At 51.5% G+C, this 544668-nt stretch overlaps 133 protein-coding genes across 133 annotated transcripts; 59 read left to right on the forward strand and 74 right to left on the reverse strand.

Annotated features, from left to right (window-relative positions):
• Nucleotides 1–19646: 19646 nt before the first annotated feature.
• Nucleotides 19647–20233, forward strand: MIND_01290500 (uncharacterized protein; the record flags this gene model as incomplete). The annotated part of the gene is made up of 2 exons (XM_037369369.1): nucleotides 19647–19781; nucleotides 19829–20233. The coding sequence occupies 2 exons, from the start codon at nucleotides 19647–19649 to the stop codon at nucleotides 20231–20233; spliced, it is 540 nt and encodes a 179-aa protein (XP_037213867.1).
• Nucleotides 20234–25099: 4866 nt separating this feature from the next.
• MIND_01290600 (uncharacterized protein) lies at nucleotides 25100–26785 on the reverse strand (the record flags this gene model as incomplete). The annotated part of the gene is made up of 9 exons (XM_037369370.1): nucleotides 25100–25136; nucleotides 25185–25195; nucleotides 25254–25307; nucleotides 25366–25491; nucleotides 25537–25733; nucleotides 25784–26090; nucleotides 26137–26199; nucleotides 26247–26367; nucleotides 26772–26785. The coding sequence occupies 9 exons, from the start codon at nucleotides 26783–26785 to the stop codon at nucleotides 25100–25102; spliced, it is 930 nt and encodes a 309-aa protein (XP_037213868.1).
• Nucleotides 26486–26997, forward strand: MIND_01290700 (DNA-directed RNA polymerase III subunit RPC10; the record flags this gene model as incomplete). Its single annotated transcript, XM_037369371.1, has 3 exons — nucleotides 26486–26593; nucleotides 26644–26731; nucleotides 26780–26997. 3 exons carry the CDS (start codon nucleotides 26486–26488, stop codon nucleotides 26995–26997), a joined length of 414 nt encoding a protein of 137 aa, XP_037213869.1.
• Nucleotides 26998–27108: 111 nt separating this feature from the next.
• MIND_01290800 (Specific transcriptional repressor) lies at nucleotides 27109–29872 on the forward strand (the record flags this gene model as incomplete). The annotated part of the gene is made up of 6 exons (XM_037369372.1): nucleotides 27109–27877; nucleotides 27922–28441; nucleotides 28489–29107; nucleotides 29153–29425; nucleotides 29471–29693; nucleotides 29739–29872. The coding sequence occupies 6 exons, from the start codon at nucleotides 27109–27111 to the stop codon at nucleotides 29870–29872; spliced, it is 2538 nt and encodes an 845-aa protein (XP_037213870.1).
• Nucleotides 29873–31242: 1370 nt separating this feature from the next.
• On the reverse strand, nucleotides 31243–32956 carry MIND_01290900 (UDP-glucose 6-dehydrogenase; the record flags this gene model as incomplete). The annotated part of the gene is made up of 6 exons (XM_037369373.1): nucleotides 31243–31520; nucleotides 31573–31759; nucleotides 31814–32480; nucleotides 32533–32812; nucleotides 32859–32876; nucleotides 32923–32956. The coding sequence occupies 6 exons, from the start codon at nucleotides 32954–32956 to the stop codon at nucleotides 31243–31245; spliced, it is 1464 nt and encodes a 487-aa protein (XP_037213871.1).
• Nucleotides 32957–33161: 205 nt separating this feature from the next.
• On the reverse strand, nucleotides 33162–33974 carry MIND_01291000 (uncharacterized protein; the record flags this gene model as incomplete). Its single annotated transcript, XM_037369374.1, has 4 exons — nucleotides 33162–33452; nucleotides 33507–33704; nucleotides 33754–33809; nucleotides 33866–33974. The coding sequence occupies 4 exons, from the start codon at nucleotides 33972–33974 to the stop codon at nucleotides 33162–33164; spliced, it is 654 nt and encodes a 217-aa protein (XP_037213872.1).
• Nucleotides 33975–34012: 38 nt separating this feature from the next.
• MIND_01291100 (N-acetylglucosaminyl transferase component gpi1) lies at nucleotides 34013–36065 on the forward strand (the record flags this gene model as incomplete). The annotated part of the gene is made up of 12 exons (XM_037369375.1): nucleotides 34013–34224; nucleotides 34273–34420; nucleotides 34471–34648; nucleotides 34697–34805; nucleotides 34855–34969; nucleotides 35014–35143; nucleotides 35188–35397; nucleotides 35448–35587; nucleotides 35632–35746; nucleotides 35792–35844; nucleotides 35892–35931; nucleotides 35977–36065. The coding sequence occupies 12 exons, from the start codon at nucleotides 34013–34015 to the stop codon at nucleotides 36063–36065; spliced, it is 1539 nt and encodes a 512-aa protein (XP_037213873.1).
• Nucleotides 36066–38246: 2181 nt separating this feature from the next.
• MIND_01291200 (uncharacterized protein) lies at nucleotides 38247–39702 on the reverse strand (the record flags this gene model as incomplete). Its single annotated transcript, XM_037369376.1, has 11 exons — nucleotides 38247–38282; nucleotides 38330–38701; nucleotides 38752–38894; nucleotides 38943–39051; nucleotides 39101–39114; nucleotides 39167–39178; nucleotides 39231–39263; nucleotides 39310–39391; nucleotides 39439–39463; nucleotides 39523–39551; nucleotides 39601–39702. 11 exons carry the CDS (start codon nucleotides 39700–39702, stop codon nucleotides 38247–38249), a joined length of 957 nt encoding a protein of 318 aa, XP_037213874.1.
• A 239-nt stretch (nucleotides 39703–39941) lies between these two features.
• Nucleotides 39942–41871, reverse strand: MIND_01291300 (Glycosyltransferase family 69 protein; the record flags this gene model as incomplete). The annotated part of the gene is made up of 4 exons (XM_037369377.1): nucleotides 39942–40017; nucleotides 40063–40848; nucleotides 40900–41532; nucleotides 41585–41871. The coding sequence occupies 4 exons, from the start codon at nucleotides 41869–41871 to the stop codon at nucleotides 39942–39944; spliced, it is 1782 nt and encodes a 593-aa protein (XP_037213875.1).
• Nucleotides 41872–42217: 346 nt separating this feature from the next.
• Nucleotides 42218–43992, forward strand: MIND_01291400 (ATP-synt-DE-N domain-containing protein; the record flags this gene model as incomplete). The annotated part of the gene is made up of 6 exons (XM_037369378.1): nucleotides 42218–42418; nucleotides 42466–42521; nucleotides 42569–43006; nucleotides 43054–43132; nucleotides 43180–43241; nucleotides 43293–43992. 6 exons carry the CDS (start codon nucleotides 42218–42220, stop codon nucleotides 43990–43992), a joined length of 1536 nt encoding a protein of 511 aa, XP_037213876.1.
• Nucleotides 43993–44116: 124 nt separating this feature from the next.
• On the reverse strand, nucleotides 44117–46502 carry MIND_01291500 (ARM repeat-containing protein; the record flags this gene model as incomplete). The annotated part of the gene is made up of 9 exons (XM_037369379.1): nucleotides 46353–46502; nucleotides 46131–46306; nucleotides 45995–46082; nucleotides 45837–45949; nucleotides 45677–45789; nucleotides 45462–45629; nucleotides 45263–45417; nucleotides 44604–45215; nucleotides 44117–44554 (listed from the first exon to the last, which is right to left on the reverse strand). Exons 1-9 carry the CDS (start codon nucleotides 46488–46490, stop codon nucleotides 44117–44119), a joined length of 2001 nt encoding a protein of 666 aa, XP_037213877.1. The 5' UTR covers nucleotides 46491–46502.
• Nucleotides 46503–46561: 59 nt separating this feature from the next.
• MIND_01291600 (S5A-REDUCTASE domain-containing protein) lies at nucleotides 46562–47882 on the forward strand (the record flags this gene model as incomplete). The annotated part of the gene is made up of 8 exons (XM_037369380.1): nucleotides 46562–46732; nucleotides 46782–46937; nucleotides 46988–47073; nucleotides 47124–47180; nucleotides 47230–47280; nucleotides 47330–47462; nucleotides 47516–47699; nucleotides 47752–47882. The coding sequence occupies exons 1-8, from the start codon at nucleotides 46574–46576 to the stop codon at nucleotides 47880–47882; spliced, it is 957 nt and encodes a 318-aa protein (XP_037213878.1). The 5' UTR covers nucleotides 46562–46573.
• Nucleotides 47883–48490: 608 nt separating this feature from the next.
• On the reverse strand, nucleotides 48491–52453 carry MIND_01291700 (DNA-directed RNA polymerase; the record flags this gene model as incomplete). Its single annotated transcript, XM_037369381.1, has 5 exons — nucleotides 48491–48991; nucleotides 49040–50694; nucleotides 50753–50949; nucleotides 51001–51503; nucleotides 51557–52453. 5 exons carry the CDS (start codon nucleotides 52451–52453, stop codon nucleotides 48491–48493), a joined length of 3753 nt encoding a protein of 1250 aa, XP_037213879.1.
• Nucleotides 52454–52662: 209 nt separating this feature from the next.
• On the reverse strand, nucleotides 52663–53859 carry MIND_01291800 (MRG-domain-containing protein; the record flags this gene model as incomplete). Its single annotated transcript, XM_037369382.1, has 6 exons — nucleotides 52663–52835; nucleotides 52880–53085; nucleotides 53133–53215; nucleotides 53260–53358; nucleotides 53412–53646; nucleotides 53696–53859. The coding sequence occupies 6 exons, from the start codon at nucleotides 53857–53859 to the stop codon at nucleotides 52663–52665; spliced, it is 960 nt and encodes a 319-aa protein (XP_037213880.1).
• A 1593-nt stretch (nucleotides 53860–55452) lies between these two features.
• On the forward strand, nucleotides 55453–56702 carry MIND_01292000 (PINc domain-containing protein; the record flags this gene model as incomplete). Its single annotated transcript, XM_037369383.1, has 3 exons — nucleotides 55453–55575; nucleotides 55629–56010; nucleotides 56065–56702. Exons 1-3 carry the CDS (start codon nucleotides 55561–55563, stop codon nucleotides 56700–56702), a joined length of 1035 nt encoding a protein of 344 aa, XP_037213881.1. The 5' UTR covers nucleotides 55453–55560.
• Nucleotides 56703–57372: 670 nt separating this feature from the next.
• On the forward strand, nucleotides 57373–60237 carry MIND_01292100 (Zn(2)-C6 fungal-type domain-containing protein; the record flags this gene model as incomplete). Its single annotated transcript, XM_037369384.1, has 14 exons — nucleotides 57373–57429; nucleotides 57481–57507; nucleotides 57552–57577; nucleotides 57627–57644; nucleotides 57695–57852; nucleotides 57903–58283; nucleotides 58342–58567; nucleotides 58616–58740; nucleotides 58788–58841; nucleotides 58897–59395; nucleotides 59447–59724; nucleotides 59776–59942; nucleotides 59989–60109; nucleotides 60161–60237. 14 exons carry the CDS (start codon nucleotides 57373–57375, stop codon nucleotides 60235–60237), a joined length of 2214 nt encoding a protein of 737 aa, XP_037213882.1.
• A 256-nt stretch (nucleotides 60238–60493) lies between these two features.
• MIND_01292200 (uncharacterized protein) lies at nucleotides 60494–63808 on the forward strand (the record flags this gene model as incomplete). Its single annotated transcript, XM_037369385.1, has 6 exons — nucleotides 60494–60536; nucleotides 60585–60694; nucleotides 60745–61094; nucleotides 61141–61972; nucleotides 62022–62378; nucleotides 62432–63808. 6 exons carry the CDS (start codon nucleotides 60494–60496, stop codon nucleotides 63806–63808), a joined length of 3069 nt encoding a protein of 1022 aa, XP_037213883.1.
• Nucleotides 63809–64921: 1113 nt separating this feature from the next.
• MIND_01292300 (CAP10 domain-containing protein) lies at nucleotides 64922–66725 on the reverse strand (the record flags this gene model as incomplete). The annotated part of the gene is made up of 7 exons (XM_037369386.1): nucleotides 64922–65176; nucleotides 65226–65548; nucleotides 65591–65669; nucleotides 65717–66049; nucleotides 66095–66238; nucleotides 66293–66657; nucleotides 66710–66725. 7 exons carry the CDS (start codon nucleotides 66723–66725, stop codon nucleotides 64922–64924), a joined length of 1515 nt encoding a protein of 504 aa, XP_037213884.1.
• Nucleotides 66726–66944: 219 nt separating this feature from the next.
• Nucleotides 66945–68628, reverse strand: MIND_01292400 (uncharacterized protein; the record flags this gene model as incomplete). Its single annotated transcript, XM_037369387.1, has 4 exons — nucleotides 66945–68027; nucleotides 68075–68304; nucleotides 68356–68575; nucleotides 68626–68628. 4 exons carry the CDS (start codon nucleotides 68626–68628, stop codon nucleotides 66945–66947), a joined length of 1536 nt encoding a protein of 511 aa, XP_037213885.1.
• A 371-nt stretch (nucleotides 68629–68999) lies between these two features.
• MIND_01292500 (uncharacterized protein) lies at nucleotides 69000–69973 on the reverse strand (the record flags this gene model as incomplete). The annotated part of the gene is made up of 7 exons (XM_037369388.1): nucleotides 69000–69015; nucleotides 69069–69137; nucleotides 69188–69298; nucleotides 69354–69664; nucleotides 69718–69808; nucleotides 69858–69909; nucleotides 69955–69973. The coding sequence occupies 7 exons, from the start codon at nucleotides 69971–69973 to the stop codon at nucleotides 69000–69002; spliced, it is 669 nt and encodes a 222-aa protein (XP_037213886.1).
• A 123-nt stretch (nucleotides 69974–70096) lies between these two features.
• Nucleotides 70097–71870, reverse strand: MIND_01292600 (PCI-domain-containing protein; the record flags this gene model as incomplete). Its single annotated transcript, XM_037369389.1, has 9 exons — nucleotides 71747–71870; nucleotides 71601–71697; nucleotides 71472–71557; nucleotides 71281–71422; nucleotides 71081–71234; nucleotides 70728–71033; nucleotides 70528–70675; nucleotides 70229–70476; nucleotides 70097–70183 (listed from the first exon to the last, which is right to left on the reverse strand). The coding sequence occupies exons 1-9, from the start codon at nucleotides 71850–71852 to the stop codon at nucleotides 70097–70099; spliced, it is 1374 nt and encodes a 457-aa protein (XP_037213887.1). The 5' UTR covers nucleotides 71853–71870.
• Nucleotides 71871–72309: 439 nt separating this feature from the next.
• Nucleotides 72310–73865, forward strand: MIND_01292700 (Casein kinase I isoform delta; the record flags this gene model as incomplete). Its single annotated transcript, XM_037369390.1, has 7 exons — nucleotides 72310–72370; nucleotides 72416–72690; nucleotides 72738–72969; nucleotides 73025–73253; nucleotides 73304–73519; nucleotides 73591–73788; nucleotides 73838–73865. 7 exons carry the CDS (start codon nucleotides 72310–72312, stop codon nucleotides 73863–73865), a joined length of 1239 nt encoding a protein of 412 aa, XP_037213888.1.
• A 1845-nt stretch (nucleotides 73866–75710) lies between these two features.
• On the forward strand, nucleotides 75711–77346 carry MIND_01292800 (uncharacterized protein; the record flags this gene model as incomplete). Its single annotated transcript, XM_037369391.1, has 4 exons — nucleotides 75711–76109; nucleotides 76158–76475; nucleotides 76526–77113; nucleotides 77167–77346. The coding sequence occupies 4 exons, from the start codon at nucleotides 75711–75713 to the stop codon at nucleotides 77344–77346; spliced, it is 1485 nt and encodes a 494-aa protein (XP_037213889.1).
• A 57-nt stretch (nucleotides 77347–77403) lies between these two features.
• Nucleotides 77404–78381, reverse strand: MIND_01292900 (Endosomal cargo receptor; the record flags this gene model as incomplete). The annotated part of the gene is made up of 6 exons (XM_037369392.1): nucleotides 77404–77464; nucleotides 77512–77565; nucleotides 77612–77662; nucleotides 77709–78025; nucleotides 78075–78086; nucleotides 78136–78381. 6 exons carry the CDS (start codon nucleotides 78379–78381, stop codon nucleotides 77404–77406), a joined length of 741 nt encoding a protein of 246 aa, XP_037213890.1.
• A 140-nt stretch (nucleotides 78382–78521) lies between these two features.
• MIND_01293000 (uncharacterized protein) lies at nucleotides 78522–79463 on the forward strand (the record flags this gene model as incomplete). Its single annotated transcript, XM_037369393.1, has 1 exon — nucleotides 78522–79463. The coding sequence occupies one exon, from the start codon at nucleotides 78522–78524 to the stop codon at nucleotides 79461–79463; it is 942 nt and encodes a 313-aa protein (XP_037213891.1).
• A 452-nt stretch (nucleotides 79464–79915) lies between these two features.
• Nucleotides 79916–82352, forward strand: MIND_01293100 (Cell division control protein Cdc25; the record flags this gene model as incomplete). The annotated part of the gene is made up of 6 exons (XM_037369394.1): nucleotides 79916–81460; nucleotides 81520–81612; nucleotides 81664–81787; nucleotides 81835–81960; nucleotides 82017–82143; nucleotides 82202–82352. 6 exons carry the CDS (start codon nucleotides 79916–79918, stop codon nucleotides 82350–82352), a joined length of 2166 nt encoding a protein of 721 aa, XP_037213892.1.
• Nucleotides 82353–82505: 153 nt separating this feature from the next.
• On the reverse strand, nucleotides 82506–83167 carry MIND_01293200 (Cytidine deaminase; the record flags this gene model as incomplete). Its single annotated transcript, XM_037369395.1, has 4 exons — nucleotides 82506–82704; nucleotides 82760–82800; nucleotides 82854–83053; nucleotides 83095–83167. 4 exons carry the CDS (start codon nucleotides 83165–83167, stop codon nucleotides 82506–82508), a joined length of 513 nt encoding a protein of 170 aa, XP_037213893.1.
• Nucleotides 83168–83202: 35 nt separating this feature from the next.
• MIND_01293300 (Ubiquitin-carboxy extension protein fusion) lies at nucleotides 83203–83869 on the forward strand (the record flags this gene model as incomplete). The annotated part of the gene is made up of 6 exons (XM_037369396.1): nucleotides 83203–83215; nucleotides 83242–83269; nucleotides 83327–83431; nucleotides 83484–83587; nucleotides 83641–83800; nucleotides 83851–83869. The coding sequence occupies 6 exons, from the start codon at nucleotides 83203–83205 to the stop codon at nucleotides 83867–83869; spliced, it is 429 nt and encodes a 142-aa protein (XP_037213894.1).
• Nucleotides 83870–84071: 202 nt separating this feature from the next.
• On the reverse strand, nucleotides 84072–86168 carry MIND_01293400 (uncharacterized protein; the record flags this gene model as incomplete). Its single annotated transcript, XM_037369397.1, has 8 exons — nucleotides 85917–86168; nucleotides 85607–85862; nucleotides 85471–85545; nucleotides 85360–85426; nucleotides 85226–85321; nucleotides 85088–85153; nucleotides 84396–85032; nucleotides 84072–84344 (listed from the first exon to the last, which is right to left on the reverse strand). The coding sequence occupies exons 1-8, from the start codon at nucleotides 86160–86162 to the stop codon at nucleotides 84072–84074; spliced, it is 1716 nt and encodes a 571-aa protein (XP_037213895.1). The 5' UTR covers nucleotides 86163–86168.
• A 127-nt stretch (nucleotides 86169–86295) lies between these two features.
• Nucleotides 86296–88690, reverse strand: MIND_01293500 (Glycosyltransferase family 69 protein; the record flags this gene model as incomplete). Its single annotated transcript, XM_037369398.1, has 6 exons — nucleotides 86296–86445; nucleotides 86487–87692; nucleotides 87739–88167; nucleotides 88220–88330; nucleotides 88383–88427; nucleotides 88499–88690. The coding sequence occupies 6 exons, from the start codon at nucleotides 88688–88690 to the stop codon at nucleotides 86296–86298; spliced, it is 2133 nt and encodes a 710-aa protein (XP_037213896.1).
• A 213-nt stretch (nucleotides 88691–88903) lies between these two features.
• On the reverse strand, nucleotides 88904–90970 carry MIND_01293600 (uncharacterized protein; the record flags this gene model as incomplete). Its single annotated transcript, XM_037369399.1, has 7 exons — nucleotides 88904–89029; nucleotides 89066–89921; nucleotides 89973–89995; nucleotides 90053–90423; nucleotides 90472–90705; nucleotides 90756–90885; nucleotides 90938–90970. The coding sequence occupies 7 exons, from the start codon at nucleotides 90968–90970 to the stop codon at nucleotides 88904–88906; spliced, it is 1773 nt and encodes a 590-aa protein (XP_037213897.1).
• A 345-nt stretch (nucleotides 90971–91315) lies between these two features.
• Nucleotides 91316–93733, reverse strand: MIND_01293700 (Choline dehydrogenase; the record flags this gene model as incomplete). The annotated part of the gene is made up of 12 exons (XM_037369400.1): nucleotides 91316–91363; nucleotides 91420–91538; nucleotides 91588–91866; nucleotides 91916–92032; nucleotides 92085–92095; nucleotides 92148–92199; nucleotides 92250–92475; nucleotides 92526–93010; nucleotides 93062–93181; nucleotides 93233–93460; nucleotides 93515–93577; nucleotides 93628–93733. The coding sequence occupies 12 exons, from the start codon at nucleotides 93731–93733 to the stop codon at nucleotides 91316–91318; spliced, it is 1854 nt and encodes a 617-aa protein (XP_037213898.1).
• A 303-nt stretch (nucleotides 93734–94036) lies between these two features.
• Nucleotides 94037–95478, reverse strand: MIND_01293800 (Histone H4; the record flags this gene model as incomplete). The annotated part of the gene is made up of 6 exons (XM_037369401.1): nucleotides 94037–94071; nucleotides 94120–94254; nucleotides 94312–94575; nucleotides 94624–94747; nucleotides 94799–95394; nucleotides 95448–95478. 6 exons carry the CDS (start codon nucleotides 95476–95478, stop codon nucleotides 94037–94039), a joined length of 1185 nt encoding a protein of 394 aa, XP_037213899.1.
• A 1756-nt stretch (nucleotides 95479–97234) lies between these two features.
• On the reverse strand, nucleotides 97235–97766 carry MIND_01293900 (Histone H4; the record flags this gene model as incomplete). Its single annotated transcript, XM_037369402.1, has 4 exons — nucleotides 97668–97766; nucleotides 97560–97617; nucleotides 97361–97511; nucleotides 97235–97310 (listed from the first exon to the last, which is right to left on the reverse strand). Exons 1-4 carry the CDS (start codon nucleotides 97692–97694, stop codon nucleotides 97235–97237), a joined length of 312 nt encoding a protein of 103 aa, XP_037213900.1. The 5' UTR covers nucleotides 97695–97766.
• Nucleotides 97767–97815: 49 nt separating this feature from the next.
• MIND_01294000 (Histone H4) lies at nucleotides 97816–99900 on the reverse strand (the record flags this gene model as incomplete). The annotated part of the gene is made up of 2 exons (XM_037369403.1): nucleotides 97816–99634; nucleotides 99686–99900. The coding sequence occupies 2 exons, from the start codon at nucleotides 99898–99900 to the stop codon at nucleotides 97816–97818; spliced, it is 2034 nt and encodes a 677-aa protein (XP_037213901.1).
• A 55-nt stretch (nucleotides 99901–99955) lies between these two features.
• MIND_01294100 (TFIIIC-sub6 domain-containing protein) lies at nucleotides 99956–100687 on the reverse strand (the record flags this gene model as incomplete). Its single annotated transcript, XM_037369404.1, has 3 exons — nucleotides 99956–100305; nucleotides 100365–100464; nucleotides 100511–100687. The coding sequence occupies 3 exons, from the start codon at nucleotides 100685–100687 to the stop codon at nucleotides 99956–99958; spliced, it is 627 nt and encodes a 208-aa protein (XP_037213902.1).
• Nucleotides 100688–102805: 2118 nt separating this feature from the next.
• Nucleotides 102806–103540, reverse strand: MIND_01294400 (uncharacterized protein; the record flags this gene model as incomplete). Its single annotated transcript, XM_037369405.1, has 1 exon — nucleotides 102806–103540. One exon carries the CDS (start codon nucleotides 103538–103540, stop codon nucleotides 102806–102808), a length of 735 nt encoding a protein of 244 aa, XP_037213903.1.
• Nucleotides 103541–103644: 104 nt separating this feature from the next.
• MIND_01294500 (Protein kinase domain-containing protein) lies at nucleotides 103645–107018 on the reverse strand (the record flags this gene model as incomplete). Its single annotated transcript, XM_037369406.1, has 8 exons — nucleotides 103645–104695; nucleotides 104746–104980; nucleotides 105033–105914; nucleotides 105960–106218; nucleotides 106273–106323; nucleotides 106375–106521; nucleotides 106566–106832; nucleotides 106878–107018. 8 exons carry the CDS (start codon nucleotides 107016–107018, stop codon nucleotides 103645–103647), a joined length of 3033 nt encoding a protein of 1010 aa, XP_037213904.1.
• Nucleotides 107019–107267: 249 nt separating this feature from the next.
• MIND_01294600 (uncharacterized protein) lies at nucleotides 107268–108764 on the forward strand (the record flags this gene model as incomplete). Its single annotated transcript, XM_037369407.1, has 10 exons — nucleotides 107268–107493; nucleotides 107540–107629; nucleotides 107674–107742; nucleotides 107800–107846; nucleotides 107897–108022; nucleotides 108074–108164; nucleotides 108221–108312; nucleotides 108363–108534; nucleotides 108580–108632; nucleotides 108684–108764. 10 exons carry the CDS (start codon nucleotides 107268–107270, stop codon nucleotides 108762–108764), a joined length of 1047 nt encoding a protein of 348 aa, XP_037213905.1.
• Nucleotides 108765–109235: 471 nt separating this feature from the next.
• MIND_01294700 (uncharacterized protein) lies at nucleotides 109236–110035 on the reverse strand (the record flags this gene model as incomplete). The annotated part of the gene is made up of 2 exons (XM_037369408.1): nucleotides 109236–109943; nucleotides 109994–110035. 2 exons carry the CDS (start codon nucleotides 110033–110035, stop codon nucleotides 109236–109238), a joined length of 750 nt encoding a protein of 249 aa, XP_037213906.1.
• Nucleotides 110036–110764: 729 nt separating this feature from the next.
• Nucleotides 110765–114199, reverse strand: MIND_01294800 (uncharacterized protein; the record flags this gene model as incomplete). The annotated part of the gene is made up of 7 exons (XM_037369409.1): nucleotides 114060–114199; nucleotides 113926–114007; nucleotides 113791–113877; nucleotides 113393–113576; nucleotides 113202–113344; nucleotides 111838–113149; nucleotides 110765–111783 (listed from the first exon to the last, which is right to left on the reverse strand). The coding sequence occupies exons 1-7, from the start codon at nucleotides 114176–114178 to the stop codon at nucleotides 110765–110767; spliced, it is 2946 nt and encodes a 981-aa protein (XP_037213907.1). The 5' UTR covers nucleotides 114179–114199.
• Nucleotides 114200–116392: 2193 nt separating this feature from the next.
• Nucleotides 116393–116830, reverse strand: MIND_01294900 (uncharacterized protein; the record flags this gene model as incomplete). The annotated part of the gene is made up of 3 exons (XM_037369410.1): nucleotides 116393–116570; nucleotides 116626–116777; nucleotides 116828–116830. 3 exons carry the CDS (start codon nucleotides 116828–116830, stop codon nucleotides 116393–116395), a joined length of 333 nt encoding a protein of 110 aa, XP_037213908.1.
• A 707-nt stretch (nucleotides 116831–117537) lies between these two features.
• On the forward strand, nucleotides 117538–118911 carry MIND_01295000 (Protein kinase domain-containing protein; the record flags this gene model as incomplete). The annotated part of the gene is made up of 6 exons (XM_037369411.1): nucleotides 117538–117711; nucleotides 117759–118031; nucleotides 118079–118116; nucleotides 118163–118478; nucleotides 118536–118754; nucleotides 118807–118911. The coding sequence occupies 6 exons, from the start codon at nucleotides 117538–117540 to the stop codon at nucleotides 118909–118911; spliced, it is 1125 nt and encodes a 374-aa protein (XP_037213909.1).
• Nucleotides 118912–120440: 1529 nt separating this feature from the next.
• On the forward strand, nucleotides 120441–121387 carry MIND_01295100 (Peroxiredoxin; the record flags this gene model as incomplete). Its single annotated transcript, XM_037369412.1, has 6 exons — nucleotides 120441–120552; nucleotides 120658–120812; nucleotides 120866–120999; nucleotides 121045–121079; nucleotides 121134–121228; nucleotides 121277–121387. 6 exons carry the CDS (start codon nucleotides 120441–120443, stop codon nucleotides 121385–121387), a joined length of 642 nt encoding a protein of 213 aa, XP_037213910.1.
• Nucleotides 121388–123271: 1884 nt separating this feature from the next.
• Nucleotides 123272–124248, reverse strand: MIND_01295200 (Proteasome subunit beta; the record flags this gene model as incomplete). Its single annotated transcript, XM_037369413.1, has 4 exons — nucleotides 124189–124248; nucleotides 123687–124141; nucleotides 123432–123633; nucleotides 123272–123385 (listed from the first exon to the last, which is right to left on the reverse strand). Exons 1-4 carry the CDS (start codon nucleotides 124219–124221, stop codon nucleotides 123272–123274), a joined length of 804 nt encoding a protein of 267 aa, XP_037213911.1. The 5' UTR covers nucleotides 124222–124248.
• A 454-nt stretch (nucleotides 124249–124702) lies between these two features.
• Nucleotides 124703–126559, reverse strand: MIND_01295300 (uncharacterized protein; the record flags this gene model as incomplete). The annotated part of the gene is made up of 5 exons (XM_037369414.1): nucleotides 126223–126559; nucleotides 125862–126176; nucleotides 125423–125812; nucleotides 125072–125371; nucleotides 124703–125025 (listed from the first exon to the last, which is right to left on the reverse strand). Exons 1-5 carry the CDS (start codon nucleotides 126479–126481, stop codon nucleotides 124703–124705), a joined length of 1587 nt encoding a protein of 528 aa, XP_037213912.1. The 5' UTR covers nucleotides 126482–126559.
• Nucleotides 126560–127970: 1411 nt separating this feature from the next.
• On the forward strand, nucleotides 127971–128344 carry MIND_01295400 (Sm domain-containing protein; the record flags this gene model as incomplete). The annotated part of the gene is made up of 3 exons (XM_037369415.1): nucleotides 127971–128103; nucleotides 128149–128262; nucleotides 128313–128344. 3 exons carry the CDS (start codon nucleotides 127971–127973, stop codon nucleotides 128342–128344), a joined length of 279 nt encoding a protein of 92 aa, XP_037213913.1.
• A 1422-nt stretch (nucleotides 128345–129766) lies between these two features.
• Nucleotides 129767–131730, reverse strand: MIND_01295500 (uncharacterized protein; the record flags this gene model as incomplete). The annotated part of the gene is made up of 8 exons (XM_037369416.1): nucleotides 129767–130640; nucleotides 130690–130705; nucleotides 130755–130814; nucleotides 130863–131045; nucleotides 131093–131170; nucleotides 131225–131417; nucleotides 131467–131667; nucleotides 131719–131730. 8 exons carry the CDS (start codon nucleotides 131728–131730, stop codon nucleotides 129767–129769), a joined length of 1617 nt encoding a protein of 538 aa, XP_037213914.1.
• A 784-nt stretch (nucleotides 131731–132514) lies between these two features.
• Nucleotides 132515–135118, forward strand: MIND_01295600 (Peptidase-S9 domain-containing protein; the record flags this gene model as incomplete). The annotated part of the gene is made up of 7 exons (XM_037369417.1): nucleotides 132515–132656; nucleotides 132703–132956; nucleotides 133003–133288; nucleotides 133334–134357; nucleotides 134414–134819; nucleotides 134870–134917; nucleotides 134960–135118. 7 exons carry the CDS (start codon nucleotides 132515–132517, stop codon nucleotides 135116–135118), a joined length of 2319 nt encoding a protein of 772 aa, XP_037213915.1.
• Nucleotides 135119–135277: 159 nt separating this feature from the next.
• On the reverse strand, nucleotides 135278–137690 carry MIND_01295700 (uncharacterized protein; the record flags this gene model as incomplete). Its single annotated transcript, XM_037369418.1, has 5 exons — nucleotides 135278–135527; nucleotides 135585–135867; nucleotides 135919–137062; nucleotides 137124–137268; nucleotides 137557–137690. 5 exons carry the CDS (start codon nucleotides 137688–137690, stop codon nucleotides 135278–135280), a joined length of 1956 nt encoding a protein of 651 aa, XP_037213916.1.
• Nucleotides 137691–138077: 387 nt separating this feature from the next.
• MIND_01295800 (FAD-binding domain-containing protein) lies at nucleotides 138078–140287 on the forward strand (the record flags this gene model as incomplete). The annotated part of the gene is made up of 10 exons (XM_037369419.1): nucleotides 138078–138275; nucleotides 138325–138343; nucleotides 138389–138546; nucleotides 138593–138820; nucleotides 138872–139030; nucleotides 139080–139167; nucleotides 139219–139619; nucleotides 139668–140030; nucleotides 140078–140163; nucleotides 140209–140287. 10 exons carry the CDS (start codon nucleotides 138078–138080, stop codon nucleotides 140285–140287), a joined length of 1779 nt encoding a protein of 592 aa, XP_037213917.1.
• Nucleotides 140288–140409: 122 nt separating this feature from the next.
• On the forward strand, nucleotides 140410–141916 carry MIND_01295900 (Tyrosine--tRNA ligase; the record flags this gene model as incomplete). The annotated part of the gene is made up of 7 exons (XM_037369420.1): nucleotides 140410–140521; nucleotides 140573–140593; nucleotides 140640–140701; nucleotides 140750–140768; nucleotides 140812–141152; nucleotides 141203–141788; nucleotides 141834–141916. 7 exons carry the CDS (start codon nucleotides 140410–140412, stop codon nucleotides 141914–141916), a joined length of 1224 nt encoding a protein of 407 aa, XP_037213918.1.
• A 151-nt stretch (nucleotides 141917–142067) lies between these two features.
• On the reverse strand, nucleotides 142068–144023 carry MIND_01296000 (J domain-containing protein; the record flags this gene model as incomplete). Its single annotated transcript, XM_037369421.1, has 8 exons — nucleotides 142068–142310; nucleotides 142363–142507; nucleotides 142559–142717; nucleotides 142773–143195; nucleotides 143246–143274; nucleotides 143325–143371; nucleotides 143425–143466; nucleotides 143516–144023. 8 exons carry the CDS (start codon nucleotides 144021–144023, stop codon nucleotides 142068–142070), a joined length of 1596 nt encoding a protein of 531 aa, XP_037213919.1.
• Nucleotides 144024–144136: 113 nt separating this feature from the next.
• MIND_01296100 (J domain-containing protein) lies at nucleotides 144137–145809 on the reverse strand (the record flags this gene model as incomplete). The annotated part of the gene is made up of 5 exons (XM_037369422.1): nucleotides 144137–144256; nucleotides 144299–145065; nucleotides 145113–145127; nucleotides 145181–145553; nucleotides 145602–145809. The coding sequence occupies 5 exons, from the start codon at nucleotides 145807–145809 to the stop codon at nucleotides 144177–144179; spliced, it is 1443 nt and encodes a 480-aa protein (XP_037213920.1). The 3' UTR covers nucleotides 144137–144176.
• Nucleotides 145810–148017: 2208 nt separating this feature from the next.
• MIND_01296200 (uncharacterized protein) lies at nucleotides 148018–149331 on the forward strand (the record flags this gene model as incomplete). The annotated part of the gene is made up of 1 exon (XM_037369423.1): nucleotides 148018–149331. The coding sequence occupies one exon, from the start codon at nucleotides 148018–148020 to the stop codon at nucleotides 149329–149331; it is 1314 nt and encodes a 437-aa protein (XP_037213921.1).
• A 1067-nt stretch (nucleotides 149332–150398) lies between these two features.
• Nucleotides 150399–151390, forward strand: MIND_01296300 (Macrophage erythroblast attacher; the record flags this gene model as incomplete). The annotated part of the gene is made up of 2 exons (XM_037369424.1): nucleotides 150399–150689; nucleotides 150737–151390. 2 exons carry the CDS (start codon nucleotides 150399–150401, stop codon nucleotides 151388–151390), a joined length of 945 nt encoding a protein of 314 aa, XP_037213922.1.
• A 330-nt stretch (nucleotides 151391–151720) lies between these two features.
• Nucleotides 151721–153500, forward strand: MIND_01296400 (Protein farnesyltransferase subunit beta; the record flags this gene model as incomplete). Its single annotated transcript, XM_037369425.1, has 8 exons — nucleotides 151721–151987; nucleotides 152039–152067; nucleotides 152116–152271; nucleotides 152321–152404; nucleotides 152452–152942; nucleotides 152991–153078; nucleotides 153130–153346; nucleotides 153396–153500. The coding sequence occupies 8 exons, from the start codon at nucleotides 151721–151723 to the stop codon at nucleotides 153498–153500; spliced, it is 1437 nt and encodes a 478-aa protein (XP_037213923.1).
• A 336-nt stretch (nucleotides 153501–153836) lies between these two features.
• MIND_01296500 (RING finger protein) lies at nucleotides 153837–156156 on the forward strand (the record flags this gene model as incomplete). The annotated part of the gene is made up of 3 exons (XM_037369426.1): nucleotides 153837–154378; nucleotides 154428–155907; nucleotides 155959–156156. The coding sequence occupies exons 1-3, from the start codon at nucleotides 153858–153860 to the stop codon at nucleotides 156154–156156; spliced, it is 2199 nt and encodes a 732-aa protein (XP_037213924.1). The 5' UTR covers nucleotides 153837–153857.
• Nucleotides 156157–156436: 280 nt separating this feature from the next.
• MIND_01296600 (J domain-containing protein) lies at nucleotides 156437–158162 on the forward strand (the record flags this gene model as incomplete). The annotated part of the gene is made up of 4 exons (XM_037369427.1): nucleotides 156437–156674; nucleotides 156724–157114; nucleotides 157228–157990; nucleotides 158037–158162. The coding sequence occupies 4 exons, from the start codon at nucleotides 156437–156439 to the stop codon at nucleotides 158160–158162; spliced, it is 1518 nt and encodes a 505-aa protein (XP_037213925.1).
• A 1095-nt stretch (nucleotides 158163–159257) lies between these two features.
• Nucleotides 159258–159605, reverse strand: MIND_01296700 (F-box domain-containing protein; the record flags this gene model as incomplete). Its single annotated transcript, XM_037369428.1, has 1 exon — nucleotides 159258–159605. Exon 1 carries the CDS (start codon nucleotides 159591–159593, stop codon nucleotides 159258–159260), a length of 336 nt encoding a protein of 111 aa, XP_037213926.1. The 5' UTR covers nucleotides 159594–159605.
• A 41-nt stretch (nucleotides 159606–159646) lies between these two features.
• MIND_01296800 (Urb2 domain-containing protein) lies at nucleotides 159647–164149 on the forward strand (the record flags this gene model as incomplete). The annotated part of the gene is made up of 14 exons (XM_037369429.1): nucleotides 159647–160222; nucleotides 160270–160774; nucleotides 160821–160924; nucleotides 160974–161594; nucleotides 161651–161793; nucleotides 161847–162001; nucleotides 162047–162300; nucleotides 162345–162433; nucleotides 162481–162630; nucleotides 162674–162822; nucleotides 162872–163054; nucleotides 163108–163281; nucleotides 163331–163446; nucleotides 163499–164149. Exons 1-14 carry the CDS (start codon nucleotides 160160–160162, stop codon nucleotides 164147–164149), a joined length of 3357 nt encoding a protein of 1118 aa, XP_037213927.1. The 5' UTR covers nucleotides 159647–160159.
• A 101-nt stretch (nucleotides 164150–164250) lies between these two features.
• Nucleotides 164251–165037, reverse strand: MIND_01296900 (uncharacterized protein; the record flags this gene model as incomplete). The annotated part of the gene is made up of 3 exons (XM_037369430.1): nucleotides 164251–164749; nucleotides 164797–164880; nucleotides 164934–165037. The coding sequence occupies 3 exons, from the start codon at nucleotides 165035–165037 to the stop codon at nucleotides 164251–164253; spliced, it is 687 nt and encodes a 228-aa protein (XP_037213928.1).
• Nucleotides 165038–165353: 316 nt separating this feature from the next.
• MIND_01297000 (putative electron transfer flavoprotein subunit beta) lies at nucleotides 165354–166384 on the reverse strand (the record flags this gene model as incomplete). Its single annotated transcript, XM_037369431.1, has 5 exons — nucleotides 166293–166384; nucleotides 166169–166244; nucleotides 166103–166121; nucleotides 165612–166052; nucleotides 165354–165562 (listed from the first exon to the last, which is right to left on the reverse strand). Exons 1-5 carry the CDS (start codon nucleotides 166340–166342, stop codon nucleotides 165354–165356), a joined length of 795 nt encoding a protein of 264 aa, XP_037213929.1. The 5' UTR covers nucleotides 166343–166384.
• A 1209-nt stretch (nucleotides 166385–167593) lies between these two features.
• On the forward strand, nucleotides 167594–168101 carry MIND_01297100 (uncharacterized protein; the record flags this gene model as incomplete). The annotated part of the gene is made up of 2 exons (XM_037369432.1): nucleotides 167594–167894; nucleotides 167947–168101. Exons 1-2 carry the CDS (start codon nucleotides 167600–167602, stop codon nucleotides 168099–168101), a joined length of 450 nt encoding a protein of 149 aa, XP_037213930.1. The 5' UTR covers nucleotides 167594–167599.
• Nucleotides 168102–168182: 81 nt separating this feature from the next.
• MIND_01297200 (uncharacterized protein) lies at nucleotides 168183–171966 on the reverse strand (the record flags this gene model as incomplete). Its single annotated transcript, XM_037369433.1, has 14 exons — nucleotides 168183–168452; nucleotides 168514–168918; nucleotides 168971–169179; nucleotides 169670–169761; nucleotides 169811–170450; nucleotides 170501–170625; nucleotides 170681–170727; nucleotides 170778–170902; nucleotides 170950–171390; nucleotides 171438–171640; nucleotides 171688–171705; nucleotides 171759–171784; nucleotides 171834–171860; nucleotides 171907–171966. 14 exons carry the CDS (start codon nucleotides 171964–171966, stop codon nucleotides 168183–168185), a joined length of 2688 nt encoding a protein of 895 aa, XP_037213931.1.
• Nucleotides 171967–172690: 724 nt separating this feature from the next.
• Nucleotides 172691–174006, forward strand: MIND_01297300 (uncharacterized protein; the record flags this gene model as incomplete). Its single annotated transcript, XM_037369434.1, has 2 exons — nucleotides 172691–173951; nucleotides 174002–174006. 2 exons carry the CDS (start codon nucleotides 172691–172693, stop codon nucleotides 174004–174006), a joined length of 1266 nt encoding a protein of 421 aa, XP_037213932.1.
• A 1847-nt stretch (nucleotides 174007–175853) lies between these two features.
• MIND_01297400 (Leucine carboxyl methyltransferase 1) lies at nucleotides 175854–177049 on the forward strand (the record flags this gene model as incomplete). Its single annotated transcript, XM_037369435.1, has 4 exons — nucleotides 175854–176156; nucleotides 176209–176335; nucleotides 176387–176834; nucleotides 176881–177049. The coding sequence occupies 4 exons, from the start codon at nucleotides 175854–175856 to the stop codon at nucleotides 177047–177049; spliced, it is 1047 nt and encodes a 348-aa protein (XP_037213933.1).
• Nucleotides 177050–178406: 1357 nt separating this feature from the next.
• On the forward strand, nucleotides 178407–180156 carry MIND_01297500 (Heterotrimeric G-protein alpha subunit 4; the record flags this gene model as incomplete). The annotated part of the gene is made up of 10 exons (XM_037369436.1): nucleotides 178407–178622; nucleotides 178654–178740; nucleotides 178796–178930; nucleotides 178980–179257; nucleotides 179310–179457; nucleotides 179504–179623; nucleotides 179673–179816; nucleotides 179870–179982; nucleotides 180043–180098; nucleotides 180152–180156. The coding sequence occupies 10 exons, from the start codon at nucleotides 178407–178409 to the stop codon at nucleotides 180154–180156; spliced, it is 1302 nt and encodes a 433-aa protein (XP_037213934.1).
• A 4778-nt stretch (nucleotides 180157–184934) lies between these two features.
• MIND_01297600 (Short-chain dehydrogenase/reductase family protein) lies at nucleotides 184935–185704 on the forward strand (the record flags this gene model as incomplete). The annotated part of the gene is made up of 5 exons (XM_037369437.1): nucleotides 184935–185232; nucleotides 185286–185342; nucleotides 185394–185469; nucleotides 185519–185553; nucleotides 185607–185704. Exons 1-5 carry the CDS (start codon nucleotides 185130–185132, stop codon nucleotides 185702–185704), a joined length of 369 nt encoding a protein of 122 aa, XP_037213935.1. The 5' UTR covers nucleotides 184935–185129.
• A 604-nt stretch (nucleotides 185705–186308) lies between these two features.
• Nucleotides 186309–187725, forward strand: MIND_01297700 (Short-chain dehydrogenase/reductase family protein; the record flags this gene model as incomplete). Its single annotated transcript, XM_037369438.1, has 9 exons — nucleotides 186309–186390; nucleotides 186441–186543; nucleotides 186596–186731; nucleotides 186779–187142; nucleotides 187201–187257; nucleotides 187308–187389; nucleotides 187441–187475; nucleotides 187538–187611; nucleotides 187660–187725. The coding sequence occupies 9 exons, from the start codon at nucleotides 186309–186311 to the stop codon at nucleotides 187723–187725; spliced, it is 999 nt and encodes a 332-aa protein (XP_037213936.1).
• A 334-nt stretch (nucleotides 187726–188059) lies between these two features.
• On the forward strand, nucleotides 188060–190798 carry MIND_01297800 (uncharacterized protein; the record flags this gene model as incomplete). Its single annotated transcript, XM_037369439.1, has 20 exons — nucleotides 188060–188109; nucleotides 188170–188260; nucleotides 188313–188333; nucleotides 188383–188469; nucleotides 188515–188561; nucleotides 188607–188931; nucleotides 188980–189030; nucleotides 189079–189112; nucleotides 189168–189186; nucleotides 189234–189295; nucleotides 189344–189397; nucleotides 189444–189529; nucleotides 189577–189671; nucleotides 189719–189815; nucleotides 189868–190046; nucleotides 190095–190227; nucleotides 190275–190413; nucleotides 190460–190581; nucleotides 190630–190692; nucleotides 190748–190798. The coding sequence occupies 20 exons, from the start codon at nucleotides 188060–188062 to the stop codon at nucleotides 190796–190798; spliced, it is 1806 nt and encodes a 601-aa protein (XP_037213937.1).
• Nucleotides 190799–192516: 1718 nt separating this feature from the next.
• On the reverse strand, nucleotides 192517–194612 carry MIND_01297900 (uncharacterized protein; the record flags this gene model as incomplete). Its single annotated transcript, XM_037369440.1, has 7 exons — nucleotides 192517–192985; nucleotides 193039–193157; nucleotides 193199–193242; nucleotides 193289–194132; nucleotides 194179–194355; nucleotides 194410–194543; nucleotides 194597–194612. 7 exons carry the CDS (start codon nucleotides 194610–194612, stop codon nucleotides 192517–192519), a joined length of 1803 nt encoding a protein of 600 aa, XP_037213938.1.
• Nucleotides 194613–194867: 255 nt separating this feature from the next.
• Nucleotides 194868–197747, reverse strand: MIND_01298000 (Extracellular metalloproteinase; the record flags this gene model as incomplete). Its single annotated transcript, XM_037369441.1, has 7 exons — nucleotides 194868–194912; nucleotides 194962–195160; nucleotides 195212–196101; nucleotides 196152–196475; nucleotides 196527–197060; nucleotides 197118–197602; nucleotides 197702–197747. The coding sequence occupies 7 exons, from the start codon at nucleotides 197745–197747 to the stop codon at nucleotides 194868–194870; spliced, it is 2523 nt and encodes an 840-aa protein (XP_037213939.1).
• Nucleotides 197748–197798: 51 nt separating this feature from the next.
• On the reverse strand, nucleotides 197799–200379 carry MIND_01298100 (uncharacterized protein; the record flags this gene model as incomplete). Its single annotated transcript, XM_037369442.1, has 9 exons — nucleotides 197799–198262; nucleotides 198309–198615; nucleotides 198662–198952; nucleotides 199003–199082; nucleotides 199132–199233; nucleotides 199589–199811; nucleotides 199858–200154; nucleotides 200208–200285; nucleotides 200344–200379. The coding sequence occupies 9 exons, from the start codon at nucleotides 200377–200379 to the stop codon at nucleotides 197799–197801; spliced, it is 1878 nt and encodes a 625-aa protein (XP_037213940.1).
• A 174-nt stretch (nucleotides 200380–200553) lies between these two features.
• On the reverse strand, nucleotides 200554–202013 carry MIND_01298200 (uncharacterized protein; the record flags this gene model as incomplete). Its single annotated transcript, XM_037369443.1, has 5 exons — nucleotides 200554–201014; nucleotides 201074–201371; nucleotides 201420–201716; nucleotides 201761–201840; nucleotides 201896–202013. 5 exons carry the CDS (start codon nucleotides 202011–202013, stop codon nucleotides 200554–200556), a joined length of 1254 nt encoding a protein of 417 aa, XP_037213941.1.
• A 168-nt stretch (nucleotides 202014–202181) lies between these two features.
• On the reverse strand, nucleotides 202182–205890 carry MIND_01298300 (Sulfate transporter family protein; the record flags this gene model as incomplete). Its single annotated transcript, XM_037369444.1, has 16 exons — nucleotides 202182–202660; nucleotides 202710–202826; nucleotides 202875–202937; nucleotides 202986–203288; nucleotides 203338–203487; nucleotides 203538–203626; nucleotides 203676–203763; nucleotides 203816–203922; nucleotides 203970–204084; nucleotides 204133–204144; nucleotides 204192–204226; nucleotides 204273–204330; nucleotides 204391–204534; nucleotides 204580–204758; nucleotides 204810–205745; nucleotides 205793–205890. The coding sequence occupies 16 exons, from the start codon at nucleotides 205888–205890 to the stop codon at nucleotides 202182–202184; spliced, it is 2973 nt and encodes a 990-aa protein (XP_037213942.1).
• A 159-nt stretch (nucleotides 205891–206049) lies between these two features.
• MIND_01298400 (Cleavage and polyadenylation specificity factor subunit 5) lies at nucleotides 206050–206939 on the forward strand (the record flags this gene model as incomplete). Its single annotated transcript, XM_037369445.1, has 6 exons — nucleotides 206050–206069; nucleotides 206119–206145; nucleotides 206202–206535; nucleotides 206633–206708; nucleotides 206754–206868; nucleotides 206918–206939. The coding sequence occupies 6 exons, from the start codon at nucleotides 206050–206052 to the stop codon at nucleotides 206937–206939; spliced, it is 594 nt and encodes a 197-aa protein (XP_037213943.1).
• A 137-nt stretch (nucleotides 206940–207076) lies between these two features.
• On the reverse strand, nucleotides 207077–209616 carry MIND_01298500 (uncharacterized protein; the record flags this gene model as incomplete). Its single annotated transcript, XM_037369446.1, has 8 exons — nucleotides 207077–207878; nucleotides 207929–207998; nucleotides 208047–208196; nucleotides 208246–208315; nucleotides 208361–208525; nucleotides 208576–208660; nucleotides 208718–209014; nucleotides 209063–209616. 8 exons carry the CDS (start codon nucleotides 209614–209616, stop codon nucleotides 207077–207079), a joined length of 2193 nt encoding a protein of 730 aa, XP_037213944.1.
• Nucleotides 209617–209953: 337 nt separating this feature from the next.
• Nucleotides 209954–211561, forward strand: MIND_01298600 (uncharacterized protein; the record flags this gene model as incomplete). Its single annotated transcript, XM_037369447.1, has 5 exons — nucleotides 209954–209971; nucleotides 210028–210225; nucleotides 210290–210397; nucleotides 210449–211001; nucleotides 211053–211561. The coding sequence occupies 5 exons, from the start codon at nucleotides 209954–209956 to the stop codon at nucleotides 211559–211561; spliced, it is 1386 nt and encodes a 461-aa protein (XP_037213945.1).
• Nucleotides 211562–211586: 25 nt separating this feature from the next.
• On the reverse strand, nucleotides 211587–214322 carry MIND_01298700 (uncharacterized protein; the record flags this gene model as incomplete). Its single annotated transcript, XM_037369448.1, has 18 exons — nucleotides 211587–211628; nucleotides 211682–211744; nucleotides 211792–211922; nucleotides 211965–212127; nucleotides 212180–212491; nucleotides 212547–212643; nucleotides 212694–212803; nucleotides 212864–212949; nucleotides 212995–213048; nucleotides 213092–213153; nucleotides 213207–213225; nucleotides 213274–213307; nucleotides 213372–213428; nucleotides 213475–213796; nucleotides 213846–213892; nucleotides 213949–214101; nucleotides 214152–214245; nucleotides 214300–214322. 18 exons carry the CDS (start codon nucleotides 214320–214322, stop codon nucleotides 211587–211589), a joined length of 1869 nt encoding a protein of 622 aa, XP_037213946.1.
• A 224-nt stretch (nucleotides 214323–214546) lies between these two features.
• Nucleotides 214547–215399, reverse strand: MIND_01298800 (Ras-related protein Rab-18; the record flags this gene model as incomplete). Its single annotated transcript, XM_037369449.1, has 5 exons — nucleotides 214547–214810; nucleotides 214862–214977; nucleotides 215025–215097; nucleotides 215142–215189; nucleotides 215241–215399. The coding sequence occupies 5 exons, from the start codon at nucleotides 215397–215399 to the stop codon at nucleotides 214547–214549; spliced, it is 660 nt and encodes a 219-aa protein (XP_037213947.1).
• A 285-nt stretch (nucleotides 215400–215684) lies between these two features.
• MIND_01298900 (uncharacterized protein) lies at nucleotides 215685–216879 on the forward strand (the record flags this gene model as incomplete). Its single annotated transcript, XM_037369450.1, has 4 exons — nucleotides 215685–215966; nucleotides 216022–216333; nucleotides 216388–216684; nucleotides 216739–216879. The coding sequence occupies 4 exons, from the start codon at nucleotides 215685–215687 to the stop codon at nucleotides 216877–216879; spliced, it is 1032 nt and encodes a 343-aa protein (XP_037213948.1).
• A 2250-nt stretch (nucleotides 216880–219129) lies between these two features.
• Nucleotides 219130–219837, reverse strand: MIND_01299000 (Iron-containing alcohol dehydrogenase 1; the record flags this gene model as incomplete). The annotated part of the gene is made up of 4 exons (XM_037369451.1): nucleotides 219130–219530; nucleotides 219587–219637; nucleotides 219688–219787; nucleotides 219832–219837. The coding sequence occupies 4 exons, from the start codon at nucleotides 219835–219837 to the stop codon at nucleotides 219130–219132; spliced, it is 558 nt and encodes a 185-aa protein (XP_037213949.1).
• A 102-nt stretch (nucleotides 219838–219939) lies between these two features.
• MIND_01299100 (F-box domain-containing protein) lies at nucleotides 219940–221280 on the reverse strand (the record flags this gene model as incomplete). Its single annotated transcript, XM_037369452.1, has 1 exon — nucleotides 219940–221280. One exon carries the CDS (start codon nucleotides 221278–221280, stop codon nucleotides 219940–219942), a length of 1341 nt encoding a protein of 446 aa, XP_037213950.1.
• A 93-nt stretch (nucleotides 221281–221373) lies between these two features.
• On the forward strand, nucleotides 221374–221890 carry MIND_01299200 (Ubiquitin-like protein SMT3; the record flags this gene model as incomplete). The annotated part of the gene is made up of 6 exons (XM_037369453.1): nucleotides 221374–221437; nucleotides 221493–221551; nucleotides 221601–221622; nucleotides 221669–221726; nucleotides 221778–221813; nucleotides 221863–221890. The coding sequence occupies 6 exons, from the start codon at nucleotides 221374–221376 to the stop codon at nucleotides 221888–221890; spliced, it is 267 nt and encodes an 88-aa protein (XP_037213951.1).
• Nucleotides 221891–222938: 1048 nt separating this feature from the next.
• Nucleotides 222939–224623, reverse strand: MIND_01299300 (Autophagy-related protein; the record flags this gene model as incomplete). Its single annotated transcript, XM_037369454.1, has 3 exons — nucleotides 222939–224283; nucleotides 224329–224511; nucleotides 224562–224623. 3 exons carry the CDS (start codon nucleotides 224621–224623, stop codon nucleotides 222939–222941), a joined length of 1590 nt encoding a protein of 529 aa, XP_037213952.1.
• A 1268-nt stretch (nucleotides 224624–225891) lies between these two features.
• Nucleotides 225892–228507, forward strand: MIND_01299400 (uncharacterized protein; the record flags this gene model as incomplete). The annotated part of the gene is made up of 17 exons (XM_037369455.1): nucleotides 225892–225992; nucleotides 226047–226137; nucleotides 226187–226207; nucleotides 226252–226338; nucleotides 226392–226438; nucleotides 226490–226811; nucleotides 226858–226942; nucleotides 226988–227006; nucleotides 227054–227115; nucleotides 227162–227215; nucleotides 227265–227347; nucleotides 227399–227493; nucleotides 227543–227633; nucleotides 227686–227997; nucleotides 228044–228304; nucleotides 228360–228422; nucleotides 228466–228507. Exons 1-17 carry the CDS (start codon nucleotides 225949–225951, stop codon nucleotides 228505–228507), a joined length of 1779 nt encoding a protein of 592 aa, XP_037213953.1. The 5' UTR covers nucleotides 225892–225948.
• An 85-nt stretch (nucleotides 228508–228592) lies between these two features.
• On the reverse strand, nucleotides 228593–230728 carry MIND_01299500 (uncharacterized protein; the record flags this gene model as incomplete). Its single annotated transcript, XM_037369456.1, has 4 exons — nucleotides 230271–230728; nucleotides 230162–230212; nucleotides 229138–230105; nucleotides 228593–229086 (listed from the first exon to the last, which is right to left on the reverse strand). Exons 1-4 carry the CDS (start codon nucleotides 230687–230689, stop codon nucleotides 228593–228595), a joined length of 1932 nt encoding a protein of 643 aa, XP_037213954.1. The 5' UTR covers nucleotides 230690–230728.
• Nucleotides 230729–230944: 216 nt separating this feature from the next.
• Nucleotides 230945–232993, reverse strand: MIND_01299600 (acidPPc domain-containing protein; the record flags this gene model as incomplete). Its single annotated transcript, XM_037369457.1, has 7 exons — nucleotides 232822–232993; nucleotides 231967–232767; nucleotides 231846–231911; nucleotides 231641–231793; nucleotides 231447–231587; nucleotides 231011–231349; nucleotides 230945–230955 (listed from the first exon to the last, which is right to left on the reverse strand). Exons 1-7 carry the CDS (start codon nucleotides 232967–232969, stop codon nucleotides 230945–230947), a joined length of 1659 nt encoding a protein of 552 aa, XP_037213955.1. The 5' UTR covers nucleotides 232970–232993.
• A 150-nt stretch (nucleotides 232994–233143) lies between these two features.
• Nucleotides 233144–234553, reverse strand: MIND_01299700 (acidPPc domain-containing protein; the record flags this gene model as incomplete). The annotated part of the gene is made up of 1 exon (XM_037369458.1): nucleotides 233144–234553. The coding sequence occupies one exon, from the start codon at nucleotides 234551–234553 to the stop codon at nucleotides 233144–233146; it is 1410 nt and encodes a 469-aa protein (XP_037213956.1).
• A 523-nt stretch (nucleotides 234554–235076) lies between these two features.
• On the forward strand, nucleotides 235077–236679 carry MIND_01299800 (uncharacterized protein; the record flags this gene model as incomplete). Its single annotated transcript, XM_037369459.1, has 4 exons — nucleotides 235077–235245; nucleotides 235290–235386; nucleotides 235449–236143; nucleotides 236192–236679. The coding sequence occupies 4 exons, from the start codon at nucleotides 235077–235079 to the stop codon at nucleotides 236677–236679; spliced, it is 1449 nt and encodes a 482-aa protein (XP_037213957.1).
• A 65-nt stretch (nucleotides 236680–236744) lies between these two features.
• MIND_01299900 (uncharacterized protein) lies at nucleotides 236745–239540 on the reverse strand (the record flags this gene model as incomplete). Its single annotated transcript, XM_037369460.1, has 20 exons — nucleotides 239426–239540; nucleotides 239283–239379; nucleotides 239208–239228; nucleotides 239069–239155; nucleotides 238975–239021; nucleotides 238584–238908; nucleotides 238482–238532; nucleotides 238396–238429; nucleotides 238324–238342; nucleotides 238212–238273; nucleotides 238111–238164; nucleotides 237978–238060; nucleotides 237828–237928; nucleotides 237685–237775; nucleotides 237390–237625; nucleotides 237310–237325; nucleotides 237121–237259; nucleotides 236944–237068; nucleotides 236833–236895; nucleotides 236745–236786 (listed from the first exon to the last, which is right to left on the reverse strand). The coding sequence occupies exons 1-20, from the start codon at nucleotides 239482–239484 to the stop codon at nucleotides 236745–236747; spliced, it is 1752 nt and encodes a 583-aa protein (XP_037213958.1). The 5' UTR covers nucleotides 239485–239540.
• A 2739-nt stretch (nucleotides 239541–242279) lies between these two features.
• Nucleotides 242280–243329, forward strand: MIND_01300100 (uncharacterized protein; the record flags this gene model as incomplete). The annotated part of the gene is made up of 3 exons (XM_037369461.1): nucleotides 242280–242629; nucleotides 242676–242711; nucleotides 242762–243329. The coding sequence occupies exons 1-3, from the start codon at nucleotides 242355–242357 to the stop codon at nucleotides 243327–243329; spliced, it is 879 nt and encodes a 292-aa protein (XP_037213959.1). The 5' UTR covers nucleotides 242280–242354.
• A 244-nt stretch (nucleotides 243330–243573) lies between these two features.
• MIND_01300200 (Zip-like iron-zinc transporter) lies at nucleotides 243574–245153 on the forward strand (the record flags this gene model as incomplete). The annotated part of the gene is made up of 8 exons (XM_037369462.1): nucleotides 243574–243667; nucleotides 243718–243804; nucleotides 243857–243971; nucleotides 244017–244051; nucleotides 244103–244452; nucleotides 244497–244572; nucleotides 244616–244813; nucleotides 244861–245153. 8 exons carry the CDS (start codon nucleotides 243574–243576, stop codon nucleotides 245151–245153), a joined length of 1248 nt encoding a protein of 415 aa, XP_037213960.1.
• Nucleotides 245154–245371: 218 nt separating this feature from the next.
• MIND_01300300 (HMG box domain-containing protein) lies at nucleotides 245372–246508 on the reverse strand (the record flags this gene model as incomplete). Its single annotated transcript, XM_037369463.1, has 3 exons — nucleotides 245713–246508; nucleotides 245618–245664; nucleotides 245372–245569 (listed from the first exon to the last, which is right to left on the reverse strand). Exons 1-3 carry the CDS (start codon nucleotides 246458–246460, stop codon nucleotides 245372–245374), a joined length of 993 nt encoding a protein of 330 aa, XP_037213961.1. The 5' UTR covers nucleotides 246461–246508.
• A 459-nt stretch (nucleotides 246509–246967) lies between these two features.
• On the forward strand, nucleotides 246968–247931 carry MIND_01300400 (uncharacterized protein; the record flags this gene model as incomplete). The annotated part of the gene is made up of 3 exons (XM_037369464.1): nucleotides 246968–247009; nucleotides 247068–247230; nucleotides 247282–247931. The coding sequence occupies 3 exons, from the start codon at nucleotides 246968–246970 to the stop codon at nucleotides 247929–247931; spliced, it is 855 nt and encodes a 284-aa protein (XP_037213962.1).
• Nucleotides 247932–255916: 7985 nt separating this feature from the next.
• MIND_01300500 (Ubiquitin family protein) lies at nucleotides 255917–257356 on the reverse strand (the record flags this gene model as incomplete). Its single annotated transcript, XM_037369465.1, has 5 exons — nucleotides 255917–256208; nucleotides 256254–256454; nucleotides 256509–256921; nucleotides 256977–257162; nucleotides 257216–257356. The coding sequence occupies 5 exons, from the start codon at nucleotides 257354–257356 to the stop codon at nucleotides 255917–255919; spliced, it is 1233 nt and encodes a 410-aa protein (XP_037213963.1).
• A 2575-nt stretch (nucleotides 257357–259931) lies between these two features.
• MIND_01300600 (DH domain-containing protein) lies at nucleotides 259932–263541 on the reverse strand (the record flags this gene model as incomplete). The annotated part of the gene is made up of 4 exons (XM_037369466.1): nucleotides 259932–260317; nucleotides 260365–260863; nucleotides 260915–262927; nucleotides 262972–263541. 4 exons carry the CDS (start codon nucleotides 263539–263541, stop codon nucleotides 259932–259934), a joined length of 3468 nt encoding a protein of 1155 aa, XP_037213964.1.
• Nucleotides 263542–263666: 125 nt separating this feature from the next.
• Nucleotides 263667–266120, forward strand: MIND_01300700 (uncharacterized protein; the record flags this gene model as incomplete). Its single annotated transcript, XM_037369467.1, has 9 exons — nucleotides 263667–263769; nucleotides 263815–263915; nucleotides 263963–264157; nucleotides 264205–264278; nucleotides 264322–264615; nucleotides 264662–265732; nucleotides 265778–265920; nucleotides 265975–265993; nucleotides 266039–266120. The coding sequence occupies 9 exons, from the start codon at nucleotides 263667–263669 to the stop codon at nucleotides 266118–266120; spliced, it is 2082 nt and encodes a 693-aa protein (XP_037213965.1).
• Nucleotides 266121–266244: 124 nt separating this feature from the next.
• Nucleotides 266245–267003, reverse strand: MIND_01300800 (SET domain-containing protein; the record flags this gene model as incomplete). The annotated part of the gene is made up of 2 exons (XM_037369468.1): nucleotides 266885–267003; nucleotides 266245–266836 (listed from the first exon to the last, which is right to left on the reverse strand). The coding sequence occupies exons 1-2, from the start codon at nucleotides 266980–266982 to the stop codon at nucleotides 266245–266247; spliced, it is 690 nt and encodes a 229-aa protein (XP_037213966.1). The 5' UTR covers nucleotides 266983–267003.
• Nucleotides 267004–270070: 3067 nt separating this feature from the next.
• On the forward strand, nucleotides 270071–271025 carry MIND_01300900 (uncharacterized protein; the record flags this gene model as incomplete). The annotated part of the gene is made up of 2 exons (XM_037369469.1): nucleotides 270071–270523; nucleotides 270585–271025. The coding sequence occupies 2 exons, from the start codon at nucleotides 270071–270073 to the stop codon at nucleotides 271023–271025; spliced, it is 894 nt and encodes a 297-aa protein (XP_037213967.1).
• Nucleotides 271026–271272: 247 nt separating this feature from the next.
• MIND_01301000 (uncharacterized protein) lies at nucleotides 271273–272604 on the reverse strand (the record flags this gene model as incomplete). Its single annotated transcript, XM_037369470.1, has 6 exons — nucleotides 272433–272604; nucleotides 272139–272378; nucleotides 271975–272078; nucleotides 271789–271923; nucleotides 271623–271730; nucleotides 271273–271575 (listed from the first exon to the last, which is right to left on the reverse strand). The coding sequence occupies exons 1-6, from the start codon at nucleotides 272581–272583 to the stop codon at nucleotides 271273–271275; spliced, it is 1041 nt and encodes a 346-aa protein (XP_037213968.1). The 5' UTR covers nucleotides 272584–272604.
• A 761-nt stretch (nucleotides 272605–273365) lies between these two features.
• On the forward strand, nucleotides 273366–274527 carry MIND_01301100 (Fatty acid hydroxylase domain-containing protein; the record flags this gene model as incomplete). Its single annotated transcript, XM_037369471.1, has 3 exons — nucleotides 273366–273593; nucleotides 273646–273804; nucleotides 273853–274527. The coding sequence occupies exons 1-3, from the start codon at nucleotides 273438–273440 to the stop codon at nucleotides 274525–274527; spliced, it is 990 nt and encodes a 329-aa protein (XP_037213969.1). The 5' UTR covers nucleotides 273366–273437.
• A 183-nt stretch (nucleotides 274528–274710) lies between these two features.
• On the reverse strand, nucleotides 274711–275654 carry MIND_01301200 (HNHc domain-containing protein; the record flags this gene model as incomplete). Its single annotated transcript, XM_037369472.1, has 3 exons — nucleotides 274711–275088; nucleotides 275148–275288; nucleotides 275349–275654. 3 exons carry the CDS (start codon nucleotides 275652–275654, stop codon nucleotides 274711–274713), a joined length of 825 nt encoding a protein of 274 aa, XP_037213970.1.
• Nucleotides 275655–276421: 767 nt separating this feature from the next.
• Nucleotides 276422–277598, forward strand: MIND_01301300 (uncharacterized protein; the record flags this gene model as incomplete). The annotated part of the gene is made up of 7 exons (XM_037369473.1): nucleotides 276422–276444; nucleotides 276493–276581; nucleotides 276633–276866; nucleotides 276923–277032; nucleotides 277085–277219; nucleotides 277271–277378; nucleotides 277431–277598. The coding sequence occupies 7 exons, from the start codon at nucleotides 276422–276424 to the stop codon at nucleotides 277596–277598; spliced, it is 867 nt and encodes a 288-aa protein (XP_037213971.1).
• A 790-nt stretch (nucleotides 277599–278388) lies between these two features.
• MIND_01301400 (uncharacterized protein) lies at nucleotides 278389–279833 on the forward strand (the record flags this gene model as incomplete). Its single annotated transcript, XM_037369474.1, has 7 exons — nucleotides 278389–278405; nucleotides 278463–278560; nucleotides 278611–278850; nucleotides 278902–279029; nucleotides 279088–279216; nucleotides 279265–279342; nucleotides 279402–279833. The coding sequence occupies 7 exons, from the start codon at nucleotides 278389–278391 to the stop codon at nucleotides 279831–279833; spliced, it is 1122 nt and encodes a 373-aa protein (XP_037213972.1).
• Nucleotides 279834–279992: 159 nt separating this feature from the next.
• MIND_01301500 (uncharacterized protein) lies at nucleotides 279993–280936 on the forward strand (the record flags this gene model as incomplete). Its single annotated transcript, XM_037369475.1, has 5 exons — nucleotides 279993–280039; nucleotides 280094–280197; nucleotides 280248–280472; nucleotides 280516–280685; nucleotides 280736–280936. The coding sequence occupies 5 exons, from the start codon at nucleotides 279993–279995 to the stop codon at nucleotides 280934–280936; spliced, it is 747 nt and encodes a 248-aa protein (XP_037213973.1).
• Nucleotides 280937–280975: 39 nt separating this feature from the next.
• On the reverse strand, nucleotides 280976–283777 carry MIND_01301600 (SWIM-type domain-containing protein; the record flags this gene model as incomplete). The annotated part of the gene is made up of 6 exons (XM_037369476.1): nucleotides 280976–281801; nucleotides 281850–281968; nucleotides 282513–282574; nucleotides 282619–283199; nucleotides 283245–283342; nucleotides 283469–283777. 6 exons carry the CDS (start codon nucleotides 283775–283777, stop codon nucleotides 280976–280978), a joined length of 1995 nt encoding a protein of 664 aa, XP_037213974.1.
• An 8636-nt stretch (nucleotides 283778–292413) lies between these two features.
• Nucleotides 292414–297780, forward strand: MIND_01301700 (26S proteasome regulatory subunit RPN1; the record flags this gene model as incomplete). Its single annotated transcript, XM_037369477.1, has 18 exons — nucleotides 292414–292557; nucleotides 292606–292671; nucleotides 292719–292883; nucleotides 292932–293353; nucleotides 293404–293708; nucleotides 293755–294447; nucleotides 294497–294891; nucleotides 294937–295327; nucleotides 295374–295492; nucleotides 295546–295687; nucleotides 295944–296147; nucleotides 296207–296800; nucleotides 296845–296909; nucleotides 296956–297072; nucleotides 297129–297369; nucleotides 297416–297522; nucleotides 297570–297665; nucleotides 297718–297780. 18 exons carry the CDS (start codon nucleotides 292414–292416, stop codon nucleotides 297778–297780), a joined length of 4329 nt encoding a protein of 1442 aa, XP_037213975.1.
• A 3359-nt stretch (nucleotides 297781–301139) lies between these two features.
• MIND_01301800 (uncharacterized protein) lies at nucleotides 301140–303008 on the forward strand (the record flags this gene model as incomplete). The annotated part of the gene is made up of 3 exons (XM_037369478.1): nucleotides 301140–301679; nucleotides 301734–301983; nucleotides 302035–303008. 3 exons carry the CDS (start codon nucleotides 301140–301142, stop codon nucleotides 303006–303008), a joined length of 1764 nt encoding a protein of 587 aa, XP_037213976.1.
• A 445-nt stretch (nucleotides 303009–303453) lies between these two features.
• On the reverse strand, nucleotides 303454–304850 carry MIND_01301900 (uncharacterized protein; the record flags this gene model as incomplete). Its single annotated transcript, XM_037369479.1, has 7 exons — nucleotides 303454–303840; nucleotides 303893–304000; nucleotides 304056–304190; nucleotides 304243–304349; nucleotides 304406–304639; nucleotides 304691–304779; nucleotides 304828–304850. The coding sequence occupies 7 exons, from the start codon at nucleotides 304848–304850 to the stop codon at nucleotides 303454–303456; spliced, it is 1083 nt and encodes a 360-aa protein (XP_037213977.1).
• A 43527-nt stretch (nucleotides 304851–348377) lies between these two features.
• MIND_01302000 (uncharacterized protein) lies at nucleotides 348378–349844 on the reverse strand (the record flags this gene model as incomplete). The annotated part of the gene is made up of 4 exons (XM_037369480.1): nucleotides 348378–348746; nucleotides 348796–348942; nucleotides 348995–349686; nucleotides 349742–349844. 4 exons carry the CDS (start codon nucleotides 349842–349844, stop codon nucleotides 348378–348380), a joined length of 1311 nt encoding a protein of 436 aa, XP_037213978.1.
• A 644-nt stretch (nucleotides 349845–350488) lies between these two features.
• On the forward strand, nucleotides 350489–351850 carry MIND_01302100 (uncharacterized protein; the record flags this gene model as incomplete). Its single annotated transcript, XM_037369481.1, has 7 exons — nucleotides 350489–350523; nucleotides 350572–350684; nucleotides 350737–350973; nucleotides 351021–351121; nucleotides 351176–351310; nucleotides 351360–351467; nucleotides 351521–351850. 7 exons carry the CDS (start codon nucleotides 350489–350491, stop codon nucleotides 351848–351850), a joined length of 1059 nt encoding a protein of 352 aa, XP_037213979.1.
• Nucleotides 351851–355528: 3678 nt separating this feature from the next.
• Nucleotides 355529–356965, forward strand: MIND_01302200 (uncharacterized protein; the record flags this gene model as incomplete). The annotated part of the gene is made up of 7 exons (XM_037369482.1): nucleotides 355529–355541; nucleotides 355591–355764; nucleotides 355818–356042; nucleotides 356102–356235; nucleotides 356288–356434; nucleotides 356478–356588; nucleotides 356636–356965. 7 exons carry the CDS (start codon nucleotides 355529–355531, stop codon nucleotides 356963–356965), a joined length of 1134 nt encoding a protein of 377 aa, XP_037213980.1.
• Nucleotides 356966–361114: 4149 nt separating this feature from the next.
• On the reverse strand, nucleotides 361115–362544 carry MIND_01302300 (uncharacterized protein; the record flags this gene model as incomplete). Its single annotated transcript, XM_037369483.1, has 7 exons — nucleotides 362486–362544; nucleotides 362329–362432; nucleotides 362050–362277; nucleotides 361856–361989; nucleotides 361649–361795; nucleotides 361492–361602; nucleotides 361115–361444 (listed from the first exon to the last, which is right to left on the reverse strand). The coding sequence occupies exons 1-7, from the start codon at nucleotides 362515–362517 to the stop codon at nucleotides 361115–361117; spliced, it is 1086 nt and encodes a 361-aa protein (XP_037213981.1). The 5' UTR covers nucleotides 362518–362544.
• Nucleotides 362545–362807: 263 nt separating this feature from the next.
• MIND_01302400 (MFS general substrate transporter) lies at nucleotides 362808–364574 on the reverse strand (the record flags this gene model as incomplete). Its single annotated transcript, XM_037369484.1, has 7 exons — nucleotides 362808–362903; nucleotides 362963–363005; nucleotides 363058–363139; nucleotides 363184–363267; nucleotides 363318–364109; nucleotides 364159–364476; nucleotides 364520–364574. The coding sequence occupies 7 exons, from the start codon at nucleotides 364572–364574 to the stop codon at nucleotides 362808–362810; spliced, it is 1470 nt and encodes a 489-aa protein (XP_037213982.1).
• Nucleotides 364575–394660: 30086 nt separating this feature from the next.
• Nucleotides 394661–395087, forward strand: MIND_01302500 (CxC2 domain-containing protein; the record flags this gene model as incomplete). The annotated part of the gene is made up of 2 exons (XM_037369485.1): nucleotides 394661–394836; nucleotides 394895–395087. The coding sequence occupies 2 exons, from the start codon at nucleotides 394661–394663 to the stop codon at nucleotides 395085–395087; spliced, it is 369 nt and encodes a 122-aa protein (XP_037213983.1).
• Nucleotides 395088–395106: 19 nt separating this feature from the next.
• On the forward strand, nucleotides 395107–395589 carry MIND_01302600 (uncharacterized protein; the record flags this gene model as incomplete). Its single annotated transcript, XM_037369486.1, has 2 exons — nucleotides 395107–395245; nucleotides 395297–395589. 2 exons carry the CDS (start codon nucleotides 395107–395109, stop codon nucleotides 395587–395589), a joined length of 432 nt encoding a protein of 143 aa, XP_037213984.1.
• Nucleotides 395590–411053: 15464 nt separating this feature from the next.
• On the forward strand, nucleotides 411054–412460 carry MIND_01302700 (uncharacterized protein; the record flags this gene model as incomplete). Its single annotated transcript, XM_037369487.1, has 7 exons — nucleotides 411054–411076; nucleotides 411126–411223; nucleotides 411279–411518; nucleotides 411569–411696; nucleotides 411755–411883; nucleotides 411931–412008; nucleotides 412077–412460. 7 exons carry the CDS (start codon nucleotides 411054–411056, stop codon nucleotides 412458–412460), a joined length of 1080 nt encoding a protein of 359 aa, XP_037213985.1.
• A 203-nt stretch (nucleotides 412461–412663) lies between these two features.
• MIND_01302800 (uncharacterized protein) lies at nucleotides 412664–414942 on the reverse strand (the record flags this gene model as incomplete). Its single annotated transcript, XM_037369488.1, has 2 exons — nucleotides 412664–414847; nucleotides 414898–414942. 2 exons carry the CDS (start codon nucleotides 414940–414942, stop codon nucleotides 412664–412666), a joined length of 2229 nt encoding a protein of 742 aa, XP_037213986.1.
• A 231-nt stretch (nucleotides 414943–415173) lies between these two features.
• On the reverse strand, nucleotides 415174–416492 carry MIND_01302900 (uncharacterized protein; the record flags this gene model as incomplete). The annotated part of the gene is made up of 7 exons (XM_037369489.1): nucleotides 415174–415367; nucleotides 415412–415531; nucleotides 415587–415726; nucleotides 415778–415887; nucleotides 415939–415996; nucleotides 416045–416150; nucleotides 416204–416492. The coding sequence occupies 7 exons, from the start codon at nucleotides 416490–416492 to the stop codon at nucleotides 415174–415176; spliced, it is 1017 nt and encodes a 338-aa protein (XP_037213987.1).
• Nucleotides 416493–416942: 450 nt separating this feature from the next.
• MIND_01303000 (uncharacterized protein) lies at nucleotides 416943–418333 on the reverse strand (the record flags this gene model as incomplete). Its single annotated transcript, XM_037369490.1, has 7 exons — nucleotides 416943–417323; nucleotides 417370–417477; nucleotides 417530–417664; nucleotides 417713–417825; nucleotides 417883–418113; nucleotides 418169–418257; nucleotides 418311–418333. 7 exons carry the CDS (start codon nucleotides 418331–418333, stop codon nucleotides 416943–416945), a joined length of 1080 nt encoding a protein of 359 aa, XP_037213988.1.
• Nucleotides 418334–418516: 183 nt separating this feature from the next.
• MIND_01303100 (uncharacterized protein) lies at nucleotides 418517–419168 on the reverse strand (the record flags this gene model as incomplete). Its single annotated transcript, XM_037369491.1, has 2 exons — nucleotides 418517–419023; nucleotides 419076–419168. The coding sequence occupies 2 exons, from the start codon at nucleotides 419166–419168 to the stop codon at nucleotides 418517–418519; spliced, it is 600 nt and encodes a 199-aa protein (XP_037213989.1).
• A 446-nt stretch (nucleotides 419169–419614) lies between these two features.
• MIND_01303200 (HMA domain-containing protein) lies at nucleotides 419615–420324 on the reverse strand (the record flags this gene model as incomplete). Its single annotated transcript, XM_037369492.1, has 2 exons — nucleotides 419615–420125; nucleotides 420176–420324. The coding sequence occupies 2 exons, from the start codon at nucleotides 420322–420324 to the stop codon at nucleotides 419615–419617; spliced, it is 660 nt and encodes a 219-aa protein (XP_037213990.1).
• Nucleotides 420325–423063: 2739 nt separating this feature from the next.
• Nucleotides 423064–424426, reverse strand: MIND_01303300 (Aldo-keto reductase; the record flags this gene model as incomplete). The annotated part of the gene is made up of 7 exons (XM_037369493.1): nucleotides 424271–424426; nucleotides 424137–424222; nucleotides 423871–424092; nucleotides 423605–423824; nucleotides 423508–423557; nucleotides 423303–423459; nucleotides 423064–423228 (listed from the first exon to the last, which is right to left on the reverse strand). Exons 1-7 carry the CDS (start codon nucleotides 424382–424384, stop codon nucleotides 423064–423066), a joined length of 1014 nt encoding a protein of 337 aa, XP_037213991.1. The 5' UTR covers nucleotides 424385–424426.
• Nucleotides 424427–424518: 92 nt separating this feature from the next.
• Nucleotides 424519–425824, forward strand: MIND_01303400 (F-box domain-containing protein; the record flags this gene model as incomplete). Its single annotated transcript, XM_037369494.1, has 3 exons — nucleotides 424519–424529; nucleotides 424574–424580; nucleotides 424625–425824. 3 exons carry the CDS (start codon nucleotides 424519–424521, stop codon nucleotides 425822–425824), a joined length of 1218 nt encoding a protein of 405 aa, XP_037213992.1.
• A 592-nt stretch (nucleotides 425825–426416) lies between these two features.
• MIND_01303500 (F-box domain-containing protein) lies at nucleotides 426417–427430 on the forward strand (the record flags this gene model as incomplete). The annotated part of the gene is made up of 1 exon (XM_037369495.1): nucleotides 426417–427430. One exon carries the CDS (start codon nucleotides 426417–426419, stop codon nucleotides 427428–427430), a length of 1014 nt encoding a protein of 337 aa, XP_037213993.1.
• A 583-nt stretch (nucleotides 427431–428013) lies between these two features.
• Nucleotides 428014–429204, reverse strand: MIND_01303600 (uncharacterized protein; the record flags this gene model as incomplete). The annotated part of the gene is made up of 5 exons (XM_037369496.1): nucleotides 428014–428120; nucleotides 428181–428589; nucleotides 428651–428743; nucleotides 428803–429064; nucleotides 429116–429204. The coding sequence occupies 5 exons, from the start codon at nucleotides 429202–429204 to the stop codon at nucleotides 428014–428016; spliced, it is 960 nt and encodes a 319-aa protein (XP_037213994.1).
• Nucleotides 429205–430557: 1353 nt separating this feature from the next.
• On the reverse strand, nucleotides 430558–432438 carry MIND_01303700 (uncharacterized protein; the record flags this gene model as incomplete). Its single annotated transcript, XM_037369497.1, has 2 exons — nucleotides 430558–432199; nucleotides 432248–432438. The coding sequence occupies 2 exons, from the start codon at nucleotides 432436–432438 to the stop codon at nucleotides 430558–430560; spliced, it is 1833 nt and encodes a 610-aa protein (XP_037213995.1).
• A 1828-nt stretch (nucleotides 432439–434266) lies between these two features.
• On the forward strand, nucleotides 434267–434829 carry MIND_01303800 (uncharacterized protein; the record flags this gene model as incomplete). Its single annotated transcript, XM_037369498.1, has 2 exons — nucleotides 434267–434467; nucleotides 434515–434829. The coding sequence occupies 2 exons, from the start codon at nucleotides 434267–434269 to the stop codon at nucleotides 434827–434829; spliced, it is 516 nt and encodes a 171-aa protein (XP_037213996.1).
• Nucleotides 434830–445352: 10523 nt separating this feature from the next.
• Nucleotides 445353–446438, reverse strand: MIND_01303900 (F-box domain-containing protein; the record flags this gene model as incomplete). The annotated part of the gene is made up of 1 exon (XM_037369499.1): nucleotides 445353–446438. One exon carries the CDS (start codon nucleotides 446436–446438, stop codon nucleotides 445353–445355), a length of 1086 nt encoding a protein of 361 aa, XP_037213997.1.
• Nucleotides 446439–510071: 63633 nt separating this feature from the next.
• On the reverse strand, nucleotides 510072–511622 carry MIND_01304000 (uncharacterized protein; the record flags this gene model as incomplete). The annotated part of the gene is made up of 3 exons (XM_037369500.1): nucleotides 510072–510740; nucleotides 510792–511279; nucleotides 511334–511622. The coding sequence occupies 3 exons, from the start codon at nucleotides 511620–511622 to the stop codon at nucleotides 510072–510074; spliced, it is 1446 nt and encodes a 481-aa protein (XP_037213998.1).
• A 12286-nt stretch (nucleotides 511623–523908) lies between these two features.
• MIND_01304100 (uncharacterized protein) lies at nucleotides 523909–528548 on the reverse strand (the record flags this gene model as incomplete). The annotated part of the gene is made up of 7 exons (XM_037369501.1): nucleotides 523909–524394; nucleotides 524451–524632; nucleotides 524685–526532; nucleotides 526579–527545; nucleotides 527596–528026; nucleotides 528078–528442; nucleotides 528493–528548. The coding sequence occupies 7 exons, from the start codon at nucleotides 528546–528548 to the stop codon at nucleotides 523909–523911; spliced, it is 4335 nt and encodes a 1444-aa protein (XP_037213999.1).
• Nucleotides 528549–544668: the final 16120 nt, after the last annotated feature.

Here is a 544668-nt window from a genome sequence, read left to right on the forward strand (position 1 = left end):
GTGGGCGTGTTGGAAGGAACTTCGAGGGGGCGGAAACCCAGGACGAAATCAGGGTTGGAAAGGTCCAAGACGTGGCGGAACGGTCGAAGTTCTACAAACAAAGTTAGCCGATGAAAGAAAAAGGGAATTGAAAGGGATACGTCACAATTCCGCCTTGACATGGGCGAGAGTCAGGAGAGAGAGCTCGCGGTTGACTTGGTTGGAAGGGAGATGGTCGCGGAATTGGATAACGAGCTCGAGGAACAAGACGAGGTCGAGGGACACCTTCGCTCCACCGTTGTCTTCCGACAGGCACTTGGTTTTGTGGAAAATATAGCGCTATAGAGGAGGAGTTAGAGAAATTGGGCAAAAAGGGGATGACGAACCAAGTAGGGGATGATCAGGTTAATGGTGGAGACCGCCTTGGGGATGTTACTCGGAGCTTCGACGACGGCAGGGTTCTTCTTCACGGTTTTCGAAAGGGCCTGGATGAATTTGATGCCGTTCGGGGTGTTGAAGACCGAAAAACAATTGTTGGGGACGAGAGGATTGATAGGGGCAGGAGAGGAGTCGCGGGCAGAAGCGCGTTTCGACGAGGAGGCCTTTTTGCTGGACATGGTGGGCGAAAGGAAAGAAAGAATGAGCGAAAAAGGAGGGGCGCCAGGCTTAAATATCGAGAGGAAGAAGCCGTGAAGAAGCGTGAAGAACAAAACGTGACAGTGAAGACGCTTCTGAAGCTTAAACTGTATACACCGGCTCAGGGAAATTAAACGTCTTTGTGCGCAGTCGCGGAACCGCTCGAAATGGTTAGCAGCCCAAGGGTCTGGGTGATTTGGAAACCCCGGTGGAATTAAGGAAGCTTGCGAGACGGAAAGGGCCGACCGGGCGCCTGAACGGAAGCATTTCTTTGTCCGAGGGCAAATCGGTGATCACGGCAACGCCTTTGCTTGGCAGAACCAAAGATCCGACAGAGAATGTCAAAAATTTGAGTCCAAGTGTCGATCCATGATCTTCGCTGACGGCGAGAAGTGAAAGATGGAGAGAATTCATTGATGTTGTTGAATTCGAGTATTGCCAAAGACGACTGGGGACAGTCGAGATTTAAAAATGGGGGAGATGATAAGCCGCAGTCTGGGACAGACCAGGAAACGACTATTTTTGTCGATTTTGTTGCTCAGCGCACGTCTCAGAGTTGACATGAGTCCCGAATGGTCAACTAGGGAATTACCTGCACAAGAACCAGTCAAACTCCAGTCAAAATCTATCAAATCGCTCTCAGTGATTCCAAAATCTTGACTAGGAAAAGTTCGCAGAGCCCGTTCTACGCTAGAATCTATCCAATTCTACGCAAAATACCCAAAGGGAGTGTATTCTAAAAGGCATATTCGGTTTGGCGCTCGGTGGAGACTCGAGATCGACTTCTCCTAGATAAGGGACACCCCTATCTCTGTTGGTATCGACGACTGACATCATTGGAACGTGGTTTCGGATCATGCTGGAGGGTCGAGAGTGCCAAGGGACGGTTAAACGGCGAAAACCTACTCAATTGACTGGGGCCTGGACCTGTGATCAACGGCGACTCTAAAACACTGTCGAGGAACAGATCATCTGAACATTGGAAATGCGCCAGGAGAGTTGGGACAACCACCGCTGAGGCCATATATGCACAAGATACGAGTTATGGGTGTCAATCGAAAGCTGGGAAGCAGAGCTATCCACTTATCCTACTCAAGATCGAGGGATTCTTCACAAGCAAAACTAGATGGTCGCGAACACGGAAGATTTACACAGGTCATTGACTCCAATACACGCGATACCAGTCATCTGGACCTGGATTTTCGACTCTGGGCCGTATGGCGAAACGATACCTATACAATTATGCACATGGACGACTTTTCTTACTCGAGATTTTCCTTGATTCTATCAATTTCGTTTTAGTATTTATATCACTGTCTTGTATTTGGGGGATTCACGGATTGCCCCGCTCTACTAGGTGCATCTGGGGATCTAGCTCGTCAATCTATCTTGCTAGCTCTTTCGAAATAGTATCATCGCGTCGGAAGGATTATTGGTTGAGGGTTTCGGTTGCTGAATACAAGAGTTCCGGTTGCTGTTTATTGGGTTTCGGTTGCTGGTCGAGAGTTTAAGGCAGTTAGTTCCTGACTCGAGACAACTCAGAGGGTTTAAGGCAGTTAGTCCTGATCCAACGAGTATAAACTCTCCGGGCATCGTATTGGCGCTTCTCTATTGCTGAGTTTCGTCGATAGTACGCTTTGGGGCACGACAAATCAACGTTTTTCGCAAGAAACTCGTATCTACCCTACAACCTTACACATCTGTGCCAAGGCTCTGTTCACAGGGGCCTGTACTCGCACAAGGAGTTGACGATTTTTTGGGTTTTGTGACTTTTCCTACTCGACATTATACATCTTTCTCTCTACGACAAGTGGAGTTTTGGTTGTTTTTGTTGGTTTGGTTAGTTAGAGAGCTCATTTGCAGTCCCCACTCCGCACTCATCAACGTATCTTTATCCGCAATAACACAGCGATAAGCCGCAGCAGAAACAAGAGAGATTTGCGGCGCGACAAGAGGAGTCTTGCGCGTGAGAGTTATGGCCGGAGACGGAGTGTCAACCGGAGACGGATCGTCCAATACAGGACCAAGATTTGTTGGCGAAGGGGGCGATATAGGAGCAACCTGGAGAGGGCGGAATCGATTCCGATTCCGGAATGTCCTCGCTCGTAGAGGAGCTGATCGCAACAGGAGCAGGCGTGATAGTGGCCAGTTTTGTCGACAAAGACTCCCTAGACGTGTTGGAACGGAAAGAGACGGTGGCTTCAGACCAGTTAATCAGCGGATTAAAGCGGTTGAGCCAACTATATCCAAGAACCATTTCGCAAGGAGAGTCCAGATAGGTAACATAGAATTCCACAAGGTGGACTTCGCCAGACGGAAAGCGGATGAGAAGACGGATTTGTTGGTTGATGGTTGATGAGGAGCCGTCGAGGTACCGTAGCTTGACAGGCGAAACAGCATAGGGCAAAAGATTCTTCATTTTACAGATAGAGGCAGATATAAAACAATGAGATGATCCAGAGTCGATAAGAGTCCTCAAGCGGGAGTTGAATCCCGCCGCTATGCGTTATACGACGGAAAGAGTTGGGGTTGAACCAGACTCTATTCCTGACAGGATCGAGTCCCGGGGCCCCGGAGACGGGACGAGCGGAAACGTGAAGATCGAGAAAGAGGGCGTGAGAAGAAAGAGCGGACGCGTTGAGAGCGTACCTCCGGTAGCAACCTGGAGTCAACGCGGCTCGGTTCGGCTGCAAGAGGGACCGAGTCGCTGACTATTTTTTTTGACTCACTGTTGTCGACCGGAGTGGCGACGCCCGGAGACGCAGCCACCGGAGTGATGGTAGTGGCGCGTCGTCCAACATAGCCTTCTTCTTTCGACATTCGTTGGCCATATGCCCAGACTTGCCACAGAAGAGGCAAAGCTTGTTCTTAATTCTGAACTCGCGTATTTCTGGCTTCAACTTCCCATCAGGACCAAGAAGGGAAGCGTGCGCTTTGGCTGTCTTCGTCTTGTCGTTATTGTTGGAAGACGATGAGGAAGCCTGTTGCTGAGAGCTGTTGGAGCCCTTGTTGCCAGAATTCGAATTACCACCTGGAGATGTTTCCGTTCCCGGAGTTGTTGCCAGAGGAGCCAGAAGAGCCAGACGATTTTTTCGAAGAGGAGTCCTTTTTAGAACCCCCAGACCCAGAATTCGAGCCACCGGAATGGCCACCGGAATGGCCAGAGCCCGAACCAGAACCAGATCCACCACCATGAGAATCTCTTAACTCCCGCTCCCTCTGCTTCTCCGCTTCACGCTTCCAATACTTGCCGTCGATGAGACGGGCAGTTTGCTTGACTCCGTCCAGCGTGTTAGTGTAGACGTAGTGCATCATGTCGTCCTTGATACGTTTAGGGAGACCGGAATAGAAGGTATGTCGGAGAGCGGAATCACCCCAATTGGTGATGAGAGCGAGGGTGTCGAATTGGATAAGGTAAGTGGTGATCTTATCACCGGACTTCATCGTCACATTCCGGATTTTGTCCTCCGTCGCCAACCGGGTCCTGAGGACCAAAGTTGTCCTGGAGTTCCTTGATGAACAAAGGAAAATTGCCGTCCCAAGCCGGAATCACAATAGCCTGGCCCTGATTCATGGCATACAGGTTTGGCGTAAAATACGCCAATGCGTTTCGCGCAGATACGAGGTGATGTAGATTATTTTCTCGTCATCAGTAGAGAAATCTTGCTCACGCTCGGCAAAGTGCATATAGCACTGGGTGAGGAAAGGGACGAAGCTTCGCGGGCTCGGAACCGTCGAACGTGTCCGGTGCCCGGAGAAGACTCCGATTGGAACGGGCGCAGCATTGTTGCACTGAGGAAAGTTGGTGAGGAATTGTTGGAAATTTTGGAGAGCGCCAATCATAGCGCGTTGAAGATCACGGCCCGGAGAGCCAGCTCGAGGGACTCCGGCACCACCACCACCACCAGGTGGTCCACCACCTCCACCTCCACCTCCTCCGCCTCCGCCTCCTCTGCCACCACCACCCCCTAGAGGGCCCCAGAATGGATTTCCAGATCCACCAGGGCCGCCACCAGGACCACCAGGACCACCAGGTCCGCCGCCACCAGGAGGTCCACCTCTGGGAGAGCCAGGAGGGGAGCCAGAGGGCGAAGTCAAGAATGGACTCGGCTTGCTGCTGAAAGTCGGAGAGGCGTTGCGGTTTGGTTGACCTTGACCGGAATCGTTTCCGTTTCCGGAGCGACCTTGAGCAGGGCTCATGGGCCTGCTAAAAGCATGCCGATACATCGGGACTGGCTCGCTTTCTTCTTCGATGTCGTGAAGGCGTGTGGGAGTGAGGGGTCGGTAACGAAAAGTAGGAGAGACGGGAGGGGAACTGACGCTAGAAAAACGACCCGTGTTTGGATGCGGAGTCGTTGGCATAGGGATAGTACTTGGATCAGGATCCTGCGGAGACATGACAAAACCAGGCCGGAAAGGGTTGGTCGTGCCAGTAGGTGTCCGAGGAACGGGAACAGGAACCGAAGTGACAGGAGCGCCAGCGTTGTAGGGTGGTTCGCCATAGGCGAAGTGAGAGGAACCATTTGTTCGTAGAAGCGGGATGAACGCCGTTGACCAGTATTGGCGGGGTCAATGTTGTCAGAAGAGAGGCGACGCTTGACATGGTCAAAAGGAAGTGAGTTTGTAAATACTGTTAAGTGCCGTGTCGACCAAAGGGACGGAGACGGAGACGGAGACGGAGTCAAGTCGGAAACGGAATCGAGATCGTAGAGCACTTGGGGCGGAACACCACAGAAGGATGTTTGGGTGACCGGGGCTTCCAGTTGACCAAGACAAGACAAGAAGAGAAGAGCGGAGTCGAGACGACACTGGGAGATAGAGACCAGCAACGTTAATTTACAAACTGAAGTACGTGATAATACATCAAAGTATTTATAGTACGAGAAGTAACGGAAACGGAATAAGGTATAACAAAGTAAGTAACAAGATTAGAACAAAGTCAAGTAAAGTAGAAGAGGAGTTGCATACGAGGAACAAGGCATAGATGATTGCATAGATCATAAGTCGGAGTAATTGGAAACGCTCAGTAAATCTTCATTGCGTAAAAACCAAATACCGGAGACGGATATCGGAGACGGATGCCGGAGTCGGCACGGATATAACACCAATGATTGTTAAGACTTGGGTGATCAAAAGGAATTTATGTACCGTTAACATTTCATGAACAGCCTCTTGATCCGCCAAAACCAGCCCATCGGCAACCTTCATACTTTTGGCAGGGCCAGTAATAAGCGTTGGATTCTTGTGCGTAAGCCCCAAGGCAGCACATCGCGTTCCCCGAACAGGATTCCACCAAGACGTCCGCTCAATATACGTTCCCCCTGTCTTCTCTGTTTCAACTCCACCATCGCCCACTGCGTTTACTGGGGGAGTAGGTCGTGTCAATGTTCGCACATTCCGGGGACCAAGCAGTTTGGACCGAGCTCGATCCCATCGATTTGCCAGTGAACCACATATCTTGCCCCTAGCAATAGTTAGAATAATAATCATCATTGAGGAAAAGCAAACCAACATGGTTGTTACCCAAACCTGAATCACGTCTTCTTCACCAGTATTTGGTGCATCTGGGGACCTGGAGAAGACAGCATCTCCAGGCAACAGCTGTAGCCATCCTAGATAATATATTAGCTATGTATTAAACAGTCATTTATATTGCGCATACCCTGTTTCACCAAATCCTCCTTGCTCCCAGCAGGAATTTGAAGTTCTTTCTCCTTCTCCCAGTCGCGTTGACAGTCCTCGGTTGATGTTCCCTGGAAGTAGACATAGGTTTTTCGATGATGTGCAACATGAGAACGGAGAGGATGGTCTGTAACCTCAAAGAGTCGCACAAAGACTGGGTTTCGTCCAGGAAGAACAAGATATGGTGGATGATCAGGGGAAGGGGAACGTGCTGATGGTTGAGCAACACGGTCGGATGCGCGACCACGAGTTTTATGGTTAAGATTTGTGTCTGGAGGTCGTTGTTGTTGTCGAATAGGTGTGTTGTGGTCATCATCATCAGAGGTCTGGAAATTCCTTGCAGTACGTCGTGGGTGGTGGGTAGGTGGGAGGGGGGTCATCAACATCAGAGCTCTCCTCAACAGTGGGCCTCGGATGACGGCGACTCGAATAGGCAGAGGATGCTGAATTCCTTGGTGAGCGTCGTGGCTGAGAGGTAGGTGGGGGGTCATCAACATCAGAGCAGTCTTCAACGGTAGGCCGTGGATAACGACGGCCAGGATTGGCACGGGCAGGAGATGTGGACATGGAGGGCAAAGTCTGCATGCGCAAAACCTCGGACTAAGGCTTCTCACAAGTGTCACGGATAAATACCTGTACTCTACCTGCAGGTAATTTAGGCTTCAAAACCAATACCTGCATTTGCAGCATCCGTGGGAAACGGGTACCTGTACTCATGGATACGGGTACCTGCACGGGTTATCCACAGGTATTTTAAATAAAATATTAGGATACTGAGGTATATTGACAATATTAAGAGCTTATATAGGATATAGTATCAAGTAATATACTGATATGGACACCACAGGGCATAAGAAGACTGTAGTGACTGGAATATATGGAAGATAATGAAAATTGAGATTTTCCAGAGTCATACCTGTACTCTTGGCATCCGTGGGAAACGGATACCTGTATCCGCGGATGTCAAACCTGCGGATGTTTTCCTGCAGGTACCTGTGCAAACATCCGCGGGTGTTGACACTCGTGCGGAGCTTTACCTCGGACTGAGGGGGGAAAATGGCAATGTGACCGATTGCAGACCTGCAAACGCATGGAGTTCATCAGCCATCTGTCAATCAACTCCAGTTACGTACCTTCTAAACTGCCGACCGACACTCTGTCCACTGGTTGGAATCAATGTACGTAAGGTCAATGAAAATTCATGCTCAACACTATTAATCATAAGTATCAATTGCAAGCTACTCAAGATATGTACAATGTCCGTGTCCTGCCTCCCAGCCATGGCCCACATGAGGACGATATGCGCGACGTTGAATAATGCCAACGCAGAGGAACTCGAGCATCCGCACCATGTGATCACGGACACGCCACCGCTCCCACTGACAACTTGACAGCATGCGCAGCTCTTGGATGCGGGTAGTGGTCGTGGTCTTCTTTGTTAGACACAGGCCTGCGGAGTGGTTAGTCGGCATGGAAAGCGTGGAACATAACCAATGCCTGGTTGTTGGTGGAGGGTGTAGCGTGCATATCTTGGTCGGAGTTGAAGTAACTGTGCCGAATCAGCACAAGCTTGCGAATTGGTTTGGTTTGGATGGGAGAGGCGTGTGCGCGCGCGAAAAAGACGCAAGGGCTGGTTGACTTGGGGTGACAAGAAGAAGATTGGTGGGGGTAGTCGGAGTTGGATGTCGCGGCTGGGAGTCCATGGCATGGGTTGTTGCTAGAGACGTTAGGGTTAGATGAGTTTGGACCTTCAAAGGTAAGGTTGTCGTTCTCCAGCTGGTCAGTCTGGACTGACCTGATTCGCAAGTTGTAGAAACAAATTTGGATGTGATGTGGATAACAGACATTGTGTGCCGAATTGTCACCTTCTGGGCGTTGATGCTGTCGTCCGGACCCAGACGTAGGCGAAGATGGTCACCAGACATATGTAGATAGAGTGTTGTAAGTGCGTTGGCATCGATGAGTGTTGTTGTATAGAGGAATTTGAATGTTGTCAGGCCGACCATTCCACCACCTTGAGATCTTGTCTGTGTGAGCCGTGCGACCTTTAGGCAAAGCTGACAACGTGTTCTGCGTTAGTGAACCAGTGGTGACTTACGTAGCGCTGGGACGCACCTCGAACGACCCGACTAATCACCCTCGCCCTCGCCATCTCCTGCCCAATCTCCGCTCCCCCACCATTTCGCCTTGTGTTCGCAAAAGGCGGAGTCAACGACGCCGTTTTCAGCCCTGGTTGAAGCTGGTTGAAAGTCGTTGTCAATAGCTTCACTGAAACAAATCAGTAAGTATCCCTGCTTGTTGTCAGTGTTCGCACTCACCGTTGCAGCTCGCGAATACAAGCCCATATCTGTCGCTGCTGCTAGGGCTGGGCCGTGAGATGCTGCCACTGCAAAGACTGTCAGCGGGCCAATCGCGCGTTGGCCTTTTGCTCACCGTCTTCCGCAGAATGGTGCCGCCATCCTTACAGGTGTTGTCAACAACTGCGAGGCATGCCGGTTGCGATCGGAGCCCGTAGCTGGCTGGACTCGCTCGCGTTGCAGGATGAAATGGTGGTTGCCGGAAGGGTGTCGGAATCGTGGTCGTGGTCGTGGAAAGAGTGTTGGTCCGGGTCCCGGCGCCGGGCGTCACAGCACAGCCAAAGCGTGACCCGGCCTTCAAGGTACTTTTCCCTTGCGCCGACGTTGAGCACAACCGTGGACTACACCAGCTGTACAGCTAGGCACTCCGCGTTTGAACCTGGACCCAAGGTTAGTGGTTTGCTCTCAATGTCACCCCTTGACTGACCTTTTTTTTTTGCAGAACTCGATCTATTTTCTCGAGACATGTATGTACCAAGGACGGACGCGCGCCCGAGCTCCAGCTAGCTTCTCCTTAGTCACGTCGCTTACGATTTTGTCACCAGAACCTTGAGCAACGCCTCGGGCTTGAACGGAAGGGGGTGTAGCCTGGACGTCGCTGGTGTTGGACTGGGCTTTCTGCGGCTCGTGGTAGCGGTTCTGACCGTTTGTACCCTCGGGTACCGGACACGCTTCTTGTCTCAAACGAGTTCGGCCTGTCCCGTGGAACGACTGGGCCGCGAAATAGCTCGCGTTTGCGACAACTTGGGTTTGTACCTTGCTTTTGCACCCGGTCCACAACGATATTCATGTTGTTAAAAAGCTTCTTGCTCTTCTTTCGCCCCCCATGGGAGAGGTTATTGCGTTCCCACCGGTCTGGGCATCGATTCGAGTCGGCGAGGGATCTCTGGCTCTTTGGTGGGCGGTTGCTTGGCGGGATATGATCTTGCTGGAGAGCTGCACGGTCAGTATCCTCCTTCTCCTTCATTTCTCCGCTGACATGCTTCAAGAGTGGTGCTGGCTGTTTGTACCGTTCAATCGGCGGGTCTTCAGCATGCTGCTCGTCTCCAACGAGTTTGCTTTGCCTTGCGAAACGACTGACCCGCGTTTGCGAGCGCTGGCCCCCAAGATGACCGTTTGTACCTTCTTTGCTTTGCTTTACAGTGATGTTGATGTTTTCAAGCAGTATTTTGCTATTCTTTCGCCCCGCGGGAGCGGTTCTCAAGGTCCCGTCGGTCTGGGCAGTGGTTCAAGTTGGCGATGAATATCTGCTCGTTTGGTGGCCGGCTACTTGGCTGGCTTGAGAGCTGCACGGTTAGTACTCTCCTTCACCTTCATTTTTCGGCTGACATGCTTCAAGAGTGGTGCTGGCTGTTTGTACCGTTCAATCGGCGGGTCTTCAGCATGCTGCTCGTCCCGAACGACTCTGGCCTGCCACGTCACATCGCTTAGTGCCAACAACATCGTCTCGCAAGGCACAGGCCTAAACTTCGCCCAAGCTCTCGCCACAGTTCTTGAACTTAAGGCTGTGGGGCGGAGAAGTTCTTTTTTGCGCGTGCACGAGTTGGCAGCCGCCTGATTCGGCACTCCCATCCAAATCAAACCAAACCAGTCCAGGTCTTCACGCTCCCAGTCTGGCGCGTGCGTCCCCTCTCCGGATCCTACGACAGATTCCTGCTTCTGCGACAGACCACAACACAGCCCTTTGCCCGCCCGCCCACATCCACAGCGGCAACCAACGCAGGCATGGGCCATTTCCGTGGCTGCCAAAAAATCAGTGGTGACAAACCACGGAAAGCCAATTGGCTTACAAAGGGGTCAGCACGCAGCCCAACGAGAAGATTGCTTACGTTCAGGGATGGATTTGAGCCCCATAAAAGACTGGTCATCGGTGCGTTATTGTCAAGTGTATCTTGTTTGGTATTGACATAGTACCAGACAGTGGGCGAGTCTGGTGACAGACTTACGCGGGCATCCGAGGTGCTGGAACAGCTTACTGACCAAATTCCAGTGACGTTCAAAGCTCGTTATACCGCCCATACCTTCAGCATTCGTCGTAACGAGAAAATCGCTGTCCATGTCACGACCATCGCCAACGCCGTACTCTACAGTCAGGACGAGAAGCTGCGAGAAGTCCACATGAGTAGATCCCAGTCTTCTGCGGTCGTGCCCAAGTTTGCTGATTTTTTCCAGCACTGTCGATGACAACGCCGCTGCGAAAGCCGTTACAGCAAACACAGCAAGAACATAGTCGAAAAAGCATGTCTTGTCCAGTCGCCTTCCTCAATGAAGGGCGCGCGCGCCCGGCCCGAGACATATCCAACCACAACCACCTTCCCCAGCAAGGAGCACTATAATGTATATATAAGTAGAATACGAGGCAAATACATATGTTCGATACTTAGGGTATTACGTAGAGGTCGGGGAGAACGACCTCTACGTAATATCTTGATAACGATTGATCTTGATCAGTTAATTACGCAACCTGCTCTTAACCGCGACTGTCGTTGACTATCTCTTCTTCCCTCTGCTGCAGTCTCAAGGAAATGACCAAGAAAACCCCTTCTAATATTCAAGCACAGCCAAGTACTGTCTCTCACCTGCACCACAACATGATTGACAGCTTCAAACTTCAGAACTGCCAAAGAAGACCCAAACCCGGGTTAATGTTGTGGCTACAAGTCCTCCCACGTTGAGTAAGTAATATCTTTACATGTTGGACCTTTGTCTAACTTGTCTCCCAGCAGCACAATAACTCTCTGACAAGTTATATGCTGGTATGTACTCCAGTTTGTTTTCAGTCTGTATATACTTATTATCAGAGCTGGGCATGTTTGGTGATGCACACACAGATGCTCAGGATAATATAGGTCATTGGTCTTATATAAATGCTTGTAAGCTTTGATACCAGAATGACTGATAGTTGACATATATCAATTATATCTAAATGTAAATTGGTCTGAAGGTCACGTTCTTCCCAGACCAGTCCTCTCAGAACGTGACTGCAAGAAAAAATTTCAATCACATCAATTTCTTTGTGGCTTGCCTTTTCCCAAATGTCTACTCCAATTGACAAAGTTCCAGAGGAACTCTTATCTGAGATTCTCAAACATACAATTACTCTGCCCAGTAACCATCTATTCCTGATCAACAATCCAACTTCCTTCCCTCCATTGAAGAAAGTAATGTCACCTGTACTGGTCAACAAAAAATGGAACCGTATTGGACAACGCTGGCTTTTCAACACAGTTGTTCTTAATGGCATAAGCAAGCATGACTGGTCTTCTCTGGTTATCCAACTTGAGAAATATGGTATCTGGGTCCGCCATCTCTATATTAGAGCCCCCAGTATGCCAAGATCTCAGCAGCGTGACATGCCTTCAATCCTCTCCGCCTGCAGTTTACTTTCTGTACTCGCAATCTCGCTTGACATTAATGGCGAGGATCTAGAAGCAAGATGCCACATCATAAAAAGCCTTCATTTCATTCAACCACAGACATTCATTCTCTGGGATACTCCACCACCACAAATTCCCCCCTCCAATGGATGCAGAAGAGGAAGAACTGGATACAGAAGGAGAAGAAATAATTAAAGAATTGCAAAGGATAATATTTGAGATGTTAAAAACTATTATTAAAGGATGGCCTAGCTTGGTAAGTTGTTGTTATCGCCAGAACTACAGCTTATAGAAATCTTTCAGACCACAATGCAGATTGACTTCAGCAAAAATACAATCCCTATCCCATTCTATCAGGCTGCACACAATTTAACCTGTCTCATTGTCTCCAAGCTTGAGACTATGGATGAAATGTTTCCATTTATGGAGAATCTCCCACTTGCAATTATCCACTCAAGAAATGAGAATGAAGATCCTGAAGTTTGGACATCAAAGGCTTGGTTTTCCCTCTGGAAACAACCGCCTCCCAAACCTGGGTCAAAGCATGCACCACTTGATGTTGATCAATGGGCAAACGATATAGCGAGAGCTAATCCAATTGACGTAGATGCTTGGGCTGAAGGTTTGGATAAGGTCTCTAACTAGCAATTGTAACAAGTATAACTAGGAGGACTGTAGAAGGCAGTATTCCCAATTGTTCTTGATAGTATAAATACCAGTCCTTTAGTGTTGACAATAGTGGCTCACCTCCTGCATCCAACAACCTTTTGACAAGCATAAGTTGACCCATTCCAGCTAATTTTGCATTTAAAACCAAATTATAGTTGTATATGGATCATCACCTTGAGAACAACATGTTCTGCCCCCCAGTCTTCAATAAATTGTTTGCCAGTTGGAGAATGCTCATAAATCAATATAAGGTCAGATTTCTTTATAGAGAATTGTGAGCATTTTAACTGAAAAATGAAGACAAAAAAACCTTTGGATCACTAATGAGTGTACCTCCTGCTGATATAATTGCACGAAGCAATCTGCGATGAGCTGTACTTCCAATGTAAATTGCACATTGTGGATCAACAAAAAACTTTATCGAAGCTCCGTTTCGATGAAAAAAGGCCATGATTCTGTGACAGTCACATCAATTTTCTTTTGAATGATGCCTCTCGCACAAGAGCTCTATGATCTTATTATTGAGAGCATAGCTCCAAATGATCCTAATACTCTCATTGCCTGCTCTCTTTCTGCTCGGTCTTTTCGGACTAAAAGTCAAATGATCTTATTTAAAGATTTGATACTCTCCGAAATATCCAGCTCGACACCCAATCTCCATAAACGTAACCGGTCCTACAAAGAGGCCCAAATACACTTTGACATGCATCCTAATCTTGCACTTTATGTCCAACAAGTCCAAATTATTCTGCATCCTACTACTCCTCTGCCTAGCACTGAGGCGCGAACTGTTTTTGGCATGCTTTTAAATGTCAAAAACCTTGCCATTGCCTTTGACTATAAGTCAACCCAAAGCAACTGGAATAGTGTCTCATCACAAACGACAACTGCCATTTTAGATTGGCTTACAAACCGAGGACCGTCAAATCAGTATCCGCTCCTGGACTCATTGGCTATTTCCAAGATCACCTATTTGCCCTATCGAGCTCTTCCAATTTTGTTTGGGGCTGCAAAGACTCTAACAATGATAGTGGTTGAGGTTGAAGAGGAGGAGAAGAAGAAGAAAAAGCAGAAGATGAAGAAGAAAAAAAACTATATCTCAGAGCAATACTGGGTTTCTGAAGCATCTTAATATTGACAGCAAAACAATCTACCAGCTACTTCTTACCCCATCTTTGCTGGAGTTTGTTTCTGGTCTCCAGAGCTTTAGCATTTACGTGGAGGAAAGCAGTCAACTGGCAGCCAACTTAATGCTTTGTCAATATAACGCATCCACCTTGGAGCATCTATATTTCTATTTTAGTGGTATGTATTCACTATACTCTGGAATAATTTACTAATAAAAATAGGAAATTATTTTACTGCAAGTGGTCCACAGCTACTAGCACAATTCTCTGGCATCTTTTCCAATCTGGAAAGAGTCACTTTGGACACATTTGGAATCAAGGACTTCAACTTTTATGCAGAGCTGATTAGAGATGGTTTTTCAATCACTGCCACTCCCAATTTACATATACTGATCTTCGAACATGAACTAGAAGATCTTGCAGAAGAACTACATATTATATCCGATATGTCTTCTTTGGACCTGGCTCTCAGTCAGCATCCAACTATCCAAATTGTAAAATGGTTTCCCCGGGCTCTACTGAACGATGATCAGGAGACATGGATCAAGCTCTTTTTGGAAAATCTAGCTACATCTTTCCCCTTATCTTCTGTCAAACATTGGAACTTTAGATAAAGGTCTATTTCAACTACATCTTTCATGTGAATATAGTAGTAGATTCTTTGCGGAGCAATACTAGATTCTATAAAAAGATTTAGATATGTGAATCATATTAGTAAAATGTACCTTTCGGAGCTGATAGAGCTGCATCAAAATCCTATCACCCTCTTCATAAAAACTGTTTAGTCTATAATAGTCTATCAGTAGTGTATTGTAACAGGGCTTTAAAATCATACTCAGCAGTTTTAGCATTACTAGATGCCACAAGTGCCAAGAAGTCCTTCCCCTCTTCAGTTCTCTGAAGCTTTTCAAGGAGTTTAGGTGGCACTTCTAATTCCTTTTGACCTCTTAAAAGATTAAAGAAAAATTTTATACAATATATCTAGTCAATTAACTCACATGAATTCCACAGGAAATTTCTTGTAGGTAGCCTCAACTTGGCTGAGAGCAAAGGTTATCTGACTAAGAAGCAGCTCAATCTGAGGCCCATTCTTCTGAGACATTGCAAAGCCTTCTTGTTCTGCTTTATCAATTGCAAAAGCTTTGTCTATCAAGATTCTTCTGAGCACTGCTTGTCCAGCTTGAATAGTGATCTTGTGGGTCTCATCAATGTTGGGAAGGGTGAGGAGCCCCTTCAATTCTTCGAGCATTTTCAGGGCCTGGGCTGTAGAAGACATGATAAAATTATATAATCAATCAAACCATTCCTTCTTCCTTACCATATCAAATGGATTTATCAGCTGTGTCCTTGCGTTCAGATCTTGTTGCTCTGGATGAAGACATTCTCAAACTTCAACAGCAGCTTGATAATCAAATTAGAAAACGCTAGCATATATCTGCAGAACTTTCCAAAATTGCATATCGAAAGATCTCAGAGGTTCCTACAGAGCTTATTAGTCGCATTTTTAAGCTTTTGCTCTATTCTCAATCACAAGATGAGCTTTTCCAACAGCTCAAAACTCTGCTTGTTGTTGTCTGTACACGCTGGTACCATATTATCATAGAGGATTCAATCTGGGCTACTCTTGCTGTTACCTCTAGAGGAGATTGCAATCATTTTCACTCATGGCTAGCCAAGCCATGTATATTTCCTCTATCAATCGACATACAAAATGCTGAGAAGCATATTGAAATTCTTAATCTGCTTCTTGAGAGCCCAAGGGCATGGAAAAGTTTTTCATGCACTATTGACTTAGCTATGGTCAAGGGTCTTGCAGAAATATCTGTTGACAGACTGTCTATCTTAGAGAGTCTTTCTTTGAAGGCTGATCCTCAAGAGTCCTCTTTTGTCATATCTGCATTCCAAAATTGCTTAAAGCTTGATACTCTTACACTTAAGCATCTATCAGCAGCTCAGGTCAAGGTTCCTTGGAATCAGCTACTATCGCTTAATTTTCAAGAAAATAAAGCAGATGCTTTATTTTCAATCCTACAACATACTCCGCAGCTGCAGCGACTGGAGATTGCTGTCCAGTCAACATTCAATGCACAAGCTCAAACAATATACTTAAGCAATTTAACAACACTCATCGTGCATCAAAAAATGCTTAATCATGACTCTGGTGCAATAAAAAGCTTGATTTTACCAGCCTTGGATTATCTGGACATAGATCTTGTAGATCAAGCAACCTACAAGCAGATTATATCTCTATGTGATCGTTCAGCTTGCTGTTTAACTTATCTATGCATTCAGCAGGTTGGAGCACAGCAGTATGCTATAGACCTCCTGGATAACAAAACAATGCAGCAACTTACAAATCTTGAAGTGCATGACATCTTTTGGGAGGAAGACTGGTCATTACTTGAGTTTTTGGCTACTGGTAGCTGTCCTAATCTTTCAACACTGACTATTACAATTACACAAGAGCAACTTCCTACTACTGCTATTGCATCCTTCTTTCTGGACCGTAACAAGAATCTCCCAGCAAAGAGCTTGGAAGTTTTTGACTTTATAGTCCTTGAGGACAATAGTCAAAACAAGTTGGAGCTGAATACCAGTTTACAACAACTGTTTCTCAAATATCCATGCAAACTTTATCTGGAGGGTTTAGACTCTAAGGTACAGTTTTATACTCAAGGATATTTCATTAACTAACTTTTGATATAGGTTCTTCAAACAGATCAATGATGATATAGTTGGTCTGATTACAAATTTCTTGTATTACCTTTTCATATCAAACCTTCATGTCCGAACCATCTTCAGCAACTATAGCTTTAAAGCCCTTGACTTCAGAGGAAGAGGGTAATATGCATTTAGTATTTGTGCATATCTAACTATTATTAGATGAGGTCATCTATGACCGTTTTGTGATTTTCAAATATACTGAAAAACCAATAACCAATCTTCGTCAAAAACTCCATGAGTTTACACGCTTATATCAAACTGGCAATGAAACCTTTTTCATTCGACACAGAGGAGGAATTGAATCAAGCAAAAGAGGAGGCAAAGCTCTTACTTGAAGTTGAACTTGGAAACATGGAGCTGCACATTCGGAAGTTGGACATGATTCAGGCAAGAGTTGAGGAAACATCCATCAAACAGCTTCAAGCACAGAGTATCATTGGTATGAACTTATCTTATCCTGTTCATATTTGATAATAGTTTAATTTTATAGAAAAGGCACAAGTCGATGTTAAAACTTCTTTTGAGGCTATGAGGAATATGTTCAAGCTTGTCCACCATCTCTTGGATAACTATCAAAAGTATAAAGAGGAGTATGAAGACAATAAGAAGTAAGATCTTATATCTGAGATTTCTATTAGCTTATTATATTTTTTAGAATGCAAGAGACACTGCAGAATCGTCTCTATCATTATCTTTTTGGACTTGCTCAGAAGGACTCAGAGTAATAAATGTAAGACTTTTCAAGTTGAAAGTTCAAACAGCTTATCTATTTTGTGTTATTGTTTAGGTATTAAGAGTTTCTTGTGTAGAAACCAGATATTGTTGCTTAAATGTCAATCAGCCTCATGTTTTTTCATCAGCCTCATGTTGTTCTTTCAATACAGGTTGCTTTCTTTCACCCAAGACAGTATGGCTATTTTACGCAACAGACCAGCAGCTCCTATCCAGGTAGCTATATATAAGCTTGTATGTGTATTGAAAATTTAGCTGACTAGACATTTTATAGATAGGCCATATCCGGGTTAAAGCCTGGCTTCTTACAAACAATTATGGAAAAGTAGTTCAAGCAAGAACTGAAAAGCCTATTCCTCAGGGTTCAACAGCATCTATGTTAGCTGGAAATGTTGAGCTTGCCTATATGCCTATCCGGGTTAAGCAACTCCCTGTCCCTGTCATAGAGACAATATTTCAGACAACCTCTGCTCAGATTGCAGATGCTGTTTTAGAAATCTATGGAGAGCGCTTTCTTGTCTCTGGCTACTATTCTGCTACTTCTCCAATCAATGGTGGAATCAAACATTTCAGTGGGATTTCTTCGAGGAGAGATATCTGTCATTGGATTGGGAAAAGTTATACCCTATCTTGCAACAACAAAGACAATTCATGCACGGCTAGCAGCCAAAAGGTTGGTTTATATGATTTATAATATTGAGCTACTTGACATATTTATAATTAGATTTATGCAGGTATACTTGTATCATATGCGCAGACGCCAGGAGATTCCTACAGTAATGTAGAGAAGTGACTGCTAGAATGAGAGGAAGTTGGATAGAGAATCTGATCTATTGATCATCATCAAACTGATAGTTATCTTCTTTTCTTGAATCGTGTCAATATGCATGAATCTAGTGGTTCTGACTTTACTGGATATGAACAAGAACCGAGTATGTCTGCAAATATATACTTACTAATAGCAACCTTTGAAAGATATAACAGGTTCTAGTATAAGGTTTTTCCACTGCTTAAGTTTTGTAAGTTTCTCTGATGAATCTTTAGATGGTCTGAAGGTATGGAAGCTTATGAATCTTTTTATGGAGCTATAGCTTGTTTGCATAGAAATGACCTCAACATAATCATCAGGCTATTATCTTCGTTTGTTTAAGCTTTTATCAGATGGTGAATACTGATAAAAACAAAATTAGCCATATCTATGCAGTCAGACATGGGGATAATAGATGAGGATGATGAGTCAAGTAGTGAAGATGAGGAGAATAACAGTATCTCTTCTCCTCCATTATCAACAATATCAGGTGGGTGCTTGATATTTTATTATTAACTAAACTTATTTGTGGACAGGAAAGGGCAAACAAAAAGCACAGACTACTAGGTTCTCATCTCAGCAAAGAGTCAATGAATTTCAAAGAGTATGGCATGCATCACAACAATCTGGCTCTATTCAGAATCAGGAGAGTCAAAATAATATTCCAAGTCAGACTGTAAGAGCTATATATATATTGACTAATAGATACTTACTTCTGCTATTCTAGTTTGCAACACAAGCTGATATTGAGAATCTGCAGAATCAAATGAATAAAGGACTTCATCAGTTATTTCAATTGATTTCTCAAAACCAATCCTCTCGTCTGTTTCCTTTTACCATATCCTTTCTGATATAATATTCAACTTAGGAAACTCTAGACAGAGTTCTAGACAGAGTTCCAGAGCACAAACTCCCAATCTATCCAGAAATCAGGAGTCTGGAGCACCATTCTACCATTCCCAAGTGTTTTCATCAACACCACCACCAGGATCTGCTCCACCAGTGCCTCCTAGGCCTTCACCACCCAGACCTCCACCTCCACCACCCAGACCTCCACCACCTCTACTATCCAGACCTCCACCACCACCACCACCACCACCACCTCTACCTCCATCCCAACCTGGACCCTCAAATCATTATTCATCTCAACACTTTAGTTCCTTCAGCTATCCAGGATTAAGCAGACCCTATCCAGTATCTTCCCCTGAAAAAACTGGTGGTGCAAAGAGACAAAATGCAGATGTTCTGACATTATCAGTAGGCTCTCTTATTATTATATATATATATATGCTTTGCTAACTTGATTTATTAGAGAAATGTCCGCAAAGAATTTGACAAACTAGTACCTTATAAATCTCAAATTATTCCCTCTGTGGAACCATATGAGATTGTTGATTTTGAAGTCAATCTTGAGCCACTGGGATATGAAGCCACAACACTTCAATTTTTTCGATTTCATCTAGAGGGAAAAGCAAAATCTCCCTGGAATAAATCTTCAGCTCGTGTCTTTGCAAAATATATGATTCAGGAATATGGCTATCCAAACACATATGCCATGACTAATGCAATTTATGAGTCCTTTGCAACCTATCTACGGACTATTCAGAAGCGCTGGAGAGAGTCCAAAAAGGAAGCAAGTATTCAATTGCACAACAAGGTCAAAAATCGACGCCAGGTTCGGAAATACCAGGTATGAACATCTATATATACTAGACAGTTTGCTCACCTTTTCTCTAGCTGTTTCACCAACGTCGCTATCTAGCCTATGTTTTTGCTCCATTAAGAAAGCATGCTGATATGCTAGAGCAATTTGGAGTTGATGGCATGTCTAGTGATGAATCAGAGGTTGATGAGGAGGGTGTTATATCCTTCCAATCACATATGCCTGCATGGAGGGCAGAAATTGTGACCATCTGGTTACATTTATTTGATGTGCTCCATTCTATGTTGAGGAAGACTTCTCTTGGGCCCACAAGGAGGTCTGCTCCTAGACAACGTAAACATCTACGGAAGGTCTCACAAACAGCCGGCAGTGTTCCTGGTTTACCTATTAATGCTTATGATTCTCAATGGCAACAAGCCAACTCTCAAACCTGGGCTCAGTTTTTGCAGCCAACAGCACCATATGACTTTTTCTCATGATCCATCTGCAATGAAGTATGTTTCTAAACTGATCCTTGCTAAGGCTTTGACTGACCATTTCATTAGCTGGTTCTCATCACAATCCTCAGGAATCTAAGCTATAATAAATATTTACAATCAGTTTTTAGTTATAAAGCCATCTTACTTCAAATGACCATATTGTTTAGTTGTATTTGATTACAAATCATTATCTAATCAGAAGCAGTTTGTCTTATACTTTGATCTCTGATAAATGTCGCTACAAACCATAAACCAAATCTTGCAAGCTTTGCTCTATCAAGAAGTAGACAATAGTTCTATCCAAAGTTAGTTTTCATTGAAATATTTCTGCTAAATCTCAAAGTCGAGCTAGCACTTTGCAAAGATCTTCAAAGCATAGATGACACCAGATTTAGACTTGATCAACTCGATAATCTGGTATCTGAGCGGCTTTGGAAGCTAATTAAAAGCCAGATTCCAAATGAAATCTGGCTTGAAATCTTTGGACATTATGCAAATTCTAGAGATGCTGATGTGTTTACTCTTGCTCTTGTTTGTCATCAGTAGAAAAACCTGGTCTTATCAACTTCTACTTTTTGGAACAACTTCAATGCCTTTAGGTTTCATTATGATTATCGCAAAAGAAACCATCTAGTTAGATGTTTGCGCTACTCCAACAGCCTTACTCTGGATCTTCGCTCCTGCTTTCCCACTACAGCACTGACTATACTGTCAAAGGCTGCTCCATTCTCAGATAAATGGAAGAGATTATACAATCCTGGTTATTCACCAGATATGTTGACAATACTTCATAATCATCTTCAAGGATGCCAATTCAACAAATTGACTACTCTTGGCATCATAATAGATGATGATTATGATTCGTCTATCCCTCTCTTAGCTTTCAAAGCTACTCCCTTACTTGAAAATTTGGAATTGGGCGGAAGAGCCACACCATCCAATCTAATACTCTCATGGTCTCACTTGAGATCTCTCAAAATTAAGCATCAAACAGTCCATTTGACCATCAAGATTCTTCAAGCAACTCCCAATCTTGAGGCTTTGAGCCTCATGGGCAGTGAGATTTTCCCAGATACTACTGTGCAAGTTTCCACAGAAGAAATCTATTTGCTTAAACTCTCTAAGCTTGAAATAGGTCCTGGCATTCCATTAAATGCAATTGGGGTTCTGCATGTTCCAGCTCTCAAAATACTAGGAATTTCTGGTGTTTTTTTTTTTTTTTTTTTTTTCAATCCCGTTATTTGGCCTCTACAAAATTATGTACGGTAGCCATTGCCTTGCGCTGTTCGAATCCAACGTTTTCTCGTCCCGTTTTTGTTTTGCCTCGGTATCTTGCCCTTTCAGCCATGGTGCTCGGGGCGGCGGCGTGAAGGTGGGTGAGTGAAATAGTGTCCTGTAGTGATTATATGTTGTTATTTTGTGGGTGCGCGCGTTCTTCGCGCCGTTCTTCTTCGTCTCCCATCTCCTGCTGCTCCCCGTTTTCCCTGCTATGTCCTGCTTCCGCGTCATTCCCTCCGTTCGTCCTGTTCATCCGAATGGCCTCGCTTCTTTTCGCCAGCGTCGGTAGGTCGTCTTTCTTCTCCATCCCGTCTATCTGCAGTTTCGATATAAGGTCGAGTAGTTCGTCCCCGTATGTGCCGTTCTGGTCGAGTGGCTTTCTCAGATGTCGATGAACCGCGCGGAATCGTCCCGTCCTATATATATACCACATCAGCGGTTCCATTAGCTTACCTGCTCCCAACAACTTTTTTATCACCCTCGTGTCTCTGCCTCCTTCCTCGTAAAGTCTTCTCCTTGCCTCCTCGTGCGCGTTGCAATGTAGTAGATAGTGTGCCACCGTTTCATCGGCTTGCCTGCAGCACGGGCATATTGGCGAGTCCGCCCTGCCGATCCGGTGCATGTGTTTTCGCCAAAGTACAGTGTCCCGTTCTCAGCTGCATGAGTAAGACGGCGTATGATTTCGGCACGCTCGTGTACATCTTAAGGTACGAGCCTTTTACCAGCTTCGCGTCATACTGCATTGTCTGTTGGTACCTTTTCGACTTCCTCCATTTCTCCGCCACCTTGGCTTTGCGTTTGGCATTGAGCATTTGCCTTGTGGCCGCTTTGCTGAGTGGGAGCTCGGGCCGATACTCTTCCGGTAGGTCTTCTATCCTCGTTGTGTCTCCTGCCGCGGCCTTCTTTGCCTCCTCGTCCGCTCGCTCGTTGCCTGGTATCCCTATGTGCCCTGGGGTCCATCGGATGGTCAGTCTCATGTCAGAATGCTTGTCGGTGAGTTTAGAATACTTCTCGTGCCAGTCGTCCCACATCCAGCTTGATGGTGTAGACCTCGACGAGTTCACCGCCTTTATCGCTGCTTGGCTGTCGATCGCTATCGTCACCTTGCCCCGTACATCCCTCTGTTGCCGCAGTAGCTCCAATGCCATCCCGCTCCCTACGGCTTCCCCCTCGTAAACCGTGTGTTGTTGCATCGTTCCCAGCCTTGCTCTCATAACCTTCACCCTCCTGTCGTCCTTGTACATCACCGCCGAAGCCCCGATCTCGCCGTCTATGCCCGATCCATCGGTGTAGATCTTCCACCTCACCTCATCTTTCAGGTCTTCTTCCAGCGCCGCCTCCTTGTTTCCCGCTATGTTTATCTCCACCACCACATCCTTCGTCGCCACCCTCCTCACCGCCTGTATTGTTTCGAACTCCTTCGCCGGCCGCGGTAGGTATCCAACCAGCTCTGTGATCGTGCTGCGATCCTTCTTCCGGTTATTGGTGGTTATCAGAATGGTGTTACGCAGTTATAGCTCGAGCAGAACGGTTGTTAGCTGTTTTGTTTTTGGGTTTTAGTTGTGTAGTGTCGGTCTCATCTTTGGCCTTCCACCCGTCATCCCCTCTCATCAGTGCTCGAGACCGATTTGGCCACACTGCCGCGGTTGACCACAAGGGCTGAATCCACTCACTGGGAGATGACCAGATGAAGCAGGACAATGAGTGGTTCATCCCGCCTGAGATTCGCAGGAAATGGGCACGCAAGGAATCGCTATTCGAGTATAGCTCCCCAGGCAGAATGCATGTAAGGTGAGCCAGAAAGGTTTGCAGGAGGCTGAGGGATCCTCACCCTGTGAGCTTGGCCTGCCGGCTTCTAATTTTGCGCAACAGAGGTTGGTGGGTACCACAACCGGCCAAATAGAGCGCCACTGGGCTGTCGCAATAACCGCTGGCCCGTTTGTGCTGATAATTTCAGCATTTGGAAGGACACCCTGTTTGCGTTGAACACCGCAGTTTAACACGAAACAGCAAAGGATTGGGCGCAGAGTAAGCAGGGAAAGTAGGAAATGGCAAGTGGCAGCAGGCAGTAATACGTGGGCCGATGACCGCAGTTCGCACAGTGATGGGAGCTCCCAGGGGCTTAAGTGGGATGGTGCAGTTTGGTGGGATTCAGCGCAGAATCGCACCTGTGGTGACTGAGGCAATTATGTGCCTACCCCTGGAAACTGTGTCAGCCAACGAGCGGCAACGGGACACTCAGCGGGCTTGGTCAGAAGGGGGCGTCCCAAACACTCCTCAAAATATAAAGAGAAACAGCCAGGAATTGGCTGCAGGAAGGCAGGCACAATATCTAGTGAGCTGGCTGAACCTAGGTGGTTTTCACCACTTACCTTCATTCCCCAGCTCTCTCTTCAGCTCTGTATACTCCACCCACATGTTTCTCCCCTCATTCCTGCTGTCCGAGATAGTGGTTGGTGGGAGGCTGGCATGAGTCGCCAATCCGGAGCACTGGTCACGCAAAGAATAAGTGCTGATGTCTAAAGTCCGTGGAGCTGCATCATACATCAGCTGGTCATTGCACTGATTCTGGAAGATCTTAGATATATAATGATAGGCAATAGATTTCTTTCTTCATTTCTTTGTTCAACTGGCTGCCAGTGGAACCGTCGTTGGGTCCATAAGGTCTGCCAGACGTGCTGTCATCTGCCAACCGCTGTTGCCATTGCCCTCAGTATTAACTGTCAGAGTAAGGCTATGTAACAAGCACTGCAGGAGTTGGGGAATAAATGGCACCCCTTTCGATTGATTATACACTTAAAATCCATGCACCAAAAAAAGAAAAAATTTTATGCCTCTATTTGCACCCAAAAAAGATTGTTCCAAATTTGCCTGCTTATATAAGAAATAGATGCTATAAACAGACTCAGTTTTGTCACCCACTTTGAGGGCAGATTAAACACCTTTTCTAGACCAGCTTTTTGCATTAAAATGGGAACCAAAAAATACGGTCCAGGGCCCTGATATATATCATATAAGTGAATATACATGAATATTTTTGGTCCTTGTTTTGATACAAAAGTTGGTTTAGAAAAGGCTGTTTGATCTGCCCCAAAACCAGTTGACAAAACTGAGTCTATTTATAGCATCTATTTCTCATATAAGGAGGCAAATTTGGAACAATTTTTTTTGGGTGCAAATAGAGGTATAAAAAAAATTATTTTTTGGTACATTGATTTTAGGTGTATAATCGATCGAAATGGGCACTCTTTATTCCTAAACTCCCGCAGTGAAGACATAGACACTTGACAGGAATAGCAACAAGTGGGGATGTCATTGGGGTGATGATTGGATCAAAAAGGATAGGTATGTTGTAGGAATCAACAGGGTGCAATATTTGTCAACTAGTTCAAAAGTTTCATTTTCTAAGATATATTACAATTCCTAAGTTCAGCTACATCATAAGTTGTATATCTATAACTAAACAAATATCTGATTTTCCATCTGAAGTTATCAAATTGCAGGTAATGTACACAGAAGAACAGATATTTGATACAGACACTCATTATCAACCGGGAAAAGCACAAATACATTTAATTGATCTGGGGCCTATGAAAACTTCCACCTGTGGTTGCAGTTTACACAGCTATGTAAGGTGAGTAAAAAGCTAAACTTCAAAATTGAACCAGTATACGTTACAAAAGTCTAGAGAAAGAGGAGATCATGAACTTGGTGTGAAAGAATGTGGAAGTTAAGGGCGTACCGTCATTGGCTCATCAGCACTGCGAGTTTGTGCTTGTCGGTAACGGCATCGGCGCTAGAGGTTAGGGTGTTTTAGTCTCCTTGTAACTCCAGTTAACAAATCAATCGCCAACCTGCTTGCACTTGGAACACTGGAAGGCGGTCGTCTCGGCTTCGGGCTCTTCTGCACCCAGCGCATTGTGTAGGTTTTGCTTCTTGATAACTTCATTGGCTTTTTTGCGGTCATCGGATGCCATGTCCTATAGACAATGAATATAGGCTCGATGCGGCAAAACTAGACATACCTGACTTGACATTTTTATAAATTTTTCAGCTGTGATTTCTCCACTTGCAACTGATTCCCGTAAGCTGGGATTGTTCTTGTCCTTGAGATTGACAAACAAGGACCGCATCTTGGTTGAGTACGGGTTACCAACACTACCAATGTCCATGAAGACGGCGGCTTCTATGGCCTTTGATTTAGCGAGAAGAGTTTCGGAGGCTATCGGAAAGCACAATCAGAGAAGAAGGAAAACAGGTTTTGTGACGCACATGCACCACAATCCGTTGCTAAAGCATCGTAAACGAGCTCGATACACCTGTCGCGTGTGCGGTCGCCAGTGAATGGCGGACGTAGCCCGTCTGTCTTCATTGTACGACCGTTTGGCGTTTCAGAGCCGTTTGACACGATAGACTGTTTCCGGACAGTGCTATCCACCGGAAGAACCGTTGGCTTTGTCGCGACTTTCGCTGCATCAACATCCGCTTTCCATTGCTTGACAAGTTCCTTGGCTAACTCGGCGACTTCTTTGGTTTGATGGGTGCGGAGTTTGCCTACAGCCAACCCAGCCTTGCTCTCCTACATAATAACGATCAGACAAGAATAAAATAATGAACGGACTGACCCTGAGAATGGCTTCGTTTACTTTAAAGTCTTTTTTGAGAAGCTGAAGTATTGAAACCATGTCCTCGACAACATTGAGTGTGTACCACAACGTGGACGAACAGTACATACTTCGGTGGTAGCTTGTTGTAATTGTTTGACCAGTTTTTTCAACTCAGACATACTCTTTAGGTAGCGGGCTAGAGCCGGGGTATTCGTTACAAGCAGTTCTGCGAACGTCAAGGCGAAAGTCCTGAGGGAGCTCGTAGAATTGTTTCAGGCTCGTTTCAGTCCAAGGCTCGTCTAGTCGTGCAATTCGGAGTTGTTGTCGTGTGACCCCGAGTGACACAATCCTTGAACAATCCTACTACATGCTCTTTTGTCCGACCTGTTCGAATCTCCTCGTTGTTTCCGGTGATACTGGTTATAACAAATGGGCTTGCAATACTTGTTCGTACGAGTTCCCTATCACAAAACAAGTGCGCCAGCTCCGAGCGGACCACAAACCAAACTATCATTCCTTCTGTAGATGACTTCGCGAACAAAATTAGTCCGTAAGGCGGTCGACGATGTTCTAGGTGGGGAGGAGGCTTGGAAACATGCGGACGCAACAATGGGTGTGTGGTTTTGTTGAGTGTCCGTGAATGCCGCTAATACCGAACCAGCTTCATGTCCGAAGTGCAACCACGATAAAGCATATTTCTATCAACTCCAAATTCGCTCCGCCGACGAGCCTATGACGACTTGTGTGTTCTTCGTTGCTTACTTTTCTATTCTGGAGATAGTCCAACAGTCTATCGCTGCACACAGTGCGCACACCAGTGGCGAGAGAATTAGTGAACGTGATATACTGTCCTTGTCGTTGTTACACTGTAGTAACTAACACTGAGCAAGTACTGAGTCTCGTTCTGGGCCTCGTCATTGTCTGGACTTTGTGACGCCCAAGTGTTATCTTGCTTGAGATTATTCCAAATATTTTTTGTTTTCTGCCTTGATGTCCTCGATTTCGTCCTTGACGGCTTCCCAGCCCTCGACGCCGGAACGTCCACCATATTCTCCTCCGCTAGAGCATCCAATTCAACCCGACCACTTCTATTCCAATGACTCTTTACCCCTCCCGCCTTCAACCCCTCCAACGGCCCATTCAACAAGCCGACCATATCTATCCCCAGATGACGACCCCCTTGCTAGCCGCGGGATTCCGGTATTCAAACCGACAATGGACGAGTTCATCGACTTCGAGTTGTACATGACTCGCATTGAGCGCTGGGGACGCAGGTCTGGGATCGTCAAAGTTATTCCTCCGAAAGAATGGAGAGATAACGTGCAGGACATAAAGCCTCAGCTTGCCGGTGTGAAGATTAAGAGCCCTATAGAGCAATGCATGCGAGGACGAGCAGGTTTGTTCCGGGTGGAGAACATGGAGAAGCGCAAAGTTATGAGCGTCCGAGAATGGGCTGAGCTCTGTGCCAAGGAGGAGTACCAGGCCCCTGGTGTATCGCAAGTCGGTGTTCATCACAACCCAAACAGAAAGCAGCGCAGAGAAAAACAGGTCAAACAAGACGCGACGGCTCAAGACCGACGCGTTGAACGAGCCCACAAAGACGCGTCTTTTGCTGAATCATTCAGCCCTCATACTGATTGGTTGCCACACGACACAACTGCTGACGACTATACTCCCGAATTTTGCGCCAAGTTGGAGCGTGCTTTCTGGCGAAATTGCGGACTCGGAAAACCGGCATGGTATGGAGCGGACACCATGGGTATGTTTTTGTTGTCTCACTTGCGGCCACTCACGTAGCCATAGGCTCTCTCTTCACGAACTCCACTTCTTCTTGGAACGTTGCTAGCCTCCCCTCAACCCTCTCCCGTCTTCTTCCAAAGTCCCAAGGTCTTCCTGGAGTCAATACTCCGTATCTCTACTTCGGAATGTGGCGTGCGAGCTTTGCTTGGCATGTTGAAGATATGGACCTCTTCTCTATCAACTACATCCATTTTGGTGCTCCCAAATTCTGGTATGCGGTCCCACAAGGTCGCGCTACCGCGTTAGAGAACACGATGAGAGGTTACTTCCCCAAAGATGTTTCGAACTGCCCTCAATTTCTACGGCACAAAGCTTTTCTAGCCTCCCCAACACTCCTCGCACAATCGTCAGTGCGTCCAAATCATCTCGTACAGCACGCAGGAGAGTTCGTCATCACATATCCGCGAGGCTATCATGCGGGCTTCAACTTGGGCCTCAATTGTGCAGAAAGTGTCAACTTCGCGCTCGACAGCTGGCTTGACGAGGGTCGCAAGGCAGGCATATGCCAATGTGTGGACTTCAGGTAATCGCTCAGACTTGGGTTAACCTACTCGTACTGATGGTCTCAAGTGTGCGCATCAATGTGGATCAACTTTTGGAGGATCGTCGAATGGATGCTCTTGAACGGGCAGACCCACGTGCTGCTGATTTGGCTCGCGCAACTCGAAATCCTGTTATGAACAAGGAGGTCCAGGAAAACTCTGAAACACTCGAACGAACGACTACAACTTTTGTCAAACATAATAGTCCCCGGAAACGTAAGCCGGCTATGCCCTTTGAGCCAATAGCCGCCTCAAAGAGACCTCGTACCGCCTCCCTTCCTTTACAGCGGCCCGTTGAGTCCACAAAATCCTCTCTTTTCAATCACGGAGGGCCTGGACCTAGAATCACTCTAAAACTCGGACCACCACCGCCATTGCCCAAACCCTCCCCCAGCGGAAGCTATCCTTGCTGTGTGTGTGTTGATCCAAGTACTGTTGGTCTCGTCCGGGTTCATGATCTACCTGCATTGTGGCGGGAGTTGTGTGCTACAGCACGTCTTCACTACCGCGCTGACGGCAAAGGTCCAGGAGCGTGGATGATTCACCAGTACTGTGCCATGGTTTTGCCAGAGACCTGGGTTGACCAAATTGCCGGTGAACGAGTCGCTTTTGGTCTCGACGGAATCGTGCGTGGGCGATGGAGTTTGGTAATATTCTATCTATCTAGCAGTGTTATGATTGATGCTTGTTAGAAATGTTCTGTTTGCACCCATCCCAATGCCAAGGGACACGGTGCTCTTATTCAGTGTGCCAAAGGGAAATGTCCCAAGTCTTTCCACGTTAACTGCGCAAGAGATGGGCAGTCCAGTGGTATTCGATACAACATTCGGGACGTTGACAAAGAGGTTGTTCTCGTTGAACCTGCCTCGTATACCACTGCTCAGTTATCCACGCCGCCCGATGTTCGTGTTCTCAAGGTAATAAAGAAGATTGAAGTTGAGGCTTATTGTCCTCAACATAACCCTGTGCGTCACTGACCTCGTCGGTTTAATTCACTTATCCTGCTCAAGATCCTGGTTGCCGAGCGTCGTGCCTCTAAACAAGATGCTTTAAAGGCTGAAATACTATCCCTGCCCCTGTTTTCTCGTGTAAAGATTCGTGTAAGCTCTGGCTTGTTCGAAGTCACACTTATCCGTGTCTTGGAGGAGAAGCAGAGTGTCCAGGTGCTGTGGGCTGCTAACGAGGTTCGGGAAGTTAGATGGGCCAACCTCTTACTAGCGTCAAACACTTCTGGTATGTCCGCTAGTAAATGGGATCCAGAATCTAACATCTTGCTAGCTCACCTAGTTGAGGTTCCTACGTTATACTCCCCGACTATCAACGATTCTTCTGAAACGCAACCGCCGGTCCAACCACTTGGGCAATACTGGACAAGTCAAGCGCCATCATATCCAAATCGGCTCCTCTCTTGATGTTTTCTCCCAGCATTTTAACCTTATTCTGTATCATAAATGTATCCAATATTGACTGTACTCACTAAAAATTAAGTATACATATGTAATCCAAATTAGATCAATCCGCTTACCTAATGGATTGCCCCACTTTGACGATCTTGTCTCTGACCCCTCCAATCCTATGGCATCTCCGTGTAAGTCAAGTTCATTATCACCACCTTTTCCCCCCTTGGTTGTGTCAGAGTTATGGCTCGTCCATTTTCAGATTCTTTACTGACTGATGCTTTCCAGCAAGTAGCGTGCCAGAAAGCTTATCCAATAGCGCGAGCGAAAGTGGAAGTGTGAGCAACTCCAACAGCGCAAGCGGGAGCGTCAGTCTCAGTAATGGCCAATCCGGGAGTAGTGTACTCCCATCGAGCTCCTCGGTACTGGTCAGTCCGTCAGTTACTGTAGGTTCATCTACCTTCATGTAGGTGTATATGCGCTATCCTTTCCTCTAAAAGCCTCTCAATACCCTTTAAGAACGACGTCCAACGGGGTAGTCCTCACCCGAACTGTTCAAGTCACCTCAACAATCCCAGCGGGAACGACCATAACACCAGCAGCTGACAATACCAAGGGCAACTCCTCGCACGCTGGGGCAATTGCAGGAGCAATCGTCGGGGGGATCGCGGGGCTTTTAATTCTTGCCTTCCTCGTCTGGTACCTGCGCAGACGGGCGAAAGAACGTCAAGAGGCTGAACTTTTCGACGGTAACTTTGATCCGGCCCGGACCACAGACCCGACACTTCCGCGAATCTCTGACGCCGGAGGACCAATCGATGATGACGGTGTGGGAGGGCGACTGGCTGCCAGTACCGTTGGTGGAGGGGTCGTGACGCCTTTCACCACGGGCATGAATGCGGACTTCCAGCCAGAGATGCACCAATATTATGCAGACCGTTCAAACGAGATCCCCACGAGTCCAACAACAACTAGCAGTTATCATCCCTATGCCCCCACCTCCGTCACAAGCGCTTATCCCACCAGTGTCACCAGCTCCAATACTGGATACCCCAATCCGATGAGTTCAAAAGAACGCGAAGCCAGAGGCGGGTTTTCCGTTGTCAATCCCAACTCACCTCGGCCTGGGAGTATCGCCATGCCTGGTCCTTCCAATGCAGTTGACACGCTTCCCAACCCTCACTCGCCCAGTAGCAGCTCTGGCGTGGTCGTTCATACCGATGGTGGCCGCGTGCCTGAAGAGATCCCCCCGACCTACGACAGCATTCGTCCTTAATTAACCACCACGAAGTTTCCATTGTTCTATATTTGATTCCTTGCATTAATTTGACCGAAACTATCTACGTACGATTTACGAGTCCTTTGGGATTTCTAGCTGTTTTCTCTTATGCAGTAGGACGACCAATGGTTGCAACCTTGTCAAATTGTGAGTGAACAGAGCCAAAGAAAAAGAACGAGGGGTAGACCTTGAACCCAATTTTGGTCAACTCGTCAGCATCGACCAACAAACGACCATCAAACACAAAGGCAGGCTTCTTCATGTGCTCATAAACTTCGGTCCACGCAACTGCTTTGAACTCTTTCCATTCTGTTGCAATGACGATAGCCTCGGTATTTAGCGCGGCTTCAACTGCACTGTTACATATCTTGACTTGTTTTTTGACTAGATAAACAGTGGATGAATAAAGCACCGTTAGAGCAAACTTTTGACGCACTACTTTCGAGAGACATATTCGGGCACGCCTCAGAGAGGTCCAACCAGATCTGGGACTCGATGACCTTGGGGTCGTAAATATTGACAAAGGCACGCTCAGAAAGAAAGTCGCGGATTAATGTGATGGATGCAGATTCGCGAGTATCACCAGTATCAGCCTTGAACGCGAAACCGAGAACAGCAATATGCTGAAATGTTGTATGTCAAACCCACGTAGAAAGGAAAAAGTAATCTTGAATAACCTTGCCAGTGATCGTGTTGAAAAGCGTGTCCACCACACGTTTCGAGAAGCGACGCTTTTGATACTCATTCATTTCGACGACCTGACGCCAATAGGCGGCGACTTCAGGAAGATGGAGGCTCTCGCTGAGATAAACGAGGTTGAGGATGTCCTTCTGGAAACACGAACCACCAAACCCTACGCTCGCCTTGAGGAATTTGGGACCAACACGAGAGTCATATCCAACAGCATGGGCGACTTCGTCTATGTTGGCTCCGGTCGCCTCACATATGGCGGACAAGGCGTTGACGGAAGAAATGCGCTGGGCAAGCATAGCATTTGCCGCGAGCTTGGAGAGTTCGGACGACCACAGACCGACAGTAAGGATTTTGTTCTCGGGTACCCAGTTGGAATAGACATTGGCGAGAGCAGCGCAGGCGTCTTTTCCTTCGCGAGTCTGGAGCGAGCCGATCAGAACTCGATCAGGTTGGAAGAGATCCGCTATCGCAGTGCCTTCGGCGAGAAACTCGGGGTTGGAGAGTATGTCGAACCGGCAGTTAGGTTTCGAGTTCGCCTCCAAAATAGTCCGCATCGATTCGGCTGTACGACAAGGGACGGTTGATTTTTCTACTACAATCTTCGACGTCGTTGCAACTGCCGCAATCTGACGGGTTGCCAGCTCGACATAACTATGCTCTCCATCAACCTAGATCAGAAAGACAGAGAGGCAGAGAAACACACTTGAGATCGGCAGCAAACCCAGCTCCAACACCACTCTTCTTAGTGGGTGTATTGACACTGACAAAAATAAGTTCTGCTTCACGGATACCTTTGTCCACATCGGTGGAGAAGAAAAGGTTCCGCCCACGACATTGGCGAACTACATCCTCAAGCCCAGGCTCATAGATGGGAAGGTTAAAGTCGGGGCTGTTCCAGGCATCTATGCGTGCTTGATTGAGGTCGACAATGGTCACCGTGATGTGTGGGCATTTGAGGGCAATAACTGCGCAAGTCGGTCCACCTGAAGGCCATTACTCGCCGTGTCGTCAAAATCGATAAAAGCGTACCGACGTAGCCCGCTCCAACTAGAGATGGAATGAGAACAAGTTTTACGCGTAGCAAAGCACATACTACACAGGATCTTGGTTATTTTGAGAGGAGCCATAGTGAAAGTTGAAAACAAGCAGCAGGAGCGGTGATCATATTACCTATTTTGTCCAGTTTGAATGATTTGATTCTGACGATGTGTCCAACGTGCTCGAGCGAGCGAGTCGAGTTGTAAAGAATTGACTGATACAATGGAGAGATATGCTGTGAGTCCGTGCGATAAATAGAGCAGAGTAAAAGTACAGTACACTGGCCCAGCCAGTTCAAATGACCACACATCGTCTAGATCCACCCATCTTTTTCCACTGTCTTCGCATACTCTCCTTCAAAGCAAGGTTGAACACTTCGTGAACGTTTGCACCAGTTTTGGCAGAACATTCGACGTATCGCGCCCCGATTTCTTTGGCCACTGCAGTTCCTTGCTCTGTGGAGACAGGCGTCATGCCTTGAGCACTGAGCATTCGTCTTGTTTGCTCATCACGTCGTAGATCCGTCTTGGTCGCTACTAAAATCAATGGCGTGCCCTCGCAGAAATGAGCAACTTCCGGGTACCACTATTGGTGTTATCAAATCAAGTATAACAAGAGGGAAGACTTCTGGGTGCGCACCTTGTCTTGCACATTGGCGAGACTAGTAGGATAGTCGACCGAGAAGACGATGAGGATGACATTACTCTCTGGATAACTCAATGGCCGGAGCCTATCGTATTCCTCTTGCCCTGCTGTATCCCACAGTGCCAACTCAATTTCCTTGCCGTCAAAGTGCACTTGAGTGACATAGTTTTCGAAGACTGTTGGAATATATGCCTGCGTGAGGCATCAACGCGCGGCGAGAACCTATATTTCGGCCACGTACCTCTGGGAATCGGTTCTCTGCGTAAACAATGAGAAGGCATGTCTTGCCACACCCACCTAAAATCATCAATGCCTGTTGTTGTCAAGGGCATGGAGACAGATATGGAGAATACCATCGCCAACCACCACAAGCTTTTTCTTTAGGTCTGGTCGACCTTTGCCAAATGACGTATCGGCCATACTACAGGCCCAATGATGAAATTGAGCTAAACGCGAGGTCAGAGAGAAGTTGAGTTGAACACGTGATGGTAAACTAATTCATGTCGCCTCCGACCCCGATATTTTGGCCAGCGGACTTGCGCAATGCTGAAGGCTATTGCTATGGCCGGAAGAGTCCCGCCTACTGTGTGGCCACCATCTCCGCTAATCGAGTCCAAACCCCACCTACTGTTAGTGGTGCAAAATTCCTCGGGAAATGTTATTTCGATGCATTCGGTTGCGTCCAACTCGATTTCGCTGGCATTGACTCGGAGTGGGTCGGAACAGGCTTTTTCTAGGCTCCGCTAAAGATCTTGAGTAGATTCACCCTCATTTACTACTACCGGCATATGCCTTCTTCGCTACGCTCTTATTCACTTCAACTCCACGGAGACTCACGGCGCGCTCCAAGAAACCCCTTGGTAATACACGACTTTACCAGGAGCTCCTTTCACCTCAACTCAGACCTCGTAGGTCAAATAGATTTCTCCTCTCATGCATCATGACAAATGGATTCTAGTTCGATTCTACAATAAGCTGTGAATCTATCCTGCCTGAATCTCATAGCCTGAACGTTTCCAAGCACATCTTGGTTGCGATGGGCATTGCTCTCTACCTACCACGACATGTCCTGTCACATTCCCCCTTTTCATCGCAATACCCCATCTTAGGCCAACTAGCAAGGATCTCCTCCACAGGTATCACATATTTCGTCCTTCGTTCAACTTCACGTTCATCGAACTTAGCCCGGCAGTTGGAAGCTCGTCGTAGTCAAGTTACATCTCTCACGCAACAACTCGACTCACTGAGCACACCCTCCACATCCACACATAACTACTCCACAAGATACACGAGGTCGGTATATACGACGCCTGGAACTAGTCCTATAATCAATCCCAAACAGCTTTTTCAATACTTTATGGCTCATTCTCAACGATATCATTGTCGGTGTGGCATTCGGGTCGTTTCTACGTGATAATAGTACCACCCTCGCAAAAATGACCAACACCCTCATCGAGGTTTGCTTGCACTACTAGTTGAAGCTCAGTCTCACTTCTGATAGGTTTTCTTCATTGACTGGATCCGATGGGCTCTTCTGTGGCTGGATTCTTGGCCTGCAGGCCTGAAACTCAATACAGAACTAAGCCATCTCTACTCGCACACATTTCATGACCTTGTTAGAACGTGGGGAAGTAAGCAAATATTTATATTGTGCGGCTTGAGTTAATGATTGAAGTTGGGCTCCATGCGATAGCCTCACATCTCTCAGTCCTTCTTTATTGGGCTGGTATCCTCGGCTGTGTTTGTGGCATGACCATCGCAATCGCCTTGATGGCCGACCTCTTTGGACTACTTACTTTCCATATCACAGTTTGTTATTACATTTCACGCGCTCTTTATGCTCGCTTCTTGCATACTGGCGCTTCGCTGTGGAATCTGTTTCGTGGTCCGTTTTTATCCCTTCCTTGGGCTTCCCATTTGACAACATAACGTCAGGGAAACGTTTTAACACGCTGCGGAACCGGACAGACAATTGGGAGTACGATACAGATCAGCTCCTCTTCGGGACGATTCTGTTCACTCTCTTAGCTTTCCTTGCTCCCACTGTTCTGGCATATTACACCATGTTTGCCTTGGTACGCAGTCATTCTTTGCCAGAAACGCAATTCACTTGTCGTAGCTTCGTTTAATCAGTATTCTAGTCAATGCTGCTCTGGAAACACAGCTCGCATTCATGAATCATTTCCCGCTCTTTGCGCTTATGCTTCGCGTTAAAGATCCTTGGCGGATCCCATGTAGATTTTCCGCTCTTGTAGCTTGACCTACTAATAGACTCTCAGACGACATCCATCTTGCAAAAGGCTCTGAACCAACTATATCCTTTCTTGTCAAAGTATGGGTTCCCTTTTTGTTGCGAAAAGGAGTGCTGAATTTCGTCAGAACAAACCTGTGCCACTCGCCAGGATCTTTTCCCAATACAGTGGGTTGTTCATCCAAAGAGAGTTCTAGATTGAAACGCCCATAGCTCAACTATGGCACAAGCTAGCTGCTCACTACAACCCGTTACGCTTGTTGAAACTTGTCCTGAGCGGAAAGATGCTCAAGCCAATATGAAGCCAATACAGTACTTGATGACTACGATTAGTTTACATAACATCACCATTACCATCACGACGAACAGATTGAGGCCCTAATGCGGGGTCTCAGCAGTCTCCCACTAGACGATGACCTTATCGACAGAGTGCTCACGTTCTGTCCCTCATTTTCCGCGCTTCAAGCAGCGATTCTTGTGTCGAAAGACTTCCACCGTGTCTTCCAGTTGCATCCAAGGGTAAGTGGTGTTTCCTATAACGAACTCGAGCCCAATGCAACAGTCTATAATGCGAGCGGTGGCTTATAATGTCGTCGGGCCCGCCCTACCTTCCGCCCTGCGTGTTATTCGCTATCCATATCCCAATATCAGTGACGATGCCCCTGACGACGCTCTTCGACAACTCGCTGGCTTGAATCCCTTAGAACTTGCAAATGCTTGCCCCGAGGCTCATGAGCCCAGCATCCTTACCGCACAAGAGAAGCAACAACTAATGGAACATGCTGATGTACTTTCTAGGTTCGAGGCTATCTACAGCATGACGTACGTTCTTCTCGCCGCTCTAGTTTTTTTTTTCTTGAAACATAGCCATATAGCTCAAAAGACCGAACTTCGCAAGTCAGTGTTCTTAGCATAGACGAGTCCTTCATTTTGCGCCGAGCAGCCTATCGCGTGATGCTTTTTTGCAAACTCTTCTGCCTCGATCATTTCGAAGATGACCAACTCGAGGACTTGGACCCAGATTTAGTGGCGAATATCATCAAGCAACGCACAGCAGTTCTAAATGCGTATGATTCCGAAGAGCTACGAGAAATCCATTCACTTGTCAAGTTCATGAAGGAGGTCTTTGATTCAGTTGCAGCGTATAACCAAGATTCCAGTAACTTGCCGTATATATCTCTTTGCGACCTGCCATTCTGACGGAACCATTAGTCGTTGATGAAGCACTCGGAGCCCTTCTGAGTTGCGGGCCAGAAGGTCTAGTGAGAACCTGGGAGGACCGCAACTTCGATTTCGTCCGTGAACACGGAGACCAGCTCCTCGATTGGGGGGAACCTCATCCGCTTTTCGCTGATGACTATTTTTCTCGACCCATGGAGAATATATGGAATAAAAGAGGGGATAAAAAGCCCAAGGAAGAGGAACCCTGTTCAATGTACATTCTAGACGAGGTCGTCGGAGCGAATGATACTTGTATGTACCTCTCGTTCCCTTGTTGATGTTGCTCAGTTAAATATAGGCTCGCAATGTCCGGCGCCTGGCGGCCTCAAATTGCTGAACCGTGCTAGTGAGGAAACAACGTGTTCCAAAGAAACTCACCCACCTAGGTCACAGACTGGCACCGTATGCAAATATACCCCTTACAACTTTTGCGTGGCAAGCTGAAAATAAATCCCGTCTTGAGTGCCCCATACAATCAGGCGACTGCTCATTTGACGGATTCAGACCTAATGGGCGAGTGGATTGAGGCAGTGTGGTCACACAAAAATGTCACCCCATCAGCCTTTTTGTCCACCACAGATGATAATGCTACAGAGGAGGACGATGAAAGCGATTCCGCCCCCGCCCCACGCATGATCAACAAGTACAGCAGAGACTGGACGGGCTGGGACGTTGACTTGTCTTATTGCACGTCATGTCTGATTTCTTTTCTCGAAGATCATGTGTGGAGGTGGTGGGCTAGTGAATGGCCAAAATGTGTGTCTACCCCTTGTTCTTCGTTTTGTAGCTTCATATTTGTCAGCTGGTCACCAAACACTTCCTGCAGACGATTGCTGGTATGGATACAACTGCAACACACAAACCCATAGACCACTACACGCACAGAAACTCAACGTCCCTACTTCCTTTCTTCTACTGGACCAAACAAAACTGACCAACATTCCAGCACTTGTGCGTGCCGACAAGAGGCGACCCTTGAAAGTTCGAGCTTAGTCACGTTCATTATTACATACCCCTCACTATTCGTGAGCTCGATGAACGTACTGTTCCATTCTATAAATTACCGATAAATACGAGATATGCAACAGATTCATCTGCCTGTTCTCCTTGCCCACTCGGCTGTCCTCCAAGCGATTTCGCTTTCCTTGACTCTTTCTCTTCCCTTAAATGTCCGATGATCCCACTGAGCGGTCTGTGATCCCGTTGGGATGGCTACTCGGGTCTCGTCTATATTCTGTCGTGGGAGATCAAGGTGAACAACATCAGCAGTTGTGGCCCTCAAAAGTGCAAGCGGTGATCTGGTCGTTGGCGTCCTTTTACGTGGAGTGTGATTTACTTGACTCGCCATTTCAAACTGGGATGGAATGTAGAGTTGCAAGCCCTGAATTTCGGTTGCACGCCGTATCTTGATGATTGCATCGGAGCCAGCTGAACCTTTCCGCTCGCTGTTGTTCGTTGAGGTAGGAAGAGATGATGGAGCTGAGAGAAGCATGTTCCACTCATGCCGTGCATTGAGAGTGGCAATCAGGCATATGGAGTAGAGCCTGGCCAGTGAAAAATCCCAAATAAACATGAACGTTGTCCTCGGAAGAATTAGAAACAGTGTGACATCGGCAATTGCAGCGAAAGACGTGAGGGTTCCTGTCTGAACAGTCAAAAAGATGATTCTGTCGGTGACAGAGTCGGTTTGTGTTTTAAAACCCGTCTTGTTCACCCACTATCCATGTGTGAGCATCGGACACTTGGAAGGAGTAACATAGGCGATACCAAGAAGTTGACCAAAAAAGCGGTGATGAAGAGGTCCGCAAAAGCAGTCGATGTCAACCACAGAGCAAGAGGCGCCTCAATGGCACCAAAATGAGCAAAACGACCATCGAGAGCAACGAGAATAGAGGATACAACGCCTCCAACTACCGCATGTCAGCGCAAATACCCGACTAGTTGAAGTGTGGGCCCACTAAAGGAAGTGATGGCGAGGAGAACAACAGTGGCCGTGAGCCAGTTGGACTTAGTCATAAGGCGAATGCGCCAAGCCATGAAAAGTTGTACGGGTGTGGATATCAGTGTCTGTTGATGTAGGTGAGCGTAGCAAAGTCAACTTGAAGTTGAGACCCACGGTCACAATCGGGTCTGTAGCGCATGATGTATCAGTATTCGCCTGTGTGCTTTGGGAGTTACCCACCTGCAGCAAGCACTAGAGGATGTTATGAGTAACAATGGCAAGGCCCTAGCGGATTGCTGCTCACTCTTTGGAGAGTTGACTTGGACAAGTGGGGAGTCTGTTAATGTCAAGCTTTTATCTTGACTTTGCAAGGTTTCATTCACCATGAAGCTTGATTAATGGCTCGTAGATTATACCGACACTGCAGACCGTATTAATTGTCTCCATTAGAATGAGGTAGTAGATCTGTGGGGTATCAGCGTATCGCAAGCCTCAAGTTAGAGTCGGTATACCAGAAGTCGGATCCAAGTAGAGTCGCTATAGGAAGGCTTGGTCAGACAATTTGACATCAACTTGGAGAGACCAGAGTGTCGCACATTTTATATAAACGGAAGTATGAGTGAACCTTTCGATTATGTTAGCCAGCAGGGACATCGGGCACAGAACCACGAGACCATGACGATGAAAACACCAAACAAAATTGTGTTGAAGATGACACCGAGCAAAAGCGGCGCAAACATAGCTTCGAAGCCAGGAGTTCCGCCTGGGGTAGCCATATTGGCTCGACCAAAGTAAGGAAGCGGGACAAGACGATTAGAGACGTGGGAGTTAAAGGAGAGTTACAGTAAAGGATTGTCGCCTTAATTGCGGCGATGTCTATTTGTTTGTTTGTTTGCTAACTGTCCGTCAATGATCGTCACGAAGATCTTGGGGTTGATCTTTAAGGATTTACTCCCGTCCTGAACAAAATTAACATACTATACATACAAGTAGTCTAAGTCAGATAAGTCGCTTGTTAGCGTTGCAGCTCGTCGTGGATGGAGAACCCTAGCCTCCGCTGTGTTTTGGTTGCCTTGCGTCCGCCTGTTTGCCTGAGACAATCAAAAGACGGGACGAAGTTCAAAACAAAGGCATACCGCTGTTCTTGGCACACAAAACTCTCTGGAGCACCATCCCAATCTTCCAGGATGTATTTCCCCACGCCTGCTTGGAGCGAGTCGCCTTCGCCAGTGCCAAACAAATCCAGGGCAAGCTGTGTATGGCTCACGCCTGCGTATGTGGTTGGGCATCGTGGGTTGACGAGGATGCGCGCGGGGCGAAAGTTGGAATTTGGTATCGAGAGATGAATGGGTTCAGGAAGCGATTCTTCTGATAAACCATCCTCTTCTTCTGGCATAGCGTCATAATCAGAACCCGCATTGGCGTCAGCGTCGACAGCGGCTGCTGCATTAGGCTGTCGTCGTAGGCCATCCCCTGCAGCTTGCCCAGGGAGGATGCCATCACGTGGGGCAACCTGCACATCGGGGGGTGGGGCTGCCGCACGCCGGGCAAGAGGATTATGCTTATTGTGGTCGTTAACCTGGTCAACTTCGTCCATAGCATCACGCGCACTTCGAACCCAAAGATCTCTACAGAACCAGGCCTGGCTGCTGTCGAGACAAGGAGCATCTGGATCGCGCGTTGGCACAGCTTCAGCACGGCTGAGATTGTGAAAGTCGCTTCCAGCACGATACGCGATTCCTTTGTAGTAAGACTGTTCGGGGTCAACTACATGTGTTCCGGCCTCACAGCAGAAGACTTGAAAAGGTAGGTGTTGCGCATAACGAGAAGCGCCTAGTCTGTCTCGTGGGGGAACAGCTTCTGCTTTGGAAGACGACTTTGATTGCCGAAATTGATCGCCGTCGATGTCTCTCGTCCTCCACCTAGATAGATTGATTGGTTAGGCACCACCAAAAATCGTTCATATCCCGCACCTGTCCGAGAATATGAAAAACCCATTATGCTCCGCCCAATCCATGCCACAAACCATGGACGCTTCATTGGCAAAGCTGATTTTGATAGTCTCAAGAATGTCGTTTGGGCAGGTGAAGCCCTTTAGCCAAATGACGCGTTGAAAGCGGATCCCGCGTTTCTTGTACAACTCGTGCAACGGCTCAAGGGCAAGATTGCGCATATGAGCTTCCTCCAAAGGATAGTATGCTGCGGCGGGGTCTTCTGTCATTCCGGCAACACGACGGATGCGAAAGGGTACACCGAGAAGAGTGAGAACGGCCTCACAGAGATCAGTAAGGGTCTCCGTCGAGTCTGAGGAGTCGTAGTCGAGCATTGAGACAAACAGGTTGTTGGTGCCGAGACGCTTGGCCATTTGAACGATGACTGCGAGCTGATCGACTAAAAAGTGGTCGGCGGAATGGATAACGATAGCAACATAGTAGAGATGGTCTTCGCGGACCAGGTCATCATAGGCGTTATCGTGCTTATGTTGACCAAAAGGGCGGGTAAGAGTAGGACACAGAGCTGCCACCCAGCCATTGAGAGACAGAAGTTGGTCAATTGCACCAACTACATGTTGTGTGTCCATGGACGAAGTGTCTTTGTTCAATATGCTTGCACCAAGTCAATTCGAGGAAGAACCGGACATGTCAGAAAGCGGCGCACTAGGGGAGTTGAAACCGTTCCCAGTAGTCGGTCGCCCCATTGCGAATAATGTCCCCCATAAGCTCATCTCCTTCATCCCTCCCCATCCGTGCCTGCAAGAAACGATGGCGCTGCACATTAAGAGACTTGTCTTTGCGCGCCCTTTCGATAAAATTATGTTCCTTGATTTCGTGTGCTTGAGCATCTGCTGCTGACTTTGGCGACGAGACTGTAAGCCAGCGGACCACAAAAGCGCATGCAGCAATAAGGAAAACCCGCGACAAGCTTCGCTTGCGTAGCGAAATCATCGTGGGTCCAGAAATACGCGGAGCGTGCGTTCCAATATGAACGCCAACAGCGCTAGCTTTTGGCTGGTGCTAGAGGAAGGAAGCAAAAGTGTAGTGATGTGATTGTCTGTTTGGGAGTGATCCCCCTAAGTATATTTTGACAGCACTCTACATATACGCCTCAAGCACCTGTGGATGAGTATCCGGAATGTCTGAACGATAAAAAACCGAATAGCAACGATAACAGTGCTGCAACATCATCGACCTTTGCTCAAAGTAGTGCAAGTCGAGGTCTCGAGTAGTATAACGATGGCGATCAAAGTTGAGTATTCGGCCGCCAGCGCCGGTCTTCTCTTGTCTTCCACTCATGTCGGAATTCGTCCTTGTGGACCCTCGCGGATGGGAGTATGACTTGGCCTCTGTTTATTCCGCATATATGGGCTATTTCGAATCCCACAACATTGCTTGGTATGAACGGTCTTGGGGGCATCTGTTTTCTAGTTTCGAAGAATTCGTCGCATTTTCGTGGCCCGTCATTACTGTCACCGACGTTTGGACAGGTAAAGCGGTACGTTCACCAAACTTGCCTTATCCTGGCTGAACTCTAACCTCAAGCACATTGTTACTCGCCTTACTTCTATCGGCGCGTTTTTGAAGATGATAAAAACGCGGTAAGGCTTTCCCGAAGTCGAGGAACTCCTAATCATTGTCCAGATAGGTTTGGCGAAACCCTCCCCCAAGCCCCCAATATTCTTCAAGTAACGCCATTCGAAACATCGTCTCGTCACCTCCGAACCGTTTCTGATTATGCGACCTATAAGAAACTTCATTCGACTCTGCCTGCCACAATTCTCTCTGCTTTGAAACTGCGTGTACGCGCTGGCGAACCGAAAGCCATCCAGCAGCTTTGGGCATCGCGTGATCATACTTTCTTGGCCATCGATTTTGAATGGAGTGAGAGGAACGAGAAAAGCTGTTTGGAGTGGGGATACGCCGCAGTCCGGTGCGGAGTATGTTATTTCTATTCGTCTGAACATATTTTGATGTTTTTCCACAGCATCTTGAAGCGTACGTTGTTACTCTTTCTTTTGACACTGATCATATACCTCAACTCGAGTGTTGGTCACTGGCCGCCTATTCCCGATGCAAACTACCGGTAGGTAGAGGCGAAAACACGACGGTCATGTTTGAATTTCTATAAAGCAAAGGGCATTATATCGTAGGCGACTATGTTGACAAAGTCGTTAACAAACATTGCCCTACTCATCCGTGGCAATATTCTGTAAGCAGACGCGTGCCATCGACGCAAATCACTGACCATCGAGGTAGTTTGGCGAAAGTCAAGTATGCCCCAAGGGAAAGCTACCACAGATCATCCAGGCCGTGATCAGGTAGGAGGAGGAGGAGCGCAGTTCCGTGGACCCCGACTAACTCGTCTCCAGTAGTCTTTCCAGCCCAGACTCTGAGACGGTTCCAAATACACTTGTTCTGGTTGGGCATGGGATACACGGAGATCTGACACGCATGGAGGAGATGAAGTTGCGACTTCCACATAATATGCTTATTGTGGACACGGCGGTATTCGAGCGTGCGCTGTTTGCTGCCGGTCATCGGGGGGCTATGGTTGACCCCCATGGATCAACGCCCGGTAATACCAAGGGGCGTTCATCAGGCTCGACGCTCAGTCTCGAAAACCTTCTACGGTCTCTTCCCGCACCAGCTCCAACAACAGGCCAGCCACCTAATCCGGCCGCCAATTTTACGCAACAAGCAACTGGCCCGGGGTTATTTCCGCAGCTCGGTGCCATGATTCCAGGTGTGTTGATGCACAATTCTGGCAATGACGCGTTTTTGTGTCTCTACGCCTTGCAACTGCTTTTGCAACCAGACGGAGTTGAAGCGCCAGCTCCCAAAAAGGTAGCCCGGCCTATTTCGTGGTCGGCCCCTGTCTCTATGGGTTATTTATCAACACCGACGGGCACCGGAGGGCTCGCAGCAGACTTTTCTGCGATGACAATTCATGCTGCAAGACACCGCTCTCACTCACCCGCACCAATGCTCGCTGTCAACAACACGAGTAAGAGCTCACGAAGAGCGAGTCTGCAACCGACAGGGGACGGATGGTCTGCTCGCCGTGGATAGTGCAGTCTGCTTCCAGTATCCTATAATTGACTTTAAATAATCACGTTCGCTTTCGTTGGCGCCCTTTCATGTCAGGCAGTTTTGTTCACCAGCGTGTGGATCAAAATAATGCTATATAGATACTTCAGAGGCTTAGCCCTCTTCGGTACTCAATGAAGCCGATAAGATTATCTCTCACTTCCTCCCCGTGGCGTCTCAAATTATATTCTCTGCGTCGGTCGATTGCTCTCACGGCTTTCTTCACCCCATCCAGACTGTCGGTTAAACGCCGGAGGAAATTGCCTTGACGGAAGTTAACGTCATATGGCGAAAGTTCGTCTGAATAAATGTCGATCAGTGAGGACACGGCCTGTAGCATGGGCTCTGTCCCGGTAGGTGACGGCGAACCACTGCTTGGCAATATTGAGAGAAGGAATTCGGCGATAGACTTGTTAGCGTCCAGATTACAAGGGTTCTGAGCAAGACACTCGAGTGTGCCAATGCATTTGACTTGCAACACAGCTTCTGCACTGGGATCGTTACACAGACCCATTAGTATCCGGACTTGCTCGGTTTGGGGTTCCTGAACGGGGTCAAGGAGGTTCAGAATCGAATGCTTAATTGTCACATACAATATGTGGGCGGCACACACTTGCAACACCCCATAGCACGCCGACACCAATTTCCCACATTTCTCGTCTGTGCTCTTGACCAGGCCCGCTTTGTGTCCCGACTGCTTCAACAGTTGCCCAGATGGAGTTCCATACAGCTTGGCCCCCAGCAATATCGTCGATCCTCCCCCCACGAGCAAGGGCGATAAAGATGTTATTCAAGCATTCAAGCGCGGCCACATGTAGAGCACTGAGAGCTGAGGTCGTCGGCGGATGAGGTGATGGTGATGCAAAAGGCGGAAACGATAAGGTTGTTGGTGTTATAAGTTCAAGTAGAGGCTGTACCAATGAAGGAAGAGACTGGGCAACCTTTTCGTCCACGGCCATATCACTGTCGTCTGCATGTTCTTCATCCATGACCAACAAATCATCATCCTCACCCTCGGGTTCATCAGAGGTAGAGGGAGGATCCGGATCTGGAAGCGTAGCGCAAACCCCAGTCAAGATTTCCAAGGAGAGTTGAATGGTTCGTAATCTTCCTTCTATCTGCTCCAGCTCGATCTCAGCTGGGGACCGATGGTCAGATTTCGGAGTGTGATGGAGGGAAAGATTTTGGATGGAAGGAGTTGAGTCCTACACACACTATGAATTAAAGCTGAGTGGTGAGTTAGGCTGCAGACCTGACGAGCAAGGATCTCAAGGACGGAGGAAGACGCTGCGGCGATCGAAAATCCTGATATTATGCGTTGGAGCTGAGGAAGCACAACATCTTTGTCTATGTCCAGATTCGAGACGATTGATGGAGGGGGTATGGGAGAAACGTTTCGGATGATTCCTATGAATGTTCAACAGTGTGAAGAGCCAATAAGGGCTCCAAACCTGACGCAAGCACGCGCAAAGTTGTTGTCCGGGGGTCCTTCTCTTTTGGGTCATTTTGGTCATTATCCGGGGCCAAAAACGACATGAGGCAAGCAATATAAGTGGCGTCAACCCGAATCTGGTCGATTGCTGGCGGGTTGTCGTCTGTGAGCACGTACAGACAATGTGCTGCACAGTTGAGTCCCTTGGAACAGGTCTCATGGATGTGCACACACCTGCAGCAGTTACGGGGGCCAATGGTATCTTGTCATGTGCAGCGAGAAAGGATACCAGAAATGGGATAAGATTCAACTCGTTGATGGCTGCCAGAGCTTTATTTGAAGTTTCTCTTGTGATCGTGAGAGGCTTGTGGACGAAGATCGCAAAATAACTAACGAAAGACACCAAAGCACGGTGATAACATTGTCGGAAAACTCGTAAACCAGTTTTTTTTGGGTCTCTGGGGCAGTTTTTGTCTTAGCAAGGTATTCGGAGAGAGTAGTCGCAAGCTGTGTGTGTGTAAGCAGACGTAAGAGCTTGGGCTGCATTCTTACCTTGGGCACGAATGCTTTTAAAGGAGTAAGAATATTCTTATTGTACATCTCCGCGCAGATTTCATATCCGCCGTCGATGCATAAATTTCTGTTGTAGATTACGAAATCTTTGCCTTCAGAAGACAAAGGCACAGACCTTAAAGCTCCCATCGCCTCTACAACCACCTCTTCTTCACTATCTGTCAGACGCGTGATGAGCGCGCTAACAATGTTTTTGCCTTGCAACAGTCGACGCGTCGAGGGGTCGTTTTGGATCAGATTGGAGACCGCCACGCACGCCCACTTTCGCTCGACAGGGTCCGTCCCTTCCATCTTGGCACTACTCGAATAAGAGCCATGAATATGGATTGCGCCGAACCTTTTGCATTATGGGAAGAATCGCGTTTTTCTTCGAGGAGGTCTCCTCTGCCGATGCAAGACCTTTAGGAAGATGGGAATCCGGTACGCGAACCGGGTTATGGCGGCGCATCGTCCGTTTTTTCTGGGACTTGCCCATCGTCGAGGAGAAGATTGTCACGGTGACGTTCGCGTGTGACGTTGTGGCTCGTGATTCAATAACTGTTGGCTTGTACTGGTTCAATGGAGGCACCCACGGAGCTGCAGGTCAACATTTCCCTCGGCCGCAAGAAGACACCCCTTCTTCGCTCTCTGAAACTACCGCTCAGCTTTTCATTCCCGCCCTCGCCTCCACCAACCGTTCGCGACGTCAAACGCGCTATCCAGAGAACATATCCCGCAGTCTGTCATCTTTTTTTGGCCTCGCAAGAATGAACAACTCGCTCCCTAGCTCTACTTCGAACGTCAGAAGCTCTCACTTCAGGAAGCGTCAAAAGCCCTTGCAGACGAATCAGTGTTGCTTTTCGACCCGGCTGGCAAAGCTGAACTTGTGGTGGGGGATCTCGGAGCACAAGTTAGCTGGCGCACGGTTTTCGTCATAGAATATGTGCGTCTTTCGTATTTTCTTTGGCTGCAAATAAACTTGATCTGGAATAGCTTGGTCCACTCATTGTCCACCCGCTCATCTATCATTTCCCTCGACTATTTTATGGAAGTCAAGTACAGCACAGCGCTTTGCAGAAGTCGGTGCCCATCATAAGCGCTCTTCACTGGCTTAACTGACCTCGTTTAGATCCGTCTATGCTATGGTACTCCTTCACTTCGTAAAGCGGGAGCTGGAGACACTGTTGTAAGGATTGCTGTTCGCTCCCAACGCTATAGTGGCTAACATCGATTAGTGTCCATAGATTTTCTCATGCGACGATGCCTTTCCGAAACATCTTCAAAAAGTTGGTTACGCAAGGCAACTCATCCTATTCCGCCCTCATATTTGATTAGCTCAGCTCATTATTACTTCTTGTCTGGCTTATTCCTTGCATATGACCTGTACCGCCCAGGATACTCGCAGGCTGCTGTCGCCGGAACATGGCGCGACGGTCCCTTACTGCAAGCTGGCTGGGTACTCTTCATTGTCGGTCAACTTTCCTTGGCCCCAGTCCTCCTACTGATTTGGCGTAAAACAAGTTTTCTGAACTCTCCAACTTGAGCGCACATCTCACCCTTCGATCTCTCCGTCCTGCTGGTACCACAACGCGCGCTGTTCCATTTGGCTATGGTTTCTCCGCACCATTCAACCTCACCTCGCCCAATTACTTCTTCGAGATTCTCGCATGGTGCTCAGTGCTCCTCATCAGCGGCAGTGCTGCCTGTAAATGGCTCTATTCTCCCTTTGGAAATCTCTCATGACTAAATTGTTCCAGGCGCTCTTTTCACTGCTGTGAGTTTCGGCCAGATGCTGATTTGGGCACAGAAAAAGCATAGCGCATATAAGAAGGAGTTTGGTGACAAATATCCTCGTCGTCGGAAGGCGATTATTCCATACATATTGTAACGCTACTCGAACTGCTTGTCTAGAAAGCCCTTGATAAGGGCCGTAATTTCTCGTTTCGCAGTGAGCGGCACGTGAGCTTGGAAATAAATATTAAATATTAATATTTGTAGCACTGAATTGCAAACATACTGATTGCAATTGAAAGTGCCTCGTCTAGAACCTTGGTGAAGGCCGGTGGGTGCATACCCCGCGCAGATTCTAGATAAAGCAGAAGAAAAATGATGAGAACTGACACGTAAGAGTCGTACCCTTGCTACGATTGTGCAAGTCATCAATCCAGCCACTGTCGTTCAATTTCGCCGCCAGCATAAGCCTGATGCTGCCAATCAAGTTGACGAGGGATTTGAAGCCACACGTTAGCTCACCGATCCCATTCTCCACTCTCAATAAGGCGCTGTTGAACTTGACCTAGGAGCACATCAAGCTCAGCGGAGGGAAGCGGAGCCATGAGAGAGAGACTCTTGACGTCTCGAACAACTTGAGAATCGTTGTGACTAAGTGTGACCCAACATCCTTTTATTCTCCGAGTAGTACATGTTCATTAAAGATACAGTAAATGCAGTGTTGATATGTGTATGCAGGGGGGTGAGTAATGTAGGTATGTAAGTCTATGAGAAGAAATATGGCGAGTCTTTGATGCTTTTCACGTCAAAACTACCTTTTTCTGGAAGGGGAGGTAGGAGATCTGTCAGGTCAACAAATTTACCCATCAGTTGGGTCATCGCGAGTGCCTTCTCCTTCCGCTTCTTGTCCGCCTTTACTTCCAGTGGATCGACGAGGTCCTCTATGAACTCTTCGTCAGAAACTTGTTTCTTCCTTCTTCGTCGAGGTTTCTTCGCTTCAGGGGCTTCGTCCATGGTATCACTCTCATCCAAAGAGTCTCCCAAATCGGCTAACATCTCTGTGAGTGCGTCTTGGTCGTAGACCTTCTTTGTTGCGACGGCGGAATCGGTCTCAGTCACTTCGAGGATGTCTCGTAGGGAATGAAGACTTTTGGCTTGAGATGGCGTCACCCGTATCCGCGAACCGGCAGCACGTAACATCTTGATGAGAGTAGGGCTTCGAAGATGGTACAAGGGGACTTGGAAACCCCGGTACCGTGTCATGAACTAGATAGGAATCAGCATTTTTGTTTGTAGTCGTGATACAGAACCGACCTCTTCTCGCAACTTTTGGAGTACGTCAGAGCTATGCAAGGCAATGAACGTTGCCCTGATCACGCTGGACATTTCGTCGACGCTACAAGCATGGGTCCAGTATGAATCGTGGACGGATGCGAATGTCAGGCCTTGAACGTTGCATTCGATAGCTGTTAGCATCATGTGCGTCGCGTCCAAACTGTGAATAAAATTTGGGGGGAAAGCAGATGCCTGTTTCTGCGAGTTGACTTCGGCCGGTGCTGCAGGATCGCTGATGTAAACCGTTTGAAGGTTTGTGTAGATCTGTCGTTTAGCGACCTTGCGATACGGTTGACAAATGGGCAGGCCGAGGGGCGTGGTCCATACAACAGAAGTCATCTGCTCCCTTTTGATATGCTCGTCAGGCAAGCCCGTCATGATTCTGGGTTTTCGCCCAGTATCCCGTCTGTGCTGAAGTTCGCCCAAAGCCTCAGGAATACGATCACCAGGAATTGATTTGGAAATGAGACGAGCAGAGAGACTCAGCCAGTTCATGATGCCTTTCGCGCCAGAAAAAAGATCGCCGATAGCACTAAGCACTTTTTTCGCCAAGAATGAAGCCGCAACCCATACTTGTTCATCCGGAATCCCCTTCACGTCCCGTAACTGCTTCTCGATCTGTTCGCGGGCTCCAATGAATGTGACCCCATAGACAGTGGTCATGACGGTCTGCTTGACCACTTTGCGTGTTATTTTGCCTTGGAGTAGAATAGCCGTAGGGTCGCCCTTGGCGGCAGCCTCGGCCAAACTTTTCTCTACCATTGCACCAACAAACGAATAGACATCACTGGGTCGATCGGTTCGCACAAGGTTTACTTGCTGGGCACCTTGTTCATCGCCACCAAGGGCTGCATAGTGCTGAAGCCCATTACAAGTCCCGTCTTGATGTACTGGAAGGCCTGAATTGTAAGCCAATGGATCGCCGCTTTCGATAGCAGCATGGAGCTCTACGCACGTGGCAAGACATTGCCACGGATCGTCCGCCTTCTGCCACCAAGCTCGACCAGTGAGTGGATTCAATGCCGAGTCATAGATGTCATCAAGATGATCTTCTGTGAACTTGACGCGATCGTCGAAATTGGCCTTGTCGAAGCCATAAACATTAGACAGATGAATTTTGAGCCAGCGAAAGCCACGTTCACCAAGCGGCTTTTTGTCTGCGAACATGAGCAGCCCACGTGAGAGATCGTCTCCAATATGATTCAAATGAGGAGGGATTGGGTATGCGCGTCCGCGGAAGTCGACGTTGTGAGGAAGGTAGAATACATCGTTAAGGAAGGAGCGTGAAATCTCGATCTTGTAGTTGACGCTGCATCGATCACTGTGATTCGCCGCTTTGGCTTGGTTAAACATGCGTTGGCGCACCAAATGGATGTTGCGTTGAGCCAGATCCGTCTCATCGCCATCAAATGGTTCAGGTTCAGGTTCATCGTAAACCTCAGGAGGCATCTTCCCTAATCGTTTCCCCGAATTCCAGACTTCGAGCACAACGTCAAATATGCGTCTATTGATTCGCCATGGTGTGCTCCCAAGGACGTCTAATCCTTGGAAAACAAGCTCTACGTGCCCATTCTCGGCCGCATACTTGAGGTAAGATCGTTGCTCAACCGAGTCTTTGAATCGCATAGCGTTACCTAAACATAAATGATGGCATTAACCTCTCTGGCTAAGAAAGAACAATCGGCGACATACTCTTTGAGTTGAGGTAACCACCATCGTTGAAGTCTATCCATGGCTTGGGTCGCACGAGCATGGGGAGATGTCGAGGATGGAGCGGCATTGGATCTTTGGCCAGTCTATCTGCAACGATTGGGTTGAGTCTTAGCACACCGAGCTTTTGGCCACGTTGGTACTCGTAGCCTTGATAAAACGCAGGTTGCTCTTCTTGACTGCAATGAGTGAGCGACAGTGCTGTTGTTATTGTTGAAGATAACACCTACACAGACTCGCCAGTAATTTTATTGACCGCCGTTCGGGTGACGCGAGCAACATCTAATAGACATTCGACCAGCACTGAGCCAACTTGACTGCGAATCGTTTGAGTCCACGGTGCAGACCAGCCTTCATTGTCCAAAGAAAACTTGGCTGCCAGAACACGCCTTTGTTGTAAATGTTTATAGCCCATATTCGTGAAGCTATCCAAAGGTGCGTTGGATATCGGAATGTCAATCTGGTTTCGTCGACAAATGCTGGATTTATATTCGCTTTCTACGGCTTTTCCGATGCTAACCAGTGCACGGGTTGTCTTCATCCCTTCGGCGATGCCACCAGTGCCTTGGAGTCGCATGAGCTCGACAATGGTGATGAGACTGAGGCGATCTGGTTTGACGGTAGAGAGGTAGGGCGCAAGGTCTGACATTCGGCGAGAGGTATATTGCGATAGACCCGGAGCCCGCAATGCTTCCGTTCGCTCAATTTCCGTGATTTCACGCTGAAGTCGATCCTGAATTTCAGATTGTCAGTCTCTAGTAAGATATTGGGACTAAAGGGACCCACTGTCAGAAGAAGATGCCATTGCCACATCCAACGTTGGAGATCAGGCTGCTGGAGGACATTACTTTGCAGGTTAAAACGCTCAAACAGTTCACTCTGACGCGCTAGACGCTCTTTGGCAGCATCGAACACGCTATCTTCGAGCAACTTTTGACGTGCATTCATATCGGTAGGAATGACACGACGAGCAAGAGCAGTACTCGTCAGGTGTTTCCGAAGGGTAAAAAGATTGAAAGGAACAGTTTTATCAGAGTCTTTGATGACAGGGCGAGCCTCGGGAACCATATCTTCTTCAACAGTAGCAGTAGCGGTGGTCTGAGCTTGGGAGAGCTCTGCTACTACCGATGGTAAATTGAGGTCGATTGCTGACTTGGAAAGTCGAGTGACGAGCTCTGCGGCCTCGACTTCATCGGCCAGTACACGATCAGAAACAACGAAGAGGATGGGCACGCTATTGCGGACCATTTGACTAAGAAGGGAGGTAATCCCGAGGTGTGAATGGTTAGGGAAGCGGTGGACAGTGAGCAATGCGATGGCGTAAGCAGAATTGCTGGGTTCCAGGAAAGAATCGAACAGGTCCCATAAAGCCTTGATCCAATATTCGGTGTCACTCTGAGAAGCCATTTTTAGGTAGGCTTCGAGCATGGCGTTGACGACCCGGCTGTCTATAGCAACACTTTGAGCAGCTTGGAGGCGATCGAAGATTGTTTTAGCCCGCGGAACGTCGTAGAGATTGTGTAAACATGCGTCCATGATGGCCATTAGCTCCTGCGTTTCTGAGTCGCTGAACCAGATGTCGTTTTGTACGGAACGAAAGTTATGAGGAAGGGGGGTAGGAAGGACCGTGAGTGGTAAAGGCCGGTCCAGAAAGGCTTGTATGTCGTTCCGTCGCACGGCCATTGCAGTGGCGGCATAGCATCGCCCCTCCATAGACCCACGGCCGCATCCTTGAACTGCTGCCGCGCGTCGCCATGCGCGAGTCAACATGGAAAAATTTAGGCTGGGGATAACGTGTCACGCGGTGACAGGACGTATCAACCAACCACCAAATTGACACCACAACCATGGAAATAATTACATTTGTACAACGAGTCAAAGGAAGAATTCTATCAGCTTTTCGCTACATTTTGATAAGCTGGGCTAGCATATTCGCGATATTCTGGCTGGAAGAGTCGAGCTTCCTCCTGTAGCATCCAGACGAACAGTTCATTGACATAGTCTCGCACTATATCTGTTGATTCAGAGTCGAGGGTTGATTGTGCAATCATCGAAGGCATCGTAACTGACAGAGTAAGTTGAAAAAGTGAGAACCGGACCCTGACCCACCTAGCATTCGCAGAAGATGTTCTGCTCCATAGATTTGGCTCATCTCAGCAGCTTGTTTAACATGTTGCCCAGTGATATACTGGATACGAATGTCTCCAAACTGCGGACGTTCCTCGCGATACAACAGACAATTGCCAAGAGCCTTGTCGAAATAGGTTTTGAGCCCGGCGATAACAGCAGCGGAAAGTGAGGCAGAGTCTTTGAGACTAGAACACTATAAATTCAAGCCGCGAACTAGGAGGCCAAGGCGTACTGAGATGGATTCGTATTCCTCAGATGGGTTTCAAATTCGGTCAAGAGCTGTTCCACAGTCGGTTTACAGGGTAAGGTAACAAGCTGCAAAAGGTCAAAAGAGTAAATCGGCAATGCATAAAACTAACGAGAGCGTTTTTTGTGACTGCTTCCCAGTCATCGACAAGTTTGGCCTTGAGCTGCTCCGGGACGTTGAGACGCATGTCGGGTTTCTTAGTTCCCTCCACCTTAGGATATGAGCAGTCAAGTTGAATCTCATGTTATACTAGTATATTCCTACCTCATCGCGCCCTCGTTTGGTTCCACGCGTTCCAAGATCCTTTCGTGTACCGGAACGTGTTCCAGTGTTGGTATTGGTGCTTGCGCCCGCTGTTGAGCCAGTTGCGTTGCCTGAAGTAGATGCTTTGGTTGGAGGACGCTCCTTCGCTGTTTGTTGCTGTTTGAGCTCCTTTTGTTTGATACGGTTGACTTCATTGTCTTTCAAAAGTCTGTCCGTTGGAACCCATTCATCCCACCTTGGTTCAAGGGCTTAAACCCTAGATGAGTGGTTTTCAAACAACTCACGTTGTCTTCCATCCTTTATAATGCACAAAGTACTGTGCACCAGGCTTTCCAGTAATTGCATCGGGCCTTTCGGCGTCGCCTTCTTGCACCTTGAGAATTTTTGCAGCGTAGATGAGAGGCCCATGGAAGCAGAGGACACTTTCGTTGGTGGAGTATTCTGCCATCGTCGATTTGCACGTGCGCCGTTACATAATGTCATGTTTCTTCTCCGACTCGCTCATCGGCTTGTGTTGACACCATCGCGACTTTCTCGTACATATGCCGCTGGCTCTACTGTGTAACTCTCTCTCCACCTCAAAAGCCGCTTTTTAATCCCAACTCATCGTAGTGACCCAAGTATTCAACGTTTGCTTGAGCTCGAAAAGCAACAGTGCGCGCTGCTTTCTCTGTAGATTTTTCCATTAATTATTGTTGTAGGCAGACCGACCCGAACGTGTTGAGGCACGAGCTCCCTGAATAACATAGCATCCTCCTAATGAACCGTCCCATAGCGAGGTTGATGCTCTAATAAATTCTCCCGATATTCCTGAAATAGAAACACTACAGTTTGTAGAACTTCGCGCGTAAAGTCTCTAAGCTGATTTATCGTCTAGTGCGCTCGAGTCTGAACATTCGACGCTTCCTTGTGCCTCCATCCTGGGACCGGAAAAGTATTCTATCAGCCTTTGTTAACGACCACACTAATTTATTTGTAGAATAGCCAGTAACTCTAGAGAACTCTTTGGCATTCAGTAGGATATTGCGGTCAACTTAGATCTACTCTCATTTCACTGCAGGGCACGAACCACATTGCAAACCCTTCCGACCGGTTTCCCAACACAACAACTTCCTCTCCGGGGTCCTTTACCAGAGGAATTCTCTGAGGTTGAATATGCGTCGACCATTGTTCATGGACGGAGCATTCACCGGCCTTTTCGCCATCCTCGAACCCGTGGCGTTCCCGTTGCTCAAATCCAATTCAGGTCGCATGACATCCTCAACATGGACCTCTTCGTGCACTTCGCAACTCATGCTGCCTACTCATTGGGAATCCCTTGCTCGCGGGCATACTCTCTCCCAACCCAGCGGTCGCTTTGGACTGTTATTCGTGGGCCATTCGCAGCCAAAAAATCGCAGGAGAACTTTGAGAGAAAGGTCCACCGGCGAGGGATCAAAGCCTTCGACGCAGATCCAGTCGTGATCGATTTATGGTTTAGGTATCTACGCAAGCATGCTATGGGGGGCGTAGGTATGCGCTGTGTCAAGTGGGAGCGGATGCCCTTGGGGGTTGGAGCAGGCATTGAACGTGATGTTGTTGATAAGCTGCATCGCCAAAATCAACAACAGCTAACTTCACGGAGCAAAATAAAGGCTCTGGGGCACACGATAGTAGAGAGGGAGATGGGCCCCGTAGAATCTTTTGTAGCTACAAGCATAGCACTGCCGATAAGAGTTTTCATAACTTCAATATTGTCCAAGTCGCAACCAAGTGGTGAGCATGTCTTCCTTTCTAACGTCACAAGGAACAAACACTGGACGATAGCTCAAGCTCCGAGTCGCGGACGGTACTTAAACGGGCTCAAATCTCGCAGTGCGAGTCTTCTAAGTCTGAACACCCAATCTAAAACTCTCGAAAAGACTTTGGTGGATTGTACTACGTCGTGCGGCAATTATAACTTGGAGCACTCGTGGAACTAGTTATGCTCGCTGTATGACAGAATTAGCAGTGGGGCAGCTCATGATCACTGCCTCTGTGGTCACACGCACACACCAATCTTGCCACCCACTCTCAACTTTGTATTATTCTCGCACAATATTCTTTCGGCCCAACGCAAAACGGAGGACACACACACATTATCCTGAGCCAACATACTATCATTCTTCTCATGGCAGACAAGAAAGTGAGTTAGTTGGGTCTCTCGGCTAACTGAAGGCTCGACTCAACTGTGTTCAGGCAATGTCTCGCGCTCTCGGGGCCGCATTCCTGAACCATCAAGTCGAGCAATTGGAAAAGTCGGCTGCGTCCCGTAACTGGCGTAGCTCATCTCCCAACGCTACTCAACCATTTCCAAAGAAGCGCATTTCTCAGCAGCAACAGACAGCCAGTGCAATGACCACTCAAACCATTTCCAAACGCAAAAAGCATGCAGGTGTCTTCACCCTTCCCGAGCCGAATCACGACACTCCCTCCATTGATCGTCTCTCGCTGGTGGATGGGAAGGAGAAAGATGCGAATGTTGTGGTCGTCGATGCTAGTGTGCTTGTTCATGCCCTCCATCAAGTCAAGCGTTGGTGCCGTGAAGGGCATTCAGAGATTGTCATTGTACCACTTGAAGGTATGCATGCGAACCGAACCCATTTTGTTATCAACTCATTTATTTGATCGAAAGCTCTGAACACACTTGATCTATTGAAGAAAGGGACTTCTCCCATTGCTCAGCGTGCCCGGGCCGCTTCACGCATTCTGGAAGCACAAGTTGGCCAGAACCCACGTATTCGTGTCCAACAAGACGCCGCCTTTGTTCCCTGGAATGCTATTCTCCCTGAAGACTCTGACGATGCCCAAGAGTGGGTGCGGCGTACAATCTGTTGTGCCCGTTGGGAAATCAATGAAGCAGAAAAGATGGTTTCAACTACCGATGTCCCTATTGTTCGTCTGGCGGTCTTGGCCCCAGATGCTACTGCGCCCATCATTGCGACTGCTGATGCCACGGTTAGCAAGCATGAACCTCGCGCGGCAGGTTCACTTGTTTCTCACTGGGCCACACGTGCCGGCATCAAACTCCTTCCAGTTCCGCCTTCCGTGCCGAATGTGGGTAACATTCACAATACCGTCCCCTCTCGCCCAGCAACCCAAACCAAGCGTCGTCCTGGCAGCGGAGGTAGCAATCATGTTACCAAAGGCGCAGGAAACCTCGTCGAGAGACCTGCTGCAGCTATTGCTCTCGAAGGCATTGTTGGTTCGGCTGGTGGCCCAGGGGTAATACGAGTGTTGGCGCGAGGCGAAAGACTTGATTCTGGTCCATGATCACATTGCTACCCGTCAACCAAATCTACTCCTCCATGGATTCGACGATTCAACCAAGTCTTGACAGAACGCTAGTGTCAACATCACTTTCTGGTTGTGCTGTTGTTAACATCACAGCGGACATCGTTCTTCGAACATTCCACTGCTGTCAACGCCGTTCATCGTTTCATTTGGCTCGTTGTTGCTGTATCGCTCAACGACATGCGATGGGCCTACTTGGGCCTCCTGAACGATCCAAACCTCCATGGAATCTATTTCCTAGACTATCTCCCTCGTCACTTATCACCCTTTCCGACTCCCTTCCTTCTCCGATATCTCTTGACTGGCGACTTCCTTAGCATATTGTACTGGTACCTACATTTTATGCCACATATCACCTCTTTGCATCAGGACATTGACATGCATAACTGAAATCTGAGTGGAAGTGGGCGATTATGCCGACCAGGCACCGTGAGGGCTGTCGGTCATTTGCAAATCCTCCCAGGAAGAAACTCAGTCGAGCAAAAAAATGAGCTGACCAACAGGTCATGTCGTCATAAACCTATTATGGTAAGCTTCTCCGATCATGTCAACCTTCCAACTCCCAAGCTCATCGACCACCAAACTTTCGTAAAAGTCGATCTTGAATCTGCGGAAAGCTGTGCGCCCTCCCTTCTCTGACCCTTCCACCATGTCCTCGTCCTCCATAGAGAAACGTAAGAAACCTCCCGCATGCGACGCATGCAAGGTAAAAGCTGGCGACCGGTCCCCTCATGGAATGGGTAATAAAGATGTCTAGGCTCGACGTGTATTATGCCATCCTCAGGTGAAATCAACAGCTCTGTCTCAAACAAGCTTACGCGTTTATAGCCCAATGGCGCACCGTGTCCAAGATGGTCAGTCTTTTGACTGTCTTGTGGTTCGATGTGTTCAACAAGATCTCAGTGTCGAAAAGAACGTAATGTGTGTGGACGAGTGGTACTACCACCTCCCCTCTTAAGCTTGTATTGCAGCTGTACAACAACTGCCATTCCTCGTGGGCGGCCTAGGAAAACCCACGCTGCATCGCAGAGTTCGCCAGGAATTCTAGTTCCAGAATCCAGTCCTGCTTTCCGTGGCTCAGTCGACCGCCCAGAACTGACACCAGACTTCGTTTCTCATTGTTTTGACGGTGCGTGGCAACAATGACAGCACCCACTTGGCTAAAACAATTGCAATCAGCTCTTAAATACCTCCCACAAATCAACCACCCTCTGATTGCAGCAACCAGCATAAAGAACGACATCCGTGCCGTCTGTTACCAGTTGCATCTGCTACCACTGCATTCACGGGTGCTTGCCCTTTGTTTGATGTGTGTGTCGTCTTTGGCCTCGTTCCATCCTCTCGTGCTTGGTGATGGTCCACGGCCTACATCTTTCAATGACCACGAATTCTTCGCTTCTGCGCCATGTGATGTACTGCTATCTTGCGGTATTAGGCGGCAGCTAATATACCGAGCTCTCCGCGATGAAGCTTTGAAGTTGGCATGGGAGGCCGGAACCCTCCTGCAGCCTTCAGCGGAGAATGCAGCATCTTGTTACCTGCTGGACGTTATAGAACAAAGTGAGTGGATACTTCAAGTTCCTCGATCGCTGTCATCTCAAAATGTTATACTACTTAGTTGATTTTGTTGGTCCATCACGACCCTGGGCAAGCGCTTACTTAGCGCATATTCGTGCCCTGGCCCCACATTGGCATGTAGTTGGATTCAATGGAGAGGACGCAACGCAATGGGCGGGGTATCTGGAATGCAACCTTTGGTCATACTTTAACTTGGTTGCTGCTAACAAAAATTTGCAGATGACTGAGACAATCGTATCCGCCACAAATAGGACACCGCTCTTGCTGTAAGGTCAATTTTTCGTTCAATCGCGGAGAATATTAAACCAAAGTAGAACCCCACACGACCAAATGCTTCTCACCGGACCCGTACCGCCACCATTGGATGCTTTTCTAACCTCCCTCGAGAAAACCTCCAAAAGTACCAACTCCTCTGTATTGTGGACGTCAGTTCGCCCCTGTATGCACCTTCTTTCTGCGCCGACCATTTGAATATGGATTTGCTAGTCCTTTACCATGTCACAAACCTTTCGAGGCAACTTTCTGAAACTATCGCTGGCGGTATGTATGTGTTCGTCATTGCTTTGTACAATTGCATTTACGTAAAAATGATTAGATTATCCTCGACTCGAACCTTTGGCTGAAGGAGCGGTGCTTAAATTCCTTACTGCTCTTACCATGCTTCAATCTGCACTCGCTCTTCTGACGGAACGGATTGACGCTGTTCTAGACAATGATGTTCAGGTTGTGCTCTCTTCAGAGGGTATGACGCCAGATATGAATTTGCGGACCACAGCTTATGTGATTGCATTTGGTTTCGCTGCTATTGCCCTGGCCTTCTATCGGGAGCTGGAGTACCGGGATACTTTGGACACCCAGGCTCAGATCCTCGACGGGAGAGGTACACGTGAACGAATCCGGTTATTACGCGCTCAAACGCGAGAGCTGTGTTTAGAAGGTGCAAAAGAGTTCGCCAAGGGGTTCAAACGACTACCGAGAATACACTATAGTCCCACACCGTTACAAGGGCGAGTTATCGCTTCTTGGGCTGAATTCTGTGCCACAGAGGCTGGAGAAATGCGAATGTCACCAGAAACACAAAGTGTCCTGCAGGTGTCCGTCATTTTCATTGTTTATGAGGATAAATTTAACAGTTTATGGGTCAGGTTCTCGGAGGAGCTCAAGCTATCTGCATATTCATTCAGTGGGCAACAAGTCGCTGGCTTGATCAGCCGAGTCGATGTAAAACTGGGCCATCTTCTCCTAACTGGTGGAAGCAACAGCGCACATCCGTCGACATCTACTTTCTCTAGCTCTCTGTTTACTGGCGACGCTGCCACTGCTGTACCCCAAGTCGGAGCGTTTGTTGATCTAAATTTAGAGCTCGGAACGCGGGCCTTTAGTACAATGGAGTCACAGTGGTTAAATGAAACCACATGCCAAGGTGGTTTTACTTGCTAGAATATTTACTTCCAATAGAAATGCACCGTTCAAGGAGTTAGTTTCGAGACACTTAGAGACGGTCTCCTTCACACCATGACACGCATGCTTGTTTTTGGGAAGGGATTGGCAGATATTACCATCGGCTTGATTCTGTTCGTCAAACCCTCTATGCTCTACGAATCAGTGGCGACCAAGACACTCGCTACCGTCACTGGATTGGTGAGTGCGGCATTAGTTGCGTTGAGAAGCTGCCAACTTTCAAAAGCATTTGAGCGATGCGTCTATAGCACCGGGGTTCAATCATTCAATCGCATGTCTTGTTACCTCAGTTGGTCTTGGGACTGTGGCAGCTTCAAGAGCTGGACCTGCTGCCACTCCACCGATTTGTATGGTGCCTATCACCGACTACCGCCCCGCTAGCTAACATGTGTGCGCAGTTGCCATGACTTGCGCTTGGTCTTTTTTGTCTCTGTGCACTTGCCTGGTGACACCCGGAGTCTTGGGCCCTGAGTAGTGCGACGCTACTGATGGGAGGACTTGTGAATGCCGCGTTTGCGATTACATTATACATTGGCAACCCAAAGGTTACTAGTACTCTTTTTGGCCTCCCATAAGTGGACTATATAGCTAGATTGGGTAATTTTGGTGTCGAACGTTGGTTCTTGAATACAGACTTACAGTGGCTATGCACAGATGTCAATGATTCAATGCCACAAGCTTGAATTCAACAATGATGACCCAACTGTCTCTTTCTCTTCTAGCGGCGAAACATGGCGAAGCAGCAAGGACTTGGACCATCTATCGATACGCCAGGTGGATTTCCTTGCGAGGGGAATCGTTGAGCTAACCAAGTGACACCAGGTGATGAACCTTGCGCTCAAATTTGGTCCGTCTACATTTCGGAAGCTGAGAAGTACGACAAAGCACTTGTGGATGGTTGGCGCAATAATATGAATGGGCTCCTTATTTTTGTACGTGGATTGTGCTCAGTCGCCATCAATCCCAACTTGAACTTGAACAGGCCGGTCTCTTCTCCGCCATTTTAAGCGCGTTTATCGTCGAGAGCTATAAGCTTCTTGATCGAACTCCAGAACCGCTTGTTCAGATTGCCCTCTTCTCATTGCAAAATCCAGGCACCCCATTCAATATCTCGTTGCTCAATGACCCGCCGCGACTGCCTGGACCTCCCCCGACCGCCGCAGTCATTTGTAATGCTCTGTGGTTCATTGCACTTGGTCTTAGTTTGGCGAGTGCTCTCACTGCGACCTTAGTTGATCAATGGGCAAGAGACTTTCTCAACCGAACAGAGATGCTGCCTTCTCCAGTAAAACGAGCACGGATATTTGCCTACCTTTACTACGGCATTCAACGGTTTGCATTGTCGAAAATACGACCTGTATTCATTAACGAGCGCTAGGTTCCGTATGCACGCCTTTGTCGGAGTCATCCCATTGCTGCTTCACATGTCCCTGCTATTTTTCTTGGGTGGTCTTGTCGCCTTCCTGTTGTTAGTCAGCAACCTGTTGGCTTTTGTCGCTGCCACCCTCCTTGCTATCGTGGTCATCATCTATGGGACAATGACAGTGCTTCCTCTCATCCAGTTTGATTGCCCTTACCAGACACCGCTCTCCACCATTCTATGGAGTGCGCGGAGGTATTTTTTCCGTATGCTTGAGCAACACGGAATTTCGCCCAGCAATCATGCGGACTCTCCCCATTCACACTCAATGGTTGATGCGATGATGAGTACAGCAACCGTGCGCTCAGACCCTCGAGAGGCACGCGACAAGCGGGCGTTGGCGTGGACGATGAAATCATTGGCCGATGATGACGAGCTCGAGCCATTCGTGGAAGGCATTCCGAATGCCATATGGGGCTCGAATTTCGGTCGCCGGAGGAAGTACGACAACCTGATCGTCGGACTGTTAAAGGATCCTCAAGTTCAGCTCGGCTCCCGGATCGAGCACCTCCTTGCTAGCTGTGAAAGTGGCTTACTCGAGACCCAGGTTAAGCTGCGAAGACAGGTTGTATGTCTCAAAGCTATCTGGTGCTTGGGTATGGTCGCAGAAATGGGAGAGCAAGAGTCAGACCAGAATCATCCAATGGGCGAAAAAAGGCGATTCTGGCACCGACGTAGTGCCTCGATAGAACTTGTCGATGTAGAGCAGGCGCCTAAACATGCAACAGAGCAGCAACTGTGGGAGAAGCCTCGTCTGCCAACTATTGAACAGCCTCTATCGTACTTCCAGGCAGGATATTCCTTTTACTATTTGACTGGTACTTGACTGCATTCTACAGGGTCTTCAATGTCTCCCAAGTTCATCAGTGAATGTTGCCCACTACCTGCCATCTATTACTGCTCTTGCGAATTGGAACGATCTTTGTGCTCTCAACGGCTATGTCGAAAAGATTGCACAATTACTACAGCCTCGACCTTCTTTCGAGATGAAAAGCAACTATGAGGAATGCAAGGCAACCCTTGTATCTATGCTCTCGCTCCATAAATCCTACGTCTGGCGTCATGTGATTCCCACTGGGCTCGACGGAGAACAAAACCTCGAAATGCTGGTCAAAAGCCCTTGCCCAGACGACATTGCGGACTGGATCGTTCAAGTGGGGCGAATCATCCAGCAGATGCCGTTGTCCTGGAACAAGGTTTATTCTGTCATGTCGCTTGTGCCAGTGCACTGTTGATGATATAGAATTAGGTCCAATACAGAATACTACATTCATTCCTCCGTGTGACTGCTGAGGCCAGTCAAATGCCATACGAATTCGAGCTCACCTGCGAAACGATTAGACCATCAGTGCCAAATACCTTCGACAGTGACATGGTCGGCAGCGTGCTTACCACTTTTTCTGACAACGTTCAAAAGGCTATCAAAAACCCCAGGCGAGAAGTTACCCATGTGGACATCGTCTTAAGTATCCTACTTCCCTGGTTCGACAAAAACAAGGAGCTGGACATCCACGTCGTTCAGCGTGTCACCGATGCCACAATCGATTACATCAACCACCGCAAAAACGACGACGCTGTTGAACGTGTTTTGCGAGATTGTGATATCACACGTCTTTGGGAGCTTGTAACTGATCGACTGATTACTGGGCGGGCAGAATGGCTCGCTGAAGTAAGCAAGGCAATGTGGAAGCTGGCAATGCTTTTCCCTGGACCCTCTTCGCCAGATGTACGCTTTCACAGCAGACCCCGATTCAACGCTGCGACACTCTCAGTTATTCCCGTTGCGCCATTTGCTGTGTCGGTGATCGCATTACTCAAGACCCATATTCTTAATGCGTATGAAGCGACCTACGCACCGCAAGACTCGGAAGCCAAAGCCAATCTACAAGAACTCGAGAAGCAACTAGTTCTGCACGAGAAAGTCAGTGTTGCCTCAGCATTCAAACGGGCTATCTACGCCGTCCAGGATAGCTTGGAGCTCATGGGCGCTGTCCATGGAGTAATTTCGCCATTCCCTATGAAGGGACTTGCACTCGAGCCCATGCCGGTGCTCCCTACGTTTACCATCCGGACTAAGGACGGTTATAGCGAATGGAGACATGCGACCATGGAGGTTGTCGAACAGGCTATCAAATTGGGCGGCAGGCTGGAGCGGCGAATGGACCAAGCGCGATTCGCAATTGCCATAGAATTCATGCAACGCTGTGCTGCAGCGCAAACTGCTAATGATCTGCCTTACGAGCCGGTCAAAACCTTTGCTAACAACATTATGCGTGGGGTGTTCGTGCAAGACCCTCCCCACGTTGACAACCAACGGTCCTTTGTCGAGGCTCTTCGTGGATTGACTATCTCGGGGAAAGATGAGCACAGCAGGCTTGCTCGCGTGGTCCTGGAGTCGTCGCTATTTGCTGGTCGGGAGGAAAACAAGCTTCCCTGGCTAGACGACTTTGTCTCAATCAAAGCTCTGCAAGATCTGCTGCGAACCCATCTCCAATTCTTCACCAAGGACGCTCTGGGTATTCCGCGCAAGATCGAAGATGTCCTGGGTTGGCTAGAACTCAAGTTAGACGTGTTGGAGCGAGGCGTATCTGAATCGTCTGTTAGGAAAGACACCATTGGTCGCTAGAACCACCAATCAAATTCCTCATGCTGAATTCAACACGAATGCGATTTTATATAATCATGCGTATTTTAACTATGTTCTTTCTCTTTGGCGTAAACAGTTAATCGTAAAATGCGTCAAAACCCGTGAATCTCGTGGAACGAAGCCGAATGTTATAAAGTAAGCTGGCGCCGCCAAGGGCACAGAACTGTTGTTGATAGGTTTTCTAATAGGTATATCAGTGTTTGTAGTACCAAAGCCAAGAGCGACTCGTACTATTGATCAAGCAATGATGCAACTACCGCTGCTGCCTGAACCACTGTCGTCGTTGACGAGTGAAGTTTGGTCGTCGGTTTGGCATACGACACAGCTACCGCTGCTTCCCGTGCTGCTGTCGTCGTTGGTGGGGGGAATAGTAGATTCGTCCATCTTGGTGGGGATGAGGGAAGTAAAAGCGTCCATGATATTGATTATTAGTGGGGAAGGGGGGGTTCGTTGGAGGTTGCAGGAACGTTGGCCGACTTTTATATGTTTGCGACCAATCGGGGTAATGACTCTTACAATTGTTTGAGAATGCCTCGAAATAGCAAAAACGTAGAGCCTCAAGGCGATCAAGAGGTCGCTTGGGTGAAAGGACAATGAGTCGGTGTGTGAAGTGATCAGCGTTTGCCGGTTAGATGATCAAGCACACAAAAAAGTCTTCGCCATACGGCAATTTGCACCCACACAAGACAAAAAGAAAACTTTGATATGATCAGGTCGGGCTTCAAGATTTGATGACTAAAGTCACGAACCAGAAGCTCAAGTGGTTCAAACTAGACAGTTTACTATGTTCCATTCGACAGAGAGAAATGAAAGCTCGTGGAAGAGGAGGCGAAATATGGGGATGATAAGTGGTTGAATAAAGTCGTGATTTGGAGGTACCATATGCTTCGGATCCGCATTCGTTTGAACAATTGCGGTGAGTCGGTAATTCAACTACAAACTTGATAGGATGTGATTACCACGGACGTGCTCCTGGTATAACAGGAAAACACCGGCTAATGTTCCTGACGGAGATACTCAATGCGCGCGAAGAAAAAGGCATTAAAACAAGCAGCCGACCTATTAACATCCTGCGTTCTGTTCTGGCCCACTTTAGAGGGATGTTGCCTCGTAGTTGTACAGCCGAGCCCACTCCAAAAGCAGGAGAGACATGTAGCAATCGTTTTGAGCATCCGTCATGACCTTGTCCGCAAAGAGCTTGCCAGTCTCCTGTATGCGACGAGCCTCTTGTTCATGGTCTATTGCCCATTGCAGCTTGTGGACCAGGTCGGAGAGGTCATATTTAACCGGAATAAAGTGTTCATATGGACGAATCCAGTCGTTGAAGAATTCCTGATAGACCGTTGCCTGTAGACTTTTTACTAAAAAAGCGCCGACGCGATCGAGGTTGCAGTACCTTGAAAACGAGGGAGCCGGATCGTAGCAATCCTAGAAATCGACCACTAAACGTGTTCCCGTCGATGTCAAATAGATATTTGTATCCCAGCACGTCTCTTCTCGACGCCTTTGGCCCAAATATTGAATATTCTATGATAATAGGGCTGAAGCGACAACCATCTTCAGTTTTGCAGTATTCCTGGGCGAAGCCCGTCATCTTGATGTCCATTATATCGGAGTGATTGCTGGCTAACTTGAGGAGGCGGAACCGAGGGAAAGAATGGTGATTGGAAGTTGTGGGTGTTGAAAGAATACGACCACCAGTGGAGCCACCGCGCCAATCTGTGACGAATTAGAACAAAAAGACTGTAAAAAAAGGCTCACAAAGAATGGGTTTCTTGTCCGCCCAAGGGATATCGTTTGCACCGATTTTCGGCGACCAACGGGACATGCGGTAGTAATACTAAGTGAAATATGAGGTTGGGCCATGGCATCGATTAGCACAAGCACCTGACCAGGAAACAGGATATCCGCGAAGCAAGTTAATTTTGCCATACTGAACAAGGGCCATAATGAAGTCGTGAAATCCGAGCTGGCGCTTGAAGTGAGGAAGGACACAAGTTCACTGTCATCATGGACGAAACCATGTCCACGACTGCTAACATTACATCCGGGTTGATTCCGAAAGAATGGACCGGTCGGTGAAGGAGTGAGGTGGAATGGCATGAGGTCTGCGCTTGGATCGATTTTTTCAAGGGCGCCAGGTTGGCGTGTATCGAAAACTACGCGCGGCTCATCGCGTCCATTGAGGAGAAACGTCAAGTCAGGCATTAACGAGGTTATCTGGGGAGTTCGAGCAGATTTCTGAGTATACGAAGGACTCCCTACCTTGAACAAGTGTTGCGGAATATCTTTTGCATAGGTAGTTGGTTGATATGGGGGCAGAACAAGTTTCTTGTCCTTGAAAGCTATGGCGGCGAGCCCATATGCTGCTTGACGCTTCGGTCTAAGGTCTTGCGTTTCCCGGAGGAACTGATTGTGGGTTTAATTGATGGGTGCAGGCTGGTTGCGACATTGTAAACATACCAGTTCACTGCCTTGGTCAACCGCCTCCCTGAACCACTTCGGGTGCTTTTTCGCAAGCTGATAGAAGGGTTCGAAGTCTCGATGAATTTGGTCATAATTATCGATGAGGCAGCTGCTATTCTTCGCAAAGTTGAACCACTCCGAGTAATTGGGCGGTGGTGGACGTCGCGTTTTAAGCGTGTATCGGGCAATAGCCTCGTTGAGAGTGCTGGATTGCTTTGAAAGAAGCGAGTCCAAGGCACGCTGTGCAGAGGCTCGGGCTGCAATTGACAACGGATCGAAGTCAAGGGGAATGTCCGGTCTTGCGACAATAAACGGTGTAGGCCGAGGCTGGGTGTCTGTGTTGTTTAACTGCGGAAGTTTGCCTATGAGGAAGGTCGCTACAGCGAAGGGAAGGAATATTAGAGTCCGACGAACAAGTCGAATCTGCCATGGTTGCATCCAAGCAACATCTAAGTCTGATTTCGTGAATATGTGATCACGTGTAGACCCCTGAGCTGAGTTTTACGAGAAAAAGCAGCCAACGAAAACCGAATATGTACAGTAAATTACACAACAGTGATAGCAAATACGCGGATGGCAAGAGGCAATACAGTTGAGAATGCATATGGCAAAGAACGAATGGACCCAAGTCGGAACCCGAGAGAAAAAGTTATCTATACTGGTCATCATCTTGATATCGGACATGAGAGGGCGCTGACGATGACTTGGGAGGACCAGGTACGAGGGCCGCGTTAAGCGAAGATGCGGAGGCCGGGGAGAAAGGCGTGTGATAAGATGCCAAGGAATGTTCATGCTGCAACTGTCGCGACCACGAAGTGGGCATTTCAGTTGACCATGAATTGGGGGTAGGAATAAGCGTGGAGATGGTTTGTGACGGATAGTAAGACGGGCTATCGTCGGACGGGGGGTAGTACACCATAGATGGGAGGGAACGCATCTGAGTCTGGGGGGTCGGGCCAGCTAGATCTGAGAGGCTTTGCGACTGTTTGACTCGTATTTGTTGGGAAGCTTCCTGGGTATATGCAGCCGCCGCCGCCGCAAGTGAGCTTGAGCTCATCGAGTTGCTGGACGTCGGAGTTGCTTGCATAGCCGTGCTAACACTGATTTGATTGGTCTGTGGGGTTATTATCGGAGGAGGTTTCACAGATGAAGGAGACGGTTGAGTTGCTGGAGTGGAAGGGATGAAAACACGGAGGGGTGACACATCGACACTCTCCACTTTAGCACGCTTTAGGGTGGAACTTGTTGGAGTCGGAGATAAGCTCTCATCGCGATGCAGTTCCCGCTTTCTTGAGGTCCCTATTCGGGATGTAGGGGGAGATCTAGGTTCATGAGCTGGGATATGACGTCTCGAAGTAAGACTGCGATTTGAGGGCTTAACATCTTGCTCATCCAGGTCGCGTGCCTTGCCTTTGATGATGTTATTTCTTCCCTTACCATTACTGGTAGACCGTGAAACGCGTATTGGGGCGGCGCTAATACCCAGGCCAAGGTCCATCCCCTGCGCAAGTACCTCGTCCGCCTCACCTCTATACCGTGGGTGGCCATCGGGATCTAGCTCCATTTTGGGGGGACATCGAAAGTTGGCTTTATCGAGAAAGACCGGACTGATCTCCAGAGAAACAAACTCTGGCAATGTTGAAGGTGTACGGAGACGCCCTGCTGTAACGTCCGCAATCTTGTAGTACGAAATTAGGTGATGGGTAGAGCCGTTGATTGTCATGGACAATGTCTAGCCAAGTTCCAGTCGACGAATATTTGGGATGGACAGCGACGAACCTTTTTCATGAGCCCATCCTTCTTGAATTTGACGCTGTTGGTAAGACTTCCCATGAGTTTCCGTTCTTCGTTGCGGTCAACGCCATGAACAACTTGGTTCTTTGGGCGACTGAGACTTTCTCCCTCCATCTCTCCCTCCCCTTCCTCCGAGTCCAACTCTTCCTGCTTCCGCTTTTTCGAGCCGTGCGATGCGCCTTTCTTGTCCGTCTCGCGGTAGAGCAGAAAATTTCCTTTGCAAACCCCATCAACTTGAACCTAAGCAATATCGAAGCCATGTTTACCAAGTATTCGGCTGGGTGACCAGTAGCACCCATCCGTCCACCGCTTGATACCGGACTCCTCTTCATTGAAGACGAACACGCTCCCGCTCATGATCATGCTTCGTTCGTTGTCGACAAGACGACGAGTTACTCGTGGAATGAGGTTGCGTTTGGCAGCTTCAAAGATAATCAAGGCGTCGCCTGTGGTTTCGATCCAACCGCTCCATGGAGGGCCTGCAGTCTGATAACAGAGTTGGTAGGTGAAGGGTAAAAGTCAAGGGTCATAAGCACCATGGAGCAATCTACATTTTAGTTTTAGAGTTTGATTGCACACAGCACAACAATAAAAGGCGATAAACACACCAACAAATTCCACCACCCCCCAAACTGAATCCCGTGTCCCGCCTCTGGTCCGTGTCCAAGACACGACCGACGTCAGTCGATGTCGTGGCGTCGGTCAACAGGCCGCGCCGCGTCACATGTCCGGTTAACACATCTTTGACGCTGACTAGTTGTAGTTGTTGACTCTCACAACTGCACAAAACACACTTTTTATATACGGAGACGTGCTTTTATACCATAACTGGCTTCTCATCTCTGCGTTTCAGACCATGCGCATGATTTGTTCATATGTGAGTAAACATGGAGCGTAGACGAACTAGTTCTTAAGCGGTCGTAGGCCTAGAGAATATATTAGCTATTTCAGGACAACATCCAGCTGAAATGACACGCACTTGTGGTGTGCCGCTTTGAGAGCAGCGACCTTGGCCTTTTTATCCGCAACACGTTTAGCGATGAGCGTGCTGGAAACAGCATCGATCTAATGAAAACTCAAGGGAGCAAATTCACGTACTCGTACTCCGTTTTCTGCTCCTTTTGGCGCTCGGTTCTCCGGCGAACCAGCGACTTGAGATGACGACGGCGCTGAAGACGGGTGGGGGTAACCAAGCGCTGGATCTTGGGCCTATTCAAGTGTTATATGAGTCATAGCATGAACACAGTGTAGTATAACCACTGACGCTTTGGTGTATGGCTTCTTTCCCTCCTTCTTGGGAGTAACTTCCCGACGGACTACATACTTGCGAACATCGTCCTCCTTGCCGAGGTTGAACATGCGCTTGATTTTAGTCGCGCGCTTGGGGCCGAGACGCTTGGGGAGGACGTTGTCGGTCAGTCCTGCAATGTCGGCGTCACCCTGTTTGACGAGCACAACAGACAGAACGGCAATGTCGGGGCCAACGATGCATCCGCGAACGGACTTGCGCTTGCGTTCGCCAGTACGACGGATTCGATAGCAAGAGTGGCCGTCAGAGAGAAGGAGGCGAACTCGCTGGGGAAGAAGGACACCCTGCTTCATTGGAAAGCCTTGCTTGTCGTTGCCACCAGTGATGCGGAAGACGTAGCCAGCGTATTCGGGCCCAAGGGTGTGTCGGCGGGAACCTCTTGCGAGATCTTTTTGTCATAGACAAACCGACTACAAACGATGGTCAGGGCTGAACAAAATTTCCAGAGACCACACGCACTATTTACGTTCATCGTCAACGTCTATGAGCTTTTGCTGCCCCGTAGCGGGGTCTGAAGAGCTTCAGGCATAGGCTGTATGCTTTAGATGATACGCACTGGCGATGTTGAATTTCATGGCTTGAGGAGGGCGGGAAGATGAGGCGTGACGCCGACAAGACAAGATCAGGAAGTGTCACACTGTTCAGTTATGATGGTATTGATGTTGATATTGATGTGACATTTCTTATCTAATCCTGTTTCAACCGATTTTTACACTCTTCGCATATAGACTCTCCACGACCTTTCCAACCTGTTGCAGAGTCTCAATTGCCGATGTGTAAGTGGTCTGCCGATTGTTAGCGCAAGTGGTAAAGTAAAATCAGCAACACACATCCGCCTCTGTTGCGTCATACACAAGCAAGCAGCCCCGCCCTTGGTCAAGTACACCATGCAGCACCTTGTCTAGAATCATCTGCGATAATTTTGCTTCAACTGCTTGCCGGCCTTGCCCGACCGTCTCGCTAACGTATTCAAGCTCGACTACCGAGTACGGTTCGACAATGCGCAAGAGGTTTTGTTCGAGCAACGTATCGTATAGGGCGGCAAGATGAGACCGAATAGTAGGGTCCGAAGAAAGCTCTGTTGCTCTGATTTAGGATCCACTTCAACTTATCAAGGGAAACCACTAACCGTCCTTGTAATCCCTCAACGCTTTCTCGAAGTCAGCCAGATTACGGTCCTGGTGGGCTCGTGCAATGGCACGCATGCTCTCCACATCTCGCAGTTGGGCATATTTGAGCGCAAGTTTGATGCTGAGTAGTGAATGGACATCTTCTGGCTATATGGACACTCAGTTGTCGATTGGAATTGGGCATCAACGACAGGCTTACCAGGTTCAGCATAACCTTACAAAGAAGCATATACTTGAGTGCTTCCAGTGCGCCTTTCCCGTCAGTGTCAATTGGCTCTCCAGAAGTGACCGCCGGCAGTGCCCCATCCGCTCCTAGCTTTCCAGGGGCCGGTGCAAATGATGCCGCGGACGCCTGAGATTCGAATGCTTCAAAGAAGTAGCTGTACGCTGTCTTGTAATCCTTCTCTTCCGCATGTAGAATCCCAGATTGGATGTCCAGAGCTGACTGCAACGGTGGTGGGGTGTAAATTGAGGCAGCAGATGTTCGTGAAGACGTCAGCGCAGCCTGTGGGAGATGAAATTGAGGATAGTTTTATGAACAACTGATCCAACCTTGGCTTTTGTGATGTTGCCAACGCCGCGGTACACTTTACTTTCCAAAAGATGAACTTCGGTAAGAATTAGCTTGTCGTCTAGTCGCTTAAGTTCTGTCAGCAAGCTCTCGATGATGTTCAGAGCAGGACGGTAGTGCTGCAAATCAAGGTGGCTTAAGTGGCTCAGTCATGAAAATGAAAAGGACAAGATCAACACACATGCCCGCCAAACGCGTTTCCAAGCTGTGCTTCAGGAATATACGCTTCTCGGTCTTTGCCCATGCGATATTGTCTTCGAGAACGCGGATTTGGGTGGGCATACTATCCGGGATGGAATTGAAGTAGTTGAGAAGTGTCCGAACTGCACTTGAGGCATGAGCGGTGCTTTTCTTCGTACTAAGATCGCCTACTCAGTTTGGCCGTTTTGGCTTTCGCGGTACTAGTCATGAAAAACGCGCGAGAAAGGGTAATGACTTGAGCAAGTCCTTCAGCATTTCTGAGCGCGGTCAGCTAGTGGAATGCAGGCTACAAGCACAGACTGTTGATCGCGATAGAGTGTCCCAAGTGTAAGCAAGGCCGTTTCTTGTTCACGCAGTATTTGTGCGTGGGTCTCTGGCGTAACATTCGGTGGTGTCGCTGCAGGAAACAATGAACAACGTTTGAATAAGATGAAAAATTTCCTTACGCCTTGACAGAACCTCCTGGTAAATCTTTTCTGCCTGCTGGGGACTACTTTGAAGAGAGGCTGCTTGTTCAAGAAGATCGGCAGAGGATGTTGAGGCGGACGCCATGAGTGCGACGAGAAGCGACGCGTCAGTGTCAGGTCACGGTCACGCTTTCTTCAAAAATAGTATTTCTCGACGCTGTGGCGCCGAAATTCACAAATAATTTGGCTCTGCTTGCGACCCAACTGGATAATAATAGCTAAACTGCACAGAGACGAAACAAGGTCACCCACCATACATTCTCAGACCAAACTCACAGTCTGACTACGGTTACTGATACCGGCTTCAGCCTCCCCCAAGCGATAGTATTACATCCAGAATGAAATGCATGCTTTTGACTAAGACCTGCCACTGTTGCATATTTTAAGGAAGTGCAAGGATAAGTTCCGCGCGAGGAACGAGGTATAAAGCCAATATAAAGCAATCACAGCACGAGTCGGGCCTTTTCAGAGAAAAAGCCACGGCTGTCACGAAACGTGACGTCGCGTTTTGTTGACAACCATAACAAACTCCGCCCTTTGCCATGGATGCTCTCTTGGGTGGCAAGTACAGGCTAGAAGAAGAAATAGCGGCTGGGGGGTGCGGTGAGTGAAGGCCACTTGTTTGCTGGACGCGCTGACCGCCGTTAGGTCAAGTGTTTATTGGCGTACACAATGTCGCGGGCAAGGAAGTAGCTATCAAGCTTGAACCGGCGATTGCAAAGCATAGTCCACTTCAACAAGAGTCGAAGATCTACAAACGACTCATGGGCAATACTGGCATCCCATGGATAATGTGGTCAGGCCGGCAGGGTGACTATAACGTCATGGTCATTGACCTCCTTGGCCCGTCTCTTGAAGACCTTTTCAAGATGTGCAATCGTCACTTTTCTCTCAAAACCGTCCTCCTCCTTGCAGACCAACTTGTGTGTTGCCTTGAAATGGTTGTCTGTCGATTGACATTTGCTCCTAGATTTCTCGCATCGAGTTCATCCACTCCCATGGATTTGTTCACCGCGACATAAAACCCGCCAATTTCGTCATGGGCACGGGCCGGGCAGTCAACATGGTCAATGTTATCGACTTTGGTCTGGCGAAAAAATTCTGGGATTCCCGCACATCATTACACATCCCCTTCAAACAGGATGACTTCCACGGCGTTGGGACATCTCTCTTCGCTGCTATCAACACTCATATTGGTATCGGTGCGTCTGTGCCCCCCCCCTTGCGGCTTCATTTGGCTTACGGCGCGTTTTCCAGAATCTTCTCGACGCGATGACCTTGAGTCTCTTGCCTATATGCTTATATATTTTCTACGGGGCACCCTTCCTTGGCGCAAATTACGCGCGCCGGCTGCTCCCCCTTCTACTTATGTTTCCGGCTCACACCCCTATAACCCTGTTTCTGCGACATGGGATTTGATTCGCGATGCTAAACTGTCCGCTGAACCATTGCTGACTTGCGGTCTACCACCCGAGTTTGATGTCTTGTGAGTCTGAATCAAAAAATTGACCCATTACTCACTGTCTGAACTCGTAGGTATCGATACGCCCGGGGTCTCGAATTCGATGATTTACCTGACTACGCCGGTTTACGTGCTCTGTTTCGTGGTTTAGCCGAGCGACTGGAGTTCTCATACGACGATGAATTCGACTGGACCGTTCCGCCTCCCAAGGGCAAACCAGCGCCGATAGGGCCCACTGCGGCCAAAGGGCGTTACTGTGAAGCATGTCATCGCCGGGAAACGGAACGCCGGTAGACTTTGGAAGCACGAGCAGTCTGGAGACCTATCGTTCTTCCTTTTACTGCAACTGCTCAGTTTGTAGGCAACTGGCTCCGACGTTGTGCGGAAGACATATCCAGCCGAATTCCAGCACGCGCCCCGCCATCTCATCACCACGCTCAAGCCACGTTCCCGCATTCACCTTCTTCTATCATTGCGCTCATGACCCCCTTACAATTCCATACTGCAATGAGGTGCATAGGCCTCATCGGCCGACCCAGTGTTTGTTGTATCGCTACTGGTGCGTGGGTTTTCCATTTTGGGTAGCTCAGTGTTCTGATCAACTCTAGTCTTGCTATTGCACAATTGTATCTTTAATTATTCTTCGGTGTAGATATTCCAGGGCTATCGAGTCGTTTCTGAACTGCCAACTGTGTACTTGATACTGACAATGGATGGAGAGTATCCAACGACACTACTCGCTCAAAAATCTTTCCTTCTCCTTTTCGTGTGCCTCGGCGTGTCCTGCGCAAGCATTTGCTGCCGCATCTCTCTTGGCGACGTTGGTGGCAAGCGCTAAAAATATAGCCCAGCCAGATCCGAACATGCTGAGAGTAGCAACGAGCACAGTAATGAAGGCTCTTGCTGGTTTCAAGGGTGTCTGAAAACGACACAGATAAACAACGTCGATTGTTGCCGGTCCATCGAGCGTTAGCGGAAGAAGGTGGCTGACGTTGTATTGGTCACTGGCCGCGGGAGCACCACCAGTAAGGACTGCGAATTCATTTGACACAGAAAAGACATCGGGACTGCCTGCAACAGGAGGGTAGGTCGCAAAAAGGGTGGCGTTGATAGCAGCCGAGTTAAGGAGGAAATTATTGGGCGATGGGTTCCCCAGATCGATGCGCAAAGCAGCATATATACTCTGAATGGCGTTCGAGAGTGGGTTGAATGTGATGTTGTCGATAATAGGTCTGTTCCCTTGTGTGATAGGATCACTGAGGAAATACTGATAGAATGTGAGGTTGGAGTAAGAAATGAACGACGCCGGTATGGTGAATGTTGGCACAGACGTCGCGCAAGTGGCCTTGGTCCCAAGAGCGGCGGGGCAGAAGGGGAAGTCTGCCTGGAGCGAAATTATAGTTGGATATGGCGTCGAGGCGTTAGAAAATTGGGCCAAGGTAAATATGCGGGCGGCAAGATCATTTGAGCTTGATCCTGTAACGGCGTCGAGAACAGCGCCGCGAGCGTCGCGCGTAGCGTTAAAATTCCCGCTTTGCTTGTTTCGCACGGCTCTCGCAGCGCCCATCAGTGTGTTATATTTGCCCGCAAGAGAGGACATAGAAAAATCGGTTCGAGCCGTGAACTCATATTCGTCATTACGACAGGTAATGAGAGCGGAATAATCGATGGTGAACGTATTGACGTTTCCGGTGAGATATATAGACGAAACGTCGCAATTATCGAGGAGGTCGCCTTTGTAGGATATTCCCGAGTCGCCGGCGTTGGCAGTGACGACTGAAGCAAGAATATAAGGAAAGAGTGTGTAGTTTGTGGTGAACGCGTCCCCAACATTCAAGACGTGCTTATCGCAAAGCGTGCCTGGTTTAGGTCTGAGCGATGGTAGATAGTTATGGAACCAATGGGTCTGGGTGACGTTGTAGTCGGACTTGAAGACGGTCGTAGTCTCGTAAGCCGTTAGAGCGACTGGGGGTGTTGATCAGAAGTCGTGAACGCAAATAGGTCAAGTAAACTTGCCATTAATAGTCGTAAGAAAGGCAAGTACTATCGCAGCGCCGACGGTAGACCAGAGGGTGAAGTTACGCCAAGGGAACTCGCGAGTGAGGGGGTAGTCGAGGCCCATAGCTGTAGAAGGGAGACTGCAATGTCTGGCTTGTCTATAAATTCATTTTTCTTGAGAACGCATAGGGGGCGCCTTCAATCAAGACAGTCATTTAAAAACAAGACAGAGGAGAGTTGGTTTTTGAGCTTGAGCATTGATGAATTGATATCTGGGTCTAGGAAGAACTTGGAGAGCGATAATCTATGTCACAGTGTGGCACACAATCAACAAGTCTTGCTTGTTGGTATCGACGTCGACACTGACCATCTTGATTCTTCGGGCATTACCAGCAATGCCGCCCTGATTCATCTCCTTTAACATGGCAGTTGCGACTTGCTCCTAACTTTCTTCATACTTCCGTTTTACCTCCGAATGCGGCTATGATGCACTTGCCTACACCTCCGCTCGCAGGCCTGTCTCCACTTCCCTCTCCAAGCCCAAGTTGCAAGCCTTCCTTCATCAGCTCTCTCTCCAGACTCCCGACAGACCCCGAATCCTCCCGCTCGTCATGGAGCTCCGACTCCGACTCGGATTGGGAGGATGACAACTTGGATATAGATCATGATTTTGACGAAGACTGGTGGGACGACTGGCCGCTCGACTGGGACGGGAAAGGTCTACTTCAACGATTAGTCGAGGCAGAGTCTTGCACTGAACACGCGCCTGTTTCGCTTCCACTCTTTCGACTCAATGTACGCGACTTGTTAGATGAAGTCGAGAAGTTTGCAGGAGCACAAGTCACGGATATTCCCGTAGTCGGCAAAGGCGCCAACTTCTTCGTTCGTTATACTCATCTTCTCCTCCATGGCTTCATTTAATGTGGGCAGGGAATGCATCTTGTGCTGGAGAATGCGCAAAATCTTCTCGCCCGAATCGCTCGTATCGACATTAACTGGTTAACTTATGACGACAAAGATGAGCTCGTGAACCAACAAATTTCCGATGTGGAGTTCGAATCTGCTGTTTACCGACTTCTCGTTCAGTATCCCAATATAAAGGCTGCCAACCTACTATACTCTCGACCACCTCGGTATAGTAATAATATTGGCACAACGCCGTCGGGTGATGTGCAAGGTCGTGCATTATTCCTCTTCCACAAGACCGAAGGTGTCAATAATGTGTGGCCCTTGGATCCGCTACAAAGGGTGGGTTCACTCAGATTTTTGTGTCGCCTCACTCAGCATAATTCTGGTAGCTCGCTCTTCTTGACCGGTGCGCTGAGATTCGGGGCGCCTTGTTTGGGCTCGACCTTCCTAATAACTTCGTTGAATCGTGGACTGCTCTTCGACTACCGTGGACGAACCTCGATGGCATCCAGATCACACCAACACGTTCGTTCACTCTCGCGCTTCTCACCCGAAAGCTGGAGGAGGTTATTCCGGATGCAAACGAATGTCCTCACGTCGGCCCTGAAAGGGATGGAGTAGCCATGGTTGGACCCAAAGCCCTTGCTGCCAAAGTGTCACTAAAACAACTTATCTCCATGATCCTGCCAGACGACAAGGAGGACCATCTTGGCCTCTATCGACTTGTCCTTGAACACGGCGACTATGGGATCCACAACATGTCCATTGTCGAAGAAGAATCTGAAACCCTTGTGACGTCATTGTATGATTGGGAGTCTGGTCATATCATACCCGCTCTTCTTTCCAACCCACAACTCGCAGTCTATGTCGACCTTCAGCTGGATAACGAGAGCCAGCCAACTATCTCACGGATTTGGGAGGGAATAACTGAAGAAGCACATGCGGAGCAACTGGGCTATGCCAAGTACTATTACGATGTGAGCACTCGAAAGAAATCAAGTCCACATCTTGATCGCTGATTCTCGAGTAGGCCCTCCAACGACATCACCCGCAATATTTTTCGATTCTCAAGCAAGCCAGGGACGCGCGACACATTTGGACTGCATTAATCTCATTTGGTGAAGGGGTTGATGACCATGAACTCTATTTCGGGCGTCTGGGGAACTGGGCTGAAGAGGCTTTGTATCGACTCCGTTCCGTAGACATCTAAAAGACCCATCCATTCATCACAGTACATCGACTTACATAACGCAAGGAACGCTCGGCGTCAAACTTTATACCGTCGCCCAGTCTTAGTGAAGAATGTCTGTAAGACGTAGACCTGAAAGCTACCCGGAAATTGTAAGACCAAGTTAAGCAAGGGAAAGGGGCATACACAGCCATGCCAATTATAGCGACGCTTTCAATGATCGCATACCAGAACAAGCGACTAGAAGCCATGAGCAGGGAGGGGACGGAGAGCCACGAATGCGTACTTTTGTGTAGACTTGACAATCGAAAAACCGCGATTTTCTCGTGTGTGGAAGCTAACAGCACGTTGAACATCTTAAATATCTATCCAGAAACGCTCACTGTTTTTGCGTCCTCTTGACGTTCATCAGCATCCCGTTCAGCCTGAACACGCTCTCCTCCAGAGGACTGGTATGTTCAGAAATTTGACCAGGCTTCGCTGGCGGGTCTCTCCGCGGTTCGCTCTCTACCATGATATCGAAGTCGACAAGTTTCTCTGTGAGCGTTGACATGTCGTTCTCGAAACAGAATGCGTATTCGCCGACGTGGTTAGCGGTGAAAACATAGTCGCCCTGACGCTCCCGCTGGCCTTCAAGCATGATTTTGTCATTTGGGTCTTTGACATCAAAGTCGATATCAAACGAGCCACCGGATTGCACCTAGAACACGTATAATGACTGAAAGGTCAAGATGGGAGCACGGACGTACAGCGAAATAGAACTTGGCGGGGGTAAGTTATTGTTTAGACAGCATAATTAGCGACACGTACACCAATCTTTTCACCCGCCTTGTCAACTTCGGTGTAGAAACATAGTCGCTCGTTGGCTGAGATTGCGGTCGTGAGTGCAGAGGCGTGCGCGTGGATAACGAGACAGAGAGTGGTTATTAGTGGTAATAAAATCATGGCCAAGTTTGAGAACAGAAATGCGTGTGACGCGCTGCGTGACCCTGCTTGAGCATCGGCTGCATCGCTCACCTCCATCCATCCAGCCGCGAACTCCCAACTTAATGCCATTTGGCATCAATGCATACCGAAGGATGCCAGTGTGTTGCACGCTTGTCATCAGCTTCATTGTTGTAGGCTTTATTATTGTTGAGGAACAGTGCAGCCATCACTCTATTGTCTGTCGCTCTACTTAACATGAGAGTTCTGGCATGGATCCACCCATTCACGAAATGCGGCCTTTACCATCTCCACCCGCCATGAAATTTCCCGACACAATCTGGCCCCAAGAACGCCTTCCTCAAACGACTGTCACGAATACCTATGTCCTCCGTTTACCCATTGGCCGTAAACCTCCAACGACGAGTTGTGTTGGTCCGCGCCCACCCAGAGCTCGTTCTCCCGCGTCTTCTACATGCAGCATTACTTCTGCGGACTTCTGGGCACCCTTGACGGACAGCGAGCCAGACACACCGCCGACTTCGGATGATGAGGCCTTCGATGCGCCTCCTCCCGTTGCTGCACCAAATCCCCGGAAGAAACGGACTAAGCCTGCCAACATCGTGATTCCCAAAACGATTACCCAGCTTCCAGCTACATCTGCCCTCTCACCTCTTTCTCCACTGTCCCCTGCACTAAACAACAACTCTCCTAATGCACGGGTCAGAAAGCTGGCCAAGCTCACGCGTACTCTCGGCGAGAATGTACCTGTAGAGCTCGTTTTTCCTTCCTCCACGGCATCTGGATCGCACCTGATGACATCCCCGACGTCTCCAATCCATTTTGCTCGAGCCAGTCGCGAGCCATCAACTCCAACACCCGCTCGTAGATCTCCGGGAACTACAGCAGTTGGGTTGCACTATGCTTTGGGATTACATGCGCCCAAACCAGCTAAACAACCACTCACAACCACGGCATCACCTCCTCCTTTCACCAATGTCTTCACTATGGACTCGCAGTCCTGGGATCGTGCTCGGACCGCCGTACTGAACCCGCCTAAAACGAAAAACAAATCGAAATTCCGTATTCAGGCTATGTTGCCCAAGGTTGACAACGGCCGCGGCACGTGGCGCAAAAAGGAGAATACGTGGAGTGGGGAATGGAACGTCGAGGACATGCAGGAGCTTCAGCTCCGCCTAAGGCGCTTGCGCTAATGTCACCCGGTTTTTGACCGAAAACGAACACTTGATGTCTACCTTATGGATCGCCCACTAATCATGAAGATCCCTCACTATCGTCACTCCTTGCCTTTAATCTTTATGTATACCTTCTCTGGCTGGGCCTTGCTGTATCATTACGATTTCATGTTGTATCGTGTTTCTTGAAGTTGTAACAATTAAATTGACTGTCACGTGACGCCTTGGTTCTCACTCTCAAGCTTCGTTTAGTTCGTTCAGCACTACTACGGTCAAGTCAATTGCCCGACTACAAACCCGACCATGTTGCTTAAGCCTCACTGGAGAGCCCTATCCTGACGCTCAATGACCTTTTGTCAACTTTGCTCATGCCTTTGCTTGGACCGCATTGATTGAATGAAGTCAAAGCATGTCCCATCGCACGACTATAAAGACTGGTTACTGGTTTGTGACCACAACTTACCACCCACATGTCTGATACGCCCAACGACCATCTTCATGGCATCCAGAGGAAATCAGGCGTTCAAATGCCTCATGACGAAAGCGAAGCAGCCAATGTGCCTCCGGCCGCTCTATCAACGTCTATTTCAACGATTGAAGACATATACCCTTCCCTCAAGGCCACAGCCAGGTCATTACGGTCCCTCACTGCTCCACAACAATTCGACCAACTGGTCACGGTCATTCCCGTCTTTCTCAGTGCCACTCAATCGATCCTTCGAAACTTCAGGGCCGACACCTTTCTTATGAGCTTCTCTACGCCAGCGGCCATACACAATGCCATTGCTCGCACGTGTCTGAATGTGCGCGATTGGGTGCGACGGCTTTCCGGGCAGGAGCCGCTTGTGGAGAACGAAATAAAGCAGACCATCCAAATGACGGATTCCATTTTACACTGTCTATTCCTCCTCCATCAAACCTCGGACGCTTTGAAAGAGAGAATCGCACGGAAGCCTTTACCCGGCATGCCTGGAAATGAGACAACAGAAGAGGATGCGCCGAATGATGACGACGAGGCCCGTCATTCTCCAACCGCTCCGACATCAGCCAGTGTCAGTGGATCTTCGCTTGGACGGGAAACGCGCCGAAGCGAGACTCTCAGTCCAATATCTCCTCTTGAAGAAACCCCAACAGATGCGGCACGGTTTGAAACTCTCCAGTCGTTCTTATACGATTGCAGTGATCCTGCCTCGCCAGCCGACACAGTCGAGATGCCCATACCCGAGCTTATGATCCACACGGACACAGACGGGCATCTCCAAGCCGCGTCATTCTCTTCATTGGTCCTCCTTCTCACCTCATTCCAAGCACTTGGTTTGGATGAAAACATGGCGGAGACGTTTTTCCTCTCCTTCCGTCTTTTCAGCTCCCCCGAAAAACTGATGGACGTCTTCGAGGCCCGGTGGGATGTACCAAAACCCCCTTCCGCATATGAACTCTCACCGAGTCAAGAGCGTGTGTGGCAAAGACATGTCGTGCATGTTCGCAACTCAATCGCACATCTGGTCATCACGTGGCTCGAAGACTATTGGCGGCACGATAAAGATATCAGCATCGTCGCCCGCTTGCGTTCCTTTATCGAGGGCTTTAAGCCCAACGGGGTCTTAGAATCGGACGCAGACCTAGCCATCAAGTCGTTGGAGCTAGCCCTCGAGCGCAAATTCTTGACCAGATTCGAGCATGCAAAAGCAGCAGCCGCGAGTCGTAAGACTCCCGAGGTTGTAGCAGTGCTGCCCTTTGCAATCCATGGCGCCTGTGATTTCGATATATTGGGCCTAAATTCGCCACAAGGTGTTGCGCAGCTTTCTGAACAATTCGCATGGAAAAGCCAGTCACATTATCTCAAGATTGACCCAGAAGATCTTGTCCGCTCATGGCTCGCCGAGGCTCCGTCGTTTTGCGAACTCCAGCGGTTCGAAGAAAACACGCTAGTTTGGGTTGTTCATTCTGTAGTGACGCAGGAATCCCGAGCTGACCGAGTTCGGATCGTCCAGTTTTGGCTTGCAGTTGCCACGGTATGCATATCTATTCTCTGCGTTATCGACCTATCTATCTCAACTGATAACTATTCAAGACCTCTGTGGAACTGCGAAACTTTTCTGCTGCTTCGTCTATCTTTGGTGGCCTAGTTTATGCTAGTGTGGAGCGACTATGGAAGACCATCCTGGTGGGCTCTCCGATCCACTTTTGCATGTTCAATGAGTCTGAATCTTCCTAGGAGCTCAGTGTTGAAAGCAAAGAGCAATACCGGGCGCTTGACAACTTGCTCAATGGCTATAACAACTACTCCGTTTATCGACGCGCTGTCGCCGCTTACGATCTTCCGACCGTCCCGATTATGAGTGCGCTTGTTGCCCTGGCGGTTTCCCTTCCTCTGATTAGTCTTCAGCTGTCCTGCGCAAGGACGTCATCTCAGCGAAACAGATAACCGGCATGCCTCAAAACATCGAGGGCAGAGGCGACGAAAAACTCATTAATCTTCACGCTTTTCGAAAGCTCAACACAGTTATTCAGTGTTTGTCCTACTCGTTTGATCTTTTGTCCTGTGTGTACTAACTGGTCTTGTCAAAGTCATGGAATCCTGCTTCGTCATCTACAAGATTGACCCACTACTCAGACACCAGGGTCTCATCTTAGGCCAAACGACAGTTCCGCCGGACATGATTGCAGACATGGAATTCGAAGCAGACAGGCTCAGGTACATTTTTGTTTGGCAACCATCAGCGCAGATTCACTAAACAGTATTTTGCCTCTAGTCTCGCTCTCGAGCCCACTCCCCCGAAATTCATCAAGAAGGGCCAAACATGGCTGCAGGTCATAGATGGCTCGGTTGACGACCCTACTTTCTCATTTACCATTCACGATCTTCCCGCGCAAGCGGATGCATCCACATCAGGGCCTTCTTAAACATTAGCTATCACTATGTAGCTGTAGTAGGGAGAAGTTTTCCAGAACTTGAAGGCGGGCTTGATATGAACAAAATTCAAAGTATGAACCACTCAAGTTAATACATATTGGTACAACTTACACGTGTCTTCCTATGCGATCTTTTCTTTCTCGTCAATCTCTCGGCAATTCTAAATGTTCTGGCCCGAAGCTATCCGGAAGCAACTCCCCGATACTCGTCTCTTTCACGCTGCTGAAATCTTTCGTGGTCAAATAGTTGCCAGGAATAAGCAAGATGGGCATGTCTTGCGTGCAGAACTCGCGGATGAACTGACGGCAGATTCCACAGGGGCTGATAGACGAATGGACGTTCCTGGAGCCAACATTTAAAATCGCTGAGGTCAAAAGGAAAGAAAGACGAGGCATACGTGACGACAGCGAGAGCGATGAATGACCTAGTCCCCTCGCTCTTCGATATGTCGGTCAGTGACGGCTCTCTTCCAGGACGCTGATTTGGTTTACCACTGCTTTGACAAACGCAGTTCGTTCAGCACAAATGGTACCGCCTGTTTGTTTGGAATAAGCGATTGTGGGGGGGTTAGGGAGATAAGAACCGTATGATGCATTCTCAATGTTAGCCCCCTTGAATATCGTCCCGTTTGCCGCCAGTAGGGCGGCGCCAACAGGGAACTTTGAGTATGGACTGTAGGTGTGGTTCTTTGCTGTTGGAAATAAGGCTTCCTGCTGTCTTGGTCAATAGTACACTTGCCCTCGAACGCAGCCTCGATGAGTGATTCTCGCTGCTCGACCGACAGCGTCCAGAGCCGAGTCGACATCGTGTTGCAGAGATAAGATAGCAACGGAACGTCACATGCTTCTGAGCAGTAACTGTGACATCCTGCTTTGTCAGCTACACTCCCTCAAACCACTCGCTGCAAGTATGTGGTCGTTTCAAAAAATAGCAGGGCGGTTTTCTAACAAGCTCTACACTACAGCATGCAGATTTTCGTCAAGACCCTTACGGGCAAGACCATCACCCTCGAGGTGGAGTCTTCGGACACCATCGACAATGTCAAGGCCAAAATCCAGGACAAGGAAGGGTGGGTCGTGGATGCAGTACCTTGTGTCGTTCTAAACCCATCTATTCAAAAGGATTCCCCCAGACCAACAACGTCTTATTTTCGCGGGGAAGCAGCTTGAAGATGGCCGCACCCTTTCCGACTACAACATCCAAAAAGAGTCGACTCTCCATCTCGGTATGATTACTCGGCCACCACAGTCTAGGTTTTCCGACTTATGTGCTATCCAGTCCTGCGTCTGCGTGGTGGAATCATTGAGCCCTCGCTCAAGGTGCTCGCCTCCAAGTACAACTGCGACAAACAAATCTGCCGCAAATGCTACGCCCGTCTCCCTCCTCGTGCAACCAATTGCCGCAAGAGGTCGTGTGGCCACTCTTCCCAGCTCCGCCCGTCCGTTGTTTTGTTCTATTGTTGTTGGTCACCATTGACTTGGATTGCAGCAAGAAGAAGCTCAAGTAGTTATATGCGGTATTTGTTATGTGTATGCCACGTGAATCGGGGGACGAATACATGCATTCATTCATCCACTTGCCAACCAAACTAAACTAGCCGGCCACCACTTATCAGAGACAGACAGAGTTACTACAACTATCGCTGCGACATGGGGTTGCACACACAAAGAAAGAAAGAAAGATAGGAAAACTAAGGAGAAGGATACCATCTACGGCTCGTCTTTCGTGGGCTCTTCTTTGGCTCCAAGATGAGGGTCGATGGCCTCGCTGCCAGCACTTGGAGTCTCGGCTTCACCGTTTGCGTCTTCGCCGTTCTGAGGTGGGTATTGGAATGGCGCAGGTACGGTCATAACACGTTGGAATCGGTTGCGAAAGTCGTCGGTGGATGGGGGGCCATTTGGAGGTCCGCCAGCGCCGGGAGGGTACGGATAAGCGCCGGGAGGGAAACCTTCTGGGTGTTCATAGCGTATACCAGTGCGACGCTGTGCATTAGAGTAAATTAACGGCTTAACATGATGATGATGAAGGCGTACAGCATGGTCCCAACGATCCCAGGCCTCGGCAATAATCGGCTCCAGGGATGCCAATTCCTCGTTTGTCATGTTGAGGGTGCGAAGAAGATGCTGCTTCAAGAGCGGCGCGCAAGAGAAAGAGAGCAACAGTGTTGTGGCAAATGTCTGACCACCGGCAACTGGCCCCTGAGGAAACGGAGGTTCGCCTTGAGGTGGCGGTGGCTGGGCAGCAACAAGTTGCTGAAGATGGAGTTCATGAGGAAGAACGGGCTGGTAATTTCCTTCTGCATCGACTCGGTATACAGCGCTTGCAGCCCCTCCGCCCACATCGTCCACAGGTGGCATGATCTCATTGCCCATATCAAGGCCAAGCTCACGAAGCTTGCGCTGTTTTACGAGAGCTCTATGTTTTCGTTGACGCTCTCTGGCTGCAGCTCGGACTCGGTCACGTCTTGCTGCTTCGTCTGGTGTTAGACTGTCGTCGGAAAGAGCACCTCTTGGTGTTGGCGCTGGAGGGGCAGAGAGATATTGGGGTCCTGGGTAGTGGGCAGCCACGTCTGGTGCATCGGTGAAGGAGGCCATGGGGTCGATTGGCAATCTATCGCGTTCTCGCTTTCTTCGTTGACGTTCTGCGGCTTTTTCACGCTTGGTGCGCTGGCTGGGGGTCTCGTTGTCACGGGTACGTTTTCTTCCACTGCCAGTCGGGCTGTCACCGTCCATATACTAGCTGGGCGTCGATGCTGATGCGTGACGACGAGCGGTGACGAGCGCGCGTATGCCTGGGTAACGGTGAGGGTCACAGTGGGAGGAGAGTCGTCAGGCGATGCTGACAAAGCTGTTTAAACACCCACGATTTTGATCCCATCAATTTACTGATTCCTCCACCCCTATCCGGATTTGGACAGCCCGAGTGAAATACGTTGTCGACAGGATCCCCAGCTTGTTTCCTGGCGTGGATATGACCCCATTTTTGCCGTGTGAGAACTTGATTCCATTCTTCCATGCCTTCTGCACATCGATATAGACCAGGATTGGTGAAGGATGGTTCATTCCTGTCCTAGTCAGCAAACTTTCTGGAGATGATGTCAACACAAACCAGCCACTATCGCACCGTGGGCATATAGCCCCAATGAGATGAGTCCCTTGCCCATGCACGATATGCCTTCGTTTCCTGCAGATAAGTAGAAAAAAATCAGCAGGCACTTTGTTTTGCACCAAAAATCAGTACTGACGAATCTTCTCCCAGGCTTCTTCAGTTGTCCCATGTATCGCAACTGTTCCCTTCCAATGCAACGAGGTTGGCTTCAAGAAACCGGTTTCCATAACGTGCGACACGCCTCGCTCTGGAGAACGCCTGAACCACCACGTCATTCCTGCGCCTCTTGGCTCGTGCACAAGCTCAAACTCTGGGTCTATTGACGAGCCGGTTTTGGCCGCCATGGCTTCAAGCGTCTTGAACTTGACCTGACTAAGTAGCGGATGCTTGAGCTAGGCAAAACTCTCGTCAAACTCATCGGTGCAAGTTCTGAATGATAAACGCACTAGTCGCTCCACATTGACCCATCCACCGTCTCTCTTGGAATCGCCACTTGGTAGTTCGGGATCAGCCACGTCGTCCAGAGCTGACTTGACTTTGTCTGCATCGGGAGAGGGCCTTTTCTTCTTTCTGAGATACCATGGATTTGTCACCCATGGTCTCACATAGGTTGAGTTGAGTGCTCGCAAAACTGGCCCATTGCCTGTCGACAGTGTATGCTGGAGGGGGAAAACCATAAGACCGTAACTCATTGTAACGCGCACATCACGAAAGTGACCGCGAGTAACACCCTCGTCGTTGGCAAATAATGTACTTTTATTATGGATGCTTCCTAAAACCTAACGCTGCAGTCGAATCATAACAAGGTCATAATGCATGGGGAAACTACTCCGGCTTCACCCGCCAAATCACGGCTGCTGCAGCTACACTGAGCACCAACACGCCTATTGCTGTCTGGATGTGCATCGTGTCCACATTTCTACTTGGTTTCTTACCACCAGTTCCAATAGTCATCGAACGCTGCCCAGGAGAATCCTACAGCAATCCGCAATCAACAACGCGCCGACGACACACACAAGCAACGGCGAGAAGACGCGTACCTCCTCCGTCTCCAACACAAGCCCTGCTCTTTTCATTGGAGCCGCAGTTTCCCGCTGCTTGCCATTCAAAGCCAACTCCGTGATCGCATCATCAGACAATGGACTGTCTGGCGGGTCAGTCAAGTCCTGATTGCTGCTTCCAGTGGAGTTGCGCCGCAAAGAATTTGTGCGACCTCGGCTCGGACTCCGTCTTCTCCGCCGCCGACCACTTCCAACACTTCCACTCGATCCAGAGTCGGCAGATAGACTACGAGGACTCGGCGGCGTTACAAGACCACCATTGAAATAAACACCGCTTGACGGTGGTGGGAAGGGATTATGCGCAAGTTTTGCCGCAACTCTTTCGTCCACCGCACCACGCATTTCACGTTCCCATTCGTCACGAGTGCGCTTCAGTCTTTCCCGCTCTGCTGCCCACTCCTCTTGAATCACCGTCCATTGACCCTGAAGTGAGCTTTTGAACGTAGAAAGCGCAGTCGTTATCGATTCAGAAGAATTCTTGTTTTCGGCACTGACAATCGAAGTGACAAGACCCTCGAGTCGTTTAACCTTGTCTTCGAGAGAAACGATAGTGTTTTGCGCAGCAACATGTTGAGCCTGCAAAGTCGAGGACATTGCCAAAGCAGATTCCAATTGCGACGATAGCTGACTGAGGCGAGCTGTCAGCTCATCCACAGAAGGAGTTGGATTTTCGGGGGATTTGAGAGAAGAACGACGAGGCATTCCCATATTGGTAGGTTCAGGGGTGCGTGGGCGACCGTGCTCAATGCGATCGTCATCGTGATTCATTGCTTGCTTATTGTCGTATTCTTCGAGATCGTCTTCATCTTCCTCTTCAACGCGTTCGAGTGTATGGGGAATCACAGTTGCCACACTGCGAGTATCATCGTCGTCATCCAACAATTCTGTCTCTTCATCATCAACTGGGGTCTGCTTCAAAACCCCAACAAGTTCCCGCAAATTCCGGACCTCTTCCTTCAATGCCTCTTGGTCCGCAAACACGCCCTCCAAGGCACGGATTTTGTCGACATGCGACGTGAGGGAGGACTGGGTGGTCAATAGCTGCGACTGCAAGTCAGCCAGACTAGCTGAATCATCCGATGGGGCAGGGGCAACAGCGGAATATGCTGACGGAGGGCGGACTGGGGGCAGAGCGTGAGGATATGGTGGCAAATTCAATGGCTGTAAACCTATCAGTTCCGCTGTCTAGTTCGTCTATCTCTCTTACCAAGGAACCTCCCAGTGTATCTTGGATGTCGTTCATCGCACTAGTGAGCGTTTGAAGATCCTGGCCAGTCTCGCGACTCTTGTTGAGTTCGCCTTGGAGCCGACTGAGGATAACGTCGAAGGAGATGCCTTTGCCAGGAGGTCGCATGCTACCCCCCATGCCTCCAAGGGGCTGGTGTTGTTGTGGCTGCATTGGTGGTCTGCGGCCCTGTTGCGTCCCTGGAGCAAAATTGAAGCCGGAGCCCGGTCCATTCTGCCCTAATATTGGTGATTGTGAGTAACCCTGGTTCTGTTGTTGTTGGTGCTGTTGTTGCTCTGCCCGTCCAGCAATGGCCGCTTGTTGATCGGTGAGTATGCATGCAACGCGGGCTGCGACTTTGTGGTGGATGATAGTTTTGTTATCTTCACCAACAATGTCGATACCAAATTCCTGGATATAAAATTGAGAGGCTGTGTGAAGGACGACTGCGATGCATGCTTACAACGATGTCGTCGCTGTGAAGCTCAAATGGCTCAGACTCAGCGCCTTCCTGACTGAGTCGTTCACCGTTGATGAACGTCCCGTTGGAGCTCTTGACGTCTTTGATGTAAATCTAAAGAAAACGGTCAGCACTCTATCAACAAACACGACTACACGAGGCAGACCTTCTCGTTTTCCTCCCAAACTTCTGCGTGTTGTCGACTGAGGACCTTTGAACCGCGTCATAATTGAGCACCCTATAACCAACGCCGCCCGCCAAGCAGAACAAAAGGAGACTCACTTTCGAGTCAAAGTAGCCGTTTCGCTCTCCTGGTTGCGATTTTGCGTTTGTTTGCCGTCCAATTTTGATCCTCTGACCGGAAGGAATTAGGGAAATGTGCTTGGGAACGAAGGAGTCGTTGAGAGGATAGAGATAGAGTGCGGGGAGAGCAACAATAGGCTGGGGGCCCGCGAACGGGGCGAGAGAAGGCATCTTGTAAAATGCTGACGCCGGTTAAGCCTTGGACGTTTCAAAAGGAAGACGAGGTGGGGTTCGTGGTTTCAAATCGAGGGAAGCGTCAACAAGTGTCACGGTGTGACAAACATTTACGTCATGACTCGACTGGTTGTCAATCAAGGTCAATCTTCAAAATGAAATGGTGGTGATAAGTACAGGTTTGCTACAGGCAACAGGAACCGTCTAATCTCAAACAACCCAAGGCTTGAAAGCGTTATCCACAGAGTGAACAGTCTGGTTTAAAGCTGGAATCGTCCGCCCAATAACCGCGCGGAAGTCCGACTTGCCGATATAATCAAGACCTTGTTGGGTATACTGCAAATTCTGTCAGTCATAGAAGCAATCGACGACTGGTCTACTTGCCACTGCAGCAGTATAGTCCGTCGTAAAGAAACGATCTGTCAATAGTCGGCGGGATGCAGCAAGAATGAAAGCCTGGAACTGGGTGTTGCTGAACGCGAAGCCAGTGGCACGAGGACTTTCTGCCAATGAACCAGCCAGGAGATCAACACTTTCCACGTTTTCACCGTATACGGAACGGAGAGCTGCAACTGCGGCCTTGTCGTCCGAAATATCGTCCATTGTCTTGGCTGGGATCAGGGAGAAAAGCCGACGAAATTCGTTGTAGCGAGGGACTCCACGTTCACGATCACGCAGGACATCGACGGCGCCCATGTCAAGAGTGTAAGGTGCGCCAGGCTTATTAAGACTCATCATCTCTGCTGGATAGTTGTTTAATATGAGGGCTCCTGGGTTGTCAACGCCGAAAGTATAAGCCACATCTGCAAAGTCGTTGCCGCGAATAACATTCTGCGCATTACGGAATGCATATTGAGAGATATTGTAGGTGTTTCCGGTCGAAGACCCATCAGTATGGCGTCGGATGGTGATGTTATCGCGAAGAAGAGAGTGGAATCGGTACACGCTGACAAATTCTTCACTGTGGGCAAAGTTGACGCCCGCAAAATTCGGCTTTCCACCGATGATCCCATACCAAGCTTCGGAAATTTGTTGAGAAAGGTTAGGGTCTGGTATCGCCTTAAGCCATTCCGGGGCAAGCCCGAACCAATTCGCGTTCATCGCGTTCTTCAGAATATCATTGGCGAGTAGCGCTGGAGTCCATTCAACCGTGTGGATCTTGGCATTCAAAGCTGTTGTTATCAGGCGAGCGTGGTCAAAGATTTCTTGATCGCTCCAGTTCGGATTACTGTTTGAGCAGATAAGGATGTGAAAAACTAACACGAAACAGTAGACCAACTTGTTCTTGAGCATGTCACAGACCTAATTATATTGATATTGAATGACAGGCAAATACCGATTCAACCAGAAAGCGCTCACCAAATTGTGTTCACGAACCCAGATATTAGTAAGAAGGGACAAGCCTGCCCACCAATTGTCGTTGAAACCAGTGAGATCGAGGCCACTGACAGGGTCAACAGGAATTAAGTTATCATCTTCGACCTTCATCTTCCCGTTGGTGAAGGACCGGAGTTTGGCATGAGTCTCCTCGTCTTCTCCGTAAACCATTGAAAGGTCCCACCAACTGCTAACATGGTTGTTGTAGGTGTCTGGGCGGCCGTCTTGGTGGACCTGGCGTATTGTTCGACGTAGCGTCATGTTTGTTTGTCCTTGGGTACGCAAAGGATCGTCTCTGGGGAGTTGGAAGACAAGAAGATTGTTAGGATCGTTCTCAGCTCCATGACTGAACCCTTTTATAGTCACAATCAATATCGCTGGGAGTATAGGACATAACGTACAGTCGTGAGTTTGGAACTGAATCCATGCAGCTGCAAGCAGATTTATGGACGTAGCAGGGGTAAAGGATTGTCGTTTGAACAAATGCTGACTGATAGTTCGAGGATTCGGCGTAAAGAGTGTGGTTGTTTCGCCAAAAGTCTTGTTTATCGGGACGAATCGAGAGAAGCGCGTGCCAACAGAGCCCATCGCTGGGACCTCGAGGCTGTTACAGACTCCGCTGAGCGTTCGAGCGGCTAAAGGCCAGTCAAAATGGCGACCCATAGAAAACCGCCCAAGGACTAACCAACGTTGACTCCATCGCAGGTTGTGTTCATATCCGTCCATTCCTTCGGGAGATACGTGTCGTATAGATTGTTCGTTTCAAGTCGCTGGCGAGTCACACCGAGATAGAGGAGTGCAACATACAAAGGGAGCTGTGGCCGTTTAATTGAATCGGTGACTGCGAAGCCAAGCTGGTCTACTTACGGTCCACCAGGTCGCGAGGATGATGTAGGCCATTCCGAATGCGTGCCCAGACACTCAGAGTCGAGCAGAGAAGCGCGGCGACAGAAGAGGTATATAAAGAGAGAAGAGTTTTTTCCAGTGACGATCTTATAGCGCCATATCGAGCCTATTGGTGTAGTCTTGCAGCAGCCGAGATAACAGCCATGCGCTTCCGAATCGCGGAAGGCATGGCGACCTACCAACAACACCATGCACATGTTAAAGAGAAGAGCAAGTGGCCGTGACCGCATCAAACTTGAATCAACGCAGATCATGTAGTCACCCAACTAGCGTCGGTCTAGCTCATGGAATACAAGTTGCTGTATCACTACAACACAGTGGCTCAAACTCTTATCTATTTCACCGAGCGGCGTCAGCCATTACCGCATCTGCAGCTTTCTCGCTAATCTGGGGCGATTATCAGTGCCCATCATCTCTTTAAAGTTCGGGTTGATGAAACCCACTTGGTAAATAGCTGTGGTCATGAACATGCCAGGAATCCATGGGAAGGCACTCGCGTCAACCACCCGCAAGTTCTTGATCCCACGAACCTTGAAGTTTGCGTCTAGAACGGCGTTGGCATCTGAATGGAGGTGAAAAACAAGCTTCGAAAAGAGTTCAACCATGTGTACCCCCGTCAGGTCCGATTGCTGCAGTACAGCAAACATGATGTCCCCAGGCATTCTTGATAATAAAGTCCCGTATTTGGGCGTCCGTCTTGACATCCGGTCCTGGCCACGTTTCGGAAATGGAGTTTCCATTCATCCCGGACCTGTCAGCCCACAATGCGCGCGTTCGTTTGACGGCATCCTTGGTCGCTTCCAGATCAACAAGGTCTTCTGGTGCTTGGAATTGGTTCTTGTTAATCTCCAAGACATCCTGAGGATCAGAGCCAGTGAGACGGACCCACCCTGTCCAAAGTTGAGTTAAGAGACAATTCAGTAGGAGAAGCCATTCAACCTTTCGACGAAGTGTGAGCTTTGAGAATGATGTTGTTGAAGTGGTTGACGGCCTCTTTCGCCAGCGTGATCGGATAGCCTTTGTAGTAGCCTTTAAATGCGCCAGGTCCCCACATTGCTGAGAGCCAAGGGTTAATTAAAGACGACTTTGGAAGTAGATGCGTAGTTACACCAAATGTCGCTGTTGATCAAGGTCAGACGAACCGCAATGATTAGGATGAAGAATCACTTACAGATAAGGCAGAGATTGGTTCGAGCGGTAAGCATGTGCCCAAACTGCAGGACCTTGTATGGCGTTGAATTTAACTGCCCAAAAAATCCTTGTTATAGCGCACCAGCGGAATAAATGTTGTCGTGTGTCTTGGACCACTGGTCTAAACACGGGTCCTGCGACACACTGTCTTTGAAGGTGCAACCATTGAAGAGCGTGTGGTTTTTCTTCATTTCCCAAACTACAGTCATCTCAATGCGATCTTGTAAGTTGGCTCCGACGCCTGGCAGGTCCTTGACGACAGCGATATTGTGTTGCTGTAGATGAGCAGCAGGACCAATACCAGACAGCTAAAATTTCATGATCAAGATCGCCCGTGTTGAGGAAAGAAACAAGATACCATGAGCAACTGCGGCGTCTGGAAAGTACCCGCCGAGACGATGACTTCGCGCTTCGCAGTAAAGGTGGTTGTTTTCAGTCCACCAGAAGGCTTCCCAGCGAACATGCGATGGACGGGTATGAGGGCAGGACCAGTGGCAGCAACAACACCATAGGCAACGATGTCGGAGCCGGAAGAGCAGGTCAGGATCTTGGTCGCATATGTGTCAGTCTGAAGCTTGAGTTTCTGAGGGTACGCCTGTTGGGTAGCGACGATATGGTCCCGGACTGAAGAACGATTGTGAGCTGGGTCCTTGGTTAAAATGACTGCTGCGCCGCCCTCGACACCGTCGTTGTTGATGTCACCATTGTAATCGGTTCCTGCAACGGGGGACATCGCGCTGATAACGGAAGTGAGGATTTCGAGAAGTTGCCCGTCGAGATTTCCCAAGGAGAGGAGAAGGTTAAGAGGAGGGAAATCCGTATTTAACCAGCCACCATACCCGTCTAAACGATTGGTGACACTTGTTATCCAAGAACAGGCGCACAGAAACTTACAATCGAGGAACTGCCCAATAAGTTTGGGAACATAGAGGTTGTTTTCGATTTTATCAATCAAGTATTTGCGCATGGATGACGCGGACCAGGATTTGTCTTTGAGCTTGGTGGCCATGGTGTCTGAGCACTACATCAGCGAGTATACGGTGAATATCAAGGCGTTGCACCCACCAAGGTCATAATTGTGGGGTCGGAGGTGAATGAGAGCATTCATGACGGTCGAACCGCCCAGTGCGGAGCCGCGCGGGTACCACATCGTTACATTGGCGGGTCCCGATGCCGGATAATGAGCAACCTCATAGTCTAGCGCGATCTGAGGATCTTCGTTGGCGCGAGCAAGGTACAGAGGAACCGTGGTGTTGTCATTGAAAACGTAGTGGCCAGCGTCCATTAACAGAACTTGAGAACTTCTTGTGAGTAACGGAACACAGTGCTTGGAAGGAAAAAACTCACCTTTGAAGCCATTTATTGCGAGACGTGACGCCAGCGGTCCGCCACCTGCGCCAGCCCCGACAACTACAGTTGGTTGAGTCAATCGCAAGATTGTAGGGGTGAAGCCCACTCACCGATGTAGTCGTACTCCGCGCTTGATGTGTCGGGACAAGGCGTTAACGAGGCAGCAACGTATGGGACGAGAAGAGTGAGAGTCCGAAGGAAAGGATTAGGCCGCATAGCAGGCCGAGAAGAGTGGGCTGGAGAAAAGGGAAGAGTAGGGCTTGACTCGCGTCCGTTGTCTTTGTACTAAGTAGCATCCGCGTCTCGAAGCATGGTAGATGATGCAGGCGCATGGTAGTTTCTTCGCAACATAGTTGTAACATATGATTCGGCAAAAAACGTGATTATGATGGCTATCTGCATTATCTAGGCATGATTTGCGTTATCGTGACTCTTGAGTTCTCTCTCTCTCTCGGTATTACTGTCTATTTCTCAATGTTGGCCTAACGGTACCTGTCTTTCTCAGTGACACAAGATCAACTATGTAGTAGCAGAAATAGTTTCCAAACAAAGTTCTGCAGTTAGGTGTCAATGAGCATTGGTGACGAAGAGGAGCAACTGACGCATTACTGGACTATCACTGCACAACTGTCTCATGCTTCGAATGAGCCGGCTTAACGAGTCCCGGGCCTCTCTGTGTTCTTGGCTAGCTACATGCGACGCGTTGATGTCGTGCACATATACCGCTGCTGCTGTTGCTGCAAGTGGCTATTTGATCGTGATAAGATAAGATAAGATAGATTATCAAAGAATACTTGCAGGAAGAACTGGATTGGGATCTGGCGCCATACCAGAAGAGGCAACGTCTTGGAGAATTTTAGAAATTGTGTCGGCCGCAGCTCGAACCCTCACGCGAGCCCCACGAGGGGGTGCATGGAGTTGGATGATTGCAAATAGTGTGAGGCCATGAGCGAGAAGGAGAGCGCGATCCGGCTCGACAGGATATGCCAACGGTGGGAGAAGCATATAAAACTCGTTCAAGCGCTGGCCAAGTGTGTTAAATGCCGTGGGATCAATGCCTGGAGCTTATCAGTCCCAATCACCCAAAATATTGAGCCATCGCTCACCTGATATGCGAGCACCCGCAGAAACAATCCGTTCTACTAGAGTCGATGCCTTGGCAAGTAGCGCTATCGACGTGAACCCATCTGAATCATGGCCATTTAGGAATTTCGAAATCGTCGAGCCGGCCTGTGGTCCATTCGATGAGACCTAATGCAGAGGTTTTTCAAGTACACGCACTCTTGTTCCTCCAGGCCACGGTGTTTCGATTGGAATACTATATGAAATCGCGGATGGGCTTCCCTGAGTCGCTATCCAGCAGTTGTTAACAATGACCACGGCCCAAAACGCTGCATTGCGGACTGCGGCATCGATCAAGTCAGCAGGTGGAGGCAAAATTGGCGCCGCTCTTGACAGTGCAAATGGTGGTTGAGGTGAAAGCGGCGGGGCGTGAAGTCTATGCAGACCGGCAGTTAACGCGAGAGATGCAGCAGCCGATGCATAGTGTCTTCCTTGAGCGGGAAGTGCAGCATACATATAATAAAGTGAGAGTAGAACTTGGGCTTGGATGGTCTGAAGAACTAAAATAGGGGAAGAAGAGAAGTTGGAAGAAGGAGCGTTGACCACTAGATGACGGATTGAGGCCTGAAGGAACGAATAGGTGTTACTTCGAGTGGAGCGGATATCACCCCATAAATAAACAATGGCCAATAATGCAGGAGCTGGACGATCTCCATGTCCGAAAGGGGAGTCGTCGAAGCGCTGCTTCAGAGAAGGTGACTGGATCCAGGAAAAAGAATCCGCTCGTAAGAAATTGATCCAGAAACAGATTAATGCTGTCGAAATTCATGTTAGTCAAGATGCTTCATCTAAACTGGTGGGCACAGACAGGTGGCCACGAGCTTCGACAGAAGGCTCATGAAAGTCGTCAAGAGGCGTAGGCCTAGGGGCACCTGCACGAGATCAATGGAGTCCGGCACTTAGACAGAGAAAATATTCACGACTAGGAGGGGAACTGTAGGGTTGATGGAGGGTTAACTGCGAGGGTTCTCGTCCTGTGAGCTTTTCTAGTTCTTCCACGCGAGCTTTGAGTCGTTTAATGGTTTGCTGCATTTCTGCAGGAGTCGGGTGCCCAGTTGAACTGAATTCCTGGTCGTATAGACACGGATCCCCGGACCGGGGCGGGTGATTGCGACATTGCCCACAAGTGGGGTGGACTCCATCGCATCTCTGAAGCCGGAATGCATAAGAAAAAATGGAAGAGGATAACGCGTATGTATCACCAACACTTTTACGTCGCCTACAAAGAAGAGTTTGTTATAGCTCATTAAAACATCAGGCATATAATGCACATACCTGCAGTTGGAACAAGCAGCGCCGCGTTGGAGGTTCGAGGTCGAATCCGACATCCTCCGTCGGCTTTTTGGATAGGGAAGGAGCGGGACATCCACGATGCTTTATACTTTGCACGAAAAGCGCGCCGATGTGCGAACAACGGCGTAGATTCCCCATCCTCGAATCGCGGGAACGAAGACCAAAGTTGAACGGGTTGTGCGATGCATGAAGTCGCGATAAAACCGGAGCGGAACCAGATTCTGACTCGAGAGAGAGAGGATTTTTGACTCGATCGCCCAGAATTTCGCCGCTCGCAGTGGACAACTCCATCGCAGTCGGCTCTGGAAATCGACAAAACGAGCAAAGAGCAAATATGAAGAGTCGGGTACATCACCCCGTACTAGGCGAAGGCGAATGAAGGTCGCATGTGGATCGTCGACGTCACGAATGGCGTCTAGAGTACGTTCCTCACGAGCAGAGGCATATCAAGCCCGCATCGCTAAAAAAACCATAAGTTGTGCGGGTCATGATGGGTTGATTGTGCACACAGTCACCGATCAGAGCAAGCGATACCGCCTTCGACTATGTTTCTACACAATTTATCACCCATGGTCGACGTTTTCGTCACTAGGAACTTGAAGTATGTTGCCGTGTTCCGCGGATGAATATAACTTTCGCGCCCAACGTTGGACACTATGGTCGGGTCTTCAAAACACCGAGTGTACTGCCTGAGGGTGGCATAAAGTCCGGGCAAGATTGCTGTCAAAGCTAGCGGTGAACTTATCCCGTCTACGACCGTCGAGGAGAAATTGTGCAATAGCCTGGCCTCGAAAAAACAGTAAAGCTGGGCTGATTCAGCTCATTAAATAGGCAGATATAGGAGCCATGCGGGTCCTGCGTTCCTTCAGTGGGAGTGGGTTGCGAATACAGAGAGGACGGCACACGTATTTAGTGTAGCAAACAAGTGTGTCCAGACTCCAAGTTCGAGGTGTGGACGACGATTCGGCAAGTTCAAGTTCAGCCGTCTAAGTATGAGCTGATACTCGAATTCGAACGGGGTTGGAATCGAAGAAGAACTTGGATTGAGGTCAAGAAGACAAAAGAGAATCACGTGCACAATCCAGCAGTTTCCTGACTTTCCTCATGAAACCCAGCTGCATACAGACGTGGGTTGTAGACGGTTACCCATTATATATCTCACACAGTATTTCATGGACATATACATATTCCAAACTGATACAAAACTGGGGGGATTACATGGGTCGAAATACTGCAGAGAGCCGATCAGCATTCCTGGAGAGCGACGGAGCCGGACAAACATGACTCACAGAGTATGCTGACTCAGGCACCGAATCCATAAAGGGTACGACCAGAGCGTTTAAGAGCGTACACAACGTCAAGGGCAGTAACGGTCTTTCTGCAACACATTGAGCGAGGAATTAGCGAGTAAGAGTCGTGGACACGCACCGCTTGGCGTGCTCAGTGTAGGTGACCGAGTCACGGATGACATTCTCGAGGAAAATCTTGAGGACACCACGCGTCTCTTCGTATATAAGACCAGAGATACGCTTCACACCTCCACGACGGGCGAGACGACGAATAGCGGGCTTCGTGATACCTGAATTGACCGTGAACTAGCTTGGACGGTTGCGCGAGTGGGGCAGACCTTGGATATTGTCGCGAAGAATCTTGCGGTGACGCTTGGCACCACCCTTTCCGAGACCCTACGTGGTAGCGATAAGCATATTGGAGGCATCTCAGAAGGGGAGCCTACCTTTCCACCTTTTCCACGGCCAGACATTGCGTTACTTGAGGAGGAAGATGAGCGCGAGAAGCAAGGATGAAATGCTGTGCACGTGGTCACAACGCGCCAATTATTGCTCTCAAGTATTGGGCTATTGTACAAAGGATATTATATGACTCTAGTAAAGTCGTCTGGGTGTATCTGGGTAGTCTACTTGTGCATGTCGCGTGGGTAACTGTCTGCTGAGTTCCTCCTTCTTTTTAACAGCCCACAATTGGTATCGACGAGTCACTGCTCTGATAGCCAGATTCAAAGGCACGAATCGGAGGTAACCCATCTCCTGCAGTACTGCGGTGCGATGTAACTCGCCCGTCAGCGGGTCGCGTGGGCCAAGAATGGGCGTTGTGGAAGTGACAGAGAGTGGCTTCTCTCCGTCAATAGGTCCTCCCCTGAGAACAACGAAGTCAGGAGGCTCGTCCAGTTCGTCCAAAGATGAGGTTTCGTCAATGATTCCCAAAACACGGCGAGAAAAGTTCTTGAGAGCATCAGGTCCTTCGCGGATGAACATTAGGGGGCGGGCGGATTTGAAAGAAGGGTCCTCCGGCCCATCGTCCTCCAGCAAAACCTCTTCGACTTCGCCACTTTCACCATCATTATTTACCTCCTGCTCTCTAGACGCCACGTTACCCTCTGGCTGAACCATCTGACTTGAATCAATAGATTGATTGGGGTTTGGAACGAGCGTTCGTGTTCGTTGGCTCATTTTGCCCTCATCCCTCATTCGATTCAACTCCTCCGCAGCCGACTGGTAGATCTTCAAGACCCTCCTTAAGATGCAATACTCGGTGTACCACTCCTCCAGATTCCGGTCCGCAAAAGAATGCTCTGGTCGAGCCCAAGGTAGAGCCTGCCCATCTAGCATGCGTGACCGGTTGCCAAAGTCATCCACATGATAGAGCTCGAAAGGTTTCCAGCCTGGAACTTCCACCTTTGCCCGGCCAAGTAACACTTTCGGAAACTCACTTTGCACCCAAGAAGGCAGACTGGTCCCCAGTCCAACATGAATCACCCGCTTATCCCATGGGATAGGATCCGCGAGGCCCTCACCAGCGATTCCACGTCCGTTGCTTTCATGCTCAAATCTGATTCCAGGAATACCACCACGGGCCCCAGTGAGCACAGACGCAAGCTCAAGAGACAAATCCTGGATACGACGGAGTCTGAGCGAGCGCATTCGAGCAGGGAAACTGGTGAACGATTTGCGATCGTCATCTGAGACAGATGCATAAAATGGGAGGCCGGTGGCATGTCGGTTGGCCAATCTCAGTAGACTGAGCGCTAGAGGTCTTGTCGAAACTGTGAGAGTAATGACAGGCCGCCAAAATGGCGTTTTCTCCAGCGTCTGCAGATATTCGGATCGTGGCACAAACAGTGACAGATCCGTTTCTTCTGAAGCAAGTTCTTCGTCTTCAGTTGGCGGCACCGCTTCAACTACACCAGGAGATGTGACGGGCTTGTCTGTGATTTCTTCTTCTGCTGAAGGTTGAAAAGCGCGTAAGGAGGAGAGGATGTTGACTGGGGAGCTGTCTTGTAATAACTCTCGCGTTTGTGTTGCCTGGTCTTCATCAACGGGCACAGGGGTCTGTGGCTCAGAAACATAGCCGCCGAAAACTCTTTTTCTTTTCTTCTGAGGTCCCCAAGGCCATCTCGCGTTGTCCATTATCGTCCGAATATTGAGTGGTGTCCGCTTGGAGTTGTAGTTGCGCAAAACAGCCGGCAAGTCAGCTTCGCGGCATACTCCGTAGATATATTCTGGTGCTTCTGTTCTGCCCGGCTTGTATCGTATGTGGTAGCGGGACTCGAGAAGGAAAACGGTGTGTGCTTCGTAGGCTGCTGGGGAAGGCTTCTCGTAGACCCGTCCTTTAATGATGTAGCTGCCTCCAGGAAACCAATGGGCCGTTGAGAGGTTCTGTGGTCGCGTAAAACCACCCATAAACCTTTGCTAGCTCAAAATATATTGAAACACAGGATGAAAAAAAGGAACGCACGTCTTGACTGGAGTCAGAACGCGCGTAATGTCCATTCTCTCGTCGCGTTCAGCCTTAGCTATACGCATGGCCGTCGTTCTGACTCGTTGGTCGGGTTTGATTATTGGCTTTGGGAGGTCATGGTCCTGAGCGCCCTTGTCTGTGGCCGGAGGCTTTTGGGATCGCTCATAAACCTTGGTGATGAATTCGGTCGCACGAGGACGTGCTCGGGACATAAGAGTTGAAGGAAACAAAAGCCATCAGCCACAGTGTCGAAATCTTACAAAAAATTTATGATGTCTTTACAGTGCTTGCAACCTTATATAGGTCTGGGATAGTTTCGGACTCTGAATCAAGCTCCATAGGATCCTCATCCATTTCTCCGTCTGTCTCGGCCCCTTCATGTTGTCGCTCTCTCTCTTTCTGTTTCCCACCCTTTTTGACCGGACCTGTCTTGCCTGTGAGACGGTCGAGGTCAATGTCTGGTCGCAGCTCCTGAGACATGGCGACTGTGAATGTTCCCTGCCCGGGTCGTGGTTGTGATGTTGCTTTCTTCTCCTTGAGCTGCACTTCTTTGAACACTATGCGACGCTCTGTACTCCCCACATGCGCCATCGTCCTTTTACTCCATTCGCCTGCCTCTGATAGATAGAACTGGTCATTGAAGAATCAAATGGGGAGAGGATTCGAGTTTACGCACCGTCTTCTGTGAACAACAACTCGGTTCCCAACAACTCATCGTGTCTGCCTCGAAATATGGAGCCCGATAGTTGTAAGAACGGCGTAGGTGTGTCCAGTCCCTGCGGATTGTCAGTTATATGTTCCACATGAACGGAGGACAGCAACAATTAGGCGATAGTTCTTTGAACTGGGAATCAATGCTGAATCGACACCTGATCCTAGGTCCAGAGTTACATAGACGATTTCTTCGTCCTCTTCATATTCTTCATCTGCAAGGAACGCGTCTACGTTTTTGTAGCCCTCTAGAAGTTTCGAGTAATTTGGTCTCGTTTCAGTCGACATTCAAGTTCAAGATGGTGGTGTATAGCCACAAGCCAAAGATTAGATTACGTTGTTGATCTTGATCGCATCATCAGAAAACCACCCTTCCCTTTTTCTGTCAAGGCCAACTGCATGCTCTTCCATCCATCAGCTATCGCATGTAGCAAAAAGCCTTCGTCGACCCTCTGGCTGGCGCGTCAAGCACGCGACCCATATGTTCGCAAGCGCAACGTCCCAGTTTCTAAACATGATAAACGGCCCCAGAGACACACATTCGCGTCCTACAGGTCACGGGCAGCCTTCAAGCTGCTCGAAATGGAGGAGAAACACAAATTCCTCTCTCCGCAAGATGTTCGCATTGTGCTGGACCTTGGCGCTGCCCCGGGTGGTTGGAGCCAAGTCGCGGCCCAATCGCTCGGTTGGTCTCTCCGTCCGAAGGCTCATAGAGCAGACCAGGCGATACAAAAAGTTTTGGTCAAGTCCGGACGCTCATATGGGCTTAATAAGGGTGACTTTGGTGTTAGCTGGACCGGGAACGAGGGTGGGGCAACATGGAGCGACACCTCAGCCTCCACTTCACCATACGCTGACTGGGATGATGCCGAAAAAGACATGGAGATGGTCAACTCATGGGAACTGGGTCGTGGAAGAGGAGCAATTATCGCACTGGATTTGCTCGCTATGAATCCTATTCCTGGCGTGCAATTTCTCCAGGCTGACATTTTTGCGCCAGAAACAGACGAGTTGCTCCGGAGTATGATTTCTCGACACTCTTTGTCCTCGCAGGTGGATGTAATTCTCTGTGATATGGCTTCAAACTCAACTGGGAATCCCCTGCGAGATATTGAAGCCAGTCTGGACATCTGTAATTCTGTGTTTGGCTTTTGCAGAGCAGCATTTACGTTCAGCTGCTAACATTGGACGAGAGCTAGGTGGGGTCCTTTTGTGAGTGATATTTTCCTTCGGTCTCCCAAGAGTCCTAATCTTCATCAGAATAAAGCACTTTGTCCACCCGCTCATGCAGCACTTTCGGAACCAACATCTCGAGACACGGTTCCAAAACGTCACTTACATCAAGCCTGCTGCCAGCCGTGACGAGTCCAAGGAAGCTTACTTTCTCTGTCGTGGATGGAAAGAGTAAAATGCAATATTATGATTGATGTTCACATGATTAACCGCCTCACCTCTTTGCTCAACCCCCAGCCCCGCTCCTTCCCCTTTTGCTCAACCGCCGTCTCAAGTAGGATACTAAACTCCACTTTCTCTTGCTCCAACTTGACCATATCCCTCTCATTCCCCCCCACCACAATCGAATGGTCAAAATCCAGAATCAAAGGATTGCCATCCGATTTGACAAACACATTATGGAGCCGTGCCTCCGGCCATGCCATGCGGTCTTGGAGGTCCCGATGTACAACACCTGCGGCATGAATAGTAGTAAGGCTTTCCAAAATTCTGGATTTCATGGTACCCGCATCGTCGAGATCGTCCGGTTGACATGGCCGGATGCTGGTGTGCAGTTGGAAGAGCAAAGCATTGAGCATCGGTATTGGCGCTGGCTTCGACGCGGCAGCCTTCTTGCTTCGAGATGGTTTTGGAACGGGAGCTTCGTAAAACGGGTCGGGGACCGTAAGATAACCATAACAGAGTGGAAACGCAATGGGCTGTGACTTGAGCCGTAGATGAGACTCTAAGGATTGCAGGCTGTTGATCTCTTGCTCATTTCCGAAAAGAGTGCTGAAATGAGTATTCAACACATGATTGGCCTTGCACTCCGTGTTGAATAGAAGGGTGTTGGCAGGATCCGAGGGAAACTGGGAAAGGTTAGGCATCCAGTGCCACAAAAAGAAAATGCAACTCACGATCTTCAAAAAACAGCGCTCCCTACCGTTGTCGAATGCATCGCAAGCAACGTCGACAGCAAATGCTGACGCTTTCTTTCTTTTGCGACCGTCTACGATGGTGTCCCAACTTTCCTCGCTGAGGACAACCTTCGAGGACAAATCGATGAGAGGTGGGACCACCATTTTTTTCGTTGGCATAGCGGCGGTCGGAGTCAGAAGTCAACGAGCATGTGATCGCGTTTGTTACTTATCTAGTACTTATCAATATTTCTGATCACTCACTACTGTTTGCAGCTCAGACTAATTCAACAAGAAGATCCGCATTAAGCTTCCTCTCCTCCTCCTGATAAATGGCAAACTTCCCCGCACCCATCCCCTCCACAATCTCCTGCAACTCCGCTATCAACCTTTCGGCCTCTGCCCTTCTTGCAGCTCCCTGGAACCAGATCGCTTGAATAATAAAACGTCGAGAGTTTATAGCTTGAGGGGAGTCTTTGCCTAATCTTGGATGCTGGTCCATCCAAGCGCAAACAGGTTTCTCGACCTCCTCAGCCTCAGCATACTTCTTCGCCCTGACAAGAGTCCCAGCCAGCATGTGCGACGGTCCAGCGTTTGACAGCCCTTCCGGACGCGTCTGCACCATCATCCGTACCCTTTCCTCTGCCTCATGATACAAATTCAGCGCGTCCTCGTAGGCATACATGGCCAACTGCAGGTCATACCACCGGTCGTAATCGCTTTCGTAGAGCGACTTTGTGTGAGCAGCTTGGCTCTCTGCTTCCTCCTTCTCCAGCCTTGCGCGTAGAATCCCAAGAAGTAGTTCGAGCTTCTGTGGAAGACTAACAGAGCCACTTGTATCGAGAGGCAGGGCATCCAGCTCAGGACCAGTGAAAGCGTCAATAAAACTGCGAGCAACGCTATATTGGATGTCGTCCCAGAACGCGTTAATGGGAATTGGTGTTTCCCATCCGAACTCCTTTGCCTCCTCTGCGGTCATTACTCCAGTTGAAAAGCGAAATTTGGTGGCCATGGTCGTAGATGTCAGGTTGTGAGATCAGACCACGATGTCATATGCTAGCAGATTACAACAGATCTAGTTACAAGCTCAAATAATAATAAATAAAGGGTACTTTGCTACACATCTTCCAGCGCCAGTACTGGACAGTCTGGCACAAAATCCGGACATCCTCCACTCCATTCGTGCGCATAGGCAGCTTTCGCACTGGCAGCATTTCTTGACCAGACATTGCCTGTGATACTCGTCACGGCAAGATTACACGCTTTCGCCACCTCTGGCTTCACTGTGGGCGATGCTGCTATGTGCTTCAGGATGTCGATGCCTCCAGCGTTGACTATCTCTTTTCGAATCGCCGTTCCACCAACATCACTCAGCAGAGCAATAGCATACGCGAGTTCGATATGAACTTGAGGGCAATCTTCGTCTGCCGCAGTTCGGATCGCTGCTAACAGAGAATCAACCACTCCAGCATCGACAAGCGCTTTCCTGGTCCCTCCACCCCATTCCGCACAAGAGAATCGTTGAACAGCAAATGCAAGGGCACCCAGCGGATCTAGTTGGTCTGGAGGAAGAACACTCGGCAGCCTCGCCAGCCCTCTCGCAATTCCAGCGTCGAGCAAGGTCCGAGCCATATCCCCACTATTTGGTCGCATCAGGCATCCAACTGCCCTAGCAGCAAATTGTAGGACCTGAGCTTCCGTGCCGGTCAGTAGTATATGGGCCAGCACTTCAACTGTCCCGCCTCGCGCCAAAGTTTTTGCAATTTTGATTGACCTCGAAAGTCGTGCGACAGCGTACAAGATGCTGCTGCAGTCGTCTGGACCGGTCTCAACGGAGGCTTGCACCCGTCGCAAATGTTCTGACAGCGAATTTGCCATGCCCCCGTCCGCCAGTGTGTCTGCAATCGAGTCTGACCGAACGAGTGCTCCAATGCACCAGGCAGAGATGCGTGAGGTTCGCGGTCCACCTTTGAGACCCTTGTTGACTAAAATTTTGGCAACGTTTTGTTTGAGTAGCCCACTGGCGACTTCTGGACTCCGTGCTATTCGTGTAAGGCACCATACAGCAAGAGCAGCAATCTCATCCGACTGGGCAGCATCGAGTATTTGGATAAAGGTTGCTGTGCTGCTGGTGCGGAAGATCGTATTCGCAGTAATAGAATCATGCCTACAAAATCCTCAGATTACTGATGAAGAACACTTCGAAGCGGGACTCACGAAAGTAAACCAAGTACAAACAAGACAGGCTCCAGTCCAATGCCATCGACAGCGCGCGTCTTGAGGAGGGTTATTAAAGTGGGTATAAGACCTGCGGTGACAAGTTGTTGGACGTCCTTTTGCGACCGCAGTCCGATGACGTAGATTTTGCCCAAGTACTCATCAATAACCTCCCTCTTCCGGCCTTCCTTGACCTCAGTAAGCAGTGCACCAGCGAGCAAACTAGCATTGAGGGCTAACAACCATTTTTCAAAAATATGTTTGACAAGTCAAAAGTTAGGACAGACCTGTGCCCCCGATTGTGCTGGGCTGACTTCGTACTGATTCGGCGTATGCATGGTGGTATTCTCTGTCGGCGATGCTACCTGGACTATATTGGAAAGGGAAAGCACTTGTGTGTCGTGAATTGGGAGTTCTCGTTGCCTGTGAGTAGACCGACGGAGGCATCCTGCTAGTCCGTGGTGTTTGCAAAGGAGGGGACGGTTCTACATAGGCGACCGGCTCCGCTTGCTCTTCGCCAATCGTGCCGATCGAATGAAGTCGCTCCGGAACATGCCGAGATGTTCCGGATCCTGATCCGGAAGAACGATATGAACGTGAAGAAGCACCAGAAGAGGTGGTTCGGACGGAAGAAGACGGCGTTAACCGTCGTTCACCCGTCCACGGGGAGCTCGGAGTGTCAGGCGGTGTTGATGAAGAACTTACAGATAGAGAACGGGCAAACATCGGACTCAAACGATCTTCATCAGTGCTTGTTGAGGCGCTGGAACTATCACTGGTTCTTGGTTGAAGATATTGTAGGTGTTCAGGAATGGCAGTTGGAGGAGGAGGAGGTGGTGGTGGTGATATAGGTGGCGGTGGCGAGTTAGGCTGTTGTGGTGGTGGTGGTGGTCGATATGGAGCATTCATCATAGCCCGTTTCGCTGCTCCCGGACTTGGCGGCGCAGGCGGGCCTATAAAATTTGTGAGACTGGGGGGTGCAGATTCAGGTGTGAGCAGAGGATTGATGCTCGACGCAGAGGCCTCATAAGAGGGAGGTACGCTCATCATAGAAGCTGCGTAACTATTTCGATGTGGGTTGAGAGACGCAAGGCTATCGGCGGTCGTAAAGAAGTCGGGATCTTGGTGCGGAGGTTGCATCGAACTGGTGAAAGTTTCGGAGTGGGTCACTTGAATGCGATCAGTCGTCATTTATTGCGCGAGCCTTAGAATACCATCAATTTGAGGCCGTGTCTCCCGCTGAACCACTGCTAACGGCGGGGTTGATGCATGAGAACGAAGGAGTTGCGAGAGAATATCGAAAGTAGGTCGCAGTCTAGAGACACGAGACCAGCATTCCTCCATAACACTCCACGTGTGATCTGTGAGTCCAAAATCTTCGTCTGGTCTATCAGGCCGTGTGTCCTGTTGAACTACAAGTCGGAAAATTTGCTTTTCGGTCAAGATTCCCCATGGAGGTGTCGATGTGTATATCTGAGCAATTTAGGTAAGCCACCCCACATCACGGAGGGAGAATTTGCGGCCAACCTCGAGCGCCGACATGGCCCACGCATACACATCAGATGACCGCGACACAGTCTTTGGAAAAGAGTCAGTCGAGAATCGTAGGCTGGGTGGGTGTTTACGCACCCCCTTCCACGCTTCTGGACTGAAATATCGGTGGCCATAGCTCCCACTGGTCTGAACCTCGACCATCCCATAGTCCGATACACAAGCACTGCCATCGAGACCGATAAGAATATTAACTGGCTTCAAACTGCCATGTACGACGCCACGCTACTTTTGGATGAGCAGCAGCAGTCATCAAAAGAAGGACATACTGAATGCAGGTATTGCATGCCCAAGACCACGTCGTAGACCTGTTTGCCAGAAAGTGTCAAAAGCGAAACAGACGTGGAAACGGTGCCACGCACAATCTTCGCGCGATCGACTGCAGAATTTTGCTTCAAGTATGCCATCACATTGCCGTTTGTTTGGTGCGGCGTAACAGTGTAGAGTGGGTCAGCGTCGGCAGGCGACAGTCCCAGTGTCTGAAGCACGTTATCATGCTGAAGACTTGTCCAGAGCTCAGCCCGTTCGTATAAAAGCTATCTTATTATGAAAGGAATCTTTGGAAAGGTGAAAGTACGCACCTCCGCCTCAGCTTGTTTTGAAAGAACTTTGACTACGACTGCCTTGCCCTTCCAGACACCTTGTGCGATACGACCTCCTTTATGTGCATCTTCAGGAAGTTCAAGGTCGTCGGCGGGGATTGTCCATGGGTTTGTGGACATGGTGGTGGTGTAGATGTAAAAGCCTTGACGCCATATTTGCTCCGTAGACCCGTGGCCAAACAAGATTTGCGGAAATTCGGGCGGGAACAGTGGGCGTGGGAAAACGACATCATACTTGGATAGGTTTAGTTTGCGGTGGCTCTCCAAGAAAACCAGTGACCACGGAGATCTGCTGACTTAGGGCGCCACATCCTAGGCCAGGGCAATCTACTATGGCGAGGCGCTTCCTTGTCTTCACCTCTCACCATTATGTCTTCAAACAGCCGTGTCGCGAGCACACTCTACTCGCAGGAACTCCAGCCCTATAGTCCCGCGAGTCCGTATGGAGCCATTGAAGAGGACAAGCTCAACACACATCTGACGAGTCCTTTGCCGATTAAAAGGCAAACGCGTTCCCGAAACCCGCCTGGTGTTGGTGTCTATCGAAGTATTAGCTGGATACTGGGCTTTCACGAAAAGTACTCACTTTTCAATTGTATGTGGTCCAGCAATTTCGAACGCGTTATCAACGCTGTCTCTAGGCTTCATCTGGGGTGGGGCCCTCGTCGGATACTCCCTTGCTCGCAGCGTCACTATGAATCCATCAAAACTCCCTGGTTTGTTAGTCCCAGGTACATTTCGGCTTCTCTGAGTCGCACCGCTCATTCATTCGCAGGTGAATGGTTCTGGTTTCAGGCGCCGATGTACAAAATCAATCTGCTCATCCACATCTATCTTACGACATGTTAGTGAATTCTTCATCTTTGACAAAGTTCACCAACTGACTGGCGATCCTCCTCAGTTGGTGGCCTCACTGCCGCACTTCAGTTTCTCCCAGCCATTCGCAGAGTGAGTTGGGGTCATTTTTTCTTGCGTTTGATCCTCATCAATGCTATTAGCACAACGTGCTCCTCCATCGTTTGAATGGCTACGGGGTACTCTTCTGTTTAATCGTAGGTAACATCTGTGGCGCTATCGTCGGCCGTCGCTCGTTTGGTGGTGAGCTCAATGCCCAGTCAGCATATGTGTGTTTCAGCTCTCCCATCGTCTCCACGTTTGAACCTTGTCATAAACAGTACATTCTCGGCATCATGGTCGTCTATTCCGGAGTGCTGGGGATTTACAACGTCAAGAAGGATACGAGAAGACACAGGAAGTGGATGCTTCGTCAGTCACATCAATTACTGACCTAATTTTCCTTTTCGAGTGCTCAATATCTCTAGGTATGGTGGCCTACTTTGCAGCCGTGATCACGGCTCGCCTCATTTCGCTGGCTGCAAAGGTGATAGTCACGGATATCGGTACCTATTTCTCTGTGTGTTCTCATATGTGTTCATATTCCGCCACCATCTGACCAACCTGTAGGTCTGGCGGTGCGACGAGGTGTTAAATTTACTTACTGATGCTGTGGCGCGAGAAAGAGACTTTCCGCAATGTGTTGCAGCGGGTGTGGATCCCCAAAGTGTATGGGTCACTGTCCACGCTTCAACGCGGGAGGGAACGCTTTATGCCGCATCATCGGTCCGTGCTGTAATCGGTATGCCTCATATGTCTCTATCATGACTTGCTCAAAACTCTGCAGGCATGGCACTCTGGATTGCGACACTCATCCACATGGCTGGCGTTGAATGCTATGCAAGTCTTGATCAGCTCCCCGCGTTTGCTAAACGTTGAACCCCAATCTAGATCATTCTCACCGAGCCTGCCAATCAAGTACGACTTGGCTATGCGCTGGAGCCCAACGAAGATTCGAATGGACCTTACTGATACTTTGCGCGATAACAAATGGTGCCTTGGTTCGAAGTTTGATTCCCGCTCTGCTTCTCTCTCTTCTGTCTTGTGCCGTGAACTACGGATCTGGATATTTAGCACAGAAGTGTCCCGTGCATGCTATGTCATGCCCAGAACTATGCGTATTCGTTTTGATATCCTCGTGGAAGGGGTTAGAGTGGAGATGAGGCTGAAATTCTCTATTGGGATATTGGTCAACAAAAAGCTACCTACCAGCACTTGTCTTATCTAATTGCAAAATACTGTGATCGTTCAAGCAGAATCATTAGCTCGGCTACGTACAGTACACCAAGGTTCTAAGTTAAATATAGGATGGAACGGCTAAAGTAGACACTCGCACGGTTAAACAGGAATATAATGTAATCCGCTTCAAGCGTCCGTGGAGGAGAAAAGCAAATAAAATAGCAAAACAAACAAAAAAGCGTCTGGAGAGGATACATTGAATGCTCAGAGGGTCGGAAGGACAGGTAGAGGGCGAATGGCTCGGCGAGGACTGCGTTTGGCAGTGCTGGCCTCGACCAATGTTTGAGACTCGGGGCTTTGTGGCTTGTCGCGACTTGGCGGAGATGCAACGGCTCCAGGCCCTGCCAAAGCTTGCAAAGACGATGAACGCGGGTAGAACACTCTTGGGCGACCAACATCATGTGCACTCTGAACTTCGGTTGTATGGGTCGACACGAGTATCTCCAGCGCCCCGCTCGTCGCGCCGTACGTGTAGTGACTCTCCACCCTCGCGGTTGCAGCGACTTGTTTCGCGGATTTCGATTTCAATTTGCAAGTCCTGTGTTTTGCCCTCGACTTGGAAGGCGTTCCGTGCCCAGCAGTAAATTGCCGGTGACAATTACCCGGAGAACGAGGTAATGGAGAGGCGGGGAGACGATATGTATCAGCCGTGTCCAGGGTAATGGGGACTGGCGAGCTTCGTCCGCACATAACGCCAAATATTCGATGAAGGACGCTTTCTCGAAGTGGAGTTGGCGATTTCCACGTTGGTGGACAGGAGACAGGAGGTAGGGCATCATCGTTGGCGCGTGGCTCGCAAGATAATGGCTTGTGTTTCGAGTCTCGGGATTGGTCGTGGTCGTGAAGCCCCCAGTTATCGACATTGCATGCTATCTCGTGCATTTTCATCCCGCTTGGAGTGGGGGGGTCAAGCTAGAAGAAGAAGGTAGTGAGCAAAGCGCGATTAACAAGATATGGCGCACCTCCATATGAGCCTTCCACTCCTCAACTGTCCACCGACCCATATCCAAGACGCAGAACTAAGGAAGGACGAGAAGAGGGAGAGAAAAGGAGAAGAGAGAGAAAGAAAAGAATGAGTGTCAACTTGAACGACGCGAGTAAGGGAATCAATCCTGAGGTTCGAAATGTTGAACCGAGGCTTATATAGACGCAAATCCCTTACCGCGGCGCTGGGAGTCAAGGCACTATCCTCGCCATTGCAACGATCTTCTGCAAGAAAAGGTAAAACACTTGATTGAAGCTTTGTCTTGGAGCCGATTCGGAGCACCGAGTAGTTGAGCTGTTGCTTCATACGGATTGAGGGCCGAAAGCGATTGGTTAAACCAGCGAGGTCTTGAACGACGAGTTTGGATGCTTAAGCGCTTAAAAAGTACTTTGGTCTTAGGTTGAGGAGGCGAAGCCATCGATCACGGCAGCCGATCAATGCATAGATGTGTTCCGTGATTATATAATCACTAGGTTTCTTCCGTTTGGCAACCAAACAAACAAGCAAGATCAACGTGCAGCAGCGATTGGGCATATATGTGCATACCCGATCAAGCTTGGGCTATCCGCGCCCCTTGAACTCGAAGTCTCGTTGTTTGGTCCTTCAGGTTATAGTTACTTGCAGTATTGCAGTGGCAAGCAACACGTGATCGCGCTGCCTGATACGAAAACAGGAAGACTTCGCTCAAGTGAGTAAGCTTAAGTATGCGTACACGACCATAATTTAATTCTTTCGCCTGACACAAAATTTACCGTACATCCTCCCTCCCATCATTCCCATATGTCGGGCTGCCTGGTGGACGTCCTCCAACCACCTGGACGTTCCCCAACCTCCCAAAATCGGTTTGGACCGGACTGCCGCTATGCGCATCATCGAAAAACGCATGCGAATCGCGTTCGTAGGCGCTGATGTAGTCAAAGTCGTCTGGGTGTTGTGCTTGGGGTGGCACGGCAGCTGCATTTTGCCGTTGTTGCGGATAAGGACTGGCTGGTAATCGTTTTTTGGGTGCCAAAGGGCTGGTATCAGCAATCTCAGGCCCCATACCCATACCAGGACTCTTTTGTGGCCTCCTGAACGCAGCAGCTGAGATGGTCTTTGCACCAGCGGGTGCCTGTCCAACCGAATTGACCGATGACGAAGATCGACTGGCAAACGGCCGATACGGTGCATCAAGACGGGGAGATGCTGGCCCTTCAACTGGCGACGAAGGTGATAATGCCCACGATGGAGTCGTGTGATGACCAGTGTTTGAAGGCTTGCCACTTCCGGAATCCCACGAGGGCGTTGTTTGGTGGCTGTCCATTGTGGTAGTCCGCGAAACCGGCGGAATTCGAGGCGAGGGTTCGCGCATGGGCACAGGAGGTTGGTATTGACCAGGCGCGTTATAGTGTGGATTTGGTAAAGGCTGGTGGTATTGGGTTGGAGGAGAGTACAGTTGGGGCTGAGGAGACATGGAACGCTGACGTTCTCTTGGTGGCGACCCGTATTGTGGCTGTGTAGGTTGCTCATGGACCGGTGAACTCACAATATAGTTCCGGTCTGGCGAAGGTGGCTGTGGTTGCGGCGGCTCCCAGTTTGTCTCCTCGTAGTGTTGAGGAATTACGGGAACTGGCGGTAGTTGACTGAGCGCATTCATTTCCTGTGTGATTTCACGGGCAGCTGCAGCATTCAAGACCCGTTCATTGTCCACCTCGGGATCGAATGTTGGTGGTGGTACACGTTTGCGCAACGCTGGGGATGAGTTCTGTCGTTTTACAAATGGGGGCTCTGCGGAACGAAAATAAGTATCTATTCTAAGAGAACAATGGAAATAAAACTGACCGGTCTCACCAAATACACCCTCACCCCCAAATCTGACATGCTTCGACAGTCTTGCTTGTCGCTGCTGCTCGTTCTCGCCTGGTAAAAGCGCCTCTTCGTCATGTTCATTATTCATATATGCCAGACTGAAATCCTCTGACTCATTCGTCACAGTCGACTTGCGGTCTCCGCCACCTTCTTCAACAGCAAGCTGATTTGCTGGTGGTCGCGGAGTGACCTCTCCAGCCCAAACTCCGCCCATAACAGGCGGAGCAGCACCGGGAGGTGGACCAGGAGGGAAAGAGGAGCCAGGCGAAGAATACTCGTGATGAGTTGATGCTTCGAGCTGATATTCTGGTACAGGGTCATCCTCATGCATTGTCCGTTGCCTTTCTCGTTCGCGCTCCTGATGCTTTTCAGAAAGCTTGGCTAGTTCCGCCGCTTGCGAATTAGTAGGCACTTGAGGTGGAGATGTCGGCGCGTCCAGAGGATACTGGGCAATGAAACCGAACTCCCCTGCATCTAGAACAGATGACATGAAATCGCTTCCACTGGTGTCTTTGCGCGTCATGGCTCCGAGACTTGGCGGAGGATCTGAATAAGTGGCTGCGGGCGGGCTTTGGCCTTGAGTTTGACCAGAAGCTGAATAACTTCTCCCACGAACGGGGAATGTCGCAAATCGGCCACCGCCAGGGCCTTCTGAGCCTAGACCAACGCCAGTACTGCTTAATCCAGCAGCAGGTTCTTCACGTGATTGTTCCGGAAGTCCCTCTACACCGCCTGCAGAGCTATATTCGTAGCCTCCAGGAGCTGAGTACCCGCCCTGCATAGTTGGTGGGACGTAAACACTACTGAGAGTGCTGGCGGTATAGCCCCCCGGCTGAGAAGACGCAAATGCACTGCCATCACTTGGACCTTGTTGCAATTGCTGAGGTGGTTGGTAAGAAAACGAAGAGCCGGGGGAAGCTCGTCCGTCCAAAAAGCCGCTGTTGACATCCGGTGGAGGAAGAAATCCAGAGTTGACATTGGAAGGTGGCGGCGGTTCATATGAAAGGCCAGTGTTTTGGACACTGATCGACTCCATTCCGTTGCCATATCCGGGATTGAAGGAGCTTATCCCAGTGTTCTGCATGCTGAGATTATCAGGGTCTGCAACATGGAGACGAGGAGGGGCGCCTCTTGGCTGCGGTGCTGATCCAACCGAGGGAAGAACACCAGAAAATGCGATCCCATTGACTGCGTGCTCAGCCTCCATAACTCTTTGTGACGTTTGCTGGTGACCCATGTACATAGCACGACCAGAACCGGGCGGCGTAACGTCTTCTGGGATTTCCTGTGATCCCGTTGATCAGAGCACAAAAAAAGTAAACAAATGTAGCACGCACAGAAGCAATTACAATGCCCATGTCCGCAACAATGCATCCCTTTTCTGAAGTCTCTAAGAGACCCCCAAACTTGAGTCCCATGAACGCTCGAGTACTGGATCGCTTAAAGTCGCCGAGGGCCGCTTCTTCGTTCATGATCTCGCCTGAAGTCTGTCAACCGAGATTGAAATGTTAAGCGATCTATGACACACCATCCATCTGTCGAATCTGAGCCTGGAGTTGCGCGAGTGTGTCCGTCTGTGCGGCAAGGTTTTTATGCTCTGCCCCCATCTTGTTGAGTTTCTTCTCTGCACTGTCTGCGCGAGCTAGGGTTGCTTTTCGTCGCCGTTTTAGTTCGTCAAGGGCTTCTTCCCGGGTTCGAATGGCTTTCAGATGCTATTAGAGTTGTGAGACGCCGGATAAAGGATGCCAAGGTCCGGAGCGCCGAGCAATCAACGACTTCATCTGGTTGAGATGACGGGAACACACGACATAGTCCCAACAGAACGTCGCTGCACCGGTCGTTACAGCTAGAGCTGACCAAAAGGGTCGGCTTGGTTCCACGGGGAACAAACTAGAATCGGAGGAGAAATACGGAACGGAAACTCACATCTCGAATTGCATGTTCTTTGGAAGCATAGGAAGAAAGGGCGGTAGAAAAATGGCTCATAACTGTAGTAGATGCACCGAGAATGTCCTTTAGAGCAATCATCAGTTGATTGCTGAGGTGAAAAGTGAGACGCACTCCGAGATCTTCGCCTTCGCCGTTACCCCAGACGCGCAAGGCATCAGAGGCTTTGGTCAAGTCTACGCTGAGTTTCTGGAGTCTACAGAAACGAGGTTAGCATGATAGAATGTCGAGAGAGACTTGCTGCGGACGTTATGAGAACCGCCTTCTCAGCGGTGATGAGATCCTGGAGTGGTCGCAAGTCCTTGTTGCCTCCCAACGAAGGTAGCGTTGAGTTGTGCGCGATCTTAGTCGCAGCACTCTTGAACATAGCGGGACAGACGAGGGTAGAGAGTAAAAGAGTCTGGAGATCACTAAACTGGAATGACGCACTGCACAGCTTTCACGTTGCCGAACCTCCGATGTGCTTTCCTTGAGTTCAATGTTCATTGTTCAACTGCCCTCTGCGATGCAACAAGGGATGCAGCTTCTTATCTTCATCAGAAAAGCATACGACCGCTGCCAAAAAACCTCTAACTCCCCAACTTACTAATACAGGATATTTACGGCTACATAGGTGGACATCTATTCTCGTTTCAGCCTGGCTGAAGCCTCGCATATTTATCCGCCCATTTTTTCGTCGAAAATAATCCCCTGTGGAGTGACAAATCAACGCCTTTGTTACTGTACCTGACGTCGAGTACTCCTTGGCGCTGTTATCCACGACGCAAAGGGGGGACCAATAATGCATCATAAACAATCTGTTTTTCCAGCTCTTCGTCTTGTCCTCTCCCACTCACCTGGTCGACTAGCTTGTCTAAACGTTCTTTGCTATCGCACTCCGCTCTTTAAGCGCCAATGCTCACTCTTTTCTCCCTTCCCTTCATCCTTTTCGCTTTTACCAACGCCTCCGCGGTGGCCCGCACAGTCGATCCGTGTCTATCTGGTCGCCTTGTTTATTCTATCCGCAATGTTCGTCGACATTCAGTCTTGGAATTAACTTCTAAATGCCACGAACTAGAGGTGTGAATGTCAGCGACACAACGGCGTCATGGTCCGCCATTTTTATTTCTTTCAAGCAATTTCTTGATGAACTACTCCAGGGTTCCTTCCGTCCAGAATGCAGTGCAACGCACGAAAACGGCCTCTGCACTGTCCGTTTCAGTTCGCTGCTAACTCCACCTACAAGTGCTCACATCAAATACATAGGCGACATGCGCCAGAACCCAAACCCTCGAACAACTCGCGCTCGAAGCTGAGGCATCTAAACTTTGTCCAGTCGGAACACGTGCCTGCCCTGTTGGCCCGCTAGAGTATGAATGCGTGAGCCCCGCATACGACGTCGACAACTGCGGTGGCTGTGCTTCTACTGGAGAAGGTGTCGCATGTGGTGACTATCCGGGTGTGAGAGGCGCGGCGTGTATGGAGGGCATATGCGATGTTTACTCATGCCATCACGGCTACACTCTCCTTGCTGGAGAGTGCGTACGAGCTCGGGCAAGGGTCAAGGTCAAAGCTGTCCCAATCGGCTCTCATTACCCGGAAATGGACTGAGGGACTTTTGTCATTGCCAGTCTGTCATATTTTCACTTATGCTATTCCACTATGCCATGAATCAATTTTTTCAGCCCAAAACTATGGCAGTGGCGACACTTCTGATAATCTCAAAATCCTTCAACAAGTCAAGCAACAAATGTCGTCATATATATTCAGGCTGGGACAATGCGATACAAGTACAGAGCTAGACAGAAGAATTGGCGCACTTCTCAATTATTGGTAATAATTCCAGTAGTTTCCACCGTCTGCTCCACCGGGAGCGGGATATGCCGCTCCATTAGAAGAACCTGCTGAAGAACCTGAACCCCCAATGTAAAACTGGGCTCCTGATGACTGGGGGGACTGCTGCGACATCCCCGGGGCTTGCGGCTGATGAAGGCTCTCATAGCTACCACCAACCCGCCAAGGGGATTGTACCGTGGCAATTGGTTGCGCAGGATAGTATGGTGCAGGTTGCGCGGCCTGCTGTTGCTGATAATAGCCGGCAGCCTGGCCCGGCGGGTGGGAGGACTGTGGCATGGCACTACTCCCAGTGAGATGCTCGCAAGGACGAAGAACAAAAGACGCACTATGTTCTTGGGGGCTGGCTGGGTGCGACGGAGCTACGATCGTCTTAAAAATGTTGTCCCTGGAAAGCATATATCGCTTACTGATGACTATGATCACTCTCGAAAGCAAATAGCGAAGCAGCAGGAGACGACTGGGCAGAGTGGGCAGAGTGGGCACTGCGAATAGCCTGAACAACAAAAGACACGACGCATAGAGAGAGCTCACCTTCCTGCCTGAGACCCGGCTCGGTTCAACGACCCAACTTGATTCAACACTGCTTGCGCCGGCTGAGCCCGAGCTGCCGCGGCGCGTTGTCTAGCAAACCATTGTTATTAGTGATCGATGACATTCGCAGAACCTGCCTTGCAGCCCTAAAAATTCCGATGATTAGCTAGGTAAGCGTGAAGCACAAATTATACGCTTACTCTTCGGACGCTGCCTATCCTATGGTTGGCTTTTTTTCGAAAAAAGGTTGAGATTGACTTACTTCGTATTGTTGCCAAAGTCCCCGGAGATCGTTCACGACTTGCCCGTGGGTGCGTGAGATAGCTTCACCAAACCACCCGAGAAATGGCCTCCATATCGATCGCCGATTTCTACGGAGGTCAGCCATGTAGCTTTCCATCGGTCAGACTTATCAAGTACGGTATTAGCGAAGGAGAAAGGACAAACTTGCTTAGTTGAGTGTAGTATTGCTGATAGAGACCATCGTCTTTCTCTGCTTGGAGTTGTTGCAGCAGCGATCGAACATATGCTTGGATATCGGCGAATTGTTGTGGGGTGCTTTGCACTAACTTAATGGGCCGACCGACACCAGGTTGCTGCTGCATGTTGTGGTTCAGCGGAAGATATCAAAGTTTTTGCTTGTACGCACCATGGAAAGAGATGAAGCGTTAGCGTTCAGGTTAGGTAGTATGGAAGACAGGCTTTATATGTTCAGGACCGTGACGAGTGACTCAGACTCGTCGTTGGCCATTATTAGTTAGCTCTCTTTCCAGCTGTTGGCAAAATCCTAGGCCACATTAAAATTTCCTCTCTTGGAGCATCGGACAGAATTCAACCCAAATAAAGCAGTTTGCAGTGCCAATGCTCCACTGTTGCTCCAGTTAAGCGACCCTCCGAGCTCAGAGCGTGTGTGACGTCAGACGAGTAGAAATTTTGGAGTGGCCTAGGATTTTGCCAACAGCTGTCAGATAGCGAAATGGGTTTATCATGAGAGCGAAGATGTGTGGCGCGTGAGAGTGAGACAAAGCCAAGTATGGCGAGTCATTCGTTGAATCAAACTGGAAATTGCTGTTAAATCACATGCCTTACGGCTCGACGACAACAACACCGCACCGCTCTCACAGTCCAGCCCGCGTCACATCCTCCCCGCCATTCGCTACACCACAACCAGCCTGGATCCAAACCCGGCGCAACACCCTATCGAGCGGCGGGACAGCTCTATTGTCCTGGCCACCGCGTCTTAGCAGTTAGTGTGCTTGTAGCGGTATATAAATGCAGATACAAAAAAAAAAAAAAAAAATGTTAAATCACATGATCGTTACGTTGATTGGCTTCGCCCCACACCCACACAATTTCCTCATGAATCATCCCCAATACCATCCTGCTATCTCTGGGGCAGAAATTTTCTGGGCCGAGCAGCAACCATTTCTTGCGAAGAAGGGATATCATCTTCGACCGCGATTCAGCGCGCACTGGCGCCGCAAAATTCGCATCTTGCCAACAGAAAGAGAAGACGATATTCCAAGCTACCAGGCGAGCTACAGCAATATTTACTCTTACTCTCTCTCATAAAAGCTTAGGGCTTTGTTCTCGACGCCACTCGTATTCGCGACAAGAAGAAAGTTGTTCTTAAACGCGTTGAAACTGGTGATGAGGAATTGGTGCTGCACAGTTATCTCGACTCTCCTGCGCTGCGTTCGGACCCTAGAAATCGCACAATACCGATACTAGAGGTGTTCCGTCTCCCTGAAACTCAATGGAGCATTCTCGTCACCCCATACTGTCGAGAATTCGACTATCCACCTTTCCATTGTCGCCAGGAGTTCATAGATGCCATGTCCCAATATCTTGAGGCAATTTTCTCTCTATATCTACTACCAAAACCATGACTCTTTACCAGGGCTTGGAGTTTATGCACGAGCATAATATTGCACATATGTCAGTCCCTTTTGTTAAGGTTTAACTTTGGACTGACTTGCTGCAGCGATATCGCGCCACAAAATATGCTGATGGACGAATCTCAAGTGGTCCCGAAGGGGTCGCACTTTAGTAGACCCAGAACCCAAGACGGCATATCTGAACTATTTTGCTGGAATGACCGTTGTTCTGTGGGTCACGTCGACTACTTCTACATTGACTTCGGATTGTCGGAATACTTTCCAGAAGGAACTACTGATGCAAGGAGGATAGGCCGTCTCAGAACATTTCCTGAAATACCTGAACTTTCTTGGGAAGTACCGTATAATCCCTTCTTGGTCGACGTCTTCCAACTCGGTCTCACGATGCACAAGCTAATATATGTTCGCGATCCTTCACTTTGACTCGTGTGCACTTCTAATAGGCGACTTTACTTTTAGGGTTATCCTTCGCTGGAAATCTTCCGGCCAGTTGCCGATGCGATGACCGCCCGCAATCCCAGCGAGCGAGCCAAACCTGGACAATCACTTGCCCATCTTCGGGCCATCGCTGCCACGATACCCCCTCAAGAACTTTCTTCTCAAATTTGGGACCTGGCTGCGACGGAAAAGCACAAACGCGAACGTGCTACCCTAGGAGGCTACCGGCAGGATTATCGAGTGAGTTATTCCTTATTTCCCCCTTTTCGATGCGACTCATTCGTCCGTTCAGTACATACGGGATGAGGTTCTCTACGATATTGCTGTCACTCGCCCCCCAAAAACCGCCTACATGAGGCCCAAGGCAACGGGATCTTCCGTTAACGGTTTGAATTGACTAACTTGGCTTTCTGCCCCCGTGTACCAGGTCCATAGGACGACCGCTTTGTTTTGCTGTCTTGCTTTGCTGTATTGTGCTTGTAATTCGATTCGTGTTCACTGTCACAGGTCCGATCTGGAAATTACGCGTGGGGACTATGGGATCGTATTCAACCCCCTTGATTCTCTAGCGAGCTACACTATTTCGAGACGAGATTCTTTTCTTCGTCTCCATAACCTATCTGTCAAAGCTCAACAGACTTTTCGGTCATTTCCGACAATTCACTTTGCACGCGGCCCATGTCTACCAGTCACTTTCTGGAAGAATAGACCGACCTAGTCTCACTGTCCCAATAGTCTTATCTAAGTAAGAGCGCCTTCAAGCTCTTCTTTGTTGGGAAGCGACTTCACGCTCTTTCACCAAGCTTTACCTGGCCAAGTTTCAGCTCACACGGGGACCCACAATGATATTTTTGCCAGGATCTACGACCACGACCGAATGGAGGTGTATCATGGGGTCTCCACAGGCCATCTAATCTGGGATAAGGCCCGTCCTTCGTCTCCATATTCTATCTGTCAACGTTCAACAGACTTGGGCTTTCGGATAGGATTGTTCCGAATCTAATAAGCGCCCACATTGTTATCCGAACTTGAACTGCTCGATTGCTTCAGGTCTTAGGAGACATGTGGGCCGAGGCGTTGATATTACTACCTGGATAGGATAGACGGTGGGACTCTGTACCATAATTAAGTTGAGCTCGCCGTTATTCAGCGTTGGCCTGACCATTGTTGCCTGCCTGATGGCCAAGCACACGTGTTTCTTTGGATTTCTGTTTGAGTGGTTGTTCACGAGCATGTCGCCGCTTTTACTGCACTTTGGCGCCATGTTCATGGACTTGGCTGCCGACCCTGTCGCGCGACCCAAGCCTGCTCAGTCTCTGACTCATCTTCAAGCGATCGCGGCCATTATACCCTCGAACGAGCTGGTCTCGCAGATTTCGCCACCGCGCAAGTGCCCTTCATTGTTATTTCTGACAACGTTTTCATATCAAATCCCTCATGACACACGAGACCGGCTAGGCCAAAGCAAGATAGTATTTCGTCGCCCTAGCTTTCCTCCAATTCGATTTCCCGCCAGTGTATGTTTTTTTAATCCACCATCGGTATTCTTCATCAGGGATTGGATTGGATTGGATAATTACACGGCACGGTCCGGCGAACGCCGGGGAATTATGACTCGTAGCCCGAACCGAATGACACTAAAGTCTAAGCAAAGGTTCTTCCTTTCCTCTCCATGCAAAGCGCGACACACTCTTTGGTCCTTTCCGAGGGGAAATTCACTCTGCACCTAGGCCATTCAAGTTTGTTTGTTGCTGCCCGTCGCTCTCTATATATATGATGTTAAGCTGAGTTTACTTATTGTGCCCACATAAGGGTCCATGTCATGACTCGAAGAGCAATGTTCATACGGTCGAATGAGCTTTCCCGTCGCACGTCGGCCTGACTGAAAATATCATTGTCATTCAACGCGTCATTTCTCCTTTGACCATGATGCGACCACTGCTTGCAGTTGTTTCAAGGTCGGCGCGTTTGGCGGCCCCGGGTGTTCACAACGTTCACCGTTTAGCCCGCTTACCGATCAGTCCTCGTCCTGTGCAGGGTAAGTTCTGAAAGCCATGCTCTGTACGTCATAAGTAACCCGCATTTCTTTGGCATTGCATTCCTTTCTTTCCTTCCACCACCACCATGTCTGCAATCTCTGAAGCCCTACGCGCCGTCACGTCTGTTGCCTCCTCTATTGGCCACGGTGATGCTTCCACTGTTGTTCCCGGCGACAAGCTATCCGCCACTGCCACTGTCAAGGAGCTCAAGGCTGACGCTCCCGCCCCGTTCGACTTTCCCGCCGGCAGACATATCATCGTACGCTTCCCCAATCTCTCTCAGCAACGGCAGTGACACCATGCTCTCGCCAGGTGGGTGTCCCTGGTGCGTTCACCGGCACGTGCTCTGCCCAAATCCCCGGCTACATCAACGCGTTCGACACGTTCAAGACCCGCGGCATCGAGCAGATCGCTGTTGTTGCTGTCAACGACGTGTTTGTCCTAAAGTGTGTGCTATATCGTCTCGTTGTCCCTGGTTGATGAGGCAATAGAGCATGGAAGGAGTCGTTGGCACCGGAAGGAACGCGTGCGTCGCTATTCATGGTTACATTAACATCGTGCTAACTTGAACGATGGACAGCGATACGTTTCATCGCTGATGACACTGGCGCCTTTTCCAAGTCGCTTGGCCTTCTCTTCGACGCATCACCTCTCCTCGGCAGTGTTCGCGCAAAGGTGCGCGGTTCTGATATTGTAGTACCCAAGTCTGACGGCTGCTTTCAGCGCTTTGTTATCATTGCCAAGGGCGACACAGTCGAGACTGTTGCCGTCGAAAATGTCCCTAGCGAGCTCACGGTTACCGACGCGAAGACCATCCTTGCCCAGCTTGCTTGAGGGGAGTGCCACTCGTAGTCTGCTTGCAGTGTAGGAAAATAACCCGTCGAATACCCGATTCAACCAGCTTTTTGCTTGCGACGGCGTTTGACACGAGCCATTGGATATCGTTATCTGATAATCTCACTGGTTGAGAATCTATGCGTTTTTTACTGATCAACTACGGGCGGAGATAGCCAGGGGATTAATTATGAGCCCATACCCATTGACAAGTCAAGCTAGTCAATGTTCAAGTCGTCACAGTCAGCTTGGGCACTCGTTGCGATGATTGCCTTTGGTGATGCTTAAAAGCAGAGGCTTGCCAGTGCAAGTACCTTGACGCGACAGTTAAAAATGGGAGGTCTCAGGCCTTCTACACGAAATGTAGAAATTATTCCGTGCCAGAGAGGCACGTTTACCGTTCAACTCGGATTCAACGTTCAAATAACGATGTGACATGCGCTCACGTGATGTGACTCACACGGCTTTCTCAACTTCGACACACAAATGGAAACCTCCGTGATCTAGCAGTCTATGCACGCATCTGCCGGATATATTTGAATATCTTGCGCCCAGAGAGTCATTTCTAGATGTGGTTCCGGACATACTGCAATTGCTGTTAACTTGAAGGTGGGAATGAACCTGCGGGGCTAACGAGCTTGCCACGGCCCATTCCGAGTCACTCATCACGTATGAGGGATGATATAAAACACTGGTAGGTCGATGGCTTCGTACGGTCAAGATTTCGTGGATATGGTGCGCGAATACTGTTCAGATCTCGTGCCTCGTCTCCTCAACTGCTCTTGGGGTTGAAACAGGCGTCCACCAATGCCCATCAATCCATCTATGTTGACGGTAAGGCCAAAGAGGTTCTGAGGATCAGACAGTACATCAATGCCCGCATCAACGAACTCAGCCAAGAGCGAGACGCTCAGGTCCGCCAGGAATTCTTGGGTCGCCTCTATACGTTCGTCATCTATTTCTTTCGCTCCACTCTACCTGATCCCAAGCTCTAGTTATATGGCACGTCTCCGATCCAGTGAGGATCGCGGCCGCCGGCTGTGGGCTATTGTCAAGTCGTGGTTTGGTGGGGTCATCGTTCGGAAGGCCCCAGGTGAAGTGATGCGAGAGCTGCACGCGCTTTGGGACGAGTACATGGTCTGTATGCGTCTCCCGCTTTCTCCAGAGTCTGACTCGACGCAGAGCGCATCGCTCAGGTGTGTTGTTTGGTCGTTCAGAGAATTGCATTCACCTGAACTCTCTCTCAGAGCAGCTGAAACTGCAGAAATGTAAGCACTTCCTAATCTGATGCTCGCACAAACAACAATGCTCTATTAGTCAAAGGAGAGGGCGTCCTTTGCACCGACAAATGCAGCCTGACTACTATTATCAGTCTGTCCTTTCGAATCTGCATAACCCCCAGGCTGAAACCCTCGCAGATCGTCGCCCTCTCCCTCCCAACAATCACCTCCGGCGTCGCTCTTTGCGTTCGAAAGTGAACATAGCCATCAGTAAGCGTTATCTTATCTTGAGCTTATCTATAACATATTCATATGTAGCTCTACCGCAGCGACCCAGGCCCCAATGCTCTAGTCCGTCGCTTGCGCTCTATCTTGACGCACAGCTCACGTCTAATGCAGCCCGATGCCCCACTTGACCCACCGTTGCCGGCAACCTGAGATTATACCGCCTTCGCCTTATCCGTATCGGCCCGCCCAACCGATTTCGACGGTACAATCACCCTGGAGAGTTGAGTTCAGCGGTACCCCTTATGCAGGTGGCCTAGTCTGATATGGCCTGCAATCCGGATCTTTGGATCCCACTGATCACACTGTACTGGTAGTGATATACCTGTGTCTCGATTTCACAACATCAGACGGTCAAAATGTTTGTATTCGCTCTGCCCTACTGCGTCTGTGCACCATAGCCACGAATGCCCTCCGCAAACGACCATGCCGTCTCCAACTTGCGCGACTCGGTGATATGCACCCCGTCCGCCGTAATCGTCGCAATTTGGTACTGCCCGGAGTCAATTTCTGAAATAAAGCAGAGAAAATGGATATACCTGGTCCAAACTGCGCGCATCGCGATAGAACAAGACACGCATACTGTCCTCGAGGATTTTGCGCGCCTCGTCGGCGGTGAGCTCATTCTCGCGGCCCTCAACGGCCCGGCGAAGCAGCGGCTGGGCGATGTAGGCTCCGTAGCCTGTCGCAAGGGTCGATGCGGTATAGGTTGTGCCCAGTAAATCGACGTATGCAAGGAAGCTGTAGCACAAGTCCAGACCATTCTACAAGAATGAAAGAAATAAAGCACACACCTCTTCCCGTCTTTATACCCGCCGACCAACAGCGAGTTCCAGAGCGGGTTCATATTCGAGCGGCGCGAGTACATCACCTCCGCGAGGTAGTTGTGGATCTCTTTCGGGCCAAGCGTGTGACCGTCCGCAGCGGCAAGCTCGTCGACGATGAGCTCGTCGAGGATGCTCTGGATGTACTGGAAGTCGCTCATGTCGCCGCCGGCCCCGAGGACGGTGTATTTTCCCACAGGGTGCAATCGCTGGATGTCGCGGAATCGGGCAAGGGAGCCATATGAAGCGAGGTTGTCCGCCGCCATCATCACCCCGTCCTTGAACTTGATAGCCAGTACACTCGTGCCCGTCACGATTGGCTGCTGAGTGTGTTGTACGCCCTCAGCGAATCTGTCTTTCGGTTGGTGGTTCTGTGGTCGCTGGTGGATGGGGTATGTCGCATATGGGTCCCAAGTGTCATTGCGCTGTTCCTCCGGTTAGTCGAGCGCAAGACAAAAGGTGCAAAACACACGGGGCGGCCCCAGTTTGTCGGGAAGTGGTCCATCGAGAGAGTAGTTAGCGACGACGCGCGTTCGGTGTGACATGATGTCACACCGCGTTTATGTCACGTCAAGCACTGAAAATGGGTATAGGTGACACTGGGGGCAAAGCTTGTGGCAGTTTGCAAATGGCAGAGCAAATGGCAGTTGGAAAGAAACAAAGGTTTCTTTGTTTTGGACAAAGTAAAAAAATTTCCAGCTCAACTGCCATTAGACTGCCATTTCCCAACTGCCGCAAACTTTGCCCCCAGTGTGAACATTCTTATCGAATCAATTTGTGAGCCACCTCATATTGGTTTGCTTCTAAGAATTGTACTTATCATCTTCAGTGATCATGTTCAAGTTCAGTGTTCACTGATCCCAGCTTCGTGGATGATGGCTTTGAAAAGGCATGTAGGCACTTTGACGCATACAAGTTCTTGCTAATTGTTTGTACATGTATTCCAGTCCCTTCCTTCCGTGTATCTACCAACAACCAAATCTTGACTACTCCGAGATCTCCCCCTCCTCCAAACTCCCCGACCTCTTCCGAGTCGATAGCGACAATCTAACCCCACCACCAATTATGCGCTGCTTCTTGCCACTGTGCGTGCTTCCCATTGCCTGCTTCTTCTTCTTGCGCTTCTTCCCAGCGCCATCACCCTCAGGAAATGCAGGTTGGGTCAACACATCCAGCACGCCCCGTGTCGCAGCCAGATGCGTCACCGCAACCTTAGCATCTGCTTTGCTCGCGTACCGCTCAGGGACAGTGTACACCAGCGGGTCAGCGGCGGTCAGGGTCGCAAACAAGGTCAAGGTACATCCAAAAGCTGTCAAAGATTAGATAAGCAAGCTTTGGATAACGAGGCGTCTCACCGTTGTCGACGGTGGTGAACTCAAACAGCGGGGCCTTCCCGCTGGCGCGCCGCACCTCCGTGCCAAGCACCGACAGCACCGATTTGGTCACAAAATGGCGCACGTCGGGCGAGACGAGGCCGAGACATTCTTCGTGTGCCGCTCGTATCATCTTTCCTGCCCCAAGGGAGAGCGCAAGGAGGGCTACGGCGGCACGTGCCTCTTTTTGCGAGTTGGCCTGCGGCTCAACAAGGTATGAGTAGATGGTGGGGACATCAGTGTCTGGGCAGGATCGTTTCAGCCGCAGGAGACAACCATGGGCTATAATTAGAGTGAATTAAGCAGCTTGGAAAATGAAACAAGACAAGGCACCTTTTCGCACTGGCTGGTCCAAAACGTCGACCGCGTAGTATGCTGAGCTAAACCGGGTCCCCATCGCCTGTGCGACAATGCTGCCTAACCAACCAACAGGCTGGATCTGGGGCGCAGTCCGTGCACCAAAGTCTTCCTCTAGTGGCCGCGGGATCGTCTCGAAGAAAGCTTGCAGCGACCATGGTACTGACACGTGATCTGATGAATTCCTCGATATCGGTGTCGGCTTTGTTTGTCCATTGCCATGCATGATAAAATCGAGAACACCCTCGTCGAGGGCAATTGCAGCGCACTTTTGCTGCGCAGTGAGGGGCGTGGCGAACTCTGGCGAGCATGAGTATACGCGGTAGTTGTGTGGACTAAGTGCGATCTTGAGACACGCGCCATAGCCTATTATCAAATCGCGTCAAAACTGACTTTTGGAAAAGCGAGTACTCACTGTTTGAACCTGCAAACGTATACCACGCCGGCTCAACCGATGGCCCGCGCCATTCCCTACAACACTCTTCGATGTGCCCAACAGCAGTCAGGACCTCGATCACAGGCGCTTGCTTGTCAAGGGACACAAGCAATGTCCCCTTGGCCGCCCGGACCTCTTCCTCATCCCCGACAGCTATAAACTCCGCCACCCCTCTCTCTAGCGCAACACCCGCCGCAACCTCCTCTGCCTCCTCTGCACTCGCACAATTCACAGGCGACCGAAACGCCCGCGCCTCTCCGCCTGGCCGGGTGATCGTCACCACACATCGTTTTCCTTGACCAAAAATAATCAACAACTGGCAGACCGCGTCCCAACCTACTATCCGGGCCCTCGTCTATGAGTTCGACCTCTAGCTTTGCGCGTGGGGCGAGACTTCCTGTGAGAATGGCGCTGCCTTGTGGGGCGCATAACGCGCGTAGGCGTGAGATCGCACTGTCACCAATGATATTGTCGACTTCCACGGCGACTGGGCTGGTGTCCTGCTCGTGACCACTCTTCGCCAGATACTCCTCGACGGACAGCGCGCCGATCGCCCGCAAGTTTCGCGCCACGTGCTCGAACGGAGATTGCGACGCCATCCGAGGAAGAGTAACAGAAGTTCGACCGGTCGTGAGCAGGATAACACCCAGTTGCACGTTGGAAAGCTTAAGGACAAGGTAAACGCGTGACAGTCACATCAGTTGCGAGCATCAAAATGATAAGATTACAAAAGAGCACGATGTACAAACAAACTCATTACTACAACAGAATCTACTGAGCAGCGTCAGCCATAACCGTGTCGGCAGTCATCTCGCTGATCTAGGTTGACCATCAGCGCCAATATGTAGGTAATAGAAGGCCATGATATACCACACCTCAGGCTGATATGTCGCCGTGAAGAACATCCCAGGAATCCACGGGAAGGCGCTCGCATCGACGACACGCAGGCTCTTAATGCCGCAAACCTTGAAGTTTGCGTCGAGAACTGCGTTAGGATCTGCGTAGCAATGGTGAGAAAACAAGCTTCAGACAAGTCATATCATCTATGTACGCACTGTCAGGTCCGATTGCTGCTGTACAGCAGATATGATTGCCTTGGGCGTTGTCGATGATAAACTGGCAGACCTTCTCGTCCGCCTCGACATCAGGTCTGGGCCAGGTCTCCGAGAAAGAGTTTCCGCTCATGTCAGGCGTCGCTGTCCACAATGCGCGCGAGTCGTTTATGGCATCTTCAATTCATCTCCTCGAAGTCGACGAGGTCTTCCGCCGTTTGGAATTGGTTCTTGTTGTTGTCCAGGGGGTCTTGCGGATCAGAGCCAGTAAGACGAACACAGCCTATTAGACTTCCGAGTCGTCGATCGAGTGAAGAAAACGGACCCTTTGAGGACGTGTGTGCTTTGAGAATAATGTTGTTGAAGTGGTTGACGCCGTCTCTGCCCAGAGCGCTAGAGGGGTATATTGATTATTATGGAAAGAAAGGGTATGGTTACGGACGGGCATTGAAGAGGTTAAACGGGGGAAGTCTGTGCTGAGCCAGCCGCCGTATCCGTCTACGACGAAAAAACGTCTGTAACCAGAAACAGACGGCTAACGATTCACAGTCGAGGAATTGTCCTACGATTTCCGGGACATGCAGGTCATTCTCAATCTTATTGATTAGACACTTGCGCAACGATGATGCGGACCAAGATTTGTCTTCTAGTTTGGCGGCCATTATGTTTGCAAGTGGCCACGGATATATCACACGCTCGGCCCACCGAGGTCATAATCGTGGGGTCGGAGGTACACCGGAGCGTTCATAACATTAGAGCCACTCAGTGCAGCGCCTCGCGGGTGTCACATTGCTGGATAGTGTGCAACTTCGTAGTCGAGGGCGATTTGAGGATCTTGTTGCGCAAGTGACGTAGAGAAGAACTGTCGTGTTAGTTGTTGAAAACGTAGTGCCCGGCATCCATCAACAGGATTTTTCACCTGAAGAAATAGTATCCAAGGACGAAGTCAACCAAGTAGTAATAATTGTTGCGGTTCACGTTCAACACTTGTTGAGGACTGTGACACTCACGTCACGGTGTCCCAGAGTTACCCATGATGGACGACGACCAAGAGCAAACACCACCACCTCCGACGCAACCAACACACACTGGTTCACCAACGGATTTTCTCAAAGGCGTCGTCGGCAAACGCGTTATTGTCCGTCTTACGTCGGGCGTTGACTATCGGGGTTAGTCTCTTCCGATAAAAACCCAGATTGTCCTCATAATTGTAGGAGTCCTATCATGTCTGGATGGTTATATGAATATTGCGCTCGAGCAAACAGAAGAGCACGTGAACGGAGTAGTGACAAACCGCTATGGGGACGCGTTCATTCGAGGGAATAATGGTAAGTGTCTGACGCAAAAGGCCAATCGAAGAAATTAAAACGCAGCATAGTGCTTTACATCTCGGCGGCTGAGGCGCTCTAATCGTGAAAAAATCTGTGTAATAATTTCCCCCTCTTGTATCGACGCCTCTTGCTTTCCCAGAACGAAACCTCTGCCGAACGATTCTACACGTGAACTTGCTGATGTTGGCAGTTATTCTCGATGACCCGAAATTGTGTGTGGCACCAAGCATTGGCCCACCTCATCTTGTGCTCCCTCACGTGAACGTGAAGTTCTTCCACCACCAAGTGCATCGTGCCACGTTTGCCTACCGACAATACTATAAAAGTGAGGTCAAACACAGACCAAGTATCGCTTGCCATCCATGAGGCTCTTCCTGGGCTTCCTCTACGCAGCTTCCCTCCTTGGCCTCCGGCTTGTACGTGACTCTGCTCTCTTCTTGGGCCAGCAACGTACCATTTGGTCTAAGCATTCAGTAATCGTTAGCGATCGCAAGTCGTCATGGGCCGACGCAACCAAACTAAACGAGACCGGCGCCGTATCGAAAGCGTGAACTCACTCACGAATCCACGCCCTGAGCTCAACTCCCTGATCAGGACTGTACTTCCATCGCAAGGAACGACGTCAAGCCTTTGAGTCACGCTTAATCTGTATGCAACTTCCTTGTTTTGGTCCCGATTTCTTTCCGCTTGTCCTTGGCTAGATACCTTCCGGACATTCACCCTGTGCTATCTGTCTCACGATTGCCCTCCACGGGAGAGGTATCGAAACCCACCACCCACAATATTCGGCTCAGAAATAATCTCTGATATATCGGTGCACGGCCAACTCCATTCATTCAACACCTGCACATGTGAGCCGCACTTAATCTGCACACGGAACCAGGCCTTGCTTATGTAACAACTCAGAACCGGACTTTCGATGGCTTGGCTTCACTCAACGTCCACTCCGACGTCACCGTCCAGCAACTCACTATGGAAACTACCATCTATACCGCGCCGGAACTGGATCGATGTGAATGCAACCGTGACCACCGGCGTCTTTTCTTCTCTCGTCCAGTAAGAACACTGCATCACATATCGCTGATATGTCCATCCGTTCCTGTTTGAGGGTATACTTGGTTTTTTGGTGCTGTACAATGTTCGGTAAAGGAGAGTGGGAGATAAGTTAGGTCTTAATAGTAAGTACTGTTGGTACAAGATGACGTGAGACTCGCAATGGCGCTCAAACACAAGGATCACTGACACCGACTGCCGTGCCATACAGATTTCTCTCGCCTGCCAAAGCAGTCCCTTGTCAACGGCCAACGAATTACCAGGGCTCTATATGGAAACCTCGGGGGAAAAAACAGAGTCGCTGCCGCGAAAGAGTGGATAGAAGGGAAATGTCGGGATGGGGGGTCCAACGTGTTAATAATAAAAAGAGCCAGCAGCAACAGAGTTGTTGGGAATAGAATTTACATGTAAAAGAACGAGCGGGGGGACCCTCGGGATTCATTGTCATTTATGACTGTGGTGGGCCCATATATGGTGGCGGAAGCTCGCGCACAACACCCGCGTCCTGGTGTTGGTAGATAATCTCCTGCGCTGCTGGAGTATTGGCACCAACAGAGGCAGAACGAGCGGGTGAGGGTTGACGTCCCATGACACTGGTGGGCCCAGCGGAGAGGCTACGTTCAACAGAGCGGGAAGTAGTGGCTGCATCATAGAACTCGGAATCCTCCGAAATGCTCGATGTCATGCCCGCTTCAATTGCCTTCGCTGATCGTCGCACCGACGCAGTGGGGAAGTTGCTAAATACTGCTGGTCGGTGGGGGTGTGGATTACGCACGCTGAGCGCTCCACCCGTTGTTGTCGATAGTGGGACTGACGAGATGGAAGCATTGTCCTGAGGAGGAATCGCGCTCATCATGCGTTGCCGGTCATAGCCAACAAGGGACCCGACCGCTGAAGTATTGGTAGGGGACGAAAAGTTGGATTGTGAAGGGCTCTTGACCTCTGTAGGCGAAGAAGGGCTGATGAACGAGTTGATGGAGAGGATATGAGTTCCATGTTCTGTGTATGCTGGCGCAACATTGATACCGCCAACACCACTCTCAAATTGACGAGGTGTTATTTTGTCCGTCTTTTTGAGAGCTTTGCGGCGACGAAGGAAAAGGAATACTCCCACGCCCGCCAGCAAAAGGAGAACCACGATTGTAACAACAACGCCAGCGATGATGGCAGACTGATGGCGAGCCTTGGACGTCGCTGCTGCTTGCAAAGCCTGTTGCTTGATCTCCGCTGCCGTGCCGCTCTTGCTGACCAGTCCCACACAGTCAACATTGGTCGAGCCAGTGGTTTTGACAATAGGTGTCCCGGAAGCCCAACGGCCATTTCTAGAAGCTGAGGTCAGAAGCGGTCACTTTCCGAGTACGGAACACAAACAGGTCACTAATAGCAGCTGGAACCGACTGTGAGCACAAATGATTATCTGCCGAAGATGCACGTACCAATCAACTGAGTGCCTGGGTCGGCACGGTCGATGAAAGTGAAGGCGTCATCTACGGGACCTATACTAGGAATTAACGTAGTTCCTGACTCAGAAAACAAAAACAGACCCATGGTAACATTGGTAACAACGGGAGAATTGAGGGCAGCGAAAGTGACGTTGTAAGGAGGGGTTCCGCCTTGGATGGTAAGTCCCCATGCTTGACAAGTAGTGAGAGTGTCGGTGACATTCGCAGTGACCGTGAACGGGGCGCCAGTTGGGGCAGCAGGAATGCACTGGGTCGATGAACCAGCTGTGGTTGTATTTGAGTTACCATTTGTTGATAAGCAATTTACTCACCGACAACTGTGAAAAGTTGAGGAGGAACGCCCCCAGAACTGCCTGTTGAGTCCATAACATACAGGAGGAGCTGAGCGCCTACACAATTTCTCAGTGATCTTACAGAACTAGGGGGTATTTTTGGGAACGTACCAACAGGTTGGTCAACTGTCCACGCAAGATTGCTCTCATCCGTGCCAATAAGAGTGTTATGAGGGGTACCCATCCCATTTACGGGGAAGCTCATCATGTAGAATGGGGGAACACCATGGGTATTGTTGGTCGCAAAGAATGGCTTGACTTGAATGCCAAGCGACCGACACGACGGGAGGGACTGTGAGAGAGCCTGTCGAGTGATTGAGCTCAACATACAAGACAGTAGAGAGGATTAAGACCTGAGCAAATTGCCATTGGAAGATCTTGTTGGTTTGAGCACGAGCCGGAGTGATAGCACAGACGAAGACAATGAACGTGAAGAGAAACGAAACGAGCCTGGGGGACATGGTCGGTCGAATCGTGTGGCGTGAATCCGATGACCCGCCGTGAAGAGAAGGGAGAGAAACGGCACCGGGCCCTGACCGGTTGCGACTAGCGCTCTGATAAAGAAATGAGTAAGTTTGGGAGGGTAGAATGTGAATTGAACAGGCCTTGGAAGTCATAAGGACCGCCACTGAGAAAGAGGAGCGACGGAAAAGACAGAAAGTCCTGGGGACCCAGTCGACCAGGTGTAGTTGTGAGCCGGCGAAAGGTCTGCAAGGACTGATGGTCACAACTTTTGGATTGTTTCAAGCGCTGCACCGCCACTGGCAACCTATGTTGCCTGCTTACTTTCTACCATAACCACTGGCTCAATCTCATCGCCAACGTTGCTGCCTCTTGTTCGTCACCAACAGCAGCGCCGTCTCTGTCTGCACTCTTCTGTTTTCCTTCTGCTGGCCTTGTTTGGCGCTGCCAAGGCCTAGACCCTGGTCCATCGTCGATTTGACAGTTTCAATAATATCAGATCTCCTGAAGACATTTGAAGAGAATTGGGCGTCAACCCGTTGCTATATACAGAACGTGTAGATCCTACCGTAAGAAGGCGGGATTACGAGCAGCGGCACCAACAGCAAGCCAACAATGCTTTGCTCTAAAGACATAACTTGGTTCATCGACACGACTATTCAGCGTCCTCTGGCTAGGGTCCTACCGACTTTGAACGCCGTCCTCTTGTTTTCCTTGGAAACGGTTCGATCATGCAGGAATTGATGGTCGTCTTCACGTCGCATTGACCAAGTTTGTCCTTGGCCACGCCTGAATGCCATGCATGTGCTCACCATGATGTTGCCTCTCAACTCCGTACAGGAGCTGTCGGTGACAGCGGAAAGCACATAAGGACTCTTGCTGTTGTCTGCTAACGTGTACGCTCAAAATTCGTCACTTATCGGAGGCCGCCCAAAGCTGATGCTCATTCCTCACCACGAAAAAACATTCGAACTATCATGTGCCGTCCCATTATTAATTATCAGAGGATGCGAGACATTGCGAGTCCAATACTTGGTTGCTATGGTCATGACCCTTGGTCGGAGCAGCAGAACGAGTCAAGGTAAGCAGCAGGAAAAAATATCAGTGCTTCCAACAACAAAATGCAGACTGTGCAGTTACTTGTACAAAAAAGCACACCACAAATCACGTGACCGATAACGGCCAAGTTCGGCAATCCATCTCGGGCACACTTTATTCACAACTCCCACAAGGCGTTCCACCATCTCTAGACAAATCTGGCAACCCGTTCTCATTTTGCTCAGTTCAGCTACTTGACTTATTCCAAAAAATGTCGATCCCAATTTTGGCTGCATTTGGTACATGGAAATCTCCTCTGTCTATTGACGACTTGACGCATCCAGTGAGCACTCCAGTATATGTTTCTTTCCCCTCAATGACAAGGTTAGAGAAACGTCGAATCACCTTTCTTGGATCTTCTTGTCGATCGTGCAGCCTGCGCGATATACCACATCGAAAAGCGACCGCATGAAAGTGGCCGGAACTCGCTGGTGCAGACTGAAACCAATCAAGACCTAACAAGCACAGAGTGGGATGTCAGAACTTCAGTCAATGGATATGGCGGGGCGCCGGCCGTCATCCACAATAATATCGCCTACTTTTCGCATGCTCGGGATGGAAGAGTCTATATGATGCGTGGGCCATTTAATCGACGACCAGAACCGATCACTCCAGGTATATATTTTTGCTTCGTCGGCATTTCGTTAATCCTTGAGTCAGAAAATCGGAATCACCGCTTTGCTAATTTCGACGTGTACCCTCTTGATCCAACCTTGCTTGTTTGTGTGATGGAAGATCACACCGATGCAACGTCGCCATTGGAAGTGGTGAATAGTCTCTGCATACTCAACACTAAAACCAAACTCGTCCATCCAGTCGAATCCGATGCTTCCTTCTATTCGTCTCCGATATTCTCACCTGATGGAAAGCACATCGCGTGGATAGAATGGGACTTACCCGATATGCCCTGGTCAGGGAGTGAGCTCTGGGTTGCTGAAGTTGCCCCGATTCCAAATTCCGACTCTCTCTCACTGCACAATCCACGACTGATTGCTGGAGAGCATCGCAAAATCAGCATCGCCTACCCTTCTTGGGTATCCTCTGACATCCTTCTTTTTACCTCCGACATATCAGGCTTCGAAAATCCCTGGGTATTCGACTGTACGACCAGTAACTCCCAAGCGAAGCCTGTCTTGGCAGTACCAGTCGAAGAATCGTTCGGCTACGGACAGCCCCCACGGTTAGGCTACTCTCCTTATGCTGTTACAGATTCTCCGATGGTCGTATTTACAGCCGTTCGTGATGGGCGCAGTGTCCTCTACCTCGTCAACATCTCCACTGGCTCGATAGAGCCACTTTTCTGTCCATTCGTCGAAATCCACCGAATCCGATCTCTGAAACCTAATCAGTTTGTTTTTATCGGCACAAAAGTAGATCAAAGTTCCACTCTCATTCGCTGCACATTATCACCAGAGCCTGTGTACGAGGACATCGTTCAACCTAGTTCTCACGGTTCAACACTGCCTCAAGATTATGTATCCCTTCCTCAACCCATCTCTATCCAGATTGACGACTCCAAGTTGGAAATTCATATCGTGTATTACCCTCCCACAAACCCACAATATGCCGCTGCAGGGGAAGAGCGACCGCCCTGTGTTCTCAATGTTCACGGTGGTCCCGTCGGATTCGCAGCGCAATCATTCAATGCGACCAAACAGTTCTTTACCACACGAGGGTGGGCTTGGTAACTCTGAATCCTGGTTTCACATTCCTCGTACTCATCAGAGTCGTTTCATATAGGCTCGACGTTAATTTTGGAGGCACTTCGGGCTATGGACGGGCGTACCGCAATCGGCTGATGGGTAATTGGGGAATTACCGACGTTGACGACTGTATTCTAGCTGCTCGTTCACTGTCTTCCTCGCCCTACAATCTGATTGACCCAAAGCGCATCGTCATCCGTGGTGCTTCAGGTGGTGGCTTCGCTGTCCTCGCTTCATTTTCCTTCAGAGCCGCTGATACTCGAGGAGTATTTGCCGCTGGTACATCCCTATACGGCATCTCGGACTTGAGGCTGCTGCAAAAGGACACGCACAAGTATGAGAGCCGCTACTTGGAAATGCTCATCGGCGACGATTCCGACACTGTGCTTCTGGACTCTCGCTCTGCCATTCGTCACGTGGACAAGATCGAAGTGCCTCTTCTTGTGCATTCACTCTCGACTTTGTTTTTGATTGGAACTGACTATGTTAAAAGATATTACAGGGCGATGCTGATACAGCTGTTCCTAAGGCTCAGGCAGAGGTAAGATATATGTTATTCTCTTCTTTACCTGACGAAGAGTAGGGAATTGTAGAGAGCATCCAAAAACGCGGTGGAACGGTCGAGTACATGCTTTACAGTGGTGAAGGGCATGGGTGGAAACAAAAAGATACGATTCAGGATGCCATTCTTAGAGAATGGCGATTTTACAACAGGGTTTTAGGCATCCAGGCGGAAGAGTAGCAGAAACACCGACACACGAAGTACATAAGGACTCGATAGCAATCAGACGAGAAGAGACATGACGAGGGTATGGTACAGCTACATTTGTTCTTTTTTCCGATTCTTCTCCCTCTTCCCATCCATCCGTGGTATATCATAAAAAATGTGGCAGCCAAAAGATCATGATTCTCCTCGTTTTTCTGCAACGACACGGTGCATCCATCGCACGAGTGCATGCTCGATAATGTCCTCCCATCCTGGGTCCTTACGCGCGACAACTTTCGCATCAAACATAAGAGGTGGTTGTTCGGAGTTGAATCGTTGGGTGTGAATGGCAGACGGGGAGTTGAGTGGAGTGCCAGAACTCGGGGTACTTGTCCCCGGCTGTGGAGGCGAGACAATTGGAAGGAGATATCGAATTTTGAGGGCTCTACAAGAGGGTATAGATGTAAATGACTGGTTTCTCGCAAGCGGTAAGACGACTAACCCAGCCCATAAACGAAGATTGTCAATCCTTCTGAATGTCCAGCTCTTCTTGACCTCTTCACCCTCAGCTGCCGCTGTTTGCTCCAAAGCGATGATGTCGTGAATGCCATCCCTGCTGATGTAACCCCACGGCTTCTTGCTCTTCCGAACACAACTATTGTATGCGACGCAAAGAAGCTGCCCTGAGGAAAGAGAGTCTAAAAATGCTGACCGAGACGAAGGCGGGGCCAGAAAAGATATTAGGGGTGGTGGTAGGAACGCAGTTAGCAAAGCATGTGCTCGACCTGCGCGCCTTTTGAGTAAATCACATTTGTTGGCACAAGAAAGAGAATTACCCAAATCGTTTCCGCTGAACGAACTTCTCCTTGCCCACTCTGGTAATTCTTCGTCTTCAAGACCTTCATCGCTGCCTTCGTCCTCTTCGCCAATGCCATCCATTTCCTCCGGCTCTTCTGTCACTCTGAGGCTGCCCATCATCTCGAACATGCCCACAGATACTCTTCGGCGAGCCTTTTCACCGCCTGTTGCTGCAGGAACAAGTGTGATACTCGGTAGATCATGGTCTCCACGCTCTCTAGACGCAGTGCGCTTCTTGGCCCGACTCTTGGACCGTACAGTGCCTTTCTCGAGCGCTTTCCTCCTCTCTCGCTCCCAGCCGCGTTCCTTTTTGCCTCCTTGTGAAGAAGCAACATTCTTGCCCTCGAACAAAACGTCGTCCACAACATCAAGGTAAGCTGTTACCGCCGCACGCTCCTTGACCAGATCCTCGAGGTGAACATCTTGACGATATAGCCATCCACTTCCCAACACCAGTTTCTCGTCCCATCCTTCCTTCTTCTCCTTCTCATCGTCATCGTTATCGTTAAATGTGTCTTCTTCATCCTCCCAGACAGGTACACTTTGACCATTAACCTGCACCAACGAGAACGCGACAGAGACATCGGGGTCACGCTCATGTGCATAGTGTTCCCCGTCATCCGGTGACAAATCGTCAGAATGCGTGCTAGGGCTGGCGACGCGTGAATGACCGCCTTTGGATCCTCCGTCACTCTGGGCATCATATGCATCGTCGCTGAGTGGTAGCCGACTATTCTCCTCCATGTCGCGAAGAACAGTGAGAACCTCTAATGCTGATTTACGGATGAGAGCTAGAGGATCCGCACGTGCTTCCTTCTCCTTTGCAGCATTGGCGGCAGCGCGAAGATCCGAGTTGGAAGCAGAATTTGAAAGGTTTGAGGGGACAGGGGGACGAAAGCTCCCAGGTAGATGACGAGAACGGAACTGGGCCCTGATGGTGCCAGCTGACTCGTCTGGGAGTGAGAGAAGGTAGTTGCGGACAGATCGAATGGCACGCGTTGTCGTTTTGAGAATGGTCAAAACTTCTACAACATCTGGAGCACCTGCGCCAGCTACACCTAGCCGATCGGGAGAGCCATGAGGAGGGGAGCGGGTGGTCGATTCGCCAGACAAATGCAACATCTGATAAATCGTCGATAACTCCAGGAATTAAAGACTCTGGGTTCATTTCGAAGTCTTTGACATAAGGCGGAAACGATGGGGCGGGTTGCTGAGGAATCGCGGGAGAAGGGGGAAGCTCGATGACACTACTTTCAGTCGAGTCCGTGCGAGAATGGGTGAGCCCGCCAAACACCGGGACTAGTCCTTGTAATCCTTTGGCAGACTTACTGCAAGACAGTTAGTCGGTCTCGCAGCAAACGACAAAAAGTGGAACAACCCACAAAAGAAGGCAGCGACTGCTCGTCAAAGCGATGTTGGCGGCTAAGCGATTATATGAAAGGATTAACATTGAAACGAGACTAGGCTTGAGGTAGTCAACTAACATACGCACAAGACCTTAGTTTCGTTTCAATGTCAACTCTTTCACGAAATCAGCTCGCTGGCCTCGGTCGATTGACGGCATATCGCGAAAGAAAGATATCGGAGGGGGGAAAGAGATGCGAAGAATTACTTACCTTGACTTCTTTGCTTCGATACCCGTCTTCGTGAAATAGTGCTGTAGATGCTCGATACTCCCAAGAGCCATAACGCTCTCCCGCTTCGCCGCACTCCGACTGAACGGCTTCTGAGGTTTATTTGACGAGTTCATGTTGGGGTAGAAGGCCGTTTGCCGTCTCGCCTTTTTTGACTGCTGCCTGTGTGGCAGAACTTTCAGACGGCGTGCCGGTCGAGTCCGGGGTGAGGACCATTGGCGTTGAAGCAGAAGAGTCGGACATGATCGTCCGCTGCGAGTTGCTCCCCATTGCATGATCAATCACGGAAACTTCATTCACCCTTTACATACTTGAATTCCTTCCCTTTGACCACCACCATCTAGCTTCGTTATAACTTTCCGCACTATCATCCGGGAAGGGTACAGGCTCTCTGTCTGTCTGTTGTCCTTTCCACTTGCATCTGTCCTCAAATCTAAGCATCAATCAAATTCCATCACTGCCAACATTATAAACGCCCACCACCAAAAGATGTCGGCAAGACGATGCTTCCCCTCCTTTCTCTCCTTCTTGTCCCCGGGATTTTGGCCCAGGAGGAGCCTGCCCAATCTCCGCTCTCAGCCGGTCCAGTAGATATATGGGTCGCACTCAATGAAACCTTGGGCGGAAGAGTTTTCCAAGCTGCTCCCTTAGCCCAGCCATGTTTCGACGATCCAGCCTCCGACAAGTGCAAAGAAACTCAGGTCTGTTTGTTTCTTCTCTCTTGTCGCGCAATGGTGAAACCTTCCCCAGGAACTCTACCAGAACGAAAGTATGTTTCTAGTGCCTCTTACCTGAAGATGCCAACGGAAGACAGAGTTTCGCACTAAGCAGGCCTCTGGATATACGTGGGGCCAATGGGAGACCTGTCAGGCGTCCGGAGCCCAATGTTTACTCGATTTCGCTGTTCCGACTGATAAAACGGCGTTCTCAAGTCCAAATACCTGTCGGTTAGGAAGCATTCCAGACTACTTCGTGCGTCATTCAGTCATATTCTAAATAGTTTTTTGACTTGCGACAGATCGACGTTCGCTCTGCCGAGGACGTTATCGCCGCTTTTGACTTTTCTCGAACAACCAGCGTGCCGTTGGTGGTCAAAAACACTGGTCACGACTTCAAAGGTCGGAGCAGCGGGCAAGGAACATTAGCCTTATGGCTCCATAACCTAAAGGACATTTCATACAACCCGACATTCGTATTGGAAGGTTGTGATGATGATAATACGACTTACCGTGGGGTCACCGCTGGGGTAGGCGTCTTCGCCCTGAACTAGGTCTGAGCAATAATTGTTTTCTTTCAGGCCGGCGTTCAATTCCATGAAGCTTTCGACTTCGCCGAGGCGAATCAAATTACCGTTGTTGGTGGAAGCGACGCGACCGTGGGCTTCGTTGGTGGTTTCTTGCAAGGTGGTGGACATGGAGTCCTTTCGCCGACTCTCGGATTGGGTGTTGACCGTGCTGCAAGTCAACGTTCTTCACTTGGTTAAGATTTGCTGATAGTAACCTCAGCTCGAGTTTAAGATTGTTACTCCGGATGGCAAATTGCGGACTGCGAACCAATGCCAGAATGAAGATCTATTTTTTGCTCTTCGAGGCGGTAAGCTGGCTCAACTACGTGGTCATCCTTCCACAGCTAAATGTCCTATAGGTGGTGGAGGCACTTTCGGGGTCGTTCTCTCTGCAACTATCCTTGCTGCCCCTGCCGCTCCAGTACAAGCGGTCGTTGTTTCCTTCCCACCGACTGCTTCCGCAACTAACTCGACTCCATTGGCACTCACCACATCACTCTGGTCTCTGCTTGCAGACCATGTTCCCACATGGGCTGATGCCGGTTGGGGGGGCTACTCGATGCCTCAGCTCGCACTTTTCGCGACACAACGACTGGATGGTGAGAATGCCAAGATATCGATGAAGCCTCTGCTCGACTGGGCCGAAGAGATAAAAGAGCAAGGCGCTGAAGGTGTCATGGCTATGGCTATGGAATTCCCGAGCTGGGGACCATTTTTCACGGCATTCATGACCGATGCCGGCGGAAATGCTGGTGCTGGGGTATGTCATTCGTGACCGACAACTGTTGCAGCCTGATTTTCTCTGCAGAAAGTCGGTTACTCTGTCTCTCTTACTTCGAGACTTGTTCCTCGTGCCAACTTCGCGACGCCCGAAACCCGTTCTGCTCTGGTGGACGCGCTTGTTGCGACTTCTGGTCTCGCAGACACCACTTATCCAGGCCCACCTCCCCTCACCATCATCCAGATCACTGCTCCTAGCGCTGTTCGCCAGGAAGATGTCGCGCCTGGGCGGACAAGCGTAACTCCTGCCTGGCGCCATGCGTTGTATCATGTGACCAGTATGGGGATGTGGAATTGGAATGCAACAGCGGCAGAAATCAAGGGCGTGTATGATCGGACAAGCAAGCTTATGGATTTCGTGCGCAAGGAGACACCTATTGGTGCTTACCTGGTAAGCTTTGCTCTTCTCTTCGATGTGGTCCTGATATTTGGACTTAGAATGAGGCTGATGTCTATGAGCCTGACTGGGAGCAGTCATTCTGGGGAGCGCATTACACAGAGTTGCTCAGCATCAAGATGAAATAGTGAGTAGCTGTGGCATCCTTTCATTGTGCTCATGACCGTCGTAGCGATCCGGATCGTCTGCTCGATTGCTGGCAATGTGTTGGCTGGTCCTCCGAGTCCGACCGTTATGCGTGCTATTTGTAGGCAATTTCTTTTTGGTGTAGTAGATTAGATCAGATCGTAATCTTATCGTAAATTTTGCCGAAATCGGCCACATCAAATGAGTCACAACACCAGAAACTTTTCTCTTTCGCTCCGCGTTCGCCATGGCCGATGAAAAATATGAAATCATAACACGGGGACTGCAGGAAGTGCTTGGAGGCGACTTGATCAAATCCATCCTCGCGGAGGAGGGCAGAACACTCAAGGGCTACTTTGGCGCGTCTTATTTGCAGCATAATCGCGGGCGATCTAACCCATACTTTATAGGAACGGCAACCACTGGCAGACGTGGGCGCTACAATACTACGCTCAGCCGAAACTCATTAGAATACAGCTCACATTGGATACTTCGTTCCGCTCAGGAAAATCTCTGATTTTTTACAAGCAGGGGTGGAGGTGCGTCTAGCTGTGTCAAAATCATTTTGGGTGCCAACTTTCTCTTAGATGACTATTCTATTCGCGGGTCCGCCCTTCACATCTATTCGTTCTTGTGCTCAATCTACCAGACATCCATGCTTTCCTCGATAACATGAAAGCACCTATCGAGCTCGTTCAGCATCGCGTCAAATATTATCAAGCTTTACTCACCGCGGTCTTCAAGTCTCTCGGGATACCCACGTCCAAGCTTAAATTCGCCCTTGGGTCAGACTACCAACTATCGCGGGAGTTTAACATGGACAATTACCGGCTCTGTGCGACAGTCACAGAGCATGACGCGAAGAAGGCCGGTGCGGAAGTCGTGAAGCAAGTGGACAGCGCACTACTCAGTGGTCTGCTCTATCCGGGCCTGCAAGCGCTAGACGAGCAGTACCTTGGCGTGGATTTCCAATTTGGTGGTGTTGACCAGGTGTGTGCATTCGTCAGACCAGATTTCTCCGATATTCAGGCGAAATCCAGAGGAAAATCTTCACTTTTGCTGAGCTTTACCTCCCACGATTAGGCTACGCGAAACGCGCCCATCTAATGAACGCGATGGTGCCCGGTCTCGCCGGCGGGAAGATGTCATCCTCGGACCCCAACTCCAAAATAGACTTCTTGGACACTCCGGAAGCTGTCCGCAAAAAGATCAAGCTGGCGTTCTGTGAGGAGGGCACTGTGGAGGGCAACGGGGTCTTGGCATTCGTTGAGGCTGTCTTGATCCCGATATCGAAACTGCGGATTGAGAACATCAAGACTGGTGGGTCGATATTGGACACACCATTGGAACCGTTTGTCGCTGCTGGCGCACCGGAAGGGACCGTATTCTCGATCGAGCGCGACGAAAAGTTCGGTGGACCAATGCACTACGCATCCTACGAAGAGCTTCGGGACTCGTTTGCATCCAAGGCTTTACATCCCGGCGACCTGAAGGCATCTGTTGCAGCTACCATCAACAAGCTACTCGATCCAATAAGAAAGGCGTTCGAAGCGGATCCAGAGTGGCAGGCGGTCGAAAAACTTGCGTATCCTGACCCCAACGCAAAGGAAAAGAAGCAAAAAAAAGGCGCGTCTGCTTCTGGATTCTCTTCAATCACTGACTTGTCCTCAGGTCAAAGTATATCACCCCCCGCCTCCAGGCAAAGGCAAAAATGCAAACGCCCCACCACCGGCCGCAGAGCAAGCTGCAACTGAGGAGAACAAAGAGCCACCAGCAGCATAGCAATCCCAGCTTTCTGCGGGTCTGTGTCTCGGTTTCGCAGATTATTATGATCACATGGGTCTAGATGTACACTACAATGCGTGTCTACTTCATAGTAGGGAACGAGGCTGTTGTGTGATGAGCTCATCGTGGTGATTTCTTCTGTCCCCCGCCCGTGCTATTTCGGCTTTGCTTGGTCTCGACACGAACATAGTCGCTGTCGTCCCCAATTGTAGCTTGCCCCTCCTTCGTAACACCAGAATACGCCTCGCCCAGAATTTGCAGCGCGACAGCACGAAGGATGGACTTTTCTCTCGTCACTGTTGAGTCTTCCAGAATGCGGTCACAAGTTTCGCGGAGAACAGATTCAATTTCGAGTTTGGCGCCCTGTGGGAAGTCATCAGTGTCTCGAATGCACGCACAAATAAACTGATGTTACCTTGAAAAGCGCTTGCAGGCCCTTCTCAGCAGCTTGTTCCTCCAACTTCCGCTTCTCCTCTGGACTGAGGTTTCCGGCTCGTTCAGCAGCCTGAATCTGATCAAACACCGTTTTTAGCTCGATGGCAGATCGCAGTGTTGATACGCTAAACGGTAGTTAGAATGATAATAGAACGGAGCCATTTTGAAAAGGGTACGTTTCGCTGAAGACATGATATTTCCCTTGCACGTTGTGTAGCCAACCTCCGACTCCGAGGAAAGTCTGACTTGTTGCCATGTGTGCCTTTGCTTTAGAGACATAGACAAACCCAATGGCTTGTAGGAGGTCGACACCGTAGGATTCGCTCTTTAATTGGCTGAAAATATTTTAGTCAAAATCGGATTCTCCAAGGGTCGAAGAAAAAGACGCACTCTGCCTCCAAAGCACATATCGTCCGCCAGCTGTTGGCAACCTCGCGGTCATTTGGACCAGCTGCCGACTCCGTGAAGATGCTCAACTTCCTGTCGAGGTTGTCCACCAGCTTCTGGATTCTTTCCGCTCGCGCTTTTGCCTTCTCTGCCGCCTTTGCCCTGCTCTTTGCCTCCTTGGCTGCCTTTTCCTCCTCGCTGAGCACTGGTCGACCTTTAGCATCGAGAATCCTGGTCCCCGCTCGCTCCTGTTCCTCCTGCTCAGCCTCGTCCGCCTCTTGCAGCGCAGTTTTCATGTCGCGTGCGAGACTAATGGTCCCGATAATCGGTATGAATGCGTCTCCACCGAAAATCGCGCCAAAGACTTCTTCAGGGTCGACAAAGCCACCTTCCGGTGCGCTTTCTTTGGGCCCGTACTCATTGTACCTGCGAATGAGGTTAGAAGTGACATCGGTTTCGTCGGTCCCGAGACACACTTTCGTCGAAGTTCGGGATCAGATAGTGTCTGGTGTCGATTGGGTGGGCGAATATCGGAAAGGGAGCAACAAGACAAACCTGGTATGCGATGGCGATTTCTTTAAAGCGCTCTTCTGCGTGTGGATCTGGGTAGCTTAGTTATAGCCTGTGTACCATGACTCGAAATGGGTGCAGTTACCGTCTGGGTTCTTGTCCGGATGGTGCTTGATTGCCATTCGACCTGGAATTCCTCTGAGCCCACAGATATTTCATCGACAACGGCAACGCACGATACGCCTTCTTCACATCCTCCGTGGTCGCTGTCGGTGTTAACCCCAGAATATCATAGTAGCCTGTCTCGAGCGGCCGTTCTTGGGTGCCAATCTTGCGGCCTTTTCGCGGCGGTGGTGTTGCCGACTGGCCTCCACTGCCACTCCCGCCGGCTGTTGTTGACGAGCCTTGTTGTCCTGTAGAGAGAGGTTGCGGGATCTGAGTTGGATAGAAGGCATGTGTTATGACGTTCTGGCAGGAAAAGCATTGAACGCGCAGTAATGCTCCTGGCCTCGGCTGGGGGGAGGGAACGGGGAATTCAAGATTGGATCGACATGAGGGGCAGCCGGTGGGGATGTGTGGCACGAATGGACGAGAAGAAATGACAGCCGAGTTCATGGTGGTGGCTGGTCGCAAGTTGAAGAAGCATGGCAGTGTTTGGAGTCGGATAGCATGCCGCCGCAGCGGAAACCGTGAGTCTGCAATACGCCAGCTACCTTGAATAGGTAGACGCGTGCGCCATAGCATTGGGCTACTAGCAACTTACAGGGAGAAAGTGGTCAAAGTTGTAGGCGTTTGATGGCGACTGGGAAAATTTTGTGGGTATATTGACATAGAGGACTACATGCACAATTCTACATCTATCGACTTTGTGGATCTATACCTGGGAACCAATAAGGTTCAAAGAATCTTGAACAAGTCGGCTCGGACACGTTCCATTTGTTCATAGAAAATGGCGCCCCCGGCAAATAGCACGATTCCTGCCTCAGTCAGATTTGGTCAGACTGGACAAGTAAGCTCACGTACATCAGGCTCGCAGGCAGGTTCGCAGGTCACCCAGTCATCCCAATCTAGCCACGCAACAAGACGATCTACTTCATATCGCCATTTCGATATGTTTGAGGAAGCTAGTGAAGCAGTTTCTTCCGCCCATATTCCAACAAGAGTACGACAAATTTCACGTGTAGTCTCTTGTGCTGCCTTTAACATGAGTCTTTCGGACGGTGTAAGGGAAGTCTGTGAAGCAGCAAAGGCGGTATGAGTCGTAGAACAAAGCTCATAAACGTGGCTAGCCCAATTCCTGTCTTTGCGGGGAGTTGCTGAATCGAGAATGTATGGCGTTATCATGTTGAGTATGATACGGAAGGCTCGTTCAGCGGAGTCTTCTCTTTCTTGATGAAGTGTTCGTTGCAACACTTGCAAGCGTTTAGTATGCCGATCTCGGATGACTTTGAACAAAGCTCGCCAATCGATCCCACTTCCACTTGTCGATTTCTCTGACAGCCTCGCACGGACGTTGGCAATGTCTTCTTGGGAAATTCCCAACACACGATGATCTCGTCTCTTCTGACCCGATCGCTGGCTAACAAGACTTGGGACGAGTTCGGTGTCATACATCGACACAACACGCGTGAGATCGAGTTGAACACGGACCTCGCCTGGGAAGTGGTCGTGCCATTCACTCGAGTGCATGAATGAGTATCCATGATGTGGGAAGATTTCATCATATTGAAGATGAGAGAGTGAGACGGTCTGTACCCTGTCGGCAAAGTCGCAGAGCATTATTTCACTAGCTATCAGTCAGAAACGATGGAAGCTGGAGAAAGAGATGCCTACAAGTTAAGCTGCATTCTGGTGGGTTCATGTTAAAATAGCAAGCCTTCAGGTGACGATTTTACGAATACCTGACGAATGCATCGAACCCAGCCTCTCGGGCCCATTCGCACATGCGGTCGAGACGCACATACTCTGATTCCCAGTTTTGTCGTTCAGGTAAGACAACACCCCAAGCAATGATATCTTGTGTGTCCATGGGCCCATCGGGTTGTTTAGTTGCGCTACTGCCGTCAAAATAGAGAATACGCAATGGTTGAGATGTAACAATGGTCAGAAACCAGCAGTCTACTGGCTCGGGTCGAGGTGGTTCAGGACTGCAAAATATTCTTGCAAATTCTGGGTCCATTGCTACCCATTCTGCCTTGGTGGGAATATTTGGGTCGTTTCGTCCATGATACAGTAATGTCCCAGGAGGAATCACGCCCGGAGTGATTGTATGTCCTTATAGTTACGCGTGGGTGTTGACTTCCGAGACTCTGAACCACCGACCTGAGTGGTATCTTGTGTTGGGCCAGTGTTGCAGGAGAGAACTGATCGAGTTGAGAACCAGATGCCCAGTTGCGTTGGGGTTAGGTGGGATATTCAGATCCCAGTGGTCCTTTCTGTCGTTAAACAGAGGCGTTTGGGTGGCGAACACGCGGGGCAACGAGAGGAGAAGCAAAGGAAGAGGCAACATCCCGACGCGTGACGCCGCCATCAATTTCGTTGTTGACTATCTTCCACCATACCCATACTCCAACACGTCGCCATATACTTGCAGACACTGCCGCAGCGGGCAAGAATGCGTTGATCACGATTCTTGTCCAGACTCCGGACGTCGGAACAAGACCAACCGATGAACTAGCCTCGAATCATCACTTACTTGCAATGGTCAGAATGCTGTTTAGCGCCTAATGAGGCTCACTTGGTAGATGACCATCTATATCCCAATTACCGAGCAGCCACTCCTTGGTACACAACAAGATGTGTGTGTATCGCAATAATTGGGCGTTGTGGCTTTAAAAAGTCTGCATCCTTTCAAGGGTCCTCACAGCCTTCATGGTCCGACGACGACAGTTGTAATTAACTTTGGCAGCGAAAGCTGTGGCTGGCAGATCATTATCAGCATCAGGTTTTGTCCTCTCCGTTCAAGAATTTATCCACTATTTATTCAAATGCAGACGAAGCAAAGATCGGTGGTTTTGGACCACCACCGATTCTCAATCGTCGCTAAACCACGCCGGTAATTTCCTTCGACACGCTCGAAGATACCGCGGGCTTAAATCTTGCCGGCAAACTTATTTGCGTTCGACAGCACTCAATCACCCCCTAGCAAGTATGTAACAACGTGGAAGCGCTTACGCCAGGATTATAAGATCAAGCAAGGAACAACGCCTCCTCTTCCTGACTCACTTCTGCGATGAACGTGCAGTTCTCATTTGGGCCAAATCGCTCTTACTTTTGCAGTGCTGAAAGCCACTTTGCATGGTGTGTTGCCTTTCATAGGACAATCCATCTTACTGACGTCCTCAAACAGGAGTTCTACCAGTGTCCCTCCACCAGTTGTCCGCATTTTGCAGGATGTCCGTCATCCACAGAAGATGGCTACTCCGTACGATGTTGCATTCCCTTACGAAGCTGGTAGTTATGCGATGAGCTGGAGAACAGTGCGGGGAGAGGATTGTTGTGAAAGTGCGTGTGCTATCTCCCGTGTTTGAACTCTTCGCTCATCTTATCGTCAACAGGCACTCGTTTGCCACCCCACTATGCTCGTCTGTCCCGATTTATCAGAAGTGCCGCTGCAAATGGCGGCCATTCAAGTCGCACTGTCTTTGGGCCGAACGCATCTTTCTTCTCGATGTCCGAGCGGGGTTATTGTTGGCAGAACCTGCCTCCCGCATTAGAGGAAGATTTGCAGAGCTGCATGCGACTTCGTCGTCCAACCAGCCTTGCACTAGGCATGCACGGTGCTTATGTAGTGCTTTACAGTGATGGAACGGTCACGTTTGATCTGCGGGGGGCGTATCCTCTTGTTGAGCAATTGATCAGAAACACTGCTGAGGCCGCAAGGAAGAAAGGGATTATGGTGGGTTTTGTGATAAACCTTTGTGTCCAGCTGAAATACTCAACAGTATGTCGCTCTCAATCCATTCATGCAAGGCGAATTTTATGCTGTATTCGGAGACGCGTCTGCGTCTTGGAATTTCCCGACCACTTGGACTACAGACGTGACAACTGTTAGTCGCGAAATCAAGCCTATTGGAGCTGTAGCTCCACCGCCCCCTCCACGACCCAACAATACTCAAGTCACCGCAGGAGGGACATCGGTGCCTACACAATTTGGCGGGACTGGACCTGCTTCTTCAACTTTCAATCCCCAACCCACGATGTCGCCACTTTCAGCTCACCAGTCTCCGGTTCCACATTCAGTCCCGCAACCTACCGTCGCACAACCTCCCGTTCACCAATCCCCGTATCGTCCTCCACGCCCAGCTTCTGTTGCAACGAATTCGAGCTTTGGAAGCCATGGTGCTTCACCGATTGTCGCTTCGCCCACGCCTATGCATGCTGCCCAGCCCCCTCTCCCGACTGCTTCACCGGCCCCTTCAACCAACTCGGCCATCTCGGCGCCAATTCAGCATCAACACCAATACAGTCACTCACATACACCATCCATCTCCGGCTTGTCGTCTGGGGGGGACCCCGGCGGCACCACAAACAACGGCAGCCACAACTTCGGGAGCTAACACGTCCATCGTGACACCAAGTCCTGTCGTTGGACATCCACCGGCGGCCTCAATCACTCCTCCTTCCCTAGGACTCGAGGAGTTCCCATCACCCCAGTCAGTACAAACACAGGAACCTGCCCCGCCCGCGTATGTCCCTATAGATGGTATTCCGCAATCATATTCCCCACCTGCAGCAGATGTGCAAGGAATTCCATCAGCGTCGTCTAATCAACCGCTGCCTGAGAGTGCACACTATCCAAACCCAATGCCCCCCCCATACAAGCAACACCTCCCCATCTCCTCCCACGCTGCATAACTTGATTGGAAATCCCATCGGCTCTCCGCCAATGACGGTGGCACCCGTTCTACAACAGGTTGCTGAACCTATCAACCCTGTAGTGCCCAATGGACCCGAAAATCAAGTGCCTAATATCGTGCCTACAGCTCCGCCTCCAAGCACATCACCACCTCCTGCGGTGGTCAATGGTGGTTCTCGGCCTTCAAATCCGAATATAATCGGGAATATCTCAGCGTTCGCCTTTGGCAAACCAAAACTGCCGCCTGTTTCTGAGTCACCAATCTTACCGGCTGTAAATGGGTCGATACCTGAGACGTACACGCCTCCTCCTCCTGCTTCGGCTTATTCGCCTCCTGCTCCTGCTCCTGCGACTTATACGCCTCCTGCCTCGGATTATGCGTCTTCCCCACCGACTTCATCTCATACTCATTCACCGTCTTTCTCCAACAATCAGTCATATAACCCATACACAAGTCCGACTCCGTTGACCAGCGACGTGACTAATCAGAGGCCTCCGATTCAGCACGCCAACTCGGCTCCTGTGCTTCAATACGAGCAGCCTCAACAGTATGTTCCTCCAACGCCCCAGCATTCTTACACGATGCCCCCTCCACAACACCCGTCTGCATCTACGCCTCGCCCACCGGTCGCACCTCAAACTCCTCAAACACCAAGCTCGCCAGGACCACTGTCGCAGTTAAGCATCCCTAAGCCCAAGATCAACTGGAAGCAGGGTGTTTCGCTCGGTCTGAAAGCTGCTCAGGGTCTCAACAAACTTGTGAACGTATTTGAGGGCCAGCCCGCAAACCAGCCGGATACAACAGGAACATTATTGAACCTTGCGCAGGTGGGGGTGAATGCAGTTGGTGGAAATAATAACCAGACGCAACTGCAAGCGGGCGGGACTCAGGCGGGTGGAACTCAGCCAGGTGGTACCCAGGCTCAACAAATGCAAAATCCGCAAAACTTGGATATGAACGCGTTATATAATCTGATCGCAAACAACTCCCAATCGAACAGCTTCGGCGGTGACCAGTCAAACCAAGGATTTGACGCCAGCGCCATCTATAATCTCATCGCCAACAGCGGCGGGACTAGCAATGACCAGAATCAGGTCTTGGTGCAGGAGACGGAAACTGTCAGCGTATTCGACAACGGAAATGGCATGACTTTTGTCGATACGACAGTGGTGGACTCTTGGCAAACCACCTAGTTTTTGAGTATCTTGTGCTCGTTCTTCATTTGTGGCGTACGTGTCCTCGCTGTAAATCTCCTTTCCGCTGTATGGTTTTTTTTTCATGTCTAATTGATCACCTATTCGGTAAAGAGACGCCACTATCAAACTCGGGCGCGCGGCGGCTAGATTTTCCTGAATAGTAAATGACCATTGCAGGTCCACCTCAAGTTCCTGTCAATTATCTGACTTGCCGTTCAATAGATCGGGAGTTATTATCCGTGCCGTTCCGGTCTGCAACCAGAAGTTCAATACTATCCATGATGCTGTTGGCGCGTTCCCTTTGCACGATCTTAGGGGTTGACGACCGTTCGGTGCCGATGATTCTCAAGGCCTTTGTGGTCTGTGGGACTCGGGTTTAGGCGTCCAACCAACGCTGTCCAAGCGTTCAAGAGCACTCCTGTTTCCCCGTGTTTTTCCTTGATACGGACAATCGTGTAACTTACTGTCGACTCGGCTTAGCGGCTGCCATTCGCTTGCGCCAACGAAATTCAATTTGGCGATCTGCATCATCGACCACTTGACCTCTGGACGGGTTTCTCCTCTGACTCTTGTCGATTCTCGTTTCCTTCTCAACTTGAACGGTCGCAACTCTGAATTCCTCCGTTGAATGAAAGTTCCCCGTCCTTTCATTTTGTTTTGCTGTGCTAATTTGAGTGATACTTACATCGTTTCCGGGGAGACAACAGCCTACCTGATCGTCGTTAGTGAAATCTTTACGGCTGTCACGATCATCTTGGTCGTACACATCAAGATCACATCAAACCAAATGACATCTACTGCTTATCGGTCCTTGCTAAAAGGACGCGGTGAGCACTTGTGACACTGTTTCCTTTTCTTTCTTCCCTTATCCCCCTCCTCCCGCCCTCCCTCCGTCGGAGAAGAATTCCGCCTGGTGTGCGTGCTCACGCGTCGTATTACTATTTGTGAACCCTGACGTTTGTGTTAACTTAGACCTCGCGACTCTTCCTGGCTTCACTAAACCCGCCCTTCTTCTTCTTGTACCTTACACCAACCCATTTTTGAACCTTCAAACTTTCAAACCAATGTCTTTCGCACACGCTGCTCCCCCCTCTCCGACATCATCTGCTTCGTCTGCGTCCTCCGGTCCTCGCACCCCGGACTCTTCTCCATCTGTAGCTTACCCGCCTCGCCTTGCTTTGCCTGTCCTTCCGGACTTTGAAGCGCGTGCCAATCCGGACTTGTCTGACGATGGCAATGCTGGCGGCGTAAAGCGTACTTTGAAGATGAAACAACGGATTAGCACAGCCGAGCGTCGCGCCTCCCACAACGCAGTCGAAAGACAGCGACGGGAGGCTCTCAACTCGCGATTCCTCGTGAGTAGATCTTCAAGAATTCATCAAGTCAGCTAAAACTCTCCCAGGATCTTGCAGGTGTTCTCCCCAACTTAGCCACCGTTCGACGCCCATCAAAGTCGAGTATCGTCAATTCCTCCATTGCTTATATCCATGCCTCTCGCCGGCACCGTATCACTGCTGCGCAACAGCTCCGTCAGATTGCCTCAGAATGCGAGGCTCTCCGTCGGGAGGCCAATGAGTGGCGCGCACGTGCTGGGGTCATGAGACTGGATACGCCATCTCGTGGGGAATCGTTTTCCATGGTTTTGGGCGAGGAGTTGCATTATGAGGTTGGGGACCTTCAAGGAGTCTATGAGGACGAGGAAGCTGAAGAATATGCGATGGCGGGGTATCAAGACGAAATGATGCGGTTGCAAATGCTCCAACAGCAATCGACTTCACCGTTCGCTCATAACGTTCCAACACCACCCCATTCTGCCCCTCTTCCCCCCCAAGGCTACGTTTACACGATGCCCAGAAGGGCAGCCTCGCACTCGCCAGTGATCGCGTCACCCACTTCCTACGACAATTACGACCACCAGTTGCAAATGCAGCAGCTCATGATCCAACAGCAACAACAACAAGAGGCCGACGAGAAGTGGGTTTATACGCAGCAGATGATGCACGCTCAGGAAGCTCTCGACACCCAGCAGCAGCAGAGCTCTGCTGGTGTGTGGTGATTGATTTCCTTGGACGCGTTGTTCATCATTTTGAATCGGAATTTTTGGGACACTCTTTTTTTTACGTCAACCAATTGTCACTCACTAGCATTCTCTCGGATTTACCGTACTACCACAACCAATAATTTTGGACTGTATCATACTCTACAACCACCACCCTCTAATCCGTATCCTAATCATTCACTAATATCACACTGCACTGAAACCGAAATTGCATGGCTGCAGACAAAATTCCAAAAAGGGCAATTGTCCTGCTTGGTAATACGGCCATCATCATTGACATGTTTGCTATTGTCCTCCGGTTCGATTTGTCTCACTTCTCTTCTTTCAATGGCTGCCACCACCATCACAACAACTATGCACCCAGTCCCAGTTGACGCTTTCCCTACATTGACCTCCACAACGCAGGCGGAAACAGAGAAAGTGTTACGCGAACATATGCCAACGGCCGACAAACCGCCAACGCTCCAGAAAAACCCCCATTTGCAGTTCCTTATCCGCAACTTCACCCAAGGGATGCCTTCTCGATACATGAGCTATGACGCCAGCCAGCCATGGCTGTTATTCTGGACGTTGCAGGCCTTCAGTGTCCTTCAAGTATGTTTGTGATTCGTTCACGGATAACCCGATGTAAAGCTCCTTGAACAGATCGGAATGGACCCAGATACCAAGCAGCGGTAAATTCCACTGATTTCCAAGTGGATGGCACTCACCGGTAGTTGCAGCGCAATAGACATGTTGTTGGAGTGTCAGCACCCCGATGGTGGTTTTGGGGGTGGGCCAAAGCAAGCCCCGCATCTGTTACCGACCTACGCTGCGGTCTGTGCCCTTGCGATTGTTGGCCGTCCTGGCCAAAACGGGGGGTGGGATAGCATCGACCGGTGTGTTTCTATCCGCGCCATAGGCTTATTTTTGTTAAGTTTAACATAGGAAGAAGATGTACAACTTCTTCATGTCGCTGAAGCAACCTGATGGATCATTCCTTGTTTCGCAACACTCTGAAGTAGATACTCGGTGGGATCGTCATGTTGATAACCCTGCGTTGCTGACCCTCCTAAAAGCGGCATTTACTGTCTTTTGGTCGTTGCGACCTTGCTGGACATCATTACCCCCGAACTTGTGGAGGGTACCGCACACTTCATCGCATCGTGCCAAACATACGAGGGTGGCTTCTCATCTACATCTCAACCTTACTATTCAGCCGATCCGTCCCCTGCGAATCTGTTGCCCTTCCCTAGACCCGCACTCGGCGAAGCCCATGGCGGCTATACGTTTTGCGGGCTTGCATCATGGGTTATGCTCCAACCATTCCTGCCATCTACCTCCACCACAAAGCCCAGCATCGACAAAAATAAACTCGTGCGATGGCTGGTGCAAATGCAGGGAGTTCAAGCTGAAATGGGTGGCTTCAAAGGCCGCACGAACAAGCTTGTGGATGGGTGTTATTCCTGGTGGGTCGGCGGTGCATTTGGGCTGCTTGACAGTATTGGGATCAATCCTACTTCTGTCGCGACGCCTGAGGCGGATGGTGCTGATTGGGTCGATGTTGACGGTATTTGTGTTTTTGGATCACAAAAGTGTTCTGTTAACGAAGAAGCAGATTCTTTGTTCAATCGGAAGGCACTGCAAGAGTACATCTTGTGTGCGGGCCAACATCCTGCTGGTGGGTTGCGGGACAAACCACCAAAGTGAGTGTGATCTTGTCTTGTTCAGATCGCATAAGCTGACCTATCTTTTAGGCACGCAGACGCGTATCATACGTTGTATTGTCTTTCAGGACTCTCGGCGGCGCAGCACAAATTGAGCCCGTCATCGTCAAGGCGAAAGCAGTTGGCTGATGCCTGGGTTCAAGTTGGTGACAACATGGAGCTACGGCAACGTATTTTCCTGGACTCACTTTGCTACTCCGAAGAAGAGGGGACTGATACGGTTGTCGGCGGGGCAGCCAATCGTGTCGTAGGTTCCGGGGTTCATCGTTGGTACATGGGCTCAATGGTTTTTTCAGAACGCCACTCACCCGATATTCAATTTGACGGTAACACACACGGAGGCGATTATGGGCCATTTCTATGGGCAGACGATACCACAGAAAACGACTCGACTGTCGTGAGCGCATATATAAGAGTAAAGGTGTAACGGTACTTGATTTATTGCGGAAACATAGGTGTGGACTAGTGGGTAACAAGGCTTATTTGTTGCGGATATACCGGGCAGGGCGAGACAATGAAGACTTGAATGGGTGACTAGAAGACCAAAAGATTCGGAAGTTGCTGACTCAGAATCGACAGAAGAAAAAAATGAGGCAATGGAAAGCTTGGGCAATGAGTTGCACATATACACGCAAGCAGTACTGAGAAGGAACGAGCGCTCAAACAGCGAAGCTGTCCACAATAAGTCTCTTAAGGCACACGACTTTGATTGCCGTGCTCTGACTCTCGTGATCTCGACACACTCAGCGTCAGCGGCCATGGGGCAAAGCGCCTCACGTCGCATCCGCTCTCAACAACCACAAACCACTCAACAAGATGAACCACGACCACAACGACGCCCTCGGAATATTCGAAATAGTCTACTCAGTTTGATGAGTAGCAATGACGGAAGCGGTGCTAATAGACGCGCATCTCGACGGTGGTCAAGAGCTCCTCAACAACCAGCAGCTCCCAAACCGGAGGCTGCTGTTGTTGTGCAGCCAGCTGATGACGAAGATGAGGAGGAGCAAGAGGAAGAGAGTGTCGAGCTTGTGGTTGATCCTCCAGAACCAGATATTGACGACAACAACGAAAGGCCAAGGACGCCTTTGCCACCGGCAACAGTCACCCCGCTAACCCCAGACGTCCCTCCGATACGTGGATTCCCGCCAGCAGGCACCCTTGTCATTGTTCAAGGCGTTGTGCATACAACCGATATTCTCCGGCCACCATCTCCATCTCAAACAGCCCCGCCTGCTATCTCAAACAGCAGCATTGATGTACTCGGGACTCTTCTTACGTGCGTTACTCGCTATTAATCCGCAGTCGTAACACTCAGTCATTTGTAGTGTCGCTGCACAGGCCACTGCCGCCTCTCTGCTTAGTGGTTCGACAAACAACACCGCCTCTCCCACTCATCCTTCTCCGCAATATCAGCCTCCCAGCGCCAGGCGTAGGCCATGGAGTGCTCTCCGTGAAAGACTCGGTCCAACATCGCTTCCCGCTCTCCCAACCCCCGCACCTCCAACACCAACACCAGCAGCTCCAAACGCTTCCCCACAAGATGAACGGGCCAGGATGTTAGCAGAGATGGCAAGAGCGTTCAACGTCGGTCTTGGGTTGAGTCCACCCGCACCAAATTCAAGCCCACCCAACAACAATGCAGAGGATAACAATACAGAGTCGAGAGAGGAAGCTGATCCCCCAATGGCCGCCCCAGAAGAGGGCACATTTGATCGTTTTCTTGTCGATTTACAATCAGAATTGCGAGTGGCATTGGCTCCAGAAAGAAACAACTCGGCTATGCAGGACGAGGACTCGAGACCATACACGACCCCGCTGCCCGACTCACCCACACTCGAACCCCTTTTGGAATCAAACGAAGAAATTCCGGACCTCATGTCTATTGAAAACGTGAATTCCGAAGAATCGACCGCCCCAGAACCGAGAGACGATCGGTCGATTGTTGAGCCACAACCACAAGACTCGATTAGCCCAGAGCAAACGGAATCGACACCAATACCACATCCTTCTGGCACTAGTCCCGGCGCCGTCAACTGGTGGCGACTGCATCGATTCGCGGCTATTCCTGTTTTAGCGCGGTCTCCTACGCCACCGCCGACGTCAAATTCTTTAGTACCAACTCCATTGGAGGAGCAACCATCGTCTGTGCCAGACTCCCCACCGTCACCAGAGACTTCGTCTTCACAGCGAACTGTTGTCCCCGTCATAATTGTGGGCCTTCAGAGTGTCCAAGTGGCAGCTGGCGTAGGCCCTAGTTTCCCGGCTCCTGTGCATTCTGATGTACCGAACGATGGCATCCATGGTGTCATACCCATGCGTTCCCCTGAAATAACTTCGCCGTCAGAAACCGTATCTACCAGGCGGAGGAGTTGGTGGCAACCTCGTTTGCGACCTTCCTCAACCGCAACTCCACCTCCAGCGCAAACAACAGCAACAGAGGAAGAAGCGGATACCGAGGACATCGTTGCAGAACTTGAAGTCGATGATGAGCCAGAAGTCGACACAAATTCTTCCTCTTCACACCAAAGCCCCTCTCAATCGTCTCCACCTAGCAACGCAGCAACGACAGACTCTTCGCGCACTTTCTTGATCTATGTCATCGGGGGGTATTACCCTCCTGAACATGGCATCTTAACGAGTGGGGGGACACCGGAGTCGTTTGAAGCGCTCTTGGAGCTGGGGGAGTTACTAGGCCATATTCGGCCACCGACAGCGTCCAAGGCGGACATAGCGCGTGCGGGTCTGGCGATAGTCAAACGAGACGAGTTGGAGGGTCTAAGTGTCACTGCGAGTTGCGCTGAGAAGGTATTTACTGCGTTTTTGGAGGCTGAATTCTCCGCTAACTACTGCGCACAGTGTCTTATATGCCTGGACGACTACACGGAGGAGGACCCGATAAGGGTTCTGAATTGCCGACATGCTTTCCATCAGGGTTGTGTTGATAAATGGCTTGAAACAGGGCGGAATAACTGCCCTGCGTGCCGGACGAAGGGTGTGCCCACGGAGAACACCGGTTTTGGCTCTGGCAATGTCACTGCACCAACGCAGGTTTAAGGTTTCGCTCTCTGTTTTGTGTTTTCCTCTCCCACTTTCAATTTTAACTGACGATCACCGTACATACACAACCTCATGTATATTGTATTCAACCAGCCAGCCATGACCCTTGTATCGAGAATAGAAGAAGCTTTCACCGAACTCGATCACGTGTCCTGCTGCTTCGTCTTGCGTTCATTCCGACCGACCGACTTAGGTTTCGCTTCTGATACCCCCCCTCCCCTTGTGCTTGGGAAAAAGTACTGGCAAATTTAGAACATCATGATTTTGGTTATCGTCAATGACTGCGGCCGTGGCGGCGCCCAGTGGTCCAATGCATTCAACGATGTTACCTCTCGCCTTACTTCTCCTCATCTCATCTGCTTTGGCCAAAAATCACCAAGCAGCATTCTCCATTTTCAGCCCAAGAGATGACTGGGATCTGAAGACTCTTCCCAGCCCCAACGCAACAGGTCATCTTGTTTTCAACACGATCAGCTCTCTTTTGCAGCACTGGCCCAATACGAGATACCACTCCGGTTAGTGGTCCCAATATTCACTGAAACAACACTTACTCGTGAACCTAAGGACATACAATCGTTCCGGGCGTGATTCCCCCTGGGACATTGCTATACCATGGAAGGAAGAACCCAAATGTCCCCACGAGTGCAGAGTGGGTGTCTTTAGACCCCGAATTCGCAAGGTTTTATTGTGATCCCTTGACTGGGCCGCCACCACCAGAACCGCTGCCCGGCCCAGTTGAATGCTGGTTCCTGACTTTGGTTGCATCGCAGCCATTGTCTGTCCTTTACTTCGACGGAAGTAGTGCAACGAAAAACGCCGATGGGCCTATGGATACGCAAGATATTGTTGCGTGGGCAGCTGTCTTACCCGAGCGGCACAACAATGATTATGAGTACGAGCGTCTCGACCGCATGTGTGACTGGGGTCGGGAGGCTGGGTTTGACGCGTTTATCAGGTACGTGGTACTACTCATCTTTTCCGGAGTATCTAAAGTCGCTAAAACCAGAATGCAATTGAACTTGTGTGACATTCCGTCTATCGCCTTCTATCCTCTGAACGTCGTTGCAGTGAAATCATGCTTTGTGATTTTTCGAATCGCGTCCAAACTGTCTCTCTCTCGGCCATCCAATACGAAGAGATGTTCCCTCATCCCGCGTACTCATTCATGCACTCGAGTGAATGGCACGACCACTTCCCAGGCGAGATCCGTGTTCAACTCGATCTCACGCGTGTTGTGTCGATGTATGACACCGAACTCGTCCCAAGTCTTGTTAGCCAGCGATCGGGTCAGAAGAGACGAGACCATCGTGTGTTGGGAATTTCCCAAGAAGACATTGCCAACGTCCGTGCGAGGCTGTCAGAGAAATCGACAAGTGGAAGTGGGATCGATTGGCGAGCTTTGTTCAAAGTCATCCGAGATCGGCATACTAAACGCTTGCAAGTGTTGCAACGAACACTTCATCAAGAAAGAGAAGACTCCGCTGAACGAGCCTTCCGTATCATACTCAACATGATAACGCCATACATTCTCGATTCAGCAACTCCCCGCAAAGACAGGAATTGGGCTAGCCACGTTTATGAGCTTTGTTCTACGACTCATACCGCCTTTGCTGCTTCACAGACTTCCCTTACACCGTCCGAAAGACTCATGTTAAAGGCAGCACAAGAGACTACACGTGAAATTTGTCGTACTCTTGTTGGAATATGGGCGGAAGAAACTGCTTCACTAGCTTCCTCAAACATATCGAAATGGCGATATGAAGTAGATCGTCTTGTTGCGTGGCTAGATTGGGATGACTGGGTGACCTGCGAACCTGCTTGCGAGCCTGATGTACGTGAGCTTACTTGTCCAGTCTGACCAAATCTGACTGAGGCAGGAATCGTGCTATTTGCCGGGGGCGCCTTTTTCTATGGAGAAGTGGAATGTATCGGAGCCGATCTGCGCAAGATTCTTTGAGCCTTATCGTGGACTTGAATGGCTAGACGTACAAGATGTATGCTGATCGAATACTTGCACCATCCAAGTTTACTAACCAATCCAAACAACCACTTGAATATTTGAATATCAGTAGATGTCCAGATACTAGTAATCGCCAGTCCGACTAGGCAAGCCCTCGACAAAACTTTCCTCGATATAACCGCTTGAGGTTCTACGCGATGTGAACACAAAAACCTACCCTTGAATGACAACTGAAGAGAGAGCAGGGCAACGCGATATCAAGACGTCCAACGTTTCCCTCACTAGTCGATGGACCCATTCAGGCGGTTTCTTGTCGTGACGATCCTCAATACAAAAGACTCCAATACGCGCGAAATGCCACGGCGGACGAGCGATGGGAGGAGTCGAAGGAGTTTGACTGGCTGCATTGCCTTAATTCAATCCGAGATTCGATTGCCTGTAAGTGTGCTCACCTGAAAATAATGTTCATCCATCTCTTCGTAGATCAACACCTTCAGCTCCTAAACAGCGCTGCAACCGCGCTCTCCTCACAATCCGACCACGTCACAGACAAACAACTCACTGTGTTGTTTTCAGGCAAGACGTTAGTGTTGAAGAAGGAGGCAAGTGGTGACGATTTGGATAAGGAGATCGCCAACTCGGTTATCGAGTTGCGAGGAAAGAAAAGCGGAAGCACTTCCCCGATACGCTCAAATCCCTTAGATAGGGCACGACGTTTGGGTTCATGGCCAATAAGGTGTCTTCAAAGTGATCCCTGGTAAAACCCAAAGCCCGGATTCTTAAGCATTCAAGGACAGGGAGTTTCGAAAGAAGCGGGATGACTTGACTGCGAATCTCATCCAGTTCGAAGCTGACCACCAACTCTGTCAGGTTGATGAGGGTGGGGAATACCATGGGCGGAACAGGGAACCCGAGAGACAAATATCGTAGAGAGTCTGGATGAGCAATAGACAGCCATGCAATTCCACGAAAGGGATCCGAGTCTTGTATTCCTAAATGTGAGATGCGGAGGTCAACGTTCAGATCAATGTCCCTGATAGGACGCGGAAATTCGATGTTCAATGTTTGGAGCGATGGGAGGCAGCGTAGTTGAGTCAACATGGTCTCGTTGAGGTGAAAAGAGCTGAGTAACATTCTTTTAAGCCCAAGAAATGAGCACCACAGAGATGGCATCTATAAGAGTAGACTCCAACAACATGGGCTTCGGGGCCGTCCACACAGAAGGTCTGACTTCGCAGGATCGAACGTGCTGTGATATGGCCCGCGATGCCCAGAATTCCAACCTATCCAATTCAAATTGGACCTCGTTGTCGTTCAAGACGTATGTGTAGAAGGTGAAGCGCGAAAACAGCAATGGAAGGGCGATGGCATGAAGAACACGATGAGCTAGAGATACCTGGGTGAGGGAAGAGTGGCCCAGTTGCGAGAGAATGATGTGTAGAATTTCGTTTGGTTGACTGGGCAATTTGGACATGGAGGTTATGTAATTTGGTTTGTCACATGTGACTTCGGATGGATTCAAATTTCCTCCATGCCCTGAAAATATCGTCCGAAAAGCTCCAAATCAACCAAGTAATCGAAGCATATCACACAACCACCCTATATTCTGTCCCAAACAAGCCACAATTGATTGCGGAATGGTTGTTTACTCGTCTGCTTAAGGATCGGAAAAATTCATCGTGTGTGCTTATAACTTGTTCATCCTCCTGGCCTAAGAAACCTTGTTATAGAGAGTCTAACCCCGTAGTGGATGCTAGATACTGGAAGCTTCTTTCGCAGGTTTTGTCTGAGCAATCGACCACGCATAAGCACTGGTTGCTGCCTCTGCTAAATCGCGTTCCTGTCGCACCAATTGTCGCGTCTTTCTTGGAGTTATCTCAGACACTGCAAGAAAATCCACGAAAAGAGATAGCTTTGGTGGCATACCGTGCATTTTTGCGTTTCTGGCCTCTGGCGCTCCCCAAGATACAACCCGAAGCACTTCTCGACTGCCTAGGCGCAGTTTTGAGACTAGTCAGTGTTGATGGCGACTTTAATAAAATGGGCCTGGAAATCATATCGTCCCTAAGATATGCCATAGGGAACACCTCGAACAAAAAGAAAGTGGGTTGAACCTTACCGCTCTCTTGTTAAGTAACAACAATTTCTAGTTGTTTGCTCTCTTCGTCCAAAACCACCTCCATGACTGGATCTCGTCAGTCAAGGAACCGACAGCGCCCGAGAGCTTGTACTTTGTGGGGACTGAGATTCTTTTCAATGAAGAAACCTTACGACCAGCACACGATGAAGACCATGCATTGTTCGTGGGCCTTCGGAATGCTCTTTCAGAGAGCACGCTTTCCGTCCTTCCGCGGCTATATCTATCATTCGTGACATTTACCAAGAAGCATCGCAGCTCACTATTCGGGCAGAGCTCAGCTCCCAATGCTGTTGGGGCTTCCGACCACGTCCGGACAGCTGCATTTACCTTTTTCGATTCGTGCTCAAGCTTGCTGTCCCTCTCGGGCCCCACGTCTTCCACTTGGCTTGCACGCAATGCTCTCTTGGAGGTTATAATAGACGAGAAGTTGTTCGATGTGAATGACCTTGACGCTCAGATGAGCCTGCAAGGCATTGGTCCATTGATTCTATCCACGCTTTCGTTGGAATATGATGGTGCGACTCTACAATGTCCTTCACTGTTAGACTTACGAACCAACAGAGCAGCAGGTATCGCTGGCAGTGAAATGTTTGACGAATTTAATGCGAATCGACCATGATCTGATCCTCAAAGACGTGCCCCGTATTCTTCCGGCGCTCCTTACGGTATGGGGCTTTAGCTACACCTTCTCACAGAAACCAAACATAGCCTCAGATATCGGAACCCCTCCCGTCCATTCACGACTTCCTACAGATCTTGTTACAATACCACATCCAGACCCGATCCCTCCAGACATATATCGAAACTCTCTTTACATCTCTGATGCATTCACCGTCGTCAGTGGCGTCGAGCATAGGCCGGACCTTGGGTGCCTTTCTCCATATCGCTCATCTGGAACGGCTTTCTGTGGCAATCGAAACCTTCCTTACCCCATCTCAAATTGCTCCGACAATAGAGCTTGTCACCGCCGATCTCCAAAGCAAGTGGCAACAAATCTCGGCCTTGAAGCACGTTGATTTTACTCTTGCGAGAGCATTTTCTGCAAGTGCCGAGTTGACTGCCGTCATCGTGAAGGCGCTACCTCTCCGCGCGCTAGCAGATCCCAGTCGCAGACAAGTTCAAGCAACTCTAAAAATGTTCAAGGAAGATTTCCTCGCCACTGCCATCTCGAAGTCTCTCAAGAGTATGCGGAAAGATGTTGGCTCCTCCGAGACTCAATTTGTGTTAACCGCTCTGCTACGCCTCGCCTATTCGCTTGATCTACCTGCCTCAGATAAGCTTCGGAGCAAAATGCAGTCGTTGCTTGATGACCAAAGACACGAACCGGGACCGTTGGTGACTGAACTAGCAAGTTTGCCGCCCTGTCAGTTGTCACGACTCACAGTGCTTAGTTCCGGTCGTTGTTGAAATGGTCCAGCACCGCCGAACCTTCTGCGGCTCTGGCGTTGAATGAAGCCCTGTTGGCGCATCTAAAAAATGGCCCCGATCTCGATATCCTCTCCATGTTATTAGAAAGATGGCTGCCGACAATTGAGTTAGTGTCATCTCATCATTCGCCTTTTCCTACTGACATTATACCCTCTGTAGCGGCCTCATGTCCAGCTCACAACTTGAGACATTTGTCACAATCCTCTTCAATACGCCACTGAATACCAGCGCCTCCTATCAGGACGCCAGCCCCTCATCTGTATTACTCAGTGGATTATCTTCTGCTGAATTCTGGGAACTGACCAATATTCGCGGTGTGTACTATTCCCCAGTTATAGCTTAGTTGACATTCGAGAAAGCCGCGATATCCAAGTATGTAGATGAGAAAACGACACATCTGCTGAGTGAGGAGTTATCCCAACGGCGCCTCACTGCTTCGTCTACCTACGCCCTTCTCCTTCTCTTCCCGGTCGAGTCCTTTTCTCGAACGACTCGGAACGATCTCGTCAACCGCGCAATCGACATTGACATCTCTCTTATGGCCGATCATTGTCCGGAGCTCAGAGAGTTTATCCAGAATGTTGCCTCGTCTACTGGCGCGGTCGAAACAGCGGTAAGTTTCGCCACAAAATAAATGCGCCAATCAAGACCACACAGTCAACAATATCGTCTCGATACCTGTCGCACTTGGTCCATAATGCGCAAGATACTCCCGTCACGTTATCCTTGATCGAGTTGCATCTATTGTAAGCGTTAACGACTCTAAGATTTCCATTTGTTCACTATAGAACAGAGTGCTGATCAAGTCTTCCGAATCCTCAGACGCAGACGCAGTTGTTGAGCTCCTGACATCCATTCGTCTGGACCAGATTTCCAAACCTGGCTCAAGTTCCCAGACAACCGTCCTATCACATCTACTCACCATATTATCTTCCACGCCCCAGTATGCTCCCCCCCTGCCCTCGCAAAACGCTGAATATGATTAGCCTTCCGAACAATGTCTCCCAGACTCTGGGAAATATTATTCGGGACTTGACTACAGTCCTTTCCGCGCAAGTTGAAGCTATCGGCAGGAAGGACGCTTTGCTTCACCTATGGCGCTCGACACGTCTACTTGGACAACGGTTATGTATAAGTGAGCCGGTCCCTGATTGACCCATGTACTCAAATGCTGATTTTACTAGTTGATGATCTACCTCTCATTGGTCGGAGTCTTTGTGCTTCCATTCAAAAGCAAGAGAAATGCGGCGTAGCTTTCTCTATTCTGCTAGAAGAACTAGTGTCATTTGCGCCAGCTGAACGACAGCCTCATCTTGGATATGTGTTGGCAGCTTACGTACATTTCGGTCGATTTGTTAACCTCGAAGGTATGCACCGTCGAAACAAGTAGCCTCTTTATCTGAAACCACTGTTGCCTCAGGTCAAAGGGAACTTGACCATCGTGTCTCTCGAACTTGCCATTCCATGAAAGCGACAGATTTTTCGTCTCTTCTCACTATAACAAGCGCCTGCCTTGGTGATGTCCTTACCTCAAAAGATGATTTGCCGCATTTGGTTCGTTTCGCATCACTGTTACTATCCAGCCACCCCCCAGGTAGAGCTGTTTGTGACTATTGATTGATCCGTCGCTCAATTGGATCCAGGGACTCTGAAAGTGACCCAAAAGTTCTTCGCGGGATGCGTCAATATATCTGTAGCTCGGCCGGAATTTACTCGAGTGGAAGTTATCCGTCTGGTTCGCCATTATTGCTCCGAACAGGTCAGGAATCGTGCAGTTCGTTCATGTACCAAGTTCACCGAGTGCACACTAGCCTGCTTCTCTGCGTATTTCAGACATGGGCAACATTTGGCTACTGTTGTCCAAGTTTCTCTCGAGATCGAAGCAACACGACACGGTCACATCCGCAGACATGCTGCAAGACATCACCTTCGTGGTCGGCGCACTGATTCGATTGAGGCGTGACCTGGTCGTTCTGGCGCTCCCGAATCTGAGCTTTGTACTGCAGCAAATTCTGTCTACACTCCGTCGGCCGCGTCCGCACCTTGGCGCAAAGCAAGCAAGTCTTATCAAAGACTTGCTGCCTGAGTGGATCAATCCTGAGACCGCAGTTAGTCTCGACGAGGCAAGATCTATTTCGCGGCTGCTTAGCGCGCTGGAAACGAAAACGACCGTTCGCACGCATGCGGAAGTGGTACAAAAAGCGGAGTCGCTTGCAAAAGCATTTTCAAAGCACGCCGCCTACGTCCTCAAGGCCTATATCGATGCCATGAACGACCCGCTGTGTTTGTTGCCTTCCTCGCTCCGCAAGGAGCTTCGCCCAGGGCTTTATGCACTTTGCGGTATGATTAACGAGCATAGCCGTGATGCCCTCATGGCGTCCGCCTTGGACGCAGGTGGCAAAGCAATACTGAAGAACCTGTGGGCGGAATACGAGAAGCAAAAGTACGTTGGAAAAGGCTAGAATTCCTCCACAAACGCGGGTGGATAGCTATCGATATAGGCAAGATGTGTCCCTTTTGCGAGGAAAGCGAGGAAAGACGTAGTCATACGAAAATATAACTTCTAACCGTGCCACCGCCGATTAACCACGTCCTTGAACATCATGCGTTGTCCAACTGCAGGTCCGTTTTCCGCCCTGATATCGACACCCTTCTGTTTTGCAGTTGGGTACATGTCATTCTCTTCGTCAACTTCTGGGACGGTTTCGAGAGCCTCCCAGGCAAAACGTGATGCGACCATCAGTTTCGCCATCGTCGCCGCACTGTCGTCCTCGTCGATGTCCAAGTCCATTTCTTCGTGGTAACTCCTCTCTGGAGTGTCCCAGCCATCATCGTCGGCGGGCTCAGATCTGTTTCGTTGTGCGTAGTCGTCAAGAGAAAAGAGGTCGGCAAATGGGCGGTCTAACCCGAGTTGGTGAAGGGACGGAAGCTTCGTCGCAAACGGGCCCAGCTCCCAATCTTCGATTCTTTCATCATCTTCCTTCCCTTGTGGGTAAAGCCTTGGGCTCGAATGATACACCTCCCCATGGTGGGCCATGCCGAAGTCACGGTCAATTGATTCACTGGCATTGCTGTTTAGTTGGCTTACAAGAGTGGCAAGAGCAAATACAAGGAGCAGTCAAGTCGCGTTCCATTGAAATCGTTGCATCCAGATAAATGACTCAAACTTGAGCGACTGACGCGGGTTGGATCGCTAAGAAACACTTTGGCTAAGCTTTTGCTCCAAAAGGAGCGGAAGAAACGCACTATGTGAACTCGGTAAACCACGGGTCCGGCTTCAGTCGAATGGGTGGCAGAGCGATTTTCGACGGACCCAGCGACTTCGGCCGGGATTTGTTCGAGAGGGACATGAGTGCCACTTAGTTTTAGTTTGGTTGAAGGTAAGGTTGGAAAGCGTGGTGTTGATTGTGCTATGGCGTCGACCGAAGCACCTTGTTGGTTATGGAAAAGAGTTGTGCTGAAACGAAAGCCTTTTATTGATCTTTTACCATTGTGTTGTCCGGACGCCGGTCAAAGCGCATATGCCACAAGGATGGAGGCCGGTCAGCTGACCTGAAAGCAGCTCGTTATTCTGGCGCGAATGATGGGATACAAATTCGGTCTACTAATAACGCGTGAGTCACCAAAGTCTGGCAATGTAAGAAGAGAGCTCACTGTACGAGTTTATTAAGCGGCAGTGAATCCAGCTTCCTTGAGCTTGGCAACAAGCTCGTCTACATTCGCAACCTTGCCTCCCCCTATCCGTGCTGGTGGCTCAGTAACTTTGATTGTCTCCAGTCGTGGAGTGAGGTCCACAGAAAGATCAGCCGGAGTAAGCTTTTCAAGCGGCTTCTTCTTTGCCTTCATGATGTTGGGAAGAGTCGCGTAGTGCGGTTCTCCAGTTTCGTGAGCCCAGGCCAGTACAAGGAAGGAGTATAAGCTCACCATTGAGCCGCAAATCCGTCGTTACAACCAAAGGAAGGCGACATTTTATCTCCTCTGAACCGCCATCGACTTCACGAAGAACAGTGGCCGATTTTGCTTCTGGGTCGACGTCAAGCTTGCTTGCGAAGGTTGCTTGTGGCCAGTCAAGCAGCCCAGCAAGCATTTGTCCAGTTTGGCCTGCATCGTCGTCGATTGCTTGCTTTCCCATGATCACTAGATCCACTTTTTCCCGCTCGATGAGTTTTGCCAACGCCCGCGCAACGCCAAGTGGTTCCGGAGCTGGGTCAGCTTCGGGAATTTCGATGTGGATCGCAGAATCCGCGCCCATGGCGAGAGCAGTCCTCAGTGTCTCGGAGGCCTTGGGAGGACCTATAGTAACAACCTTTATCGACTGAACCGCGTCTTTCAGTCGCTTGCGCAACTGGACCGCTTCCTCCACCGCTGAGAGATGCGGTCAATAGTAATCCGCCTCATTCGCGACTAACACGCACCTATCTCATCAAATGGATTCTGCACGCTGATAAATGTAAGTTTCTGGGTTATACGGCAGCGCATACCATAGAGTGCTTAACATTGAGGTCGACCCCAGTTTGTTGTGGGTTTACGCGGATTTTGACGGCATAGTCGACGGCCCTAAACGAAGGCTCAGTGTCTTTATTTGTGTGTGTGAGTGCTTCCAACCGTTTGACTGGCACCAGAATGTTCAGCAGACGAGCGGATGTTGGCCGCATCGTCGTCAAATGCCGAAAACCGGAAACACAGGCTTGGGCGTGACGTGACTGATTGTGACTTTATGTTGCACAGAAGTTCTCTTCAAGTTCTCTTCCTTTCAGCCCTCCCGATGGGCCTGCCATTACTGAATGCAATCAGACTCTCTTTGCATAAATTTCAGTGCCGAGTAACAAGTATATGAATGATCGTCGCTCTTCACCAAGTAATCTCGCCCTGGGATCGTCTACTTAATAACAAGTTCAATACAACAACAACAACAACCCGCCGTGGCTCCTTGCCAGTGGCTTCATGATTTCTACCCTACCGTCTACTCTCTTGTCTATCTTCTTTGCTGTGTTACTTCCCTTGCCATCGCCGTTCCGGTTTCAGACTCCCTGCAAACACAGAGGACTGCCAAGAATGTGCTGCGTCTGCCTCTTCCATGGCATTGGAAGAGGGTACCCGCCAGGTATCGACAGCAATAGGAATCGGCGACCTCTTTGACGTGTGTGTATCTCCCTAAATTCCCTCACCAGATCTGACCACAAGAACGGAATTTCGGTGTCATGATGACTATTGGAAGCTACAAGGCACCAGTATGTACTACTTGGTCCGCTTACTATTCGATAAGTATGCTGCTCGAGCTACTTAGAAGTTGCGATCTATGGAACCATTGTTGGACTTGGGATTCACACCTTCCATTATCTTTGCAAGAGGCTAGCCTCTCCGGATTCTATCATGACCTCAAACAATCTATATAGATTCAAGGACATGCACACATGTCGCCGAAACCGCTGCTTCTCTATTAAGCTTCGCTTTGTGGAGCCCTGCAATCTCATGTCTGTGACCCGCCTGTCGATTGCAAGTCAAGTATCCGTGGTGGTCAATGAAACCGACTCAAAAGCCCTCCGGATGGATTCAATAGGAACCTTTGCCTTTTGGACTCCAACTCAAGAAAGTGTTCAAAAGTAAGTGTTACTTAGAAAAGCCTGCCGACTCACCAGACCCAGTCTTGTTACAGGAATGTCCACGAACTACCAATAGCTCAAATCGGGACTTCTCACTAAAAAATATTAATACAACGCACGCTCTGGATTAGAATTTCTAGCAGCCAACAGAAGTCACCAACGTCACACATCGTCATTGGCTCCAACTGTCTCCAACTGCCTCTCCGCTCTGAATACCTCGCTGCTTGACGCGTCCATGATGTAACTCTCTCCACCTCAACCTATAAAAGCCTTTCTCCCCTCCTGAATACTCCAACAACTCGAATAACCATGTCTTCCATCAACAACACCATCCCCACCAACACGACCAGCACCACTGGCCCCGCCCGTCCCGAACACCACATCCACCACGACTCCGAACCGCTCCCCGGCGCCCGCGGCGCTGCCCCTGCAGCCGACTACTCGCCGGATAACATGGAGCGGGTTGCGAGCTCGACATGGCAACAGGGCGGCGATATGAAGCCGTCACGTGAGCTGGGCGACATCGCTTCGGATGAACGCGCCGCAGCCCACCATCATGACTCGCACACAGCGGGCAATGTCCAGTTTGACGAGCACCCTAGTGGTACGTTATACAACCTTGGTGAAATTATCATTTTCTGACATTCAATGCACAGGCGATCACCCCGACGAGAGGCATCCCACTCGCAAGGCGACTGCAGCAGACAAGCTCATCGGGAAAGCACAGGAAGTCGCCGGCAAGGTTGCCAAGAAGCCCGAGCTCCAAGAAAAGGGCGTGCTTCGTCAAACAGAGGGCAAGAGTGCCATGTAAAAGAAGTCGCGTTGAATGAAGATACCTCAAATGTTGTACAATAAGATACGCTACTCGATGGCATGAATAATTTTTGTTGCTTTATTGGGCTTTGGCCAGCCGGACAGCCTCAGCAGCTGCGATGTTCTCCCGCTCACGCGCCTCGTAGAACGCCGCCATTGTTGACGCTGGGCCGGTAAGTAGCACCCTTGTGGAAATTTTGAGCAGGTCGAAGCCGGGGGGGACGTCGCCTGCGGCCAAGTCTACCAAATATGCGCCAACAAAGGTCAGAATGAAGCCCACATAGTCCAACGCTATGAAGTACACGGGAAGTGTGAACGGCACTTTCCCCGCATTGAGCGTCAGCCCGAACTGCGCTACACTGGCCCACCACGAGAAGAAATGCAGGAATTTGAACACGCGGAAGGCAGACGTGGAGATGGTTGGTGTGGGTTCCGCTTTCGATGCGGGTTTGGGGGGAGAAGAACAAGAGCGGGAGGAAGAGCAGGGGGAAGCCTTGAAAGCCGTAGTTGGCGTACAACCAGCGCGGATCGGTCGTGGGAATCGCGGTGAGGCTCATTGACAAGAGCACCACGAAGAACTGGAGTACGAGTGTCGTGACCGTGTAGCTATACGCTGGCGGGGGCAGCACCCGCCGGCCGTTCCGGGCCGGCTCGAATGTTTTGGCGAGCACGAAAACAGTTGGAATAATGATCGGCCCTACAAAACCCGCGCCGAATAGTTGTCCGGCCAGCGAGTTGAGCGTGAACGTGAGCGGCGACAGGAATGTCGATCGCCCATGTTGGCCGGCACGTAAATATAAATGGAGAGACAGAACCTGAATAAAAGTGGATTACTTAGTATGAAGGTGGGTAAACGCAAATCCTTACGCCGCCGACCGTGCCAAAGGCCGTCAGAATTGACTTGCCCAGCTCGTTGGTCACCAGCTCTTTGAAGAAGGGCACCAGAACGCAGAGTGGATTTCCTGGTGAATAGTCCGTGCATGTGTCCCTGTAGTTTTGTACGAACGGGCCCATCGGTGGATCCACGAGGGCTTTCCGGCCAAGGAAGACGCCGATGCTGCTAAAAACGACGACAACTGTAACGATCGTGAGACGAGCAAATGGGTGAGAGTGAAGGGAGGACTGGGGACAAATGCAGCGTGAAACATGGTGGTGGTAGAGAAGAAGATGCAACTCGCATTTGAGCTGTCAGTGGTCGACGCGGTGTGCTGACCTGAGTCAGCCACAGGACGGCGCCGTACTACGATCAACGATCGTCGCGGCATGGTGATCGCCGCTGATGTGAGAGGGATCGTGATATGTATCCTGTATAGGATATAAGCACATAACACATAAGTAAGTATCTTCAAGTACACGTCGTTGATAACATATTACATATTTTAACTTGCAGGATACGTAATAGATATAAGTATATATTCTGTAGGATACACCACATATTCTGTCAACTAAACTCGGACATCCATCCCAAGCCTGCCACAGGCAAAAACATATCAGCCAGTACCGTCTGGGCAAACAACCCGTTCTCTGAAACAGGTTCTACTAGCAAACTTTGCTCGTCACTCGCACGTCTCAACTGTGCGGCAACACGATCTAGTAAAAGTGCCGTGCTCTGGGGCATGTCCAGCGAATAACTTAGCAGCCACAGCTCCCGCTGCAGTCTGTCATTCGCGTCAGCATCGCAATGTTGACACGAGTTATTCGACGCACGTAATCAGATTACTCATCTCCTCTTCCTCGATTGCCCGCACCTCCGCTCCCTCCAAACAAAACTCCGCCCACGCACAGACCGTAGCTCCCAGCGACGGCGCGTAATGTAGACGTGGGAGATACCTCAAACCACGGACAAACAGCCGCCCAGCCGTGACCGCCATTTCACGCGTTTGGTCATGCATCAGGCGCAGCCGCTTTCGTGTCCGGTCATCTGTGGCAATGAACCCAACAGCTGTGTGGATCCTAGTCGTTGCGCTATGACCAGCGCCAACGAGATCGGCATCCGCCGTCTCCCTATATTCCAGTTCCCGGTATAGAGAAAGCACCAGGCTCGTGAAGCCAACTACAAGCGTGTAAGCAGCTACTCGAGCCGCGCCGGTCACGCTGGTGTTGTCGATAATGCATACTGTGGGCTGAGGAATAGGTGCACCCTTGGTCTGGCTCTGTACGGCGGCTGGCAAACTGCTCAATAAAACTGCGTCAATCCGGTCCAGGAGACACAGAACGATGGACTGCATCAGTGAAAGGGAGTTGGAGAGGTTAAGAACAGCCGCTTCGGAGAGGCGCTCGAGCCGAGGATAGTCCCCCGATATTGTTTCTGAGAGCTGACGAGCCAAAGTCGTGACATGGTACATGACTGCAGCGTCAAATGAGATTGTAAGCATTGTCACGGCAAGGAAGACGCACATGGTCGCATGGTCGTCCATATGATGGCATAGTGCGGATCCTGTGCCGACTTCTGGAGGGACGAAAGAATTCCTTCTAATGGCGGCGGCTCCGGGCCGGCCAACAAAAGTTGATCGATGGGTGTGCTTTGAGTCATGATATCAAAGGGAGTTCAACGTTCTAAGAGGAAGAGAAGCATACGCGAGGATTGGAGTCCGACTTTGGGTTGAGATTAATGTTTCGAACATCTGCGATGTGTGATCCAAGGTATAGACCTAAATACCACGCAGTCACGCACGAGAAACTTTGCCCAGTCCGAAGCGTCGCTTGCTGCATGTCCTGTTGAATGCCATAAGGGAGCCAACACGCGTATATGCGAAAGGTATGCAACGCCCCAAGGTCTAGAAGACCCGACACAATCGACTGGAGACAGATCACCACCAACGAAAAGGACACAATAGAAATCGTACTATATTCAAGCATATCCAGAAAATAACAAGATGCAGCGTTTTCTTCGCTCGATTGAAGCAGGATACCGGTTTCCCAGGCGGAATGAAGCGTAAAATCACGCAGGATCCGGTAAGTTGAAGCTCTTCGTCTGCCACACTCCTTGATACGACTTTGAATGATGTGGGCCTCGGGTGTGTTTAGAAGAGAAACGTCCTCAGATTCGTCGTTGACGCCGAAAAAGACTTCATCCGCAAATGATTCGGGGTTGCAGTTGGACGAGTTGCCAAGAACAAAGGGGTGGAACGAAACGAGAGTAGCGGCGCAGACGAGACACATTGCCAGTACGCGCATCTGTGGCGTGACTCGGTACAGGTCCCAATTTACTCCACTCAGTATCGATTTGATATTCGTTTTGGTGGGACCTAGAAGGGGATGTGCGTATTGCGGAACGTATTCGATAGCTTTTCAGAGGGTAAGCATATACTGAGGACTGGGAGAAGCCAATTACCCTGGAAACAGTGCTGTATGAAGTCGGGGCTGATGTCGGGAATAGAACCTCTAGATGAAGTCGGAAGAGATCTCGATGAGAGCAGACAGAGATTAGTTGGCGAGATCGTATTATGCTTTTCAGACTGGGTTTTAGCTGTCGCATTGGAGGGAGGAGGAGGGTGTTTGCGTGGCCGGCCACGTGCGATTGGAGTTGTTGTGCAGCTAAACTGTTTGTTAGCTTGAACCTCTTGACAACAAAATCGACCGACATGATGTTCTTCTCAGCGCTGCAACAAGGTAAATATTACAGCGATGAGACTGAGCAATGAGGAGGACCGACCAGCGCGGACAAGGTTCACCATTTGGCTACATTGGAGTGAGCTCTTTGTGGAGGTTCATCCAAAAAGAATTTTACTTGGGGATGACATAGAACGCGTCGAGCCTGAATGTCTTGTTAGGGTACGTTCGCTAGAAACCACCCAACTGACCTTACATGTGTCGCAAGCTGGTGGTTTCTTGAATTTTCGCTCCTGCGCATGCGCGGCCATTACTCAGAGGGTAGAGCGAAAGAGATCGACGACACAGCCTCCCGTGGGTGTCATGTCTCAAATAGAAGCCCGGCGTTTTCCCAACAATCGGATAGCACTCGGAATCCAAGTTGTTGTGTTGTAGGGCCAAGATCGCTGAGACCTACCGCGGCTAAGAGAGGGGAGAAGATGTTTGACTGCATGAGGTACGATGACTTTGTCTTGCAATGCAAGCTAGCACGCTGGCTGCATTGGAGTCTTGAGGAAATTTAGGTTAGGCCAAGGTGTAGGTGTGGATGAATAATCAAGACACTGGCAAGCATCACGTTTGCCGAGATAATTTGTCATTGTAGAGTATGTCATCGCTGGAGGCGGGCGTCGGTGGCATGCCACATCTGGTGTAGCCGGGTTACAGGAAGACGTTGGGAAGACGACAAAGCAACCTTTAGAATATTTGCTGCAGTTTTGTTCAGACAGCGTGAATTGATATGAGTCGAGCATCAGAGTGTCGTGACAGGTGGTGGATTTCTCCAGATTTCTCCACCGGAACCGCTTTTCGCGTCGAGTCGATGTTGGTCTTTGAAATGAAGTGGGAGACGAAAGCCGCAAGAACGTCCGTATCGTCGGTTCCGCATGTTAAACGAATGACGCATCTGACAGCCGACATAACTTATTAAAGCGATGGACGTCCTCCTGCCCTTCTAAACGGACCGAACCCTTGCGTTGACTATCCATTCCACTCATCATGCTCGACCAACTGCCTCCAGAAATTTTTGCGCGAGTGCTAGAGATCGCGATCGAAACATGGGGCATTGGATTCCTCCCTCCCATTCGCCTGGTCAATTCCACCTGCAACAACATTGTGTCGTCTACGCCTAGCCTTTGGGGCATCATTGCGCTCCAGAAGCACCTTTGGAAGGTCCTTGAACAGCAAGTTGCAAAAGCCAAACAATCCGATATTCGTCTTAGCTGCCCAAAGAAGGCCTCGTTTTCGCGAGACAAGCGTTTTCTCCGCATCTTCGACAGCCTCGTCGCATTATCGCACAACTGGGTGCTGGCAGAGCTTCCGACAGACCTTCTTACAAAAACCACCGCCTCAAGCGTGCGACGTTTACAGGTCCTCCATCTACGTGGGAGTGGCCAGCCCTCTCTAGCCTCTCGTTTTTTCGATGGCAAACTTCCATTGCTCCATACCCTCACCCTTTCCAACCTCACCGTGGACGATTGGATCGCAGGCCTGTTATCGCCAACGATAACCCACTTAACTTTCGATCACTACCGGTTGGACACCATGGTTCCAATGCACCGTTACCTCTCTTGCCTACCCAATCTATATACGATCGAATTCGAGGACAGTGGGTTTCCTGGTGTACTCGCTGCAGGCTCGTCTGTCTCTCTTCCCCATTTGCATAACCTCCAAATCAACAACGTCTACAATGCTGCTCCGCTCTTGCTCACTATTTGCTCACCAAACATCCGTGTTTTGAGCATGAAAGATTGCTCGGCCGCCCAGATGTCCCTCGTTTTCTCTGATTGGAGCCAACCCAAGCACCTTCCCAGCCAACTCCAAACACTCGAACTTAGCAACGTCCTCACTCACTCCGACCTTCCCTATCTCATCAGCTTCCTGTCCCGCATCCCGTCCCTGCTCCGGCTTTTAATAACCTATTATGAACCGGAAAGTATCTATGACGGCGAGCGGGCGCTAAGCAATGTTTTACGAGCATTGGCGCATCCCAACACGAACGGCGACTGGTTGTGCTCAGCACTTATCCATCTTTGCCTTGATGTCCCGTTACAACTGATAGATGCTATCCCTATTGCCCGTGCCCGTGGCAATGGCGAGAAAGCGCTCCCGACTCCTGTCGCTCGTCTGCGCTCAGTGCAAGTGCCGCTTTGTGCGGGCGGGACTCCTGAGGAGGCATCAGAATTTCGTAGCTTCTTTCTTAACCCGGTTGAAGACGTTCGCTGCATGTGTTTGTCTTGCAGTTTCAATGTCGCTGTTGGTAAGTTCCTCTCTAAAGATTCAAAAACAGGTTTCTCACAACGTGGATAGAGTGAATGGTGACCTTGCTCCGTAGGTTTAGTCATGTTGAGATACACTAAGAGTACAATGTCCTTTCCAAAGACCGTCATAATTTCATGTTCGTTAAATCATAGCCCTGTCCATTGACCACGAGCTTTTTGACATTAGATCTCGCAAAAGCCCTAACAAACTCCGTATTCGATGAGGCGGAACGGACAGCGAGTGACACTTCCTGAATCGAACCAGAAGGGAAAATTTCGCTGACCCATCGAGCAACATCGCTGCCGCTGTGCGGAAAAACCTCCAGATTGAGACTTGATACACAAGCCAACGACTCCTTGATGTCGCTTGACAGCGTTGGGAGGGCGTCCAGGTCGAAAATTATCTCGCTCGAGAACAAAGTCAACGCTACGCATATCCTCGTTACAGTGGCACGTGACTCCAAGGTATGGCGAATCTGGGCAACTTGCGTTGCAAGGGCGCGAATATGGGTCTTATTGGGGCCACCCTGGAGAGCCATGCACAATTCCGTGACACGAGCAGGTTTTCGGGCACGTAGCAGATGGATGGCAAACTCGGGAGGGGCAATGAGGGATGTTAGGCAGCGCAAGCGGGGAACATGAGCATTCCAGGTTGTCCAAACACCGTTCGCTTCCATCAAGTTGCCGATCTCCAGACTCCTCAGACGCGGCAGACGCCCAAGGAAGCCCAAGACGTCCTCATCGGAAATATGGCCAAGTTGACATAGTGATATGGAGGCGAGGCTGTGGCCGGCGGCTTTTGCCAGTAGCATGAGGGTCGGGCCCCAGGAGCCTCTCTCGAGTGTTATATGCGCTAGACTGATCGAGGTAATAGGACTGCTACGCAGCACTGAGATTGTCCAGGAGAGACACGGTGGCGTGACGAGAACGGCTGAGTGGATGTGCAGCGTCGTGAGCTTGGAGGAACGCGGAATGACAGAAGTGAATATCCGCTCGTGGCCTTGACTTGGCGCGCGCTGAAACTCAAATCCGTGGATGGTGAGACGCGGTTTTCCCTTGAAGAGAAATCGTTTCAGGTTGCTGATAGTCCGTACTAGGCGTTTCGGGGGGCTGAGTGGCCTGTAAGGCGAACGTCCGAGTTAGATACCCGCCATACAGCACAGTCAGCTCCCTGCAGTTGCGCTCGACCAGGGTAGTTAAGAGGCTACCAAGAGCGGATGACCACCCTCGGAGCGCAGCATCGTCGCCAACTGAGTTGCACATACTGTTCTGTGCGTCGAGTTGAAGGGTAACGCGTCTGACGGACGGGAAGCGCGACACGAAGTGCTTTAAGCGATTTACGTGCGGTATCAGGGGGAGTATAGATGAACAACTAGGATGTGGGAGAATACAAGTGAGATCTTGCACGGTCGTGAGGAAGAGGGCCATGTTGAGAGCAGCCAGCATATCAGCACCATTTTGCGTTAACTTGATGACTGCGGACTTGGAGGGCTCCGGTACGCCATGACGCCTGAAGAAAATCGGGAGCGCCAGAAAGTGGAGGCGGCGACACAACACCGACAGAATGCAAAGATACTCAGCGGGGAATTTGGGATTCTCGAGAACCTCTATGAGGAGCTCATCTGGAAGAGAAAGCAGGCCCGAAGGCTCATCCCTCGATTTGGACATGCCTGGGGTAAGTCGGGGTTGAAGACAAGTTGCCAACGGCTAGCAGATTTCATCATAACCATCAACGGCTGCCTGGCCTGACATACATGTGGCAACCAGTCGTTGATTTTGACCCTGCAGACCGCTGCCCCAGATAAGTATGGCCTAGACAGTTGAGGGAGAGACCATAGTTTGCACGGAATTGGTCGAGAAACAGAACTGTGACGTCTGATCCGTGACTAAGAAGTTCTCAAATGTTTCCACCACCAACACAAGACGCGGATTCTGCTATCCGCCTGACCGATTCGGATGCGGCCCTTGCACGACTCTCTGCTGTGCGCAAGAAGTATCTTGAAGATCCTTTCATTCCATTCCTTGTGCCGAGAGCCGCGTTCCAGACCCCCCGACCCCCCTTGATCAACATTGGAACTTTTGTCCGCGCCACCGCCATCGATGACCTCGTCTTCCAGTGGCTACAAACATCATTGAACCAAGGCATCCGCTCCCAGATTATCAGTCTTGGAGCAGGTAGCGACACTCGATTTTGGCGCATCGCGGTACGTAGTGGGCATTTCCGTCAACGAGAAGCTCAGATGGCTCTTCAGGTAGACTGGTCCATATAAAGATGCCCTCGAGACCTATATCGAGCTTGATTTTCCCGACATCACAAGCAAGAAGGCCATGGCCATTCGCAAAAGCAAGGATCTGAGTGCGATATTGGGGGAGGTCAACGTTTGTAAGTTTCCTTCTCAGTCTTCTAGAATCATGGAATGAGTCTTACTACTAGCGCTTGGCGGCACTGGCCTGACCTCTACCAACTATCATCTTCTTCCTGTCGACCTGCGCCTGCCTCCAGAAGCCACACTTGCCAACCATCTAAGCAGCGCAATCCTTTCCTCGACGCTCCCTACTCTCCTGCTGTTCGAATGTGTGTTGGTGTATATGTCGCCGGAGGCGTCCTCAGCAATACTACAATGGTTCGTGGAGTTTTTCTCTGGTGGGGAAACCGCTCCACTCGGGAGCATCGTCTATGAAATGTTTGGTTTGCAAGATGCCTTCGGACGCGTGATGGTGGAGAACCTCAAGGCGCGGAACGTCTCCCTCCCGGGTGCTGCACCCTATTCCGACATCCACTCGTTGCCAACTCGGTTCACTAACGTGGGCTTCACTGCTGCTCATGCGTTAACCCTCAAAGAAATTCGCAAATCTTATATTTCGGCAACTGAGCTGGAAAGGTTGAATGATATAAACGGGCGAATCATAATGCTGATATGACTACAGGATTGCTCATTTGGAACTGGTTGATGAGGTGGAGGAACTTGAGCTTGTTTTGAACCATTATGCAATTACATGGGGACTCTGTGCTCCAACGGAGGCATTGAGGACCGCTTGGGGAGGCTGGGGACTGGTCAAGGCTGTCACAATACCTTCAGATGAAGACGATGAATGAAGTGCCAATAGTTTTCTGGTCTGGGGCAACTTCAGGGAATTTTCGGTATTGTGTAGGTTGACTTGTAGCGGGAGTAACTCGATTCAAGCACGGCGATTTCGACGGAGAGCTCATCGTATAATTACAATAAATGACGGCGACAATTTTCTGTTGAAACGCGGGTAACCAGAGCTCTGAGAAAATCAAGGTGAAATATACTACAGTTTGTGGGCTGTAAACGTCTCAAAAGTTACAGAGTTAATTGTTTGAGGAGCTTACTTACCTAACGTCGCTTAGGTGTCTCCATGGCGTGCTGTCCGCTGGGGGTCTATATAATGATGAGGTGAGGCTGCCATAAACTGGGTTGTAATTACCTTGTGTGAGTAGGTTGGGCGCCTGCGAGACATATTAAGGCTAAGGAACAAGTATGCAGAGACATAAGCAACAAAAGGAGCCAACAGTCCATGATGACCGCTCACTCGAGCACCGCGCCTTAATCTGTAGCCTGTAGCGTACTTTCCCGCGGGATTTTAATGTGATTCGAAAAAAAGGTTGAGTCACGTGCATAAGTTTCGACTCAACACCAGGGTCCATATAAGGAAATTTAATACGGGGTAAGGCTTACGATGACTTATCGACTTGAGGTGCTCGTATTAGGCAAGTCTGTTAATAATGCGCTACATTGTATTGAATATTGAAGTTCTCTTGTACTGAGGAGTATCTCTGTATAAATGTGGATCTTCAGACGGTCAGCTTCTGCCGATCACCTCTAGCGCAAGTAATGCTTACTGCTTGCTTCTCAGGTTTACACACACTCCCAAAAGTGCAAAGCAATGACTATTTGTTTGGTTGCGGCACGTTTGGCCATGCATGTGGGCAGTCAACTGCAGTCAAGGGTCATTGTGTAAGTACGTACATAAAAGAGGTCGGTTTATATTCTCGGCAATGCCGCAGGTTCTCGTAATAATGGCAGGTGGCCGATTTACCCACCCATCTGTCAAGGGGCGTAAATTAAAAACAAACTTTTTTTTTCGAGTTTGACGTTTGGTCGCCCTCGAATGGTAGTGATTCAGAAAAACATGAGATATTGAGGCGTTCTGAGCCCGCCAGCGGGTGTTGGTTGAGGACCAGCATGTGTGGCGCATTCGAAGAACTTGGTAACTAGGTCGTCTCCCGACAACCGGAGCCGGACCGTGCGCTGTTTCATCACGGCATTTGGTCACGGTAGTGGCGTGTGAAGACGCGCACTTGCCCCGATGACAAGTAAATTATATTCCACCTTACCTTCTTCTTGCCCACCAACCCTCCCTCCCTACCCATCTTCCGTGCGACCCCTCTCCCTTTCCTCGATCTTCTCTCTTTTTTTCGGCCGGTCGCAATGGGTGGTTGTGTGTCAACGCAGGCACACGGCGGCGAAGTCTCTGAACACGACAAGCAACTGCATCGTCAGGCGGAGAAAGAGCTGAAAATTGCAAAGGCAAAAATGGCGGCGCAAGTCAAGGCGAGTCATCTTTCTCAATGCATTGGCGAACGCGTGGTCTTGTTTTCGAGCCTACGCATTATTCCCATGCCCTCTTCTCCACAAGACATGACCGTCGTTGTGCTAACCCCTACCTCACCGATAGGTCCTCCTGCTAGGCTCTGGGGATTCGGGCAAAAGCACAATCAATAAACAGATGCGCCTCATCCACTCGCGCCCCTTTACCGCGCAGGTATCACACACTCTGAACCCGTTCACCCACAAATCCTCACCAACCTGCTTACCAGGAGAAGGAATCCTTTCGTCAGCTTGTTTTTGACAATCTCACACGCGGCCTCAAGTCAGTGTTCGACGCTCTCGAGCACTTAGATCTCGAACTACCGGAAGCTTACACCAATGTTTATCCTGAGGATGACTTTCAGGTACCGTTCCGCCTTCTTCTCTGATTCTGCCTTGACGACAGCGCATTAGGGCCGAGCTGGGTTCGTTCGTGGATGGGCACCTGGGGAATGCGGTGGAGATGCATTCGCTAGCACTCTTCGCCGACGAGGAGAACCCAAAGGGTGTGGTGAAGACGGCGTCAAACCAGATCGGATTACAGAAGACGTCAAATTGATTGAGGAGGCCGAGGATGCGCGAGATGGCGTCCCATTTCCGTTGAATTTTCTTGGCCCTCTTCAGCGTCTTTGGGAGGAGCCATCTGTTCGTGAGGCTTGGTCAAGAGGTAATGAGGCAGCCTTGCCTGAAAAGTGTGAACCCTCGCTTACCCTCATCTGCCTGCTGACCCACTATTGCTGCTAGTCTACAATACTTCTTCTCGGATCTTCCACGATTATTCAACCCCGACTACATACCAACAGAACAAGATATAGTCCAAACGCGGGCAAGAACCATCGGCATAACTGAAACCACATTCCATCTCAAGGACCACGAAATGCTTATGGTTGATGTGTGTGTCTAGTCCTTTTACTTTCCCTCACTAATAGTCTTGTCAGGTTGGTGGTCAAAAGTCTGAACGGCGGAAATGGATTCACTGCTTCCAAGATGTGACATCGATTCTTTTCCTCGTCAGTCTGAGCGGATACGACCAATGTTTAGTGGAAGATCGGGACGCGGTACCAACTCTTTCCTTTCCATCTAACTCAATTCTGAGGACATGATCAGAACCAAATGCAAGATGCGATGACGATATGGGACTCGATCTGCCATTCGCAATGGTTCAAACAGACGTCAATCATTCTTTTCTTGAACAAAGACGATCTCTTCCAGAAGAAGATCAAGTCTTCTCATATCAAGACCTTCTTTCCTGTGCGTTCTTATCCTTGGGGTGTCAACGGTGTTAGGTCTGATGTCCATTGGAGGATTTTGATGGCGAGCTGGGCAATGCAGTCGTTGGCCGGGAGTACTTCAAGAAACGATTCTCACGGCTCGCTCATAAAGCCGGACGGGCGAAGGAGAGGGAAATATATATTCAGTGAGTTTTCAAACACCATCTGGGTATTGTGCAACATTTTTATTAACCCGTTGTGTGTAGCGTGACTACCGCGACGGACACAGAGAATCTGAGAGTGGTGATGGCTGCTGTTGAAGGTACGTGAACTGAGCCACGCGTAGTGACGCAGAACCGCTAATGCACATCTTAGAGTGAGTTTCCCTTTCTGTTTTTAATGTTTCCCCTCCCTCGCTCCCTCCCTCTTCACTTTCTCGCGACATCCGGCGCTGCATGCCCTTGTCCCCTGCACTTCCTCGTCTCAAAGCGATGCCAATACTCAACATTTGGCTTGATTAGCATTATCGTGGTGTCGAATCTAGAGAACGCAGCCATGATTTGATGCGTTCTCATGCTGTCGACCGTCTCACCAACGGTCTTGCTTTGCTCGTGTCGTGTGCAGTCACCTATTTCTTATTTTCTATCTATGACCTCCGCCTCATGAGTATTTACTTACGATTCCGCTGTCTTTTCTCCCTCTCAACCTACTTCGGTTCTGCAACTTTCCCAACTACTCCTGTGGCTTCTCGTGCGAACAAAACACCCTCGTGGATTCCCTCCATGCGACATGAACTTAATCAACCTCCGCTTCCTCTTCATCATGCGAACATTTCGGATGCTTTCTATGCCAACCCCCCACGGAACAAACTGTACCTGATCTGCGGTTGAATGTTCAGTACAATCGTCAGCAATAATGTATGGGCTTGGCTTTCCACCTGGACCATTCCCAGCTTATCCATCTCCAGATTCGTACTATTATGCTTTGAGGGAATCTCTGCGCTGCGCTGCTGGGGTCACAACACAAAAAGAGCTTGCTCGCTCGCTTACATTCATTCCGCATATACTGCATTAGTTCAACGGCTCAGAGTAGTCATTTACCATATATCTCAGTAGACATCATTTGTATACCTAGCTCGTTCGTTTACTTACTCATTTGGTCGATTGTCAAGCAATCAAATGTATTCATTGGAATTGGTCTGAATTGGAAGTAGAGCTACTTATTTTATGTAGTCAATAGCGTACTTCTGCACATGACGATCATAATTCATTGAAGTTTGAACATCCTTGTGGAGGTTGTGTGTCTTCGAGGAGAAAATAACCGAGGCATGCCAATTGCGGTTGATTAATGACTCGAGCAGTGCGTGAGGCCAGTATGTTTCGGGGCCCGGCTATTCCGGGGCGACCACGACACCACATGCGAGCGCTATTTGGTTCAAGACGGAGCGAACGTATGATTTGGCGTTGGTAGAGGCGGTGCGAGTGCACTGGTGAATTTCGATAGGAACGCATTGGTGCTTGAGTAGCTGAAGCAACGAACGACGTGATGTTGAGGATGAGCGCTGAGCCCACGCTTTCTATTGAACCATAATGCCGACGTTTAGTGAAAACGGGTCAGTCGCGAAAGCCACGAAACACGGACCGAGAACATGTGTGCAAAGCTTCGTAGACAGAAACTTGAGCTGCAGTCAGATTGTCTCAGAGGGAACAAATGCGGAGATAGCTCTGCGACGCGTCCCACGCTGGATGAGGAGGGCAGAGAGCTACCACGGTGACATCTTCACTGTAGCATTTGAGAATGCACCACTCAGCACACGTACACTGAGAGACTATGCCTGGTTGGATACTGAATGGTTGCACAATTAAGTAGTTGGTCGTGGGCTGTCGTGGGTGGAGGTGACAATGATCGTATGAGTGACTACCTCTGTGTGACTCACTTCAAGTTTCTTTGATCTTCGCTCCACTCGAGGCTACACATGACATGTACAGAACATCATGACCTGCACTGTTGCGTCCTACGTGTCGCTCACTCCTTCGTCTTGCTGCAGCATGTACTCTTCGCGGGTTTTGTGCTTCGGAGGACTTGTCAATATCTCGACTTCAAGTTTCTCTTCTGAACCTCCGAGTCGCATTTCGCACCAGAGGCTGACCAGTCTAAGATCTAGGCTGACGATGCCCAGATGACTGCTGCGCTTGCAGCGGCCAGCGGCTGCATTCCGAGATCTACAGATAACATGAATAAATACTGAGCCCAGCACTCGTATCAATGTCGCCACTGACACGAGTCGATCTCGCATGAGTTTACCCAGTTTCTCCTTCGAAAGCACTGCGCAAGAGGCTGCTGGCGCTCTCAGGGCACATATTTCAGGCAAAAATGGTGGGTCGCACACATCACATCTTGCGGTTCAGTTCAATCACACATTCTAGTTCTGATTACTGGAACATCGATCAAAAGTATTGGACTTGAGGTTGCGCGGGCCCTTGCCCCGTATGCCAACCTGATTGTCATCACAGGGTACAATACCGAACGGTACGTCGGCAACAACTAGACGAGTAGGCTCGACCAGGGAGACCCGATATCGGGGATACTATACCTCATATACAACGCCACGCTAGCGGAGATACCCAAGCAGAGGAGGGGGGAAAACAAGGTGCTCTTTGTAGACGACGACACTCTGATAACTACGGGCAGGAACTTTGAGGCGACGCACAAGAAGATCGACGACGTGACGCACAGAGACGGGGGCATCGTCCACTGGGGAGCGGAACACAACGCGACCTTTGGACCGGAAAAATACCAGCTCGTGGACGTGACCAGAAAGAGAGTCAAGAACCCGCCGGGGCAAAGAGGGACGAGACAGATGCCGAGGAGCGATATGAGGTTGGGCAGGCATGTGATAAAATCGACGACGGCGGTCAAGCTGGTGGGTGTACACATCGACAACGAGCTGAGATGGAAGCAGCAAGAGGCGGCGGCGATAGGAAAGGGTCAAGCCTGGCTAGCGACGTTCGAGAGACTGGCGAAGGTGACAGGAGGACTCCCACCGGTGAGCATGCGAAGACTATACCTGAGCATATGTGTGCCGCAAATGCTTTATGCAGCGGATATCTTCCTCAACCCGACCGACAAGACGGCAACAGGAAAAGAACGCGAAAGAGGAGTAATAAAGAGGCTAAGGACGATACAGAGAAGGGCAGCGCTCAAGATTACGGGAGCGCTCTCATCCACGCCCACAGAAGTGCTAGATGTCTATGCTAACTTGCTACCTATAGAAGAGCTCGTGCACAAAGTCAGGGAAACAGCCGCCCTCAGGCTAGCGACACTCCCAGAAACACATCCCTTGAACAAGGAAATGCGAAGGAACAGACCGGCGGACAGGAAGAAAGATCGGAGCACGATATCGGAGATGATCGAGTACCTCCCAAGACCCGCGAAGGAGTTCGAAGCAATACAGGCAGTGAGGAGGGTGGCGACAAAGGACGTAACAGTGAGTACAAACATAGCGGGGAGCAAAGAAGCGGCGATAGAGGAGGAGCTGAGGGACGAAGCGAGATGGAAGATATACACCGACGGGTCAGGGATAGACGGAGAAATCGGGGCCTCGGCGGTGATGTACAGGGACAACAGACTGGTGGGGACCATGAGGGCGAGACTGGGGACAATGCAACAGCACACAGTATACGAGGGGGAGGCAGTAGGGAGCGGCATGGCGCTGGAGCTGTTACGGAACCAGAGAAGGGTGGAGGGAAAAGTGACGATCGCGGTTGACAGCCAAGCGGCAATAAAAGCAGTCAACTCATCGAAATCCACACCGTCGAGCTGGTTGTGGGACGATTGGCACGAGAAGTTTTCAAAACTTACTAGCATTCACACTGACATGGAACTAACCATCCGTTGGACTCCAGGACACGTCGGAATACCGGGCAACGAGCGGGCAGACGAGGAGGCGAAGAAAGCGGCAGCGGGCGACACAACTAAGCCGGAAGAGCTACCAAGAGAATACCACCCCGAGATTCCGATCAGCAAATCAGCTGCGAAACAAATGCTGGAGGCGAAGCGGAAAGCCAGGGTCGCGGACAAGTGGAGAAAGTCGAAGCGATATCAGCAAACGATGCAGTACGATGCGAAACTAGTGAAGGGCTCGTACCTCAAGCTATACACGAGCGTCCCGAAATCTTACGCAGTCTTACTTATGCAACTGAGGACGGGACATTGCACGCTCGCGAAACACATGCACCGGATCACCAAGGCGGATTCACCAATTTGCCCATGCTGCAGACAGGCGGGACGAAACAGTCGCACACTACCTATTGCATTGCAGCGCACACGAAGAGGCGAGAAGAAGGCTATACGAAGAAGGAGGAAGGGACACGAGAGTGATAAAAAAGCTGCTGGGAGCCGGTAAGTTGTTAGAGCCGCTGATGTGGTTCATATATAGGACGGGGAGATTTCGAGCGGTGCACCGACACCTCAGGAAGCCACTAGACCAGAATGGAACGTATGGGGACGACCTACTCGACCTAATATCGAAGCTACGGACGGACGGGATGGAAGAAAAGGACGACCTGCCAACACTGGCGAAGGAAGCGAAGCCATTTGGATGAAGAAGACGAGAACGACGAGGGAGAAGGAGGACCACCGACACGCGAAGCAAACACGCTCTCACATTAACAATCTATAATCACTACAGGACACTAATTACACCCACCTTCACGCCGCCGCCCCGAGCAAACCGGCTGAAAGGGCAAGATACCGAGGCAAAACACAAGAGAGCAGGAGTAGGAAAGGGTCTAGAGAGCGCATGGTGATGGCTACCGTACATTGTTTGTAGAGGCCAAATAACGGGAAAAAAAAAAAAAAAAAAAAAAAACTAGACGAGTATCCACCACTTAAAGAGCCGTGAAGCTTGAAGGCTTCAGAAGAAACCTTGAAGAAGGAATTTCCATCCGCTAACATCAGGCGGCTGACACTTGATCTTTCGTCTCTGGCATCTGTTCGGAAGGCCGCTGCAGACATCAACGCCTATGCAGAGCCATTGCATGTAAGCCAGCTACCCTTGTTCACAAGCTAGTTCACGAGAAAATATTCTTAGGTACTCGTGCATAACGCTGCAACCCTCGGAAGCTACTATGTAACCGAAGATGATTTTGAGATCCAAATCGCTACAGCTCAATTCGGGCCATTCCTCTTCACTAAACTTATCGCGGGAAAGCTTCTCTCAGCTCGGACGCAAACCTACGTTCCCCGTGTCGTTTTCGTCGCAAGTGCGGCTCACCAAGGAATCAAAGAGCTTGACTTCAGCAAGCTACGATACGGCTATCCTGGCGATGATGCTGGAACTGCAGACGTCTTGATGCGTCGTTATGCCGAAGTGAAAACCGCAAACATGTTGATGGCTGTAGAACTGTCCCGTCGCTCAAAGGGCCAGTTGCGCAGCTATAGTCTCCATCCAGGAAGCGAGTGTTTGAGCCCGACGCAACCAATTTATCAACTAATGATTCAAATTCAGTGGTTGCAACCAACACGGTCGACAAAGAAGCTTTGTGGCCCGCATTCCGTCAGCTGGGTAAGTATCCCATTCTCATTTTGTGTGTAGCCGTGGTCTAAATGTCATTAGACATCGTCACCTCCGACATGAAACCGAAAGAAAACGGATTCGAGAGGTGGAAGACCATTCCGCAAGGCGCAACAACGTTTGTGATACATGCTCTTCGAACAGTTCTCTCATAACGAGCTCCACAGGACCGTGGTTGCCGCATTTGACCCTCGGCTGGATGGTAAGTACATCTACTCAGGCCCTTTGGTCTCGACATCTAACAATTTCCTCCAGACAAGGCTGGTACATATCTGGTCGACGGCAACATTGCCATGAAGGAACAGGTAGCATCTCATGCTGTGGATCCCGTATGCTGTCTCCTCCTGGAATAATGCGACTGCTTACGGCGAACAACTCCAGGCCAATGCGGAAAAGCTTTGGAACATGACTGAGGAGCTATTGGGAGAGAAATTTGAGTTTGCGTAATGGGCTGTGGGATCGCGAGCTGGATCGTTAGCTTATTCAAACTGACTTCCATATATTTAAGCCACACAAACATTTCCTGAAGTTATCCAACTTAAAGAACGTACTTACTTAATCGTGTGACATTGTGACACCTCGTCACGCTTGCGAGGCTTTCAATTGCTCTGCGGCGACTCTGCGGCGGGCGGTTTACTCTACAGCATGACGCAACATCTCACTGTACCGCCTTCCCACTGACTCACCTCACATTCCTGAGTGGGGTTCCGACCAATCCTAGCTCTGAGCTGACGACATACGAATGACTCTACTTGGCAGTGGCTGGCGGTTACATACCAACTCGCTTGCAAGTTCGTTCTTTTGCTTTATTCAACAGCTTTATTTGGCAGAAAACCGAACCCGGCCGTCGCGGTGAATTCTTACCTTACCAATGCATCACCACTCTCCGTATGAATAAATACTCTAGCGCCTCAAAATGAAAGTCAAACTTGAAACCACCACCCAAGTGAATCCAGCATGAGTCTACCTACCTTTTCCTTCGAGACCACAGCACAGGAGGCCGCCAGCGCATTGCGGGAACAAATTTCAGGCAAAAATGGTTCGTGTCGTGGATCGAGTTAAACGTGGAGTCCAGCTCATGCATCCCAGTCCTCATTACTGGAACATCTACCAAAAGCCTGGGACTAGAGGCTGCACGGGCAATGGCCCCTTATGCCAATCTAATCATTATCACAGGATACAATGCTGAGCGGTAAGTCGTCGATGATTCAAGTTGGGAAATGTTCAACCTAACGGCGACACAGCCTGAAAGCTTCAGAGCAGGCCCTCAAAAAAGAATTCCCGTCTGCTAATATCAGGCCGCTGACCCTCGATCTCTCTTCCCTCGCATCCGTGCGCAGGGCTGCCGCAGAGGTCAACGCCTACTCTGAACCTTTGCATGTAAGTGAGCTTTTCGTTAGTGTCTGTCTATCAGAGCCTTTGCCCAGGTTCTCATCCATAACGCTGCAACCCTCGGAAGCTACTACGTCACTGAAGATGACTTCGAGATCCAGGTCGCCACGGCCCAATTTGGGCCTTTCCTATTCACCAAACTTGTCACGCAAAAGCTCCTCTTGGCTCGGAGTCCGAGTTACACCCCCCGTGTAGTGTTTGTCTCTAGTAGCGGTCACCAAGGAGTCAAGGAAATGAACTTCAGCAACCTCCGCTATGGGTACCCTGGCGATGATGCGGGGACTGCCGACGTCTTGATGCACCGTTATGCTGAAGTGAAAAGTGCGAATATATTGATGGGAATAGAGATATCCCGTCGCTCGAAGGGCCAGTTGCGTGGCTATAGTCTCCATCCAGGAAGTGAGTATCCGTGCTCAACTTGCCTGTTTGTCAACTTGAACTAACAAATCAAACCCAGTGATTGCAACCAATGCGGTTGACAAAGAAGCATTGTGGCCTGTGTTTCGTCGACTGGGTATTCCATTCCCATTACGTGACCATTAGCGTTCTCAAGCATGTTCTCAGATGTCGTTACCTCCGACATGAAGCCTAAGGACTCGGACAACGGTCTCGCGAAGTGGAAAACCCTCCCACAAGGCGCAACAACGTTTGTGATGCAGTATTTTGTTGAAATTTCTGTCTGATCCTATGCTCACAGCACAGTCGTTGCAGCCTTTGATCCTCGGCTTGACGGTGCGTTGAATCCCACTGGCAGGCTACCGGCCCATGATACTAACTTGCAACTCTTGTTTTAGACAAGGCTGGCGCGTACTTAGTCGATGGAAACATCGCTGCGAAGGACCAGGTGGCGCCCCATGCTGTCGATATCGTATGTTTTCTGTGCCTTCAAGGGGTGCTCGCTAACTGAACACGGTAGACTAACGCGGAAACGCTCTGGAACTTGACCGAAGAAATATTGGGAGAAAAATACGAGTTTGCATGATCACACTACTGAGATTACACCCTGAACCTCCGCGCTTTATAAATGTCAAGTACTTTAAATAGAAATGCAAATGTTCTCGTGACCGCGTGCGATGACTTACATCATCAACGCCCCTTCTTCCTCTTACCGTTCAGATACGAGAAATCACAGCTTGCACTTCGACAAAGAGCTCCAATGCAACTCTTCCTCGCTACATATCATATGCAGTCATTGTGGTGGACGCACGATATTGAAGCCGTCGTAGTGTTGCATGCACCGACCATAAGCTTTGTATTGCAGAACCCGCAGCTATTTGGGCGTATTTGGATTCCGTCCAAACACATCTCTTTCCCAAATGGCCATGAACATGCACAAGAGGCGTCCGCCATATAAAGGCACAGAAATGTACATTCTTCCCATCTGTTGTTCAAGTCTCGATAACTACTTACATGGAACTGCTTCTAGGAAGCTCGTTCTCGCCATCGACATCGGGACGACGTTCAGCGCAGCTTCTTGGTGCCTTCTAGAGCCCAAGAAAGAGCCGAAAATGGGTGGGGTGCGTTTGCCATTCGTGTTTTCTGCAGATTCGTTGAGGTGACCATTGGTAGGTGCAACAGTGGCCTAAACAGGTGGCCCAATATTTCAATAAAGACAACGGATATTCACTACAGTGACCAGTCTATTCCAGACTCCAAGGTCCCGACACTCATCTTCTATGACAAAAACGGCATTGCACAGGCATTCGGTGCAGCAGTGGAGGACGAGGTATGTCTCAGCCCGTACAATCTCCGTCATTTCTGAACTGTTTAGGGTGTGATGAAAGAAGCAGTGTTAGCTGGCTGGCTGCGGGTGGAATGGTCAGTTACCTTACAATTGCACGCTCACGGCTGAGCCCTGGTCAGGTTCAAGTTACACTTGCGGCCCGCTAGCCTCAAATTTATCGATCCTTTCCACACTTTGCCACCTTTGCCAGCCAACGTCTCTATCAAGCAACTCTACACCGATTTCCTACGTTTTGTCGGTGATCAAGTGAAAGTCAACTTTTTGGCCTCATATAGCAAGTCGGAGAGTTTTTGGAACAAGCTCTTGGAATCGATGGATGTGGTTCTCTCCATACCAAACGGCTGGGAAGGCCCACAGCAGGAACAAATGCGCCGCGCTGCCATAGGCGCTGGCCTTGTTGATGCACATGGCGCAGACAGAGTCAAGTTTGTATCGGAAGCGGAGGTAATTCCTTGCCATTATGACAAGTTTGCGTCAATAAAAATGTTTCAGGCCTCAGTGTTATACGCAATCGAGACAGGGAGGATCACAGATTGGCTGACCGTCCGTTCAGTACCTCATTCACCCGCAATGTCTAACATACTGCAACAGCCTAGTGCACATATTGTTATCTGCGATTGTGGTGGTGAGTCCTCTCATCTCTACGTTTCTTCGTCAACCTGAACTCATTTTGAAACAAGGAGGAACAGTCGACATCACGTTAGCTGTCCAAGATTCCTCTGGAACATTCCTGACAATGTTTTTAGGCGATATTGTGTCAAATCTAACTACCCTTGCCTGCAGCTGGAGGAGTCGGCGCTGCCACGATGTAAACCTTGTGCTTTCCGACATCATCCACACTCATTGATCTATACAGGCTACATGGCAGGAAGCCTCGTGGTCACAGACTACGCCCGGGAATATCTGTCAGGTCAGTGAGAGGACAGTGCTCTCGAACAAATAAAGGACTTCGTTAGTCCTTTCTCGCGGAACGGATTGGGAGGAGAAGACTGAGGCATTCGAAATGGTCGTTTCAAACTTTGACAAATTGGCCAAAGTCAAGGTTGTAGCGTTTTCCACGCATGTTATGTCTGCTCACTCTCTGCTTAGTTCTCACAGGAGAATGAAAATTCTTATGTGCGCCTTGGAGGGTTCGAAACTTGCGCTGAGAAGGACATTGAGCGCGGACAACTGAAGCTATCTGGGTATGACTTGCTTCAGCCTGGTTTCACCTGTTGACTGTGATTTTTAGAGATAAAATGGCCTTATTTTTTCAACCGTGTATCGAACACATTCAAAACGGTATTAAATCTGCATGTTTCGATTCTGATGGGAAGTTGGTGACTGCGGTTTGTCTAATCTGATTTAGTTGCTTACTCGTGAATTTTGACCGAATCTCAGCAAGTAATTCTTGTTGGCGGATTTGCTGGGTCTCCGTACCTGTTTTCTCAGCTGAACCAATTTGCGAAAGAAATCGGAGTGGAAATAACACGTCCAGATGGTCCTACTGCAAAGGCCGTGGTGAATGGGTCTATATCGTGGTTTTTGGACTCGACTGTGCGGGCACGTCTGGCCAAATGGTATGATAGACATTGTCTTCTCTTGATCAATTAACATGACGGCCTCAGGCACTACGGAACTGACGTATTTTGTCAGTATGACTCTGATATTCCCGGTCATCTGCCATACAAAGACCAAATAATCACTGTCCCGAGTGGAATCCAGTACATTCCTCGTGCTTGGCAGTGCATTGCCCCCATGGTGATGCGAAAATGTTGATGAGGTCCGCCAACCTGACCTTCCTGTAGGGAGCTCGACTGAGCACAAGGAAGGAACATTGTGTCGCCTTTGTCGCCGAACTTCCGGACGACACTGTAAACTTTATCCGAGAGGAAACAATCTACATCTACCGCGCACAAACACCTCCCAGCTTTATGTGTGAACCTGGTGTGTTCCTCCCTCACATCCATTCGTATTACCGATCAGGCTGCAGATGAATCCGACTTCAAACCCGACTTTGAGGCCATTTGTACTATCAAAGGAAACCTCCGCAAGTGCTTCAAAGCAACACCTCCCCAAACATCTTCCTTAGGTCACCGCTTCCGCAGAATTGAGGTTGATCTTCGAAACCACAACTCGGGGTTGCATGCTGATATCTGACAGTTCGAAGTTGCTCTGCGGCTGGGTGGCACCCAGCTAAGTGCTCGTTTGAAGTGGAAAGAAAATGTATGTGCTCTTTGATCCTATGTGCCTATGTCAGCTGCTAAGCACCATCTACTAGGGCAAGTATAAAGAAGGCCCCGCGACCGTCATAATTACCGAGTTCAACTAGTGATGAATACATAGCCAGATTCACATGTAAAGAATCTTGCCAACCAAACCCTTCGCTCAGGTCACATTCCACCGCATCAGCAAGGCCTGAGTGATAACCTTGGATTTTCTCAAGTGAGAAACAACTCCTTTAGATGTTCGGCGCAGCAAGCCAAAGTGGTATGATGCAATGATACGTTGGCCGCTGGTCTCTCCCATTCCGGGCCAAATGACGTCCATATGTTCATCGTCATATACCGTAAGCGCCAATGGGCAGTCCACCGACAGGCGGACGGAAAGAATGTCTCGGCGCATCATGGTCGTGACCTCTCGTGCCTCGCCGTATAATGCGAGCAACGCAGACTCGATCGTGGGTCTCAAGGGCAGAGCGAAGGAGAGGTCCTGTCGTAAAACAGAGGCAACAAGACTTAGAATAATATTTATTTGCTTGGTAACGTTTTCGGACAGCCAAGACGTGGAGTTGTCCACCTGGCATGCGCTGCTTGCGGCAAGCGACCGCCAACGCTGCGCTGTCCTCCAGTGCTCTGACAGACAAGTCAGCGTTGACTACTGGGCTGGGCCATTTTTTTTTGTTACCTTGACTGCTGATGCCGTCGAAAACCTGCTGAAAAACTTGATGCGCGTCCAATGAACGAGAAACTACGTCTCCCGCCAGGACGTGCGTGTACAAGTGAGAAGTGATTATGTCGTGCAGAACAGCGTCGAAGAGAAAACCTGATTTCTCGTGGTCCTCGATGAAACAGACCAAAGTGGATACGAGGAGGGAATCTTGGCCCCAATATTCGGCGATGGGGCCATCAGACTCGCAAGGAACACCGAGGCGGTTTATCTCTTCCATGATCATCCGAACGTGGCTGTCAAGTGAGTAGTTCAAGCTATCGAGTTTGTGCAAGACTTCCGCCACGGAGACGACTTCGGCAGCATCGTCAAAGATATCCACGCCTTGAGCCGTTGTGGGTAAGCTCAAGTTCTGCTCCAGGTGTTTGGATTCGCGTGAATGGGAAGCTGAGCAACCTCCTGTGCCAATGTGTGAATTTCGATTATTGCGATCACTCTTGTGCAGCTCTGCGGCCAACGTTGGCGGGATCTTGAATCTGAGGAAAATTCGAGGTGGGGGGTCAGCTGGAAGCTCAGTCAACTGCAACCGGCCCGGCCCGGATGTCGCGATTCCGTTCATCGGCGACTCTTGCTTGGACGTGTCGATAGATTGTTTTCTGCAGGTATAAAACTTAGCATCTCTCTGAACTTCAGCCCGAAGATAAATGATACTCACGGTTGCTTTCGCTTCCCACCCGATTTCGTATTGTCCGACCGCTTTTGTGTTCTCCCATTCTGGGGGGAGGAGCGAGCTTTTTGTGTTCTCTCATTCTGGAGGGAGGAGCGAGCTCTTTTCATCGCGCTTGTTTCGTAGTCAGATCCAGAACCCGATTCTTCGTTGGATTCAGAGTCATCGTCGTCGTCATAAACATATTGGGCTGGTTTTTTTGGACCTGCGGGTAGTAGTTTCCTCTACCGCCACTTTGATTTTACTCGCAGACCCGTTGGAAAAACGTCCATTTCGCTTCCGAACCTGCACCACCTTCGTCGTTGCACCAGCCATGCACTTACGAACGAACTTCAAGTTTGGCCGCAGCAGGTCACTGGATCCACAGCCACCCACGCAATTCTATAAAATCCGACATAGTTTCTACAATATTAATACGGTACAGGTCACGCACACTAGTGTTCGCACATGTTGAATTGATGCGCAAAGGCCTGTTCAGTATGATTTGAAACGAACGCAGTCCGTTCCTTCATGAGCAGCAACCGGAATGCCTCCGCCTCTTTCATCGTCATGACGCTCTCCGGGAACTGCTTCTTGACAAGGTCTCGAAGTTCGCGGGGCATGTGGGCGAGTGTTGTCTTGGACGACGTCGTGGACGTTGGAGATCCCGGTTTCGCATCGTTGTAGGCATCCTCCAGCGCTTCTGCTGCCCATTCTGCTTGTTGGGGCGGAACATCACTTGCAGAAACGATAGGGTCGATGGTGGGGTCCACGAGGAAGATGGCAAGGATTTTGCGATGGCCATGTTTTGTTGGGTCTGCCAACTTGAATGCCGAGACGCAGTGTTGGAAGATATTTGGCCAGGCGAGGGCGCGTCCAGCCTTGGTGGCCATTGCACCAAGATCTTGAACACATTCTTGTTCTCTGTAACGGAAAAAAAGTTATAGCTGTACTTGTCAATTCGGGAGTGACCATACCGGTCCATGCCATACAACGTTCTCATGCAGTCGCCATCGTCTTGACCATGATATTCTGGCTCATCTGTCGCAACACGGAACTGTAGGTGCGACTCGGTGATGTTTTGCTCGTCGTAGTACTGGAGGCATATCAGCCGATAATGCAAATGAAGAAACAAACACGTGCATAGATGCCAGAGGCCACTATCGATTCGTTGGTCATCCCTGCCCAATGATGAGTTCATGTTCAACGCATCAAGAAACAACACACCTTCAACGTGCCAACTACCGCCAGAATACTCAGGGCTCTCCGGAGTGAGATGAATATTGGCCAGCTTGATAATACATTGGATCGTGCGTCCACGCAAAGAAACCGGCTTGAAGCGTTCCTCCAGCTGTCCATTATATTCCAATGCTTGCGGTAGAGTCTTCGGTTGTTTGTCCCGCCACTCCTGAAGCCACGCGTCTTCATCCTCAACATCGCTTGGGCAGTCATCTTCCGGGTAGGGCTCCCCGTCGCCTCCCCAGATACACCCAATTGGCTCCAGTCGCCCCGTCTCGTCCCATGCGACACGTTTGCCCTCCGCGCGGTTGATGTCTCCCATAACGCGCTCCCACATGGGCACGAATCCAGCAATAGCATCCTCAATCACGCGATAAAGCGCCTGATGTTGTTTTGGCTGCAAGTTGTTGATATACGGCGAAAGCAGCTTGACCGCCCCAGCCTCGTCAACCGCGAAGTCGGAGGGTAGCCAGCTGAAGTCTTCCGAGATCCAATTGGAATCGTACGCCTTGATAGTTGGCGGGCGGACGGGGAGAAAGTTCTCCGGTGTGCGTGGCTCGTCTGGGAGGTAGGCATGGGTACGACCGTAGACAACGCAGTACAGCGAAGGATGCACGAGATCCAACACTTGTTTGTTCGAGTTTGGGTGCCAGTCCTTCTCATCGTCCGGAACGTCTTCGAGCAAACGAACACAGCTTTTCAGGCGCGCCAAAAGGTCATCCGAGAACAACCGATCCGAGTACCAAATGCCTTCAAAGCAGCCACGCTCAATGCCAGTCTTCTCATCTGCAATTTTGGCATAGCCGTCGAGCTCTGCTAGCACGTAGTCGACCTTCAATCCAGGTCACCAAGGTGTACTCTAGTAGAAAAAGACATACCATTTTTTCATCCACGAAGTCAGCGTCTTCAATCTCATCAGACGTTTGGCCCTTCGCCGCCTGCTCCAGCATTTCGGCGCGCCACTTGGCTCGAATCTCAGGGTCGGCAGCTTTGCGTTGCCACTCTGGCTTGCTGCGAAGCGTCCAAGACAACGCAAGAAGCACGAATTCGGGACGCTGACAACAGGTGTGATCATGAAGCCTGGAAAAGGCAGAGGGATACAAACGCACCGACAGTGGGGGGGCCCCCCACGCAATGTCGTATTGCCCAAACCCGTAAGTCTTGAATGGTGAAGGCAAAGTCCAATTCAACTTCTTGTCTGCATCGACCACCCTGCCCTCCCAACTTTTCCCCGCAGGTTTCGCTGCATAGCGGTGTCAGACACCGCTGAGAGAGGAAAACGATTGGGAAACGAACCTTGCCCCTTGGACATCGTGGATAGGGATTGTCGAAGGGCATCAAGTGCCCAGTTCGCCTGAATTTATAGCGAGATCGTGGACGTTATTAAACATCTGTCCCTCTTGACAGGAGCAAACTAATGAAAAATGATGGCTAGCGGGGACAAGTCTGGACAAGTTCATTATGCACCAGTATATTCAGCATCTATTCGTACAGCAGAGACAGACACGAGATCGTCGTAAATCCTCATGAAGAGATTATGTAGGGGTGTCTAGTAAACTATCATCATCTATTCATCTGCATCAGGACCGCAGGCGGTTGGGACCTCGAAATCCTAACAAAAGTGTCAACTGTGACTCGAGAATATAGAGAGACAAACACACATCAGTCCGTACTCCTCCGCCCCATGGCGTTCTCAAGACAACCTCAGCATCAGGTCCGAGACCCTTGGCTGCGAAGCCCTTCCACAGTGTACAGAAGTTCTCGCCGCCAGTCAGTTGTTGGTCTGCCAGAATGATCGCATTACGAGCTTCGAAGAAGCCGGGACGACAAGGCTGGAGCTTCATTCCATTTAGGACAAGCCTTTCAGCGTAATCAGTTCGCAGTTCAACAAAAAGAAGGTAAAATACGGACTGAACAGCCAAGGAATTACCGTGCTTTGGCACCAAAGGCTTCTTACCAGACCTGGGACGATAGAAATCACCCTCGGGAATGGATCCGTCTTCAAGTGGCTGAGGAGGAAAGAGAGTCGAGCTGAAGCCATGCTTGGCAATGAGACCTTGGGAAACGTGCCACAAAATTTCGGCCCAGACCTCGCCAATGGCGTGGACACCGAAATATCCAGGCTTGTCAAGTGTCTTATAAGTCGAGGGGTTGATAGTGTCGTTGAGTGAATAGGGATAATTGCGGATGCCCTGGGGCCGGTTTGCTGCCCAAGAACCCATGGCGTAGTCAGAGTAGTTCTCCGTTGAGCGAATCGTAGTTGCAAGGAAATCGCCCCAGCCTTCACCCATTCCACCGCTCTCACCGAAAGGCAAGCAGCCAGAGTTCATTGGTCCACCGGTCAGACGCGTGCTCAAACCGTGACTGAGCTCGTGAATGACAATCCCGGCCTCGAAGTCACCATCTCGATAGGGAAGTGCGGTGTTCCAGAGATACATGCGCATGCGACCATTCTGACCATCGGGAGGTGTCATGAAGTTGGCATTGTTGTAGCCTGAACCGTCTTGGGCATTGGCAATAACGGCGTCGTTCCCTTCGCCTCCACGGCCAAAGTTGTATTGCTGGAAGTTGCCGGAGACCTCGTCGAAGCCATAGCGGTAGTACAAGTCGTGAACCATGTTCGTAGTGTAGAACAGTTGCGCAACCGTAGCGTTGATGAACTTCTGTGCCTCTTCTAAAGCGTCGGGTTTCTCAGTTTCCTTGGGCTTGTAGGAGTAATCAAAGTCCTTGTCGACACCACCATCGGGACGATAGTTGGTAATGTAAGCATTCTGGCCTTCCCAATTCTCCTGCGCGAAGACCTGAATCACGTCAGTACATGGAAAGGAGTACCACTGACACAGATACACACATTATTGCCCCAAGTAGTGGTTGTATTGCGGAAGAAATCCTTAGCCTTGACCTTGACACCACGGAAAGAGGGGTCATTGGCGTATGGAAGCGAATGCCAGCCAGCGGGCGAAGCAAGTGGGTCAAAACTCTCCTTCTCGATAGAGCGTTTGCCCTCTTCAGGGTCGTTGATACCAAAGGCAAAAACGTTGTAAGTTGCAGCTTTCCCGGGCTTGGGGGTGGGGACTGCAGCATCTGAAGCCCAATCGACGACGGAGACAATGCGATGAGGGGCCACAGCGGAAACGGCAGCCTCGTACCAGTTATCCTGCATCTCAACTTCGAACTAGAGACCACATTAGAGCGTTGCACTGATTCCAGGAGTGAAAAAGCACACCTTCCAGACAAGGTTGAGGTGGATCGAATTATCTTTACCGGTAACTTGAACGTAAGCGAGTTTAGCCTTGACAGGATTGACAGTGTCGGGTACGTTGTCAACGAGAATGTAAGATGACTCGTCGGACGGTGCAAAATGGTTGCCCTCTGAATATTCCACCATCTTTGAAAGATGCGAGTCGTAGTCGCTGAGAATATCGTTGACAACTTGGTCGTTGGGAGTAGCGGCAACCATAAATTGCAAAAGTGCGGAGCGCAGATCAACGTCGAAATTGCTAGGGTACTGTGCGGCCATTCTGAGAGGGAGATGTTGGAGACGGCAGTTGGAATGATGGACGTGGGTCAAATGGTGCAGACCAGAGTCCGGTGCAGGCATCTCAGCGGCACCTCCCATGACGACTTGGCCATCTTGAAGCGAGGTATAGCGAAGTTCCATTTCGTCGGTGAGACTGTCGCAAAACTCTTGGTGGGGATGACGTAGGTCATCGTCCAACGGTAATTGCATGAGATGCGAGGGCACCGGACCAGGGTAGAACTAAAAAAGAGAGAGAAATATTCAGAGCTAGGATGCGTCGGCAGATAGGTAACATACCGAGTTGCCGTAGGAAAGGACCATTCCGTCTTTGATGTTGATGTTCATATCGCCGTCCGCGACCTCAATGCCATTGACAACTTGGCGGACGTAGACATGGGTGACGCCAGTGTTGCGGTCGGTGTATGAGTCCTTCCGGATCTTATACGAGTTGGCCTCGTTAAGCTGGTCACCAAGAATGTCCTCGACGAAGGCTTGGGCGACGACGAAGGGGTCGGTGTCTTCAACCATGCGCTTAAAGTTCTTGGTCGTGACCTGATAAGGGCTAGAGCGATATACGGCGTGGTTGTGAACGGGCCCGAAGCCGAGAGACTTGCGTTGTCGCATTGGCCCGTCGCTCACACGATGAGCAAAGACATGGCCAGCGAGCCCCGCAACTGCGAGGGACGCGGTGAAGAGACGCATGAAGAAGCGTAGGGAAGGAAAGCGTAGGATGTGGGTTCGAAGAGTGTGTGTAGCAAGATGGTGGTGGGAGTCAGGAGGCTCTGTCGCTTGCTATCGGGTATCCGACATAAAAGGCAGGTGCCGTGTGACACCGTTATGATGGAAAAGGGACACGTGCCGAGCACCGCGTCAGCACTTACGCGTCGCCAAAGCGTGTCTTCCTCGCGTTTCCCTCGTTTCCCCCATTTTTGAGTATGATACGTTGTTTGTGTCAATATTCCACCCCCCAAAACAAGCTCACCAAGGCTGTTCAGCCAGCGGCTCTGATATCTTGACTACCAACCGGTCCTTGCTCTCCAATTCCGCAGCGAAATATGCTTTCGCTCCACCCACTCCCTTCGTTCTCACCACCTCCGAGATTTGCTCGTAAGGCTCCGGCCCATCCGACCTCCTTATCGTGCATGCGAAGTCCCGCTTTTTCGTGTACACCATCAGGTCTCCGGTACTTCTGGTTATGGGATAACTGCCAGTGAAAGGGACTTGAACCTTAATCACAATGCTCTTTGCCTCGCCATGCAACTTTTTATAAGTCGCAACTGAAGCGGCTTTTGGAAGAGGCCCTTTGCTATACCCGGCCAAATTACGAGTGAGGTCTGCGTTGGAATAGCTGGCGGCGTTAGCTAGGTACGTCGGCTTGAGCGTTACAGTATTCTCTGAGGAGAAAGGTGCGCAGGTTTTCTTGTGCTTTGGCCATGAGTTCTCTGCAGAACGTCAGAAAAAACCTGCCCAAAGGGATACGATGCATACTTTGGCACTGTGGGGAGCAGTATCTTGCAATTCGACACCGTCCACAGTTTTTGAGTGGGCTTTCCTCTGACCACGGCTTTCCGCAATAGTCACAACCCTTGACTTCCCTCGGTGCTTCCTCCCCAGACCGCTTCCGGATCCATTTGGTGATCGTGGCTGTGATTTGCGGTCCGCAACTACCAAAGCAGTCTCTAGGACTGCAGTCGTCCGCATCCTTGAGGTCTATGTCGGCCCCGTACTCCATGAGTGCATCCACAGTCCCAACATGGTTGTGCTGCATGGCCCCAAAAATGGCAGTCTCAATCGACTAATGTTAACCGAAGACCCAATAAAAAAAAGCAAAGTTAACATACGGCCCCGTAACGATCCTGATGATTTGGGTCTGCTCCATTGACCAATAAAACCCTCGCCAAGTCTTCCAAGGATTGTTGAGCCATGCAGGCGTGGTCGAGAGCAGTAAAGCCAGTGATGTCGGCAATATCCACAGGAAGCCCCTTTGAAAACAGAAATTGTAGAACACCGACATAGTCTTGAGACCCCGGAGGTCCTACCACGGCTTGCACGCCGAAGATAGCTAAAGACGCATAGCCCAGCTTATAAGGAGTCTCGGTTTCTGATAAATCTGGCTGGAATTCTGCAAACGCCTGAATGACCGTCAGCATTATGCATATGGACAGACGATCTATGGCGTTACTTTGATGACATTCTCGCGGATACCAATGAACACAGTTTGGGCAAAAGGCGAAAGAAGGCGATGATCAAGGTTGAGACTTCCTGCCGCGTCACGGTTGACCAAGTTAAGCTGAGGAGTTGGGCGACAGACCTATCTGGTACAATTTTCGAAGGGACTCGCTACCTTGCTTCAAGCTGATGAACCCTGGGCGAGCGAGAATTGTCTGCATTGCAGGCGGGACGGACAAACCCCCTGTGTAGGTCATGGTCTAACGAAAGAACGCGTTGGTATTTGGGGTAACACGTGAATCCATCCTATCCGTCCAGTTTTTGATGAGTAATGGTTCGAATGAAATGTACATAGTTACAAAGAGTATACTTAGCACAATGAATAAAAACACGATGGCGTTATATTTTCGCCGAAGCATTGGGCCTATGGCGGTACGTTGCAACCCTTCTTATGAGCTGGCCAAGCTGTCTCTGGGATGTGTGGTAATTAGCGGGTATCATGAATCGAGTTCACGCACTTTGACACTGCGACGAGCAGTAATTCACCGCTCGACATCTTCCGCATCTCTTCAGCTTAGGGTCTGTCTTCCCACAGTTACCACAACGCAGCTGAGTTTCGGCATTTTCGTCCGAAATGCTCGACCCCATCTTTCGTTGAGAAATCCACTTGTTGACGATAGAAACGACTTGCGGTCCGCATTTGACGTACATGTAGCGACCAGTGAAACCGTCCGCATCTGGAATGTCCAAGTCCGCACCGTGCTCCACGAGAAAGTCTACAGACGGAAGCGCTTGATGCATCAGGGCACTGAGGAGCGAAATCTGGGTTTGAGATCAGCAACGATTCACGAAAAAAAAGTACACAGACCACACCGTAGCGATTTCTGTGGTTTATGTTCGCTCCATGCCTAAGCAGGCATCGCGCAAGTTCGAACTGCTCCTGATTGTATGTCGTAGCGTGCTGTAAAGCCGTGTAGCCATCGATACCTTCGACATTGGGTGGTGCCCCGCTCGAGAGAAGAAAGTCCAGGGTCTCCAAATGTTGCATAGCTCCGGGAGGACCACTTATAGCTCTTTGTGCGCCGAGAACAACCCATGCCGCATAGCCATGTTTGAATGGTGTTTCGGTTCCAGTTAAATCGGGGGCCGTGCCATTTTCAACCGCCTTAGAAGAAGGAAATATCTAAGCAATATGATGTGTTAGCGACTGTGGCACACCTTCCTCACGGGTTCAAGATAGCCAAAGAAAGCATTGCGAGTGAAAGAGAGGAGAGTTGTCTTTCGTCCAGCTTTGCACTTTCTACGAGAATGATGATTCATGAGACAAAAGCAATGAGCCAGACTGGAAGCAAACCTTGACCAACATATCCTCGTAGTGCTTGACCGCCATCCTTGAAAGCCCTTAAATAGCCGGGCTTCGCGATAATGGCCTCCATCTCAAGTGTAACACGCAAACCGCCAGAGTACAATCCAGACATGAAGGTCAAGAAGGAAGAAGTTAGCCTTTGCTTATGTTATATGAGCCCCTATGTTACTCAACCTGGCTATCGATGATTCAGCATTACTACCATGGCTGATCTGCCAACAACTCTGAAATTTTCACGACTAATCTATCCTTGCTTTCCAGTTCCGCCACAAAATAACCCTTCGCTCCAGTGATGCTCTTGGACCTCACTACCTCCGAAATCCGGTCATATTCTTCTGGCGCATCTTCACGATTGATTGTGCATGCCAAGTCGCGTGTTTTGCTGTACACGAGCAGCCCACTAGCCCGCAGCACCGGGTCGTCGGTGAACGGGACTTGTACTTTGACAACAAGCGACTTTCCAGTTTTCTTCGGTTCATGTGAACCGCGCGTCTGACTCTTGGAGAAGGCCTTCGCTTGAGTAGGATACCCACTTAATCCACGTCCAGTCTCTGCCAGCGGGATTGTGTGACTGTATTTTCCGTAAATCGGTTTGAGAACCACCGTTGCGTCGGAAGAAAACGCTTTGCATTTCTTTTTATGTGTCGGCCACTCTTTCTCTGTGATGTGGTAAGCAGTGGTACGGATAAGGAGGGATGGAAGAAAGAGACAGACTTGCCCTGGCATTCGCGCGAACAGTATCTTGCAACCCTGCATTTGGCGCATTGCTTCAAGTCGAAACCTTCAGGCTTCTTCCCACAAGAGTCACATGACTTGTCGAGACGAGGAAGAGCGTCTCCACCAGATCGCTTCACAATCCATTTGTTCATCACGGCAGCTACCTGCGGACCCAGTTTTAGATAAAACTGGCGACAAGTAAGGCCATCGGCTGGCACTATATCGATATCCGCGCCATGTTCCAGCAAGATATCGATAGTGGCGACAAGGTTCAGCTGCATCGTGCCGAAGAGGCTGATCTTGTTCGGACTGAATGACTAGTGCTCTCTCGTAGAACTAGAACCTACCTCGCCAAAGCGATTCAGGTGGTTTACGTTCGCTCCATGCTTCAATAGACAGCGGGTAAGATCAAGAGTTTCGCGAGGACAAGTGGTAGCATGGTGCAAAGCAGTATGACCAAGAATGTCTTGGATGTCTGGCAGCGCGCCATGGGTCAACAAGAACTCGAGAGTCTCCAGATGCCTTAGACTTCCCGGAGGACCCTGTGCGGACCGTTGAGCGCCCAGAACTACCCAGGACGCATATCCAGTACAAAATGGAGTCTCCGTTCCGGACAAATCTGGTGCCGTCCCTTGTTCGACGAGCTAGGGGCTGGTAAGCAAGCGCTCTCACTTCTGAGCATTATTACTTGTTTGACAACATCAAACATGCCCATGAATACAGCTTGTGTGAATGCAGACAGCTTGCTTATGTCCATGTTAAGACTCTCTGTGTGATGCCAATTAAGTATTCTCAAGTTGTCAATGTTGAAGTGTGGATTCACCGCGACGATACAACTCGCGCAGCGTTTGACCTCCTTGTGTCACGGAGATGAAGCCTGGCTGAGCAAGAATATCCGCCATCTGGGAAGTGACATCAAGTCCACCAGAGTGGTTGGACATTGTAGTTGAAGCTGAAGTTCGTCAACGATCACGTGCATACTGATGGGATGAGGTCTGGCATCATGAGGAGCAAGAGGGAGCAAGTCCTTCATTAGGCAAAACCAGAGGAAACCCATGAATGAATATATGTAGAAAATCTATCTGCCTTGTGAGTATAATACATAATAGTCATCTTCGACTGGCCAACGCAGCCAAAAGGATGTCATTGTCGATTTTCGCAGCCTTCAATACGAGTTGCGTGAATTTTCTCGCAAGGGCAGGCTCTTCCTCTTCCAGTTTCCTCAAATTCCGGAGGCTGAGCCTCCAAAGCACTGCAGGACGCTCTGCGACCACCGATGCGTTACGCGGCAGATTCGAGAGTGCGGACAACTCGCCAGCCAATGTGCCAGGTACCATGGACTCCTCGATTCCAGGCGCATGATCGGAGAATGAGTATTGCGCCCGCAAAGTGCCGCTCTCGATGATGTACAAACCATCCGCCGCGTCGCCCTGTCGCCAGAGAACGAGCCCTTCTGCAACTGTCACCCGCTCGAGGTACGACAGCATCGGTCGGAACTGCTCCAGATCAAGGTCGCCGTAGGATGAAAATGCTTTGACAAGGGTATTATATGGCTCAGCGGCGACTCCCAACTCAGTTGGCCGCGTTTCTAGATAGAACGACATAAAAAGTCTGAGTAAGAGACTTGAAACACTCACCGTTGGCAATCGTACGATGGCCGGCGTCCCTGAGATGGGATCGACGAGGAGAGCCGACAAACGAACCCGCCAACGACTCTTGATAAGCCAAGTTGGAGTCTTGTCTGCCAGGAATCACTATAACGCAGGTCGGGGGTAGTTCTCGTGCAAAAGATATGAACGAACCATATGGAGAAGTCTCCGATTTTTGAGACCTGAACCAAGCACGCAAATATGCGTTTTCTGTCCCTATGGTGTCGTTAATTGTCACCCATCATCCCACTCTTGTCCACTCACACTCCATAGCATCTCCAAAAGTTTCGAACAACTCGACGCCGTCTGAGCCCAGAACATCTACGCTTGCAAGTGCTCGCCCAACAGCTCCATCAGGACCAAAACCGCAGAACACCAGTGTAACATATCTGGCTGCGAGCAAACGATGTATGCGAACAAACGCCTCAGCAGCTGACAAATCCACACCGCCGACCAGGGAGAAGTCGAGGACCAGAAATCGCACTGGGTTTCGTAGCCATGAAGGCTCGCTCATGATGCCTCTTATGGTTGCCTCCACTTGTGTAATCGTCCCAAAGAAGAGGAAGCCTGAGGGTCAAGTTGGAGAGTAGTAATAAGCAAATGAAACAAAACAGACCTTGGAGTCTAAGAATCGTGGTTTGCTTTGAGACGTCACGAATATAGTCCCGCTGGGAGCTTGGCCTTCGCACGGTCGACATCGCTGTCTCGCCTGAGTGAAGCGCCCGGATGCTTGCGCGTTGTGAGTTCTCCACTACAAAGAAGAAGCCTATGGAATTCAAATCAGAAATGACCACCAATGATTCGCAAAGACTGTACAGCTGACGAGGATTCCAAACAAAACACCAATGACAAAGTCCCACACAGTCATGCAGACCATGATTAGGACGATTGTTATGTATTCCGACCTAACAACCAGTGTCAACAAATTCCCAGTGAAAAGAACGATTGCTTTACCTGTTGACCCGATGTCTCGTGTCCCACAACGCTTCCTTACACAAGTCGATACCGAGCACAAAAATCAATGCAGCTACGACCATGACCGCTACACCCCTTCAGCTTTGTACGATATGGATCATGAAACATGAAAGACTGACGAATATACGCAATGGGGCCCGTTCCAATGAGTAACATCCCCGCAGTTGCGAGAGCAAGCAGAAATCCAGCAACTCGGGTACCACCACCAACGCGATAGAAAAGTAGTCTGCAATCGTTCAGGATCAAACACTGTGAAAGACGCAGGGAGCATACGTGTTGACGTAGACAAGGTAATTTGGCACCGTCCCTAATGCCCCGGCAAGGAGATTCGAATAGCCATGGGCAACAAGCTCCTTATCGGTGTCGACATCTTCGTTGAGTGAGACGGCTATGAGCGGTGATCAGCATGCGATTTGCCAAATTCGATCGAACACACATAATGCAGGTACTACCATATCAGTCAGGTCGATAATGCAACAGGTGAAGATGAAGTACCGTTTAGAGGAGGATGTAGGATGTTGAAAAATAATCTTTAATGACGCCTAAGATGGAGTTTCTGAATGATTAGCTACTCACAGTGCAAATTGGGTGGGGATTGTATCCCATAATGGACCCCATTGTACATTCTTGAAGTCTTAATTGTCCAGTTTTAGTACTAGTGATGGGATCACAAAGCGGAAAATCAAGGACATACTGTAGTATTTGTAGAAACTGTACCAAGGTTCTGGTTGGCCGGTGTTTACCATTTCGAAGATCCATCCTTCAGAACGTAGTCGTCCAATATCAAGCCGTGCGCAGAGGACCACAAAGTAAAAGGTGAGTGGTATCGAAAGGAAGTCTGAGTCGAAGATCAACAAGAGCAGTGCAGACGTGACCAACTTACACGCAGGGAATATAAGCTGATGACGCCATCTCCAGTGTTCTGTGCCTACCCTCAACAAGATGGCAAGTGCGAGTGGTATCGTCCACAGCAAAAGACTGTGTGCGTTGAGAAAAACGAATTTGATAGTCTCCAATGATGGTGTTAAGGCGTCATCGGGGACACGAAGGGACACGGCTAGACTGGAGAGAAGATCAGATTCATGATCACAGAATGAGGAGCCCTGAACAAACCCCGTTTCAATGAGGAACACACCCACGCCACCGATACATCCGACAAGGATATGTCTCGGGAAAAAGCCAATGAGAGCGCCGAGCCGGAGGTAACCAAGAACGAAGAAGGCAAGTCCGGTCAGGATAGAGGACAGAGCAAACGCGACAATGGTCGTTGCGATGATCTCCTGGGGCCGATCAAGTCCAATATCCTGCGCTATAGAGGATGCAATAATGTGAAAAAAGGGCTGTCCGGAGCTCGCAGTCAGTGGACATCGGCGAGAAGCAAAAGAAAGACGACTTACGACAACCTCAATCATCATGCTTCCATTGGCGCCAGCGAAAGTGCTTCCGCCAAATGTGTACGTGAGTTGTGCCACCACACACGACACGAAAAACATCGACACTCCTGCAGGTCCTAGACCTTCAAAGGGAGAAGTCGCAGGGAATATGATCATGCCGTAGGAAAGACCATCGAGAATGTTAAGCAAGCATCCGAGGACAACTGCTGGGAGGGCATTGATGGACTGGGTGATGGTTGTGGCCAAGAAAGAGCTGAATGCCTTGGTGGTCGGCTTCCTTGAAGCCGAAACAGAAAGAAGAGGGGTTGATTCGGTTATGCGAACTTCGGGGCTCGTGGGAGGCGACGGAGCAAGCGACTCTTGTTCTGGTGGTGTCAAATGAGGCGGTGAAGGAGGGGTAGGTACTGGCGAAGGAGCAGGAGCATAGTGGGAAGACTGTGGACGAAGCAGGGATAGGCCGGAAGGCTGACCACGGTTCCTGGGCGTCACAGATCCGTTGCGAGAAATGGGCGATAGATCTTTGGGTGGTGAAAACATATCCATGCCGCTGAGTTGCATGGTGTTGAGACGGATGGAGTCTTGGGAGTGGGCCTGCGGAACGGTCATCGGTGTTCCAAAGCCATTCATGCTGGAAGAAAAAGAGGGCTGAAATAGACTGAATTGCTAGTTATTGCGTGAAGGGAAGTCATAGTTGCAACTGACCCTGCTCTACGTAAAGAGGACTCCTCCATCGTGCGAGGGGAGAACAACAAGGGGGCGGCGATTTCCTGAGCTGATGGTCTTCGCTGCTCATCCTCCATCGTTACCTCGGCTTAGCGTTCGAGCGAGAAGGACAGGCGAAACTCGGGCTTAGTGAGTAGAAGAGACGGAAAAATGGAGCACTTGTAGCGGTCATTTCGAAATCAGGGCAAGGTCACGCGTTCCATCAATTTTGCGAGCTTTCAGACGCGTCGACCACTATGTCCAACACAATCGCGCTGTATGCCATATCTCCCAAGCCTGTAACTCGCCATACTCACACAGACCAGTTATCCGCTCTCCAACTTTACTTTTAGGTACCAATGAGTCGATTACTCGCCATTCAGATGCCAGCTGACCTACTCATTCCAAGCACGAAAGAAGCTCAGCCTGAGGAGGACCCGTCCGTGTCGGCGCGGCTACAGCGGCTACAGAACAATTACGAAGACTTTGGCATGAGACGTACTGTCGAGGGAATTCTAGTCGTTCACGATCATGGTCACCCCCACATCCTTATGCTCCAGATCGCCAACGCCTTCTTCAAGCTGCCAGGAGAGTACCTTTTGCCAGGAGAAGACGAAATTTCCGGCCTTAAGAAACGCCTCGACGACCGGCTTGCCCCACCAGGTCCGCCTGTTGAAGGTGCAGACTGGGAAATCGGTGACTGTCTAGCACAGTGGTGGCGTCCTAATTTCGAGACTTTCATGGTACGTACCATCTTCATTGCTTCCAGACGTGATTGTGGCGATTTGAAACCGTCTCGATTTCATGCCGCTGCGAACGTTCGTTGACAACGATTCGCAGTACCCCTTCGTTCCTGCCCACATCACCAAGCCCAAAGAATGCAAGAAACTCTTTCTCGTCCAAATGCCCGAGAAGAGTACGTGTTTCCACATGACTCGCACCGTGAATAATCCAGTTTTAGAGGTCCTTGCTGTCCCTAAAAACATGAAACTTCTTGCCATCCCGCTTTTTGAGCTGTACGACAACGCTGCTCGCTATGGACCTCAGCTTTCCGCTATTCCTCACTTGCTGTCTCGGTTCGTCGCATTATCCTCGACATTCCCCGCATCTTTGACTGTTTCGCAGCTACAACTTCATATATCAGTGACCTCAGTCCTTCCACCCTTGTATTGTTATTGTACCAAATGAGCCAGAAGTCCCCTTCGATATTAACGCACGTTCGGCACCCAGAAGTCATTGGGCTCAGCTACTACAGATACATCCAATGACAGGCAATCATGCACACTAATCCGCATCCTCGTCTTGGGCATTTTGCAGCACTTTTGGAAGAGTGGATGCCTGCCACATAGTGACGCCTAGCAAGACTAGGTCCACAACTGCTGGTATTGATAGTCCTGGTTTCGCATCGAAGCGACCGACCAGCGAAGTCGAGTAGGTAGCTAGCCTGAGCAACTCGGCGACAAAGCGGAGGGTGACGGACAGCTTGTACATGCCCGCGAAGGTCTTGCTGCGGTAGTTGAGGTAGATTTGGGAGACGATTCCAGTAAAGGTGAGCGGGAAGATGAGAAACGCCGCCAGTCGCGATACGATGTTTTTCGGGTGGTCGTCTGCGGTCCGTGGTGGTAGTTGGCCTGGGAGTACATAGTACTCTTCAGGAGAAAAGAAGGAGTAAAGAGCTATGAGCGCGAGGCACAGCTGAACGCGAACAGCCCAGGACATTCCGCGATCCATCCTTTGGCTCCTCCGTTCCCGGTGCGTAGGGGGCAGAAGCCGAATAGTCGGCATTGTCATCCAACTAGCCCCTTCGGGAACAGTGACTTCGACTCGCCAGATGGTCTTGAGCATCAGTCCTGGGAGGAAAAGACGCACAGCAGCAGTGAAAGCAATCAGCCACAACAGCTCCGAGAGCCGCGAAAGAGATGGGTGGATTTCGTCCTCTTCGATCTTGCCAGCCACAACACTGGCTGCGGAAAAGAGCTTTCCCAGAGCAAGAAACACGGTGCCGGCAATGCTGATATGTGCAGTCGTAGTGCGCGTGTACCAATAACCCACGTCGAAAACTCCGACGACGAAAGATAGCACTCCACTGGGTTTGTCTGTGAACGTGGATGTTGGGAGATGATGATATGAACTCACCTTATCATGCCAATAGCGAAACGTCGACGAGGATGGGCGTCCTCGTTGAATTGGTGGCCGTATAAGCCATCTGAAGGTGGGTTACATGATGGCAATGGCATACGTTGGAATGTCGTACTCCATAGTTCAGCACTGTCGTGTGCTTGTGTCATCTTGAAGGCGCTCTTGTGATGGGCGACCCGCTCTGCTGAAGGGAACAGCTCGGTAGCTGAAAACTTAGCTGGGCTCCGTCCACTGAAAGATATCCGCCAATTGACCTCGAAATAAGCTGAGAAGGTATATCGAGTACTAAGTTCATGAAAGAGTCTTAAACATACTGGGGTCATTTGCAGAGTTTGTTGAGCCGTCCGTGCAGTTGGTGCGGGTCACAGGGATGGGTATAATATCCTATGAATTGTCAACATCGAAAGATAACGAATTGAGAATCCAGACTTTAGGTCCCGAGGAGAAGGCCCCATAACCCAGATATGGACCATACGCCCATTCCGTCTGATTGCTGGGTGTCTTGAGTTCAAGTCGGGTCTCCCAATTTCCGTTGAACAGATAAGCACGGTCACAAAGGAAGTAGTCCGGGCTCGCCCCCTTATTTTGTCCACACTAGACAGGTAGCATGACAGGATGAAGAACAAGCAGCAATCTAGACCCACTGCACTAGCTTTAAGCCGGTTATGCTCCTTGTTGAAAGCTTTCCGGTTGAAGATATGCGTCTCGTCAACTATTCTGATCTGAGTCCTGTGGTAATCACTCAGCTCCGAAGTGTCAACATTCGCAAAGACGAGGTCGATTTACCTGGTGATAACGAATGGATGCCTTTCGACAGAATGGCTTGGGTACTTTTTTATGTCAGAGACGGGCGGAAAACGTAGGCGGGAACGCGGAGCGGCTTCGGGGTCGTCTTCAGCCGAGTCGATATCATCATCCAGGTCAATGTCCGTTTCCAAGTCTTTGCTCTCGTGAATTGTAGCATCACCACATTGGTTTCTGCGATATTCATGGAACTCCAGCAATGGCATTGAGATTCCAAATGAGTCGATGGCCAGGTCAATTACACCAGGATCCTCCATATGCGGCGAGCCGAGTGGGAAACTGTAAAATGTCAACATTTGTGTGACTCGAGAAGAAAATATGTTTTACGGCCAAGAGCGAACTGGAGGTACGTCCATCTTGTTTGGGTACCACGATGAGAAATTGGAGATATAGTCCGCTAGTGAGGGTGATTTCGGAATCGCGACAAATGATGCGCGAAGGTCTGAATTCTTGAGGAAAAGTTTGCGGAAGATATGCATGGGGAGTTTGTAATTGAGTGTGGTTTTGACATGTTTGTCGGAAATATGAAGATCTCTAAAGACAATGTCGGAGTATATCGGTGTCTTTGAGAATGGACCGGTCCTCTCCCCGCTCAAGGGCAGCGTCCAGATGCTGACCGCGATGTCGAACACCTGATCGCGGTCGATGAGTGGTTGAAGAACCGCTCCTCGGGTTTTAACTTCCGAAAGCGTCTGGTTCTGGTAGACTTGGGAATGCGAGAATGTGGTCCAGTGGTATACAACTTGGCCCAAGACACCAAATAGTACCCATGCAACTGCAAGACGCACAAGAGTTACAAGTATCCAGCGAATGAGACTGCCCAGTGAGCTACGTTGGCGAGGGGGGTGAACTTCTCCTAATGGCGGTTCCTTGAGGATCATGGCTGGCTGCGCACAGATTCATCATAGTTGTGTCGTGGCGGCGTCTACGAAGATGATCGCCCAGTTCACTGCCACTGATTGACAGCTCGGCCACAAATATTGCACAATCAAGTACTGGTTCGGTGACAAGCTCTGCGCTGGAGAAGCATTCCAACTAAGTTCGAGTGGTATGTCAGTCCAATGGCTCATGGTGTAACTAGACAACCCGTGTGAGACCTCAATTTTTCTGCATGTGTCACGGTGCACGTGCACATGAGTGTCACACTCCACTCGTTCTGACTCGTTCCAACTTCCATGCCAGTAACGCGGCGGCAGGCTGCTAGAAAATTGACCCAGAATGAAGGCTCATGCTCGGGTAATAACATAGTGGATGGTTTGAACAGGGTCAAAAAGCCTCAACTGTTTGGCCAGGCAGTGAACGGCTCTCATAACCTATACGAAACGGAGAACCAAAGGAATATCACCAGTCGTCCTGGCGCGTCAGTACTGACCCGACCTCGCCTGATCAGTCTCTCACCGTCTGGGAGTGTTCTCTCGTCAGTAACTGGCGAAACGTCGAGTGAATTTGAGGACGCCTCTCACAGCTGCTCCCGGAAAGTTCAGAAGCAGGTATGCCGAATTCAGACCCTACCTACTCAGCTTGATCGAGCACAATCGTGTTTGACTCTGACAGCCCAAACGCAAGACACTGCACATTAAAAAAGAAGAAGAATGTGAATTGGGGAGTATCCCAACACGCAACACCAAAAGCTTTACTCGTCGCAAAAAAGAGTCACCCGAGGTTAGCGGTTTTTTTAAAATCCACACATCATGCTCATGAGGTCGAGGATAGGACGGAATTCATTGGGCAAGGCGCTTGAAATCCGATAACGCCAATAAAGAACTTGAACTCAGCCAGCTCCGCTCGAACATTGGCATCATAAGGGGCGAGAACAAACAGCTACATGAACAGATTCGGCAGCTCCAAGAGCGGCTCAATCGTCACCGAGAAATCAACCCAGCTGTATTCGACCAGAACGTTGACGAAGTGTCTGTCACCGAAGTCAGGGCTCAACTCGAAATGCTTAACTACTTATTGGACCATTTCTCTTCATCGCTTCGTGCTACTGCTCATGACGCAGCGGCCTCGAGTACGGCTCCCAACAAGACTCATATTCCACTTTCCTCGAACTACAAACTATATCAAGATCGGCAGTCGAGGCTATGCGAGGCACTATTTGCCTATGGTGAACGGATGGATTATAGTGGCATGATTGTCGATGCAATTCTACATCATCTGCTTATTCTCCAGCTCAACTTTCTATACTTCTCTGGAGATGTCCTTGCTAAAGCCTTTGACCCGGGTAACCTCCTCTCTGACATACTCAAGATTCTTGACAAAACAGGTGCATTTTTTTCTTGACAAATGGTCACTTGGACTGAACATCTGGCCACAGAGTCGTGGTCTATTGCTCAACGATGGTCTTCATTCGTTGCATTAGCTGCCGCAAACGCCGAAGCCCCCTTCGTTCGCAAACACAACCAGATCGTTGATGAAGCAAAAGCCGACTTGACACAACTTATCCTGGAACTCTTCGCCATTCAGCACAGACTGCCAGTAATGGACTTCGAACCTTTGCGATCGCATATCCTCACTCAGCTAGCGGATATTCACAAGCTCGCAATGCAACTTTGCCTCACATTGCGTGGCGATTTGCTTACTGTGCGTGCCAACGTCGAGTGTCCTAAGCCCTCTCCAACGTTTGGTAATTTCCCTGCGTACAATCCCGAAGATATGGCTATCCACTGGCCTAACTTGGGCGAGCGACCGGGTGACGAGCTCATCAGTGTGATTCATTTCGGGCTTACAAAAAGAAACTCATCAGGAGAAATGACCTTCATAATGAAGCCTCGCGTTCTCACTATTTCACTGATCCAGCGTTTTTCAGAAGGAATCACATTTTAACGGCAGATGTAAGTAGCACAATTGGCTAGTTGAATACGACTGTTGCCCGACCTCGCTGAAGATTGCCCTGAAGCATTGAATTGAAGGCTGGTCGCAGATGCTTTAACGGAATGGACTTACATCTTCTAGCCATTGTAGCCATGCTTGAAACTCTGTGGAGCCTAGACGCAGGCAAACGTCGACCTAAGTGGATCAGCATGTTGTAATTTGCCGCCGGAAGTAGCACCAACCTTGACTTCTTTGAAAAGAGCACCGGAAGGTGTTCGATGGGAGGGGGTGGCCCGGAAGCAGCGAGTCAGGTCGGCCTGGATTGTGCAGAATACCTCGACCCCGCGCTGGAGGACGGGACGACGATCAGCTGCTTCATCGAGGTCAGCAAGCGGTCTCTAAAAGCTTGCATTACCTGACTGGTTTGAGGGAAGATCTAAGAAGAGCGGCGGCGTTGTCGAATGGCCGTGGCCGGTATAGATGTAGATTATCTCTTCTCTAACGAGTTGAGTCTCTCTAGCATCGAGTTCGTAGACATAAGACGAAATGAACTCTTGGGAGGCAGGTATGTCGACACCCTACATCACAACATTCTCAAGTCTCATCCGACAACGAACATCAGAAACAGACCTTCTCGACGATGCTCCCCCACGCGCGCAGTATCTGAACCTCCCCCTGCTGCGTCTGGAGTATCGATTCGGGGCGCCGTCGGTGCTCTTGATTATTCTGGTCGAACGGAATACGTATATCTGTGCCATAGTGGAACTTGGCCAGCCGTTCATGCACGAGCGGCGACAGGGCCCATCTTAATGCCCCACTCACAGTGCCTTTGGAGCTCATGTTTTCCGGCTTGGTGAAGTTCAGACCACGTTGCTGGCCCCAAGCACACAGCTCGTTATACAGATAACGCGAATCACCGAACCGTCCAACAATGAGGACATTCTGATAACCCAGACGTCAACTTGAACTCAAAACATGGTATAGGAAGGCGTCTCACCGTAGCAATGACCTGGCCTTCAACATTTTTGGTCGCAAAATCAATATCATGCTCGATTTGCTCCAGGGATGGAGCGAAAAATGACCGCATAGTAGCACTAGAAAACTATATGACCCAAGCCCTCCTGTCAAATAAAGGAATACACACTTTGGAATTTTTAGGTAGCCTTGATCAATCTCGACAGTGAAGCCCCGACGAGGGATGCGTTTCGTCGTCGCCGCCCCGCCAAGAGGTAGAAACATGTCACCAGCGGTGAACTACCGTTGCACAATCAGCCGCGTCCCTAGTAAATTACGTAATAAAAGTCAATCAACTACCATTTGTTTTGTTTTTGTATCGAATCGTTCAACGAGTTGGCTCATCTCAGTCTCGTTGTCCCAATTGGTGCCTTTCAAAGCCTGTCCTGCTTGGAGATTGGATTGACGAGTACGCCAGGAGAGGAGCCCACCTTGAAGCCAGTCCCGTGCACGCATGGTGACCGTGGAGCCTCCCGCCATAGAGCCTTGATCCAATCAGCCAGGAACCAAGCTGAGCGCGGGACGCACACAATGGCATCGAGGACTCCTTCAACTTGAGACTGGGACGACTGCTAATCACCGTGTACCGTCTAATGAGCGAGTGTTCAACAATATCATCGATTCTCGAAAGCTTGTTACTGACGTTGTGTCAACCGTTCCGCCTGACGAGAGTCACCAATAGCTCTGTTTCAACTAGGAGGTAGACCTACCACCGATATCGCATACGATGAGATGGCTTCCCGGCTGGAACCCCGGTCAATTCCGACAATGATGGCATCATCCTTCAGAAAACTTGGAGAAAACCAACCTTCAACCAATCCGTTTTCACCAAAGAGCCATTCTCTATCGCAAAGTGTATTCCTGCCTAACTTTTGTTAGTCGGTTCGGTATCACGATCACGAGGGACGGACGACCTCGGCTTCAGATAGGAACAAGACACGATCTTCCCCGCTACTGGGCACAAGACCAGCCCTGACGGCGGCCTTCCGCAGGCGATGCTGCTCGGCCCCCATCCATCCATTTGGCGTAGTGAGGACCACAGTCATCTGCGGCGACAACTCTTCCCACTGCTTGCGACCTCTGGGAGAGCGTTGGAGAACAGTATTTTCGATTTGCTTGACACAGTAGCCCAGGGCATCTTTATACATATCATCGACTGTGACTGGGATATGGGGCAATGGCTTGACTACCGGGTGGTTGCGGAGGGTGCTGGGCCCAAAGTGAAGTTTGAACCTGAAGGATTTAGCCGCGCAACTTCTTTAGGACCTGATGTCTGCACTACCATTCCGCGCGGTGTAGATTGCCTTGACGCTCTTGTTGAAGGTCACCCTTGACAACAGTAAGTATTCGTCAATAAAAAAAGTTCGAACACCAATATTTCTTACATCATTCTCAGTTTCTGCTCCGAATGCAACCATTTCACCTGCATGATTATACAGAATTGCTGTCTTGACTTTGGCGTCGCTATTAGGCTGCGCGACATCGACAGAGTCTCTAAACAGTAGCGTCGAAGTTACCTGCATTGGCCACTGGTTGACCTAGAAGGGCGATAAGATTCCTGGTCCTTGAGATAATGCTTACAGCGCACCACTTCCAACCTCAACTTTTCTCCTGGCATTTTAATGCAGTAAGCGGCAGCGGACGACGTCGTCCCAATATCGATAGCGATGACGATGCCCGACCTAGAGAGTCAGTGAGCCACATTTGTCCACCGATCCTGAAATCCGATACCCTACTTTCCCGAATATTTACCAGACATCTTGCCGGTGCTCTGCCACAATCAGTGTCGAATGAGAGGACAGAAGAGAGCCAGTCGAACGAAGGCCAAACAAGAGCACACAAAGTTTAACGTTGAACTTCCGCAGCTGAGTTGATTCTCAATATAATGGTGCTATATTATATGCTGAAGGTGTACATAAGTGTGCGTCGTGTGAATGGAGGGTATACCCGTCGTAACATCGTGAAAGAGACTTGGCCTCATGCTCAACATGAACAACCACCTCCACCCTCCTGCGAGTCCTCTGCGAGATTGATATTACCACCTGGCATCTTCACATTCGAGCTAATCGCAGCGCCTGTTCCGGCTGGCGTCTCCCATAGTTCTGGCTGGTCCATGATACGTTCCACACATTGCGTGAAGGCTTCCTTGACATTAGCAGCCGTCTTAGCAGAGGCTTCAACGAAGAGGGAGTTCATCCGAGCTGCGTAAGCTTCCGCTTCGGCAGTAGAGACTTGTCGCGAAAATTCCTGATTTTTGCGGTTGAGCACAAAGAATGTGGATGTTATCGTTGTACACACCTTATCCACCTTGTTTCCGACTAAGATCTTGACGACTTTGTCGCTGAGAGACGCCTCTAGTTCGCTGTACCATCTGGGTAGCGCGTCGAATGACTCCCTGTTGGATACATCGTAGACTGCAGCAGGTCAACAACCCAAATTAAGCAGAACGCAACAGACGGACCAAGAATGACACCTTGGGCACCGCGGTAGTATGACGATGTGATCGTGCGGAAGCGCTCTTGTCCAGCTGTATCCTGTGAAGGAGTCAGATGCCACTGGAAGGACAGGCAGAACACACCCATATACTGAGCTTAACTTTCTTCCCCTTGACCTCCATCTTGTGAACCTATGCCAGAGTTTCAGCAAGCGCCAATGGAGCAACTAACAAGCAGCACACCCGAAAGTCCACCCCAATCGTCGCACTACTCTCGTCTTCCGGCAACCATTGCTCGTCAGAGAAGCGTAGCAACAGGCTGCTCTTTCCAACAGAAGAGTTGCCGATGAGCAGGAGTTTATAATTTATGGGCGCGGGCGGTTTGGTTGGGGGAGGGGCCATGAATGACGAGTGTGGTTAGTGGATGCAGGCAGGAGGAATGGGGCTGGACGTCATCGTGACTTGTGCCCAGGATTCGGAATGTTCGGATCAATAGCAGATAAGATTGTATACTTTCTGATACGGTAATCCGCGCGAATTGACTTTGCTGAAAGCATAAAACGGAGACGATGTATACAGTACATTAGGGAAACTCGTACAACCAAATACTAAATCCGTAATTGTGTGTGTGTGTACAAATGCACGTGCATGAGAAAAGTCTGCACGTGCCGATGCGTTGGTGAACAAATGTCTGCCACGACCAGCACGCTACATCAACACCTGGACCTTCGTCCGGAAAATTGGGAAAACTTGGCCTTACAAGACATCTGGAGCTCCTGTAAGGACCTACTACACTCACGGGGCTATATCCTTGCTAGTAGCGAAGAGTATGAAACGGTTGGCGAGGGACTGCCATTGCCGAATGTCGCTCGCAATCCTTTCAAACCCACTCGCAACGAGAACTTTATTCACGTTATGATGCCTGAGGCCGACGTAGTTCGGGGCCGGCATCCATCCCCGCTCCAAACTGTAACTACCTTCTCCTGGAATGTTGCCACTTCAAGTTAATGAACACGACTGATAGTGCGTTGAAGTTCTCCTTGGCCTGGACTCGAGTTTGAGAACAGTGGTCTTCAAAGCGATTGGCAACGACAGTGCTGAACTGGCTGCTCTGAAAGATTGCTCCAGCCCCAGCGCTCGGGAGGATACTAGTAACCACACCATTCCAGTGCTTGACTGGGTAGAGACACCGCATGGATTTGTCATAGCCGTCATGCCTGCATGGGGCCAGTTCTGGAACGATCCTCCTTGCGGATCTATGGGAACAAGGATAGAAATGGCAGTAAAACTTGTTGAAGGGTTGCAGTTTTTTCACAAGAGAGGCATTGCACATGGGGTGAGACTTTCCCTCGTCAGCGTCACGATACTGTTGCGCTAAATAAACTGGAAGGATATTCAACGTCAAAATATTGTAATCAATTATTTTGACTGGCGAACGCAGCCACCATACAAATGCACAGACGACTTCCGGCTCACGTGCAAGGTCGAGTATGCGTACATCGACTTCGGCAGTGCGCACATCTTGTCGCTGGCCAACCCTTGGGGTATTCCTACAACACATCCGACCACGGAGCCAGCGCCAGAACAAGTCCCCGCCATGGAGGCTGAGACAGAGATAGACCTGTTCGCTGCCGACGTTTTCAATCTAGGAAAGGTTTTGCAGATTGAGCTCGACGCGGCATTGAGAGTATGCAATGCTAGCTGACTGTTACCGATTACTGATATATTCATGTCATTGCAGATGTACGGACAGAACCATCTGGTATCACTGGAAGAATACCAGTCGATTCTGGCGCAAATGACGCAAGTCGATCCACTCAAACGGCCAACTATCGACCAAGCGCTGGCGGTGCTTACTCAGTGCATCTTAAAAATGGGGTAGTATTTTCTTGCACCAGGACATAGTTTTATGGGATTCGCATGTTAAAGGACTACTCAAGCTCCCGAATGTCATCGTCGAGAAAAGCCACCATTATACCCGAAGAGAGCAGCACATGGTGGCCAGTGAAGGCCTGAACGATATTAAGCACCGAATATACCGTTAGAGTTGGGGGCACATACCCTGGGTTTGTTTTTCCCAGTCGACTTGCTGCCAGCGAACTTGTACACAGCGTTGACCCATTGACCATGGTAATAGACTTGAACAGTTGATTCCGCCTGCCGGTGTAGACACTTGAGCCCATAGGTTATTCGGCAAGACATTGACAACGCACTGCGAAATGCTTTGTTTGAGCCATCGTTAAGTGTAGTGGGTATGGGAAAGCTGTAAGCTCCAGTCAGCATCTATATACGCTTTTTTAATGTCCATTCTATCACCACATCACAACAGCCATATTTCCACGGGAGGTTTGTGTGGACGCACCTCTTCCCACAGGATCCACACACGCTGGGTACAAGCTGGATGGGAACTTGAAGCCATAGTTGTTGCTATCGAGCGCTTTTCGCTGAGACAGTTCCGGTCTTTAACTTACTGTTACTTCCAACAACAGAATCCTGCGTCCCGACGCGGTCACAAGGTCCCTGTCCAAGTTGTCGCGTCACGGACCCCGACATCTTGCGGCTCATTCACATCTGCTCAGTTATGATTAGATGCTAAGGAGCACGAGTTTAAATAAATCATTACAAATCATACGCGTTTGTTGTTAGAACTTGGCACTCATTCCCCGCGAAACTCGGGAAATCACAGTCCAGAAACGCTGGAGCATTACCGCCTCTAAGAACCGGCAGACGGGAAAAGGGATCCGAAAAGTCATGGCCTATTGGTCAATCGTTATTTCGCGACATATATAAACACTGTATACGCGCCTCTGCCCACAACGAGTCAACGCAAGTAGGCATGGTTCTCCCGACGTTCACCGGCACCACTACCGCGCAAGAAGTTGCCAATGCTCTGAAGGACAACATATCAGGCAAGAACGGTATGGCCCCAGACAAAGAAATAGCGTCGACTCTCATTCTTTGAAGTTGTGATCACAGGAACATCAGTTAGGGGGATCGGGTACGAGATTGCCCGGGCTCTTGCCCCGTACGCCGGTTTGGTCGTAATCGCTGGCCATGACACGGAACGGTCCGCCAATTCGTCTTGTTTGAGTTCACGGGCTCATAGACGTAGGATGAGCATATCTGAAGCGGCCCTCAAGCAAGAGTTCCCCTCCGCCAATATCCAGTCGCTGAAAGTTGATCTATCATCGCTCGCGGCCGTCCGTAAGGCAGCAGCAGAAGTAACAGAGCCCATTCACGTCAGTCCGCGATCCCAGTCAAAACCAGCTCTGAAAATTCCAGCAGGTGCTCATCAATAATGCGGCGACGACGGGAGTCTACTACCTCACCGAAGACGACATCGAGGTTCAAATGGCCACCTCCCAGTTTGGTGCCTTTCTCTTCACGAAGCTGCTTGCTCCCAAACTGCTTGCTGCGAAGACTGCGACGTATGTCCCGCGGGTGGTCTTCCTCGGAAGCGTGGCGCATCACCAAGCCCAGCTTGACTTTTCTGCACTCCGCAAGGGCGACGCCCCAGCGGTCGCATCTACCCCAGCGGGCATGATCAAGCGATATGCCGAGACCAAGGTCACGAATGTGCTCATGGCAAGAGAGCTCGCGAAAAGGGCCAAGGGACAGCTGAGAGCATTCAGTGTTCACCCCGGGTGTAAGTTGTTCATCTTCGCGGATGTTTTCGAACCGTTCGCAGTGACGCCCACCACCGGGTTCGAGAAGGAAGCTTTGGTGCCGCTCTTGAAAGCATCAGGAGTCATTGGCAGTGATGGAAAGCCGCAAGGGAATGCGTTTGGTAAATGGAAGACGCTCGAACAAGGAGCGGCAACGTGAGTGGACCTCAACGGTTTATTTGGAGTAAACGTTTGAGTTAATAGGCCCGTCGCTGCCGCCTTTGACCCGAGACTAGATAGTAAGCAAATTATGTTCTATTTTGTCGCTGAATGACGCTTGTCAGGCCATTCTGGATCGTACATCGTGGACAGTGTGGTTGCTGATGAACAAATGTCCTCATTCGCAAGAGATCCAGTGAGTCGCGTATAAAGAGAGAGACTTTTGCTGACAAAACTAGGCGAATGCTGAGAAATTGTGGAACTTGACTGAGGAAATCCTGGGCGAGAAATTTGTATTATGCTAGACCTTAAGGTTCTTCCTCCGAGTCCTCGTCGTCGTTGTCATCATCATCATCGTCCTCTTCTTCTTCTTGTTCATCTTCTTGTTCTTCATCCTCTTCGTCCTCCTCTTGATTAGCTGCCATGCCAGCCGGCTGCGCGCCTGTCGGTGCTGCACCAGAGCCACTCGCCATTTTCCTCGCTTCAATTGCCCGATTTTTCTCCTCCCTCACTTCGTCCACAGGCAACAACATCTCCATGGCCAAGTCCTTCCACCGATGCGCGCCGTTAACCCCTGCCCCAGCATACCCCATGTCCTCAAACAAGGCCCTCGAGAACGGGTCGTAAGGCGGTCGCGGCCTTGACGCTGGGTGCTTTGGATTCAACGGGTTGCCGTACGGATACGATGGGTGTGCTTTTGAAGGAAGTACTAAGCAGATTTGTGAGGTCAAGTGTGGAACAGGAAAAAAAAAACCAGTCGCGCACTGTCTGAATCATCTGGATCTGGAGGCACCATGTGTGCAGGAATGTTGAGGTCTGCACAGAGCCAGATCGGTTGACGCTCTGCTCGCACAATAGGTACTAGCCATCGGTGATCAGCTCGTCTTTCAGGTATTCTGGGGTCTCGAGCGTGTCCAGTGTTTGCAGCTCGTAGTCTGTCATGTGGATGTAGGAATAGGTGAGATCCTACATAAGTGTTAGGTCGAATAGTGCTAGAAACGCATGCAAACCGTCATTGTGTTGTGGACACGTTAAAGGAGGAAGGAAAGACGAGGCTTTGTCATCAACGATCACAAACAGAAAAAAATATTGTACGTCTAGCGCTGTGATATATATTTCTAATCTATGGGTCCGTTCACCACCTCTGCAAACTGGGCCAAAACCTCCTTCGGGGGTGGTCGTGTATATGGCTCTAAACTCAGCTCCTTCAGTTTGGGGTACTCATGGGCATGTCTGATCCACAAGCATTCCAGCAAGTCGTCGTTGTCCATCCCTCTAACGATCAGTCTCTCCAACCGCCACGGCGAATGGTTCTGGAACAACGTCTCCGCAAGCGCCTCGAGGAAAACAGCATCGCATTCGACCAGACGAAGGGTTCGTATATGTGGACCGCATATCGAGAAGAGATACTCAATAATGTCCTCGGGTTCTTCAGGGGGAACATACAGTCCAGTCAGTCGCAGCGCCTTGAGTAGCGTGGGAGAGGGAATGGCTTCGAGTATGGTTGAAAGAAGCTCGTGTAACGGAGGATTATCGTGGAGCGACGCAAAACCGGCAGATATGACACCTTGCTGAGGAGTATCTTGCTCGGGACACATGCCAAAGTCATGGATTGAGAGCGACTGCAGAACGGGAAGACGAAGTCGCTTCATGAATGGAACCAGCGATAGGGCATCATTGAACCCGACTTGCAGGGTGCTGAGAAGGGGAAGTTGAACAACGGGGCCATACATGAGGTTCCAGTGTTGGAGAGAAAGCACGTCTGGACCTGTCTGATAGTAAAGCTTGAAATGTTCTAAAGAATGGCGCATTGACTCGATGAGAATGAAAAGTTCGGGTAGTTTGAGGCCGTCGAAGTAAGAGAAAGAAAAGGCAGTGATTTGTAGGGATGATGGTTGTTGGTTTGGCGGGGTAGCAACGACCGCGAGAGATCCGCCCCTTGTCTGGCATTGAACGAAGATTTCGCGTTGTTCAAGTGCTGGGAAATTGAGCAACGGTAACGAGCCAAGGGCTTGAAGGGTCGGTGCGAGAATCCGTAGCTTTCTCAAACGATGTGCATGGGGACCAAGAGTGGCGAAAATGGGATAGTCTGGGGGAGATCTTTTGCTCAAGTGGACAGTCAAATCGAAAGGCTGGTGTTGCGAACGACGAAGAAGTTGCTCAGTGATGTTCGCGTGGTCGATGTTGGAGGGGATATATATGGTGACGGAGGTCCAAAAGAGAGGAGCGTGGAGCATGATAAAGCGCCAAGTTGAACACACATGAGAGAGACGGATGACACGCTCATATGGCTCGCCAGCGAGAGTCGTCGCAAACAGTTGATAGAGGAGGTCGTTTGACAGGCGGTATACAGGCGGGTCTACCAGGGAGATGCGGGAGAAGGTAGAGGCCAGCTCCCAGTCAAAAGTCATTGGGGGGTCTCGCATAATGACATCCCCGTCGCTATCGTACCTAGCCATGGTGGTCGGTTCAAGGAGGAAGATGTGACTCAGCGGTGAGTGTCACATCGACAATCTATTCCCCTTGCCTTTTACCGTCTCCAGCATTGCACCATGTCTCAAGAGCCCGAGGACGTGAAACCTAAAATCAATCTCAAAGTCGTCTATGATGGCGAGGGTTAGCCATTCCATGCTTTCAAAGGGTAATCTGCCACTCACCTCCTTTCTTGCAGAGGTGCAAATCAAAGTCAAGCCAAATACCAAGTTTGCGAAGATCTTCGCTGCTGCTGAGGTGTGTTCAACGCGTTCAAATTTGTGAGTCATGCTGAGGGCTCTTTGAGCAACGATTTGGCAAGGAATCTGGTAGGCGCGACGCGTCGACAAGCATGTGGTGATTGACGCGTCGTAGGGACATTCAAGTTTGTTTATGAGGGTAAGCGAATCGGAAAAGAGGATACACCTGGCGAGTATGTGCCCTGTCCTCGTTCTTTTAGTTCACATTTCTGAATCTACACCAGCCTCGACATTGAAGATGGCGATCAAATCGACTGCTTGTACGTCTCTTGGATGGACTAGAGCGACTGTTTACTGACTCTTTCGCAGCCTAGAACAATTAGGTGGTTGGCAGTAGTCGTTGCAGTAGTCGTTGTTCCCTTTTCTGGTGCGATCACGTTTTTCTGGCTACAATTCAAGCTGACAAGACTGCGCAGACGCGTGTTTGCATATATTATCTAAAGTCAATGTATGTATTAATTCCGCTGTAAACTCTCGTCGAACAAGCTTCCGGAGTCCAATTCATTCGACTGTTTCTTCGTCTCGATTCCAGAAGCAACAGCTATATATTATCTCGCCTCCATTGGCTCTTTCTTCCTCTCCTGCCTGCAACAATGTCCCCGTCGCCCCCTACGTATATTCGAGACAGCCCCGAACTACTGCCTCCTTCTGCCGAGCCCAACGACACTCTGCCAATCGCTTCACGCCTCGACACCGTAACCTCACCGGCGGACACTCGTCCCATCGAAAAACCTGTCGTCGCTGATACCGTTGAAGCACCCGCGGCGGCAGAAGGAGCCAAATCCAATGCTGAGACAGCACCAGGCCCAGGACAAGACGTGAAACCCAAGCGGAAGGTCCGCATTCGTTTTGAATTCAACGGTCGAGGTAGGTTTCGTCCCTTTTTCTTACTCGCGAAAATATTGACGTGCACCGATTCACAGAGTTCAGTGTCGATCAAAAAGTGGGGATGCCGATTGGAAAAGCTCTGGGCATCTTTGCCAAATACATGAATGTCGAGGCCCGTATGTGCCGATTTGTCAGCGTTCTTCCCTCTCTCTGACCCAAGCAAAAAAAATCTAGGTTCGCTGAGGTTTCACTATGATGACCAAAGAATTTACAGTGACGACACGCCAGCCTCGGTTCGTTTCCAAATCAGTCCCGGACAATCTCATCGTGTTAATGTCGACGTAGCTTGGCATGCTCGACGAAGAAGAATGTCCGGTCGTTCAAGTGAATTTGCAGCAGGTTTGTCGGATCTGTTGATCGTCAAGACTCAAAAACGAAAAACTCACTTCAACCACAGCTTGGAGGCTAAAATGGCGGGGTTATATAATGCGTTGAGAGTACAGATGCAAACTACGATTACAAAATACAACGAGGTACATAACCACATATGGTCCATATCAGGCGCGATATCGATAGTCTCTGGCGTCTTTCCTGCCCCGTTCGACATTGACGCTCAGCAACACGGGAACAGCCGCCCAGACCATGAAGACCAGGAAGAAGAACGAGTAGCGAATGTTGCCCGTCGTGTCCGCGATCAACCCAACAATCAGAGGGCCGATGAACGAACTCGACTTGTCTGTGATGGAAAACAGACCATACCACCGCGCTTCCTCGCCTGGAGGGAGCAGCTCTGCATAGAAAGCACGAGCAAAGCTTTGGAATGCCCCGTATATGGAGCCAAAGTAGAGCGCGAGCACGAACATCTCCTCTGGCGATGTAAGCCCACCGAAGCGGACTTTGTCCTCTCCATGGAAGAGAGGAAGAAAGCCGAGACAGCCATAGGCAGGGACGACCGATGCAAGCATCACGAGTGTGGTCAAGACCCGGAGATTCGACCAGCCAAAGCTCCGCTGAAGGAATGGCCACATCAGAGAGCCCCCAATGCCTGCGAGAGGCGTCAACACGCCAATGACGATAAGCGCGCTTGGCTGCATATGGAGCGTTGTTTTTCCAAAAAGAACGGCAGTCGAAGTGATCGTCGTAAATCCATCGGAAAGAAGGAACCACGCTGCGAGATATTTGAAGGTGTTTCGTAGTTTCGCAATCTCCCGAGGATGGAGCATCCCTCCGAGACGTTTCCAGGCGGCGACAATTTCGTGGCGAAAACTCCAGTCTTTGGGAGATGGTTCATCGATTGATGAGGCACCTGGAAGCCATAGTGCCGCTGGAATTGTGAACAATGCCCACCAAATACCGGAGCTACCGATGGCCAACCGCAAGGAGAAAGTCGTGCCCTTGAGCTTGATGACAGGAATAAGCGCTAGAGCGAGCAAACAAATGCCCGCGCCATAGCCTATGGCCACACCCAGCGATGATATACGTGAGGTTGCTCGTGAGAGTTCATTCTCGTAGCGTGCTTGAAGGGCAGTTCGTTCGGCAGTTGGGGCAATAAGTGGTGCATCTGGATTTTCTGATTCGTGGGAGCTCGAATCGCCGGGTGCGTCCTGAAGCTCGTCCATCACAGCGACAACCTCGGGCGCATCTTTGGCCAGTGAGGGAAGATAAGAGTTCATCGCAACAATGGAGGCGCCGAAGCCCACATTCGCAATGCACGCAAGACCCGACGCCAGCCACCAGACAGGTGAAGAGGAAGTCAAAAGGAGGAAGAGAGTGGCAGCAGTGGCGCCCAAGTAGGCAAATGTGAGTAGAAGGACTTTGCGATGCGGGGGGTGGTCCGCAATTCCGCCCATGGAGATGACGGTCAAAGCTTGAAGAGCAACAGAAGCAGAGTAAGTGTACAAGCTGTTGGACAGTCATGAAAAATCCTCCGTAAGAAAGTAAACTCACCTGAAAGAGGCCGTATCAATCCATACCCAGCCAATCTTAACCACACAACGCCCATCTTGGGGCTCTCCTGGGACGCCAGTGCAAGGTATTGTCTTGTCCGGCAGAAGGTACCCATTGTCTCGAGCGAATTGTTCGAGGCAAATGGGGAGGAACAGCGTCAGCGACACGATGACGAACACCTCACTGAAATTAGTGTCAGTATTCCTGAGTTAACGCTCAAACGAGGAGGGTGCCTTGCAAATGCATAGCTCAGCCAGCCGTGGAGGCGTTTCCGGTATGATTTCGCAGTGAGCATGCGGGACTCTCGGAATTAGAGATGATGGCCCCGGAATCAGGAGGAAAGCCAAAGAGAAAGTGTGGTTGGCGAACGTGGTGGGTTGCGCAATCTGTGCACTGCCTGGGTTGTCGATGTCACGATCAGGTGACAGTCGGGACCTTGCTTGCCTTGGCTAACTCTCTTTACAGACTCCCAACAAGGGTGCTCAATTCTTGCGGGTTGGGGGGATACAAAAAACTAAAAACTGTTTTTGCGTAGCCGAATGATGAGATCGAGTTAGCCGAGCAATTTTCTCTCACACAGCTCCCAAAAATCGTCTGAGTGATCGCCCAAATCCTTCCCCTCCACTCTTGTTTATTGCGACGCTTGCTGCCGCCAACCAGCCACATCCAAGTAGCTCAGAGAGACCGTTCAAAGTGGTCTTGTCATGGTAAAGCTCTTAACTTGAACCATCAACTAAGGTTGAGTTATAGACTCAAAACGTCGTGTCCGACAACTGTTAAACTCATGATCTCACAGCGATGTTGTCTTGCCAGGAAGCCTTTTCTTGAGCTCTGAATGTCAGCACCTCTTGACTTGCTTCCTTTTTAACAACGACCAGACCACTCTGCTAAACCATACATCGAAGTACTTGGGCACCTCTGGGAGTAGTCCCACTAAAAGCTACGCATCGCTGGCAGCAGCTTCGTCTCTTGTTCAAAACGTTGAGGTTATTCGAGTTTCTGTGGTTACACTACATAGTGGTGGGAAAGCAATGCCATATAATTTTAATCTGGCTTACTCAAGGCAAAATAATGGTCATTCAAGTTGTCGAGTCTCCATTACGACTTCGTTAGTTCTGAATCCAATACCCAGAATCCCAATGCTCAACATTCTACGACTAGTCTCTCCCAACTCGGAGAGTATCGTACGCTAGCTTGGCAAGGACCTATCCGGGTCGACGCAAACAGCCCACTCGGTGAAGAAGCACCAGATGGTCGTGTCTGGCATCATGTTTCAAGCAGGTATAGAGGGACTCACTTGCACAACAAATCACTCTAAGTTAGGCTGCTGAGTCGGCTCCTCTCGGGTACAGTACTTATAATTATGGTCAGTGGTCTTTGGACTCTTGGGTGTATCCGGATCCGCAGACGATTGAAACTAATTCGCATAACTCGGAGACAGTAGACCCAGTCATGTTACTCCCTAGCATTGTTTGTTTGTTTGTATAACGGTTGCAACCAGTCTATGAAACGCGTCTCCTAACTCCCTTGACGCCAACAGTAACGCGTGATTTGTGACAACTAGGACTCCTCTCAGCCACTCGCAGCCAGGACCTGGTTCTGCGTCGACTCACCCGGAGAATGCCCTCTGATAACACACGCCCACCGTATGCGGGAGAAAGCAGGTAACATAGTTGACATTTACAGTATCTTTTTCTTTTCAAAGACCTTGTTTGTAGGAAACTCATTATCAGCATCGACGTTGGAACAACTTTTACTGCAGCGTCATTCTGCTTGCTCCAACCTGGAAACGTGCCGAAGTTCGAAGAGGTGAGACTTGATTTGCTTCGTTCGCTTTACTCAACGAGACCCTGCACAGATTTTGCGGTGGCCCAAACAGGCAAGTGGCCAAGGTTCAAAGAGGACCTATCTGATGCATTCCAGGCCACACCTGATGCCAAAGTCCCTTCTGTGCTCTACTACGACCGTCAAGGCAAGGCTAGAGCCTTCGGCGCGGAAACGGAGGATGAGGTGCCATCCAGAGAGCTCGCATTTCTGTGGATTCTCATGTATGAGCATTTCAGGATACCGTCATTGAGGCCGAGGAAAATGAATGGCGGAAAGTCGAATGGTCAGTTGTTGTCTTTGTCCGTTTTTGAAGCTTTTGATCTTGTGATGCCAGGTGGAAATTGCACCTGCGACCTAGCCATCTTCCCATTATCCGAGATCTCCAACTTCCTCCCCTACCAGCCGGCGTCACTCTCCAGAAGATCTTTACCGACTTTCTTCGCTACATCAAGGACCAAATAAAAGCATACATCACGCAAACATACGGGTCTGGCGGCAATCTGTGGGATGTCCTCAGCCCGACGATGTATGTCATCCTGACCACCCCAAATGGTTGGGAGGGATCTCAGCAGAGTCGCATGCGGGAGGCTGCCATCGCCGCTGGACTCGTCTCCCATGACGGTGGAAGGAGAGTGAGGTTCGTTACGGAAGCTGAGGTGAGCATCTCATCATCACTATTTTTGGGAACTCACCGCTTGATAGGCTGCTGTCCTATATGCAGCAGATAGCGGAAACGTTGAAGATTGGCTGGTCGAGGGTAGCCATTTGATCCTTTGCGATTGTGGAGGTAGGTTTCCTATCTGATGGGGGACACGCTGCTCATTTTTTACAGGAGGAACAGTTGATATCACGTACTCCAATCCTTTTTCTATTCTCTCATGGTCTAAATTCGTCACAGTGGCTACAAAATTAACGCAGTAAAACCTGCTTTAAAGTTGGAGGAATCGGCTGCGTCGCGGTGTCTGTATTTCCTATCTGCGCTTCCAAGTCTTTGACATGATTCCAGGCTACCTTGCTGGTGCTGTGTTTGTAACACAGGCCGCTCAAGCATTCTTCAGAGGCAAGCATCTATCAAGAGCTGGCGCCCTCGGCTCAACCCATTTTAACAGCCCGGCTGAGCGGTACCGAATGGGCTGACGAAGAACGTCTGCAGCGAGTTGTCTACCATTTTGATCGCAATGCGAAAAAGAAGGTGTGTTTGCTCTCCACGATATCATGTACCTTGATTTAACATAATTTCAAGTTCAGCGAGACTGATGCTGCTTGCTATGTCCAACTGGATGGGCATAAGACAATCCCCGAGAAGAACATTACCCGCGGACGACTCAAAATCACCAGGTCAGTGCAGAAACATCGCGAAAATTTAGACTTTCATCGGGAATTCCAGGGAAGAGATGGAGTCGTTTTTCAAGGCTCCCCTGGATGATATCAAACGGGGTCTTGATATCGCGTTTGAGAATGGTGGAAAGCTCGCTGATGTTGGTATCTTCCTGTCAGTTTTATCCCGGTCTTATGTTGACACAACCACAGAAAGTCATCCTCGTCGGTGGTCTTGCGAGCTCTCCATATGTTTTTTCCAAACTAGTCGCATGGGGAGACGAGTATGGAATCTCGGTCACGCGTCCTGATGGCCCCACCGTCAAAGCAGTTGCGAACGGTGCCCTTGCCTGGCACCTTGATGCCAGTGTTGGCTCCCGAATCGCCAAATACCACTATGGAATCGCTGTCCGTACCGCCTTTGACAATACCAAGGCAGATCATCGCGCCAGGGCCAGCCAAAAGTATGTCGATCTAGATGGCGAGGAAGTTGTTGACGGCGTATGGGCTTGTATTGTCGACAAAGTCGGTCTTGCAAGCTAACTGTTCTGCGGCTAAATGTCTTTTTTAGAATGCGAAAATCGAAGCAACGAAGGAGTTCCGGAAACCTTTCACGACCACGTACAAAGCGGACGCCACAGACTTTGCCTATTCGTTGCGAATATATGCATATCGACGCTTGACTGCTCCCGCTTTCGTCAAGTTCCCCGGGAAAAACACCTTTCAGCCTGGTTTCGACAGTATCTGCAACGTCGAAGCTGATTTGTCAAAAATATTCCAAGCCACACGCGTGCAAGTAGGAAAAACGGGACAAAAAATTAAGCGGGTTTCGGTGGGTGTGATCATGTTCTCGCAGTTCCATGCATTCAACTTTGTGTTTTACCTAGTTCGAAGTCTGCCTCACTCTGGGCGACACCGAAATCAGCGCTAGGATGCGATGGTTGGAGAATGTGAGTGGTTTTCTGTGACGAGATCCTGCTCAATTGCCCTCAGAATCAGCATGTTTATGGGGCCGCCACCGTTGCCTATGACTAATCTACTTGTAACTTCTTGAGTACTATGTTAACTATAAGTAAATTTTCTGATAATGAACGAATACGATATGTTGCATGTAGAGTAGTTATGTGTCCTTTTCCATTTCGCGCAATAACGCCATGGTTGCTACTTGGGGCCGGATCATGGTGGTGAAGGCGCCGCCCTGGTCTGACTGGGTTTGTTTGCGCAAACCGAGATGGTACACGGTGAGGACTTTGTCGCCCTCGACACTACCCATGTCTGACCACACAGCCTCCATCGCCCCAGGATTGTATGGCCCATATTCTTCCTTGCTGTTAAGCCGCGGTAAGAAAACCGACATGCGCACGGAAAGGACGTCAGTGCGGATAGAGAGTGCGAGTTTTTCCGCCTCCTGGAAAAGCTTGTCCAACGCAGCCAAAGGGGCCGTGAAAGCATCGCAGCGGAAAGTCTCGGGGGGCTGCTGGTACGCCCAGCTGAAGACCTCGATCATGGAATCCTTTATCTTCGACACGGATTGGTGCTGCTGCTTGGCATTGAATGCCTTGAAGAAGGATTCTGCCGTTATCGCCCGCCACCGCTGAGCAACGGACCAAGGAACTGCCAGGCATCAAATTCAACACGCCAGCGAGGGTAGTAAAAATGGCTCACCAGAGCGTGTTACCTGGACAAGGATTCGTTCCATATTTTCCCTCCCGGTCATGCGCGGAACCGGGTCCCCGTCAAAGAGCGCCGCTTGCATGTGCTGGACGATATAGTCGTGGCAGAGCGCTTCCAGGATGAACCCGCGTTTGTCTTCGTTTTCGCAGTACCTCGCCAGAGCGGCAAGAAGCTCGACGTCCTGTTTCGTCGCGGGCACGCCATACGCCGGGTCCCGCTCTTTCACGAGCTGTTCAGCAACCTCAAAGAGGCCGAGAATCAAATTGTCGATTGAGTCGTTCAAACTCTCGACTGCGCCCCTAATGGACGCTTCCGAGACTTGATCAGCAGTGTTGTCGAAGATGTCCATAGTTTTCTCGGCGGGCGGGACCCGGGCTTGTTGCTTGAGCTGGGCACGCAGAGTGCCTTTCTCGCTGATCAGTTCGTTGACTCTTCGTTCGTAATTGGAACTTTGATGCGTAAACTGCTGGTGCTGGTCAGCAATATGCTGACGGGCCTGGTCGAGGAGTCGTTCGTGCTCTTCTAATGATTCTTCAAACTCGGCAGCCCGGGAGCGTGACTTCTGCAAGCCCAATTGGAACTCCGAGTTTTCTTTCTTCAGCCTTTCGTTCTCTTCGCTCAGAGCGATGACCCGTTCTTGGAGACTGTCCACCTCTCTCTGCAGCGACTTCCTATCTGCCTCAATGTGATTGATCTCCCCTTCTTGCTCTTTGCATTTTTGCGTCGATTCATCCAGCAGGTCCAGAGTAAACTTGAGCTCTACTTCCGTATGACAAAGTTTTTCGAGAATGTCTTGAGATGTATTGGACGGTGTCTGTGCTGGGGTTGGTATTGAAGTCGGGCTGCCCACGATGGTTTTCAAGACGCGCTTTGTAAAATCGAACAGGCCACTTTGTCGGCGTTCCGGCACTTGTGTTCGAGGCGGCACATCACCCAATTCCGGTGAGGGCGATTTCCTTCTGTAAAATAAGCATGAGCAACCTTGGAATGACTGAAGCGAGGAAAAACAGCGCACTTGAGATTTGGCCGGGGCGCTGGAGACCTCTCCCGCTTTGGAAGAAAATTGCTATTGTAAAAGACGCATGCTGAGAACGACCCGACATCTGAGGGACACGCAGACATACATTTCGTCGGCCTCCTCATCCACGCGCCTGCGCTTAGCGTTCGCCTCTTGATAGTTTTTCGAACGGGGTTCGTTATAATCGCGCTCTTCGCTCCGATGTCGTCTGCGTTCTTGAGACCTCTCGCGTTTGTGATGGCTACGCTGTCGGCCTCCATAGGTCCGTTGGTGCGAGCGGTCACGGTCTCGGTCTCTGTCTCGGTCTCGTGTGTATTCGTTGTAGCGGTCGTTTCCTCGTTCTGCGTAACGCTCCTTTTCTGGCTCCCAATGACGGCTTCTCTCTGAGCTCGAGCCTACCACCACAACGTCGTCGTCGGCATCGAATATTGTTTTTACTCCTAGCGGCTTGGGAGAGAAGCCCTCGTGAAACGAGTTGGAGTCGCGTTCACGGTCGCGTTCGTGGTCAGTCGTCGTGGAAGCCATGGTCCGATTTCGGTCAATCTTGACGCGAGGGTTAATTCGTTCGCGCAAATCCGACATGCAAGGGTAGGCGCAAGTCAAGTGGCAAAGCGATCACGTGCAAAGCAAAAAGGACAAGATTGAGTATCGAGACAAGCAGGGCGAGTAAGTACAGGGACAGAGGAAATAGGAATGAAATAAGTGGTGAGGGAGACTATAGAAAGTTTGTCCCATGCGCTGGGGTTCCATAATTTAGCCTTCCCGTGTTTGGGTCTCCCATCAAGGGAGGGCTACATACAGTCTCTCAGACGACGATACGAAAAGAAAGCATCTCTTGCTACTCACCATCGATGGTAGCCATAGGGTCGTCAAACTCGTACGCGTCAAACCCAGTTCGTTGGTCGTCGATTTCCAGCTCCAGCGTGTCCGACTCAGCTAAACTCGCCGGTGTGTCTCCCGGGGGCACGATATTTTTAATACCATCAAGACCACCGATGGCGACTTCAAGTTCGAGGGGGACAGGTTCGCCTCCCACAGGGATTGCCTCGGCAGCAGCGTTTTCGTCGCTTGCAGTCCCGTTGACCCAGTTCGCCCCTGGTGCCTCATCGTCAATTGCACTGGTGGGCGAAAAAACCTCGATACGATATTCGGGGTTGAGCTCGACGCTCCCTTCCCGTGCGGTGACTGCGAAGACGATAAAAAGACAGGGAAGGAGGAGGAAAAAAAGGGGTGGGATTGCGTTATTAAGGACTTCGTACAAAGATATTAGAGAGCAACGAACTTATGGTGGGCCGAAGCAGGCCATTCCCGCTTGCTTCACCATTAGCAGGAGCGGGTACTTGACCGTTCTCTACGGGCATGCTGGTGACCCCGCTGCCCGCAATGGGCTCGATCGTGATTTCTGGCGCGTCAAGGTCGATGCCTAAGAAATTCTAAGTATTGTAAAGAAAAGAGGAAATCTTCGCAGCCACAAACCTATAGCGGAACCATGCAGTCGAGCCTCTTCAATTTGATCATCTGTCGCTACTGTGTGTTCTTGAGGCATTGGAGAGTCTATATCAGTTGGCTCAAGAGCTCGGTCTTGAGCATCGCCATGGTCAGGCTCTGAACCCATGTCGATGTCCATAGCTAACCGAGAGTCATGATCAAATATGACTTAATGAGAGAGAAAGTCACGTACGATTTGGGACTTCCTCTCCCTCGTCAGTGCGGGCAGTCGCGATTTCCAAAAGGGAGGCCTCGTTTTCTAGAGGATTTATAAGTATAACTACGAGATGAAAAAAATGTCACCCAACACACACCTTTATTCGAGTTCTGCAAACTCGACAAGTCTGCATCCTCTCCGATAGCATCTTCATCTTCGGTTTGAAGAACCGAAGGCATATCTTCGTCGTCGTCGTTACCATTGACTAGCGCGTTGAGGCTTCCAGCCGGCAGAAACTTGGGTAATTCAACACCGTCGAAGACGAGCTTGCGCCGCGTCTTAGCCGCCGCCGACTTGTTCCGTTGGCGAGGCCTTGGTTTAACCGCGCGGGGCCGACCGACGACGCGAGGCTGGGCGGGCCTGCGACCCTTGCGGGGGGAAAGCGAGGCCGACCTTTTCTTAGGGGATGCAGATGCTGCACGAATACGAGCAGAAACGCGTGGCTGAGCTGGAGCTTTGCGGCTAGTAGAAACACGGGAAAGGCTTTGTCTGGCTCGACTGCGTGACGCAGAAGGGGCAGAGATTGTTTTTGGAGGTCGGCCTCTTCCGCGTTTGGGAGCAGTTGAGATTGATTCCTCTTCTGGCTCTGCTTCGTCAGCATCCTCTTCATCTTCAGACTGTTGTTGTTTGCGAGGACGCCCTCTCCCTCGCTTTTGTTGCGAAATCGGTTCTGCTTCTTCTTCAGGCCTGCCTCTTGTGGAACGAGTGCGTGCAGATATGTTGTTGTTAGCTGTACTGACAGCTGGCCTGCCGCGTTTTGCCCTTGGCTCGTCGACTTCCTGCTCTTGCTCTTGCTCCTCCTCTTCGACGTGTTTCCGCTTCGATCGTCGACCAGAAACTGTTTCCACCTCAGCAGCGTTCTTCTTCTTCTTTTCTTCGTCTTTAAACACTTTGTCGACTAGATATGTGCCAATAAGTTTTTTGGCACAAAAGTCAGGAGAAAAGCGCGTACTGCCGAGTTTCTCTATTCTAGCAATGAGATCAAGCGACTCTGCCTTCGCCAGGTGTGGGACAGTGACTCCACGCGAACGATAGATGTCCGCAATTATGGGACGTAACGTATTGGCGCTCAGGATGTCCCAGGGGAATCCGCCGGCCATTTTGTTGTCGTTGGTTTGGTTCAAGGGAGCAGTCACCGTAGGTCACATGTGACACGTCACATACCATCTGTAAATTCAAAAAAAAAAACACGAATTCAGACTGCAGATACTATTGGTCATGAAAAACAATGCGTTCCAGTGTTTGTTTGTACTAAGGACTAGAGTATAATAAGTTTACCGCTTCCCATGGCCACTCTCCACATCTCCACCAGCGTCGAAAAACGTTGCGCCGATAGGACTATTATTCCATGCTTCCTCTGGCCCACGCTCACCCTCTCGAATCAGACGGGCGATACTCGCAGTATGTCTATGACTCTTTCCCCCTCCGCCGGTCCGCTTCCCGCCTCTCCCCGTTTGGGACGACTGCTTACTGTTCATGCCCTGCGGTAACGGTGACCGATATGCGATGTCCACGTCCTCCTCGTCCGAGGCCTGAGACCCGTCAGAAAGGTCGAACTCGGCGGCGTCAACCATCATCTGGCGCCTCAGATTGCTCCCTCGTAACGGCGCCTCCAAATCATAAGCATCGTACTTGGACCTCGGCGACGTCCCCCTTGTTGACAAGTTGCTCGGTTGGGCAGTTGCGTTGGATGGATTCCGGAACTCGTCAGGGAGGTAGAGGTAGAAGAAAAAGACCGCGAGACACCCTCCCCCGACAACGTCAATGAGATAGTGATGAGAGAGATACATGGTGGCCCAATACATCAGCCCGGCATAGGCCCAGACGTAACGCGTTGCTTGAGGGAAGAAATGGGAGACAAAGAGTGCCTCCAGAGTTGCGCAGCCTGCGTGAAGTGATGGGAAGGCACCGAATACGACGGGGGCGTTGGAGAACGTAACAGTATAGCCATGTCCGCCAAAAAGTCGGTCAATCCGAAGGAGCCCGCCTGGCGAACCATGCATGCCATAGTTGGCTGGGGTCAAGCCATGGATAATCTCGTACCACGGAGCGGCGCAGGGAAGAAGAATTTGAATCAGGACCCCGACATAGTTAAAGTAGCCGAACACTCGGGCCCAGAGCTGCAGAACCTCTTTGGTCCGGAATAGCCAGGTAAACGCAGCGACCACGAATGGGAAGGCGAAATGATTGATGCCGTATGGGAGCCATGCGACAATATCGAGTACAGGATGTGTGAAACGGGTGAGGATGTCGGAGATATTGGCCCCAAACAGCACGGATTCAAGAGTGGGAAGCAGGGAGACGGAAATGGTGGGTCGCCAGGAAACGGGGATGAACTGAGACGTATAGTACATCAACAACCAGGCGAATACCGGGATGGCGGGGAGGAAGAATTGGGAGGTGAACGGCACGAGCAGGGCAATCGTGAAAAGGACGGGTATAAGGAGTTTTGTGGGGTATCCCGGAACCTGCATCAGCGGCAGCCAGAACGCAACGGAGGCAAGATGGAAGAGGTATATCGAGTCGGACCACGTGAATTGGTGTCTTCGAAGACGAGTAATTGTGTCCTTAGGATTGAAAGACTTGTCCAGTCGGGCAATGGCAGCGAGCAGTGCCTGGTAGACGGTCACCAACGCCCGAGTCACCGTCGCCCCGGGACGAAAGTTGGGTTGTACTCTGGCCATCTACATAGCGCAAACATCAAGGGAGGCCGCAAGAGTACAGGTGGAACATTCGCACCTCTTCCACGTCGTTTGACTAATGACCCCACCAAGCTCGAGCTTGCTTGACGTCTGGAGAAATTTTTTAGATTCCTGTGGGTAGTGCAGAGTCAGAGCGCACAAAGTAAAGCCCGGAAAATCTAGTCAATAGCGGCAGATTCAAGACGAAGTGAGGCTATTAGTATTTGGAGGCGATTGACGAGTGTTAACCGCCGTCACTCACTCACTGTGACAAGAAAAATCGACTCCGATCACTTCGAGTTGACTTCGAGTCCGAAGAGGTCCGAAAGTTGGTTGAACTCGGTTACTTGCCATTGAAGCAGATCGAGGACTGTACTTACCCGTACTACTTGCCTGTAAGAGGGCGGCTACGGAGCTGACCTGCCTAACATAAAAAGTGTCGATTTGCAGTAGCCACTTGCTGCGTTTCGAATTGATCTGAAATCGAAAAATGATGCGTCACTTTTCTCACTCTTTTCTCCATCTTATGCCACCAAAGAGAACTTTAAGAGAGAGCGAATGCAACACAAACTCAACGGGAAATTCTATCAAAAAACCTCAGGAGTTTGCGAATGTGACTCCTTCGAACGCCAACAACAGCGAATCAGAACTTGCAAGTTTTTCAGCCGACGACGATGCATTGAAGCAAGCCAAAGGTAACAAGTCGCAAACTCCATCTCACCACTCACGAAGGGACAAGCCAAGAAGCCCAAAGTAAAGCCCCGTGGGTCTACCGTCATAGATGTTGGCTACGAGTCGGACTTCAGCGAATTAGAATCTTCCTGGGGCCTTGAAAGGTGCGAACACTGACCACGTTTTTAAACCATTTAAGTGGTGATTTGCTCCCTTTTCCCGATAGAAATGTCAGGGGGGAGGCTAGAATGGGCGACGTCGAGGAGCAGGTTAATACAAACCAGCGTGAACTCGATTCTCAGTCACCCGATCCATTAAGACTACGCACGCCGGAACCTGAGATCCAGGCTGAAATCCGTCAAACATCCCGTTGCCATTCAGACCAAGCGCAAGACGCAGCGAACACACAGCCATTGGTAGGCCAAAAACACAACAAACGCACGCAACTGCCGATGCAGCAACTTGGAGCCATGGCAGCTGGCGCTCCATCCCAAACCTCTCTTGGGTTTCCTCTCGGCGAGGATGCTGGTCTCTTTCACAACACGGCAGATCAAATATCCGAGGCGGAATGCCAGGGTCTTGTTCAAGATCTTAACTCGTCAATTGACGATTTTATCTCAGTCATTATCGACAGCGCTGATGATCTGGCACCAAGACGGGAAGGGTCCAGGCTTTCATCTCTGCGACCACGTGGACGCCTCTCAGATTCATTCCATGGAGAGGGAGACGATGCAATTCTACGATTTGCTACTCACAATATGCACAAATTTCCGGGAAAGCAATCGCATTTTCTCGACGTCTCATTGCACCGGTATCTCATTTCTCACTTGATCTACTATTCCTTCGACGGAAATGTTGTACCCCGCCGGTTGGACAATTGCGGGCAAATCAACGCAACATACGAGAACATCAAGACCGATGGTCAGTCCATTCACCTATGAAGTGGTCGGCTCCAACTGATCATAACAGAGACTTGGTCTATCTCCCAGCGATGGAGGTCGTTGACCGCAGCATACATTCCACCTGAAAACCAAGATACACACGAGAGGAACTCGAGGGTGGAAGCTGACTACACCTTCATCGTGAAATTGTTAAACTCGACCTACGCGATTGGGGAGGATGCCTTACGCCCGCTTGCCGCGGAAATTAAAGCAAAGCTTGTCCAGATCTATGACGATGCAAACGAAACAGTGTTGAAACTTCGTCGAGACATGATATCAACACAAGTGAATGTTGTGGGTACGGGCATTCACCCGCAAACTGGTCGATATCCGTCGTTCGATCCGCAAACCATGTCAACGCCCTGGGAGCGTAAAGGACGTCCGCGAGAGGAGGTTATCGGGCCGTACCAGCTCGGATTGACGAAGGAAAGTCGCCACCAAGAAGTTAAATTTATCATCAAACCTGTCGTCATGACCAAAAGCATTTTCGAAGACGTTCTCAAGGCTCAATGTTAACGCGCCAGAACAAAGAGGCTTGACAGACATTATGGTACATACTTTGACAGAATTATTACAAAAGCTCAGATAGGTGAGATTGTTGCTGGACCGTACACAGCTTTTCCCTGTTCGAACTCAATTTTTTTTCGGAGATTATCTCAAAGCACTTACGTTATCCAACCATTTCATGCGCGCCGAGATTTCGGTGCCAGTCAAACGAAGGCAAATGTAGAACTGAAAATGATGTCAAACCCATCTCCGCAAAATACGCAATTCACGGACCTCGAGTTTTCGGATCCATACTTTAGTGTTGAGCGCTAGCGTGCGAGGCGTTGATCGAAAGCAATCACGAAGATTGACTTTCACAGAGCATATTTTATCAAATCCTAGCTTTAGAGCAGTCGTACCTTGAGTATCTTAGGTCATCCAAGTTATAATGCAGACGCAATCGTCACGAACCAGGTTGACAGATGAACTCGGGTGGGTGGCTTCGCCGGAATGCATAGATTATTTCTTCTCGTTCAAAGTCTACGGTGTCGTCTCCTAAGGTGATGAAAAACGCTTCCTCGAATTCTTGCTTGGCATGGATTTTGCAGTTCTGAATAACAATATTGTTTGCTGTTCCCGTGATCAGCACAAACGGCTCACCTTTCCCGCGATCAAGCTCCAACCAGGTTTGAGGTATGTAGGTTGTGCCGTCAAGTTCATGGAATGTATTTAGCGTGTACTTCTTATGTGCTTTGTCGGTCTCCCTGTATCGAACAAGGACGTCCGTCCCATAATGAGCAGTCGTAACCCGTGACTGCACTAGACAGTCAAGATACCAATTGAGTGCTCCGTTTGGCACGACCTTCGCCAAGGAGCCTTGAGGACGACTGAGAGAGAAGCCCTTTGTCTCGCTCCACAAAGAGATCTGATTGTAGAAATATGGCGACTGCGAGAGTCCTCCCACAAGTATGATTTTCTAGCGGACAAAGTTGGACTCTCACTGCAACGGGCCAACCGGCCAGAAACGATACGCACGTCAGCCTGTCGACCACTATTTCTGAATGCATCCAAAATCCCTTGCTTGGTCTGACTGAGAGGATCGGCGAACCAAGACGCAACGGTCGCACTGAGAGAAATTTCAATCCGCTGTAACGATGCAGGGCAATGCTTATTCATGCCTTGGAACTCGAAGCCTGCCACGCTTGATTCCTCGTTGTTCGTCCGTGATCGTTGGATCTTCGCTTATTGGAAGATAGCAGTCCTGACCATCTCCGGAAAACTATCCAATTCCGCTTAGTATTCAGTAGTTGTTCGGTGAAAACACGGACCTTCTTTTTCAATGTTCTCTCAAATGTGTCGACAATGAGCTTGAGTTTGTCATTGCTATCCCAGACACTGTTGCGAAGATGTTCTTTGGCGGAGTAAATCAGTTACATGACAAATCACGAAAACAAAGCCTACGACGAAGGAAATTCCAGGCGGCCTTGTTAACGTAGACAGCACCAGCCATGAAACCTAACTTGATGATCACCCCAGGGACATTTCGAGGAAACAAAACGAACATTGAGGTGCAGATGACTCCTCCAATTGCAATTTAGGTTGGACAGCAACAACTTTGTAGGCACTTTTCGACGCGATTAAACCCGAACAGTTTTTTAAGGTTTTAGACCATACTTGATATCTATCGTGCCACCTGAGCGAATTGTGAGTTGACTTTCAACCTGCGACCTGACTTAATCCGCGTACCTCCAGCGTCGCAAAGGATAATTTGATTACCGACCTTCGAAGAAATTAATGCAACGATCGATATCTTGACCACAACGAAGGCTTACGGTCAGCCAATCGTGAATTTTATCTTCTTTGCAAGCATAATGAATGGCTGCCTAAAGTGGACTCCTGAGTAGGAACCATACGGTCTAGCAGGTTTAACTCACTTCAGCTTCAGTCACAAATCGCACACGCAGCCCTTCGGTTTCCTGCACCAGACCTGCATCGATAGCAGCACATCTCATCATGTGTTGTTCATTGAACTCCCAGCCGTTCGGGGTCGTCAAAATTACATCCAAGGTAGGGAAGAGGGTGTCCCAGATATATGCTCCATTCACACGGTTGCTGATGAAATACTCCCTGAAATTGTTTTTAACATAGCGCAAAAAGTCGGCCAACACTTGTTGGAGTTCCACATTGTGCGGCAATGGCGCGATGCTACTTGGTAGGCTGACTGCTGCCAGGTGCTTGGGGCGCAATAGTAGCTTCCACCTGTGGTCCACGGTGCACAGTAAGTGGACAAAGTATCATTATGTGGGATTATCTGAAGCCGCCTACCATTCAACCCGACTCCAGGAGTTTTCTGCGGCACTGTCTCGAACATCCTAGGCGAAAGTCACATAACAAGGTTGAGATGGCAAACAAGACCAACGTCATCTTCGGTTTCTGCCGCAAACGCTTGCGCCTGGCCGTGCTTGTCATAAAAGACAACAGAAGGTATCTTCGCATCTCCGGTTGTCTTGATTTGCGTTTTTTTAACACCTCGAATAAGTGACCAGTTCATTCCTTACCTGCTTGGGCCATCTGACAATCTAATGGATGGATGAATGCCGATATTCATGCAGTTGTAAACTATATACTAGTACCTCCTCAAAGTTTCGCTGATGCTGGTTCCCGGGATACACCTCGCAGTACGATACCGCCGTGAATGTCGTGCCAATATCGATAGCGACCACGAGTTTTCTGAATGCGAGTTGAAAATAGGCGAAGAGGAAAGAGGATCGCTTACCTGTCTGCATTCTGGCCACAGGCAGGACCGCTGGCACGGCCTCGTCTGACGGGGGGCATGGGAGATGAAAGGAAAGAGTTGAACAAGACCCAAACAAAGCGAAACAAACAGTCATAGCATGTTCGAACTGAATGAATGCGCAGCGAAGATAGAGCGATACGAAAAATAGAAGAACGAGTCGACGCCGTGCAATCAGTTGGGGTTAGGCAGGAACGCGGAGCATAAAACGCCTGCACATGCTGTTTTGGCGTATAAAACAGCGACTCGAAAGCTTTCCAGAAGAGAAACGTTGCCGCACAAATGCGGCGGCGTGACCATGATTGGGATGATGTGACATACTTGTCACATCTAGCGTCACATCGAACCATATGAACGAATCGCAACTTTGAGAGGTCAATCTTCAAACTGTGCTACTTGTCTATTGAGCGGCTCATTTTCCCCCACAATCTAGGAAAATTCAAACTTCTCCCCGAGAATCTCTTCCGTCAACTTCCACAGCTTCTCAGCGGTCGCCTATAACACATGCGAGCATGTATGGGTCAGAAAAGAGTTCGTCTGAGGCAACCGACTGAAGAGCTTACAGGATCTTTGGCATACTCAGCGGCTTGCTCGTCAGCGACCACGCTGTCCACCAGATATGACCCAGAATTGTCTGTGGAGAAGTTCGATTTTTGACGAAGCAGGACTGTATCACAGCAGTGACTTACCGTCGAGTCTAGGATCAAAGGCTGCAGCCACGGTTCTGCAAACAAAATGAGTATTGTTTTGCTCGTCTGCGGTTCACTCACGTTGCAGCACCCTGTTCCAGAGTTTTCCACTTATCGAAATTATTCTCCTGGGGCTTTCCATCGCTGTCCAGAACGCCGAACTGCTTCATCATTGGAATAATCGCTTCCTTGTCAAATCCGTTGGTCGGTATCACTGGGGCAGATGATTAGAATGGCTTGGAGTGTATCACAAGGTTCAAGCGTACTCCCAGGATGCAAGCTATAGGCCCTTAATTGCCCCTGGGCTCTCTTCGCCAGCTCTTTCGCTGTCAATATGTTGGCTATCTTGGTCTCCGCGTAACGCTTCACTATGCCGGCTGGTGTGGATGCAATGGCGGGCTCGTCGCCTTGACGAAGAGTAGAAAAATCGAGTCCCGACGGCGCCTGGGAGTGTGCTGCGCTGGCCACGAATACGACACGAGGAAGATATGTCGCTGTTTTAGTGGAAAGTAATTTTGGCGTGAGTAGCTTAGTGAAGAGGAATGCACCGAACTGAGCGGTAGCCATCTGTGCCTCGAAGTTGTCTTTAGTAAGGTAATAAACCCCAGTATTCGCGGCATTATTGATCAGTACCTGCTGAATAGATCAGGTTTACAACAGGCCCAAAAAACGATGACTCGCATGAATTGGCTCCGAATATGCGTTTACTTCTGCCGCCGCATTACGGACGGAAGCTTGGGAAGACAAGTCGAGCGTCAATGTTCTAATGTTTGCGGAGGGGAATTCTTTTTTGAGCGCATCCTCGGATAACTTCAATCTGCGTAGCTCGGTCAGTTTCTCGTCCCATTTCGAGTGCTGAGTGCCCGAACCGTTCTGCGTTGTATCCGGTAATGACAACCAGGTTGGCGTACGGCGCAAGGGCCCGCGCAGTTTCGAATCCGATCCCCTTGATGGACGTTCCAGTAATCAGAACTGGTCAAGTCAAGGTGAGCTGAATGGCCTGGACGGGTACTAGTAGGCGAATCCGCTCACCATTCTTTCGGGATATTTCATTCTTCAGTGCACTAGCGACTTCTTGCGCAGTGCTACTCTGGGTGAAGGTGGGAAGCGACATCTTTCAGTCGGTTTGCGTGGGCTTCTTCGATCCACACAGTCATTTTTATACCGCAACCAGACGGAGAGGATTATTCAGCACATCATCAGCTCCACGCTCTCATCTTGTCTGCCGGAAGACGCGCGCCTATTTGCCGCACGATTAAGAGAGGGTATACCGAGTTCGCCGGAATACATTATGAATACCTGCCACTGCTTGAACTAAAAGGTCAACGAGTGAAGGTGTCACCGTCATTCTGACTAGTGATCTCAGAATGAAAGACTCGGCGTAGTGGCTTCCAAGTACAGCATGTTATCTGAAGTCAGGTCAAGTAATTATTCTCAGCCAGGGAAGACTTACTAACGTCCTTTGTAAGCCGTCCGTCGGAAAGCCCGGTTACCGTCCGTCGGAGAGCCCGGTTATGAGGAAGCTACATATAACGATTGGAAGCGACTCAAACCTCGCAATGGTTATCTCTGACTGCAACCGTGCCACGTTTCAAGGCGCAAGGTCTACATAGATTGAGATATTTTTCAAAGAAAAGGGAAATAAGGGTTCTTCACCTGGCATTAGTATGTGGAAGAGATGTACTAGTCGATGTGAGCGCATATTAGAAGTGCTATGTGAAGGTGCAGATAAAAGGCCTAGCAGAGAACCTGTTGCATTACTATAATGGTCAACGTCGGAGTCGAGGTTGGCCTCTCGTATTTCGCATATCCGACGCGTGCCCGTGAAGTGACCAGTCCGGAAAAGAGGAAAAGAGTCAGCCTTTTGGAAATGGTTAGATTCAAACTGAGTTTGCAGACTGGTGCTGGTGCGGGTGAGCCGCAACCATATCTCGCGTCAGGTCAAGATATTCCTACATCCATGGCCAGCTGTGAGTCGTCGGTGTCAGAAACAACTTGACGACACGCGAAGGCGCGGGGAATTCAAGCAGGCTGTATCCTCTTACGCAGAGTGATGACGCCTCGAAGTTTGCTAAAGGGAGGTGAAGGTTTTGTTGCAACTGATATCCTCTGATATCATCATGTCACAACATTTGTCACAGTTGCGCTTGGAACTTGGGTCAAAGCACAACAACAATAAAAGCCATGCCTGCATCGCTGCGCGTCTTCATAAACCTACCACCATGAGCAGAAGCACTCCAGAGTCGCTGAACGCGTCCGCCTCCAGCGTTGTAGCCGAAATGCCGAAAGGACATTCCTATATGGCCCGTCTCAGCAAGAAAGCACCCACCCTGCAGGACATCTCCATGCAGCTGTTCGCCCTGTCCTACAATGTCTCTAAACTGTTAGATATGCCACCCGAAGGAATCGACGAAGACTCGGAAGTGTGGAAGTTTTTGGACGAAGTGTTGGAGTGCTTGCCGAAAAGCTTGAAGGAGAATGATATTATTGACTCGAGGTATGGGGTTGCTATTGCAGATGGGAACGCTCTCCAATTCAGACAGACTCGCACTCTACCGGGTATTATCCCTGACAGAACGGTGCGCCGCAACAAGACTTTGTGTTCATTCGTGTTGAGCTTTCCCAATAGCGAGCGACCGATATCGCTGACGGAACACGTCAATCCTGGAGCCGACCTACCTCCACCGCTCAGCCTGGAAGGCAAAGACGAGGAAGGCAATATCCACGCATTGGAGATTCCAATCGAGGCTGTCGTCGACGGAAACAGCTACATTGGCGACAAGCCTTTCGAGCTCCAACACAACGCTATGGCCTTTTCGAGGGAGGTCGAATACATCGTCGAGTTTGTCCCGGATGAGGTTCCAGAAGACGTCAACGCTGAGGAGTGGAACGGTATAGAGCTAGAACCGGACACAGAGGTGCAAATACCGTCATTGCAGAAGAACGAATCCGGACGCAAAAAAAGGAAGGGCAAAGGAAAAGGAAAAGCGAAGGCCGTTGAAGAGCAGTCGGGGAGCAACACGACACGGCATCGCACTTCCGCTGTTCCTCAAGAGCGCGCCATTGCTCCAGACTCCAAACCAGCCGAGCCGTCCATCTCAAAAGCAGGGAAACGGAAGCGCAAAGCGCAGAGCACTGATACTGACACAAAGCTTGCGCCGATCGAGACACGCTCTAGAAAGCGAGCAAGGCGATAAACTTCTGAGATGGTCATCATCAAGTACCATACATGTACTCTTTGTAGTTGTGAAACTTGCGACTATCAAGTCCAAAGCTCAGAAAGACTTGGTGCTTTGGAAATCAGATAACTCATGATTGCGAGAAATCCACAGCGGGTGATTGGCCAGCTGGCGATCACAGAAGGACTGGTGCGGTCCTCTTACTCCTCCCTTGACGGCGTCACAGCCGACTTGGCTATCTTCTCTGACCTCATTGTGGGACATGTCCTCCTCCATCTCTGTCCTCGCTGGGAAACCCATGAACAACACGCCCAAAATATACGCCATCTTTGGAATCTTCTTGCTGTCGCTCTTTGGTTGGCGGTTTGCGTCCGCTAACGTTCAGAAAGCTGACGTTGGCCATTAGCTGTATCGTTCCCCAGCATATCCAAACGGACTCGGCTACTACGCATACCGCATGTCGCGTTTTTCATTGGAAAGCACTTTGGGACTGGTGAGCGACACCATATTTCGTGCCAGACCACTTATCGTTGTTGACTTCCAAGGCGTCATCCTATCCACTGCCTTCTGCCATCTGCTACAAGACTCGTTTGAGCACCTTCAGAACCCGATATTGAAGAAAAAGTATCCCAAAGTGGGCGAGCAAACCGGATTAATAATGTACGTCCAACTTTTTTGTCCTGGGATGCTCACCAACTTGCGTAGACTAAGCTCTTTGCTCTTCATCTTCTTCGTCGAATGTGCGTAATGCAGTTGTCACTACCAGCCCTCCCTGACCCACATGGCAACAGATATATCGACCTCCTACGTCGATTTCCTCCATGCAGAGTCTTCAGCACCTTCATCTCCCGCCATCTCCGCTCCACCCTCGCGCCCGCACTCTCCCCAACCCATAGTAATGGAAACGACCCCGCTATTGGTTCCTGTGCATTCCAAAGCCAACCCCGATTATGTCGCCGCCATCCTCGCTCCACCAAGACACTGCCCGCTTAGCCGACACGATGGTCGGTTGTTGTCTATATGTGTAACAACAGCGAACCATGACCGAGCTCCCGTCCATCTCCCGCAAGATGTGGCCGAGTCAGAGGCAGATGAGCCAACTCCTACGATTGGGAGAGGGAGGCAGATGGTTGGAATCATTGTGAGTTTACCCGTCGAGATCGCTGAACGCACTAACGGGTTTAGGTTCTTGAACTGGGAATTATGCTGCATTCACTAGTCATTGGTTTGACGTTGGCCTTGACGACTGGTGGCGACTTTAGTGTGTTGTCTTTCTCTCGTTGTTGCATACTCAATTTCACCAGCTTCGCTACTCACTGCCATCATATTTCATCAGCTCTTCGAGGGACTGTCGCTTGGTATCCGGATAGCCTCTTTACCGCCTGCAAAGCACCACCCCCGCCGCGATTGGTTCTCCATCACGCTCTCCCTTCTTTTCGCACTTACGACACCTCTTGGGCTTGCGGTTGGTGTTGCCGCATTCAATGGGCAGAGTGCCAAATGTTTGTTTGTTCCTTATCGCCTTCTCTCCAACTGATCTTTTCACCAGCAAAACCCCTGGCTACAACACTTCTCATCAAAGGGATAATGTCTGCTGTCTCCGCAGGGATGCTGATATACGCGACGACTGTCGAGATGCTTGCGGCAGACTTTGTGTACGGGAACCTCGAGGACGGAATGGGCCACTCACATGGACATGGTGGCCACTCACATGATGTCGAGCAGGAGGACGACAAACCAGACGCTTCTGGCAAGCCCGCTTCGGCTGGGAGACGGGCATTGGCGTTAGGGAGCCTGTTAGCTGGTGTGGGTAGTATGGTGCTTGTTTCGCTGGGGGAGTAAACCATTAGACTCTAATCGTGTAACCTGTAAATAACTTTTGTAGCTATCTGTGCTTCCCAAGCCCCACGTTTGTTCACGAAGGGTTTCATTTGAATGCGTGATTGCCGTTTCCATTCACTTTCACAGAATACATAATAACGCAATGCTTTTACCTGCTTTACCTATGATGCTTTCGTGTACATTGAGGAGTGTTACAATAGATCCCAGGAGAGAAAGTATCATGCAGTCGACCGCTCTGACGACTCGCGTGCGCTAATGTGACTGAACACTGCGCGTTTGTCTGTAGGGTCATAGCTGAGTGGGAGACCACGATCGGGCGGCGTTCGCGGAGTCGGAGTTGGAGGGGAAGGAGAGGAAGAGGCAGATGATGGTGAGGGGCCCGAGCTTATGCTGGAGAGTGACCCTTCAGAAGATAACTACGTGTCCAAGTTAAAAAGATGAATTCAAAAGAAAGGACGGCGCACTTGTCTTCGACTGGTGCTTGAGGGTGAAGTGAGATTGGAGCCGAATGCTGTCAACATGTCAGACGTGAAGAGATTGCGGGAAGAATAATGCGCACTGTGGGACTCTGGCTCGACATTCCAGCATGCTTTACTCAGAGTAGGCCGCGGGTCATCGTCATCGAGGAATTCGTCAGTGTCTTCGTCATCATCGCTGGACCGTGAAGGACTGTAATCCATGTCGATCCTCCGCCCCTCCAGGGCCAGCGAAGAGCGAACTTGAGATTGTGGGTACGGCTTGACACGGACAGGCTGATGCGCAGAGGAAGATGTCGCACGCGGGCGGCTAGCAGAGTAGAATGTTGACTGCGAGGGAGCGAATTGCTGGTAGGAAACGGCTCCAGCCGTCCGAGGGGCTGTTGGAATGGCCCGCGCTATCGGATTTTGCAAGATGGTGTGGGGACCTGAGCTCGATGGTGGTAATTTTCTTGGTCGAGGGGCGTATTTGTACCCTGGGTATTGGGCCGCGTGTCTCTTCTTCTCCTCGTCAGCCAAAACATGCCATGGTGCCCTCTCCGCGTCCGTCATCGCCCGCCACACCTTGCCAACAGAGCGAGAGAGGTCGTTTTGGTTCTCCCTCTCCACGTTGGACGTGGCTGAAGTAAGCTGCTGTTTGCGAGCGTACTCGCTGCGGAAGAGAATAAATGCATTCTTTGGACGGGGGATGTGTCCAGTGGCCTGCTTTTTAGTCGATGCCACTGCTCTCCCAGGAGTCGCTGTCGTGGTCTCGGTGGGGGTGGGGGCTTTTGGAGGCAGCGCCGACGACGACGAGGCAGTCGGCAAGGGGGCACCTGGAGCGACGCTCATTGTGAGCGAAGCCAACAACGAATTTGGGTGGACGACAAAGAACGAGAAACGAGGATTAGATGGGAGTTACAAATCTGTGTTGGCAGATTCCGAACAAAGGCGAAACCTGTTTTCGGATCGTATTTCTCATTGAGAGTTTTCTCGCGCCTTTCTGGACACCGCAATTCAGATTTTTTGACCACCAGTTCGCCCTCATCTTCGGATTGGCCGATGGCTCATCTGTTTTTTTTTGGCTGGGGCTGCTATTCCTAAACTCGATGTCGGATCTCTCCTTCCTCCGATCTAATTTTTCTTTGGCTGCAAGGCACAACAATGCACTGCACAAGAAGCTGTCGTATTTGTGCACGTGCCTCCGCGATTCGTGTCAACAAGGGTGATCTCGGACCTGACAGAATTAGCTTGTGCTTGACCCTTCGTGTCTTTTGCGGCTTTCCTCACTGCGGTTCACTCGCTCCGCAGCTCGAAGTTTTCCAAATATAGCGCTCTTACGTCGTTCCTTAAGACACCATGATTATCGACGAAAAGACGATGCAGCCTCCCCCCACCCCCGTACTTTCCGGACCAGGCGAACAACAATGGACCTCCGCCATTTCCTCACAGTAGACAGCCAACAACGTTGTCCACGCTCCCAGCCCATCTTCTTCTTCAGATCGTTCATATGACGTTCCCGCAAACGCCCGATCTAAATGAGAGTAGCAAGGAGCGGCAGCGCAAGACTCTGTACTGGTTATCCGTTAGCCTTCGGCTGGTAAATCGAGCCCTCTACGTTGGTGCGTGCGTGCTTTTGAACATGTTAAACCGAGTGCTGAATACGATGAAAGCTTCCATGCATGTATTGCGCTCCACCTACCTTCCCGCCTACGACTCCCTGATTCGTTCGCCCTACAGCTCTGATCCCTTCCCTCTCCCCACTTCTCCCCAGTCTCCATTCGCGTCGACCAGTAATCCAGCCGATCTTCGACTGGGCACTCTTCAACGCGAAACTGCGACCCTGGACCTCTTCATCGCCGTCAAGGTGCGGGAGGACGTCTGGGCAGACGAATCTGAACTCCATCTCGAGCGAGACGAGTCCTTCAAAGACTTGTTTGACCATGCGCAACCGCGCAGTCGTCTTGAAGACCTTGTCCGCATATATGGCGTTGAAGAGGGCGTTGTCGCTGTTAGTGAGTCTGCTGCATTAGCGGCTCCACCAAGCAATGCTGCGCCGTCACCAACATCCGGTGTATTCCGTACTCCACCCTCTCCGACCCGATCCAAAGGCAAACAACCAGTCAGAGCCAGGCCGATCCCGTTTTCCTCACTGGCTATTTCATTTTCCCCTCGAAGGGTTGGCCTTCTCATGGGTCCCCATGGAAGAAACAAACGCACAATTGTCGAAACGGAGCGCAGTCGCGACGAATTGCTGGAGGCCTCCGCTACACGCCTGGTTCGCCAATTAGCACTGTGGTTGCGAACAGAGGGCTGCTACTAGGTCTTGGTCACTTTGTATTTGTACGTGTAATATTTCAAGATACATGACGGGACAACCTTTGCACCCCGAAACAAACCGCTGATAACTAAGCATTCAAGTTCTTCCTGATTTGGTCCCACAATCCGTTGACCCGTCAATCCCTCGACACCAATGCAGAGATCCTTTGCTGACTATTGGACCCTGTCTCTATCTCACTAAGGACTCCGACGCGCGCTGGACTACTCGAAATGGCACCCACTCACTTACCAAGCTCAGGGTATATAAACTGGTCAAAAGGCATCTGCGTCCCTCACAAAGTCAAACATGACTGCTCCTCTCCCGGTTTTCAACGAAGCTAGTACTGCACAAGACGTCTCTAGCGCATTGAGAGAACAAATCAGCGGAAAGAATGGTATCTTCTTATTCAGTAAAGCGACGCAATTTCACTCGGTGCATTAGTTTTGATCACTGGAACGTCTATCAATGGTATAGGCTTCGAGGCTGCCCGCGCTCTTGCACCATATGCTAAATTGCTTATTATCACTGGATACAATGCAAAACGGTATGCTGCTCAATATCAGTCCATCCCAGTGCTTTTTACACAACATGCTTAGTTTGAAGCTCTCCGAAGAAGCTCTCAAGAAAGAGTTCCCTTCGGCAGATATCATGCCACTCTCGCTTGACCTGTCATCACTTGCCTCCGTTCGCAAAGCTGCGGCTGAGATTCACGGGCCTCTTGATGTAATTTGTGGTTTTATTCAAGTTTCAAATGACCCATCGAAGACAGGTACTTATCCACAACGCGGCTACCATGGGGTCATACTACCTCACTGAAGACGACATCGAGATCCAAATAGCCACAGCACATTTCGGCCCATTCCTTTTGACCAAGCTTCTTATGCCCATGCTTCTACTATCCCCGGCGCCTCGTGTTATCTTTGTCTCCAGTCAGTCACACGCACAAGGGCTCGGCGACTCCGGTATCGATTTCACAAAATTTCGCACTGGGGACGAGCCCTCGGTCGCTGGTAACACGATGATCCTGTTTAAGCGTTATGCGGAGGTCAAAACCGCGAATGTGCTGATGGCCATAGAGCTATCCCGACGAGCAAATGGCCAGCTTAAGGCTTATAGTTTGCATCCCGGGGGTCAGTACTGCTTGACTTGAAGCTATTTTTACTTGTTGATGTTGTTCGAGCAGTTATCGCCATTACTCCCGTTTACAAACAAATGGGGATTCTCACCGACGACGGCAAACCCAAAGAAAACCCCTATATCAATTGGAAAAGCCTTCCACAAGGAGCAGCGACGTGGGTACACTCTTATGCGAGCGAAAAGGCATTGTTTTTGAGGGCCTTTGGTAGCACTATTGTCGCTGCATTTGACCCTCGACTCGACGGTAAGCTCCCACTTTGCTAGTGCTTTGCTGCCATGAACCTGATTATCGTAGATAAGCCCCAGTGAAAAGACCCCGGATTCGGGAAGGATGTAGTGAGATGAAAAGAGATTTTGCTGACATTTCACAAATGAAACCGTTTGATTTCATCTCATTGTCAGTCTGACACTCGTTTATGATATTGCAGGATATATACCGGAATGTAATGAGCTCTTCCCCAATGCATCTCAATCTATTCCATCTGTACATGGTGAGCACCTGACTATACAACAAGCATGTTTTGGAATGTTTCGAGATGCTTTGTACAAATACTTCAATCTATTGCATTTTATTCCTTGCGCAGACATGACATTGAGGAATGCTTTGGAAGCAAATGGTATATATTCAACGTGCTACGTATTGCTATCAAGTTGGTGGTGGTGCAAGGATTGCTGCGATACGAGTGCGTATGGCGTCTGTCGCCGGAATTTGTGTCGGTTTTGGATTCTGAGATTTCTGTGGTTGGATGAGAAGCTGTCGATATAGCAGATATATGGAGCATACAAGTTCCTTCGCGTAAGTTTCATAGGCCTAAACGGTCGTCAGAGAGGCAAAGCAGCAAAACTAACACTTACTTGAGTCATAACAGCATTGCTGGTCTCGGCGGCTTTCCAGTATGCACCGAATTCTGGTGTAGTGCCGCCGACATCCTCCGCATACACAGCGAGACAGAGATTTCTGAGTTACATAAGTTTTGGAATGCGAAATGGAGATGATAGCAACATACCTTGCAGTCAAGTGAGCGGGATTCGGCTTGCAGACTTTCTTTGATGCACCTCCCCGCACGGAAGCGTTCGACACATTGACAGGTAGCACCAGATTTTGCGGAGGCTGAGATGGATTTGGAAGCAGTGGAGAGGAAATTGGAGGTAGAGGTGGCGGCAGAGGTAAGGTCGTAGGTTGAGGCAAAGGCGGCTGTACATTAACAGTCGCGCTGAAAGTATATGTTAGACATGCCCAGTTTCTATTCATTTCTGAGCTGCTTACAGAACATCAAGAGGAGACGGTGAGCGACGGCTGTTGCTCAGAGCGCTCGGAGATGGTGGACGAGAAATAGGATCTGCAGGCGGTGGTGATGGCAATGGCGGTGACATCGAAATAAGGTGGTCGTCAGGTGGCGCGGAGATTTGAAGGAGAGAAGAATCTGTCGTTGGATCTGTGGCCAGGTTAGCAACAGAAGTAAAACATCTAGCAAAATAGAGAGAGAACACGATACCTGTCATGCGTGCACGCTTGGATGTCGTTGAATTGCTTCCACGTTTTCTCTTCGTCCCTGTTGCAACACTATCTTCATCGTCTTCATCATCTCCTGCATCATCGTCATCTGCGATGGCGCCTGCTTTGACACGTGGCCCAGCCCAGAAGCGATAGCGACCGCGAATGACACGAAGTGCCTTCCAATGGTCGGTGCAAAGCCCAAGGTAAGGGAAACGGCGCTCGAGCATGTAAACCATTGCTCCAATCACTTGTTCTCCCAACAAGTTCATCCGAGCCTTTGCCTTTCCAGCGGAAAGAATGTCCGCAAAAAGACAGTTCAATAAAGCCCGTATCTCTCCAAACTCCAAACCCCCAATAACCTCTCCATCCGCAAACTCAATATATCTCCCATCGTTGTTGATGTCATTCTTCTTGTCGGTGCTACCAGCGGACCGTCCTGACTTCTTCTTTGGTGCAAGATTTGTGTCGGGTTTAAAATCCTTCGGCTCCCAGTACTTGATTTGTGGGTGTTGTACCTTGAGGCTGTTGAGCTGAGCTGATTTCGGAGCAATACGTGGGAGGAGGTCATATGCGACATAGCCATCATGTATCCAAATGGCTTCTTTGGGGTTGCGAGTACTGTTGCCATGGGCAGTCAAGATAACATCGAGTTTAGACCTCTCAAAAAGTCACAAATTGTCCGGTGAATTACTGAAAACTTACAGAATATCTTCTTTCAGCACTATCACTGTTTGCGAGAGCGTGTCAACCTGATTTGCAACAACCTCAAGCGAGAGGCTGCTGGTGCGCCGCAAATGACCAGACTGGATAGGGAATGTCAGCGGTAAGTATGAAATACATAAAAGACAGCTACATACCAGCTGAGAGCCATTTGCGAATCCACTGTGACTTGAAGCAGAGAAATTGCGTAAGCTTTGGCCTAGAGGGCTTGAGAGAGAGGACATATCGTCACCCCCTGCAAGTGACTGTGTGTCGAGAGATGGGCTGGACTGGTTAGATGCAGTTGAGTTTGTTGGCCATGAGCGTGTTATATTCGATGCGGGAAAGGGAACTGGTGATGAACTGGAGGGGGAAGACATAGACGAGGGACTAATAGGTGGATATTGGAAGAAAGGGTGACTGCCAGGCCCACCATGGCTAGCGTACATGGTGGGCAGGAAGAGATGAATACGTTGGAAGAAAAGGTATCGCGGTCACGCAGTCACTCAGTCACACACACTGTATTCGATACGCTTGCTCTACCGCTCAATCTATTTATTCACTACCTAGACCCATCTTTTCATACAAGAAATGCAAGCCTTCTAGTTTCTGTTCAGTGTCTGCTGACACACCACGGTTGGACGGGAATGGAATCATCGCAACCACAGAGATAATTGACTTGGCAAGAATGACTCTAATTCCTGCCTCTCCTGGTCTTGCAGCCCAGAGTGTGTTGTACGAGTCACGGAGCAAATCTCGATTGGGAATTCCAAACACAGAAACCATAGCCAACGGGGTCGCATTATTTTCGTGGACTTCGTACCGGAAGTAATAGAGCACCTCAGCAATTTCAAATCCCTCTGGCAAGTTAGAGCGAATCTAGATTTGTAAGCCTTGTGTTGGTAGTACTGCATATTATTCATTCTTACCTTGACCATTCGCGTGACGCGGTTGTCATCGCTCTCACCCCAGCGAGACCGGGCAATTTGGTTACCATTGGGAAGGGAAAGGCGAGCACATCGGGCGATGCGAGAGTTGTGCTTGCTGTCATCAAAGGACACATTCCAAGCATGACCCAAGTATTGCTTGAGTGCACTAAGCTCGGCGGCAACAGTGATAGGACGAAGAACAGTATCAATCTTGGGCCGAAGCTGGTAGCCGTCACCAATGTCAATTGCGCCCACGGGAAGGTCAGCAGCTTTGATTCCACTTCGATCAAAGCTGGGATCCATTGCCTTCAGCACATTAGTCTGTGCACGATAAAGCCCACGTTGGGACAGGTTTGCAAACATGTGATTTGGCTGTCGTATTTCCGCACCAAGATTACCAATAGTGCGCTCGAGCGTCCACTGGGCATATAAAATAGGATTCCCAACGCGCTGGACCTCTTGGACCATATGCATTGGGGTATGGATACTATGTCGTATGAAATGGAGACGATCACTGCGGCGTTGATAGTATAGTGTTTCGAATTCGTACGTGAATTCAAGAACAAGAGTATAGGCAGTAACAAGAGCAGATTTTGAGATCGAGCGTTGATGCAATAGGCGAATCACATGGACGAGCTTGCAGAAATTCAACCAGTATGGTGTCGGTAAAAGCCCATAGAGCAGTGCAGGACCCAAACCAAATAGCCAGTGTTGCCATTCCTTGGCTTTATATCCCGAGTTAATCTTCTCCTGTGGATTCCGGGGCAGACGATCAAAGCTGTCGGGGAAGAAATGGTGGGTGGCAGCGACAGCAGCACCATGCAGAATCCAGATTTGTCCAATCAGAACACGCCATGGCCAGCTTTCGATTTTGTCGGGCAGATATACCTTATCTAATTTGCCGGTCCAGAGGCCAGAAAGCAAGTCGCCAATATTCAAAATATAATGCATTAAATCAGCCGGGAAGACACGGACTGGGCCAAGACAACGGGGTAAACCAGAGAGAAGGCTTGGCTTCCCAAATCCGCACTGTGTTTGGCGTGCTTTATACTCGCGTTGAGTGCGAGAAGTTAATAGATATGCAATTGCGGAATGGTATGCTGCAATCGACTCTGCTGATGAGAGCGACGACCGCAAGTCTTGTAAAATATTTACATCAGCATGTTCGTCGTCTCCATATGCCGAATCAAAAGGCTTAAGCAGGACAGGATAATATTGTGGTGCCTGAAACCGATGACGCCCGAGGAGGCCACAAAAAAACCGGCAGGCAATGCGCGCCGTATGTCCGTTGGAGCCGCTCATGTGTTGTTGACCGGGTCCATCTGCTGTCGAAAGCAGAAGATAGACATAAGAGATAAAAAACTCTTCAGCTGAGCCAGGCTCGGCCGAAGAGTCCCAGATTGGAAGACCTTCGCGCTGAATTACAGCAAGGTGGTGAAAGCCGACAAAAGTAAATGAGTCGACGTTTTTTGGTGCATGTGGTCCTGGTATAAAACCACCAGGAACAACGAACTTCTTTTTGTACCGAAGACCTGGTCGAAGATCTAAAATTACCCATATATAGATCCAACAATCGGACGTCTTATGCTCATATAGCTGAGCGCCATCAATCGAAAAGAGTAGCACCATGTCTGTTGGTTGAATAACACCTTCGCGCACAAGTGTATCGTAGTCCGACCCATCGAATATATCGTTCCATTCGGCAGGCGACGCTTTTTGGCGATTTCGGCGGTATTTCATCTCTGCCGCTGTCGCTGGGTGGCGCCACAGACCCTGAAGATATGGTCCAATCGGAATTGTCCAGAACTTTGCAGACGCTTCCCGCACCCCCTTCGCAAGCTTCAACTCGTCATACCGAGGCTTTCCACACTCGGGATATGGGCATTTGTCGAGGTGGGCAAAAGGACCTGTGTACGCGACACAGCTGTCTGGGCACATGTCGCATTCAATAGGGCTGATACCAGTAAGCTCGGCCAGCGTCTTCTTGGTTTCGTAGTATGATGGGAAGGTGTCCTCTGGGTGGCGTTCGATTGCTGCATCTCGTATGGCTTTGTAGGTTTCCACCGTAATCGGAGCATCTGCACCCATGAATGTCTTCAGTGCTTGACCAGTTGCGGGGTTGCTGATATCAGGCAGTTCGCGAGGTGGGTTCCACAGCCGTATATTATCATCAGGCGTTAATTGACTGTTGTTGCGAGAAGCGCCTTCGAGAGCTTCAATAAAAGCGAGCGAAATACGCAGTTTTTCGACTTTCACACTCTCTTTTGGGATGGAACGCCACGAGGGGGGGTCTGAAAAAACCGGGGAGGCAGCGCTACCGGCTGGCGGCAGTGGTGGTCGCGGTGGCGGCAGCAACGGGCGGGACTGTGGGAGATTCTACTCCTATGGAAGCGTTGGCCTGGGGTTCGCTCGTTGCAGCTGGGGTTGAGGAAGAGACAGACTCAGAGTCGGAGTCTGATTCACTCTCCGAGTCGGGATTTGCAAGACTTGCAAGTGGTTCCATTTGCAAATCCTCGTTGTCGGAGTGCAGATCGGGAAGCTGATCAATGTCGTCCAGATTCAAAGAGTTGTCCGAAATCTTTGGCATTGATAAGTAAGGTTGAGCAAGAGAGTAAGAGAAGTATCCTACCGAAGAGTCATCAAATAGCTGAACACTTTCGGGGACTGTGTTCTCGCCAGACTCGAAATCAAGCTCCATCGAGAGGCTTTGAAACTGAACCATTTGTAAGTCAAATACTTCGAAAGGCTAGTGATTTATACTGACCTCAATGTGGCCTGGGTAACCTTCTTCGGAATCACTCCGTGGACGTGCTTGCTTGCTTGCTGCGGCACTCCCAGCAGTTGTTGACACGGGAGCTGGAATTGCTCGACGAGACGGCCGCGATTGCTCTTCGGAATCGCCCACAGCGCCAGTCGCGGTTCTATGATGGCGAAACCAAGTGCTTTTTGAGACCTTCGCACCATCCCGGCAACTGCGAGGACACTTGCAGAGATATTTTGTTGGGTTCTCGTCTGCAAACACATATCCGTCGTCGTAGTCTGCCCATAGAGGCTGGAAGCATTGTTATTAGTATAGGTTATACATCCACAAAGGCTTGTATACCATGTGTACACACAAGTCTGAGTAGATCTCTGAGTCGTGTCAGGCGGTAGGCTAGTTAGCACAGTGATGGAAAGAGATTGGTCGAGTCACTCAGCCAAATTATCACTGATTATCCCGTCTTATCGTACACCATCACATTCATTTTGTTTCTATCTCACTACATCCTTCCCGAATCCGGGGTCTTTTCACTGGGGATAAGCCGGGATCGTACCTCATGGACGGAGTTGTTGCAACTGAAAAGGCAGCTGCGTACGCTACCGACCCTGTGAGTGCAGCCATTTTTCGACGAGGAGTACTGGTGACATCTGCTGTGCTCACTATGACATAGGTCATTGCAGCCAAGTTATGGACCTTAACAGAAGAGATTATTGGAGAACAGTTGACTCTTTGACCCCATTTTTTCTCTCGAAGTCTGCATAATGAAACAAAGTTGATGGGGACGTTGTTGCTGTTACTGTTGTCACGCTAAAATATTCCATCAGCATTAGTCTTTGAAGAATTCAGAATTGAACGATCGTATGAACAATATGGTAGCTAGGTGGCAGTAGTGCAATATATACGAAAATACTTTGCTCGCAAACCTTTTGATGCATCAGAAAGCCTCGTCAGGTTGCGGATCCATCTACGATTTAACCTCCATCCCACCCCACTCCAACACTCTAAATAAGGATGGGTCCGACTGGAGATGCTTTTCAGGCACACCAGAAACACCCCGCCACATTTCCGCGGGTCGTTCAGCTTTCCCCACCCAAGCAGCCGTTTCATCCAGCTCAAGACCACAAAAGATCATAAAGACCCGCGTTAATACATCGGGCGAAGGAGTGAGCGACAAAGGGGCAGCAGAGTCATATGACGCTTGTGGAACAAACGAGAGAAGGATATGTTGGTGCTCAAGGATGGCTGGAAGCCAATATCTAAACCAAATTGAATAAGAGTAGCGTTTCAGGGAGAAGACATACGTGATGAAGGACGTGCGTGCTTCAGTGTCAAGTCCCAGTTCGATAAGTGTGGCGTCAAGATAGAGCGGGACATCTTTCACAGATAACACCACCGAATCCGAAGTTTTGAATGCATCTTTCGCACTTGCAGGTCTGAAGTCTTCGCAAGCGCGGAGAGTGGGAGAAGAGGGGGGCGATATCTGACCAGAGGGTGGATTGGTCCTGTCAACGCCAGTAGTCAGTACTTGCGACGCGTTCAGAAAAAAAACCGCTTACGTTGCCTCCCAGAAAAGATAGCTGACTTGAGCACCCGAGCACTTGTCCTGCATGGTTCCATCCATCGCCGTTTGTACATCCCATTGGACAACTTGATGTAGTTGAGGACTCTTGGGTTTTGATACTGGGGCGACAGGATAAAGTGCGGAAAAGGACCAATCGGGAACGAGCGAGAGCTGGACAGTCACATCGAGCTGGCGTGGGGCACGTAGATAGATGACCGGCTTTCCCCCAAGCTGTTGCCGCAACAGTATGAGCTCGTCACCGTCCTCAACGCCGCATTGGGATAGCGAGTTTCCCCTTAGCTTCAAGTTCATGCCTTCATGCAGAAGGTAAATCGTTCGCGGATCGTCAATATTGAATGCGGATGCGGCAGCCGTAAGAACTTCGGTTGGGTGTTGCGGTTGGAGACACTTTCAATTGCATTTGAACATCATTGTAAAAAATGTGGATTAGTAGTTTGTTGACTGCCGTTGGCGGGGTCGCTGATGCGGAAGCGACAGACGGAGTCGGAGGGAATTCTTCATGTTTGGCGCCGATTTCAATAGTGTATGACTGAACCGTCATGCCATCGCGCGATTCGGAAAAGTAACACCAAGCTTCAGGGGTGATCACCACACTGGTGTTGTCGAGGTCGACTTTGATCTCAATGACCTTGCCACGCGTTTTCGGGGAAGTGTCTGTTGACAACACGAAGGACGGCCTACAAATGGATTCAAGCTGGTTAGTCGCTGCCGGCTTCGCAGAACAAATTCTCGAACGTCGTATGATTCTCGCATGCTTTTAGCAAGGACCAGTTTGGTCTTTTCGTGGAGACGGAGATAGACGAGACCCGGTATAACCTTCATTTCGCTGAATCTGAGTCCTGGTCGTGGAACGAGAAGGGAAAGGGAAGGGTGTGTCACGAATTTGCATCTATATGAGGCGCATTTGCCTTCAAAATTTTTGTCCACAACTTTTGGACAGAAACACCATCAGGAACGCGTGACCACTTGCAAGGTTTAACTCTAGAGGGATAGTTATGAGGGTGGTAGGCTACTATCGAGACTGTTATTAAATATTAATAGAGTATGTACATCTTTTACAAAGGATCCTCGTTGTCCAACTTCAAGTTGAAGATACTAGTATGTACTTCACGTCCTGTGGATACGGACATACTGTTGGAAACTGTGCACTGGAGAGGGACTTTCGAATGTGAAAGTAGTTGGAGGCTTATGAGCAAGTAAATGTGTGTTCAATTGTCCTACGTACATGGTTCTCTACTGGACGAACGGTTTACAGGAAGGAAAAAATAGAGAGCACAAGGATTCGAACGTCCCAAGCGTCAAAATTACCACATCGGTATGTCTACCGCTCTCCCAAGTACAACAATTCTAGTTGGATACTCTGACCTCACCACTCCTCACTGCCACCGCTTGACTTCCACCATGCTTTTTTGTCCCATCTGCTCGAATCTTCTCATCATTTCCGACCACTCGAGCGGGGGCTGTAACAGCTGGACTTGTCAAACCTGTCCCTACCAGTTTGCCATTACCAAACAGGTGAGTATAAGTATAGTACTGGCCCTCATCCAAACCTATCTGGATTCTTTTATCCCCCATTCCAGCATACCTCACGCATTCATTTGAAAACGAAGAAAGTCGGGGCAATCAGGGATGTTATACAAGAGCTTAGAGACGGGGCCTCACGGACAGCGGGTGAGTCTTATAATGGCAACGACTCGAAAACTTCTACTTACGAGTAAAAACTTCCCTTGGGCGTTAGTGGAATGTCAAAAGTGCGGGCATGGCTTCGCATACTTTAATCAGCTGCAAATCCGCTCCGCAGACGAGCCTATGACCATTTGTGCGTATCCACATCTTGTATTGACGACTCTATTCTAATTTACTATCGTAAAGTTTATATGTGCGTACTAGATCAACGATTCATAATTCTTTCACTCATGAAATGCCAGGTGCGAGGCTTGTGGTACTGTGCGACGGGAGAATTGATGCTGCAATCTACGACAACCAATTTCCGGGCATAAGCTCGGTTTCAGCCATCGATTCAACTTGGGCAGCATTGGAAGCGAAGGGGAGGGTCGGTGACTGCGTTTGGAATGTGACGGGACCAGGGGAAACCGGTACATTAACAGCACAAGGTGGGGGTTGCTTGTTGTAGGAGGAGATGATCGAGAAAGGGTCGTCCAACGAAGCTGAGGTCTCGAAACTTGAAGATGCAGCTGCATCTAGGTATTCCGTTGGTTCGGGAGAGCTGTCATTGGCCAGGTCTATTTCCAAGTCCAGGTCAAAGTCGACACGATTACTTGACTCCCATTCGCGTTTCTTCCGCCCTGTCGAGCACAGCCATTCCGAGTCGGTAGTGATTGTTTCAGTCTTGAATTTTCCTTGCTGTTGCGCTTTGAGTAACGCTTGTTCGACCTTGTTCGCTACAGCTGTGCTAACTTTCTCCAGTAGTTGGGTCTTTTCCAGGAGGTCTTCACGTTCTCGAAGCGAAGCGAGTAGACGACGCTTGAGATCCCTAATTTCCGCTTGGTGATCCACCCGAAGTTGGTCTGCAGCCTTCTTCTCCGCCTCTCGAAGCACACACTCGCCCGCCAATCGTTCCCGAATGCGTTCAGCGACCTGGATCTGATCGACAAGTTCGCGCACCTCCGCCCCATGTTGATCTCTCAGCCGTTTTTGCGCAGCTTTTGACTGTGCAACTGCCTCTTCCGCCACAGCGAGCTTCTCCCAGAGCGACTTGCACTTTTCCTTCAGGCGCTTCTTCTCTTGAGCATGGCACAGCATCCGTTTCTCGTCTTGCTCTTTGATACGAATAACCATTTGCTCCTCCAACGAGTCCAGTTCGGCACTATGCTCTTTCTTCATCTGCTCTTGAACCTCAGTCATCTTCTTCACCGTCTTCTCTAGCGCAACACTCTCGTCCTTAACTTCCCAGTACAGCCCGGCGATTTCCTTGATATGATTTGTCTTGTTTTCGAGGAGCGTTATTGACTCTCTGATACGGGATTTGAGGTCAGCGACTTGAGCCACAGCAGCATTGGCGTCTTCCTGGCAGCGCGATCCGACCAGGTGTGCCCAGCGAGTTTCGGTTTCTACCTGAATAACAGTGCTTTTGAGAATGGGATGGACAAGGCGCTCGAGCCGTTTGATTTCGGCGTCTTGAAAGGCGATTTCGGCGAGCAGGGTTGCGGACGATTCAGACGGTGGCTGTTGAAGAACGACGAGGACATATCCGAAAGCGAAGATGAGAAACACTTGGACGACGGTTTCCATGCCGGAGGGACAGGTGCAGTTGAGTGGCAAGCTTGAAGGACCTGCACACTACTTGGTAGGATCGAAGAGCGAATATTGATCGCATCACGCGAATGATTCAGGGTTGCGCGTTCAACGTTCAACGTTCAACTACTAATACTCTATCTCATTCGCGTAGATGGACCTGACTCAATACATCATGGAAGCGTCTCGACCACCAAGTTCTCTCTTCTCTTTCCTGCTTATGTGGCACTGTTCCCTGCGCGATCATCGACGGGCTCTTCGGTAAAGGCGGAGGAGGCACTTGGAAGTCTTGCTCTGGCCAACGATAATCTATCGAGATTTTAGGCAACGACAGCGCGCGAATAGTTAGCTTTGAAGATAGTTGAAATGCAGCAAGCCAGGTCTTGAAAAGTTCCAATTCTGAATCTTTAGGCAAGGTGGACGCTGGAATCCGGAGTTTGACGACTTGTAGTGGCGCATGAGGCATAATCGAAGGTTCTTCTAGTTCTTTGAAGCTGAGAGGAGCGACATCCAGTACTATAACAGAATCTAGATATGCCTTTCAATAAGATTTGATAATGACAAGATGATCTTACCGTCTTCTGAGACATTCAAAATTCCAACGACCCCGTTACGTTCCATTATCGTCCATTCCTCTGTTGCAAGGTCATGCCTAGATCTTCGTTTGCTGTTGCTAGCAAAGACAATCAAATCTGTAAACACAAATACTTGTATTGGCGCGGCAGGCGAATCTAATTGTTCTTGCGCTATTGGTGGACGAGTCGACCTTGATTTGGGAAAACTGGTGGACGAGAGTCGGTCAGGAAATTGATGCAACGAGGGCGTTCTTTGAGCATGAGAGACCGAGCTGATAGTGTCGACCAATTCAAGCTGTCCTTGATGAAGAAGTTTGCGGCCGCGTTTCGCAACACAAGGTAGACCGTGAACGGATTGAGATACACTCTTGACAGCATCGTATTCGTCTTCGCGCACCTTGACCTCAGTCATAATTTGAATCATGGACTCGGTTGCATGTAATAGCATGAAAGTCGGGATATAGTCGATATGAGTCTGGGGGGTTTCTTCTAGAAGTATCTGACACCAATGCATTAATAAAAAAAAGTCGCCCAGTAAGCGGAATCCTACCCGAAATATAGTGGGATAACCTCCCAGCCTCGTTACTGGGGCAACCAGCAAGGCCTCTAAACTCCATTCTTGAACGCTCTCTTGTATCCTCACAAACTCGCCGAAGTCACTTAAGGCATCGGCGACAAGACGGGCGATCGTTCCTGCAATACCAACTAGCCGCGCCAGATACGGTTGATATACCTCTAATTGCTTCACAAAGCTCTCGAGGACAATCCCAGCCAACCGTTCAACGACAGGTTGCTGTGTTTGCTGAGCTTTTCTGAGCGCGGCCAAGAGTTGGGTGTGGAGATTCAGAAGGTCTTCTAGCCAATCAAAGAGCATCCCAATCTCAGTAGGCACTCCAGCAACGTAGTCCTTCGAGTCTTGCATGCGGAGAGGAAGAACAAAGAGTCGAACAGTGTGATTGAGACGGGAAACAAAAGCTTCTTCAGAAACAACAAGGTCGTGTATTGTCTCCTGTCGGCGGATCTCGAGTGTGCCGTAACGATCGACCACTGAAGCGTACACCGAAGCTGGTAAAGAGGCCTGCCATGCATCTTTGCTTGGTGGGGAAGGAATTGGCTGATGCTGCTGAACCTCATCAAAGCGCTGAGATTGTGAAGAAAGCTGATCCAGACTTCGGTTTTCTTGGGGCAGACGTTCTTCGTCATCGTATAGGTTCACCGTCTGCACGACTGATTGTTGCCGAGTACCCTGGGCCACTCTGACATCTTCTTGATCCAGCAATGAGCTTGAGCGGTCGCGTCGACGATCTCGATCTCGCCAATTGTGCTCACTAACAATTTGAGCATCAACAGTTCGCGCACCGAGAGCTCGGAATAGATTGTCCGCGCCAATGCTCAAACCGGCCATTCCGCGTCTGTTGGTGGTTGTACCATCCTCTTCATCCCATCTCGCTCGAGCAAGTTCGGATTCACTATCCAAGTAAGAAAGCCGTTCGCGGGCACCCACATCAGAAACAGACGGTGGTAAGCCAAATGCTTCTCGTTCCCGAGCCGCATCAAGACGTGAATTTAATGCGAGGAGAACGGCATCAGATTTTGCAAGGTCGTCCGATTGTCGATGGTGCTGTGAGTTGTCTTTCGGAGGACGTAAATGGGACAACATCGGGGGATTCGGAGACCATGTTTCTTCGTCGTCATATATGCTCTCCGGGGACTGAGTAACAAGGCTATATTCTTCTTCGTCAGTCGCAGGGGTCTGCGGTAATGGTGGTGATGGGACCGATGGAGATGGTGGTTTCGCGTAATATATGGAATGACGACGAATGGCGGCAGGTATGGCCGAAGACGGGATTTTCGATTGTTCTACAGTCCTGGGTGTCGCATTGGGAGATTGACGAATAACGGGAGATCGTGAAGGTGATTTTGTAGTTGACTCAGAATGCGTCTTGCTACGATTCCAAAATGATAAAGGACGCACTCCACGATCAAGCTCTCCGTCTATACCACTCGATGAGGAGACCAGGAGGCGAGGCGTCGAATGTGTTCTTTTTCCTTCGCTAGGGTACTCTGGATCAGCGGAATGCCCAACTTGTTGTTCGAGGTGACTGATGCCTTGAACGAGCCCAAGAAGTTCCTTGCGACGCCTTTCGGCAGCTTCGTCGACCGAATCAACATCGTTGGTGATACGAGCTCGCAGTTTGGAGGCAAAGGATGAGCGTGGTTGATAAGGAGGGTTGATGCCAAGGCCCAAACCAAGTCCCATTTGACCGAACTCCCCATCGCTTTCACTTTCACTTTCGCTGGAAAGAACGCCATTGACGACCCTCAGCGATCGTTGTTCGGAACGTAGTTCAAAATCGGAGGAGGAATCATTTTCAAGCAAGGGATACTGTCTTGGCCGGGGAGTAGAGGAGGCAGACATCAAACCATTCTTCCCTCGAAGTCGTGGAATGCCAGAGGCAACTTTCGCTCGAGGGGAGTTCGGATTGTTCTCAGTTTTCATCGGCGTCCCGGGATCGGTTCTGGATCGAGGGCGGGTGCGCTTTGGCGTAGGCGGAATATCAACCTGTGAAGTTAAGTAAAAGAATGACACCCGACGTCGAGTTATACCTGAACAGTTGAAGTCATTTCTCGCGGTGAATTTGAGGCGGAAAGAGGCATTCGAGCCGTTTGAAGCTGCAGTTTGGGTGTTGGAGAGCGTAATGCGGACTTGAGTTGTTTCGGTGGTTGTGGTGATAATTGAGGCTCATGATCAGGGGAGAGAGCGAAACCGATATTATTAGATCCGATATGGGATGGAGACAAAGCAGTGGTTTTCACTGGTGGACGCGTCATCCGATTTATGGTGTCTCGTAGGCTTGGTAAAAGTTGGGCTTCGACAAAAGGAAGGTTCTTCATGTGGCTCTCGCCTTTCTTGTCAAGGCTGGTCTTCGAGTTGACCGTAGATATTCGACTGGGCTCCGGTGATTTAGGTGCGAACTCAAAAGAGGATTCTGAATTGGATGCTATCGGCATGTAGGAAGTATTGGGACGCGACGGAGGAGGTTCATCTCGCGGATGGGAGGTTTGTCGACGGGGCGTCAGGCCACCAGCTTCGGCATAATGAGAGGGAGGAAAGAATGTTGCTGGGCGAGGGCTGGGAGGCAACGGCGAGTGGGATTTGCGTCGGTTGAGTGGCATTGCCGTGGGCGGAAGCAAAAAACAGGTTCACAGCCACTCGTGCGAGTCAACCCAACCAACTCTGACAATAATGTCGCACAGCATAACAGGCTACAAAGGCTCGCTTGTACCATCTAACTTCTCTCATGTTCACCGTTTATGACCTCGACGACCTAAACGTACTACCATTCTCGGACGTTGAACTTTCCTTGGAGCTTCCTCCTCAACGTCAATGGGACAGTTCGGCTGGTGCGTTGTTTCCGGCGACCAAGACTTCTCCTCATCGTTTTCAAGTCAACTATGTGGCCATCCATTGCTGGAAGGAACATAGGTCCAAGCAACAGAGTGCATCGCTATCTCTGCTCCCCCAAACAAACCTTGATGTCATGTTTGAGGCAAGACCCAGTCGATTCCTGTTGTTTTTTCCTGCTCAACTCCGCAGGTTTTCGGCCATCTCCATCCCTTCGACCTCGTTCATCTTTCGCGCGTCAATAAAACTTTCCGCCAGCTACTCTTGTGTCCAACGAGTGATGTCGTTTGGCGGAATGTATTCCGAGTTGGAGTTCTACCTCCTTGTCCACCTCAAGTCTCCGGAAGACGCTGGGCCAAACTACTCTTTGGTCGGCAACTGTGTGATGTTTGTTCTCAATCCTCACCCAATTTACCCTGACTTCTGCGACGTAGGAATGCATGACTCCCAATACCCTCCCTGACTTCATCCTATGCCGACGTTTATGCACAGAATGTATGAACAAGTGGTATGTCTCCCATTTCGCTCAATTTAACTTCTCACCAGCGTAGCTTGTCCAACGAAATGTCTACTCACCTAATCAATGATTTGCTTCTCAAGACTAACGTTGGGCGGTTCTGGCCATCTGAAGCCGAGGCGGTGGCAATGGACTACGAGCGACTGCGGGAGGCCGACCAAAGGAAACCAGATGGTTATGATTCATTGCTCGAGCCGTTTGTTGAGAGAAGAAAGAAATTCCTTCGAGACAGAGAAGAGGCCGCAAACACAGCAGTAGAGTGGACCCAAGAAATAACTGGCCTACACAGGACTATTGCCGCCAAACAACATCGGAGGGTTGTAGCAAGGTGCGCCTTGGATAATCAGTTATTCTTCTCCTCACAAATTCTTCAGAGTTGGAAAGCATCTTCTCAGAGAAGGGTACAAACAAGCAGACATAGCCGAACTTGACGAGTATGCAGAGCTAGAGATGATTCAAGTCCTCACTCCCAAACGATGGCGCCGAATACGACCCATAATCATTCCACACGTAGAGAATCTCCGGGTTCTGCGCTTGGAGAGAGAGCGGAAGGACTTGATCACGGCCCGCACCTCCGTTGCTCTCACCGCGGTTTCCAAGGTTTTCCGTACTGCACCAGCGCAATGCTGGGCATATTTCCCTCCGAATTATACCCTCGAAACCTTTACTCCCCTCCAAGAACTTCTCCACAATCCCTCCACCAATCCATTGACACCTGATGATCCCCGCCTTGTCGACAGCCTTTTGGAGCTCCCTGCATTCGTTGCAGCATGGCGCCAGGAAAAGCGCGAGCTCCTTGCTTCTGTCCTTCCTCCCCCCAGCTCATCACAATGTCCCACCGGTGTCGAGCGGCTTGAACTCGCAACAAGCGTGTTCACATGCAAGGGCTCTTGGATCAGCAACACTTCAGTTGCCGCGGGAAGGGCTTTAATTGGCTGGGACGGGGCTGGGGCACATCTGCGATGCCAGAGTCTCCAACGTTTTTGGGATCATCGGGTCCACTATGCCGAAGACGGAGCAGCAGCGGTCCGTGAACTCGTGACGCTTGTTGGCCTCGACCCCGAGACAACAACTGCCAGGGAGATGGACACAATATGTGGAACCGGGAGTCCCGTCTCAGCGCGGATGCTCAATGAGTCAGAGAAGCGATTCGTCTGTGCGATTTGTCCTCTCGAAACATCGAAAGGCATCACGGGCAGGCGAGCTATGCGTTGGCGCGAATGTGTTCTGCACACCATCGAACGAATCCGTCTCCAGCAGGACCCCGCTCACCAAGCAACACCCCCTGCCTGGATGTTATTGACCGACAAAGCGATGCAAGATGTTTACCGACGGGAGTCGCCAGACCCATTCGTGAATGACTCGGCCTGGATATGCGCACTCTGTCCGGAACACTACAAATATCGCACAACGCGCAAATGGGTGTTGGATCACCTAAAGAAAACGTCAGTTTCTTTCTTCTCAGGATAATATAATCTGACCGTGTTCAGCCATTCTATCCGCCGACCAGTTGAACAGACGCATTACTTGTACTATGCCGGTCTCGAGCGGACTTCGCGGCCATACGAGCTCGTTTCTCAGGCACCTCCACAAGAGGATGGGTCCGTCAATGTTCTGCATGCGAATCTGCGTTGTGAGTACTGCCCCACACATGGCTTGTGCAGACTCTTCTCGTTGCGCGCAATAGCGCGTCATGTCATTGATAAGTGAGCGCTTTTCTTCGTGTCGAGCACCGCTTATACCGTTTGTAGACATGGTATTGCTGAGCCAAGTGAGGCTGGTGGGGATTGGTCTACGGTGGAGTTGATTTTGCGAGCGACTCCAATGATATGAATGGACTATTGACCACAGTTAAGGAGCAATAGCTCACGGATAATAACTTACTTATCTACGCACGATGCCTTTCAACAAGGACTAGAATTTTCAAATGCAGCATAGTACAAAAGTGCTTGTTTTCTTAGTTCCAAGTCCTAATGCCCCAAACATCCAGCGCCTCTGGATCACTGAGTGCTGTTTGCCCGAACTTGACATACTTCTCATCCATATGCCGTATGTCAAGCAACGGTTGAGCCCACTTGCGCATCCGTTTCAAATCACCCACCGCCGCAGCAGACAATATCAGCCGAAAGTAGTGGCAGGCACGGTGTTCTGGTTCCTCGCACTGTTCCTGGTCCATCAGCTGCAGCATTCGCTCGCTGGTCTCGACAAAATAGTCATCCGGCATGCGCCGTTCTGGGGATCTTGAATCGGTAAGCCAGGCCTGGAGTTCCATCTGGCTATAGGGGCTATTGAAGATATGGTCGAAGTCGTCCTGGATTAACTGTCGCGCTTCGTCGCTCTTGGCGGATTCTGCATCTGGCAGGGCACAGCTGGGGCATTGACATTCAAAATCCCACGAAGCTTTGAGGGCCTGACGACGGCGGTCGCGTGGGGTGAGCGGGTGAATATAGGCGCGAAATATCTCGTCGCCTTTGGAGATTGGGAGAACTGCGCGACAGGAGAAGGAGAAAGAGTCTGGAATCCACTCGACTATTGCGTTTGGTTGACAGCTGAAAGACAATGAGATGACTCGGTTGGAATAATTCACAGGTATTTACCTGTTGTTGATTACTGAAGCCTCCCGACAAAGTGCTCCATGGCGGCCTTTGTATGCTCCTGGCAGTGGTATGCGAATACTGAGGCGATTGCGGGACATGATGGTGCCGATTTCTGTTCCGGGTAAGCTGTAAAACGCTTCCTTTTCCCGTTCGGAAAACCGTTTATTCACGGGCGGAATTCATGTTCGTCAGATCGTCGCCGGTTTTCGTCAGGTGTCATTTTTAGAGATCGACAGTCTTGCTATCAACTCTCCACATACTCCATGGAGACTGCTAGCTTGAAGGCTAGCTATAGCTAGCTTGTCAGACTGTCTAAGGCTGTACTGGTAAGAACAACTGTAGCTGCATTGTCAAGGCAGCACAGGTTGCTTGTGTTTTCTAGCTATAGGTGGTCTTGAAGGGCAGCTATAGTTGTTTTGAAATGTTGCTATAGATGCTTTATGGAGCTGGAGGGGGCTGGCACTCGAATACATGCTATATCTATACTGCCAGCCACCTATCCCACTGCTTCTTGGTGTAGTGGTATCCTGTCATTGGTACGTTCTCAATCTTGTGTCTCTTCTTTTGTACAGGCTCTTATCTTATGTAAGTACAGCGGTTCCCAAAATTGTTGCCCATCATCAAAAGTGACGAAAAATAATTCAAAAAATCGGAAAAATAAGAAAATTGCGTAGCACACCAGGGAGTACTCAGAGAACCACAAAAATAGCCCATAAGCCTTTTGTATCGTAATTCCATGCATTTTTACGCTCAAGTTTCACCAGTTTTTTCCTCCCAGATGCTGACGGCTTTTGATCAAAGACAACCACATTTGCGTCACTCACGCTCGAGGTGGTACAACCAGTTCTGCCTCTTATATTCTTGGCAATGGGGGTCCCTGAGGCTTTTTTCATTGCATATGAGCACTATAGGAAAAATTCTGACACCGTGATACCCTCGGAAATGTTCAAAACAAGCACTGTCAAGCAAGCTGCATTCAGGTCAAGAACTATAACATAGATGGTAGAGAAAGCTATGGAAAGGCTTGCCAGTCACCAAAATGTACTTTGGGCACACACACATAGACATAGATATGGAATTTCCGGGTGTTGTGTTGTGTATGTTCATTGAGGCCATGGATCCATGGTGCCACACCCTCCATTTGGGGACCTCTTCTACTCAAAAATCATCACTAAAGAGCCTCTTAGGTGTCGGAACTCATTTCTGGTGGGATACGACATCGTTGTAGATTTTTCTTATTTTTCTGATTTTTTGAATTATTTTTCGTCACTTTTGATGATGGGCAACAATTTTGGGAACCGCTGTACTGTGGAGATTTGTTTTCTTACTTTTTCGGGGGTCTTTTTTTAAGAAAAAGATTCCTTCCACACACCGGCCTTCTGTTATCCATAGATTCCTATCTGAATTCATTTCTTGCCTAGAAAAATTTTCATAAAGGGATTTTTTTCCCTCACAGATCAGAGAACTCTTCAAAGCAGCTACAGCTGCTCTCAGTCACAGAAGGCAGCCCAAGTTAAGTTATCAAGTCAGCAACAGATGTTTTACCAAAGCAGCCCAGGCTATCTTCAGGATGCAACACTAGATTTACCTCTGTACATGCCTGTAGATATGTTCTCAAACAGCTAGTGATGCTTTAGAAAGCATCTGTGGTCATACTCAGAAAGCAGCAGACTCCATGGAGAGCTCTCCATGGAGAGTTGATAGCAAGACTAGCTATCTGCATTTTTATGCAGATCTTTGATTGATTTAGGCTGATTTTTGTTAGTTGCCAAGCAAATGGTAAAGATGTTGAATTTACCGGGCTCCGCGCAGCGGGCCTCCGCGGCGAGCGGCAGCTCCCGGCAGGGTGGGGTCCGGGGCAAAGCCTCGGTCGGGGTCCGGGGTGGAAAACCCCGGCCGTCGCGGCCGGCGCCGCAACTGAGAGCACAGAGGACGTGAAAAGGCAGAAAAAATGGAAGGAAAAAGAAAAGAGAAGGGAAACATGCACCGCGCAGCGGGCCCCGCGGCGAGCGAAGCCCCCGGCAGGGTGGGTCCAGGGCAAGGCCCTGGTCGGGGTCCGGGGTGGAAGGCCGGCGCCGCAACCATCAACACGGCATGGTAATATGATTCCTCAAAATCTGATCGATTATCAAACAACCTGACGAAAGTAAGACACCTGACGAAGATCCCCATCAACCTGACGAAGATGGCGGACCTGACGACCTGACGAACATCGCTACGACCCATAAAGTTTATTCACGACCAGCTCGGTGAGGACGTTGGTCATATATCGCACACTCCCCCGCTCGTCCTTGATAGCACCAACAGGGTCGTCCACCATAGCATACAAAAAGAACGGCCGCTCAACGAGGAATGTATCCCCTCGAGCAATATCCGTTGCCGCAAACATGCCTTTCGCAGCAACAGAACTTGGCCCAAAGGTGTACATGTTGGGGAGGGATGGTTTCGGTAACGCAGGCAGCCGGAATTTAGAGCTGGAAAGCTCCTCGTGAGTTTCCTTCCATAAAAATGTCGCTGTCGTGGATTCGGGCCTGGCTTTCTTAGAGTCCGCGTGCCAACGTGCAAAATGGCGCGTCGTGACAAGTCCGCTGGGGAGGTGGTATTGCCCGACCTCTGGATCGTCGAAATCTTCGTTTATACGGAGGTTTGATTTCTTTGGAGGTCCTCCGGTACTATAGCGGCGGAAGAGCTTGCTGACTGGAGAGCGAAGTTGAAGAAGAGCATGCAATTGAGTAGGATGAGCAATTTGAGGCAGAAGTAGCATCTTTAAGGAGCGCTGTAAGCTGATGAAAAACCTTCAAACCGGCGCCGACAACTAGGAGGACATCGTCGTTGGTCGAAGACAGAGATTGTGCATAAAGTACGTTTTAATCGGTAACATATCCATATATGGGCAACTTTCACATCTCAATCAATCACGATCAGGCTCGAACTTACCTTAAACGACATCAGCCCAACATCCGCCTACACTCTCTAACTCTAAGCTTCTGCCTACCGACTCGCCGTTCACCAGCAGTGCAGGCCGCGAAGCAAACCATCTGGGAAGCCTCTGGACCGAGGTTGAAATCAAAGAACACGAGTCCGCTTCGGACGTTTGAGTAACAACCCGACATCATGTGGACCAACCTGGTGTTCAGTGCTTTACCTGGAGTTCGAAACAAACCTTCGTGAAGTACTACCAACACCATGAAGATGCTCCTCCTACTACATTTGGCCCCCATTATCATGGCTGCATCGACCAGGACCCTCGCAGTACCAACTCCCAAGGATGTCGAGGCGTCGAATATGGTGCTGACACCCGCTGGCTTGCGCCATGTCTCTACGGTGCACGAGGTGCCTTTGGGAGGCAGTATTAGGCACATATCCAACTCCACAATCCACATCTTGGACGCAACCCACACCATTGTCAAAGTGGTTAACATCGACCCAACCGTCACGCCAACCTCAGACGCCGTCGTCCCGGCAGCAAGCGGGTGGATTGCATATGCATACTTCTTCAACGCTGGTGCCGCAATTGGCTCTTTCAAGACGACATGGACCGTCCCGCCGCCCCCATCTGTTGTCAACAGCCAGTCTATTTTCCTATTCAATGCGATTCAACCTGTCAGCGATGGAGTTATCATGCAGCCAGTCTTGCAAGTGCGTTTTCCCATTTACTACTAGTATCTTCGGCGAGATTTATTTTTTTCCCTGTCGTTAGTGGGGCCAAAGCGCTGCAGGAGGTGGAAATTCTTGGAATATCGCGTCATGGTTCGTATCTCCTGGGGGAACCTTTTTTACAACCCTCATCGGCGTCTCCCCGGGCCAGTCGATCCAAGGGCAAGTCCAGCTTGTCGGCGCAAACTCCGACAACACGCGATTCTCGTACCTCTCCTCTTTCACCAACCAACCCGCGACCGAGCTACGCATCGATGACGTCGACCAGCTGCGTCTCGCCACTGTCGCTCTTGAGGCGTATGGTATAACACAAAGCGGAAATTACCCTTCAGGATCAACGACTTTCTCTGGCATCAATCTCGAGCTTTCGACCGGGCAATTCCCTGATATCGTCTGGGGGACCTTGAACGATAATACAGATGGTATTAGTGTTAATGTTGGGACACAGGGATCTACTTCAGCATCCATCACAATTAGTTACTAGACTGGCTCATGTCGGAATCTTCGCACTGACTGCAACTTTCTGACCGAGAGCTAGTACTGTATTCGAATATCAAAGTTGTGTCTTTTGAAACCCGGTTCAGCAGGGACATTTCAATCGAAACACAATTGCAAAGAACAAGTTAACAACAGCATTGAGGCTTCAAATGTAAATGATGCTAGAGTCCGAATGAGAGCCTCAATCTTGGCCTCTGTCGTCCTCTTCTTCTTCGACGTCACTCTCATCTGTGTCATTGGTATACACCTGCTAACTCTCTCATCATGTAAGCCTCTAGCACTTGTCGCCCAAGCGCAGTCTGCCATTTCGGATTTCTCAAGTTAGCTTGGCTTTGTGAGAGCTCTTCCATCCATGCCACGTAATCGTCATAATCTCCGGTCGTAGCTGGGTCGCCAGCAGGGAGGAAGACCGCCAGCGTATATTTGAAATTTAGGTCCCAGAACCGTACCGCAGATGGTCGCGGGGCTGGAAGATAAAGTGGTAACACGGGGGACTCATCAGGCAGGTCAACAAATTTAATGATTCGTCCACCGTCCTTGACTCGGGTTAGTTAACTTGGTGCAGGTAATCATTCAATCTGACCTCCATGTCTACACTGAACGCGTTACGCTGGAACGGCTCAGCAAGGGACGAGCAAATAGTGATAAGATTGTCCACGAGTCTGAACTTGTCAAAGATAGCATCGTCAAGCTAAGTAGTAAAGTCAAATTGATACTATGAAGCGGTGAGGCCACAATTTGAACCCTACCCTATCGACTACAAATGAAGCGAGTGGCGGGTAAATCCAAACGATTTGCGTTGGGTGACCAGTCTGACCAGTGATGCTACATCGCCCTTGGTCGCGGGCTTTGACAAGGTCTGAGAGGCGCGTTGGGGTATTATTCTATATGCGATATCAAGTGAGTGAGCAAGAGACAGTCAAGGGATAACTCGCCGTTCCGTATTCTGGAAAAATTGTCTGTAGTGATTTCGCCTGTTCTGCAAATGGCTCATAAAACCTTCTTGGGCTGAGAACGTCGCCCTCGTAAGGAGTTTCATCTGAATTCAAGTTTAAATGTAACATGTGAGATCGCACTGAGTCTGTGAAGTTTGGCGTACCGAGTAGAAAAACGCCATAGACACCTGGCTGAAGCAAAGCCAGAGAGTCTCGAGGAATTGGAGCGCCTTCCACTTTCCGGAGATAACAGGACATAACATTGAAGCTACTTGTGCCTATTTGTACTGGACGCAAGACGACCCTGGCGTGCAGTTCTCGATCCTCCAGTCTCGCGTGGCACAGGTCGAGCCAGCGGTAAAACATGGCGGCGGTAAGATGTCGAACACGCGATAGGTTGAGACCTATTCACTCGCTAAATGTTCTTTCACCCAAGGGTAACAAATGAGAAATCTCACCACCAACCAACCGAGCTTGTTTGAAGCTCTCGACCATAGGGCGGCTTGAGAAGATATGCATATTTCTGCCCTGTTCGATCGCTCTCTTTGAAATCAAGAACTGAGGCATGTCGTCGTTAGGACACTGGCATGAACTTGGGGGAATCGACATAGGAAGCTTGAATGACTGTAGTGTTCAAGTCGTGTTAGAGGCGTGCATCAGCGAGTCGTTCCGATTCTTCCGAACGGCGCGTGGTTTCCCCGAGGCAGGAAATGCTAATCGACCAGCACAGAGCTTATGAATTCGGCAATTCAAAGCTATTTCAGGCTTTCCTGTCAATGTCAATGAAAGAGAAATTTGATCCATTGCCATTTTCAAGATGTTCAAGTTGCCTTGGGTCACTGGGTGCGGCGGGTTTGAGGTTAACGTTGACCGATGAAGAAAGTCGTTCTCCAAGTTGGCTGTTGAGCATAAAGTGCTTAGCAAGATCCCCAAGCCTGTGTGCGGCGAACGGCTGGTGGGATATCTGAGAAAATTCTATGTCATGACGAGAAGGTGTAGAAGGTGTAGCCCAGGAGAAAACAATTGTGAGGTGATTCAGTTCTGTTCCGATTGAGTTTGCATCATTCTAGTTGGTTGTTTAGTTCGACCATGGCAAGTCTGCATTCAACGGCGGAGAGACTACGCGTATCATTGTGCCACAGCGCGAGTCGATAGTTGTGCAGAGACGCTAACTTGAACAGTGCAAGAAAATTATGTCAGTGGGTTGACGGCCTGAAATCGGATGGTACGATGTTGAACACTGGGTAGTAGCTGGCCCAGAGTCCTTTATTAGAATCGGTCGGCCTCGATGGAAACTCGGCCGACGACCCGGAGTCGAGATTCAACACGGCAACGCCGGTCAGGTCAGAAAACAATTTTATTACCTAAGCATCGCACGATGTGTGGTGACCTTATATTCGGCGCGTCCACGGGTGTCGTCTTTTCACTCCCTCCCCCTCACACTCACCCCTCACACTACCAAGATGACTGCGTCGTTCGTTGGGAACGCGACGACCTCCATCTACGACTCGACGGACCTCACCTCGCTCTCATGGATGGAGCAAAGGTGGGCGGCGTGGTACATTTACATTGGCAACCCCGTCCTCGCCACTGGGCTTGCGAGCTTTTTGCTTCATGAGGTGTGCTTCAATAGTTCAACTCTACCTCATCATTGCTGATACCCTGGTGGAGATTGTGTACTTTGGACGATGCATTCCCTGGATCATTGTCGACGCTATTCCCTACTTCCGGCGGTGGAAGCTGCAACCCAACAAAATACACACGCCGAAGGAACAATGGGAATGCACTAAGCAAGTGCTCTTCTCACATTTCATGGTCGAATTACCAGTTGTGCGTCGTCTCTTCGACTTTTTCCCTTATACTGACGCGTTTCAATAGATATGGTTTTTCCACCCGATGGCCGAGTTGTTCGGTATGCGTACCTACGAAGTCCCTCTACCGACCTTGCGCGACATGCTCCCACAACTTGCCTGGTTCTTCTTCTTCGAAGATATGTTCCATTACTTCGCCCATAAGGCTCTCCACTACGGCCCTCTCTACAAACACATCCACAAACTCCACCACAAATACTCTGCACCATTTGGCCTCGCCGCAGAATATGCCCACCCCGCCGAAGTAGCTATCCTCGGAACCGGCACCATTCTCGGACCAATTCTCTTCGCTGCCTACCGACCGCATGTCCTCCACATCGCCACGGTCTACGTCTGGATCACGCTGCGCCTCTTTCAAGCTATTGACGCGCACAGCGGCTACGACTTCCCGTGGTCCCTGCAACACATTATCCCCTTCTGGAGCGGCGCTGACCACCACGACTTCCACCATATGGCCTTTACCAACAACTTCAGCACGTCGTTCCGGTGGTGGGACAGGATGTTTGGCACGGACTCGAGCTACCGCGCGTACAGGAAGAAGATGCGCGACATGAAGGGCAAGGGCAAGGCAGAGCGCGACAGGGTTGAGCAGCAACTTCTTGCAGAAGTCGAGGCAGAAGGCATCAAGGCAGAGGCGGAGGTCGTCAGGCAGGCGAGTGGGGAGAAAGTCAAGGCTACATAATACGTACATATTCTTGAAATTCGTTGTCGACACACCTTGCACCATACATAATCCCTCGACTACAATAGGTACTCTACCTTTCAAAATCAATCACTATATTTTGTGTCATATCCCCAGAAAGTTATCAGATGCAGCTGGTTTTCATCATTCATTGTAACTAATCGGCATAAGTATTGCATATATTCATTGGCCCCGAGCTCGCCCATATCCAGTAAAATGCCAAAGGACAGCTGTCTCGAAGTGCTGACGCAGAAGATGACGGTGAACATCGGTAGCGCCACCATTGGGCCGTCGCTGCTGGTTTCGAAGACCGTTAACAACGCCACCGGGAGCTTCAGGTAACGGCGGGAACATCGGAAGCCCAACGGTTCCCAATGTAGGTGCTCCATCACGTTCGAATGTGTATATCTTGAGAGTTGCGCCATTGAAGCTGAACTGATAGTTGTCAAAGAAATCGTGCAGGTCGGTTCTGAATAGTAGTGCATTCTGGGCTACCTCGGTGCCATGCGGCCCCGACAACAGGGGAATCGCAGGATCGTTATTATCGATGATATCCAAAACCTGAGGGGCTCGTCTTGAGAAATGCGATAGCGGCTCGGAGAAGTAAAAACTCGACCTACCTGATTTCGAAGACCAAAAGGGAATACATGGCACATATTGAACCCTTGATAGTTGGGACCCCTTCCTCGGGTAGGAACGATAGTGCCAGACGCCCGACAGCAAAAGTCACGTTGTCGGACTATTTTGCGAAGCCCAGTGTCCTAAAGATGAAACGCCGCCGTAAGACACCAGGAACTAAGTAAAAGACTAACGGTGCTTACTCGTCTATCCCCGGCCGCTGGTGTCCCGGGCACTGTCAATGTTGCAGACGGACTCGGACTTGCGGATCGGGTCATTGATCGGGAGATAATCTGGCTGTGTCGCAGAGAAGGAGAAAATGCCCTAGACAGTCCGTTCCGGGTCTGCAGGAAAAATAGGTACTGCCCTGGTAGGGCGGCACTAACGTCGTCACGTTTAAGGACCTGAGGAGCGACGTTCCTTTGGTTCTGCTCTATGAATCGCACAATGTTGCGGAATTGGTCGATGGGAAGATCCCCCCAAAAGAGTATTCGGGCCCAGAACACCATGGGGCGGCACAAAAATCAGCATCGGTGTCTCATCGACATGAAAACCTCCAAGTTGTGAGCGGTAGAGTCAGCAATGGTAAGAAAGTCGGCCTACGGTCCCGGGAAGCCGCGATATCAATAAACACGTAGAGATCTGAGTTAGAGAGAGGCTGCTGGTTCACTGCTTGACTGCGCTCCCAAGTGTGGCATCCTGGAGACCGTGTCAGTTTCGTTAGCGGGGCCTGAACTTGAAGACTTGTTTTTACCTCCCACGAGAGGAATGAATCCGTAGACAGTTAGCTCACTGCCCCATATATGAATGTTTCTTTGGTCAACATTGTGGTATTGGGCTGGGTGGGGCGGCGGGTAGGAGGCCATGCAGTGGAACCCTCAACTCATGATTCAGAGCCTGACTCCTCGCTTTTATACGCTGCCGGGCTGCTTCTCACGTCCATCCCTTGGGCTCACACGGTCGCAGGTTTGTGTGTGTGTGCGCGTGTGTGTGGTTTCAACAATACCTGGGCCTCACGCGTAAATGATAATCTGAGTCATTGTAATTATGTATAATAATACGACGAATCATGCGGCAGAAAAGCCTCTACTTAATCTAGAGCCTCAGGCCGTCCTGCAAGAAAGGATCGCTTCGCCGAGTCACCGTTCATCGAATGAAATCAAGACCCACAAACATACGTGAGACTATGAGTCAGGGTGATGTTGATCGCTGAGAAATCATAGAAGATGCGTGAAGGAAGTGTGACTCGGCCGAGCAAACCTTTTTCTCTTCAGCCATGTCGTTCGACTCTTCCCGCTCGTATGGTGTGGCACATTGAAATCCTCTTCAAACTGACACATCTATCAGCTTTCTTATGTCCCAGAGAGCTGCTGACCAAGGCCGAAATATGCATGTCTTCTCGCTCTCCTGTTTTCCACAAGCCAGAATGGCCGGTGGTGAGGACGCTGCCAGTCCTTAGTGATGCTCCGTTCTCAAAATTTATTTAGGCTTCAATCTAAACCGAATACATCTCACCGCAAAGACTTTCTATCGATGGCTTTATCTCTGCGATGAGATCATAAATTACCAACAAGGGATCAATGACGCAGTCGTCCTACGGAAAATAAGGCTACGGACCGTCGATGTATTGTTCTACGCTGTCGAAGAGATCGAAGGTCCCCCAATTCCTCGGGACTCTCTTCAACTGATTGAACCTGGCATATATGGAATTTTTTCCGCTGGTGGGTACCAACCCACACGCTCAGAAGAAAGGCTGACTCGGATATCTATTGCTAAGACGGAACACCATTCACCCGGTATTTCTGTAGCCCAGTACGTTTTCACCCCTCGTTCAAAGATCAAGAAGTGCTGCTCGTCCAAAGGAGTCACGGTCATTATAAGGGGGAGGTTTGGAAATACTATCTTTTGATTCTCCCAGACGACTGAGATACTATTCCAGAATGACATCCCAATGGACTTGAGAGTTCTCGCGGGCGCCAGGGACAAGGGACGATGCTTTATTACAGGTCGGACCGATCTCCCAACACAATGCGTTTGGATTCTCCCCCCGCTCGCAACATTCAATCGCGACCATGTATATGTTACCGCTCTATTCACGCACCACCATACTGATGTTTTTACTCAGTCGGATCCAACGGCCTTCGACAAGTACAAGGTTATCGACAATCTCATCACGATTTGCTCAGCTTTGGCTGATCCCTTCATGCGCAACCTGTTTGCTGTCGACGTCGAGGTACCTGTCATTGACATACTATGCAGTTCTCTCGCTGACGCGATCTCCACAGGATAACGCCCGCATCATCACCTTCGAGGACCTCCCCGAGCGGTTTGCCCACGTTGCCCTCGCATCTACCCACTCTGCCTTCCCCCTCGACAACGGACTACTGGAAGTACGGTTTCACATATACATTGGCTATATTCTTCCCCGCAGGCGAAGTCAAAGAAGATTATAGCAATCCAGAGTACGATTCCAACGACTTGATAGAGGAGCTTCAGGACGGTTACGCCGAGCTGACCCATCCGAAATGGCACAGTGACATTGGTCACGAAGTATTGGATGTCTACTGGAAGCTTACCTGTCCAACGGAACCAGAGCTGAGAGATGAACGAGAGCGGAGATATGCAACGGAGTAGGATGAGGATGATGAACCTGGATACGCCAGTCTATACTGTGTAAGTAAGCGCTTGCGGCGCTAGTGTAGCAACTGCCAACAATATTAATCATGTTTGCCATGCTGCAATCCACACAAGGCTGGAGGGAGATAATCGCTCGCTATTGTCACCCCCGCTCTCGTTTCCCGCACGCGGGCTTGGTGTTGCTCGGACGCCGGACGGTACAGCCGAGGCGGGCAGTGGGCGACAACTCGATCTGTGCGTCACGGTCTGACCTGGTTTGAGCCGCGTTCGTGAGCCTGTCTGAAAGTCGGTGCCACAGTGTGTTCACTGTGTAGACCGTGGAATGCGCAATGTATTATGTTTGCGCATGCATGCAATAACGAACCTTTGCGCCGTTTGATTTGGGCAGCTAGCAAATCGAGCTAGGGCACGTCCACTGCAGTTCATTTATTCACATAACTATAATCGAACGAAATAATAAGAAAGGAGGGGTAACATCCAGGTCAAATTCAATGTATGTGACTCCGTGACGCGACTGCATGACCGGCATGATTGACAACTCCCACAGTCAGGCTACACGCGCCAACTTGGAAGCAAGCTTGTCGTCCCCCTCATCTCCAAGTGACGATGTCTCAGAGTGAGAAGTAGGTTTTTCAATAGTGCTCAGGCTCATAAGCTATGCCACTAAAACAAGTGGGTAGCTACGTGTTCAAGCTGTCGAAGAAGTCGACGACGGACCGGCGAAATATGTTCCTCTTTTCCGTCGATCCAGATAACTACAGCGTCTACATGTTTGGGGGTGCGCCGTCCCACTGCCACGGCGCTGGTGCTCAGCATCTTTTTACGCAGGCTGGAACCTCGACCGACACCCAAGAATGACAATTCGGACGTTTTATCGCTGGCTAGACTTAATCCTGGCTAGAAGGGCTTTCCCCGAGGGGCCGTACGATTTCGAGCTGCGAGTATTCCAAGTGCAGGAGCGTTACCCCCTCCATTACGGCTTGAACGACCGCGCGGCCCTTGGGCCGGCCATCGCACGCGACGCCGAGGGTGCGATGCCCCCAGGCGTATATGCCGCGTTCTATCCGGGTATGTATCTTCATTAACGGCGCATATACGAGGCCTCATTTCACTTCTCAGGCTCGGACAAGGTGTACTGGTTTGGGGCCAAGGCGGATATGCGAGCAGTCAGGTCTTTGCAAGATATTCTGGAGAATAAGTATGGAAAACTCTCCCGAGAACAGATCGAGGCTCTCGCTACAGAATATGTGCGTCCCCCCGACATTTTTCTTGTCTCTCGGGCAGTCTTATTCAACACACTTGAAGATGCATATTTCTGCTCCCATCGCAGAGCAGGTTAAGCAACGCGACAACAACCGATGCTTCTTTACTGGCCGAACGGATGTTCTTACGGTGCAGGTTATCGTCATCCCTGCGAACCAGGTCACTGGAGAGGCATGTGCTTTCATTCTTTGAGCCTCTCATTATTCATAATGAATCCAGTCCGTCGACAATGTTATCACAATCTCGTCCGAGCTGGTCGACGCGTTCCGCAGGAACGCGCTCAGCGTCGATTACGATGTGAGTGCATACAGCCATTGGTTGACTGCCGACAAGAAGACCGCTAAACGTCCTAATAGAACGAGGCTTATCGGACCGTGGTGTTTGCCGTCTTGTCTCCTGATCCCGAAGTCAACGCGCGGCTCATTTCGCTTGTCCAGTCCAACACGGTATGCACCCCGGCAACCGCGCCCGCGCTCGCCGCCGAGTTCCTGCGTCACCATTTTATGTGGACGCTGCGGGTGCATTTCGAGGGCGGCGACATCAGAGGCGACTACTCGGAGACGATCATCGATGAGCTGATGGTGGAGCTGGCGGAGGATGGTGATTTCAGCGACGAGCGCTGGAAGGCGGGTGAGGGCATCGAGAGGGACATTGGCGACGAGGTCGTGCGGCTGTGGAAGCGGATCTATCCTCGCTGGACCGCGCCGAGCCGCGTGGTGTTCCCTGTAGACCCGGAGCCGGTCCGCCCAGAGCGATATCGGCATACGAGGAGAGCGCAACAGGTTTAGAATTACTAGAGGAGGCAGTAGGCTTATTAGCGAAACTTGAAGTCGGTAGAAGTATCTCTAACCGCAACGTTGATGGCAGCGAACGCCGTTGGAGCGTGGCTTGTTTCTTCAAAGGCCAGACGTGGGACATGAGGCTAGCTACTTTCAGCTGAAACCAGTATGTCCGCACAAGATGAACCTGAACAGCCTGAGGCTGAACAACCCTTGTGAGTACCTACAGCTCCAGTATCTGCGTTGGCCTCAGGATGCTATTTTCATAGCCCAAGTGGACACAAGTTCCTCATCTCTCAGCGCGCCGCCAAGCTCGGGTGGGACTTTTTCTACTTCAACTTCTACAGCTTCCCTGCGCTCTTTATGGCCGGCGGTACGCGCCACAGCCCTCCCCATCGTCTCATTAAAATCATTTTTCTTCAGGTTGGAACCTCAAGCGTCATCTCGGGATGACGGCGCAGACGTTCTACCGCTGGCTGGACATCGCGCTGGCGGTGCCCAGTGGCTCGCAGACGTTCGAGCTCCGCCCAGTCGAGGTCGTCCTGATCGACATCGCGCGCTACATCTACACGGGCAACGCCGGCCCGCCGGTCCTCCGGGACTCCGACGCCGTGCTGCGCCCGGGCGCATATGCGCCGTTTTTCCCGCGTGAGCTTGACAGAATTGATTTGCAGTTGCTGACTGGGGCTAGGCCCGACGGTGGCGGAGGGGCTGCGGCTGTACACGGGTTTCGTGGGCGAGAACAGCACCCCGGGGATGCTCGCGTTCAGCGATTTTTTCGAGGAGTTGGATGAGCCCTTCAGAGGTGATGCAACGCGGGACAAGCCGCCCTCCGCGCCGGAATCGTTCCCCAGCTATAAGGTGCGGCTCCTTGGCCACGAGTCGTAGGCGATTCCGCTAATCAGCCCAAGAACAATGCCCTGCTGACGGACGGAATCAGGCGCGAAGTCGAGGCGAGGGATGGAGGGCGCTGCTTCTTCACGGGCCGCACTGCCAGTGACCGGCCGACGAAGCTGACGTGGATCGTGCCCGACACCGTCAGCTCTCCCGCCTTCATGACGCCCCACGTGATGCGCCGGCCCGGGGCCCCGTTCGAGCCCGGCCGGCGGTAGATATTATTGTGCGACAAATACATGTATTTTGTGAATGAACTACGTATCGCGCTCTGCGACGCGTGGTCGAGGCCGATAATACATCGCGTCCGCTAGCTGAGGGTCCCATGTCTGCGCTGCTTGTCCAGATGTACTCTGGGCCTTTCTCTCTTTGACAAGACAAGCCTGTGCCAATCGAAAGAAGCCACTGCCCTTCTTTTGCAGCGTATCTAGCATACGGCGGTCCCGGAATTGCTTCTGGTACTTCAGGCCTGCCAAGAACTCTTCCATCCGCTGAATTTCTCTGTCAAACTCGGCCTCGAAAGTTGCCGCTGACGCGTCAAACTCCCTATCGGCTGCCGTCTCGATGTAGACCGACGGCTCTTGATCATCATCCTCGTCCTCGTCTTCTGGAACGTCAAGATCTTGCGGAAGATTGGCGCCGGGAGCCTGGAGAGCAGGCCCATCGTTGCCGTCGTGCAAGGGAATCAAGGCCGGGTGTTGCCAGAATGGTACCGTATGGCGCCGCTTAACCTCGCGGAAAAATGTGGCCGGTACCACTTGAACGCGTTGGACAAGGTGTTTGCAGAGAAGGAACCGGCTGACGAGAAATGCTGGGCATGAGCACACCCAGCGGGTGACGTCGGGCCGGTAGGTGTCATGGACTCGGTCGGAGATGTCGCGTTTCTCGAGGCTTCGCCATGTCTTGCGGAAGGTGTCGCGCCATGACGAAAGCTCGGACATGCGTGTCCGGCAGCTAGGGGTGAGGAATTTGGTGAGTTTTGTGGTGTATGTCTTGCACAGCTTCGTCAAGATGATCCACACCAGTAAATCAAGTCGGGGAGAATGATATTCGTGAAGGTAATCCTGCTTCAATTTGCGCCAGCTATAAAAATGTCAGTATCATGCAGAACTTAACGAGAAATACACTGACTGGCTCTCGCAGATCATAGTCGTTCGGAGTCGTGGAATGGTGGGATGCGCGGAACGGACCCATAGCTCCCATCGCCCTTTCCTGTACCAGTTCCCCCAGTTTTCTTGCGCTTGTCTGGACTGATTGACGTCGCCGTTGACATCAGACAGTAAGCCAACGGAAAGCCGGCATTGTCGAGCCGTAGTGGTAATATTTAGGCTAAAAAGCTCTAGGAATAGCTAGAATAGCGGTAGCCTAGAAATCTAGGTATTCCTAGTCCCTATGTTTTAGCAGTGTAATTACTATGATATTATTCTTTATTTATTTATTTTCTGCCTTTATATTGCTTTAATTTTGATGGGGATTGTGATCCTTCATATGTATTATTGATGTGGAACGATTTTTGATGGCCATCAGTAGTTTTGATCACTGTGTCAAGCTATATCATTTTGGTCCCAATTAGGATAATCCTGAACACAGGCCTTCCCCACTATATACCGGGTCATCGGCCTGAAGAAAAGGAGTTAGCATTACTATATATAGTATTTTTAGCATCAAATCTATCAATTTGATGTATTATTAACCCATTTCTAAAGCCTTTCTTGGCTGGGAAAAGTCTTCCTAGAGTTTTAGGCTACCGCTATTCTAGCTATTCCTAGACCCTAGCCTAAATCTTACACCTACGGGTGCATTGTCCAGCTCGCCCATAATGGCATACAACTCGAGATTTCGAGAATTTGTGTTATCTACAAATTATCAATAGTTGGTGCAGTTGAATTGATACACATACATGTTGCATCCATTGCCGTCTCCTCGACAATTCCGCGCAGAGGCCCGGCAATCTTCTTCATTCCCCACGCCAGAACCTCGACATCCGCCGGAACTCCTACTAGCTCAAAAATATCGACGTCGTCGCCGAATTCTCGCAGTAATATGGCCGCCGATTTGAGTTGATTGTCGTCTCTCTTGTAGTACTTCTCCATCTTCTCGCGCCAGATGTTCAGCGCTTGCGCGCGCGACACATTTTTGAAGAGCTCGGTCACCGTGTCGGCGAGATCAGATGGTGATACACCATCCTGGGTGTTGTGAATGAACTCGATGGCGTCAGCTGGCATTGAAGTATCACGGTAAGCCATGTGTCGGATGGCATGCTTGAAGTTGATGTATAGATTGAGCCGGCCGTCTGCGTTCCCGCCGCGATGGCATGCAATTGCGAGCCGACTTTTGCAAGGGTATCTGTTCATCACAGGGGTTTCGCGATGCTTGGCATCTGGTTTGGTTGTTGGCTTCGACTGTTTCTTCCGTCCTCGATCTTGTGAACACCAGTAGATTGTTGAGTGGCCAGTTTTCAATTGCTTATGTCGATGGACACTGTCCGACTGTGAGTGAAGATCTTAACAAGACGTGGGGACGCACGTAAAACGGAAGCCTGATGCTTTCCAAGCATCCATTGCCGCTGCCTTGACACGTTCACGGGGGTCTGATTCGGCATCTTCAGTGAGTGACACCTTTGCCTTGAAATGAAGGTCGCGGGAACTTCTTTGACGCGTTGTCGAAGGCCTGAGAACAAGGCTTGTAGAGTTCCAAACTCCTGTATCTTTACATCAGTCTTCTTTAAGGCTAGAATGTCAGTATAGTACCTCGTAGCTCGTCAGGTCTCCTTCCGTTGCTGAGTCCATGTCCTCGGGCTCTGACTCGGAGTCAGACTCATGCACGTGGATGTGGGCAGTGCCAGCTTGCGGGCCGTCGGCCTTCAGCTTCTTCCGCGGTGACGGGCCATCGCCCTTCTTCTGCTTCTTCGCAAGTTCCCGGCGCTTCTTTGCTGCCTGTCGGTTTTGCTCTAGACACCGGGCACATTTCTGCCTGCCTGGCTCTGGAGTATATGAGCAGTTTGTCCCTGTACAGCGTGACAGGGCTGGGGGAATGTTCTCGGTGTCTGAGGAGTCCATGTCGCGTAGAATAAACAAGTGTAACGGGAGTGTGACAGGTCGCGCTATGATGTGCACGTGATGGTGTCGGAGCATGGAAAAAGATAAAAGGCAAGGACTCGAACGCAGAGCCTCACGAGAACCAAGCTCACGTGTCTACATGTGTACCACTACACAAAGTAATACGACGTTGGTTGGACAGGGTAGCCCCCCATGCTGCGCCGAGAGCCAATGAAAATGAAATAAATAAATAAAATAGGTGAGGTTCGAACCCGCGACCTCATCACGTGGGGCGTCATGAAGGCGGGAGAGCTGTAGACTTCATTGTGCCCCCATCAGGAAACCTGCATGCGGCTGTAGAATTGTAGTCGGATGTAGTAGCAGGTAGTTCCAGAGTAAGTGGACGTTTCCCGTGACCGATCACATCACTTCTATGGTTGGCCTAAGGCCATCTAAGCGAAAACTAAATCGACTATGGCTTTCTCCCCACCTCTGGCCCACTATGCGTCGCTCCACCCATGCCAGGGTATTATCACGCTCGTTGCGAGACGTGGTCTCGACGTCACACTGGTCGTCCTCTTTCAAGTCCCCACCACGACCACCCCGCTGCCCACTGCCTCAACCACGCTTATGGACGCCCAGACGCGCCGTGCTTTTCGAAATGGCCTATGCCAGCGACGGAGGCATCAACCTCTTAATTGGCTCACCCGATGCTCCATCCTCCGATGCCGACTATGCTCAATCGCAGCGGGGACTTGCTGAGCGTATTTTCATCCGCCGTCACCTTTGCAAACTTGCCACTGTAACAAACAAGCAACCTGAAAACCATGCGGCGGCCCGCGACGAGAACGCCAAGGAGAATGCGCGCGACTCCGAGAACGAGCATTATACCTCGATCAATCAAGCCAGCACTCCGCTCGGCGTGTTCGATGTCGGCTCAGACTCAGACAACGACCTCCCCCCAGCTGAAAGCCTGGTCTCTGCCAGCGTGTGCGTCAACTTTCCCACACCCATTCATTCGCTCGACAGCCCCCATATACGGCTCCCAAGCTGTCTCCGACGATTCGGAGCCTGTCGGAGCGCCGAACAACGATAAGCCTCTCCCTAGTCTCTTTTCATTCACCCGGTGAGTCGTAAGGTACTCCATTCTATTCATTCTTACTCACACATGAACAGTGCCAGCTTCATCTACGAAAACAGCCAGTATGCTCGCTCTATCAAACGACTCTTGGGTGTGAACAAGCAATTCACCGACAACAATAAACAGCTCAATGCCGAGAACGAGTACCTCAAGGCGTGTATCCGCGTGCTTGAGAAGGAAAAGGAAGTTTTTGGCGGAGGATCTACAATTGGCGGGGCGGCAGGCCAGAGCCCACTTGAAGGCGGCGAGGAAGTTTCGGAAAGAGCTGACGAGGGAGGAGTCGCGGGTACGCCAACTCGAACGGGTGATAATGCATACAACTTGAATCTTTACCACATCTAACTACCACCAAATTTGATTCATTCTGCCTCACTTCCTTGGACAAGAAGTCACAATAGATCTAAGTTTTCACTGATTTCCAACTTGGTTGTGCGAATAGCAGACATAAATTGACAAGCCATTAGGGCTTGCTACACTGGTTTACATACAGGCTTAAGGGGAGAAAAAGAAAGTCTATACTAACCACCGAAATGAAACATCTCCTTGCACGTCTCACATCGTTCCCAAATTAAAGCGCTCATTCCTCTGCTGCGAACAATACCTCGTGCCATGCTAATGTTCTCTGTCGCCACTTCGAGCTCGATGGTGGCCTCTTCGATCGACCTCGACAGTAATTCACAGTATAGATTCGTTTCGTGGAGTTTTGCAAGCGTCGCGCAGAGCTCCAATGCACAGGCTTCCTTATCTTTATGCAATGCAAGGACCTTCAATTGCTCTACGGACATTTCGCTCGACGGCAGCTAGAGAAGAGATGATTTTCGCATTCATCAGCCAAATGCGACACACCATTTCATCCGACTCGGACTCAGAGTCTGAAGGATTCGAATCCTGGGATAGTCCGAGTCTCTCTTGCACCTCCTGCAGCTTCTTCATCAGGAAAAAGCAAAACCCACTGTAGCTAAGGGGGGGAGTTCTGTAGCACAATATAGTCAATGTAGCATCTCAGTTAAATTTGTAGCGCAAATATAGCACTTTGTATACAGCTTGACACATACTGTAGCACTATGTAGCATCTATATTTGTGCAGAAAACTATCAAAATATTCACCATATGTTGTAGCTATGTTACTGGTACTAGTAGTACCAGGGAATTACCATGATGCTAAATACCAAGGTTTGTAGTGTGTGTAGCAGATGGGTTATCTCCGTAGTCTTTATAGTCCACCCCCAAGCTTTATAGTCATATATTGTACAATGCATATATTTAAATTTCCTTGAGAATAAAGCTATGAACCTCAGTAAACAGCTGTTATAATATTCTGGACTTTGTTACTCAAGGTTAAATGCCTCATAAGTGAGTATTCCAAGTATACTCTTCACTGATAGGATGAAAGACAATACAAAATATGTGGACCAGATACTCTAATATCATTCACTTGATCTACAAGAAGTAAACAGTACAGTAGAATATTTTAAGAACACTAGGACTATTTATAATATATCAGCTAGTAGTATGATATAGGCCTATGAACTTTGCACTTGGTTACTCTTGCTTAGTCTAATGGTTTGACTATGAATTCTTGTCTCACTTTGATGTGGTTGATGGTTCAACTCCCATAAGTGGCATTTTTTACAAACAATTATCTGGATTATTCTAAAGCCTTCCTAGTACTTCCTATCCTTCAGAAATAACTGTAAACCTGGGATAGGAAGCATTGGAGGCTGTCATCTTTTCATTCATAAATTCCCTTTATTCTGTAGCTACCACCTAGCTATATTGTTGCCCACTTAGCTACAGGTGCAATATTGTACTATAAAGTACCGCCACCTAGCTACATTTGGGGGGACTATGCAATTTTGCTACAACAGCTATATTGTAGATATAGCAATATATTGTGGTTCTTTTTTTTCCTGATGTTCTCTGATTGCTGAGCAATTTGTTGGAGCACTTGTCGATATAAGGTCGCTTCGTGATGTTTCATCGACACAGCGTTAAGCTCGAGAGAGCAAACATTCTTGTGGGTGCGGAGAGTGTGCAGGAAGAGCTCCGCGGTGGCCGGTGTTTCGGGTACGGCAAATACTGTCTTGCGAAACAGACTAGGAAGAATCTGTGATGTTCAAGTGAGACCTTGAGGAGTCAGGCAACTTGAAGACACGCACGACATGGTCCGAAGGTGTAGCCTGGTCTTCCAGCTCACTATCTTTCATGCTTGGTGCCGAGAACACAGTAAGATGGGATTGAGAATGAGTAGTATGAAGAGAATGCAGAGAGGGTGGAAGAAATTGGATCGACATGGTCGTCAAGTCCAAGAGTAAGTCACGATGAAGCACGTGCTTACTACGACTTGTTCCTCACTGCAACTGGTGGTATTCATGCCATCATGCTTCTCTTATAATCGGGAATACCGACACCTAACGACGTACAAATGCCCTGGTCCACGCTGCCGTCGCAAATTCAACACGAAAACCAAAGTTCTCCAACACCTCAACAATCCGCGATCCTCATGCGTTTCGTGGTCTCGCGAAGCTACAGCCGCAATTTCTGCCGGTGGGCCTGACGCAGACATCTATATTGCTCAGTTCGAAGAATCCTTCGGCAAAGCCGCAACCTCAGATGAGACGGTTATGCCCCGTCCAGTCAAAGCATCGATTTCCGAGTCGGCCCAGGTTCAACTTGAAGATATCTCGCTAGCAAGCACCAGCGAATCTGTTCAACCAATGGCACAACAGTCGATACACCATTATCAGCACTCATATACTGGAGCAGCACAAACGGCTGAGGGTGGAAAGAGTTTTTTGGACTGGGTCGAGGAAGACCAATTCAGTGGTCTACGAACGGATAATCTCTTCTATCCGTTTGTTGGAGAACAGGAGTGGGAGCTCTCGGACTTTCTTGCTCACTCAAGCCTAACCATGAAGGAGATTAACCAGTTTTTTGGACTCAAAATCGTATATCTTTCGCGATCCACTTCAACGTTATCTCATTATCCGATTTAGATTCGCCAGTATCTTGCGCCACACCTTTCGTACAAGACCGCTAAGGAGCTTCGCCGACGTATCGAGCTTTTGCCTACTGGCCCAAAATGGCACTCTCGTATCATTGCTTACCCCGGGTTTCCGACTAAGAAACCTATCGTTCTCTTCTACCGCAACTCACTCGAATGCATCCAATTCTTGCTTCGAAACCCGCTGTTCAAAGACAGTCTCGACTTGACCCCCACGAAATTGTTCCAAAACAACGAACGGCTCCACAAGGAGTGGATAAACAGCGACAGTGCGTGGCAGATGCAGGTTTGTTGCCTTCGATTAGGTCTTCCTCCGAGTCCGAGTCTGACAATATAACAGGAAGCTATTCCCACTGGCCACAGTGTTCTCGGAGTTGTTGCCAGTTCCGACAAGACAAATATCTCTGTCATGAATGGCGATCGTGTCGCTCACCCCTTCTTGCTGTCTCTGGCAAATTTGCGCAGCGAGGTGGCAATGAAAGCATCAAGCCATGCCTTTTCTCATGACGGCACTCCTCCCAGTTCCGAAATTTCTCTGTGCGAAGAGCCTGAGGAGCGTGATGGAAAGCCGATTGCTACACCACTGTATTGATATCGTTTGCGAGCCTCTGAAGATGGCAGCTCGAGATGGGGCCATATTATCCACATCCAATGGGTCCCTGATTCATGCGCATACGCCGTTGGTTTCTTATATCGTCGACACCCCTGAAGCTGCCGATATTGCCTGCATCAAAGCAAAAACTTCCCATTTGACGACGGCTTCGCACCACTCGTTCGGCGACAACTTTCGTCATCCAGAAAGGACAGGAGAGAGCACCTGGGCGGCAATCTCTTCGATCTCTGCGAGAGTCGCTCCCACCAATGTATCCGACTATCAAAAGGCCTCCAAAGCTCATCCGCACCGACTAAATGGTGTTCACCTTCCTTTTTGGCGAAACTGGCCTCTGTCCACGAATCCCTCGAAATTTTTGACACCAGAAGTACTCCACCATGTCCATAAAGCGTTTTTCGATCACGACTTCCAGTGGGGGCGCAATATCATGGGTGATGCTGAATTCGACTTCCGCCTCTCAATCATTCATCCTCGTTCGGGTGTGCGACATTTCAAGGAGGGTGTTACCTGTCTGAAACAACTAGGAGGACGCGAGCATCGAGAGCTCGAACGCCTCGTTCATCTGTAATATTGCAGATGCTGTCCCTCGAGAGGTTGTGATTGCCCTTTGCGCGCTGATGGACTTCAGGTTCATAGCGCAGTCACCTCAGATCACTGAATCAACTCTCGTCCGCATGGAGCAATGCTTAGCAACGTTCCACAAACACAAACAGCACATTATCGATTGTGGTGGCCGTGAACAAGACCATTTCGCCATACCGAAACTTGAATTCCTACAAAGCATCGTGCCGAGCATTCGATGGGCGGGAGTTCCAATGCAGTACACGGCTGATATCACGGAGAAGGCTCACAGTACCCAAATAAAGGTACCGGCTCGAACGGAGACGAATCATCGTGACTATGACCCTCAGATTGTGCGCCATCTCGATCGAGCGGAGAAGCTTCGACTTTTCATGTTATATACTGGAATCAAGTCCGAGCAACTCAAGCTCGAAATGGAGGATATTGACGATGATGAAGAACAGCAGCCTGAAGGCGAAACACAATCGGAGCTTGAAAATATCGCAGGACCATCCTTGATTGGCGAAAACTCGCGTCCAGTGCGAAACCTGTTCAAGGCAGCAGAACTCTACCCGCTCATGTATTCCCAAACCGAAAGTCGGTTCACCATTACCCCTTCAGCCGCCTTTTTGCTCAATCGAAGACCAACATTGCCGAAAATCTTGATTGAAGATGTGGCCAACATGTATAAATTGAACGACCTTCGCGCAGCTCTGGGAGACTTCTTTACACGGACCACAACGCAAAACGCATTTCTTGGCGGTCGACGCCGGTCCCGGGCTGATTGCGAGCTTCCGTTCACCCATCTTGAAGTGTGGTATTCACTTCGCTTTCAAGGGAAGACCCCTCATACCAACCGACCACTCCCATCGCAGCTGCTATTTGCTCAGCCACCTCCCGTCGATTCAACATGGGAAATTGGACGGTATGACCCAGCGCTCTTTTCAAACTCCATGGGCGCTTCTTGGCCAGGGAACGGTTTCCGCAACAGGCTTCAAGGTACTACTACTCATCACATTTGACATTGAGCTCGAATATGTTACTGAAGAGATCTAGACCATACTGTTGCCCAGATACGGTTAATCATGCGGCCATGCTGGCCGAATATGGACCGCGTTGAAGCTAACCCGTTCTTGCTCTATGTTCAACGATTCGATGTCATTCCACAGCTCTCATTGGACAAGAGAGATGCGACGACTGGTCAGTTCGTACTTCGACGAGGATTGAGAGCCGACAAAAGTAGAATCGGGGGAGTCATCGATATGAGACACATTCGCGCGCCTATCGAGCTGATTCCGCGTCATGGAGCCAAGGCAGATGGTCGTTTGACGCCTTACACCAGCTTGGAGTATAGTCCAGAATTGCGGCTCAATGATCATTCGAGCAAAGAACTGTTTTGGGTGCTGAACTCCGTCTCCCTTCCTCCATAATCTTGCCATATAATCATACTAGACAAATAGAAAGCTGTATATTCAAGTACTAGTAGATAAAATCTCTGCTGTTGTGATTTTGTGATTGGGACGAGTACGAAGTGACGAAGAGTAACATGGATCATTTCGCCTTGTCTTCCACCACGACCACTGCGACAATCCAGGCTCTTGATATTGCCCACCTCGACTGTTGGCCTCGCGCACTACGAGTAGGATAAAGTGGCCGACGATGATTTTCGCAAGGTTTTCTTGGTTTGGAAAATGTCCATTATGCTCACATTCAAATCATAGCCACCAGCTGCTGCGGATTCTGCTTGCAGCTGGCTTATCAATCGCCTTCGACTCAACTTTCATCTGCACCAACACTTGAGCATGCCCCGCGCTGAAAAAAACACCCCCTCCAAGGTACAACGAAAACTCCCCGGTCGTCACTCCCTCTCACGTCTTCGACCAGGCTGCTGCCCGCAGATACTCCCCAGTAGCTCAGTCAAACAAAAAAAAAACTGCCGGAAGCGTCGCGCCAATCAACAAGCGCGGAAAACCTCCCATAACTCATTTCGAACGAGCTGTATATCGCAGACTCCGACCACATTATGACGAGATACAGCTCGCGACTCCGTGGAATCGCCATCCCAGTGCAGTCCGCAGAGCGCTGACAAATTGCAATAACTTGAGTCCCAACGCGAAGAACAAAAAACCGCTCGACAGAGTGGCTGACGACCTCCAAGTTCTGGAAAGTGACTGGCGGCGCTTACTCGAAATCTCGGTACGTGTTATTTTACAGCTCTCTGACAAATTCCCGGGTAACAGCAAATCTAGCATCAACTCGAGCAGCTTTATGGCCCCCAGAACAACGCAGCCCCCCCCAATAGTATAATTCCTGTCAGGGACCCAGTCCCGATTGCACGTCACTCGTCAATGAGCCCAGATTCCGAAGACGAGAACGAAGAAGAAGACCAATCAATGGAAGACTCTGACGCTAACCAGACCGAGCCGGACAACGAAGACGAGAACGAACAACTTGAAGACTCTGACGCTAACCAGACCGAGCCGGACAACGAAGACGAGAACGAACAACTTGAAGAAGACCAACCAATGGAAGACTCCGACGCTAACCAGACCGAGTCGGAAAACGAAGACGAGGGAAAACAGGTACTATTCTACTCATCTTACTTCCACACTGACGAAGCATTCAGGGACCACGCATTAAGCTCGAAGAGACGTTTATTCCACTAGTATCCGCAATCAATTCTCAGGCTGAGCAACGGTCTTTCAAGAAGGAAGAAGAAGAAGAGCCACATATTGAGCTCGAAGAGACTGCATTCGCTTCCCCCAGGGCCTCGGCTCCATTGCTACCAGCGACGCGAGAAAAACACGCCGCAGGGCCCGTTGGCTTTGGCTCATGTGGTTAGCACCAGCATCAGCATTCCGATTCCTCACTCATGTCGACCCCAGGAACTTGAATTGGTGGACGATGGGAACCACGAAGTATCTCAAATTTCCGAAGGCCTTGTATCGGATCCCGCAGTCTCTTTCAACGCAATCGAGGAAGCATGGGCACCACCATCGATTTTGCTGACGGCTATGGAGAATATTTGGGTGGTATTGTGTTGTGTGATGTTCTCGGGCTGAGTGAAATTTCCCATTATGAAGTCTATCTGGCGCATGTAGTTACAAAAACGGTATCCACAAAGAGTTGTACCCCTCCCTTGCAATAAGTTGCTGAATACAAATGAAAGATCCGTGCTTGAGTCCGTTAATTCGCGTTCCTGCGCTGAGATTCTGTGATGACTCATCACCTAACTCTCTTCTCATTCCAACCAACTCGTTACCGAAAGTCGCGGTGGTCGACACCCCCCTTTACGCCAACAGGCGCTCCTTACCACGACAATTTTCGATGACCTTGCAATGCCCAGCAATCCTACTGAGTTCGCTATTCCTGTGACATCCGAGGATACTACTAGTGAGAAGAAGGACAACTTGAAGCAGGAGGGCTCGTCTAAGCTTAGCAAAGACAAGAAGAAAGATGAGGAGACCGAAGGGGAGGAATTAGTGCGTGTCGTGATTATTTGCAGACCCGCGAAACTAACTCCTACTCAGTCTGAAGAACTTGAAGACCAGCAGCTCAAGGATGAGCTTGAAATGCTAGCAGAGCGGCGGCTGAAGGTGCGTGCAGTCTTTCCATCCAATCTACCGCCGGCTAACGTAGTCAGGAATCTAATGCTGACCTCTATAAACCGGCGCTGGAAACTCTTAGGACTCTCATCCGCACATCCACCTCCTCGATGACTTCTGTTCCGAAACCACTCAAGTTTCTGCACCCGTTGTACCCCGGCCTTCAAACGCTCTACGAAATGTGGGAGCCATCCGAAAACAAGGTAGATTTCGTGCTTTCTTTCATGTTCTGACTCTGAGCTGTTACCCAGTCTTTATTCGCAGACATCTTATCGGTCTTAGCTATGACTTGTTCAGACACCCAACCGCGAGGCACTCTTCGCTATCGTTTACTGGCAGCAGAAATGCGGCCAGCAGGCTCACCGCTTTCCGACCCTGGATCATGGGGGCACGAATACATTCGACATCTTGCTGCTGAACTGGGTGACGGTTACAACATTCGTGAACAAGAAGATAACAAAGTCGAACCAGTCAAGGGCTCATTGCCAGTGCCCAAAGTTCCTGGCACACTTGACGACCTTCGTGCTCTCGCGGAAGAGTGTGCCGCATTCCTTCTCGACCATAACGCCGGACCGGACACTATCGATCTTCTTCAAGAGTTGGAAATAGTGGAGGAATCAATCCTTCTTGTCGACAAGAATACATACACACGCGTTTGCCAATACCTCATTAGGTTTGTTGTCTGTTCTATTCGACTCACTTATAGCGCTGACCTCGGTCTAGTTTCGTCAATTTACTTCCACCTCCGGATGATTTCCTTCGAACCGCTCACACGATCTATGCGCGACAGAACAAATTCTCAGAGAGACAACTTGCTTTCATTCTTGCAAGAGCGCAAATACTCATCGAGCGGTTGCCCGCCAACCCGGACGACAACATCGACATAGAGGACGGGTTTCCCAAAGACATTCGAGAACATCTCAGCAACACGCGCCTTTCTACTCATCTGCGTGAATTCGGCAAAGAACTCGGTCTTACAAACGCGAAGAACCTCGAAGAAGTTTACAAGACGCATCTGGAAAACACAAGTATGCTTCACTCGCTTCACTGTAGTTTTTGCTGATGTGAACCCAGAGCCAAACGCGCTTGCCAACGTCGATTCCGCGCGTGGTAATTTGGCTGGCTCGTTCGTCAACGCATTCGTCAACGCCGGGTATGGGAATGATAAGCTGATGGTAGAGGCGGAAGAGGGCAATTCATGGGTGTACAAGAACAAGGAGCACGGTGCATTATGCAATCTCCAAGCATCGCTCTTTCAACTCGTTCCAGGTATGTTAAGTGCTGCCGCATCTCTTCAAGTTGGCGTCAGCCTCCGAGTCTTGTGGGACACTGAAGTCGGTTTCTCACATATCGATAAATACACCTACTCCTCTGAGGAGTACATCAAAGCTGGTGCACTTTTGGCTACTGGGATCCTCAGCAGCGGTGTTCGAACTGAAGCTGACGTTGCGAAGGGTTTAATAGGGGAGTATGTCGACAACAAGTCTGTTCCTCTCCAAACTAGCGCCACCGTTGGTCTCGGTCTTGCATATGCAGGGGCTCATCGTCAAGACCTGTTGGAGCTATTGCCTCCACAGATATCAGACGATGTTAGCATGGAGATTGCTGGTCTCGCCGCGCTCGCCCTCGGATTTATCTTTGTCTCCAGCCAAAACGGCGAAATTACCGGAACGATCCTTCAAGTGTTCAAGTTGATGGAGAAGGCCGAGCAGAACGACGTGTCTCTGGATGAGAAATGGGCATTGGGTTTGGGCCTCTTATACCTTGGTATGCCTTAATCTCTTCGGTTATCAGTGCACCAATCTCAATTGAATAGGCCTTCAAGACGCATTGGACACGACCATCGAAACATTAAAGGCGATAGAACACCCAATCGCCAAGACCGCGCAAGTTACTGTGGAGGGATGCGCCTTCGCTGGCACGGGGAATGTGCTGAAAATCCAAGCCATGCTGCAGCACTGCGACGAGCATATTGTGGAGAAGAAAGAGGAGAAGAAGGATGACAAGAAAGAGGACGCTGCTGCCACAACAGCACCGGCTGCCGGAACAGCGGCAACATCGGAGGCGACGCCGAAAGAAGAGAACAAAGAGGATACGAAGTCCGGAAAGCAAGATGATACCTTCCAGAGCTTCGCCATCCTCGCCGTTTCGCTGATCTCGATGGGTGAGGAGATTGGTGCGGAGATGGCGCTAAGGCAGTTCCACCACTTGGTATGTCTGAAATACTCGTGTTCGCTCTTCTTCATTGTCTTGTAGATGCACTATGGCGAGCCTGTTATCCGAAAAGTAGTCCCTCTGGCAATTGGACTGAACAGTGTTTCAAATCCTCAACTGCCCATTCTCGATACGCTCTCGAAGTACAGCCACAACAACGATCTCGCCGTTGCACTTAACGCCATTTTCGCTATGGGACTCGTCGGGGCAGGGACAAACAACGCGCGTTTAGCGCAAATGCTTCGTCAATTGGCGGGCTACTACTACAAAGAGCCAGATTGTCTCTTCATGGTCCGTGTCGCTCAGGGCCTGGTGCATATGGGCAAGGGGACCATTGGTCTGAACCCGTTTTACTCTGACCAGAGTATCATGAGCCGTCCTGCCGTTGCTGGCTTGTTGGCGGTTCTCACGGCCTTCACGGATGCAAAGCACTGTAAGGTCATTGATTGGGTATGATTCAAGGCTGAACTCATTTGCAGTCATCCTCGATAAGTATCATTGGATGCTATACTTCCTTGTGCCTGCGATGTATCCAAGGTTCCTGATTACCGTCGACGAGGAGCTCAACCCCAAGCCGGTAACTGTTCGGGTTGGACAGGTTGGTGGCTCTTTTTGGTGTCCGGAAAGAGACATTGATTCTTTGTTTCATAGGCTCTGGATGTTGTTGGCTACGCGGGCAAGCCTCGAACGATATCTGGTTTCCAAACACACCAGACGCCAGTGAGGTTGGCGACCAAAGATCGTGCGGAACTGGCAACGGAGGAGTACATTCCATTTGCGCCGGTGCTCGAAGGTATTGTGATCCTCCAAAAGAATCCAGGGGGGAAAGAGGATAAGATGGAGTTGTAGTCATATAAATCTCACCAACCTACCACTGGCAGTAGTACAGTGTGAATACTGGTACTGAGTATAAAGTCATGATGTCCAATTTGCTGAGTCCCGGGCCGATCCATGGCGATCATACATCAATCTAAATGTGACAGCAATTCCAAGACCCTGACCTGACCTGCACGACCCTGTGCAGCCCTGCCTTTGCTCATGGCTAGCAGTGGCGGCACTGGTGTTGGGGAAAAAGCCTCGCGTCAAAAACGCCCCGAAAGGAGTGTCGGCGTCACGCGGCGGACAACAGCCGCCGCCTCCAGCTCCCAAACCACAAGGTCGTCCAACTCAGAAATTGACCCCCCAAAATGCTACGCCAACTGCAAACGTGGCACCGACAGTTGGCAGTGTCAGCCAGCGTGGCTTAAGTGCCGGTGAGCCATCGTATTCTCCCTTTCTCATACGAGTATACTCATATCGCTTTGTTCGTCAGTGCCCCAAAAGCGTACGAGGCCCGGGAGCTCACCTGACGACAACCTAAACATGAATACTACTTGCCCACCAACCTCCCAGTTGGATCCAGTGACAAAACGGCAGCGATTTTCAACTCTCGATCGACTCGAGCGCGACTCTCAAACTCTTAGCAACCCATCATTTCGGCGTCCGACCACTCGCTTTGCTGGACCGGAAGATGCAGAGCGTAATCCCATGGCCCCTCCGCTTACGGGTCTGGCTGGTGTAAGCTCACTCGCCTCTTCACGCTTGAAACTTATCCATCTTAGCGGAAGCGGCAAGCAGAGTTGGACGCCGAATTTCAAGTTGCGCAACCACATGTACAGGCCCAACCTGGAGCATCAGCTCCAAAGTTATCGCTCTCCACTTTCGTCGATCTTCCTCCAGCCCAGAGGCCAGCAGCGTCGTATCATAGCCCCGCAATTCGGAGGTCCGGCACCGGCAACTGGTACCGACGACGAGCAGGACGTCGACGATGCTCAACTGGAGACGAACGACCATCGTGATTCTTCTGGCTCCGATGAAAGCGACACCGAATACCCTCGACTTCATGCGACTGGCCCGATGGGCCTAGGTAACAATTTCTTCATTTTTCGACACGAGTCTGATTCCGTGTAGGATTTGAATCCGATAATCCAGGCAACTACGACAATACGATGCAGAATTATGAGGATTATAACCCGGTATACATTGGCTTCATGTCCACGACTTGCTACTGACGCATCGCAGCTACGTGGGATCACGTATTCCGATTTGTTCGACCACGACTCGCAAAACAATCGGCCTTCTAGTACTTCGAACGTGCGCTTGCCAGCAGAAACTGGGTCAACCCCAGACTTTCAATCGGTTTGTGACTACTATTGCTCGAGTCCACACCTGCTGATATGACCGTGCTGTCTAAGTGGCGAGCGCCCTCGCCACAATTCACAGAATTTCCTCAATCCCAGGCTTCGCCACCAGTTTTTGCATCTGCGAGGACTACGCTGACGCATTCGAACTTGGCAAATTCATTCCAAAGCGCTAACTTCCCGGCTTCGACCACACCCTACTTTGCTTCAGATACATTTCTAGCTCCATCACAACAACAACAACAACAACCCTCCGATATAAACAAAATCTCAGACTTGCCTCCAACTTCAACGAGTGAGTTGCGCATGCGCTGTATATCAAATTGGCTTATTGTTTACAGCTTCGTCGCGAGGGCGAACGACCTTCCCACAAGCCCCACAAGTATATGTCACTCAAGTCGATGAAACGAGCGCAGGCCACGGTGTCGACCATCAACCGCGCGCGACGGTAAAACTTCGTATTTGTGACCAACTGTACAATTAACAATCAATTAGTTGTATGGACAGGGACGGCCACCGGGTTCGAATACCGGATTACGGCCGCCACATTCACAAGGAAGCGATGGGTCTCAAGGCAGCAGCAACTCCACTGTGAGTGATGTTTGCGCTTCAAGTTGTCTCGCCTTACTCATCATTTCATTAGACTTCCTACCGTCCAGCGTCCGGATTCGAGGTAAAATATCTCAAGTCCGCTTCAAGTAACTGACAACTTTCAGGATGGATTGGAAAATGACGTTGTACAGCAACATTGGCGGAAGAATGGTACCCCCCGACCCCCCCGTCCTGAGTATCTCCACGCGTTTCGCTCTCCGAATAAGCAAGCCGGTACCTCTACACGCTCTTCAAGCTCAAATGCCGGGGACAGTGTTGCCTCCGACGGAAAAGCTCGTCGTCGAGCGACCCGAAACTCTGTCAAGGGCCCTGATCCGACCAACCCCAACAACCTTGGCTTCTATTCCCAGACGCCAATCACCTATATTTTTTTTTTTTTTTTTTTTTTTTTTTGGCGGTACATAGTAGCAAATACACAGAAAACAATTGGTTATCTTGCAAAGCCTAAGTAAAGGTTGGTCCCTACAGGGGACCAGAGTGGGGAAAGAAAATCGCCACCCAGGGGAATGTACAAATACACGAAGCTTCCGGCAACAGTGTGGGGATCCGCGGCAGGTCATCTATTTCGCCCTCGGGGGCGTGTGGTGCTCACGGGACCCACTAAAACCCTGCCAATCACCTATAGAACGCTCACGCACGCAAAGCTTGTCTAAAGCCGCTACTATCTCAACGTCAAGATGTTTCCACCTCATAGTAGGAATCTGTTGGCAGCGGGACAGTCGTTTAGTGAGGCGAAGGACTTCGTGGAGGAGGAGATGGGAGAGACCATCGAGGACTGTAGGGTTTTCATTTCGACTTTGCGCTCACTAACATACAATATAGGCTACGGCGGCGTGGACGCAAGCCCGACAGATGGAATGCTAAAATTGGTATGTTGCTCCCATTTTCTGGCGAATTGATCTTCATTTTGCCACCAGATAACGGCTGTCGGTAGCTCACTCAGAGGAGCAGTCCTCACCGACATAACGCACGACAACTTTCCAAGAATCCTCCAGTTATTGCCTGACACCAAAAAGCCCAACCCTGCCACAAATGCGGCCTGGACCGATGCGGAGCAAGTCCAATATACGAAGGAACGCGTCAGCAAGCTCAAGGACGAGGAGTGCTTCTGCAATGTCAATTACAGCAAAAAACCGGTATTTCGTGGATTCTAACCAGTCTCTGACTAACTATCGTTCAGACTTCGTGGGAAATATACCAAAGCGAGGAGCTTGAACAAGCAATCAAGCTTATCCTGTTCCATCCCCAACATGGGTACGCTGAGAAGATTCCTGGACTTTTGGACGACGGAATACTCTATCCGGTCATAGCATTTGTCGTTACACTGGTATGATATTTGAATCTATCCTCCCTTAACTAACACATTTTCCAGATGCGACATTGCCTGGATGAGTGGAGCACCGGTACATTTTCCCAGCTATCGCTCAAGGGCACAATGTACGAAAGGTTTTATAACCGAATCGAGGACCATATCAGCAGAAGCCTCGAGCGACCGGTTGCGCATAAACTCGTCGACACAGCCTTGACAAGATGGCTACAGGAGGGGTTACAGTGAGCTTTTCCTAGTTTTTCCATCTCTCAGTGACGAAAACTTGGGCAATAGGTCAGCGGCAACTCCACTAGCACCAGGGGAAGTAAAACCCGTCAGCTGCAATTTGACCTGAGTCTGCGCGCAGAGGTGGCAGATGAAGGATGGACATTGACTAGACGTAGTACGAGCAGTAGACGGACATGCGTAGTTTACACATCAATTGGCCCAAAATGGCCCACTTCACCGTTTTTGAATGATGTGTGATTTGGGGAATAGTCGGATGACACATGCCATCTGTCATTGCATAGCCGGTGCATAGCCAGCGCATAGCCGGTGCATAGTCAATCCATAGTCAGTCCATAGATGATTCATAGTTTACTACTGACTGACTACACATATTCTACAGCGTCTTTACGGCTATGAGAGGCTCCCATAGAGGGAAGTTGTTATGGCTGCTCAGGCGCTATGAGAGGCCGCATAGTGCTCCATATACGCGATTGGGATTCCTGATGCCCGCGGTTGGCACAGAGCCTGTTTGTGGATGAGGTGTGTCCGAGAATCGCTATGCAGTCGCCTTAAGCTCAATATGGCATACCCCAGAGATTTGAAGACCACGACCAGGCGGAGTACGAGGTTGTGGCGAACGTCGTCACCCTCGACGCAGCGTTATTTACGCCGTTCAACGACAACGCTTTCAGCCCAGATTTCCAGGTATTCGGCGTTTTTGATCGCAGCTTGGATCCGCTGATTGCTGTGCAGGACGGCTACCGCTTGATTTTCTTCGCCGACATAGATGAAGCACGCTTCAACCTCCATACAGGCACAGTCGTGTCCATTCCCGCATATTCAGCCAAGTTCTGGCACGAACATTTCGAGTGGAGCCTCCGCGCGAACGCGGAGGGCGGCGACATCGGCTGGGACCACCCGGTCGCGGAGCGCATCAGGCTGTGCCGGGAGCTGGGCCGCAAGAGGAACTTTGATGACCAAGAGTGGAACAGGCCCGGGACGTTGAAGAATGAGGTGCTCCAGGTGTATCGCCTTGCCCAGGCCGCGCGGCGCGAGATGGGCTCCGACAATGAGTCGGAATAAGGTATGCTCGCCGGCGCACTTCCAGTGAATAGGAGAACAGCTGGTTCCCGTTCCGGTCTTTCTTGAGGATGTTGAAGATAAATGCGTTTTTTGCTATACTTGAAGTCACTTTGGAAATAACGAAGTAAAAAAAAATGAGATTTGACCCCCCCACATCTCTTTTGGGTCGACTTCTGGTCGGTAGTCTCTTGATCGCGATGGAACCACCGTGGGCCTCCTCGGCACGGTGAGTTGAATCAAGCCAGATCGTCCAGTTTGGCGGCAGTAGACAGCGGAGGGCCACAAGTCGTGCTGTGTGTTCGCTGAATTGAGGAAGGTTGCCCAATGTGTCTGGTTTAGGGCGTCGTCGACTGCAGGTTGGCATCCGAACAGGCTATACTTAGAATCCGAGAGCGACCGCAGTGCTTGACCGAGAACACCGGGAGGCGGATTGGGGGGATCTGAGACAGCCGCTTTTGTTATTGGAGGCTGAAGTGACGGCGCCGGCATTGACCGTTTTTATTGTTCTTTCAAGTTGCGGAATGGAAGTTGGACCGACGCGAGGGAAAAGCAAGGAGTAGCGCTGGCAACAGCGCGCCGGGAGTCAGGAATGGGAGCGCAGCACCCGCGGCTGCAGCGCTTTCCTTCCCTGGCAGTCATTGACGAAGACGAGAGTGCGGCAGTGCAGGCCGCCGACATGCTGACGTTGCTTACGCGAGCAGTGCTTGGCGCCACCCGGGTTGCCTGCCCGTTGCCATCTTCTCCACCTGCTTCATCCACTCCACCGCTGTTTTTTTTCGCGACACCACCCTTTGCGCATACCCTTCTCTTATCCCTAGCCCTACACGCCCAGCATGGCGATGCCATACCCGCTGTACCGCGCGGACGGGCAGCACAACACCGCCAGCAGCAGCACTTCCTCGTTCGCGACCGCCAACGCCTACCCCCCGCCCTCGGGCGTCTTCAACCCGTCTCCTCCCGGCGGTGCACCCGGGAACGCCCGCCCGCCCCCCGGGGCCGCCCCGCCCTCTTTTGTCTCCTCCCCCGCGCCCTCCTACGGCCACGATTCCGTCCTCAAACAACACCCGCCCCCCGCTTTCGGGGCCTACGCTTCCGGGGGCGGGCGTACCCCGAGCCCGACGCCGAGCGAGGCCAAGGCGCTGCGCAGTGGGCTGTTCGACTGGAAGACGCTGCTCAGCTGGCGCTTCTGGATCCGCCGCGAGTGGCTGTGGTACTACGTCGCGATTGTGCTCATCATGACCATCACCGCGCTCGTGTCGATATACCACCACCAGATCGTCGACTGGCTCACGCCGGTCACCAAGTGGCTGCATAGCTTCAAGTTCGGGTGGGTCGTGCCCATTGCGATATTGTTTGTCATATCGTTCCCGCCGGTGCGTGCCCTGTCTTTGCTTTGCTTTATCAAAGACGAAGACTGACTTGCGCAGCTCTTTGGCCACGAAATTGTCGCTATTCTGTGTGGGCTGGTGTGGGGGCTGTGGATTGGGTTCGCGATTGTGTGCGCGGGGACGTTCCTCGGGGAGGTCGGCAACTTTTATGCGTTCAAGTACTGCTGCAACGCCCGTGGCGAGAAGATGGAGCGGACCCAGATCCCGTATGCCTGTCTTGCGCGCTGTGTCCGCACGGGCGGGTTCAGGATTGCGCTTATTGCGCGGTTTAGCGCTATCCCGGGGCATTGTGCGTGCCAACTACTCTTTCTTACCGTTTTTACTCAACATTCCCAAACAGTCACAACGGCCGTCTTCGCCACCTGCGGCATGAACATCTGGGTGTTCTCCATCGCCGCCATCCTCTCCCTCCCGAAACAATTCATCACGGTGTACCTGGGCGTCATACTCGAGCAGGCGGACAAGGGGACGACGTCCACGCAGAGCAAGATTATCAGCGACAGCGTGCTCGGCGCGACCTTCCTCGTCACGCTCCTCGCGATGTGGTACATCTTCCACCACATGGCGCTCGCCAAGCCCGCCGTCATCTACGAGCGCCGCAAGGCCCGCCAGGCCAAGCTCGAGCGCACCGACGTCTACGGCGAGAGCGCGGCTGCGTTTGGCGGGAGCGACGCCCAGGTGGGCCGAAGGGCGAGTCTGTCGGATATACCGCTTACTGCCTCCGGGCAGGGGCAGGGGCAGCACCCGCGGTATGACTGGGAGCGGGAGCAAAGGCAGAAGCAGTACGACGCGTATGTCGCCCAGAAGCAGCAGCAGCACCAGCAGTGGGACGCGCAGGGCCGGGCGGTCGGGTATGCTCCCGGCCCGGCCCCGGCCCCTGTGCTGTATGCCCCACAGCCACAGCACCCGCCGGGCCGCACGCCGATCGAGCCCGGCGCGTATGCCGCTGCGTATGGCGGCATGTCAGCGGCTGATGACGGAGTGCAGATGCGGGAGCGGCGGTATACCAAGTCGCCCCCGCAGCAGCAGAAGCCGCCGCAGACGAGACGATCGCTCGACCCGGGGACGCCGACGCAGGCGCAGTATGCCTCGTACCCGGCCGGGAATAATCGGCCGACGTCGGTGTTGCCGACCCCGCCTTTTAACCAACAGACGCACGTGCAGGAGCCGACGTCGCCGTTTGCGGACCCGGAACCGCCGAGATCGCCGTTCGACGACCCGCCGCCGAAGAGCGGGCTGCATCCGAAGGGCCACTCCGTCGAGCCGACGGGCATGTCGTATCATACGGCCTATGGCAGCGACGGGGGCTCCTAGGGTGATGATGATGATTGATGATGATACCATGGTAGATAGGTGTAGGTTGTGGATGTTACCCCTCCTGACTTGTCCTTTCGTTCGATTATAGTTATGTGAATAAATGGACTGCGTAGAGATGCCCGTGGAGAATCTTGCTTGGATTACTAGTAATATTGTGAAGACGATCCAGTACTCCTGGACTTAAAAACGCGATTCTTGATGGACCTGTTCGGAGCTGGAAAAAGCCCGTCGCAACCCAGGTGGTGTTGAGTTCTTCGTCGGTACGAGAAGGGTCCTTCAAGTTCAAGGAGGTTAAAGGGCGTTTTAAATCTGTCTATCTATATATGTACCTGGATTAAAAAGGGTAGAAAGGACTGTAATAATTGTCGCTCAATGTGTCGGAGTGAAGTCAGGTTGAGCAGCATAGCAAATACAATTGTTGCTGCACTATCGCCGCAAGCGCCTACACAGCGTATCCAGGTTCATCACTGGCATCCTCATCCAACTCCGTTGCATATCTCCGCTCGCGTTCATCTCTCAGCTCTGATTCCGTGGGACAGGCAAGCTGCCAGTAAACAGCCAATGCTTCGCGGCCGATGTCGCTTTGCCATTTCGGATGGGCCAGCTCGGCGTAGCCGTCCTGGAGCTCCTCTATCAGGTCGTTGGAATCGTACTCTGGATTGCTATAATCTTCTTTGACTTCGCCTGCGGGGAAGAATATAGCCAAGGTGTATATGAAAGCATACTTCCAGTAGTCCATGGTCGAGGGGGACGGCGGAGTGGGTAAATGCGAGGGCAACGTGGGCGAGCCGCTCGGGAGGTCATCGAAGGTAATGATGCGGGTGTTATCCTGCAGAGATCGCGTCAGCGAGAGAACCGCATAGCGTGTCGATGACAGGTACCTCAACGTCGACAGCAAACAAGTTGCGCATGAAGGGGTCAGCCAAAGCCGAGCAAATCGTGATGAGATTGTCGACAACCTTGTACTTGTCGAAGGCCATTGGATCCGACTGAGTAGAAACATCAATACGGTGGTGCGTGAATAGAGCGGCAAGATATACTTACATGATCACGACCGAACGTTGCGAGAGGGGGGAGAATCCAAACGCATTGTGTTGGGAGATCGGTTCGACCGGTAATAAAGCATCGTCCCTTGTCCCTGGCGCCCGCGAGAACTTTCAAGTTTATTGGAATGTCATTCTGAAATGGTATTTCAATCATCTGGGAGAATCAAAAGATAGTATTTCCAAACCTCCCCCTTAAAAGACGGGTCACCCCAAACGAGCTGCACTTCTTGATCTTTGAACGATGGGTGAAAACGTACTGGGCTACAGAAATACCGGGTGAATGGTGTTCCGTCTTAGCAATAGATATCCGAGTCAGCCTTTCGTCTGAGTGTGTGGCTTGGTACCTACCAGCGGAAAAAATTCCATATATGCCAGGTTCAATCAGTTGAAGAGAGTCCCGAGGAATTGGGGGGCCTTCGATCTCTTCGAAGGCGTAGAGCAACGCCTGGACGGTCCGTAGCCTTATTTTCCGTAGGACGACGGCGTCTTTGAGACCTCTTTGGAAATTTATAATCTCATCGCAGAGATAAAGCCATCGATAGAAAGTCTTTGCGGTGAGATGTATTCGGTTGAGATTGAAGCCTAAATAAATTTTGAGAACGGAGCATCACTAAGGACTAGCAGCGTCCTCACCACCGGCCATTCTGGCTTGTGGAAAACAGGAGAGCGAGAAGACATGCATATTTCGGCCTTGGTCAGCAGCTCTCTGGGACATAAGAAAGCTGATAGATGTGTCAGTTTGAAGAGGATTTCAATGTGCCACACCATACGAGCGGGAAGAGTCGAACGACATGGTCGAGGAAAAAAAACTGCTGGTTTCATCAAGTCCGAGTCACATAACGACAATGGCAATCAAGGCTTTGCAGTCAGTCGGCTGTCTGACCGATTGTCTGACCACGCTGCAAGCATGCTGGCTATGGTCTCCCACGTCCAGGAGTTTAGGCAAACAACACGGCTCCGAGTCGGTGCGCGCGGGCGGGAGGCTCGAATCAGGTCAGATGAAAGTTGAAAGCAAGTCGTTGTCACGGTGACAGTCGCCGGGCTGAACCCGGTCTAAGCCACTTACGCTTAGTATGGCGATTCCGAGTCCTTTTTGTGAGAAAAATAGCAAAGCGGTGATTATGTACTAGTAGTATATCAAGAATATGTACTTAAAATCTTCATAGAGTTGTCCTGACTCGGACCGAATGAGTCTGAATCATGCGCGTTCGAATAAACTGGACTGTGGATCAAGTAAATACTAGTATTGTGCTTAACGGTGCTTGTCAGGGCAACTCTCACGGGGATTTCTCTGAAGTCTGTGGTGGATTGCAGGCTCATGTTGTGCGGACATACTGGTTTAGCTGACGGCTGTGGGCAAAATCCTAGGCCACATTAAAATTTCCTCTCTTGGAGCGTCGGACAGACTTCAACCCAAATAAAGCAGTTTGCAGTGCCAATGCTCCACTGTTGCTCCAGTTAAGCGACCCTCCGCGCACGGCTGGTGCCTCAGGGTTTGGGTGACGTCAGACGAGTAGAAATTTTGGAGTGGCCTAGGATTTTGCCAACAGCTGGAAATGTTAAAGCAGATGCGATTTGGCGGACAGTTGCGCGCGGATGGGCAGCGCAGAGCTAATAGATGTATCAGCTTCGTTCGTCCGTCGAGGGAAGAACCAATATATTTAGTACCTAATAGATGTATCACTGGCATAACAATATAAGCATAGTAAGTGGCATAGGTAGGTAAGTATACGCACGCTTCGTTCGTCCGTCGAGGGAAGAACGAAGCCGTGCGCTGGCAGTGCGAATGTCGACATTCCAAATGTGGGATCTGTCGTCCTCATCTCCTCATCTCGCCATCTCGCCCAGGCCGATCACGCGCTAACACTCCCCCTCAAGCTCTACGGACTCCAAGCAGATGTCGGAAGTGCTTGACTTTGTCGAGCGGAAGAGCCTTGGTGAGGATGTCGGCGATTTGGTCGTTAGTGGGAACATATTTGAGGGAGATGATGCCTTGTTCGATAGCCTCATGGATGTAGCGGTAGCGCATAGCGATATGACGAGTTCGAGGGTTCATGAGGCCGCTATTCGCCAGTGAGATGGTGCCCTGGTTGTCGCAATGAACGATAACAGGCTCCATGGGCAGATCTCCAAGCGCTGAGATAACTCCACGCAGCCAAACGACCTCCATTGCTGCTGTGGCTGCCGAGATAAATTCGGCTTCAACTGTCGATTGCGCTACGAGCGATTGCTTTCGAGAGGACCAGGAGAATGCAGTACCGTCGAACATGAAGACGTTTCCGGATATTGAGTGATAGTCGGTCTTATCCATGGCGTGATCAGCATCTGAGTAGGCATTGAAACCCGAGTCATTTAGCCCAAATGTGAGGACATAGTCACGAGTTCCCATAAGATAGAGCAGGACCTTCTTTGCTGCCTCCCAGTGGACGTGTGCTGGATTAGACATGAATCGAGCCAGTTTGGAGACCGCAAACGAGATGTCCGGTCGAGTGCCGACGGCTGCATACATAAGCGAGCCAATGAGTCGCGCAAATGGTGTTGACGACTCGATTTTGTTGGTTATTGCGTTGGCGTCATGAAGGTCGGTATGTGGGTCAAGGGGGATGGAAAGTGGGTTGGCCTTCTCGAGTCGAAATCGCTTGACCAATGTGTCGATGTAAGCGCCTTGGGACATGGTGATCGTCCCAACATCTCGTTGACGTCGAATCTCGAACCCGAGTATCCACCGAACGGGACCGAGATCGGTAATGGCGTAGCGACCAGCGATTTCGCGTTTGAGTGCTGAACAGGCGTTGGCTGAGTTAGAGAGGATAAGTGAGTCGTCGACATGAATGCCAACTATCACAGCTCCTATAGTCAGATCTATGCATAAGATATGGGTGGTATCCAGGGAATATTATGCATAAGATATGGGTCCAGCTATTTGTAATATATAACAGCCCTTGAATTTATTATTATTAGACTACCTGAGAGGGTTATCAGTGATGGAGTGATGGCATCTAGATATATACCTTGATGTGGAACCATTTTTGATTGGCATCAGTGATTCTGATGGCTATATAGAGATCCATCAATTTCATCCCAATTAGGATGATAATCTCTTTTCCCTATCACACAGTCCCCCTAACTACATACCGGGTCATCGGCCTGAAGAAATAGGACTTAAGGATATTATATATGATATTACATAAGTGATATCTGTTAATCCTGTTGTGTAATATCAGTTTTGATCTCCTGTCACAATTCCTGTCACAAGTCTCAGTTATAGGTCTCTGGTGAAACACCCATATCTTATGGATAGCTTTCTGTGGACCTCACCAGCATTTTATGCATAGATCTAGCCATAGAGGGTGACTATCACCCCGATGCCATTCTCAAAGATGTAGAAGACAGCGGGATCAGCGTCGCACTTCTTGAACCCCAAGCTCTCCATCAGCGCACATACCACCTTGTACCACTCTCTCCCTGCCTGTCTCAACCCGTAGATCGCCCGTAGCAATAAGCACACCCAGTCCTCCTTCCCAGGCTCCTCGAAGCCGCGGGGTTGGCGCATATAAACCGTCTCTTTGAGCTCTGCGTTGATATACGCACTCGAGAAATCAATGTTTTCGACCTCGAGATCATGTCGAGCAGCTAGCGCAAGGAGGAAGCGAAATGTCGCTAGGGTGATAGTGGGAGCGGAAGTCTCTGTGTAGTCGACCTGGTAGACCTGACGGTCGCCACCAGCCACAAGTCGCGCTTTATATTCGCGTACATTGTTGTTCTCGTCTCGCTTGCGTCGAAGAACAAATGAGCTGGGGAGGACGTTGGCGTTATGGGGGCGTTTAACCACTACCCATGTCTTCCTGTCCTTCAATTTCCCAACCTCTGCTGACTTGGCGGCTTTCCAGTGTGAACTCTCTTCGCTCTCCATGGCCTCTCGATCCGTTGGTGAGTCCCCATCCATTGTGGCAAGGGCGATCAACGGTTGTTCATTTCCCGCAAACATCTCGCGCATCGCAAGTTGAGCAATGGCTCCATCCAGCCAGTTGCGGTTGTCGTCGACAGCGAGTGAGGCCTTTGCCTGCGGTTCGTCGGGTAGCTTTTCCGGGAGTTTGTCCGGCATGACGCTCGGTGGCACCTTTGACGCCGTGATCCCTCTTCCCTCCTGCAAGTCTCGAATCCATCGGCTAGGTTTTCGAGTACGGCGAGATTCCTCTGGAGGTTGCGGAGGTTGGTCCCCAGTCTCTGACACAGTGAGGTCGGACATAGGACTTGGAGGTGTCATTGGGCGTTTTGGAGCGACAGGCGGTGGTGGTATTGACACCTTAGGTTGTTCCGGTTTTGGGGGTGGGGAAGGGTCCGGAGTAGATGTTGAGCTCGAAGCGTCGCGATCGCCAGAACTTGTCTCCATCTCCCCCTCGATTGTGACGCTTTCGGGAAAATACGTCTCATCAGGCTCCCCCTCAAACCATACGTTGCGCTCTATGGAAACGCCGACGGACATCCGGCCAATAGATTCGGTGACCCTTGGCGTGGGTGTCAATTCCTATCCACCGACATGGTTTCGACTGTTTGTCGATTTTCGATGCGCCCTCCAACTTGACCCAGACGTTTGCGCCAAAACGTCGGATTTGTGACAAGTTGGGCTTCTTTTTGGTCGCCCGCTCGTGTGGTGTTGAGCCTGGAGTCTTTCTCGTTTCGGTTCGGTTACGTAACCAAGCGGCGTGGACGACGGCCTCGAGCCAGAGCGAAAGAGGCAAGCTTGCGTGATGTAGCATCTTGCGTGCATGGGCCATGAGGGTTTGGAGAACACGTTCAGCAGTGCCATTTTGTGCCGACGAATGGTGTACAGTGGTACGGTGATGCGTCCCCTGATCCTTCAAATGTGTCTCCATCTTTTCGCTCGTGTATTCCCCTCCTCCGTCCGTCTGCAATTCCCCGATCGCCGTTGCCCCCCGATGTTGCTTTGCCCATGCCTCGTAATGACGATATGCCTCAAAGGCTTTCGATTTCTCCCGTAGGCCTGTAACGGTAACTTCATCGGAGTTGTCATCGACGAAGACAATAAAGTACCGATTGTGCCCGAGCGACTCGATTCGTGAGGGTCCCCAAATATCGCTATGAACTCGTTCTCCAAAGTGTTTAGCTGGTGGACTGGCGCGCTGCTTTGGGAATGGGTCGTGTTTGAGCTGACCCTGGGCGCATCCCTTGCAGAAGCCAGCCTCGTCTTTGGTGAGAACGATGCCGTCTACGATTTGACGGTCGACCATGGTCTTGAGTCCTCGAACGTCAGCGTGGCCTATGCGACAGTGGAATTCGTGAAGGGACATGGTTGCGAGAGCGGTGTCGGGAGAGGGTTTCAAAGGGGTAGTAGTTGACCCATGGACTTCCGTGATAGGATAAAGACCGTTGCGTTCGGGTACAACGAGGATGGTGGTGCGATCAGGTGCAAGAACATGTGCACCGTCAAGTTCGAAGTGGACGGAAAACTTGGCCTTAACGAGTACAGCGACAGAGATGAGCATGACGGGCATCTCCGGACAATAGAGGACGTTGGTGAGGAGGATGTCGATCTTTCGCCCCTTATGCATGACGGAGATGGGGACATTACCGACACCAGTTGCGTAGAAGGTGCGGTTATCGGCGGAACGGATGGGTTTAGGGTTCTTGAGCGTTTCGAACTCCACAAACCGGTCACGAGAAGGGCAGTAGTGGTTGTTGGCTCCAGAGTCGAGGAGAGCGGTAAAGCTGAGAGCAATGATGCCATATGTCTCCAGCTTCTTGAAGTTCGTGCTGACCATCCACGCAAAAGCGTAAGTGGCAGCCGCAGCTGATGTTCCGCTCCCTCCCCCTCCACTGTTATTCCCGTTGTTGTTGTTGCCGTTTCCTCCCCCCTTCCCCTTGCCCCTCTTGTCTTTCCCCTTCCTGCCCGTTATGGCCTTCCAGTTCGAAGGACGTTGACCCTCCTTCCCTCCTCCCTTTGACCAGCAGTCTCGCTTCCAGTGCCCCTTCTTCCCGCAATTGGAGCAGACGTCATCTGGTTTGGCGTTCCCGACAACTAGAGCGGCTCCACCTGAGGTTGCCTCCGCTGGGTCTCGCATCGCACCGGTCGTGTCTGCCAGATCGCGAATGGTATTGATGAGCGCTTCAGCGGTGAGCTCGGGCGGTTTGGAGGAAGGGTTGGTGGTGGCCATGATCGTAGCCTGGATTTTGTACTGGGTGAGGAGGGTGCGGATGGTGAAGGCCCAAACGGGTGAGAGCAGGTTGATGACAATGCTCTTGAGTTCGGTGTCTGCCATGACCCCGCCAACGCCGGCATAGTCCTGGAGAAGGCGCTTGAGCTCATCAAGCTTGGGACGAGGATCGTCTTCGCCGTCGGCACATTTGAGCGCGTGCATCCGAGTAACGATAGCCTGAGCGAAAATGTCGCTTCGCTTCTCGAATTGCTCGCAGAGAGTCGTCCAGCACTCGTGAGAGGTCGATTTGGTGAGGATGGAGACCTTGTGAGTCTCGTGAATCGTGGAATAGAGGATAGACCGGACTTTGGCTTCGCCGGTTTCGTAAACCTCCAGAGCATCCTCATACTTTTCGACTTCGGCTTCGTGAGCAGCAATTGCCGCAGCGTTGGCATTGGACGCAGGGTCGGCAGGTTTGGTGGGGACTTTGGCAGTTCCGCGTAGATGGCGGACTTTGCCCATGGCAGTGATGTAGGTCAGCACTTGCGGCTTCCAGAGTGTGAAGTTGCTGCCATCAAGAGCAAGGAGTGGGAGACGGGTGCCGCGAGAGAGGTCGAGCTCGTTGGTGGTCATGGTGCTGTCGGGGCCCATAACCTGTTAAAGCAGATGCGATTTGGCGGACAGTTGCGCGCGGATGGGCAGCGCAGAGCTAATAGATGTATCAGCTTCGTTCGTCCGTCGAGGGAAGAACCAATATATTTAGTACCTAATAGATGTATCACTGGCATAACAATATAAGCATAGTAAGTGGCATAGGTAGGTAAGTATACGCACGCTTCGTTCGTCCGTCGAGGGAAGAACGAAGCCGTGCGCTGGCAGTGCGAATGTCGACATTCCAAATGTGGGATCTGTCGTCCTCATCTCCTCATCTCGCCATCTCGCCCAGGCCGATCACGCGCTAACAGGAAAGGCCTCATGTCCGACGTCTTGCCTTTACTAGTAAAGAAGCAAGCCACGCTCCAACGGCGTTTGCTGCCATCAACGTTGCTGCGGTTAGAGATACTTCTACCGACTTTCGCTGATAAGTACTTATTCTCAATTTTTCATGTACAAGTATGTATACCTACCTGCAGGCTGAATCTCCCACTGCCTCCCTTCGTAATTCTAAACGTGTCTTGCTCGCCTCGTATGTCTATATCGCTTTGGAAGGTCCGGGTCCGGGTCTACAGGGAACACCACGCGGCTCGGCGGGGTCCACCGGTAATTAAACCGCTTCCGCAGCCGCACGACCTCGTCGCCAATAACCCTCTCGATGCCCTCGCCCGTCTTCCAGCGCTCGTCGCTGAAGTCACCGTCCTCCGCCAGCTCCATCATCAGCTCGTCAATTATCGTCTCCGAGTAGTCGCCTCTGATGTCGCCGCCCTCGAAATGCACCCGGAGCGTCCACATAAAATGGTGCCGCAGGAACTCGGCGCCGAGCGCGGGCGCGGTTGCAGGAGTGCATACCGTGTTGGACTGCACAAGCGAAATGAGCCGCGCGTTGACTTCGGGATCAGGAGACAAGTCGGCAAACACCACAGTCCGATAGACCCCGTTCTCCTAGCCTAAGAGTTTAGCGGACTTCTTGTCGGCAGTCTGGCAACCAATGGCTGTATGCACTCACATCGTAATCGACGCTGAGCGCGTTCCTGCGGAACGGCGTCGACCAGCTCAGACGAGATTGTGATAACATTGTCGACAGACTGGATTCATTATGAATAATGAGAGGCTCCAAGAATGAAAGCACATGCCTCTCCAGTGACCTGGTTCGCAGGGATGACGATAACCTGCACCGTAAGAACATCCGTTCGGCCAGTAAAGAAGCATCGGTTGTTGTCCCGTTGCTTAACCTGCTCTGCGATGGGAGCAGAAATGTGCATCTTCAAGTGTGTTGAATAGGACTGCCCGAGAGACAAGAAAACGTACATATTCTGTGGCAAGAGCCTCGATCTGTTCGCGGGAGACTTTTCCATATTTATTCTCCAGAATATCTTGCAAAGACCTGACTATATCCGGCTTGCCAGTGGCCTCCAACCAGTACACCTTGTCCGAGCCTGAGGGGTAAAATGAGGCCTATGTGCGCGGTCAATGAAGATACCTACCCGGATAGAATGCGGCATGCACGCCTGGGGGCATCACGCCCTCGGCGTCGCGTGCGATGGCCGGCCCAAGGGCCGCGCGGTCGTTCAAGCCGTAATGGAGGGGGTAGCGCTCTTCCACTTGGAACACTCGCAGCACGAAATCGTACGCCTCGTCGGGATAAGCGCTTCCACCCACGATCGAGTCCAACCAGCGATAAAACGTCCGGATTGTCATTCCCGGGTGTTGTTCGAGGTTCCAGCCTGCGCAGAAAGATGTCAGTCCATGCTGAGCATCAGCGCCGTGGCAGTGGAACAGCGCACCCCCAAACATGTTAATGCTGTAGTTGTCTGGATCGACGGAAAAGAGAAACATGTTTCGCCGGTCCGTCGTCGACTTCTTCGACAGCTTGAACACGTAGCTACCCACTTGTTTTAGTGGCACAGCTTATGAGCACAATTGAAAAGACTACTTCTCACTCTGAGACATCGTCACTTGGAGGGGGACGACAAGCTTGCTTCCAAGTTGGCGCGTGTAGCCTGACGGTGGGAGTTGTCAATCATGCCATGAAGTCCCCGTCACGTCACTGCACATATATTTGGTATACCATTTAAAAGTTGTAAAAATTCGAATCACTCGACACCTGGGACTCGGACTTGCGTGGCGTCGTGGTCATAGACTCAGAGGTTAAATAACTTGATTCTAAAGTTTGCCACGATAAAATGGCACTTGAATGGCACTCTATGTATAATAAGCAGTAAAACTTGGCACCCTAATTCACTCCTGCCAATGCCCGATTGCAGAACAGCAAACAGCACCAACTGTTGCTACACTATCATCGCAAACGTTCACAGAGCTCCTTAACAACGTCGCCCACCGCGCTGTCTTCGCCCCCCTCAGCATAACGCGGATCCGAGAACTTGCCATTCTCCATCCACTCTTTGACCAAGGCACTGCCCAAGTCCAGGTCGAAGTCCTCGCTCACGTCGCCACACCAGAAATTGACGCGCACGGTCCACTGGAAGTGCAGGCGCCAGAATACTTGTGCCTCAGTCGTGAGTGAGAGCGGCGCGGCTGTTGTCAGGCTCTGGCGGAAGTGGGCCGGGAGCAAGAGCTGGCCGTCCGAGTCGTCTGTCTCCTTCTCATGTGCAAAGACCACGATGCGAGGTCCGGTGGGATCCTGCGAGGGGCCGTCAGAAACGAGGGAAATTTAACTGATAGTCTCACTTACGTCGCAGTCAACGCTCAACACGTTTGCCTTGAACGCCCGGACAAGCTCTGCGGAGATCGTGATCGCATTGTCGGTGGCGATGAAGTATTTCTCTTCCTACAGCACCAATTTGAGCTTGAGCAATAGGATGTATTTGACCGCAAACCTCAAGATGTGTACCCACATGGCGGGGGGAAGATCCACTCGACAGTGGCCGAATTTGTGATGCCTCCCGTGAAGAAACATTTACCGCCGTCGCGGTGGACGACGTTAGCCACTACATGCGGGTGGTATGCGGCCTGGTACTGCACATAGCAATTAACGTCAAAAAACATGTTTGTGCGTGAGCATACCTCAGCGCTCGGGAGAACCTCTCGCGTCGGCGATACGGCTGTGGCACACTGATCCTCCATGCGCATCTGGGACGTGAGTGATTTCGCGGGAACATCGAAATTGAGGTTTTCTCTCCATATATTCTCGGTGCCTGACAATAACAAGCAACAGGGCACAATTAGCATTGAACCGCAACTGCAGGAAGAAAAACTTACCGGGATGGAATATTCCATACACTCCGGCCCGCATGATGTCCGTCGAGGCCCGTGGAACAGCCGCGCCAGGCACGCCTCTACCATTTCGCGTTGAGTATAGGTAGGTCAAAAATCCGAGGAGCTGGATGTTGTGCGCGACGGGGCGGACCTCAAAGTTGTACTGAGGCGCTTCGGGCCAGGAATAGTTGGCACCGAGCGTGGCGAGATCTATCCAACGGTAGAACGTCTGTGCCGTCATGTCACGGTGCACGGTGAGATTCCAGCCTGCTCAAGGCTCAAGCAGTCAGTCGCTAGAGCTTAGAGGGGAACTTGAAGACTCGGATGGGATGCAGCACGCACCTCCGGCAAATTCGATACGTGTCGGAGTCATCCTGAGGACGAACAGGTTGTGGGCTTTCTCGCGGGACCTTTTGGACAGCAGGAAGGGGACACTGTTAAAGACCGCATGAGACATGGAGCCAACACACAATGCATCAGTGAGCACACTGACCCTTCAACGTTCGCGGCTGGCATTACTCGGATTCGATGTAGTAGGTAGGGTGTGTATGGCGAACTTGAAGAAAGGTGGAGGAGGCGCCTTTAAACCGCGAGAGCTATGGATATGGCCACACTCATCACGGTTGGTGCAAGTCAGAGTCACGGTGTTACGGTATCTATAGACGTCTATACTACAACTATTACTAATGCAGACTATGGTCAACTTGTGCTCAATCGAACGAACGGTGTTCAAGTTTGGCCACAGTCAAATTATCTGGGTACTTGAAGGGCTGTCAGATAGTATTAGACTTCAAATGGAACTCCGAATCTCACCTGATGCTACTGGCCACAACGACTCGGCGGACTCGGACTCCGAGCCATGAATTGTGTTAACCGTTCAACAGACTCCGACTCGGAGCTTCGTGGCCATCCGTCGCGTTCAAATTGGCTTTCGGCAACGAAACCAATCTGAATAGCGGCGACTCAGAACTATATGGTGCCACTGTGGCTCCGAGCCGAGTGTGGCCAGTGGCCACTGTGTTCCAGAATTGCTTTCCGGAAGTTGGTAGGGAAAAAATAAAGATTGAAATAGACACTGAGAGTATATAAGAGGCTTTAGCACTTTACTGCCACACAACTTGAACCGTTTCCAACTTTGAAAGCTCTTAACTCAGTGCTGCAGCCGCACAGGAACATGACTCGCAGTCTGTTTGGACAAACTTTTGAGTATTTCAATGAAGACCAGCGCGATATACATATATGGGCGTCTGTTCCTGAAGGTGGAAGAAGGAATATGGGCTCGAGAACTCCGCAGTTTCAGCGTGGAACCACTATTGGGGACACCCTGGTTGCAGGTTTGTCGATGCATTTCAGACTGGCAAGAACCATACTGAACCCACAAGGTTTCTCTTGTTTCCAATATCTCACTGGCAGCTTGCTGTATACCTTTCTTGACCACATGTTGGATTTTAAGTCAACTGATAGTCTGAATCACAAGATAACACGAGGTGGGCTGTGATACTATCCTATCAGACCTCCTAAATTTGATGGTTCCCCAAGAATCCTATATTCTTATCAAGGCACAGGCTGAGGATATCCTCCTTGACATGGACTATCAATGGGATATACTGGACCAGGCAGAGGCCTTGCATCAAATGGAAACAATTGTAGAGAAGACTCGTAAATGGAAACTCAATGTTGGGCGAGACATAGCAAATCATCCGGGAGTTCAAATTCAACGTGATGCACAGCCAGTTGCACCAGGACACTATATAATTTTCCATGCTTCTTCAAGCAGCAAGGCAGTTGGCTGGATGCCAACTGTGCTGAAACCAGCCATGGATGGGTGGGACAGTGGCCAGAAAGGAGTCCGTGTATGTATCGAATAATCTGATTGCTTCTAATTGATTAATATTTGTTATTCCAATATAGAAAAATGATTTCCCAAAGAAGGTCCGCAACAGAGATATGGTCTGCTGTGTAAGTGGGATAGATGTTCCAATGATGAATCGGGGCTGGTCTTTTACTGCCTACCAAGGCATTCATCTGATGGCAGTCTGCTGGATTCCTTTGGTAGGTTCAAGTTGTATAAAGTGGAGTGATTGTAAACTGACTCAACAGATCTATGATACTATGGAACCTGCAATTATACAGTATCCAAAGCTCAAGAATATTATCACTGAAGTTTTTGGTGCAAACTTGGATGAGGATCCAATCATCAATGGAGCATTGATGTTGGTCCACTACCATGTTGCCTTTGATGCCTACCAGTTTGGATTTTGGCCATTAGAAGAAGTGAAATCCGGCAATACATCTTCCTGGGTTCCTAAGACCTACTTTGGGTCAGCTTCAAGAGGGATTAATAGGAAGGGTGCTACAAAGTTTCAAGGAATCAAGTTTGAGAAAGATACAGCACCATTCATGGACAAGTGCTTTGATTGGCATGGACCAAGAGGTGTTACTGCTTCCCCCCCAAGTGAAGAGGAACTTATCTTGAGAGAGGAGCTGTATAGAGCTCACTTTGTGAATGGGCTTCTTTACCATGCTGCCAAATTTGGAAGACCAAAGGAGAGAAATAATTGATGAGCTAGTATGTTATTTGTGTAGGCAGATGATACTATTATAGAGAGCCTATGTCAAATGGTTATGATTGATATTGATGCATAGTATTGTCAAAAATTCAGACTCTGAGAGACTCGGACTATTGGGTTAGTAGTTATAAAAGGTCAGTAAATGAAATAATGAAATTTGTGTCAGGGATAAGACCTGGCCTGTCCTTTCTGGCACTAGTATCAAGCCACTAAGGGCCTGCAACACGCAGCACATGATAATGGGGAGCAGGTGTCGTGCGCGCTATACGACGGATGCTGGAAACGCCTTGGAACAGCAAATAAGACAGCTTTGGGCTGCCCAGGCGTCGGCCGACATGTGATCCGACCGGGCCGGTGGCAGGCCGACCCGGAAACACAAAACCAACCACTGGCGGACATGTTTCGGCTCGAACACGTCGTGGATGGTTCAAGCGAGCTCAAACGCGGGGAGGTGGATAAAATGTGAGGTGAAACATCACGTGCGAGGTGCGACGCATCGCAAGTGGGCAAAACACTAAGGTGAAACAGAACGTGACCGTGGCCGGGGCGACCACCTACCAATTCCACTTATCCTTTCATATTAGAATGAATGGCCCGCTGGGCTGCACATTCTAATATGAAGGGATGACTCCAAATGCCCTACGCTGCAATAAATACTCCAATAATTCTGCAACATCTCTAAGTTCTCAAGTCCCTCAGCACTAAGTCCCTTAGATAAGCATGATCCAAGTTGCATTCTGGTTTAATAAATTTCTATCTCAGATCCAGTAGCCCCCATAATTTTAGGTATCACGGATAAGACCCGGCCCGTCCGCTCCGGCGCTGGTGAGCACGTGACGACGGGGAACATGCGCCCCAGTAGGAGGAACGCACACGTGGGAAGCACGTGACCGAGAACGACGCGTCGAGCCGTCGCCGAGCCCAACTCAACACAAGGGGACTGGGGAGGAGTGCTAGGAGGTCAGGAGTAGCGCCTGGCCCGCAAGGGATGTACGATCGTCCCCTCTGCGGCCAGGAACGGGAGCGAGGAGGAGGAGGAGAGGCCAGGGTGTCCGATCACCCCCTTTGCGGGGCCAGCGTATATAAGGCGCGATAGTGTACCCTGTACTCTATCGCTTAGATCGTCTGAAGAACTACCTTACTCCGTGCGAGGAGACGCTATCGACTCATCGGGCCCGACACGACCCGATTCGAACCTTCGACCACCGACTACGGCAAGGGACCGAGTTCACGGGCCCTTTCGGTTTCGATCTACCCCGCCACCCCATATACCCCATTCTTTGCAAAAGATGTGGGCTGAGCTGCAAGGCTGTAATGCAAAAGATGTGAAAGAGGGTTTATTTGTTGAATTTCTCAATGGAATTGAAAGATATGACTAAGCTAAAAATTAATATAGTCATATAAATTACCTTTTCTTCAGGCCGAATACTTGCAAGGTAATATTTTGGACTTATGTGGCAGAAATAAGGAAATAAATTCAGCGATTAAGTAAGACTGATGTAGCATCACCTGGTCATTAGATCTAGTGATGGCAATCAAAAATCGTTCCACATTAGCTAATATTATCTAAATGCACTGATGCCATCAATCAAAGTCCCCCAGACAGCTCAAAAACTATTATTTTATTGTTTATGTATTTCTTTTTTGGGCACTTGCCCTCATCTTTTGCATTACAGCCTTGGAGCTCAGCCCTCATCTTTTGCAAAGATACAGCTATATGAGCTGACCCCGCCCGCCGTACTTGCGGGCCCGACTATCCGTCTGTTCTGTTCCGGGCGCGCATTCTTAAAAGAAGTCCTTGCACGGCCCGACCCGCAGTCTGACAATAGTGGGGTCTATAGACTGAGTACTAGACATTAAGATGCATGTATGAGGGTGTTTGGATGTGTACTAGGACCCTATACTATAATTAGTTGTGGTTCTGGTATGTGTTACAAGAGGTAGCTGAAGAGAGGGTAGGTACCCATAGAGCAAAAGAGAGTGTCTTCGCTATGACAACTGGTCAGAAAATAATGTCAAGTATGATCCAAAACTTGGATGTAGGATGGTATAGACCCTCAAATGAACCTGTCTAGCACTTGAATCAACCCCATAGCTATTCTGGATCTCTTACAGTATCATTATCAGTGTTATCTCTCCCAAAAATGATGAGTTCACTATATGATGACCTTTGTGAATGTCGTTAATTTGAGTACATCTGCTGGTAGGAATATCATGCACCTCCCAGGGAATGGTGCCCACACCCTTTTGGAATATCTCTATCCTGTGTTATATAGCACCTAAGGTCTCTGGGAATTGAATGGCCCTCAAACTTGCTGTGGACTTAGAAAAGGGTAGAGGTGTGGAGGACTGTCACATGGCATTATATAAAGTTAGATCATGAGATTCCGTGCATTTAGTCCCAAGATATCAGCAAAACACTTTGGTATTCCGGCATGCTTAGCAGTAAATAGATCAAGGTAATGGCAACATAAAATATAGCTGGTGAGGCTCAAGGATAGTAGGAAGCTATACCTTTCAAATGAACTCCATCCCAGCTTTATCCACCAGATAGCCAGAGATATTGTCAGGGGAACCTCCCTTTCGGCCCCTCGGAGATGCCTCCGATTCCGGTCCGATTCCGGTTCCGTCTCCGGTCCGGCCCTCCATCTCGCCTGCACAATCACCGATCCGTCAACGCCCTCCCAACGGTCGCCCTGGGACCTTGCCTGCGACACCGCCCAAGCCTTCTGTGCCCGACAGCGGCAGCTATGGACAAGCAGTATATAGTCAGCTCCCTAGCAGGCAAACCCTTAGAGTTTCTTCTCTTTGGATCCTCCCCTGCTAGGTCAGCTTCATTTGTATTTGCTTACCAATGTTCACGCTTTGGATCCTCCCCTGCTAGGACCTTGATCTCAGGCCTCCGGGGTTGCCCTTACAGCAGAAGAAACTCTCTACGGGATCAACCGGACAAGATTGCTAGGTTCGGCGCTGACTCAGGCTCGGAATACGAGTCCGTTCCGCCCTCGTCACCGCCCCTACCACTTGTCCCCTCCTCCTCTGTCACTCCTGTCGTCCCCGCACCTGTCATGCCTTCCGGAGCTACTCCTGACGCTGACACTCGGCTGGATGCACTCGAGGCGAAAATCGACCGCCTAACCGAGGCCCTTACTCTTCTCACCACCCAGGCTTCCGCTGCCGCTGCCGCCGCCAATACTGCTGGCGGACCCCAAACAACACCACCCCCGGAGACGTCGATTCCGACTCCGACTCCGGTTCAGGGCGATTCCGAAGCCCTCTTTGGCGACATCAACCTCGCCTCAAAATTGGTCTTACGACCAAACCCTCCGTTCACCTTCAACGGCGATCGGAAACGCGGCCGCGCGTTCCTCTATGCGGTCCGCACCTATGCCCGCCTTGCCCCTGAGGCCTTCGTGGTCAACGGAGAGGCGAGCGAGGAAAAGGCCGTCCGCTATGCCATGTCATTTATGGCAGAAGGACCTGCTCAGCAATAGGCGGAGCGCCACGGAAGCAAAGCCCCGTTTCCGTTTCCGTCCTGGGGCTCGTTCGTTTCCGAGTTTCGACTCCGGTTCGTCGAGGAGAATGAGCAAGATCACGCTCTCTCCAAACTGGAGACTTCCGCCTATCACATGGGCACAAAGGATGTCTACCAGTACACCGACGACTTCGAGGACCTGATGGACCTCGCCGGATTCGAAGACGCATTGGTCAAGGTGACCAAGTTCCGCCATGGACTTGACCCCCTGATCAACAACGGAATCACGTCCTCGAACGACCCCCCGGACCTCCGGGACTACCTTAGCTGGCGCACCCGGGCCTTCCGTCAATACGAGGCCCTGGTCCGGGCCAAGCTGATCAAGTCAGCCGCCCCCAAGACGCCTGGCGGTTTGATTCGGACTCCGTTTCCGGTCAACCGCATCCCGGCTCCGGCCCCTTTCCGCCCGGTGGCTCCGGTCGTGCCACCCGCGGCCCGTGCCCCCGCTCCGGTGCCTCCAGCTCCCATCCCCATGGAGTTGGATCGCACTAGGGCTCGGGGTGCCCCTCGTCGCGCCTGCTTCAGGTGCGGCGACCCAAACCATCTCGCCCGGGATTGCCCCCTCCCCGCGGACGTCCGCTCAATAGACATCCTCGACGAGGTGATCCAATAACTCGGCGACGAGATGTTAGCGGAGTTGATCGCCCGCTACTTGGACACAGCTGCGCTGCCGGAAACGGCCGCAGAGTCGATGGCCGGAGAGGATTTTGTCCCCCGCGACGAGTGACTAGTGTGCCCTTGTTCGCGTCCATAAATCGTTTCGCTTGTTTGTATGACGAATCAATTCCTTTGCCCTACAACGAGCCTGAAACGAAAGACATACCCTCCCCCGCCCCCGTTTCGACTCCGTCTCCGACTCCGCCCGCGACTCCGGTCATCGTCCTTCGCCGCCTCACTGCCTGGGAAAAGAAATTGCCCAAACAGTACACCGTCGCTGCCTCCCCTGGAGTGAACTCCCTCCACCTCCCGTTGGAGCTAGAGTCCACCACCAGTGCGTTGGAGCTCTCCCTTTCTGGGCTTGTTGACTGTGGTGCCACCTCCGACTTCATTGACACGAACTACGTCGGTCGGAATGGCATTCCGGTCCGCACCCTGGCGCAACCGATTCCGGTCTTCAACGTCGATGGCACTCTGAATGATGCTGGCTCCATCAACCAGATCGCGGACTTGGTCTTACACTACAAAGGCCATTCCGAGCGTGTTCAACTTCGCCGTCACCCATCTTGGTAAACAAGACCTCATCCTGGGGTACTCCTGGCTGCGGAAGCATAACCCAGAGATTGATTGGGAAACCAAGGAGGTCAAGATGACACGGTGCCCCCGCGGCTGCTCCACTTGCCGCGAGGAAGAACGCGTTGAACGGACTGAGCTACGGCGACTCCGGCTGCTCCAGAAGCAACTCCGCTCCGGCCCGTTCCCCTCGGTCTGCGCCATGGACCTTTCTGGGTCTGACGACGGAGACGATTCCGTCCCCGGTGACGACTCCGGCCTGCCTGATCTGATGCCGGACTCCGACGACGACGATGACGATGGTCAGGTTGAAGATGGTGACTTCATCTTCTACGCCTCGTTCCGCCCCTCGGAAGAGATACGCGCTGGCAGTACTGTCTCGCAGCGCCTGGCCGAAGCCTTCGCCAGGAACTCCGCCCCCCCGCCCTCCGAGATCCCGGACTGGGCTAAGGAGTTCCAGGACGTCTTCAACAAGGAGTCTTTTGACACGCTCCCGGAACGGAGAACCTGGGACCACGCCATCGAACTCGTCCCCGATGCTAAGCCGGCCAACTGCAAGGTGTACCCCATCTCGCCCCTTGAGCAACGCGAGCTCGACGCGTTCATCGAGGAAGGGCTGTCGACGGGCCGGATTCGCCCCTCCAAGTCTCCGATGGCGTCTCCGGTCTTCTTTGTCAAAAAGAAGGATGGCAGACTCCGCTTTGTCCAGGACTATCGGGCCCTCAACGCGATGACCGTCAAAAACCGGTACCCCCTTCCGCTGATCAACGACCTCATCAACCGGCTCAAAGGCGCTCGTTACTTCACTAAACTCGACGTTCGTTGGGGCTTCAACAACGTCCGGATCAAAGAAGGTGACGAGTGGAAAGCGGCTTTCCGGACCAACTGAGGCCTGTTCGAGCCCTTGGTGATGTATTTCGGCCTGACAAACTCTCCCGCGACGTTCCAAACGATGATGAATGACATTTTTCAGGACCTCATCCTCTCCAGAGACGTCATGATCTACCTTGACGACATCTTGATCGCCCATTCCGACCTCCGGAAACACCGGCGGATCGTTCAGGAGGTCTTACGGCGACTCCGGGAGCACAAGTTGTACCTCCGAGCGGAGAAGTGCGACTTCGAAAAATCGTCAATCGAATACCTCGGAGTCATCATCTCCCACAACCACATCGAAATGGACCCTGTCAAGGTCGCAGGCGTCTCTGCTTGGCCGACTCCGGAAAATAAGAAGGATGTTCAGCAGTTCCTTGGGTTCGCTAATTTCTACCGCAGGTTCATTCGGGACTTCTCGGCCCTCGTGCGCCCTCTCTTTGCGCTCACCAAGAAGGACCAGCAATGGACTTGGGGCGACGCGGAGGCCTCCGTGTTCCAAGCGATCAAGGACGCGGTCACCTCGGAACTGGTCCTGGCGATTCCGGACGACGCACGGCCTTTCCGACTTGAGGCAGACAGCTCTGATTATGCAACGGTGGGGGCAGCCCGCCTCTACTACCGGAATGTCTGGTGGCACCACGGGACTCCGGAGAATCACATCTCCGACCGCGGCTCGCAGTTCATCGCGGACTTCACCCGAGAACTCTGGCGTCTAATCGGCATCAAGCCTGCCACGTCCACCGCGTACCACCCGCAGACCGACGGTCAGACAGAGCGCGTCAACCAGGAGTTGGAGCAGTACCTGCGGATCTTCACCAACTATCAGCAGGACGACTGGGATGAGCTGATTCCGGCCGCGGAGTTCGCTTACAACAACCACGTTCACTCCTCCACACAGCAAGTCCCCTTCATGACGGACACGGGACGGCTTCCGCGCATGGGCTTTGAACCCGGAGTCCGTTCCGCTATGGAGTCTGTGAACGAGTTCCGCGACCGAATCGCCACCGGGGTTGCTGAAGCCAAGGCCGCGCTCACTAAGGCCAAGGAAGAGTATAAGCGCTACTACGACCGGAGACGCACTCCGTCTCCGGAGTTCAAGGTTGGCGACCGTGTTTGGCTGGATGCCTCTGACATCAGGACGACTCGCCCCTCGGAGAAGTTCTCCCACCGCCGCCTCGGACCGTTCAAGATAGTCGCGGAGATCAGCAAAGGTGCCTACAAGCTCGACCTCCCTCCGCGTTACTCGAAGCTCCACCCGGTCTTCCCCGTCGTCAAGCTTGAGCTCGCCCAAGATGACCCCTTCGACGGATGCCCCGGCTACGACCAGCCCCCTCCGGACCTTGAGGACGGAGTCCCGGAGTGGGAAGTAGAGGAAATCTTGGACGCAAGGGTGAGGTATAAACGGCTGAATTACTTCGTCAGATGGAAAGGCTACGACGCGTCGCACGACCAGTGGGTCCGCTTCGACCGCGTCTTCGCTCCGGAGAAAATCGCGGAGTTCTACCGTAAGTACCCTGGCAAACCACGGCACATTGCCTCCGCGACCTTCGACTCGATTCCGTTCCGGTCTATGCGTCGGGACGCCGCATTCAAAGGGGGGGGGTGATGTCAGGGGAACCTCCCTTTCGGCCCCTCGGAGACGCCTCTGATTCCGGTCCGATTCCGGTTCCGTCTCCGGTCCAGCCCTCCATCTCGCCCGCACAATCACCGATCCGTCAACGCCCTCCCAACGGTCGCCCTGGGACCTTGCCTGCGACGCCGCCCAAGCCTTCTGTGCCCGACAGCGGCAGCTACGGAAAAGCAGTATATAGTCAGCTCCCTAGCAGACGGACCCTTAGAGTCTCTTCTCTTTGGATCCTCCCCTGCTAGGTCAGCTTCATTTGTATTTGCTTACCAATGTTCACGCTTTGGATCCTCCCCTGCTAGGACCTTGATCTCAGGCCTCCGGGGTTGCCCTTACAGATATATGCTCGTCTTTCAAAGCTGATAGAGATCAAAGGCCACTGATGGGTCAATGCATTGCATTCTCAGTGCCATATTCACTGGGAGTTGAGTGAATACACACCAGAGGCTCACATTAGAGCAGCCAAACTCACAACTTAGCCACCTTATATTTTTTAAGTACCAGATATTCTTTTTTTTTTAAAATGACTCAATAGTTAATATGGGAATCATATCAGACCATAATGATCAAAATACCTTATCAATCAATAGTACTTTTGAAACCCCTCCTCCTAGTACTTCATTCATGCATTTGGCTCAAGCGGATATGGAGATAGAGGCCTATCAGTTATATATGACCTAGTGATGTCTCAGTGCTAACACATTTATTGAGCTGCCACAGTAGGTTATTTAATGGAAGTTTTTTATATAGTCAAAATACACAACTTTGATTTTGTCACAATATGTGACATTCTCTGATGATTCTGCTGTTCAGCTGCAAAAAATCCTTTTTTAGAAGATATGTCACACCTCTGACATTGTATCCCATTATATAACAGCATATATATAGCTGAAACCAGCCTTTGATCACCAATATGTATTGTATAATATAGAGAGTCAAAACCAAATAAATGTCACTATCAACTAACAAGATTTCCTTCTTTGGAGTTTGTCACACTTGTCATACTATGTGACATTGTCTCTAAGCTACCATCTAACCTTCTCATATAGTATACTTTGAAATTTTTCCTTATATGTAACTAATCATCACTATTTATGTCATATTTGCCAATCTAGGAAACTAACTTAGATAGCAGTGGATTATTGCAGCATTAGCAGCATAGAAGGGACTTAGCGCTGAGGGACTTGAGAACTTAGAGATGTTGCAGAATTATTGGAGTATTTATTACAGCATAGGGCATTTGGAGTCATCCCTTCATATTAGAATGTGCAGCCCAGCGGGCCATTCATTCTAATATGGCTGCACATTCTAATATGAAAGGATAAGTGGAATTGGTAGGTGTACATGTCATGTCATTTTATTTACATTCCTGTGTCTAAAATAGCAATTTATAATATTTCTGGGTGGATCTAAGGCTAAAAACTTTCCAATTGTAAAATGACTCTAATTCTAATTTTTTGTATTGAATGTTACACTTCAAATACCATTTGAATTGATCATTATTATTGCAGTAGTTCTATCATATAGAATAAAGGATTCTCAGGACTTTGCATATTACTCTTATATTAAGCAGATGTCGTGTGAATGTATGCACATGTTTGGCATCAGCTTTATCAATTCATTCACTCCACATTTCCACTTTTGGGTTCACTGCTGTTGAAACCCTAATTTGATAAGAAAAGCTGTAAAGAGTCTAATGAGGACACAAAGCCGTAAAACTATGTAAAACTAAGATTTTGCACCAAGTACCATAAATAAGTCTAATCTAAGGCTATTTGTGATATTGTTCAAGTTCTTGGCTGTAACATTAGTATGTAGTAGGGCATGTAGACCTTGAGATTTCATGAACTCATAAATAAAATTAGCACATTCAATCTTCAAAAGCTGTGAAGCAACGTTTAAAGCTGGGGCGTAGCCCCAGCCTGTCTAGTTTTTCTAGAATATTATCAAGGATGAAGTGCAAGCATAGAAGAACTATGATATCATCAAATCAATCAAATAACTTGTGTTTTAACCCCATCCAGACTGAGCCAAGGCAACAGATTATTGAAATTAATCTCACTGATTCCTTTCCAATTGGGACAACAGACTGAAAAGGTATAATTTGAATTATCTTCATCAGAATTCCTGACATACAAGGCTATGTGCAAGTGTATATCTCATAGTTTTCTATAAGTTTTCCAAGACACTGTCATTTATAATCAGAATCATAAGGATGACAAAAGTCCAGTGACAAATCAGGGGCAGTGAAGAGATTCCCCAAGGAAACTTATTGAGGTTTGGGGTTTTGGTTCGGGTAGAGTTTGGTGTTGTTTGGCTGCAGACCCATCAACACATCATGATGTGGCAAATATAGACTGGGGAGGGACCTTGCAAAAGCAAGGTGACATACCATGACAATAAGTATGAGAACCTGCCTGATGATCAGCCCCAACAGTGGCCCAATATTACCTTGTGCAATCTGTTTTGGGACTCTACCACCCAAAAAATCATTTCACACCCAGGTCTTATAGAAGGCATGTAAAAAGGAGAAGTGGTATATGCAAGTTAGGGCAGAGCTGGATACAGAGGATGCAGAGGATAATACACTTGATAACACTTCAATAAAAATTGACAATAATAAGGTTTACCAACTGTAAAGTATATTTATTTGATTTATTTCATTGCTATCAAAATTTCCTTTTTGGGATGATATGACCTTAGTCCTTGCTAAGGGCTAAGCCTTATACTAAGGGCTAAGGCCCTTCTCATATACCAAGGCTATTTAAGCCTTTGGTGCATCACTGGTACTAAGATGACGGGACAGCTTGGTTTTATTTCTGGGCTACACAGTGAGCTACACTAAACGCAAACAGTGTTCTGTTTGTGAATGTAAGGTTGGGCACCTGCCGCTTGCAGCCTTATCCATCCTCATATATATTTGGAAACTCTGCAGATTACCTTGCTTTAGCTAGGTCCTGGATGTGCTAAATTCGATCAAATAACAATGGTAAACAATGATTCTAAACAAGTGCAAACAGACCAATGGCCGCCCGGGCATGCACAGGTTCTAGTGTTGAGTCACTATCGTTGGCTGTTGTTGTAACCTCAGATGATTGACACATGGCAAACATCAGATGTATTTGATGATGTTACTATATGTCACACAACCAAGTCCTTTGTTTCCGGCCCTCATGAACTATATTAAATTGTTATAAAATGACTATAAAATCAAGGGTAGCCTTTACAACTGTCCCACCAAGGAAAGTTTGAGTGTGGCCCTCTATGTGTTGAATTATAGTATAAGTAGTGAAATATTGTCAAAATCTTATAAATTTATTGATACCAATGAATAGACAATCTTCCCTAGTATGCTCATTTGCAGTTAATCTAAGTATCTAACCACATATGACAATTTGAGAGTCAACATACTACTCTGTTCTGGGTAAAGTAATGCACAGTGTTCAACAAGGTTCAGTCCATTTCTCTTACGATGATAAATTTCAAATATACTTATAATACTAGGAATTTAAACTTAAATTTGGGCTGAGTTGCACACTAACTTAAGATGCTAACACAATACCCTAGCTAAGAAAATTAGATGAGTAATAACTCATGACATTGCTTTCCAGCTGTTGGCAAAATCCTAGGCCACATTAAAATTTCCTCTCTTGGAGCATCGGACAGAATTCAACCCAAATAAAGGAGTTTGCAGTGCCAATGCTCCACTGTTGCTCCAGTTAAGCGACCCTCCGAGCTCAGAGCGTGTGTGACGTCAGACAAGTAGAAATTTTGGAGTGGCCTAGGATTTTGCCAACAGCTGTCACAGGTATTTTTCAAATTCTGATTTTGAAAATTGCAAGACATTTGCCTAATTGGGCTGTAATACTGGTCCTATTTGAGAATGAAAACACTATCACATAATACTTTTTAGAATATTGTTATTCATTAATTTTATGGAACTTGGGATAATTATAAGAGATAGTAATCAATTCAGTTATATCTTATTTCAGCCCATTTCAATGCAAAAAGGATAAATAAATATGTGACCTAATTTTTGAACCATTATCCTATGCCTATCATATCTCCTTATAGGGAAATTTTCATCTGTTGTTTGCAACTTGGAATTTTCATAGAAAGAAAAAATCTCAAATTTATCAGAGTTGGAAAAATGGTCAATTCTACATAACATAACATGCATGTTGCTTTACTCAATTTGAGCTGGAATTAGACAAAACATAAGACACACCATATAAACTTTTCATTTCATTTTCTTTACTTTGTTCACTCTTATGAGATATAAGATTAATAATGGTACTATATCATCTAACTTCAATTTTTTGTCCAAAAATTATTGAATTGAATATTTTGAATGCTATAAGCCATCTTAAAATATTTGGTGATATTTTGAACTTGAAACTACCATGAACCAAACTGAAATAATCATATTTGGAATGGTAAATATTCTTGCATGCTAGATTGTCAGGGTTCGGGTCGGGCCAACGGGCCCTATACGGCCCATCGGACCCTCACCACCCTTAGAGCCCTAGGGCTTGACAAGCCCTCATAATTCACAAGCTCAAAGCAATGAGCAACAACACTAATATCCCAGAGAAGGGACATAATCACGGATAGTGGGGGGGTGATGTCAGGGTTCGGGTCGGGCCAACGGGCCCTATACGGCCCATCGGACCCTCACCACCCTTAGAGCCCTAGGGCTTGACAAGCCCTCATAATTCACAAGCTCAAAGCAATGAGCAACAACACTAATATCCCAGAGAAGGGACATAATCACGGATCGCGCTTTAGTCAGCCATCAAGCCATCATGACCCGCCATCAGGGATCATGATGCGCCGCCGGACGCCCTTGACAGCGGGCCCAATCGGCCCTAGACAACCACAGGGTCCAGGAGGGAGCTCCTTACTGTTGCATTGTCAAACACTCCTTAGTGTCGACATTGGCATGGCTCCTTTCCAGAGGAATGGTCCCTGGGCTCCTAGCGGAGCGACCAGGGACGACCAGAGACATCCCCTGCTCCCTTCTGATCGACCCTCAGCGGGCCCGATCGGCCCCTAGCGCCCACAGTATATAAAGACTAGAGTATTACTCCTGTACCTTAGGTTTAGCATTGAAGTCTCTTCCTTTGAACCCTACTCCGGCCTGGTCCCCTAGAGCGGGGTTGCTGCGACCATACCCCAGGAAAGGGGCGTCTAGACGACTTCCAACACTCCAGGCTAGCTTGCCTCATTGACCTGAGCCCTTGGTTGGGCTGGACAGCTCAGGCTCTTGTCTCTTATGTTCACCCTTGTCCTAGCCACTTCTTCTTGCTCTCTGGCCTCAAGCTCTGGGTTCCCCTGGTACGGGGCGATGGGAGGGAGCGGGCCCGATCGGGCCCGCATGTCACGCGTCACACCGCGCCGTCACGCGGTGTCTAGGAGCCACAGCGACTCGTTACTCCAGGAAAGGAGATATGTCGCCCCTTGGACTGGCAACCCTTCTCAAGCGCTCCAGGGGTCTCGGGCCCGCAGCCCCTGTTGCGGGGCGACTCCCCTCGACCCCCGAACCGTCGGGCGTGACCGCGTTACGTCACGCCCCGCCCGAACGGCTTGTTCAACTGGCCCAGCCTATGCCTTGCCCTATGTCTTGGGCACCAACTCTACTAGGCAGCGATCTTTGGCTATGGACTCGTTCCCTTCAGCAGGGGTAGGAAACTCTAGACGACTACTCGTATCCTGTGACACCGCTGTCACACAACTGGTGGCAGGGGCGTCTCGAGTCGCCCGAGCTGTCCCTACCCTGCTCTCTATTGCAGCAGTGGCACCATCTACGCTGCCTGGTTGCCAACCACCCAGCTATGGGGGTTGAACCATCTTTCCCACACTTGTCAGGCTGGCAGGAGACCGTCACGTGGGCCCGGGCCGGCCCTGTTCCTGACAGAATGCTAAACCTCCTTTACTGTCCTTCTTTCAAGTGTGGGGCGCTCTCTGGAAAGCTCAAGTTCTTGGAGCATCCTTTCTGTGCTGAACGACCACTCTATGTGTCGGCACTTCGTCCAATGGGTTGAGGAGTTATCCCTTTCGTCTTGAAACTCCTGGGAGCCAACAACTTTTGCTCCATTCGTCTTATGGGTTGAGGAGTCCGCCCCTTCGTTAAAACTCCTGGGAACAGGTCAAAACCTGCTCCACTTGTCCACTCCGGTTAAGGAGATCTTCCATACCTTCTGCGCCTAACGACAAGACGAAACGACCCGATTCGAACCTTCGATCACCGACAACGACAAGGGACCGAATTAACGGGCCCTTTCGGTTCAAATCTACCCCTCGCCATACTCGCAGGCCCGACAATCCGTCTGTTTTGTTCTTGGTGTGCGTTCTTAGGAGACCTTGCGCGGCCCGACTCGAAGTCTGGCCTGTCAATCTACGGGCCCGATGACCCGTTGGTCCGAACACAAACCTTTGTTTCTTTCGCCCCTACTCGGCAAATTCTTTCCCTATACCCTCTTCTTTCGAATTCTCGTACCCTGGCGCCGAGGTAAGGAATATCGGCTCCCCCAGATGTCGACTTCTGGGCTGCAACTTCTTTCTGCCATGGGGCGTCCACTCCGGTGAACGGCGCTTGAGGCACGGGAAACGTTGAGTCCGTCCCCACCTCTATAGCAGCCAAGGAGAGTGGAAAACCACTCTGGGAGCGCTGGGGGAAGAAGCAGACCCAGGCTCTTTTCACTAGCAAGAGACCCGTCCCGTGCGCCCAAACGTCACCCCTTTCCCAACCGTGGGAAATTTCGTTCAAAGGTGCTGGCCTTCAACCAGACAAACCCAAAACCGTGTGAATTGATGTTCAAACCCTCATACGACTAAGATGATGGGATCGATGACCTGAATCGGCCCGATTCGGCCCACATCGGCCCGAATCGGCCTGACGGGCCCCGACGAACTGATGGGCCAAATCTGCATATACGAAAAAACAACGATGACCCCTGAAGGGGGGTGGCTGCACACTGGCAGCAAAAAACCGGGGACAATAACACCCCAAAATTGGAGGCTGGACAGAGGGATGGCTAGGTGTCGTCATAGCGACCCCATCGCCTCTGGGCTTCGACTGGCAACGAGATTGAACATTGCATATGCGCGGACGCACTGGACCGGACCGGGCTGAAACTACGCAAACAGGAGAAGCTACGAAAGGTCTAAAAACGCGCAGCCAATGCTCAGCATGTAATTGGAAGCCAGTGTTCGGAAAATGTGAACAACCAAACACCCCGAGAAACCGGGGCGACCAAGCCACGCCGACTCGAGATGAGTCGTTCCAAGGGAGGGGGCGATGTCACGGATAAGACCCGGCCCGTCCGCTCCGGCGCTGGTGTCGGGCCATCGCGGGCCCGTAGCACGCAGCACGTGACGACAGGGAACATGCGCCCCAGTAGGAGGAACGCACACGTGGGAAGCACGTGACCGAGAACGACGCGTCGAGCCGTCGCCGAGCCCAACTCGACACAAGGCGTAGGGGAGGAGTGCTAGGAGGTTAGGAGTAGCGCCTGGCCCGCAAGGGATGTCCGATCGTCCCCTCTGCGGCTAGGAACGGGAGAAATGGGGGAGACTCAGAAGCGTCTGGATGTCCGATCATCCCTCGCAAAGGCGCGCCTGGGGCAACAGGCGATGGGGAGGAGTGCTGGGAGGTTAGGCGCAGCGCCTGGACCGGATGGGGTGTACGACCACCTCCGCTTCGGCCAGGAACGGGGAACGGGGAGACCCAGGAGAGCGTCAGGATGTCTGATCATCCTTTGGGAGGACGCGACTGGGGCCTGGACGCGAGAGAGGAATCGACTAAGCCCTTCGACGAGAAGGCATCTACATGCGAATGACGAAATTTTTTTCTCAACAATTCGGAATTGAATACGGAAATCGGACGATAAAACTCGGGACGAGTTTCGCCTAGTGGGGGGTGATGTCAGGGGTTCGGGTCGGGCCAACGGGGCCCTATACGGCCCATCGGACCCTCACCACCCTTAGAGCCCTAGGGCTTGACAAGCCCTCATAATTCACAAGCTCAAAGCAATGAGCAACAACACTAATATCCCAGAGAAGGGACATAATCACGGATCGCGCTTTAGTCAGCCATCAAGCCATCATGACCCGCCATCAGGGATCATGATGCGCCGCCGGACGCCCTTGACAGCGGGCCCAATCGGCCCTAGACAACCACAGGGTCCAGGAGGGAGCTCCTTACTGTTGCATTGTCAAACACTCCTTAGTGTCGACATTGGCATGGCTCCTTTCCAGAGGAATGGTCCCTGGGCTCCTAGCGGAGCGACCAGGGACGACCAGAGACATCCCCTGCTCCCTTCTGATCGACCCTCAGCGGGCCCGATCGGCCCCTAGCGCCCACAGTATATAAAGACTAGAGTATTACTCCTGTACCTTAGGTTTAGCATTGAAGTCTCTTCCTTTGAACCCTACTCCGGCCTGGTCCCCTAGAGCGGGGTTGCTGCGACCATACCCCAGGAAAGGGGCGTCTAGACGACTTCCAACACTCCAGGCTAGCTTGCCTCATTGACCTGAGCCCTTGGTTGGGCTGGACAGCTCAGGCTCTTGTCTCTTATGTTCACCCTTGTCCTAGCCACTTCTTCTTGCTCTCTGGCCTCAAGCTCTGGGTTCCCCTGGTACGGGGCGATGGGAGGGAGCGGGCCCGATCGGGCCCGCATGTCACGCGTCACACCGCGCCGTCACGCGGTGTCTAGGAGCCACAGCGACTCGTTACTCCAGGAAAGGAGATATGTCGCCCCTTGGACTGGCAACCCTTCTCAAGCGCTCCAGGGGTCTCGGGCCCGCAGCCCCTGTTGCGGGGCGACTCCCCTCGACCCCCGAACCGTCGGGCGTGACCGCGTTACGTCACGCCCCGCCCGAACGGCTTGTTCAACTGGCCCAGCCTATGCCTTGCCCTATGTCTTGGGCACCAACTCTACTAGGCAGCGATCTTTGGCTATGGACTCGTTCCCTTCAGCAGGGGTAGGAAACTCTAGACGACTACTCGTATCCTGTGACACCGCTGTCACACAACGTGGCAGCGGGGCGTCTCGAGTCGCCCCGAGCTGTCCCTACCCTGCTCTCTATTGCAGCAGTGGCACCATCTACGCTGCCTGGTTGCCAACCACCCAGCTATGGGGGTTGAACCATCTTTCCCACACTTGTCAGGCTGGCAGGAGACCGTCACGTGGGCCCGGGCCGGCCCTGTTCCTGACAGAATGCTAAACCTCCTTTACTGTCCTTCTTTCAAGTGTGGGGCGCTCTCTGGAAAGCTCAAGTTCTTGGAGCATCCTTTCTGTGCTGAACGACCACTCTATGTGTCGGCACTTCGTCCAATGGGTTGAGGAGTTATCCCTTTCGTCTTGAAACTCCTGGGAGCCAACAACTTTTGCTCCATTCGTCTTATGGGTTGAGGAGTCCGCCCCTTCGCGTTAAAACTCCTGGGAACAGGTCAAAACCTGCTCCACTTGTCCACTCCGGTTAAGGAGATCTTCCATACCTTCTGCGCCTAACGACAAGACGAAACGACCCGATTCGAACCTTCGATCACCGACAACGACAAGGGACCGAATTAACGGGCCCTTTCGGTTCAAATCTACCCCGCTCGCCATACTCGCAGGCCCGACAATCCGTCTGTTTTGTTCTTGGTGTGCGTTCTTAGGAGACCTTGCGCGGCCCGACTCGAAGTCTGGCCTGTCAATCTACGGGCCCGATGACCCGTTGGTCCGAACACAAACCTTTGTTTCTTTCGCCCCTACTCGGCAAATTCTTTCCCTATACCCTCTTCTTTCGAATTCTCGTACCCTGGCGCCGAGGTAAGGAATATCGGCTCCCCCAGATGTCGACTTCTGGGCTGCAACTTCTTTCTGCCATGGGGCGTCCACTCCGGTGAACGGCGCTTGAGGCACGGGAAACGTTGAGTCCGTCCCCACCTCTATAGCAGCCAAGGAGAGTGGAAAACCACTCTGGGAGCGCTGGGGGAAGAAGCAGACCCAGGCTCTTTTCACTAGCAAGAGACCCGTCCCGTGCGCCCAAACGTCACCCCTTTCCCAACCGTGGGAAATTTCGTTCAAAGGTGCTGGCCTTCAACCAGACAAACCCAAAACCGTGTGAATTGATGTTCAAACCCTCATACGACTAAGATGATGGGATCGATGACCTGAATCGGCCCGATTCGGCCCACATCGGCCCGAATCGGCCTGACGGGCCCCGACGAACTGATGGGCCAAATCTGCATATACGAAAAAACAACGATGACCCCTGGAACGGGGGTGGCTGCACACTGGCAGCAAAAAACCGGGGACAATAACACCCCAAAATTGGAGGCTGGACAGAGGGATGGCTAGGTGTCGTCATAGCGACCCCATCGCCTCTGGGCTTCGACTGGCAACGAGATTGAACATTGCATATGCGCGGACGCACTGGACCGGACCGGGCTGAAACTACGCAAACAGGAGAAGCTACGAAAGGTCTAAAAACGCGCAGCCAATGCTCAGCATGTAATTGGAAGCCAGTGTTCGGAAAATGTGAACAACCAAACACCCCGAGAAACCGGGGCGACCAAGCCACGCCGACTCGAGATGAGTCGTTCCAAGGGAGGGGGCGATGTCACGGATAAGACCCGGCCCGTCCGCTCCGGCGCTGGTGTCGGGCCATCGCGGGCCCGTAGCACGCAGCACGTGACGACAGGGAACATGCGCCCCAGTAGGAGGAACGCACACGTGGGAAGCACGTGACCGAGAACGACGCGTCGAGCCGTCGCCGAGCCCAACTCGACACAAGGCGTAGGGGAGGAGTGCTAGGAGGTTAGGAGTAGCGCCTGGCCCGCAAGGGATGTCCGATCGTCCCCTCTGCGGCTAGGAACGGGAGAAATGGGGGAGACTCAGAAGCGTCTGGATGTCCGATCATCCCTCGCAAAGGCGCGCCTGGGGCAACAGGCGATGGGGAGGAGTGCTGGGAGGTTAGGCGCAGCGCCTGGACCGGATGGGGGTGTACGACCACCTCCGCTTCGGCCAGGAACGGGGAACGGGGAGACCCAGGAGAGCGTCAGGATGTCTGATCATCCTTTGGGAGGACGCGACTGGGGCCTGGACGCGAGAGAGGAATCGACTAAGCCCTTCGACGAGAAGGCATCTACATGCGAATGACGAAATTTTTTTCTCAACAATCCGGAATTGAATACGGAAATCGGACGATAAAACTCGGGACGAGTTTCGCCTAGTGGGGGGTGATGTCAGGGTTCGGGTCGGGCCAACGGGCCCTATACGGCCCATCGGACCCTCACCACCCTTAGAGCCCTAGGGCTTGACAAGCCCTCATAATTCACAAGCTCAAAGCAATGAGCAACAACACTAATATCCCAGAGAAGGGACATAATCACGGATCGCGCTTTAGTCAGCCATCAAGCCATCATGACCCGCCATCAGGGATCATGATGCGCCGCCGGACGCCCTTGACAGCGGGCCCAATCGGCCCTAGACAACCACAGGGTCCAGGAGGGAGCTCCTTACTGTTGCATTGTCAAACACTCCTTAGTGTCGACATTGGCATGGCTCCTTTCCAGAGGAATGGTCCCTGGGCTCCTAGCGGAGCGACCAGGGACGACCAGAGACATCCCCTGCTCCCTTCTGATCGACCCTCAGCGGGCCCGATCGGCCCCTAGCGCCCACAGTATATAAAGACTAGAGTATTACTCCTGTACCTTAGGTTTAGCATTGAAGTCTCTTCCTTTGAACCCTACTCCGGCCTGGTCCCCTAGAGCGGGGTTGCTGCGACCATACCCCAGGAAAGGGGCGTCTAGACGACTTCCAACACTCCAGGCTAGCTTGCCTCATTGACCTGAGCCCTTGGTTGGGCTGGACAGCTCAGGCTCTTGTCTCTTATGTTCACCCTTGTCCTAGCCACTTCTTCTTGCTCTCTGGCCTCAAGCTCTGGGTTCCCCTGGTACGGGGCGATGGGAGGGAGCGGGCCCGATCGGGCCCGCATGTCACGCGTCACACCGCGCCGTCACGCGGTGTCTAGGAGCCACAGCGACTCGTTACTCCAGGAAAGGAGATATGTCGCCCCTTGGACTGGCAACCCTTCTCAAGCGCTCCAGGGGTCTCGGGCCCGCAGCCCCTGTTGCGGGGCGACTCCCCTCGACCCCCCGAACCGTCGGGCGTGACCGCGTTACGTCACGCCCCGCCCGAACGGCTTGTTCAACTGGCCCAGCCTATGCCTTGCCCTATGTCTTGGGCACCAACTCTACTAGGCAGCGATCTTTGGCTATGGACTCGTTCCCTTCAGCAGGGGTAGGAAACTCTAGACGACTACTCGTATCCTGTGACACCGCTGTCACACAACGTGGCAGCGGGGCGTCTCGAGTCGCCCCGAGCTGTCCCTACCCTGCTCTCTATTGCAGCAGTGGCACCATCTACGCTGCCTGGTTGCCAACCACCCAGCTATGGGGGTTGAACCATCTTTCCCACACTTGTCAGGCTGGCAGGAGACCGTCACGTGGGCCCGGGCCGGCCCTGTTCCTGACAGAATGCTAAACCTCCTTTACTGTCCTTCTTTCAAGTGTGGGGCGCTCTCTGGAAAGCTCAAGTTCTTGGAGCATCCTTTCTGTGCTGAACGACCACTCTATGTGTCGGCACTTCGTCCAATGGGTTGAGGAGTTATCCCTTTCGTCTTGAAACTCCTGGGAGCCAACAACTTTTGCTCCATTCGTCTTATGGGTTGAGGAGTCCGCCCCTTCGCGTTAAAACTCCTGGGAACAGGTCAAAACCTGCTCCACTTGTCCACTCCGGTTAAGGAGATCTTCCATACCTTCTGCGCCTAACGACAAGACGAAACGACCCGATTCGAACCTTCGATCACCGACAACGACAAGGGACCGAATTAACGGGCCCTTTCGGTTCAAATCTACCCCGCTCGCCATACTCGCAGGCCCGACAATCCGTCTGTTTTGTTCTTGGTGTGCGTTCTTAGGAGACCTTGCGCGGCCCGACTCGAAGTCTGGCCTGTCAATCTACGGGCCCGATGACCCGTTGGTCCGAACACAAACCTTTGTTTCTTTCGCCCCTCTACCGGCAAATTCTTTCCCTATACCCTCTTCTTTCGAATTCTCGTACCCTGGCGCCGAGGTAAGGAATATCGGCTCCCCCAGATGTCGACTTCTGGGCTGCAACTTCTTTCTGCCATGGGGCGTCCACTCCGGTGAACGGCGCTTGAGGCACGGGAAACGTTGAGTCCGTCCCCACCTCTATAGCAGCCAAGGAGAGTGGAAAACCACTCTGGGAGCGCTGGGGGAAGAAGCAGACCCAGGCTCTTTTCACTAGCAAGAGACCCGTCCCGTGCGCCCGAACGTCACCCCTTTCCCAACCGTGGGAAATTTCGTTCAAAGGTGCTGGCCTTCAACCAGACAAACCCAAAACCGTGTGAATTGATGTTCAAACCCTCATACGACTAAGATGATGGGATCGATGACCTGAATCGGCCCGATTCGGCCCACATCGGCCCGAATCGGCCTGACGGGGCCCCGACGAACTGATGGGCCAAATCTGCATATACGAAAAAACAACGATGACCCCTGGAACGGGGTGGCTGCACACTGGCAGCAAAAAACCGGGGACAATAACACCCCAAAATTGGAGGCTGGACAGAGGGATGGCTAGGTGTCGTCATAGCGACCCCATCGCCTCTGGGCTTCGACTGGCAACGAGATTGAACATTGCATATGCGCGGACGCACTGGACCGGACCGGGCTGAAACTACGCAAACAGGAGAAGCTACGAAAGGTCTAAAAACGCGCAGCCAATGCTCAGCATGTAATTGGAAGCCAGTGTTCGGAAAATGTGAACAACCAAACACCCCGAGAAACCGGGGCGACCAAGCCACGCCGACTCGAGATGAGTCGTTCCAAGGGAGGGGGCGATGTCACGGATAAGACCCGGCCCGTCCGCTCCGGCGCTGGTGTCGGGCCATCGCGGGCCCGTAGCACGCAGCACGTGACGACAGGGAACATGCGCCCCAGTAGGAGGAACGCACACGTGGGAAGCACGTGACCGAGAACGACGCGCGTCGAGCCGTCGCCGAGCCCAACTCGACACAAGGCGTAGGGGAGGAGTGCTAGGAGGTTAGGAGTAGCGCCTGGCCCGCAAGGGATGTCCGATCGTCCCCTCTGCGGCTAGGAACGGGAGAAATGGGGGAGACTCAGAAGCGTCTGGATGTCCGATCATCCCTCGCAAAGGCGCGCCTGGGGCAACAGGCGATGGGGAGGAGTGCTGGGAGGTTAGGCGCAGCGCCTGGACCGGAGGGGGTGTACGACCACCTCCGCTCCGGCCAGGAACGGGGAACGGGGAGACCCAGGAGAGCGTCAGGATGTCTGATCATCCTTTGGGAGGACGCGACTGGGGCCTGGACGCGAGAGAGGAATCGACTAAGCCCTTCGACGAGAAGGCATCTACATGCGAATGACGAAATTTTTTTCTCAACAATTCGGAATTGAATACGGAAATCGGACGATAAAACTCGGGACGAGTTTCGCCTAGTGGGGGGTGATGTCAGGGTTCGGGTCGGGCCAACGGGCCCTATACGGCCCATCGGACCCTCACCACCCTTAGAGCCCTAGGGCTTGACAAGCCCTCATAATTCACAAGCTCAAAGCAATGAGCAACAACACTAATATCCCAGAGAAGGGACATAATCACGGATCGCGCTTTAGTCAGCCATCAAGCCATCATGACCCGCCATCAGGGATCATGATGCGCCGCCGGACGCCCTTGACAGCGGGCCCAATCGGCCCTAGACAACCACAGGGTCCAGGAGGGAGCTCCTTACTGTTGCATTGTCAAACACTCCTTAGTGTCGACATTGGCATGGCTCCTTTCCAGAGGAATGGTCCCTGGGCTCCTAGCGGAGCGACCAGGGACGACCAGAGACATCCCCTGCTCCCTTCTGATCGACCCTCAGCGGGCCCGATCGGCCCCTAGCGCCCACAGTATATAAAGACTAGAGTATTACTCCTGTACCTTAGGTTTAGCATTGAAGTCTCTTCCTTTGAACCCTACTCCGGCCTGGTCCCCTAGAGCGGGGTTGCTGCGACCATACCCCAGGAAAGGGGCGTCTAGACGACTTCCAACACTCCAGGCTAGCTTGCCTCATTGACCTGAGCCCTTGGTTGGGCTGGACAGCTCAGGCTCTTGTCTCTTATGTTCACCCTTGTCCTAGCCACTTCTTCTTGCTCTCTGGCCTCAAGCTCTGGGTTCCCCTGGTACGGGGCGATGGGAGGGAGCGGGCCCGATCGGGCCCGCATGTCACGCGTCACACCGCGCCGTCACGCGGTGTCTAGGAGCCACAGCGACTCGTTACTCCAGGAAAGGAGATATGTCGCCCCTTGGACTGGCAACCCTTCTCAAGCGCTCCAGGGGTCTCGGGCCCGCAGCCCCTGTTGCGGGGCGACTCCCCTCGACCCCCGAACCGTCGGGCGTGACCGCGTTACGTCACGCCCCGCCCGAACGGCTTGTTCAACTGGCCCAGCCTATGCCTTGCCCTATGTCTTGGGCACCAACTCTACTAGGCAGCGATCTTTGGCTATGGACTCGTTCCCTTCAGCAGGGGTAGGAAACTCTAGACGACTACTCGTATCCTGTGACACCGCTGTCACACAACGTGGCAGCGGGGCGTCTCGAGTCGCCCGAGCTGTCCCTACCCTGCTCTCTATTGCAGCAGTGGCACCATCTACGCTGCCTGGTTGCCAACCACCCAGCTATGGGGGTTGAACCATCTTTCCCACACTTGTCAGGCTGGCAGGAGACCGTCACGTGGGCCCGGGCCGGCCCTGTTCCTGACATAGATGATACTTAACAAGTAACACCGGGCACAATGGCAACGGGCGGTTGACAGATGGGAGTACATGCGGCGGACCCAACGGCGGTTTGCAAGGCAGTGGAACAGGCAGTCCCAACCTCTTTGTACTTTCTTTGTGTACTTTGCCTTTGAAACATCGTACCTCATGAAAGAGAAAAAAACATTGTTGAATTTCACACAAGCTGTCATCTTTGACTAATTATGTTGTATTGGACTGTCATTAATTTCAGTGCCGATTCCCAATGGTCGCTCAACGTTGCGCTCAACGGCAGTGCACCGGCCCGACATGATCTGTGCCCCGGGAAAGACACCGGACAGAAATCGTGCGACCTCAATAGAGTCATTGAGGACCTAGTTTCGGACGTGGAGCTCGGCCAGCTGGAGGGCCCACTTAGTTTGCCCTGAGTCCGTTGAGATGATGCTCACATCAACCGAGGGAACAGTTTTGGGCAGTGCTCTCCCTGCATTACGAAGTCGGAGGCCCGCGAGGGTGGTAACGGTGAGCGGTGTTGGCCGCTAGCCGTCTCCGTCGAGCTCGTCGCTGTCGGGGATGAGGTCCGCAAGGACAAGCTCTTCTTGCTGGGCAAAGGCATGCGCAACTTGAATGTCAGTCATCCGGCGTCATTAAACACAGCAGGTTGGCGCCAAATGGCCGCGGGGATGTCGGAAATCATGAGGACAAAGGCAGGCCAATAATGGCCGTTTGCGCAGGAATAGGAGCGTCTGGGGGGCCGCGGCAGCGGGGGTGCCGGGGAAAGAGCATCCACAACGTAATTCCCAAAGTTATTGTTTTCCATTCTGGCGATCCACTGTTTGCGTCACGCAGGACCAGTGGCTCGCGATCGACCCCGCGAACCCGGCGACGGGCCGTCTGTGGTGCGTGAGCCCTACTGGGCCAGCCCCGCTCTCCTGCGCGCGAGTACCGCCTGGTGCGTCTGCACGTCGAAACCACGTGCCCGGAGCTGATAATAGAGCGACGGCGCGCGCACGACGCCGCAGAGCATCGGGCAGCCTCTGTGCGCCGGGACTACAGCGGTTCTCGGCCCGGGGCCTGCGGCGTGCAACTACCTCTGTCGGCCGAAGAGCGAGGGCGGCGCGCCGCTGCCCGAGGTCACGCTCCTCCACGGCGGGCTGCTCACGTGTGCCTACGGGACGCCGCACACGCCCAGCGGCGGGTCGTGCATCTACTGGGTGCGTAGCCGGTCTTCTCTTTTCCCGGCTGATATGTGTTCCGGTAGACAACGACGGGTATGGTGACGAGCGCGGACCCAGCGGTGTACGTCGCGAACTGCCCGGCGACGGCGATGCCCCGCGCGGGGCATGTGCCGCAGCGAACCGCCAGAGGTACAAGTCGGAGAGCAACTTCACGGCGCTGCTGCGCAAAAAGAGGGAGGCAGTGAAACAGCGGGATGCCGCTGAGTTCAAGCACACCGTGGACACAACGTGGACATGATACCATAGTAATGAATTAATGATACCGGAGTTATAACCGGCAGAGGCATAAGCCCCTCCGCTGCAAGTTACTTCACCCTCTCAACCATGCGCCGCCACGCTCGTCACTGGTCCTCCGTACGGTTGGTGACGGCGGCAGAGCCAGAAGTAATTCGCGAGATGTCCGTGGGCACATGTGTTGCTGACCGCAGACGGTATCGCTCGCTTCTGTGTGAATGGAGGGTGGGACGGGACATCGACTGCACATAGAGGACACTTGATTCGAATGTAGAGCGTCGTTCGTCGTCAAAGTGTGGTGGAGCAAGGCGGAGGCGTGGAGGGGATGTCTGTGCCCAACGATAGTAGGCCGCAGGGGAGACAGCGCCCACTGAACCGGTGCTCCTTGATCCCCGCCACTACCCTTTGAGAGGTTGGAATAAAACGGCACAAGGCACAACAACATCTAATGCGCGTTGCTCTTGTGGTGCTCTAGCAAGGATAAGCGGGGGGAAGCAGGAAATAGCAGCACATGCACTGAGATTGACTGTGGAACAGTGATAAAGCGATGGGTGGAGAAAGAGAGACAGAGTAGGTCAGCATCGCAGTCGTTGAGGAGGGACTATCGCACTCACGTTGGTAGTCCAGTGTATAGGCTGGTATGCCGATGAGCACCGGCTTCGCGCTGGCATTCTTCCCACTGAACTAGTGCCCCTTGACTCCCGCTACTGCCGGCGCCAGCGCGGCCTGTCAAGAGCTTGGAGTAGAACGACACGAGGGGACCGAGCGGGCCAGCGGAGGCGCCCGACGGTGACGTGTCAGTCAACAGAGCGGAGGGGGTGGGTACAATGAATGTGGGGGTGGTGATTTTGGGCGGGACTAGCCCCACCGAGGGAGCGCCGGACGAGGGAGGCATGCATGGGCGGTGCGGTGATGACCGAAGGAGGAAAGTGATGGAAGAAACACGTGGTGATGGATTTTTTTTTTTCCTTCGCACGTCATCCTTTCGATTCCGCGTTTCTGGTAGTACTCATAGCGTAACATGAGTCAGCTCTTCAGAGCGGATTAGCAGCATTGTGTCAATACAGTCCACAAATAGTGTTGAGACTAAAAATTCAAATGTCATTCTTTCAGCTTTTTCCAGACAAAGAGATACACAAAGAAAACTTGGCTGCTGTTGGAACCGCCGTTGGGTCCGCCATACGGTCTGTCACACAGGCTGTCATTTGGACTGCCATCTACAGGCCGCCGTTGACATTGTGCCCGGTGTAAACTCGTTGGTGTCACACCAACGCTGCTCAGGCAAAAGCAAGGTCATTGGCTACGGCGCATGCGCCGGAGACCCCTAGTGACATATGATAGGTAGATTACCTTCGGGGTCCTTGTATGTAAGCTTCCTGACATTTGGCACTCCAACCGGTAATCAACGGAAGACTTTTGACACTGGACCAATAATTGCTATCCGTGATCACGACGCGATTAGTCACGGACTGACCTTGTACGCAATACATAAAATAAAATCCTGACTCGCGACGATGCGGCCACGTTTCCACCCTGGCAACTCATGTCCAAACGTCCTGCAACCCCAGAGCCTGGTCCTGCAGCAAAGGTGTGTTCGTGTTCGTGTCGTATGCCTTTCCATGCAAAGACTCACACTTGTTTGAGCTCGCCGTCGTAGCCTCTGACTTCGTCCTCAACGTCGACGACGGAGAGACGGTCTACCAGCACTGTCTTCTTCTTTCTGGGCAGTGCAATAACCTGGGAAGCGGAGAAGAGGACTTTGTGTCCGTGCATGTTACGGACAGCTTTGGGCGCCAAACGGGCCAGAGCTGGCCGGGCGGTCGCGGGTCGGTGGAAGGCGCTTGCGATGCTCGCTCCCGGGAGCAACACGGTGGAGCTGACACTGCACCATGCCGGTGCGGTTTCTCCTGCACACTCTGTCAAACTGGTCTACCAACCCCTCCTCCAACTCCCGCCGCTCCATCTCGCCATCATGGTCGCGAAAGACTCGCCCCTGCTCATCGACTGCCCCCCCGGCCAAGTACGGCGCGATTTCCACCGCCCACAGCACCCCAAGGGGGGTGTCACGTGTCAAAAAGTGACAACCCGGGATGGTCGGTCGGTCCCCCCTCCGGACCCTTAAAATTTTTTTTTGGTAGGGACTTTTTGACTGAAATTGTAAGTCAAAATTGCCTTAGAATGGGTTACAAGTACTGTTTGGTGCACTACACATCCATAATTAAGTATCAACAATCTCACAAGTGGTTATTTTTCAGTATCTCATGATTAGATGGAATATTGTGACCATATGGGGATGGATATCTGTACTCTGGAGTGAGATTTGTGAGACAATGACCATAGCAGGACTTTGTCCAGAAGATATATATATATCTAGGAGTCTATGTTTCTATTAATGTTCTTGGAAATTCAGAGGACCGACTGAGTTTGATGCTATCAGATCACATGACTGTGCGAATTACCTTCCTAATATGGTAATGTCACGTCACAGTCACGGTCGGTGGGTCCCCTGGAAGAGCTTAAACAAAAAGTCCAAGGTATGTTCCGTTATTTTTTTTCTGATACCCCCTTGCAGCACCCTCGAGGCGGCGGTCGCCAAGTTCCGGATGGCGGCGTATATGTGGCAGCAAGTGTGGCAGGCGCAAACGGCCGAAGATTTCCGGCTCAAAGGGCTTGGCCGGCGGTCGTTCCGTCTGGACGAAGAGTGGGCGCGCGACACAACATTCCGCGCGGGCTTCCAGAGCGACCGTCAACTAACAGGCGCGGTCCCAAAAATCCACGTGATCCGCTCCAAGAAGACCGTCGCCCAGCTGCGTGATGCAGATGTCGCACAACAGAACCAACATGGCCAGCGCAGAGATGACTTGCACAAGTACTTTGAAGACGCGCTGCGCAGCCACGGGTCGCCGTTCAACTCTGCCGAGCGACCGGTTGTCGCTGGCCTCATTCTCGACGCGCATTACTCCATCGAGCAGGATCTTATTCTGGGTCATGCAGCTTTGGGATGCCATAAGCCGAATGGCGTGTCGTTGGGTGTTTTTGGGAGCCATCTCACGTATTCCTGGCCGCGCTTCTTGGAGGAAGTCCCCGCGTATCTGCTCGACAGAACCCTCACGGGAGATACAGTCGGCAACGACAACGGGGAGTGTGGCACGATGAGAGAGGCCTGCTGGGTTGGCCAAGGCGCGTTCTTGCACGAGGTCGGCCATGCGTTCAGCGCGGATCACACGAGCGGGATCATGGCCCGCGGTTACTCCCGCCATTGGGCCCGCAATTTCATCGCCCACGAAGAGACGGCGAACGATGCGGTGTGGGATCTCCAGGATGCACTCAAGTTTCGCGTCTTGGAGCACTTCCTCCTTCCCGGCGACCCCGTGTTGAGTCCCGAAGATCGGCAAGCGGCGGCGGACATCACCTGCGAGCTGGTAAAGGATTCAGAAGAACGGAACCCGTTCTGTAGCTTAGTTGCAGGGCCGGAATCGCGCGGATTCAGGTGACCACCCCGGAGAAGACACTGCTCGTTTACCAGTCCCCGGTGCTTACCAACACGAGTCTCGCCGCTAGTGTCCAGGAGACCATCGCAAATGCGACATGCGAGGGCGGGAAGACTTTCGCCGTCGCTTTCACCGACCTCGAGAAAAAGTTCGACCGGACGGAGTCGCTGTCGATGTCGATCTTGGGACTCAACGGCAAGACGCGGGTCTGCGATGAAGTTTGGAAGATGCTCGCTGAGCTGCCGTTCATCCGCGTGCCGGGCACTTCGGTTGTCCTCCGGAAAACGTCTGTCAAGTCGGACTGGGACCCAAGAGAGAGGTTCTGGCACTGGGCTTTGTTGCTGCAGCGAAAACGCGCAGATGGGTCGATCGCGCGTGCGAAAGCGATTGATTTGCGGGTCGGGGCGATCATGGATGGCGCGGTTGTGTACTTAGTACTACGAGGACGGGACACAAGTCAACTGCGGGCCGGTCTCGCGCTACGGCACTGGCAGGCGGCACATGTTCGGCGGGCACGCCTCCTCAAAGAGCGGCATTCCGGTCAGCGCGAGCATCGCCCGAGTCGAGATCAACCGCGGCGGTGTAGACTATGGCTGGGGGTCTCTTGCGGGAATCCGAATGACGCTCGACAACGGCGTCAGTTGGGGCGAGCTTAATGGCCGGGCCTCGGCCACTTTGCAGCCGCAGAACGACGAGCGGATTGTGGGCCTGTTTGGGCGGAGTCAGCTTGGGTCGGGGTTCACGTTTGAGTTTGGGATTATTACGGCGAAGAAGGGCGAGGCGCTGCCGGAGGTGGTGTATGATATGCCGGAGCTGCAGAATATTGAGGGGAAGAAGGGGATGAATGCTGGTGTGGAAATGGACGAACAGTGATTCAGAGGAGGAGGAGGAGTGAATATTACTCTAGTAGACATCATGCTGCGTTTGTAGCTAATGGAAGAAAAAGAACCAATTGGTTGCATAATTACACTTTCCCAAGTGTTTATTTGGTATCGTTTGTAGCTGATAGAAGAAGAACCTAGGCCGCGTCCCCGTGCCGCCGGCTCACGCACCCTCCCGTCAACGCGTCGCGGCGCTCTCGCAGTCGACACACGCCGCGTTCGATGCCTGGCACAATGTAAGCATGCCAACTGACGAGAGCGATGCATAACTCACTGTATACAGCGTCGGACTTGAAGCGCCGAGCGCGAAAACTCCGCCGAAGAGTTGGACCGGGGTCCCGGCGATCCACGTGCCCGCTGACAAACGGCCACTGCTCTCTCTCTCTCCGTCTACTAACGCTGACAGCTACCCGCACAGCCGTGTCTCGCCCCCAGATCCGCCGTCCGCGCTTCTGCGAACTTGGACGTGAACGGCAAGCCGACCTATCTACCTGCCGGGGGCCGCCGCCGCGAAAATCTCGAAACTAACTACTTGGTGCTGGTATGTACCGCCCTCCGGCACGGCCAACGCCTTCAAAACCCCCCGGAACCTGCGGAATTGTGCACTGCCTGAGGAGCTGATTCAGCAAGTCGGGCCTCGGCGACAAACGAGAAGACTACTCGCAAGAGGCGAGCCGGAGGCGCTGGGCCATGGCAGACGAAGACTGGGAATGAAAGAATTTGGGGCGCTGGAACAAGGTAAGCGGCTGCCGGATTGGATTGGATTGATACACGGCACGGTCCGAATGACGAACGCCGGTTTCCAGAAGTTATCCCGGTGTACATACTAAGTATCTACACCTTCGCCCCTGGCCCTCCCTGTTACCAAATAGCCGAGCTCACGAGGTAACTATACTATGTCCCCCGTGGTAGAGCTACCACAATAACTGAAGGGTTACTGTCTCATAAAACAATCGATGAGATCTCCGGAGGTACCGTGGTGTATGATATGCCGGAGCTGCAGAATGTCGAGGGGATGAATGCTGGTGTGGAAATGGAGGATGAGTCGGAGGAGGAGTGAGTCGCGTATGCTGTGTTTGTAGCTAATAGAAGAACTTCGGACGCGTCCTCGCGCGGCTCACGCACACTCGTGTCGCGGCGCACACGCAGCCGACACACGCCGCGGTCAATTCCTGGCACAATGTAAGGACGCCAAATGACACAGTGACGCACAAACTCACCTGTGGATTTAACTGCACGGATCCAAGCCCTGGGCATGTCCGTCGAGCTGCACGTTGGTAATTATAAGAAGACTGAGTCTGACTGACGGTGATTCAAGAAAACTCGGAGCTTACCGGCCGGAACACTAATAGTCCGCTGGAGATAAGTAATGTCAGTCAGTAAATCAAGAGACCACACGTACTCTGCGGCAGCCTTGTCCGAGCACGAAAACAAGCTTGCGCTCGACACTGGCAGGGCCGGTGTCCCGGCGATCCACGTGCCGGCTGACAAACAACCGCCGCCCTTTCTCTCTCTTCGTTTTCAACCAGCACCACATCTGGTTCCGTCAGCCTGAGAGCGGCAATGCCCCCACCAGCTGCACCCGTGTCCCTTCTCTAGACCCGCCGTCCGCGCTTCCGCCAACTTGAACTGCAAGTCGACCTGCCGGGGCTCGTCGCCGCATCTCACAACTCGCTACTTGGTACTGGTGTCTACCGTTCGGCACGGCCAACGCCTCCAGAACCTCCGGAACGGGCCGAATTCGACGCTGCAGCAAGAGCTGGGTCAGCAAAGCGCCGACAACCACAAAACTGCTTACGAGGAAAATGTCTGAGCAACGGCGAGCTGACGTGCCTAAAAGTAATCAAGGCGGCGCAGCAGATTTGAAGGGTGCTGGTAATGGTTTGGGGGGTCTGGTGGGACTGGCGTGAAGGAAATGACAGGCTTAAAACCAGGTAAGCAGGTCAAACGAGTCGCCTAAAGTAAAACTCACCTAGACCGAGCAGCCAACGAACTGAGACCAGAAAACTAGATCCAATGTCAATCTCAGCAGCGACAAGACTGACGACAACTCGCCAATAACAGGACTCGAATTTTGGATGGCATTTGATGAGGGCGACGATGCAGGATGGGCGGGAAGGAAGGAATGCGTGGCCCTGGAACAAGGTAAGTCAGCGGAAATCACTATCCTAACATTAAGCTTCACCATTTTGAAGATGTCGAGCAAGTGGGAAACGAGCCGGGGCTGAGCTTGCCCCAGACTTGTCATTTGCGGCAAGGGAGCAAGGTCAACGCACGCAGATTCTGGGGAGTGCGGAGGCAAAGCGCTGTAGGAAGGTCAGCGTCGCGAACGGGGAGCAGCACTTGCAACTCACCCAAAACTAGACTTCCCGGCGGCTCATTTCCCCACTCGCGCACAACCGCTAGCTCGGCGACATACACAACTCGAAACTTCAGGTCTGGAATCTTATTGGTCACGCCAAAAGGACGACGAAACACTGACCAACAACGACATTGTCTGCGACAACCGCGACTGCGGCAACTTGGAATTTGGAACAAGAGATAGGAATGACGACGAGGAACAGGGAGCGGGGAATGGTACGAATGAACGCCAGTTGGTGCCATGGTCGACTGTGATAACTAGGTGGGCGGCACTCTCAGCGCGACCAATCCACCTACTGATCGACTTGAAGGGTACTTGGCACTGAACTAACAAACAATTGAACTTGTATGAATTCTAATTCAACTATGACAACTGGACCTATATGACATGGCTACAAGCCTTGAAGCATCCCTTGATATCTAAGAACCCGGGGTCACTCGGCCAAGTCCACAAACATGCCACCGAACACATAGCTCAAACTGAAAGCGCAGAAGAACCTTATTGACTTCGGAATGTTTCTTGCGCGTGGTAGGTTTATATGGTTGTGGCTGATAGTCTTGAGGTATCGTAAGCGGCGGGAAAATCGACCGGCCTGCTCCAACAATTGTAGCAGCCCGTCGCTCAAATGTGTATATCTTCAGTCCGTTTGATGCTTTATCAATACCGAAGTGGTTGGCGTCGAACAAAGAGTGAAAGAAGTTTAGCATCATTATTCCATTCTCAACAGTGTCGATGCCTCTGTTAGTCGAGAGTGCATCGATAACTTTTTGACTAGCAATGTCTTGCAACTATTGACTCTTCAGATTACGAAAAGCATGGCTAGAAGTGAAAATTTACCCTGCCGTCCAACGCATGGGCCACAATATGGCACGCGTTGAATCCTTCATAAACTGGACCACGTGGCCATGGCCTGTTTGGGATAGCATATCCAGATATGCGGCATCGAAAGTCGCGTTGGCGACAATGTACTCGGTGCGTAGCTTTCTAAAGTTTAGAGTTAGTGGAATGTCCCATATTGAGTTGAATTAATCCTCACTCGGCGAGCCTTAAGCTTCTTGCCACTGGCAGGGAGAACACCGCCGTCACTATCATCCGAGTAATCATCATCCGACCCCGATTCGTCGTCTATGTCAATGTCATCGTCTGGATCTGGGTCGGTTCTTCCGGCCTTGGTTGTGTCTCCAACCGTGTTTGAGCCTGAGCCGAGAGTGCCACTGACAGTTTGCGAGAGACTCTGAATCGGAGACTGTAGAGTGACCCCACTGGCAACACTTGCATTTTGAGCCGTTGCCAGTCTGCTCATTGACTGTAGAGAAGAGTAGATCAATTCAGGTTTCACGGGGTGAAGAAGCTTCTCGTGGCTTTCAGATTGCATCAACAGTAGATATTGCCCTGCCACTGCCGCGGTTTCAATGTCGTCCGTCATACCCTGGAACTGACCGGCCGCTGCATTAGTTATAATGTCTTGGACTAGTCGGGTGAATTCCAAGGCAGGAATATCTCCAAGAAGTTGTTCAAGCTGAGAAATGGGATCCCTAAATTCGTATGGACCAAAAAGCACCCATTTGAAGCCGGGATTCTTTCTGGTGATGATTTCCAGATATTTGTAGAGGTCGTGCTTTGTCAGTGGCCACCAGAATTCCAAGTTGTGCTCTAGTCCCTCGATCGCTGAGTGTAGCTCGCGGTGCAACGCTAGCGCTAGTGGCGGCCTTGGCCAAGTGTGACATCCTACGGAATCTGGTGTCAGCCTTAACTTGAAATTTAAACAATATTGAAATTGAACCTCCGACAATATATCGCATGCCCTGATATCCTGTTTGGCTTGACCATATGTGAATATTCCTCTCGTTGCGATTGACGTAATTTTGTGGGCTGTAGGCTGCCATCTGAAGTCAAAGGCTTCAAGTAATATCAACAGACAACGGGCAACTAGTAGTGGGTGCCGTGAGGAAGAGACAGGGATTCCTAGGCCTCTTTTATATGTGGACCAGAGAACCGGTACAAATATTGCTTATGGCCACATCACTGATCAGTGCCATTCCCATTCCACCACGCGGCACTTGGTGACTCGGACAGGATCAGGCTGTTTGTCAGTGCAACTTGAAGATGCCGCGATGGCTGACTCCGAGTCTGAACCAATGACTGCAGTCTTCGCCCCAGAGTTTGAGCCACAGTCTTCAAGTTGTCAACTTCTGGGTCATCATGCGACCGTCCGATGTGGACTCAATTGAAGTCCCATTGAAATTGGCGGCTAGTTGTTGCTAATTGAACGTTATTGAACGCCGCATCAGCATGTACTAGTACACAGCAACCTGAGAGTCATCATGAATCTGGGGCACACGTGGCCACAGCCTCAGCTCAGATTTCAACACGAGTCTAAGCTCAAGAGTCAGCCCAATGTTTGAGTCACTGGCAAGTAGTTCTCGAATGTTCCCAATGCTGTCATCTTTGAGTATAAAAAGGGACCTCAGAGTTCATGAAAGCGTGACGTCGCCTGTGACGCCACTTATTGCTCGACCACGACTTGACAATGTCACTTAAATTCGACATGGACGCCACTGGCTCGTATGGTTCACCCCAACATACTGGAACTCCCTTTGAGTATTATTCCAGGTTTCTTGTATCCAAGAGAGTTGCCCAGCAAGGCCGAAACATGCACGTCTTTTCGATTATGATCAAGCCTGACTATCCGCGCCGTGACAAACCGCAAGCTATACTGGCTGGAGGTATGATTCAAGCTCTGAAAATTTGCGGACATCCCTAATCTTTGGCTCACAGGTTTCAATCTAAACCAGATACCATTGACTGCAGCTACTTTCTATCGCTGGTTGGAATTCTCGGGCTGTAGCAGCCCCGTCAGTCGAGAACCCATCAAGGAAAAGGTGGTCTTGCGGCGGATATCACTTGAAACCATCGAGACTGTTCCTTTCATGGTCCAAGGCGTAGAAGGCCCTCCAATCGCTCGCGACTCGAGTGACCCGCTTGAGCCTGGAACATACGGCATTTTCTCAATGGGTATACCTCCACTGCAGGGCTGTTCGGTTCACTCACAGACAACTCAGATGGAGAACCATACTCATTGCAAACTCTTGGATGCGCTGAATATGAGGCGGAATCTTTCCGTGATGAAGAAACGGTGCTTAGCAACAAGTACCCCGGGCAGGTACTATGTCGTGTTCCTCCTCATTGGTCAGGGCTGATAGTACTATGAAACCAGAACGATATCCCCGCTGATCTATCAACACGCGTTCAGAGCCGCGACCAGCGGCGATGCTGTATTACTGGTCGGACTGACCTTCCAACCGAAATTGTTTGGATTTATCCGCCTTTGTCCTCGTACTTCGTCGATGGCGTCCTGTTTTCCACTTCATCATCATTCGGAGTACTCACATGAACTTTAGACCAACCCAGTCAATTTCGATCAGTATAAACATGTTGACAATCTTGTTACAGTATGCACGGCTCTTGTGGACCCGCTCCAACGCAACCTAATCAGTGTTGATGTTGAGGTTACTTATCTTCATGCATTCAATTAAGATTCCCTAACATGGTCATTTTCCAGGACAACGCACGGATTATCATCTTTGACAAGATCACAGATGATATATCGAGACTATTGCCTACAAACCTACAGACTCCGCTGCCTACAACGACAGTGCAAGACTTCTGGCGCAGGAACTTCGATCGCACTCTCAGCCTGTACTTTCCTGGAGGCCAAGCCGGCCCTCCGGATGTAATTCAGCATGCAACTAAGTGCTTGGAGCAGTTGCGCGGCGGCGCCACTCCCCGCACTCCGTTTAGGCGGCACTGGCGGGCCCTCCTTGGACAGGAGGTGATGCAGGAGGTGATCCGTGTGCACAAGGAGCAGACAGTGTTGAGTCGTAGAACATAGAACAACCCGATTAGTGTTAGTGCCAATGTACGCTGAGTCAAGACTCAATGTGATACAATTTGAGCTTTTTGAGTCCACTCTCAAGCTGGAGGCCAGCTGGAGGACCGGCTATAGGTGTCACGAAGGAAAAAAAAGATAAGACGATGCAGATCCCAGCGAACCACGTGCCCTTCCTCTCTCTCTCCGTCTACTACGACGACCGCATCCCGCCTCCGTCCAACGCTAACAATCATTCAATGCCCCGACCCGCCACAGCCATGTCTCCCCCCCAGATTCGCCGTCCCCGCTTCCGCCAACTTGAACGGCAAGCTGACCTGCCGGGGCCCGCCGCCGCATCTCAAACTAGCTACTTGGTATCTACCGCCGTCCGGCACAGTCAACGCCTCCAGAAACCCCGGAACCGGCTGAAGTGGACGCTGTAGAAGGAGCTGGGTCAGCTAAAGCGGCGACAACCACCAGACTGCTTACGAGGAAAATGTCTGAGCAACGGCGAGCTGACGTGCCTAAAAGTAACCAAGGCGGCGCAGCAGATTTGAAGGGTGCTGGGAATGGCTTGGTGGTCTGGTGGGACTGGCGTGAAGGAAATGGCGGTCCTGGGACCAGGTAAGCAAGTAAAACTCGGCCAGACCGAGGAGCCAACGAACTGAAACCAAGAAAACTAGGACCAAGGTCAAAACGACAAGACTGACGACTACTCACCAATAACTGGGAATCTGGACGGCATGGATTTGATGCGGGAGGGCGACGTGCAGGATCGGCGGGAAGAAGGAATGCGTGGCCCTGGAACGAGGTAAGTGAGCGGAAACCACTGGCCCAATGTTAAACCCACCATTTTGAAGCTGTCGAGCAAGTGGGAAACGAGCCGGGGCTGAGTTTGCCGCAGACTTGTCATTCGCGGCAAGGGAGCAAGGTTAACGCGCGCAGATTCTGCGGAGGATGGAAGCAAACGTGTGCGGGGTCACCGCTGGTCAGCCCGTGGAGCGCTGTAACAAGGTCAGCATCGCGAGCGAGGAGCAGCCGTCACAACTCACCGCTTGAAGCAGCAAGACTGGACTTTTCAGCGTCTCTTTCCCCTGTGTATAAACACTGGCTCGGGGACATGCTTAAACTTCAAGTCTGTGGTCTCGCCAAACGGACGACGAAACTCCGACCAACCGTGACGACGACATTGTCTGCGACAACCACCACTTTCCTCAGCCATCCTGTGAGCTGTCCAATATTTTCTCGCCTCCCACAGAGACTCACGCTACGAATATATAATCAGGGAGTTGTTCTAACTTGCGACCTCAACGTTCAAATTCGGCAAGGCTCGCTGACCGTGGACGACGACAATGTGAGGACGATATCGACGCTCGGCGAAACTGGAGGTGTGTCCTCGTAATTCCTTATCGTCTCTTGTACGCCAACGCGACTGCTATCAGACCTCGTGAATGGAAAAGTATGACGTTCCTGTCTGCATGTTCTTGCCCGTGTTGACTTTTTTCAGCCCCGGGTCACCTTTTGCTCCCGAAGCCACGGCCGGGGGGGTGCCTTCAAGCTCTTGAAAGCGCGGGGCGACGAAAACAAACGATAATGCTTGGAGATTGAAATTTTTTCGCTGGCAACTCATAACAAATGATTGTTTCGTTCACAGTACAATTCTCTAAAGATTCTATATTCGTTGACCGGCTCCCAACAACTGCAGCTTTCTCCACCAACTTACTTGTCCCATCCGAAACCGGCTACGTGCCACAGAACGCAAGTCCGAAAGTGGGCTCTGAGTAATGCTTTGAACAATGTGGACTTCCGCGCCTGCCTTTCCGGATCGTCATTGCCGCGAAGCTTCTTGGATGTACCCTGAGACTTGTACAGAGGAAAGCGAGGTGGAAGACCCGGGGCGCCATCTTTTTCGAATCGATATCCCCACAAGTCAACCTCGACCTCCGGTTTCCCGTCTTCACTCACGGGAGTGTCTTGTCTACCACCGGCTTCGATTGGACAAAACCCAAACTGATAATCGTCGAAGCGATCATGCAAGTCAGACCGCATCAGCAAAGCATTGAGGTTTGGGTCATCCTTGAGGTCTTCACCAAAGAACTCTTTAATCAACGCTTCCGGTACATTGTCGATTGCAAGTAGCTCCAGTACCTGTGTGTCGATTTATTATCCTTGTCGCAAGCGGCTTGATTAAGACCTACTTTCAGGACCCAGAGAACGGCAAGAATATGTGCAGCATGAAAGCCTTTGAAGTTGTCACCTCGATTCCTAGTTCTAATCAAGTCGCCGATTACACGACAAATCATATCTCGGATCCGCACTTCGTCACGCAATCCATCGCGCTATAGCAATACACATCTGTATATCTTCGTTGACAATTGGCATTTGGACACTCACTCGTGTCCCTTTAGTTGCTTCATCTGTACCCTCACGCGACACAATGATGAGTTTATGGAGTTCCGGGAACCAAGGTTGGAGTCTCGGGTTCGCTGCTTGTCCGTGGGGGTTCATTCTTTGGAAAAGCATGTAATGCCCTGGCATGAGTGGTTCGTCATCGCGACCAACTATATGCGTCGCAGACTCCCGCAGAGTGGTCTTGGAAAGTTTCTGAAAATGACTTGGTATGTCCGTCCGGCTCTTGATGCAATTATCCAGTTCCTGGAGAATATCGGTCTCGCACTTGACCAGAACATAGGTCAAATCTACACACAGTCACATCAGCATTAGCAATTGTATCGAAACTATCAAACAGCACGTTGGTCAATAGCACTTGCTTGGTTTCCAGGCCATTTCTGGCCCTTGGGGGGCTTGAGAGCTTCAAAACGGATCATGTGCTTGAGAAAGAGATAAACGTCGTTATTTGTTTGGCGGTGTTGGACCTCTTCGTGATCATGGAACGAATAGCAACCTAGAGCATAAGCTTGATAATGCACACTTGGTTTAGCGTTGTCCTCACCCCCGATGAGGTGCACTTGCTGATCTCTGCCCAGGGCAGAAGCCCAGATATGCACATCACGTTGGTCACGATTTTTATAGTGTTCACCACCCGTATTAATCGTAAAAGCTGTCTTCAGGCGGAACATTTGGGAGGTCAAGGTTGGTGAGAGCAGTAGTTAGAGGCTAGTGTTTGTATTGATGATTTCTGAGGGCTTGGACCCAGCAGGGTGGTTTTCCAGTGGCAATTAGTGTTGTACGAGGACCGCTAGTATTTATACGGCAGCAAGTATTAATATTACAACCCATCAGAGCCTACCAGTGGCCACAGCAGGAAATTTTTTGGCCACGACCGCACATTCCGAGTCGGTGTTTTGCATAATTTTCATATTATATGACAAACTTGGAAACAAAATGAATGTGGAGTTCCTTCAAGTTAGGACGCCGTGTCACAGTGGCTGGCACTGGCCGCCTTAATTTAACGGAGCCTTGACCGAAATATACCGTTGGTCACTCTAAGGTCATCAAAAACTAAATTCAGCAAAACACGGAATGACCGACAGACATCATCAATCAGCGGCTTATTACACACGGGTAACACGTGTGGCCAGCGCTTACCCGTGTGGCCAGCGCCACACCACACACATCCTGTGATGTCGATAACATTTAAAAGCGCAACTGCTAGGGTCGGAGACCAACAGCAGAACGTTAACACTGGCACTGGCAGCATACCCCCGGGCCCAATGTCTGTGTATAAGGAACCTGTGTATGAGCAATCTTTGTGAGTACTGTGTTTTCTCGGGCTGAAGCTTGTTCGGTCGTACATGTAGACATCGACTCTACATCTGGCACCAAGAGGAAAGCCAACTTGGAACTGCTTGCTGATTACCTCAACTACAGCCCTGTTGGCCACCATTTCCTACGCTCCACGAGGGCAACAGAGCTCGGATGGAGCTTTTTCCTCTTCAACTTCTATGATTATCCAGCAATAACTATGACTGGTGGTGAGTGAGCTTGAAATTTTCAGAATATGCTATGTGAAACTAATTGTAACCAGGCTGGAATCTAGATCTTCATCCAGGCATGACAGCAAGGACATTCTATCGCTGGATGGATATCATCATAGCCCGTGACTATGAGCATACCTTTGAGCTTCGACCTATCAAAATCCAGTTATTTGACATTGCATCTTATGGCTATGATTATGAGGCAGGAGACCCTATCCCCCGAGACTCGGATATCATCCTTCAATCTGGTGTTTACGGGCCGTTTTTTCCATTCAGTAAATGCTTCTTTGCCCTTGTTTCAGCTTAATTGTCTAATATAACTGATTTTCACCAGATAAGAAAGAGTCTGACAAGCCAGAGCCATATAAGGGATTTATTGGCACTGAGTGCCCTGGAATGTTATCTTTTACTCAGTCTTTCAATACATTGGACATCCATGTGAATCCAGAGACATGTGCTAGCAAGGAGGTGATTATATTATTTTTCAACAGATATGAAAGCTAATCTTGGTCTTGTGCAGAATGAAACAATGATGACTGTGCACATCAAGGATGAAGTTAGAAATCGTGATAAGGGGAAATGTTTCTTTACTGGGAGAACTGATTTACCAACAAAACTGATCTGGATTATCCCACCACGCCTGGCCTTGACCCTATTTGAGGGTGATGTGAGTATGATTACACAACAGTTTCACTGCTTATCATATACAGAGACTGGCAGCATATGAGCAGAGTGACTATGAGGTGGCAGACAATGTGATCACAATCGATGAAACCCTTGTTGAGCCATTCAATTGCAATGCATTCAGCATTGACTTTCAGGCAAGCTGGGTTTGATTGACATTATCAGGCTATTGATTGTCATGCAGAATAATAACCACATTACTATCTTTGGAGAACTTCCAGATGATTTGCATGCCAAGATATCTACTCTTACACCAGTGGCCATCCCAGCACACACCGAGAAGTTTTGGCATGAGAATTTTGAATGGACCTTGCAGGCAAATTTCTTAGGAGGTGATATTGGATTCGAGCATTCCATCCCTACCAGGAACAATCTCAGAAAGAGACTTGTGCAAGAGGATGGGTTCAAGCTTCCAGAATGGAATATTCAAGGCACATTGGAGCATGAGGTCCTTGAAGTTTATTATCTTCACAAGAGCATGTGGCAAAGCAAGGCACCACCAAATGATAAATAAAGCTTAGAATCACTGCCAGTATCTCTTATAGAAGACAAGCCAAATATGTTAGTGCCATCTACTGCCTTTGTAGAAGGTCAAATGTTTGAAAATATGTGTGACACAGCAAGAATGGAGATAATAACATACTGTATTATTCCAATCAAGTGTAGATTCAATTTTTTTCACATGTCACACCATTTTGCTCAAAATCCTCTCCCCAAAAGGCATTTTATATATATATATATTTAGGCACCTCTGGTTCCAAGAACTTCCCAATTATAAAACAATTTGAACTCATATTTCTGTATTAAATGGCACACTACTTTTGGCATTTGAATTGAATAAAATGTGACAGTATTAGACAGAATTCTCTTCCCCTAACCACCACCATCGATAAAATTCGATGAGCCAATAATGGCTCTCTCGCAAACACGAGAGTGTGAGATGAGTTAGAATGGATATAATACTATATACAAGTACACTTGTGTCCAGAGGCAGCAGTAATTGAGGACCACTGTACAAGAAGCAACTCAGAGTAGTGAAAAATTCTATTGGGAGCCTATCACCAAGCCCAGATGAAACGGCAGACTCGGAGGGGGGCAGACCTGTGATGGAATCTATTTATATTGGAGCCTCAATATACTTAAATATTTCCTTTTTGGGAAAAAGTGCTTATTTATTGTTTGTATCACTTTGATCACATCATTAATCCTATCAATTTTCCGAAATGCATTGAACATGCTGTGATCAAAGTGTTATTGACTCTGCAATCCAGAACAAGAAGTCTTTTTGTGATTCATTCTAACATCTGACTTAGAATGACTCACCATAATTGTTTCTGACTGTGCATCAACTGTGCATGACTGTGCATTGACTGTACATTGACTGTGCATAACTGTGCATACTGTGCATCAACTGTGCATCAACTGTGCATACTGTGCATCAACTGTGCTTTACTGTGCAAACTGTGCATTGACTGTGCATTGACTGTGCAAACTGTGCATTTGACTGTGCATACAGGAACAATAGAGTTTAGTAATAAACTTTTGACTTGGAATGACTCATTTCAATTGTTCTTGACTGTGCATTGACTGTGCAATTCAGAACAATTGAACAAACAATTCAAACTTTGGAGAGTCATACTGACTCATGATGACTCAGCATAACTCTGCCCAAAGGTATAAATACAGCTCACTTCCCTAGTAGTTACACATCCTCTTTTGTATCAGATACTACCTGAATTGACACTGTCTCATTCACTACACCTTACTCTGTGGTTATTACAGAAGCCTTAATCCGAGGTTATACGGAGATCCCCTTACTCTGTGAGTATACAGAAGCCTTTATCTGAGGTTATACGGAGAACCCTTTACTCTGTAGGTTAACAGAAGCCTTGCTCTGAGGTTATACAGAGAAGCCTGGACTGTGGGGTTAAACAGAGGCCTTACTCTGAGGTTATACGGAGAAAGCCTTGAATCTGAGGTTATACCAAGATTACCATTTCTATTTTCTTTTCCAGTAACTTTACTGTTTTTGTTATCTCATCTTCTCTTATTCTAAGAGAAGACTCAATCAACTGACTTGGAGTATTGTTTGATATTTGGGTGTCGTCGCACGAACTGAACTGAACCCTAAACACATTATCAATTGATAACGCCAAATCGTACACTCTACGCTACGTCTATCAATTATCAATTATCTCTGACTACGCGTTTCGCTAACAAGACCACGATAAAGGGTTTGGTGGGTGTAACCCACGAGCTCCATAGACGCATATGAGTCCGCTGGAGACACCGATGACAAGGGCATATGGTCTAGGAGAAAATGCTGGTCAGGTGGCCATGCCCACTCGCGAGACAGTGGCGACGGCCCAGCTAAGACATGTTCCACCCTGCCTAAGAGATAGGCAGAGCAGGGCAATAGAGACAAAAAAAAAAAAAAAAAAAAAAATTGGAGCTAGGGTTTTTGCATAAGCACGATAAAAGCACTGAGCAAGGCCAAATATTTTTACCTGCGACCGCATCCCAATGGCCACTTTGAATCAAAACCTCATCCAGTTCCTGGCAGACTATGACCTCCAAGCGTCTGCAGAGGCACCACCTTTCCTTCTCCCTGATATTCCCAGGGTCGATGGAGCTACTGCTATCGAGAATGGGCGCAATGAGGGGTCAGTTCTGCCTAGAATTGGGTCATAATTAGCGGTGTTAATGGTTTAAAAGTCCAGGTGCAGGTGTGGCTGAGCCGCACACTAGCGTCTTCATTACTCCAGGTCAGACTTCAGTGGAGTCTGGTGTGGGGGTGGATGCTACTGCCTTGGCTCTGGCGTTGACAGCCCCCAACACCTCCCATTCTTTGCAGGCACCCAGCGCAGAGCCAGCCTCAACAGCAAATAGATCTCTCCGCTGCCAAACTACAACATTTTTCAAAGCAGCGCAAACTGTGTTGCCAACAAAGCAGCGGCTGCAGCGACCGCTAATGATGTGCTAGTGGCGATAGGTGGAGCCCCTGTTCCTGTTGCCAACGAAACTGCTGGGCAACATCGTGCACGCTCGAACGTTCATCTGTTTAGCCCACCAGATACTGAGAATTATCAGTGACAACCTGCTAGAATAACACTGATAAGCCACAGTGAATTTTTTCGGTTCCCATATAAATGAATAATTATTGAGGAGAGGTATGAATAAATACAAGTACTAAGACCTCAGAGAGCCTACAAGTTATATCTGGTGCAAGTTGTCAGTTGCTACATGCTGTACATAGATAATTGTCAATAATTCTAGGAACAGTACAAGTGCTCTGTGATATATAGCTATGTGACCTGTGTGACACATGGTCCCCAATAGGAAATTTCCACCTATAGTTGCTTACACTAGTCATAAGACCTGTGATGACCTGACAGATTTCCAAATAAGGAAATTTTTACCCTTTGACAGTATAATCATCCGAAAATGTCACAGATTGTCACAAAATCAAAGTTGTATACTTTGTCTATATGGACAACTTTCATTAAGTAATCTATGAGGAGGGATAAGGCCGCAAGCGGCAGGTGCCGAACCTTTCGGAAGAGCCGAAGAGCACCACGTGATATGACGTGGCTTGTCCCAAAAAGGTTATAGAATGGCACAGCCATTCCCGATATGGGGGGGCTGGTTTCAACATGATTCTATAGAGCCAAACCTTAGGTTCGGCAATAATGACAACTAAATAGTTATACCAGAGCTCTTCCACGTTCACATGCTTGAAGCTGTCACCATCTTTGGCCCTGGATCCAAACGTGTCTGCAACATCAAAGAAGCAAGAATATCATACTGTCAGGGGAACCCCCGCCCTCTCTTGGACCGTCCGAGCCCATCCGAGACACATTTGACCAGGGCCCCCTGAGATGCTCCGACCTATCCCGACCATTGCCCACAGCCTCCTTTGCCTCCACAATCACTGATCAGTGATCCATCAAGACCCTCCCAATGTTCACCTTGGAACAGAGCCTGCAAACCTGCTCAGGGGCCTTCTGCACTCTACATCGGCAGTTATGGACAACTAGTATATAGATGGCACCCGGTGGACCCTTAGAGTTTCTTCTCTTTGGATCCTCCCTTGCTAGGTCAGTCCCTCCATATATTTATGCTTTGGATCCTCCCCTGCTAGGCTTTTGTCAGAGCCTCTGGGTTGCCCTTACTGTCAGGGGAACCTCCCTTTCGGCCCTTTTGACCCCTTGGAGACGCCTCCGATTCCAGTCCGATTCTGGTTCTGACTCTGGTCCGGCCCTCCATCTCGCGCACACAATCACCGATCTGTCAACGCCCTCCCAACAGTCGCCCTGGGACCTTGCCTGCGACACCGCCCAGGTCTTCTGCGCCGCCCAGCGACAGCGACGGACAAGCAGTATATAGTCAGCTCCCTAGCAGGCAGACCCTTAGACAGAAACTCTAAGGCTTAGAGTTTTTTCTCTTTGGATCCTCCCCTACTAGGTCAGCTTCATTTGTATTTGCTTCAAGTTACAAATGTTCACACTTTGGATCCTCCCCTGCTAGACCTTGATCTCGGGCCTCCGGGGTTGCCCTTACACTTACACTGATATTTGTGAACATTTGACCTTGTATAAGAAAGTATGTAGCACTAACACATTTGACTTGTATAAGGGATATAAACTGGCAGTGATTCTAAGCTTTATCCCTCATTTGGTGGCTCCTTGCTCTTCCACATGCTCTTGTGGAGATAATAAACTTCAAGAACCTCATGCTCCAGTGTGCCCTGGATATTCCATTCTGGAAGCTTGAACCCGTTCTCCCGCACGAGCCTCTCCCGGAGGTTGTTCCTGACAGGGATGGGATGCTCCCACCCAATGTCACCCCCCAGGAAATTTGCCTTCAACGCCCATTCAAAATTCTCGTGCCAAAACTTCTCGGAGTATGCTGGGATGGCCACTAGCATAAGGGTCGATATCTTGGCATGGAAATCATCTGGAAGGTCACCAAAGATGGTAATGTGGTTGTTGTCCTGCACAACAATTAACATTCTGATAGTCCCAATTAGACTGACCCTGCCTGAAAATCAATACTGAATGCATTGCGATTGAATGACTCCACAAGGGCCTCGTCAATCGTGATCACATTATCTGCGACCTCATAGTTGCTCTGCTCATATGCTTCCAGTCTCTGTGCACGATAAGCAGCAAAGCTGATAGGCGATCACCATACTCACATCGCCTTCAAATAGGGACAATGCCAGGCGCGGTGGGATGATCCAGATCAGCTTTGTTGGTAGATCAGTTCTCCCAGTGAAGAAGCATCTGCCCCCATCACGGGTCCTGACGTGGTTCTTGATATGCTCAGTCATCAGTGTTTGATTCTGGACAAGACTCAGAGACCAGCCATGGTGAGAGAGAGAGGACCAAGAGAGGACAATCACCTCCTTGCTCGCACATGTCTCTGGATTCACATGCCTGTCCATTTTCTTGAAAAGCTGTGTATAAGATAACAGTCGAGGACAGTCGGTGCCAACGAATCCCTTGTATGGCTCGGGCTTGTCGGACTCTGTCTCATCTAAGAAAGAATCAGCACTATGCAACTACACTGAGGGAAAAAAACCAAAGAATTATGCACCGGATGGATAAAATGGCCCATAAACACCCGATTGGAGGACGATATCCGCGTGGCGTGGAACGGGGTCCCCTGCCGCGTGGTCGTAGCCGTAACGTGCGATGTCAAATAGCTGGACTTTGATCGGCCGCAGCTCGAAGGTGTGCTCATCGCCACGGGCCATGATGATGATGTCCATCCAGCGGTAGAACTTCTTTGCGGTCATGCCGTGATGGATGTCTAGATTCCAGCCTGGGTAGGGTTGGTTTTGCATATTCCGGAAATTTTATAGAGCTCACTCACCGCCAGTCAGAGATATCGCTGGATAATCATAGAAGTGGAACAGGAAGAAGGTCCACCCGAGCTCTGTTGCGCGCTTGGAGCGTAGGAAGTGGTGGCCAACGGGGCTATGGGGTAATAGTTGCTATACTTAGTATTTTTAAGAAGACACGACACTCACAAAGATTGCTGGTACACAGGTTCCTTGTACATGGGTGCGTGCTGAGTCTGCTGGTGGTCTGCGGTTTGTCGTCGACACTGGCAGTCGCGCTTTTGAAGGTTGTCCAGGTACAGGGTGGGGCCTGGGCAGCGGGTGTGGTGACACGTGTTACCCGTGTGGCTGACACGCCGCTGATTGATGGCGGCTCTGGGCCGGCGTTTTGTTGCAGCTGAATTCTGAGTGGCCGACAGCCCGTGACCAAGACATACCCCGTCTAAACATTCTCTATAACCTAACAAACAAGTCCCTGTTTTCTAATCAACCTCATAGCGCGGACTCGTGTTCACTCGTCGGCTGAGTCCTCCTGCAGCTCCACCTGCGCCCGGCGCCGAGTGCGCGTCCCGACGAGGAGCACGGCGCCGGCGACCGCCACAACGGCCTGTCCACAGTCCACATCAGCGTCCCAAAGTAGCGCCAGGGAAGGCGAGGAGGACGCACCGCCTGCACGTAGAAGACCGTCCCGGGGCGCGTCCCGATCGTCCTACAGCCGTTCAGTGCTCGGGGGAAGGGAAAGGAAGACGCGGAAGACACACCGCGCAAGAATGGTGCCCATGACGAGCGGCGCGAGGAGCAGCCCGAGGCTCCACGCGCTCTCGAACACGCCGAGCGCCTCGCCTGCCGGTCGGTCAGTAGGCAATCGGTGGGAGAGGGTGACGGACCTTGTTGCGCGGGCGCTACGCTCGCGGCGACGATGCTCCGGACAGTCGGCCCGTGTCCCGCGCCGAGGCCCGCCACCACAATCGCTGCACCACCAGTTCAGCAACTCATCCTCCCCGCAAAACAACACACGCACCGCCCATCTGCCCCGCCCGCCCCCTTGCCGCCGCAAACCCGAGCCACGCCGCACACTCCACCGCATACGACCCCAGCGCCAGCGCCACCTCGCTCCCGCCCAGCCGCCCGCTCAGCCACGGCACGCCCACCGCGAGCACCAGCGCCTGCACGCCGCCGAGCACGCCGAGCACTCGGCCCGTGTCCGCCGGCGCGTACCCGTCGCGCGCCGTCAGCAGCGTCAGCGCCGCGGGCAGCGCGTAGCCCAGGCCCGTCCCCGCGAGCAGCGCGTGCGCCGCGAGCCACCCCACCCGGCTCCGCCGCCCGAGCAGCCCGCCCATCGCGCGCACGCGCTCCATCACCCCCCGGCGCTGTTCCTGCTCCCCGCCCGGCCCGCGGCGCGTCTCCGGCACGCGCGCCCACACGTACGCCGCCGCACTAACCCACAGCCCCGCCGCGACGACGTACACCGCGCCGGGCCGGCCGGCGGCCACGTGCGTCGTGAGCGCGCCGCCCGCGGGGAACGCGAGGACGCCTGCGAGCGCGCCCCAGCCGGCCAGGGCGCTCAGCGCCGCGGTGCGCGTCTCAGCGTCAACGACGTCGACGAGCACGAGCGTCGCGGCGAAGGCGGCGTGCGTCGGCTGCGACAGCGTCGCGACGCACAGCCACGCGAGCGTCGCCGGGAGGGTGCGCGTGCGGAGCGTGACCAGCGCGAGGGCGTCGGTGAGCAGGCCGGAGAGGACGACGAAGGCGAGCGCGGGCCGGCGGCCCCGGGAGGCGGCGAGCAGCGTCAGCAGGGCCGTCCCCGCGAGGCCTATAAAATATAATTATTTATTATAAGGGCGGACGGAGGGGGAACACACCGCCGAGCCCGTCGAGCACCGCGACCAGCGACAAGAACCGTGCGAAGCGCGCCTCCACCTCGGGCACCGCGCACGACTCGGGCCCAGGCGTGTCGATCGCGTCCGAGTCGTAGTGCCACCCACACACAAGGCCCTTGAGCACACCGCCACGCGGCACAGCACAGCCAGCGGGGCGACGAGCCACAGCGGATGCGAGAGAGGAGGGGGAGGAGGGAGCAGAGGCGCGCGCTCGTCGTCGTCGTCGTTCATGGAAGAGATCGCATCCCGAGTGGCCACTGGCCGCTAAGAATAGCGCGGAACAAGCTTCACGCAAATAGCCTTCGATGATTCATCGATATAGGCGGCCAACGGGGACGCGAACAGCGCGCGCGCTTCGATGGTCGACCGTCGAAGCCAAGATGGCAGATCACGATCATGATATCCGAGTCGCTCCATAACTCGTCCCAAAGCAGATGTGATCCGGGCCGATTCTTTCGCTCACACTGGCACTTGGCCTACCTATGGCACAGTGCACCCCCATTATCACGATCTGCTCACTATCACACAAAATTCACCCAGAGGATTTTACGACAAAAAACAGTCACCCAAAGCTGGACTTTTACAGCAGAGATGGAGGTGCAAATCCGTGGAGATAGCTTGACGGCCCTGATTGCAAAGCACATCCAAATACCTTATTTGGTAAATCCAACCTTATGTGTGGCGCCAATTTGTTAGAAATTAGATGCCCATTTCCTATCTGATGTCTTTTAAAAAATCCAGCTCTGGGTTGTTGTCTTTGTGCAAAGCACCCAATGTGACAAAGTGTCCGCTTAGAGCCTTGCTCATATACTGAAGCATCAGTGTCAACTAGTGCTGTCCATAATTATATCATGCTAGAATATATTTTGAATATATACAAGTAAATATAATTATATTATGCCCTTGGCATATTCAGACCCACTGAATATCCGTGATTATGAATATAATATATTATACTAATTGATTATATTCAAATACACCAACAAGCTCTACATCTTCAGACTCAGTCTTTGCAAGGCTAATGGCTTTTGACAGTTAATCAGGTGGACAACATCTGCATCCAGCCCCAACAGAAAGGCTGAAGCCGACCTTTAAATTGTTGCCCTGGACTTTGATGACACTCTCAGCTGGTTGAAGGTATAATGAACATTGAGCCTAGTGTTTTGTTTAAGTTAATATTTACTAAAAGACTGTTGTAGAAAATTCAGGCCATGTTACCAATCCTGGCCAATGCTGAATAAGCATCTCTATACAGAGTCCCTGTTAGGCTGTTCTTCAGTGTCAAACATATGATGATGTCAGGGGAACCTCCCTTTCGGCCCCTCAGAGACCATTCTGATTCTGGTTCCGATTCTGGTCTGGCCCCTCCATCTTGCACGCACAATCACCGATCCATCAACACCCACCCAATGGTCATCCTGGGACCTTGCCTGCGACGCCGCCCAGGCCTTCTGTGCCTGACAGCGGCAGCTACGGACAAGTAGTATATAGTCAGCTCCCTAGCAGGTGGACCCTTAGAGTTTCTTCTCTTTGGATCCTCCCCTGCTAGGTCAGCTTCATTTGTATTTGCTTATCAATGTTCACGCTTTGGATCCTCCCCGGCTAGACCTTGATCCCAGGCCTCCGGGGTTGCCCTTACAGATGACAAATGTACATGCCTCAATGACTGCAAAACCAGTGATACAAACAGTTATAACCAGTGGTTGGGAGATAATTTACAGATGGATTATGTGAGCTATGTACAGGCTCGTGAAGCTTGAATATAATTGAATATGTCACAAACAACACCAATTCAGAGGATGCCAGTTGGCTAGTGAAGGCAAGCAAGAAGCACCGTGAAAAGATATCGTAAAGATGATGGAATTCGAAGACTGGGGTACAAGACGAAATCTACTCTACTTATATACACTACTACCATGTGTTTACCATGCCTAATACGAGAGGCAATGACATCATACTTTAGCCATGCCTTTACATGCTGTCTGCCTCATGTCCAACTCCACGCTGTCAATCAACATCAACATCAACATCTGATGATCCAATCACCATCTTATCGTCCATATTATCTCCTCCTTGTCTTATCTTATCAACCAGGGCCAGGATAAAAGGTTTAAATGGCAAAGAAAAAGATTTCTTGAACCCAGGGTTTGACAGAATATACTGTATTATTTTAATCAATTAGGCATGTCAGATTTTGGGAAACACTGGCAATAATTTTTTCTTGATTTTTCTAATTTCTGGGGGACTTTTAATCCTATCAAAAAGCGGTGATCCAGCTAAATTGACACCCGTAGGTGTAAGATTTAGCCTAGGGTCTAGGAATAGCTAGAATAGCAGTAGCCTAAAACTCTAGGAAGACTTTTCCCAGCCAAGAAAGACTTTAGAAATGGGTTATTAATACATCAAATTGATAGATTTGATGCTAAAAATACTATATATAGTAATGCTAACTCCTTTTCTTCAGGCCGATGACCCGGTATATAGTGGGGAAGGCCTGTGTTCAGGATTATTCTAATTGGGACCAAAATGATATAGATTGACACAGTGATCAAAACTACTGATGGCCATCAAAAATCGTTCCACATCAATAATATATATTAAGGATCACAATCCCCATCAAAATTAAGACAATATAAAGGCAGAAAATAAATAAATAAAGAATAATATTATAGTAATTACACTACAGTATTAAGGCTTCTCATGAGTGTCACGGATAAATACCTGTACTCTACCTGCAGGTAATTTAAGCTTCAAAACCAATACCTGCATTTGCAGCATCCGTGGGAAACGGGTACCTGTACTCACAGATACGGGTACCTGCACGGGTTATCCACGGGTATTTTGAATAAAATATTAGGATACTGAGGTATATTGACAATATTAAGAGCTTATATAGGATATAGTATCCAGTGATATACTGATATGGATACCACAGGGCATAAGAAGACTGTAGTGACTGGAATATATGGAAGATAATGAAAATTGAGATCTTCAAGAGTCATACCTGTACTCTTGGCATCCGTGGGAAACGGATACCTGTATCCGCGGATGTCAAACCTGCGGATGTTTTCCTGCAGGTACCTGTGCAAACATCCGCGGGTGTTGACACTCGTGCGGAGCTTTAACACTACTAAAACATAGGGACTAGGAATATCTAGATTTCTAGGCTACTGCTATTCTAGTTATTCCTAGAGCTTTTTAGCCTAAATATTACCACTACGGCTCAGCGTGTTTGTAGTGGACTCAAGTTCCAGAGGGAGGTGGAGCGAGTTAGCCCCAGGTGCAGCGGAGATTTGTCTCTTTTACAGACCCGAATGTTCCGTTAACCGGTCGTAAACTCCCTGCGAAAAAATAGGGTCTGTTGGTTACCGCGTTGATGTGAGGCTGTCAAAAGTTGTTAGATAATATCAGTCACCTGACACAACAAGCCACATGCTATCAACGCGTTGTGAGCCAATCGAGCGAGTTTCGACGCGTCGCTGGGTGTGCACTAGATTCTGGAATGCCCATCTAGGGTGTTCCAGCGCTGCCCTCGAGAAGGCGCCATGGCAAGGCGGGAGTGGTGGGAGTGCGGTGATTGTTGGGTAACGTGTGACAATGCTCAAAATATTCAGCTTATAGTGATAGAGGCTACAAAATGTAGATTTTGAGACCATGTATAGCTATTCCTACTGATTTACACTCATTTGACGCGTCGATACGGTGTTGTTCGCGCTTTAATCGTAGCGCGTCGCTGCTCACGTGGATTCCTAAAAGGGAAGCTTATATAATAACCCGCGACGTCTACCATCAGGGCGCGGTAACTACTAGACTAAGCGGAGATGGTATAGCTGCCAGGTAGCTTTTTCTCCCAGGCAAGTCGGCGAATCCGAACGGGGCTTCGGAGAGGGTAGAGGGTGCGTCTTTTGTTTCAGGCTCGTTGTAGGGCAAAGGAGTTGATTCATCATACAAACAAGTGACACAATTTATGGATGCAAACGAGGGCACACCAGTCACTCGTCGCGGGGGAGAAAATCCTCTACCGGAGCCTCCGAATGTGCCTCCGCTAGGGCAGCCGTATCAGAGTAGCGGGCGACCAACTCTGCGAGCATCTCGTCACTGAGTTGCTGGATTACCTCGTCGAGGATGTCCATGTGGCGGACGTCAGCGGGGAGCGGACAGTCCCTAGCCAAGTGGTTGGGGTCGCCACATCTGAAGCAGGCTCGACGAGGGGCACCCCGAGCCCTAGTACGATCCAGCTCCATAGGGACAGGAGCCAGAGGTACCGAGACGGGGGCGTGGGCCACAGGTGGCGCAGGTGCGGCCACCGGGCGGATGGGGAACGGAGTTGCCGAACCGCGATAAGGAATGCACCGCGCGGGGCCCCCGAAGGCGTCCGCGGGGTGGTCCCTTTGATGAGCTTCACCTGCACCAAGGCTTCGTATTGGCGGAAAGCCCGAGTGCGCCAGCCCAGATAGTCACAGAGGTCTGGGGGGTTGTTCGAAGACGTGATGCCGTTGTTGATCAGGGGGTCAAGTCCATGGCGGTACTTGGTCACCTTAACCAACACGTCTTCAAATCCAGCGAGGTCCATTAGGTCCTCGAAGTCGTTGGTGTAACCGTAGATGTCCCGTGTTCCCATGTAATAACCCGCACTCTCCAGCTTGGCGAGCGCAAGGTCTTACTCGTTCTCCTCAACAAACCGAAGGCAGAACTCGGAGAGGAATAGGCTCCACCGAGGGAAGGGGAAAGGGGTTTTGCTCCCATGACGCTCTGCCCACTGCTGAGCAGGTCCCTCCGCCATATAGGACATGGCGTAGCGGACAGCCTTTTCTTCGCTCGGCTCTCTGTTGACCACGAAGGCCTCCGGGGCAAGCCGGGCGTAGGTCTTGACCGCGTATAGGAAAGTGCGGCTGTGTTTGCGATCTCCATTAAGCGCAAAGGCAACAGTAATGAATAACACATCTGCGTCGGGGGCATTCGGAGATGCCGAAGTCGGTTCGGGAGCCGCCAAAGGTGGTGCAGCAGTGGAAGCCTAAGAAGCAAGATGGGTGAGGATATTGGTGAGGTTGTCTAGTTTCACCTTAAGTGTGTCCATGCGCGCGTCAGCGTCCGGAGCAGCTCCGGTAGACATAGCGGGCATAAAGATGACAAGAGCAGAGGAGGAGGGGTCAAGTGGCAGGGGTGGTGACAAGGGGTAAAGCTCCGCACGAGTGTCAACACCCGCGGATGTTTGCACAGGTACCTGCAGGAGAACATCCGCAGGTTTGACATCTGCGGATACAGGTATCCATTTCCCACGGATGCCAAGAGTACAGGTATGACTCTTGAAGATCTCAATTTTCATTATCTTCCATATATTCCAGTCACTACAGTCTTCTTATGCCCTGTGGTGTCCATATCAGTATATTACTGGATACTATATCCTATATAAGCTCTTAATATTGTCAATATACCTCAGTATCCTAACATTTACTTCAAAATACCCGTGGATAACCCGTGCAGGTACCTGTATCCGTGAGTACAGGTACCCATTTCCCACGGATGCTGCAAATGCAGGTATTGGTTTTGAAGCCTAAATTACCTGCAGGTAGAGTACAGGTATTTATCCGTGACACTCGTGAGAAGCCTTAACAAGGGGGGTATGGACTCGTACTCCGAGCCTGAATCGGCGCCAAACCTGGCAATCTTGACCGGTTAATCCCGTAGAGAGTTTCTTCTGCTGTAAGGGCAACCCTGGAGACTCCGACGAAAGCCTAGCAAGGGAGGATCCAAAGCGTGAATAAGAGCTACAGAAATACACGGAGGGACCGGATCCAAAGAGAAGAAACTCTAAGGGTCCGCCTTCTAGGGCGCCAACTATATACTGGTCGTCTATAACTGCCGACATAGAGCGCAGAAGGCCTGAGCGGCGTCGCAGGCTCTGTCCCAAGGTGATCGTTGGGAGGGTCTTGACAAATCAGTGATTGTGCAGGCGAAGGAGGCTGGGGCCGAGGGCCGGGGTGGGTCGGAGCGTCCGAGGGGGCGCCGGTCGGATATGCCTCGGATGCGCTCGGACGGTCCAAAGGAGGCCAAAGCAGGGGTTCCCCTGACAATTGCACTCTATATACACCCGTGGCTGAACACCTTTGGAAAGTGTCCTGGATACAACCAGGGGGTAACGTTTTCACAGAACCTGGATACAACCAGGCGCCGGTTGTATCCACTTGGCATCGCCAGGCACCTACATGACGCAGCTGATCTGCATCACCAGCACTATCATCAGGCCACCCTCCGCCATCCGGCAATTATGCAAGCGTCATGGATGCTTGGATACGCAGCCGACAGCTGGTTCTAACCAGGCGCCGGTTGTTCTGGTTATAAGCAGCATAACAGTTGCTTTGGTGCCTGACGCTCTGCCCCGCCCACCCTTGCTGGTTCCGCGCTTGGCGCGTCTTGTGTCACACATGACTCATGTACTGCCTCTGGGCATGCTTGTGTCCCGCACCTCCCACTGCTGCAAGCACCAGTTGGCTAATTGCCCGCGAACCCGGCAACCTTGGCAACGGTCCTGGAACTCTCCTCGCCGCCACCTCCCCCTAGCTGCCTGAGCGTCCTATCCGTGCTTGCAAGCATGGCTAGCTCCCTGTGCCCCGAAGCAGGGGATCCGCCAGGCCCGGCCCGACCCTCCGACCTGGTACTGCTGCCGCTGGTCGTATTGCTCCTTACAGCGCCGCCCGCATACACGCTCCTGCCTTTGCTCATCGTCGTGAGCTCATGACACTCACACACCCGCCGCTTCATCCCCGGGCCCGCCACCTGCTTACCAGGTCAATACCTGCCACACAGCTACGCACTTGCGCGCGCCGATGCCGTGCATGGACCGCGCTGAGGCCGGGTGCTCACCACCCACTCAAAATTCCACTACACGATCTCTATGGAATTCAAACCCACGCCGCCGTCCCGTCCGCACCAAACCATTCACGCTATGCCTGCCTTTGCGCTGGCTCCTGGGCCTGGGGAAGCAGTCAGAGAAGAGAGAAATGTGGGATCTGTTGAGTACATGTCGACATTAGGCCAGATTTGAATAGATGTCAATGTCAGATCAACTGCCGCATCTGTGATTGACGGTGTTTGGACCACGGAAATCAGCACGGAAGCGTGGTCGCAAACTCGCCTCAAAAGGTCGTAAACTCGCCTCCAAAAGTAGGAGCCACTAAATTAACTGTAATGACATTCCCGTTGGCCCAATGATCCCAGAAATGAGTACTGCTTGTGAGTGACTGTGTTTGGATGCTCACTAATATTTCCTGGATTTTTACCGGCAAGAGGGAAGAAGTAATTTGCAAGGTTGTGAAAAGTAGGCAAGAAGTTCAAAAACATGTATGGCCTGATACTTTTTACTTGCTACAATTTATGTTCCACTAATAAATTTCATTGCTTTTGGCTTCTATGGTCAGGAACACCTGACTATGGTCTCCCAACACAAATTTGGACTATGGCAAGCCAGAATGAAGGAAAGAGAAATATTTTGATGAGCAATCAGGAGAACATACTATGCTTTCCTTGCAGCCTCTTGACTAGTATTGGGGATAAAATTTGAGTTTGAGATGGACTACTATGCAGTCCCCTCCACCTCATGTCATTCCTAAGGTATAAAGAGTCATCCTCCCAGTGTATACAAGGGGAGAATAAACAGAATATTATATAGGCCACTGGAAGGTCTGGTCTGCTATGGGCCAAGCAAACTGTACAATCCATTTTTAAATATCTTCATATGCATATTACCTCTTCATAGTAGTGGTAAGCCCCCCACATACAGGTAGAAACACGCTTGGAATACAGATCATGTGACTGTGTTATCCTGCATCAATACACACTCAATGTAGTCTCGAAGCCCGACGTTCCGGTTTCAGCCGATCCTGCACGTGAGCTTTGTGAGAGAAGTGCAGGGATGGCGACCGGAATGTCTGGGGTAGTTTGTCTCAGGCGGATGGCCTGTCGCCCAATTAGGACGCTGATGTAACACGATCAGCGGCCGGATCAGCCATAAACAGAATCACTTGACCTCTTGCCTTGATGCAAAGCTGGATGCGGGACCCGACACGCTGCCACCTGAGGAGCCGCCCGACCCAGCGCCGGAGCCTGGGCCGCATGAGCACATCCAGCTGGCATCTTACTGCCGCCTCAAAAAGGCTCGAAAGTGTGCGAGAAAGAAACAGCAGTATAACTTGATAAAGAGGCGACAGGCGATACAGATGGAGTTTACAAAGCGGAGTGGCTACCCAGTCCTGGTCAGTGAGTGTATCCATGCAAGTCTTGACCCATTTTCAAATGTCGGAGCGTCTCAGTCGGCACTCAGGGGCTTTCCGATCCCAAAAAAAGTCGATTTTGATGCACGCAATAATCAAAGATAAGGGTTTTTGATAGCATGTGGTCAACCTGATACAAACTGCCCCAGACGTTCTAGAGGGAATCTGTGCATCAAACCCGCAAAAATCATGGGACGAAAAACTCCTGGCACGGATTCTGTTATATCCATGCCGACTCCGGCATCCGTCTCCGATATCCGTCTCCGGTATTTGGTTTTTACGCAATGAAGATTTACTGAGCGTTTCCAATTACCCCGACTTATGATCTATGCAATCATCTATGCCTTGTTCCTCGTATGCAACTCCTCTTCTACTTTACTTGACTTTGTTCTAATCTTGTTACTTACTTTGTTATACCTTATTCCGTTTCCGTTACTTCTCGTACTATAAATACTTTGATGTATTATCACGTACTTCAGTTTGTAAATTAATGTTGCTGGTCTCTATCTCCCAGCGTCGTCTCGACTCCGCTCTCCCCTTCTTGTCTTGTCTTGGTCAACTGGAAGCCCCGGTCACCCAAACATCCTTCTGTGGTGTTCCGCCCCAAGTGCTCTACGATCTCGATTCCGTTTCCGACTTCGACTCCGTCTCCGTCTCCGTCTCCGTCTCCGTCTCCGTCTCCGTCCCTTTGGTCGACACGGCACTTAACAGTATTTACAAACTCACTTCCTTTTGACCATGTCAAACGTACGCCTCTCTTCTGACAACATTGACCCCGCCAATACTGGTCAACGGCGTTCATCCCGCTTCTACGAACAAATGGTTCCTCTCACTTCGCCTATGGCGAACTTCACCTACAACGCTGGCGCTCCTGTCACTTCGGTTCCTGTTCCCGTTCCTCGGACACCTACTGGCACGACCAACCCTTTCCGGCCTGGTTTTGTCATGTCTCCGCAGGATCCTGATCCAAGTACTATCCCTATGCCAACGACCCCGCATCCAAACACGGGTCGTTTCTCTAGCGTCAGTTCCCCTCCCGTCTCTCCTACTTTTCGTTACCGACCCCTCACTCCCACACGCCTTCACGACATCGAAGAAGAAAGCGAGCCAGTTCCGATGTATCGGCACGCTTTTAGCAGGCCCATGAGCCCTGCTCAAGGTCGCCCCGGAAACGGAAACGATTCCGGTCAAGATCAACCAAACCGCAACCGCTCTCCGACTCTTAGTGGCAAGCCGAGTCCGTTCTTGACTTCGCCATCTAGTCGATCTACGACCCCTCCTGGTTTCCCTGGAGGTGGACCTCCTGGCGGTGGTGGACCTGGCGGTCCTGGTGGTCCTGGTGGCGGCCCTGGTGGATCTGGAAATCCATTCTGGGGTCCCCCTAGAGGTGGAGGAGGCGGAGGAGGCGGAGGTGGAGGTGGTGGGCCACCTGGTAGAGGTGGTGGTGCCGGAGTCCCTCGAGCTGGCTCTCCGGGCCGTGATCTTCAACGCGCTATGATTGGCGCTCTCCAAAATTTCCAACATTTCCTCACCAATTTTCCTCAGCGCAACAATGCTGCGCCCCGTTCCAATCGGAGTCTTCTCCGGGCACCGGACACATTCGACGGTTCCGAGCCCGCGAAGCTCGTCCCTTTCCTCACCCAGTGCTATATGCACTTTGCCGAGCGTGAGCAAGATTTCTCTACTGATGACGAGAAAATAATCTACATCACCTCGTATCTGCGCGGAAACGCATTGGCGTTTTACGCCTAACCTGTATGCCATGAATCAGGGCCAGGCTATTGCGATTCCGGCTTGGGACGGCAATTTTCCTTTGTTCATCAAGGAACTCCAGGACAACTTTGGTCCTCAGGACCCGGTTGGCGACGCGGAGGACAAAATCCGGAATGTGACGATGAAGTCCGGTGATAAGATCACCACTTACATTATCCAATTCGACACCCTCGCTCTCATCACCAATTGGGGTGATTCCGCTCTCCGACATACCTTCTATTCCGGTCTTCCTAAACGTATCAAGGACGACATGATGCACTACGTCTATGCTAATACGCTGGACGGAGTCAAGCAAACTGCCCGTCTCATCGACGGCAAGTATTGGAAGCGTGAAGCGGAGAAGCAGAGGGAGCGGGAGTTAAGAGATTCTCATGGTGGTGGATCTGGTTCTGGTTCGGGCTCTGGCCATTCCGGTGGCCATTCCGGTGGCTCGAATTCTGGGTCTGGGGGTTCTAAAAAGGACTCCTCTTCGAAAAAATCGTCTGGCTCTTCTGGCTCCTCTGGCAACAACTCCGGAAACGAAACGTCTCCGGTGGTAATTCAATTCTGGCAACAAGGGCTCCAACAGCTCTCAGCAACAGGCTTCCTCGTCGTCTTCCAACAATAACGACAAGACGAAGACAGCCAAAGCGCACGCTTCCCTTCTTGGTCCTGATGGGAAGTTGAAGCCAGAAATACGCAAGTTCAGAATCAAGAACAAGCTTTGCCTCTTCTGTGGCAAGTCTGGGCATATGGCCAACGAGTGTCGAAAGAAGAAGGCTATGTTGGACGACGCGCGACTACCATCACTCCGGTGGCTGCGTCTCCGGCGGTCGCCACTCCGGTCGACAACACTGAGTCAAAAAAATAGTCAGCGACTCGGTCCCTCTTGCAGCCGAACCGAGCCGCGTTGACTCCAGGTTGCTACCGGAGGTACGTCTCAACGCGTCCGCTCTTTCTTCTCACGCCCTCTTTCTCGATCTTCACGTTTCCGCTCTCGTCCCGTCTCCGGGGGTCCCGGACTCGATCCTGTCAGGAATAGAGTCTGGTTCAACCCCAACTCTTTCCGTCGTACAACGCATAGCGGCGGGATTCAACTCCCGCTTGAGGACTCTTATCGACTCTGGATCATCTCATTGTTTTATATCTGCCTCTATCTGTAAAATGAAGAATCTTTTGCCCTATGCTGTTTCGCCTGTCAAGCTACGGTACCTCGACGAGCCGTGGTGGTACTATTTAGACAAAATACCCTAGTAGTAGGGGGTGGTGCAGTTTCATAAATACCTAACTCCAGCCTCATCCTCAGTGCTATAGGCACATTTTCATAAGATGCAGACCCCCCAGAAAAGGTGCCCCCCCGGCCGGAAATGACCCCTTTAGGACAGTTTTGATGGGAGGCTGATGCTGGGCCAGATTCAGTGATGCCGGCCTCATTTGATTCTCAGATTCATGATGCTCTGATCCTATTGATCTCTTTACCTATTTAGCTTAATACCAGTGATTGACACCTTCTAGCAGTGATGGGACATCACACCAGCTTCAGGTTTGGTGATGGCACACTTGATTCCAGTGATGGCACCTCATATCCACTTGAATATGCCTTTATATTTAGTGATGGCTAATCTAATACCAGTGATGGCTGATTTTATCTACTATAATACTTCATATACCTTATTTCTTCTTTTGATTCTTTCCCCAGTTATTAAATAGCTTGTTCCCAAGTGATGCCATCAATGTTAGTATCTAACTTCTATTAATTTTTTCATTTGGTACAAATATGGCCATTATATTCAGAACCACCTATTTGTTGCCAACTGATCCCATCATTTTTCTTTCTTTTGCTCAGTACACTTCATATAGCATTTTGTGACCAGGGCACACCTTTCTGATTATAAACTGATGCCATCAATTATTTTTTCCCCTTTACTCGACAAGACATTAAGGATGCTATTTTCAAGCTACGGCTCTTTCAGGATAAGTACACTTCAATTATATTTTGATGCCATCAATGTACTACTTTCCTACCAAGTTCTTTTGTCAACTATCGACAAGTCATTCCAGATCTCCTCAGCACACATTTGACTCTCCCCTCTTGCACAAGGCCCAAGCACGCAATAGCTTTCTGAATAATACAAAACAAATGTCCAAACACTATGTCCGTCTACAAAAAAATAGTATATTCACGAAGGTCCAGACGACGCAAGGCCAGAAGACGCTGTAGCTCTCAGACCCTCGAGCACCCAGGTCACATCTTCGACAGCCGACAACCAGTCCTCCGAGAAGTTGGCACCCTCAGCCTTCTCCTTGCATCCCCAGAAATACAGCCCAGCAACGAAGTTAGTCATGCCATTTTGACCCGGTGCGACAAGCTTCTCCCATTGCGCATCCTCAGGGGGGTGAGCGGGACGGGATCCGACCTCGGTCAACCGCCACCGTGGCTGATTTGCTGACCACCACGTTGACCATTGGAGTTTGTAAGCGGCCAGATTACTGATGCTACATTTCGCCGCGGTAGCGACCCGCGCATTCTGAATCCAATCGCCGATTTGTCGTGGTCTCCCTTTTGCCGCCAGCTTTCCAAGGCCATTGCGCCACCCATATGCCCGCTCCACCTCCACAAGATGGTGGAGCAGCTTATTGAAGGCAGGGTCCAGAGTCTCCTTCGACATTTCATCCAACACTTTGGCGAGCCATTTTCCTTGGGCGGGGACCCCGTTCTTTATCGCCTCGATCGTCTGTGGCGCTGCCCCCCTGTCGCCGACAGTCTCCATTCCATCGATTTCCATAGCATCGGGCGGAGGGTTAGGCGCAATCGGCAAACCACCAGCGCCAGTACCAGTACCACCCTCTCCCTCATCGACATCCATTGCTTCATTGTTGGGCCGCGAATGCAGATCAGCGGCACTGGTAGAAACAGGTGCAGGGGGGGGCAGCCAAGGGAGTAGCAAGGGTTGTCGCTCCATTTATCGAGGATGTCGCAGGGGGGGAAGCCAATGGACTGGTAGAAACGGGTGCAGGGGGGGCAGCCAAGGGGGTGGCAGCGGATGTCGCTTCATTTATCGAGGATGTCGCGGGCGGGGGGGGAAGCCAAAGTCGTAGCAGAAGTCGTTGCTGCATTTGTCGAGGAAGTCGCACCACCAGCACTAGCATTCAATGACCTTCCTGAAACCGCAGGAATCCTCGACTGGGAAGGTGCCGGGGCGGTCGTGGTTGGTGGAGCAGGAGTGTTTGATAAAGCTGGGATGGATTTGGACTTCGCCTTTGCCTTCGCTTTCGACGCCGACTTCCGCTTAGGCTTCGCCTGATTGTTGTCCTCTTCCACCTCCATAAAGTTGGTCTCGTCGGCAGTTGGGGCGTCAATGCCCTTGAAGACATCGGCAAAGATATCATCATCTTCATCGTCGTTGTCGTCATCTTCGTCATCTTCGTCGTTGTCGATGTCGATATCATCCTCCTCATCGTTGTTTTCATCGTCGTCTTGTTCATCTGGGTCCAAGCGTAACAAGGACAGCAGTGAGGCGTTGTCGACGCTTTTGACGTTGTTGAGAGCGTCTCCCTCGACTGGTTCGAAATTCAAAGGGGCGGCAGGGCTGACGTCGTTGGCGTTATTGCTGGGACGGGAGGGAGCAGCTCTTTGCGCTGGAACTTGGTCTTCGCGAGGCAGCGCTGAGGCAGTGCAATCTTCGTCGGCTACAACGTGTAGGTTACCCAAGCCTCTGTCGCATGGAGAAATTTACGCACAGAATGCCGTCTTGAGATAGTCTTTCATCAGTCCCAGCAAGCCGACGTTGAAACGTTCCTTGTCCCAATTCGGGAATGAAACTGGTACCGTCGCTTGATTAGCACCATAGGAGAGACTAAACTCATCGTCAGCAATGAGCGCTTGATGCCGAACGTTGGAACTTACTGCACAGTACGCAAGCTCCTGCCGTACTGAGGAATTGGGCCACCTGCCATGAAGAATACATGCAGTCCCGTTGCCTCCGACAGGCCCTTCATGATACGCCGAAGAAACCGGCCCAGGTTGTTGATAGCACTGTAAAGGAATTTCAATCAATCACTGTACAACAAACGCAATCGCAGAAGAATGACCGAAACTCACATTTGCCGGTCTTGTGGAGATTTGGGGGGCCAGTTGCGAAGCTTCTCCTTGTATTCTGCACGTTTGGCGGCGGATTCAGCTTTCGCTCGGCCGCGGTAGTCCACCTGAACTTCAAGAGACAACTTCTTGAAGAGTTTGCGCGCCACTTCTGCGCGAAATGCGGCGGTCGGGGGAGTTGTTGCAGCTTCACCGTCGCCGTCGCCATTGCGTGCATCCCACTCCTTCTGAACAGTAGGATGGATTTCTTCGGCGTATTTTTTCGTGCATAAACTGCTGGTAGCCTTGGCGCGCTTTGTGGGGAGGATGGATACCGCTTGCTTTAGCCAAAAGGATGGTCCAGATGTCGTTTTCAGCCTTGGGCGACGCTCCAAGAACCTCGTTGCGGTATATTAGCCAGCGGCGTATTTTCTGCAAGCAGTTGTTAGTTAGAGGGAGCAAGACGCTAAGCTCTAATGACCTACCTGCTTCATGACCTTGGTATACTGGGCTAAAGCGACATTTTCGTCCGGCGTCAGCAAGTTTTTGTCGTATACGCAGCCTGGCGCCCATTTGGGCATGGGGAGAGGAGGTTGGGCCTTGGGGTCGACGGTCCAAGGTACACACCAGATGTATTCGTTCACGACGTTGTTGAGATAAGCCCTTTCGATGGCGACGGTTTTCTGTCTGGCCTCCCCGTACCCAGCGATGTGCTTGCGTAAAATGTATTCCTCTCGAATGCCATCTGCCCAGCCTTTCTCGTTCTTCTTCAGTTCAGGGGCAATGCGTTTTGTCGCCCGTTTGCGTTTCGTGGTACCGAGGAGGGTTTCTTTGAGAGATTCGCGGTGGGTAGAAGCGGTTTTTCGTGGGGAAGAAGTCGACTTTTTAGGCCGCTGGGGTGAGCTCGGGACGGCGGGGCGATCCTTTCGTTTTGTCTTCTTCTGCTTCGCGCCATCGACGGTCTTCGCCTTTTTGGTGGTCTTCGCGACGTCGTTGGCCATGTCAGCTGGTGGGAGACATTCAATCCCTGGTAACATGCGAGCTTCGACATGACTTACAATTGCGGCGCGTAATGCGAGAGAGCTGCTTTGGTTTTTTTTTACGTTTGGCTTCCTGTATCCTGTCAGCTGGGCTCAACAGTACAAGGAAGAAGGGATGACTGACCGGCGGTGCCAGAGAAAACAAGATCTAGGGTGTGGAAGTGGAAGCACGAAAAAAGGATGCCGTCAGCCAAGCGACCTCGTGATGCGCGCCTGTGATTGTGAATCCCACTATCATGCAGCCAAGCTCAAGGACTTGGTGAACCGTTTCATATTAAAGGGGCCAGGCCGGCACAATGCCTCCCATGGCTTCTCCTCCCACCTCTCAACCGCGTCGTTCGATTCACGCCTACAGTGGCGTACGTCCTGTCTGATTTTCAGACCCATCTTAACCATTTACCAGATAAACCCAACGAATAGTGCCGTTGCTCTGCTTTACCCCCAAGACAACTCCACTCCACGGCTGGTGTCATGGCCGGTCAACAACTTGGCGGCAGCGGCTAGGCAGCACGAGCTCCCCTTCTTCGACCAAAATCCTGTCTCTTGCCCCTTCTGCATCCGCCCATACCAACTCCTTTCCGTCGGCCCGGTCTCGCTCCTCTTCACATGCCTTCATCTGGATGATGACGCGGATATTCCCGTCCGCAATGCTTCAATCGCTGCGTTGCTCGACCATCACGACTCTGTCCATCAACCACCACTTGGTAATGTCCTTGCCGTCAAACACGCCCGGGCCGCGCGGTCATTGGCCGACAATAGCCCATCGCGACAGGATCTGTGGTCGGTTCCGCTGGTCCCCATCGAGCCTTCGGACCTGGTGGAAATCGACGACATGGTCATCGAGTAAGTCTTAACTCTGTCTTATGATTTCTTGACGACTACAACACACTAGGGCTTGCTTTGCTCTCTTGAAAGTCAAAGGGGATTGGACATACTTTGTTCCTGGCGCGGTGGCGGAATCCACGTTTTACCCCGACGGGTCCCGTGTTTACCCGCCCATTCCTTCCCCCGATGCGTTGGCAGCAGTGGTCGCAGCGGACCGGGATTCCGCCACGAGATCTGCGTGATTGGAAGGATGCCCGTTTGCTCGTTATCTACCGTTGTCATTTCTTTATCTACAATACAATCACATTGACGGGCGTTCGCTTGGCAGGCCTGATCACGCGGACCACCATGATCTCCACCACCATGCCTTTTCTTCACTGTCTGCCGTGCTGGTGGCTCAAATTATGCCGCGTCGCCTGATCAAACGTCCTCAAACTCTCGCCGCCAACGAGGCCGCTAGCGACAGCGATGCCTATGACGCCCGGCAGCGACAATGCCAGCGATGACAGTGTTATCACCATTTACACTGACGACGAGCTAAACGAGCAAGTGTTCCGTCTCAGGCAACTGCGCCTCTCTGGTGCGTTGGCCCACACCTGACTGCTTGTCATCCTGCTAATCGATAGACCCACCAGCAGTGTCTTCGTCCTCGGCTAAGACAACGCCAAGGCTGCCGGCACCCTCACGCTCCCCAGCCCCATCGACTGCCGCTTCCACCAGAACCCCTCCCACAGCACCCCCACACCCAGCCAACAATCGCCCATCCAAGTCTTCCCGTCGACTGTACCATTACGAGTCAAATGTTACAGCCCCCGACGTCACCTCTCATTGGCATCAAGCGGCTGCCTTAACGCAAGGCGTAGCCGGAGGTTTTTCGAAAGCTGTCGTCAAATCACGCAAGAAAAAACGACATTTCAAGGTCGCAGCATACGCTGTCTTTCGAGGCAAAGCCGTTGGCGTGTGGAATAAATGGGATGGAGAGACGGGGGCTCGACAATATGTTGACGGGTTTCGGTTCTCGCTCTTTGTGGGTTTTCCAAGCCGATCTGCAGCCCAGAGTGCTCTGGACTTCGCTGAGCAGGCGGGATGGACGTCCACATCCACTCTTCTCACCCGCACTCCCGTTGGGTTGGACATCATCCCTCGGCCCGTTCGTCATCAAGACGATCTAATCGGCCATTCACCCCGCCACCCGTCAGACCCTTGGTACGTCGTATTTGTCGGAGTTCATCCCGGCATATACCCCGCAAGGTGAGTCGCTATTCAAATCTTCTATTACAGCGATCTTAATGTCTTTCTCTCTGACAGTATCGAAGCTCTCCTCAACGTGCTCGGCGTCAAAGGAGCCGTGCACGACTCTTTTGCCACTTGGGATGAAGCTGAGACGGAATATATGGAGGCGCTTCACGAGGGCAATGTTGCTGTGCGCCAACCGTAGTTGATAGTTTTTGTTCTTTTTATTAAAAAAAAAAAACATCCTCTGACACCATCCTCTGAACACTGTATTGAAGCTATGTCTGAAACAATCGTCGGGGAGTGGGTTTAGAAAATGTAAAGGTATCATCGGAACTGGAAGGTCTGCTTTGCTGGCTTTGGGCCTGCCGCTCGCAATCCTCGTCCTCCATTTCCTGGTGAAGAACTCGTTTAGCCAGCCGATGAGCCTCACTCTCCCGCCTCATTCGCAGCTCAATTTCCCGGAGCTCCGCCTCCTCTGCCATCTCCTGCAGTTGGATCCTCCGACGGTGTTCCCGCTCCAAGTACGCCTCATCACCATATCGCTGTCGGAAGGCTCTGTATAAAGACTTGAGCAGCTCTAGGGTGTATGCACGCTGGTGGCACACACTTTGCTCGACGGCCACGGTCGTACTCTGCAATATCCTCCGCGTAGGACTGACGGTACTTGAGGTTGGCCATCTTGACCCTAGCGCGCTGTTGTTCGAGGAGAATTGGGTCCTCGCGACACCGGGCGCGTCGCAAGGCCATTCTTTCGTGACCCTTCTCTTGGATTTCGTCTTTGTATCTGTCACATTCATGAATCTCGTTAACACAATTCTGAGGTGTTGGTGCCTTAGAGAACGTACTTGGCTCTGTATTTAGCTGAGGCGCGTCTGCGTGCCTCCATTGTACTGTCAGGCAGCCGTTTGCGAGATTTGGAAGCTGTGGTTGGAGGGTGATCATTTGCGAATGACGACTCTGACATAGGTCTAGTTTAACCAAAAGATATCTGAATTCGCGACCATTTAGACCACTAGAAGTGTTTTAAGGACTGCGAGGCGCACGAGGAAGTTGCAGGAAACGATATGGCGTCAAAATTGGGGTCGTCGCAAGCGGACCTCGAAGAAAAGTGGTGGTCAAAAGAGAGAATGTAACGGTGTTATTGATATCATCCAGACCTGAATGCAGAAGCTCGATCTCGCTCATACAGTTCTTATCGCGCTAGATATATGGAGGAAGTATCAAGTACTATTGAAAGTCTTTATTACATGGGTTTATTTGCCCTCAGGAGGACCGCACCGGGTTCAGCAATCAACGTTTTGGGACGACCTCGGCCGAGTGTGCGTGATATTTACGCCGAGTGTGCGTGATAGGACCGAGTGTGCGTGATAGTTTCCGGACATGCCGGGACCAATGTGGTGGCTGTTTCGGTTCGGCATTTTCACTTGTCCCTTCCTATCTAGCTTATTTGACACTCAAAAAGGAGAAGACAGTATGAATAGATGCATTGTGCACATACATAACACTATTTTATCGAACTCTATTGACTACTCGTCGCCTTCCTCGTTTTCACAAACACAACCAGTTTGCGGGCATTGACAGACGCGAAGGCAGCGACAGACAGACACTGCAAGGCACTGACAAGTTGAAAAGCCGCCCTCGCACACGCATGTTTCAGCAATGCCACAGTCGCATGACACCGTTTGACGAGTCGGTCGAACAGGCCAGCGAAGTCCCGACCACATATTCAAGACCTGCGAGTTGTCGACTTCGGGAAAAATGGCCTTCCGAATACGTTCGCGTTCGTCGTGACAGGGCGATGGCGCCTGGTATTGAACACGGTGGCATTTTGGACAGAGGAAATCGCAATTGAAGGATAGTCGGATGCAGACGTAGCAGAACGAGTGCTCGCAGGATAGCCTACAATGTGTCAGCTGCCGTTACATCTGAAAATATCAAATGACACTCACTGAACTGCGTGCGACTTGACATGCGAACAGATAGAGCACAAGTCGTACTTTGAATCGTTGAGCTCGGGTGGGTCGGCAGAGCCTTCGACGATCAACTCGGAGCGAACAACTGTCAGGGGAACCTCCCTTTCGGCCCCTCGGAGACGATCCCGATTCCGGTCCGACTCCGGTTCCGACTCCGGTGATCGCATCACCGCCTCCGTCAGGCGCATCACCGCCCCCGCCTGGCGATCCCCCTGGGACCTGGCCTGCGACATGGCGCAGGCATACTGCACGGAGCAACGATCAACCTTGGCGCGTCAAGAGCGCAGTATATAGTTCCGCTACCTAGCAGGCGGACCCTTAGAGTTTCTTCTCTTTGGATCCTCCCCTGCTAGGTCAGCCTCACTTGTATTTGCTTACTTCTATTCACTCTTTGGATCCTCCCCTGCTAGGACCTTGATCTCAGGCCTCCGGGGTTGCCCTTACAGCAGAAGAAACTCTCTACGGGATCAACCGGACAAGATTGCTAGGTTCGGGCGCTGACTCAGGCTCGGAATACGAGTCCGTTCCGCCCTCGTCACCGCCCCTACCACTTGTCCCCTCCTCCTCTGTCACTCCTGTCGTCCCCGCACCTGTCATGCCTTCCGGAGCTACTCCTGACGCTGACACTCGGCTGGATGCACTCGAGGGGAAAATCGACCGCCTAACTGAGGCCCTTACTCTTCTCACCACCCAGGCTTCCGCTGCCGCTGCCGCCGCTAATACTGCTGGCGGACCCCAAACAACACCACCCCCGGAGACGTCGATTCCGACTCCGACCTCGGTTCAGGGCGATTCGAAGCCCTCTTTGGCGACATCAACCTCGCCTCAAAATTGGTCTTGCGACCAAACCCTCCGTTCACCTTCAACGGCGATCGGAAACGGCCGCCGCGTTCCTTTACGCGGTCCGCACCTACGCCCGCCTTGCCCCCGAGGCCTTTGTGGTCAACGGAGAGGCGAGTGAGGAAAAGGCCGTCCGCTATGCCATGTCGTTTATGGCAGAAGGACCCGCTCAGCAATGGGCGGAGCGCCACGGAAGCAAAGCCCCGTTTCCGTTTCCGTCCTGGGGCTCGTTCGTTTCGAGTTTCGACTCCGGTTCGTTGAGGAGAACGAGCAAGATCATGCTCTCTCCAAACTGGAGACTTCCGCCTATCACATGGGCACAAAGGATGTCTACCAGTACACCGACGACTTCGAGGACCTGATGGACCTCGCCGGATTCGAAGACGCGTTGGTCAAGGTGACCAAGTTCCGCCACGGACTTGACCCCTTGATCAACAACGGAATCACGTCCTCGAACGACCCCCGGACCTCCGGGACTACCTTAGCTGGCGCACCCGGGCCTTCCGTCAATACGAGGCCCTGGTCCGGGCCAAGCTGATCAAGTCAGCCGCCCCCAAGACGCCTGGCGGTTTGATTCGGACTCCGTTTCCGGTCAACCGCATCCCGGCTCCGGCCCCTTTCCGCCCGGTGGCTCCGGTCGTGCCACCCGCGGCCCGCGCCCCCGCTCCGGCGCCTCCAGCTCCCGTCCCCATGGAGTTGGATCGCACTAGGGCTCGGGGTGCCCCTCGTCGCGCCTGCTTCAGGTGCGGCGACCCAAACCATCTCGCCCGGGATTGCCCCCTCCCCCGGACGTCCGCTCAATGGACATCCTCGACGAGGTGATCCAACAACTCGGTGACGAGATGTTAGCGGAGTTGATCGCCCGCTACTCGGACACAGCTGCGCTGCCGGAGACAGCTGCGGAGTCGATGGCCGGAGAGGATTTTGTCCCCGCGACGAGTGACTGGTGTGCCCTCGTTCGCGTCCATAAATCGTTTCGCTTGTTTGTATGACGAATCAATTCCTTTGCCCTACAACGAGCCTGAAACGAAAGACATACCCTCCCCTGCCCCCATTTCGACTCCGTCTCCGACTCCGCCCGCGACTCCGGTTGTCGTCCTTCGCCGCCTCACTGCCTGGGAAAAGAAATTGCCCAAGCAGTACACTGTCGCTGCCTCCCCTGGAGTAAACTCCCTCCACCTCCCGTTGGAGCTAGAGTCCACCACCAGTGCGTTGAAGCTCTCCCTTTCTGGGCTTGTTGACTGTGGTGCCACCTCCGACTTCATCGACACGAACCACGTCGCTCGGAATGGCATTCCGGTCCGCACCCTGGCGCAGCCGATTCCGGTCTTCAACGTCGATGGCACTCCGAATGATGCTGGCTCCATCAACCAGATCGCGGACTTGGTCCTACGCTACAAAGGCCATTCCGAGCGCGTTCAACTCGCCGTCACCCATCTCGGTAAACAAGACCTCATCCTGGGGTACTCTTGGCTGCGCAAGCATAACCCAGAGATCGATTGGGAAACCAAGGAGGTCAAGATGACGCGGTGCCCCCGCGGCTGCTCCACTTGCCGCGAGGAAGAACGCGTTGAACGGACTGAGCTACGGCGACTCCGGCTGCTCCAGAAGCGACTCCGCTCCGGCCCGTTCCCCTCGGTCTGCGCCATGGACCTTTCTGGGTCTGATGACGGAGACGATCCCGTCTCCGGCGACGACTCCGGCCTGCCTGATCTGACGCCGGACTCTGACGACGACGATGACGATGGTCAGCTTGAAGATGGTGACCGCATCTTCTACACCTCGTTCCGTCCCTCGGAGGAGATACGCGCTGGCAGTACTGTCTCGCAGCGCCTGGCTGAAGCCTTCGCCAGGAACTCCGCCCCCCCGCCCTCCGAGATCCCGGACTGGGCTAAAGAGTTCCAGGACGTCTTCAACAAGGAGTCTTTCGACACGCTCCCGGAACGGAGAACCTGGGACCACGCCATCGAACTTCGTCCCCGACGCTAAGCCGGCCAACTGCAAGGTGTACCCCATCTCGCCCCTTGAGCAACGCGAGCTCGACGCGTTCATCGAGGAAGGGCTGTCGACGGGCCGGATTCGCCCCTCCAAGTCTCCGATGGCGTCTCCGGTCTTCTTCGTCAAGAAGAAGGACGGCGGACTCCGCTTTGTCCAGGACTATCGGGCCCTCAACGCGATGACCGTCAAAAACCGGTACCCCCTTCCGCTGATCAACGACCTCATCAACCGGCTCAAAGGCGCTCGTTACTTCACCAAACTCGACGTTCGTTGGGGCTTCAACAACGTCCGGATCAAAGAAGGTGATGAGTGGAAGGCAGCTTTCCGGACTAACCGAGGCCTGTTCGAGCCCTTGGTGATGTACTTCGGCCTGACAAACTCTCCTGCGACGTTCCAAACGATGATGAATGACATTTTCCAGGACCTCATCCTTTCTGGAGACGTCATGATCTACCTGGACGACATCCTGATCGCCCATTCCGACCTCCGGAAACACCGACAGATCGTCCAGGAGGTCTTGCGCCGACCCCGAGCATAAGTTGTACCTCCGAGCGGAGAAGTGCGACTTGAAAAATCGTCAATCGAATACCCGGAGTCATCATCTCCCACAACCACGTCGAAATGGACCCCGTCAAGGTCGCAGGCGTCTCCGCCTGGCCGACTCCGGAAAACAAGAAGGATGTTCAGCAGTTCCTTGGGTTCGCTAATTTCTACCGCAGGTTCATTCGCGACTTCTCGGCCCCTCGCGCGTCCTCTCTTTGCGCTCACCAAGAAGGACCAGCAATGGACTTGGGGCGACGCGGAGGCCTCCCGCGTTCCAAGCGATCAAGGACGCGGTCACCTCGGAACCGGTCCTGGCGATTCCCGGACGACGCACGGCCTTTCCGACTCGAGGCGGACAGCTCTGATTATGCGACGGGGCGGTTCTTTCACAATCCGCCCCGGACGGGAAGTGGCACCCTGTAGCATTCTATTCCAAAAGCTTAAATGATGTCCAGCGCAACTACGAAATCCCACGACAAGGAGATGCTCGCGATCATCCCGCACTCGAGGAGTATAGACACTTCCTCGAGGGTGCCGCGCATCCCGTCGAGATTTGGACTGACCATAAGAATTTGGAGTACTTCAGGAAGACGCAGCACCTCAACCGGAGACAGGCCCGCTGGTCCCTCTATCTCTCCCGGTTCGACTTCACGCTGCACCACAAGCCCGGTCGCGACATGGGCCGACCTGACGCCCTCTCTCGGAGACCCGACCACGGAATCGATTCCGACAACTCCGACGTCGTCCTTCTGCGGCCCGAACTCTTCCACGTCCCGCGCACTCGAGGGTGTTTCCGTTTCCGGTCCCGGTTCCGAACTTCTTCGCGACATTCGCGATGCCCTCTCCGGTGAGCCTGACCTGGAGGAGCCCGTCGCACTAGCGGCCCGGCAACTCCTAAAGGTCCAAGGTCAAGCTCGAGGCCCCCGCTCCTCACGCTCCGACGAGTGGGCCGTCTCCGGTGGTCTTCTCCACTTCCGTGGGAAGATTGTCGTGCCCAAGGACAAGGACCTCCGGAGGCGCATCATCGAGCTCTGCCATGACACTCGAGTCGCCGGACATGCCGGTCGCTTCAAGACCTTGGAGTTGGTCTCCCGGAACTACTGGTGGCCTCAGATGTCTCGCCATATCGGCCGGTACGTCGCGACCTGCGACTTGTGCTGTCGCACCAAGGCGCTCCGGAGACTGCCCCACGGAGAGCTACACCCGACGGAAACACCCCCGGAGCGCTGGCATACCGTCTCCGTCGACTTCATTGTCGAGCTCCCGAGGCCCATGGGTACGACGCGATCATGGTCGTCGTGGACACCCTTGGGAAGCGAGCCCACTTCTCCGAGTGCCATACCACGGTCGACGCAGTAGGAGCAGCCCGCCTCTACTACCGGAATGTCTGGCGCCATCACGGGACTCCGGAGAAGTACGTCTCCGACCGTGGCTCACAGTTCATCGCGGACTTCACCCGAGAACTCTGGCGTCTAATCGGCATCAAGCCAGCCACGTCCACCGCGTATCATCCGCAAACGGACGGTCAGACAGAGCGCGTCAACCAGGAGTTGGAGCAGTACCTGCGGATCTTCACCAACTATCAGCAGGACGACTGGGATGAGCTGATTCCGGCCGCGGAGTTCGCTTACAACAACCACGTCCACTCATCCACGCAGCAAGTCCCCTTCATGACGGACACGGGGACGGCTTCCCGCATGGGCTTTGAACCCGGAGCCCGTTCCGCTATGGAGTCTGTGAACGAGTTCCGCGACCGAATTGCCACTGGGGTTGCCGAGCCAAGGCCGCGCTCACTAAGGCCAAGGAAGAGTATAAGCGCTACTACGACCGGAGACGCACTCCGTCTCCGGAGTTCAAGGTTGGCGACCGTGTTTGGCTGGATGCCTCTGACATCAGGACGACTCGCCCCTCGGAGAAGTTCTCCCACCGCCGCCTCGGTCCGTTCAAGATAGTCGCGGAGATCAGCAAAGGTGCCTACAAGCTCGACCTCCCTCCGCGCTACTCGAAGCTCCACCCGGTCTTCCCCGTCGTCAAGCTTGAGCTCGCCCAAGACGACCCCTTCGACGGACGCCCGGCTCGACCAGCCCCCTCCGGACCTCGAGGACGGAGTCCCGGAGTGGGAAGTAGAGGAGATCTTGGACGCAAGGGTGAGGTATAAACGGCTGAATTACCGTCAGATGGAAAGGCTACGACGCGTCGCACGACCAGTGGGTCCGCTTCGACCGCGTCTTCGCCCCGGACAAAATCGGAGTTCTACCGTAAGTACCCTGGCAAACCACGGCACATCGCCTCCGCAACCTTCGACTCGATTCCGTTCCGGTCTATGCGTCGGGACGCCGCATTCAAAGGGGGGGTGATGTCAGGGGAACCTCCCTTTCGGCCCCTCGGAGACGATCCCGATTCCGGTCCGACTCGGTTCCGACTCCGGTGATCGCATCACCGCCTCCGTCAGGCGCATCGCCGCCCCGCCTGGCGATCCCCCTGGGACCTGGCCTGCGACATGGCGCAGGCATACTGCACGGAGCAACGATCAACCTTGGCGCGTCAAGAGCGCAGTATATAGTTCCGCTACCTAGCAGGCGGACCCTTAGAGTTTCTTCTCTTTGGATCCTCCCCTGCTAGGTCAGCCTCACTTGTATTTGCTTACTTCTATTCACTCTTTGGATCCTCCCCTGCTAGGACCTTGATCTCAGGCCTCCGGGGTTGCCCTTACAACAACTTGGACGGCGTAGGGTGTGTGCTGTCCCCAGAGCGTGTTGGCGAGCACGACCGCAATTTCACTGATGCTCTGCAAGGCCAAGGATTGGGATACGGGAATGTTGTCGCGCGCCGCATCGGGTTTGTCAGTGTCTTCCTTCGCGAAACTATCCAAGCGGTCCGGCAGTCGTTCCCAAATATATGCGGCAGCGCGATCCGCAATTTGCACAATTTTGCGCCAAGGCCGGGCAGGAAGGTCCAACCGAATGTACTTGCTGAGTTCCGTAGCTAGGAGCGGGTGAGACGACACCAGTATGATGGAGTAATGCATACAAGGGTCGAGAGTTCGGTGCAGCTCTGCCGCGGGCCTGCGTGCGTGATCGTATACGCCGAGGGCGTATAGAGCAAAACCAGACTTGAAAGGCTCCCGAAGAAGCATATCAATAATGCAGGGAAGTCGCGTCAGATCCGTGGGGATGGTGGACAGGATACGACCGAGGATGCTGCCACCTGCGGACAGCCAGGCCCGAAAAATGGCGACTCACTGGGTAGCTCCAGATTTTCCGGCGCGAGCGGGGATCTAATGAGCCGAGCTCTGACCTGGGGCGAGTGCTCCGAGTCTTCATTGCCGTCGACTTTCCTTTTCCCTAGTAAACGGTTAAGACGCCGCGGATAGAGAGATACAGCAGATGACGAACGCATAATACTGGGTTCCTCCTCCGAGTCGTCACTGGAGGTGTCGTGAGAGAGGTCGATGACCTCTTTTTTTGCAGAGGCTAGAGTCGTGGGAGGCGCCGCTGGTTCGTTGTCGCTCGAGGCGTCCTGGGAGAGGTCGATGACCTCTTTTTTTGCAGAGGCTAGAGTCGTGGGAGGCGCAGCTGGTTCGTTGTCGCTCGAGGCGTCCTGGGAGAGGTCGATGACCTCTCTTTTTTTGCAGAGGACATAGTGGGTGGGTGCAAGACGAAAATCAGAAGACCGGTCGTGCCATGATGCAAAAAACTTTGTCCAAATGGATCTGTGGAATAAGTATAAGCGACAGGGTGCGTGACAGGCCAAAAAACAGTATAAAATACCTCGAGGGGCTGTCCGTTGCGTTCGCACAACACTTACCATGTCTGCTCCAACTCCCACTCCCTCGCGTGGTTTGTTTTTTCTTTTTTTCATTATTTTAGTGGGTGGTTTACTTGTTCTCAGATCACGATATCCAGCTGGGTGAGCAGTTTGAGAGGGACGTCTCCACGAACGTTCTGCGCCTGCCTGCGAGTTATGACATCAGTTGCCAATGGCTTTCCGCACTCAAAATAAACCGATACCTCCGTTGGAAGGTCCGCACCACAGCCCCTGTCCCCGCTCCCATTCTCCGGCATATGATTACTCACTGGCACGCGTCTGCGCACCAGTCGAACGATCGTCGTCACACCAGCATCACTGACGGGGATGGGGAGAGCTTGGAGCGGGGCTGGGTTGAAGCCCTCGCCTCCATGCAGAGTCGTATCAATTCTGGTGAGCATTACTGCTGCCATTTTTTTTTTTTGCTCTCGGACACTGAAACACGTTAAAGGTAATGCGCGCCGAATTTGGAGCGTCGACTGAGCCCAGTACTGTAACGAGCCTGTAGTTAGTCAATCGGTATTCGTCACCGGCTCGCAAAAGTCATGATCAAAGTATCATACCACTCGGATCTTGATGGTTGTTGTTCGCCAGGGATGGGAGATCACCACAGGTCCAAGAAGTACTTGGTCTTGGCGGCGTCAGCAGGTGGCGTTAGCACACAGATAGGATGGAAAGGCGTCATAGCTCGCCCACTTGGAATACTCAAATGCCAAGGTAAGATGCTGCCGCTAGCAGTGAAGGTTGGAATTGGGGTTGGAGGAGGCGCACGAAAGGCGCACAGTCAAGTGTTGTTGACATGCCTTGTGACGACCACCCGGATCAGATTCCGGGTCCAGACCAGACGACACGTGTTACAGGCGGAGTCTAGACCTGATGCCAAGACTTTTGCGCTAACTTCGTCACTTCCACTCTCCCCAATGCCCCTGAACCCAGCCTGAACTGCGTTCCCGTTCAACGCGTCCAGGTAAGCGATTTGAAGAAGTCTGCAGTTGGTTGTTGCCTGACCCCCCTTTCATGTCTAGACGCCAACGCGATGATTTTTTCATGGGAGAAGACGAGGAAGACGCGGAGTTCGAGGCAGACCAAGGCTACGACCTTAGTCTTGACGGCAACCGGCTGAGGAGTCGTCTCATCAACGTTGAGGCCTCAGAGCGCCCTCGAAACACGCCCGTGGCAACACACCCTCAGGCGGTTGACGATGAATTCTCTTCTTGGCTGCCTGCGCCAGAAGAACTTGGTGTCGACTCTGCCATCGCAGACTCTGTCTCGACGCTAGTTTGGGAGATCCCTGAAGACGATGGATTGAAACGTCGCCGTTACGACAGCTCAGTGAGTCGTTGTACTGAGTATCATTTTATGTCTCAATACTTTCCAAGGACAATCCCAATTTGCTCTGGCGACCATTAATCCAACTATACCTGGATGGCTTGATTCGCCGAGAGGGAAATAATGACTATACGGAGGGGAAGCGATGCCCTTGCTGCGACGAGACCTTGGGCGGCGACGGCAGGCGAATCTTTCGTTGCGAGGACTGCGGGGAGTTCCTCCAATGCGAGCAATGTGTGCGGGAGAGGCACCGCTTGACTCCATTACACACATTGAAGGTGTGTTTGCATTATCTACGCCCACGCAATCTGACGAATATAGGAATGGACCGGGGGGTTTTGGACGAAAGTCAGCATGCACCAATTGCCTGACATGGGTGCCAGCAAACCCGGAGATGCTCTGGGGATGGTGTATCAGTTGGGTCACCGTGGGCTTCCTTGTCCGCTTCCCGAGCCGACACATCGACTGGTGGTGCTTGACCTCGGGGGTGTCTTCACGCTCAACGTTCAGTATTGTGGCTGCACCTTCTCTCTCCAGCAAGATCACGTCGCACAACTGATGGACAACGCTTGGTATCCAGCAACAACCGTGAACCCCGCCACATGTGCGACATATCGCGCGCTAGAACACTTCCGCATGCTGTCGGTCGTTGGCAACCTCAACGCACACGATTTTGTCGGCTCTTTGGAGCGTTTTTCTGATGCGACACGAATGGGCAAGACTGCAGTCCGTGTATTTGTTTGTGAATATGCGAGGCTACCACTAATGATGCGCAGGATCGTTATAAGGCGTTCAGCCGCATGGCCTGTCAATATAACTTTGCGAAACGCTTGAAACGAGCAGGGACGAGGACACGAGCCAGGCGGATTTGAGGCCACCAAACCGGGCGAGATTGCAGTCAAATGCTGGGCTTGCCCTTCGCCTGACTTCAATCTCCCTGTTGGATGGGAAAGTCGAACTGAAACGCAGCCGTTTGTCCAGCCAAAAGACGTTAAGTTCCACTGCTAATCATACGACAGGCATTTGGACTCGCTACTGCTGGCCATTGACGCTAATTTTCGAATGAAGAATCGGATACGCAAGAACGAGCGGCTGGACCCTTCCTTTGGTTCAGGCCTTGGATACTTCGTCGAAAACACTGCATACAAGAACCATCTACGGAACTACGTGACCGAAACTGATGTACGTTTCGTTTGTCAAGAAACAGCCGCGATATCTTACTAACCTTTCGTTTAGGCTAGCTCGTGTATAGCATTTGCCGCTCTTATACAAAAGAACACGCGTGACACGACCGGCTTGCGTGTTTCTGGTGTTGGAGGGTGTGTTTGTGCGAGACACGGCCTTGTTCGCCCACAAGTCCATTGGAGACTTGCAGAAGGGGGAGCGGTAAGTGCGGGATTCAAGACATTTACCGATACTGATGAAGTTAAGGTATTCAAATATGGACTATATTCTTGTATCCGCCCCTACGCTACACCAGTGTCAAACGCCTGGTCTTGTCGTACGATATTGCTTGCCAATGGAAGCAATATCTTGTCGAGCGCGCCAAGGGCATTACAATCGAGGGCGAGGGCTCCATTGCGAACTTGGATGTCTTCAAAATCGACTATGCCCTGCCTGTTTGGCATGCGGTCGCTCACGAGCCAACGTGTCAGTCAGAAAACTCGTTGAGCTACCTGAAGGGCGTGGGGCGGACGGATGGGGAAGGCATCGAAAGAACCTGGGCTATCCTGAATCCAGTTTCATTTGCGACGAAAGAGATGGGAGAAGGAAACCGCCACGATATGATTGAAGACAAGATCGACTTCATAAATTTCGAGAAGAACATCAACCAAGGTAAGCACTACTGCGCGATAATAATGGGAACGGCAAGCCTAATATGTATTAGGCGAAGCTCTATCGCGCAAGCTCTTAGTGGCGATCTCGGAGCGAGACCAACAAACGGGGCAGTTTCAAGAGATGGATGACAGTCTTGATGAGCGTCGCAAACGGCAGTGGAAGAAGAAGGTAGACGATTGGGAAGCCGATCGTTCGAAGCCAAACCCGTACATGCTGCGGAATGGGAAGAAAGGTAAAAAAGTTGTCTCAAATTGCGCGCCGAAATGGCTGATCGAGAAATGCAGGGGGACCTAGCGAAGCGGAAATGCTAGCAGAGCTGAAGAAGATAGAGTTGGAAGAGGTTCGAAGCGGGAGCGCACCAGCGACGCAAGCAAAGATGACGATGGCGGCCTTTGTTAAGGCAAAGCTTCAGTTGGAGGACCTACAGTAAGTCGTTTTGCTTAAGTATCGAACGCGTGGCAATGCTAAAGTTCTTGCAGAGCACGTATTATCAGGGATTCGACCACAAAAACCTTGACGGCCGATCGTTCCAGTCAGCTTGACGAACTCCGCGCTTCTTTCTTCAAGAAGCTTGGGGCGATCCAAAAGGTGGAGGAGGCTAGGGATGAGCACGGGTCAACCCACGGGTGTCCGGAGGCTGACTCGGACCCAGACCTGCACAGCCACTGATCTGTGACCCGCGGCTCCGGGTACGGGTCACCCGCCGGGTTGCAAGGTGGAGGGAGAATTTAGCGACAAATAATACCGAGGAAGAAGAGAAGCAGGAGGCAGAATTGAACACGGGACCCCTTGGTAAAGTTGAAACAGGAAAGCCGACAGGAAATCGCCATAAGCCAGCTAGACTGAGTAGGCACGGGTCAAGGTGTGGCTGACCCGGATCCGTACCCGCACGGCTCAAACCCGCCAACCCGCGTGGGTCAGCCGGACCCGTGCTCATCCCTAGAGGAGGCGTATATGGCGGGGGTGGAGGAGTTGAGGACGGAGGAAGAGGAGCTCCGCGACCCAGATCTACCGCCAGTCACGGCTGAGCACATCAAGCTGTGGCTTCCGTCAGACCTCACGCGCGAGGAGCTTGCGGAAGTGGCTATGAAGGGAATAGGCCGAGTGGAATCCACGTTGCGACGAGGACAGTGCGCGGACGCTATCGCGAGTATTCGTGCGGCGCATCCATGCTATCATGCATCTCAGGCTTTTCCGCAACTCCCAGGTCGTTGGCCAACGAGGAGGAATGAAGGCAAATACCTTGTTGGGCCGTATCGAAGAGCAAAAGATGTGTGATGTCCGCAAGTATCGCAAAGCTCGGCTAGCGATGATTCGGCTGGAGGGTGTAGATTTCGCACCCGAGTTTAAGGAGCTGCGGGACGAGGACTTGACTGCGTGATTTGAGGAACTGGAGAACGATGTGGCAGCCAGAGCCCAATTGGCTCGCGGTGGGGAGCGGCGGCGTTCGGACAGAGCCATCACTGGCCAGAACGGCCACGGCCATGTCTTGGATTTGGTTTGTGGGAGGCAATGTAGATGCACGGGAAATCCATGATGGTACGCCTTTTTCTGCTTGCTGTGGGATATGTAGCACTGACTCAACTGCAGCTGTACGAGTTCAATGGTCGAAGGCGATGGCAAGACGAGATCGATGGACAGAGGAGGTCGAGCTTCTGAGAGAGGAGATGAAGCGGGTGTTGCGCAGCCTGGCAAAGTTGCAAGCTATCTGGCTGGCTAGGGCCGAGATGCGGGAGGTTGATGATCCCAGCCTAGTGGGGGGACTTCGGGCATACGCGTTACGTCAGGTGGCCATGTATAAGGAGATTTCGGCGGCCTTTTATGCGAGATGGAATCTTTCAGCAGCGCAGGCTGTGCGGATAGTGGTTGAGGAGGAGAACTAGATATAGCGATTTAGATATTTTAGATGGTTTAGATATTTTGGATATTTTGGATATTTTGGATATTTGGATATTTTGGATGGAGGAATAAATATATAATCAAATTATAGATATGATATCTGCTGGGGAAAAAAGTGTATATTATTTACATTTATTCCCAGAGCTCACCTGAGAGACTAATTATTGAATATATTCAGAAAAATGAATAAAAAATTTGAACCAAGGATAATTATTGCTATTATTATATTACCATCATTATTTATTTGATTTGAATGAAAATAATGCTTTTAATTAAATTAAATGGTATCCCATTAGTCTAATACTGGTGAACAATCATCATCATTTTTTTTTTTTTTGGCTAGCCATCAGTGGCATCACTCACCATCAGGTGTTTTTGGCTAGCCATCAGTGGCATCACCCAGCATCAGGTGTTTCTGGGCTAGCCATCAGTGGCATCACTCACCATCAGGTATTTTTTTCACCAACCCCAGTGGATTCTTTAGGGGCCGCCTCCACCCGCGGCCCCAGATCAAGTTTTGGCTGCCCCAGATCAATTTTGATGGACCTGCGGTGATGGGATGGGCCGGGGGAGCCATTGCCCGGCCAGTTTACAGCCGGGCAGGGGCATTTTGCGTAAAGTGGCTAGATGCAGTGGGGCGCTAGCAGGAGTTTGGCATTTTTGAATCCGTGCCAGGCTCTGTAGTGGGGCATTTAACTAAAACGTTACAGCCACGGGTGCCTCGACGGCTCCTCATCAACCATCAACCAACAAATCCGTCTTCTCATCCGCTTTCCGTCTGGCGAAGTCCACCTTGTGGAATTCTATGTTACCCATCTGGACTCTCCTTGCGAAATGGTTCTTGGATATAGTTGGCTCAACCACTTTAATCCGTTGATTAACTGGTCTGAAGCCACCGTCTCTTTCTGTTCCAACACGTCTAGGGAGTCTTTGTCGACAAAACTGGCTACTATCACGCCTGCTCCTGTTGCGATCAGCTCCTCTCTGACGAGGACACTCCGGAATCGGAATCGATTCCGCCCTCTCCGGTTGCTCCTATATCGCCCCCTTCGCCAACAAATCTTGGTCCTGTATTGGACGATCCGTCTCCGGTTGACACTCCGTCTCCGGCCATAACTCTCACGCGCAAGACTCCTCTTGTCGCGCCCCAAATCTCTCTTGTTTCTGCTGCGGCTTATCGCTGTGTTATTGCGGATAAAGATACGTATCAGTACACTCTTCGTGCAGTCCCTTCTGACGAAGCCTTTGCTCGAGCAGCTCAAGCCGAGCCTGAGGTTAATCGTCTCCCACCCGAGTACCAAGACTATGCCGATGTGTTCTCGGAAACGGAAGCCTTCAACCTTCCGCCCCATCGCGAGTTTGATCTCAAGATCGAGACCGTTGATGGTGAAGAACCACCCATCGGACACGTCTATTCTCTGTCTCAGAACGAGCTGGAAGCTCTCCGCAAGTTCATCGACGAGAATCTCCGCTCCGGGTTCATTTATCCTTCGCGCTCTAGTCATGGCGCGCCTATTCTCTTCGCTAAGAAGAAAGATGGCAGCCTTCGCCTTTGTGTTGACTATCGCGGACTCAATCGCATCACGAAGAAGGACCGCTACCCGCTTCCGCTGATCTCGGACTTGCTTGACACACCGGGAAAGGCACGTATCTATACAAAACTCGATCTGCGCCACGCCTATCATCTCCTCCGCATCGCACCCGGAGACGAACCAAAAACGGCATTCCCTCTTCGCTACGGCTCTTACGAGTTCAGGGTTGTACCTGAAGGTCTTACCAATGCTCCTGCTGCGTTTCAAAGATTTCTCAATAGTCTTTTCGCCGACTTACTGGATGTTACAGTTATCGTCTATCTTGACGACATCCTAGTCTATTCAGACGACAAGTCGAAGCATGTCGAGCATGTTCGGGAAGTCCTACGGCGTCTCCGCGAGGCCGGACTCTACTGTAAGTTGCCAAAGTGCGAATTTGGCGTCACGACTACCGAGTATCTGGGCTACATTCTCTCCCCTGACGGCTTTCGCATGTCTCCGGAGAAGGTCTCCGCGATCACGGACTGGCCTACGCCTAGGAAAGTTAAGGATATTCAATCCTTCCTCGGGTTCTGTAATTTCTATCGACGTTTTATCTTCAACTACTCCGACATCACGATTCCGCTCACTCGTCTCACTCGTGCCAACGTCCGCTGGAACTGGTCCACTGAGTGTCAAGAGGCTTTCGATTATCTCAAGAAGGCCTTTGTCGAGGCTCCGATCCTTCATCACTGGGTCCCAGACCGCCAAATCACCCTAGAAACGGACGCCTCCGACTACGCTATCGCCGCTATCCTTTCCGTCTCCCGGCGATGATGGTGAAATCCATCCTGTGGCTTTCCGGAGTCGCCTCTCTGGGGCCATCAGAGCTCAACTATGACACACACGATAAGGAATTACTCGCTATCTTCGATGTGTTTACTCACTGGCGTCAATATCTTGAAGGCGCCCGATTCCGGTCGATGTGGTCACTGATCACAAGAACCTTGAGTATTTCTCTACTACCAAGGTTCTAACTTCGGCGCCAGGTCCGCTGGTCCAGTATCTTTGTCGTTTCAACATGACAATCTGATTCCCCCAGGTAAACTTGGGGGTAAGCCTGATGCGTTAACTAGACGATGGGACATCTACCCAAAAGAGGGGGATAAGTCCTATGGAAAATTGAATCCGCAAAATTTTCGCCCTATTTTCACGTCTGAACAACTCAACGCCCTCTCTCCGCTACCTTCCTTGAAGAACCTGTGCTTCGTGCTTCCGTCATTCTGGATGTCAAGAAGCTTCACGACGACATCCGCGCTCACATCAATGACGATCCCGCTGCCGTCTCCGGCCTTTCTTCCGCCGGAATCTGGCAACTCATCAGCGCTGGAAACTTCGATGACACTGGTCTCTTACGCTATGACGATCGAATCTGGGTACCACTCGTCTCCGGTACGTCTCCGGAGTTGCGACTTACTGTACTCCGACACCATCACGACCATATCCTCTCCGGTCACTTTGGCCAAAATCGTACTCTCGCTCTTGTCCGACGTGAATACACTTGGCCAGAACTCAGAACCTTCGTCAAGGACTACTGTGCATCTTGTATCACATGCAAGCGCAACAAGAAGCCAAGGCATCGACCTTACGGTCTACTAAAGCCTCTCCCCGTTCCTCTCCGTCCTTGGGATTCTATCTCTATGGACTTCATTGAGCAGCTCCCCACATCCGGTGAATTCGATACCATTCTAGTCATCGTTGATCGTGCCTCCAAACAGGTCATTTTGATTCCGTGCGACACTCATATTTCGTCTCCAGAGCTCGCTCGACTATTCCTCATTCACGTCTTCTCGAAACACGGAGTCCCATCCCATGTCACTTCTGACCGCGGAAAGGAATTCGTGTCCTCTTTCTTCCGTTCCCTTGGAGAACTACTCAACATGGAACTCCATTATACTTCGGGTTATCATCCTTCTGCTGATGGGCAAACGGAGCGCATGAACCAAACTGTTGAGCAATATATTCGCATCTATTGTTCTTACCAACAGGATGATTGGCACGAGTTACTGCCGATCGCAGAGTTCGCACTCAATAATGCTCCTAACGCTTCTACTGGCATATCACCCTTCTTCGCGAACAAAGGCTACGATCCCTCTATTACGATTCATCCAGAGGGTGATGTGGCTAATGTTTATGCTAAGGACTACGTCGTCGATCTCCAAGAGCTGCACGAGTTCCTCAAGGAACAGATCAAGTACGCTCAGGAGCAATACAAAGAGACTGCGGACCGGAAACGCATTCCGGATCCGTCTCCGTCTATTGGTGATGAAGTCTTTATCTCGACCAAGTACATCAAGACCAAGCGTCCGACTCCAAGTTCTCAGAAACGCATTTTGGTCCCTTCGAGATCATCGGAAAGCCCAGTGCTGCGTCCTATCAAGTCCGTCTCCCGAAATCCCTTTCTCAAGTTCATCCCGTCTTTCACGTTTCCCAAATCGAAATCCACACACCCAACAAGTTCCCTGGTCGCGAAGAGCCACCACCTGCGGCAATTGAAGTCGATGGAGAAGAACACTTCGAAATCAAACAGATTGTTGACTCCAAGATTGATCGCCGTTTCAAGGGTCCGGCTCGACTCCGCTACCTGGTCGAATGGCTTGGTTACGAGAACACTGATGAACAATTCACTTGGGTTGGCGCACCTGACTTGGAAGCTGAAGAATACATTGAATCCTTCCATCGTCAATACCCCAACAAACCCAAACTGGATTAACGTCACACAGGATTTGCGAGATAAGGAAATTATATTCTATATTACATTTACGACTCTAATCTTCGTCGTTTCGTTTCCGTCTCCGAGGTGTCTCCGTCTTCGCTACTCGGCTCTTCCCTTCCCTTTGTCAACCCTCGCCGGGGGCTCCTCGTCCACATCCATCGCATCATCTTCTTCGACCTCTTCCTGCTCCTCCTGCTCTTCCTCGTACGGCTCGCCCTCAGCATCCTCCGACTCCGACTCATCTGCATCCCGACACTTCTGGCCTTCCCGCTGGATGAAGACGTCCCAGTGTTTCAGGGTCTTGTCGATTCCCTGTAGGCGCTCGTCCAGTTGCTCGGGTGTGGTCGACGAGTTGATCGCGCCCGACGTTGAAGCGCAACTTCGCGGCCAAGGTTCTGCAGTCCCATGATCACGCGGCTGAGCTGCCGGTGATCTACGCGCTGACGCATCAGCAGATTGGCCATCATGGCAGCAATCCCCGCGTTGCTGAGCGTCAGACCTGACGACTCCGCAGGCATCTCCGCTGTCGTCTCCGCTGGCGTCTCCCGCAGGAGCCCTTCGTCTCAACCACTCTGGGCACCACAATCCGTGGCCCCGCAACCTTCTTCTTCTTGCCCTTCTCCTTGGCCATCCCAGCCTCCTTCTCGTCCTTGCGGAAACGCAGGGGTGGGTTCCCGTCTTCGCAACGGGTCTTGAGCTTGCGGCAATTGTCGCAGGAAAGCCGCCCGTGCCAAGTCGTGTTGGGCTTGGGTTCGCTCCACACGCATTGTTTCCCCCGTCTTGATACATTTGGCGCATTTTTCTGCCAAAACGGGTCAGGTTCATAATCGAGAATATTATTTGTACTCACTTTCTTCTTCTGCATCGCCGTCTGCATCGGGCCCATCAGCCTGGGCCTTCTCGGCGTTCTCAGTTTCTTCCGCCTTTCTGGGTTCTTCGGCGACATCAGCCGAATTGGGCTCGACGGGCGAATATTGATACGCCTCGTGACTCGGCGACCGACCCGGGCATTTGCATCGGCTTCTTCGGCACGCGTCAACGGCACGAGTCCGCGCTCGCGGCGAGCTCTGAACCGCTCTCTGGCCAACTCGGCCTTCCGCCTCTCCTTCTCGGCCTTGCGCTCGGCCTCACTCTTCTGGCCTTGGGATCTGGCCGCCTGCTGGTCTTTGGCTCGACTCCGGTGGTGCTCTGCCGCCATCTCTAGCAGCGCATCGTGGTCTGCTGGTGTCCACACCATGGGAGCCACCACGGAGCCGTGTTCTGACGACTCCTCGTTGATCGGTTCGTTGTCAACCAGGTCGTCGGGATCGTACGACTCCGACCGACCACCCGGTGACGGTGCTCGCGGAGCCATTTCCGCCAGCAGTGCGCGCAACGTCTGCGCCCTGCGCTCCAGCTCTTCCAACTCCCTCCGCACATCTACGCGTCGGTTACGACCCGACGGTAATGCGTCAGCCGAGGGGTCTCGGTCTGTCCCTCCAACCCATCCACCCACCCTTTCCGTCTCCGACAGCTCCTCGACCTGCGTCACCTCGGACTCGAAGAGATTCTTGGCCTTCTTCGGCGTTTTGGCGTTCTGGCGTTTGGGTGGCATAGTGGGAAGTGGTCAAGTTAGAGAGATTGATGTCAATCGGTGATGTGCTTCTTGTCACCCCTTTCCTTTTTCGTCCTCCTTGCTATTATCACGTTCTCACCGGCTTCCTCGGTGATCTCGGCCTTTCCGGCCTTCGACTCAAAATTTTCACAAGTCCAACTCTGACTCTGACTCTCTCTGATTCCGACTCCTACCTCTACGACCATTGCTCCTGTTTCTTGTGGGCAAGAAACGCAAGAGGGGGATACTGTTATATCCATGCCGACTCCGGCATCCGTCTCCGATATCCGTCTCCGGTATTTGGTTTTTACGCAATGAAGATTTACTGAGCGTTTCCAATTACCCCGACTTATGATCTATGCAATCATCTATGCCTTGTTCCTCGTATGCAACTCCTCTTCTACTTTACTTGACTTTGTTCTAATCTTGTTACTTACTTTGTTATACCTTATTCCGTTTCCGTTACTTCTCGTACTATAAATACTTTGATGTATTATCACGTACTTCAGTTTGTAAATTAACGTTGCTGGTCTCTATCTCCCAGCGTCGTCTCGACTCCGCTCTCCCCTTCTTGTCTTGTCTTGGTCAACTGGAAGCCCCGGTCACCCAAACATCCTTCTGTGGTGTTCCGCCCCAAGTGCTCTACGATCTCGATTCCGTTTCCGACTTCGACTCCGTCTCCGTCTCCGTCTCCGTCCCTTTGGTCGACACGGCACTTAACAGATTCCCTCTAGAGCGGCAGGGTACGAGACTACACTCAATGCTGAGTCCCACCTGTTCCTGAGTCCCTTTCCAGCACTATATGTCATCTTGCATACTTCTGTTACTCTTGCCCTTCACTGGTATTCATTTAGCTGAGAATTGAGTGGTAAAACCTGCATGTTACATCATTTTTACCTATTGTGCTTGTGCTTGCAACATGGGTGCTTAAAATATATCTGCTAGGCCTAATCTATAAAGGAAGCTAGTAGATAATACCAATACTTTCATAGTATATGTGCATTGCAGCAGCAGGGCAGGCGCAACAAGCAGCGCTTATGTCATATTGATACGCCATCAATGGTGGCTGAGCAACAGTGGGCATGGCGCTTGTGTAAGGGCAACCCCGGAGGCCTGAGATCAAGGTCCTAGCAGGGGAGGATCCAAAGAGTGAATAACAGTAAGCAAATACAAAGGAAGCTGACCTAGCAGGGGAGGATCCAAAGAGAAGAAACTCTAAGGGTCCGCCTGCTAGGTAGCTGACTATATACTGCTTGTCCGTAGCTGCCGCTGTCGGGCACAGAAGGCTTGGGCGGCGTCGCAGGCGAGGTCCCAGGGCGACCGTCGGGAGGGCGTTGACGGATCGGTGATTGTGCGGGCGAGATGGAGGGCCGGACCGGAGTCGGAACCGGAGTCGGACCGGAATCGGAGGCGTCTCCGAGGGGCCGAAAGGGAGGTTCCCCTGACATCACCCCCCCCTTTGAATGCGGCGTCCCGACGCATAGACCGGAATGGAATCGAGTCGAAGGTTGCAGAGGCGATGTGCCGTGGTTTGCCAGGGTACTTACGATAGAACTCCGCGATTTTCTCCGGGGCGAAGACGCGGTCGAAGCGGACCCACTGGTCATGCGACGCGTCGTAGCCTTTCCATCTGACGAAGTAATTCAGCCGTTTATACCTCACCCTTGCGTCCAGGATTTCCTCTACTTCCCACTCCGGGACTCCGTCCTCGAGGTCCGGAGGGGGCTGGTCGTACCCGGGCGTCCGTCGAAGGGGTCGTCTTGGGCGAGCTCGAGCTTGACGACGGGGAAGACCGGGTGGAGCTTCGAGTAGCGCGGAGGGAGGTCGAGCTTGTAGGCACCTTTGCTGATCTCCGCGACTATCTTGAACGGTCCAAGGCGGCGATGGGAGAACTTTTCCGAGGGGCGAGTCGTCCTGATGTCAGAGGCATCCAGCCAAACACGGTCGCCAACCTTAAACTCCGGAGACGGAGTCCGTCTCCGGTCGTAGTAGCGCTTGTACTCCTCTTTGGCCTTAGTGAGCGGCCTTGGCTTCAGCAACACCAGTGGCGATCCGGTCGTGGAACTCGTTCACTGACTCCATGGCGGAACGGACTCCGGGTTCGAAGCCCATGCGCGGGAGCCGTCCCGTGTCCGTCATGAAGGGGACCTGCTGCGTGGAGGAGTGAACGTGGTTGTTGTAGGCGAACTCCGCGGCCGGAATCAGCTCATCCCAGTCGTCCTGCTGGTAGTTGGTGAAGATCCGCAAGTACTGCTCCAGCTCCTGGTTGACGCGCTCTGTCTGACCGTCTGTCTGCGGGTGGTACGCGGTGGACGTGGCGGGCTTGATGCCGATTAGACGCCAAAGTTCTCGGGTGAAGTCCGCGATGAACTGCGAGCCGCGGTCGGAGACGTACTTCTCCGGAGTCCCATGGTGCCGCCAGACATTCCGGTAGTAGAGGCGGGCTGCCCCTACTGCATCGACCGTCGTATGACACTCCGAGAAGTGGGTGCGCTTTCCGAGGGTGTCAACGACGACCATGATCGCGTCGTACCCATGGGCTTCGGGAAGCTCTACGATGAAGTCGACGGAGACGGTATGCCAGCGTTCGGGGCGTTTCCGTGGGGTGCAGCTCTCCGTGGGGCAGTCTCCGGAGTGCCTTGGTGCGACAGCACAAGTCACAGGTCGCAACATACCGGCCGATATGGCGAGACATCTGAGGCCACCAGTAGTTCCGGGAGACCAACTCCAAGGTCTTGAAACGACCTGCGTGTCCGGCGACTCGGGTGTCATGGCAGAGCTCGATGATGCGTCTTCGGAGGTCCTTGTCTTTTGGTACGACGATCTTTCCTCGGAAATGGAGAAGACCGCCGGAGACGGCCCACTCGTCAGAACGTGAGGAGCGGGGGCCTCGAGCTTGACCTTGAACCTTAAGAAGTTGCCGGGCCGCTAGTGCGACGGGCTCCTCCAGGTCAGGCTCACCGGAGAGGGCATCACGGATGTCACGGAGGAGTTCGGAGCCGGGACCGGAAACGGAAACACCCTCGAGTGCGCGGACGTGGAAGAGTTCAGGCCGCAGAAGGACGACGTCGGAGTTGTCGGAATCGACTCCGTGGTCGGGTCTCCGGGAGAGGGCGTCAGGCCGACCCATATCGCGGCCAGGCTTGTGGTGCAGCGTGAAGTCGAACCGGGAGAGGTACAGAGACCACCGGGCCTGTCTCCGGTTGAGGTGTTGCGTCTTCCTGAAGTACTCCAAATTCTTATGGTCGGTCCAAATCTCGACAGGTGCGCGGCGCCCTCGAGGAAGTGTCTATACTCCTCGAGTGCGCGGATGATCGCGAGCATCTCCTTGTCGTGGATTTCGTAGTTGCGCTGGACATCATTTAAGCTTTTGGAATAGAATGCTACAGGGTGCCACTTCCCGTCCGGGGCGGATTGTGAAAGAACCGCCCCGTCGCATAATCAGAGCTGTCCGCCTCGAGTCGGAAAGGCCGTGTGTCGTCCGGAATCGCCAGGACCGGTTCCGAGGTGACCGCGTCCTTGATCGCTTGGAACGCGGAGGCCTCCCGTCGCCCCAAGTCCATTGCTGGTCCTTCTTGGTGAGCACGAAAAGAGGGCGTGCAAGGGTCGAGAAGTCCCGAATGAACCTGCGGTAGAAGTTAGCGAACCCGAGGAACTGCTGAATGTCCTTCTTGTTCTCCGGCGTCGGCCAAGCGGAGACGCCTGCGACCTTGACGGGGTCCATTTCGACGTGGTTGTGGGAGATGATGACTCCGAGGTACTCGATTGACGATTTTTCAAAGTCGCACTTCTCCGCTCGAAGGTACAACTTGTGCTCCCGGAGTCGCCGTAAGACCTCCTGGACAATCTGCCGGTGTTTCCGGAGGTCGGAATGGGCGATCAGGATGTCGTCAAGGTAGATCATGACGTCTCCGGAGAGGATGAGGTCCTGAAAAATGTCATTCATCATCGTTTGGAACGTCGCGGGAGAGTTTGTCAGGCCGAAATACATCACCAAGGGCTCGAACAGGCCTCGGTTAGTCCGGAAAGCCGCTTTCCACTCGTCACCTTCCTTGATCCGGACGTTGTTGAAGCCCCAACGGACGTCGAGTTTGGTGAAGTAACGAGCGCCTTTGAGCCGGTTGATGAGGTCGTTGATCAGCGGAAGGGGGTACCGGTTTTTGACAGTCATCGCATTGAGAGCACGGTAGTCCTGGACGAAGCGGAGTCCGCCGTCCTTCTTCTTGACGAAGAAGACCGGAGACGCCATCGGAGACTTGGAGGGGCGAATCCGGCCCGTCGAAAGCCCTTCCTCGATGACACGTCGAGCTCGCGTTGCTCGAGGGGCGAGATGGGGTACACCTTGCAGTTGGTGGGCTTAGCGTCGGGGACGAGTTCAATGGCGTGGTCCCAGGCTCTCCGCTCCGGTAGCGTGTCGAAGGACTCCTTGTTGAAGACGTCCTGGAACTCCTTAGCCCAGTCCGGGATCTCGGAGGGCGGAGGGGCGGAGTTCCTGGCGAAGGCTTCGGCCAGGCGTTGCGAGACAGTACTGCCAGCGCGTATCTCCTCCGAGGGGCGGAACGAGGTGTAGAAGATGCGGTCACCATCCTCAAGCTGACCATCGTCATCGTCGTCGTCGGAGTCCGGCGTCAGATCAGGCAGGCCGGAGTCGTCACCGGAGACGGAGTCGTCTCCGTCATCAGACCCAGAAAGGTCCATGGCGCAGACCGAGGGGAACGGGCCGGAGCGGAGACGCTTCTGAAGCGACCGGAGTCGCCGCAACTCGGTCCGTTCGACCCGCTCTTCCTCACGGCAGGTCAAGCAATTTGGGGGGCACCGTGTCATCTTGACCTCCTTGGTTTCCCAATTGATCTCTGGGTTATGTTTCCGCAACCAGGAATACCCCAGGATGAGGTCTTGCTTGCCAAGATGGGTGACGGCCAGCTGAACTCGTTCGGCATGGCCCTTGTAGCGCAGGACCAAGTCCGCGATCTGTTTGATGGAGCCAGCGTCATTGGGGGTGCCATCGACATTGAAAACCGGAATCCGCTGATCGAGGGTGCGGACCGGAATGCCGTTCCGAGCAACATAGTTCGTGTCAATGAAGTCGGAGGTGGCACCACAGTCGACAAGCCCAGAGAGTGAGAGCTTCAGCGCTGGTGGTGGACTCGAGCTCTAACGGGAGGTGGAGGGAGTTCGCCCCAGGGGCAGCGGCAACGGTGTACTGCTTGGGCAGTTTCTTTTCCCAGGCAGTGAGGCGGCGGAGGATGATGACCGGAGTCGCGGGCGGAGTCGGAGACGGAGTCGAGACGGGGGCAGGAGAGGGTGTGTCTTTCGTTTCGGGCTCATTGTAGGGCAAGGAACTGCATTCATCATACAAAGAGGCAAAACGATTTATAGAGCGAACGAGGGCACACCAGTCACTCGTCGCGGGGGACAAAATCCTCTCCGGCCATCGACTCCGCTGCCGTCTCCGGCAGGGCAGCTGTGTCCGTGTAGCGGGCGATCAACTCCGCTAACATCTCGTCACCGAGTTGTTGGATCACCTCGTCGAGGATGTCCATTGAGCGGACATCGGGGGGGGGGGGCAATCCCGGGCGAGATGATTTGGGTCGCCGCACCTGAAGCAGGCGCGACGAGGGGCACCCCGAGCCCTGGTGCGATCCAACTCCATAGGGACGGGAGCTGGAGGCGCCGGAGCGGGAGCGCGGGCCGCGGGTGGCACGACCGGAGCCACCGGGCGGAAAGGGGCCGGAGCCGGGATGCGGTTGACCGGAAACGGAGTCCGAATCAAACCGCCAGGCGTCTTGGGGGCGGCTGACTTGATCAGCTTGGCCCGGACCAGGGCCTCGTATTGACGGAAGGCCCGGGTGCGCCAGCTAAGGTAATCCCGGAGGTCCGGGGGTCGTTCGAGGACGTGATTCCGTTATTGATCAGGGGGTCAAGTCCGTGGCGGAACTTGGTCACCTTGACCAGCGCGTCTTCGAATCCGGCGAGGTCCATCAGGTCCTCGAAGTCGTCGGTGTACTGGTAGACATCCTTTGTACCCATGTGATAGGCGGAAGTCTCCAGCTTGGAGAGAGCGTGATCTTGCTCATTCTCCTCGACGAACCGGAGTCGAAACTCGGAAACGAACGAGCCCCAGGACGGAAACGGAAACGGGGCTTTGCTTCCGTGGCGCTCCGCCCATTGCTGAGCGGGTCCTTCTGCCATAAACGACATGGCATAGCCGGACAGCCTTTTCCTCGCTCGCCTCTCCGTTGACCACGAAGGCCTCAGGGGCAAGGCGGGCGAGGTGCGGACCGCGTAGAGGAACGCGCGGCCGCGTTTCCGGTCGCCGTTGAAGGTGAACGGGGGGGTTTGGTCGCAAGACCAATTTTGAGGCGAGGTTGATGTCGCCAAAAAGGGCTTCGAGTCGCCCTGGACCGGAGTCGGAGTCGGAATCGACGTCTCCGGCGATGGTGTTTGGGGTCCGCCAGCATTATTAGCGGCGGCAGCGGCAGCGGAAGCCTGGTTGGTGAGTAAAGCAAGGGCCTCAGTTAGGCTATCGATTTTCGCCTCGAGTGAGTCCAGCCGGGCGTCTGCGGTAGGAGTGACTCCGGACGGCATGACGGGTGCGGGGACCACAGGAGTAGAGGAGGAGGGGACAAGTGGCAGGGGCGGTGACGAGGGCGGAACGGACTCGTACTCCGAGCCTGAGTCAGCGCCGAACCTGGCAATCTTGTCCGGTTGATCCCGTAGAGAGTTTCTTCTGCTGTAAGGGCAACCCCGGAGGCCTGAGATCAAGGTCCTAGCAGGGGAGGATCCAAAGAGTGAATAACAGTAAGCAAATACAAAGGAAGCTGACCTAGCAGGGGAGGATCCAAAGAGAAGAAACTCTAAGGGTCCGCCTGCTAGGTAGCTGACTATATACTGCTTGTCCGTAGCTGCCGCTGTCGGGCACAGAAGGCTTTGGGCGGCGTCGCAGGCGAGGTCCCAGGGCGACCGTCGGGAGGGCGTTGACGGATCGGTGATTGTGCGGGCGAGATGGAGGGCCGGACCGGAGTCGGAACCGGAGTCGGACCGGAATCGGAGGCGTCTCCGAGGGGCCGAAAGGGAGGTTCCCCTGACAGCTTGGCAGATGTGTGATGGGTGGGAAGTATGGCAGGTGAGCAACGGCTCCTCCGATGATCAACGCATGTGATCGTGATGGATCAGTAGTGATGACGACGAAGGCCGAGGGTCGGACAGCATAGGCATTTGTGCTGGACCCAACCACTGCCTGGTTATATCCGGGGACATTTTTCAAATATTTACAGGTACGGCTCTCTATATATTGCATACAATGTCATTGAGTATTAACCCTCTATAGCATCAATTGCCTGGGTTTAATATCTGATTATCTGCTTTATCCTTCAAACTCTGGTTTCTTCTTATACTTCCGTACCACCTTTGGTCTCCCAAATCCCTTGACATGCCAGCGTAGGCAGGTCCGGAAGTGAATCTTCAGTACTTCATTGAAGACAATCAGCTCTGACCCCTGAAGGCCTTTCATGGTAGGAGAAAGTTGCAAAAAGAAGCGGGAATGGAGCAATGGTGCTCCACCTTTCTCAAAGCGATATCCCCGGTAGACAAATTCTTTTGTGCCTTCTGCTACTGGCTCTGGCCAAAAGCCAAATTGATAATCATCAAAGCAAGCATGATGGTGAGACAGCATAAGTAGAGCATTGATAATTGGGTCCTGGTTCAATTTTGCACCAAATATCTTCCGAATATGCTCATGAACTCCAAGTGGTGTCAAACTCAGTGCCTAAAAACAGTAATCAGTGCTAGAAGTGGAGATTAATTAGACATACTTTGTGAGCCCAAGACACCGCAAGCACATGAGCTGCATGTAACCCTGTAAAGTTTGGCCCTCTGTCTCTATCTTCAACCAGACTTCCTGTTATACAGCACATCATATCTCGATCACGAACATCACTTGGCAGTTCATCACTCTGATATTGTCAGGCCTATCAGTGATTTTATCAATGGAAATGATTTTATTGACTTACACGCGTTGATTGGCCATCTCCCTGTGTCATAGAGACAATAATAGTCTCTTCGCAAACTGGACGCCAGCCCTTGAGTATAAGAGTGTTTGCATAGTTGTAGGTCTTCTGGAAAATAATATAATGGCCTGGTTCCACAGGACTATTGTCTGATTTAACAATATCCAGATTTGAGATCCTCTGCTCTATTATTTTCTTCAAAATGGACCGGAAACTAGAAAACTGTGCATCTGACCAATCAAGGTCAAATAATTCTGTCTTGCTTTTTACCAAAATATAGCCTTCTATATAAACATATGTTATGAAATATCAAAAAATCAGAACCATAGAACTAACCTGCTTTCTCACTGGCAAGCTGAGAATTTAATTTGACAGCACCGATCATTTCATCAAGATACAAGTATAGTTCCTTCCCAGTTAGATAGGTGGTTGCCAAATCCTTAGGTTGATTTTTCTGAGCTTTCCATTCAGACAGGAATGAATAGCAACCTATAGCAATACAAGTTAGCCTAGCTTTGGATTTGCAAGTGGAATGTAATATCACTTGCCTCCAACAATCAGCAAGTCTTTCTCAACCAATGGCATTGCATGAACAGCAGTGGAACGAGTTTGGTAAACCCCACTAATAGCATTGTCAACTGTCTGTTGAGGTGTTGGACTTGGAGCTGTCTTTGATGTGGGGGGGCTATTATTGGTGGGCCTAATAGGTTTAAAACAGTCAGATGCCCATATATGCACATCCCGTTGATCTGCATTTATATAATTCCTGCTATAAGACGAGGCTTTCAAGTTGGGCATGATTGTGTGGCAGTAAAGCTTTCACAAGTCACAATGCCAGTGAGAGACCCTTTAACTTGGTGGCCCTAGAATGTTGCTTGATTCTAGCTTGTGTCTAAGTTAACATTCTTATTAATGTGTTGACTCAGAGTTGGAATTCATTTAAACTCACCAGTGTGGGGGTGTATTACCTGAGGCTCTCAGGCTATAATGACAACTTCAAGTTGGTTTAAGCTTGATCGAGGAGTTCTTGATTAGTATGTCGCACTTGCCCTCAGGCCATGACTTAAATACTCCTCTTGAGTCTCGTGTGGCCACCTGTCACAGTTACTAATGGCCACCTGTCACAGTTACTAATGGTGGCCACAGTGATTAATTTGTGGCCATTATTCGGTACTAACAACTCCGAGTCCGCCATCACGGTCTAGACTCTAAGTTGAGTTTGAATGCTTCTTGACTCTTCGAATATATCCACTGGCAGGCCAAATCACTGGTGCCTGCTAGTGCCAGGCTGCCAGTAGTGCTAAAACTAATTTTGTGCATCTTAGTCAGAGTCCTTCAAGTTTGCTGCCGTTTCACTCATTCAAGTGTCCGAGTCACCGTGTGGCCACGAATAATAATTTAGATGATCGAAACACGTCACTATTATTTGATTGAAAACTCCCACAGGCTGGCCACGTCGCCACGAGCACACACACCGCTGACTTAAAAACTTGTTAGAAGCAGCTTCGTCGTTCCTATAATCTTCACTCCCAGCTCCAAACGGCCCTTCTGCAGCGTGATGTCTCAGCATGCCAGTGAGAAGTAGGCTTTTCAATTGTGCTCATATGTTGCCATTTAAACAAGTGGGTAGCTACGAGTTCAAGCTGTCGAAGAAGTCGACGACCGACCGGCGAAATATGTTCCTCTTTTCCGTCGATCCAGATAACTACAGCATTTTCATGTTTGGGGGTGCGCCTTTCCACCGCCACGGTGCTGGTGCATGGACTAACATCTTTTTGCGCAGGCTGGAACCTCGATCAACACCCGGGAATGACAATCCGGACATTTTATCGCTGGTTGGACTTGATCGTGGCTGGAAGCGCTTATCCCGACGAGGCGTACGATTTCGTGCTGCGAGTGTTCCAAGTGGAAGAGCGCTACCCCATCCATTACGGCTTGAACGACCGCGCGGCCCTTGGGCCGGCCATCGCACGCGACGCCGAGGGTGTGATGCCCCCAGGCGTATATGCCGCATTCTATCCTGGTAACGGTATCTTCATTGACGGCGCACACGAGGTCTCATTTTACCCTCAGGCTCGGACAAGGTGTACTGGCTTGAGGCCACTGGCAAGCCGGATATAGTCAGGTCTTTGCAAGATATTCTGGAGAATAAGTATGGAAAACTCTCCCGAGAACAGATCGAGGCTCTTGCCACAGAATATGTGCGTCCCCCCGACATTTTTCTTGTTTCGCGGGCAGTCTTATTCAACACACTTGAAGATGCACATTTCTGCTCCCATTGCAGAGCAGGTTAAGCAACGCGACAACAACCGATGCTTCTTTACTGGCCGAACGGATGTTCTTACCGTGCAGGTTATCGTCATCCCTGCCAACGGGGTCACTGGAGAGGCATGTGCTTTCATTCTTTGAGCCTCATCATTCATAACGACCCCCAGTCTGTCGACAATGTTATCACAATCTCGTCTGAGCTGGTCGACGCGTTCCGCAGGAACGCGCTCAGCGTCGATTACGATGTGAGTGCACTGGCATACAGCCATTGGTTGACTGCCCCCGGCAAGAAGCCGCTAAACTTCTCGCCTAGGAGAACCAAGTCCATAGGACCGTGGTGTTTGCCGACTTGTCTCCTGATCCCGAAGTCAACGCGCAGCTTATTTCGCTTGTCCAGTCCAACACGGTATGCACCCCGGCAACCGCCCACGCGCTCGCCGCTGAGTTCCTGCGTCACCATTTTATGTGGACGCTGCGGGTGCACTTCGAGGGCGGAGACATCAGAGGCGACTACTCGGAGACGATAATTGATGAGCTGATGATGGAGCTGGCGGAGGACGGTGACTTCAGCGACGAGCGCTGGAAGACGGGCGAGGGAATCGACAGGGCTATTGGCGACGAGGTCGTGCGACTGCGGAAGCGGTTTAATTATCGGTGGACCCCGCCGAGCCGCGTGGTGTTCCCCGTAGACTACTAACTCCAAGTGCTGAGATAGACATAGACATAGACATAAAGCAAAATTGAATTTGAACGACAAGCAGTCCAAAACGATTCAAGTAGGCGGGTGCACATCAACATAAGTTAAAATGGATGATCAAGCCTCCAATCTAAATTAGTTCTTCTATTAGCTACAAACGCAGCCTAGGCTTAGGGTAAGATTCACTCCTCCTCCTCCCTATCCTACTCCTCCTCTGAATCATTCCCCGACTCATCATCCATTTCCACACCAGCATTGTCTCCCTCGACATTCTGCAGCTCCGGCATATCATACACCCCCTCTGGCAGCGTCCCGCCCTTCTTCACTGTAATAATCCCAAACTCATATGTGTACCCCGACCCAAGCTGGCTCCTCCCAAACAGCCCCACGACCCGCTCGTCGTCCTTTGGCTGCAAAGTGGCCGTGGCCTCACCATTAAGCTCGCCCCAACTGGCGCCGTTGTCGAGCGTGATCCGGATGCCCGCAAGACACCCCCAGCCATGGTCTCCGCCGCCGTTGACCTCGACCTTGGCGATGCCCGCGTCGGCCGGAATGTCGCCCTTTTCGGACGCGTGCCCGCCGAAAGTGTGCCGGCCGCCGCCGTAGCCCGTCACCGGCCCGCAGTTGACCTCCGTCCCGTCCTCGTAGCACACAACCGCGCCGTCCATGATCGCCCCGACCCGCAGATCAATCGCAGTTGCCCGCGCGAGCGACCCGTCGGCGCGTTTTCGCTGCAGCAGCATAGCCCAGTGCCAGAACCGCTCGCTTGTGTCCCAGCCCGACTTGACAGACGTCTTCCGGAGGACGACCGAGGTGCCCGGCACGCGGATGAACGGCAGCTCAGCGAGCATCTTCCAGACCTCGTCGCAGACCCGCTTCTTGCCGTTTAGGCCCAGGATCGACATCGACAGCGGCTTCGTCCGGTCGAACTGCTTCTCTAGGTCGGTGAAAGAGACGGCGAAAGTCTTCCCGTCCTCGCATGTCGCATTTGCGATGGTCTCCTGGATACTAGCAGCAAGACTCGTGTTGGCAAGCGCCGGGGACTGGTAAACAACCCGTGTCTTCTCGGGGGTGGTAACCTGAATCTGCGCGATGCCGGCCTTGCAAGTGAGTTGTAAAACGGGCTCGTCGTCCTTTGCCAGCTCGCACGTGATGTCCGCCGCTGCTTGTCGATCTTCATGACTCAGGACGGGGTCGCCGGGCATGAGGAAGTGCTCCAAGACGCGAAACTTGAGCGCATCCTGGAGATCCCAGACCGCGTCGTTCGCCGTCTCTTCATGGGCGATGAAATTACGTGCCCAATGGCGGGAGTAGCCGCGGGCCATGATCCCGCTCGTGTGATCCGCGCTGAACGCATGGCCGACCTCGTGCAAGAACGCGCCTTGTCCAACCCAGCAGGCCTCTCTCATCGTGCTGCACTCCCCGTTGTCGTTGCCGACTGTATCTCCCGTGGGGGTCCTGTCGAGCAGATACGCAGGGACTTCCTCTAAAAACCGCGGCCAGGAATACGTGAGATGGCTCCCAAACACACCCAAAGACACTCCATTCGGCTTATGGCATCCCAATGCTGCATGACCCAGAATAAGATCTTGCTCGATCGAGTAATGTGCATCGAGAATGAGGCCAGCGACAACAGGTCGCTCGGCAGAGTTGAACGGCGACCCGTGGCTACGCAGAGCGTCTTCAAAGTACTTGTGCAAATCGTCTCTGCGCTGGCCATGTTGGTTCTGCTGCGCGACATCTGCATCCCGGAGCTGGGCGACGGTCTTCTCGGAGCGGATCACGTGGATTTTCGGGACCGCGCCGGTGGGTTGCCGGGCAGCGGGGTCGCTCTGGAAGCCAGCGCGGGATGTTGTGTCGCGCGCCCATTCTTCGTCCAGGCGGAACGACCTTCGGCCGAGCCCTTTCAGACGGAAATCTTCAGCCGTTTGTGCTTGCCACATATAGGCCGTCATCCGGAACTTGGCAACCGCCGCCTCGAGCGTGCTGTGGGCGGTGGAAATCGCGCCGTACTTGGCCGGGGGGCAGTCGATGAGCAGGGGGGAGTCTTTCGCGACCATGATGGCGAGATGAAGCGGGGGGAGTTGGAGGAGGGGTTGGTAGACCAGCTTGACAGAGTGCGCAGGAGAGACCGCACCGGCATGGTGCAGCGTCAGCTCCACCGTGTTGCTGCCGGGAGCGAGCATCGCAAGCGCCTTCCACCGCCCCGCGACCGCCGGCCAGCTCTGGCCCGTTTGGCGGCCAAAGCTGTCCGTAACATGCACGGACACAAAGTCCTCCTCCCCGCTGCCCAGGTTATTGCACTTCCCAGAAAGAAGAAGACAGTGCTGGTAGACCGTCTCTCCGTCGTCGACGTTGAGGACAAAGTCAGGGGCTACGACGGCCAGCTCGAACAAGTCTCAGTCTTTGCATGTAAAGGCATACGAAACGGACACACCTTTGCTGGGGGACCGGGCTCTGAGGTTGCAGGACGTTTGGGCATGAGTTGCGGGGGTGGAAACGGAGCCGCATCGTCGCGAGTCAGGTTTTTATTTTATTGCGTACAAGGATCTGCACTGAGGCTGTGGTGCGGCGTGAGTCCGTGACTGATCGCGTCGTGATCCGCCACGGTCGATGAAACGACTCCTTCAATTGGATGGTATTAGGTGATTTAGGTCTGCAAAATTCATAAGATACAATGTGTTCTCCATCGAATATTTAACCCAAAGGAACTTCAGACAGTTGGGTGATCATGGGCTTCAGTCTCTACTTCTCCTTGCAGCTTCGCCTGCCTCGCCTTCCTCCGCGCGTAAACCAACTCGGGACGCGCTTGGCCCATCAGCCTGCGAATATACAGCATCGCAATAACGGTTACCACCACCGTCACCGCGATGACGACCTTTTGGATTGTGTTGCTCTTCTTGTCCTCTACAAAGAGTGAGTTTATATCAACGGTCGAATATGAGGCGCACCATTTTGACCGAGCGCGAACCCGACATAGACGATGGCAAGCTGCTTCGGGAGCGAAACAACAGCAGCAACAAGGAAGACCCAGAATCCCATTCCGCAGGTTGCAAAGACGGCGGTCGTTACTAAAGCCCAGATAAATTAGCCAACCAAGATATTTTTACGAGGAATCAAATGCACAATGTCCAGGTAACGCACTATAACGCGCTACAATGGCAACCCAAATCCCGCCTCTGCGAATAGTATGCGCAAGCAGACCATATTGCAGATTCGTGAGCTCGAGTTTGGACGCGCGGGCGCTACACAAATAACGGAATACGCTAATGAAGGCGGGGAATCAGTGAATATAACGGGAGGGATGCTGGACATACTAGTATGTGAGTATTTCGCCCAGAATAGTGCCCGCAGCCACGATCCCGAAGCCCGCGCCAAGGCCCCACACAAGACCACATAACATCGCAACAACTTCGTGTCCGAATAGCTAGCCCATTCATCAGGTGCAAGGCGGGATTATATCAAGCAGAGCACGTACTGGGGGAAATGATAGGGCGATGAGGACAATGATTGGTATCACCCAGCCTCCCCTCAAACTTTAATTTCGTCAGAAATTAGAAAGTAAGGGTCGAGACGTGGCGCACCCATGCAGCCATCGGGTCACTGGCTTCAGCCCGTCTATAATCTTGTCGTGATAGACCTCTATGAGTACGATTGCGACGACGATAATAGCAATAATGAGCAGTCGCCCTAAATACTATTCAATCAGAGAGAGAGAGAGAGAAAAGTACAAAAAGACGCACGTATAACCTGGGCCGTCGACCTCTCCTTCTTCGGTGTAATACCATTCAGGAGGTCCACCTCACTCGGCGTTGGGCTCGGAGTTCGTGTGATCGAGCGGGCAGCCTCGACCGTGTTCGCACTGTCCGGCCATGTTTTCGAGTTCATGTTGGTGGGCGTGAGGGAATATGAGGGTGCAGGGCTATCATCTTCTGGGTATTCTCCATCATGGTTCGCACTGGGATTGAGATATGCGGCAGGCGGAGGTTGTGGTCGTGGCTGGGGCATGGCGAGTGGTATAGAGGAAGACATGACGACAGTGGAGCCGCGTCAGAAACAAGCGCGCAGTTGACGAGAGGAAGGAAACTGGTGCCGCAGGTATCAGTGTGTTTTTAACTTGAAAAGTGTCCCACACCACGCATGTCGCGTTTTGCATACATACGGCGTACATTGCGGAGCGAGTGAAGCCCGCAGCCATGCACGTGATGGCCTGATCCGACGGATATCCGAGTCGTCATTACCTTACAGCTTTCCCCAGCTTCTCGTTGGCGCGAGGGTCATGATCACTTGCTGCGCGTACGTTCCGTTTCGCTAGATTTTACGTATTCTTGCTTGCATAGAACTGCGCTCGACTTGACAGCGGCCCAACGCCAATCCAAGTCTACCCAAAACGAAGTTAAGACTAGTACAAGGCACTGGCCCAGCAGCACTAGTACTTCACCTTCATACTAAGACTAGTATCGGTCCGCGTCATAATTGTCCTCATTCATCATCAGACAACACGAACTCATCTTCCGAGCCATAGTCTCCTGCTTGTTCTTCCAGAAGCTCCCTCCTCGACGGTAAGTTCAAGTTCATGTAGACCTGCACCACTTCCGTCCCAACGTCACTTTGCCACTTCGGGTCGTCCAAATCAGCGCAGTCGTCATGCAGCTCCTCCATCAACAGGCCCGCATTGCCGCTTCGTGTGCGGCGGCTACCATCCTCATCTAGCTCACCCGCGGGGAAAAAGTTACCTAAAGTAACTATGAAACTGGACTTCCAAAAGTCCGTCGATGCAGGTGAAGGCAGGGTCGGTAAACGCAAGGGCAACGTTGGCACTCCGCTCGGAAGGTCATCAAAGACGATGATACGGGCATTGTCCTAGGCTAGGTCAGCGAGGGCAACTGTGCAGTACGATGACGACTACCTCGAGGTCAACGGAAAACAAGTTGTGCATGAAGGGATCGACCAAAACGGAGCAAATCGTAATCAGATTGTCGACAACCTTGGACTTGTCGAGGTCCATGGGATCAAACTAAGCATAAATATCATCACAATGAGGGGGGTATGTAAATGCGAAGATCTACCAAGCCACCATTGAACGTTGCAAGAGGGGGGATAATCCAAACACATTGCGTTGGGAGATGAGTTTGGCCTGTAATGAAGCATTTCCCTCTGTCCCGGGCACCAGCCAGGGTCCTCAAGTGCATCGGGATCTGATTCTGGACTGATATTTCAGTCAGGAGCGCAAAAGGGGAACATTTACGAACATGCGCTCGAAACTCAGGCGATTTGGTGCTTCTCACCATCTCATCTTCTTGAGCTTTGAATGACGTCCGAAAGCTTACTGCGCTGGAGACATAACTCGTGAATGGTGTTCCGTCTGCGCAACCCATCTCAGCCTTGTCCGAAAACCATGTGTCAACGGAACACCACCCACCTTGAGAAAAAATTCCATAAATACCGGGTTGAATGAGTTGAAGAGAATCGCGTGGAATAGGGGGGCCTTGTATCGCTGCAAGGGAGTAGAACGACACATCCACGGTGGCTAGTTGTATCTTCCGTAGTACGACCGCTGCTTCGAGATCTTCTCCGGTAACCAAGGTGTGGCAAAGACAAAGCCATCGGTAGAAAGTCTTTGCGGTGAGATGAATTCGGTTCAGATTGAGACCTGAATAAAGCTCTTGAGACCGAAGCCAATCAGGAATGATAGCATGAGTCCTCACCTCCGGCCAGCCTGACTTGCGGAAAAAAATGAAATGAGAAGACATGCATATTTCGCCGTTGGTCTGCAGCTCTTTGAGACATGAGAAAGCTATTAGAGAGCTCAGTATCGATATTCAGTGTCTTATAAGATAAGAACAATACGAGCGCGAGGAGTCAAACGACATCGTTGAAGGTGAACAAGTTGTTTAGCGGTCGAGTCACACTTACCCGATAATTCGCTTCCCACAAGCCATAATATCCGTTTACCCGTTGGTAGTCGGTGAAAGCAGAAGAGTCGTGTGGCGTGAACGAACAAGCACTTGAGTGTAATCAACAAGCATGCAATCGAATGGCTTCCAAATATGTTGCTACCCTCCGAATGTCTGGGCCACAAATTCCAGGGTCAACTTGATCTGCACAATGTCGCTGGACCCAAGAACTTTTCGATCATTCGCGAGCGCCACGACCTGGACGTATTCCTTGCTCCCCTCCCCGCTAATCACAGTTTCAAACCCGCTTTTCTTCACTGTCCTCAGCACATTCTCCATAGCCCCTTCTGAATGTCCCGTCCGCAGCTCATACCATGCCACCTGCGTCACGCGATTCCATGAAACATACACCAAAATCTCACCCTCATCGTTGTCGATAACGACCGAAGGTTTTGTGCGTGGTCGGCCGACAAATTCTCGTGTATTTGTTTGATGGACGCGGTAGTTGGCGATCCCGCCAAGCCATTGCGCTGGATCGTGAGGGCCAATGACGGCGGAGAAGAGCAACTGTTGCGTTGTTACATCGTGGACTGTCTGCCAGGGTCGACTGCCATAGCCAATAACGACTTCGGAGTCATACATCTGGGTAGAAGCTGGGGCCAGTGTCTGTATCACACTCAATTTTAGCGGGAGAGAACAGCATATAGAACACACACACAAGGTGAAGGCAAGAATTGCTTGACAAGTTCGACCGTCTTCTTTTCCAAATCCAGCTGGAAAGACTTCCCCGATGCAGGCCCATCGACCACATACGTGCTCGTATTCCCCACTCTCAAAATGGCTGCTCCGTTGTCGAATAACGAGAGGATATCAGGACCACGCCATCTTGCATCATGTTGCCAATGGAAGCGATGGTTCTCCGTGTCGTTTCCGATGAGTGGGAAAGAGCTGTTCTTCCCGCCGAGTCGCCAGATAATATGGCCGTCGCTTCCATGGATATAAGTAGTAGAGCGTCTTGGTATGTCGCGCAGAGATGAGATAGTTGCCAAAAGAGTCCTTATTGGGGAGACAGTCCATCGCCAGCTTGCGAAATGTTGTTGTACGACTCGCTGAGTTCAATGTGGTCGTATGAAGTCCAATTGAAGACCACTTTCTTGTTGGATTATCGATTTCTTGTACAAGAGCGTTCAGGTACCATCCTTCCCTTGGCCCACCGACCTCTAAAAGATCCGCCTATTGACGAGTCCGCACCTTCCCTCAGTGCAAAGTAGAAGAATACCGGGACTGGATTATACGCTGGTGACGTCTTATTCTCTGGCCGCACAATGCAAAGCTCATGACAATGCAAACGCCCCCGTTCTCTGCCGACACATTCACCACCCATTCATACTGCTCATCGAATATCTTCCCTGTCCCGTTCCCAGTCTGCTTGCCGATTCCCGCATTCCCATTCCCGACCCAGAAAGTGAGCACCCGCGCGCCACGATATGTTTGCAAGTCGAGGTCAAAACACGCGCCAATGGAGAGGTCTGCCCAGACTAGCTCGCCCGCGCTGTCGTATATTACCGGGCCGGGATGTGCGACTGCAGAACCGGTGGGGCAGACGAGGAAGACAGTTGTGTTGTCTGGATCGTACGAGGCAGCGCGGAAGAGCATGCTCAGCGGTTGAATGGCCAGTGGAGAAGACCGGTAGGTCCTTTCGAAGAGCGCGGATACAAGATGGGTGGAAAAGATTGTGCTCGCGACGAGGGGCTGCTTTAGCTGCATGCTTGAAAGCTTTGAGGAGCTACTCTGGATACTGACAAGCAGACAACGCACCAGAATAGACCACGACTTGACTGACGCCATTGGACACCAGGATGATACCAGCGGCCCGCCTTGAATCTCTCCTCCGAAAAACCTGCATGATCATCTGAGAAAACATGATCCAAGCTGAAGGAGGCTATGATAGTAAGTGCATTCGACATTGAGCGATGCCAGACGGGCAGGATGATTGAGCATTATGAAGGTCAAGAAATGGGTTTCTGGCTTATGTAACACTGCAACTCGACTCGCAGTACCACCGCCTCTCCAGGTTGAGACTGCGGCACAACCATACACTTGTCTGCTGGGTCGTCCTTCGCACTCGAAATACATACTCACGGATGCCAAGTCCTTCGCCGGCAAACGGCTCAATGTCTCATAGCTCTGACGACGACCTAAACAGTGATAAATCGTCAAGTTGTCTGGAATGTATGGTGAATGCTAGTGGTATATCACACAGAATTTGCCTTTCCATTCAACCTGAGCAGATGGGCCTGTGTCTAGAGGAAGAACCGCAACTTGTCTTTCCAACAAATTTTCCAATTCCTTACGACCAGGGGTGCTTCAAAAGCCGTCCGCCTTGTGCTAACTGCGCTACTCAAGACTTACTCTCGTCTCATGGCAATGGCCACTTCCTGGGACTATATCGCCAGGGCGTGTTCCTGCGCACCTACTCTACATCCATAAAGTAAAGGGAAAAAGCTCTGTCAGTGGAACGTCCTCAACTACAGCATGTCTACGATCGGAATTCATCGATGAGACAACTGACGGCAGTTCTTAGGCGTGAGTGATTGCGATTCAGCCATCCGAACAGTAGAGGTTACACTGTATATGCAGCAACACTACTAGTAAGTACGAGATACCCGTATACCTATTTTATTCTCCGTTGTCGCCAGTGCCCAGTTCCCCGTCCATCGACCGCTTGGTCACTCAGACTCACTCCCATCCTCGGCCAAGTTCTGCCAAATGTACACTTGCATTACCTCCTTTCCAAATTCAGACCTCCATTTTGGGTCACGCAGATCGGGGTTATCTCGTAGCTCCTCCTTCCACTTCTTGACGCTGTAGCCTTTGGCAGGGGAGTACTAGTAGTCGTCGAGTGGATTGCCTGCAGGAAAGTATATGCTCAGGGTTTGGTCAAAATGCATACCCCAAAATGTTGCGGCCGAAGCATTGGGACGCCAAAGACAGGAATCGGGAGACAATATCACCGACTCGGAGATGCTAGCCGGCCCGGGGAGATCACCAAAAACGATAATACGTGCATCATCCTGGAACCAACAGGTCAGCACGCGTTAGTACAAATGGTGACTCGGAAACAAGGAACCTCGAAATCCACACTAATCAAGTTGCATTCAACTAAGTCGGCCAGTGTTGAGCTAATTGTAATGATATTGTCGAGGACTTCGTATCGATCAAAATTCCCTGTATTATACTAGAAAGCCCACTTATCAGCTGCTTGCGGCTTCCTGAAAAGACATTGTGAACCGTACCGGATCGAGATTCCATGACGCTAAAGGTGGACAAATCCACGCAAGTATGGTTGACTCTGTTCGACCAGTGATACAGCAGCATCCCTGATCGCGTTTGTGCGCCAGTGTCGCCAGGGAGTCAGGGATAATATTCTGTCATGAGGTAACAAGGCACTGGCACCCGGCATAAGTGCTGATGGAGACGTGCCTGGTTTCCGAAGACGTCAAAGAGCATTGGCTCTTCGAGTTGCTTGCGAAACGAATCCGCACGAAGTGTTTCACTCCCCACCACTGGCCCCAACGGTCTGACTCTGTCTTCACAGCACAAGATGCCAGTAAATGAGCACACGAAATTTGGACAAATCTTGACGCGCACCAGAAGAAAAAAGGCCGTATGTACCTGGTTGAAGCAGGCTAGAAGATTCGCGAGGAATTGCCGGCCCTGTTACGCGTCGAAGAGCATAACAAAAAACATCAGCTGTTTCGAGTTCGATGGGACGCAGAAGCACCTTGGCTTGGAGTGGTCTGCGGTTGAGGGGGTCACACCCTGGAAGTCCGAGCCAACGATAGAAAGTGGCCGCAGTGAGCGGAGTCCGTTTGAGATTGAAGCCTGTAGCGTGAGATTGAGTGACAACTTGAACAACTTGGAAAAATCGGGAATATCCTTACCTCCGACCACCCTCACGAGCAAGCGCCTATCCTTGCCAGTGAAGCAATCGTCTGGCCTGAAAGAGAAGATATGCAGATTTCGGCCTTGATCAGCGACTCTCTTTGAGAGGTGAAATGGGCTATGATACACATTAGACCGGTTTCGCGCGAGCGAAGTATGGCATTGTGGCGTATGCGTACAAGTTCGACTTGTCTGAGAAGTTTACATCAACCATTCCAGTTACCCTGTGCCAGTGAGTCGGCGTAGCAGTGTTTGGAGGACCGTTGGTGGTTGTTTATGCATGCGTCACGAGTCACGAGTCACAACTTGGTCATCATCATCACGTCGATTCGTCGTACGCGTTTCACGGTTCGACCTGGACGTGCTGCCGTTCACCGGCCACTCAAACTGTATATGTTCGCAGCAAGACTGCTGCGCATTGACAGCACACCCTCAAGCTCGAACGTCGCCGAAAAAAAAGGGTAACAGTCTATGACGTAGTCAGGGAGAGCTGAGAGATCGAGTTATAGCAGCAACTCGTTTCGATCGAGTGACCTCGGGGTTGCAGCTTATGATCAAAGAATACAACTGATATGGGCCCCGCGCGCTTCCATCTGCGCCATGCTGCTGAATGCCGGAGCCCGTTTCACGCATATCGATGGCGGGAACTTGAATCGATCATCCAGAGTATCCGAGTCATTTTCACATGGTGAGTCATATTCGTATGTTGAGTCATATTCGTACATGTTCTGTAGCCACCACTTCTTCGTCTTGTATTTACTTCACTTCTGCAGCTCCGGGCTATCCAGCAGCAGCCACTCCATGCGCTGGCCCGCATACCGTGTCCCGGGAATCGCCGTCTCGCACTCCTCCGCGATCGCACGTACCTCTGCGACCTCCTCGGCGCTCAGCTGCACCTTCGACGCGCCGATGTTCTCTGTCAAGTACTGCACCATCGGTCAGCGACCAGCAAACAGACATGTAAAACCAGAAAAAAATCAGACTTCTGACTCGGACTCACCTTGATACTCTTGGTGCCGGGGATGAGCACGAACTCGGGGCCCTGCGCGAGGATCCACGCGAGAGTCACCTGCCCCGCGGTCGCGCCGTGCCGCGCGCCGATCTTCTCCAGGCGCGCCACGACCTCGAGGATCTTGGGGAAGTTTGCCGCCGAGTATCTTATCAGAATCTAATCAGATGACATCATCGACACGAAAAGAACTCACTTGGGGATCGTGCGCCGGAAGTCCCCCGGTTCAAAGTCTTCTGGCGATTTCTGGACGACAGTGAGTATATCATGCACAGAAAGCAAGGAACACGTACGTATCGGCCGGTGAGGAGGCCGCGGCCGAGAGGCGAGTAGGCGACGACGGTGACGCCGAGCTCACGTGCGGTGGCCAGCAGGCCGACCTTGGGGTCCTCGATGTCCAGCACAAACGGCGAATACTCGATTTGCAGGGCCGAGATTGGGTGTACGGCGTGTGCCCGTCGTAGCGCTTTCGCGGAGCACTCCGACAGCCCAAGATACTTCACTTTACCCTCCCTTGTGACGATTTAGCACGCTTAAGTGATGTAGAACAACGGGGCACTTGACGAGCTCGGCCATCGCGCCGACTGTGACCTCAATCGGCGTCTTCGGGTCCACCCGGTGCTGGTAATACAAGTCGACATAATCGACGCCGAGGCGCTGGATGGATGTCGCGAACTGCTCACGGACGAATGCGGGGTCGCCGCGCGGCCCGCTGCCGTCCGCCGGAATCCCAAATTTGGTTGCCAGGAAGATCTCGCTCCGCTTCCCCGTCCGCTTAAACCTTGGCCTCATCAGTATCGCGAAAACATAAGGGAAGAAAGGCACCATTTTCCGAGTAATTCCTCGCTGTCGTTGTAGATGTGCGCAGTGTCCCAGTGGCGACAACCCGCTTCATATGCCGCATCCAACACCTGTAGTATGAAACGTCAGCATACTTCGTGTTATTGGTAAATTCACACCTTGAACCGCTCCTCATCCGGCTCGGTCGCCCCGTAGAACGCCGCAATCCCCATCGCGCCAAATCCAATCTCGGACACGTCTGCGCCGCCGATCTTCCGTGTGGGTGTGCTCATCCTCGCGTGGACTATTTGCGATAGTGGTGGTTGGGGAAAGAGAGTGGACCGGCCGTGGGAACGCAAGGGAAGCAATTTAACCCGCGATCGCGGATCCGCCGAGGCGGCCGGCGTCGGCGGTATGTGCCACATGAATGATGACGTGGTATGCCACGTGCTTGCCAAACGCTTGCCTCAAACTATCATCAGCTCGGAGGTCAGAGTGCACAGACTTTTGAACAAACGACTCAGAGCTTCAAGTTGAATTCGAACTACGCATACCCACGTGTTCGCTCCATACTCTCAGGCTTCTCTTGCAACAATGAAATCAACGCCGGAGACGCTGGTTGCGTCTCCACCACGATTCTACCCAATCCTCACCCTGCCCAACGAAATAACCGGACACATCTTCCACCAATACATCCCGGATTATCCTACAGCTCCTCCTCCCACTGGCGACGGCTCTCCGACGCTGCTGAGCCATGTCTGCCGCGACTGGCGGGCCATGTCTGCCGCGACTGGCGGGCCATCGCACTGTCAATGCATACTCTATGGCGAGCGATACCAATCGAATGGGAATCCGGTTGGATACCCAAGTGGCTGGAGCGCTCCGGTGAATGTCGACTCTCGGTTCAAGCCCCTCATCTTGCCGGCAAAGTGCACAACTCGGCCTGGGAGCACATTATGGGTCAGCGAGAGCGTTTGGAATACTTGAACTCTTCGGCCAGCGGTTCCCAACTTGAAGAACGGACCTTTTGGCCGGCGCTCCAACACCTCGAGCTGCACATTGATCCAACTCGGCCTGAGGACGTAACCACCCTGCATATCGACGCGCCCCTCCTCCGTTCCGTTATCCTCTGGGGCTTCCAGTACTCATCGAAACTCCTTCCTTGGCACCAGTTGACGGTCATCGCCTTGATCTTCCGGGACCAACATCAATGCTCGCTGGTCCTCCAGCAGACACCCAATCTCGTTTATTGTGAACTGTCATTGGACCTCGAAGAGGTGCCAGGCGTCGCGCGACCCCAGGCCGATATCAGCTTGCCGCGTCTCCAGTGGCTCATCTTGGCCGTCTACCCATATGGCGACATTCCGTCCGTCAATTATCTTCACTCTTTCATTGTCCCAGCTCTGCGACGCCTGACAGTAGACGAAGCCCTCCTCCGCGTTGGCCCGGGCTCCAGTCAAGCCGGTCAAATCAATGTTTTCGTCGATAAATCGGGTTGCAAGCTCGATGAGCTTTGCATCATTGACCGCCGGCTGCGGCCCGGCCCCGAGAATGGCGCGTCGCTCTCCGACGGCCCGTGGTCCCCTTCCATCCGGCACGTCTCGGTCGATCGGGACCCCGCAAGCCATAACTGGGACGAGGATAAAAGCGCAGACGAATCACGGCGGACTATCTATCGCTACTTGTCTTCCACTCAGAGTATCGCACATCTAGACACTGGCATTTTGGCTTGATCTTTTCACTGCCCGACGTTCAGCACCACTGGAAGCAAACCAGATCGGCAATCGCAAAGGTATTCAACTCGGCTCAGTTACTGTTCAACAACAACAACATGATAGCTAGCGGGATGGATGGATGGATAGCGAGATGGATACTAGAAGACGATAGCAGGACGACAGCGGGGCAGCAGAGGAGTAAAATACATGTTAAGCTTTTTTGTGCATCAAGTTGAAGTTGCGGGTTGCGCTTTTGGACCATTGGTTCGACTCTTTTCCTACTTCGCCTTCTTGAAGTTGTCTTGAAGTTCTAACTTCTTCTGCTTCTTCGACTCCTTCGTAATGTCTATTCGCGGTGCCAATAGCTCGAAGACGACAAGGACAGGCCGTAGAGCACGTAACTCGTGCGTTAGCGTTAGCTGAGCTTGGCTGGGAGCCGGAGACAACTTGTGCATGTCATGTCTTGGCCATCAACAAGTACGTCAGCGTTATGTGTAACAGAGTGACACACAATTTTGAGTGACACACAATTTTGCAAAGAACAACCACAAGCTCGAATTGACGCATTTGAAGCGCGTGGCTGCTCCTTACGACTTTCTTGTACACAATCATGATGTCAGTGGAGTCGACTCCCGAGCCGCCGCTTGCATCTCCGCCACGATTCTACCCAGTCCTCACTCTGCCCAACGAAATAACCGGCCACATCTTCCACCAATACATCCCGGAATATCCTGCGGCTCCTCCTCCCACTGGCATAGGCTCTCCGACGCTGCTGAGTCACGTCTGCCGAGACTGGCGGGCCCTCGCACTGTCGATGTGTACTTTGTGGCGCGCGATACCACTACCGATAGACTGGAAGTCGGATTGGATACCCGCGTGGTTGGAGCGTTCCGGTGAATGTCGAATCTCCGTTCAAGCTCCTCCTGGGCTCGTGTGGGAATTCGTCTGGGTGGACGTCATGCGCCAGCAAAAGCGTTTGGAAGTCTTAAACTGTTCGGTCAGCGAGTTTCAGCTCGATGACGAGACCTCTTGGCCGGTGCTCCGGCACCTCGAGCTGCACATTTTTGCGGATAGTCCCGAAGACATGGCCTCATCTCCTCGTATCAATGCGCCACTCCTGAGCTCAGCTATCCTCTGGAGCTTCCGATACTCATCACAGCTCCTTCCATGGCACCAATTGATGTTCATCGCCTTGATCGGCCAGGACCCACATCGATGCACACAGGTCATTCAGCAAACCCCCAATCTCGTTTATTGTGAACTGTCATTGAACTCAGTGTCCGATGTTCAAGTTGCGCAACCCGATATCAGCCTGCCGCACCTACAGCAGCTCATCTTGACCGTCTATGGCGCGGTGTCATTTGTTGGCGCGCCGTCCAATAATTATCTCCACTCTTTCGTTGTCCCAGCTCTGCGACGCTTGAAAGTGGATGAAGCCCTCCTCCGCATTGGCCCGGGCTCCAGCCGAGCCGGTCAAATCAACGCCTTCGTCGACAAATCGGGATGCAAGCTCGATGAGCTTTGCATCATCGACCGCCGGCAAGACGGCCCATCATTGGAAGACCGGCCCTTGGTCCGAATCTATCCGGCACGTTTCGCTGGATCCGGGTCTCGCAACTCATGACTGGAGCGACGGTCGCAGCGCAAACGTGTCACGGAGGATGATCTACCGCCACCTATCTTCGAACTCCTAGTGCCTTGACTGATGCTGTAAGCTGCTCGCAAAAGACTGCAGATTTCAAGTTACTTACGGTACTTTCTATAGATTCTCCAAATTTGTTCTCGCTTCACTTGATTTACATTAAACAAGCCTAAATTGTGCGGGACGGCCAAAATGAACGTGCGATTCATCAGACTCTGAGTTGCAATACTCCTCCTCAAGGTAATGATGCATCATTGATGCACACACCCAAGGAAGAGTACTCATTATTTCAGCCGACCCCTTGCTACCACGTATTACAGCATTATGTTCTGTCTGCCTTCAAGCTGGAGAATTGGGCTGAAGAAAGTAAAAGAGACAAAAGGAGCTCATTGTCAACAAATAACTCCTGCTCAAATACCAACTTGAAGTACGATGTAGTAATCATATGATCCAGCTGAGATGGCGTTGTTTCAAAGTTTACCACTCTCAGCGACTGAGTTGTCCCGACAGCATCTCCAAGGATCTTATTCAGATAAAAGTACACAAAAATAAGCACACCGGTCTTCTATTCTTCGTCGTCCTCGTGGCCGTCAACTTCCAAGTCGTCCTCATCAACATCGTCAAGCATCTCCTCCTCCCTCGCAACCGCCCGCGCGAGGGCGACCACCGCAGCTATCACCATCATTCAGCACCTAAACACAACCCATCACAAAACAAAAAACAAAGACTGACCTCTGTTCCCCTTCTTCTTCGCCGCGGCGGCCTTCTCCTTCGCCGCCATCGCCTTGCACAGCGTGTCGATCTTCTGCTTCACCTGGAACTGCGTCTCGGTGGGGGCGGCGGCGGTGGCGGTGCGGCTCTTCGTCGCGTTGAACTGCTCCTTGGCCTTCTGCGCGGCGCACAGGTCGTCCACCTTTTTCTTGATCTGGAACTTGTTCTTGTTGCCGTTCTGGTTCTGCTTCTTTGCGCCGCCGGTCTTTGTGGCCTTGGCCCCGGTCGCGGTCTTGGTGGCGCCGTTCTTGTCCTTGATGGTGGCTGCGCTGGCGGCAGGCGGGGCGTTGCCGTTGCCGTCGTTGCCGGCGCCGGCCCCGCCCTGCGTGACGACGGTGCAAGACCCGAATCCGCGTGTGGATTTGACAGACTTTACAAAGCGTCAGCGATCGAGTGGACGAAACTACTTGAAGTATATATTTATTACTCACCACTAAACACCGGTTCTTGTTGGCGCCGCCCGTGCACTTCGTGCCGTCCGGCAGCTTGAACACGATCGTGTCCACATCCCCGACCTTGGGCTTCTACAAAGCCCTCTCATCACAAACCCACCCAACACGAACAAGAAAGAAAAAACACTTACAGGGTTGCCGTTCTTGGTGACCGTCCCGGCGACGAAGTTCTTGCCGGTGCCGTCCGCGTCGACCTGGACGGCGACCTGCAGCGAGCCGTCCGCGCCGGGGTTGAACGCCTTCATCTGGATCGTGACCGAGCCGTCCGCCGCGGCGGCCGTGGCGGGCGAGCTGTCGAGGTTCTTCGCGATGTCGACCTTGCCGCACGGGCTCGCCGCGCTCGGCCGCTGCACGTCGGACCGCTGGCCGGTGCCCTGGATCCCGAGGGCAGGGCTGGAAAAAAAAGTGGGTAAGCAACCAGGATGACGCTGTGGTGAGACGGACATGGAGATTGCATGCGCAGATGCCCGGGCGGAGAACGCCAGGAGCACGGTCGCGGCCGTCAAGAGGGAGTTGCTCGTCGTGAATTTCATGTCGAGAAAAGAAAGCCTGGTCAACAGGGAGGGAAGAAGAAAACAAAAAAAAAGACAGGTGTGCGGGAGAAAAAAAGCGGGAAAGGGAGAGAGCACTGCTGAGGACTCCGCCCGAGCGTTCCTGCTTTTTATCTCTGCCATCCTTCCGCTTCCGGGAGGCAATTAATCCCGCTTTACGAGCTGATGCCTTCCCGCGTTCCCGTGGGCAACGAGTGATTGGGCGCGGGGCTGTCCTCGGTTTTGATGCTCGTCGTCGCGTTTCCGAGGCGTCAGCCCCCGCCTGTCATGGAAAAAGCGCAGAAGTAAAATGCAGGAACGGAGATCGGCGGCGTTGGACCGGTCATTGACAAGGCTTCGGAGGTCGATGAGTATGACTCGATATCGCCATCCCAGTATGTCAGGTCAAGACTCCTAACCTATAGGCTATGAGCATCAGCGGCAGTCGGGACCACAGTATCTCCCCTTTGAATCCTCTTACCGCCCCCGGGCCGGCCCACCAAGAAAATTTTCTTCCTTCTCCTTCAATTGCAAGTTCTGCTTCCGCACCCGCACCCGCAACGCGCGTTGCCACTAGCACCCACGCGTGTCCACTAACGGACCGCTGGCACGGCTGCAGCGGGAAACCGGCCTGCGACGGTGCTCCTGCTCATGACGGACGAAGCAAAGCGCGTTGCCGTTACACGATCGCGTGACCCCAGTGATTCATTCAAATATTAATCGCCTACGCCCACACGGGCAGCCCGCGCCTGTCACGATGCGTTCCCGATCGCGATTCGATTCGATTCTGAGGTGGTGGGTATCCCGCCGTCACTGTCTTGGCAGCGTCCCTGCGCTATTTATACATACATGCACATGCTATCTGATATCAAGACCCGACGCGCAGGCCGGGGACACACAGTTCACTGTTCAAGCACGGGCAAGTACAAGCAACTACTACAGTAATACGTACGCAACATCTCGCCCATCGCGGGCAGCTGCAGACAACAAACAAGAGGGGGGAAGGAGCGGTCATCGGCGCTCGAGTGGATGGAGCATAGGAAAGGGAGGGAGAGTGGAGAGTGGAGTGGGGGCGAATATCTAATAAGTACGCGGGGTGAATACTACGACATCTATCATATCGGCACGGTCGGTGCATATCTAGCGGGAGGAGAGGTAGTGTACGAAACGGGGACAAGAACACAGGCAGTGGGTGGGGGGGATTAGAACAATGACAGAGACGCACACGCAGCGCGGAAAGAGAGAGGGAACATATAATACTTTTATATACGCACGGCAAGACGTAGCCTTCTATCTTGCGTGTTCAAGAGAATATCTTGCATTTTTTTTCGGTGTTTCGGCAGCGGCAGGGCGGGCTCACCCCAAACTGACATCAAGCCCATTCGCACCCGCATACCACTGTTGTTGTTGCTGCTGGGGGTACGCCTGTCTCTGCGGCGGCTGCACAGGCTTCACCGCGAACGTCGTCATCCCAGCCCCTGGTCCCGCCTTCCGTTTTTTATTCGGCGGAGCTGCGGCCGGCGTCGGCTTGGCCGAAACCGCCGACGACGCCGGAGTCCCCGGTCTCGAGCCCGACGCTGGTTGTTTCGTCTTGGCCGCAGCAGCAGTCGACGAAGACGCGACAGCCTGGATATGCGGCAACAGCGTGCTTCCCCACGCATACGTCGACGACGTTGCATTCCCATTCCCCACAGTCGGCGTCGCCGGAGCGCTCACCGAGGCCGCCGGCCCACCGGTCCCGGTCCCGGTCTTGAGCGCAAGACACCCATGCAAGCCGCCAGCCAGCAGACTGAGCCCAACCGCTCCATGGTCGCCCGTATGCTGATAATGATATCTCAACCCATTCATGTTCTTGTACCGCCGCGCACAATCGCCGACGCCACACGCATAGGGCCGCATCCGCGCTTCCACCTCGTTAAGCTCCGCCTGCGACAGCGTGGGCGTGTTGGCGGTACTATTCGCTTGGGACGACGACTTGGGCGAGCTGGAAGAAGTTGTCGTTGCCGGAGTCGCAGCAGGCGTTGATGGTGTCGAAACATCGTCCTCCGAGTTATTCGCAGAAGAAGCTTGCGCCGCCTGCGCCCTCTTCCGCTCCAACAACGCCCTGACCGCCTCCACATCTTTCGCAGGCGCATAACTGCACTGTCCATGTGTCATATGGTACTTCAGCCCATTCGCCTGCTTATACGACTTGGAGCAATGTGGCTTTGGACACCGGAACGGCTTATGCGGCAGCAACATCGACGCACTCGCAACATCCGCCGCCGCAGCAGCGAGCGCCGCTGCCATCGATGACGACGACGACGACGGGGTCGGGACACGTGATGGCGGATTCGACGACGAGCTGCGAGACGACTTCTGCTTCATCGGACCCGTCGTCTGATGAGTCGATGATGTGGCTGTGCCGGATGCGACGACAACGGGCTGGGGCTCGTCCTCCGGCTCTGGCGCGTACACGAGCCCGGGCGCGACGGACGCAGTGGGACCCGACTCGGTGTCCTCTCCTCCCCCCGGTCCAAACCTGTTGAATGCGGCATTGTACGAGGGGCGGGCAGATGATGCTGACAAAGGCTGCATGCCCGGGAAGCCCACGCCGATGTTGAGCGCGGGGCGCTGGGCAGAGGTGGGTGATGGGGTAGGTGATGGGGCGCGGGAGGTGCCGGGGCTGGTGGGGGCGGTGGAAAGTGGCGGGGGGGAGCTGTCGTCGACCTGCTCGTAGGCGTAGTCGAGCCCGAGGTCCATCTCGTCAGCGGGGTTGTAGGTTGTTGGGGGCAGGGGGGAAGAGTCGACCTGGGGGTTGAAGGGGATGTGGACTGTGGGCGGCTGGGTGCGGTCTTTGACGATGATATGCACGTCCTCAAAGTGCTCGAGGAGAGCGTGCAGGTCGGGCAGGTCTGTCCCGCAACACGAGTAGTTGCGACACAGCTCCCCTTGTCTATCAAACACATTCCACGCGTTCACTATAGACGAGTCGTTCGTCTGGGGGGAGCGGGAGGAGCTAGACCACCATTGTCAGCGACATAACACCCAACAGCACACAACGCACTCATACGAGCCCACGAGCATGGCGGTGGGCGACTGGCTGGGCACGAACTGCGCGCCAAAGCTGCCCGGGCGCCAAGACATCGGGGAGCCCATATACCTGTTGCTGCTGAAGCTCGAGCCGGGCCCGCCGTACGAGCCCATCTGGTAGTCCTCGCTGTGGTGCGTCGGCGGGAGTGCAATCGGCGTCGACATCTCGGGCGGGGGCGGGGGGCGCACGCGAGGAGAGGTGGTCGTGGTGGTGGGAGGTGGCTGAGGGCAACCCGGCGCGTGCGTGCGACTTGATTGGCTGGGGCGTCACCGTCACCGTCACCGTCACATCGCGTAAGCCGGTCTCCCACGATGTCGTCCTCGTGCATCGTGCGATGCTTCTTCCAGGTTAATACCTTCCGACCTCGGGCACCCACGCCGACAGCCGTCTCGCACCCAGCCTGCTTCTCCGCCGCTACAGCCCCCATCGTCGCCCGCGCCTGCGCCCGCCCAATCCCCCACTGTTGCTTGCGCTCCCCCAGTGGGGAAATAATTGTGCCTCGTCGCCATCGCGATCGAACACTCGCTTAGCGGCGCGTGTCGCGTGGCACCAGACCCTGCCCAATCACCCCCTCCCTCCCAGCCCAGTAATGCCTCCGCTCCACCGCCCAGTGCTCAGCTGCGCACCACCGAGTGACGTGCTCCACGGCCTGTACTTGTCGTCTTGTCGGCATCGCGAATGCTGGTTCCACCATGTGCGGTGCTGCCAAGGCGGTCCTCCGATGCGTAAGCACCCGAGCGGTCCGATCCGGCGTGACCCGACGTGCCCGACGCATGCGCCACCCCATGTGAAACCCGCCGGCCATCGGCCGCGCCGCGCTGAAACTGGCAAGCTCTGATGGCTGATTGATCGTCTGCGTGTCGCCTCTTGCCCCGACGCGTCTCGTCTCGTCTCGTCGTGCAAGGCGTGTGGCGCGCCATACATAAAGGAAACGCCGCCAAGCCTGAGGGCGGACCGCGGAATTTGCTTTCCGCAGTGTTCTAGCGCCCCGTTCTTAGCAAGCCCTTCTGCTCATCCGCCCTTCGTCCTCCGGCCTTAGTCTTAGGGAATCGCGCGAGCGCTGCCCACTCCCCCCATTGCCCACCGCACCCTCATCACCCATTGCCCACCACACCCTCATCACCCACCAATTACACCCACCAATTGCACCTTCCCATTCAGGCAGACCTGCCTCTTCCAGACGCCTCCTGCGCCGGATAAGTACTAGCCTGCACGACAAATATTATTTGACGGCGCCCGTGACGTGCGACGTTGCGACGCCGCTTCCGCTGGCGCGTCCCCTGGCAGCGCGCTAAACCGCATCCGGCGCCGGCGACGCTCACGGGCCCTGGCGAACTTGAAGAAGTCGAGGTAGCGGTATTGGATATCCATAATCCAAGAAGATGGAGAAGAAGAAGACTGGAAGAGAAGCGTGTCACTGTCTGCTTTGTGCTTTGTGCCAGCGCTTCGTTTTCATTTTACGTGGGCCTGCCCAATCACTGTCCACCCTGCTCCCCCCTGTAGCGACTACGGACGACCGCGATGCCCAGCGATTTCATCTCCTCAATCGATTATCTTCAAGTCGTGACTGCCAACTTGAAGTCTTGAACGCCCCGTGCCCACGCCCACCAAAATGAAATCGATACTCATCCTCAGGCTTCCTGCGTGGAGGCGCCCCGAAAAGGCAACCGCGTCCCCTTCACTGGTAAATTGGCTGCCTGACATGTATAGAGCGATCACACGACGCGCCTCAAGGCAGTCCCGCGGCCCCCCCCCAGCGATGGTGTCGATTCCACGGCTAAATGCGGGGGGTGATAACATCACCCAAAGCAGGTGTTCGCATACCTGGGGTCGAGGTAGTCCCGCGGCCCCCCGCCCCCAACAATAGTGTCAATCCCACGGCTGAATGCGGCGGGTGATAGCGTCGCCCAAAGCGGGTGTTCGCATAGAGGGGGCTGTGCGCTGGGGGATCTCAAGTGCTGGGGCCTCGGGAGGGGCTGCACATACCCCAACATGATTCGGAATCGCACTGGCAACTCAGCGAAGGCCATCTTCAACATGCACTACGCGAACATCGGCGGGCACGTGCAGGCCGTCCTCCTCGACGAAAACGACGACGTCATCCCCGTCGGCCCGCAAAAGCTCAGGGTCATGGAGACGGACAAGAAGCTGAACTTGTCCGTGACCGTCACCGTCCACCTCCCCGCCGGAAAGGTTCGCCTTGGTCATCTCTTTCTATTGATTCATTCCAACATATGCAGGCCTTCCGCGTACGTGTCACATCCCAGCGCACCGCCCCGGTCACCGCGCTCTGCACCATCAAGTGCTCGCCTCGTTCCCTCTGGCCCTCTCACCCGGCCAAGGAGCGCTGGGTGATGGACGACGCGCCGCTCGTTCCCGCGTCCCAGCGCATCTCGCGACTCTGGCGCTCCGAAGTTACCCGGGGACTTCGGCGGACAGTCCTGCACCACTGGCTGGCTGCTCGCTCCGGTGCCCGGGGGCCAGGCGAAATGTCCCACCGTAAAGGTGATGCTGGAGAAGCTCGTGCGCGTCCTGCGAAAGCGGGGGGGATATGAGCACGATCCGATCAACGTGTATTATAGCGTCGCGCCGCTGGTGTTCCGCTTCAAGATCGTCGGCGTGGGCACTGTTGGAGAGGCGCCGCTGGCCGGACCCGAGGAGTGGACGGTCCGGGAGCGGCGCCGGCGGGGGCGCGGCCGCTCGGCGAGCCCTGTGCGCCGTGAGCCGTAGGTGGGGTTTTTTGACAAGTGTAGCTAGCTATTGCTAGTGAACAACTTGTCAAATCTGGTAGCTTTGCTCAGAGGCTGAAAGTGTCACTTTTGTGACTATATTTTTAATACTTTATTTAATTACTATTGACCTTATTAGGTAGCTTATCATGATGTAATTGAAGTCCGTGGGGCAAAGTCATCCATGTGGAACGATTTTTGATTGCCATCAATGATTTCAATCACTACATCAAGTTACATCATTTTAGTCCTAATTGGGTTTTAGCCTTATTCATTATATACCGGGACATTGGCCTGAAGAAAAGGAGTTAAAAGTACCATATATAGTGCCTATTAGTCATATTATTAATATCAATATTCAATTAAGTCATTATTTCAAAATTAAGTGCTAGCATTTGTCAAGTGTTACTAACTACTGCTAGCCTGCTTATAGCTGGCTTTTTTTGACAAGTTTTCTGCTAGCTTTAGCTAGACATTTGTCAAATTGCCCCCTCTACGGGTGGCGCCGTGCATGTGCGCAGCCCCGTGTCATGCATCATCTTCCTCTTGCCCAGTGAATAACTAACCCTGGTAAAGATAATGGAGCCCGATGTGATCAACGCAGCCCAGTTCGGTACAGAAGACTCAGAGCTGGACAGCGACGACGAGATCGACTCGGAGTCGGAGTATGAGGATGACTCGGTGGACAAGGTCGTTGAGCACCGGAATACAACCCGAAGGGTACGTTGGTGATCGTCTTTTGAACTGGCACCAAAACCAAAAGCGCAACCCGCATTGAACTTGATTTCTGACACAAAAAAAGCTTTACATGTATTTTACTCCTCTGCTGCCCCGCTGTCGTCCTGCTATCGTCTTCCAGTATCCATCTCGCTATCCATCCATCTATCCCGCTAGCTATCATGTTGTTGTTGTCGTTGAACTGAACCAAAATGAATACCTTTGCAATCGCTGATCTGGTTTGCTTCTGGTGAACGTCGGGCAGTGAACTTGAAAGATCAAGCAAGATGCCAGTGTATAAAGGTCAGCCAAGATCCTGAGTGGAAGACAAGTGGCGATAGATAATCCTCCGTGGGTCCTCTGCGCTTTTCTGGTTGCTCCACTGATGACTTGCAAGATCCCGATGCAGCGAAACGTGCCGGATCGATTCGGACCAAGGGCCGTCTTCGAGTTCCAATGATGCGCCGCCTAACTGGCGGTCGATGATGCAAAGCTCATCGAGCTTGCATCCCGATTTGTCGACGAAGGCATTGATTTGATCTGCTCGGCTGCCGGAGCCGACTCGGAGGAGCGCTTCGTCCACTGTCAAGCGTCGCAGAGATGGGACAACGAAAGAGCGGAGATAATTGACGGACGGCGCGCCATGAAATGGCAGCATGTAGACGGTCATGATGAGCTGTTGTAGATGCGGCAGGCTGATATCGGGTTGCACGGCCTGAGCCTCCGGCACCCCGATAAGCCTCAGATACAGTTCACAATAAATGAGGTTGGGCGTTTGCTGGAGGACTGGCGTGCATCCCTGTGGGTCCTTACAGATCAACGCGATGACCGTCAACTGGTGCCACGGAAGGAGCTGTGCTGGATACATGAAGCCCCAGAGGATCGCCGAACGCAGGAGCAGCGCGTCGATACGGAGAGTGCCTATGTCCTCGGGGCCATCTGGGAAGATGTACAGCTCGAGGTGCTGCAGCACTGGCCAGAATGTCCCTTCTTTGAGTTGGGGACCGCTGACCGAAGAGTTCAAGACTTCAACACGCATTTGCTGGCGCATGATGTGCTTCCAGACGACGTTTCACACGAGTTTAGGGGGAGCTTGAGCCGAAATTCAACATTCACCAGAACGCTCTAACCACGCGGGGAGCCACAGCGCGGCCTGGTCTATCGGTATCATGCGCCACAGAGTGCACATCGACAGTGCGAGGGCCCGCCAATCGCGACAGACGTGGCTCAGCAGCGTCGGAGAGCCGAGGCCAGTGGGAGGAGGAGCCGCGGGGTATTCCGGGAGGTATTGGTGGAAGATATGGCCAGTTATTTCGTTGGGCAGAGTGAGGATTGGGTAGAATCGTGGCGGAGACGCAAGCGGCGGCTCAGAAGTCGACTCCGCTGACATTGTGTTGTACAATAGTGCAAGAAAGGTGTCAGAAATCGGCGCTTATTAACCAGGCCGCACGCCTCCGATCGGGTTCCACAGACAAGTAGCTTAACCACTACCCGAGGGTACAAAGGAGACGAAGGGGAGATAAAAGCGTGCCCAACAGGCACGCGGACCGCACTATATATATGCCACTCCGGCACAGCCCTAACCCGGGCTCCGGCCGGTCCCGCAATCACATGCGAGATGCGCATCACCGCGCGTCCGCTCTTCCCGCTACCGCTAACAAAAGGTTGTAAGGAGCGCCCACAAATGTGTGGTTGTTCTTTGCAAAATTGTCTGTCACTCTGTTACATAGTAACGCTGACGTTACTTCTTGATGGCCGAGACGTGACATGCACAAGTCCCTATCACACTATAAAATAGTATCTTTCAGTGTAGCTGAAAATGATGTCTTTCATTGTGGTTTCAGATAGTTCTGAAATTGAAATTAACAAGAATATTATCAGTTTGTTCAGAATTTTCCACTGAAAGGAGTGATTCCGGCAATAGTTTTAGTGGCCACTTAAAACACAGCTTTCAGTATATAGCAAAAGTAATGCTCAATACACTATTTTCAGGTCAATTTCTACATTTTCTGAAATGGGTCCTTTTGGTGATGCTGATTCTCATGCTGAAATCACTGATTTTAGCGTACTGTATCAATTTATTCAATTCGGTGGTCACATATCACGCCAGACCTCTAGTGCCAAAATATTTCGGTTTGTCACAACTTGCGATTCAGATGTCAAATGTCAGATGACCATCAGAGTGTCAAAAGATTTTCGGCGGCCCTCTGGGCCGCAAAATATGCTGAATTTTTTCGGTGGTCACACAAATTATTAGGCAGCGCCAAAAATTTAATTTCGGTGCCAATGTCATGTGGTTTTTCAACACCGAATTGAATAAATTATTACAGTACATTCGAGTTCAAGCTTTCTATGTACACAACTGAGAATTGTACTAATAGTCCCAAAATATCAAGTCCCCTGCAGGGCCTGATATTGAAATTATAATTTTCAGTTGCATCCTAAAATCCTTGTTTTCAGCTGAAACTGAAGTTTGTGCTGAAATCATTCATTTTGGCATGAGAATCACCAAAAGGACTGATTTCAGATGGGACATAAACTGCACTGAAAGGAAGTACATACAGAAAATTGTGTTTTCAGCAGCTGCTATAGAGCTGTTGCTGAAACCACTGCCTTTGGTACAGATGTCAGATAAACTAATAGTATTGTTTTCTGTGCTAATTTTAGTGCTATCTGAAAGGATACCAAAAAGCATCATTTTCAGCTATGGTGTGTATGGTAGTCACTTTGGGGAAATATTTCCCACTATATATTGTCACACTTTTTGTATTATACACCATCCTGCTTAATCAAGTTTAATTGACAATTTCTGTATCAGATAATAGATTAATCTGAGTGTATGCCTATAGGGTCCAAAACATGTCAGGCCTAATGCTGAGCCCAACTTGTGGCATAGGTAGGGATGCCAGCCAGCCATTGATTTGACCAGCTGTCAGGGGAACCTCCCTTTTGGCCCCTCGGAGATACCTCCGATTCTGATTCCGACTCCGGTCCAGCCCTCCATCTCACTCGCACAATCACCGATCCATCAACACCCTCCCAACGGCCGCCCTGGGATCTTGCTTGCGACACTGCCCAGGCCTTCTGTGCCCGACAGTGGCAGCTACCGACAAGCAGTACTGTACCATTATATTCAGTTCGCTACGGGGTGTGACCTGTGACCAAAAAACCGAAGTGGAGGTCTCGCCAATGAGTCAAAAATTGTGTGACATCTTCAAAGATTTTGCCAAACTGCCTCACTTTGGCGGATTTTGCCTTGAGACATGTTTGGAGGCAGCAAAGATGTCTTAAGTAGTCGAGAAGAACATTACTGTCAGCTTAGTACTCGAGAATGACGCAGCATGCCTAATATGGAAACCCTTCACGTAACATTTTTTCCTTCGACAACAATCGTGAAATGGCGTCCCTCTCGGATACGCGTTGCATTCCAGTAGTGCAACACGATAAGCTTGTCCCTCCAGCAACTCTCCCCATTCTGCAGCTTCTCAACACCTCCCTGCCCAAGCAGCTCGGCTCTACTGCACAGAATGACGCGTCGCAGTACCTGTCGGAGGCTCTTCCGACGGTCACTGACTTCGACGCTTCCACGATCCCCCTCCCACCACTGGCGCTTATTGACTCGCTTGTCAAACACATGCGAGAGAACCCCAGCCTCCTTTCACTCCGGCTCCTTCATATCAGCCAATCCGACATCCTTTATCCCATTTGGCTCGTCCCGCTCTGGGCTGAGCTCGAACCAGCAGTTAAGGCGAAGAAGGCCTGGAAGAGTGCTGTGTCAAAGCTTCGAGGACGCCGTGAATATATGGGAGAACATGATGCAATCACATACCGAGCTGACGAGGCTCTTCGTGTGCTGGAACGGCTTGGCTGGGGTGGGAAGGCGCTTGGGTTCAATGACGAAGACCCGATAACAGACCTGAGTCGTTGGTTCACCAACGAATGGCTCAAATCTGGCCACACGAACACTCTCATGGACCTCGCTGCAAAGGACTTGTCACTTGACCGGGACGCGGGGGATGGTTTCGAAATCACCTTCTTTACAACAGCTCTCTGTGAAGCATTCTCACGACGAGATAGCTATCGTGCAGACCTTACGAAGAGTCCATGGATTCGGAAAGTTGGGCAGCAGTTTGGGCTGGGTATGCGTCGACGGTTGGGAACGATTGCCAACGTCCACAACAACCACTGGGTGGCCATCGTCGTTGACAGCGAAGCGGGTACAGTGGCCTACGGTGACTCAATGGGAGATGCTGTCCCAGAGAAGATAAAAAGTGCCTACGACTGGTGGATTGTTGAGCACATGGGGCGGAAATTCCAGTGGAAGAACATACCCGTCCCTTGTCAGAATGACACACATTCCTGCGGAGTCATGGCCGCACACGCTCTCAAACATTGTCTCGACGCTGACCGCTTCCCTTTCCAGAACACAACACCCAGCGCCATGGCCAACGAGCGATTGAAAATGTTCCTACGGATCGTGCAGCGACATTGGAGCAAGGTGAGTACCCGAGTCAGGCATGACAGAACAAATCTAATTGACGATTCAGCTTGCAAAGTTTGAAAGCGATGCAAAGAACTTCAAATTTACCTTTAGAGAGCCAAAAGATCTGGATACGAGCTCATTAGCTTCCTCAAATCTGTCGTTCAGTCAGATTGGAGATGGCGGCAAACATGAAAGCGACAACAACGGCGAAGGCGAAAGCAAAGACGAAAGCAAAAGCAAAAGCAAAAGCGAAAGTGAAAGTGAAAGTGAAAGTGAAAGTGAAAGTGAAAGTGAAAGTGAAAGTGAAAGTGAAAGCAACTGTTCTGGTCGTCCCTCATCCCCATCGCCACACCTCATTTGTCCTCTGCCATCCCGTCCAGCAAATCATTGCCTTATCTCATCTCCCAGTCCATCGCCAACTCCAACCAGCCCACGACAGTCCTTCGAGCAGCCTGTCACACCACCAAGCCAGACGGGAAAACACTCTCATTCACAACGAGCGACAGACACACCGAGTAAAAGTCCATTGAAGAAGCGGGTCAAAGAGAAAGCACAGACAGCAACGCAGAAGGCACTTGCTGCGGGAAAGGCCATTGCTCCGCTGTTTCGGATGCCTGGATGGGGTGAATTGAAGGTGTTGACGTTGAAAGAAAAGCAGGATGTTTCTGCCAAGCAGGCCGAGGAACGGAAAGAGCAGGCTGAGGAACAGGCCAAGGTAGCTCGGTGGAAGAAGGCGGATGCGGATGCGGAGAGGAAAGCCCGACAGAATGAGCGCAAGCAGCGTTCGCGAGCAAAGCGACGAGCGAAAGAAGAGCTTCTTAACCCTGGAAAAAAGCAAAGAAAAGTTAGTATCTTCTTTGGGCAGTGTATACTCCCTTACCGATCCGAATCGCAGCTCGAGCCAAATCTGAAAGACGTTACTGGTCCATCGCGTAGTGACGTTGCTGAGGCTTCGCGGCCTGGACGAAAAATCAGCAAAAAGATCAAAGAGAAGAATCGCAAGCCTACAGGTGCCAAAAAGAAGAAGCCGGAGCGACGAGCACAGAATATCTTCTGGCAAACACCCTTCGCATGGTCAGCAATCACAGCCGCCCAACGGAAAATTGTTTTGTGGAGTCCAACTGCAATATGCAAGGAGCTACAGGCACGAGATTGCGATTTTTTCCAGTATTTGAAGCCAAACACGGTTGCGGGATGGATTGTAGAGACGACGTGGGGTTATGGTTGGTCAGATGCAGTGCTTAAGCGAGCAGCAGAGGCAGAGCCTGGTCATAATAAAGGCGGTCGTCGTGGAATCCTGGTAAGTGTCAGTGGCTGATCATAAAACGTTGCTGATAAAGCATAGGCGCCTTACCCGGAAATCGTCGAGGAAATCAATGAACAGCTTGAAGCGCTTCGTACCGTTGGTGCACCACTCTCTCTCACATCTGTTCGCTGCATCATCATCGCTGTCATCAAGCTTCGAAGGCCCGAGCTCTTCGAACAGCGATTCAAAGATGGCTCCAACTTTCGTGCCTCAGACGAGTTTTGTCGCAAATACCTCCATCAACAACTAAATTGGTCAATTCGGAAGGGTACGAAGGCAGCGCAGAAATTACCTGTCAACTGGGAAGACCAATGCGATACAGCTTTCCTCCGTCGCGCCTACACAATCAAGGAATACGACATCCCTGCCGAGTTGATAGTCAACTCTGACCAGACAGGCGTCATCTTCATGCCAGGCTCGCGAATGACCTATGCATCGACAGGCTCGAAGCAAGTTGCCGTAGTTGGGAATGAGGAAAAGCGCGCCTTCACGGCGCTGATATCAGTCACCGCTGCGGGCGGCGTGCTCGGTATTCAATGCGTGTACGGAGGATCCTCCGACACTGTTACACCATCCAACAGTGCTCCGCATCGACGGGACTGTGACGCAGCTGGCTTCCGTTTCGTTCCATCTGGAAAATATGGAAACCATTGGTCAAGTCAGAAGACGATGCGTGAATTTGTGGAGGACATACTGGTGCCATATATTACTGCGACAAAGGCCGCGAAAAAGCTTCCTGATGCCCAGAAATCGCTCTGGCTAATCGATGTCTGGTCAGTTCATCGCTCTGCCGAGTTCATGGACTATATGCGCACCAATCATCCTAATATCCTTGTCGACTTCGTTCCTGGTGGATGCACTGGCGTTGGACAACCGCTAGACGTGGGTATCAACCGACCATTCAAGCATGCAGTGAAATTGGCGTACCATGAATGGCTAGTCGAGTCACTGCTAGAGAAGCGGGAAAAAGGGAAGGTCATGGACGTCGACAAGACGATTGGCACTCTACGTAATGCCAGTGTTATGTGGATCTGGAAGGGTTTTCAGGCAATTCAGTGCAAGGAATTGGTGACGAAGGTATAACACACCAACAGCCTTAAGATACCATGCTAACGCAGCATAGGCTTGGGCTATGTGCACAATCCGTGGCTCCAACCTCTCCTACGACTGTCTAACATCTTTTGAGACCCGCGAACGCCTTTGCAACCTCGACAAAACTAACCCTCAGCTTTGGAATGACCTTCGCACCAAATCCACGCATGATTTCCGTCCCAAAGCTGGCGAGAAAGTCGAGGAGGATTCGGCTCCATATGATGACGAAGAGATGGGGGTGGATGACTCGGAGATTCCAACGCGCGAGGTTGTTGACCATGTTGTTAGTCGGAAGACAAAAGGCGGCCGCCGGGTACGAGCTAAGGCAGATGGTGGTGGGGCTTGCGTCGGTTAACCACGCGGAAGATCTTGATGCAGAGCTGCATGTCGTGGTTGATGTCGAAGAAGATGTCGGGGAAGAAGGGGAGGAGAAGCTCGGCCGTGGAAAGCGTGTGAGGCTGACCAGTACCAGATACGCGTCAAAGCTTTTCTGGCGGCACGCGAACGACTTTGATGAGGATTTGTCAGATGAAGAGTAGGTAGCCAGCGTACCGTAGTAGCCCCACAACTCCTTGGAGCGTCGACGAAGGTGGTGGTAGTGATAGAAAATGTGTACATGGGAATGACAGCCTGTCAGGGAACGGATCGCCGCGGAATCAAATCTATTCACGGCGGAGGCGAAAATGGCTTTTTTGGGCCAAAATTTGACAAAAACTGTGACGTTTTGGGTGCTCGCCAATCCACTCGGTGACCTGTGACCATGGCGAAAAAAATTGCCAATTTACAGGCCTGTGACCTGTGACTGGCGAACTGAATATAATGGTACAGTATATAGTCAGCTTTATAGCAGGCGGACCCTTAGAGTTTCTTCTCTTTGGATCCTCCCCTGCTAGGACCTTGATCTCAGGCCTCCGGGTTGCCCTTACAGGCATGCTATGGTCAGGGCTGTTGACATTACGGCCGTCAGACATGTGATCAGATTACCCCAAAATCACTGGTCAGTGTTCTTTCCTGCCTCAATTGTGACCATAAATGACCTACCACCCAGCAATTACTAGTAACTCCAGATTGAGCTCAGTGCCGTAAACTAACCTGTGCGGCGTGCTGACCTCCAGCCAGGCCTGGCCAGTGACCTGCATGATGTAACTTTGTCACATCATCTGCTCAGATGACAGCCGAGGTCGATGTGTAGCTGGTAAGTTGTCCATTTGCTGGTCCCATCAAAGCTGTCTGCACACTGGTGCTAAGTCAATGTTTCATTGGTGAGTAGGTGTCACGGATAAGACCTGGCCTGTCCGCTCTGGCGCTAGCGTTGTCAGACTGTGGGTCGGGCCATGCAAGGTCTTCTCCTAAGAACGAACACCCAGAACAGAGCAGACAGATCGTCGGGCCTACAAGTAGGGCGAGCAGGGTAGATCAAAACCAAAAAGGGCTCGTTAACTCGATCCCTTGTCGCTGTCGGTAGACGAAGGTTCAAATCGGGTCATGTTGGGCCCGATGAGTTGGTGGTTCCTCCTTGCACGGAGAGAAGTAGTTCTTCAGACGATCTAAGCAATAGATTATCTGGTATGCTATCACACGCTTATATGTGCGGGCCTGCAAAGGGGTGATCGGACACCCCGGCCTCTCCTGCTCCCCCTCGCCCCCATTCCTGGCCGCAGAGGGGACGATCGTACATCCCTTGCGGGCCAGGCGCTACTAGGTGACAGACTGCAATGTTGGATAGAGAAGAGCCCAGGCCTCAAGTGTGAGATAGTCATTGGTGTAGTGTGTTTGATGTGCATGTGCGTGACACAGCCAATATACTGTGAGGACCAATTGATGTGTAGGGTCAGGTCTGGTGATGAAGTGTCAATAGATAGGATGAACCATATTTCTGTTGATTGTGATTTAGTAGTGAAGGCCCAAGGGGGCCAAACATGCAAAAGCCTGACAGTCAAAAAATCAATGTCATTCCAAGACCCAAGTGTATTGACAAGTGCCAACACCTGTAGTACACAGAAAGAAGATAGCTGCTGATGGTTTTCCCATGATACATATTGCAGCTTTACAAGTATATAAGCTTAAATGTCCATGCCTGGCATGGGTGAAAATTAATTGCAGCACCCTCACCTGTGGCAAGATGTTTTCATATACTGTAGTATTTCGATCAATTAATCATGTCACGGTCACATTGAGATTTTTGGCCGAAATTTTTCTGCCTGTCACAGGTCACAGCAGATATGTTTGGTCCCAAACCATCCCAAAATGGTAATTTCCAAATTTTTCCGCGCCTCCGGCGCGCAGAACTGCCATATAAGGCAGGAGGTCACACCAAATTTTGCCCTTGGCTGAATTGCACATTTCTGCCACATGTGTCACAGGTCACAGGGCTGCAGAATTGATTGAAATACTACAGTACTAGATGGCTGATGCTAAAGGGGAAAGCAAGGTCTCAGTCTTCGGCGCTTGCGCCGACCCTAGTTGCGCTACAGAAAATGAAAATCGTGCAAAACATAAAAAATGTAAGAATTTTAACAGAATATATGGTCTCAAAGTGTAAGCCCAGCCAACGCCAACGCCAACGCACGAGTTACCTCCACCGTGACGGCCTGTCCTTGTGGTCTCCAAGTTGTCGGCAACAAGTGACAACTTGAAGTGCGGCGAGAAAAGAAAATCGGAAAGTCTATAGTAGAAAGCACATAGAAAGATCACGCAAGTCGATGTCCAGCCTTTTGCGAGCATCAGCCAAGGTGGCTACAAGTTCGACGATCATGATAGCCTCAGGTGGCCATAAATAGCCCTCCGTGCCACGTCCGCGATCTCACCGCCAGCCTTGTTCGCGTGGTTCCAGTTGTGAGTCGTGCGGTCCAGATCCAGCGAGACGTGCCGGATAGATTCGGACCAAGGGCCGTCTTCAAGTTCCAGTGATGCACCGTCTTCCCGGCGGTCGATGATGCACAGCTCATCGAGCGTGCATCCCGATTTGTCGACGAGGGCGTTGATTTGACCGGCTCGGCTGCCGGAGCCGACTCGGAGGAGGGCTTCGTCCACTGTCAAGCGTCGCAGAGCCGGGACAACGAAAGAGTGGAGGTAATTGACGGACGGCGCGCCACCAGATGACACCGCGCCATAGACGGTCAAGATGAGCCGCTGTAGGTGCGGCAGGCTGATATCGGGTTGCGCAACATCGGACACTGAAAGGCTCGATGACAGTTCACAATAAACGAGATTGGGGGTTTGCTGAATGACCTGCGTGCATCGATGTGGGTCCTGGCCGATCAAGGCGATGAACATCAATTGGTGCCATGGAAGGAGCCGCGGTGAGTACCGGAAGCTCCAGAGGATAGCTGAGCTCAGGAGTGGCGCATTGATACGAGGAGATGAGGCGTCGATACTCGGGGACGCGGCCATGTCTTCGGGACTGTCCGCAACGATGCGCAGCTCGAGGTGCCGGAGCACCGGCCACGCGGGCCCGTCTTCGAGCTGGAACCCGCCGACCGCGCAGCTCAGGACGTCCAGGCGCGCGTGCTCGCGCATGACGTCCACCCAGACGAAGTCCCACACGAGATCGGAGCGCGCCAGCCACGCGGGCATCCACCCCGCCTTCCGGTCTCTCGGCAGCGGTATCGCGCGCCACAGAGCGCACGTCGACAGCGCGAGGGCCCGCCAGGCGCGGCACACGTGGCTCAGCAGCGTCGGGGAGCCGCGGCCCGCGGGGGGAGGCGCCGCGGGGTATTCCGGGAGGTAGTGGTGGAAGATGTGCCCGGTTATCTCGGCGGGCAGCGTGAGGACTGGGTAGGAGCGCGGCGGAGACGCAACCCGGGCCGGCGGCTCGGGAGGCGACTGCGCTGACATTGTTATGTTCGGGGGGCGCTGATGACAGTTTTGAGCAAGTTTTGAGGCAAGCACGTGGCAGCGTGATACCACGTCATCATCATCATAGGGCGCCGACGCCGGTCACACGTCGTTCCCCAACCACCACTATCGCCACGACGGCCACTGGCATACACGGAAGATCGGCGGCGCAGACGCGTACGTGTCCGAGATTGGATAGGGTCGACGGGGACGAGGAGCGGTTTAAGGTGGTGCGTTCGCCAATAGACTGCGCTCGAAGTCCGCGGAAAACTGACCGACGCACAGGACGCGGCATATTATTACCATGAGGCGGCGGGGCGCCGCGGCATATTGGATGTCCAAAACAAGGTCCAAAAGGATGTCAATGGCGAAGATCTAGAAGATACAAGTTGTATCTTCTAGATCTGAAGACGCACGCTTCGTTTTTCATTTTACGTGGGCCTGCCCCGGGCCAATCACGATCCACCCTGCAGCGACACGCCATCATGATCTCCTCCATCGATTATCTTCCAAGCCCACCGTGACCACCAAAAATAAAAATGAAATCGATATGGATAATGGGCCTGCTGCGCCGAGGCGCCCCGAAAAGGAAACTGCGTCCCCTGCACGGGTGAATTGGCCATCGAACAGGGAAAGGTAAAGCGATCGATCGGGGCGGTATTGCGTGCCTGTGCTCACTTCAGCGCAGCGGCGAGAAATGTGGCCGAAGGATATCGACGAGTCAGAGCGATAACTCGAATCTGCGATCGGCGGCCGCGCTTCTAGAAAGCCAAACGGTCAGTTCGTTAATTAAACGCGCAGCTGGGTCTCCGCCGGATCCACGCCTGCCTTTGTTACAGACCCCGCGGTCCCCCCGCGGCGCCTCCCACGGCCGAATGCGGGTCGTGATAGCGTCGCCGAAAACGGGTGTTCGCATTGCGGGGGCCAAACGCGCGCGGGGGCATAAAGCGCAGCCGCGGGAGGGGCTGCCATTGCACCCACCACAACTACAACATGAACAGGAGCCACAACAGCACGGGCACAGAGCGCGACTTTGCCGTCTTCGCGATGCACAGCGCGCACGTCGGCGGGCGCGTCCACGCCGTCCTCCTCGACGAGCACAACAACGTCCTCCCCGTCGGCCCCCAGAAGGTCGAGCTCAACGTCGTCTCCGCCACCGCTTACATCCCCCCAGGACAGGTGCGCCGTTGTACCCTTTGTTTGTTTGTTTGTTGACCACTGGCATGCACAGGCCTTCCGCCTGCTCGTCACCTCCGAGCGCGCCGCCCCGCTCACCGCGCTCTGCATCATCACCTGCACGCCCCCCGCCCTCCGGCCCGAGCACCCGCCCACCGAGCGCTTCGTGATGGACGCGCGCGTCCCCGCCACGCAGCGCGTCTCGCTCCTGCGGCGCTGCGCCGCGCCGACGCACTTCGGCGGGCGCTGCACGACCGGCTGGCTGCTCGCGCCCGCGGCGCACGCGCGCGCGCGCGTGGACGTCGAGCTGCACAAGCTCGTGCGCGACCCGCGCGCGCCGGCCGGCTACGCGTACGACCCGCTCAGCGCGTACTACGACGTCGCGCCCGTCGTGCTCCGCTTCGACGTCGTCGGCCTCGGCGCCGGCGCCGGCCCGGGCGGCGGCGGGGGAGCTGCCGCGGCCCGAGTGCCGCACGATCGCGATCGACCCGGCGCCGACGCCGGTGTGGCTGGCCGAGCCCGCGGACGAGGACGAGGGCGAGGACGCGGAGTGGACGGTGCACGAGCGCGACCGCTCGGTGAGCCCTGCGCGCTGTGCGCGGCCGCATGCCAGTGTCGTGCGTCGTCTTGTTCTTTCTTTGGGTACACCTGACCTCTGCACAGAAACCGGAGCCCGACTCGGAAGAGATCCAGATCAGCGCGAGCATCGCGGCCGAGTTCGGCGTCGGCGTCGGCGACCCGGCGTGCCACGGTGCGTTTTTGAATTTTGTCAGAAAACAAGCTGGCGCTGATGCGTGGTCGGTGCAGAAGGCTGGGCGCCCGACAGCGAGGACGAGGTCGAGTACGAGGTCGTCGAGCACTGGCACACGCCGAGCCCGGCCCCGGCCCAAGCGCGGGAGGCGACGTTCGTGATGGTCTTCTGACCCCAAAACGACAATGTGCAAGTGCACCACACTGTCGAAAAAAAAACACTGTCGATGGATTTCTACTACTCTGCTCTCCCGTTCGCTGTCGCTATCGCTATCGCTGTGCTGTCGTCTTCCGCTTCCCGTCCCTCTACTAGTACCCGCCTGTATCATTTTCTCTAGCTATCGTGTTCTGAATCGAATCCCGCGTTTGCGTCTGCAGTCAACCTCGGTCCGTTACTTGATATGTTATCTGGCCGACGACCGCGGCTACGGCCCGGGTTGCATCTGCAGTGGTCACCCAGTACCCGTGCCACTGGCAGTACCGGCCAAAACCGTCAGAGAAAGGAGCGCGGCGCAAAACACTGAGGCTTACTCAGGCGTATAGCAGCAACTCGTTTCGATGGAGGGACCTCGGGGTGCCAGGCCATCATGATGGATGTGTCGGTGGGCCCGCGCGCCTCCGTCTGCGCCACTGCTGTAAAGCAGGCTTAGGTGGTGCCAGTGGTTAACGCCGCACGCCGCATGCTTACTGCCGGCGTATCGATGGCATGCGGGCACTTATTGATCGATCACGGGGTTGGCGATAACTACGAGTACTGAGGTATGCTCTATAGGCCACCCGCCGGCTTCGTGGAAAAAAAGACCCAGTGGGTGCGCCGGTCCGCGCTCCCGCCCGTGATCGCCGTTCCCGCGTCTACGGTCTTCCCGGCACGCCGCCCGCGGTTGGCGGAGTCCGACGCGGGGGCACCTTCCGTGGTCGGCTTCAGCACGGATGTCCAACGACTCCTGCTCTGCCAGGCTCAGCACTGGCAGGGACAGTGGGCCATCCCTGCCGGCGTTCCATGCACTTGAACTCGTGTACGGGCCGGCCGGCCGCTGCCCGGGACCGGGGCACGGCCAACGATACACTGGCAGTGGCCACCGCTCGCCGCGATATAGCAGCATGGCGCAGACGGAAGCGCGCGGGGCCTGTATGATATAGCATGAACTTGCCCGGGAACCCCGAGGTCACTCGATCGACACGAGTCGCTGCTATGCAACGCTTTCAATATCACTGTAGATTTTTTGGCCGTGCCCCGGTCCCGGGCAGCGGCCGGCCGGCCCGTACACGAGTTCAAGTGCATGGAACGCCGGCAGGGATGGCCCACTGTCCCTGATGCCAGGCGGGTACTTACTTATTGATAAGTTCAGGTTATATATGAGTGTACTAATACTTACGCTGCCGGACCAAAAAAAAACTGTACCAGCAATCATTTTACTTCATACTGGGGTTTCTGCCCAAAAATGGGCCCTGAAGTAGGATTTATTTATGATAAATAGTGGACAAAAAAGATGTATATTTTCATGACTTGGAAAGATAACAAATAAAACTCTAGGAAGATAGACTTGTTTTGAAAAGAAAAATTGGAGGATATATTGAGTTATCAGATTGGACTTCCTACCTAAACATTTTTGAATCACGGCTGTGTTAATGTGCAATTCAGCCCAGGGCTGAATTTGGTGTGACATCTTGCCTTATATGAATAAGTATATTACTTCCCTTGTTCTTTCTGTTTTCACAAAAAGTTTATCTTTTGCTGAGTTGGAAAGGTGTAGCAAAAGCAGCACTTTCCTTTTGAGTTTCTTGCAGGAAGAAAGAACATCTTTGTGCAACAACAAAAGACAGAAAGAAAGAACATCTTTCTGTGCACCTTTCTGCGTCATTGAAATGAGTTCTTTGTGTGGCCCAAAAAGGAAGTTTGAAAGAGGGAATTTCCAGGGAGCTTTCCATTCGCTCAAAAAGTTCACCTTTTTTTAGTAGACAGAAAGACATGCAGAAAGGCCATATTTTAGATGACCTTTCATGAGCAGAGTATGACTTTTTTTTGCAGCTAAAAGGGATGCAAAAAGTAACTATTTTTGTTTCTGTTTCCTGTAAGGGCAACCCTGGAGACTCCGACGAAAGCCTAGCAGGGGAGGATCCAAAGCGTGAATAAGACTACAGGAAATACACGGAGGGACCGACCTAGCAGGGGAGGATCCAAAGAGAAGAAACTCTAAGGGTCCGCCTGCTAGGGCGCCAACTATATACTGGTCGTCCGTAACTGCCGACGTGAGCGCAGAAGGCCTGAGCGGCGTCGCAGGCTCTGTCCCAAGGTGATCGTTGGGAGGGTCTTGACGGATCGGTGATTGTGCGGGCGAAGGAGGCCGTGGGACGATGGTCGGGGTGGGTCGGAGCGTCCGAGGGGGCGCCGGTCGGATGTGCCTCGGATGCGTTCAGAGGGTCCGAAGGAGGCCGAAGCGGGGGTTCCCCTGACATCACCCCCCCCTTTGAATGTGGCGTCCCGACGCATAGTTCGGAAGGGCAAGGAGTCGAAGGTCGCTGAGGCGATGTGCCGTGGTTTACCTGGGTACCTCCGATAGAAGTCCGCAATTTTGTCTGGCACGAAGACACGGTCGAACCGAACCCACGAGTCGTCGTGCGAAGCATCGTAGCCTTTCCACCTGACGAAGTAGTTAAGACACTTATACCTTATCCTGGCATCCAAGATTTCCTCGACTTCCCATTCGGGACTCCGTCCTCTAGTTCGGGGGGCGGTTCGTCGTAGCCGGGTCGTCCATTGAAGGGGTCGTCCTGAGCGAGCTCGAGTTTAACAACGGGGAAGACGGGGTGGAGCTTGGAGTAACGCGGGGGAGGTCGAGCTTGTAGGCACCTTTGCTAACCTCTGCGAGCACCTTGAACGGTCCGAGGCGCTTGTGGGAGAACTTCTCGGAGGGCCGAGTTGTTCTGATGTCAGAGGCATCTAACCACACCTTATCACCAACTTGAATATTCGGAGCGTCCGATCGTCTCCGATCGTAGTACCGTTTATACTCGTCTTTGGCTTTGACGAGCGCGGCCTTCGCCTCGGAGACGCCGTTCGCTATCCGATCGCGAAACTCGTTCACTGACTCCAACTCTGAGTGGGTGCCCGGCTCGAAACCCATTCGGGGGAGCCGGCCAGTGTCCGTCATAAAGGGTACCTGTTGAGTGGAGGAGTGAACGTGGTTGTTATAGGCGAACTCAGCGGCAGGGATAAGCTCGTCCCAGTCGTCTTGTTGGTAGTTGGTGAAGATTCGGATGTACTGCTCGAGCTCCTGGTTAACGCGTTCGGTTTGTCCGTCGGTCTGCGGGTGGTAAGCCGTAGAGGTAGCCGGCTTGACGCCAATTAAGCGCCAGAGTTCGCGCGTGAAGTCAGCGATGAACTGCGAACCACGGTCCGAAATGTACTTCTCGGGGGTTCCGTGGTGTCTCCAGACGTTCCGATAGTACAAGCGGGCAGCTCCGACCGCGTCTATTGTCGTATGGCATTCGGTGAAGTGAGCGCATTTCCCGAGGGCGTCAACCACTACCATAACCGCGTCATACCCATGGGCCTCGGGGAGCTCGACGATGAAGTCCACGGTGACAGTGTGCCAGCGCTCGGGGGGGACTTCGGTTGGATGTAGCTCCCCGTGCGGAAGCCTTCGGAGGGCCTTCGTACGACAGCATAAGTCGCAGGTCGCGACGTAGCGTCCGATATGGCGGGACATCTGTGGCCACCAGTAGTTGCGCGAAACCAACTCCAGGGTCTTGAACCGCCCGGCATGTCCGGCGACACGCGTGTCGTGGCAGAGCTCTATAATGCGCCTCCTCAGGTCTTTGTCTTTGGGGACTACGACCTTGCCGCGGAAGTACAGGAGGTCGCCTGAGACGGCCCACTCGTCCGAACGCGATGAGCGGGGGCCCCGAGCTTGACCTCGGACCTTCAAGAGTTGCCGAGCCGCAAGTGCGACGGGTTCTGTTGGAATAGCAACCGGCCGCAGCCGAGCCGACTGCTGCGTGCAGTGCGGGCGCGACAGCGCAGTGCTGGGAATGACTGGTACTTACTCATTTCTCCATTTTTACTTATCTGTAGTCATATGGGCGCTGATTGCGCAGCCTTTGGACTCCGTATTTAAGCAACTAAATTTGTACTTGACCTCAGACGTTCTCTCGAACACCGTCTGAGGTATGATCTTTAGCTATCTTATCTTTTCCTTACTTATCATGTTTCTAGTATTATATTTAGGTAAATAACATAGACGTTCTCTCGAACACCGTCTGAGTATTATATTTAGTTTCTATCTACAACAGGTTATTGGGCCCCGCGTCTCACCCACTGCAGACTTAACTTGCTGTTGAAACTACACCATGTCTACTACTGCCGATCTCGCTTCCATCTCCCGCATCCCTGTTCTTGCTGTCGATGGGTCTAACTGGCTCATCTTCTCCAACCGCTTCAAGCTCTTCGCCAAGTCGAAATCTCTCTTCGGCCACTTTGACGGCACATCGACAAGGCCAGTTCCGCCCGCTGCGCAGGCGGAAATCGATGCCTGGGTCACTGCCGAAGACCAAGCGCACAATTACTTGGCTCAGCGTCTTGAAGACACGACCTTGCTGTTAATTGACAATCAGCAAACGGTCGCGAACATGTGGGAGTACATCACCAACAAGTTCACTGCCCTCAGCGCACGTCGTTGCGGCTATGCAAGCCGACTTCGACGCGTGCAACTGCGGTGAGAATGGCAACGTCCGCACCCACCTTGAGCAATTAGAGCTCAAGCACAAAGCTCTCGTTGCTGTTGGTGTTTCCCTGTCGGACAGTCAGTACGGCACACGAATCATTAATTCCCTCCCCCGCTCTTACCAGAAATACCTCTCGACAATCGCTAACTTGGCGAAAGCTGCACTTGCTGCCACGCGTGCCGCCGCTGCAGCTACTACGGCAGGTAGCGCCAGTGCTGGACCAACATCGTTGTCCATCACCTCGGGCAATACCTCCGCAACACAAGCGATGTCGTTGGCGCCATCGTTCCTCACGCAACTTGCGTTGGAGGAATGGGACCGGCTTGAGGCGGACCGAAAAGCGAAGAAGTCGCGTTCGCGCGAAGACACGGGTGTCGCGCTCAGCGCCCAAGCTTCTTACAACTCCAACTCCCGCTCCTCCTCATCGCGTCCGGCCCAGAATGGGAATGGGAAGGGAAACGAGCAACGCCCGAAAGGCGTTTGCTGGAACTGTGGGGGCCGTGGACACGTCCAGTCCAAATGCCCCAGCCCGAAGCAAAATGAATCGGGCAAAGGGAAGGGGAAGCCAGCCGCTTCCGGATCCGCCAATGCCGTTGAGTCCGAGGACGACGGCGTGTGGAGCGTCGAGCCATTCGACAGCTCAAGTTTCAGTGGTCATCGTGTTGCTGACCACACCATCTTCGACTACGAAGAGTTCTTCGGCGGCTGGGAAGAGTCTCCCGAGCTGTCGCTTGTTTGCGTCTCCGACTCCGAGGCCGACTCGGGCGTTTCGGAGGAGCGGCGCGAGTTCTTGCTAGGTGTTTGGCCTGAGTTGCTGGACCTAGAAGACAGTCACGCTATCGAAAATCCATTCGCGCCGAATTGGATCTCACCTTGGGATGACGACCTCTTCGAGAACTTCTCGTTGAGCGGATCTGACTCCGCGAATTGGACGATCTGCCAGATTTGCAGAGCGTCAGCGACAGTGACGAGGAATCAGGCTTTGACGCACCTAATGGTCCTTACGACTGGGAAAGCAGCACGGCGGCGCAGGCCATGTATGCTGATGAAAAGATGTCGGCGCCAACTGAGCTCTACGACTCGGGTTGTACCCAACATCTATCACCGTTTGAGCACGAGTTCGCTAATCTCGTGCCCATCCAACCCAAAGAATTCGCTGCTGCCAACAGCCAGCGTTTTACTGCCGCTGCCCGAGGGAGTTTGTCAGTTGATGTCCCAAACGGCAGCAAGACCTCGAAGATCGAGCTCACCGATGTCCTGTTTGCCCCCGACATCGCCTACACGCTCATCTCCATTGGCCGTCTTGATGAAGCGGGTTACCGCATCGTATTCGGCGGTGGCGAATGTCGCATCAGCGATCCCAGCGGGGCGCTCGTTGGTGTGATTCCGAGGTCGACGAAGGGCTTGTACAAAGTCGTACACGAGCCCGAAAGTGCGGGCGCCGGTCGAGCAAGTGCTGACCGAGCACGAGCTCCATCGCGTTTTTGGCCATGTGTCGTTGCCGATTGCGAAGGCGTTGGTGTCAAAGGGACTGGTTTCCGGAATTAAACTCCAAGCTGCGGCGAGCAAAGAAAAATTCTGGTGCGAATCTTGTGTCTACGCTAAGTCAAAGCGTCAGTCAGTCCCGAAAACACGCCAGGGGGAGCAAGCCACTAACTTTGGCGATGTAATCCACTCCGACGTTGGCGGCCCTGCCCGCGTCGAGACCCTTGGCCACCACCGCTTCTTCGTCACCTTCACCGATGATGCCAAACGCGAAACCCATCTGACGCTGATGCGTCGCAAATCCGAGACGACCCCCGCTTACAAGAAATTCGCCAACCAGATGAAGACGCAGCGCGGCGTCACCATCAAGGTGCTCCATTCCGATAATGGCGGCGAGTTTGTCAACGGGGAGATGACCAAATTCTTGGAGGAGCAGGGTACCGTCCAGCAGCTCACGGTCCACGATACGCCAGAGGAGAATGGCGTGTCGGAGCGGCTGAACGGGGTCTTGATGGAGAAAGTCCGCGCGTTGCTGCACGCGAGCGAACTGCCCAAGTTTTTATGGGGGGAGTGTCTTCGCCATGTGGTGTGGCTGAAGAACCGGACTTCGACGCGCGCTATCGGCGGAATGACGCCTTATCAGGCTGTCCACGGCAAAGCCCCCGACATGTCCAATGCCCATGAATGGGGCTGCAAGTGCTATGTCCATCAGCACATGGACGTTGTCGGGCAGTCGAAGCTCGATCCGCGCGCGAAGGAAGGTCGATGGATGGGTTTAGATGGTAACAGCCAAGGCCATAGAATCTATTGGCCTGGCGAGCGGAAAGTGTCGGTCGAGCGCAGCGTGATTTTTGCGCCATATAACAATCCGACTGGTGGGATTGAGGGGGAGTATGACGAGCCGCCGTCTCCTCCTGCTGCTTCATCGAATATGAACCCGCCCATTGCTTCCAATCCGCCACCCGTCGTGCCCAAAGTCGAGCCCCAGTCCGTCCCCGCTGCCAACATCCCTCTCCCGGACTCTGGCGCTACCACGCCCTCATCCCCAGCAACTCCACCTCCTGATTCGCCTCCACTGCCCCCGCTTCGTCGTTCGACACGCCCGCGCACGGAAGTCGAGAACTACTTCCCGAAGACCCAGCGTGCCAGCGTTGTTGAAGTCCCTGACGAGGATGACATGACAGCAACGAGTGCTGTCGAGTACGCGCTTCGTCGCTGATGTCAGCGAGGCCGAAGGGCTGGAACCGCGCAGCCTTGCAGAGGCACGCCGTTCGCCTGACTGGCCGCATTGGGAGAAGGCTATAAGGGTGGAGTTAGCCATGCTGGAGGCAAATAAAACCTGGGAGTTAGTGGACGCACCTCAGAATACCAACATCGTCGGCAACAAGTGGGTTTTTCGCATAAAGCGCGACGCCTCTGGGCGGATTATGCGATATAAAGCCCGGCTTGTCGCGCAGGGCTTCTCCCAAGTTGAAGGCGTCGACTATTTCGACACCTTTGCGCCTGTTGCTCGTCTCGGGTCTGTCCGCACCATCCTCGCCCTCGCAGCCCGTCTTGACCTTGAAATCCATCAGATTGACGTCAAGGGAGCGTATCTGAATGGAGAACTCACCAGCGAAGAGCGCATTTTCATGCGCCAACCTCTGGGCTTTCCATACGACAGCTCCACTGGCAAGGTTTTTGCGGTTAATAAAAACGCTTTATGGTCTAAAGCAGAGCGGGAGGCGGTGGTATCAGCGATTTGCAGAGATATGCGAGAGTTTGGGACTTACGCGTTGCAGCACTGACCAGGCCGTCTTCTATCGGCGAAACGAGTCCGGCTTTGTGGTTCTAGCGGTGCACGTCGATGATTGCACGATTGGCGGCACGAGCGTCGCGTTGGTGAACGAGATAAAGGCGGGTTTTCAAAAATCTGTCGAGATTGTTGATCTAGGAGAAATCCATTGGCTTCTGGGTATTGAGGTCAAGCGAAACCGCGTGGAGCGCACCTTGTCCCTCTCCCAAACCGCCTACATCGACTCTATCGTCCGCCGCTATAATCTTGACGACGCGAAACCGCTCTCCATCCCCATGGACCCCAACGCCAACCTCTCCTCGTCCCAATCGCCCCAGACGTCGCCAGAACTTGCTGTGATGCGCAACGTCCCGTATAAGGAGGCTGTCGGCTCCCTGATGTACGCGTCGCTCGGTACGCGTCCAGATATCACCTTTGCGGTGACAAAGCTGTCCAAGTTCTCACAGAACCCGGGACCAGCTCACTGGGGACGCTGCCAAGCGCGTCATTCGCTATCTGAAGGGCACGGCCAGCTGGGCACTCACCTACGGCGAAACCTCGCGCGAGCTGACCGGCTGGGTTGACGCAGATGGGAGTCAAGAAGAAGAGCGCCGCGCCATCACCGGATTCGCGTTCTTGATTGATGGCGGGGCTGTGTCGTGGAACTCCAAACAACAAGAGCTCGTTGTGCTCTCAACCACGGAGGCTGAGTATGTGGCTGCTACTCACGCATCGAAGGAGGGCCTTTGGCTCCGCTCCTTCATTTCCGAAGTATTCGGCCCGTATGCCGATCCTCCCATTGATTCCGCTCCCACGACTCTCTTTTCTGACAACCAATCTGCCATCGCGCTTGCCAAGGAGCACCAGTACCACGCGCGCACCAAGCACATTGATATCCGGTACCACTTTATCCGGTACATCATCGCCAACGGCTCCATCCACCTCATCTACTGTCCGACATCCGATATGATTGCAGACACGCTCACCAAGCCGCTGCCAAGCGTCAAGGCGAAGCACTTCGCAGTCGAGCTGGGACTCCGCTCCGCTTGAGGGGGAGTGTTGGAATAGCAACCGGCCGCAGCCGAGCCGACTGCTGCGTGCAGTGCGGGCGCGACAGCGCAGTGCTGGGAATGACTGGTACTTACTCATTTCTCCATTTTTACTTATCTGTAGTCATATGGGCGCTGATTGCGCAGCCTTTGGACTCCGTATTTAAGCAACTAAATTTGTACTTGACCTCAGACGTTCTCTCGAACACCGTCTGAGGTATGATCTTTAGCTATCTTATCTTTTCCTTACTTATCATGTTTCTAGTATTATATTTAGGTAAATAACATAGACGTTCTCTCGAACACCGTCTGAGTATTATATTTAGTTTCTATCTACAACAGGTTCCTCTAGGTCAGGCTCACCGGATAGCGCTTCCTTGATGTCGCGGACGAGTTCGGAGCCAGGCCCAGAGACAGTGACGGCCTCAAGCGCGCGAACGTGGAACAGTTCGGGGCGTAAGAGGGTGACATCCGAGTTGTCGTCGGAGATACCGTGGTCAGGCCGGCGGGAGAGAGCATCGGGACGGCCCATCTGGTGAAACGCGTGAAATCGAAGGTGGGGAGGAAATGAGAAAGCCAACTAAGGCAAGTGGAAAGGAAGTGGGGATGAAGGAAGGGAAGCAATGGGGAAGGAAGGATGACTAGCACCCAACTAACTCTAACACTCACTCACAGCCAATGAATATGCAACCCTAAAATCAAACCCTAACCCTAGATTGAGGCTCTTCAAATACAGTGTTATCGATGTCGATGCGCGCGTGTTCGGGGGCTCCAGTCAAAATATATGACTGTGGCAATCCAGCTAACAACTCAGATGTGTGTGGTGGGGTGATGTGTGATGAAAGACTTCAGCGATCAACGCGTCAGTCAACGGTCGTGGGACGTGTGGTGGTCAGGCGGTCGCGTGGGAGTCAAGTCGGGCTCGCAATAGAGTCCGGTCCGTATGTCGATCGTTCCGAGGTTGCCCCGTAGGTGGGCCGCGTGGTCAATTCAAAGTGTCAACGTTCAATCAAAAGCAGTGTCGTTTCGCGAAGGCCCGCTACTGAAAGCGAGAGCCAGTGACTCGAAATCCGTCTGGGATTCAGTGCCTATCTACTACAGGTGCGTGGCCCTTTTATAGTATTCTCCCTCCTTGGCTGACAAGCCGACCCAGCCTATTTCCAAGGCTCCCCCGGCGCCCAGTTCTTCTTCAGTCGCTCGGTCTTGCGCTTAGCGCTCGGTGCCAACCGCGCTTTGCCTCCGCGGGCCTTGGTAGCCCAAGCCATCCTCTGGCTCGATTTCCTTCCGCGCTCGCGGCGCCGGTGCGTCATCTCCCCTTTTCAAAAATTCTGAGTGTCCCCACTCAGGTTTAGAAGCCCGTGTCTTCTTCTGATCGGCATCTTGCTGCGGCCAGATCTTCTCGCGGCGTCAGCTCCTTATAAATCCACTCGATAGCCTCTTCTCCCCTTCAAAACCATGCCCACTATCTCTTATCCCACCTATATCGACGACGCGCTCTTCTCGGTTGACCCGAGCTTCGCCTCTACCGCTAATTCGCGACCTTCCGTTGCCGGCTTTCAAGTGCCTTCGCCAACTGTTCTTCTCGTCTCCTCGACGGGTCCTAATGGCGAACTAGTTCTCCCCCGTCTTCACAAGCACCCATCTGCCGCCAACTCTTGTGAAGTGCAGTGAGCCCTTAGCTTTCGTTCCCCGGTGCGTCGTTGTCTACCTCTCTCACTATCTTCTCCTTACATTGTTACCAGGCTATGGCTAAATGCGATTATTGCCTCAAGAACAACCTTCGCTGCCGCTTTCGTTCGAACGGCGCCCCTTGCACAAACTGTTTGTTTGCTGCCAAGGACGATTGCTGCTTCGTTGACCCCGATTTCTTCCTTCGTTCGGTCGCAGAGTGGCGTGAAGAGGAGATTGTTGGGATATGCCGCGAGCTGGCTCGCCAAATTTCTGACCCAGAACAACGCCGTGCGTTCACTACTTCTCCCGCTTGTCTGCTCACTCATCTTTTCCAGAATTCTGCTTCAATCGCGCTGTCGAGCACGCAGACCGCTCTGTTCAAGGTGCTATCGCACTTTTCGAGGTCCGTTATTTGCGCGCTTGTCCTTGCTTTTACTGATTGCTCGCAGGTGTTGACTAAATCCTTCCGTAACCTTTCCTCCGCTGGATACGCCGACCTTGCTGCTCTCCCTAGCAACTCCGAACACCTTGGCCGTGTTATTCGTTTAGCGTTAGACGCTCATTTCTCCGACTAGAACCTGTAGCCCTTGCGTGTACCGCTTTTGTAATATATTTTTGTGTATTGCTGGCCGGTCCAGTACTTCCATTTCCGTGTTTGTATTCGTTCGGGGCCTTATAAAAGCAGTTCTTCCGCTCATATTATGCATTTGCGTTTCTCTCTCTTTGTAAGGGCAACCCTGGAGACTCCGGACGAAAGCCTAGCAGGGGAGGATCCAAAGCGTGAATAAAAGCTACGGGAAATACACGGAGGGACCGACCTAGCAGGGGAGGATCCAAAGAGAAGAAACTCTAAGGGTCCGCCTGCTAGGGCGCCAACTATATACTGGTCGTCCGTAACTGCCGACGTGAGCGCAGAAGGCCTGAGCGGCGTCGCAGGCTCTGTCCCAAGGTGATCGTTGGGAGGGTCTTGACGGATCGGTGATTGTGCGGGCGAAGGAGGCCGTGGACGATGGTCGGGGTGGGTCGGAGCGTCCGAGGGGGCGCCGGTCGGATGCGCCTCGGATGCGTTCGGAGGGTCCGAAGGAGGCCGAAGCGGGGGTTCCCCTGACATCACCCCCCTTTGAATGCGGCGTCCCGACGCATAATACGGAAGGGCAGCGAGTCGAAGGTTGCTGAGGCGATGTGCCGTGGTTTACCCGGGTATCTCCGATAGAAGTCCGCAATCTTGTCTGGCGCAAAGACACGGTCGAACCGAACCCACGAGTCGTGTGAAGCATCGTAGCCTTTCCACCTGACGAAATAGTTAAGACGCTTATACCTTATCCTGGCATCCAAGATTTCCTCGACTTCCCATTCGGGAACTCCGTCCTCTAGTTCGGGGCGGTTCGTCGTAGCCGGCTCGTCCGTCGAAGGGGTCGTCCTGAGCGGGCTCGAGCTTAACAACGGGGAAGACGGGGTGGAGCTTGGAGTAACGCGGGGGAGGTCTAGCTTGTAGGCACCTTTGCTAACCTCTGCGAGCACCTTGAACGGTCCAAGGCGCTTGTGGGAGAACTTCTCGGAGGGCCGAGTCGTTCTAATGTCAGAGGCGTCCAACCAAACCTTATCACCAACTTGAATCTTCGGAGCGTCCGAACGTTTCCGATCGTAGTACCGTTTATACTCGTCTTTGGCTTTAACGAGTGCGGCCTTTGCCTCGGAGACGCCGTTAGCTATCCGATCGCGAAACTCGTTTACCGACTCCAACTCTGAGCGGGCGCCTGGCTCGAAACCCATTCGGGGAAGCCGGCCAGTGTCCGTCATAAAGGGTACCTGTTGAGTGGAGGAGTGAACGTGGTTGTTATAGGCGAACTCAGCGGCAGGGATAAGCTCGTCCCAGTCGTCTTGTTGGTAGTTGGTGAAGATCCGGATGTACTGCTCGAGCTCTTGGTTAACGCGCTCGGTTTGTCCGTCGGTTTGCGGGTGGTAAGCCGTGGAGGTAGCCGGTTTGACGCCAATTAAGCGCCAGAGTTCGCGCGTGAAGTCAGCGATGAACTGCGAGCCACGGTCCGAAATGTACTTCTCGGGGGTTCCGTGGTGCCTCCAGACGTTCCGATAGTACAAGCGGGCAGCTCCGACCGCGTCTATTGTCGTATGGCACTCAGTGAAGTGGGGGCGCTTTCCGAGGGCGTCGACCACTACCATAACCGCGTCATACCCATGGGCCTCGGGCAGCTCGACAATGAAGTCTACAGTGACAGTGTGCCAACGTTCGGGCGGGACTTCGGTCGGATGGAGCTCTCCATGCGGAAGCCTTCGGAGGGCCTTCGTGCGGCAGCATAAGTCGCAGGTCGCGACGTGGCGTCCGATATGGCGAGACATCTGCGGCCACCAGTAGTTGCGCGAAACCAACTCTAAGGTCTTGAACCGCCCGGCGTGTCCGGCGACTCGCGTATCGTGGCAGAGCTCGATGATGCGCCTCCTTAGGTCCTTGTCTTTAGGGACTACAACCTTGCGCCGGAAGTACAGGAGGTCGCCGGAGACGGCCCACTCGTCCGAACGTGATGAGCGGGGGCCCCGAACTTGACCTCGGACCTTCAAGAGTTGCCGGGCCGCAAGCGCGACGGGCTCCTCTAGGTCAGGCTCACCGGATAGCGCTTCCTTGATGTCGCGGACAAGTTCGGAGCCAGGCCCAGAGACGGTGACGGCCTCAAGCGCGCGAACGTGGAACAGTTCGGGGCGTAAGAGGGTGACATCCGAGTTGTCGTCGGAGATACCGTGGTCGGGCCGGCGAGAGAGAGCATCGGGACGGCCCATCTGGCGACCTGGGGACGTGGTGCAGCGTAAAGTCAAACCTGGAAAGGTACAACGACCATCGGGCTTGTCGACGGTTAAGGTGCTGTGCCTTTCGGAAATACTCCAAATTCTTATGGTCAGTCCAGATCTCGACCGGATGCGCGGCGCCCTCGAGGAAATGCCGATACTCCTCGAGTGCGCGGATGATCGCGAGCATCTCCTTGTCGTGAATCTCGTAGTTGCGCTGGACATCATTTAAGCTTTTGGAATAGAACGCTACAGGGTGCCACTTCCCGTCCGGGGCGGATTGTTGTGAAAGAACCGCCCCCGTCGCATAATCTGAGCTGTCTGCTTCAAGTCGGAAAGGCCGGGAGTCGTCCGGGATCGCTAAGACGGGCTCTGAGACGACCGCGTCTTTGATAGCTTGAAAGGCGGCGGCTTCGGCGTCTCCCCAGGTCCATTTCTGGTCTTTCTTGGTGAGCGCGAAGAGGGGTTGCGCTAGGGCCGAGAAATCCCGAATGAACCTGCGGTAGAAATTAGCAAACCCCAGGAACTGCTGGACGTCCTTCTTGTTCTCGGGCGGAGGCCATGCGGAGACTCCGGCAACCTTAACGGGATCCATTTCGACGTGGTTGTGAGAGATGATAACCCCCAGGTACTCGATTGACGATTTCTCAAGTCGCACTTCTCCTTGCGAAGGTACAGCTTGTGCATTCGGAGTCGCCGAAGGACTTCGCGGACGATCTCGCGGTGCTTACGGAGGTCCGAATGCGCGATAAGGATATCGTCGAGGTAGATCATGACGTCTCCTGAGAGAATGAGATCCTGGAAAATGTCATTCATCATCGTTTGGAAAGTCGCGGGGGAGTTCGTCAGGCCAAAATACATCACCAAAGGTTCGAACAACCCTCGGTTGGTCCGAAAGGCCGCCTTCCACTCGTCTCCTTCTTTAATCCGGACGTTATTAAAGCCCCAGCGAACGTCGAGTTTGGTGAAGTAACGGGCGCCCTTAAGCCTGTTGATAAGGTCATTAATCAACGGGAGGGGGTACCGGTTCTTAATCGTCATTGCGTTGAGGGCGCGGTAGTCCTGGACAAACCGAAGTCCTCCGTCCTTTTTCTTAACGAAGAAGACGGGGGAAGCCATCGGAGATTTCGAAGGGCGGATACGGCCTGTGGCAAGTCCCTCCTCGATGAACTCGTCAAGTTCGCGCTGTTCAAGGGGGAGATCGGATACACCTTGCAATTAGCGGGCTTCGCGTCGGGGACGAGTTCGATAGCGTGGTCCCAAGCCCTCCGCTCTGGTAACGTGTCGAAGGACTCCTTGTCAAAGACGTCTTGGAACTCCCTGGCCCAGTCCGGAATCTCCGAAGGCGGGGGGGCCGAGTTACGGGCGAAGGCCTCTGCAAGGCGTTGGGACACGGTGCTCCCAGCGCGAATCTCCTCGATTGGGCGAAAGGAGGTGTAGAAGATGCGGTCGCCGTCTTCAAGATGCTCGTCGTCGTCAAGGTCTGGTGAGCGCTCCGGAGGGTCCGAAGGAGCTCCGAGTTCGTCGTCGGCATCGTCTGGGCCAGCGATATCGATAGCGCAAACGGTGGGGAAGGCGCCCGCAAGTAAGCGCGATTTAAGGAGTCGGAGGCGGCGAACCTCAGCGCTCGGTCCGTTCCTCGTCGCGGCAGGTGGAGCAGCTTCGGGGGCAGCGGCTCATTTTCACCTCCTTTGTTTCCCAGTTGATCTCGGGGTTATGCTTTTTGAGCCAGGAGTACCCGAGTATCAAGTCCTGTTTCCCAAGGTGGGTTACGGCCAGCTGAACGCGTTCGGAGTGTCCGTTGTATCGTAGGACCAGGTCCGCGATTTGGCGAATAGACCCAGCATCATTGGGGGTGCCGTCGACATTGTAGACCGGTATGGGTACTGAGAGATTTCGGACTGGCACGTTGTTTCGGTTGGACGTATTCTGTGTCGATAAAGTCCGAAGTGGCTCCGCAGTCGACCAGACCCGAGAGGGAGAGCTTGAGCGCGTTCGCAGTGGACTCAAGTTCAAGGGGAGGTGCAGCGAGTTAACGCCAGGAGCGGCAGAGATGGTATAACTGCCAGGTAGCTTTTTCTCCCAGGCAAGTCGGCGTATCCGAACGGGGGCTTCGGAGGGGGCAGGGGGTGCGTCTTTCGTTTCAGGCTCGTTGTAAGGCAAGGGGGTTGATTCATCATACAAACAAGTGAAACGATTTATGGACGCGAACGACGAGGGCACACCAGTCACTCGTCGCGGGGGACAAAATCCTCTGCCGGAGCCTCCGAATGCGCTTCTGCTAAGGCCGCGGTGTCGGACAACCGCGCAAGTAGCTCTCCTAGCATCTCATCGCCAAGTTGCTGGATCACCTCGTCGAGGATGTCCATATGGCGAACATCGGCGGGGAGCGGACAGTCCCGAGCCAAGTGATTGGGGTCGCCGCATCTGAAGCAGGCTCAACGAGGGGCGCCCGAGCCCTAGTACGATCCAACTCCATAGGGACGGGAGCCGGAGGTACCGGGACGGGGCGCGGGCCGCGGGTGGCGCAGGTGCGGCCACCGGGCGGATGGGGAACGGAGTTGCCGAACGAGTGATGGGGAAGGCGCCCGCGGAGCTCCCAGGCGGTCCGCGGGGTAGCCGTTCCCTTAATGAGCTTCGCTCGCACCAGGGCTTCATATTGTCGGAAGGCCCGAGTGCGCCAGCCTAGATAGTCCCTGGAGGTCTGGGGGGTCGTTCGAAGAGGTGATGCCGTTGTTGATCAAGGGGTCAAGTCCGTGGCGGTACTTGGTTACCTTAACCAACGCGTCTTGAAGCCAGCGAGGTCCATCAAGTCCTCGAAGTCGTCGGTATATCCGTAGACATCCCGCGTTCCCATGTGATAACCCCGCTTTCCAACTTAGCGAGCGCGAGGTCCTGTTCGTTCTCCTCGACGAACCGAAGGCGAAACTCGGAGAGGAACTGGCTCCACCGAGGGAAGGGGAAGGGGTTTTTGCTCCCATGACGCTCTGCCCATTGCTGAGCAGGTCCCTCCGCCATATAGGACATGGCGTAGCGGACGGCCTTTTCTTCGCTCGGCTCTCCGTTAACTACGAAGGCCTCCGGGGCAAGCCGAGCGTAGGTTTTGACCGCGTATAGGAAAGGCGCGGCCGCGTTTGCGATCTCCGTTGAACGCAAACGGGGGGTTTGGTCGTAAGACCAGTTTTGAGGCGACAGTAATGTCACCAAATAACGCATCCGCGTCGGGGCATTCGGAGATGCCGAAGGCGGTTCGGGAGCTGCCGGAGGTGGTGCGGCAGCGGAAGCCTGGGAAGCAAGGTGGGTGAGGAGATTGGTGAGGTTGTCTAGTTTCGCCTCAAGTGCGTCCATGCGCGTCAGCGTCCGGAGCAGCTCCGGTAGACATAGCGGGCGTAAAGACGACAAGAGCAGAGGAGGAGGGGTCAAGTGGCAGGGGCGGTGACGAGGGGGGTACGGACTCGTACTCCGAGCCTGAGTCAGCACCAAACCTGGCAATCTTGACCGGTTAATCCCGTAGAGAGTTTCTTCTGCTGTAAGGGCAACCCTGGAGACTCCGACGAAAGCCTAGCAGGGGAGGATCCAAAGCGTGAATAAAAGCTACGGGAAATACACGGAGGGACCGACCTAGCAGGGGAGGATCCAAAGAGAAGAAACTCTAAGGGTCCGCCTGCTAGGGCGCCAACTATATACTGGTCGTCCGTAACTGCCGACGTAGAGCGCAGAAGGCCTGAGCGGCGTCGCAGGCTCTGTCCCAAGGTGATCGTTGGGAGGGTCTTGACGGATCGGTGATTGTGCGGGCGAAGGAGGCCGTGGACGATGGTCGGGTGGGTCGGAGCGTCCGAGGGGGCGCCGGTCGGATGCGCCTCGGATGCGTTCGGAGGGTCCGAAGGAGGCCGAAGCGGGGGTTCCCCTGACACTCTTATGCCTTTTTCTCGCAGCTTGTCAGGTTTCCGGCTTTCGCCGGTAGTCTCTACAACCACTTCCTCGACTTCTTCACCCTCTTGGGGAGCCGATACCTTCGTTTCTGCCAAGACACAGACCTCCCAGCTTCACTGGAAGCCCTGCACCGTTCCACCTGTGCCTCATTTGGTTGTCGACGAACAGGGCTGTCCCCATTTTCCTGTCTTTTCGGACCACCCGTTCGCTGTCTCATCTCCTGCCGTCGAGCGCGCCATGAAGTACCGTCCCCGACGTAGCCTCATCCATTCCACTACATTTCTTCTTGACTGACGGTTTCTTTAGATCCTACAATTTTGCGAGCACTGTCGACAATTCGGGTTGCCTTGCGTCTTCCGTTCTATGGGTATTCCTTGCGGGCCCTGCGCTGCGGCTGGCTCCAACAACTGTTGCTTCACCAATCCCACTGTCTTCTTCGACGCTCTCCTGTCGTTCCGGAGCGCTGAACTGTCCGAATTTCGTTTCGACTTATCTTGCCGAGTTTCTCATGGTATTATTGACGCCGCCGAGGCTGGTTCGTCTCCATATCTACCTTAGACGTTGACTCATTAATGCCTAGACACTTTTTATGACAAAACCGTCCTTCGTTTGAATGGTATTTTGCAGGGTTCCATCGCACGTTTTCAGGTTTGTCCGTTAATCGACTAACCTCATCCATTCATCTTCGTTTCGTAGGTGGTAACTGGCGCTTTCGATGGTCTAGTCATGTCTGGCTACCAAGCGTTCCTTTCTTCTTGTGACGATTGCGAGCTTTTGGGGCAGTTCATTGCCGTTCTCGCTGCTTCCGGGGCTATGCACCCTTCTCTGAAGATTGCCGCCGCCCAGCGAATTATAGAATTGTCGACTTCTCAGATCCAGTAGCTTGGTGGCTTGACAGAAATATCGCTGTCATCTTTTGGTGTTCTTGTCGTCCTTGTAACCTTCTCAGTCCTTAATGGAAGCACTATTTTGTCAATTGCATTCTGCGCTTCTTCGTGGTTCTCGGCGCTGTCAGTTTTAGCTTGGCTCAGCGCCTACCCAGCCGCAGTATTCCTCGAGCCTGAGCTGTTGCTGCGGCTCAGCCTACCTATAAATTCCGCGCGGTCTCTCGTTTCGCCACTCATCTCTTCCGCCTGGTGCTGAACATGTCCACCACTTCTTCTTATCTATCTCCCGCTGAGCTGGCCTCAGTGTTGGCTACTCATGACAGTCTTCGTCATCGTCTCCCGAACGACCCGGCCGACCGTGACCCTGTACTTGTTGAATTCGCGAACTCCCTGGTATGTCTTTCTTGAACTTCTTATTGGCCTGCTTCTCATTACTCATAGCTGTCGTTTCGCAACCGCCTATCTTCATTTGTCGAGAATCCCGATGCTGGGGACTGTGTCTTTGCCATTCGTAACGCCTTGTACCGGAATGGTTTTCGGGCTGGGGACCTTTCGGCCGACTCTTGACGGATATCGTGGCCTTTTGTTCTGAAGTCACTCGATTGCGGCGTCTCGCTCGTTCTCAAGCCACCGACGCAGCTGATTATGTCACTAACTTGGCTTGCTGGCAGGTGAGTTATTCCTCCTGCTTGTCGTCTGCCTGCTGACTGTCCTCAGGCTAATCCTCTCGGTATTCAAGCTCCAGCTGCGGCCGACGTCCCACCACTTCCTGCGTCACCTAACGATCTTCCTGGCTTGATTCCAGCTGACCAAGTCGATGTTTCCGCCCCGTATTCTCCTACTCTGGGTACGTCCTTCTATATTTCTCTTTGGCCATCCTTATAATGCTCAGTATGTGCTGTAGTTTCGCCCATTTCCGAGCTCTTGACTCGCTTCAGCACTCTCCGCGTTCAGGCGCTTCCTGTCCCGGTGAGTCATTTGTGCTGACATCTTCGCTTGATCTGATCGGTCATCAGCCTCCGTCCCCGGCGTCGATCCCGATCTCGAAAACCCAGGTGTCCCGCATCTTCCAGACACGCGCAAGACGCTTCGTTCCTCCAGCCCATCTATCTCGCGGCCCAAACGAGCCCGTGCTCCAAGCTCGTCGTCATCCCCGACTCTCGCGCCACGTGCCAAACGAGGTGAGCTTCTTCTCACACAGCTCTAGCTTCTCTGATCGGTTTCTCAGGGAAATCTTCCGTTGATCCCCGGCGCTCCTTCAAGTACTGTGCGCCGCCCTCTGAAGAGGCCGTCATACGGCGACTCGCGTACGTCGAGGGTCATCTTGACCGACTCGGGCGCGAACGGCGCTGCCTCATATGGCAGCTGGAAACCTTCTATGCTTCCTCTGAGCAGTGGCAACCCGCGGCTTCCGAAGGCGAGAAAGCGGGTCTTTCTCCCCAACCAACCAGCTAAACGATGCTTCTACTGCCACTCCACCTATCATCTTGTCCGTCGTTGCCCAGTAGCCTCTTAGTACGCTTCCATTCGTACCCTGTATTCCTAGTTTGTCGTTCAATTGTATTTCGCCTGGTGCGATTAATATGCGTGCTTCTTTTGAGTTTAAATTTTCCTCCGCCTTCGTCCTTCTTCTTCTGGGCTCTTTTCTTGCGCGGGCGCAGCCACCTCTCCCTCACTTATAAATCCACTGTCCTCAGTGGTCGCTCGTCTCCTCCCTCGTTCCTTCTTTCTATAATATTGCGATGGCGGCGCCATCGCTACCCCCCCAAAACAACCTCTCACCAGCCCCATACTTGACGACCTCTTATCCCGCATCATTCTCCTTCGCGACCCATCTTCCTCGTTCTTTTCCGACGTCGGTTATCTGCCAGCCAAAGTCGAGGCCGTGACAATCGCGGTTTAGTGCCATTGTTTCGGTGCAGACTTTTCCTTGCTTATATTCTCTAGGTGTCGCTCCGAGGCCATTATGTGCCTCTCTCTCGCTCTTACCGCGGGCTCGTTCCTGGTGACCTTATCCGCGAGCTGTCCCGGTGCTGCACCGAGGACGTGTTTCGCCGACGGCGGCCAGCATTTCGACCTGCATCAGGCCTTGCGGGCTTTCGCGGATGTCTTTACTTTGGGCAATAATTGCGACCGTGCGGCTGCTACAGCGGTCAAATCCGCCGAGGAGCTTCATGTCTTTGAAGAATCCAAGGTATATTCTTTTCTTCTATGGTCCTCCGTTTCCTACTCATAGGCCTCCCTAGCCGCGTTTTGCTTCGCCTTATTTGACTCCCTCTGAAGATACGGTGAGTTAACTTGCGTCCGTCCTTTTCTGCGAGTCATTTATTGTTTTAGCCTGTGCCTCCTCGTTTCTCGTCTCTCTCTCCTGGTTCCTCGTTCCATAATCCTTCTGGTGCGTGGTTTTCTTTTCTTATTCCTGATTTCTGACTGTTTTCTGTGTAGTTCTCCCAACGCGCTCTCCTCCTCCGTCCAAGGCTTTCGATCCTCTTGCACCGGCCCCTCGTAAGGCTCCCACTTCGAATTTTTATTATGCGCAATATCGCGCTTCTGTTGGTGGAGCTCCGGCCTATATCCCAGCCCTGCCGCCTACGCCTGTTCAAACCAACACTCGTTCGCCACCCAGCCTATATCGCAGCCAGTTTGAACGCTATGGCGCAGTCGTTCAACCGGTTCCTCGTGGATCTGGCAACAAACCCATCGATGGTCCTCGCGTTGACACTCCTCGTCCTCGCGCTGCCCCTTCTGGTTGGACGTCGCCTACCGCTGGCCCTTTCTCTGAACAGTATCCAGGTTCATCGTTCCTGCTCGTTGTTATGCCTTTATCTGACTTGCTAAGCCTCTAGTTTTCGCTACTTTCCAACCCCCGCACAACTTCAGTCCGCTTCCGCGTATCCTCACGCTGTCCCAGTCGTGCCAACTTCAAGTCCTTCACGCTCGATTGGCCTCTATCGACCTGCACCTGATGGCCTGCCGACGATTCCGGAAGGAGTGCGAGCTGGAGGTTTCGGAGATCCAAGGGCGTCCGGATCCCGTTCCGTTTGGTTCGACGATACCTGATGAACTGGTATGTCGTTTCCTCTTTGCTTTTATGCGCCGCTAAGCCTTGTCCAGCAGCTGCCTGACCTACACTTTGATTATCCCTTTGACGACACCACCTCTGACGACGACCTGGTGGACTATCAGCCACCTCTTGCCAACTTGTATTGACGACTCTTCGCATCTCGCATCGTTTCTCGCGCTTTCGCATCCTGTGTACCGTTTCCGTGCATCACTTTCTGCATTTCGCTCATCCATATACGCGCGCGGCGCCGACGATATGCCTGCATCACCTGTACCATCATTCCATCCCTTTTGCTACGACTGCTGTGTTTCGATAATCCGTAGCCTCACCAATATTGCTGTGTCACTTGCTATAGTCCATGTACCGTGCTTGCCTTGGTCGGGATGACCAGGCTAATAAATTGTATTTTCTTGTATTTCGGCGTGTTCTCGAACTCAGGACCTCTGAGTCCATTTTCGTGGGTCAAACTTCTGGCCAAACCATTGCCGCTCTCTCGGCTTTGGTGGTCGTTTGGTGCGGCGAATTCCGCCCGTCAGCCAATCGTCTTCGGTATCAACCGGGTCCATTAATTCGTCCGGCACGTCCTCGCTCAAGTCTGATAGTGGTGATAATGGCCCATCCAGGGCTCCGGCACCCTCGGCATCGTTGATGCGTAACTTGACGCCATCAAACTGAAGATCTGGACCGTGATATTCAAGTTCTTGCTCTGATTCTTCTTCTAATTCGTCAAGGACTTGCTCGGAGGCATCTACTAAGTCCTCGATCTGAGTTCCCACGGCCAATTTGCGCCTTTGATGGTATGGAATGAGCCTAAATCGTCCAAACTTTTTCTGCCAGACTGCCCCATTCATGTCACACACTATGTAGGCTCCTCCCTTGGTTCTTCTGACCACTACAACTGGTCCAGACCAACGAGTCCTATTTCTGGCACTTGGGGAGTCCTCTGCTTCACTGTTTCTGATGAGAGCTAGATCTCCAGGTTTGAACTTGTAGTCCTTGATGCTCTTTTTGTACTTTTCCAAATAGTCTTCTGCAGCTTGGTCCCTCTCTTTTTGCATTCTGTCTCTCATTTCCTGCACATGAGTGCCGTGCTTAGCCAGAGATTTTGCACGTAGTCCAATCAGGTCTTCTGTGGAAATGATGGCATCAGGATATTCTGATAGCCATGTTGCCTCTGCCAAATCCAGTGGTAGGGTGGGGTGTGCTCCACAAACTGCAAAATATGGAGAACAGCCCATGCCTCTCCTGATGGTGACTCTATCTGCCCATAGTACCTGGTGGAAGAACCAGTACCATTTGTTGAGAGCTCCTCCTGTAGCCTTGTAGAGTGACTGTCTCAAGTCCCAATGTCCTCTTTCAACAATGCCATTTGCCTGGGAGTTGTATGGTGCAATTCTCACACCCTTGATGCCATATTTGGATTCTAGCCACTTGATGGCTGCCAGAAATGGTGACCCATTGTCAGAGACAATCTCTTTGGGACAACCCCATCTGCATATTATGTCCTCCAGCAGGAATAATCCAATAGTCTTGGCATTTTGGTCCCTCAGAGGCCTAGCCTCTAAGTATCTTGACAAGGCACATCTTGCATCCACCACAAACCCACAGCCATTTGACTTTTCTGACATGAACATCACATCTGTGTGAATCCTCTGGAAAATTCCAGGAATGGCAGCCACTACTGGTGGTGCTCTGAGCAAGTTCAGTTGCCTCTTCTGGCATAAGTCACATGTCTTGATGTACCATCTAACGTCTCCCTCCAGATCTGGCCACCAAAATCTGAGCTCCAATAGTGCTTTGGTAGGAAATGCTCCTCTGTGTCCCAGTGAGTCATGTGCTGCCCTGATCATGTACATCCTGTGATGTTTCTCCACAAACAGCTGATGCATCGATTCTTTCCCACGCTTGTAAAGTTTTCCATTTTTGCTTAGAAAGAATTTTGATGCCAACTTGACAAATCTCTTGAACTTGAGATTGTCCTTCATTCCAGGAGGTCTCTTCATGGTGTCTGACAGCCAACTCCTAACCATTGCCATTTTGTCATCTAGGGCCTTGGATCCCTGACTTCTGTGATTCTCTTCATATGGCTCTCTCTCAGCCTCCTCATCTCTTAGGGCTTCATCTGGCAGCAACTTGTCCTCAGGAATGTCTGCTTGGAGATATGCAGGCAATTCCAGGCCTTCTGCCTTGTAGACTTGCTGAACATAGATGCTATGAGCCCTGCTCTCTTCTCTAGCTTGTCCTAACTCCTTTTGGAAATCATTGATGGATTGAGCCAAATCAGAGGTTTCCTGCACATAACCTCCTCTGGTGTCAATATCTGCCTTGAAATCTTCAAAATCCAGTGGCTGCTCAGAGAAGTAGTCCCAGTCTTCATGCTCCTCTGGTGGTGCACTTGGCTCCAGACCATCCTCATCAGGTGGCCAAACTTCATCTCCAGGCTGAGGTTCTCTTCTTGACAGCCCATCTGGTGGGAAGTTTGCACCCTTCACATGCTTGAGCTTGAATTTGAACATCAAGATCTGTTCAATCCATCTGTTGATAGTAGCATTTGGACCCATTCCAGGATTGTTGAGCATGCCCTGAATATACTTGGCATCTGTCTCAATGACCAGTCTCCTGCAACCCAGTAGCCAATATCTCATGGCATCCAAGGCTCTCTTCAGACCATAGAGCTCTCTTTTTGGCTGTGAGAACTCCGCCTCCCTCTTGTTCAGGGGTATTGATGCGAACTTGGCATAGTAACGCTTCTTCGGGTCCTTCGGGTCACACTGGTAGATCTGAATGCCAACGGCCATCCAGGACGTATCCACTGCCATCACTATGTCTGACTCCCACTCATAGTTCAATGGCTTGAGACTTGGGGCATTTATCAAAGCCTCCTTGAGTCTTGCCATAGCTTCCTCCTGTTCTACACCCCAGACAAACTCCACATCTTGCCTGACCAACTTCTGAATAGGGCGAGCCAAGAGGGCATAGTCCTTGATGAACATCCTCAGGACTCCCACAGTTCCAAGAAATCTTCTGACATCAGAGACATCCTTCAATGGTCCCCATCTGGCAATGACTCCAACTCTGTCTGCATCTGCAGTTCTCCCTTCAAATGAGCACAAGTGTCCCACCACATGGAACTTCTCTGCACATAGGATGGACTTGGTCCCTGAGAAGGTACCTCCACAGTACTTCATTCTCTGAACAATCCTGTTCAAATTTTGGAAATGTTCCCAGACAAATCTCCTGATGCCTGGATTTTCTGGAATAGGTTCAGGCGTCCCATCTGGAAGCTCGTATCTGGATCCAGGTCCTCGCAGGGGTACGTCGTCGATGTACGGTTGCGTCACGTGTGGTATCTCGTCTTGCAGAATATACGTCACATCATCATGAAAGATGGGAACACTGTTGGTCCAACCCATAGGCAGCTTCACTAGTCTCATAGCTCCAAAGGGTGTCTGGAAGGTGGTGAAGTCCCTTGACCCTTCAGCAATATCTCTAGCATCATAGCCAGAGTAGAGGTCCAAGCATCCTCCACAAGCCCTGCCTGCAAAGTGATTGGCCAACTCCTCTGTGGCTGGTGGTATTCCTGAGTGTGCTATGGTGACAGCATTCAGAGGTTCCAGAGCATGAACCAGTCTTATGCTCTTGCCATCCTTCTTGAGAACTCCAAAGAACTTGCTCCTATATGAGGCATTAGAGGGCTCATAGACTCCAGCATCCAACTTTTTCTTGATCACTTTGCAGAATTCCTCCAGTTGACCTCTTGGAATAGGAATAGTCCTCTCCACCCAGGTCTCATGCTCAATCACTGGGAACTCCACTGGTGGGAAGAAGTCATGTCTGAAATCTCCTCTCTCATTCTCCACCCATGCAAAGCCATCTTCATGGTTGCTGACCAACTCATGCATCAATTTTATTTCCTCAGGTTGGAGGAAATCAGAGTGTCTTTTCTCCATGTCTTCAGCCCTCTCCTTTGTATATCTCTTGCCTCCAGTATAGCCCTTAGGCCTTGGATTTAATGGAGGGAGTCCAGCCAAAGGATCACCCTGTATGTTTCTTTTGATGCGATACCGGTCCGGCAATTCGGTATATACCGGGCGGACCTTGAGGCCTACCGGCTTGTATTTCTTGCCCGCGAACACCGAGTTGATCGCCGTCGGGTCCGGGTTACCGGTCGGTCCGTCTTGATTCACCGGCGCAATATAGTCGATCGATTGACAGCACACGCACCGCTCTTTACTCTCTGCCGCCATGTGCGTGGTCCAAACGGCTTCTCCGGCCTTCCTCTGGTCAGCGCGCGCGCGCGCCCTGGCGCTTCTTCACCGGCTCCACTACCACGTTGGCCAGTACCTGGCTTGGCTCGCCGTCTTCCTGATCGCTCTGGCCTTGGCGAAACTCCTCAAATAACTTGCTCGCTGCTGGGTCCTTTCTGAAGCTCGGGGCTGACGGCTTAGACGCGCGCAAAGGTAGGATTCCACAGTCTTCATTGAAGTCATGACGCCTCCTACAGGTTTGTAAAGCTTCTCTATGCGAGCCTCTCCATCGTCGTCAAACCCGATCAACACCGCGACTTCTTCTCCTTGGCCCAACCCGGCCAACTCATCGAAGGTGTGTGAAAATCCCGTACCATGTTAGCTTCTGACGGCCCCGAAGGCCCGGCCTCTTTCTCTCTCGCTGCGCCGGCCTCACCACGGACTCGGTCGAAGATCGGAACTGTCCAGTTCCGTCCCGAGTTCGGGTCAGTCACCGTCAAGACTTGGTGCTCGTCTTCATGCACCATACGGCTCTTCGTCAATACGTCGAATGGGCGCCCCAGCAAGACTTTTGTACGCGGGTCCGCGTATAACGTGAACTTGCAGGTACAGCGTTAATTCGCCCCAGCGAAACATAACGTTGCGTGCCAACCCCATCGATTTCTCTAACTGACCATTCGCAGATTGCATGAATATATTGATGCTTGGGTCCCACATAAGGCCGCACCGCTGCGCCGTCTCCAACGACATCGAAACGATCTGCGAACCGGAATCGAGGACACACTCGACCGGTCCAATGGAATTAATGTGCGGGTAAGTGACTTTCAGTGGTTCCGAATCGCGCGCCACGTAAATCTGCTTAGGTTTCTCGTCCTCCTCGAGCCCGTCGAGGTACTGCAAGTACGGGTCCTGCGCGACCATCGAGCCGGCAGGTACACCGTCTATGTCGGAGCTAACTATGAAGACACCAGCGACTCCTGGTAAGTCGCTCATGTCCACCGGCGTCTCGGTCCAGCCGAAACTCTTCCTCAGGCAGCAACTGTGCCGCGTTTGATGCCATCGCGTGGCCAGCCACATCCTTGGTGCCGTCAACAGGCTCGCGGACTCGGGTGAGTCGCAGTCTTTCTCGCTCGCGGAGGTCTTTGCTAAGACCAAACAGGTCGCCCAACTTAATCGTCACCTCGGTAGCGTTGATGCGCTCGAGAATCTCATCGGTAAGTCCATCACGTTGGATTGGTGCCTTCAGCTTATAAGAACGTCCTGCGTCCTCATCTTCACGTTCGGGCTGCCTAGCTCGGGGTGGCCGAGTTCGAGCCTCACCGCCGACTGGCACAAACTTGAAGGGTAAGTTCTTCAGTTCCTTCTCTTTATCTTTCAACTTGGGCTTCGGCTTTGGACGCGGAGGCGGCGCCTCGTCGTCCTCGTCGTCATTCGCTAACTCATCTTCCTCTCCAGATTCATTGCTCGGATCCCTCTCAGGAGGCCGTTTACGCTGCCGGTCCCCCTTCATGGAGGTATCTAAAAACCCAGCCCTTGTGAGTCGTTTCCTTTTGCTGGTTTCTTGCGTTGCTGAGCAAACTGGTCGGATTGGCCCATCTGGCCATTCATCATACTCCATACGGCACGACCAAACTCCGCCGCATCCATCTGGTTCGGCACCGGTGCCGCTGCAGGTTGCGTGATGGGCATCGGCCCGTTGTGCGTCATCATGAAGGCGGGTTGCGCTGCGTATCGCGCTGGCGAAGGAGGTGCCACATTCTTATTGGCAAGTTGGCTCAGCTTAACATGCATCGTTCTAACCTCATCACGCAGCAGGTCGAATTCGTCGTCGTTGACTCCACCGTACCCCTCCGAGTACATATGTTGGCCAGCTGCGCCTTTGCGCTGCCAATATTCTTCCACGCGGATCGCTGCGGGAGTCGGACCGGGAGGAATCAAATTCCCATCCGACAACTTCTGGCGACCGTCTTCAACGACGATCCAGCCTTTCATCAAGTGCTGGTGCTTGCGCGGGCAGTCGCGAGCGAAATGATCTTGTTCGCCGCAGTAGTAGCAGGTCGAGCCGCTACTTCCACCACGATCACCCCCATATCCGCCGCGGTTCATTCCGCCGCCATATCCACCATATCCTCGACCATAAGGCCGCTCCTGCTGGCCGTACGAGTTCTGGGCACGGTCGCGTTGCTTGTCAGCGTCGGGCTCGGGCCGTATCGGGGCGTCGGGGGGTCCGACTTCGGAGAGGTCTGAGGAGCACGAGAGATGGGTATTCGCCCGGAGAATAGACGATATTAGCCTAGCGACTACATCTTGTAAGTACGACTTTTATACGCTACGGTATTAGGGATGGATCGGATGGGCGCTAGGCCCCAGGGCGGATCGGATGGGCGCTGCGCAGGGTCGTAGGGGTGAACGGAAGGGGTTGGAAGAATGAGGGGGCGTCCAGGAGGACGGCGGTATACGGGCCCGTGCGGCCTTACGGCCCCGGACGGCCCGACCCGAACCGTGACATCACCCCCTCCGTTGTGGGCGGCGCCTCGACGCCCTATGGGTCCGTCCCCTGGTCTTGCTTTTGGATTTTCCATCGGCCGTTTACGAGTTCTTCGGGGGCGAACGGGTTGAGAGTATAGAAGTCCTCGAGTGCCTCTTCTGCGCCCTCCAGTTTGTCCCGCAATTCCCACGTCCACTCTTCCCGAGGGTAGCCTTTCCACTGAATTAGGTATCTTAGGCGGTGTCGTCCTTGCTTTTCAGACGAGCGAGATGGCCTCGACTTCGTAGTGAGGCTCGCCGTCCCGCATTTCTGCCGGGGGTGGTGGGGCGGCCCGTTGATGATCCGCTACGGGGGGTTCCAGGGTCGTAATAGCGCCGTGTGGAATACGGGGCTTACGCGCCAAGTTGGGGGTAGCACCAGTTCATAGGATGTTTTACCCACTTTGCGCTTAACTTCGAATGGCCCGAACCTCTTGTCATCCAGTTTTTTTGAGGGTCGATCGCTGGTCAAATTCGTCCCCTGGAGGTAAACTTTATCCCCTTCGGCGTAATTCGGGTCCGGAGAGTGCTTTTGGTCGTAGTATCTCTTCATCGTTTCCTGGGCCTCTTTCATAGCTTCGGCCGCATCGGCCCGGGCTTCCTTCATTCGTTCGGCAAACACCGTAGCGGCCTCGGTCGGGACCTCTTGCGGGGCCTCGGACCCCTTTCTCGGGTGGAATCCCAACGTGAGGAAGAAGGGCGAGAATCCCGTTGAAGAGTTAACCTTGTCATTAAACGCGAACTCTGCTAGGGAAAGCCAGTCTGACCAATCGCTCTGCTGGAAGTTGCAGAATGTTGAAGGTATTGCTCGACCTCCATATTCGCACGCTCTGTTTGCCCGTCCGTCTGTGGGTGATATGCCGATGAAGATCGAATCTTGATTCCCAGCAATTTGCTCAAGTCGCTCATGAAATGCCCGATGAACTGCTGGCCCCGGTCGCTAGTTACCTCCTCTGGGAATCCGTAATCTTTCCAGACGTGATCGCGGTATAGTAGGCGACTCCCTCCCCGGAGATGTTTCCCGTGCATGGGAGTACGCGTATCCCTTTACCCAGTCGATCTACGATTACGAGAATGGCGTTGTACCCGGAGGATTCGGGTAGTTGAACGATCAGATCGATTGATATGCGCTGCCAAACTCGAGTCGGCACGCTATTCGGGACCAAGGTTCCCTACGGGGCGTCTCGGGAATATCTTCGTTCGTTGGCACAACGGGCAGGCTCGCACGTATGCCTGGCAATCGGCTTGAATGGACGGCCACCAGTAGTTGCGGGTCGTCAGCTCGAGGGTTCGATGCCACCCCGGGTGTCCCACGATAGGGATGTCATGGTGTTGCCGTAGCACTCGATGCCGCAGTCCCATAGCCGGGGTACGTATACCAGCCCGTCCGAGTCTTGAAGCCGTCGTGCTGTTCCCAGCCTTCCGGTTCTCCGTCTTCCCAGAGCTTGAGGACCTTTTCCTCAGTGGCCGATTCGGCCCGCCGGATCGAGTCCATCAGCCCGTCGCCCTCCGTATGCTCTAGTGTCAGCATAGCGCGGATCGCGTGTTCCTTGAATAGCCCCCGCAGGAAGTAGGACGATGTCCTGATTATCTTCCTTTCCGTTGTCGTACCCGTTTCGTCGGGATAACGCGTCGGCCCGCCCGTTCGTTTTCCCGGTTTATGTAACAAAGAGAAGTGATACTCACTCAGTTCGAGAGACCATCGTGCCTGCCGCCGGTTCAGTTTCTTAGCCGTCATGAAGTATTCCAGATTTTTGTGGTCGGTCCAGATTTGAACGGCTTATCTCCCCCGTTCTGAAGATAATGTCGCCACTCGGTAAGGGCCCGCATGATAGCGAGCATTTCTTTGTCATGGATGTCGTAGTTGCGCTCGGTGTCGTTCATAGCTCGGGAGAGAAATGCGATCGGGACCCACTTCCCCTCCTGCTCTTGCGAAAGGACGGCCCCGGTGGCGAAATCGGAAGAGTCCGCTTCGACCCGCCATGCCCCGTGATCCGTAGGGAAGTGTAGTACGGGTTCATCCGTGACCCGGTCTATCAAGGTCTGAAAGGCCTCCTCTTCTTCCGGTCCCCATTTCCATGGGCTGTCTTTTTCGGGTCAGCCGGGTCAGTGGCTTGGCGTACGCGCCGAAGTCTTTGATGAATCGTCGGTAGAAGTTGAGGAACCCCAGGAAGCTTTGAACCTCTCGCAGGTTACGAGGCCGGGGCCATTCGCGCACGCCAGCGACCTTGATCGGGTCCATGCGAAGTTGCCCATTCCCGGCGATCACACCAAGGTATTCAACTTCGTTCCGCTCGAAGTCGCACTTGTCCGGTTTCAGGTACAATTGATTGTCCTTCAGGATCTGTAGGACCTCTTTCACCGTTGCGCGATGTTCGGAGAGGTCGCTAGAGTATATGAGGATGTCGTCCAGGTACACGATCACGCGACCCTGGGAAATCAGGTTGGAAAACAATTCGTTCATCATGGATTGGAACGTGGCCGGGGAGTTGGTGAGGCCGAAAAACATCACAAGTGGTTCGAATAGGCCCCGATTGGTAATGAACGCGGCTTTCTCCTCGTCGCCTTCTTTTATGCGGATGTTGTTGTATCCCCAACGTACGTCGAGCTTGGTGAACCACCGGGCGTTACGTAACTTATGCATGATGTCCGATATGAGCGGTATCGGGTATCGGTTTTTGATGGTGATCTCGTTCAACTTCCGGTAGTCCTGTACGGGCCGTAATTTCCCGTCCTTCTTCTTGACGAAGAAGAACGGGGATGCGTACGGGGATTTCGAGGGCCGAATCCGCCCGGTTGCCAAATGTTCCTTGATGAATGCGTCAAGCTCTTTCTGTTCCTCTCCTGATAGGGGAATGCAGCGCCCTTTGACGGGTTCGGCGTCTGGGTGTAGTTCAATGGCATGGTCCCACTTCCTCCGTTCCGGGAGTTTGTCGAAGTCCTGTTTTTCGAAAACCTCTTTGAATTCCTCGAGGTAGTGCGGGTACGCTCTCCTCGGTGGTTCGGGGCTTCTCGGCAGCGTGGGCGGCGGCGGCCAGTTTGGTGGCCACGCTCTGCATGGCCCGGATGTGGGCGGGCGCGTTCGGACCTTCGTCGTAAATCCGCGTGACGAAGAGGCGATCCCCTTTGCCCAGGGGTTCGTTGTCCTCTTCGTCCCATTGTTCCAGCAATCGGGCCCGCTTGCACTCGGGCGGGCATCGGGTGAAGGCGATCGCCCCTTCGCGCCAATCGATCACGGGGTTGTGCTTCTTGAGCCAGTGATGCCCGATGATCACGTCGCTGTTCCCGGTATCCGTGATGGCGAATGTCAGAAGTTCGGAGTGATCCTGAATGGTGACTCGTAAGCGGGTAACGTGGGTGATCGCCCCGTCGGCGTTGATCGTCCCGTCAGCGTTGTACACTGGGACTGGGTGCGGCAGGGCTTCGAGTTCCAGTTGCGAGTCCTCCGCGAACCGTTTGTGCATGAACTCGGAGGTGGCGCCACTGTCGAGGAGGGCGTCAACCGAGTACCCGCGGAGGTCGTTGACCCCTTGAAGGGTGACGGCTACCCGTGTAGCCGTGGTGCCCTCACTTTTCCGAAAGGGGGGAGCATCTTGCAGTTGTCGCAAGGCTTCGGCTACGTCGGGGGCGTACCCCGTTCGTATGAACTCTTCTAGTTCGGGCCCGTTTTCGGCTCGGCGGGCCGGATGTATCCATTGTTGTAGTTTCGCACGAGCCTTCTCGGGCTGGTCTCGAATTTGGGCGACAAGCCTCTCGGCGCTGGCCGCGGGCCAACTTTTCCAAGCGGGCCTTGGAGTGTCTCGTGTGGGTTTGTGCGGGTTCTTCTTGCGGGCGGAAACGGTGGTTTGCGGGGTTTGTTCGGGGTTGGTTTCTACGTCTGGTCCCACGTATCTCTGGATTGGCAACACGGAATATCGATTATGCGGGTTGTAACTAGAGACACTTGTGGTATACGTCGGCGAGGGCGTAGGTTTCACTCGCGACGATCGCCAAAATCCGCTTTATCCGCGTTATCCTTGACAAACTCGGAGAAGATAGCCCGGATCTGGTTTGCCGATGCGGCCCGGTTCGGGCACATCCGACTGATGTGCCCTTCCTGGCCGCAGTTGTAGCAGCGAGTGCTGCGGGCCGTAGCGGGGGCCTGGGCCCGGTCGATCTCCATAGGTGCGGGCCCCGTCGAAGGTCCGGCGACCGTGGTTGCCCCGTTTCCTCGGGGTGCGGCCACGGCCGGTCCGGCGGCGCTGATTGCTGCGTTTCGGGCCCACCCGTTGAACGGGTTGCGGTTGCTGAGCCCGCTCTTGGCGGGGGCGGGGGCCGTCGGGGGCGTTTTGGCCCGAGGGTGGTTAACCTTGTGGCTTTCGTCGAAAATGCGGTAACGGCGGAGTGCGCCGTCCTGCTTGATGGCCTCTGCCTTCCAGGCCTCGTAGGTGTCGGGGAGCGTGTCCTTTCGGTAGACCGCGTTCGTAACGCCCCGGAGCATACAGTTCTTGGCAACGCGAATAAGGTTGACGTCGTCGTAGTGCGCGACTTTGTTGAGAGAGTCGAGGACCGTGAAATAACTAGTTGCGTCCATGTCTTTGGTCTGGACGAAGGTTTCCATCTTCTGCTGCGCGATTTCGGCGTGAGCTTCCCCGCGGAAGGCCGCGATGAAGGCTTTCTCGAAGCCTTCGTACGTAGTATAAGCTGCGGCGGTACGGAGCTTCATGGCTTGGGAGACGTTTTCCTTCCACGTGACCGCGTTCCCTCCTTTGATGTAGGAGAGTGCGTACGAAATCTTTCGTACCTCGTCGTTATAAACATTCGGGTTGGCTTCGAAGGCCAACCAACAATCGGCCAGGAAGGCGTCTACTTCGCTGGCGTCGCCCGTGAACTCCTTAGGGGGAGAGACGGTTACTCGTGTGTTTCCCCCGTGGGGCCGATGAGCCAAGTCCTCTCTGGCTTGGCGGAGCAGATCGTAGCTCTGCATGACTCCCTGCTGTACAGCTGCGTATTCCCCGTTTACTCGGGACAGCTCGGCCTCGAGGACCACTTGTCGATTCGTCAGGGCGGTGTTTTCCGCCTTGAGTTGCTCCATCTCCTGACTCGTTCGGAACAGATGGGCGAACAGGAACTCCTGTTGTTCGCTATGGCCCAGGGCCATGAATCGGGCACGTTCGTCCCCCTGGCTTGGGGGGGTGCCCATCGTACTGTCGTGCTCGGTAGACATTTGTCGCGCTTCTTGCGTTCGTGGGGGAGGCTAATATTCTGTCAGCGTCGGGCTCGGGCCGTATCGGGCGTCGGGGGGTCCGACCTGGAGAGGTCTGAGGAGCACGAGAGATGGGTATTCGCCCGGAGAATAGACGATATTAGCCTAGCGACTACATCTTGTAAGTACGACTTTTATACGCTACGGTATTAGGGATGGATCGGATGGGCGCTAGGCCCCAGGGCGGATCGGATGGGCGCTGCGCAGGGTCGTAGGGGTGAACGGAAGGGGTTGGAAGAATGAGGGGGCGTCCAGGAGGACGGCGGTATACGGGCCCGTGCGGGCCCGTTCGGGCCCGTGCGGCCTTACGGCCCGGACGGCCCGACCCGAACCGTGACATTGCTCATAATCTTCACGCGGAGGTGCGTGAGTGCGCTGGCTCTGAAACGCCTTGACTAACTCGTCGATAGATGACTTCGTTTGTTTTTGGCCCGCGTCAACCATATCGCAGAGGCCCGAAACCTGTCCTTCAAGGTCGTCGAGGCGCACATCGCGCTCTTCCATCTTGACTCGCGGGAAGCGCTCAGAGCGCTTAACTTCGGGTATCTCGGCATCAAAGGTAGAGTCTGCTCCGCTCGTCTTAGCGTATCGTTCCGCTAACTTGATCAACTCCTCCAGTTTGATCTGATCTTCCTTTCGATCAACGCCCGCCGCTGCCGCTGCTCCTGCTGCTGCTGCCGGTTGGACCAAATCGTCCTTCAAGATGTTGCGGGTATTCATGGCGGAACGGAGCGAGCGCGCGAAGCTCCTCTCGAGTGTCTCGAGATATTTCGTACAAGCCTCCTTGTTGAGTATGATAGCTGGTGCAATAGATAATTTCTTGATCAAAGCGGAATATTTAATTCCAAATCGGGTAAGACGTCCATGCTGAGTATGCTTGATGCCTTGGTACTCATCACAGAGCTCTTCAAGCTCTCTCAAGGTACCAGATCTGTCCTCTTCAACTTCAGGATAGACCTTTAGAATAGCAGCCTTGTAGTCCTTGAAGCTCTTGGCTATATTAGCATATTCTGCAAGGGCTCTCCACTCTTCTCTTCTTCTGGAGCCTAAGTAACTTGTAAGCAAAGTCTTCTTTTCCTGCTCATTGGTAATTCCAGCCAATGTTATGATATCCTCCACATTCTGGAAGAAATCTAGAAGATCATTCTTGTCTTCAGTAGTGAACCTGGGAACACCAGTCTCCCATGGTCTAGGTAGCTTGAAGGCAGAAGCATTGGTACCATTGGTAGGCACATGAGTAGCCATGTTTGGTGGTGGTTGTTGTTGTTGTCTCTGCTGCTGCTGTTGTTGTTGGTTTGTCTGCTGATTATCAGAGCTAGAAGAAGAAGATGATGATGAACTTGAAGATGAGGAAGGTGAATGAGGAAGAGGGGTTTGGTATGGGAGAAGATTATCCCAGTAGTGATAGTTGTCTGGAGTTTCAAAATCTAAACCTAAGACCTGCTCAAGGTTGGTACTTCCAAGGTCAACTTCTGGGTCTTCAATGTTGTCTTCTTGTTTAGGGGTCTCTGGTCTTTCAGTAGGCAACTGCTCTACTTGGTTGGCAAGGCTCTCCAAATACTCCAAGGTAAGGGAGTGTTGGGAGGATGAACCAGAAGGGCTTGGTGATTGAGATGGGCTAGAGGGTGTGTAACCAACCAGTGGTTGCCAGTAATGGTATTCTCTGGTGCTGTAGTCAATACCAGTTTCTGCTTCTTCTTCTATAGGAAACTCAAAGAGAGGAGGTAGATAGCGATTATAGCTAGCCACACTGGTAGATTGTTCTTCTTCAGCTGACTCTTCTTCAGTTTCAACTGCTGTAGGTGTAGGTGTGACAGATGTCACAGGTGTCACGGATGGTCGACGATTAAGTGCTGCTTGAACTTGTGCCCAACGCTCAGCGCGGTCACGTGTCTTGTCACGTTCTTGTTGTCTAGCGTTATCTGCTGGTGTTCTTGAACCCGTAGCTATACGCGTCTAGCGTATAGTGGTGTGTCGTATACAAACTGGATGAACCCCCTCGCGGTGGGCTCCAGATGAAACGCGTGAAATCGAAGGTGGGGAGGAAATGAGAAAGCCAACTAAGGCAAGTGGAAAGGAAGTGGGGATGAAGGAAGGGAAGCAATGGGGAAGGAAGGATGACTAGCACCCAACTAACTCTAACACTCACTCACAGCCAATGAATATGCAACCCTAAAATCAAACCCTAACCCTAGATTGAGGCTCTTCAAATACAGTGTTATCGATGTCGATGCGCGCGTGTTCGGGGGCTCCAGTCAAAATATATGACTGTGGCAATCCAGCTAACAACTCAGATGTGTGTGGTGGGGTGATGTGTGATGAAAGACTTCAGCGATCAACGCGTCAGTCAACGGTCGTGGGACGTGTGGTGGTCAGGCGGTCGCGTGGGAGTCAAGTCGGGCTCGCAATAGAGTCCGGTCCGTATGTCGATCGTTCCGAGGTTGCCCCGTAGGTGGGCCGCGTGGTCAATTCAAAGTGTCAACGTTCAATCAAAAGCAGTGTCGTTTCGCGAAGGCCCGCTACTGAAAGCGAGAGCCAGTGACTCGAAATCCGTCTGGGATTCAGTGCCTATCTACTACAGGTGCGTGGCCCTTTTATAGTATTCTCCCTCCTTGGCTGACAAGCCGACCCAGCCTATTTCCAAGGCTCCCCCGGCGCCCAGTTCTTCTTCAGTCGCTCGGTCTTGCGCTTAGCGCTCGGTGCCAACCGCGCTTTGCCTCCGCGGGCCTTGGTAGCCCAAGCCATCCTCTGGCTCGATTTCCTTCCGCGCTCGCGGCGCCGGTGCGTCACTGGCGACCTGGGACGTGGTGCAGCGTAAAGTCAAACCTGGAAAGGTACAACGACCATCGGGCTTGCCGACGATTAAGGTGTTGCGCCTTTCGGAAGTATTCCAAGTTCTTATGGTCAGTCCAGATCTCAACCGGATGCGCGGCGCCCTCGAGGAAATGCCGATACTCCTCGAGTGCGCGGATGATCGCGAGCATCTCCTTGTCGTGAATCTCATAGTTGCGCTGGACATCATTTAAGCTTTTGGAATAGAACGCTACAGGGTGCCACTTCCCGTCCGGGGCGGATTGTTGTGAAAGAACCGCCCCGTCGCATAATCTGAGCTGTCTGCTTCAAGTCGGAAAGGCCGAGAGTCGTCCGGGATCGCTAAGACAGGTTCTGATACGACCGCGTCCTTGATGGCTTGAAAGGCGGCGGCTTGGCGTCTCCCCAGGTCCATTTCTGGTCTTTCTTGGTGAGCGCAAAGAGAGGTTGCGCTAGGGCCGAGAAATCCCGAATGAACCTGCGGTAGAAATTAGCAAACCCCAGGAACTGCTGAACGTCCTTCTTGTTTTCGGGCGGAGGCCATGCGGAGACTCCGGCGACCTTAACGGGGTCCATTTCGACATCGTTGTGCGAGATAATGACCCCCAAGTACTCGATTGACGATTTCTCAAGTCGCACTTTTCCTTGCGAAGGTACAACTTGTGCATTCGGAGCCGCCGAAGGACCTCCCGGACGATCTCGCGGTGCTTGCGGAGGTCCGAATGTGTGATAAGGATGTCGTCGAGGTAGATCATAACGTCGCCTGAAAGAATGAGATCCTGGAAAATGTCATTCATCATCGTTTGGAACGTCGGGGGAGTTTGTCAGGCCGAAATACATCACCAAAGGTTCGAACAACCCTCGGTTAGTCCGAAAGGCCGCCTTCCACTCGTCTCCTTCTTTAATCCGGACGTTATTAAAGCCCCAGCGAACGTCGAGTTTGGTGAAGTAACGAGCACCCTTGAGCCTGTTGATAAGGTCGTTAATCAACGGAAGGGGGTACCGGTTCTTAATCGTCATTGCGTTGAGGGCGCGGTAGTCCTGGACAAACCGAAGCCCTCCGTCCTTTTTCTTAACGAAGAAGACGGGGGAGGCCATCGGAGATTTCGAAGGGCGAATACGGCCTGTGGCAAGTCCTTCCTCGATGAACTCGTCAAGTTCGCGCTGTTCGAGGGGAGAGATCGGATACACCTTGCAGTTAGCGGGCTTCGCGTCGGGGACGAGTTCGATAGCGTGGTCCCAAGCCCTTCGTTCTGGTAACGTGTCAAAGGACTCCTTGTCGAAGACGTTTTGGAACTCCTTGGCCCAGTCCGGGATCTCCGAAGGCAGAGGGGCCGAGTTACGGGCGAAAGCCTCTGCAAGGCGTTGGGACACTGTACTGCCAGCGCGGATCTCCTCAACTGGGCGAAAGGAGGTGTAGAAGATGCGGTCACCGTCTTCAAGATGCTCGTCGCCGTCGAGATCTGGTGAGGGCTCCGGAGGGTCCGAAGCAGCTCCGAGCTCGTCGTCAGCATCATCTGGGCCAGCGATATCGATAGCGCAAACAGTGGGGAAGGCGCCCCAAGTAGTCGTGATTTAAGGAGTCGGAGCCGCCGAACCTCAGCGCGTTCGGTCCGCTCTTCGTCACGGCAGGTAGAGCAGCTGCAGGGGGCAACGACTCATTTTCACCTCCTTTGTTTCCCAGTTGATCTCGGGGTTATGCTTTTGAGCCAGGAGTATCCGAGTATCAGGTCCTGTTTCCCAAGGTGGGTTACAGCCAGCTGAACGCGTTCGGAGTGTCCGTTGTACCGTAGAACGAGGTCCGATTTGGCGAATAGACCCAGCATCATTGGGGGTGCCGTCGACGTTGTAGACCGGGATGGGTACTGAGAGATTTCGGACTGGCACATTATTCCGGTTGACATATTCTGTGTTGTGACCCGAGAGGGAGAGCTTGAGCGCGTTCGCAGTGGACTCAAGTTCAAGGGGGAGGTGCAGCGAGTTAACGCCAGGAGCGGCAGAGATGGTATAACTGCCAGGTAGCTTTTTCTCCCAGGCAAGTCGGCGAATCCGAAGGGGGGCTTCGGAGGGGGCAGAGGGTGCGTCTTTCGTTTCGGGCTCGTTGTAGGGCAAGGGAGTTGATTCATCATACAAACAAGTGAAACGATTTATGGACGCGAACGAGGGCACACCAGTCACTCGTCGCGGGGGACAAAATCCTCTGCCGGAGCCTCCGAATGCGCCTCTGCTAAGGCCGCGGTGTCGGACAACCGCGCAAGCAGCTCTCCCAGCATCTCATCGCCAAGTCGCTGGATCACCTCGTCGAGGATGTCCATATGGCGAACATCGGCGGGGAGCGGACAGTCCCGAGCCAAGTGATTGGGGTCGCCACATCTGAAGCAGGCTCGACGAGGGGCGCCCCGAGCCCTAGTACGATCCAACTCCATAGGGACAGGAGCCGGAGGTACCGAGACGGGGGCGCGGGCCACGGGTGGCGCAGGTGCGGCCACCGGGCGGATGGGGAACGGCGTTGCCGAACAGGCGATAGGGAATGCGCCACGCGGAGCCCCCGAAGGCGTCCGCGGGGTGGTCCCTTTGATGAGCTTCGCCCGCACCAAGGCTTCGTATTGGCGGAAAGCCCGAGTGCGCCAGCCCAGATAGTCACGGAGGTCTGGGGGGTCGTTCGAAGAGGTGATGCCGTTGTTGATCAAGGGGTCAAGTCCGTGGCGGTACTTGGTTACCTTAACCAACGCGTCTTGAAGCCAGCGAGGTCCATCAAGTCCTCGAAGTCGTCGGTATATCCATAGACATCCCGCGTTCCCATGTGATAACCCGCTTTCCAACTTAGCGAGCGCGAGGTCCTGTTCGTTCTCCTCGACGAACCGAAGGCGAAACTCGGAGAGGAACTGGCTCCACCGAGGGAAGGGGAAGGGGTTTTTGCTCCCATGACGCTCTGCCCATTGCTGAGCAGGTCCCTCCGCCATATAGGACATGGCGTAGCGGACGACCTTTTCTTCGCTCGGCTCTCCGTTAACTACGAAGGCCTCCGGGGCAAGCCGAGCGTAGGTTTTGACCACGTATAGAGGAAGGCGCGGCCGCGTTTGCGATCTCCGTTAAACGCAAACGGGGGTTTGGTCGTAAGACCAGTTTTGAGGCGACAGTAATGTCACCAAATAACGCATCCGCGTCGGGGGCATCCGGAGATGCTGAAGGCGGTTCGGGAGCTGCCGGAGGTGGTGCGGCAGCGGAAGCCTGGGAAGCAAGGTGGGTGAGGATATTGGTGAGGTTGTCTAGTTTCGCCTCAAGTGCGTCCATCCATGCGCGTCAGCGTCCGGAGCAGCTCCGGTAGACATAGCGGGCGTAAAGACGACAAGAGCAGAGGAGGAGGGGTCAAGTGGCAGGGGCGGTGACGAGGGGGGTACGGACTCGTACTCCGAGCCTGAGTCAGCACCAAACCTGGCAATCTTGACCGGTTAATCCCGTAGAGAGTTTCTTCTGCTGTAAGGGCAACCCTGGAGACTCCGACGAAAGCCTAGCAGGGGAGGATCCAAAGCGTGAATAAGACTACAGGAAATACACGGAGGGACCGACCTAGCAGGGGAGGATCCAAAGAGAAGAAACTCTAAGGGTCCGCCTGCTAGGGCGCCAACTATATACTGGTCGTCCGTAACTGCCGACGTAGAGCGCAGAAGGCCTGAGCGGCGTCGCAGGCTCTGTCCCAAGGTGATCGTTGGGAGGGTCTTGACGGATCGGTGATTGTGCGGGCGAAGGAGGCCGTGGATAATGGTCGGGGTGGGTCGGAGCGTCCGAGGGGGCGCCGGTCGGATGCGCCTCGGATGCGTTCGGAGGGTCCGAAGGAGGCCGAAGCGGGGGTTCCCCTGACATTTCCAACCAAATGAAATATATTATTTCTTTTACAAGAAAATATGGATTTAAATAGGTAATTTCAATTCACCTTTCTGTTGGAAAAGAAATTTTTGAATTTGCCGTGTGATGTATTGACTTATTTTACCGTTTGCTCTCCCGCCGTCGCTAAGTATCGCTCTGCTGTCATATTCCGCTTCCCGTCTCGTAACTCTCGTTCCCGTCGCTACTTAGCGCCCATCATCTTGTGAGTTCTCTCACTATTGTGTTGTCTGAATCAAATCCTGCGTTGGTGTTTACAGTCGAGTTTGGTCCGTTGACTTATCTGACCAGAGTGACCACGACTACGACTGCATCTGCTCACCTAAAGGGGGGGCACTACTATGCAGCCGCGCGGCCCAAAACTTGAAGAACACACCAGCCATTCAAAGTAGCAGAGACTCGCATCGATTGAGTGACCTCAGGGGCACCAGAGAGATTTGACACAATGTGGTTTGCACCTGCGCCATGCTGCTACTACAGTGCAGGTGGTGGTCAGTGTGACATGTGTCTGTGAGTACTTATCGATAAGTTCGCGTTGGCTATAATTGTGAGCATTTTATAGTATGGCCGCCAGCTAGCATCACAGCTATCAATCATATGCATGATGTCCGTGAAAAACGACTCTGCGAAAAAGAGCCAGTGGTTGTGCCATGATCACCGTTCCGGTGCCTTGCTCGGCCTGACCAGGGCTCCATCGGCATCAGGATCCCGACGCGCCAGTGGTTGGCTTTGGCATGGATGTCAAACGACTTCTGGCTCCGACAGTGACGGTGGTCTGCCGGCGCTACATGCACTGTATTTGTGTCCGGCCGGCCGGCCGCGGCCTGGCACCGAATAATATTTTCACGGTGTTCAAACTTCGAAAGTTGAAATATTTGAATGAAAATAGTTGGAACCCAGCTGCCAGTGTCCGGCTTGACAGAAACCTGGCTTTGGTAAAAGCTGCTTGCAGTGGGCTGCGAACACTTATATCTGTGCCTCTATGGTGCTGCCGGGGCCCGGCGGTGCCAGTGTATGCGTGTTGATAACCTGCGGTGCGATTCCACGGCATGGCAGCCGAGTTGATGATCTCGAATTAGCTGTAGTACCTGGAGCCCGCGCATCTATAACTGCGCTGTGGCCACGACAACTCCAGCCTCAGGCTTAGTTGCGTGCCGCACCACATGGGTGAAATTTAAAAAACTGGACTTCAACAGTAAATCTCATCCCTCTCCACTAGGATCCCCCAGTAAGTTGCGGTGTGCCGGGTGCGGTGTATGGCACATCCTCTGAAAACATTTATGATTTTATCCCTCTGCACCCTCGTCATCGAAGCCTGACACCAAGTCGTTCTGGGAAGCACCATTCTGGGAAGGACTGTCTTCCCTGCTATTGGTAGTAGAACCGCGAGCCTCCCTCAGGGCTGCAAAAAAATGTTAACCTGATATGCCCCGGCCCCCCCACGTGTACGCATCAGCTGGGCCGCGTTTTGGCAGAGCCGTGGGGCTGCATCCGGCACATCCTCAGGCTTCTGGGATGTTCCTCCAGTCCCCTCCAAGGCTCCAACTCGGCGTCCGAGTCTGAGTGCCCGCCGCTCGTGCCGGTCCCTATCACCGGCGACTATCGCACGGTTCAACATTGGCGCTGTCGAGCAGCAAGAGCAGTAACAGCAATGGTGGCTCTGCCAGGTACCTGGCAGGGAGAGCGGCTATAATATCAGCTCATTCACTCAGGAATACTAATAAAACTGTGGCTACTGGTGAAGGGCTGTACTCATAAAACCTGGGGAGGGCTCAAGGGTCACGCATGTCACACTTTTTAAAAAACCATTTTATTCATTTTTGGGGGTTAGATCATGACATTGATGATGGAAGTGATCAATGTGGAACGATTTTTGATGGACATCAGTACCATCAATGGCTATGTCAGGATATATCAATTTTAGCCTAATTAGGATGTATACCTTTGCCCTAGATCACAGGCCTACCTAGATGTTTATCCGGGTCTTCGGCCTGAAAGAATAGTGATTTGCCTTTCCATATCTGGTAATAGCTTAGTCATAGCTGTCAAACTCATTGAGATATTCACAATTGATTGAATGTCACATTTTTGTCACAATACTCCGGCCATGGCTGGCATGAGCTCCCCCAGGTTTCATGAGTACAGCCCTTCACCAGTAGCCACAGTTTTATTAGTAAAACTGAGTGTGCATCCTGATAATATGCGGCCCGGGGGCCAAAAGTTCATCAAAAGGTAAGAGCGAAAAATCTCATGGGTCAACCATGCATTGTCAATTGATAGCAACGGCTCGTTTCGATCGAGTGATCACGGCCCAGGGCAGGGTCTGGGTCTTAGTAGCACAGAGCTGCTTGCTGTTGATGAATACGGCACACTTTGATCTGCACAATCCTACGGAATGCTGGCTGGCAGTGCCCGCGGGGTGCTTCCCACTGGCAGGCGCATGACGACACCGCGGCACTGGCAACGCAGGCCTACCAGTGGAGTGAACCGGCACCGGTACGAACCAAAAGAAGAGGAATGGCACAAAGAGTAGGAGTAGGACTGGGGGAATCCTATGGAGTAGGACTCAGTCCTATTTCAGTAGGATTCAGTCCTGTGTCAGAAGACCTGGAAGCGGCACATGTCATATATGACACTTGATATGTTGACAATGTCATCACAGTATGATAATACATTGATTGCAACAATGAATATTTTCTTGTGATTAGTGTTGGTTAGTGTTGATTAGGGTTCAGTTAGGGTTCAGTTAGGGTTCGGTTAAAGTTCAGTTGGTTAGGGTTCAGTTAGTTAGGGTTCGGTTAGTTAGGGTTCGGTTAGTTAGGGTTTGGGTAGGGGCAAGGAACGTATATATATGCTGTGGGGGAAAGTGCTGAGTTAATGCTGTAACTTGTTAGGGCTTGGTTAGGGTTGGTTAGGGTAGAAAGTAATAAATATTAGTAGTGAGTGTGGATATAATCATTGATTGCTGTTGACAATATTCGTTGATTGATTTAATTATCAACATTTGACAGGGGAGTGCTGTAATCAATAGGACTGAGTCCTATTCCATGGGATTGAATCCTATTCCATGGGACTGAGTCCTATCCAGCCAGTCCTCCTTCTACTCTTTTTGTATACTGACCCATTTCATTCAATTAGGCCGGTCACGGTCACATCAGATTTTTTGGCTGGAATATTTCGGCGGGTCACAGGTCACAGCCAAATTTATTGGTCCCAAAGTGTCCTAATTTGGGAAGATTTTCAAATTTTCCACACCTCAGGTGTGCCGAATTTCCCAATCGGGTAATAGGTCACATGAAATTCAGCCTGCAGCTGAATTGAACATTTCAGCCAAACGGTCACAGGTCACAGGCCTGCTGAATTGATTGAAAATGGGTCAGTATACTCCCAAAAGAAGCAGGATCCTAGACCGGTACTATACACCTATATAGCCCACCTACCCCCTCTAAATAGAGGTGGTAAATATATATTTTCCCCCCTCTAAGTAGAGGGGGTAGAGGCAACTGCGGCTGAGCAGCTTAATGTCAGCTAATTAGCAACGCTAATTAGCAATCCATCACCTGTTGCCACAGGTGATTAACGGGCTGTCCGGCGCCAGGCGGAGCATCACCCGCATCAACGCCATCATCCAGCGACCCGGCGCGCCAGCGCGACATGTGAGCAATGGGCACCCGGGTACCGGTGCTTGATATCACTGTTAAGTGCCGTGTCGACCAAAGGGACGGAGACGGAGTCGGAGTCGGAGTCGAAGTCGGAGACGGAATCGAAGTCGTAGAGCACTTGGGGCGGAACACCACAGAAGGATGTTTGGGTGACCGGGGCTTCCAGTTGACCAAGACAAGACAAGAAGAGAAGAGCGGAGTCGAGACGACGCTGGGAGATAGAGACCAGCAACGTTAATTTACAAACTGAAGTACGTGATAATACATCAAAGTATTTATAGTACGAGAAGTAACGGAAACGGAATAAGGTATAACAAAGTAAGTAACAAGATTAGAACAAAGTCAAGTAAAGTAGAAGAGGAGTTGCATACAAGGAATAAGGCATAGATGATTGCATAGATCATAAGTCGGGGTAATTGGAAATGCTCAGTAAAATCTTCATTGTGTAAAAACCAAATACCGGAGTCAATATCGGAGATGGATGCCGGAGTCGGCACGGATATAACAGTATCCCCCTCTTGCGTTTCCTGCCCACAAGAAACAGGAGCAATGGTCGTAGAGGTAGGAGTCGGAATCAGAGAGAGTCGGAGTCAGAGTTGGACTTGTGAAAATTTTGAGTCGAAGGCCGGAAAGGCCGAGATCACCGAGGAAGCCGGTGAGAACGTGATAATAGCAAGGAGGACGAAAAAGGAAAGGGGTGACAAGAAGCACGTCACCGATTGACATCAATCTCTCTATCTTTACCACTTCCCACCATGCCACCCAAACGCCAGAACGCCAAAACGCCGAAGAAGGCCAAGAACCTATTCGCAAACGCGGTGGAGCGAGTCGAAGAGCTGTCGGAGACGGAGAGGGTGGGTGGATGGGTCGGTGGAACGGACCGAGACCCCTTGGCTGACGCGTTACCGTCGGGTCGTAACTGACGCGTAGATGTGCGGAGGGAGTTAGAGGAGTTGGACCGCAGAGCGGAAACGCTGCGTGCGTTACTGGCGGAGACGGCTCCAAGAGCACCGTCACCGGGTGGTCGGTCGGAGTCATATGATCCCGACGACCCGGTTGACAACGAGCCAATAGTTGAAGAGTCGTCGGAGCACGGGTCCGTAGTGGCGCCGTTGCAGTGGGTTCCCAACGACGAAGAAGAGCTCATCGAAAGGGCGGCCGAGTACCACCGGAGCCGAGCCGAGCGCCAGCGAGCCGCAGTGCTCCGAGGGCAAGAAGACAAGGCCGAGCCTCAAGAACAAAATCGCCGGGGCCGGGCCTTGTTGGCCAGAGATCGGGTCAGAGCCCGCCGGGAACGCGGACTCGCACCGCTGACCCTTGCCGAGACGGCCGAGGCGAATGCTCGGGTTGGCCGCCGGGTCATGCGACACGTTGAGTCATCCGCGCGGAGCCCGAGCCGGCTGATGTAGCCGAAGAACCCAGAAAGGCGGAAGAAACCGAGAACACCGAGAACGCCGAGAAGGCCCAGGCTGATGGGCCCGATGCAGACGGCGATGCAGAAGAAGAAAGTGAGTGCAAGTAATATTCTCGATTATGAACCTGACCCGTTTTGGCAGAAAAATGCGCCAAATTTATCAAGACGGGGAAACAATGCGTGTGGAGCGAACCCAAGCCCAACACGACTTGGCACGGGCGGCTTTCCTGCGACAATTGCCGCAAGCTCAAGACCCGTTGCGAAGACGGAAACCCTCCCCCTGCGTTTCCGCAAGGACGAGAAGGAGGCTGGGATGGTCAAGGAGAAGGGCAAGAAGAAGAAGGTTGCGGGGCCACGGATTGTGGTGCCCAGAGTGGTTGAGACGAAGGCTCCTGCGGAGACGCCAGCGGAGACGACAGCGGAAACGCCTGCAGAGTCGTCAGGTCTGACGCTCAGCAACGCGGGGATTGCTGCCATGATGGCCAATCTGCTGATGCGTCAGCGCGTAGATCACCGGCAGCTCAGCCGCGTGATCATGGGACTGCAGAACCTTGGCCGCGAGTTGCGCTTCAACGTCGGGCGCGATCAACTCGTCGACCACACCCGAGCAACTGGACGAGCGCCTACAGGGAATCGACAAGACCCTGAAACACTGGGATGTCTTCATCCAGCGGGAAGGCCAGAAGTGTCGGGATGCGGATGAGTCGGAGTCGGAGGATGCTGAGGGCGAGCCGTACGAGGAAGAGCAGGAGGAGCAGGAAGAGGTCGAAGAAGAAAATGCGATGGATGTGGACGAGGAGCCCCCGGCGAGGGTTGACAAAGGGAAGGGAAGAGCCGAGTAGCGGAGACGGAGACGCCTCGGAGACGGAAACACGATTAGATGTATAATGTAAATAGAATTATAATTTCCTTATCTCGAAGATCCAGAACGGAGTGAGAGTGAATTGAGTGACGTTACTCCAGCTTAGGCTTGTTGGGGTATTGACGATGGAAGGATTCGATATATTCTTCAGCTTCCAAGTCAGGTGCACCAACCCAAGTGAATTGTTCATCAGTGTTCTCGTAACCAAGCCATTCGACCAGGTAGCGGAGTCGAGCCGGGCCCTTGAAACGGCGATCAATCTTGGAGTCAACAATCTGTTTGATTTCGAAGTGTTCTTCTCCATCGACTTCAATTGCCGCAGGTGGTGGCTCTTCGCGACCAGGGAACTTGTTGGGTGTGTGGATTTAGATTTGAGAAACGTGAAAGACGGGATGAACTTGTGAAAGGGATTTCGGGAGACGGACTTGATAGGACGCAGCACTGGGCTTTCCGATGATCTCGAAGGGACCAAAATGCATTTCCGAGAACTTCGGAGTCGGACGCTTGGTCTTGATGTACTTCTTCGAGATAAAGACTTCATCACCAATAGATGGAGACGGATCCGGAATGCGTTTCCAGTCCGCAGTCTCTTTGTATTGCTCCTGAGCGTACTTGATCTGTTCCTTGAGGAACCCGTGCAGCTCTTGGAGATTGACGACGTAGTCCTTAGCATAAACATTAGCCACATCACGCTCTGGATGAATCGTAATAGAGGGATCGTAGCCTTTGTTCGCGAAGAAGGGTGATATGCCAGTAGAAGCGTTAGGAGCATTATTGAGTGCGAACTCTGCGATCAGCAGTAGCTCGTGCCAATCATCCTGTTGGTAAGAACAATAGATGCGAATATATTGCTCAACAGTTTGGTTCATGCGCTCCGTTTGCCCATTAGCAGAAGGATGATAACCCGAAGTGTAGTGGAGTTTCATGTTGAGTAGTTCTCCAAGGGAACGGAAGAAAGAGGACACGAATTCCTTTCTGTGGTCAGAAGTGACGTGGGATGGGACTCCGTGTTTCGAGAAGACATGAATGAGGAAAAGTCGAGCGAGCTCCGGAGACGAAATGTGAGTGTCACACGGAATCAAAATGACCTGTTTGGAGGCACAATCAACGATGACTAGAATGGTATCGAATTCACCGGATGTGGGAAGCTGCTCGATGAAGTCCATAGAGATAGAATCCCAAGGACGGAGAGGAACGGGGAGAGGCTTTAGCAGACCATAAGGTTGATGCCTTGGCTTCTTGTTGCGCTTGCATGTGATACAAGATGCACAGTAGTCCTTGACGAAGGTTCTGAGTTCTGGCCAAGTGTATTCGCGTCGGACAAGAGTGAGAGTACGATTTTGGCCAAAGTGACCGGAGAGGATATGGTCGTGATGGTGTCGGAGTACAGTAAGTCGCAACTCCGGAGACGTACCGGAGACGAGTGGTACCCAGATTCGATCGTCGTAGCGTAAGAGACCAGTGTCATCGAGTTTCCAGCGCGATGAGTTGCCAGATTTTGCGGCGGAAAGGCCGGAGACGGCAGCGGGATCGTCATTGATGTGAGCGCGGATGTCGTCGTGAAGCTTCTTGACATCCAGAATGACGGAGGCACGAAGCACAGGTTCTTCAAGGAAGGTAGCGCGGAGAGAGGCGTTGAGTTGTTCAGACGTGAAAATAGGGCGAAAATTTTGCGGATTCAATTTTCCATAGGACTTATCCCCCTCTTTTGGGTAGACGTCCCATCGTCTAGTTAACGCATCAGGCTTACCCCCAAGTTTACCTGGGCGGAATCGGATTGTCATGTTGAAATGACAAAGATACTCGGACCAGCGGACCTGGCGCCGAGTTAGAACCTTGGTAGTAGAGAAATACTCAAGGTTCTTGTGATCAGTGACCACATCGACCGGAATCGGGGCGCCTTCAAGATATTGACGCCAGTGAGTAAACACATCGAAGATAGCGAGTAATTCCTTATCGTGTGTGTCATAGTTGAGCTCTGATGGCCCCAGAGAGCGACTCCGGAAAGCCACAGGATGGATTTCACCATCATCGCCGGAGACGGAGAGCATAGCGGCGATAGCATAGTCGGAGGCGTCCGTTTCTAGGGTGATTTGGCGGTCTGGGACCCAGTGATGAAGGATCGGAGCCTTGACAAAGGCCTTCTTGTGGTAATCGAAAGCCTCTTGACACTCAGTGGACCAGTTCCAGCGGACGTTGGCACGAGTGAGACGAGTGAGCGGAATCGTGATGTCGGAGTAGTTGAAGATAAAACATCGATAGAAGTTACAGAAACCGAGGAAGGATTGAATATCCTTAACTTTCCTAGGCGTAGGCCAGTCCGTGATCGCGGAGACCTTCTCCGGAGACATGCGAAAGCCGTCAGGGGAGAGAATGTAGCCCAGATACTCGGTAGTCGTGACGCCAAATTCGCACTTTGGCAACTTACAGTAGAGTCCGGCTTCGCGGAGACGCCGTAGGACTTCCCGAACATGCTCGACATGCTTCGACTTGTCGTCTGAATAGACTAGGATGTCGTCAAGATAGACGATAACTGTAACATCCAGTAAGTCGGCGAAAAGACTATTGAGAAATCGTTGCAACGCAGCAGGAGCATTAGTAAGACCTTCAGGTACAACCCTGAACTCGTAAGAGCCATAGCGAGTGCGGAATGCCGTTTTCGGTTCGTCTCCGGGTGCGATGCAGAGAAGATGATAGGCGTGGCGCAGATCGAGTTTTGTATAGATACGTGCCTTTCCCGGTGTGTCAAGCAAGTCCGAGATCAGCGGAAGCGGGTAGCGGTCCTTCTTCGTGATGCGATTGAGTCCGCGATAGTCAACACAAAGGCGAAGGCTGCCATCTTTCTTCTTAGCGAAGAGAATAGGTGCGCCATGACTAGAGCGCGAAGGATAAATGAACCCGGAGCGGAGATTCTCGTCGATGAACTTGCGGAGAGCTTCCAGCTCGTTCTGAGACAGAGAATAGACGTGTCCGATGGGTGGTTCTTCACCATCAACGGTCTCGATCTTGAGATCAAACTCGCGATGGGGCGGAAGGTTGAAGGCTTCCGTTTCCGAGAACACATCGGCATAGTCTTGGTACTCGGTGTAAACCCGCTGGTTTATCTGTGTGACACTCACTCATAGTGTCACTCATTGTGTGACCATCAGTAGTCATTCTTGTCCTGTACCTCGTCGTCCTTGGAATCCACAGCCCGGTCCTGTTGACTTGCTGCGTGTCTCCCTCAGTGTTTCCTGTTGGCAGCAGGCTTTCACTTTTTTTTCAACTACCACTGGTGCTTTTTTGCTTCTCAGACACATTTCCTTGTCGCTCTTTGGCTTCTATCTCCACATCTACTGCATCTATTGCCTCCGAACTTGGTACACTGGCTCGCTTATGTCATCCGACCATCTCGCCGTTCCCACGCTCTCCACGTTCCCACGCTGTCGTCTGCAACATCAGTCGCTATCTTGAGGACGAGTCATTCCTCGGGTTCCTGTGCACGAAATTGCCCCATATTTCGGCAGTCGGCTCCCCCCCACATGAAGAACTCCTCCTTCGAAAAGCGTGGGAATCGCCCAGGCCGTTGTCGAGAACGAGCTCTTGTTGTCTGTGTCTATCTGTCACTCCCTTACTTGTCTCCTGGCGGACACTCCTGTCTCCTGTCAACATCTCCCTGTTTGGAAGTTGACCCTGAACTGGCTGAACGCTGCAACCGCTGATCTCTTCCCCTGCGTTGTAGACTCATACCTGGTCTTTCTGGCTTGCTACTCCTCCTCCTGGTTCAGATGCGCTTGAGCCGTTGTTGAGAAGTCCAACGCAGAAGATCGCTTTGGTAACCCAAACTGTCTTTCTCCTCTATGTTACGACAGAACTTTAATCATCATCTTCATTCTCGCCATCTGGATTCCTTCCTGTTGATGCGCTTCTGTGCTGCCGCCTGATACCTGGCCCTCGTTGGACTTGTGTGCCTTGCTGTCCTGGTGTCCTGTCTGGTTTCATCTGGTGTCTGGCCCTCTTTGGACTTATGTGCCTTGCTGTCCTGACATCCTATTGGGCACAGAAATTCATCTACCTGTTGGTTTCACTATCCTGGTTCTTCGTCTTCTGGCCACCCCGTGCAACTCCCCTTTTGCTTGCTCCACCTATCCCTGGTATTATATCCTCAGCTTTAATCGCCTTCTTCTTTCTGGCCACCCCAGGTCTGTTGTTCTGGCTCGAGTTGCGTGATGCTGTTCCATGCACTGGTGTCTGATTCAGCAACCACTATCTGGTTCTTCATAACTGTCTTGCCAACACCCCTGTCTTTCCTTTGGCTGCCTCCCTGCATCCTGCTCTTGGTACGACCCACATGATGTGTTTCCATGTGTATTGTGGCAATATGCAAGTTGCGAATCTGGTTTGGTTCTCTGGTGTTGGGTTTATTTTAGTTGTCTTCAGGGTTTATGTGCTGGATTGCTTTGGAGGGTGCTCTGTGTTCTGAAGAGGGGGAGGGTGTAAACCCGCTGGTTTATCTGTGTGACACTCACTCATAGTGTCACTCATTGTGTGACCATCAGTAGTCATTCTTGTCCTGTACCTCGTCGTCCTTGGAATCCACAGCCCGGTCCTGTTGACTTGCTGCGTGTCTCCCTCAGTGTTTCCTGTTGGCAGCAGGCTTTCACTCGGGTGGGAGACAATTAACCTCAGGCTCGGCTTGAGCTGCTCGAGCAAAGGCTTCGTCAGAAGGGACTGCACGAAGAGTGTACTGATACGTATCTTTATCCGCAATAACACAGCAATAAGCCGCAGCAGAAACAAGAGAGATTTGGGGCGCGACAAGAGGAGTCTTGCGCGTGAGAGTTATGGCCGGAGACGGAGTGTCAACCGGAGACGGATCGTCCAATACAGGACCAAGATTTGTTGGCGAAGGGGGCAATATAGGAGCAACCGGAGAGGGCGGAGTCGATTCCGATTCCGGAGTGTCCTCGCTCGTAGAGGAGCTGATCGCAACAGGAGCAGGCGTAATAGTAGCCAGTTTTGTCGACAAAGACTCCCTAGACGTGTTGGAACTGTAAGGGCAACCCCGGAGGCCTGAGATCAAGGTCTAGCAGGGGAGGATCCAAAGGCGTGAACATTGGTAAGCGAATACAAATGAAGCTGACCTAGCAGGGGAGGATCCAAAGAGAAGAAACTCTAAGGGTCCGCCTGCTAGGTAGCTGACTATATACTGCTTGTCCGTAGCTGCCGCTGTCGGGCACAGAAGGCTTGGGCGGCGTCGCAGGCGAGGTCCCAGGGCGACCGTCGGGAGGGCGTTGACGGATCGGTGATTGTGCGGGCGAGATGGAGGGCCGGACCGGAGACGGAACCGGAGTCGGACCGGAATCGGAGGCGTCTCCGAGGGGCCGAAAGGGAGGTTCCCCTGACAGGAACGGAAAGAGACGGTGGCTTCAGACCAGTTAATCAACGGATTAAAGCGGTTGAGCCAACTATATCCAAGAACCATTTCGCAAGGAGAGTCCAGATGGGTAACATAGAATTCCACAAGGTGGACTTCGCCAGATGGAAAGCGGATGAGAAGACGGATTTGTTGGTTGATGGTTGATGAGGAGCCGTCGAGGTACCGTAGCTTGACAGGCGAAACAGCATAGGGCAAAAGATTCTTCATTTTACAGATAGAGGCAGATATAAAACAATGAGATGATCCAGAGTCGATAAGAGTCCTCAAGCGGGAGTTGAATCCCGCCGCTATGCGTTGTACGACGGAAAGAGTTGGGGTTGAACCAGACTCTATTCCTGACAGGATCGAGTCCGGGACCCCCGGAGACGGGACGAGAGCGGAAACGTGAAGATCGAGAAAGAGGAAAGAGCGGACGCGTTGAGACGTACCTCCGGTAGCAACCTGGAGTCAACGCGGCTCGGTTCGGCTGCAAGAGGGACCGAGTCGCTGACTATTTTTTTGACTCAGTGTTGTCGACCGGAGTGGCGACCGCCGGAGACGCAGCCACCGGAGTGATGGTAGTGGCGCGTGCGTCCAACATAGCCTTCTTCTTTCGACATTTGTTGGCCATATGCCCAGACTTGCCACAGAAGAGGCAAAGCTTGTTCTTGATTCTGAACTCGCGTATTTCTGGCTTCAACTTCCCATCAGGACCAAGAAGGGAAGCATGCGCTTTGGCTGTCTTCATCTTGTCGTTATTGTTGGAAGACGACGAGGAAGCCTGTTGCTGAGAGCTGTTGGAGCCCTTGTTGCCAGAATTGAATTACCACCGGAGACGTTTCCGTTTCCGGAGTTGTTGCCAGAGGAGCCAGAAGAGCCAGACGATTTTTTCGAAGAGGAGTCCTTTTTAGAACCCCCAGACCCAGAATTTGAGCCACCGGAATGGCCACCGGAATGGCCAGAGCCCGAACCAGAACCAGATCCACCACCATGAGAATCTCTTAACTCCCGCTCCCTCTGCTTCTCCGCTTCACGCTTCCAATACTTGCCGTCGATGAGACGGGCAGTTTGCTTGACTCCGTCATGAAGTCGACGGAGACGGTATGCCAGCGTTCCGGGGGCGTTTCCGTGGGGTGCAGTTCTCCGTGGGGCAGTCTCCGGAGTGCCTTGGTGCGACAGCACAAGTCACAGGTCGCAACATACCGGCCGATATGGCGAGACATCTGAGGCCACCAGTAGTTCCGGGAGACCAACTCCAGGGTCTTGAAACGACCTGCGTGTCCGGCGACTCGGGTGTCATGGCAGAGCTCGATGATGCGTCTCCGGAGGTCCTTGTCTTTTGGTACGACGATCTTTCCTCGGAAATGGAGAAGACCGCCGGAGACGGCCCATTCGTCAGAACGTGAGGAGGGGGGCCTCGAGCTTGACCTTGAACCTTAAGAAGTTGCCGGGCCGCTAGTGCGACGGGCTCCTCCAGGTCAGGCTCACCGGAGAGGGCATCACGGATGTCACGGAGGAGTTCGGAGCCGGGACCGGAAACGGAAACGCCCTCGAGTGCGCGGACGTGGAAGAGTTCAGGCCGCAGAAGGACGACGCCGGAGTTGTCGGAATCGACTCCGTGGTCGGGTCTCCGGGAGAGGGCGTCAGGCCGACCCATATCGCGGCCAGGCTTGTGGTGCAGCGTGAAGTCGAACCGGGAGAGGTACAGAGACCACCGGGCCTGTCTCCGGTTGAGGTGTTGCGTCTTCCTGAAGTACTCCAAATTCTTATGGTCAGTCCAAATCTCGACAGGTGCGCGGCGCCCTCGAGGAAGTGTCTATACTCCTCGAGTGCGCGGATGATCGCGAGCATCTCCTTGTCGTGGATTTCGTGAGTTGCGCTGGACATCATTTAAGCTTTTGGAATAGAATGCTACAGGGTGCCACTTCCCGTCCGGGGCGGATTGTGAAAGAACCGCCCCGTCGCATAATCAGAGCTGTCCGCCTCGAGTCGGAAAGGCCGTGTGTCGTCCGGAATCGCCAGGACCGGTTCCGAGGTGACCGCGTCCTTGATCGCTTGGAACGCGGAGGCCTCCCGTCGCCCCAAGTCCATTGCTGGTCCTTCTTGGTGAGCACGAAAAGAGGGCGCGCAAGGGTCGAGAAGTCCCGAATGAACCTGCGGTAGAAGTTAGCGAACCCGAGGAACTGCTGAATGTCCTTCTTGTTTTCCGGAGTCGGCCAAGCGGAGACGCCTGCGACCTTGACGGGGTCCATTTCGACGTGGTTGTGGGAGATGATGACTCCGAGGTACTCGATTGACGATTTTTCAAAGTCGCACTTCTCCGCTCGGAGGTACAACTTGTGCTCTCGGAGTCGCCGCAAGACCTCCTGAACAATCTGCCGGTGTTTCCGGAGGTCGGAATGGGCGATCAAGATGTCGTCAAGGTAGATCATGACATCTCCGGAGAGGATGAGGTCCTGAAAAATGTCATTCATCATCGTTTGGAACGTCGCGGGAGAGTTTGTCAGGCCGAAATACATCACCAAGGGCTCGAACAGGCCTCGGTTAGTCCGGAAAGCCGCTTTCCACTCGTCACCTTCCTTGATCCGGACGTTGTTGAAGCCCCAACGGACGCCGAGTTTGGTGAAGTAACGAGCGCCTTTGAGCCGGTTGATGAGGTCGTTGATCAGCGGAAGGGGGTACCGGTTTTTGACAGTCATCGCGTTGAGAGCACGGTAGTCCTGGACGAAGTGGAGTCCGCCGTCCTTCTTCTTGACGAAGAAGACCGGAGACGCCATCGGAGACTTGGAGGGGCGAATCCGGCCCGTCGAAAGCCCTTCCTCGATGAACGCGTCGAGCTCGCATTGCTCGAGGGGCGAGATGGGGTACACCTTGCAGTTGGTGGGCTTAGCGTCGGGGGACGAGTTCAATGGCGTGGTCCCAGGCTCTCCGCCCCGGTAGCGTGTTGAAGGACTCCTTGTTGAAGACGTCCTGGAACTCCTTAGCCCAGTCCGGGATCTCGGAGGGCGGAGGGGCGGAGTTCCTGGCGAAGGCTTCGGCCAGGCGTTGCGAGACAGTACTGCCAGCGCGTATCTCCTCCGAGGGGCGGAACGAGGTGTAGAAGATGCGGTCACCATCTTCAAGCTGACCATCGTCATCGTCGTCGTCGGAGTCCGGCGTCAGATCAGGCAGGCCGGAGTCGTCATCGGAGACGGAATCGTCTCCGTCATCAGACCCAGAAAGGTCCATGGCGCAGACCGAGGGGAACGGGCCGGAGCGGAGACGCTTCTGAAGCGACCGGAGTCGCCGCAACTCGGTCCGTTCGACTCGCTCTTCCTCACGGCAGGTCGAGCAATTCGGGGGCACCGTGTCATCTTGACCTCCTTGGTTTCCCAATTGATCTCTGGGTTATGTTTCCGCAACCAGGAATACCCCAGGATGAGGTCTTGCTTGCCAAGATGGGTGACGGCCAGCTGAACTCGTTCGGCATGGCCCTTGTAGCGCAGGACCAAGTCCGCGATCTGTTTGATGGAGCCAGCGTCATTGGGGGTGCCATCGACATTGAAAACCGGAATCGGCTGATCGAGGGTGCGGACCGGAATGCCATTCCGAGCAACATAGTTCGTGTCAATGAAGTCGGAGGTGGCACCACAGTCGACAAGCCCAGAGAGTGAGAGCTTCAGCGCTGGTGGTGGACTCGAGCTCTAACGGGAGGTGGAGGGAGTTCGCCCCAGGGGCAGCGGCAATGGTGTACTGCTTGGGCAGTTTCTTTTCCCAGGCAGTGAGGCGGCGGAGGACGATGACCGGAGTCGCGGGCGGAGTTGGAGACGGAGTCGAGGCGGGGGCAGGAGAGGGTGTGTCTTTCGTTTCGGGCTCATTGTAGGGCAAGGAACTGCATTCATCATACAAAGAGGCAAAACGATTTATAGACGCGAACGAGGGCACACCAGTCACTCGTCGCGGGGACAAAATCCTCTCCGGCCATCGACTCCGCTGCCGTCTCCGGCAGGGCAGCTGTGTCCGTGTAGCGGGCGATCAACTCCGCTAACATCTCGTCACCGAGTTGTTGGATCACCTCGTCGAGGATGTCCATTGAGCGGACATCGGCGGGGAGGGGGCAATCCCGGGCGAGATGGTTTGGGTCGCCGCACCTGAAGCAGGCGCGACAAGGGGCACCCCGAGCCCTGGTGCGATCCAACTCCATAGGGACGGGAGCTGGAGGCGCCGGAGGGGGGCGCGGGCTGCGGGTGGCACGACCGGAGCCACCGGGCGGAAAGGGGCCGGAGCCGGGATGCGGTTGACCGGAAACGGAGTCCGAATCAAACCACCAGGCGTCTTGGGGGCGGCTGACTTGATCAGCTTGGCCGGACCAGGGCCTCGTATTGACGGAAGGCCCGGGTGCGCCAGCTAAGGTAATCCCGGAGGTCCGGGGGTCGTTCGAGGACGTGATTCCGTTATTGATCAGGGGGTCAAGTCCGTGGCGGAACTTGGTCACCTTGACCAGCGCGTCTTCGAATCCGGCGAGGTCCATCAGGTCCTCGAAGTCGTCGGTGTACTGGTAGACATCCTTTGTACCCATGTGATAGGCGGAAGTCTCCAGCTTGGAGAGAGCGTGATCTTGCTCATTCTCCTCGACGAACCGGAGTCGAAACTTCGGAAACGAACGAGCCCCAGGACGGAAACGGAAACGGGGCTTTGCTTCCGTGGCGCTCCGCCCATTGCTGAGCGGGTCCTTCTGCCATAAACGACATGGCATAGCGGACAGCCTTTTCCTCGCTCGCCTCTCCGTTGACCACGAAGGCCTCAGGGGCAAGGCGGGCGTAGGTGCGGACCCGTGAGAGGAACGCGCGGCTGCGTTTCCGGTCGCCGTTGAAGGTGAACGGGGGGTTTGGTCGCAAGACCAATTTTGAGGCGAGGTTGATGTCGCCAAAAAGGGCTTCGAGTCGCCCTGGACCGGAGTCGGAGTCGGAATCGACGTCTCCGGCGATGGTGTTTGGGGTCCGCCAGCATTATTAGCGGCGGCAGCGGCAGCGGAAGCCTGGTTGGTGAGTAAAGCAAGGGCCTCAGTTAGGCTATCGATTTTCGCCTCGAGTGAGTCCAGCCGGGCGTCTGCGGTAGGAGTGACTCCGGACGGCATGACGGGTGCGGGGACCACAGGAGTAGAGGAGGAGGGGACAAGTGGCAGGGGCGGTGACGAGGGCGGAACGGACTCGTACTCGAGCCTGAGTCAGCGCCGAACCTGGCAATCTTGTCCGGTTGATCCCGTAGAGAGTTTCTTCTGCTGTAAGGGCAACCCCGGAGGCCTGAGATCAAGGTCCTAGCAGGGGAGGATCCAAAGCGTGAACATTGGTAAGCGAATACAAATGAAGCTGACCTAGCAGGGGAGGATCCAAAGAGAAGAAACTCTAAGGGTCCGCCTGCTAGGTAGCTGACTATATACTGCTTGTCCGTAGCTGCCGCTGTCGGGCACAGAAGGCTTGGGCGGCGTCGCAGGCGAGGTCCCAGGGCGACCGTCGGGAGGGCGTTGACGGATCGGTGATTGTGCGGGCGAGATGGAGGGCCGGACCGGAGACGGAACCGGAGTCGGACCGGGAATCGGAGGCGTCTCCGAGGGGCCGAAAGGGAGGTTCCCCTAACAGTAAAGACAAGACTCCAGTGTCAACAGAGATACCAGAACAGTATGCACACCACAGAACTGTATTCTCTAAGGAGTCTTTCGATACACTACCTGACCGAAGGCCATGGGATCATGCAATCGAACTGAAGCCTGGAGCAAAGGCTGTTGATTGCAAGGTCTATCCTCTCTCACCTCTGGAGCAGCAGAAGTTAGATGAATTCCTGGAGGAGAACTTGTCGTCTGGACGTATCTGTGGATCCAAGTCCCCTATGGCATCCTCATTCTTCTTTGTTAAGAAAAAGGATGGAACTTTGCGTCCGGTCCAAGATTATCGGAAACTGAATGAAATGACTATCAAGAACCAATATCCATTACCTTTGATTTCCGAGCTTGTGAACAAGCTTCAAGGTGCACATTACTTCACCAAGCTTGATATTCGCTGGGGATATAACAATGTTCGAATTCAAGAAGGTGACGAGTGGAAGGCTGCATTCCGGACAAATCGGGGCCTATTCGAACCACTTGTTATGTTCTTTGGACTCACAAACTCCCCTGCGACATTTCAAACTATGATGAATGATATTCTACGAGATCTCATCAATGATGGTCATGTTGTTGTATATTTGGATGACATCCTCATTTTCACCGAAACTTTGGAACAGCATCAACAGATTGTCAACCGTGTTCTGACAATTCTGGCTCAATATAAACTGTTTCTCAAGCCGGAGAAATGTCAGTTTGATCAGAAGGAAATTGAATATCTAGGTGTCATTATCTCCCACAACTCAGTGAAGATGGATCCAGTCAAGATTCAAGGAGTCCTTAATTGGCCAGAACCCCATTCAGTTAAACAAGTTCAGGCATTTCTAGGTTTTACCAATTTCTATCGGCGTTTTATCAGAGGATACAGTGAGATTGCCCGACCACTCACTAAGCTTACTGGAAAGATAGGATGGAGCTGGGGTGATGAACAATGCCAAGCTTTCAATGCACTTAAGTCACGAATTGCAGAAGATGCTGTTCTTGCTCTACCAACAGACAGTGGCAAATTTCGACTTGAGGCGGATGCCTCTGAAGGTGCAGTTGGAGCTGTGCTGAGTCAGCAGCAGGATGGAGTGTGGAGACCAGTTGGCTTTATGTCTCATAGTCTCAATGAGACTGAACGCAACTATGAGATATATGATAAGGAGATGCTGGCTATTATGTCTGCACTGGATGATTACCGACCAATATTGATGGGAGCAAGCGAAACATTCGAGATCTTCACTGATCATCAAAACCTCGAATATTTTAAGAAACCTCAGAAACTTAATCGTCGACAAGCACGTTGGGTAACTAAGCTTTCTGAATATGACTTTACTCTCCATCATCGTCCAGGTGCCCTGAACCGGAAGGCTGACCTCCTATCACGAAGAGCTGATCATAATCAGGGAAAGGATGATAATACTGATATTGTCCTTTTAAAGCCAGAGCTCTTCCGATCAACAGAGTTGCAGCTTGAAGGTCTTGATATAGAACTACTGAAAAGGATCAGAGCAGGGAAACAAATTGACTCCTCTATAAAGATTGCACTAGAGAAGTCATTACCAGGCTGGAATTATGAGGATGGACTTATTCTCTATTATGGCAAGGTATATGTCCCCCGTGATGATAATTTGAGAGAAGAAATTATCGAGCAGCATCATGATGGTCCAATAGTAGGTCATCCTGGAGAGTATCGAACTCAGGAGTTAATTGAACGAAACTTCTGGTGGCCAAGACTAGGCAATAATGTCAAGGCATATATTCGAACCTGTGAAACCTGTCAGAGAACCCGCCCACGACGACGTACACATGGTCTATTGAATCCTCATAGTATACCAGAGAGTCCATGGCAGACAATTTCCATGGATATGATTGGACCACTCCCAGATAGCAATGGCTATAATGCTATTCAGGTATGGGTCGATGTCTTCACAAAGCGGATCCATGTTGAGCCAACAACAACTCGGCTAAATAGCGAAGGTGTAGCTAAACTGACAAGAGACCGAGTAATCCGATATCATGGCATACCACGGAAAATTATCTCCGACCGAGATACTCGGTATTTGTCTGGTTTTATGACCGAGTTGAACAAACTACTTGGTACTCAGATGAACCCAAGCACTGCCTTCAGACCACAAACTGATGGACAAACGGAACGTATGAACCAGGAGATTGAGCATTATCTCCGAATCTATGTAAACTTTCATCAGTCTGATTGGTCTGACTGGCTTGCACTTGCTGAGTTTACCTACAATGACAAGGTCAATGCCTCTACCAAGTTCTCACCATTCTATCTTGATCATGGATACCACCCTTGGAAAGGAATGGAGACTCATGTGGAGTCTCGGAACGACAGTGCCCAGGAATTTGCTGAAAAGATGAAGGCCGTTAGAGAGGATGCTAGCTCAGCTATGAGAAAGGCTAAAGAGCGAATGAAGAAGTATTATGATAAGAAAACGGCAGCCCGCGCCAGATTTTAAGATTGGTCAGAAGGTATGGCTGGAAGCTAGTGAGCAGTTGGATCAATGAAGGCCTTCAGCAAAGATGTCTGACAAGCGACTTGGTCCTTATGAGATTTTGGACAAGGTAGGAGCAGCATCATACCAGTTAAAGGTACCAGGACTTGACTATCGATATCCTGTGTACAATGAAGAGCTGCTCTCCCCATATCATGAACCACCACCTCACCGTCGAGAAGAACGCCCTGCCCCTATGATTGTGCAGGATCAACCAGAATATGAGGTGGAGAAAATCCTCAAGTCACGGAAGAGAGGCAGAGGTTGGCAATATCTTGTGAAATGGAAAGGCTATCCGCATAGTGAGAATACCTGGGAGCCTCAGCGAAATCTTACCAATGCTGAGGAGTATATCACAGAATTCCTTGAGGAACAGAACTCCGACCAGCACCCGACCACTGGCACAAGACACCATAGGCAACCATAGTCTGCTTATGTCTGCAAGACTTACCACACATACAGAAGAAGAGCAGTTTGATCACCAGGAATTGGGTCAAAGACGCTCTCATATGACTGTTTTCTGGTTTCCTTTTCTGATTTATATAGGATTGTGGCTTGCTACCACTCTTGGTTCAATGAGGACATTGATCATAAGAGGGGGGTAATGTTACACTTTCTAGGCTGATCACTGATGACAGTGGCACATTTGATCCCATCATCAATTTCTGATGATATCATCAACCTCTACCACATCACACCAACCAACCCCAAACGAAGGCTAGCACAGCCTTACCATATTGGGTTAGATGATATCATCCATCAATCCATCAATGACTCAGACTGAGTCATATCAATCCGAGTCAGAGTGAGTCATGACGTGAGTCAGGGTGAGTCGGTATGAGTCAGAGTGAGTCAGTATTAGTCAGCCTGGAATTAGTATATAAGTAGGACACTGGTGGCCTTCTGCCCCCAGCGCTTTTATTCTCTTTTCCCTCCTACCTCTTGGGAAATAGTCATCCGGTTGTATCATACCTATCAATACAACTTGATCTCATCATCAACCACTACGAAGTTAGATCATTTGATCATTCATTAAGTTGGCCCATCATCTGATCCGGCTTTGTTTGTGACACTCTAGCTAATATATTGAATATCTCCAAATCTATTTCTATTACGCCCAGGTATCTGAGTCCACGACTCGGATAACTAAATGCTCTCATGAATTTCGTTTAAAAAAAAGTGTACCAAAAATTATCCTTTCATTCAGTGTTAAATAGGGCTAAAATGACATGAATCATTAGGGTAAAGATCATTTGCAACTGACTAAGCTTTCAGCATGAGTTAGGTCCAAGTTAATAGCATATTATAATGAATTTCCTTTTTTTTAGCAAAAGTGTAACGGACATTGTTCACAAAAGCTTGAGGGAAGCAGGTGTCGTCAGCGCAGCGGGGAAATAAGTGTCGAGTACTTGTGGAGCTTAACTTGTAAATGGTGTAGCGGAGTCCTTCAAGTTGCCAGTCGTAGCAGTGGCGGTGTGACATGCAGCGGGGGGTGTCATCACGCTGCAGCGGCAGTGTAGCGGGTGTAGCGGGGTTTTACCCCATCCCCTCACGTGCCACTTCCCGTGACGACGCGGGTAAACACATCGACAACGCAGGCTTGGAGTGGACTTGCGAGCTCAGCCAAAAGAGAACAGTGGTATACACCAGACTTTAGTAGCAGCAACTCATTTCGATCGAGTGACCTCGGGGTGCCCACCGCCGGAGATCGTTTTCCCAGTGTTTTATGTTGTCATATGGGCCCCACGCGCTTCCATCTGCGCCATGCTGCTGAGATGCATCACGATTCACATGGGTTCACAGGCATCGATGGATGGCCCGCCGGCAACGGGCCGATGGCATCATTGAGCAGTTCTGAGTTGTTCGTGCTCAGTCTGCTCCAAGTTCTCCAGCTATCTGGGATAAGCTGATCAATATCTCTGGCAGTGTGCAAGTCCGGTCCTCAGCAACCGGCTTCGGCCCGGGTCCGAGTCCGGCGCCGAAGGCAACCGGTTCCGGCCCGGCGACTTGAACATCGCACGGTTTGACTCGGACATTCGAACGCAGCTGTCCAACAGTTTCTAGGAAACATAACGGGATTCTCTCTTCTTTCAAGCTATACGAATCCGATCAACACAACCTACAAGACCAGCATTCACCCCTCAAACCTCTCCAGCATCTCGTCCGGAAGCACGCTCTCCATGCTCTCCCGCTCATACACCTGCACCCGCCCTGCGCGACACACGAGCGTCAGCCGGCCCCGGGCGCCGCCGGCCCGCACCAGCGCCGCGATCTCTTTCAACGCGCCGACGAGCATCAGCAGACTCGGCTGCAGGTCCTGCTCCACCTGCGCCAGCTCCCCCGCGCCGAGCCGGCGCTTGATAACCCTGCCAAATTGCCCGCGGTGGTGCACGCCGAGGAAATGGTGCGGCGTCTGCGTGAGAAAGATTTGGGGGAAGTCCTCCGCCCAGTTGATCTCCTGTGCGCGGAAGGCCGAGCGGGTGGTGAGCTCGACGAGCGCGGCCTGCGGGATGTGTGTGCCGCCCTCGATGACGGTGATCCCGTGGTCCTGCACGAACGGCTCGGGCGACGCCGTGGCGCGCGTCGACGTGGGCGAGACACCGAAATCATGCTCTACATCGGTTGCTGCCGGCCCGGGCGCCGACTGGGCGATAGTGGTGGTGGCCAGCTGGGCGGCCAGATCCTCCAATTGCGAGCTGGTCTCATCCGCCCTGGAGCGCGCGCCGGCCGAGCTTCGGTGGATGGGTGCAGGGATGTAGGCATCGACTTCGAACCGCACGACGATTTTCAGCCCGTTGAGATTCTGTACTAATGGGTAAGGAATACTACTTTCGTGGAAATGAACCGCCCTCACGTAGCTGACGATCCGATGATGCCAGGAGCTCTGCGGTGCGCCACGCGGCGCGGTCGTCGACGCCGTCTCGAAGTTGAAGCCAAACGTAAACCCGCTCATCGCCGTGTAATCACGCTTCTCCCAGCGCTCGAAGAGCACCGTGCGTCCGCCGGGGGCAAGCTGCATGTTGATCCGCCAGTCCTTCCTTTGCCTGTCGTCTCCCGGGTCGCGGTCATCTGGCGGCTGGACGTTGACGTTGATCCACCGGAGCAGCTTGCGCAAGTTCGTGCGGTCGGTGACGAAGTCGATTTGCTCGCCCGCCCAGTCAAACGGCATCTCGGGTGCGTGCGCAGTGCGGCACTGGATAGCATGCGTCTTATCGACTGTCGCGATGAGCGCAACAAGCGTCTTCCCGGCCGGCGCGGAGAGGGCGTCCTGGTCCCAGATGACGCCCGTGTCGGGCTCGACCTGGAGAGGCAGTGCTGGCTCGGCCCAAGCCCGCGGAGTCCCTATAACCCAGCATTAGTGGGGAAGAGAGTAGTGGGAGTCAACAGAGTTGGCACCTGGGACGACGATTGTCGGCGTGTCGGCCCCCGTCCAGTTGCACGAGCCCAGCTGCTTGACATCCGCGATAACGACCGCGGCGTTTCCTGCGTGGGCTCGGGGGACGGGGAGCGTTCCGACCGGCGTCGGGCGGAGACCGGCCATGATATCGCGGTCGGCGGGAAGGGCGACGGGTGGAGTGCTTTCTGCATTGGTTGATTGTTCAACGCTTTGCGATGGCTGCCATCGGACGCTGCCTCTGCCAGTGCCTCGTCCCCGTCCCCGTCCACGAATACCGCCACGGACCATCGTATCGCCTTAAGATTGTGAGGGAGGGAAGAGAAGGAGGTACCGTGCACACCAGCGCCAGATGTACCCTCGAAAATAGACGCGAGGCACGTCTACAGAGAAGCTGTTGGTGGGAAATCCTGTGGCGGAGATGAACGCGCAGTGCTGCAATAGGCTCACAGAATCAGAGTCAGTCGTGCAAGGGGGGTTCAAGTCTCGAATCATGGATATAGATAGGGTCGGAAAGTTTTTTTCCGACCCCTGGGGGACCCCCCCCTCCCCCCCTCCTGCCATATCGGGTAATATGTTCCGACGATTCGCATCATGTGACCACTGATGCGATCAAAAAGTGGGATAAAAAATTCAATCTTTGTGAAACTGTTTTTTTGCAAATTTTTTATATATGTGTATGTGTATATGTGTATGTATGTATGTACCTGGAACCTTCAAACACACATGGCAGGCCATATCAACTCTTCAACATGTTCACCTCTTATCAATCACCTGTCCATGGACCTATAACAGAGTAGGCTATCCAAGCTCATGGGCCTGAAAGTACATAGATATAAGTATGAGGGTTCTGAACCATAGAAATTGGAGTGTATATACTATATTTTCAGTGTCTTTACACCTATATAAGGCCCAAATCTTTCATATACAAAAAGTTTTTTTTACCCCCCTGGGACCCCCCCCCTCCCCCCTACCCCATGTGCCTGATAAGGATCTTGAACCCCCCTTGCAGTCGTGATTCCGTAATTCCTCTGGGTTCTGGAACTTAGTCTCGGACACCCAGACGTTCCTACGCATTTGTGTCCTTACCAGACGGTGTTCTCGCTGCGAAGGCGGATTGAGGTCGGGGACGGCGGGCCGGGAGAGTACTCGGAGACATACCGCCTTCCTCCTTCGTTCGTTCGCACGGACTCGGACACCCGCCACTGGCACTCTTGATTCATACCCGCCCCCGAGCCCCCAGGCCCGCGCTCGTCGCTCGGCCCTGCCAGCAACACGTGCCTTTCAAAAGGGCTCGAGCTCCTCGGCCCAGTGGCGTCTTCTCCCGCCGAGGGACGCCTTTTCGCTCCGGCCCCAGCGCTGCGGCGATTGCGCGTCTGTGATAATCTTGAAGTGCGACCCGCCACGTGTCACTCTGCCGCGAGGATGGCGCCGACTACGCCAATGTTAACCGCTGGTCGCGCAGGATGGCGAACGACAGGTGCATATGCCGTCGTGTCTCTGGAGGTGCGAGCGGCAGAGCTGGTCACACTGTAAAACTGTATCTTTCAGTATAGCTGAAAATGATGCTTTTTGTTGTACTTTCAGGCAGTACTGGAATTGGCACCGAAAACAATACTATTAGTTTATCTGACATCTGTACCAAAAATAGTGCTTTCAGCAACAGTTTTAGCAGCTGCTGAAAACACAGTCTTCAGTATATGCTTGAAGTGATGCTAAAAGCACTCCTTTCAGCTCAGTTTATATCTCATCTGAAATTTGTCCTACTGGGGACACTGATTTCCGTGCCAAAATAAATGATTTTAGCACAAATTATAGTTTCAGCTGAAAACAAGCATTTTAGGATGCAACTGAAACTTGTACCAATAATTTCCAATATCAGAACCCTATGGGGGACTTGATGTTCTGATGCATGGACTTCAGTCCAATGTTCAGTTGCATACTTGAAACCTTGTTTTCAGCTTGAAGGGAAATTTACACTGAAATCAGTGAGTTCAGCATGAGAATCAGCATCACCAAAAGGACTAATTTCAGAAGAGACAAAAATTGAGCTGAAAATAGTGCATTCAGCATTACTTTCACTATATACTCAAAGCTGTCTTTTAGGTAGCCAGTAAAACTGTTGCTGAAATCACTGCTTTCAGTGCAAATTTTGGACAAACTGATAATATTTTTTTCAGTTCCAATTTCAGGACTATCTGAAACCACAATAAAAAGCATCATTTTCAGTTACACTGAAAGATACCATTTTACAGTGTGGGTGGGAGAAAGACGTCGACGTGATCTTATGTACGTCGACGTGATCTTATGATCAGGCTCAATGTGACTCGCTCCGAGTGATCAATCATGCGATCCTGCCCTGCTGGGGCCGGCCGCGGCGCACTTCTGCTCCTTTCTGCAGGATGTCTGGTGGGTGTGGATGCGACAGCGCGGGTGTAGCTTTGTTCTTGTGGATGTAAAGCTCCTGAGAGCGGGTAGGGGCAAGGGGGGTTCAAGATCCTTATCAGGCACATGGGGTAGGGGGGAGGGGGGGGTCCCCTGGGGGGGGTCCCCTGGGGGGTAAAAGAACTTTTTGTATATAAAAGATTTGGGCCTTATATGGGTGCAAAGATACTGGAAATATAGTATATACACTCTAATTTCTATCACAACTCTCATACTTATATCTATATACTTTCAGGCCCATGAGCTTGGATAGCCCACTCTGTCATAGGTCCATCGTCAGGTAATTGATGAGAGGTGAACATGTTAAAGAGGTGATATGGCCTGCCATGTGTGGTTGAAGGTTCCAGGTACATATATTCAGTGATGTTCGTAAGGCCTTAATTTGGGGCTCCAAAATCGATTAAGCCTTAAGTAAGCCTTAAGCCCTTAAATAAGCCATAGGGCTTAAGGACTTAATTGCCTAAAAAGGAAATTTTTCATACAGTCCTCTGTGCAGCTACAGATAATAATTCACTACAATTAGGCTGATATCATGCTCTCCCCTACCCATATATCAGCTGGAATCACTGATCGCAGCTCTACCCTTCTGTATATCAGTTGTAGTATATGTTGAGGCCACTAAGCTGGCCTATATATTAAGTTATGCATTAACATTTTGTGAAAAAACTCTGGAATAAACTGCTTTGCCCCTTGTATATTAAGCTTTATGAGTAAGATAAGGCATTTTAGTTGTCTAAAAATAGGTTGTGTGATGTGACATGTGACATTAAGCCCTTAAGGCTTCTGAGGTGCACCAATTAAGCCTTAATGTAAGCCCTTATATAAGGGCTTATGACTTAAGGCCTTAAGCCTTATGAACATCACTGACATATATACATACACATATACACATACACATATATAAAACTTTTGCAAAAAAAAGTTTCACAAAGATTGAATTTTTTTTTATCCCATTGTTTGATTGCATCAGGGCTTATGACTTAAGGCCTTAAGCCTTATGAACATCACTGACATATATACATACACATATACACATACACATATATAAAACTTTTGCAAAAAAAAGTTTCACAAAGATTGAATTTTTTTTATCCCATTGTTTGATTGCATCAGGCGTCACATGACGCAAATCGTGGGAACATATTACCTGATATGGCAGGAGGGGGGGAGGGGGTCCCCCAAGGGTCGGAAAAAAACTTTCCGACCCTATATCCATGATTCGAGACTTGAACCCCCCTTGGGTAGGGGGTCAACGTACTCCCTGGAGGGTACAGCTCACCCCTGCTTGCCTCTTGAGTTGGGCGGTACTCAGATTTGGGACCTTATGCCCTTAATAATAATAATAATAATAATAATAATACCATCGGCCCGTCGCCGGGCGGGCCATCCATCGATGCCTGTGAACCCACGTGAATCACACTGCATCTCAGCATGGCGCAGATGGAAGCGCGCGGGGCCCATATGCAATTGCGAAGAAGAAGGCTCTATCTGGTGGTACCTCGAGGTCACTCGATCGAAACGAGTTGCTGCTATAGTCGTCTGTGTCTGTCCTCTTTTGGTGCCGCGAGCTTGCAAGTCCACCCCATTGACACTGTCTTTATCCACGTCGTCATAACAGGCGGACAGTGTTGGCTATCATGCGGCAGCATCATGCAGATTGAAGTGCGGGCCGCGGCCCATGTATGAACGGCCAGCGGCCTCGCCCGGGCCTTTCCTGCGCTACCAATCCCAAGGAATACCCAAGACCACTCGATCTAAACGAGCCGCTGCTATTCATGGACCCAACCGATGAGTTTTTTTCTGGATTTCAATCTTTTGGCCCCTGTGCCGAGAACATGAACTTGCAGCCGCTCTTCCTGTCAGGTGTCTGGTACAGTGGCATGTTTTTCGTCAAGCCAGACAGTGGCGTTCGGCCGATGCTGAACATGTTCGGCGACAGGCGCTGCCGCTGGTAGACTCGGAATTGGAGAAGCGTCCCAGCGGACGCGGCGGCGGCGCTCCTCCCCAAAATGTGGCCTGGCCGATCACGAGAGCTCAGCAACGGAATAGGCGCTGAATTTAATGCACCGGAACTTGCGAGGGATATCGATGGTGTTCAAGGGCTCTTCTGGCTGGAGAAGCTACTCAAAAATAACTGCCTGTACGCTTTGTGGCCGAAAAACATAATGACTCGCCATCAATGCCGGGCCCGGCGCCGTCCGGCACCTGGACCCTCAATCCGTGGGTCCACATCCTACCTCTTAGCAGCATGGCGCAGATGGAAGCGCGCGGGGTCCATATTCATGATATGTGCAATTCGCGACCCCGAGGTTACTCGATCGAAACGAGTTGCTGCTATCGTCAAGGACAATTGATTGCATATGATTGATTTTTCGGCGGTCCGCGAACCTTCCTCCTTGTCGCGCGGCGAAGCCCACCTACCAATTCCACATATCTCTTCATATTAGAATGAACGGCCCGCTGAGCCGCGCATTCTAAGATGAAGAGATGAGCTTAAAAGCCCTATGCTGCAATAAACAATACAATAAAACTGCTATAAAGCTAATAATTCTGAGACATAAGACCTATGCTGCAAATATAACACCTTCGCTGCAATATCTGCAATAATTACCACTTAATATGCCAAAGATATCATGACTTGTGATAAGATCACCTGTTTGCCTAATAAGGCAATTATTGCCAGCACCAAAAACGCGTATTTTTTGCACAAGACAGCTAAGTTGCTAAAAAAGGAAAATATTGCTACCTCCTTATCCCAGAGTCAAAAATTCAGATTGCTTCATTAGATGTATTAAGTAGACAAAATTCAGGTAGTACTAGCAGCAAGACAACACCAAAACTAGCAGGCAAAGCAAAAACATGACGACCATTTACTCACGCTGGCCCGGCGGGCCCTTCCCTTTCCGGCCTATGACAAATCCTCGCTGACTGATGGCTTTGTTCACGTGGTTCTTGCCGAAAGCAGGGCGGGGGCGAGGGCGTGGCACAGACTGAGTGGGTGGAGTGGTCTTCTTCATCTGCTTCTTCAAGCGGGCCAAAGCCTTACCCCCATCATTGGTGGGCTGCTTATTCTCCTTATCGTGGCGTGACTTCTTCCGCGCGCGCTTCCTCCCTCGTCATTGTCGTCAACTCGTTTCCGCTTCTTACTCCCACCACTCCCCTTGTCCTTCTCTCCTGCCCGCGTCCGTGATGCAGTTCTCTTCTTCTTCTGATGAACCGAGGCCTTGGCGGCTTGACGCGCAGCTGTCGCGCGCGACAGCGCCGTGAGCATCTTCCGCTTGCGTTCGGTTGGCGTCGAGGTCGCATCATCATCACTCTCCTTGTCCGACTCCGGGTCCTTCTCCCCACCAGAACCCTCTGACTCCGAGTCCTCCACGACCTTGCGCTTCTTGGATTTCGATGCACGTGTCGTTCCGACATCACTACGTGTCTTGCGTCCTTTTGCAACAGGGAGGTTGCCGCTCTTCTGCAGATCCTTCAACCGCCGCAGCTCCGACACCAGCTCCTCAGCTGTCAGCCGTTGCCATCGGCAACTCTTGTCCTTCAATGCCGCATATATAGCCCGAGTGTCTGTGTTGTTTTGCAGAGACAAGCGCTTGAATGGTGTGTCCTCGGGCCAACGCAGTGTGACGCTGTGGAGCGCGACGATCTTCTCGGGGAAGCTCTCGAAGTTCATCCTAACCAGCTTGCCAACAATATCCTCTGAGGTGAGTATCAGTATAACGGTCTCACTTGTTCATGATCACCATACCTAAGCTGCTCTGGATCATCGCCGCCGCCTCTACTCTCATCTCCGGGACACTCGGAGCATGTATCGTTCCTAGCGCAATAGTTTAATATATTAAGAAAAAAAAAGGAGCCAAAAGACGAACGTTTTACGCTACTGCCCACAACTCGAGGAGGGAGGAGATCTGAGGACCATCTTTCTTGAAGATCTCGAGGAAAAAGCGAAGGGCGCCGCCGGATTCGATGGTAACGGGAATGATGGAGTCGTTGATATGCCCGCGTGAAAAGAACGCGGCCCCAATCATGCCGGTGCGCTGCTCAAGGCTGATAAACTAGACAGAGTTGGTAAGCACACACTCTAAACGCGACGCGCATGTACGAACCTCCTCCGCAAACCACTGGAGGGTGTCAGCTGCATCCATCGTCGCCGACTTGTTGTCGGCACGGACACCCGCTTTTTTTGTCTCGCGTTGTGTTTTAATTGCAGAGATAGTTTCGTCGACATCCTCCTTGGAGATCTCGTCGAGCAGCGCCGGATTCTCCGCAATCATTGCGTGAACATCTTTGAGTTTATATTTCTGGCCGACAGGCAAATCTGCGTGTATTGTTAGTCATTTGAGTGCGCGTTATAGGATAGAATACTACCTTCGTTAAGCTCAGCCATTATAAGCTTGATTTTGGCATTGTGCGAGTTAACGGCTCGTTGTTTTTTGACCCGTCGTGAAGCATTGGTAATCCGTCGTAGGACTTCGGCTTGTGCAAGTCCGTATTCTTGAGCAAGCTGAGGGACTGCGTCGCGCACTGGCTTCAGCAGGTTGTTGATTGCGTCAGCAAGGCTTTGCTTTTGCTGTGCCTTCATTGCCTTGCGCGAATGCGTGGAAGCACGATGATTTGCAGCCTTCTTCACATATCGGCGAGGACGGGAAGGTATGATAGGCCGGTTGGGGTTGCGACTAGCGTGCGTCGACGTGACTTCAGCCACAAGGGATTCATCCACCCAGCTAGGGTCCCCGTCGTCGACAAGGGTGCTGGACAATGCCGGGGGGTCTTCGGGAGGCGGAGAAGTAGACATTGGATTGCGAGCGCAGCGTGTAGACGATAGAGAGCAAGAGTAAGCTGTGAAGCGAATCAGGGTCTTGTCCAGGCTTGCGCGTAAGTGTTTCAGTCGCCTCCATTTCAGGGATCTGCCATTTGTGACCCGTTGTGCCGATAGTCGAATGTGCTAATGTGAAGGCGCATGGGTGACGGAACAGTGGACGGGACATGGCTGTGAGCGTTGTGTGTGTTGATGTGAAGAGTAATAGAAAATCTGGCATGATTACTTGGTAAACTAGAAGCTGAAACTACAAGGCGCGCAAATCACCGTGACCACGCAAGCGAGCTTTGAGGCTCTCTCGGGAGTGGAGCTCGATTCTTCCGGTTTGTAGCTCGTCGAGAGCGGTATCACTAATATAGCTTGAATATTCGACGAGGTAGAGTGTGTGGGGAGTACTTACTGGTCCCGATAGACATTCCCGGTCGCTGAGTTATACGCAAAGATCGTCTCTCTCCAAGCCATCAGGCTCTTGGCCGCAGTCTTTTCCGTGCAGGCACTTGTCGCGGTCGAGGCACTTGTCGCGGTCAAGGTACTTGTCGCGGTCGAGGTACTTGTCGCGGTCAACGTGCTAGTTCCGGCGGGTAGCGCTTCCGTATGACTGTCGACGGCAGCACGTTTTCGCGTCCAAGGTGTCCGGCCATCGAAATGGAATCGCTGAGGTCGTCTTCTGGAATAGAGAGGAGTGACGGAGAAAGGGAAGAGAGCATTGGAGATGAAGATAATGGCAGAGGCTTTTTTCGTGGCCATATATTTGGAAAGTTGCGATGCAGGTAAGAGGAACCTCGCCCCGGGTGGAATGTCGGTGGTGGAGAACGTCTTTTTAGTACTGGACGACATTTTCGTAGAGCGGCTCGATGTTATTGCTGAGCTGTGGACAGTCGAAGTAGGAGTTGGTGCCGAAGAACAAATTGCGCCTTTTGGCACCAATGAAAGCTGTTGGTGGAGCCCAGTTACAATGTCATCGTGGTCCAAAGCGCACAGTATATTCCAGTAAGAAACGAGGCCGGCCCATGTTGCATGCCCAGTGATCGTATCGCGCGTGGCACCTGGGGCGGCCAGAGCAGCGCTACTGCAATATAGTAAGAAGGCGCTCAGCAACGATTTGTGAGAAACATACAAAATGGTGAATGCACCGACACCACGGGCCAGCCAATAGAGGAGCTTGTCCGATTCCTCGTGGTTCTTGAAGGACTGGTAGTTGGTGCTGGGGAAAAATGGCGGATGGCAGAATGTCATTTCCCAAGGCGGGTCTTCTGCGCTACCGCTATAGAGCTATGAGAAGCCTGACTTGATTCTAAGTGTAAACTTACACGGGAGACTCGATGCGCATCGCGCTGTCGATTGGGTCAGCGAAAGAGTCGAGACACTGATCACGCGGTCACACAGAAAAGAAAAATCAAGACGACATGGATTAGAAGCACTTCAAGCCACAGATACGAGAAATTCTACGAGCGAGGAAGACGAGATGGCACCCATACATATAATACTCGCGTGTACTTGGTGGATATAGTATTTGGTTTTGCTGTAGATCCTCCCAATCGACGAGTAGCTGCTCCACCATACGACGGAGCTCCTTCAATTTAGCTTGACTAAGAGTGCGAGTGTTTCCCATCCTATTGCGCAGATCGGCTTCGAAACGGGATTCGCGACGTCGAAGGAGTCCATCGACCGTGCAGCACAGGCTTTCGATATCGCACTCCTCGGCCGGCCCATCAACTTGAGCGATGATATTAGTGTCGAAGGGAGGGGGCTGAAGCCAGTGGCAGAAGGGTGCTTCATCGAAACCGTCGTCTTGTGCATCAATGAAAGAGTACCGTGCGGTATGTAGTTCGGAACAGGCCCACTCTTCAATGAGCTTCGGAAGAGTGAGAAGAGGAAGCCGTTTGGCAGCTTTGCGGCCGCTACTGTATCGTTGCTGACGAACAGAGTGTCCACTGGTCGAAGTGTTAAGATTTCAATCTGGAAAGAATGTAAAGGCTTACCGTTTGCTGCTATCGTATTTCTGGTTTGCGAGGCGGCGAGCGCAGCGTCGTTCTTCATCGGTGTTATACTTGGATCGACGTCCCATAGCAGGGTGAAGAAGGAGTCGACAGATTGAGAAGAAGTAACACGAAAGAGAGGCCAAGTGTGACAACGACTTGAAAAACTGGTATTGAGACATTGCGAGATTTACTTGGCGTATCTGAAGACCAGAACTTAGTGGAGTATGAGTGGGCAAGCTATTGAAGACAGATACCAAAGTGTTTGAGCCATAGACTAACGACGATGCTGAGATATGAGGGATATCGACACCCGACTTTTATTTTTGATGAGCCAGTATTGGCAGTAGGGTTAGGGTTAGCCTTTGCTCCGCACAAAATTTCATCCTGTGACATGGGTGCCACAGGTAGATATTAAAAAAAAAGGAAATGGTACAGTAGAAAGAGAGAGGCCATAGTGTAGAGTAAAGGCAAGGATACCCAGAGAGGCCATGTGTGTATAGTAAGGGGAAGGTAACACTAAGAACTAGAAAGGCCATCGCTATGTAGAACGGCCATTGAGCTTTCCATGCTCCAATAAGTAAGATGACAGTGTAGCGTGGGTTGAAAGTGAATGGGAGACAGTGTAGACAGTAAGGGATTGGTGTGGTGTCGTGTGGGAGAGGTGTGGACTGAAGTGTGGTCGGAAGGGGTGTACGGATCCATCTGCGTTGGAAGAATCAGCGAGAAGTGTCCACAAGAGCGAGAAAACGCACCTGGAGATGCTCGAAGAGAAGCTCTGGCCACTCCACTTCGTCTCCGAATCTACCCACTTCGTCTCCTCGAACGTCGAAACTGGAAGACGGCGGTAGGCTCTAACATGGAGCACGACAAGCTATATCGAGATTTGTGAGCATGTACTAGGACGGGTAGCATGAGTGACTTACCAGGTATGTAGGAACAGCGAGAAAGTCGCGACGAGGAGGGGAGGCGGGCGGTTGTTGGGTGAGACAGCTGCTCTGTCACCCTGTCACACTTCGGTGTCAACACGACCAAACAACCGACAGCCCACCACCATATGCGCAAGTCCAGCGCGCGGTCAAGGCGTCAACTAGTCCTTGGCTCCTCGGTACCCACCCCAGCCTTGTACTCTGTTTCAACACAGCGGAAGATACTCACCACCCATGGAGTACAAGAGTACCACAAGCGCCAGGCCCAGGCTGTGGATGCAGACATGGCAGGCAAGTCTTAGCTTGTCTTGTCGGTCTCCGTTTCCCCATAAACTAACCGCCTCACCAACAGTCATGAGTCGTCCGTCGCTAAATGCATTACAAACACTCCAAGAACTTGCTGTCGACGACGACTTCGATGCGACCGACATTGGAGAAGAGAACCTCATCACATTCAGCAGCATTCTCCGTGGCACTCACCCCGCTGAAATGAGCCACGCGGGTGGGGAGTTTGAAGGGATAGAAGAAATGTTACGTCCAAGGTCGGTTCTTGTTTTCAATACCCACTTTTTTTTGATCAGATTTCCCAGCATAAAACGTCGTGACTGGCGAACGCGCCCGCGAATCCACACAGCGACGTGCGGAAGCATTTGCGGTTCAAGCACCCGCTATGCTTAAAGCATACTACCGTTCTTGTGCCGGAGACGCTTCAACCATTCCACAAGCCGACGACGAGAATGCTGACCGGTATGTGGTAACTATTGTGGGTATCTTTGGTGAGTCAAGGGGTTTCTTTCTTATTAGATTAACTCTGACGTCGCTTTCGCTTTGTAGATACGAAGCATAACGTCGAAATCGGGCTTGACCCGACTGCTGGTGGAATCGCGCCTGCTCTTATCGCGCAAGGACTCTTTCCTTGTGCGCCATGGACTCCGAGTGTGGCTTTCACCCAACAGGCTTTGGACTTTTACCGTGTTGCTCATTCGCGGTGCCCGCAATATACTATTCAAGCATTTATTCGGACTTTGAGTGATCTTCATGGGGTATGCGCGTCAATTATGTTTGTTCTCATTACTGACTTCAATTCGCAGCTTCCACATCGTCCTTATCTATTTCAACAGTTCTCCATTGCGTACGATGTGTTCCTCGACCTGCGTCGACGCCGCGGAATCACAAGTCTTGGCCATCCTAAACCACCTGCCCTGCCCAAATCTGTCAACAGATGAGATGTGTTGATGGGACCCGATCAACACATCTTCTTGGTATGAAAATCCTCTATTTCTCTTACTCTCCGAGAATACCCTCCGACAAATCCCCCCATGGACTTCTCCCTGGGCTCCACGCAGCCCGGCGGCCTGCCGCTGCCATCAACGGCGCGGCGTGAACTGTCTGCTGCTTCCCACCGCCTGCCAGTCCACCACCGTCACCGTCGCGCTCCCCGTCGGGCCTCGGCGCCGCGCCCCTGACGTCACAGCGCGGTCACCGCGTGACGGACGTGGCTCTATCGACTGCCACGTCGACCACACTTGTCTGCTCACTGTCCGCCCCCTTGCTGCGGCCGCCCTCGCGCTCCGGCAGCGGTGACCACTGTCACAACGCGGTCACCGCGTGGCGCCGCGCGACTCTGTCACCGGCCCCGCTGCCCTCCCGCTGCGCGCCTTCGCCGGCTTGGCGTGACCTGGCCCCTCTCTCTGCTGTGCATGCTTCTCACCACCTGCCCGCCCGCTGCCACCCTCGCGCTCGGACGTCACGGTGCGATCACCACGTCACCCGTCCCTGTCAGCCGCCTCACTGCCCGCCTGACGCGTGACCGCGCAGCTCCCGACTACACATCAACCAACAGCCTTCCGCCCGCCCGCCCGCCCGCCCGCCCGCCCGCCCGCCCGCCCGCCCGCTCGAGCTCGCTGACCGCCCGCCCGCAGCCGCCCCCGTTGCGCTCGCTCCATTATGCTCGACCACGCGGATCACCGCCTGCCCCCCTCCCACCTCACTGTTGCCTCATTGCCCGCCCCATCAACGGCGCGGCGGCCTTACGTGCGACTGTATCGTAACTCCGGCTCGGTGGCCTCGCTGCTGCCGTTGCATGATCCTCGCTGCCCGCTGTCCCTCCCGCTCCCGCTCCCGCTCCCGTTAGCGCCGCGCCGCCGTTGACCGTGGATGACAACATCCGCAACCATCGACCGCCCTCCCCAAGAGGTGGCAGATCACACCGATCCGCACACGGGTGATGGAACGTCAATCAATTGTTAACTCCGGATGTCACGATCAAGCGGAGAGAGTCGCTGGTGCGGGCTCAGGCCACTGGCTCAACACTGGCTCAATCTGAGGCTGGGGCCGGTTTGCATGTTGTGGCATATAAGTACTTACATGAGAATTTGCGTAGGTAGCTAATGGATATGTATTTAATCAAGTCGTTGCCGTTTGCTTGGTCGGAGTATACTAGTATTCGGGTCAAGGTTCTCCTTGTCGCGCAGTCTAGTTTTTGTGGGATTGGATGGCGAGAGAGTGGTGGGTGGATATGACCCTTGACATGAGATGGGCCACTCGGTTATGTGATTGAGTGGGATGTCCAGCGCGAGTTGTTCTTCGCGCGAGACGGTGAGTGCGGGAATGAGCTTGGAGTCGGCGCGAATGATGTCTCGCCAGGTAGGGTGTCGATCGTTGAGGTGCTGAATAATGTTGTACTTCCAGTGGACCTGACCGCAGTTGGAGAACGGACAACTGACAGGAATGTTAGTGCAAGGATTGGCATTTGTTACCTTGCTTATCGCGGAGACAAGAAACGGATAGTGGTCGCGGCAGTCGGATTGTGCTTTGCCAGAGTCAATACTGATCTTACAGACAAGCCCATCACCACCACAAAACCCACAAGGATATGGCGCGGAAATCTATATCAAACTGGCATAAGCGCATAGTAGCCATGGATTGGATAATCAATATCTACCGCAGTTTTGACTGCACCATCGGGCACACTGAGCCGGTGCTTGAGAATGTGCTGGCCAATATGGAGCTGTCGTTTCTCGTGTTTGACTGTCGCAGCGCAAATTCCGCACTCAGTCTTGTCAAGGAATGAATTGCAGACAGCAGTGTCTGCTGCCGGGAGTGAGAACGCGAATGCAGAAGACACTATCCAAAGTGATAAGTACTCGCATATGGCCATTCAGGTAATAGCACATACCACTGGATGAGCGAATAGAATATGGGAAGTGACCATCAATTACTTTTGTGAATCGAGAAATCTTGTTGTGAAGCGAGTGGTCGGCTTCAATTCGTTGCCAGATTGACTCCCAAGCATTGCATAGGTCAGCATGCGAGAAGTACCAGGTCTTCTCGCGTGTTGCACGCATGGCGATGGAAAGATTCTCGGTCATAATCTCATGTGCATAGTCGCTGAATGGTTGCACAAGGCGCGAGCATACCGAGATCTGAAGGTTACCTACACGGGACACAGAATCTGTCGCTGTTGCCTTTTTGAGCAGCGAGAGGGAGACAAAACCCTGGTCCCAAGCCCAAGACCAGGTGTCACCAGTGTCGCGGCCAGGTGGAACGGCCACGAGCGATAGAACTTGGCCAGATATGATGTAGGATGAGTCGGAGAGGTGCAGTTCACCCAAGGGAATGGCTGAGATGGATTTGGCCTTGCCGCTTCGTCCATCTTTGATAAGAGTCGTCTTTACGACGGCCAGGCCAATGTCGACTCCGTTATGGGATACCAGAGTGACGAAAAGCTGCCCAAGCTGGAAATGGGTAGCAGCAGAGAGAACGACGGCACCCTCTGAACTATCACGCGCCCACGACAGCGTCCCACCGGCAGTGAATCCACGGACGCGGGAAAGTCGGTCATGAGCCTCGACGAAGTCGTGATACATGTCAAAGAGGATTCGGACTGCGGAGCTCTTGTGAATGCGCCGTTCAGATGTGTTGTCAATGCGGGCAAAGGCAGAACATAAATGAGGCGGATTGAGGGGCAATTTGGCCTCACGAGCGAGAATGTCAGCGGTCGTAAGCCCAGCGAAAGGGTCGGTGAATTTGTAAGCGGCTCCGGAAAGGTCGATGTCTGCGGTATCGGTCGTGCTAGCATCACCGAGCGACCGGTCCACAGCACCCGAAATAGATGGATACTTGCCTCCCCGGGGTCGAAGCAGGTCCGTCTTGTCGCGCTGGAACAATTCACGGAAGGTGAGAGAGATGTCGCGGCCTTGCTCCCGAATGGTAAGCTTTGTGCTATACTTGGCAAGTGTGGCCTCGGCTTCGGTCGCAGCCCACTCCCAGCACGAGCGCAGGTCGCAGCTTTTAGCACGGAGCTCTGTTTTCCATTGAGCGGGGCCAAGGTGATCGACATGCTGCATCCGAAAGAAGTTTAGGCGTTCTGGTTTTCGCTCGAGATGTGGGTTCCGCGAAAATATATCGTCAAGGTTCATCGCTGAACGTCCGCGAGCACAGAATTCCGCAAGACCGCAATTGGGATGATGGCCCCCAACCATGCGAATGCGGCCAAACAGTGTTTCGAGCACATCGTCACCAAGTAGACAGAAAAAGACTTCCAAGTCGGGGTCAAATGCACGTGTCTTTGCGATGAGAAATATGGCATTCTTGACCATCGCTTGGAGGTCCCCATATAGCTGGTTGGGAATGAACGAGGTTCCATGCTGTAGATAGATCGCGCAGAGGAGGAAGCTGAATTTGCTCAAATAGCAAGCTTGGTGCGTCAGCGTCAGTGTGGTGTTGATGAACGGCTGCAATAATGCATCGAGCATCTCCCCGAACAAGCAGAGTGCTTCATACTCAGCTTGCTGGGTTGCGTCAAGACTAGCCTTGTCGATTTTTTGGATGTCAATGATGGCGAGTAGCAATTTAATAGCGCGCGGCACGTCTTGAGCGTCTGGTGGATTAAGGAGAGCATGGATTGAGACCTCGGACCAGTCATATCCAGGAATCTCCGCAAGCCAAATCAGCAGAAGGTCACGGTTGATGCAGATTCCCTTGATTGCTATGCCTTGAGGCGAACGAATAGTCGTACAAATGCCTAATAACAGATTAGAAGTGATAGTTGAGTTACAAAAGCTACACACGCTTGACTTCGTGCTTGAAGTCAAAATCCATTGTCAGGTTGTTCTTCCCTGTGAAGAGGTTGAGGCCGTATAAGTCCTTGACAAACTCGTAGATTGGATTTCCCTCCTTAACCTCGTTCTGCATACAAAGAACAAAAAAAGCAATTCGACGCTTGGGGTCACCATCCGACGCAACAGCCGTAATGGGACCATGCTTGACCTCCCCGTCTGGTGACCGTGACCATGCTTCGAGCACATTTTGAACAACGCGTAGAACATCCCTCCAGTCACCCAACTTGCATGAAGAGCCAATGTAGACCGGCTTTGCGCCATAATTGTCGCGAGCCAGGCGAGATATGGCACCAACAGAAATCAAGTCGGCAATGTGAACTTTTCCCTCTTTCACCAAGCGGGCTGCAATTTCGATAGGCGTGATTGTTTCGCCGATGCGGGCATCAGGAAGATGAAAAAGATGCTCGAGGCAAAGCCCGCCCATGGCATCGAGTTCAGAGATGTAATCAACTGTCGGAGATTTTGCAATTTCGTCGAATGAAGCAGTATGGAGATAGCGTCGAGTCGGAGGAGCACCGCCAAAATGAGTCGCAACATTATTGTATGTTGGCGTGAAGTCAGGCCCGAAGATGGCAGGCTGTAAGTCTTTCTCTCGGCGATATTTTTGCAGAGTTTTCCGACTGGGCAGCGCATAAACTGATTTGCTAAATGAATGGACGGCAGAGAGCCCCCCGAGTTCATAGACAATCATTCCTAGGTCGATTTCCCAACCAAAGAAGTTTGTCGGGCGATATTTTCCGTCGACAGCCATCTGGCAACGCTTCAACGTCTTCTCGGTGCTCCATTTTTCGGTGCCGGCCTGGGCGAGAAGTCGATGCAGGGCGGGAACCGGTGTCGTCTGAAGGAAATGAAGGAGGGCCGTGAAATGGCCCACTCGTGTTCGTGCAACGTCGAGCGAGTCTTTGCAATTCTGGTACTGGAGAACGATGAAGAGGGTCGAAGAATACAGTAGATAAGCAACGATACCTTCAGTTTCAGCGCGTTGAAATCTGCGTCCCGCTGGGCCAGCTTGTTCCGTAATTGTAGCCAGCTCAGGTCCTGAGTCGACCGGACATGGTCGTGGGTTTTTGCGGCACGGTCCTGAATTGTTTTGAGCTTTGAGGGAAGGTCAGCGCAGAAGTTACAGCGCTGTCCAGGTATGCTAACGAGTCCTGCACATGAAGTCGAGCGGGCACACGGACTCCCTCGCAGCTCGATGTAGAAATCCACTGGCGGTGATGTTGTAGCGTGAATTTGGTGGGGGTACGTTGCCCAGAAGTCGCCTATCTCCCAGTCAAGGATGAATCCCGCACAGTTGTAGCAGTTCGGCGGCGGTTCTTGTGGCTGGTGAGGCAACGATGGTAGCAGGTTTGCTGTTGTTTCGACAAGTTCCTTTGCTGCAATGGCATCCGCACCATCTAAACCAGTTATATGAGGGCATGCATACGCGAAATAGCGACTTGACGCACCTCTACACCTTTGCCCATCCAGATGCTTGCTCCACGCTGCAGGTGTGATACTCCGATAACATTTGGGGCAGCGGCCATCGTCTCGGAGGTAGATTGTTGTAATGGGAGAGTAAATTGCGATGGGAGACGGATTAGTTGAAGTATTAGGGATTAAAATTGAGTTTGTAGTGTGATTGGATGAATGAGCGACGAGATTAGAAGGGTGTGTCGGTGTTACATATGGTACATGCTGAGCATGGTTTGGCGCGGTGGACAGGGCCGGAAGGTGCTTGATTAGGGTGTTGAAGGTGTTGGGAGTGAGCGCCGCACGTAAACACGCCTTGTTACCGGCCGCGACGCGTCGAAAGCAGACGGAATGACCGCGTCTGGTGGTGGGAGAGGACAAGCCACGTAAGCAATCAATTGACAAATCTACTTTACATCGTCGGCTAAATTTCCTAAAAAGGTTGGCAGGTCGACCTCATCACCCATCACCCGTGTGCGGATCGGTGTGATCTGCCACCTATCGGCGGGGGAGGGCCCGGGGCCCCCGCTTTTTGTCGCAAGTTGAGGACTCACGTGTCGGACTACGGCCTCAACCTCTTCACAGGAAGACCCTGGTTTTGACCCTCCGTGTAGCTTTTGTAACTCAACTATCACTTTAATCTGTTATTAGGCATTTGTACGACATTCGTTCGCCTCAAGGCATAGCAATCAAGGGAATCTGCATCAACCGACCTTCTGCTGATTTGGCTTGCGGAGATTCCTGGATATGACTGGTCCAGGTCTCAATCCATGCTCTCCTTAATCCACCAGACGCTCAAGACGGCCGCGCTATTAAATTGCTACTGCCATCATTGACATCCAAAAATCGACAGGCAGTCTTGACGCAACCCAGCAAGCTGAGTATGAAGCACTCTGCTTGTTCGGGAGATGCTCGATGCTTATTGCAGCCGTTCATCAACACCACACTGACGCTGACGCCCAAGCTTGCTATTTGAGCAAATTCAGCTTCCTCCTCTGCGCGATCTATCTACAGCATGGAACCTCGTTCATTCCCAACCACATATGGGGACCTCAAGCGATGGTCAAGAATGCCATATTTCTCATCGCAAAGACAGGCATTTGACCCGACTGGGCTTTTCTGTCCTGGTGACGATGTGCTCAAACACTGTTTGGCCGCATGCATGGTTGGGGGCCATCATCCCTGCGGTCTTGCGGAATTCTGTGCTCGCGGACGTTCAGCGATGAACCTTGACGATATATTTTCGCGGAACCCACATCTCGAGCGAAAACCAGAACGCCTAAACCTTTCGGATGCAGCATGTCGATCACCTTGGCCCCGCTCAATGGAAAACAGAGCTCCGTGCTAAAAGCTGCGACCTGCGCTCGTGCTGGGAGTGGGCTGCGACCAGCCGAGGCCACACTTGCCAAGTATAGCACAAAGCTTACCATTCGGGAGCAAGGCCGCGACATCTCTCTCACCTTCCGTGAATTGTTCCAGCGCGACAAGACGGACCTGCTTGACCCCGGGGAGGCAAGTATCCATCTATTTCGGGTGCGTGGACCGGTCGCTCGGTGATGCTAGCACGACCGATACCGCAGACATCGACCTTTCCGGAGCCGCTTACAAATTCACCGACCCTTTCGCTGGGCTTACGACCGCTGACATTCTCGCTCGTGAGGCCAAATTGCCCCTCAATCCGCCTCATTTATGTTCTGCCTTTGCCCGCATTGACAACACATCTGAACGGCGCATTCACAAGAGCTCCGCAGTCCGAATCCTCTTTGACATGTATCACGACTTCGTCGAGGCTCATGACCGACTTTCCCCTCCGTGGATTCACTGCCGGTGGGACGCTGTCGTGGGCGCGTGATAGTTCAGAGGGTGCCGTCGTTCTCTCTGCTGCTACCCATTTCCAGCTTGGGCAGCTTTTCGTCACTCTGGTATCCCATAACGGAGTCGACATTGGCCTGGCCGTCGTAAAGACGACTCTTATCAAAGATGGACGAAGCGGCAAGGCCAAATCCATCTCAGCCATTCCCTTGGGTGAACTGCACCTCTCCGACTCATCCTACATCATATCTGGCCAAGTTCTATCGCTCGTGGCCGTTCCACCTGGCCGCGACACTGGTGACACCTGGTCTTGGGCTTGGGACCAGGGTTTTGTCTCCCTCTCGCTGCTCAAAAGGCAACAGCGACAGATTCTGTGTCCCGTGTAGGTAACCTTCAGATCTCGGTATGCTCGCGCCTTGTGCAACCATTCAGCGACTATGCACATGAGATTATGACCGAGAATCTTTCCATCGCCATGCGTGCAACACGCGAGAAGACCTGGTACTTCTCGCATGCTGACCTATGCAATGCTTGGGAGTCAATCTGGCAACGAATTGAAGCCGACCACTCGCTTCACAACAAGATTTCTCGATTCACAAAAGTAATTGATGGTCACTTCCCATATTCTATTCGCTCATCCAGTGGTATGTGCTATTACCTGAATGGCCATATGCGAGTACTTATCACTTTGGATAGTGTCTTCTGCATTCGCGTTCTCACTCCCGGCAGCAGACACTGCTGTCTGCAATTCATTCCTTGACAAGACTGAGTGCGGAATTTGCGCTGCGACAGTCAAACACGAGAAACGACAGCTCCATATTGGCCAGCACATTCTCAAGCACCGGCTCAGTGTGCCCGATGGTGCAGTCAAAACTGCGGTAGATATTGATTATCCAATCCATGGCTACTATGCGCTTATGCCAGTTTGATATAGATTTCCGCGCCATATCCTTGTGGGTTTTGTGGTGGTGATGGGCTTGTCTGTAAGATCAGTATTGACTCTGGCAAAGCACAATCCGACTGCCGCGACCACTATCCGTTTCTTGTCTCCGCGATAAGCAAGGTAACAAATGCCAATCCTTGCACTAACATTCCTGTCAGTTGTCCGTTCTCCAACTGCGGTCAGGTCCACTGGAAGTACAACATTATTCAGCACCTCAACGATCGACACCCTACCTGGCGAGACATCATTCGCGCCGACTCCAAGCTCATTCCCGCACTCACCGTCTCGCGCGAAGAACAACTCGCGCTGGACATCCCACTCAATCACATAACCGAGTGGCCCATCTCATGTCAAGGGTCATATCCACCCACCACTCTCTCGCCATCCAATCCCACAAAAACTAGACTGCGCGACAAGGAGAACCTTGACCCGAATACTAGTATACTCCGACCAAGCAAACGGCAACGACTTGATTAAATACATATCCATTAGCTACCTACGCAAATTCTCATGTAAGTACTTATATGCCACAACATGCAAACCGGCCCCAGCCTCAGATTGAGCCAGTGTTGAGCCAGTGGCCTGAGCCCGCACCAGCGACTCTCTCCGCTTGATCGTGACATCCGGAGTTAACAATTGATTGACGTTCCATCACCCGTGTGCGGATCGGTGTGATCTGCCACCTCTTGCCCGCTTGCCTCCGCGCCACCTCCGCGCCACGCGATCCCCGTGTAACCCGGCCACGGCCACACATGCGTTGCCCGCTTGCGTTGCTGATGCCGCTCTCGTACCCCATGTGGCGATGCCACTCTCGCTACCCATGTATAGGGGCCGTGCATGTCACAATGACATCGCCTAACCCCGCCCGCTGTCAGCTACCAGCTCGTTCTGCAATCGCGCTGCATTCTCGTTGCCTCCACGTCGACGACGACAACGCTGCTCCTGTGGCCGACGCCCTGGCGACCCGCGCCACCCCTTGGGTCCCCTCCGCGTCACCTACAGCAAACGTGCCAGGTGTAAATCTCTGCCCACCGCTGCACACCATTGTCCGCCGACACCGCGTGAGAAGTTGAAGCGAATTCAATTGGCGATCGCCGGTGCAGTGCGAGGAGGCTGTGTACGCTACTCATTGTCGTAGCAATGTCGTAGTAATGTTGGGATTGATCAATGCCATAAAGTGATCACAAAACTAATCACCCTCCGATCTTCGATCATGTATCTTGACTGTCCTATATCTCTACAAAAGGATGCTTCAAGCAATTGCAGTCACATTAATCTTGTGGGTCTATACTCTTGTGTTAACTAACTTTCTGTTCTTTTTTTTCTCTCTCTCTCTCTACAAGATGACACAATAGCATCTTGGATGTTCTCATCTCTGGGGAATGATGCCAGTGGATCTCACCCAATACATGTCCAGATATATCTGTTCCTAATGCTTAGCATATCACACCATGGTCTGATGTCCTTCACATATTTATAGAAGTGGAGTAAGCATTGTAGGATAGTTCACAGGAAATTGCATTGTCAATGCTCTAACTTAGATAGGTCTGCAGAATTTGTTGCAGAACTGGGTGGAGGTGCTTGAAATATGAATTGGCACAGTCAGAGCACTTAAATTGCCTTATCAGACCTGCCTTGGTCCTAAAAACATGTTGAATATTTTATCACATATGCTTAAGATCTTCCTGAATCTGGGGCTAGATAAGCTATCAAAGAGTGTAGAGATGAAGGATAGACTTACATGTACCATAATATTCATTTGGCTATGAGATCCCAAGCCTTCTATATGCTGCAATCTGGTGAATGTTGCATGTGTCACTTTTGTGACACTCTTGGAACTCAAATATTAAACTTGTAGTTTGGAATACATGATACAGAGGTCAGAATATAGTGTGGTTGTAGGCTCATGACAGTTCCTAATGACATATATGCATTAGTGTGAGCAGTTCCAGATATTAGAACTGGAGACAGGGTTAGTACTCTTAAGGCCAAAAGAACTGTCTCCGCTATTACAACTGGTCAAAAAATTATTTCAAGTAGGATTCAAGAAACTTATATAAGTGACTAGAGGACTTCAAAATAACTGTTCTGGCACTTCAATCAGTCTACTAGCTATCTTGGATGTTACATGATTGAAGAATCAGTGTTATCTTTGCCAAAATCAGCTCCTCCATATCTGCACTGATTTTGGGCAGAATGAGTTGGTAGTGTGGGGGCTAGTAAGGTGCATGCTTAGCTCCCAGAAACTGATATGCACTTCCAGATAGATATACCAGAAGGCAGAATACAATATGCACAATAAACCCTGCTATTAAGTGATACCATCGGGTGCCCCTGGTTCAGAAATGGGTCAGATTGCATTATTCTATCCCTTATACCCAAATCAGCTGAGATCAATCTTATCCCCCCAGTCTATATGAAGAATTCTGCTTTTCATGCCCTAGGTAGTCAAATATGGTCGATCACCGCTGAATGGTGTTGCATGAGAGTATTGGGCAGCATTGATCGATCCTGGTTGATGTTAGAGCCCTTCATACCTTTCAAATGACTACTCAATCATTCATATCCATGCTCTGGATGTGGAGATATAGTCCAACATCAGGTGCATCAAAACCACATGATTCAGTGATGGGAGGCATTTTCATGCACTTGCTCCAAAGCACAAGCTTCGATAGAAGTTGTTAGACATACATTTGGCTTCAAATATGTTCTATTCTAGGTGCCTAGTATCATATATAGAGCTAAGTGAGCAGAACTACATTCCCAGGTAAGCCCCAAACATCGCCCGACGCCAATGCCTCCAACGTGCGCGTGCGCGAATGTGACGTGGGCAGGCGGCGAGTTACCGCGAGGTTGTGTAGGAGGAGGGGCACGGCGGTAGACGCCGCTTTGCTACCGTGAGTGGACCGCGGCGCTGGTGTGTGGGCAGAGCATTGAGGGAGATGGAAAGAGGTGTTCGGGAATAGGCACATGACTGGAAGGTCGACTTGTCGCAACGAGTGCCCCAGCGAGCCCTAGACTCGCTGGAGTCAACTCGTTTTGATATGTTTTGCGGCGAGTCGGTGTCACAACTCGCAACGCGTCTCGTAACGGGCCCGCAACTAATGATTTCGCGAGGCGGATGCGCGTGGTTGGCCAGTGGAGACCATCGATAGACGCGGACGACGGTATCAGCCTGAGCAGGGCGACAAGACAGCGACGCGAAGAGGAGGAAGGCGATGTTGCAAATGACGGGTGCTCCACGCTAAGCGGGCACCGAGGCAACGAGCGCGATGGCGGTTGCGGACGGGTAGGCCGGTGAGTCGGAGTAACGGACAAATGAGGTTACGGCGGTCAGGACTCAGCAAGTAGCTGGATATAGTCCATATGGACGGGGCAGCCAGTCGGAGAGCAGGCCAACGTGGTAGTGGACAGGCTGGTGAAGTCGGTCAGAGCGACAACGGCGGTGGCGACACAGCAATGCCAAGAAGGGAGCCGCTCATATCACCACTTGGCAGCTGACAGCGGCCAGGTAGGCGAGTGCTACGCGGTAATCACGTCGCGTGTCGTGTGTCATGCCGACCGTGAGCGCGGCGGTGATATAGAGACAGCGAGCGCGACAGCGCCCAGCCACAGCGTTCGCCGTTGAGGGGGGCAGCGCTTGGTGCGCGGCGCAGCAGGGACGTGCGGCAAGTTGTGCATTGATCAGCGCGCGAGGGCGGCGGCGTAGGCGGACAGCGGACAGCGGACGGCAAGCGGCGCGGGAGGGCGAAGGCGTGCAGTGAGAGGGCAGGCTGGGCAGCGAGGCCACTGACAGAGCCGCACCACGGTGACCGCGCTGTGACAGTGGACACCGCGGCCGGAGCGCGACGGCGGCGGCAGCGAGCGGGCGGACGGTGCGCAGACGGGCGGGGTCGACGTGGCAGCTGATGAAGCCACGCGTCCGTCACGCGGTGATCGCGCTGTGACGTCAGCGGCGCGGCGCCGAGGCCCGACGGGGAGCGCGACGGCGAGCGCGCGACGGTGACAGCAATAGACAGGCGCACGGTGAGCGGCAAGCAGCCCGGAAAGGGCGAGTCACGCCGAGTGACTCGCCGCGCCGTTGATGGCAGCGGCAAGCCGCCCGGGCTGCGTTGAGAAGTCCATTGGGGGCATTTGTCGGAGAGGATTGTCGGAGAGTAAGAGAAATAGAGGATTTTCATACCAAGAAGATGTGTTGATCGGGTCCCATCAACACATCTAATCTGTTGACAGATTTGGGCAGGGCAGGTGCCTAAACCGGAACAACGGCACTTGGCGGGTCAAGAACGTATGTCCGGCCTGTACCTACAAACTCGAGGACGAGCCCAAATTGAAGTTTGGCATGCTCTTTGCCATGGACGGAAATGACTCTTTGAAAAGAGTGAAGCGGAAAGAACTCAGTGACGACGGGGAGTCGTTCCAGAGCACAGAGCGGGTTGATTATAGGGATGCCAGCAATGGCTATTTGATTTCGCGGGAGAGGGTCAACACGTTTGCGAGGGTGCGAGGCGGCACAGCGCTCACGACAGATGGTCAAGTGAGTATTCTTTCGTGTCCTTACACGAACTCAATTTATTTCGTAGGCGAGTCAAAATCCTTGCGCAGATCGATGGAAGAATATCAAAAATGAAGTCACCGCCAAGATGTGGGGGATGTTCGACGAAACAGGGCTCTTCTTGTCCCTCTGTCGGCACGGTTTCGTTATTGTCGGTGCCGATATGGTCCAAAGCGGAGAGCTGTAAGTCTCCAAACTTATATATCATTTTTTTTAGTCTGCTTATCAGATGCCCTAGTTCCAAGTATGCGCTCGCAGTCGTTGACACAATCCTACGACTGATCGACGACGACGACTCGGTGGCTGGATATGATGTCGCGTGCAACGTGGAAACGACCATCGCCAACAGTAGCCTTGGGCCCTTGGCTGCTGAGAAGGGCCTCCGTTGTGTTGTTGGGTCTTTTCATGGACACGCACACAATCGACGATGCCAACTGTCTTTCCTCGCATCATATATTGAAGGCCTTGGTCTCGAAGATCTCGAGACCTTGGAACGCTTCTTTTCTCGTTCCAACGCCCTTGCCCGCGCCTGTCGAAATGCCAGCGCATTCCACCGCCAACAAGAAATCACCACGTACTTCAAGCATGTCGACAGCTTCGAGACATATGCCAATCTCAGTAAGTCGTGTATCTTTATCTTCGCTCGTTCTAACAGACATTTAGGTAAATTCATCTCGGACAACTACATTCAAGCCCTTAAAATCCTCGAGGACGAGCCCATCCTGCGGGAGCTTATGACGGAAGAAGGCATCGAAGATCCCAGCGACTTCCTTCGCGCGCTCGAGGAGGAGAAGGCGTGTCTCGAAGCCCTTAAAGCTGCTGCATCCAAAAGCGAGACACCTTCAATTCGTTATGTCAGAGCCCTCCAAAAGCTCGAAGCTTCAAGGTATATTGGCTTTCCTTCATCGCTTTACCATGGCTAACTTCTTGTAGTACTCATCTTCGCGAATGTCGCAGCGCAGCACGTAGGGCCCGCGCAGACGATGCAACGTATACTCCGAGTCGGACTAAGGCTGAGATTAGTGCTCGTCATGCCGAGGAACGATTCGAGCGAGATATGAAGGTCGTTCGGGATCTTGAGGTTGAAATGGATATCGTGGAACGCTGGAAGCCGGGCGAAGAGGCTTATATCGTGGCCGAGCGGGAGGCTATCAAGATGCAATTCACGCAAGCACTTGATCGACTAGAGCTTCTCCTTGTGCAGCGGATCCTGGAGCTGTCCAAGCTGTCGCAGTCGGGTCTATGTGCGACATTCTTGTCCTTTTTTGTAATTATTGCTCACACAATTGCAGGTTATAAAGTACGCGCTCACCTATGGAAGGCGGTACAAGTACGATCGAAGACAATCAATCGGGCGCTCGAAGTATACAATGGTCTTGCACTGCTGCAAGACCCGAAAACCTCAGATTGACCCTGACGACACCATTTCCGGACGTTTTTGGCCGACTTGACCTCTTACGCGATTCGACAACCAACATACAACATCAAAGATGGGCGCGGCCTGTCTATCGGCAACTCATGCATCGCTACTTCAAGATTGTTCGTGCTCAGGAGGAGATCTTACGGCTCAATAGGGAGATTCGTCGGGTGCTGACGTGGATGCGGGACGATTATGCGTTCATCAAGAAGAAGGAGGAAATGCTACGATGTGGGACAGGGAAGTCTCCCGAGCGGGCCGCCCAAGATATCCTATTGGCTACTCAACTCCAGTGGTACGCAATGGAACGCCATCGCTTTGACCAAACCCATCGCGACCGCTTCAGAGCGCTGTCAAAGAAGGAAGGATTTACTGGTTGCCTGGACCTGGGTGTTGCTGTGCGACCGTTTGGTGCGGAGGTGGTTGATGCTGGTGACCAGGACATGATGTCCTTCTTATCTCAAACAGACAACAACACAAGTCTGGCGGCCGATGAAGCAATGGTCGTTGATGGCTTTGATGAAGTTGCTGATGGATCTGATGACGAAGGAGATGAGGCTGAGGATGAATACATATCGGACATTCTTTACAATCTAGCAGGGGTAGCATTTGATGAGGAGGACCGTGCCTAGCAATATTTTCCTTTTTTAGCAACTTAGCTGTCTTGTGCAAAAAATACGCGTTTTTGGTGCTGGCAATAATTGCCTTATTAGGCAAACAGGTGATCTTATCACAAGTCATGATATCTTTGGCATATTAAGTGGTAATTATTGCAGATATTGCAGCGAAGGTGTTATATTTGCAGCATAGGTCTTATGTCTCAGAATTATTAGCTTTATAGCAGTTTTATTGTATTGTTTATTGCAGCATAGGGCTTTTAAGCTCATCTCTTCATCTTAGAATGCGCGGCTCAGCGGGCCGTTCATTCTAATATGAAGAGATATGTGGAATTGGTAGGTAGCGAAGCCAACTGACACATTCACAGCCCACGCGCGCCCCACTCCGTCGAACAGACTGTGTTTCGGCCAGTTGTAGCTGCAGTGAGATTAAGTAGCGTACGCGTCGGACCGGCCGCCGGATTCGGACCGGCGCTACGTGACCCTCCGATCCGCCCGTGTGACGCCGGCTGACGGCGGACGCATGACCAGTACGACGACCGACTATGCTATGTGGATGGCGCTCGGGAAGGAACGACGTGGACCAGACGGCCCTCCAGGAACTCAACAACTCTACCAACTCCAGTTGAGCCAATGCAAAACGACTTTTTGCACTAGAAAAGATTCAAAAGAAAGAAAAAAGCGGGACATTCGCATTTCCTTGTTCCTCCTACCGAGCGGACCGAGTATTCGTCTTAACAAGTATGCAATGTTCATATAATCTCTTCCAGACTTACTTGGCAGGCGGGCGTGTACGCGGACGGTCCCATACGGTGTCGCCGTTGCCCCCGTGCCTGCCGCCCTGCCATTGGCTCCAGCCTCGGTGTGTCGGCTGCTGTCGTGACTCGCGCGTTGCAACCGCAGCCCACAAGCGACTGAGCGCATTTCCTTAGCCCCGGGCCCCATAACGGTAGTGCATTCAGCTCGTAGCCGCGCAGGACTAAACTTTCTGCAGAGGTTTCATGAAGTTGGTAACTGCGCGGAGGACCGACTTGAAAACTCACTAAGAGTCCGTTCGGATGGACTTCAAACGCGAGTTTGGAGTTTCCGACACGACTTTGATCAGAGCTGTCATGTAATTATTAGGCTTACGTAGTATTCTGTTCTTCGACTTTTTCCTCTCTTTTTGACGCGTCTTCTGCCCTCTTCTGCCCATGGGCAAGTCCACCAAGCCCAACATTGGGTACATTGAAAGGCCTGACATCACCCTGACGACACACCCACCCTTTCTCGCACCACACAGCATCCCAGATGGACATGCCATCTTTGTTCTGACGGACATCTTGACTATTGTCGAAGCTCTCGAGCCACACATGGCAGCGGCAGGTGATGGAGACAAATACAAAGCACCTGCCATTCGCGCCGCTGTCGCGTTGCTCAACCAGCGTGTTATCTGTGGGGGAATGAAGAAAAAAGAGGGGACTGCGAAGAAAATTGCATTTGTGTGTTCCCCTGCTATTCTCTCTATGGTTTGTGTCAGGGGAACCTCCCTTTCGGCCCCTCGGAGACGATTCCGATTCCGGTCCGACTCCGGTTCCGACTCCGGCGATCGCATCACCGCCTCCGTCAGGCGCATCGCCGCCCCCGCCTGGCGATCCCCCTGGGACCTGGCCTGCGACATGGCGCAGGCATACTGCACGGAGCAACGATCAACCTTGGCGCGTCAAGAGCGCAGTATATAGTTCCGCTACCTAGCAGGCGGACCCTTAGAGTTTCTTCTCTTTGGATCCTCCCCTGCTAGGTCAGCCTCACTTGTATTTGCTTACTTCTATTCACTCTTTGGATCCTCCCCTGCTAGGACCTTGATCTCAGGCCTCCGGGGTTGCCCTTACGAGCCGTAGTGGTAACTATTTTACAAATGTCCCCTGCACCAGCAGGAGGTACATTTTACAAATGTACCTCCAAGGCAGGAAAACAGGGTTGCAGGACCATTTTTACAAATGGCTTTTTATACTTTAGATTATACATATTAGATAATCTTTAAACTATTTTACTTTTATTTAGCTTAGTTAAGTGATTTGATTGATGGGACTGATGCTATCTATTAAATGTGATCAATGTGGAAACATTTCTGATTGCCATCAGTACTTTTGATGACTATATAGAGTTACATCATTTTTGTCCCAATTAGGATGTATTCTTGGAAAACCTAGTACACAGCCCTCATTAATTATATTACGGGTCTTCGGCCTGAAGAAAAGGTGATTTGAATATTATATCTAGTTGTATTTTGATTATATAATCATTTATCTAGGCATAATCACCATTTGATTAGATTGTCCATTTTCTGCCTTATCAACAACTCTTATTATTTAGCAGGGGAGCAAAAGGCAAATGTTCCTGCAGCTGCAGGAGCCTGCAGGTGCAGGTGAATTTGCAATTTGGTTCTCCTGCACCTGCAGGAACAAAAGGCAAATGTTTACAGCTACAGGTGCCCTTACAGCAGAAGAAACTCTCTACGGGATCAACCGGACAAGATTGCCAGGTTCGGCGCTGACTCAGGCTCGGAGTCCGAGTCCACTCCGCCCTCGCCACCGCCCCTACCACTTGTCCCCTCCTCCTCTGCCACTCCTGTCGTCCCCGCACCTGTCATGCCTTCCGGAGCTACTCCTGACGCTGACACTCGGCTGGATGCACTCGAGGCGAAAATCGACCGCCTAACTGAGGCCCTTACCTCTCCTCACCACCCAGGCTTCCGCTGCCGCTGCCGCCGCTAATACCGCTGGCGGACCCCAAACACCACCACCGGAGACGTCGATTCCGACTCCGACTCCGGTTCAGGGCGATTCCGAGGCCCTCTTTGGCGACATCAACCTCGCCTCAAAATTGGTTTTACGACCAAATCCCCCGTTCACCTTTAACGGCGATCGGAAACGGCGGCCGCGTTCCTCTACGCGGTCCGCACCTACGCCCGCCTTGCCCCTGAGGCCTTCGTGGTCAATGGAGAGGCGAGCGAGGAAAAAGGCCGTCCGCTATGCCATGTCGTTTATGGCAGAAGGACCTGCTCAGCAATGGGCGGAGCGCCACGGAAGCAAAGCCCCGTTTCCGTTTCCGTCCTGGGGCTCGTTCGTTTCCGAGTTTCGACTCCGGTTCGTCGAGGAGAATGAGCAAGATCACGCTCTCTCCAAACTGGAGACTTCCGCCTATCACATGGGCACCAAGGATGTCTACCAGTACACCGGCGACTTCGAGGACCTGATGGACCTCGCCGGATTCGAAGACGCGTTGGTCAAGGTGACCAAGTTCCGCCACGGACTTGATCCCCTGATCAACAACGGAATCACGTCCTCGAATGACCCCCCGGACCTCCGGGACTATCTTAGCTGGCGCACCCGGGCCTTCCGTCAATATGAGGCCCTGGTCCGGGCCAAGCTGATCAAGTCAGCCGCCCCCAAGACGCCTGGCGGTTTGATTCGGACTCCGTTTCCGGTCAACCGCATCCCGGCTCCGCCTCCCTTCCGCCCGGTGGCTCCGGTCGTGCCACCCGCGGCCCGCGCCCCCGCTCCGGCGCCTCCAGCTCCCGTCCCCATGGAGTTGGATCGCACTAGGGCTCGGGGTGCCCCTCGTCGCGCCTGCTTCAGGTGCGGCGACCCAAACCATCTCGCCCGAGATTGCCCCCTCCCGCGGATGTCCGCTCAATGGACATCCTCGACGAGGTGATCCAACAACTCGGTGACGAGATGTTAGCGGAGTTGATCGCCCGCTACTCGGACACAGCTGCGCTGCCGGAAACAGCCCTGGAGTCGATGGCCGGAGAGGATTTTGTCCCCGCGACGAGTGACTGGTGTGCCCTCGTTCGCGTCCGTAAATCGTTTCGCTTGTTTGTATGACGAATCAATTCCTTTGCCCTACAACGAGCCTGAAACGAAAGACATACCCTCCCCCGTCCTCCGTTTCGACTCCGTCTCCGACTCCGCCCGCGACTCCGGTCATCGTCCTTCGCCGCCTCACTGCCTGGGAAAAGAAATTGCCCAAGCAGTACACTGTCGCTGCTTCCCCTGGAGTGAACTCCCTCCACCTCCCGTTGGAGCTAGAGTCCACTACCACCAGCGCTTAAGCTCTCGCTCTCTGGCCTGGTTGACTGTGGTGCCACTTCCGACTTTATCGACACGAACTATGTCGCTCGGAATGGCATTCCGGTCCGCACCCTGGCGCAACTGATTCCGGTCTTTAACGTTGATGGCACTCCGAACGACGCCGGCTCCATCAACCAGATCGCGGACTTGGTCTTACGCTACAAAGGCCATTCCGAGCGTGTTCAACTTCGCCGTCACTCATCTTGGTAAACAAGACCTTATTCTGGGGTACTCCTGGCTGCGGAAGCATAACCCGGAAATCAATTGGGAAACCAAGGAGGTCAAGATGACACGGTGCCCCCTGGTTGCTCCACTTGCCGCGAGGAAGAACGCGTTGAACGGACTGAGCTACGGCGACTCCGGCTGCTCCAGAAGCGACTCCGCTCCGGCCCGTTCCCCTCGGTCTGCGCCATGGACCTCTCTGGGCCTGACGACGGAGACGATTCCGTCTCCGGTGACGACTCCGCCCTGCCTGATCTGATGCCGGACTCCGACGACGATGAAGACGATGGTCAGCTTGAAGATGGTGACCGCATCTTCTACACCTCGTTCCGCCCCTCGGAGGAGATACGCGCTGGCAGTACTGTCTCACAGCGCCTGGCCGAAGCCTTCGCCAGGAACTCCGCCCCTCCGCCCTCCGAGATCCCGGACTGGGCTAAGGAGTTTCAGGATGTCTTCAACAAGGAGTCCTTCGACACGCTACCGGAGCGGAGAGCCTGGGACCACGCCATTGAACTCGTCCCCGACGCTAAGCCCACCAACTGCAAGGTGTACCCCATCTCGCCCCTCGAGCAACGCGAGCTCGACGCGTTCATCGAGGAAGGGCTTTCGACGGGCCGGATTCGCCCCTCCAAGTCTCCGATGGCGTCTCCGGTCTTCTTCGTCAAGAAGAAGGACGGCAGACTCCGCTTCGTCCAGGACTACCGTGCTCTCAACGCGATGACTGTCAAAAACCGGTACCCCCTTCCGCTGATCAACGACCTCATCAACCGGCTCAAAGGCGCTCGTTACTTCACCAAACTCGACGTCCGTTGGGGCTTCAACAACGTCCGGATCAAGGAAGGTGACGAGTGGAAAGCGGCTTTCCGGACTAACCGAGGCCTGTTCGAGCCCTTTGTCAGGGGAAACCCTGATGCCGTCACTTGATCCCATCAAGCGCCGCGTCTCCGCTCGCGTCTCCACGTCTCCGCTCGTGTTTCCGTGTCTCCACACCCTGACGCTCTCCCTCCACTGCCCGCACCACATCCCACATCCAGTAATCCCTAGTCTTCGACTTCCCTGGCCACCCCTTTCCGGGAGCCTCTCCGGAGTCACCATCAGGGATCACTAATGCCATCGGAGACCTCTCCGGATGTGGATGCACCACTTCCCTCTAGACCTTGAGCCTATGGCCTGCCAGCCTCTCTGGGCTGTCACTTATCAAGGTCTCCCTACGATCTCTACCTGCTGGACCTCTTAGGTGTCTCCAACCTATGTCAGCGTTCGGGCTTACGTTCGGATGGCTGAGCCTCGCCATGGCTCCGCTTCCCACTCCGCCACCACGGCCCCCGTCATCGGGTCTCCCTTTGGGTGAGGCCTACTGCCGTTAAGGCTCGTGCCTACCGCAGCGCCCCAGGCTGCACGCCCTCACACCCACCTCTCTGGAGACGTCCGGGGACGTCTCCGAGTGACCCTCCTGTCGCTACCCTCCAGTGGTCATGGCTGGCCGCCATTCCCATTGGTCCTCTCCGACACTCCCCGGCCCTTGGGCTAGACCAGACTCCTTCCCTTTCCGCTCCACGCCTTCCCTCTCCGTTTCCGGCCGTCACGTCACGGTCACACACCCGGAGTCGATTCCGATTCCGGTTCCGATTCCGGTTGTCACGGTCACGGTCACAAGCGGAGACGCTCAGAGGCAGCCTGGACCTCCCGAAGCCCTTCTTAGGCCTTCTAAGGATGCCTGGGCTCCTCCCTTGGCATCACGGTCCCAAACCTGCCTCTCCGGAGCTTCGAGGGCTACTCGACACTCACCTAGGGTCTATTAGCGACACCTGACTTCTCCCATGCGTCGTTTGGTCGCTATGCAGTCACTCTATCATTACTCCGGTCACTAGTATATAGTAGTGCACCTGAGCAGAGGGCTCCTTGGCTTGTTCTCTAAGGATTCCCCCTCTGCTCAGGTGAGTCTGTAGCGTCCCTTCCTGTTGTAGTAGTTCACTAAGGATTCCCCCTCTGCTCAGGACTCTGATTTCGAGCCTCGCGAGGTTGCCCTTACACCCTTGGTGATGTATTTCGGCCTGACAAACTCTCCCGCGACGTTCCAAACGATGATGAATGACATTTTCCAGGACCTTATCCTCTCCGGAGACGTCATGATCTACCTTGACGACATCCTGATCGCCCATTCCGACCTCCGGAAACACCGGCAGATCGTTCAGGAGGTCTTGCGGCGACTCCGAGAGCACAAGTTGTACCTCCGAGCGGAGAAGTGCGACTTTGAAAAATCGTCAATCGAGTACCTCGGAGTCATCATCTCCCACAACCACGTCGAAATGGACCCCGTCAAGGTCGCAGGCGTCTCCGCTTGGCCGACTCCGGAAAACAAGAAGGACATTCAGCAGTTCCTTGGGTTCGCTAATTTCTACCGCAGGTTCATTCGGGACTTCTCGACCCTTGCGCCCTCTTTTCGTGCTCACCAAGAAGGACCAGCAATGGACTTGGGGCGACGCGGAGGCCTCCGCGTTCCAAGCGATCAAGGACGCAGTCACCTCGGAACCGGTCCTGGCGATTCCGGACGACACACGGCCTTTCCGACTTGAGGCGGACAGCTCTGATTATGCGACGGGGCGGTTCTTTTCACAATCCGCCCCGGACGGGAAGTGGCACCCTGTAGCATTCTATTCCAAAAGCTTAAATGATGTCCAGCGCAACTCACGAAATCCACGACAAGGAGATGCTGGCGATCATCCGCGCACTCGAGGAGTATAGACACTTCCTCGAGGGCGCCGCGCATCCCGTCGAGATTTGGACTGACCATAAGAATCTGGAGTACTTCAGGAAGACGCAGCACCTCAACCGGAGACAGGCCAGCTGGTCCCTCTACCTCTCCTGGTTCGACTTCACGCTGCACCACAAGCCCGGCCGCGACA

The sequence above is a fragment of the Mycena indigotica genome, assembly GCF_014461135.1.
Source record: "Mycena indigotica strain 171206Taipei chromosome Unknown Mind.scaff0014, whole genome shotgun sequence".
Lineage (NCBI taxonomy): Eukaryota > Fungi > Basidiomycota > Agaricomycetes > Agaricales > Mycenaceae > Mycena > Mycena indigotica.